The sequence below is a fragment of the Cavia porcellus genome, unplaced genomic scaffold (genome assembly GCF_034190915.1).
Source record: "Cavia porcellus strain 051 isolate PalLab524CR breed Dunkin Hartley unplaced genomic scaffold, mCavPor4.1 scaffold_1, whole genome shotgun sequence".
Taxonomy (NCBI): domain Eukaryota; kingdom Metazoa; phylum Chordata; class Mammalia; order Rodentia; family Caviidae; genus Cavia; species Cavia porcellus.
In genome coordinates, this window is record NW_026947484.1 from 27422326 (window position 1) to 27999041 (window position 576716).

Genomic DNA, 576716 nt, shown 5'->3' on the forward strand with positions numbered 1-576716 from the left:
GACTGGAAGTTGCTGGGGGTGGATATAAGTGTTTAGGAAATGGGAAGACCAGGGTATCCCTGTATGCCGCTGTGCATTTTATAAATACTGTACGCTTAGCTGCACTAAATTTATTTTAAAATATTTTCTTTCTTCAGTAATAAATTAATTTGGCTCACTGTAATGTTTTACTTAATAAACTTTTCAATTTATTAATTTCATAATAACATAACTTAAAATAGATTGTATGGCTGTACAAAGAATATTTTCTTTATAACTTTAATCTATGAACTTTCTGTTTAAATTTATTGTTGGAATGTCCACTCTACAAGCTTTAATTTTGTGACTTGAACAATTATTTCTAAGATGGCAATATGTAATCCATTAACTAGTGATTTCCTACTGTTCATTTTTTTTTCTGTAAATCTGTATAACTTGTACCCTTTCACTGTTTTTTTTTCTTTTCTCCTTAAATAAAATTAAAAAAAAAAAAAGACACACCAATTTTTTATTTAAAAAGCAAAAATAGAAACCCACACACATCAGCCTAACCCTGACGTCTCTCACCTCCACATCGTGCCCTCAGGGCGTCTCCAGGGAGCCCACATGCTCTCCCTGGAATCCCTATCAAAGCACCTGCCTGGGGCTGTCCTTGAGCAGGTGTCTCTCTTCAGAGATGTGTCCACAGTGGTTTGCTTATTTTCTGTTCATCACGGAGCCGCCTGAACACAGATAATACACCATGAACATCCCTTTCTATTAGGGAAAACTTTAGAAGCCGAGTTCGCACTTCTCAGACCTCTTGAGCTCAGTAAAGTCTGCAAAAGCTTTTGCTACCCTGCTCTGTGCGTTTTCTTAAAGGTTCATCTCTTTTCCTTCTCTCCTGCTCCTCTTCTCTCGCTTCTTCTTTACTTACGTGTGTCTCTCGCAGTGCCAACAACTCCTCACTAGCCAAGTCCTCAGGAACACCTATGGGAGCCCCTCCGTGTCACACCCATTCACAACCACAACCAGGTGACAATTCTTTGCTATTTCAACCACATTTGCACCCTGCTCACAGGGCTGGCAAATCCTTTCAAGTCAGGTCACATGACTATATATATATGTCAAGTGGTTGAATCAAGCTATAAAAACATAGATATCACTTCACAAACCATTTGTGTGTGTGTGTGTGTGTGTGTGTGTGTGTGTGTGTGTGTGTTTGTGTGGTAAGATCAATTTGCCTAACAATTATACAACATATCGCTATTAACTACATTCATCACCATGTATACCACACCTCCCTAATTCCTCCTATCTTGCTGAACTTTTCTGTCCCTTGGCCAGCTTTACCCCAGGACTGTGCCCTGTCGAGTTTGGCAGCCACTATTGCACTCTGTTTCTACGAATTCAACTTTTTTATATTCCACGTATAACCAAGGTTATGTGTTACTTATCTTTTGACGCCTGGCTTATTTCACATAAGATAATGTCCTGTAGGCTCACCCATGCTGTTGCAAATTATAGTTCATTCTTTTTCACAGCAAATAGTATTCCACTGCACCGTATTTCCTTCATTTTTTCAGTGATGGGCAGTTGGGTCGAATTTATATCTTGATTATTATGAGTAGAGCTGCAATAAGAAAGGGAATGTGGCTATCTCTGACATTCTGAATTCATTTCTTTCAGATATATGCCCACTGGTGGGATTACAGGGTAGCTGATAGTTCTATTTTTAATTTTTGAAGGACCCTCCATACTGTTTTTCACACTGGCTATACTAACTTACATGCCCGCCGACAGTGTGCTAGGGTTCTCTTCTATCTAAACCTCACACCATCTGCTATTTCCCTCTCTCTCCTTTTTCTCTCTTCCCCCTCCAATCATTGTTATCAGAGTAAAGTGCTGTCTCATTGTGGTTTTGACTTGCAATCCTTGGTGTTTAATAATCTTGAACATTTTTTCATATACTTGTTGGCCATTTTTATGTCATCTTTGGAGAAATGTCTACTTAGGTCTATTGTCCATTTTTGAAGCAGGTTCTTTTCCTACAGTTGCATTGTTGGAGCGCCTTATGTACGTGGAGTATTAACCCTCAGCAGATAGATGATTGGCAAACGTTCCCTCCCAGCCTAATGGCTGCTCCAGTACTGATCTGATGCCTTCAGAATGCAGTGAGTTGATTCTCTACTAAACAGTAACCAGCAATACGACTGATAGAAAAGAATGAGATGCTAACATCTGGCATGCAGGGTGGAAAAATTCTGATTACAGCAGATAATCCTGCAATCTGCTATTAACTCCCCACACTAAAATTTATCCCTTAACAAGCATTTTTCTGTAAAGTTGTTCAATAGTTTTGAATCATTAACTTCACTGTTACCTAGTCTGCCATATATATCATAGAATTTAAAAAGATGCCGAATTGCCTACACTGGACTCAAACCCGGGATCCCACTTGCCTCAGCCTCCCAGAGTGCAGGGTTTACAGACCTGTACCACCACTCCTGGTTCTTACCACTCTCCTTAACTACAGCTTAGCAATTATGTTTTTAAAAAGTCATTAGAGTGATACGACATGTTTGTAGAATTTTACAGCTTTCACATTCAAAAAAAGCCCTTTATCTTTTATTTAACCATTCTACAGTTTGACAGGGATTGATATACAACGCACAGCTGCATCCTAGAGAAAGTACAGTAGTCTCCCTTTTCCCAGTTTCACTTTCCGTAGTTTCACTTATCCACTGTCAATCACAGTCCAGAAATATTAAGTAGAGAATTTTATAAATGAACATTATTTAAATTTTAAATTGAGGCCATTCTGAGTAGTGTAATAATATCTTATAGGACCCTCGCCTGTAATCCCAAGCAAAAGGATTGCAAATTCAAGCCCAGCCTGGGCAACTTAATAACTCTGCAAGAACCTCTCTCAAAATAAAAAGGGTTTGGGACGTGGCTCAGTGTGAAGACCCGGGATCAATCCCTAGGACTGCCAAATAAGTCTTGCACCTCTCACTATCCTATCAGGGCACGAATTACCCCTTTGTTCCCTATCTATGCTGTATATGCTACCTAGATGTTCCCCATGAAACACATGCACTCCCAGGAGTGTCATTTGGAATGTGACTGCATTTGGAGCATTATGGCTGACTTATTTGCTGTTAGGAGGTAAGGAGGCTGCTCAGTGAGGGCGTGACCTGGGGGGTTTATCTTCCCGACTAGCTCCACCACAGCCCTGTGCTACACTATTCCTTCAGGGGAGCCAGCCAACCACGGACTGAAACTTGAACCAAAACAAACCCTCCTTCTCATTTATCTTGTGGACTTTCAGTATCATGTCACAGAAATAAGTGACTAAGCCAGGTGTGATGGTGCAAGCTTGAGGCAGAAGGATTGCCACAAGTTCAAGGCCAACCTGAGCTTCATAGTGAGTTCAGGTCCACCTTGAACTGCATAACAAGACCCTGTCTTAAAAATAAATGAATGTTTTATAATTAGGGTTTATAAAAAATGACTAACAGAGTCTTCTAGTAGTGTTAGTTATCAGATCAAATATCACAGTATCTAAGAGCTCTTATTCAAGTTATCCTTATATCATCTAATAAAGGCCCCCAAACACAAGAGCCATCATGCCAGCAGTTTAGTATGCATATTGTTACATTAGTTTTTGTTGTAAATATCTTGCTGTGCCTCATTTTTAAATTAAACTTTACCACAGTTGTGTACACATAGAAAAATATGTCCTATAGAGTGCAGTGTTGTTTGCGGTTTCTATTGGCAACCATTGGGTATCTTAAAATATATTCCCTGTGGCTAAGTGGGGACTACCATACTCGTTACTGCTGCGCTCCAGCGTGCTTGTTAAAATCCAGTCATGTTGGGGCGAGAATTTCACAGACACAGACTGTTTTAGGGCTTCTTTTGATGACTCTGGTGTATCCTTGCATATTGTCACCTTGTAAAAGTGTGCAACATGAGTTCACACCTTAGAATTGTTCCTTCCCCTCAATTATGCATCCTAACCTTCATTCTATATGAACACGGTGGTCTCCTTCAGGATAGGAGACAACTAACCTGAAGTCTCTAACAAGTGGAGGTTTTGACATCTCAGATATCAAATAGTAGCTTAGTCTTGCACAATTTTAAGCCAATTATTATGGTCAGTCAGCAGTCTGTGGTTAAGATCAGAGGTGTTTGAGATACTGAAGTGGCAAAGATGGGAAGGCTGTTTGCCCAGCAGTAGAATAAAAATTTAAATGTGCATTTGGGAAAAAGAATGTGGACTCAAGCTGCTGACTTAAGCAAGGCATCTGATTCTGAGTAAGGCAGGGCAGGCAGAAAAAAGTAGGGCAAGCCTATTTCTTAGTGTCAGAATGGACGTCTGGACATGATGACAGCTTTAGAAATTTAAATGGAGAGTGAATGAAGGAATTCTAGAAAGGAAAGCTGGCGGTAAATCTAGGAATTTCTCTGGAGGTCTGGGAATTGCTTCCTGTTAATACACAGATGCTTTATAATCTTCTCCTTCACACCTCGGCTTTCTGCAGATAACTATTTCACGTTGTTTCTCTCTGTGAAGACATACCATGAATAAACATGTTTTCAGCTTTAACAAAGATATAAAGACTGTGGGAAGTGAATCACTATGGTAAGTCATGAAGAGAATCTTACTTGTATAAAATGCTGTGCTCTAAGAAGCGCTCTGTAATTCCAGAGTGGCTGGAGTTGTTTTAGGTACAGGCAGGAAACCTTTCTGAAACGACTTGTATCAGCGATAGTAGGATGGCTGACCTAGTCCCTTTCCCAGCTCCTTCCCCTCACCATCCTCTTCCATGGAGAAAGACACGTGAGCTAAACATTCTCTCCCTGGGCCAGAGATTTAGCTCAACGGCATAAGCGCCTGCCTGGCAAGCATGAGGTCATGAGTTCGATCCCTGTACCATAAATAAATAAATAAATAAATAAATATTCTCTCCCTGAGCATCCCTTGCAGCGTGTGTGCATATGTCAAAAACTAAGAGTTAGCCCCTTTCTTGATGTTTAAACATAACAGAAGCCAGGTATGGTGACACATGTCTGTAATCCTGGCACTCTAGAGACCAAGGTGGGAGAATCGTGAGTTCAAAACGAAGAGGGGCAATATAGTTACTTAGTGACACCCGGCCTCAACATTTAAAAAGTAAAAGGGGCTGTGGATGCAGCTCAGTGAAGGCCCTGGGCTCGGTCCTCAGTGCTGGGGAACGGGGTGTGTCAGAAGAACAATGGACATCCAACAAGCTGACATTAAACTTTTAAGCATTACCAAATGTTATAAATAAAGAGCAAAATGATTAAAAAAAATAGATAACAAGAAACAGGAAAGTACATCTTTTGCAAAGGGAACCAAGAGAAGAGGGCATGAAGAGAATTAAGATGTGTTTTGTACACACCACCTCCCCACAGTGAGCATAAGCATTATACAACACAAACATATAGTGACAAAAAATAAAAATTACTAAGTGCCAGAGACTATGGTCTATGGGGCTAGAATGATAAACAAAACAGCCTCAATTCAGAGCTGTGTTAGAAGCAGAGCAAGAAGCTGGTTCTCACAGCATTCTGCATTAGGGCAGAGATGAAAATCTCCCCACAGACGGTGAGTGCCAGGCTGATTCTCTGAAAAAAGCCCATCAGACGAACAAGAGAGAGTTAGGTTTTGGAAACACTGTGACCAAGCTGAATTTGTTTGGGGAGTGAAATAATTTTTAGGTTTTGCTTCTTCCTAATTTACACAGACCGCTGTAAGCCATCACAGTCAGTCCTCAGTGGATCTTTGGTTCCCCACTGCAGTTACTCTAAAGGAAAGAAAACTTTCCTTCACTGAACACAGTGCTGTTCCTTGGGCTGCCTCATACACTGAGTCAACCTTTGGTATGTCTGTCACCGGCGTCCGGTACCTTTACTGAAGCATGGTACAAATCGCTGACAGAAAACCCACCACAGTAATGAAGAAGAAACATAGAAGTGTTCTCTCGTTCCCTGTTCATTTCACTGGCCACGAAAAACTCTAATTCTAGCCTGCAGCAATTCTGGAACAAGCATCACCTTCCTACACAGGAAAGTTGGATTCCTAATCAATTTAAATGACATTTGTATATACCATGGAAAGGAACCGCAAACAGGGTGAGTATGGTGCATCAGCATGAAAGAAAATTATTTAGCCCCTAAAAATAATTATTAAAATGATTATATATGGCATGTAGGAAAAGAGAATATAAGTTTTTTATATGCTATTACTGCATAAAAATGCAAGTGCTCTTAAAAACCCTAAAAAATGGGAAAATTTAAATGAGTAATTGCGTAAGTGGGTAAACAATAGATTCTTCTTTGATGAATCATCTTTTAATCTTTTTAAAAGTTTGTGTTTTTCAAAGAGTGTCCCAAGTATGGTCTAGAGCACTGAAGTCAGAGAGTCCACAGTATTCCTTACACTTTGATTCTACTCAGATGATCCCACCCCAAGCCGCGAGAGTGTTACATGTCACTCTAACCTAACCTAGAGACAGCAAAAACCTCTCATTTGGTCTGTGTCACTTAATAAGTTAATATAAAAGCTTTTCTTTAACCATATTTATTTTACTGTTTTATAACAACCTTCTATCTGTTGGCATATTTTTTACTATCACAAGAAGAATGCATGACATTTAAGAACACAGCCAGCCATCTTCCTTCTGGTTGCATTATCTCAAACAAGGTTGTCATCCTGTCTGTATTTCTCTTTCTTGGCAGTAAAAGGAAGGGATAATAACTATAACACTGGGCATGATGGTACGTGCCTATAATCCTAGCTATTCAGAGGCTGAGGTAAGAGGATGGCAGGTTCATGGCCAGCCTAAGCAACTTAGTGAGGCCCTGACAAGAAGAAGAAGAAGGAGGAGGAGGAGGAGGAGGTGGTGGAGGAGGAGGAGGAGGAAGAGGAGGAGGAGGAGGAGGAGAGAGAAAGAGAGAAAGAGAAAGGAAGAAAGAAAAGAAAGAAAGAGAAAGAAGAAAGGAAAGAAAGAAAGAAAGAAAGAAAGAAAGAAAGAAAGAAAGAAAGAAAGAAAGTCTGGGGTTTTAGTTCAATTCAGATGTTGAATGCTTGCCTAGCATATATAAGAGCCTAGATTCAGTCCCCAGTGGATACAGGAAAATAACGTTGCCTTCTTTACTGAGTTATCAAAAAAGATACAACAGAATTCACCCTTCCCATGAGTTGGCAGAAGCCATACAAGGCTGGGCAGAGAAACAAGAAGCCAGTTCATCCTTCTTGTGAGCAAGCCAGCACATGGCCTGGGAGACAAGAACATCTCCACCTCAAGCAATCAGCTGATTCAGAGGACAGGAAATAACTTAATGCTTGTATTGTTTGATTGACTTTGCAGGCCTAAGGCCAGTAGTCTAAGCATCTATTAAGAGGATAACAATCAAATTATATTGTTTTGTTTTATTTCATTTTATTGTTTTGTTTTATTCAATGTTCTGTTTTGGTTTTATTCTGCTCTACTTTATTTGATTTTATTATGTCAGATGGTATGGACAGCTATTTTGAAGAGAACATGAGGCATTATGGTAACATTGTTGATTTCCTGTTATCCTGTTTTGAATCTTGTATCACTTTCACTATTTTGTTTTGATTAGCTTTATTCTGTTTTATTTTGTTTGGTTTTATTTTCTTTCTTTTTTTTTTTTTTTTTTTTTTTTTTTTTGGTCTTTTTCCTTTTTATCGGTACCGGGGATCGAACTCACGACTGCCTGCTTGCAAGGCAGGCGCTTATGCCGCTGAGCTAAATCCCCAGCCCCTGGTTTTATTTTCTTTAAAATATGTTTTCATTGTTTTGTTTTGATTGGTTTTATTCTGAGTTTTTTAAGTTTGGTTTTTGTTTTAGTTACTTTTTACTCGTTGCTGAGACAAAATACCTGATGCCCAAGTTGGGAAAGGAAGGGTTTATTTCTTACAGTTTTTGGAGGTTTCAGTCCACACTCAGTTGGCTCCAAGGCAGGCGGGCATGGCTGGGCCGCATTTCATGGCAGCCGCCCACAGCAAGCTCGAACCAGCAAAGAGCAAGACACACCTTCTACCATTACATCACATCTTGGCTCCACCCTTATATGGGTGGAGCACTGACACCATCAATCCAAGCACTATACAATGAACCATCACAAATGAACAATGCAAACTCATGAGTCCTGGGGGACACAAACACAAACCATGACAGTTTTATTCTCATTAAAACAAAAAAATACAATAGTATGACCAGACAAAGCATAGTCTAGAATGCTCACTCAGTGGTAGATACTTACGGTTCACAGACATCCTTCTATCTGACTCATGGGTAGCACAGCTCCTTCTGACACCCTTAATGCAGTTCTGTGCCACCCCTCAACATTTACTCTTGACGTATACCTGTCTTTCCATCTTGTATTCATATCTTTTAAAAATCTGAGTTTCTCAAGGAGCTTTGTGGAAAAGACACTATCCTCTTTTTTAGTGGTATCATCTGTGACTAAAAGGTCAGAATTATACTGTGTAGAGTTCTGTCCTGCTTGAACCATAATTTCTTTGAAGAATCGTATATCATATATGTGTCCATCTCCCATATCAGTGATGGTGAACCTTTTAATACTTTCAGTGATAACAAACAAAATGGTTGTAGCAGTGCACCATAGGTTCACCACCACTGTGCTATATGAACTTTTCCAAACCTATATGCTAGACCCTGCGGAGAGACCCCAATCTTTTTATTCTGGGGCCATCTTTAACTGAAGTGAAACTGTATCCTTTCTTTTTAAATAAAAACACACACAAAAAATAGATACATATGATATATCAAAGAGTATAAATAGTCCACATGCAGAATGAAACTAGACATCTCTCTCATACTAATTTTAAAAATCAACTCAAAGTTGATTTGTGACTTTTAAGACCTGAAACTGTGGAACTACTAGAAGAAAACAGGAGAAATGTTTCCAGACATTCAAATGAGCAAGGATTTTTTTTATAAGACTTCAAATGCATAAGTAACAAAATCAAAAATAGATGTACAGGATTATATTCACCTAAAAGCTTCAGCTCAGATAACATTTTTCAACTTTGCTACTAGGTAAGTCAAAATAAATATCACCTTTAATAATTCAGATGTCATCAGGAAATGCCTTTTTGATTAATTGTGATTCTAGCCTTTCCGGGTACAAAATATATTAGAGCTGTTTAGGTAACATGCTGGCAGATTACAGAATTCTACAGAGGAAATGAAATATAAAAACTTGATCGATCCATGTGTTGTACTTAGCAAACTATTTATTGGTGACAACTCAAATATATATATATATATATATATATATATATATATATATATATATAGAGAGAGAGAGAGAGAGAGAGAGAGAGAGAGAGAGAGAGACTCTATGTAGTTCAAGCTGTCCTGGACTTACTAGGTAGCCTACGCTAGACTTGAATTCATAGCCTCAGCCTCCTGAGTGCTGGGATTATAGGCATGCACCCCTATGCCTGGTTAGTCCTATATTAGAATTGCCAAGAAAAGCAACTGAGGTCAATCTCTCTTATAGCAAATATTCAAGGAAGTCTAAGTGCCTAAAAATTTAATTGCTGATTCCAAGAATACATGCATTAATTTAAACATGTCAAAATAGTCTCCAAAATTGTTCATGGTATCTTTCATCAACTTTTTCTAATTTGTCCATTATCAACAAATTTTATCGTAAGGTCAAAATTTGATCAAGTGCATCAGTTCTAGTGTTAGCTTCCTGCGCATTCTCAGAGTTAAGTCGAGAACTGTTTCCTGCAATACTTTCAGCCAAACAAATCTTTGGGAAATGTGTGGTCCCATGAGTATTTTTTTTTTCACCAACTTCTCTAAGAACTGGCTCTCAGGTTCTTCCAGCAGACAACTAGAAGACCTGTAAATTTAAAATAAGGGCGGCCCTGCAGTGCAGGACCTTAGCGCATTCTTCTAATGACCAGCGGGCTTGGCCCTAGGGATCCGATTTGCTGTGTGCGTGTCCAGGCTGCTATGCTAGCTAATGGAAATGGAAATGCTTTGCCAAGATCTTTCCCCAGCTTAGCCCCGCTTAAGGCCCGGAAAGGGATCTTATGGAGCTTAACAGCAAAGCTCATTCTGAACCACAGATGTGAAAATAGGTGGCGCTTTGCAGATGATTACTGCTGCCAATGGAACTTACCACAAACCAAAGCAGGTTTCAGTGAAAACAAAGTCTCACTTACTCCCTTTTAAGGCTCAGTGGCTCAAAGATGGGCCCAGGTGTTTGCTGCTACACTGTGTCCAACCCTTCCACCGAGCCCAGAGCATGAGCTTATCCTACAGGAGCCATTTATTACACCACAAAGCTGTGTAATGATCCACTCTGCTGGACTGTTTCTGGTCCTGAGATAGTGACAGGGACAAAAGAGCCAAAAATGACTGTCCTGAAGCTTGCAGCCTAATAAAGATGGGTAAGATAATAAGCAAAATATATGACAAAAAGTGCCATAAAAATAAATTATAATGTTCAAATTAAAATGGAAAAATACAAACAAGATGGGTAGATTATATATAGACATCAACATCAATATCCTAATAACAATGTTGTACTTTGTTTTGTAGAATGCATCCATCGGAGAAAACTAGTAAAAGATACACGGGATCTTTCCATATTGTTTCTTACCATTACACGTGAATCTAAAATTACCTCAATGAAAAGTTCCACACATGTAAAGGGAAGGTGGAAATTTAAGTAGATCTACTAGGTAAAGCTTTCCTGAACAGGTAAGAGGGTAGAGACCCCAAGCTGGTGAGAGAGGGACTCATGGTGATATAGGGTTAGAATGCTCCAGAGGGAAGGACCAGAAGATCCGGACAGGACAAGTCACAGGGTCTAAGAACATGGTAAGTAAGTAGCCAGAGAAGTGCAGATGGGAAGAGTAGAGGGGGAAAACATCACTGTGTAGACCTTGGCGTTTGCTTTGAGAAGGAAAGCAAAAAAATATTCTAGGCAGAACAGCACAAACTCACATTTCAATAGAGTCAATCTGATCGCTGTGTTTACACTGACGGGAAAAACCAGTAGATGAATTATAGAATCAGGTCATGGATGGCATACTAGTGTGTCCAACCTTGGGCTCCCCACCCGCCCCTCTTTGTTGTTTTTTGAGACAGGGTCTCACTATGGAGCCCAGGCTGGCCTTGAACTCATGGCAATCCTCCTGCCTCAGCCTCCTCGGTGTTATGATTATAGCTGTGCACCACCACAACTCTCTTTTTTTTCCCCTTGGAGTGAAGAGGAACAGTTTGGGGCTGCACATAAAATGTACAATACAGTTAATGTATATGAGAAACAAAACTTGCTTTTTATATATTTTATTATAACTTTTTTAAAAGGGCAACGATGACAGGCTTCAGGATGGACATAAAATGACAAATGAAGATGTTTGTGATCATGCCATGCACTTAGACCAGATTCTGAAACGAAACTCATTGATTTGGTGAGTTTTCTCTCATTCATAAGATATATTTTGGTAGAATGATCCCCAGTGCAGAAAACTACAAAATGAAGCAAAATAGACGAACACTGTGCATAAACTCTTCCCACAGAGCTTTATTCAAATTTCTGAAACCACCAATTTTAAAATCCCATAGAAGGAAGTCACTGCAGGAAGCTATGATGGGTTCCAGTAGTGGACACTCCCACCACAGTGCGGAAGGGCTCCTTTTTTCACTGCAGTAACTCTAATCTTTGTTATTATTCGATTTCTTGATGATTGCCATCCTTTCTAGCGAAAGATGAAACTTTAGTTTTATTTTACTTTGTATTTCGCAAATGGTGAAAGGCTTTGAGTATTTTTTCATGTGTTTAACGGCCATTTGTACCTATTCTGAGAAGTGTCTATTCATTTAACTTACCCACGGTACAAATTATGGAAATCAGTTATGGAAATTATGGAAATCAGTTTGGAGATTCCTCAAAGGAAAACAGAAATTCCATTTGACCTAACCATTCCCTTTACAGGTATCTCCCCAAAAGATCTAAAGACATCACATTACAGTGATACATGTATATCAGTGTTTCTAATGGTACAATTCATAATAGCTAAATCCTAGAAGGAGCCTGCACAACCAATGATTGGATAAAGAAAGTATGGTATCTATACATAATAGACTACTAGTTGGCTATAAAGAAAGACAGTTTTGAGACATTTGTAGAAAAATGCATATACCTGGAAAACATAACGCTAAGTGAAGTCAATGAGATACATAAGCTTAACTAAAACCAAATGGTTTGTTTTATTAGAGTAATGCAAAGTACAAATAAAGAAAAATTTAAAAGGCTAGTAAAAGAAATCAGGAAGATAGATAACTTGCAAATGAGAATGGGCCCAAGACATGGAGGAGGGATATAAAAAAATTAAGATGTCTCATGTACAGGTACCAAATACTCACAGTGAATGCAAACACTATGTGTCACAAAGATAACTAAAATAGTGATGATAATAATGAAGAAGAAAATGGAGGAAGGATCTAGAGATGGAAAGGAGGGAGGTGGGCAGGGAGAGAAAGGGGAAGAAAAAGAATCAAGATATATTAAGTACATATATCTATTCCCTAAGCTGAATGTAAACTTCAACATGTAGTAATAAAACAATCTTTTTAAAAAAATAAGAAATTATGGTGAGAATAATGTCCCATTAAAAACTAACGTTTCTCCTGTTCTCAGAAGCGTTTTGTTTAGTTTTTTTAGATAGGATCTCACTATGTTGCCCAGGGTGGCCTTGAACTCCTGGACTCAAGCAATTTTTGTGCCTTAACGTCCCAAAAAGCTGCCTCAACAGAGGTACCATTACACCCAGCTCCCTAAAAGGATTTCTGAAATAAAATGATTTTGCTTTGTATGTTATAAAAATATCTTAAGATTTTGACATCTGAAGAATCTTATGTGTTCTTTAAGTACTTGATGATACTGTGAGAAGTGAAAAAATAAGACCATGTTTCTTAGAACCTGATAATTTAAATTTTAAAAAGAAACTGGTAACTAATAACTCAGAAGAGCACATGAAGTTGGTTTTCATCAGCTATTGTTCTTCAAAATTAGTGACATCTTTAAATTATTGAAAATAAGGAATGTAAACAGTAGCCTATGCAAGACTAGCCATAAGAAATACTTATCAACTGATATCCTTATAAATCAAGGCACCATGAATGGGCTGAAGATATAGCTCAATGGTACAGTGCCTGCCAGGCAAGCACAAGTTCCTGAGTTTGATTCCCACTAGCACTCACATACATAAAAAGTATCATGATAACTCACAGCATAATGCTCATATTAAAAACTACAAGTCTAAAAGATACTATCTGTCACCTAGGAAAAACTGTGTCCAATACAGCATTTTTAAGATGTTATTAATTTTGAAGACCATAGATTTTTAAAATTATTTGACATTTTTAGTGAGAAGCTATTACCAAAATATTTCATTACCCAGAATTATCTATCCCACCCATTTGCACTGTTTTACAGTAGAAAATTTCAAACACAAACTTCCTAAACTCAAGCTATAAAACACAGCCAGAAAATATTTATAATGAAAAGTTTTCTTCCAACCGCTCATTCTCAAGGCAATCACAGAATTTCTACAATGAACTTTGACCTAACCTAACTCAACAAGCCCCCACTGACCCTGTGAGAAACCCGGTACCAAAAATGTTAATTCCGTACCTGCAATTAGAAGTGGAAATGACACGAGATCGCTTCTGACTTGTGAGCAGCACATTTGCACCTGTATCTTTTCAAACATGCTGTACCAGAGGAGATGATTGTATTTCAGTGTATCCTGGCACTTACTCTACCTACAATTTGGTTTGTATGGTTGGTTGGGTTTTTTTTTTTTTTTAGCACATTATCATTATTGGATATTTTCTAAAAATCTGCATTCCATTCTAGGACCTTGATAACTCAGTGGATGCACAAAAGCCAAGTGATGTATTCTTCAAGTTCCAACAGGCACACGTCCATGTCAAATCAGTATAATTCATATATTTTCACTTCAAATTTTTATCACTTCTTTGAGGTAAGAACATTTAAAATCCTCTTTAAATTCCTGAGTTTAATGTAGAGCTCCTCAAGTTTCGGTTCCAAGCCTTTGCTCCTCCTCACTCTGCTCCCAGGCAGTGACCTTTCCCTGCCCCTCATACTCACCAGACCCCGCCCAACCAACAGCTCTGTGCATGGCCTTCTGGGAAAGCTCTGTGCATGGCCTTCTGGGAAAGCTACTTTCTCTTTGACACCAGACTAGACACGCCCACTTGTCTGATGTCTTAGTGCATTCATTTCTGGCATGCCTTCGCCTAATTGTGATGCAGTCAAATTCTCCTATTGTGCGTTCATCCTCCTATTATACCACATTATTCTCAAGACTAATAAAAACCAGCAATTTATGTTTCAATTTTTTAAAATTTAGTATCTATTATTTACATTACACTGAGAGTTCCTGAAGTATACAATAAAAGGCCTGAATAGATATTTACTGTGTGAATGTCCTTCCAAAATAATGATTTCATAAGTTATTTTTAACAAATTCAACTAACAGCCAAAAAGTATTTTTCAAAAGCATTAAGGACCGTCTTTATACCTCACACCACATACCTACAAAGTAAGTGTTCATGCTGCCCATCACATGGGGCCATTAAACATTTAAAAAATACAGTGTTTGAAATTTGATCTCAAACATCTGTATCAGTTTGAATAAACTACATAAACAACTGATTCAAATAAACACAAATACTGTGTGGCTTGAATACAGTAGAAGTTTATTTCTTGTTTGTATGATATCTCAGAACAGGTGTGCAGGGCAGCTGGCAGCTTTTGCCACATGCGTTGTTTCGGGAACCTAGCTTCCTTCCATTCCATGGTTTACCACTCAATCCACAGAAGAGAAAGAAAAGTAAGAATCTGGATTCTCCCAAGAGCTCCAGTGCAGAAGCAGCACATACTGCATGACTTGTCAGGAAACTATTATCCTGTTACCATGGAAAAGGAAAGAATTAATGACAGAGTTGGTTCTTTGAAAGATTATATAGAATTTGGGGAACTGGGCTGCCAGAGGCAAGTTACAGCACACAAGCTCGAGCCAGGAGAGTTTAAGATCACTCTACCAGTGGTCAAGGATCTACCCAGCTTCCAGCCACACTAGACTGGGCTCTGCAGGTTTCTTGGCCTAGCTCTGCAGGTTTCTTGGCCTAGCTGGGCCAGCCCAGTGACCTTCTTTCAATACAGGGAAATGTGGCTGCCTGAGGTGAATTGCAAGACATGAACTTAGGCCCAGGAGAGTTTAAGATCATCACTCCCAGGGGTTAAGTGCTCACCCAGCTTCTAGCCACACTAGACTAGGCTTGTGAGGTTTTGTGGCCCAACTAGACCACGTCCAGCAACCTTTCTCAATCAGGGGAGCTGAGAGCATGTGAAGTGAGTTCCAGGGAATTGGTGCTTGCCTGGGGAAAGCTTTGGACCATCATTCACAGTAGTTAGGAGCCTGCCCAGCTTCCTAGAACACTGGAGGTGACATGGGAGGTCCTGAGGGCCTGACTGGACCATGCTCAGCAACCTTCATTCGGTCCCAGGAGCTCAGGGCATAGGAGATGATTTCCAACAAGCCCAGGGGAAGCTTTGGAACATCATTTGAAACACAGAAATATAGGAAAATGACAAGACAAAAGACCAAAATGCAATCTCAAACCGCCAGCCCATCCCAAGATAGCCTAGGAGCCATGTAAATAGAAGAAAATATGCCATATACCTGAAATACCTGAAATAATAGCAACTGAAATAAAGAAGCAACTTTGGGAAGCTTTAAAGGAATTCAAATTAGAAATAATCTCCTAGGTAAAAGAAGAAATGATAAAAGAAATGAAAGAGATGCTGAACACACTTAAAGGAGACAGTTAAAAAATTAGAGGAACAAAACAAAAAGATAGAATCCCTGGATGAACAGTATAAGAAACAAACAGAATACATGAAGCAGATCCAAAGAGATATACAGGAAATCAAAAATTCAACAGAAAGTTGCCAAAACCACCCCCAATGAAAGTGAAGATAGAATTTCAGGCCTCAAAGACAAGATTGAAGCTAGTGAACAGGAAAGGAAAGATCTTTTTAAAATAGCAAGGAATCAGGAAATAACAATTCAACAGCTGCAAGATGATTCAAAGAAGAACAACATAAGATTGTTAGGGATAAATGAAAAAGAAGGGGACAACACAAATGATATCAAGAGGCTCTTCACAGAACTATAGCTGAAAATTTCCCTAACACAAGAATGGAAACTGACATTAGGATTAGTGAAGCATATAGAACCCCAAATGGCCATAACCAAACTAAAACTACACCATGACATATAGTAATCACCATCCCAGAAATCCAACATAAGAACAGAATATTAAAAGATGTTAGAGAGAAAAGACAGATCACCTATGAAGGAAAACCTATCAGAATCACAGCAGACTTCTCAACACAAACAATGAAGCTAAGAAGAGCATGGAGTGAAGTATTTCAGATCCTAAAGGAAAATGACTTCCAATCTAGACTGATGTACCCTGAAAAACTGTCCTTCAAAATGGATGGAGAAATAAGACTTCCATGACAAAGAACAGCTGAAGAACTTTGTGATCATCAAGCCAACCCTGCAAAGAATACTGAAAGACAGTCTAGATACACATATGAAAAAACCACTAAGTAAGGCAGACAATTAAACAAAATGGAAAGATAAGGATGCAACAGCAGAAAGATAACATGTCAACAATAAACCAATATATAACAGTTATACCATTAATGTAAATGGTCTCAACTCACCAATTAAAAGAAACAGACTGGCAGAATGGATCAAGAAACAACATCCAACCATATGCTGTCTACAAGAAACCCATCTAACACAAAAGTAAACTTGCAAACTGAAAATCAAAGGATATAAAACAATACTTCATGCAACAGGAACCCCCCAAAAAAGCGGGGGTAGCTATCCTTTTTGTAGACAATGTGAACTTGAAACCAAGAATGATCCAAAGAGATAAAGAAGGGTACTACATACTGGTTAGGAGAAAACTCCAAGAGGAAGAGATAACTATCTTAAATATATATGCACCAAATTTCAGAACACCCAGCTATACAAAGCAAGTATTAACAGAAATGAAAAATCAAATAAGCAATAGCACAATTATAACAGGAGACCTTAACACACCATTGACACCAAGGGACAGATCAACCAGACAGAAAATCAGCAAAGAAACAACAGAATGGAATCATACCTGTAAACAAATGGATTCATAGACACATACAAGGTGCTCCATCTAACAACATCAGAATATACATTCTTCTCAGCAGTACATGGGACATTCTCCAAAATAGACCATATACTAACCCACAGAACATATTTAAGTAAATGCAAAATAGTTGAAATTATCCCATGCATGTTATCAGAGCATAGTACATGAAACTAGAAATTAATGATAAAAGAAATTACAAAAACTCCCACAAACACATGGAAATTGAATAATACACTCTTGAGCAATCAGTGGGTCACAGGGGAAGTTAAAAAAGAAATTAAACAATACCTACAAGCAAACAAAAATACAAATACAACTTACCAGAATCTCTGGGATGCAATGAAAGCAGTCCTCAGAGGAAAATTTATTGCACTGAGTTCCCATATCAGAAAAACAGAACAAAAACAAATCAACAACCTAATGCTACACCTCAAACATCTAGAAAAAGAAGAGCAAGTCAAGCCCAAAGCCAAAAGAAGGGAGGAAATCATAAAAATCAGAGCAGAAATTAATGCAATAGAGAGCAAAATGAATCAAACTCACATATATGCATACCATATAGTCTTCCTAGTATAAGAAATGGTAAGAGTACATAAGAGTTTATGGTAATCATGATTCCCCATTACATTGCTTTGAGGCCTTATAATGTTTGCATTCATTAATTTGAATGGGTTTATCCTGGTATGTTTGATTTTATTATCTGTGATAGTATGAACAGTTATTTTGAAGAAAATATGACATTATAATAGCCAGTGCTGATTTAATATCTTACTCTGAAGTGCTACCATGCTTTTGTTCTTCTGTTTCCATTGGTTCTATTATACTGTATCTTATTGGATTTTATTATGTGTGATAGTATAAACAAATTTTCTATGGACAATAAGAGAATATAGTAGTCATTGTTCATTTTCTGGTTTTTTTGGTTCTGAATGCCCTGCAATACTTTCATTCTCTTGAATGGCTTTATACTACTTTGTTATGTTTGATACTATTGTATATGAAGTTATGCTCAACTATTTCAAAGAAAGAGATATGGTAGCTACTGTTATTTATGGATTGTCTTGTGGTGAAATTCTGTGTTGCTTACATTGTTCTGTTCTGATCTGCTTTGTTATGTCCTCTTTTGTCTTAATCTCTTTAAAATAAAAAAATTTTAAAAAGAAAGATTAAATAAAATAGGTTAACTCCTGGCCAACAGTATCAAAATGAGGAAAGAAAAGACCCAAATTCATGCAATAAGGAATGAAAAGGGTAAAATCACAATGGATCCTGCAAAATTCCAGATCATCAGTACTGACTCTGAGAACCTGTACTCTATTGAAACGGAAAAAACAAAAGAAATGAACAGTCTACTAGACATGCATATGTTACGGTTGATACACTGTGTCAACCTGAGCAGTTAAGTAGTTTAACTGAGGGGGTCTGGAAAGATGGTGGAACAGTAAGCAGCAGAGTAAAAAACCTCTCTGAGAGAAACAGCCCAGATGCTGGAATATAGCATTGTGGAGAAGACCCAGAGGAAAGAAATGGGTTCCTTTGACCCAAGAAAAACTAAAGTGAGAATCAAAGCCCACAGAGAGAATAAAAAAGAAAAAGAAAAGAAAAACTTAAACAAAAGGCAGTAGCCAGCAGCACTTTCACCCAAGCCAGTCCCACTGTGTGAGAAGCGCCATTGGAATCTGGAGGCACACTGTCAAAGTAAAGCTGGTGGCTGGCAAACCTGAAGGCCTTGGTGGGAAGACACAGGAGCGGAGGCAAGTGGCAGACCAGAGAACTACACTGGCTGGCAGTGAGTGTGGGGGACTCAGTCCTCCCACAGGAGCAGGCGATTGGCTGGGCGCCATTTTGGAGTCAGGCAGGAAAAGCCCAGAACCAGAACTGCAGCAAGCTTTATTCAGCCACTCCTAGTGCAGAGCAGACTGGTGGAAATTTCTTGGACTGAGTCCTGCCCCTGTGCATGGTCCAATAGCCACCGTTGAGGTTTCCTTAAAGGTATCCCTAACTGGCTCCAACCACGCGGCACACACTAACATGGTGAAGACTCCCTGTGGTTAACCAGCTCAGAAGGGAGGGACCAGCCTGCCCTGCCCCTGCTTGTTCTCCAATAGTCACCAGCAGATTGGAAAAAACAGCAAACAGCACAAATCCCTAGTCACTTCAGAGTATACAGGAGTATACAGTATTCCTGTATTGGTATACAGGAAAGTACCAGGGACCCTGATACCCACTTGTCTGGAAGAAATCAGAAACATGACAAGAGGAAGAAGCAAAAGGTGGTCTCCAGCCTCCACCCCAAGCAGTGCTGGTCCAGGAGATGCAAACACAGAAGAGATGGGGAGCCGCACACAGTTTCTGAAGTAACAGCAACTGAAATAAAGAAACTTCATGAAACTGTAAAACAACTTAGAACAGAAATATTACAGCTAAAAGAAGCTATAAGGAACATAATAAAAGAATTGCTAAGCACCTCTAAAGAAGACACAGATGGAAGAATTGAGGAACAAAGGAAAATGAGGGAAACCTTCAGTGAAGAATATTAAAACATTGAGAACACATGAAACAGATTCAAAGAGATTACCAGGAAATTAAAAACTCCATTGAAAGCTGGAAAAACTTCTTGAAAAAAACTAAAGATAGACTGTTAAACCTTGAAAACAGGTTTGCAGCTTACAATCATGAAAGGAAAGAACTCTTACAAATAAAAAGGAACCAGGAAGTAATAATACAAAGGCTAGAAGATGACAAAAGAATCTATAACTTAAGAATAAAAAATGTGAGTGATGAAGCAGGGGTAAACACAAAGGAAATACAAAGGCTATTTATAGAAATAATTAAAGAAAAGTTCCTGAGCACAGGAAAAGGAAATGATATTCAGATGCGTGAGGCATACAGAACTTTAGTGAGCTATAACCAAAATAGATCTACATCCAGACATATAGTAAGATCCCAGAAATACAACATAAGAGCACAATATTAAAAGCTGTCATAGGAAATAAACAGATCACTTATAGGATAAAACTCATCAGAAACACAACAGACTTCTCAACACAAACCATCAAATCAAGAAGAGCTTAAAGCATTCCAAGTCGTGAAAGAAAATAACCTCCAACCCAGATTGATGTACCCTGAAAAACTATCTCTCAAAATTAATGGAGAAACAAAATGCTTCCATGACAAAGAGAAATGGGAAGTTCATGACCACCAATCCAACCCTACAAAAAATACCAGACATTCTAGAGAGACAGAAAAAAGACCATAGATTCAGAAACAGTAGCAGAGGGGGCTCACTGAATGGGGCAGACAGTGGAATGAAGGGGAAAGATAGACAATCAATGTCAGAAAAATAGCATGGCAGAGATGAGGCAGAGAAGGTTGGCCATAATCACTAATATGGGTGGCCTCGATATACCAATAAAAAGAAACACAGGCAGAGTGGATCAGGAGATAGGGCTCATTAATATGCTTAAAAGGAATACAATTAACCTAAAAGAAGGTATACAGACTGAAAGTCAAAGATGAGAAAACAATGCTCTATGTGACAGGGAACCAGAAAAAAGTGGATGTAGCTTGCCTATCAGCTACAGATTGGTTAGAAAACCATGAAAATTTTATATGATGGAAAAGTACTCAGCTATAAAGAAAGAGAACCTTGAGGCTCTTGTAGGTAAATGCATACAACTTGAGATTATGCTCAGGGTAAAAAGGTTCAGAGTCACTTAGGTCAATAGTAGGTTGCCTCCCTAATATAACAACCGAAGGAGTTAGTGGAATACAAAATGTACAGTGCAATCTGTGAAAATGAAAAGGGAGAAATTATCTAAAAAGAGAAGGTAGAGGACATTGTTAATTTTATATTAGTTTGGTTTTATTCTGTTCCAGTTTGTCTACTTGTACTAGATTTGATGGTATGGACAGTTATTCCAAAGATAGCAGGATATACTATGGTAATCATTGTTTATTTCCAATTAACTTGATTTGAAGCCCTGTATTGCTTTCACTGTCTTGTTTAGATTGATTTTATTCAAATCTGTTTTGTTTGATAGTATCAAGTTGGAGGGAATAAGCAACTACTTTGAAGACAATAAGATTCACTATGATACTCATTCTGGTTTAACTATTATCTTCTTTTGAAGTCCTATGATGTCTCCAATGTTTTGTTTGTATTGGTTTTGCTCTGTACTGTTTTGTTCAATTTAATTATGCCTGATTATATGGGCAATTCTTTTGAAGATAACAAGAGGCATTATGGTAACCATTGTTGATCACTTTGTATTTTGGGGTTTTTTGTTGTTGTTGTTTTGTTTTGTTTTATCAATACCAAGAATCAAACTCATGACTGCTCGCTTGTAAGACAGGCACTTATGCCGCTGAGCTAAATCCCCACCCCCTGTATTTTGTTTTTAAGTCACGTACTATGTTCATCCTTCTGTTTTGACTGATTCCATTTTGTTTTATCTCATTTGGTTTTATTCTCTTCAAAATAAAAACAAAAAAAGTTTTAGAGACTTAGCAGGGAGGCAGGATTCTTACTTTGTAAATATCCTCATCCCATGCAAAGGAGGGCAAGGAGATTTTATGAATGCTACACCTGCTCTGGGGGTGGTGGGGGTGGCCTGTATACAATATAAGTCAGGAAAAGGGGTTTGTTTTCTTCCTTTTTTGCTCTGGCTACTGCTTTGAAGTGTTGCCCCAGTGCCAGGCCACCCTGCATTGGAGCCAGGTGATTATGAGCTGAAACCTCAAAAAAAAACTGTAAGCTGAATAAACTTTCCTTCCCTAATTTTGGATGTCAGATGTTTTATCTAAGCAACAAGCAAAAAGTAACCAGGACAACATGAGTTGACAAAGGTGAATCAAAAAGATATAAAACTTCCAGGTAATCCAGTATCAGTCAATTAAAATGAAGTAATAAAAAATTATCAACAGAGTCCGGGAGAACATGGCGGACAGATAGCAGCAGCTATGGAGGCTCTCTGAAACACCCAGCTTAGAATTCAGGAATCGTACTGTGTAAGGAATCATAAGCAAGAGGAGATATGCCCCGGTGATCCAAGAATGAACTGGGCTGAGAGAAACCAACTGGGAATGCAATCCTGGTGCTATAACAGGAACAGATAAAGCCTCAGCATGGAAGCTGGAGCCCGTGCCATTGGAAGCCGTGATTTGGGTTTCCCGCCGTGTGGCGGCTGCGTCTGCATTGGCTCAGCAGGGAGAGAGACACGCGGAAGCTCTGAGAATGGGAATCGGTGAATGGAGTTGAGAGCGGGATGGGCGGGGAGCCGTGTGTCCACCTCTGGTGAGTGAGGGAAAACTGGGACTCTTCCATGGTCCAGGAGACTCCAACAGAGGACATCTGGGACCGGGCAGACTTGCGGGAACAGGGCGCTGCAGTGACTTCAGTCACCGATCCGCCTCTCAAGCGGGATTGGTGAGCAGTGCCTAGCCCACGTGACCCTGCTGGCTGAGACCCAGTAGGCTAGCACAGCCCAGGTCCCAGCTCCTGAAAGTAGATTGACCTGGAGGAGCGGGCCCCACATAGGCTGCCTGGTCTGCAACTTCCTGGTGCGCTGCAGTGGGCGGGAACACCTAGCCGGCACAATTTAATCAGACTGTGGCTGACAGGGAAGGAAGCTGGGCCTCCTATATACGCTTGCATATATAAGGAACAAAGAATATGGGAAGAGGCAGCAACAAGAAAGGGTCCTCAGCCCCCAATCCTGAGAAAGAGGCAACAGCAGACCCAGCACCAATAGATATAAAGCGCTATCTCCAGAGCCTCATAGATAAGTTCAGGAATGAAGTTATTAATGACCTGAAGCTAGACATAAGCAGAATAGTTAAAGAAATGCTAAGCACCACCCAAGAAAAAACACATGGTGGAATCGAAGAACAGAAAAAGAGGGGAGAATTGTTTAATGGAGAAAATAGAGAAAGCATAGAATACGTAAAACAGGTTCAAAGAGAATACCAAGAAACTAAAAAGTCTATCAAAAACTGGCATAACAGCTTGAAAGAAACTAAGGACAGATTATCTGAACTGGAGGGCAGATTTGTAATATGGGAGCATGAAATGAAAAACTTCTTAAAAGTAACAAAGAAACAAATAGCAATAATACAAAGACTAGAAGATAATAAGAATAACTTAAGAATTAAGAACATAAAAGAAGTAGGGACACAAACAAATGAACTACAAAAGCTACTCACAGAAATAATCCAGGAGAATTTTCCTAATTTAGCAAAAGGTAAAGATACTCAGTTGTATGAAGCATACAGGACCCCAGCCACCTACAACCCAAACAGAGCAACACCCAGGCATATAATAATTAAAATTCCAGAAATCCAATACAAGAACAGAATACTAAAAGCCATCAGAGACAAGAAACAAATCACTTACAAGGGAACACCCATCAGAATTACACCAGAGTTCTCTGCACAAACCATCAAATCACGAAGAGCATGGGGGGAAATAATTCAAGCTTTGAAAGATAATAATCTCCAGCCAAGATTGATATATCCTGCACAACTATCTCTGGAAATTGATGGAAAAACAAGGTACTTCCAGGATAAAGAGGAACTAGGGGAATATGCAACCACCAGTTCAACTCTACAGAGAATACTGCAAGATATTCTAAAAAACAAAAATACAAAGAATCCAGAAGTAGTGGCCACAATGAATGGAGCAGAAAACAAAATGAAGAAGACAAACTGACAACTAATGACAGAAAAAGAACTCAAAAGAAATGAGGCAGAGAAGATTGGATGATAGGAACAGCTATTTTGGAGAAAATGACGTCTTAAGAGGTAATACTGATTTAGTATCATCTTGTTTTGAAGTCTCATCAAGCTTTTGTTCTTCTGTCTCCATTGGTCTAAACAGGTTGTATCTTATTGGATTTTATTATATATGGTAGTATAAGCAAAACCTTTTATAGACAAGGAGATTATACAGAAGCCATTGTTTATTTTCTGTTAGTTGATTCTAAATACCCTGTAATACTGTCATTCTCTTGAATGGTTTTACATTGTTTTGATATATTTGATGCTACAGTATATGAAGTTATGCTCAAAGATTTCAAGGAAAGAGACAATATGGTAACTACTTTTATGTCAGGATAATCTTGTGGTGAAACACTATTTTGCTTAAATGGTTATGTTTTGATCTGCGCTGATTTGCTGTTATGCCCTCTTTTATCTCAATCTCCATTTTATTATTTACTTTTTTTATCTTTTTAATTAAGGGAAAAATAAATTTTAAAATAGCAGGATATATTATAGTAGCCCACTTTGACTTTCTATCATCTTGATTTAAAGCCCTGTATTGCTCTCACCATCTTGTTTTGACTGATGTTCCTCTATTCTGTTTTGCTTGATAGTACCAGGTTCAAAAGTTCAGGCAACAGCTGTGAAGATAGTGGGACTCATTATGACGTCCATTCTGGTTGACTATTATCTACTTTTGAAGACCTATAATGTCTCCAATGTTTTGGTTTTGTTGGTTTTGTTCTTTACTGTTTTGTTCAATTTTATTATAACTAATGATATAGGCAATTCTATTAGAGATATCAGGAGGCATTATGGTAACCATTGTTGATCACCTTGTATTATGCTTTTACATTATCTATTACGTCCACCCTTTTGATTTGACTGACTGTTCTGTTATGTCACATTTGGTTATACTCTCTTTCAAAAAAGTAATAAGAACTGTGGGAGCAACAAAACCCAAAATGTGTAATTGTCATTGTACAAAAGAGAGGAAAAGAAAGTGCTCTAAACGATACAATGAATGGAGCAGAAAGCAAAATGAAATTATACTACAAAGCTACCAAGATAAAAACAACATGGTATTGGCAAAAAAACAGACCCAACGATCAATTGAACAGAAAAGAAGATGTAGAAACAACTACAAACACACTCAACTGCCTTATCATTGACAAGGGGGCCAAACATGCTTACTGGAAGAAGGATAGCCTCTCTAATAAGTAATGCTGGGAAAACTGGCTTTCCTCATGCCAAAGACTAAACCTAGACCTATGCCTTTGATCATGCACTAAACTAAGATTGAAATGGATCAAAGAGCTAACTATTAAAAGAGAAACACTAAATCTGCTGGAAGATAGAATAGGTAGAACTCTTGAAGACATAGGTGTAGGGAAAGAGTTTATGAACAAAACCCTGATTGCACAGGAAATGTCACAAGCTCACCTTCCTAGCACCCAAAATGATACCCTAGCACTTGAGCTGTATATTTTATTTTGTTTTCTAAATATATTCTGAGCTTCCAAAAGAAAGCGCAATTAGTAGCAAAACAGGTACCAATGGAGGGACAGGAGGACAGAGGTCAGAGGAAGGAAGAGTTTCCTTTTTGAAGATATTACTTTGAAAAGCACCAAATGGACTATGTATGAAGTCACAATTAGACTGCTCTGGAAATACTCCTGAGTGAAAGAATGCTTTCACCTTTTCATCCAGTGTTATTTAAAATGTCCCAGGGTCAGAAGAGCACAGCAGCATCTCCCAGTCTTTGCCTTTATACTTTAAAAAGTTCTTATGTACAAAGAATTTGAATCTTTTTGAAATTTCATCATAGTTCAAAAAATGGCTATCCCCAAAGTCAAAGAATAAATTCTAAGAAAAAATGGAGGTCAAGAGTAGGAAAATTTATTGGAGAAAAGAATGGGGAATGGAATGGGAAATAGGAGAGCCCCTGAGAGATAGAAGGGGGAATGGGTTGCTGTTGAGCCCAGCTCTCAAAGAAAGTTCTATAGAGCAAAATCACGAGGTGGGTACAATATGAGTGAAAATTATGATCCATCAGTAAGACTGCAAGTGTAGTTACGTAAGTAATATTGATCCAGTGGTAGCAAGGGTACCTGAGTGGCATCATTAAGCTTGGATGATAGTCTAGCCTCAGCCTCATCTTTAGTCTTAGCAGCCTGTCTTAGTGTTAATCTTAGTGCTAGTCTTTAGTTTTAGTAAATGGGAGAGGATGGCCCACCCCTAATGAGGTTGTAGGAAATCTCAAAAGGGTGATACAAACAATCCCCTGCTTCTGTTCATCCCTTAGGGATGTAACACTAGCCATGTTACACCTCCAGCTACAGTCCTGATGCATTCTCATCCTCTGCCCTGTCTGACTGCCTATCGCATTTCTCCTAACTTAGCTGGCTATAATATTAGCTACTCAGGAGCATCAGGCAGGAGAAGAGAGTGTGAGGCCAGCCTGAGCAACCTAGAAAGCTGCTATCTCAAAATAAAAAATAATCTCAAAGTAAAAAGTACTGGAGATGTAACTGAATGCCTCCTGGATTCAGTTCACTCACACACACACACACACACACACACACACACACACACACACTCACATTCACATGTATCTGTATTTATATACTGGATGATACATATCCCATAGATCAGAGAGCCTCCCTCTTTTTTTAAGAACATCTAGAACCATAGTTTTCTACTTCAAAAATTCTGATTTATACCAATTGAAAGAAGAGAAGAAAGACACATGTAGCACTACACAATTTTTAGAAAATTCAAACTGTTTATATTTCAGCTTCAAAATGTGGCCAGGCACTCACTTGATGGTGGTGGGGCAGGCACAGTGCCGTCCTCCACATGGCCCCTCCATACTGGCTGGGCCACTGCTGGCATCCAGGACCCACCTCTCTGTGCCAAGGTCACCATCGAGGTCACCATTGACAGCTGGCTTGGGGTGTTTGTCCTTGTGGACAGGCAGTCCTGAGCCTGTAGCTTACAAAAGCCCCTGGATCAAGGAAAAACAAACTGTGTACAAGTTATCAGAGAGAAAAGCTGGAAACTGCTGGGTTGTTGGGATTGTTTCATTTCTTTAAGCTTCCACAGAAAGCACTAACATTCAGATTTAGGATTTCAGAAACAATGACACTCAGGAAGACCTTGAGAGATAACATTTGGAACCTTGAAGACTATACCTGAGTTATTATAGATACTCAACAATATTTTTTTTTTTAAATTTTAAGCCTCCAAACAGATCACAACGCCCTCCCACTCTGGCTGTTCCCTGTTTACATCCTTCCTCACACCTCCCACACTGAGCAGCAATTTTTAATGCGCCCCTTCAAGCACAGTGTGAGCTCCTTGCAAAATGAAAAATGAATCTTGTTTTTAAAGGCTCAGCACGGAATGTGCTAATAAACATTTTTGAACAAGTGGGAAAATATTGGCTGAATGAATACATGTTTCCTTGGTGACTTACTTTACTATCAGTCTTACCATGAAGTTTTTCTTCATACCTCCTGTCTTAGTTATTTTCTCATCACCAGGACATAAGACTTGAAACTCACAGCTTAGAGGAGGAAAGATTTATTTTGGCTCACAGTTTGCAGAGGCTTCAGTTCCAAGTTGGCTGGCTCCAACGCAGGGCAGAATGGCAGAGGGGCACTGCTTGCTCACTGCATGACACATGACAGGGATCAAGAGGGGAGGAGGGAGATACACCTTTCCAGGCCACTCCTCCTCACCTCTCACATCACACCCTGCTGTGAACCCATCAGAGGACTAATCCAGTGATGAGCATCACACACACACAGGATCTGGTCCCCTCTCAAAAGCCCCATCTATGAGCGCATGAAGCTCTGGTGGGGGACATTTAGCTATAAACCACAACACCTACTTAAACAGTTCTTATGCATAGAAAATTCTCTAAAAGAACCTAGAAATTATCCACTCTGGATAGACATTAAAAAACAAAACTGTCTTGTCTTTGTTCATTACATTTCTTGTTAATATTCAGCAAATAATCCTTGCAGATGTATTTAAGTTTCACAAATATTTCGAGGTAGAAAACATCTAGACACAGAGGCACCGTGCACACACCTCTGGAGGCAAGCAAGACAAAGGAGCAAAGCAGGAGATCCTGGAGTGAGCACTAACACTAAGGCTCAGCATTATGTGCTGCCATGATACCCAGTGACATCATGAGGACGCTGAATGCTCTACCCTCCGGCTCTTCTTGCCGTTCTGCTCCCATGGATCAAACAACTGTCCTTATCAAGGAAAGCAGGACAGCTCCTGGTTTCGGTTTCCTGTCAGCCTGTGCCATTATTCCATGAGCCAGCCACATCATCCCACGAGAGCTGAGAGTCACCTCGGCCTTTTGATACTACAAAGCCTGCCGGGCAAAGCCCCTGCACGTCCCCAGGGTTCCTGCGTGCAGCTCCCTTGTGACCCCACATGAAGTTCAGGGTCCGCCATCCCCTCACAGGTAATGACCTTCTGTCAGTCTCATTTATCCAGTGTTAGATGTCAAGTGTTCGGCCATCCCCCCAGCTCTAGCTCAAGGAATAGATGATTAAAACAGAGGGGAGATGGGAAAAGCAACTATCAGAGAACAAAGTCTAACAGAGCCTGGCCTTAGTGCCTTGGAGACACTGGGGACCACGCAGACCAGGACAAACAGGGCCCAGTAGCCAGCTGTCCTACAGCTCCAGTCTGCTGTTGAATGTGATTTACAATGGCACAGAGTCGTCCCATTTCCAAGCTTCAAGAGACATGGGAGCCAGGCACATGCTTGCAATCTCAGCAGGAGGCTGAGGCAGGAGGATCACTGTGAGATCACTGCGAGCTCCAGGCCAGCCTGGGCTACAAAGTGAGTTCAAGGCCAGCCTGAACTACATAGGGAAACTCTGTCTCAAAAAAAAAAAAAAAACAGAGAGAGAGAGACACACATACAGGATCTGGTCCTGTGCTGGAAATCTGGATTTCATATAGAAGTTCACTTTCTAAAATTTGGAAAGTAACTTGCTTTGTAACATTTATCCCGGAAGTTAACACTACTCTAGTCCCTACACTGACATAATATTCTGTTATTCTGCTTTTTAAACATATTTACCATATGTTCCAAACATATTTACCACCATCGCTGATTTCAGAGAGGTTTACCATACCCTGGAAATTGGATCTTATCTCTCCAGGTTAGCTACATTTGTCTGTAAATCCCCCTTAAAATTTTGGGTAGTTTTTTTTTTTTTTCCTTCTACCAGTAATTAAAAGCACTGCGCTTTATTCTGATCACAGTTCACACTCCTTCAACTATTAAGGCATTTTGAGTTCTAGTGATACACTCCCAGGGACCAACTGCCTTCAGCTTGCACTATTTTTTTCATTGTATCATTCCAAGCATCCATAAAAATATTAATGAACTGTTAGTTTTAAAAACTGGTGGTCAGCTTAACACCAGATGAACTGAATCAGCACGGTGCTGCGTGTAGATGGCCCACCTGAGGAAAGCTGCCACATAAAAAGAATGTGGAGAGGAAGAACGCAGCGTTGTGGAGCGTTGCTGTTGTTTGGAGCTCTTGCTTCTCCTGGACGAGCTCATCATAGCTAGCTTCGCTGGATGAATTCGGCCAATGCCATTTGGAAGAGCTCGGGACCTTGCTGCTGGGAGGGGCTCTTGTCCTTACTTTAAGCATTGCTTCCTGGCTCCAGAGGGAACAGTGTGTGTTGTTTAATCTCCAGGACGAGCTTGTCGTGCTGGCCTCCTAATAAGTACTTGGCTGTTCTCATTGTCAGAGGAACTCAGGACCTCGCCGTTGCTGAGGATGGCTACGGTACTTTTCAGGGAAGCCCTGGTCCTTATGTTGAGCATTACTTCTTGGCTCCAGCACAGAACCCTTAGCCTGCTAGTACAGATCCTTCACCCTGCTGGCATAGACTTTCTAGCTTCCACCTCTGACCTTTGGGCCTTCTCAGTACAGATCCATAAAACAGACTTTCATTAGTCACTGTCATGGGCTCTAGGTCTTCAGCTGGACTCGTGCAGGACATTGCTGTGGGATCCAGGCCCTCAGGTGGATTTTCTAGTGTTATGGACAGATTTCCTGCACTTTCTTGTTTTTAACTCTGGGTGACCATTATAACATATTATAAATTCTGTGTCCTGTCTGTAATTTTTCTCCTTGCAATCCCTGACTACAACAAAAATAGAGCTTAAAAATAAAACATCCATTTTTATGTTCACCCCAGACTGACATGACACAAATAATAACTTTCTTAATTCCTTCTAGGAAATGTAATAGTATATCTTTCCCAAATTTTCATTGATAAATACTAGCTTAGAAATATTTAATAGAACTGCTGTGGGAATAAACAATACTATTTTTTCATCATGCCAAAATATTGTGTTTGATGTATTTAAAAGCATACTTAAAGGGAATAGTTCTGAAACACATTAATTCATTTATTTATCCAAAAACTTTTATTGAGAACTTACCACTCTGTGCCAGTCACTATTGAAGATGATAGTGATATATTAGAGAATAAATTCCTACTTTTACTGTTTGCATCCCATAATATTAAACTGGATATAAAATCAACTATACCTGTTAATTATAGCTCTGTAAAAATACACAAGCTGATAGATAAAATCAGAAGAGAATATGCAAAACTTAAAACAGCAGCTGGCTCTGTTGAGGCCACAGATTGTTTCTCTGTTCAGTATGAAATGCATGAGTTCATAATGAAAGAAAATAAAAAGAAAGGATAAACAGTACATTGGTCACTTGCAAAGGCTGCTAAATACCAATTTACCATTCTTCAGATTGATCAATGAAATGATTTTACAATTTATTATCCTGAGATAATTTTGAGAATAAAATCCACTTCAAATTCACGCACAGCATTTAGATGTTGTATCTCTTGATTTTCTTTTTATCTATAACTTTAGAGTTTTCCAGGCCTTATACCAATATCATCTCTTATTTGTACTACTATGAAAGCCCTAAAATTCACTCCTAAAAATTAAGATTGATCAAGATTCATCACCAGCATCAATACATTAAGTCACCTTTGCAAAGAACATATCATATATATATCAGACTATATATAGCTAAGTATATATATCAATATATATACACATATACATGAGGAACTGCAGAGAAATTAAATGGAGGATAATGATGGCAATCTTAATTCAAATCTCTTCATACATATTCAAAAACAAAACAGTAATAAAAACATAGTACCACCAAAGAGTACAAATAAAACAAAATGTGTCACACACCATCCACATCATTATGAACAAGAAGATACCATGAATTTCAAGTTGCAGTTGTATGTCAACTAATAACAGAGATAAGTTTTGAGAAACACATTGATTTCATTATGTGATCAAGATACAATGTATTTATACCAACTGAGATGGCTACACCATGTATAAGCAACAGCAATCTTGCAGGACCACCACCACAGGTAAAGTGTATCACTGACGGAAGCATCTTTACATGGTGCATGACTAAACCCCAAAGTAGAGAATTAGCACTTAAATTCCGATATACCCCCATCACCAACGTAAGTTTGTGGATACAGAAAAAGTAACAAAGATACTCAAAAAGAAGAAAAGACAGATAAAGACTTAGAATAAAAACAAAATTACCCGGAGAAAGAGAAGCCCAACATGAAAATCAAAATGAAATATCAGTATGAAATGTCAAAATGCCAACAATTCTTATTGCATGGTACCTGACTGGGGGAAGCAACTTGAAAATCAACAGAACCGGGACTTCCGGGAGAACATGGCGGACAGATAACAGCAACTACCGGAGGCTCTCTGAAAGACTTGGCTCAGAAGCCAGGAATGGTGCGGACTAAGGAGACATAAGCAGGTGGAGATATGCTCTGCTGACTCAGGAACGAACTGGGCTGAGAGAAACCAACTTGGAATGCATTCCTGGTGCTAAAACAGGAACAGAAAAGCCTCGGTGTGGAGGCTGGACCCCGCGCCATTGTAAGCCGCGATTTGGGTTTCCCGCTGCGTGGTGGCTGGCTGCCTCTACAGTGGCTCAGCAAGGAGAGAGACGCGCAGAAGCTCTGAGAACGGCAATCTGTGAACGGCAGGGAGGCGTGCACTGACTTGTGGTGAGGTGAGTGAGAGAAGCTGACACTCTACCACAGTTTGACTCCAGCGGAGGACTTTCTGGGCCCAAGCAGTCCTGCGGGAGCAGGGCGCGGTGGCGACTCCAGCCACACATCCCCCTCTCAGGCGGGATTGGTGAAAAGTGCCTGGCCTGCGTGACGCTGCTGGCGGACCTGGTAGGCTGTCCCAACCCAGATCCCAGAGCCTGACGGTGGCTGGGAGGGGAGACGCCTAGGCTGCCTGGTCCGTAACTCCCTGGTGCGCAGCGGTGAGCAGGAACACCTAACTGGCGCAATTCGATCAGGCTGTGGCTGACTGGGAGAGAAGCTGGGCCTCTTATATAAGCTTGCATATATAAGGAACAGAGAAGAAGAGGCAGCATGGGAAGAGGCAGCAACAAGAAAGGCTCCTCGGCCCCCAATTCTGAGAAACAGGCAATAGCAGACACCGCACCAATATACATAAGGCACCATATAGAGAGCCTCATAGACCAATTCAGGAATGAAGTTATCAACGACCTGAAGCTAGAAGTATGCAGAATAGTTAGAGAAATGCTAAATACCACCCAAGAAAAAACAGGCAGTGGAATGGAAGAACAGAAAAAAAGGGGAGAATTGTTTGATGGAGAAAACAGAGAAACCATAGAATACGTGAAGCAGGTTCAAAGGGACTACCAAGATACTAAGAAGTCTATCGAAGACTGGCATAACAGCTTGAAAGAAACTAAGGACAGACTATCTGAACTGGAGGGCAGACTTGTAATATGGGAGAATGAAATGAAAAACTTCTTAAAAATAACAAAGAAACAAATAGCAATAATACAAAGACAAGAAGATGATAAGAGGATCCATAACTTAAGGATTAAGAACATAAAAGAAGAAGTAGGGACACAAACAAGTGAACTACAAAAGCTACTCACAGAAATAATCCAGGAGAATTTTCCTAATTTAGCAAAAGGTAAAGATACTCAGATGTATGAGGCATACAGGACCCTAGCCACCTACAACCCAAACAGAGCAACACCCAGGCATATAATAATAAAAATTCCAGAAATTCAATACAAGAACAGAATATTAAAAGCTGTAAGAGACAAGAAACAGACCACTTACAAGGGAACACCCATCAGAATTACAGCAGATTTCTCGGCACAAACCATCAAATCACGAAGAGCGTGGGGGGAAATAATTCAAGCTTTGAAAGATAATAATCTCCAGCCAAGATTGAGATATCCTGCACAACTGTCCCTGGAAATTGATGGAAAAACAAGGTGCTTCCAGGATAAAGAGGAACTGGGGGAATTTGCAACCACCAATTCAACTCTACAGAGAGTATTGCAGGATATTCTAAAAAAAGAAAAATACAAAGAATCCAGAAATAATGGCAGAGAGGCCACAATGAATGGAGCAGAGAACAAAATGAAGAAGACAAACTGACAGCTACTGACAGAAAAAGAGCTCAACAGAAATGAGGCAGAGAAGATTGGATGATAGGAACAGCTATTTTGGAGAAAATGACATCTTAATAGGTAATACTGATTTAGTATCATCTTGTTTTGAAGTCTCATCTAGCTTTTGTCCTTCTGTCTCCAATAGTCTAAATAGGTTGTATCTTACTGGATTTTATTATGTACGATAGTATAAGCAAAAACCTTGTAAAGACAAGGAGATTATACAGAAACCATTATTCATTTTCTGTTAGTCGATTCTAAATACTCTGTAATGCTGTCATTCTCTTGAATGGTTTTACATTGTTTTGATATACTTAATGCTACAGTATACGAAGTTGTACTCAAGGATTTCAAAGAAAGACAATATGGTACCTACTTTTAGGTTAGGATTATCTGGTGGTGAAACACTATTCTGCTTAAATGGTTATGTTTTGATCTGCGCTGTTTCGTTGTTATGCCCTCTTTTATCTCAATCTCCACTCCATTATTTACTTTTTTATCTTTATCCTTTTAATTAAAGGAAAAAAATAGCAGGATATATTATAGTAACCCACTTTGACTTTTCATTACCTTGATTTAAAGCCCTGTATTACTCTCACCATCTGGTTTTTAACTGATGTTCCCCTATTCTGTTTTGCTGGATAGTATCAGGTTCGAAAGTTTAGGCATCAGCTGTGAAGATAATGAGATTCATTACAATGCCCATTCTTGTTGACTTTTATCTACTTTTGAAGACCTACAATGTCTCCAATGTTTTGGTTTTGTTGGTTTTATTCTTTACTGTTTTGTTCAATTGTATTATAACTAACGATATAGGCAATTCTATTAGAGATAGCGGGAGGCATTATGGTAACCATTGTTGATCACCTTGTATTATGTTTTTACATTATCTATTATGTCCACCCTTTTGACTTGACCGATTCTGTTCTGTTATGTCCCATTTGGTTTTACTCTCTTCCAAAAAAGTAATAAGAACTGTGGGAGCAATGAAACCCAAAATGTGTAATAGTCATGGTACAAAAGAGAGGAAAAGAAAGTGCTCCAAACTATATAACTGCGTGTATATTTAAGTGTATAAGATAGAAAATGATATCACAGAGTTTTATTGGATCAATGAACAGAACTCTTTGCAGTATCATTGATGGAATGTCCACTCTACAAGCTTTAATTTTGTGACTTGAACAATTATTTCTAAGATGACAATATGTAATCCATTAACTAGTGATTTCCTACTGTTCATTTTTTTTCTGTAAATCTGTATAACTTGTACCCTTTCCCTGCTTTTTTTTTTCTTTTCTCCTTAAATAAAATTAAAAAAAAAAAAAGAGAAAGAAAAAGAAAATCAACAGAACCAGGAGAGAAAGAGGAATATTACTTCTAAGTGAAAAAGATAAATAAAGAAGGGTCCTTTGGAGGGTCTCAGTGAAGGAAAATGAAACCCCAAAATTAAACATGAAATAAACTAAAAATAAGATATTCCAACTTCTGTCTCACCTACTCCCATCACCAATATTATCCTCCATTCAGAGGGTAAAAAATGCATTTCTAAAATGAAAGAAGGAACTCATGAACCAAAACTCTCCAGGAAAGGGGTTAGGATAAGAAAAAAATCAAACAATTCCATGTAAAGATATTATAAGGAAAAAATACAGATAATATCTAACTCAAAATGTTTTACTTGAAAAAATTCTCCTAAAAATGCCAATCACAAAATTCAACACACTGAGCTGATTTAAATAACTTCAAACAAACATACGGCGATCTTAAGAAGTCCAAAGGCCGAGGTTTCGGGGCTGTGTCTCCTCCCCAGCAGAGCAGGCATCCATGTGGAGGCTCAGCACCCCCTTACACAGGGTGTGGCCTTCCACCCACTGCAAGGCAGCTCTGCATTTTCTTCTACTTGGCACAGGGCAGCAGAGGTGAGGACCAACCAACTGATCTGATTCTGGACCAGGAGCCCAGTGGAGAGCAGGGAGCAACCAGCCCCCACAACTGCCTTAAGTCAGGAACAAGGACAGGGCATGGAGCTACACTCCACGTGCTGACATCCTGGGGACCGTGCAGGAAAGGCAGAGGGCAGACTCACACTCTACCACAGGGCACCACTGGCCTGGGGCAAGGGAGGAAAGGCAGAGTCTGTAAACAGAGTTTCACTCTACTGTCTTGTTTTTGTCAGGAATACCAACTACCCATGTTTTGGAAAGTTTTTATTTTTTTCACATTCACTTTTTTTTTTTACTTTTGCTTCATTTCTTTTGTGTTCTTGCCATTTGATTGTGTCTCTGTGTGTGTGTGCACACTGGGGATTGAAGCGAGGACCCTATGTGTGCTAAGTATATATTCCATCACTGAGCTACACCCCTATCTCAGAGTTGTTTGCTTGTGATCTCACTATGTTGCCATAGCTGATCTTGAACTCCTGGGCTAAAGTTTTCCTCCTGCCTCAGCCTCCTGAAGAGCTGGAACCATAGACATACACCACCATGCCTGAATTTCTAATTAAATTTGATTGCCACTCAAATATATTTCCTTTTGGTACCTTTCAAAATAGTCACTTCTAAGACAGTGTTATCTCTTCCTTTGTATTTATGAGTTCTTTTGGTTTAGTTCAATCTACTGTTTACGTTTTTTTTCCATTGCGTAGATCTTCCTGGGGATACTGTGTTATTTATTTTGGGATTTCTGATTCTACTTTTTTTTTAACTTTTTTTTTCCTTTTGCAAAACTTTTATTTTTAATTATTTATTTACTAGTGCATGTTTGCAGTACATAGTGTTCACATTTTCTATGTGGAGCTGGTAAATGTAAATAACACAACATAATTTCTTTCCTTATTCCCTTTTTCTCTCTAGATCCCCTTTCATTTGAGAAAGATCTACCTCCCTAATTCGTGTTATGTGTTGTTATTATTACTATGGTGATTATTATTATTATTATTTTGACACTGAGAATCGAGCTCATGACCCATGCTTTTCAGGCAGATGCTGTGCCACTGAGCTGTATCCCAGGATCCTGTTATCTATTTTTTATTTTGCTCTCTTTCATAATTTTGATTTCTCATGTCAGACAAATCATGAACTTTAAGCTTGTGTGTCTGATTTGTTTCACTTAACATTATGGTCCCAAGGAGCATCTAATTTCCTACAAATGACTCGAATTTATATTTGTGGCAGGGCAGTGTTTCATTGCAAATACCATGTGTTTTTTATCCACCTATCAGTTTGTGGACATATAAGCCACTTCTGAAATTTTAGCTATTAGAAATGGTGCTGCTGTAAACATGCGTATGCAAATATCACTGCAACATGATGTCTTTAAATAGTTCAGGAAGATACCTACAGGAGGAATAGCTGGTTCAAATGGAAGTTTTAGTTTTCATTTTCTGAAGAATCTCCTTACTGAAAAAGGTTTTCTTCTCCCCCACAGGCCCCCCAGCATTTGTTATTTGGTTTCGTAATGATGGCCATTTTTCTGGAGTAAGAATGAATCTCAGTATGGTTTTAATTTAGGTTTCTCTAACAGCCAGCAAAGGTCAAGATTTCTTCAGGTACTTATTGGCCATTTGTACTCTTTCTGTGAAGTGACTATTTCACTTGGCCATTTTTTGACTGAGTTTTTTATTTTGGGGTCTAATTTTTTTTTAGTTCTTTGTATATCCTCGATAGTAGTCTTCTGACTGGGGGATCACTGGCAACACTTTTCCCCATTCTGTAGGTTGTCTTTTTACTCTGTTGGCTGTTTCCTTTGCTATGCAGAAGCTTTTTAATTTGATGTGATCCCATGTGTTGATTCTTGGTACTATTTCCTGTGCAACCAGGATTCCATTTAGAAAGTCCTTTCCTGGCTGGGCATGGTGTATATGCTTGTAATCACACCACTCAGGAAGCTGAGGCAGGAGAATTGCCCAGAAGTTCAAGCTCAGCCTGTCTATACAGTAAGTTCAAGGCCAACCTGAACTACATAGTACAACCCTGTCTCAGAAGGAGGAGGAAGAGGAGGGAGGGGAGGAAGAGGAGGAGGAGGAGGAGGAGGAGGAGGAGGAGGAGGAGTCTTTGCTTATGCCTAAATGTTTAAGAGTTCTGCCTATTTTATCTTTCAGCAAGTACATTGTGTTCTGTTTTAACATTTAGTTCTTTGATCCATTCTGGTTTTAGCTGAATACACAGTGAGAGATATAGGTCTGGGTTCAATATTCTGCATGTGGATAGCCAGTTTTCACAATACCATTTATTTTGGAGACTATCTTTTCTTGGCCCCTTTGTCAGAAATCAAATAGTTGAATGTGTTGGGTTGTTTCTGCATCCTCTGTTCTGTTCCATTGATCCATCTATCTCTTTTTGCCTAATAAAAATTGGTATTTACTTAGAAGCACTGAGAATGTCAACAAACAGGTGCAGTTTCCTTTTGCAATTACAGAGTGGTATTCAGTTAGCACAACAGTTATTTTGTATAAGCTGCAGTGGAGAAGACTGAGTCCCTGTAGATAACTAATGTGTGCTGTGCACCAAGAACCTGCTCCGAGTTCCCGTGCTGACTTACAGCCCCACCTGTGCCAGCCAGTGAGTGCTACTGAAAACACCACCAGCCTGGGCTGTCTCCAGACACACTTGGGAGTGTATTAAATGTACAAAATAAATAAATAAAGTAAAATAAAGACAGTACAGTTTAAAAACAAATCTTTCATAGCCTGACATTTCAACTTTTTTCTTTAAAAGGAGTGAGTTGTATACAGGGGATTAAGTGCATTTTGACAAGAAAAAAATAACTATACTAGAACCAACGTATTCATCATCATCACCTTCATCTTCCTCCTGCTCCTCCTCCGTCTCTTCATCTTCCTTCTCTTTCTTCTTTTGTTATTTTTTATTTTGGTACAAGAATCAAGTGAACAGAGAGGCTACTTGCCAGGCAGGCGCTGTGCTGCTGAGCCGTGTCCACCTCGCTCTCCTGTTCCTCTCTGCTCTCTGCCTTGACATCTCCCTGTTTTGCCGCACCAGGCTTTCTTTAGCTCGGTAGGAGGCAGCGACGTGCTTCCTGTGTTTTCCCTGCAGCTTGGCACCTTCTCCCCAGGCTGTGTGTCACCTGCTGCAGTGTGCCCACTTGTCTTCCAGTTTCACAGCGACATCACCCCTGGAGAGGCCAGGATGTTCTCCTTTGAGTTTTGGGTGGCACTCGGAAGAGAATAAGGTCTGAGAGGCCTCTTAGGTGTGTTGGGATCCTTGAGCTTCTTTTGCACTTCTCCTCTAGGGGAACACACATTTTCATTTCTCTTTCACAGCAAGCCTTGTCCACCTTTGCTATGTCTTCAAATTGTCCTTCAGCAGACGTGACCTTCCACCTCTCTGGCACATCTTAAGAAGAAACTCTGAGAAGTCAGTGGAAACATCTGGGTTCTTCTTGTGCTCCCCTCTGCAAGTTCACACAGAAGAGGCCTATGAGGACATTTGCCCCTTGCCCTCTTAGCATCTCCTTTGCCCAAGTCTACTTGTTTTTTTCTGGGATGCACAGATTCTCCCAGTGCCCATCAGGCTCTCACTTGCCCTGGTGCCGTCTCTGTGGAGCTCAATGTACTGCAACAGCTGGAGAGTAGGAGTCAGAAATAGCCTCCTTGATCTCCCTGCTCTGAACAATACCTTCCACCTGTCTATGCCATGCTGTTTTAATCACTGTAGTTTTGTAACATAGTTTCAAGTCTGAGATTATGATGCCTCCCACATTGTTCTTATTACCTAGGATTGCTTTTGGTATTCTGGGTCTCTTCTAGTTCCTTATGAATTTTAGGATTGTTTTCTACAATTCTGTGAAGAATGCTGTTGGTATTCTGATTTTGATTGTATTAAATCTGTACTTCAATTTTTTTAAAAAAATGAAGAGATTAAAAGAAAACAAAGCAATAAATCAGAACAAAACAATAAAAACAATGTTTTGATTTCAAAGCAAGGTGACAGGAAATTAACAATGGTCACTATATTGCTTATTGTTATATTCAAACTAGTTGCTCAGATTATAAGATACAGGCATGCAAAACAGATTAAACAATATAAGCACTCACAGTTTCCCTTCATGAGTTAATAGAATTAGTAGTACAATTATCTTGGCTATCTTGTGTGTGCATATATATATATATATTTTTTTTTTCCCTTCCTTCATGTCTCTTTTTTTCCCATCTCAATTGTTCTCTCCTTTTGAGAAGTTTCTTTCTCTCTCACAATATCTATTGTACTTTTTGGATGTTATTTACTCTTTCAGTTTCTTACACAGGGAGACAATATGAAGTTTACACATGTGAGTCTGATTTATTTCCTGAATTAGTATGGTATCTAGTTGCTTCCATTTACCTATAAAAGCCTTGAATTATTATTATTATTATTATCATCATCATCATCATCATTATTTTGTCATTTTGAGACAGGGTTTCACTATGGAGTTCAGGCTGGCCTTGAACTCCTTCTGTAGCCCAGGTTGGCCTTGCACTTGCAGTGATTCTCCTGCCTCAGCTTCATGAGTTCTGGGATTGCAGCATGTGCCACCATACCAGCCAGCCATTTTGACTATATTAATTATGCTTATTCAGGGGCAGGGATCATTGTTTCATTTTCTGAAGTTCTTTGTGAATTCCCTTTTCACTGTAGAGGTCTTTCGCTCCCTTAGTTAGGTTAATTCCATTAATTCCTAAGCATTAATTTTTCTTGGTGCTTTTAGAGTGACCCCCACACACACACCTTATTTCTTTTTCCATTATTTTCAGTGTCAGGATCCAGCCAGTCACAACTTTTTCTGCCTAGCTTTAGGACGTAGGAATTTTTGAGGCCTCTTTGTTCACTCACCCATTGTGTGGTTACTTTCAAGCCAGAAAGTATCTTGCTCCCATTGGTAGATGGCACATGGGATCTGCCCCTGCTCTCGAAGGCTACTGACCATGGGGTGGGCGTTCAAGTGGACCACTGGACCTAAGACAGAAGCAAGACAGAAAACAAACTAAAACAAAAAATGACAAAACAAAAAATCAAAATGCAATCCCCAAATCCCAGCCCACTCAGGACAAAGAAATAGAGGAAACTAGAAGCCAACAAATGGAGCTCTCTGAAATGATACCAGCAAAAGTGAAAAATAAAATGGAAGAGGCCATAGAAAAAATAACCTCTAAGGTACAAAAAGAAATGAATTTTATTTTATCAAAATAAAAGACATTAAAGCAGCTATAGAAAAGCAAATAGAGAGTTCAGGGGAATGATAGAAACTATGAATGCCAAACATAGACAAGATATGGAATCAATGAAATAGATCCAAACAGACACACAAGAGATTAGAAATTCCACTGAAAGTATATGCAGCAGATTGAATGAAGCTGAAAACAGGCCATCAGATCTAGAAGACAGGAAGCCAATATCTTTAAAATTACAAGAAACCATAAAAACTCAATTCAGCAGCTACAGGATGAAGCAAAGAACAACATAAGATTGATGGGAATCAGTAAGAAAGCTGGAGACAGCACAAAAGCCATTAAAAACCTCTTCACAGAAATAACAGCAGAAAACTTCCCAAATATGGATAAAGAATTTGACATACAAGTAAATGACACACGCAGAACCCTAAACAGCCATGACCAAAGTAAGTCTACACCAAAGCATATAATAATCAAAACTCCAGAAATTTAGCACAAGAACAAACATTAAAAGCAGATAGAAAAAACAAATACATAAAAGGAAAGCACACCACAATCACAGCAGACTTCTCAACATAAACCCTAAAATCAAAAAGTGCTTGAGTATTTGAAGCCCTAAAGAAAAACCATCTTGCTGGGGATTTAGCTCAGTAGTGTAAAGTGCTTGCCTGGCAAGTGCAAGGTCATGAGTTTGATCCCTGGTACCAAAAAAAAAAAAAAAAAAGGCTGGGGATTTAGCTCAGCCGCATAAGCCTCTGCCTTGCAATCATGCTGTCGTGAGTTTGATCCCCGGTACTGATAAAAATAAATAAATGAATAAAAGAAAAAAGAAAAACAATCTTCAGCCCAGATTGAATGTATCAAAATTAACAGCAAAATAAGATACTTTTATGACAAAGAACAACCGAAGAAATTTATGCTTACCAAACCTGTTAACTGAATGCTCTGAAAAACATGTTAGAAAGAGATAATGAAAAGCCAGGTGTGGTGGCATACTCCTGTAATCCCACCACTCAGGAGGCTGAAGCAGGAGGATTGTTGCAAGTTCAAGACCAGCCTGGGCTTCAAAGTGAGCCCAAGGCCAACCTGAACTGCATAACAAGACCTTGCCTCAAAAAAAAACAGAGAGAAAGAGAGAGAGAACAAAAACCACAGATGTTGCAAAAAGGCTGTCGTGAGTTCAATCCCCGGTACTGATGAAAATGAAAAAAAGACAAAAAAAAAAACACAGATGCAGGAACACCAATAGAAAGAAGCCACCAGGAAGGGTAAGCAATTAAACAGACCAAAAAGATATGAAACAAACAATGAGGAAACAACATGAAAAAGAATAGCCAATATATATCAATTATAACAAGGTAACAATGTAAATAGTCCCAACTCACTAATCAAAAGATACAGGCTGGCAGAATGGATCAAGAAGCAAGATCCAACAATTTGCTGCATTCAAGAAACACATTTATTCAAAAGGGAAGTCATAAAGTAAAAGCCAAGGGATAGAAAACAATTCTCCATGCCACAAGAACCCAGAAAAAAGCAAGGGTAGCTATTCCAGCTGCAGACAATGTAAACTTTAAGCCAAAACTGATGAAGAGAGACAAAGAAGGTCATTACACACTTGTTAAGAGAAAACTCCAAGAAGAAATACAATCATAAATATTTATGTACCAAACTCAGGCTTACCCAAACTACATAAAACAAATATTAATTGACATGAAAAACCAATTAACACTAACACAGTTGTAGTGGACCTTAATACCCCAGTCTCACACATGAATAGATTAACTTGTCAAGAAAGTCAACAAAGAAATATTAGAATTAAACCAAGCCTGTGAACAGATGGACCTCGTAAATGTCTACAGAATATTGCACCCCAAAACCTCAGAATACACATTCTTCTCAGCTGTAAAGGGAAAGTCTCCAAAATAGGCCATATATTAGCTGACAAAACATGTTTAAGTGGATATAGAGGAACTGAAACCATCCCACAGATACTATCTGACCATCGCACAATGAAACTGGAAATCAGTGACAAAGGAAACCACAAAATCTGTATTAACCACGAAAGTTAAACAACACCCTTCTGAATAACCAATAGGTCACAGAGGAAATTAAAAACAAAATTAAAAAGTATATACAATTAAATGATAATGCCGATGCAACATACCAAAACTTATGAAACAATGAAAGCAGTCCCATGAGGGAAGTTTAGAGCGATGAACTCACACATCAGGAAAACAGAACAAACTCAAATAAACAATTTAATGTTGAACCTCGAACTTTTAAAAAAAAAAGAGCAAATCCAACCCAAAGGTCATATGAGGGAGGAAATTATAAAGATAAGAGCAAAACTTAATGCAATAGAGACTAAGAAAACAATACAAAGAATCAATTAATCAAAAAGTGGGTTCCTTGAAAGAATGAATCAAATTGATAAACCATTAGTCAAAAAACATATATTCAAACAATTAGGGATGAAAGGGGAAATCACAACAGATCCCACAGAAATCCAGGAGATTATTAATATCTATACACGAATCTATATCCTACTAAGGTGGAAAACACAAAAGAAATGGACAGATTCCTAGATACAATTGAATTGCCAAAGCTAAATCACAAAGATATAAAAAGTCTAAGTAAACCAATATTAATTAAATTGAAAATGTAATTAAAAATTTACCAAAAAAGAAAAGCTCAGATTCTGATGTATTCACTGTTGAATTCTACAAAAAATTTAGAGAAGAACTAATTCCACTAATGCTGAAAGTCTTTAAAGAAATTGAAAGGGAAGCAAAACTTCCTAAGTCATTCTTGAAAGCAAGTATCACCCTTATTCAAAAATCAGAGAAGAGCCCAACCAAAAAGAAAACTGCAAGCTAATCTCCCAAATGAACATTGATGCAAAATCCTTAATAAGATACTGGCAAACAGAATGCAACAAATCGTCAAGATTATACATCATGACCAAGTAGGATTCATCCCAGGGATGCAGGGATGATTCAGCATATGCAAAGCAATAAGTGTAATACATCATATTAACAGAACCAAACACAAAATTACATGATTATCTCAATAGATGCAGAAAAATCATTTGAAAAAGTCCATCACCCATTCATGATAAAAAAAAAAACCCTACAGAATGTTGGAACAGATGGTCTTTATCTCAATCTGATAAAAGCCATCTATGACAAACCAACAACCAACATCATACTAAATGGCCAAAAACTGAAATCTTTCACTCTAAAGTCAGGTGCAAGATAAGAATACCCATTTTCACTACTCCTATTCAATATATCTCTGAAAACATTAGAGGGTGTAGACAAGAGAAAAAGTTAAAGGAATAAAGACAGGAAATGAAGAAGTTAAATTATCATTATTTGCAGATGACATGATACTCCACATAGAAAATCCCAAAAAGTCCACCAAAAAACTGAAAGATTTAATATCCAAATCCAGTAATGTAGTAGGATACAAAGTTAACACTCAAGTCCATAGCATTCATATACACAAGCAACAAACTCACAGAGAGAGAAATTATGGGAAGCACACCCTTCATGATCACATCCAAAAAAAGAAATACTTAGGAATCAATCTAACAAAGGAAGTAAAAGATCTGTATGGTGAAAATTAAAGTATCCCAAAATGTCGATGTCGCTCCTGGCCGGCAGGAAGGACACACGACAAAGTCTGGCAGTGGACAACCTTTTCTTTTATTTTCCTTCTCCGTACAGCCTGCCCTGGGATCGCTCCCAGCCGAAGTCTCCTTTGGTCCGCTCCCCGCGGCTCCTTCTGGGCTTCTACTTCCGGGCTTCTCCTTCCCCCCCAGGGGTGGTACCAGTATATATACGGATACAGTGTCCAATCATGTTAAAGTAAGCAAGGCAAGCTGATTGGCTAACATCATCAGTTGCCAGGCAGACTATATTGTTGAGCGGGTTGCTTACGCGGTAAGCAGGAAACTAACGTGCTCGATGGGAGGGGTAATCTACCTCAGGCTTTGCTCTTTCCTACAGGCCTCACGTCCGCCAAGTGAGGCGACCGGGCTCGGGGCTGCGGCTCCCAACATCTCCCCCTTTTTTATTTTTTATGAATGTGCGCATCGTAGCCCTTCCTGGACTGGGTGCAGAGGCTTATGCCCTATGCGTAGGCCCACCATAGGTCCTTGGCTTAGACCCTGGTCGGCCGTCCCATGGTCTGCCAAGGCCCTGAGGCCCTCGTCCTTTTTTTTAGGGCCAGGCACAAACTGGACGGAACCTGGATGCACACAAGCTTGCACTCATTTTCTCTCCGTAAAGAAATCCCCTCGGAGAGAAATTTAGACCTGGGCAGCATCTAACAGTCCAGCGGCTTACGTGCAGGATGGGGTAGGGCCTGGCTTAGGTTGAGTCGCACCGGGGGAGTACGCTCTTACCCGTCATTGACTCTCCTACCCAGCTATGTCATAATTTTTTAGAGGAGGAGTGTGGGAAGCTCACCGCCCCTAGACTCGGTCGTAGGCTAGGCGAGCGAGCCATGCATATGCCTGAGGATCTTCTTGTCCATTTCGGGCTACCGCTATTTCTATTCATCTTGTTGGTCGGTCTGTGATGGATCTCCGGTAGGGCAGGTCTGATCTTCAGTCGAGGGCTTTGTCGCCCGTGTCAGTCTCTCCGGTACCCACAGTGGTTCTCGTCCCGATTCCTGTGGGAAAACGCAAACCGCGCCTCGGTTCCAGCTGACCACTGGATCCGGGCCCATCCATTGTCCTGTCAGGGCATCTTTCCACTTCACCCACCCTTTATGGTTGGGGGAAGGGTTGCAGTGCTCCACGGCTGGGGAGCAATTATCATTATTTAAATTTAAAAAATTGTGTGTGAATAGTGCCATGGATAATCGTGCCTTTGGGGCCAGGCCTTGGCCTACTCCCCCTTTTTGTTTTTGTAAAATTTCTTTGAGGCTTCTATGAGCCCTCTCAATGATTCCTTGACCTTGGGGATTGTATGGGATACCATGTTTTAATTGAACCTCCATCATTTTGCAGAACTCATTGAAGGCTTTGCCTATATAGGCTGGTCCATTATCAGTTTTTAATATTTTTGGTTTGCCCCATGCGGCCCAAGCCGCCAGGCAATGATTGATCACATTAGACACTTTTTCACCTGTTTCTGCTGTTGCGAATATGACGTGAGAACAGGTGTCTGTGGAAACATGAACATATTTAAGAGTCCCAAACTCCTGTATATGTGTGATGTCCATCTGCCAAACATCACCAGGGATCAAACCTCGAGGGTTTACTCCCATCGGTATGGCAGGTTTGTATGTGGCACAGGAGTCACATAGTCGCACGATATCTCGTGCATCTGCTCTGGAAACATGGAAATGGTTTGCTAGTGTCCTGGCATTGACATGAAACTTATCATGGAAGGCACGGGCTCGCTCGATTGGTGTTAGGAAGGTAAAAATCCATAACGGGCGAGTGGCAGTATCAGCAGCCGCATTCCCCTGTGCCATAGGCCCTGGCAGGGATGTATGTGCTCTTATGTGGGTGGTGAAGACCTTATGGTGTCTGTTCTGAAGCAATGTCTGGATAGACAGAAACAGCCCAGCCACTGTGGAAGTGGATCTAATTAAACCGGCAGTCTCAAGCACTTGCATAGCATTGACCACATACCTAGAATCGGAGACAATATTAATGGCTTCTGAGAACCGTTTAAGAATCATTTTAACGATCTGCAGTTTCACCACCTGAGGCTGATCAGGTTCAAATTGTATGGTAACCGGGGGCTTGCCTAGGATCACATAGGCGCCTATCCCCGTCTTGGAGCCATCTGTGTATATTGTAGTTGCTGGGACTAATGGCTCAGAGGCAGTAACCTTTGGAAAAATTATAGGGTGCTGAGTGACAAATGACAAGATAGGGTCTTTAGGGTATTGATTGTTTATATCCCCATGGAAAACACATCTCAGAATGGCCCATGTATCTATGCAGGCAGCCAGGGTCTTGATCTGGCTGGCGGTATAGGGTACTCGGATGGCTTGTGGTCCTGAGCCAAAATGTTGGACAGCTCTATCATGCGCTTCAAGGGCCAATGAAGCGACTGCCTCCGGGTAATGCTCTATGACTTTTGCCGGTGAGACCTTAGGGTGTATCCACAGTAATGGTCCTTTCTGCCAAATCACCGCTGTGGGCTGTAGACTAGTCTGTAGCAAACAGACATCAAAGGGTCGCCCTGGTTCAATTTTGTGTAAGGTAGCCCCACCTAAGGCTTTTTCCACTCTCTGTAAGGCAGCTCTTGCCTCAGGAGTGAGCCTCCTGTGGGAGGCTATATCTGGGTCTCCCTTCAGAAGGTCGAACAGGGGTTTGAGATCTGAATTTGGTATATGTAAATATGGCCTAATCCAATTAATGTCTCCCAATAGCCTTTGCATGTCATTTAGGGTCCTAACGCCATCCGTCCTAATGGTGACCTTCTGTATAAGTCTGGAGGCGACACTGAGGTCCACACCTGCTGACCCAGGGGTGGCCCTTGTTGAAGGCTGCCATCCTGAGCTGTCCTGTCTCTGGGGCGGGGGCCTGCCTGTGAAGGGGGCCCCCTCTGGCCGTTTTTTGGCCCTCTAGCATCTCGTCCACAAATACGGTTGCCCTGAGCATCAAAGACCGACCTACACTCCTCAGCTTTGTGTGATCCCCTCTTGCATCGCCCACAAACATATGGTTCTTCATTCCTAGGGCGAGGCCTAGCATCTGCATTGTTTGGGCAATGACGTTTAATGTGTCCTGGCTCCCCGCAGGCAAAACACCCTTTAGCCTTACATTCCCCTTCTAACCCGCGAGGTCCCCTCTGCTGTACAGCCGCGGCCAGGAGAGCAGCCACTCCCGAGTTGGAGAGCGGCCCCCCTATCTCTCTGCATATCCTAATCCAGGTGTTGAGGTCCTTGTTCTTATGAGGAGCTATCGCTGCCTTGCACTCCTTTGTACATTGCTCAAAAATCAGCTGCCTTACCAGCGGTCGAGCCACTCCCGGATCAGAAAATATCTTATCGGCAGCATCTTGCATTCGGGCCACAAAGTCAACAAATGGCTCTGTGGTACCCTGAATTACTGGGAAAGAACCCTGCGACTCCTTATCGAGCGACTTAGGCTCCTGACAGCTGGTCTCTTTGGCCTCCTTGCCATTCAACTTTCCCTCGTCCTCGGAGTCAGACGACTCCGAGGCTAGAGCCCCGTCCTTCTCCTTAGCATCTTTGTTCCCCTTGACGGGCCCCTCTCGGGAGCTCCCTGACTGGGCCTGCTCAAATACCCTGCGTACTTTTGTAAGCTCTTGAGAGCTTTCTCCACAACCACCCTCGCTCTTAATGTTACTACCTAGCATGTTTCCCATTTTTTAATATGTTACTCACCGCGTGAGGCCCAAGGAATCCGCCACTTACGCGTGAGCCTGAGGGGAGTCTAAAAGCCCTGTAGGTGCGCGCCACCCAGAGCCCAGGCTTATCCCCAACTCACCTGTCTCGCAGCTCTGTACTGGAGCGTTGTCCGCTGTCACGTCTCGGGGGTGATCAGTCCCCGTGCGGACCTCCAAATGTCGATGTCCGCTCCCGGCCGGCAGGAAGGACACACGACAAAGTCTGGCAGTGGACAACCTTTTCTTTTATTTTCCTTCTCCGTACAGCCTGCCCTGGGATCGCTCCCAGCCGAAGCCTCCTTTGGTCCGCTCCCCGCGGCTCCTTCTGGGCTTCTACTTCCGGGCTTCTCCTTCCCCCCCAGGGGTGGTACCAGTATATATACGGATACAGTGTCCAATCATGTTAAAGTAAGCAAGGCAAGCTGATTGGCTAACATCATCAGTTGCCAGGCAGACTATATTGTTGAGCGGGTTGCTTACGCGGTAAGCAGGAAACTAACGTGCTCGATGGGAGGGGTAATCTACCTCAGGCTTTGCTCTTTCCTACAGGCCTCACGTCCGCCAAGTGAGGCGACCGGGCTCGGGGCTGCGGCTCCCAACACCAAAAAAGGAGATTGAAGAAGATATCAGAAAATGAAAAGATATTCCTTGCTCTTGGATAGGAAGAACCAAAATAGTGAAAATGACCATATTATCAAAACTGCTATACAGATTTAATGCAGTCACAATCCAAGTATCATTAACATGCCTCACAGAACTAGAGAAAATATTCCTAAAACTCATTTGGAACCAGAAAAGACCTAGAATGATAAAAGCAGTTCTAAGCAACAAAGTCAAATCAGAGGACATCATAGTCCCTGACCTGAAATTATACTACAAAGCTACTGTGATAAAATTGACATGGTATTGGGGGAAAAAAAAAGATCTGAGGATCAGTGGAACAGAACAGAAGATGAAGACACAACCACAAACACACTCAGCCACCTTATCTTTGACAAAGGAGTCAAGTATATTCACTGGAAGAAAGACAGTCTCTTTAATAAATGGTGCTGGAAAAACTGGCTTTCTAAATGCCAAAGACTAAAACTAGACCCATGTCTATCACCATGCACTAAACAAGTCAAAACAGATCAAAGAGCTAACTATTAAAACAGAAACACTAAATCTACCAAAAGAGAAATAGGCAGAAATCTTGAAGACATATAGATAGGCAGAGAGTTCATGAACAAAATCCAAACTATATGGGAAGTATTTCGAAGAACAACTGGACTCTCATCTTATTAAAAAGTTTTTACATATCAAAATAAATCTTCAACAGAGTGAAAAGATAACCCATAAAGTGGGAAAAAAATTTAGCCAACTGTCCCTCAGACAAAGGACTTATATCTATTAAGAACTGAAAAAAATCAGGCCCTCCAAGTTCAAAGACACAATCCAAAAATGGGCATCTGAGATGAAGATGCACTTCTCAGATGAAGAAATAAAAATGGCAAGTAAATAGAAGAAAAATGTTCAATATCATTGGTTATTTGAGAAATGTAAATTAAAACAACACTGAGATCCCATCTCACCTAGGAAAGAATGGTTATCAACAAAAAAATCAACTGATAACGAATATTGGAGCTGTGGGGAAAAAAGAACCCTCCTCCACTGTGGTGGGAGTGGAGAGTGGTACAACCACTATGGAAATCAACGTGGTGACTCCTCAGAAAATTAGGATTGAGTCCCAGGTATTCCCAGGCATTTGACCCAGCTATTCCCCTTCTGGGTATTTTCCCAGCAGAACTGAAAACATCATATCACAGAGATATATAGACAACCATGTTTATAGCAGCACAATTTGTAATAGCTAAATCTTGGAAATAACCCATCAAGTAAGGAATGGATAAAAAAGATGTGGTTTTGAATAGAATAGAATAGAATAGAATAGAATAGAATAGAATAGAATAGAATAGAATAGAATAGAATAGAATAGAATACTGATCATGAAGGATAAACTGGAGACTTTTATAAGTAAATGGATGCAACAGAAGACCATGCTCATATGTGTAAAAATAATATTGTCTCACTAGGGTGAGAAACTGAACAAGTAAATAGGATCTGAAATGTGTGAATTAGGAATAAAATGTTCAAAGAGAAAGAAAAACTGTGATGGCAAAAGTGGAAAGAAGAAAGGGAAAAAGATATATATATTTATATAGATATATATACATATCTATATAGATATACAGATATAATTTAAGGTAATTATACAGCCAGCTTCTATTTGTTCCTTGAAAAGACTTTCATATTAATACTATTTAAATAAGATATCATGTCTATATCCTGTATGCTGAGTAATTACTACAAAGTCTACCACAAAACAATGTGCAATGTATCAAACTACTATAACTGTCCTATTAATCTGTTTTGAAACTCTGTTTCATTATTTTTTTCTTCTTTAAAATAATAATATTACAACCCAAGAAAACTTGCTGAAATTCAGAGAAAATTTAAACTATGTACTGAAAGGGCCTAACATTTCCCTAAGACCACTTAACTAAAATTAGTAACTCTAAGATATGCTAATAAAATGATTGGAATTTAAAGGCTAAGCATATTCCTCAGAACTTCCAAGCCAAAAAAAAGCGCCAATCAAACTAGCAGGCATAAGGAAAATTAGACTGACATTAAGTTTCACAAAAACAAGTGAAGCAAGGGGGCACTATTTTAAGAAACTGAAAACAAAGTACAAGCCAAGCATTCTAGAGCACAATGTCCTGCAAAACATCAAATCTGTATAAAGAGCTTAGCATGCTCAGGGAGTACATCTGCGCAGGCAGGAACAGGTACGCTGTAGCCCACTGAGCAGGTGGGCTCTGGGATCTACCTGTGTATGGCCCCTGAGCTAAAGTATTCCCAAAGTTAACAGGCTTTGATGAAAGGAGGAAGGGCAGCAGCCGTATCTGTGAATGCCAACTAACCTCCTTAATTAAACAGACAGAAAGATTAGGGGACCAAGACACAAAGTCCAGAAATACATTCAACTCTATGTGGTAATCTAATATATAATAAGAATTACAGTATTAAATCACTGTGTCAAAGATGGACTTTTTAGTAAATGCTGTTGGTACAACTGATTAGCCACTGAAACTAAATCCATTCTTCACACCATAAACAGGAATAAACCAACAAATCAAAGATCTAACTATAAAACCATAAGCTCTGCTAAAAATATTAAAAGAAAACGTAAATGGATTTGGAGGATGTAACTCAGTGGTAGAGCACTTGTCCAGCATGTGTGAGGCCCTGGGTTCAATCATCAACACCACCCACACACAAACAAAAAGAGAAACATAGGTGAATTCCTCTAAATTTGAATACAGGAAAAGTATTTCTAACCTAAACTTAAAATCTAAATGCAACAAAGCATACAAATTTAATAATATAAAATTTTAAAAATACTTCATGAGAAAAACACATATCGCAAGACAAATGACTAATGGGAAAAATTATGTAACACATGTATGTACATGTGTGTGCGTTAAAGAGTTAATATAAAAGAACTTTTAAAATCTGAAGAAAATATAAATATTTCTATAGAAAAGTGGGCTAAAGAAATGAATAGATAACTCAGAAATTATAAAATGCTCCCTAAAATATGAAAATACATTTGAAATCATGCATAATAAAAGAAATACAAATTAAAATTGCACTTTAATTGTCCTCCCGAAAGATTGTCGGAAATTCAAAAGCATCACTGTAGTCTGTGGGCCTGCTGTGAAGAAACAGGCTTGTGGGAAGGCAAAATGTTACATCTCTGAAGGGAAATTTGGCAATGTCACACAAAACTACACAGGCGTTTGCACTGAGATTCAGCAGTCCGTCTAATTGGATATTCATCCTAAAGCTGCAACCCTAGCAATACGAAAATACATACACAAAAGGCTTTGGTTGTAGCACCGATTGCAGTTACAAATTACTAGAATATTATCTAAATGACCGAGTAAGGAATATTTATTGAAAAAATCATAGTATGTGAAACTATTTTAAAATAATAAGAAAGATATTCAATGCATTTATATGCAGAGATCCCAGAATAATTTTAGTGGAAAAATTATAAAGTTTAAAAGTGTTTTTGTAGAAGAAATAAAAACATATATATATATATATATATATATATATATATATACTTTTACAAAAGGAGAAACATAAAAAGCTGAAAAAAACACCACACAACGAAATCGATTTTCTTCAAAATATGGAGGGGGCGGGTCAATGGTGGCATACAAATGAGAAAAAAGATACAGCTTTTCATATAACTTTACAGAGTCTGACTCTTCAAAGTATATCAGTGTTCTATATAAGTAAGTACCAGAAAAAGAATAAATTTTAAAAATACAAAAAGTTACATCAACAAAGACTGAGGGAGTAAGGAAAAGCCTAAAACTGAATATAAAACAAAACAAATGGCTCCTATTGTATTTCAAACAAATAACCATACTAAACGTTGATTATCCAAGAAACTTCAAATATTGTACTTGATTATATATCTTCAGTCTAGTGTGATAGGATTTTCAGCGCGGTTAAAAGAGAGAATATAAAGTAAAAATGGCCTTTATTCTAAGGACATGGAGAGAAACTCCATGACTGCCGGGGTCTGGATTTCCCTGCTGGACATGTGGTGTGGGGGGCATGCATATGCCTAAAGGTGGCATCTCCGATTGGAATTCTTTTCGCCAAGGGTAAATTGCCTAGGGACAGGGGAAATGACTTCAAGGTAAACATCCCTTAGTCCAGCCTCTCACTGCTGTAGTGTCCTATCTAGGGCAAAATCCTTTCATAGTGGAGGGAAAGAGCCCCTCCAAAATCTTAAATGTTCATTACTCACTACCTTATAGCTGTGGAATGTAGTATAGACAGATTCAGAGATGCAGACACAGCTCCAAACACACTCAGCCACCTTATGCTTGACAAAGAGGACAAACACATTCACTGGAAGAAATGTAGCCTCTTTAATCAATAACACTGGAAAAACTAGCTTACCTCATGCTGAAGACTAAAACTAGACTCAGGTCTATCACCAAGGACAGAACAAATGAGCACATGTATGTCGTTTGTGAGAACCAGGGTTCTGACTGAGAGGACAGAGGAACATAGATGGGAGACAAATGGCAAAAAACCCTAAGGAACTGAGAGCTTGGCATCAGAAGCAGCAATATGATTATTTCTGTCATTGTTTTTGCTTTGTTTGTTGTTTGTTTTTGTTTTGTTTTGTACTATCTCTCAAATCCAGGGTCTTGGCACTTAGCTGTATCCCCAGACCTTTTTTATTTTGTATTTTGAGACAAACTCTTGCCAGTCTGGTCTCGAACATGTGATCTCCCTGATCTCCTGATTTCTAAGAAAGAATACAGTGCCTCCACCACCAACTCTCTCTCGCAAAAGGTCCTAGAAACAATAAGCAAACCTAATGCCTGGCTCATGGTTTCTAAACGCATTTCCTCACAAAAAGGAAGGAAGGAGTCCTCAAGCAGAAAGCCGGTCCAGAAATGCACGGAAAGACACAAGACTGGCCTGAAATATCTTTATCCGAAAGTATATGTTTAAAAATAAAGATGGCATTTGAAAAGAACACAAGACTCAGTTTGAATAAATGACAGTCCAGTGAAAAAACAGAACCTCCTGCACCCCCACTGATAATAAATGTGCACCTAGATAAGTGAATAGAGAAGAAAAGATCTAGAGTGGTGCCTGATAGATCCCAGGTTCGGTTTATGTTCTGCTGTTCCTGCCTTGAAATTATTTATAGTTTCATTTTTATACCTGTCTTTTTAAAGTGAAGTCTTAAGAGTCATGCAGCATCATGTCAGCAGAGGAGATACAAAAAGCATGTACATCTGTCAATCCTTGCCACTCCATTTTCTTACAGATAGGTAGGTAGACAGATAGACAGACAGATCCATGGAACTGCATATAAAATCTAATATATAAGTATCAGAGAGAGGGATGAGAACATATATGTGGCAAAAGGTTAAAAAACAACAAGTCTGAATAAAGGTATGGGTTCCTTCTCTAGGCTACTGGAACTTGGAAGTTTTTCAACATAAGAGCTTATGTACATGTATCAGATCATATCCTGTTCTTGCTCCTTTCCCTATTTCCCTTCAATAGTCTTCTATCATATTTTATTTTATTTATTTTATTTTATATGTTGGGTTTTTTCAAACAGAGTTTAATTCACCTTTTTAAGGTATCAATATGGTTGTAAGGGCATTCAACTAATAAAAATTCATTGTGCTACATTTGTTTCTTGCAGTTTTCTGGAACTACATTATCTATTACAATAAAGAAGATGTTAAACTATTTCAATATCACAGCAATAGAGAATACATGTGAAGAAATTTAGTAAAAGGGTAAAATTTAGTAAAACGGTAAAAGCCAGAGTGACTATTGGATATAACAGATTTCCAGTGTTCGTCTCTTATAAGCAAACATACCCCTAAGTTTCCTTGCTATGCTGAGAGAAGGGTTGCATGGTAGAGAACTATAAAGTATGTAACCTGACTTAGAATTTATAATTAAAGAAACAAGCTTAATGTACACTTTCTAACAAAAGATTTAAAGGAAAGGTCTTCTTTTTTAGTTTAAAGAAATTAAGACAAAAGAGGACATAACAAAGCAGATAGAACAGAACAATGTAAGCAGCATAGTATTTCACCACAAGACAACCCATAATTACCATAACTATCATAATGTCTCTTTCTTTGAAATAGTTGAGCATACCTTCATACACAATAGTATCAAAAATAACAAAATAGTATAAAACCATTCAAGACAATAAAAGTATTACAGGGCATTCAGAACCAAATAACAGAGAACGACAATGGCTACTATATTATCTCACTTTCCATAGAAAATTTCTTTATATTATCACACATAAAAAAAATCCAATAAGATACAATATAATAGGACCAATAGAAACAGAAGAACAAAAGCATGGTAGCACTTCAGAGTAAGATGATTTTAAATCAGCACTGCCTATTATAATGTCTTGTTTTCTTCAAAATAGCTGCTAATATTATCACAGATAATAAAATCAAACAAACCAGGATAAAATCTCCCAACTAATGAATGCAAACATTGTAAGGCTTCAAAGCAATGTAATGGGGAGTCATGATTACCATAAAATCTTATGTACTCTTACTATTTCTTACACTAGAGAGACTATACGGTATTTATACAGGTGAGTTTGATTTATTTCGCTTATGAGTATGGTCTCCAGTTGCATCCATTTATTGATAAATATCTCAATGCGATCCTTCTTTATAGCTGAATAATACTCCATTGTATAGAAATACCACAACTTTTTTATCCATTCCTCAGTTGATGGACACTTAGGTTGTTTCCAAGATCTGGCTATTACAAATTGTGCTGCTATAAACATGGGTGCACATATATCACTGTGGTATGATGTTTTCAGTTCTTCTGGGAATATGCCTAAAAGTGAAATAGCTGGGTCAAATGGGGCTTCCAGTCCCAGCTTTCTGAGAAATCTCCAGACTGATCTCCACAGTGATTGCGCCAGTCTATACTCCCATCAACAGTGCAGGAGAGTTCCTTTTTCCCCACAGCCTCTCCAGCATTTGTTGTTGGTAATTTTCTTGAACCTGTCCATTCTCTCTGGAGTGAGATGGAATCTCAGTGTGGTTTTAATTTGCATTTCTCTCATGACTAATGATGATGAACATTTTTTCATATATTTATTTGCCATTTGTATTTCTTCATCTGAGAACTGTGTATTCATCTCAGGTGCCCATTTTTGGATCAGGTCTTTGAATTTCGGAGGTCTGATTTGTTTTTTAATTCTTTATATGTTTTAGACAGAAGTCCTTTGTCTGAGGGACAGTTCACTAAGATTTTTTTTCCCAGTTTGTGGGTTTTCTTTTCACTATGCTAGAGATTTTTTTGACACACAGAAACTTTTTAATAAGATGTGATCCCAGTTATTGATTCTGGGAAGTATTTCCCATGTGGCTTGATTCCTGTTCATAAATTCTCTACCTACCCCTATGTCTTCAAGATTTTTGCCTAATTTGTCTTCCAACAGATTTAGTGTTTCTGTTTTAATATTCAGATCTTTGACCCATTTAGATTTTAGTGTAGTACATGGTGATAGACATGGGTCTAGTTTTAGTTTTCAGCATGTGGAGAGCCAGTTTTTCCAGCAGCATTTATTAAAGAGACTGTCGTTCTTACAGTGAACATGTTTGGCCCCTTTATCAAAGATAAGGTGGTTGAGTATGTTGGTAGATGTGGTTGTATCTTCTAATCTACTCCACTGATCTTCAGATCTGTTTTTATTCCAGTACCATATTGATTTTATTACAGTAGCTTTGTAGTATAACTTCAAGTCAGGGATTGTGATGCCTCCTGCCTTGCCTTTGCTGCTTAGAATTGCCTTTGCAATTCTAGGTCTCTTCTGGTTCCAGATGAATTTTAGGAGTGATTTCTCTAAATCTATGAGGTATGTTGATGGTACTTTCATTGGGATTACATTGAATCTGTATAACAGTTTTGGGAGAATGGCCCTTTTCACAATATTTATTCTTCCTATCCATGAACAAGGGCTCTCTTTCCATTTTCTGAGATGCTCTTCAATTACTTTTTTCAGTGTATTAAAATTTTCCCTGTGTAAATCTTTTACTTCTATTGTGAGATTAATTCTAAGTATTTCAATTTTTTGGATGCTAGTGTGAAGGGTGTGACTTCTGTTATTTCTCTCTCAGTGATTTTGTTGTTAATGTATAGGAATGCTATTGATGTTTGAGTATTGGTATTGTATCTAGCTACATTGCTGAATTTATTTATTACATCTAGGAGACTTTCAATGTAGTTTTGGGGGTCTTCTATGTAGAGTATCATGTCATCTGTAAATAATGGTAATTTAACTTCCTCATTTCCTATCTTTACCCCTTTTATTTCTCTCTCTTGTCTAATTGCTCTGGCTAATATTTCCAGTACTATGTTGAATAGGAGCGGTTATAAGGGACATCCTTGTCTTGTGCCTGATTTTAAGGTAAAGGCCTTCATTTTCTGGCCATTTAATATGATGCTAGCTGTTAGTTTATCATAGATGGTCTTTATCATATTGAGGTAAAGACCATCTATTCCAATTTTCTGTAAGGGTCTTATCATGAATGAATGTTGGACCTTATCAAAAGCTTTTTCTGCATCTATAGAAATGATCCTGTGATTCTTACTTTTGGCTTTATTGATATGATGGATTACTTTTATTGATTTAATGATTGTTGAACCATCCCTGCATGCCTGGGATGAAATCCACTTGGTTGTGGTTTATAATCTTGATGATTTGCTGCATCCTGTTTGCCAATATTTTACTGAGGATTTTTGCATCTGTGTTCACTAAGGAGTTTAGCCTGTAGTTCTATTTTTTAGTTGGGTCTTTCTCAAGTTTTGGTACTAGAGTAATATTTGCTTCCAGGAATGACTTAGAAAGGCTTACTTAATTCGATTTCATTGAAAATTTGAGGAGTGTCAGCATTAAGTCTTCTTTGTATTTCTTGTAGAATTCTGCAGTGAATCAGTCTGGGCTTGGGCTCTTCTTTGTAGGTAAGGACTTAATTACATTTTCAATTTAATTAATAGAAATTGGGTTATCCAGCAGTTTTACATCTTTTGACCCAGCTTTGGTACTTCATATGTTCTAGGAATCTGTCAATCTCTTCTGTGTTATCGAACCTTTGCGAGTAAAGGTTTTTAAAATAGGTGTTGATGATCTTCTGTATCTCCACAGTGTCTGTAGTGATTTCACCTTTTTCATTCCATATTGCAAGAATTTTAACTTTTTCTTTCCTTTTTTTAAATTAGGTTGACCAGGGCTTATCAATTTTATTTATTCTTTCAAAGAATCAACTCTTTGATTCATTGATTCTTTGGATTGTTTTCTTAGTCTCTATTGTATTAATTTTTGCTCTGATTTTTATAATCTCCTCCCTTCTTTTGGCTTTGGGCTTGACTTGCTCTTCTTTTTCTAGCTGTTTGAGGTGGAGCATCAGGTTGTTTATTTGTATATTCTGTTTTCCTGATGTGGGAACTCAGTGTAATAAATTTTCCTCTGAGGACTGCCTTCATTGCATCCCAGAGATTCTGTTAAGTTGTATTTGTATCTTTGTTGGCTTGTAGGTGTTGTTTAGTTTCTTCTTTAAAGTCCTCTGAGACTCACTAATTGCTTACAAGTGTAATTTCCATGTGTTTGTGGGGTTTTTGCAATTTCTTTTCTCATTAATTTCTAGTTTTGTGGCGCTGGGATCTGATAACATGCATGGGATAATTTCAATTCTTTTGCATTTATTTAAATATGTTCTGTGGGCTAGTATATGGTCTACTTTAGAGAATGTCCCATGTACTGCTAAAAAGAATATATATTCTGATGTTGTTGGATGGAACACTCTGTATATGTCTATCAAGTCCATTTGTTCACAGGTGTGATTCAGTTCTGTTATTTCTTTGCTGATTTTCTGTCTGGTTGATCTGTGCCTTGGTGTCAATGGTGTGTTAAGGTCTCCTGTTATAATTGTGTTACTGCTAAATTGATTTTTCATTTCAATTAATACTTGCTTTTTATAACTGGGTGCTTTGGAATTTGGAATATACATATTTAAGATTGTTATCTCTTCCTCTTGAAATTTTTCCCTAACCAACTAGTGACCTTCTTCATCTCTTAGATTCATTCTTGGTTTGAAATTCACATTGTCTGCAAACAGAATAGCTACTCCCACTTTTTGGGGGGTTCTTGTTGCATGAAGTATTGTTTTCCATCCTTTGACTTTCAGTCTGTGAGTTTCCTTTTGAGTTAGATGGGTTTCTTGTAGGCAACATGTGGTTCAATGTTGTTTCTTGATCCATTCTGCCAGTCTGTTTCTTTTAATTGGTGAATTGAGACCATTTACATTAATAGTTATAACTGTTACATGTTTGTTTATTGTTGACATGTTATCTTTTGCTGTTGCATCTTTATCTTTCCATTCTGTTTAATTGTATGCCCTGCTCAGTGATTTTTTCATATGTGTATCTAAACTGTCTTTCAGTATTCTTTGCAGGGTGGGCTTGATGATCACAAAGTTCTTCAGTTGTTCTTTGTCATGGAAGTTTTATTTCTCCATCCATTTTGAAGGACAGTTTTTCAGGGTACATCAGTCTAGATTGGAAGTCATTTTCCTTTAGGATCTGAAATACTTCACTCCATGCTCTTCTTAGTTTCATTGTTTGTGTTGAGAAGTCTGTTGTGTTTCTGATAGGTTTTCCTTTATAGGTGATCTGTCTTTTCTCTCTAACAGCTTTTGTTCTTATGTTGGATTTCTGGGATGGTGATTATTATATGTAGTGGTGTAGTTTTATTTTGGTTATGGCTATTTGGGGTTCTTTATGCTTCACTAATCTGTATGTCAGTTTCCATTCTTGTGTTTGGGAAATTTTCAGCTATAGTTCTGTAAATAGCCTCTTGATATCATTTGTGTTGTCTCCTTCTTTTTCATTTATCCCTATAAATCTTATGTTGTTTTTCTTTGAATCATCTTGCAGCTGTTGAATTATTATTTCCTGATTCCTTGTTATTTTTAAAAGATCTTTCCTTTCTGTTCACTAGCTGAAATTTGTCTTCAAGGTCTGAAATCCTATCTTCACTTTCGTTGAGGTGGTTTTGACAACTTGCAATGGAATTTTTGATTTCCTGTATATTTCTTTGAATCTACTTCATGTATTCTGTTTATTTCTTATATTGTTCATCCAAGGATTCTTTTTGTTTTGCTCCTCTAATTGTTTAACTGTGTCTTCTTTAGATGTGTTCAGCCTCTCTTTCATTACTTTTATCATTTCTTCTTTTACCTAGGAGATTATTTCTAATTTGAATTTCTTTAAAGCTTCCCAGAGTTGCTTCTTTATTTCAGTTGCTATTATTTTCAGGTGTTTCAGGTGTATGGTATACATTTTCTTCCATGTACATGGCTCCTAGGCTTTCTTGGGATGGGCTGGAGGGTTAACATTGCATTTTGGTCTTTTGTTTTGTCATTTTCCTACATTTCTGTGTCTCAAGTGCTATTCCAAGGTTTCTCCTGGGCCTTTTGGAAATTGTCTCCTATGCCCTGAGCTCCTGGGACTGAATGGAGGTTACTGAGCATGGGCCAATCAGGTGCACAGGACCTCCCATGTCACCTCCAGTGTTCCAGAAAACTGGGTGGGCACCTAATCACTGTGGATGATGGTCCGGAGCTCTCCCTGAGCAAGGACCAATGCGCTGGAACTCACTTCACATGCTCTCAACTCCTCTGATTGAAGAAGGTCACTGTGTGTAATCTAGTTGGACTGCAAAACCTCCCAAGCCTAGTCTAGTGTGGCTGGAAGCTGGTTGCATCCTTGACTACTGGGAGCGCTGATCTTAAACCGGGGCTTGGGATGGTGAGCAGAACTCATTCTGCCAGGAGCTCAGTTCGCTCCTCTGGCAGCACAGTTCCCCAAATTGAAAGAAGGTCACTGAGCATCACCCAGGCAGACCTGAAACCTGCAGAACCCAGTCTAGTGTGGCTGGAAGCTGGGCGTGTCCTTGACCATTGGGATCGATGATCTTAAACTCTCCCAGGGCTCAGGATGGTAAGCAGGAACTAAGGAAATGTCTTCTTAAAAAGTTAATTATTTTAATGTGTCTTTCTTATGGATCTGATGACTTTGTAATAACTTCTGTAGACATAAAAGAATGTAAGGCAAATTTAGTAGGCAAATTTAAAATGTTTAATTTCTAGGGACTGAAGTGCCATAGCTTTGTTATAATAACTTTAATACTAACAATTTAATAATATTAAAACATAATTTTAAGAACCGAAAATATCAGTGAACTCAGAACATAAATTGACTTCACCTGAAGGGCAAAATGAGCCAATCAGTACTTCAGAGTCTAATTACTCTTAGAGGTTAAGCATCTGTCTTTCTCCACAGCTTAGCTTCTTTTGCCATTCTTTTTGTTTTGTTTATTTTAGGATCTGTATTTGATTAATTTTATGGCCACATCTAAAATATTTGCAAAAAAAGTATAATAGACATTTGAACTCAATATGCTCTCTTTGATTTTCTGCAATTCTCATAAAATCTGGAAAAAGAAAGCAACTATTACACTAGCACCCCTGTGAATGTCCAATGCAATAAAAGATAGGTTTGCCAGAGGGAGACACATCCGTGTAGCAAATCCAGTCATTTGACACCGACACAGAGCTACATGTCTTAGTCCCAAAGTCAGTCAGGTCTGAGCCAAAAAAGGTCCATCTTTGGGTTCCATTCCAGAATCTCAGGTTGGAAATTCAAGGACCATTTATCAATCATTTGTTTGGTTTTCTGGCAATATGTAGATTCTAACAAATGAGTTCAAGCCTTTTTGCAAGTTCTACAGCAAATACCACATCTGAATGGTTCCCAACTACAGATGCTAGCAATTGCTGAAGATACAAAGCAACTCAAATCCATTAAATAAATGCTTTCTTTCCTGTACTGATATGAATACATGCACATAAACATGTCATGAAAGACAGTTTGTGAAGCCAAGGATAATGACATGTGTTTGTAATCCCAGTACTTGGGACACTAAGGTAGAAGGCTCATGAGTTCAAGCCCAGCCTGAGAAATTTAGCAATTTAGAAGGATACTGTACTGCCTCAAGACCAATTTTATCTTAAAAGAGGTAGGGGTAGGGAGCTAGATTCAATCTCAGGACTGTAAAAAGAAAGAAAGAAAGAAAGAAAGAAAGAAAGAAAGAAAGAAAGAGAGAGAGAGAGAGAGAGAGAGAGAGAGAGAGAGAGAGAGAGAGAGAGAGAAAGAAAGAAAGAAAGAAAGAAAGAAAGAAAGAAAGAAAGAAAGAAAAAAGAAAGCAAGCAAGCAAGCAGGCTGGGAGGGTGTGACCTTACACCTTCAAATGTTACAAACCATAATTTTATTTATTGATGGTTTCTGATGTTTCATTTTCCATAGGAGGTTTTTAAAAAGCTTAATCCACCCACTTAATCCACCAAAACTGCTAGGTAAGATTTAATTTCCCCATCTTACAGTCAATAAAACAAGGCTGACAGCAACTAGGACTTACTTAAATCCACAGGGATAGGACAGAGTGGATCCACATCCTTCACTGCACTCCTCACCCCACCAAATCCCTGAGGCAGGCAGAAAGAAGATGTATAGTCCTACAGGAAAATCAGTCCACTTCTCCTTCCAGGCACATGGAGACAGGAGGAGAAGTGCTTCCACCGTGACTCCACCCCTTAAAACATCCGTGCTCCAGCTGTAAGTGGTTTGGAGTAGCGGTGACTCTCACAGAAGAGTAGTTATCAAACATCACTGAAGATATGTGTGCATCTACAGAAAGTTCTCCAGGAAATTCTGAAACCTTGGGACTCTGAAACAGTCAAGAATGAATAAGAAATGTTAGAAAGTTTTAGAGAAACCCTCCCACCTATCCTCTGTAATACTGCACTCATCTTGCAAACAGGCATCTGAGCATCTGCTCATTTGCTACAAACTCCCATCACTAGAGCTCAGATTGTTTTTTGTCTGATTCAAATTCCCATGAATGCTTAGCTTATGCTGAGCACTGTTTCCAAGTTTCAGAGCCTATGGAGTTTTGTTCTTTTTACTTCTCTCTGGCTGGTGCAAGCTTATTTTTATGTTACCACATTTACACTGATTAAAAACATACAGAAATATGTGTACATGTATGCACATATACATATATCTGCACATAATCCTTGATATAGTCAAGAAATATATTTACATACATACATATATTTATTTTCTTGGCAGTGCTGGAGATCAAACCCAGAACCTCATGCATGCTAGGCAAGCACTCTAGTACTGAGCTATACCTCCATCCCTTCATAGGAATACATGTAATATGTATCTAACTTTTAAGCAAAATAAACAGTACTATTTTCCTGACAATCTAAGTAATAGGGCATTGCAAGCTAGGCATGATGGCACATGCTTGTAATCCCAGCAGTAAGAGGCTGAGGCAGAAAGATCATGCGTTTGAGGCCAACTACATGGCTGGCTACACGGTAAGTTTAAGACCACTATGTACTACAGAACAAGACTTTGTCTCTAAAAGAGGCAAGGGGGACAGAGGAGATAAAAAAGAGAGAACACTGTGCAAAAAAACTATAACTACTTATCTTGTCCTTGTCCTTATGTTAAAACATTTTCTTTTCTTATAAGCAGAAAGTTATAGAATATACCTAGGAGTGTTTCCTGATTTCAGTGCTTGTGGACTTTTATTCCTTGTTTTTATTTCTCTTTAACCATTTCATTCAGTTTTGGATTAGATTCTTTGGAATTCCTTATCAACCGATGGTCTGTATGCCTGGAAATGAGGAACACTGCTATGGTTTGTATCTAGATGTACCGTCAAAGCCTCATGCAGCCATAGTTGGAGCTTCTCAGAGGTGGCTGGATCTAGAGTGTGTGATGCTGGTATCCAGGATATGATGATGGGACTGATTCACAGTGTGATGCTAGGATGAAGGGTATGAGTGCTATCTACCACAAGGGCAGGTAGCCAGAAGAAAATACAAGAAAATATAAGAGAAAGACGGCTGCTGTCCTCATTGCTTGTCACTTGCTGCTTGCTGCTTTTGTTGCCTCTGCCTCCCAGGAATTGTTTCTCCTCCGTGGTGCCCCCTCCATACCACCCTGTCTTGGAATCAGCAGATTATTGACTGAAAGCTCTACAAACCATGACCCAAATAAAGATTTCCCACTTTAACTTTGGGTGTTGGGTATTTTGTCTCAGCAATGAGAAAAGCAACTAAGACAGAATTTGGTTCCATAAGTGAGCTCATCACTGTGACTGTACCTGACTGTGTGGTCAGGAACCTTTGGACCTGGCTTGTGGAAAGACCTTGGAAAGGTTTGGAGACACCAGATAAAGAAGCAACCCTGGAATGCCTTAAGCCGTACATAATGGGACACTCTGGTCAGAGCTCAGATGAACATATGCTGATAGAAATGCAGGCTTGGGAAGACCCTGCTGGAATGAAGGACTGTATTAGTTGTTGTACTCCAGTTGATGTATGTTATATCCTGGCAGAAAGTTTGTCTGCATTTTGATCATGTACAGACACTTTGCCTGAGGCTGAGATTTAGGGCAGATTAATCCTACAGAAGAAATTTCAAGGCAGGCTAATGTTGAATTCATGGTCTGGCTACTGTTTAGGGGCTTTTAGCCAGACTTACGTTGAAAATCAAGAGAAAAGAACACAGTGGAATAAGTTTAAACATTTTGAGTTTGGCCAGAAAGGAAGCTTCCTTAAAGTTGTAGACCACAAAAATGGAACAGAGGAGAAATTGGTTGCTGAGAAGACTAGCAAGAAAAAGCCAAGAGGAAAACATAAAAGATAGCCTGAGGACTGCATAAGAACCAGCAGGTCTCCACTCTTTGAAGCCTCAAAATCAGACTGAAAAACTTTCCTTTGAGAAGAAAGCTACAGAGCACCATGTTACAGAATGCTGGCAGGCTAGGAAATGTTTTCGTCAGGACTGTGTTTAGAGTGCTCACCGATCCAGACACTTAATCCCTATACCCAAGAGAGAAAGAAGCTTGATTATTGTTCCAACTGACAGCAATCTTGATGTCATCCATATAGTGCTGCTTTTAGGCACATCCAGAATTCAAGAGTTGTGGGGTCAGGAAGGCTTCCCCTCAGTTTTCAGAAGAAGGCTGGGAGGGCAGGTAGTGTGCCTCTGAGAGGATAGAGGGTGAAGCCAAAGATGCAGTGGAGGCCCAAAGAGACTGGAGAAGCCAGGAATGTGGATCATCTGAGGAAAGCTACAAGGAGTGAGCAAAGTTGGCCAAAGAGAGAAGCCATGGAAGCTACATCTATCAGAAGTACCATAAAGGCAGCGCCACCCAAATCCTTTGGATTTCACAACTTGCCACAGGAGTCCATCGATACTGGACCTAGAACACTGTAAAATAGCTAAATCAAGTGTGTGTGTGTGTGTGTGTGTGTGTGTGTTACCTCTATACTTATTTTTTATTGATGAATTTTACTCTCAGCAATTTTCAAGAATTTTTTGTTGTTTTACTCTCAGAAATTTTCAAGAATTTCTTTTTGTTGTTTTGTTTTGCTTTGTACCAGGGATCAAACTCACAGCCTCACACTTGGCAGGCAGGTGCTTATGCCACTGAGCTAAATTCCCAGCCCATTTCATTTCTTTTTGGAAGATTACTTCTGGAACCTGTGGAGATTAGGTCTGGAAAACTTAAAGCCTATATTTCCTTAAATACTGCATAACATTGTCTTCTGTATTCTCACTTCCTCCAATTAGATGTATATTAGATTTCCTCACATATCCACTTCTTCACATTTTATAATTCCTTTTCTCCCTTACTTGGGATGACTATACCTACATTAAATCTGGTATTAAACCCATTCATTGAGCTTTAACATTTAAAATATTGCATATTTCCAGAAATTCTCTTTTATTTTCAAGTCTAACTATTAATTTTTATGGTCTCTTTTACTCATCTTTGTGACTGGGTCTATTATTTTCCTACATATTTTTAATAGAACTCCCCTACCATTCTTTAATTGACGTTTCTAAGAACTAACATCTCGGACTCTAACTCAGTTGTTTATTGTTTCAGATGATCTAACTCACAATGGCTTATTTTCCAGTGTGTGCAATAGTGAACTTTGGTTGTGAAATGATTGCTTAATCTGCAGGCTGAATTGTTTAAGCTTTCCTTCGGAGACAATTTACTTCTATTTCTGCTTATGCCAGCAGCACCACCCTGGGATGACATCAGACTTTTGCAGTCTCAGCTCAGACTGGATATTCTGGGCTTAGTTTTCTCACCTGGCTACCAGGCTCAGTCTCCAGTCCTGGTCTAACTACTGACATCTGCTGGCAGGAAACCACACCCTGCTGTTATGTTGGTTGGGAGAGGATCCTTAGAGACCTCTACTGCCTAGTACAAGACTAGAGGTGGCTTGCAGGGTGTGCCGTAGAAATCCAGATGGCTGGAAATGGAAATTAGCCATCATTTGTTCTGTTGAGTTGGTTAAGCTGAAATTGTGTATCCCAAAATCTTCTCCATTCTATGATTGTGGGTTTGATTAGCCAATAGGAGCTTGTGTGAGAGTAAAATCAGAAGTGAAATAATAGCCATCACTCCCTAAAAAGTTTTGTCAATAGACATGGTGATAGAAATATGTAAAGGTGCTCACAGCATCCAGCTGGTCCTAGGTCTCCTATGGTCCAAAAAATGTTCTTTGCCCACCTTTTCTTTCTGACCAAGAGAAGCCCTACACCTATGACCTTGACAGTAGCCACACAGCATTCCCCAGCCCTTCCCATGAGGTTCCCCACTGCTGGATGTGGCTTCTTAGACTCTGACTGATGACCTTGCCTGCCCTCCTGGACCCTCAGATTCTACTGCCTTCTCAACTGTGTCAGATTCAATTCCTAAAGAATCCTATATCCTAGGGGCTGGGAATTTAGCTCAGCGGCATAAGCACCTGCCTTGCAAGCAGGCAGTCGTGAGTTCAATCCCTGGTACCGATTAAAAGTTAAAAATTATTAAAAAAAAAAAAAGAATCCTATATCTTGTAATACTTACAATGAGTCTTCTTTTCAAACTAAGCTCTGACTATGAACCACATAGCTTTTTATGGTTCGTTTAATCCATCATTTAAAAAAGAAAAAGCTGAGCCAGGCATGGTGGCTCATGCCTGTAATCCCAGCATTCGGGAGGTTGAGGCAGGAGGATTGTTGTGAGTTCAAGACCAGCCTAGGCTACAAAGTGAGCTCAAGACCAGCCTGAACAGCATAGAGAAGCCCTGTCTCAAAAAGAGAAAAAAAAGAAAAGACCCAGAATGCCCCTGGGTTCTCTGAACCAACAAAACTTTACTGTCTCCCTGCTGTATGTTATACTACGTTGCAGTCTCTGAAGATGTTTTTAAATATTTCTTTCAAAGCTTAATATAAATGAATAAAGACATAAGATCAATTAAACAACAAAATTCTGCACAGATCTAGAAGAAAGACATTGAATCAAGCTGGGTTTGTCAGAGGAGATCATCAAATGAAGTAGCCTTTGAACTGAATCTTAAAACAAGCTTTTTAAACTTTATAAGTGTAAATCTTCTTAAAGATATTTTGGTTTGTTCATCAGCTGGTTTGTCTATTAGCTGTGTACTGACAATTCTTCCACTGCTTTTCTCTATCCTATCTCTAAATATCCTCATCTGAAGCAATCTGTGCTATATTTGGTTTATAAGTAGTGATCCAGTTTTTATCAAAACAGTACCATTTGTCATATTAAACTTATTAATTTATAGTTAACTGATTTTATAGTTTATATTTAATTCATAAATATGTTTTTGTTTTATAAAGCCTAATGAAAGAAAATTATACCTAATTTTGTGAACATGCATATTTAGGTAACATCATATTATTGATTCAAGGTAATATCAACACTTTTTACTTTGGGGCATCACTTCCTTTCTCAGTCTCAGAAAATACTGGCTGTCATCCTTGACCAGCTCCAGTAGCCTTTACTATCCTAACCTCTCCCAGTACACAAACGAACACTGTGTCGTGTCAACTTGACACCATGTTTCTTCCTCTCTCTATCGGCATTACCTCCACCACAGTTGGTCCTTGCAGTGGGATGGGAACCTCACAAATCTGCAGGATCCAGTCTGAGCTGTTGCACATGGAGTCTTCACAGTCTGAGCTCTGATCTTCACCTAGCATGAGTGCGCCCTGATGTAGCAAACCACCACTGTTTTTTACTCAGAAATGCATGACAATTTCTCATGAATACCTGGCCTCAGTACAACCATCATAAACACATAAAGGCATTTATGGGCACCAAATGGCAAAATCTAGTTATGAAATCAGCCTGATGACCTAGAATATGTTTACATTCTTTTTTTAAAAAATTACCATCAAAATGAAGACCACAAAATTTTAAAACTCTCACAAATAACTCATGATCCAGTTCCTCTCCCCTGCTAAGCAAAGCCCAGGCAAATGACAGCACTACTGGGCTGCAGATTGCATGGTTAAAAGTGTAAAAGTTTTAATAGCCAATAATCCTGCCTACTGAAGCAACTACTCAAGCCGATTTAACCCCAAAGTATGACCAACTTGAAAAATTGTATAAGGGGAAGGAGAGTTGTTACTAAAGTAGAGTGAGATGTTTTAATACTTTCACAACCTTGACAATAATTGCAAAGACTTTAATAACAAAGAATTCAAGGTGCCACCATTACCCATTCTCTGCCAGAGCTCCACATTTTCTAGCCTTATAGTTGCCAATTAGTCCCACATGCTGCTGATAAAAACTACTCCTCTAGATTTAAAACATTTAGGTAAATTGCTTCTTTTAAAGAAAATACCAAAAACCTACTAGTGGGTTGTCCATTTGAGACTGAGATAAGTTGCTGAAAAAGATAGGTTAATTCATTTATTCACTTACCAAATATTCACAAAGCGACAATTACACGTCAGAAACCATTTGGAACTAGAGATACAATAGTGAAAAAGAGAAAATTGCTTCCTTTGTAGCACACACATTCGATGGTGACACAGTTAAACACGTAAGTCGCTAGGTGCTGATGTAATAAGTGCTATACAAAAAATAAGCCGGGGTAAAGGAAGAGAGCCACTAGCATAATTATTTTTGCTGGTTATTCTAAGAATATTCAGATATATGTACCGCTTTTCCTCTTACATCCCAGGATCTGTGCTAAAAACTTCAAGCTCCCTCTCCTAACTTCCAAACAGCGATTAAGAAATTGAGTTCCAAACTCTTCCAATTTGACCCATTTGTTCCCTCTCAAGCCACACTGAGAATGGTTGAAAACATTTCTTTTCCATGGCTTTCCTGAAAACAAAAGTAACAATTCCACTTACTTGTTATTTAAACCGAAAAATTCAGACTCTCATTTTATCACTAAAAAGCTTCTTATTACAAATCTGCTACGCCGATCAAACAAAATACAGTCCCAATCACGAGAGTTCCTCACACAGAGTTTACTAGCAGTTGAGATTTTTCAACATTCAGCCTTTGGAATGTGAACAAGGTTTTCCCAGTGTGATGGAACATTTAGGTCTACCATCTCTGACCTGGGGACCTGAGCCCTTTCTAGGCACTTGACAATTTTAAACCCAAGGTATAGAATTTGGCACATAGTCAACACAGCCTCCTAAAACCTATCCAGATAAACATTGCTAAATTCTGGTAGCTTATAAACCGATAAAGAGTTTCTCTAACTTAGAATATCACGGTTCTTGAAGATGTTTATTAAGAGTATACATTTGAAAGACTATAATTAAAAAAAAACACCAAAAGATTTGAACTAATAATAGGGCCGGAGAATTAGTTCAGTAGCATAAGTAGCAGCCTGGCAAGTGTCAGACCATGAATTTGATCCCTGATAGCAAAAAAAAAAAAAAAAAAATTTGACCTTAATATCTAAGAGATCTGAAGCACTGTTTCTCAGAGTGGGGTCCCCAGACCAGCAGCATAGCATCACCTGAGAACTTGTTGGAAATTCAAACTATAGATCTCACCTCACATGTACTGAGTCAGAAATGACATGAGTGATGCTCAGTAGTCCATACATAACAAGGCTTCATTGTTGATGTCGCTCCCGGCCGGCAGGAAGGACACACGACAAAGCCTGGCAGTGGACAACCTTTTCTTTTATTTTCCTTCTCCGTACAGCCTGCCCTGGGATCGCTCCCAGCCGAAGCCTCCTTTGGTCCGCTCCCCGCGGCTCCTTCTGGGCTTCTACTTCCGGGCTTCTTTTTTCCCCCCCCAGGGGTGGCACCAGTATATATACGGATACAGTGTCCAATCATGTTAAAGTAAGCAAGGCAAGCTGATTGGCTAACATCATCAGTTGCCAGGCAGACTATATTGTTGAGCGGGTTGCTTACGCGGTAAGCAGGAAACTAATGTGCTCGATGGGAGGGGTAATCTACCTCAGGCTTTACTCTTTACTACAGGCCTCACGTCCACCAAGTGAGGCGACCGGGCTCGGGGCTGCGGCTCCCAACATCTCCCCCTTTTTTATTTTTTATGAATGTGCGCATCGTAGCCCTTTCTGGACTGGGTGCAGAGGCTTATGCCCTATGCGTAGGCCCACCGTAGGTCCTTGGCTTAGACCCTGGTCGGCCGTCCCATGGTCTGCCAAGGCCCTGAGGCCCTCGTCCTTTTTCTAGGGCCAGGCACAAACTGGACGGAACCTGGATGCACACAAGCTTGCACTCATTTCCTCTCCGTAAAGAAATCCCCTCGGAGAGAAATTTAGACCTGGGCAGCATCTAACAGTCCAGCGGCTTACGTGCAGGATGGGGTAGGGCCTGGCTTAGGTTGAGTCGCACCGGGGGAGTACGCTCTTACCCGTCATTGACTCTCCTACCCAGCTATGTCATAATTTTTTAGAGGAGGAGTGTGGGAAGCTCACCACCCCTAGACTCGGTCGTAGGCTAGGCGAGCGAGCCATGCATATGCCTGAGGATCTTCTTGTCCATTTCGGGCTACCGCTATTTCTATTCATCTTGTTGGTCGGTCTGTGATGGATCTCCGGTAGGGCAGGTCTGATCTTCAGTCGAGGGCTTTGTCGCCCGTGTCAGTCTCTCCGGTACCCACAGTGGTTCTCGTCCCGATTCCTGTGGGAAAACGCAAACCGCGCCTCGGTTCCAGCTGACCACTGGATCCGGGCCCATCCATTGTCCTGTCAGGGCATCTTTCCACTTCACCCACCCTTTATGGTTGGGGGAAGGGTTGCAGTGCTCCACGGCTGGGGAGCAATTATCATTATTTAAATTTAAAAAATTGTGTGTGAATAGTGCCATGGATAATCGCGCCTTTGGGGCCAGGCCTTGGCCTACTCCCCCTTTTTGTTTTTGTAAAATTTCTTTGAGGCTTCTATGAGCCCTCTCAATGATTCCTTGACCTTGGGGATTGTATGGGATACCATGTTTTAATTGAACCTCCATCATTTTGCAGAACTCATTGAAGGCTTTGCCTATATAGGCTGGTCCATTATCAGTTTTTAATATTTTTGGTTTGCCCCATGCGGCCCAAGCCGCCAGGCAATGATTGATCACATTAGACACTTTTTCACCTGTTTCTGCTGTTGCGAATATGACGTGAGAACAGGTGTCTGTGGAAACATGAACATATTTAAGAGTCCCAAACTCCTGTATATGTGTGATGTCCATCTGCCAAACATCACCAGGGATCAAACCTCGAGGGTTTACTCCCATCGGTATGGCAGGTTTGTATGTGGCACAGGAGTCACATAGTCGCACGATATCTCGTGCATCTGCTCTGGAAACATGGAAATGGTTTGCTAGTGTCCTGGCATTGACATGAAACTTATCATGGAAGGCACAGGCTCACTCGATTGGTGTTAGTAAGGTAAAAATCCATAACGGGCGAGTGGCAGTATCAACAGCCGCATTCCCCTGTGCCATGGGCCCCGGCAGGGATGTATGTGCTCTTATGTGGGTGGTGAAGACCTTATGGTGTCTGTTCTGAAGCAATGTCTGGATAGACAGGAACAGCCCAGCCACTGTGGAAGTGGATCTAATTAAACCGGCAGTCTCAAGCACTTGCATAGCATTGACCACATACCTAGAATCGGAGACAATATTAATGGCTTCTGAGAACCGTTCAAGAATCATTTTAACGATCTGCAGTTCCACCACCTGAGGCTGATCAGGTTCAAATTGTATGGTAACTGGGGGCTTGCCTAGGATCACATAGGCGCCTATCCCCGTCTTGGAGCCATCTGTGTATATTGTAGTTGCTGGGACTAATGGCTCAGAGGCAGTAACCTTTGGAAAAATTATAGGGTGCTGAGTGACAAATGACAAGATAGGGTCTTTAGGGTATTGATTGTTTATATCCCCATGGAAAACACATCTCAGAATGGCCCATGTATCTATGCAGGCAGCCAGGGTCTTGATCTGGCTGGCGGTATAGGGTACTCGGATGGCTTGTGGTCCTGAGCCAAAATGTTGGACAGCTCTATCATGCGCCTCAAGGGCCAATGAAGCGACTGCCTCCGGGTAATGCTCTATGACTTTTGCAGGTGAGACCTTAGGGTGTATCCACAGTAATGGTCCTTTCTGCCAAATCACCGCTGTGGGCTGTAGACTAGTCTGTAGCAAACAGACATCAAAGGGTCGCCCTGGTTCAATTCTGTGTAAGGTAGCCCCACCTAAGGCTTTTTCCACTCTCTGTAAGGCAGCTCTTGCCTCAGGAGTGAGCCTCCTGTGGGAGGCTATATCTGGGTCTCCCTTCAGAAGGTCGAACAGGGGTTTGAGATCTGAATTTGGTATATGTAAATATGGCCTAATCCAATTAATGTCTCCCAATAGCTTTTGCATGTCATTTAGGGTCCTAACGCCATCCGTCCTAATGGTGACCTTCTGCGGAGAGACTAGCATAGGGGAGATTCTCGCACCTAAGTAGGTCACCATTTCTCCTCCCTGAATCTTGTCGGGGGCAACATGCAGATTAGCTTGTCTCAGGGCCTCGACCAACTGGCCAAGCATATTATTTAGCATGTCTGGGTCCCTGCCGCTGAGCAAAAGTTCGTCCATGTAATGCACACATCTTATCTTGGGAAAGGATTTCCGTAGGGGGGCCAGTAGGGAATCAAGGTAAATCTGACACATAGTGGGACTGTTGGCCATACCTTGGGGCAGCGTTATCCACTCGTATCTGAGATCAGGGCTTTCTTGGTTAATGGTGGGTAAAGTAAAGGCGAACCTATGAGTGTCCTCTGGATGCAGGGGGATTGAGAAGAAACAGTCTCTAAGATCTATAACATAAACTGGCCAGGACTGAGGGATGGCTGAGAGAGCTGGCAGCCCCCTCTGGACCGCCCCCAGGGACTGCATCTGCGCGTTGACCGCCCTTAGATCATGGAGCAGCCTCCACTTGCCAGACTTTTTCTTAATTATAAAAATGGGGGTGTTCCATGGGGAGGTTGACGGCTTAATGTGTCCTAATCTAAGTTGTGTACTGACTATTTCTGACAAGGCTAATAGCTTCTCCTTAGGCAGGGGCCACTGAGGTACCCAAACCGGATCATTTGACCTCCAGGTGATTTTGATCGAAGTGGGTAGGAGAGCTTCTTCAGCGGCCCCTAAGAAAAACCCAGCCCTTGCCTACCTTTTTTGTTCTCTACTGGTATTGGGGATGTCCGACCCTGTAGGGCATTGCCCAAGCCTTTGCCGGGGGTATATCCCTGGTTCCTGAGTATATTCTTAGCCTGGGGGGAGCAGTTTGACGTAAGCGTGACATCCATCTGAGTGAGGATGTCCCTTCCCCATAGAGACACTGGCAACTGCAACACAAATGGTTGGAAATGGCCCTGATGACCCTCCTCATCGCACCAGAACAGGGTTGAAGCACTAACCTGAGGAGCTGACACCATCCCCAGGCCCTGCAGCGTGTTATCTGCAGTGTTGGTGGGCCAGTTGGAGGGCCAATCCTTTCTAGAGATAATGGAACGGTCAGCTCCTGTGTCTAGGAGCCCTGTTATATTCTTGCCATTGACCTTAAGTGAGAGCATGGGCCTTTTATCAAGTATTATATGGAGTCCCTCGAAGACTTCCCCTGAGGAACCGAAACCTTGACTTTCTCTAATTTTCTGCTTTGAGGGGAATCTCTTGTGGAGACTGGGGAGCAGCAAGAGCTGCGCTATCTTGTCTCCTTTATTGATTACCATAGTACCCACAAGAGATTGAACCATAATTTTAATGTGTCCTGTGTAGTCTGAGTCTATGACCCCCGGGACTACTATGAGACCCCGAAGGGCCGTGGAGGATCTCCCGATCACCAGACCCACGGAATTTTCGGGTAACGGTCCCTTAAAGGTGGTTTCAACCACTTGAACACCCATATCAGGCACTAATATAAGCCTGGAGGCGACACTGAGGTCCACACCTGCTGACCCAGGGGTGGCCCTTGTTGAAGGCTGCCATCCTGAGCTGTCCTGTCTCTGGGGCGGGGGCCCGCCTGTGAAGGGGGCCCCCTCTGGCCGTTTTTTGGCCCTCTAGCATCTCGTCCACAAATACGGTTGCCCTGAGCATCAAAGACCGACCTACACTTTGTGTGATCCCCTCTTGCATCGCCCACAAACATATGGTTCTTCATTCCTAGGGCGAGGCCTAGCATCTGTATTGTTTGGGCAATGACGTTTAATGTGTCCTGGCTCCCCGCAGGCAAAACACCCTTTAGCCTTACATTCCCCTTCTAACCCGTGAGGTCCCCTCTGCTGTACAGCCGCGGCCAGGAGAGCAGCCACTCCCGAGTTGGAGAGCGGCCCCCCTATCTCTCTACATATCCTAATCCAGGCGTTGAGGTCCTTGTTCTTATGAGGAGCTATCGCTGCCTTGCACTCCTTTGTACATTGCTCAAAAATCAGCTGCCTTACCAGCGGTCGAGCCACTCCCGGATCAGAAAATATCTTATCGGCAGCATCTTGCATTCGGGCCACAAAGTCAACAAATGGCTCTGTGGTACCCTGAATTATTTTTGAAAGACACAAGGAGGCTGTTCCGGCACCACTTACCTGCTTCCAGGCGCGGAGCCCTATGGCGTTGATTTGTTCATAGACAGCGCCGGGGAACTGAGTCTGATCATCAGCGTGCCGACCTTCTCCCATAAGCATTTCCTTGTTCCACCCCCGGTTTCCCCGACTGGCGTTTCTCTCAGCCTGCTCTGCAGAGAACTCTGCGTACCAGGCTCGCCAATCCAGGTAACTACCCGAGGGCAGACACGCCTTTGCCAGCTGAATCCAGTCCGCGGGGGTGAGGGGCCCAGAAGACAGGTTTTCCAGCATGGCAATGGTGTAAGGCGCAGTCGGCCCAAAGGTTGTAACTGCATTTTTAAGTTTTTTAATCTGCTTTATCTCAAAAGGCTCCCATACATTACGTCCCTGGCCCATAGCTACTTGTACAGGAAATATCCCGTAGGGGCCACTATCTATCCCAGGTGGTGGATGTACCTCATGAGACAAACGTCCCCCCTGCCAAAGCCGCCTGTAAAAATACCGACCCGCCGGCGGCGGAGCATAAGACGGCGGCCGTGATTGGGCGGAAAATGGGGGCCCGTGCATCACTTTCTGTTCTGGCGAAGAGGAAGGGAGCTCCCGGGCGGCCGCCTCGTGGCGAGGGATCGCTTCCGGGAACAGCCCCCAAGGTGGGGCGGAAGGCTTCGCCTCCCTCTCACGCCGGGGAGCGCTCAGGAGCTCTCTACTCCTCTGCAGACCAAGTTGAGCGGAGCGCAATTCACGGCGCAACGCTGGGAAAGAACCCTGCGACTCCTTATCGAGCGACTTAGGCTCCTGACAGCTGGTCTCTTTGGCCTCCTTGCCATTCAACTTTCCCTCGTCCTCGGAGTCAGACGACTCCGAGGCTAGAGCCCCGTCCTTCTCCTTAGCATCTTTGTTCCCCTTGACGGGCCCCTCTCGGGAGCTCCCCGACTGGGCCTGCTCAAATACCCTGCGTACTTTTGTAAGCTCTTGAGAGCTTTCTCCACAACCACCCTCGCTCTTAGTGTTGCTACCTAGCATGTTTCCCATCTTTTAATATGTTACTCACCGCGTGAGGCCCAAGGAATCCGCCACTTACGCGTGAGCCTGAGGGGAGTCTAAAAGCCCTGTAGGTGCGCGCCACCCAGAGCCCAGGCTTATCCCCAACTCACCTGTCTCGCAGCTCTGTACTGGAGCGTTGTCCGCTGTCACGTCTCGGGGGTGATCAGTCCCCGTGCGGGCCTCCAAATGTCGATGTCGCTCCCGGCCGGCAGGAAGGACACACGACAAAGCCTGGCAGTGGACAACCTTTTCTTTTATTTTCCTTCTCCGTACAGCCTGCCCTGGGATCGCTCCCAGCCGAAGCCTCCTTTGGTCCGCTCCCCGCGGCTCCTTCTGGGCTTCTACTTCCGGGCTTCTCTTTCCCCCCCAGGGGTGGCACCAGTATATATACGGTTACAGTGTCCAATCATGTTAAAGTAAGCAAGGCAAGCTGATTGGCTAACATCATCAGTTGCCAGGCAGACTATATTGTTGAGCGGGTTGCTTACGCGGTAAGCAGGAAACTAACGTGCTCGATGGGAGGGGTAATCTACCTCAGGCTTTACTCTTTACTACAGGCCTCACGTCCGCCAAGTGAGGCGACCGGGCTCGGGGCTGCGGCTCCCAACACTTCATGTAACCCTAATGCACACTAAAGCTTGGGAACTTCTGATCTAAAGCATTCTTTTAAAACATGCTATTATTATACAGAAGTAGTATAACAGTAAACAGTCTTGTACACAATACACCAAAAAATTACAAGAACGTGGCAAGCTGTTGGAAAAAATAAAGTGTTTAACTCCTTTTTGTTTGTTCTTTTCTAAGAATTGGGTGCTGGTAATCCATTGAACCACTTAGCTCTCTGGTCTAAGTAGCTGCCAGAATCTGTGTCCAGATCTGGACAGAAGGCAGCGGCATTGCAGAGTCCAAGAGAAGCAATAACAAAGTTCTCAAAAATCAGAAGAGCATAATACTTTATGGTAGAACTGGACATTCTCGTGCTCCATCCCATACCATGGCACAACAAAAACATGTCCATCTGCTTTTCCCACCCTGCTTTAAATTATTCTTTTGCCCACAAATATGGCACACATTTTAAAAAAAAGACTTCATTGCAGTTTATAGATCTGTGCTTTTTTGCAAATGCAAGGGCCATTGATTGCATTCACAGCTATGGCTGTCCCCACACTATGATACATTCTCCATGACATTCTCCATGACAGTCACAAGAAAAGTCTTCTTTGTTCCTCTTTATGTAACAGCTTCCATAGGCACTCAGATCCCAGTAGTGTAGGAAATCTGGTCCCTCGACATTCTGTCAATAAAAATAAGAAAACAAACAAACAACAGGAAATTACACCCTCCAAGACAACTAATTTGAAAATAATATATGGCATACTTGGCTAAGAAACACAGAGCTTACAATCAAACATATCTGTGGCCCCAATTTCAGGGACTTAGACACAAGAAAATCTTTCCAGGCTAATTCCAAAACTGAGTGAAGGCTTGGATTCAACAGCTCTGGCACTGTGAACTCAGATGGCAGGCATAATGGAAAAGGTGGCAAATTCAGCGTTGATGCCCTGTGCCCTCCCTCACTTCTTTCTAGAACCCTCTCCCACATCCTGGGAACCCCTCTTCACCGCCCACACTCCATCTGTCAAGTTCTTCCACCTCTACGATGTCCCCCTCATCACCTTGACCCAAATGTCTAAGGCAGTGTGAAAACAGCATTGTCAGATTTCATAAATGTGCAACGACAACTCAAACTGAAGAGAGACATTCTGTCACAAGCGAAACAGAGCTTGTCAAAAAAAATTCATATTAAAATTGCATAGTTCTCAAATTACAGGTTTGAGGGCTTTATTTTTAGAGATAAGTTTTATATTTCTTACTTTTTCTCAAAATCTGAATTTTAATAAATAGTACTTCATTTAAAAAACCAGAGCTAGTATTTTACGATTGCCACTAAAATATCAAGGCAATTTCTAATCTTTAAGTACTTTGGTCTTCAGGGTCTATTCTGCTTATTCTTGAAATGAATAGCTTTTTCTTTCTCTGTAAGACATTTCATCCTTTTCACATGTCCCAAAGAAAACAACTGATATGTGTTCTACATTGAAATATCAGTGGCGAAGATTGGTAAAACGTGGTGCCCTGCCTTCTTTCTGCCTTCGCTGAAACCAGACTGGTTCTCAGCTGCATTTAAATGTGTAGCCCTGAATCAGCTACTTCTACAAGTCAGTTTCCCTCATCTTAAACTTCCACGCCTTCCGTCTCTTCTTTTTTTCTTTCTGTATTTCCCTGACAACAAAATATCTAAGGAAAATAACCGAAGGATGAAAGTATTTACAGGGTATGATTCAGAGAATTCCATCTTGGACTCCTACTTGAAGCAAAGGTTCAGGACTTTCTTTTACTCTTTTTTGTGACCCTCTTGCTAGGTGTGAAAGGCTCCCTTTTCCTCCTCTTTATCATCTCGGTGGCTGCTGAGCAAACCACAGAAGGCCTAGCTCTGTGCTACCCCAGGACAGCACATGAGTGGGAACAGTGTGGCCCCAACAATCCTGCCAGGAAAAGCAGACACTTCGGAGTCAACAGCAACACAACCCGCCTTGGCTCTGCCTTCTCCCTCAGAGTGACACCATCTGATGGGTGTTTATGAGGAAAGACAAAGCCACTGGACACCACTCACCCACTGTCAGGCCTCCGCCCATCCTAGCAGGAGAAACATCTCCGGCCCTATGAGGAGGCCGCCTCACACCAAGGGGCTCCCAGCCCAGAGTGGGGAGGGGGCAGCAGCCAGCCCTGACACTCTAAGGACCTGGTAGTTTTCCATCAAAAGACACCGGCCCTCCCCACAGGCACACAGCAGGGCTCAGCGCAGAGCACCAGCAATGTAACTGGAGTCCAAGCCAATGGTTAAAAAGGAAAACAACACAACTTTCTGGGAAGGAAAGAGACAAAGAGACGGAGGTACAAAGACAATAAGTAAAAATTAACTAACTAACTAGAAAGATTTAAGGGGAAAACCTCAGGAAACTTGCAAGAAAACTACAAAAAGTTAAAAGAATTATTAAAAAATGGAAAAGTCTGTGTCCAAGATGTGACATAATGATCACTTTTAAAAAGAGAAGGCTAGAAAATACATGATGGTGTTGAGGTCTCTGAGAGCTGTTTGGTAATTCACTGCAGTGGTGTGGTGGCATACTCCTGTAATTTCAGCACTCTGGGAGGCTGAGGCAGGAGGAGGGCGAGTTTTAGCTCAACCTGGGCACTTTAGAATCTTAGTGCCACCTGTTTCAAAACAAAAAATAAAAAAGGGTGGGCATGTCGCTGAATGTGAAGGCGCTGGGTTCAATCCCCCGGGGAGGAAGGCACGCAGGAAACAACAGAAGGCTGGAGGTTACACAAGGGGAGAGAACTTATTGAGAGTACAGGTTGATAAACATCAAAAGGGTCTGGGGAGTACTTTCGGAGTTTAGTCTGTGGAAGTATAAAAAGTGAAGCTGAAAAGTTATATTGCGACAGCTACCTTTTATCTAGCACTTCACCATCACTTGTCCTATCTATTTTATGGAGTTACAACAAACGTTAAGTAAGACTTGGACCAGGCTGAGGAAAAAACTCTTCCAGCTTTCTCCGCTCAGTAGAATTTGTTGAGCGAATGCCTACCACTGTCAACTATTTTGTAAATGACATACTCCACCCAATCCTGTGAGGCTGATAGGAAACAAAGGGCTCTGCTCACACTAAAGCCCACAGAGGCCCAAGGGTAGTCCCTGGGCCATAAACACAGCCACTGAGTGGGGGTGACGCATAAACTCTTTATGAAGCCTCTCTTCATAAAGTAGAAGGTATTCGGGCTGGTTTCTACCCCAGAAATTTCACTTGCTATGTGCTTCATTATCATAAGGCTGGGGAAGGAGAGACACAGGAAAGGACTCTTCGCCCTGTTCACTTACTCAGAAAAGTGGATACAGCCTGTTACAGCTTCTCAACGTTTGAGAATCTGGGGCAATTGTTATATTTTAGGAATAGGTGCCCAAGTGTTTTCAGATAAGCACTCATAACCAACAGAGCTGATAAACTAAAACATTCTGTGCTGTGTGGATCGCCCTGAAACAAAAGCTGCTTTTTCACCATGACAGACAACTGAAATGAAATATTTTCTGAATAAATATTTTTGGTTTGCTAAGTCACACATTCAGCTTTCATATTATGCATCAAAACAGAAAGTCTTTTCCAAGCTTAAGAGAAATCACAGCTATTTTGTAAACAAAACATTAAGCAAACATGAACTTGAGCACCTCTGAAGGTCAGACCTGACACCAAGCTTTGATAATTGAGTCTAAAGCCATCCATTATAATTAATAAAAGTAATGTCAATATTTAATAGCATTTTCTTTAAAACAGTCAGTTCTAGGTTATTTGACTTTTGGTTATTTGAGTTGTAAGCAACTTCCACCCCAGATCATGAGCACAGGCAAAGAAAACCCAAGATAAATAACTATTCAAACAGACCACATCGACCGCTCTGCATAAAAATGCAGGGAGACAGGGAGGATGTGGTTCAGTGCTAGAGCACATGCTTAGCATGCATGGAGGCCCTGGGCTCAGTCCGGGCCAAAAGAACGAAAGCTGAAAGAGAAAAGGGATTCATACTGCTGTGGCCTTTAGAGGTACCTAATCTGCACGATTTGTGTGGTAGGTAATTTTAGTGAAATTTGAACAGATTCTCAGCAAAAGTAAGTGGCACGACTAGGCTAATAACAGTAGAAGCCAAGGGGTGGGGTGCAGCTCAGCTGCACAGCGCCTGCCCGGCAAGCACGAGGCCCGAGTTCGATTCCTAGTACCAAAAAATGTAGAGTAGAAGCCGAAACTTGAATCCAGGTATCTTAAAAACCCAAAGTTCCAAAGGCCAGAGTTCATGAGCTTGCACCTGCTACCTTCCACTCCTAGTTCACTTCCTGCCTCCTCACTCACACTCCAGCCTCCAGATTCTGACAAACAAGCTCTTTCCTTCATCAGGACATCGTTTTTCCTCTTTCAGCTACCAGCTTAGATAGTATTCTTTCAGAAGGTGGTACCCAGTCTAAAATATGGTGGCTTGGCATAGTATCTTTACTGCGCTGAGTTCTTTTCCTTTCATCCTGTTGCTTTATGATTGTACATCTAATTGAGTTTCCTCATTCAGTGTTATCTGCCCCCAATAAGCTGCATATTTCACTTTACAAAGACCATATGTATTTGTTCAATTCTATATCCAAGACGTGCCCAATACATAGAAGATAGTCAACAAATGTCTTTGAATGAATGAGAAGTGCTCCTTCGCATACTGATGAGGAAGATCTGGGTTTGGAAGCAGAAGAGATTCTGCCCTTTGATTGGTAAAATTTCCCACAATTTCCAAGGTGATCCTCACTCACTCAGACTCAGTTAGATGCATTTGGGGGGGACCAAAACATTAATATAGTGTGTCTATTGAAGAATATTCTGTTGCTCTATGGTAGCACTTTCTTCCATCTATGCATTTAACTAAACGGACCTTGACTCAGACCTTTATCTGAGTCAAAATCTACTGGTGACGCCTGTCAATATGGCAATAACGTAGGTTCGCATGTGTGTCAGCAGAGGTAGCATTCTGTGAATATGAACTATCATCACCAGCTGCCTTCAAAGCTGAATGCTGAACCCTAATATCTTTTCTAAAAGAAACAGATGCAATATGGAATTTTCAGTAGGCTCAAATTCAAACTCCACTGCTCCTTATAGGATTTTTGCCTGTACAGACATTATTAATCTCTGAGAATTTGAATTTCTTCACCTGAAAAATGACAACTCAGTAACGGAGTATCTGGCTAACAAAGCTGAGAGAAAGAGATAAAGAGAAAAGTATCTCATGCAGCAAAGATACCAGCTAAATATTTGAATCTGAAATCAGAGACCCAAAGTTTGAGAGAAGTAAATTAAATTAAAAGCTCTGTGTCTGTAAGAGCCTATAATCCCAGCACTTGGGAGACTGAGGCAGGAAGACTGCCATAAATTCGAGGCCAGCCTGGGCTACATAAGTGAATTTAAGGCTGGCCTATACGACATAGCAAGACCTTGTCTCGAAAAACAGAAAAAAAAAAAAAAAAAGGTTTTGTATCTATAAGAATATTTTATTATGAAAATAACAAAAATTTGAACTCACACTAGATTAACTAGATTAACTCATTGACTCTTGCAACTAAAAAGTCCAGAGAGAGTGTAAGTCTCAGGCACTGAATCCTGAAGGCCCAGCTCCACTCCTCTGCAGTTCTCTCCATGCTGTCCTCCTCCGCTTCCTGCCTAACCCTCTGGCTGGCTTCCCCCATTATTGCACGATGGCTGCCAGCAGTTATCAGGTCCCTGCACTTTCTTCTTCACACTGGGAACAGTGAATGTGACTTCTCACAGTGAACAAGAAGAGTCCTCCACCTTGGGGACCTCGAACAGCCATTGTGGCCAGATGCGTACCAAGCACTGGAGTGCAGAGCTGGGCAGGCTGACTGGGGAGGTGCTACCACACAGGGGAGGTGAGAGGAGTGGGGCAAGGACAGCCGTGCTGCCCACCAGCTGGAACAGTGCCTAGAGGATAGCAATACTTTCCAAAGCCTTGGCTGTTGTTTTAAGGAAATATGGCGTCTATGAATAAGCGTTGAATTTTGAGGTTTCTGGGACCCTAAGCTCAGATAGCAAAGTATAGAAATGGTAGAGAGTCTGAAAGACCCGCTCTGAACTACTCAACAGAAATTCCAAAGTGTAACTCAGCTCAGGAGAGACATCACTGCCCCCAGGTATGGGGCAGCTCTACCCTGGAACCATCTTCAAGGCTGCTCTGAGATGCACACAACTAAAAGCCCTTGGAAGTAAGAATCATGTCGTAGTTTTCCCTGAAATTTCTAGGCCTCAAGTAGAATAGAGAAGGCTGAGAAAATTTTCCCAATGCTGAAGAAGTTATAAAGGATAAAAATTCCTCTTCCTTCTTGTCTAAGAAAATAAAAAAGCACTCCATCAGTACCCTTGAAAACCTAATAAAACCACTGACATAAATGGCATCTCTACCTCAAAAGTAAAAGCTCCAGGACAGATCACTTCAGGATGATTTCCTTAATAAGGTGTTTTATAAGGTCTCAGGGCTCATTGGATTTTAAAACACTGAAATCCGTGAAAGATACTTCAGCAATAAGGGAATTTATTGGATGGCACTGTGTGAGTCAGCTTTCCATCCCTGGGGTGAAATCCTTGAGGAAAACAATTTAAAGGAGAAAAGATTCCATTTGACTCACCGTTTCAGAAGTTTCAGTCTGTGGTGAAATGGCTTCTTGGCTTTTCAGTCCGTGGCAATGCAGAAACTTGCAAAAGGGGCAGAGGGTCCAGGAGGCAGAGACAGAGGGAAAGAGTCACAGAGGACAAAATATAGGCCCAAAGGTCACACTCCCGTACCCCATTTCCTTCTGTGAGGCTCCATCTCTTGTGTTTCCGCTGACTCTCAACAATACCATCAAATTATGCTCTCTTTAATGGGTTAATACACTGATGAAGTTAGAGCCCTGGTGGTCCAGTCACCACCCAAAAGCCACAGTTCTGAACAAGGAAACTTTGGAGGGATGTTTTCCATCTGAACGGTAACAGGTAGATACCAAGCATCTCACAGCTAGGAAATACACATGGCCTCACAAGGAACCAAAGTCTCCCAGCCAGGGGTGAATGCCCAGATTACTTTAGGCTTCTGTTTGTCACATCCAGTTTTCCTCCTGAATTTGTTGATGGCTCAGTTATGGCTTCAGATACTCCATGTGTAAGAGCACAGAACAGATGCCAAGCAGTTTCTACAAGCTAATTTCAAATTTCTAGGAGAAAGAGCCTGTTACCCCAAGGCCCAGGTGGTCACCTTTTAGCCAGTCAGATATGGCTGAGATGGGCAGAGTCATTAAGCTGATCTTCTGATTTAGAAAAATGAAATGACCTATGTCTTTGTGTCAGAGAAGGTAGTTCCTTCCTCTTCTGTCAAAGTACAGACTCCGTTAAGTAATGTGATAAAAACAGTACAGAAATAGAAACCAGTGGAGGAGTACAGACTAGATCTACCACTGATCTCTCAACCTGGCCCCATCCTAATTTTTTGTGTGTCCTTTATACAGCACCTTTTATTAATGCTACATTTATCTGTCAAATAAAGTTAATCATATTTGTCCTTGTAACTCATAGAATTATAGAAAGGATAGAGATAATAGACGGGAAAGTACTTTAAAACATTTCAATGGTGTTGTTTATACTTTGTACATTGTAAAGCACCTCTTCTGAATTCTAACTTAATCCCCACCGTTTCTATGGAAATATTTATAAGTTCAAGGACCATCCCTCAAAACAGTTCTTTTATATTAATTCTCCTAGACAGAAAAATAGAGCTTACATTTACCGTGTAACTTTGAGGCAGAATGTTTCGCAAATTGTATGGTTACAAAGCCTACACAAGGCAGGCAGTACAGAGAAAGATTACCAAAAGACAGAAGAGTAAAAGTGAAATAAACAATGGAATAAAAACCAAAAGAAACTTCACTCCTAAGAAAACAAAAACAACCACTAACAGTCTGCACTTGTGTGTAGTCTTGTCCAAGAAGGACAGAAAGAATGGAAACAAGCTATGAATGAAGGGTTTGCACTAAAGATGGAAAAAAACCTCCTGAGAATGAAGCCTGCTAAACATTTCCTAATAACAAAAGCACTCCTTCCTTGCAGCAGACGATGCACTCTTTGACAGAAGGATTTGGTTATATTCATCTCTGCTCCCAAGAGTCCAGCATGGTGCCCGCCTCTGTGGGCACCCAGCTAAGACCACAGAGGACACAGAGAAAAAGCAAGAGCTAACAGCCATTCTGGTCACTTCTCTGAGCAAGAAACTAGTTCATTGGCAGCATACATGTTACAGTCAGGGTTTACAAGGGAAAAGATTTAATTTGGACACACAATTTATAGGATTATTTTATAATACTCAGCGAAAGAGTCAAATGCAAAAGAGTGCCGGAGATCAGTTCACACACTAGAGACCTAAAGAATTCAGCTGAGGGCCTGGATTCCATGACAGTCTCGCACAAGTCCAGCTGAAGGCCTTAGAGCCCACATCAGTGTCTCATGCAAGTCTGTATCAAGGATCTGCACAGGGAAAGTACAAAGGTCAGTGGTGGAAGCTGGAAAGTCTGCGCCAGGGGGATGAAGGATCTGTGCCAGCAGGCTGAGGGACCTGCACTGGAGTCAGGAAGCAACACTCCAGGTAAGGACCAGAGCTCCCCTAAAGAGAACCACAGCTGTCCTCAGCAACAGCAGTCTTGGGCTCCTCCAGCAATGAGAACAGCGGAACGTCAGGAAAACCAGCGTGACAGTCTTCTCCAGGAGAATCAACAGTGCACCATCTTCCCCTCCAGGTTCTCCTTTTATGCTGTTGGCAACAGTCCTCAGATGGGCCTTCCACACCCAGCACCACCCTGCTTCGGTTCAGCTGGTTGTTACAAGTTGTTCATCAGTCCACCACAGTGCAGGAAGAGAACACTCCATTTACCCTCTCTCGTTTTAATATCCAATGTACCCATTGTGAGAATGGTCTTGTCTTTGTGGACCTAAAAGTGGTCTCCACATGTCCCTCTCTATTGTTATCTTTTGGGAGGAGCCTAATACAAAAGGCCCACCATCAATCAAAAGCCTCCTGCACTTTATGTTCCCCCTCCTGATCTGCTCACTCTGGTCCAAACGTGTGAACACACAGCAGTGCTTAGTGCTGCGTGAGCGCTCACTGGCCGGAGGCAGCGGTGAGTAATGAAAAGGGGCGGGAAGCGCCGGTCTGGTTCTGACCCAGCTCCCCCTCCTCTGCCCCTCCACTGTAACAGGAAGGACTCTTGGATGCCACCATCCCATCACTCAGTTGCTCCGACCAGGACACAGAGTCCCTAACAACTACTGTAATTAGAAAACCAGCAACTACTGTTCGAAGGGAAGGTGGAGACAAGAGCAGGATTTCCTGCACTGGTTACTTCTGTGTTTTCAGCAACCCTTGAGTTTAAAGGCTGAGTCTTATTTGGTGTCTAAGGCAAGTTGTTTTTTATCTTCAAGAGTTTGGGGCCCATCTTCTTCATCCCCATTACAAAAAAGCAAAAGAGACAACATCGCAATGGTTTTCAAAGTGACAAACCGGTGGGGGCGGGGGGGGGGGTAAATTGTGGTTTCACGCATCTGTAATCCCAGCACTCGGGAAGCTGAGGCAAGGAGATTATCGTGAATTCGAGATTAGCCTGGGCTGCAGAGTGACTTCAAGGACACACATGGCGAGACCCTGTCCCACAAATAAATAAATATAATAAATAAATAAAACAGAAAAATTTAGCAGGGAATGGTGGCACACACTTGTAGCTGTGGTTACTTGGGAGGCTGAAGCAAAAGCATTTGAGGCCAAGAGCTGGAGTTTGGGGTTGGCTTGGGCAAAATAGTGAAATACAACAAAAGCAACACACACACACTCACACAAACAAACAAGAAGACACTAGCACCTGGAATTTTATTCTTAAAACACTTCTTTTTTCTCATGCAGTTGTAGAGATTAAACGTAGTAGCACTCTAACACTTTACCCCTGCATACTCTCAGCCTTTCTTTGTTTTTGCAGAGTTGCCCAGGCAGGCTTCAAACTTGTAATTCTCCTGCCTCAGCCTCCCAAGTCACTGGTATTACAGGGATGGGCTACCACAACCAGCTTGAAAAAAAATGTTTTAAAACTAAAGTTAAAATTAAAGGTCTACTTTACTACCAAAATGACTGAAAGAAATCAAGGAAAAAAAGAACACCAAACAGTAACATTCCCGACTGTCAAATACAGTAATGTGTGAAGAGCACACCACATTTGGGTTACTTAAACTCAGTCTGCAGCAGATCCAAGCAAACAGACGTCACTGAGTATAGAAGTGACTGTCTCAATTATGCCACCATCCAAAACAAATTTTTAGACAGAAGGAAATTATATTGCTCCAAGGACAAACAGGAACAGATCACAATTTTCTTTAACTTTTGTTAAAAACAAGTTACTCTGGTAAATGCCTTTTTAATCTTAAACTTCTTATTCCTAAAGGACTCAGATTTACCAGAATAATCTAAAGCAGCCCTCTGAAGCCCATTCTCTTGATTCTAACTCCTGAAGGCATCTAGGGTATGTAATAAACTATTTTTTCTCCTTTTCATCATGTGCCATGCTTTAGAGAATGGAGACCGTATCACTCACAGAGCTCAGAAAGGCTTATTTGGGTTGAGGACGTAGCTTAGCAGCACAGCGCCTGCCTGGCAAACACAAGGTCAGGAGTTAGATTCCTGGTACCAAAGAAAAGCTCAGAAAAGCTTTAGAGACTCAAAACTCAGTACTCTTTATACTTTCTCTTTCAAGAGCTGATTGTGATTCTCAAAAAGCTACTGAAATACGCTCTGCTGGCATAAATGAAGTAGCTGCTGGGATAGATTTATTAACCTCATTAAGTTTCTTTACACAATATTATCCACAGATCCATACCTTTATTTGTCTCTAGTTATGCACCTGTACTTTGTCATTTAAGTTTTACATGGTTTTTTGTCTGCAACTTGTTCAAAACTAGTTGACTTCCACTAATACCTGCAATAATGACTGCACAATCAAAAACTGTGAAGAGTGTATTTTCTGTATTGTTATTCAGAAACTGTTTTCATGAATTGTAGGATATACTAAATTAGCAGTTCAAGCTAATATCACTGAGAAGTGCCATTTTAGCTTCATTTGAAAAATCATAAAGACAACATCAGTGAGTTGAAATAAATACCCTATAGTAGTCCTGAACTGGAATTAGAAATCCCCATAGAAAAATGTAATATACTTTATGGAAAATCTATCCCTAGTTCTATCTACTAAAAATGCCTAAGGATGTGAATGAGCATTGCCTAGCACCTGGATTATAATGTCTAATTCTATTTCCTACTAAAAAGAACCAGAGTTTCTTGGAGAACTAACTAATTCCATGCCTCGGGCAGGAAATTTCCAAGATGAACATGAAACACCTGGTCATACTGCAGAGTAAAGAAAACTATCAAATAATTACCAGAGTCAATGGCAAAAGGATTGAGGATCAACCTGGAAAAGTCCTTGCAGCCCGACAAAGGGCCAATAAGCATAAGGTCTGCAACAGACTGAAATGAATCAAAAGTGTTAAAATCCATGAATTTATAAGAATACTTTAAAACAAAACAAAAAGCTCAGTCTTCCTAGGAGAACGCAAGAACACCTGCTTTTCTTTTTATTGTGGTAAAATAGACATGATAGAAGAACCACGGTTTGAACCATTGTAAGTTTTAGTTCAGCAGCTTAAGCACATTCAGGTTGTCATCCACCCGCTGCCCCATCCATCTGCAGACGTTTCCTCGGGATACCCACTGCGGGATAATTCCCAAATCCTGTCAACCTATTCTTTCCGAACAGGTAAATAAAGGTTAAGACGAAAAATAAACCAGTTATCTTGTCGTTCCTACATGCTGTGTACCTTAGAGTAACCAAATGAAAAAATTTTCTTTATAAATGAGGAAGGAACACTAAACAGTAGTTTTAAAAACTACCATTTTACAAGGCAGTGATAAGCCATAGCAGATAGCATCACAAAGGGAATCATTTTATGCCCCCTGGTGCTCTAAAAGTACAAAATAGCCCATCCACATAAACAACAAAATTACCTGAATCTTGAACACACTTAGCACTTTAAACCTATACACTTAAAAACAAGTAATGCTCTATTTTTACCATATTTTTTAAAAAGTGACCTAAATCTCATCAAGCCTCCATAGCAAATTTATAAGAAACATTAAATGATACCATAGAGATACAATCAACAAAACTCAGATCATAAGGAAACTTACAGAAAATGACTGGATTTTTCACTTAAAACCAAAAAAAAGGGGAGAGAGGAGGAAGAAAATAAATTTTAAGAGATAAAGCAAACCCTATATATTCCAAGAGACCTAAGAGACTTTCTTTTGATTCAGCAAATGACCTACTTAAAAACGAAATTTAAAGGTGGACATGGTGGCAGGCACCTGAAGGCCCAGCCATTCTAGAGGCTGAGGCAGAAGGATTACTGGGCCCAACAGATCGAGACTGACCTGGGAAAGTAGTGAGGCCTGCATCTCAAAAAAGCAAACAAACATAAGATAAAGTCCCGATATGCCCATGGCTCAGGCATGTAATAAAATTTGCATATTCTTTTATCCGTTTAAGAAAATAAAGTAAGCTGGGCATGCTGGCCCACACCTGTGACCCCAGCTACTCTGAATGCTGAGGCCAGGAGTATACAGTAAATTCAAGGTCGCCTGGGCATTTTAGTGAGACCTCTATCTCAAAAATACACAACAAAAAATGTATAAGGCAGTTAAAGTGATGTAAATCTTGAATGACCACAATATTGAAGGATTAGAAATTGTTTTAGGTATAATAATAATATGGTTTTATTGGAAAAGAGAGTTCTTATCTTAAAGAAAGATTGCTACAGATTAAAGACTGTAATTTCTGGAATTCTTTCAAAGTAATTAGCAGAAATGGTCAAATCCTTGTTTCAAGTTCAGTGATAGATAAATAGGCGTTAACTAGACTATTTTGTCTACTTTTGGTATGTTTGGTAATTTATATAACAAAATATTTTCATTGTTAATCTAAAGCCCAAAATACAACTCTAGGGACATAATGCATAATCAGTTAGTTTCAGGCTTATAACCAACAGCTTTACTACACAAAAAAACTGTTGACTGAAGCCAGCTGTAGTGGTGTATGACTAAAACCCCAGCATTCAGGAAGCTGAGGCAGGAGGATCACCTCAAGTTTAAAGATAGCCTGGGCAGCATAGTGATTTTAAGGCTAGCCTGCACTACATAGCAAGATTCCGCTCCCCAAAAAAACTGTTAATCTGGGGCAGTAGGTGTGGCTTCTATGGAAGAGCATGTTCTCAGCATTCATGAAACCCTGGGTTAGATGCCCAACACCATAATGCCCCACCAAAAAAAAAAAAAAAAAAAAAAAAAACCACACTCTGTTGAGCTTTAATAGTTCAATCTAAAAAAACAGCTGAAAATTGTGCTTTGCTTCCACCATCCATGAAAATGATTTGCAGTACCAATTAATGTCCAAATAACTGTGGCTTTTCCAGGCAATGAAAACCAAGCTATTCTCATTGCTTTGTACACCATACTTAGCAAAGCATTACTGTTAGAGGTGCTCTTTACTGTGAGATGTGGGCTAAGCAGTTTAAATAAATTTAATCTGATTTTAAAATTTGTAGAGATACTGGCCAAATTTTCACTCATGTTCTGTACTTTCAAAGGAAATGGCCAAATGGCAATATTTGTTTTCTTAAGAACTCTTGTTGAAGGCACTGTTTTTCACATTGCCTTGAGCACTTTATGTTTCAAATACTGAAGTTCTTTTTATAAATCGGTTCCAGAGAAAAAGCTTGTCTTCCCTGAGGAGGCTAAATCCTTTTAATCATGCAATAAGTAGTTTAGTGAATTTTATTTTTTACATACTCTTCCAAGAAACTCAAAGTTAAATGTAATTAACACTTCTTATGTTTCTTCTCCATTTTACAACCTTTAAAATGTTTTTAAAAATGATGAGCATTTATGACAAACATGTGAATGTTTAGAATTAGGAATAGTATGTCATTAATTCTAAAATACACATTTTAAACCTTTGAAATTGGGATGCAGTTTATAACACCATAGTTTTTCCAAAACATTTTTTTATTTAAAATTACAGTAATAGCCGAGCACCGTGACTTAACCCTATAATCTCAGAACACTAGAAGGCTAAGCTAAGAAGATCCCAAATTGTAGCCCAGCCTAGAAAACCTAGCAACTTAGTGTGACCTGACTCAAAATAAAAAGGACTGGGGAAGTTGCTCAGTGTGAAGACCCTAGTACCACACAAAAATATTGTTTTAATAATTGTCTGTCATGTTTAATAATTGCATTGCCATATTTTATGGCAGGCTATATTTGACAAAATATTAAAATGTGTTCCATTATTATCTTGAAATTAGTATTATAGAAGAGTAAATCTGAAAACTAGAGCTGGCATTAATACTTATTGAACACTATATTTTTAAAAATATATAGTATATATATACATATATATTTCAAAAGAGCTTTTTCTCATGCCCATATATTTTAAAAATAATGTTCAATGAAGGGATTGGCATTTTTATATATAATTATTTGGAAACATTTTGTATTCAGCTTATAACCTTTGTTTCAAATGTTATGAAAATGTTAGAAAATGTTATGTAAGCCTCAGCTTTTAGCAATATCATCAATATATAATTCCCAAGGACCCTGTGTACAAGATATTTCAGCTCTTAACAGCTCAATGTGAGAAGTCTTATTGGATCAAAGACTTCAAACAACCACTACTATCACTACCAGTTAACCAACACACCATAAATCAACCGCATCTCTTAGGAAGAATAAAGTCTCAGAGTATTAATGTTATCAGAGTTATTTGTAGAGCAGATTCTTAAAGAATTTGGAATCAACACTAATTCCTAAATACCTTACAATCAACTGAATCTTACATTAGGCTTTTGCTCTATATAAATTAATCTTAGAAATTATTGTTTGACCTGAATGTTAAGAATATGAGCAGAATTTGCTCCAAGTGTGTTTGAAATACATGATAAATGTTATTTTAATTACATTAACCCACGAATCATATGTTTCTCCCAAAGAAGCACCAATTTTATAGAACTCAATGACCCCACATGCCTGAAAAATTTCATCAGCCATTCCCCACTCCAGGAAATTTGCAGTTTTTTGTTTTATTTTTTATTTTTTCCTATTTTTACAGTTCTTGTCATTTCCATCATCATCTGGCATTTACTCACACATGGCTTTGTTTGACACTTATGAATGAAATAATCTGGTGGTTAGGGCATGAGTTTCAGATACACAGATCTGAATCCTTCTACTTTCTGGACTGTGTATTAGTTACTTTTCATTGATAAAACAAAATACATCACACTTGCGACTTAAAGCAGGCTCACGGTTTCAGAGGATTCAGTCCATGGTTGGGTGGCTCCCAGGCAGAAACACAGAAATGGTATGGCAGATGTGCCTGGCAGGAAAAAGCTGCTCAACCCATGGAAACCAGGAAGCGGAGAGAAAGCAGGAGTCACAACGAGAGCTATGTCCTCTACAGCCATGTCCTCAGTGATCCACCTCCTGCAGTTGGGCCCTGCCTCCTGGGAACACATTCAACTAGAAGTTCATTAGTGAATTAATTTACCAACGAATACAGTACACCAGATGTTCCACACACCTTCCAAAAGCCCTACATCTTGTCCACAACAATGTGTATGTTTTACGGTACAAAGTATGTGAAATATATATGTATATATATGCAATATATATTTTAAAATATAATATCCAATAAATATTAATGCCAGCTCTAGTTTTCATCAATGTATTAGTCCATTTTTGTTACTCTAAAGAAATATCTGAAGCAGGATGATTTTATAAAGAGAATGCTTTTATTCAGGTCACAGTTTTGAACCCTGAAAGTCCAAACAGCATAATATAAGCTCTGTTAAGGGGGCCTCTCAGCTGGGTCACCTTATGATGGGAGGCATGGCATACAGAAGGAGAGATTACACTGCAAAAACTAGAAGCCAGAGGAGGTCTGGGGTCCTACAGTCCCTTCCAGGGACACAATTGGAATACCCTCTGTACCCCTACAAGGCCCCACCTCTTAAAAGTTCCATTGCCTCTCATGCTGCCACACTAGGGACCAAGCCTGCCACACATGAAATTTTGAGAGACTCTCCAACTACCCAAACCACAGGATTGAGTTACTTTTTTACAAAAGTACAGTCTTGACGTGATATGATGAGACTCTCACCTAACCTCTGTGATGTCGCTTCCCAAAACACAATAACCTCAGTCTAATTACGAGAAAAACATCAAGCAAACCCCAACTGAGGAAATATCAAGCCAGCATCCTTCAAAATTGTCAAGGTCACCAAAAAAAAGGAGAAGTAGAGAAAATACTACAGCCAAGAAAGCCTAAGGAAATTTGATGACTACATAAATGTGGTGTTTTGATGACTAAATATAATGTGGTATTGCGGATGAGATCCTAGAACAAAAAAAGGACATTGGTAGAAGCCATGGAAATTTGAATAAAGTATGGACTTTAGTTAATAAATGTATCAGTATTGGTTCATTAATTGTGACAACTTAATTGTACCAACATAACATGCTAATAATAGAAGACACTGAGTGTGGGGCATACAAGAACTCTCTGTACTACCCTATTAATTTGTCTGTAAACCTAAAATAAAAACTTTTTAAGAAAAGGTACAAGTTAGAAAATGGCAAGACAGAATGGAACTGATTCATTCATTGAACAAATATTTTTAAATATCTATGTGCGCTTGGCAGTCTTTTTTCTCCTTTTTGTGGTGTAGGGTTCAAACTCGGGGCCTCACTCACGCTAGCCAAGTGCCATACCCCTGAGCTACACCCAGTCTCCCAAAGAACCATGTTTTTGACACTGATTTGCTTTTTCCTTTGGTACTGGAGGTTGAGCCCAGGATCTAGCACAGGCTAAGCGAGTGCTGCATCACTGAGCTACACACCTAGTACCTTTGACACTTTTCTGAGAACTAAGGGTACAGCAATGCACAAAGGGAAGAAAAATCCTTCCCTTGAGGACCATACATGGAGCATACGTTGCCCTTACAGGGCTAATTTGTGTTCCCTGTCACAGTGCCTTCCCTTAACAGGAAAGTCCAAATGATATTCCAGTGACAATGTGACCTCGTTATTTCTTATTTAATAAGGGACAAACAAGACCCAGGTCAAAGTTTAGCAGTAAGAGGTGAATAAAGAGAGACTTTGCGTAAGAAGTGGGTCTTGGAACAGCTGGGATCCAAGTGGCACAGCAGTAGTCCCTGGCGCACCTCCTGAACCCTGGAATATAGCAGGGCCCTGTTCCCTGTTTGCCCAGGGAGCATACATGTGTCCAGGTGCAGAGAGTGGCCAGGGGAAAATTCCTTCCAGTTGCTTGATCTAATTTGTTTCACTTTACAGGAGAGGACACTAAGGCCCAGTGGTCACAGTGCTGGGGGGTTTTCATGTAGAGAGAGGGAACACTGAGGTTCCCCCGCCGGGAAGTAGCTTCATTTGTGCCAGCACTGATCAGAGGATTCATATCCAAAGGCTGAGTATGGAACATGGGCTAGTTACATCCTGTTACACAATTTTTGTCCCTTTGTCTCCCTTATCTGGGCATACACTAACATTCTATGGTCTCATTGGGTATACGTTAACATTCTTGGGTATTATTTATGTTACAGTGTTACATCAGAACTACCCATGAATACTTGAGGCACAATATTGATATTGCTATGTTGTAAAAAGTTCCCACCCCAACATGTTGGGAGGGGTCTTACCACATTCTCCCCTTAGATGCTTGCACTTCCTTCTATTTTGGGTCAAAAAGCATAGCCATGGTTCAGAAGTTTATGTTTCATCACATATGTGGCCATTTTTCTTTTGGCCATTGTCTCTGTGAGGTTAGAGATAGAACATATAACCAAGGGAACCATGCAAGGCAGGATTAAACAGGTCCCCCAAGTCAGAAGTGTAATACCTATGAGGGTTTTTAGTCTCCTGAGAATTGAAAGCCACCCACTCCCCCAACAGTTCCCTGGGTCCCAATCTTTCCAGCTCTGGGTTGCAACATGAGCAGTTTCCTATTTGACCTTTGTAGGCAGCAGTTGCTTAGGTTAAATTTCCCACAAACCCCTCCCTCAGAAGCAAACAGATAATCTGAAACCAAGGAATTTTGATAGACAGTAGTGTAAATTTTGTTCTGTTGTTTGCCTAGCAAGATAAAAGCTTTACCAGTGTCATTATTGATAATTATCACAATTGCTTGCAGTTCAATTACGTGGTTTAGATGCTTGGACCTCCTTCTATTTTGGGGGTAAAAGTAGGGGTACGGTAGCCTCTGGACCCAACTTCTGATGAGGTGGTAGGACCATAATACTGAATTATGTGTTCAGGAGGCCATTCATTCTCTTTCCAATTGACAATTTGCAGGGTATGTCATTTTCTATGGATCCCCCTGCAACCATACATTGGACCCCCTGATGTTCTCCCCTGGAAAGTGCTAGGAGAAAGACAGGTGGATTGTCCCTAACACAAATGACCCTGACCAGTTTGGGGAAGTACACCTGTTATAGATTTAAAACTGGTGGTCAATTTAACACCAGCTAAATTAAATCAGCATGGTGCTGCATGTAGGTGGCCCACCTGAGCAAAGTCGCCAGCATAATTAGAGATCTGATGGAGAAGAGCCAAACATTGTGTGTTCTCCTAAGTGTGCTGTTGTGAGCTGTCGGTTCTCCTGGAGGAGGTTGTCATGGCTAGCTTCCTCAATAAGAATTGAGCAATTATCATAGGAGGAGTTTGGGACCTTGTTGGTGAGAGTGACTGTGGTTCACTTTGGGGGAGCTCTGCTCCTTACATTGAGCATGGTTTCCTGGTTCCAGAGGGGAAGATGTTTAATCTCCAGGAGAAGCTTATCATGCTGGCTTCCTGGCATGTACTCAACTGTTCTCTTCTTTGGAGGAGCTCAGGATCTCCGTGTCACTGAGGATGGCTATGGTACTTTTCAGGGCATCCCTGGTCCTTATTTTGGGTGTGACTTCTCAGCTCCACTATAGAACACTCACCCTACTGGCACAGCTCCTTTGTCCTGCAGGCTTAGACTTTCTGGCTTCCACTGCTGACCTTTGGGCCTTCCCAGCACAGATCCATAAAGCAGACTGGTGTGAGTCCTTGTCGTGGGTCCTAGGTCTCCAGTCAGATGTGTGGGAGGCATTGTCATGGGCTCTAGATCTTCACCTGGACATGTGCAGGGCATTGCAGTGGAATCCAGGTCCTTGGCTGGATTTTCTAGGTCGTTAGTGTTGTAGACAGATTTCCTTCACTTTCTTGTGTTTAACTCTGGGTGACTATCATAAAATAATATTATAAATCCTCTGTCCTGTCTGTAATTGTTCTCCTCACAATCCTGACTACGAAAACAGCATATACAGCTCTTCCATGTAGCCAATACACTGTCTGGAGTCTGCCATTTGATGTCTGTGTTGACACTGTCCCAGGCCTGCCTTAGATGAGAAAAGCTGAACAAGGGGTGAAGGCTTGGTTCAAAGTAGTCAGGGGACCCCTACCATTGGGTCTTCTAGGCCAATTGAACTTTAGGACCTTTGACTTAGACACAGTAGGTCTAAGCTCCCTATAGAGATAGTGAACCATCCTCTCTACTGGGGAAGGCAGTTTCTTTCAATTACTGAGGGCTTGAGAAGCCCAATCGATGAGGTAGGACTGGGATATCCTGTGCCAGTAAAAGGTTCATAGGGATCTAATTCTGCAGCTTTCTATGGCCATTAATCCCGTATGTTGGTTCCCCCACATACGTAGCCAGAAGAGACCCTCAGATCTCTGTGAGGGCTAAGAACAAGTTTTTGGTTGTGGTCAGGATTGGGGGGGTGCTAACTTCTATTTCCTCATAAAATGGGTGAAAAACCAATAATATATGGCCACTTGAACAGTAGTGACTCTCTTGGAATGTAGTACAGTTCCTGAGTCATTACCATGTATACATATATATCAGTCTGGAGGCCATTTTCTTACTTGGGTCTCCTGGGTTAAATATGGCAAAATTAAGGGGGTTGTAGGTTTCAAATTTATAGGAAAGCATGGGAGCACCCCTTTGAAGGAGTGCTGCCTTACCTTTACCCTTCCAAATGGCCCACAAGACACAGCTCCAATAGAAGAAGCCCAGTGGTCACTATAACAGGCAGAGTGGGACAAGACCTGTTCACCCATATTTATCATTGAACCGTATTCTCATTAACATGCACATTTTATGACTATTCAGAGATTTTTAGTAATGGCCACACACACATCAAAACAATACTGATATTGGCAGATGTAGATTTGTAACCCAGGTTTTGCTATTAATGGCCCTTCACCCTGGGAGTGTCAGACTTTGAATCATTCCTCAGTTGAGGAGTATTCTGAGTGGGAACAGGTGCCAATTCAAATGTTGGCAGATTAAACAGGTTGCTTTATTATGTGCGCAGGTCCCTTGGATCTTCCCTAAGCATGAGAAGTGCGTGTAATAGAGTAAGGTCCAACTAATTCCCTGGCCTGACCTGGTTAGGCGAATATACCTGTCACATGATGCGGAACTCATGTTCACCAGTGGGGCTCCCGAGCGGATGCAGCCAATACCAGCAAAACATCCCATCTACAAGAGGAACATGATGCACCTCTGGCCACAGTTCCATTCAGGGGTGGAATGTAAGGGCTATTGAAAAAAGGGGGTGGTCTCAGCAAGGGCTACCGAAAAAAGCAGGGCTAGAGACCCAAATACAGTTAAGAGCAAGAGGTGGTGGTTCACTACAATCAGTCACATAAAGAATGTAGTCCATCTGTGTCGCCAGTGGGCAGTGTCCTCAGGCTTCTACCATGTAGACTAGTCAGCCTTGGGAGTGACCAGAGCAGGTCTGTCATCATTCACTGATGTTCCTGAGGTTGTGGTCTGCTTCTTCTGGATCATAAGTTTACATGGTGCTTACAAGCTGGGAATGCACTCCCAGTCTTGAGATGCTGGTTTTACATGGCTGGAGTGAATCCAGGAGACTATCTACCTTCACTGCAGTGGGCATTGATAGGGTAACCATGAATGGGCACCTCCAGGAGGGTTTCAGGCATTGAACACTCACCTCTTTTACCAACACAGCATCTCCTGGCGTGAAAGAGTGAGCATCGATGGTCAAACTCAAGGGCAATTATTCCTTAATCCACTGGTGTTGGGTGGCTAAGGCTGAGCTTAACATCTGCATTTGCTGTCTAAGAACGAGGGTTCCAAGCTCGTTTAAATCCCCCTACCCTGTTAATAAGAGGAGGGGGCCCCCAGGGAGAATTTCAAAAAGGGAAAGCGCTGTCTGTTTAGTGGGACAAGATCTCATCCTCAGGAGAGCTATCAGCAAGACTTGGTCCCAGTAAAGATGAGTTTCCTGGCACAGCTTGCTTAGCTGGAGCTTTAAAGTCCAGTTCATTTGCTCCACCTTCCCTGAGCTCGAGGGATGGCACGCTGCATGCAACTTCCAAGTAGTCTTTAGCCCTCTGGTCACTAGCTGCATAGCTCTGAGACTAATGTCAGCACATTGTCTGATCCTACAGTAATAGGAATTCCAAGATGAGGGATGATGTCGCTCAAAGGATTCAGGTTCAGAAGGATCAGATGCCATTTCTGTGCAGATGAGGAAGTACTGAGACCCTTTTCCCATCCTCTTCATGATGTGGGGAGTTTACATTTGTAATTCAATGGAAACATGGTTGGAATTCTGTCAAGTTAATTCCAATCTATCACCTCCAGTGCAACCCACAGTGAGAATAAAGACATTAGGGCATACTTATAATTATGGGCAGCCAAGGGTCCTGGGTCCAGTCCAGATGAAGGTTCACGGAACGAAAACCTCGATCTAATCCAGAATTTATTAATCTGAGAAGAAGGGAGTGGCTCGAGGAGGAGTGATGATGAAAATGGCAGGAATTATGTGAGTATTGTGAGCTGAGCTAGCCAGGACACCAGAAGGCACCTCTGCAATAAGCGACCTGCAGTGAGATTTTGTTGCTTTTGCAAGGTCACAATTTTAGCAATCAGAGTTCTGAGAGCAACAAGTTCATTTTCAAGTGCACAGTTCTTCTGTAATGCTTCCTCATTCACCAGTGTTATAGTTTTTGGTGGAGGCTCTTTTTGGGACAAGTTTGGTAAGAAAATATGCCTGCTTGGGAACTTCTCAAAGAAAAGGTCATCCTGAAGGGGTAGATTGGATCTGACCTCTGTCTTGAGTCTTGTTGGGTACTCTGCTCCTTCTGTGGCTACCCAAGCAACATCAGCAAAAGACACCACTGCATCCTCTCTTGGGTGACCAGAATTCCATTCTGTCACATGGCTAGTAAGCTGAAACTGAACTCTTGGATACTGGATCACAAATAAGTTAGTGCCAATTTTCCTTACGATACTTCAAGATGAACCATAGCTTTCCTGACCAAAGTTGCAACTGCATACTTACTCCAGCCTGCTGATAAACCATCCTCATCAGGCACTTAATCAGCCAAGCATTAGATGGCAAAGCTTTCCCAAATTTGCATTTTAAGTACTTCAGGCGTGCATAGCAGCACATTGTCCATAAAGTAAACACTGCCACATGGCAGCCAGCACTTTCTTGAGGCTTTTTAATTTAGAGCCCTATGCAGATGAAGGGTGATGGTATTCTTAGAGTCCTTGTATTTTTTTTTTAATTTTATTTAAGAGGAAAAAGCGAAAAACACACAACAAAACAAAGCGGTATAAGGGTACACGTAATACAGAACTACAAAAAAAAACAGTAAGAAATCACCTGTTAATAGATTACATATTATCATCTTAGAAATAGTTGCTCAAATCACAGTATCAAAGAATACAAAGAGTCCTTGTAGATGATGACACATATTCCAGCTGCCAGCTGAAGTGCTCAGGTTAGTTCAATGAGCTCTACTTTCCATGCCAATGTCCCTTCTGGCATAGAGTTTGCCTCAATGACAGAATTCGGGGTTACCACTAAGTAACCTGCAAGGCATTTTCCCTCTTTCACAAAACTGCTACTGTCTGTGAAATAATAAGCATTGGAATCCTTGAGGGACTGATCTCCTAAAACCAGTTGGCTAGAAGACACCTTGTTCTGTTTGATACATTATGTCAACTTGAGAAATCTAGATGCTTACGTAGGTGATTCAGAGGCTCTGCATCCTGGGGTGTACAGGACAAGCCATCACCCTTTTAAGATTGTTGTTCACTGTGCCAATTTGAAAAGGTCAGGAATTTAACCAAGTGATTCAGCAGGGGGCCAGGGTCCTTACTTTGTAACATCCTCAGCCTGTGCAAGAGGAGGGCAGGCAGGGCATATGAATGCTACCTGCACCCAGAGGGCATAGCCTGCTTACAATATAAGGGAGGAAAAGAGGCTTGCTCTACCCTGTGCCATGCCACCCTGCTTAGAGCCAGTTGATTATAGAATGAAACCTCCACATACTGTGAGCTAAATGAACCTTTTCTTCCTTAATTTTGGGTATCAGGTGTTTTGTCTCAGCAACAAGAGAAAAGTAACCAAGACACATCTCATGCATGACCTCAGTGCAGTCATGATTAGCCATAGGATTGCTTAGTTCAGGATCTGTACCACTTCTAAGTGAATGTGTGGGTTTTCAGTGTCCCCCAATATCTGACCATCTGAGCATTATCCAGTAATGTCCCTTGTTAATGTCAGCAGTGAGTGTGGCACTTGGACTGTTAGTTTCTGTCCCATAGTCAGTTTGTCAACCTCTGCCACTAAGAGGGGTGTAGCACAAATGCTCACCAACAGGATGGCCAGTACCAAGCAACAGAGTTGAGTCATTGGAGAGGTGTGCTACCACTCAAAGCCAGGATCCCAGCATCTGAATTGAAACTCCCACTGTCACCCTAGTATGCTCATGGATGTACAAACAGAAAGACTTAGTCATATTTGGAGGTCTTAGGCCTGGTGCACTGATGAGAGACTGAGCTCTTCAAAGGCCTTTTGCTATTCCTATTCCCATAATAGAATCTCACCACAACTCCACACTTTGTGGGCTTATAAAGGGGTTTTGATAAGACAAATTAGGTACACAGATCCTACAGAAACCTGCAGCCCCAAGGACCTGGTGTTTGGTCATTGGAACTGGAATTGAATAAACCACTTGTCTTCTTTAGACCTGAGATGGTGCTGTCCCTGTGATAAGTGGAAACCAAGGTAATTAACTTTCCTGGAAATTTTTTTAAAATTTTTTTTTGTTTTAAAGAGGGTAAAATTAAACACAACAAAACATAACCTAAGAAAGCAATGTAAGAGACATAAATTTCAAAACAAGACAGAGATCTTCACTACCTATCGTATTTTTTGTTTTCTTCCAAATAGTTGTCCATAGCTTCACATACAAAGAATTCACACAAAACAACATAGTATAGAACTGATCTGAACAAGATGAGGAAGTCAGTTTAGGTCTTCAAGACCAGACAATAGGGAAGTCAACAATGGCTGTCATAGTGTCTCTCATTCTCTTCAAAATAACTATCCATACTTTCATGTATGTTGAAATTAAACGAAACAAAACAGGCTAAAATCACTCTGAACAAAGAATAATAGTATTGCTGGATTTCACATCATGACACTATGGAATTGGCTCTGCGTACTGTAGTGTCTCTTTTTCTTTAAAGTAGTTGTTCATTTCATCATGTGTTATATGATCAGTTCTCATAAACTGTTTATAGGTTCTATACATTCATGAGTCTCTACATGTATATCTATCCTTTCTGTATTAGAGGGAAAAACAAAACAAAGCAAGAAAAAAAACAAAATCCTATAAAAACATGAAATAAAAAAGTCATATAAAACCTCTATACAAGGTGATCTACAATGGTTAATGTGTTGTCTCTTGTTATCCTCAATAGGATTGTCAGACATAGTATAATTGAATATAGCAGTACATGACAATATTAATAAAAGCAAAACATTGTAGACAGTGTAAAAACTTCAAAAGGAGGTAATAATCAAACCAGCACGAGTATTCTAGTGAATCTTGTCATCTTCAGTGTAGTTGCCTATACTCTCAGACTTGATACTATCAATCATAATAGATTTGAATAAAATCTGTCAATACCAAACAGCAATCTAACAAACCATATTCAACTAAGATCAGTCATGATAAAACAGTGCAAGTTATACAGGGCTTCAGATTAAGTTAATAGGAAATTAAGGATGATTACCATACTATATCCTGCTATTTTGGGGATAGCTGTCTGTGCCCTCAAATCTAGTACAAGTAGACAAACTGGAACAGAATATAATCCATCTAAACAGAGCAGTGTGAGTAATGTGGGTTTTAAGTCCTGATACACTATTAGTAATATCCTCTACCTTCTTTTTTTAAGACAATTCTTCCCCTTTCAGTCCCACAGGGTACACTGCACATTTTGGGTCCCACCAAGTCCCCCAGTTTTTAGATTAGTGGGGGTAATTTGCTATTTACCTAAGTGGTTCCAAACCTTCTCACTCCTGGACTTGATCTCAAGTCATATTCCTTTACCTACAAAAGCCTCAAGGTTTTCCTTTATTATAGCTAAATAGTTCTCTATTGCACATAAGCATCCTGTCTTTCCAACCTATCTGCAGGTGTTGGTCAAGTGGCCCCTATTTATCTCTGGTTCCCTGTCACACAGAGCATTTTTCTCATATTTGATTTTTGGTTCATTAACCCTTTTTCAGGTTAATTATATTTCCTATACAGAGCATCTCAGTGGACCCTACCTCCTGATCTCTGTGTGTGTGTGTGTGTGTGTGTGTGTGTGTGTGTGTGTGTGTGTGTGTATCAAGGCCATCTATGTTAGAGATTATAGCCAACCTTCTCTGACTCATTTCTGCTATGCTATTTTTCTGCCATTGTTTGTCTACTTTTTCCTTTATTCCACTGTCTGCTCCATTCATTGAGGCCTCTCTGCCACTGTTCCTGATATTCTGGTATTTTTTCTCTTTCTCTCTAGAATGTCCTTCAGTATTCTCTGTAGGGTTAGACTGGTGGTTGCAAATTCCCCCAGTTCCTCTTTGTCATGGAAGCATCTTGTTTCTCCATTAATTTCTAGAGACAGTTTTTCAGGGTCAGTCTGAGCTAAGTTATTCAGTCTGGGCTGGAGGTTATTTTCTTTCAGGGCTTGGAATACTTCGCTCTAAGCTCTTCTTGATTTGATGGTCTGAGTCAAGAAGTCTGTCATGATTTTGATGGGTTTTCCTTTATAGGTGATCTGTTTCCTTCCTCTGACCTCTTTTAATATTCTGTTCTTATATTGAATTTCTGGGATCTTTATTATGTCTGGGTATAGCTCTGTTTTGGTTGTAGGTGGCTGGAGTTCTGTATGCCTCATACAGCTGAATATCATTTCCTTTTCCTATGCTTGGGAAGTTTTCCTTAATTATTTCTGTGAATAGCCTTTGTAGTTCCTTTGTTTTTACCTCTGCTGCTTCACTCACATTTTTTATTCTTAAGTTAAAGATCCTCTTGTTGTCTTCTAGCCTTTGTATTGTTACTGCCTATTTCCTTGTTATTTTTAAGATGTCTTTCCCTTCATGATCACACACTGCAAACCTGTCTTCAAGTTTTGATAGTCTATCCTTAGTTTCTTTCAAGCAATTCTGCCAGCTTTCAATGGAGTTTTTAATTTTGTGGTAGTCTCTTTGAATCTGCTTCAGGTATTCTAGGTTTTCTTTATATTCTTCATCGACTGTTTCTCTCCTTTTTTTTGTGTTCCTCCGTTCTTCCATCTGTGTGTTCTTGAGAGGTGCTTAGCATTCCTTTTATTAATCTACTTATATCTTGCTTTACTTGAATTAATATTTCACTTTTGAGCTCATCTATGAGGTCCCAAAGATACCTGTTTATGTCCACTGATGCTGTGTCTGATACTGCATGTTGCTGCCCTCAATCTTTTTTGTATTTACCTCTCCTGGATCAATATTCTCAGGGTTTGGGGCTGGAGAGGGCTTCTTATTTCTTTCTCTTGTCATGTTTTTGGTTTCTTCCATACAGGTGTATAGTGGAGGTCCCAGCCCCTTTCCTTGTTGGTTATGGTTCTTCTGAATTGCGCTGGCTAGGGATTTCTGCCCTCTCCAGTTTGCTGTTGGTCATTGAGGTGCAAGCAGGGGTGGTGTATACCGGCCCCTCCCCTCCAAGCCAGTCAACCTGCAGGGGCCTTCACTATGTTAGTGTGTGTCACACATATGGAATTGATTTGGGATGACTTATTGGGTACCCACCAGGGGCATGACCCAGGCCAAGCAGATCCCACCAATCTGCTGTGGGAAGGGGGCAACCGACTGAAGTCACTGTCATTCCTTGTTCCTGCCCATCCTGCCCAATTCAACATGTCATCCAGTTGGTTGCCCCTTTCCTGTGAGAGGGTCTTCCTCCCTGTACTCACCAGAGGGTTAATACAGGTCTCCACACTGGCTCTGTTTATTGGGCTCACCAATATCTGTCTTTAGCATGACTGCGGATCTGGTGGGTCACAGCAGCTCAAGTTCAGGGTGGCTACAGTGAGTCGCAGCAGCATGAGTTCAGGCAACTCCAGCAAGAGCGCTGTGGCTGCTAATCTTATCTGCTCCAATGGTAACCCTGGGATTGCATGTTTGACCAGCTCTTTTCCCTTTAGTTTCTTCTTGGATCCATCTACCTCTGTCTGGGCCTCTCCAGGATGTTTTATTCTGGCATCTGAATTGACTCTCTCAGGGAGCCTCTGTATGCTGCTACTTACCAATGCACCATCTTTGTGAATGCTCTCCTATTGATTTTTGAGTATTGACTTTGTATGCAGCTATGCTGCTGAATTGGTTACTAACTCTAGGAGTCTTTTGGTGGAGTTTTTGGGGTCTTCTATGTAGAGTATCATGTCATGTAGAGTTGCAGAATCCCCCAGTCTGGCCCGACAATCTCTGACCTGTGCACTCATGCAACTTCTGCCCCTCCTCTCCTGGCAAATTTGAACCTTGAGCCAGCCTCCCCTAAGACAGTGAGGAATAATTGTGTCCCTTCCATGCAGCCTTTCCACATTCAACTGGCTGATAGCAGGTCATCTACATATTGGAATACAACACAACCATGTTTGCCTGCAGAAAAAGCCTTCAGGTCAGTGGCCAGTGCTGTGCTGAAAACAACTGGGGAATTTTTGAATCCTTGGGGTAGCTTCATCCAAATCAGCTGGCCTTTGTCACCATTTTCTGGATTATTCTACTGAAAGGCAAAAATTAGCTGACTCAGAGGGGCTGCACAGATGCATAAAAAGGCATCCTTGGGGTCTAGATATGTAAAGAAGGTTGCTTTGGCAGGGATGAGGCACAGGAGATGTGGGAAGCCGCCTATGAATGGCGCCCATTTCCTGCTTCCGGGTTCTTCCCGGCCTGAACAAGCCCGCCAAATTGTCATATCTGCCCAGTTACCCGTGACGCTAGCCTATCAGCTTGTTAGACGCGCTTCTCTGTGATTGGATACTGCTTCCCCTTATAAGAGGTTGTTCCTGCCCCCAACGGGAAGAAGAGGAACCAACCTTGAGGGTGGCGGACCTTGTTAGGTCCGGTTCGCTGTACGTAATAAAGTTTGAGAGCTGATCCTGCTCGAGTTTGGCCTCCTGTCTTCCGCGGCTCCGGTCAAGGAGATTATAAGGATTTGGGACAACCAGGTGTAAGGTAATAGTGACCTGGGGTACTGTTTGCAGATCTTGAACTGGCCGATAATCATCTGTGCTCTGTGTGTATGTGTGTGTGTGTGTGTGTGTGTGTGTGTGTATGTGTTTGTCTGGTACTGGGGATTAAACTCATGATCTTGAGCTTGCCAGGTAGGTGCTTATGCCACTGAGCTAAATCCCAGGCCTTGTGCCATTTTTGGATAAACAGGAGAGCTGTGTTCCAAGGCAACTGGCAAGATCTGAGGATCCCATAATCTAGTAGTCTTTCATAGAATTGACTTGGGCTTTCTGCTGGACCCTGGAGGCAGCAGAAAACGTCCTCTGAAATTTGGCTCATGTTCATGTTTTCCTCCTTCCTTTATCCCCTTTAAGAGAGCCTCCCAGTACCACGTGATTGAGATGAGCCCTTCCTCTGAGTTTGGGTCCCACTGGGGATCCTCTCCTAGGAACTTATTGAGGGCATAATCCTGGGGATCCAGTGTTCTGGCAGGGTGGGGGGAGGTGGCAGTTTTTTCCAACCATGGCATGGTAGCTTGAGTAACCCAGTGGTGCTCCTCTGTGTTCAATAGGGTTAGGAGTAGGAGGAGTTGCTGACAATTAGTTCATGTGGGTAGTGGGTCTGGAAAATGGCAGCACCATGACCATCACTGCTTAATTTCTCAGTATATGAAGATATATGGTTCTTTCAGTTAAGGAGGCCAATGATGTGAAGCCTTGATACACTAACACTCATTTTCTTTCTTGCATCTGTCCCTGTGGGTCATAGTACGTAGGTCCTGTGTCTCTCAAAGTGGCATCTCCATGGCACCTTGATAGAGCCTGAAGGTTGGACTGCTGGAGGGGTTCTCCCAACAGGTGCCACAGGTATGGGGAATCAAAATTAGTAGCTCTGGAGAGACCACCATTGAAAGCGTCACCAGGGAGGCCTCAGATGATGTTGGAAAAGAGGCAATTCCTGAGGGACTAACTGGCTCTGGTAGAGCCTTTGTAGTAAGGGTCACAGATGGCTGTGGCAGTGATGAATACTGTAGGGACATATGGAGGTAGGACTTCTGATTCCCTAGATAAGATCAGTTTGACTTTGGCTGACATTTGGAGGTGATCATTACCCTAGCCATCATCATTCTAAAGTTCTCCTCAATACAAGCTTTCAGCCAAGATGGCTGAGACATGGCCAAGTCTTGGCAACAGTCAATGTAAGGAAATTGACCAGGATGGTTAGGGTTCACTGCAACAATCTTAAACTCTTGGCTAATTATCTCCTTATCAAGTGAGTCCTCAGTGGGTCTCCCACCCCAAAAGATGGCCAGTCATTGTCATAGAAAGTTCAGAGCTTTCTGGGAGTGAGCTTAACACACACTCTAGGGAAGTCAGTTTACTCTGCTTTTCACCCATTTCCTCCCCCTAACAGACAATTTTCACACACAAGAGAGGGAGCAAGAAAAGCGATGGGTTTTCATTGGAAGGGTGTTCCACACGCTCACCTTGTCCATTTCCAGACACTCATTCAAGGAGATATTTCAGTCTCCTCACAGCAAACTCCTGGGGGCCCATCATCACCCTCAGCCACAAGAGGATCACCATGGAATCCCAGACCAGGACTCAGGTCAGAACCTTCCTGCTCATTCACACACAAACACACAAGGACTCCAACCCACTTCCCAGCACAAAATGCCTTGGAGTTGCGATTTCATTTCTTTTGGAACTACTAGGGCAACTCTGGCACTCCAGTATGCTGCCCAGTTCCCAGGAGATTTCAGTTTCAATGGAACTTAGGCAATTCTGGAAGTGACCAGTCTCCCCTTCCACCTCTTTACAGTGAGACTACCAAACTGAACTTGAGTCTTACCAAATCTGGCAGTTGAAGTTCCTTGAACTGGTTCTTAGCCTTCTGAGACTGTTGTGCATCCAGAGGGCTCACCTCAGCACATCTGGAGGGGCCAAGCTTCCAAGAGATCAAGTAGGATCCAGTCTCCCAGCGCTCCAAAGTTCAGACTCCAGCAACAAAGGAGGTGGTGGAAATACACTGTCCCAGAGTCCCAGTCACAAGCCTCCAGATGCTGCAGGATGTTTGTGTAGAGAGAGGAGACACAGAGGACTTTTTACCAGGAAGCAGCTTTATTCATGGATTTGTATCCATGATCAGAGGATTTGTATCAAAAGGCTGAGTGCCAAACATGGCATAGTTGCACCCTTTTATACAATGTTTGTGTCTTTGTCTCCCTTATATGGGCAAGCACTAACATTGTGCAGCCTGGTTGGGTATACATTAATATTCTAAGGTCGGATTAAGGATGTTTATGATTTATGATATAGTGTTACATCAGAACTACACATATGTACACACATACTGACACTGCTACATTGTAAAAAGTTCCCAGCCCTTGTGTCAGAAGAGACCTTACTATCTCTGAGCCAATTTTTTTGAAATTTTTCCCCAGGTGCAAGGGATTTAACCCACAGCCTTGTGCATGGTAGGCAAGCATTCCACCACTGAGCTACATCTTGAGTCCCGGAATCAACTCTAAAATTTTTATTCCTTAGAGGCTGCGGACATTTATTCTGATACTAGACATCAGCAAAAGCTGAAAGGCTATGTTTATAATCCAAGCTACTTAGCAGGCTAGGCAGAAAAATTACAAGTTTGAGGCTAGACTGAACAATGTAGTAAGGCCCTGTTTCAAAATCAAAATGGCCAGGGATGTATCTCAGAGCAAGGTCCTGGGCTCAATCTCCTGTACAGAAAAGGAAAAAGGAAAATCTAGATGTGTATACTTACTTTGTATAAAATATACAAATACATAAATAACAATGGAAAGGAATCAGAAAAGGCCATTATAGAATGAACATCAATGTGGATTCAATAATAACTGTTAAGAGTCTGCAAACTGATTTTGCTCTACATAATCAATATAGAAACATGGGCCAGGCATAGTGGCACATGCCTGTAACTGCAGCACTTGGGAGGCTGAGGCAGGAGGATCATTGCAAGTTCAAGGCCAGCATGAACTGCATAGCAAGACCCTGTCTCAAAAAGACAAAAAAAGAAAGAAAGAAAGAAAGAAAGACAGACAAACTTATGGGATGCTACAGGAAAACCAAGGTGGCCTTAAGGTCTCCATAACTAAAATCATGGGATGGTTTAAATTTGCATTAGCTAAGTAATAATTTACAAGGAAGTGTAAGTGGTACAGGGAGAGGGGCAGAACGTCACTCCTTTAAAGACTAAACCTTCAGAGTAACACCAGACCTAGGTAAAAACAGAGCAGGGAAGGAGCCTGTAAACTTAGTGATTGACTTGGTATAATAATAAGCCCAGTACAAGCAGATAACTGCTATTCCTGAGAAACTCTTGCAGCGGCACCAGCAGTACCCTAAAGCTTACAGATGTACCTCAGATACTAGTTTGAGAACCAGCTTATTCCCCCACAATGCCAGATCACTCAACACAAAGTCAGAAGTGTAAACAGAGAGCACACTCGGGCAAAATGACTTTTGAAATTGAATTTTCAGCCCTTCCTTTAGGCATCGTTTTCAACCTCCACCAGGGCAACAGATGCCTTTGTTTTACCAGGGGAACCCATACACGCACTGAAGGTGAAATTTTAATGAGAAGATAATGAAAGATGGGTGAGAAATGAGAATTACTAGCTGAACCTCTAACATTGAGTTAAGTATTATATATGCTGAGTTGTTGAGCAGAATCACCTGGAGAGCTTTAAAAATTCTTAATGCTCTGGCCCCATCCCAGAGCAGTTACAGTACCTCTGAATCTCAGGGGTAGGATCTGGGCATCAGCACTTTTTAAAGCTCCCCTGGTGGTTCCAGTATGCAGCACAGTTAAGAATGAAGCACTCTACAGGGAGTTAGTCTCAGTTTTGAATATCAAATATTCTTAATTAAAGCAGGATCAACTAAGTAGGCTTCCTAGGAGTAAAACACTCTGAAATATCACCCAATTTAACACAAAACTCTAGCATTTTAACTTTTTTTTTCTTTTTCAGTCAAACGCACTCAGCTTGCATTTTCTCATCTCCAGACATTTCCAAAGCAGAAGCAATGACTTCCTACATCCAAGTATTTTTCCTCACTTGTAGTGAGCGTGAGGTACAACTAACTGAAAAAAAGAAATCTCATCTCCATCCTCCAGCCTGCTTGGTTGGCCTTTCCAGAAGAGAAATAAATAAAGACTAGCTTCTCTTAAATGTTTCAAAACAAAATAATTAAAATGACTTTTTGAGTAAACAACTATGAAACTCAATGAGCTATTTCCTTTAGTTTTTAATAGTCACAGACTCAGGGGCTATCATGGAAACAGCTGCATTCTTTCACGTCTGCCAAATCACTCAGTGAAACTACATCACAGGCTGGCTGCCTGTGCCCCACAGGGTGTGAGGGTTCTCAATACCTGTACCCCTAGGCCACTTGGACACCTGCTTGCTGAGCTGCAGAGTGGTGTTTTTCCAGTTTGAGAAGACTATACAGCACTATGACAATGTGCCCAGCCTAACTGGAAGAATTATCTAAACCTGACTGAAGATACTTGGTAAACAATAATGAAAAAGACAGCTTTAATTGTCCTAAAGCTTGAAATTCTTCCTGAAGCTTAACATACAAGGGATAGGGGCCAGATTACTGAATTTCTAAGAAAATAGTCATTCTCTCTATTACCACTTTTAAAGCAGTCACGAAAAGAAGCATCAAAAATCTTCCCGATCACGAATGCTTCTTTTCTTCAGGAGACATTCAGGTAGAAAGAAGAATAAAAATGCCCCCTCCCCCGTGCCTGGAGCAAATAGTGGTTCATTCTAATGAGGAGGATGGTTATAATACTTCTACACTATTTTGCTTCCAAGTGGGGGTGATTTGTTTGGTTCGCAATATAAAATAAGGAAACACTATCCAGCAACACAAACTAAGGAAATGCCCATGCATACTACAGTATGGGTGAGCCTCAAAAGCAGTGCAAGATGCCCCATAATGTATGACTCCACTTACAGGAAATCCTTAGGACAAGCCTATAGGGAAGAAAAGCGGGGGAGCAGTTAAGATTGAGGGTGTGCAAAGATTGCAGAAGCGATCATTCTCCGAGTGACAGAAGTGTTCTAAAACACTTAAAAGAGACATACAACTATATAAACTAAAGAGCACTGAATTATAGCCTTAGCATGGACAGATTCGTAACGCATAAACTATAACCAAACCTATTTGAATAGATATTGTACCTAGAAATTACTGGCTATCCATATCTGGGGCTGGTTCTTAGCTACCACCCACGTCATTTGTCTCATAAAATTCTTCGTTAATTCTGCTTTCTCGATTTCCATTTATAAAAAGTTATAATTGGGGCGAGACTGGAGGAGATTACACATTACCAAACCCAAGCCTGTCCTAACTGCAACAGGCACCAGGTCTGGAAATTTGAAAGGGCAGTCAGGTATAAGTAAACAGTTCTTGATCTAGAAGAGGTATGGCTGTCTGTACCCATGGCAGTCACTGAGTCCGCTTGGGACAACCGACCTCCAGCAGAAACGAAGACGGAAGGCTTCAAACACCCAGGCCGCGGGCAGGTTTTCTAACACATAAAGGGCACGCGTCTGCCAAAGCCAGGTTGGTTTACTTTAGGAGCTCGAACTCATCCCAGCAGAGCACGAGGTTGGGAAGTTTCGAGGACCTGGTAGCTCTCTCTCCTGGGCACCCTGCGCCGCACGGTCACCCAGGTCCAGGCAGCGCCGGATGGACGGCTGCGGGACCTGCGCGGGGGCCGCCACCTGGCCCAGCCTTTCCACCCCAGCGCCGTCCACGTGCGCCGTGGAGCTGCTTTCCCAGCCCCCACCCGTTCCCCACACTCTGGGACCTTCGGGGCTCCTTGGAGACAGGCGGACGCCGCGTGGGGGCGCGGGGGGCGCGGGCTGCGCGCCGCGGGGGTAGGCGCCACCACGCCGGCCTCGCGGGGGGCCCTCGGGAGAGGAGGGCGGAGCTGCGCGCCCCCGCCGCCCGGGCCCCGCTCGCCGCTCCTCCCGCGCCCCCCGCGCAGTGCTCATGCGCGCGCCCGGCCTTTATAGCGGCCGCGGGAGCCCCGCTGTCCGCACTCTGGCGGGCGCAGCCGGGCGGTTCCCACGCAGGTGCCGGACCCGCGGGCGGGCGGGCGGGCGGCGGGATCCCCGACTGGCGCAGGCCCCTGCCCTCCTCCGCCGCTCCCGCTCCCCGTCTTCCTGCGGCCCACCCCGCCTCCCCACCTCCCCGAGGCTGCAACTCCGGTCTGGGTTCGGCGGGGTTGGCGCCGCCTCTCGGAGCGGCGGCTCGCGGGTCGGGGTCGGGTCGGGGTCGGGTCGGGTCCCTCCCGGCCGCGCGGCGCGCCCGACGCCTCCCCTCCGTCTCGCTCTTCCCAGGTCCACAGCGCCCCGACACCATGCCTGCAGCCTGGATGCCAGTCCTCCGCCTCGGTGCGTACGCGTCCCTCCCCGGGCGGGCCCCTCGGGCGCGGGGCGGCGGCCGCACCGCACGCGCTCTCCCGCCTCCCCTCTCTCCGCAGGTGTCTCGCTGCTGCTGCTGCTGCTGCCGCCGGGGCCCGCGGGCGGCGACGGAGCCGGTGAGCTGCGGGGTCCGGGGTCCGGGAGGTCCCGCTCGGTCCGCACGCGGCCCTGCGCGAGAGGCGGAGGGCGCGCACGTCGGGGCCGCTGCTGGGCGGGGGTCACCGCCTTCCCCCGCCCGCGGGGACCGGCGCTCCCGTGGGGCGAAGAGAGCCGCCCGCCCCGTCGCGGGTCCTCCGCCGGAGCCGAAGGGAGGTCGAGGCAGAGGTGTTCCCTGAGCCCCGGGGGTCTGCTGCTCCGGGTCAGGGAAGCCTTTAGACTGTGGTCCCCGTGAGAGAGAGAGAGGCTGATGTCATTTTCCCACATAGGTGGGCTTCTGGATGTCACGCTTGTGAAAAGCAGCGTTGGCGCTCCCATTCCCTGGCACAGTCTGAAGAGTTTGCTGTAGAGCAGAGGTTCCCGTCCGAGGGTGTGATTCTGTGTGTTTCCCTGCAATGCAATGTAAAGGACAAGCTCTTTTCTCAAATCTATTGTTTGCCTTTCCTGAAAAGTAGAAATGAGGATAAGCATTGTGCCCAGCTGCATTTTCCATCTCTCCCTGAGTGAAGTCAGGGTTAGCAGCTGAAAGCGCAGTCTCTGACCCACATTCCAATACTGCCCCTTCCTCCGCCAGAAACGGGAGAAGGATTTGGACTGTTTGATAATAAGCAGAAGGCTTCTGTTTTCGATAAAGATTTTAACTTTCCCGGTTCTCTAGAGAGCTCTCGAGCTAAAGAGTCAGTCCTGTAACCACCACCCTCCCTTCCCTTTCCATGGACTTGTCCTGTCTAAAAGTCCATGCAGGAGTGTCCTTGTTAGAAGCAAGCTACTCAGTTGGGCTGTGACCAGACAGTATTCCTCTTAGAAAAAAAGCGAGGTTTTTGTTTGTTTGTTCCAAGGCGTTGTGAATAACCACATATTCTTCCGTTTGGAATGGTTTTTAGTAACACGAGTCTCAGTTTCATATCTCCAGTAAGTTGACAAATTAATGTTTTCTGTTATCTTAGTACATATTGCCAAGACCTTTCTCTACCTAGCATCATCTTAGTAAAATTTTTGATTATTAGGATGACTGTAAAACTTGAGCATGTTAACAGTGCTTTCTAACAGTGCCTGATATATCTCTTTGGACAGATCTGGAGCAGAAATAATCAGGTTCAATTAAGATAAAAATGCTCCATTCTGATGAGACTAACTTCCTTGTGCTCTGTCCTCTGGGAGGACTGTTCCTTGCGTAAATTAACCCCATGGCTTTAATTTCCTCATCTGTTAAATGAACAGTTGAGCTAAATAACATTCTGTGAATTTAAGGATTATCGTACTGGTTTGCTTAAGTGAATGTGTGAGTCTTAAGACTCTGCGTTTGTAGAATAACTAAGACAAATGGCTCTATGTAGGGAGGGATAACTTAGATTTTCACATCCATCTGAAAATGTCCCTAAAAGCTCAATTCAGACAATACAGTTTTATCAGAGTTGCGATTTTTACATTTCTAGAATGCATAAATGTTTAATGACTAATGTTATTTTTGAGATCTGATGTATTTCAAATTATATGCTTTCAAACAGCTAGAAACGGGAAACTTGTGATACTAGATTTTCTGTGGTGCTGGAGACTAAATTAAATTGGAAAACAAGCTTCTGCTTCACTAAAATCTGGTGTGGAATGGTGCTTAAATCAGTATTCTTTGTAGAAGTGTGGAAATTTGGAAAGGAAACCTTAAATCCCATTCCCTAGTTCCTCCTCTGCTACTCCCGGAGAGGTCCTAAGGGTGCTTATTACATTCCCACTTTCTTTTCAGTTCCCATTGCTATCACATGCTTTACCAGAGGCTTGGACATCAGGAAGGAGAAAGCAGATGTCCTCTGCCCAGCAGGCTGCCCTCTTGAGGAATTCTCTGTGTTTGGGAACATAGTTTATGCTTCCGTGTCCAGCATATGTGGCGCGGCAGTGCACAGGTAATCACAAAGATAGCTGTGGGGAGGGGAGATGCAAGCATGATTACTTACTTTTCCGCTATAAGCCATCTGGACCACCTTCCTCCCCTCGTCTTTTGGTGCCAGTTGTGGCCACAGAAGATGGATTTAGTTTCAGAGTTTTCCTGGGTATCCTTGAAACACCAAATATACAAGGGAAGCTTTCTGACAGAGGGCAGATTGCATTACTTCTTGGTGGCTAGATTCCTGTTTTTCTGAAGATTCCTAATTATTTCATATATTATGGAGGGGGTTTTTTGTGTACATGTGCCAGCTGTTTTCTTAACTTCCACCACAAGTTGGTACAGCTTTACTCCACTTTAGAGATGACGGTACTGAATTAAGAGAATAAAGCAACTTGTCTATGTCACAGTTGTTGGCCAGTGCCATACTATCCTGCAGCAGAATGGGCAGTGTGAGATGCTTTTTTAAAAAATGCAATCCAAGGGCCCATGGAGTCTCTTAAGGCCCGAGTTGTTTGGCACCTTTTTATTAAGTGAATTTCTGAGTGGTGGGTAACAGGCTAATACATTTGTATCCTTAGCATGCTTACGAAATTTGACAGCACAAAACTATTTCCCCAAGCAGGTTTTGTTCCAATGTAGGCAAGTTTTGAAAAGGCTAGCATTATTTTTAAATGACTTTCCTGCTAAACCGTTTTCTTGATTAATGAGAGCAGTAGACGCAGTGTGGCAGTATAAGTCAATTGGATGCCCCGAAAAGTGTAGATAGTGCCTTAGCTGTTATCTTATGTTGCAGGGGAGTAATCAGCATCTCAGGGGGACCTGTGCGAGTGTATAGCCTACCCGGTCGAGAAAACTATTCCTCAGTGGATGCCAATGGCATCCAGTCTCAAACCCTTGCCAGATGGTCTGCTTCTTTCACAGTAACTAGTAGGTACAATTTTACTGTTCTCACTTTTGGCAAATATCACCCCGTCCCTAAAATTAAAAAAAAGTTTTCTGCTTTCCTTGGTCAAACGTTTTTAATGTGATGGGAAAACCTGTGATCATGAAATCAACTGTGGGTCCAGCCAAGAAACCAGAAGGGTCACATACCGCACAAGCCAAACTTAGGTGAATAGGGAAAGAACAATTTGCTGTGACACAGTAGCAGTAGAAATTTAAATTGCCTATAGTCAGAATGCCTGGACACTTACCAAGTAACACTAAACTGCAAAACTGGTGAATTCACTTTTGATGATCCTTTTAAATACAATAGATGAGTTTCCATTTGGGTTCTCTGAAACTAACACGCAACACAATGTTTCTACTGAGTATCGCCATTTCCCTATTACATTTATCATCCAACCCTAAGTCAGATTCATAATGCCTTGATGATGAAGAAGGAAGAGGAAAACATAGACTTATCTTTATTTTAACAGAAGGCAAAAGTAGTACCCAAGAAGCCACGGGACAGGCAGTGTCCACGGCGCGTCCACCAACAGGTATGAACCGTGAAATCTGTGTGTCCTAGTTGCCTGGCATAGCGTTTGGGAATTATAAAGAAATGCGTTACTGATAAAAACTTTCCTTTAAAAACTTGGCAAAATACCTGATGAAATAACTTTTCAAGAAAGAAAAGTTGTGGTTCAAGGTTTCAGAGATTTCAGGCTGTGGCTAGCTGGTTCCATTGCTTTTAGGTCTGTGTTGAGGAAGAAGCATCTTGAGAGAAGAGTGTGGTGGAGGAAGACCGCTGCCTCGAGGCAGCCAGGATGCAGAGAGAGAAGCTAGAACTTGCCTGTTGGCTTCCTTCTCCATTTGTCCCCCACTCAGTTGAATAGTGTTGCCCATAGTAAGGGCAGATCTCTCTTAGTTTACTGTTTCATGTGCCAGTTATTTCTGCAAACAGACACATCCAAAAGTGCTTTCAAATTTCCTATGCATTTCTCAATCCAGTCAAGTTGACAAGATTGAGAAACAAGGTTAAAGAAACAAAGTAAATATCTTAGGTTTGCTGATACATTATGCACAGAAATACTCAATTTTTTTTTTTGAGATAGGGTCTCATTGTAGTTCAGGCTATCTTGGACTGACTTCGTAGCCCAGGGTGGCTCATGATGATCCTCCTTCCTCAGCCTGCCCAGAGCTGGGATTACCAGTGTGTACCACCATACTCCAGTCAGAAATATTGATTTATATTTTAAATTCCTTATACTTTTGACTGTGAACTACGCTGTCAGTTATTCTCTTGAAGTCCTATCTGACTTGACAGAACATGCCTAAGAACTTGCCACAGTAAAAGGACATGAACTTTCTACTGTTTCATTTACTTCACTAAATTCCCTTATTTACTGCACCATCATATGAATAAAGGACTGGTGTGTGTCTACTGTAAGAAATAGCCAGGGATTCCCTCTTTAAAGACTGTTTTAAAACTGGGAATTAAAACCAAGGAGCATGAAGCTGCATCCTCAGACCTTTTTATTTATTTTAAGACAGAGTCTTAGTTGCTCAGGCTGACTCCTAAATTGCTATCCTCCTGCCTCAGCCTCCTGAGTAACTATGTCTGTTTTAAAATCAAAGAAATTAAGAACTTTAGGCTCTGAGTTCCCAATCCTGCACAGTTGTGGGTTTGGGACTTTAAAGTCATAGGTCAGAGGTGTTTCAGATATGGAGGCCTTCTATAGTTCTGTATCTGTTGTTTGTTGGGGCATTGTTTCCCCAGTCCACAAAATCATAAGGAAATTTTAAAAAAAAATGTTTTCAAGAGTGACACTTCCATTGCCTTCCTGTATTCCTGCATTATGAGAGGCAGAGGCAGGAGGGTCTCAAGTTTGAGTCTAGGCTAGGCATTTTAGCAACTAGCAAGATTTTGTCTCAAAATAAAAAAGGGCTAGTGTGTAGCTCAGTGCAAAGGCCTTGGATTTCATCCTTAGTACTGGAGAAGAAAAAAGAATGACACTCCTAGCCAGGTGCAGTGCTCTTCTCCTGTTATTCTAGCTATTAGAGAGGCTGAGGCAGGAGGATCACAAGTTGAAGGCGAGCCTGGGCGGCAAGACTGCTTCAAAATTTTTTAAAAGGGCTAGGGCTGTATCTTAGTTGGTAGAGCACTTGCCTAGCATGCCTCAGGGTCTGGATTCAATCCCCAGTACTGTTCCCCGCCTCCAAAAATAGTCTTTATACTGCTAATATCAAGTGCTGCTTTTGTTTCAGGGAAACGACTAAAGAAAACACCTGAGAAGAAAACTGGCAATAAAGGTAAGAATGAGACATCCATTTGTGAAAATAGCATTTTCCCATCTCTTCTTGAGACTGCTAATGAGAGGACTTGTTTGATATTCACAGACTGTAAAGCAGATATTGCATTTCTAATTGATGGAAGCTTTAATATTGGGCAACGCCGCTTTAATTTACAGAAGAATTTTGTTGGGAAGGTGGCGCTGATGTTGGGAATTGGAACAGAAGGACCACATGTTGGCCTTGTTCAAGCCAGGTATCAACTCTGATAAAATGAGCAGTGACTGATGTCTTGAATGACAAATTACCAATCTGATACATTCATTTTGTTTTAGTACAGTCATGCTGAGTTGTTGATCCATATGCTAAGTCTTTTTTTTTTTTTTGAATGAGGTTTCATTTACTTGCCAGACTGGCCTTGAATTTGTAATAATTCTGCTTCAGCTCCTCAATAGCTGGGATTCGCTGAGCATGGTGGCGCATGCCTCTAGAACTCAGGCAGTTGAGACAAAAGGATTGTTGTGAGTTTGCATGGGCTACAAAGTGAGTTCAAGGCCAGCATGAACTGCATAGTGAGACCATCTCAAAAAGACAAAAAAAATTTTAAAAATAAACAGCTGGGATTATATATATGCATCACTGTGCCCAGAGTCATGTGCTGCTTTTTTGTTTTGTTTTGAGACATGGTCTTTCCATATAGTTCAGGCTGGCTGATGGAGATCTTCCTGCCTTAACCTTCCAAGTGCTCTCATTATAGGTGGGCACCACTACACTCAGCCTCCCTGTACTGTTTTGATGACTGTAGCTTTGTTGTATATTTTAATAGCCCATAAGGCAGGTCCCCTATAGTAATTTTCATATATTTGTTATATATGTATTTTTTTCGGTACTGGGAATCAAACTCAGGACCTTATGCTTACCAGGCAGGCACTTGTGCTGCTGAGCTATATTCCTGGATGTATGTTTATACACACATCTATTTTTTAAAGGGTCTTACTGTGTTGCCCAGGATAGCCTTGCACTATCGTGACTCAAGCAGGCCTCCTACATCAGTTTCCCAAATACCGAGGAATACATACAGGTGTATGCCACCACACCCAGCTAACAGTAAATCTCAGTCTTGATTGGTAAATGTTATCATTTATTATAAGAAAAATGTAACATCATTAATATCTTTTGTCTTGGTTACTTTTCTCATATAGCTGAAACAAAATATCTGATGCCCAGAATGAAGAAAGAAAAGGTTTACTTAGTTTACAGTTTGTGGAAGTTTCAGACCATACTCAGCTGGCTCCAAGGCGAGCTGGTGTGGATGAGGGGCAACTGTTTATGGTGGCTGTAACCACCAAAAGCAACAAGAGCAAAAGGGCAAAAGGATGAAGCAAGCCTCCTTCCCTCCCTTATATTGTATACAATCCTCCCGACCCAGGCAGATGCAGCATTCACACTGCCAATCCCAGCACTAGACAATGAACCAATCACAAAATCTAGATTCGGCTGCCTTTGAAAGGCCCCCAGGACCACATGAGGCTTTGGGGGAATATCCAGACACAAACTGTAACATCCTTGTAACTTTTTTCATTTTTATAATTTTGGTCTTAGTATAATTGAAACTGTCCCTTCTGACCAGAGACCTGGGTTAATTACACTCAGGCTGCTGAGTACATCCAGGGTCCACTAGGTCCAGCAGATCTAGTCTCACAGCCAGCTTCCTGTTTGGTACCCTGTGACCAACTCTGCAGCCTTCCACTAACCCTGAGCCCCTGGGCCAAGGTGGGTTTCAGGTGCTATACATACCATTTAGGCATAGCCTTTGGAACCATACAACCCTGACTGTACAGTCAGCTACGTTTTATTGGGCATATTACCTAGGTCAGTGGTGGTGAACACATGGCACACATGCTGTAGCTAGCTGGCTGTTGCCACTGAAAACTCTAAAAGGCTTGCCATCACTCATGTAGGTACTCTGAGCATATTTCATTTATATAATCAAGATAATAATTTGTACTCTCAGACATGATGAGATTGTGTATGTAATGTATTGTATTACTTAGGATATAACCAACCCTCAGTATAGCAATTATATGTTGCATTTCTGAAACATCCTCAGTAAATCACGTAAGGATGCAATACCTTAGTTGACTAGACCCATAGGATTAAAAACAGAACTGGGGTTTTGTCTGATTTAAAAGCTTTTTTATGCATCTAATGTTGCTTATTTAGCCTTTCCAATACTCCCTGGATAACTTTTTGTTTTTTAATTACAGTGAACATCCCAAAATAGAATTTTACTTGAAAAACTTCACATCAGCCAAAGATGTTTTGTTTGCCATAAAGGAAGTAGGTTTCAGAGGGGGTAATTCCAATACAGGTAAGTAAAAATTGGCCAGAGGCTTAATGGTGATCAGACATATAAAACAGTATTATGTCATTTTGGATAAACAGATGTGAAACACTTTCTCCTGGAGCTGAAATCATGACTAGGCCTGCATTTGATCACCCAAGATAATTATTCAATTTACAATGGAAAATATACCAAGGAAAGAATGGATAACAATTTTTAAAAAACAAAAACATGGGGCTGGAGGTTTAGCTCAGCGGCATAAGCCACCTGCCTTGCAAGCAGGCAGCCATGAGTTCGATCCCCAGTACCAATAAAAAGGAAAAAGACAAAAAAAAAAAAAAATTGCGATACATAATCTTTACCCGGGACAGACCAGAGAACACTTTAGAGAAATACTTACTTTTAACACTAAAAAGCAGCAATACCAACAGACTAATGAATGCAAGCATGGCAGAAAGAATTAAGCGTAGCACAAGTGACCCTCTGAGGAGACTTCCTGTTCTGAGTCCTTAGAGGTACTTAGCAGTCACCAAGGAACAAGAGCAGATGACAGGGGTAGGGTCAATTGATTGAGGTTAAGGAAATGGGAGGCTTCTGGAAGTGGAGGAGGAAGTGTGGGTTGTGAGGACAAAAAAATAGGCCTAAAGTATAACTGTTCCTAACTCATGTATCTAAAATAGACTCAAGTTCCATGAAAGTTAAATTCTTAATGGTGCCAAATTACTCTAGGGAAACAGAAATGTCATTTAAGAGTGTTAAATGCTGGTTGGTTTCATTTTCAAACCTAGGAAAAGCTTTGAAGCACACGGCTCAGAAATTCTTCACAGCAGATACTGGAATGAGAAAAGGGATCCCCAAAGTGGTGGTGGTATTTATTGATGGCTGGCCATCTGATGACATAGAGGAAGCAGGAATTGTGGCCAGAGAGTTTGGAGTCAATGTATTTATAGTTTCTGTAGCCAAGCCAATCCCTGAAGAACTGGGCATGGTTCAGGATGTTGCATTTGTTGACAAGGTAAGATGGGGAAGGGGTATCTTGAGTTACAGTGGTAGATTCAACTTTGGGCCTCTAACCAGTGCTGACAGGCCCTCATCTAGATTAACTTTGAACACCTAAGATTTGTTTTCACAATTTTAAAAAAACCATTTGATCCTTTTGAATATCTTATGTATTTCCCACATTAGGCTGTCTGTCGGAATAACGGCTTCTTCTCTTACCACATGCCCAACTGGTTCGGCACCACAAAATATGTAAAGCCTCTGGTACAGAAGCTCTGCTCTCATGAGCAAATGATGTGCAGCAAGACCTGTTATAACTCAGTGAACATTGCCTTCCTGATTGACGGCTCCAGCAGTGTTGGGGATAGTAATTTCCGCCTCATGCTTGAATTTGTTTCCAACATAGCCAAGACTTTTGAAATCTCAGACATTGGTGCCAAGATAGCTGCTGTGCAGTTCACTTACGACCAACGCACAGAGTTCAGTTTCACTGACTACAGCACTAAGGAGAATGTCCTAGCCGTTATCAGAAGCATCCGCTATATGAGTGGAGGAACAGCTACTGGTGATGCCATTTCCTTTACTGTTAGAAATGTGTTTGGTCCTGTGAGGGATAGTCCCAATAAAAACTTCCTGGTGATCATCACTGACGGGCAGTCCTATGATGATGTCCGAGGCCCTGCTGCTGCAGCACATGATGCAGGTGAGGTCCTTTTCCTTTGTATGGGCATGGAACTGAGAAAGGGGTTCTGTGAGTTTTGAGAGTAAATACAAACTGAATCACATACTTTATTTATTGAATAAATACCTGCAGTGTGACAGTGTTCTAAGAGCTTTATGCAGTATTATCTGACTTTTCAGAACAGTCCTGCTCGTCTCATCGTACAAACAAGCAAACAGACTTCCTCAGAATGACACAGCTATTAAGTAGCAAGGATTCAAACCCAAGCATTCTGGCTTCAGAGTCCATATTCCTATACTCTTTTTTTTTTTTTTTTTTTTTTTTTTTTTTGTGTGTGTGTGTGTGTGTGGTACCAGGGATTGAACTCACAACCTTGCGCTTGCCAGGCAGGCATTTATGCCACTGAGTTAAATCCCCAGCCTAGAGTCCATATTCCTAACCACTGGGTTATTAGAACTGCACTGAAAAACATGTGTTGAGGATTGAAATTACTGGTGTTTAGCTCCGTGGCCTAAGCTCTTGCCTGGCAAGTGCAAGGTTGTGCAATCAATCCCTGGTACAAAAAAACCAAACAACAAAAACAGAAATTACTGATGCTTATGTCTGGCTCAAATAGGAAATAAATTATACCTACAACTTACCATGTGATTATCCTATTTTAGTACAGTTTAGTCTGGCTTGAGTTTTCTAAAATGGTGAGGTCTCCAATAAAAGTTTAATATTACCTTGTTAGAACTTTTCCTAAAAAATTTTTCCCTATAAAATAATACACATTTACACTTTTAAGAGTATAAAATTTCTTCACCCCAGCTTTGGTATTTCTTTTTGAAAGGGCTTGTTCAGTATGTTAGCATAATGTGCTGCTGAAAGATTCCCTTTCTAAGGAAATAATTAACTTGGGAGAATCCACAGCCTTGCATTCTGGTATATTCCTGTGCCATCTCCTTTCACACCTTACTTCTTTTACTTTTTTATTTATTTTTAAAATTTTATTTAAAGAAAGAAAATTTTAAAAATAGAAAAGACAAGGAAAAAAGTAGAATACAGAATTCAAAAAAATCAACATAAAACTGATAGTTGATACATTACATACTGTCATCTTAACAATAGTTAAGTTACAGAATCAAAGCATAAAAAGTGGCTAGGCACTCAAGACATTGACAGTGCAATGTCTTCTGTTCAATTATCTTACAGAAATTTAGTAATATGGCCATCTATTGTACAAACTATACATACCATTATATCCTTTAGGGCACTTTACTTACCTTTCACTTAGTTATTATACTTTTTGTATCCCATTATTGTCAGTTAATTTTTTTATACCAGACAATGTGATATTTACTAATGTGAGTTATTTCACTAATGAGGATATTCTCAAGTTGCCTCAGTTTACCTATAAAGGCCTCAAGATCCTTTTTTATAGCTGAATAGTATTCCATTGTAGAAACCACAATTTTTTCATCCACTCTGCGGTTAATGGACATTTTGGTGGTTTCCTCCATCATCCTTAATGACTTTGTTTCATTCATTTCTATCAGGACCTCTCCTAGTGTATCTTTTATATTTTTATAAATACTGATGAAATATGGTTCATGAACTTAAATTTGTTCAATTTTACAAAAGGTGGCCATGGTTGTTTGTCATCCCGTGCAGAGGGTACAAACAAAATTCTGCCAAACACGTTTGTGAACCAAGGTACTACTGTACTTTTGACAGCCAACTGCTACAGGCAATTTAAACAGTATATCGTATTTTTTCATATTAGCAACTGATTGTGTTGAAGATGTACCTGTCTGTTGTCACTCTCAAACATAGTGAACTACTTTATGGCTAGCAGGATTGTATTCCTGCTAAAGCAAACTAAATTCAGATACATTTACCTAGTGATTAAATTTAAGGAGGGTAGGCTACACTATAAATTTCATGACATTATGTTAGTGAAAGTCACAAAAGGTGGAAAACTTAGCTTTTAGGGCTAGATCACACTTTAAAAAATTGTACAACTCTATAAATAAAGTTACTTTTCTGGAGGTGGTAGGAAGAGGTGACTGGGTGGTAATGATCAATCAAATTAAAACATTTTAAGTAGCTTTAACATCCTCTAACTTTGCTTTGTATCATCTGAGCAATGGATACCACTAAAAAGGGGAATAAAACCTGAAATAGGGAAAAAGCTATTTCAGAAACTCAAGATATTAAGATTATCATCTAGCAGAAGATAGATGGTAGTCACCCCCTAAGAATCTGCTGAACCAATACATCTGCAATCAGGACTGATGTGAATTGCAGTGGGTATGAATCCAACTAACAAAACTGTCACTGTAAATCAAACCATGCAGTTGTACTTTTAAAAGTCTTACAGTAACTCAAATGCAGATGGAATGATCAAAGAAACGGAAATTATCCCAGCTTCATAAAAAAAAACCCTTTCCTTTAGGATTAAAGACTAGCAAATTCTGAGTTTTCAAAGTAACTATAAACGGTTAACATGGAGGAAATTACCCACAGCAAACTAGACACCATTCACCAGACAATACAACCCGTGAAAAATTACCATTTACCCTTTGTATCATTTTCTCCTTTCAGTAACTGATTAGGACTTCAGTAGTATTCAGTTACAGATCTGATGATAGGCTCAGGTAGTTCTCATGCAAACCTCAGAGGAAATTTTCACTTTGTTTAACCATCTGTTTTCTGTAGGATTTTTGAAGAAAGGATACTGTGTACCAGGTTAAAGTTTCTATTCCTGGCTTACTAAATGTATTGTTATAGATACCCAACTTCAAGAAAGTTTTGTTTTTCTGGTATCAGAGCCTTCTGGTTTTGACTGCTCATCATGACTAAAACATTACCTAGCAATATGGGGAATTCAGTTTTTGAGAAATTAATAGGCAGTTTCTCTGCAATCAGGTATCAATGTATGTGTGATTTTATATGTAGAAACTGGATCTGTTTCTGATTCATTTTAAAATATTTCTATTGTAGGTATCACCATTTTCTCTGTAGGTGTGGCTTGGGCACCTCTGGATGACCTGAAAGATATGGCCTCTAAACCAAAGGAATCACATGCGTTCTTCACAAGAGAGTTCACAGGACTAGAACCAATCGTTTCTGATATCATTAGAGGCATTTGTAGAGATTTCTTAGAATCCCAACAATAATGGTGGTATTTTGATAACCAAAAAGTGCAAGATTTAATGTATAAATTGTATTCTTATGATAGTGAAATACCATAGCATACTAGGATCAGATACATTAAACATGTCAACAGCTATTTTAAGCAAATAAACATTCATTTAAAATTACTACCTTCTAGTTACAACTTAGACTTTTGACTGAGGCTTCATAACCTTAGCCCTTAGAAATCCAAGAAAGATGATCATGTTTTAAAACCTTAAAAGTTCTAATATACCTATAAAATGTACAGATTTGCAAGTGCCACAGCTCAATAAAAGAATCTGATACTTACAACAAAAAGCAACATTCTCTAATCATTCTACTGACTATATAAGGAAAATGAGCAGCGTTCAAGTATAAATACCATGACCCAAGTGTTTTCTTAAAACCAGTCAATAACAGACAGCTGTTACTTCATACACTAAAAACTAAAGACTATAAGGAAATGGGCATCATAACTTCTGGCTACTTTCATAACTTACAAATGAAAATATACAAAATAAGGATTGTCAGGTATTTTTCTATTTATATCCTTAATTTTGTATGTGTATAAAATTGGCTTGTAGTCAAAGGCGACAGCAGGATTTTTGAAGAGATTCAAATAGAAATACAAGAAAAATATTGTAGTTTGAATAAATAAAATGGCTAGTGACTTATTCCAACCTGCTTTTACTTTTTGCCCATTTCCGTACAGAGTATGATTAAATTTTGCATTTACTATGGCTCACAGATCAATCTGATCTGTTTTGCATTTACTATGGTTCTCAGACCAGTCTGATTTGCTTTTTTTCAAATCACACAATACTAAGTATATTTTTCATTTATTTACTGAATGCCTACTGTTTTTAGGCATATGCAGGCATTACTAGGTGAAGCACTATGCTTTTGAGTATTTGCTTCAAGAGAAATGTTTTATAAGTTGTGTCACTTTTACTTAAGTGTGTTTGTGAGACTCATGCCTAAGTAGAACATCAGAACTCCCTTAAGATAATTAATTCAGAGGGCCTCTTTCTTTCACATAGAGGTGCTCTATCACCCCATCTTGCTGGTCTTTAAAAACAGATTCTGTCTCATCACCCACCTGTGCACCCTACCTTGCTTCAAATACACTCCTTCTAATTGAAACTTTACAACCAAACAGTAAGGTATTAACTGGTTGGAGTAATACTCCAGTAAATCTTTTCAATCTAACAATTATTTAGCCCATGCAAAGAGAATAAAAGAATATGTATGGGAGGATACAGAATTTTACCTTGGATAGTACAAAAAATTTTCATCTGATGAAAGGGCAATGAAGGCAATAATTTCCCTCTTTCCCTTTAACAAAAGAGTTTCCCTCCACAAGTACACAGACCTCAGATTCTCAGCCAGGCATACCAAAATAAACTTTATTTATTTAGAAGATTAGGGTGTCTCGCTGCGTAGCTCAGGGTGGTCTCAAACTTACACAGTCCTCCTGCTTCAGCCTTCCCAAGTGATACAAGGACAAACAAACATGAAACAATAAAACCTTGAAACCTGGAAAATCTAAAGCTAATACTTTCACTGACTTTTATAGGAATAAACAAAAACCAGAACTTCAAGTTACTTTCAATTCCTGTAAAACAGGATAAAGAGTTAATAAAAGGAGGTAAAAGAATTTTAAAAAACATGGACCACAACTTTAGTGGACATGCCTAAATTTCAAATACACTAGCTTATTTATAATTTTAATACATTAAATGCCCCTCTTCTAATTCAATTTACACCTGCCTTCAAAGAAAGGATATATTACCTATTGGAAGAAAAAGTTTAACATAATAAACTTATTTATAAAGGACAACTTTTAACTAATGAGTAATGTAGTTTATTCTTTACTGAATTTTTTTATGAAAATAGGTATGGGTAGACAGGACATCATTAACTGAAATTCAGATTTAATAAAGCAAGTTATTAAAACTATCTTTTTAAAAAAATCACTCTAAAATTTAACATTTTAATTTCAAAAACTTACTAAATGGAGTGAAATACGTCACAAAGAAACTGTTACTGTTCTAATCTTACCGTTTTACCAACAACCAGTAGAAGGATAAACAGCATAAAAAAATGACGGACTAAGAAACCACCTCCTTGTCCTAGTTTAATTATGGAGAATATTGCACTTTATTATTCAACATAAAATGATGTAGCCAGCAGTAACATACAGGTACACAATTTAATATTTATTATATGCATTTTATGTACATTATTTTTCAACAGCTGTACTTTTTGTGTTGTGGTACAATCTTAAAAATTTGCTGATTCATAGTTTGTAAAACAAAAACCTTACAAAACTCATCAAAACTCGCAAACTGATCAGAAAAGTTTTTTTGGAAGACTAGAAAAAATACTTTATTGTCTTAATCATGCATTACACAAACAAAATCTTTAGTTACACCATAAAATTAAGCACATCTAAAAAAATAAAACAGGGAAAACTAGTCCAAACACAGCAGATTCTGTATTCTGATTCAATTATTTTTGTGCCCTATTTGTAATGTAAATAAAATTTTACTCCAAATATCTTTAAATAAGAAAATTTTGTTTGGAATTGTGGTAATCCAAGATAAGTATCTTGGAGGGAAACATCTTGGATTTGTAACTTAAACTATAAAATATTCCATTTTTAGTCTATTTTAGACTATTCAAAGAATCCCAAAATAGATATACAGGTTTCTTTAGCACATTAATAAAAGGATATAAAGACCAAAAAAAAGTGAAATAAATAATAGGCCATTAGCAAGATGGATAATCCTTGATAAATAAACTTGTAAATACAGTAAGATGTACAAAATATCACATAGTGATAGGATGCCAAGATTAGTTTTTTAAAGAGTTCATTTGGAGTACTAAACCCCATGTTTCATTTTAATGTATTTAATAGTCCTTGGTTCTTGAAGACATTTACGTGATGAGGAAGGTGATTTAGCATCTTTATGAAGGACTTAACTGAGCTGTAGTAGGCAAAAGAAGAAAAAGTAGTTTATGGGCAGATGGTCAGTGAGATCTCTGTGTTTAGGGTTGTATGATGCAGAAAAACGTCAATACATCTTGAGCACTGTTGTGACAGGCTAAATATATAAAAAGACTTATAAAAACTAGAATTTTATCCAAACATTTTGTGCAACTAATGCTAAAATATTTTAAGTTTTCTTTTTTTTTTAAAGCAAAATAAATTTAAATGGGAATCTGTGGCATTCAACTGATAAACGTAACATTACTAAGAGATGAAAAAAAGCTACTCTTGGAGCTCACTTCCCCTCATCAAGAGCACCACATTCCTAACCCTAAGGCAGCACACAGAGTCCCCCCCCCAAAAAATAGAATAAAATAAAATAAAAAATAAAAGTCTTTGTAAGATCAGACTCCACATTGGCTTAAATACACCTTAAAAAAAATACGCTCAGTTCATATCCAGTACAATTACTGGAGTCCTTTTACTTTCTGTCCCATAAAGTACAGTAATTACAGTTAAGTCAATGACCCTAACATTAAGATGTGATTTCCACTAATTTATGCCTGCCCCAAATACCTACAGCAGGCAGATCACATGTAGTGTCATATCCAGTAACCTTTTTGATGGCAGTGATGCAGACCCTCCTTTTGTCCAAGAAAATCTTTTGTCATGATGAGAGTTTCTGTTGGTTCACACAAATACTTTTGCAAGGGCATCAGCTCCTGCACTGGCAATATATGCTTTTGAAGGATGGAAAGCAACATCATAAATTGATTCGTCCAATTTCTTCCTATGAGCTGTTATTTCTTGCACACATGTCTTGCTATCTAAATTCCATAACCTAATTGAACAGTCATGGCCTGTAAAAAGATAAATAAAACTCATTACTGAGTAATGATTCTTTGAGAAAGTTTACAGGTGGTACAAAGTTCAGACTTACTTCCAGACATCAAATAGATTCCATTAGGATCTACTGCTAGACTTGTAACAGCATCCAAATGAGCTACCATAGAATGGATCATTTTACCTGTAAACGTAACAGGGAAGATTAAGTTTCCAAAATACTAATGTAAGAGACAGAGACCAATGCAGCATCAAGCAAAAGTAATCCTTTTAATAACACTGTTTATTGTGGTAAAAATACACACAACAATACAAAGTTTACCATTTTAGCCAATTCAAGTGTGTACGATTCAGCAGCTTTTAGAATATTCACAGTGTGCAACTATTATGGCCATGATTCAGAACTTCTGTCACTGAAAAAGGAGACTATAACTATTAAGCAATCACTCCTCATTTGTCCCTGACAGCACTAATCTGCTTTTTCTAGAGATTGGCCTATTCTGGCTGCTTCATATGAACAGAGTAATATGGATCTTTTTGTGTCTGGCTGCTTTCATTTGGTATGTTTTCAAGATGCATCTATCATACAAATATTTTGAAGAGAATTTTAATTCTAATACAAAACTTTTCCATATAATTACTCTTAGAAAAGGCATCTATGTGACATGCATTTGACAGAATCTAGACAATGGAAAACATAATAATAGTGTTGCAAAGGCTTAAGAGCATTTAAAATTAAAATTAACCTTTTAGTAAAAGATCTTAAGATAGTTTATACACATGAATTAATGATAAACAAATCACCAGAAAATATACACCTAAAGCTTCTAGGATCAATTTATTTACTCTTTGAAACGTCAATTATTTTATATATTCAAAATAAGAAAGGGGAAGAAGGGACAGAATATATTACAAAAATTACTCGATTTCCCCAGATATTAACAAACTACTGCTCTGAAAAATGTCATTTAGTGACTATTTTAATTGAAGATCTGGCAAGCAAATGGAATTCAACAAGAAGTTTAAAAGTTGGGAATGCAGAACTGTGCTGCATAAGGACTGGGGCAAGGCACCCTATCCTGTCAGTATATGCTTTTGATGGATGGAAAGCAACAAAATAAATTGATTTGCTAGGCTAGGTAAGGTGGCAAAGGCTTGTAATAACAGCACTCAAGAGGCTGAGGCAGGAGGATCACCATGAGTTTGACCACAGCACAATCAAGCCAAGCCAAGCCAAACCAAACCAAACCAAAAACAAAAAGATTCACTGAAAAAGTGAATTAAAAAGCAAATACTAAAACAAAAAACAAACATTAATCCTTGTAAATTTTGCTTCCTGTTTATTCAGGAGAGTCTATTACTAAATTCCTCGCACACTCCTAGTGAAACAGATCTCCAACATCTGAGTTACAATCATTTTGCATGCCTCTGGGCCTTTATGACATTTTATATTGAGATATGAGCTCTGCTTTTGGTACAAACTGTTGATCTAAATTCAAAAATCACAAGATATTCACAATATTGAAAACTTTATTCCAAAAATTAGAATTGTATCAGCCAGGTGTGGTGATGCACACTGTAATCCCAACACTTGGGACGCTGAATTAGAAGGATTGCTGCAACTTTGAGGCCAGCCTGGGCAACAGAATGAGTTCAATTTCTGGCAGTACTAAATACTTATTAGTTAAGGACAATATTAATAAAGTCTAATAAAGTTGGCTCTCACTAACAGTAAGAGAACAGAAATACCATCTTACATAGTACCTTCAACTTACTAGTCCATTTTGGTTCAATATTACTAAAAAAGAACACAGCATATGAAATGACTGGCCACCAGGACAATAATGTCAAAATGTTAGGAGTTAAACTAGCATCACTAACTGCCTTTGTCACATTTGGGCCAGGAATTTAGCTCAGTGGCTTAAGCACTTGCCTAGTTAAATGAAAGGTCGTGAGTTTGATCCCTGGTGCCAAAATAAATAAAAAATAAAATGTCACATTTATGATGTTAACTCCTAAATCACTGACCTACTTCAGACTTCTCTTCTGAGGATGATCCTGTATCTCCTAAATGTGCCATGTCTTACACCAAAAACTTTTTTCCCCTGACACTAGATCTATCCATTTCTTATAGAGAGCTACAATTTTCCAAATTTAACTCAAGCCCTCCTGCCCGTCCACTAGCTGATCCCCACCATGGTATTTTAAGTCAATTCACAATTTATCCTTCTATTTCACATGGTCATCAAGTCAGTTGAAAACGTGAGTAATCCTATCAGATGAACCACACAAAGAGATGTACAATGCTGAATCATGTTTGATGCTGGCTTCTACTGGTGACCACATAAAACTTCAGTATTTAGTAATCCAATATATACGTTGAGAGCCAAGGGTAATTTAGAAAGGTGAGACGTGATCAGTTTTTTCACTTCTTGAACCCTGCTGCTATCTACACACCACATATTTAAGTTCCCAGACAGTTAACAGAAAGAATTGTAGATTTGGAAAAAATATGAAAGATTACACTGTCTTTGTTTTTGTCACTGCCCAAATTTTTTTTTTTTTTTTGTTTTTGGTACTGGGAATCAATGCTTGCCACGTGGGCTGTGCTGCTAAGCTATATACCCAGCCCAAAACAGAATTTTTATTGACTAATTCTTGGCTTCTGTTAGCAAAATGTTTCTAATGACTTATTTTGCTTTTTTTACAACTACTAAAATTCCCAAACCTCTCCTTGCCAATGTAAACTTTCATTGATCAAAAAGAATCTTCAGAAACACAAAGAAAATTACAACAGGATATTTACTAAAACAATTAAAAGAACTGGTATAATAAGGAATTAAACTGGGAACATGTACATGAATGTGAATAATTTCTGGTGCAATATGAAAACTATGAATATTTATTGTGTTCCCAATTTATTCTACTGGGTTAAAAGGATTTTTTCCATGAAAATGTATTTAATCAGAAAGATCTTACATAAGGTTGAAGACTGAAACTGCTATGACCTATATAATTTCCACAGAGAAACCTGTATAGATTGTTACCTGGTGCGATAATCTGGTCTGTAATAATGTTCCAATTAATATTTAAGTTTCTTATTTGAAAATCCTTCAATCCCTTGTTTTAAGCTGCTTCTCAAAATAGACTCACTAGTTCTCACACCTCTTCTGAGACAGAGTAAGCAGTATTTCGTATAGTATTCTACATAATAACAAATGAAAGAGAGACCCCCTAACAATACACATACAGAGCCAGGCATGGTGACACATGCCTATCATAGCAACTAGTCAGGAGGCTGAGGCAGGATGATTGGAAGTTCAAGTCCAACCTGGGTAACTCAGCAAGACCCTGTCTCAAAAAATAAAAGAGTTGGGGATATAGGTCAGTGCTGGAGTGTTTGCCTAGCACCCATGAGGCCTTAGATTCTGTCCACAGTACTGCTAAACAAAACAAAACCCACAAACATACATATGAAAGTATGACCAAACAAAAATTTGACATAATATAATTGATAAGTTTCCTTCCAAAAAGAAGGTAAGACTACACAGAAGATATTGACATACCCGTATCATTTGATTAATAGTTTTAAAAACATATCTAAAATACCAAACTCAAGAATGAGATGTTTTCTGATGTATTAATTCATAACAGGGTATGAAGGAAAAATTTTCATATGTGAAAGAATTTATAATTAAAATCACATGAAGAAGTAATAGGTAGAGGGCAACAAATTATGTATAAAGATAAAGCTTAACATACATTTAAACTGTGCTTAAAGCAAAAATTTGAGTTAAAATAGTTTAGGGCTGGGCATACAGCTCAGTGGTACAAGTGCTTGCTTAGCACACATAAAGCCCAGGGTTTCCTTCCCAGTACTTAAAAAAAAAAAGTTTAAGCTGGCAATTTCATGGCCCACAACTCAACATAACATATAAAAGATTAGCACTTTCAAAAACCTCAAATTTACCATGCTATTAATAGGAAGACAGCCTGCTTACCCGTTTTATTGTCAAAAAATTTGATGTGTCTATCTTCATGAGCAGTTATTGTAACAGGAAGTGTGGGATGACTTACTACTCTGTTAATGTGATTACTGGATTGTAAACCTGAAAAACAAAGGAAGATGGTACCTTCTTCAAACCTTCAAATAGAAGCTGGATAAAGGCCATTTTAGTCTTACCAAGATGAACATTGTAAGACTTCATGCTGATTATTCCACAAGTATGTAAGATCTCTCAAATACTAAACTTGAACACATATTTTAACTATGTAAGGAGAAAAGAGAATAGGGTCGAAGACACCTTAAAGACACTGAATATGTTTGTTTTGAATATACCATTGAATCACATAATATTTTACATAATTACAAAATAACTACTTATGTACTTACTAAAAATCAGAAGTAAAATTAAATACACTCAACTATGTATCGAACTAGTGGTGTAGTTGGTGTAACTATAAAGAACTGAACTATTCCAAGTAATATATTTTACTTTTTAAAGAAATGCAGGTCTCCTAGCTCTGTCCATTGACGAATACCATAACAATGAACAACTTAGGAACCACGAAGACCTTGAGTAAAAGGCCAATTGTCTAGGAACCCAGATTGTACTCTTCTAAATGCTATTTTCTGCCCAAATCCCAACCCAGCTCTTTAGAGAAGTGGTCGACCTGAGATCTGAGGTAAAAAATAAAATAAACCTAGAATATTTTATCATATTGGAAAACAAACAAGCTATTAATTACCAGGATATTAAGGACTTGCCCAAAATGAGGCAATCCGAGTAACATTAAATATTTGCAATGAACTGAAAACACACCAAATACATTTATATCTGAGATATTATGATACCAAAAAAGTACCACTTCAATATTTTGAAAACTTACATAAAGAAGATCAATAGCAATCTTGATTGTCCATAACGAACACTAACCCTAAGGTAACCAAATTATTGATGAAGGAACATTTCTGTACTACTCTAGTTAGTAAATGGAGAAGGGAAGATAGAATCATAAAAAAATTTTTAAAAAGAGTTCATGAATAAATGGACCCAGGAAATGATCAAGACTGAAAACCACAGAAAAAAATCTCAGATAGTAGTTCACAAATTATTTATGAAGTGGTCTTGCCAAAAACACTTAAAAATTCTAAAAAGAAAAATTTGAATTTGAATAAGCCTGAGTCTATAACCAATTTATAGGAAGCAAAATGACAGAGAAAGACATTAAGTAATACCACAGGGATAGAAACCTGGATATTCAGTCTGTGTAAAACTTGATAAATTAGCCAAATTCTTCGATTAAAAAAAACTAAGGTGGCTGGGGATTTAGCTCAGCGGTATAAGCATCTGCTTGGCAAGCACAAGGTCGTGAGTCTGATCCCTGATACCACCAAAAAAAAAAAAAAAAAAAAAAAGTAAGGAAAATGACACAGATGTAGAGGTAACTTGTAGAAGAAATGATCTTCCCTGTATTTCTCTTTAAGGAAACTACAGAACATGTATCACATATCACACAGCCATTTACAGAGACTTATTAAATCTGGATACTGGGCATATCAGGTACTTTTTTTTTTTTTACTTTCACTATATTTACATAAAAATTTCAAAATTATTCCTTTACTTTTGCTTTCATACTATTCATTCTGTCCCTACATGCCCATAAGCATAATTTGTGGAAATAGTACAGATATCTAACAGTAACACAATGAAATTTTGTGTATCCTGACGTCACAAAGTCAAAATATGAAAACTGGCTATAAGATTACTTTCTTTTGTGCAAGAATCCTTCTTAAGGTTCCAAAAAACTCAAGAAAACTTACCTGAATCTACCTGTGATGAAAGTATTACTAATGACTGTGATGTTTCTAAATCATAAATTACTGCACTACCAGTGTTGAAAGAGGTCACCATATGGGCTGGATCACAGCCTACAAAGTCAACTGAAGTAGGTATTCCATGCTCTGAAAATAAAAACCAAAAAGATAAAAGTGTAAAAACAGTAATTTTAAAATTCCCTTTTTATTTAGAAAAAGCAATTCAAATTTTCTTGAGAGAACACTGATCATTTAAAAAGTGTGTTTGGAGAGCAAAAATAAGCAACTTTGCAGTCATTTAGAAAGTCTTTACTTATAACATCCTATTTTTAAAAATAACAGATATTTGCAAAACTTACTTGTTCTCCTATTCCTTTTATTCCAACATAGAAAAATGTAAAACTGGCATTCTGACATTATCATCTAGGGAGACTGCTCACTAGTTCAATTTATAAGCCATATCAAACAGGCCAAAATTTTCAACTTGAACCTTGGCCTCTAGAATCCACAATTGATACAGGGATACCCTAAAGTTGCCTGAGCAGAAATTTCTCTCCTTAGTTCAACTAGCCAAATCGATGCACAATTAGGTAAAAATCTGGAGTCTAGCAATTATCTAGATAAAGCAAGAGACAAACATGCAAATTAATGTTTACCTCTAAGGCCTGGGTAACTTTGTAAAAGTTTAAAGTATTGTAAAAGTTAAAAGAATTACTAACATATCAAAAAGACACTAAAATATACCACTTAACTGAAGTATTTTAAAACCATTTTAAATACAAATAAAATATACAGAAGTCTAAGTAAAACCCAAAAGGCAAGTCCATGAAAACTACATACCTATATACATACATACTCATACAAATATCTTCAAAATGTAAACTGGTTAAAAGCTATCTTTAGTAAGCAAGATTTGAAATCATGAATGTAACTCTTCATAATTATTATGGTTAAAGACTTTTTCCAATGATTATGCCTGAATTCCCAAGCTGTGTATTCTATTCAAGGTAATGACTGGTACGTATGATTTACAGGTATGCTTGAAACTGAGCAGATCGATTATGCTTTCTGTTGTCTCTGTAAGTAGTGTCATTTGTCTATCCCACAGTTAATACAAATACTTATGTTTTAAAATTCTTTATGCAGTGCAGAGAATCAATTCCAGGGTCTACTGCTTGCTTAAATGGAACACAACAATCTTCAGGTCAAAAAATATTGAGCTATAGAGTGTATATACAAAGCACTTCAAATATAAAATGACTAAGTAACACATTTCTTTGGAATAGTAAAAAGATCAAGTGTTTTGCCCTTTTTTATCTTTTAATTTTTTTAAAATTAGCTTTTCTCATAAGACAGAATTTACTTACCCTTATCTCCATTGTAAGTGCAAATACATGGCAATTTTTCTTGTGGATTCCATAACCTAATAGTGCCATCTGCTGAACAAGACAGTAATTGATTTTTTATGCCACTATAGGCAAGACCCCAGACTGCATCTGTATGAGCAACTAAAGTGCCAGCTAGAACATTTGGCTCTGGAAAGAAACAACAACAACACATTAGCTAAAAGAAGTTTTGAATCTAAAGATAATTAACAGGTGGGCATGGTGATGCATGCTTGTGATCTCAACTTTGGGAGGCTGAGGCAGTAAGACCGCCACAGGTTAGAGGCAAGTCTGGGCTATACAGTGGGTTTAAGGCCAACTTAAACTATAAAGTGAGACTAACTCAAAAGCCAAAGAATTGCCTAGGATATATATGTTCAGTGGCACAAGTGCCTTCCTGGCAAGCAGGCACAAGGTCCCAAGTTCAATTCCTGGTTAAAAAAAACCAAAGGGGTGGGGGAACCAAAGGACAAAAACAAAAAACCCCAAAAGATATAAGTATAAAAAACACATATAAAATCACAGAAGATAAACCAAAGTATACATGACTGTGTCTTCATAAGCAGTGATAATTATGTGCTATTTTTATAACTTCTCCTTACCCCAAAAATAATATTCTTCTGTATTTTCACAACTTTCTATAAAGAGCATATACTTTTAAGGAGAGCTACTGAGATATAATTTACATACACAACTTCTTTAAAGTGCACATCAATAGTTTTTCGATGCTGACAGTTGTGCAACTGCCATCACAATTTTAGGACACTCATTACTCATTAACTACTTTCCCCCAATTCCTCCTCCCCAACTTTCTGTAGTTGCAAGCAGCTACTACTCTGTTCATTCAGTCTCTACAGATGTCTATTCTAAACACTTTACATAAATGGAATCATAAAACATGTAACTTTGGGCTGTGGATGTAGCTAAGTGGCACAGCACCTGCCTCGCAAGCACCAGGGCCCTGAATTTGATTCCCAGAACACCCGCCAAAAAAAGCAACCTTTTGTGACTGGCATTGTTCACTGAGTGTTTTTTCAAGGTTCATTCATGTAGCCATACTTCCTTTTCATTGCTAGTATTCCACTGTTGTACATGTTACCCCAATTTATCTACTGCTATTAAGTAATGGTTATTTGAAAACACTGAGCATATCTGACAATCTTACCACTTTTGTAGTAAGTTAATCCCATTTTCAGTATTTATCATCACTTCCCCAACCCCTGTAGCTCCCAACTTCCTTTCTCCTGGAATGATTATTAGGCCTTATTATTTCACCTAGAAAATACAGCCTTCAACTAGGATTCCCTTCTGTTATCCACTAATGTTTTTAGGATATCTTGTCCTTGCTTCTGGATACAAGGAAAAAATTGTTTTTCCTATCAAAGACTTCAGCCACCAAGTGTATTATGAATTCCAGGCAACTCATTAACCTGCTTTCACATTTTTATCTTAACTAATGCACTCTCCTCAGGTCACTATTGTAACCAAAAAAAAGTTTCAGAATATATGAATTAACTTTAGTGTCCTTCTGTTAAACAGCAGAAAAAGTTCATATGCTTTTCACCTCTTATTCATTCTTTAAATTACTCTGTAACAATCCTTGGCCAAAATTACCAATGATGACTTCTATGTTAACAAATGTCATACTTTTCTTCAAAGATACAAAACATTACATTGGTCTCTTGTAGCTTGCTGCCTTTCTGCCTTTGGCCTTCTGTCTGCCATGAACTGTTTCTCCTCTGCAATGACTCTCTGCCATGCCACTATGCCTTCAAGTCAGCCAGCTATGGACTGAAACCTCTATAACTTGTGAGCCAAAAATAAACCTTTCTTCTTTAAAAAATGAAACAGAGGGTCGGGGATTTAGCTCCGTGGCATAAGTGCCTGCCTGGAAAGCATGAGGTCATAAATTCAATCCCTGGTACCAAAAAGAAAGACAGAAAGAAAAAGAAACCAGAACAGTAGTTTGCTGTTCTCATCATACTGTTTTTCATCCATACTATGACTTCAAAGATTATTAAGAGGTTCTTTTATCCTCTGGTCTTGGCCCTGGCATCAAACCTCTACCTAGCTAACATGCAAATGATGTGTTACTTATAAAAACAAACCTTTTTTTATGTTCCTATTGCTTCGATCACTCAGAAACATTTGAAGGTACAGACCACTTTTCTTTACAAAACGGTTATTCCTGTCTATGCTTCCATAATTGCACACACTTCTGTACTTTCTCTTACCTCATGGGTCACATCTAAGTTTCTTTTGTTAGCTCTCTTGTTCTAATCATCCTCCCAATATCTGCATTATTATAGAGTTTAGTTTCAGATTATCTTCTTATGTTATACAACATGGTCTCTTTATATTGTATCATCAATTCTCATAGCTTTATCATCCTCATGGAGAAGATATCATGTACTTTTATCTCTAACTCTGATCTCTTTGAGCTCCATATTTTGATACTATCTACCTAATAGTGCCATTTCTCTCTCTCTTTTTAAAACTATTAGTACATGCTTGCAATACATAATGAATACATTCCCTGTAGGGGCTGGTTCATGTACATAACACATTTTAATTCTCTTTCACTTTGTCCCTCCTCCCTCGACCCCCTTTTATTTTTCCAGCATTAGATTTATAAGACCTTATAAAGTTAATCATCATATACAGACTGAAAACCAGACCAACAGACCAAAGAACATATGCAACATGTAAAATAACTGTATTAAGTCAAGGTACACTTTTAGATACACTGTACATACTGGATTACCTTTTTTGAGTTTCTGTTTTGAGACAAGGTCTCGCTATTTGTTCAGGCTGGCTTCAAATTTGCCCAATCCTCCTATTTCATGGATTACCCTTTTTCCTATTACTTGTCATGTATGTATGTATCTCTCCCCTATTAGAAGAACAATGTAATAGTTTGTGTGTCTGAATTGCTTCATTTAACATTATGGTCTCAAAGTACATCCATTTTCCTACAAACGACTCATTTATGCTTTTCATAGCAGAGTAGTACTCTACTGTGTATAAAAATATTTTTTTATCCATTCATCTGTGGACTGGCACACAGGCTGTTTCAAAGATTTAGCTATTATGAATTGTGCTGCTATAAACTTGAAGAATAAATGTATCATTGTGGTAAGACGTCTTTAACTTTTTCAAAGATGATACCTAGAAGGGAACAGCTAGATCAAATGAAATTTCTACTTTGAGTTTTTTGTGATGAATCTCCATACTGATTTCCATAGTGGCTGGATCAGTATACACTCTCACCAATAATGGAGAAGGGTTCCTTTTATCTCCACAGCCTCACCAGCATTTGTTATTGTTGATTTCTTCATGAGTGAAATGGAATTTCAGTGTTATTTTAATTTAAATTTCTCGAATGGCCAGCAACGTCCAACATGTTTTCATCTATTTACTGGCCATTTGTATTTCTTTATCCGAGAATTATTTATTCATTTCACATGTCTATATTTAAATGAGTTTTTAAATCTGGAGGGAGAGGTTAATTTTTTTGTGTTCTTTTGTATTAGTCCTTTGTCTGAGGAGTACCTGGCAAAATTTTTCCCATTCTGTAGGTTGTCTCTTCACCTTGTTAGTGGTTTCCTTTGTTGAACAAATAGTGCCATCTCCTTACTTAAAATTCAACTCATGAACTTACATCTTCTTGCACTTGCTCTATCTCCATTTCCATAGACACTACTATTACATACTTAACCGCTCATGCTAAAATCTAGCATTAGTAATGAAAATGTCCTCAGACTACAATATGGTGATAGCAGTGCAACTTTATATGCACAGTAAGAACCACTAAATTACATAGTTTTATGTATTACATCATTTTTACTGTATACACAAGCCACTAAATTAAAGAGGATGAATTTTTATTATATGTGAATTATATCACAGTAAAGTTGTTAATTAAAAAGCTTACTCAAATCAATGTCACTCAGCCCTCACTTCACCCACTCAATTCATCAATAAACCCTGTCTTTTCTACTGTACTTTCTCAATATGTATTAAATCCAGATCTTTCTACAACTACTACTCTTTCTGACAACATCATCTCCATGGGCCTACTACTTTAACAGTATTCATGCTCTTCAACCCTTGATTTATTCTGCCTGCAAGTCAGTCTTTTAAAATTTTTCATTTTTCAGATCACTTCTTACCTTAAATTTTTTTAAAAAAGTTCTCTTTTGTGCTTCAGATTGTGGGTTGAATGTCATTATTTTAGACAATTCCTGACCTCTAAAGAAGATACCACCTATAACACTGTCTACCTATAAGAAAGAAGATATCACCTATAATACTGTCTTAGTACTCTATTTTCTTACCACTTAACAGAAATTTGTAATCATAATCCCAATCCCTTGCTTATTCATTTACTGTCTACCTTTTCCATTACACAATCTTATTTCTTTACAAAGTGCTTACCACTATGCCTGACAAATGTAGACATCAGGTGTATGTCAAATAAAAAGAACGAACAGACCATACACATTCTGCCTTAATAGTTTATAATTATAAACGATGCCTTTGTAAATGTACCTGAATAGATAAGCAGGTTTTCTTATAGAACAAACTTCGAAAAGTGCCACTTGTTTAAGTATTTTCCTTCATTTTGAAATTAGTTTTGGCCTTCCAAACTGATTCACACCATCATCATCCTTATTTTGTTTCCACTGTCTTTCACTTAATATTTTAAAACTATTTAAATTAACTAGTACTGAAAAAACAATTTCAATTATGATAGTTTTTTTAAAAGACACCACAGAGATAGTACCAATTCATTGACTTTAGTACTTATGGTATGATATTGATTGTTCTCTTTTATGAAGTAACTTGCCAGCCCATAGAAGAACTAAACGAAGAGACTAACATATATTCAAAAAAACTGTCACAATAGTTGTGGTATTTACTTTTTCAGCTCTACTCTCTTAAGAATATGTATTTTGATCCTTTTACTTACCATAGGTATCATACGGATCCACATTAGGACTAGGCATATTCCACCACTGAATAGTTCCATCAATACCACCACTAAAACACTGTTCTCCATTAGAACTAATAGCTAATGATAGAACAGGGCCACTATTACATGAAAAGAAGAGGAAAAAAATTACTTATACATTCTAAAAAGAAACTCAAATCCCTATTCCCCCAATTCCTGAATTTGTATGGTATCTAAAAACTATTTTAGGTAAACATGTACATTTGAACATTCCTATTATAATTCATACAATTATTGACCTAATGAGGTGTAATTTAACTGATGTCTTTTTTAATATCAAAAACTGACAAAAATGTCATGTATCTGGATTAACAACAGTTATAACTATGGTTAAGTACTAATTCAATAAAACTTACATGTGGGCCCTAAATGTGTAGATAGGCTCTACATCTAAAGAGGCACTCCTAAAAGGGAGAGAAAAAAAATGGGGAAAAAGAATACAATTAAACAATCAAACAATCACAGTCAAATGTGCATACAAAAGATATGGGCCAATATAGAGGAATAAGTATTCATATAAACAAAACTGGAAAAAAGGGCATATGTGAAAATACTTGCTTTTTGGCAGGAACTGTTTTTTGCAAGTTCCAAAGTTTCAAGGTATGGTCCTCAGAGGCAGTAACCAGCACAGGTTCTACAGGATGAAAAGCTAATGCCCGTACTCCATCAAAATGGCTACGTAGTGTATACTTGGGGTTCCATGTCTTTCGAAAGGCATCTTTATTGGCAGGCAACTAAAAAGAAAAAGTGTACTATTTACTGATAAAAGTAGTACATTTGTAGGTACGTGGAACTTTTTTTCTTGGTGTGTCTTAAATAAACTGGCTAAGTGTCCTGTGGACATTTAACATATCTTAAAAACTGTAACAAATCTTCATCATTTAGTAAGAATTCAGAAGAATAATTTCATTAGTCTTTCAAATACCTAGGGTCAAATAAAGAGCTCTTTAATCTGTTTTTACCTAACTGTCAAGCTAAATGCAAAGGTTCTATTAAAGGTCAGGTAAAAATATAACTACCAATGCTGCAACACTTCACATGAAAATAAAGTTAAAAATATATAAAAATTACAAAACATCCAATAGTACAGTAGTAAACAGTACAGCTGTCATCTACTGGCATATGAGTAGGCAGCAAATTAAGATATTTTCTCAAAGTCTGAACTAAAGGCCCTTCAAGAGTCTATACGTTTTCCTAATTCTTGATGCTAATCTTTTTACCCTTATTTCTCCAAGCTATGAAACCACTTCTAAAGCAATCACAAGTTTTATTATAATTTACTTACATATATACTTTAAAAATATTAATGAGAATAATCTAGCCCACCAAGGCTCACTGATGACTAAAGAACATGCCAACATAAGTATAAAACGTAGAAAAACAAAATGAGAAATGAACTGACTTGCTAAAAAAAAAAAAACCTGCAATAAAAAAATTCAAACAAATAGTATAGTTAACTCTCAATTGAGTGTTAAATATCTAGGAAAAACAATGTAAGACTAGTTTTACCTCTAACATTGTCATTCCCACCTCCTCCAACCTCCTCTCCCTACCCTTCAACAACAGAGCTAAATGTTAGCAAATGATGCAAGCTAACTTTAACATTATCTTAAGAAATAAGAGCTCAAAAATAAAACATGCTTTTTAAAAAGTGAGTAACTGATTTATATTATCTATTTTAACACCAAAATATAGTTTAATTTGAGTAGATAACTAAGAGTTAACTACTCAAGACATATTTATTGACCAATATTTTACGGCAATAATCCCAAATCCCTAGCTAATCCACCAAAATACCTAAGAAAAACCACAAAGGAAGTTATAAAAGACAAACTACATGTCACTTCAAATCAACACTCTGACACAAACTTATCTTTTTCCATGCACCTTGACATTAATTGTTTTATAAGTGATTCCCAAAAATGAGTCTTCTATTAAATCATTAAAAAATTAAAAATAAAACTGCACTTACATCATAACTATAGTCTGCATCATTTGTTACCGTCAAGTCTGCAAGGTCTCCAAGGCCCAGTACACTTAACAAAACATCATCAGAACCCATAATAAATGACTTGCCTCCTCCAGATGGAAACGTTATTGGTTCAGCTATAAAGAACAAAACCGCTTCTTAAATGCTGAAAAATCATACAGTACAAGACAATATTGTGGGGAAAATTTAAGCACTTAACAGTTACAATATTCAATAATATAAAGAATTTCTATTTTCCCAGTTCTGCTAAAAAATTTTTATTTTTGAGTAATAACAAACAAATGTGTTGAGATTACAATGTATTTTTTCCCACAAATCAAATATACATTAAATATAATACTGGGGGTAGGAGATAGGGCTCAAAAGCTTTGTCTATTTAAATCTCTCATTACTTTAGTAAATTACAGTTTATATGTTAAATAAGAAACAGGACCAATTTTGATTAAATAGAAGCTAAATATCAGATTTCAGCTATTCCTAGGGAAACAAATCTCTACCGTTAACCTTGAAATAGCTCCAACAGTGCAAGGTCTACAAAAAAGTTCTGTTAAAGATATCAGTTTCTAAAATGCTCATGATCTTCAAAATGCCTTTCAGCTTTAAAGCTTTATGATTTTTAATGTCCTATTTTGTTTCTCATGACACTTCTAAGATGAAGAAAGTAATATATGCTGCCTATAGAACTTTGTTTCTAATCAGAATTGACATTTCAACTTCAAACAAAATAGAAATGAAAGGTTTATCTTTGTTTTTTCATCTGTATCTTTTATTATAACTTTCTATGTTTATATTAGCAGGCCCAATTAATTTAGAATGTTTTTCTTATACATACTAACACTGCCACAATTTGAATTACTGACATCATTATCTAAATATTTTATAATATAAGCAATTATTCCTCATAGCACTTCAAAATTTTGCTTTGAAAGCAACATGTTAATATTAAGATTCCAAAAGAGAAATATTTGTTGTAACACAAAATAACATTTTGAGACATTTAAAATTTATAAACAGATTTAAACGGGAGATGTTGAAAAACTCAAGCTGATATTTGAAAAAATTTTCTATGAAAAATGATATAAATTCAACACACTGCAAGAAACACAGGTATAATGAAATCAGTCCATTATTAATACTACTAAAATAATAGATATAGTTCACATATGCTATGGAAAAAGTAAAATAATTCTTTATTTAGAATATTTTATTTTATCCTATCAAAAATTGCTATATAATTTGACTTAAATAATACCCTAAAAAGAAGTTGTGATTTGGCAACTAATCTAAAGTAAATTTGGCAATATTTGGCAGAAAAAAATATATTTAGGGATATTAAGTAGAATTTATCTTTCAATGATTACAAATGCGTAGTCATTAAATGTACTCAAAAGCATTTTCTACAAGTTTAGAATTTTTGAAGCTCGCCATTGTTTCTAAAATAAGTTATAGTGTCACAACTCCTCCCACTAACACAAATCTTAAGAGGCTAATAACTTAACTTCTAGCATAAATTATTTTGCTTTGTTAATTACTCTTGTTGTAGGATTATTTCTGTTTAATCCACAATCCAATTTATGGGTGTGTAAAGGAAAGGTCCTTGGCAATATTAACTACTCTAACTGGAATTTCAGACTATCTACATTTAACAAAAAAATGACTATTATATTCATTTCTAATTAATCACGGGACTATCTCTCTATACACACACACACACACACACATAGCAAACTATTGTGCTTGCTCAAAACATACTTACATACATATTTATATGTAAAAAAATTTTTTAAGGTATTATTTCTGTTTTCCATACCAACTATTGTGCTGGCATATGATTATTAGAGTAAATATTCAATCTGCCCATTTCCCTGCTAAAGGGATTTTTATCCTACAAATTCTTTTTTTGCACATCAATGTTAATGTAATTCCCTATATCATACAGTCACACAGTTTATCAAATCTAAAGAACACAATGAAGGATTTTGGTTGTGCCACTGCCACCATGGTTTACACTAAGTCTTTAGTAACAATCATCTGAAAGGTTATAATGCAGAAGTGGCTCTCCCCACCAAAAAAAAACCAAAAAAGTTTTTTTCTTTGTAACACAGAAATCAAAGGAAATATGAATTCAACTGGAGTTCAAAGTTAATTTAAATCTCCTTAACAATTTTAGTAAGATTTAGTTTCTAAAGTGCAAATAAATTCATATTTAATCAAGCTCCTCTATTTCCTTCTTCCCACTATTATGAAAGATGTTACAGATATTCATTCCTTAACACACACACACACACACACACACACACACAGAACTCTAAATTGGGATGGTGAGCCTTGTCTCACTTTTTCCATAAATTTTGGACTTGAAATATTTTTAAATAAAGGGTCCATACTTCTGCTATGATTCTTAAACTGCAAAAGCTTCATCTTAAAAAATATAACTTAATTACACAAATTTTAGCAAGTATGGGGGCTGGGAATTTAGCTCAGCGGCATAACCCCTTGCCTTACAAGCAGGCAGTCATGAGTTCGATCCCTGGTAACGATAAAAAAAAAAAAGAAAAAAGAAAATTTTAGCAAGTAGTACTATGCATTACTTAGTAAAAAAGACCAAAAGTTAGCTGAAGTGCTAAACACACAAAATGAAAAATAATGAAATACAGTTGGTATGTGTATTCTAGAAAATATTTCCTAACATAAAATAGCTCAAAAAGATCCAGAAAAATAAACATTTTTCATTCCTTTTTCTTGAGATTTTAGTGATTTTTAGATTTCTTCATATTTTCCTATACATTAACGAAGTCCTAAAGATGATCCAAAATTTTTTTACTAAAGCAAACAAATCCACTTACACAACAGATGCAGAAGCATCAATAAAATCCAATCTATGTCAAATTATTAGACATGAATTATGTATCTCATATGAAAAGTCTGATTAAAAATTCAGAATCAAAACTTAGAATTGTCTAGCCCTAGGATTATAAATTACTCAAGTACCTTAAGCTAAAATCAATTTTAGAAAAAATGCTTAGGTAGGACTTTCATTTCCTACATTTCTGGTTTAGGCAAATTTTTAAAAATTCATCACTTGATAGCATATGCTTGCTGTCAAGTTAAAGAATAATGATATTGTCTTATTATAAAATGATTAAACTAGCAAAATGTTATACGCATTTTTCAAATTAATATACATGTAAAGTTCAAAGCACATGCCCGATACTTAGTTGTCTTCTTCTAGTAAGTGGTAGTTAATAATAGTTGCTAAATTTAAACCATACGACCAAATGGTTTTTTCTTTATGTATACTTAAAGCTTATTTCTGTATATTTTGTAATTTTGTAAATTTTCCTCCTTCTAGATGTTGAAGTTAGATTTAAGATGCTCTAAACTGAGCTACGATGAATACAATTCCATTTTACATTAAAAACAAAACAAATATGAAGAACTAGAAGGCAAAAATTTCAAAATCTCTTAAGATACACCATGAGCTTGCCCAACATCTCCTCTGAAGATCATATAAAAGTGACAGTCAGCATTTTAAACAGCAGAAATTTTGCAATTAAAATATGATTTGGAGTTAAGGTCTTTTGCAATGTAAATAAACATGGTAGCTAAATTTTGTACATTCCTCTGCTCTTGCACCTTCATGATCAGTCATTCTAGTAGAGGCTGACCTAGACTGATTAATGATTCCTGAAGGGATGTGGGGCAGCTCATCATCTCCCAGATCAGCTATCATGTCGCAGAGTTTTGTCCTGTTGACCCCTGTAAGTTAATGTCAGCAGTAGAGGTTCATTTAATGGCTACCGCTTGACTTGCTAGCAGCCTTTAGCAAACCCATTTACTAACAAAACAGACTTTTAAGAAGGCCTAGTTATTAAAAGTATCACTAAATGATGTCTCAATTTTCTATACAAGTCCTCAAAACACATGAATTTAAATATTTTAAGGTTTCACTACTCTGTGGAAATACATGGAAACATATTTCCAATGCATACTTTAAAACATATAAGCAAGCAAGGGAGAGGAGAGGGAGTGAAGAGGGAGTGAAGAGAACTTCTGTTATTGAACCAAGTTCTGTAAAGTCACAGACACAGACAATATCATAAAAACAAAGGAAAAATTTTTGTGCTTTAAGGTTAATGTTTACTGATGTAAAGAATAAAACACAGGCTGGGGATTTAGCTCAGCGGCATAAGTGCCTGCCTTGCAAGCAGGCAGTCGCCAGTTCGATCCCCGGTACCGATAAAAAAAGAAAAAAAAAAAAAAAAGAATAAAACACAAACTTTCAACTTATTATTTTAAAGAAATAAATACAGATGACTTTTATGAGGGTGCAACAAACAATTAACTTTCCCTGATGCTTCCATTGGCTATTTCCCTGCCATAAAGGCACAAATTTGTCATTAACAACCCTAATTTCCCTCAATTTTTTTCATTTTTCCAAAACTTAAAAAAGCTAAAAAATTCTGAAAATGCAGGTTTACCTATGAGCTCTTTTAGATTCTCATAATGATATGAAAATTCAACACTATCACAGGCTATAAATTTTAAGGGAATTCCAGCTATTGTTGGAATAGCTAAAACAAAAATATATAAAACTTAAAAGCTCTGAAGTATTACAGGATATTCAGTACTTTGACTCTGCACTTTAGAAATGGCAGAATCATTTATTTGAACAATGTATTTTGAAAGAAAATTTAGTTTACAAAAATGTCAGAAAAAAATAGGCATGGTGATATACACCCACTCTGGGAGGCTGAGATAAAAAATTCAAGCCTAACCTAGGCAGCTTAGTAATGCAAGTGAGACCCTGTTTCAAAATCTGAAAACACAATGAAGTTATTGTGCAATGTCTCATTCTACAACCTGCCCCCCACAAACAAAAACAATATTCTATTCAATACAAAGTAAAAATGGTCAAAATCATGTTAAAAAAAAAAGTATGATTTTTGCTAATGTCACCATTAATTGACTAATTAGACTGCTATTTGATTGTTCATTGGCCTTTTAAATATAAGTACCTGTACAGGGAATAGCATTCATTTATGTATCTATGTATCAGAATGACGGGCAACATGATAAACTTTAATGGAAATAGATGGAATCTTACACGGTAACTTCCAACTTCTAAATAATGCTTATCCAACTCAACTTTTTGGTATGTAATATATCATGTATTCTACATGTTCTAACACAATTAAAATTTTCCCTTTGCCAGGGACATGATTATGAACAAGCTCTCTTAAATGAAAAAATAACTAAGGGCTGGGGATTTAGCTCAGCGGCATAAGTGCCTGCCTTGCAAGAAGGCAGTTGTGAGTTCGATCCCGGGTACTGATAAAAAGGAAAGAGACAAAAACAAAAACAAAAAACAAAAAAAAAACTAGATGTCCTACCACCAGTTAAATTCAGTAAGAAAAAAAACACTTTCTCACAAATACCTCCCCTTAACAGCTTTCTCACTTGCATGTTTGTCACCATCACTGATGTAGTTTATTCTTAAAATTCCACAATTAAGTCTTCAGTAATTCCTCTACAATTAATAAAGGAAAGAAAGTTTTTGTTTTTTTTTTAAAGACTCCTTTATTCTTCAGATTAATCTTTTCCTGTTAACTTTATTCTTACCAAGGCTTTCACTCTAATGAATTACTACAGTAAGATTCTTAATTATTTTTCCTATTTCTAAATTCCACTTGCTCTCAAATTTAAATTCAACTAAATTAATTTTTCCAAAATTACCACATATATAATCACTTCTTAGCTCAGAAACCATAGTGGTAGTTTGACACTGTTTGGATGGTTAATTTAAATCTTCTTTCTTTTTTCAATTAAAAAAAAAAAAACCTTTATTTGTGCTTCCAAGTTTAAAATCAAGAAACTGGTAAGAAACCGGCCCAGAAAGTCTTTTCCAAGCTAATTAACTTAAATCTTGTCTTTAATCTTGCAAGTGCTTCATGATCTGATCTTAATTCTCTATCCAAGCTTCTAAAGATACTAACTAAATCACCTCAAATTTCCAGTCAAAATGTTTTCCACACACAATCAGCATTCACCGAAATTATTCCTAACATATTTTATCATGTCTGTCCTTATTTACTACTCAAAAAAGGTGAAAATTCTCACACATGCCATCATTTAACATGCATCTCCAAATCAATTTCATTTCCTCTGTAAAAAGTCTGCTGTTCTTTCTTTGCTTACCTTATACTTGTATGTACTGTAAAATTTGACTTTATTAAATATTATCTTGTAAGCAATTATAAAGCTGAATAAACTTGCAAGAAGCAAAAAGGTTTTGGATTTTTAAAACATAATAATGTAGAGCAAGCTTTCTGGACATATGGACTTGAAAGGAAGAAAAGGAAAGTGGGAACAATATGGAAGTCATTTTTCAAACTTAAGATCTCAAATTACGTAATTATTATTTGCATATTATATCCAATTTGTGTAGCACAGTGCAAAGTTTAGGAAAGAAGATGACTCCTATACTCTAATCTCACTTTCTCAAACTGTCAACAGATGTAAGATTTCACAAGCAAACATCAGTTTTTGCACTACTGTGTAGAATATCTCTCAAAGGCAAATTTAATATGTCTTCACTTTCTTTTTTTTTTTTTTTTTTTTTTTTTTTTTTTTTTGTCTTTTTCATTTTTATCGGTACCAAGGATCGAACTCATGATCGCCTGCTTGCAAGGCAGGCGCTTATACCGCTGAGCTAAATCCCCAGCCCCTTCACTTTCTTTTTAAACCTACTGAATACTGAAAATATAATAAATGCAACAAGGCAATTTCAAATATTTGAAATCTGCTTAGCAGTAAAATTATTAAGATTACCACAAATTAATTTCAGTATTTAAAGACGAATGTTGTTAAACATTAATACATGGGGCTGGGGAGTTAGCTCAGCGGCATAAGCGCCTGCCTTGCAAGTGTGCAGTCGTGAGTTCGATCCCTGGTACCGATAAAAACGAAAAAGATGAAAAAAAAGAGAGACAAACATTAATACATAAAACACAACTCTGTAATATTGCTGAAATTTATAGAAAACAAATTCTCTCCACTCTTTTGGAGACAGGTTTTCACTACGTAGTCCAGGCTAAGAAACACTTTTTTCTAATCCTTATAACAAACAAACAAAAAAAAATAGAACAACCCAGTAACAACAACAACAAAAATGCTAAAAACAAAAAACTGCTGTGGTGGCTGTACATAGTGGTATACCCATATAAATCTGAGCACTTAGGAAGCTGAGGCAGGACTGCCACAAGTTAAAGTCATACTTTTAAAAATATTGCATCTTCTGTGACAATCTATTTATTGTCTTGGTTCTGGAACAGCAAATGATAACTACCACTATGATATTCAGAAAAACACAAATTAGAAAATGATCCAGGGAAGCTTAATGTTAAAATATAGAAAAAAAGGAAAATAGGAAATATTAAACAAGACTGCCCTTTTCCAATGTATTGATAGTCAAGTCAGAAAATATGACAATCAAGGAAAAGGTCCAAAAATTATACTCTGTACAAAGCAAAGACAGATTTCAGATGCTTCACATTTACTTCGGTGCTACAAACTATGTGCTTTTTAAATCATTATCAATTTATGTCTTTACTGAAATAAAAAATAAATGCAGCAAAAAAAATGGAGGCCACAGAAAATTCTTAGCTCAAAATTTTAACAAAAGGTTGAGTATTCTTCATTCTCAAGTTAAAGTTTAAAGATTATTTTGAAAGTGAAAGAGAAGTAAGCTTGGGGTTAAACAGTATTCATCGCAATGTTATTTTCTTGATTTTTACCACTGTGCTAAGTATATGAGGGGCAATATGTGTAATAGCTTTTTGAACTGTTCAAAAAATAAAATACTGAGGCATAGTGGCACATGCCTGTAATTCTAACATTCGCAAGGCTGAGGAAGGAGGACTGCCCTGAGTTTAAGGCTCACCTGAACTATACAGTGAGATTATGTCTCAAAACAGAAGAAACAAGACAAAAAAATATTATGACAAGGGCTACAGCATTTGTATATCATGCAAAGCCCTGGGTTCAATCCTTAGTGCAGCCCCCGCCAACTCCCCCCTCCCCCCACGTATGTGGTCACCTGTTCACATTTAGGGAAAAAGGGTAAAAAGTTTATGGAATTTTGTGTACTATTCTCACTTTTTCCTAGGTTATAAGCTATATCTAAATAAAAATCTAAAAAGAAAAAGGAAGCTTATGCCTTTGAATCCTGAGACCAAAATAAATGCACCACAAAGTCTCTCTGGTTTCATGGCCTTGACCTTTAAAAGCATTAGATACAACACATCTCAAATATATCTTTGCTTAGAAAGAAAAATTTACTGAAGTGGGTCTATGTACACTCAAGGTAAGACTGTCACTGTCAAGCCATTTTCTCTTCTCTCAGAAGTGAAAGGGGTAGAATGGAGTAAACAAGCCAGAAAATAGAGAAACTTTAGCTTAGCATTGGCTAGGCCTTCATACTTAAAGTAAAACGTTAAAAACTCAGTATTCTAACTTTTTCCTTTCTCTTCAAAAAAAGAAAAAAAAATTAGATTACATTTGTTGATCCCGTATGGTATTGCTGGCAAGCAACATACTTCCCTCTAAGAAACTAGAGGTTTAAAAAAAAAAAAACTGCACAAGTGCTGTGATCCAGTAGGTATGATTTATTCACATTCTGGAACAAAGGAAAAAAGGAAAGTCTATAGCTTATAAATTATTCTAATTTATACAAAGCTGCATATGAGAAAATACCAGAATTTTGACCAATACAGCTTAGATAATGAAAACAAGAAAATCATGAACTATCTTTACATGTAAAATTGTATCTTGGCATTTACATCATAATTTACTTGAATTCAGACCATTAGTGATATGATTCATTAAAATATTTTTTCTAGTAATGACTCCTAATATGTGGCTTTGTTTTGTGAGCAAACAGTTACTTAAGGAAAATCACAGCCCAAAAATATTAAATGAAAACATCCATAAACAAACAACTCATAAATTTTAAATTTCACACACGCACACGCATATGCCAAATATTAGGTGTAGTTATGAGTTAATCTCAGGATTGCAGGTAATTATTATCTCTTTCTTTATATTTCTATATACATATTTTCTGTAATAAGCATTTAAGATTTTTAAAAATTATGCTTCTAATACACAATGAATATATTCATTACAAGGTACTGGTATATACCCATATGCATTTTGATCATTTTTACTTTCTGTTCCTCTCCCGTCTTCCTCTATTTCATTAAAAAATAGATATAAAAATCAAAATTAAAGGAGAGTGGGCTCAATAATACAACACATACTTAGGTAATATTAAGACATGAGAGGACAGAGTCCCTAGATTCTCATTTAATTATAACTCCTTATACTGAACTCATACACTGGGTTTTTCAATACTGCTGAACAAGAGTAGCTTAGAGTTGAAAACATATATAGAGGAATACCTACTGACATAAAATGACATTTTCTATGCACTGTTAGCCAAACAGGCAAATTATGAATTTACTACAGTCCTATTAAAAAAAAAACAAAATAAGCCAGGTATAGTAATGCACGCCTATAATCATACACTTTGGAGGTTGAGAAAAGATTGCTTTGAGTTCAAGACCAGCCTGGGTTACACAGTGAGTTCAACACAGGCATGAATTATATAGCAAAACCCTGCCTCCAATTAAAAAAAAAAAAGAAAAGAAACCACAAAAATAAATTTAAGTTTGTTATGATTAAAAAGTTTAACTGTAATTCATCCGTTTTTAGCATTTCTCAAAGAGGAACTTTTTTTTTTTTTTTTTAAATCGGTACCAGGGATCGAACTCATGACTGCCTGCTTGCAAGGCAGGTGCTTATGCTGCTGAGTTAAATCCCCAGCCCCAAAGAGGAACTTTTTTAAAAACCAGTTTTTAAGATTAATTTAAAGCACACACTTAAAAAGGTCCATTGGTTGACTTTTACTTCTGAGTCTCAAAAACCTATAGATCTTATCATAAACTATCAGAAAAAAATAAATAGGATAGTTCTAAATTAGAAACAGTATTATCCTATTTTTTTAAAAGAAACTCTGCAGATTAATGAAATCTTCAGAAGATTGTCATATACGATGACAACATGAAAAATAATCAAGTATTTAAAAAACTATTTTCTATAAGAGGAAAAAATTTAAATCTTAAAATGCTAATGTTATTTTACTATACTAAAACATTCATGCAATAATATTTTCATACTTAACATGCATATATTATAAATCATGTTAAAACTGAATACAGTTCCAGTCTAGCATTATTTTTCAATCAGCAATTCACAATACAGTCTGAAATTATAGACAAGTTTATTCTTTTATTCACATGCAATAACACAATCTAGCATAAAGTTATCAAAGAAATTTGATTAACATCCTCTTGGTAAAATCCTCTAAATTTGCTTCTTAGCCTTCAAATAAATAAAATCACCCCAAAAATGCTTTACTAAAGGAAACTTACATTCTTTTTCAATACACCTGCCACTTAATAAACTAATGTAGTATTTGTCACCACAGAAAGACATATGGATGAATGTTTTCTAGGCTTTTTATTTTTTGCCTTGTCATGCACTATTTTTCTCCTTGAAAGAATATACAAAGTTAGTAGAAATCAGTCAGTTCAACATCATAGAAGATATTTTTCAGGTAGGTTTAAGTTTGAATCACAAAATGAAAATGAATTATTTGAAGGAAATGGCTAGAACTGCATATATACTTTTACAGTAAATTCATCAAAATATAATACAGTGAAAAATATGCTCTGGCATCAAAAGACACTCATCTCTTGACCAGATAAGTCCTACTGTTACCACTATCCTCTCTCCTGTGGACTTCCCCTACTAGAATAATTAAGAAAATACTATTCAACAGAAAATGTTATAGCTGCTAATTATGGTTGGATTAGACCAGAAAGTATAACCTATTGTAGAAACTTTCCTGTTCATCACATTTTAGGATTCCCAATCTAAGAAATGTAACTTGAATATGAGCTGGGTATAGCTTCAAAATACCTCATGTGCGGGGCATGGTGGCTGACGCCTGTAATCCCAGCACTCAGGAGAGGCTGAGGCAGGAGGATCCTTGAGAGTTTGAGACCAGCCTAGTCAACAAAGTGAGCTCAAGGCAAGCCTGAACTGCATAGAGAGAGCCTGCCTCAAAAAGAAAAAAACAAAAACAAAAACAAAAACAAAACACCTCATGTATCAAAAATGAAGCCTATACTATGCTTCCGTTTGAACAAATTTCTATTACTTTAATTCTAAGGCCAATATTTCTTACAATTTGGTAAAAATTTTTAAAGCTTTAGAAAAGTCCAAATTTTCCCTTCACTCCTTATCCACATATTTAAAATAAATAATCTTCTACTTGATGAATAACACATCTAAAAAATACTCAAATAAGTTTCAATTATACAACAGACAAAGTTTAAAGTTAGTTGCCCCCTGTATGAAACAAAAAATAAAATTACATGAAAAAACAATTAACTTTTTTCTCAATATTGGTATACAAAAATTATAATAGTCAGAATCTGCACTTACTCTTCACCCCTTTCTTCCCCTTTCGTTCCTTCTTGTACTGTTCCTTCAGTTTACTTATTAGTCCCTGGTCTACATCCCAAACCTCAGCAGTTGGGGAGAGGTCATCTTTATCTACATGCAGCATATTATTGAAAGAAAAAAAATCAGCAGTTGGCAATGCAAGCTGTTGGCAGTAAACTGTTACACAGTTTCACATAATCATAATAAAAATGTCTAAATAGCATATACTCAAAAGTACTGTAAAGGTGCAGTCTCAGTTTTGCTGATGGCAACTCAAACTAAATACGACTGTTACGTTTCTGTACATTTAATATCAATGACAGTTAAACGATGCTTCATATTTTATGTATCACAATTTGAAAATTACTCTTTCAATGAACTGACATTAGAAATCTAATGTCATAAAATAGATCACTGCATCTTTATAAAAATGTTAATAAAAATTATTCAGCCAGCATCATAAAAGCAAATGAATGAATTACATGCGAACTACTCATAAAAGTGCAAGCTGGAAAAGTCAGTGCCATTTCATTGATGAAAATATTCATGCACCATTTGTCACACTGATTCTGCATGCACAGGGTAAGTGTACTAGTGAAGAGGCATTCTAGTCCAATGTAATATAGTTTCCAAATACAATGTCTCATTTAATTCATACAAAGCATTCAGAGAATCCCACATCTGTCCCACCCACCCAAAAAGTTCGACATCTCATTACCTTCTTCCTTTGGTCTACAACTAAGATTAGCAAAAAACAAAAAGGAAACTCAAAATCCACTGAGGAAATTTTTACAGTTGATTTTTCAGGGTAAGATAAGCAGTGTCCAGCATGGAGAAGTGAAAACATGTATTGCTATACATCTGCTAAAGATGACACTGCAGCTATTATAGCTGAATAACAACTGATTTAACTAAATACTCATGCCTGAAAATTTGTATTTAGAGAAAAACAGAAAAACAGTATTTTAAAAAGGGAATATAAAAATGTCTTTCATAATTATTTTAAGTACTACTGCAGGTTTTTCTTGTTTTAAAGCTGCTGTGTTGCAGGAAAGTTTAACAATGTTATAAAGTAACAATTAGGACTTTTTTTTTTTAACCTTAGCTTAAATTTACTTAACTTATACTAAAACACCTACACTAAATCATTCAATTAGACTGAACAGTGAGATTTTCGTGGAAACATACTTGTTAAACTTCTAAAGGTAGCTAAATATATTCTGCTCACTATATTCTGGCCTATTGACTCTTACAAGCTTTGCTGTATGCAGCAAACATAATAAATTCTCATATTTGAACAGTACACAGAAATCCAAGTATTTACTTGAGTGTACCTTGAGTTTCCTACTGCAACTGTGGTGAATTTCTCCCAGATAACTATAGCTATGATCACAGATGGCTGGTATATGAAAAACTAAAGTCAGTACTTTCAATTAATTTGCTAACCTGAATTACTCACAGCTAGATTACTCATTACTAAATTTACATGTAACATTTGTCAAATCTGGAAGATATAAGTGTAATACTGACTTAACCAGAAAATTAGCTTTTAATGGTACTTTTATCATGGTTTCCTAAAAAATATGTTACACATCAGGAATATTGGTCAACTTATTCAATATGCAAAAAAAATGATTGAAGAAATTTGCATTTTTAATAAAGCTAATAAAAGACAAACTAACATATTTCAAGGAAATATTCTTTCTATCTCAGAGACCAAAAAACCATTTAGCTAATATAAACTTTATATGGATTAGGACAGAAAAAAAAATCAAGATAGCCAAATGTCTTTTAAAAAGACCTTTAGAAAAAAATATATGAATAGCTCTCACTAAGGCAGCATTAGAAAGTGGAGTGAAAAAACAAAGGGAATTTAAAAAAAGAGAAGCTTCAGGAAAAAAATATTACTTGCAAGATAATCTCAATTCTAGAAAACAAAGAAACTTAGGCAGTGCAGAGAACAGGTTGGTGAATGCATATGTACACAAACAACATCCTGAAACTTGCCTGGTAAGTAACAGTTGATTTGACACTGCTTATAAGAAATACATAAGAGCAAAAAGGAAGAGCCAGCATAATCTTCTACATATAAATCCTGTTTTTAAAAAATCTAGGGGGAAAAATACCAAGAAATGAGGGTAAATCAATCACGGGAATGTTTTTTGTTTAACAGAAAACAAAAACATGCACTAAAGTTGACTCCTATCAACTCAAAACTGAAAGAACATGAAATTCTCTTAGGGTAACTTGATTACCAAAGCAGAATTATACATATCTACTAACTGTGACATAAATATGTAACTAACTTCACTTCATGCAAATACTCAACATTTTATCCATTGTAAACATTCAAGTGTTGATTGTATTCTATACTCCTAAGAATTTTCAGAGATAATTGTTTCAAAGGACAAGAAAAAATAAATACTCTTATAATGCCTAGTCTCCATGAGAAAACAAAACAAGACTAGAGATGTCAATTTTTTATCACGAGAACAAAAAATTAGTAACATTAAACACAGATCACCTAATGCAGACAATGGAAAAAAGTGGTTAAAAGCTTCCTAAAAGAGCAGTAATTTCCTGCTCTAAGAGTTCAAAATTAAAATTCTGTAGATCATACAAAACAACAACAAATTACTGTATGTATTGAGATATATTTCATTAAAACAAGGTTTTCTTTAAAATCAGTGTTTTTATCCAATAATTTAACCTAAAAATTATTCCTCACTTCCACTGAATTTTTAACAATATAAAGGGTGTTTGTACATCCATCTCTTTGTTTCACAAAAACAGTATAAAGAATATTCCTTAAGTAAAAATGAACTTTTAAAAAAACAATACTAGATCCTGACAGTTTTATTTTTACAGACAGAAACTACTTGAACTACTTTATAATGAAGTCTTTTTCTTTGTGTTGAAGAACTTAAAAGGCCTGAAAGTTTTAATCTTGTCTGGAATTAAGAGGTTATTTTGTTTTCTTCTATTTAGACAAGGAGGTACAGGTCACTCAAACACATAGTAAAAAATAAAAGTATTGATAACTGTCATTCACTAATTAAGACTTCTCTTTAAAAAGTCTCAGAGCTAAAAGTCTTTGGAAAGAAGGACTAATCAGCTGTATGTAACTGGGTACTTTAATTTTTAAAGAAATAATGCAAATTTGATACAAATTAAATTTTTTATACTTTTTTTATCCTTTAAACTAAGATTTAAATTTAGCAATTTTAGTTTTAAAAAAAAAAAGGAATGAGGGGCTGGGGGTTTAGCTCAGCGGCATAAGCGCCTGCCTTGCAAGTGTGCAGTCACCCCTTCGATCCCTGGTACCGATAAAAAAGAAAAAGACAAAAAAAAGGAATGAAAGTGTGCCAAGATTTAGCCAAACTGATGCTCACTCTAAATCTTTTATTAATGAATTGTATGTATTTATATACTTATAGAAATATTAACCATGATTCTCTCTTCAAAGAGTATTACAAGTGATTTTTAATGTTTCCTTACATTTATCTGTGGGTTCTAAATCTAAAATACACTTCTATTATAAAATAATATTTACATAATTTGTTTTATCAAATTTAAAATATTGAGGGAAAAAATAATACTTTTGAAATTATTAAAAAAAAATACTTCCAACACTATATGAATTACACACAAACAAACAAACATAAAAAACCACCTTAGATCTTTTATTGTTTCTGGGAAGCAAGAGTAAACTTCCACAATAGAGTCATTTTCAAAGCAAGGCATGGTGGCATGGTTTCACTTGTAATCCCACACTCATGAAACAGAGGCAGGTCAGCAAGTCCTTGCCTCAAAAATCCCACTATGTAAATAAAGCCAATCTCAAATAATAGCTCCAAAAATGTACAAAGCATGGAAAGTAACCACGGGCTAATATTCTGAATTAAAATGCATCTGTTTCCATTTAGGAGAAGAGACAAATGATGATCTGAAAGTTGACATTCTGAAATCATACATAATGAGAGATCTGGTAACAAGAAAATGTTAAGTTATTACTTCATCTTTTATCAAGATAGTCAATAAATATATTAAGTTTGTCTCTCTTGATATTAATAATAGTTTCAATACATGAGGATTTTTAATTCAAATGTTTCCTAGCACTAAAGTAATTAAAAACAATTCTAGAGATCACTCCTCTTTAGTAATTATACCAGACATCATCTATTATCTTAAAATATTTCTCACATTTTATTCTCTAATGGGGTGTACTTTACTGACCCTGATAGAACTATTCTCTCTCTTGGTTATGGCTGGACTATCACCAAGTGTTGTGACTAGTCCCTAACACTTGAATGCTGAATATTATATACAATAAAATTTTAGTGTCTTCACTAAAACCTGTTCAGTATAGGCTATAATTCTGCTCAATACAGAGCTAAAATTCAGGAATAAGAATTTTATTCCTACCTACAAATAAGCCAGGTAACACTGTATGGGCAGATCAAGAGTTAAATCCTCTTGTAACCTACATTACCAAATAATGGAATGTTTAAGAGTAAGTAACATTTATTTTTATAATTCTGCTAAAGAGGAAGGAATAATTTCCAAATCAACTGAATATTTCTATTTTAAACCAAGATAAATTAAAAACTCAGAAGCAATAATATGAAATAATTCAGTCACCAAATCTATTACATAAAATACCCTGAAATTATTTAATACCACTTCTCCTTGCTGTTTACCTTTCACTATACATTCAGATATGCACATTACACATACAGTATTTAATAATAACCTGTCTTTAGATTTCTTCCCATCCCATATTTCTTTATCATCTTACCCCATTCTGTGCCATCCCCCGAGCTTCGTGCTTCACCAGCTCCTTCACCATCTTCAGCAGTCACTAAAAAATCAAATTCCTTCAGTGCTTCCTCAGTATCTGGATCATCAGTTAGGTCGGCAGCTAAACCTTCATTACCTATCTGTAAAAAAAATTAGAATTATTTTTATTCTGAATGAGATTTTCCATGTAATTCACAAATTTCAAACTACAGTGGTTCTCTGATTCATGAACTTCGTTCTTCCCACGACTATGGCCGCATAATTTATTTCACTATTCTGGCGGCACACCTGGAAAGAACTCTGCAACCAAAACTATGGAAAGAATTAAGTTTGTGAACCTCTCTTTATCATCGTATACCCAAAATGCTTCAACAGTGCTGTGCCAAGATTGGTCAAAGTAATGTAGTACTAAAAATGACTACAGTTAACTCATCAGGAGTTAACTTCTTTAACAACAGTAGATTCACAGATGCTCTTCCTTACACAATCATTTGTTCACTTATATTCTAGTTATCTTTAATCAACCTTTCTCAATAAGAATTGCAAACTTGGCCCATCATTCACAGGGATATAGCACAGTAAATGATGTTAAGTTCGTAAGTGTGACATAACAATGTTTTATCAACAAGAACAAAAAACGTAGGAAAAAAAAATCAAAATGTGTGACAGACCACATTACACTTACAGGATGTGCGAGAAATGCTAAAAATTGCTTCTATAGATTAAAAGCTTGAGGAATATTGTTTCTTCCACTTACTGTAAAGTTTCAAAGGACCATTATTAAATTTACTTACTGTTGGGCTGGGGATTTAGCAGCGGCATAAATGCCTGCCTTCCAAGCAGGCAGTCGTGAGTTCGATCCCCAGTACCAATAAAAAAAACGAAAAAAGACAAAAAAAAAAAGTTGTACATTTACTTACTGTTTAAAAAAAAAAAAAAAAAAAAAAAGGGCATACAGCTGAGTGGCAGAAGTGCCTGCCTGACAATCACAAAGTCCTGAGTTTGATTCCCAGTACCCACAAAAAAACAAAAACAAAAAACTCAACATATTGAACACTATTCTAATTCACAAACAGATAATATAGTCTACTGTTCCTTCTGTAGAACCTCAATCACCTACGAAACAAGCAAATCCACTTATCAGGCTATAAGCGAAAGTACATTTTGGTTAATCTTTACCAAAGAATGTGAATGTTGACATCTATCTACCATCCACCCAGGGTAGGAATATATTCATTGTAGCTTTAGTTAATTTACCACTCATGTGCTACATATAGAGAGATAGACTTCACCAGCGCTCCTTAATTGTGGCAGGAGGGGTATGACTTTTTTATGGTTTCAAAATCACTGCAATAATCCTCTGAATGAAGACCCTCTTTTGTCCATTTAGTGAATAATGCAGCAGATGACTCCTGCTATATGTGCATAATGCAGTAAGAAATGAAAATATAAAATTTTCAAGTGATACAATAAAAACAATCAATCATCAGCTCAGGGGCATAAGTGCCTGCCTGGCAAGTGCAAGGTCATGAGTTCTGTTGCCAGTACACACACACACAAAAAAAAGATTAATCATTCCCAAAGAACTTCAGACATCTCAAAAATTACTAGTCAAATATAAGAGTATACAGCTAATAAAAACACGATATGTATTTCCTACTTTGTGTTTATTCATCCGATGTTTGTCTTTCCCTTCTGGGATGCCTTCAATCATGTCATTTTCCTCTTCTTCATCACTGTCATCAGCATTTTCTAAGAAATTGAATGTCTCAAGAACATCACCAGAGGGCCTGCAAGAAGGGAAAAAGATGAATCCAAATGCACAACTGGATTTCTAATATTTCTTTCTGGTTTCTATATTAACCTCTCCTCCCTGGTGACTGTATGGTACTAAGGATTAAAACCAGGACCTCACACATGCTAGGCAAGAGCTGTCCCACTGAGCTATACTCTCAACACTGTTTCCTATTTTAAAAGCTAGCTGAAGGCTAGCTTTAGAGGTAAGAAAATGACTTGAAAGACTGTTTATGTTCTAAAATTAAAAGTAATTCTTTTGTCTACTTAGTTTATTGAACAAAATATTGTAGGCAATCACTTCAATGAAATAAAATCTAATACCACAAATACTCAAACATGCTATCATTCCTCAAAAATAAATCAAGCAAGTTAAACCTGACATGTTTTTGAAACTACAACCTCTTACTGCAAATGTGTGAGGACTAAAACATGAACATCAAAATTTATCAGGCTTCCAGATTTGTATGTTATAGAGCATATAAAACATATAGAACAGCCTAATCTAATTTACAGATTTTCTTAAGAAAAAAAGTCTTTATTAAAATATTTGGAAGTTTCAGGACCACTGATTAACAGGAAATAGGGATAATCTATTTTTATTTCCTAAATCATTTTGTTAAAACTAATTTGAGTTCATCTATGTGCAAAGAAATTTTCAGCTGGCCACAGGACAGCATCCCTGTAACCCCAGCACTCCGGAATGCTGAGGCAAGAGAATTTCAAATTCAAGTCTTGCCTGAATAATTCAGTGAGACCCTGTCTCCAAATAAAAGATAAAAAGAACTTGGAACATAGCTCAGTACAAAGGCCCCAGGGTTAAAGCTTCATAGTGAAGTGGGAAGAACAATTAAAAAGGAGAGAATTGAGATGTAAAAAAAGACAATAAAAAGTCTCTGCTCTGCCACTAACTAGGTACTCAAATTTGGCCTTGTTACTTAAACCTTTTTGCTCCAATTTCTTTACCTGTAAATTGTGGATGTTAAACTAAATCATACCAAAAATACTAACACTAAGAAGAAAAGTAACCTAAATTTAGTCCCTCCCCATATTGATTCCCTCCATTAAGATCCAATTAAAGACACAAAACTTTTGCTTTTTACTCTTTTTGAGATAGGCTCTCACTATGTGGTGCAGGCTGGCCTTGAATTCACTTGATAGCCCAGGATGGTCTTAAACTTACAATGATCTTCTTGCCTCTGCCTCCCCAGGGATTATAGGAGTACACCACTATGCTGGGCAAAATAATTTTTAATAGCTATTTTTTAATAGCATTTTAACATGACAAGCTTTTAAGAGATCACTATACTCCACATAATCCAACGTGCTGTTTAAAAGCAACAATGTATAGAGTAAATTCAGAAAGTTTGTAGGACTGAAGTCAATAAAAAACACAAGCCAATCACAATAACAAAATGTATTTCTCATTATGACATTTGTATTTTAATCTTTGGGAATTAAAGGAAAGGCATATCAATGATAGAAGAAAATAGTTACATCTAAGAATTTGGGGTTGTTTTGTTTTGTTTTGTTTTGTTTTTTTATTTCTTTTGTCTTTTTCCTTTTTATCGGTACCAGGGATCGAACTCACGACTGGCTGCTTGCAAGGCAGGCGTTTAGGCCGCTGAGCTAAATCCCCAGCCCCGAGAATTTGGTTTTGAAGTTCGACAAAATACTGCTGCCTCCTGAATAGAATTTTTCCTTCTACAGTGTGAAATTACATTTCTAGGTTTTAAAAATTGTAGTTAATCATGGCAATATATATACACACTTCAATATAATACTCCATAATGGCAAGCATTTGCATAGCACATTTTTTATTCCAAGGTGTTTTCAAATAACCCTAATAATGGCTCAACCATAACATATCCAGATTTGTACAGAATCAAAAAACCTAAGTATGCTATGAACAAAATTAGCTTTGAATGATGTAACTACTAAATGTCCACAAAAAAATGAAAAAAGACAAAGAAAATGTGATGTATGTATACAACTAAGTATTATTTAGTTGTGAAAAAGAAGGAAATCCTGTTACATGTGATAACGTGGATGAGCCTTCAAGGACATGATGCTACCTTAACTAAACCAGACACAGAAGAACTACTACTGCACAATTCCACCTTAGATGAAATAACTAAAACAGTCAAACTCAGAAACAGAAAGTACAAATGTTAGTTGCCAAAGGGTAGAGATAAATGTGGAGATAGTGTTTTCTTTTTTTTTTTCTTTGTCTTTTTTTTCATTTTTATCGGTACCAGGGATCGAACTCACAACTGCCAGCTTGCAAGGCAAGTGCTTATGCCGCTGAGCTAAATCCCCAGCCCCAAGATACTGTTTTAATGAAGATAGTTTTGGTTGTACGAAATGGTTTTAGAGATATACTGTACAATACTGTGCTTATAGTTGTACTGTACACTTAAGAAGGTAAATCTCATTATTTTTGCCAAAAACAAAAACCCATTTAAAAAACTTGCAAATTAAGAAGCTTTGTAAGAAGAGAGCTTATCATGGATATGTAATTCAAATTTCAGATTCAGGTGTGGTAAAACAAAGTGCATCAAATATTTATAAATCCTATGAATTTAGTCTGGTTAGCTGACCAACTTGGCTGAAAATGCATGATGGAGCTGAGCATGGTGGCACATGCCTGTAATCCCAGAACTCAGGAAGCTAAGGCAGAAGGACTGTTGCATGTTTGAGATCAAACTGGGCTACAAAGTGAGCTCAAGGCTAGCCTGAACTGCATAGCAAGACCCTATCTCAAAAAAATGAAAAGAAAAAAACAAAACAAAACAAAAGCACGGTAACTATTAAATTTTTCTCTCTTGCTACAAAATATTCTGTATTTCCTGAGTTTTATTTTAAAAGTTCCACATGTTATCATACTGATTTTATTAATGAATGTAATTCTCAGAAATAAGAAATTTTAAAGATTTATATTAACTGCCAAATTCATAGAACATGTTTCAGACAACTGCATAATGTCATAAAATACACCCAATGTATGAAATAATGTTGAGTTTATAAACTGTATTTATTCTTTTGTAAACTCTAACTCATTACTCATTTGGTACCTTCTACTGTTTCGTTTTCTTTCTCCTAACCTACTGTTACTCAGGGTGACATCTCATGGTAAAAATGAAAGAAGTTTCACCTTTACCCACATTTACCCAGTCTGTATCAATAAAAAATATACCTGGTAGATAGATAATCACAACTGTGGAGTGGAGAAAGCAGAACTTTTATACTACTATTAATGGAAATGTAAAACAATATGGCCGCTTTGGAAAAAAAAAAAGAATTTGACAGTTCCTCAAATTTACTCAGTATGATCAAATGTAATTCACATGCCCTAACAACTAGATTAAAAAACATATATATATATATATACAGTTGAGCCATTATTAGTGTTATCTGAAAACACCTAGGAATAAGAAAATGTGCTATATATATACACACACACAAAATATATGTATCTATAGAATGAAGTATTTTTCTTAAGTAAAAGGAATGAAGTACTGACATATGCTATAGCAAATAAACCTTCAAAATATGCTAAAATGAAGGAAGCTATTCACAAAACACCTCTTATAAGAAAGATTCAGAATACCCAAATCTTAATAAAAAGTAAACTAAAACATATTAATAAAATAAAATAAAAAATTTAAAAAGTAGATTAGTGGGTTTACTAGAGTTGAAGGTATGGGAGAATGGCCAAGTGGCAGTTAAACAGATATAAGACTTGTTAAAAAAAAGTATGTCTAGTAGCTTCGTGAGTCCAAACCCAATAGTCTTGTTTCCAAATAACCATTACTTATTCTAGAGGTAGAGTAGCACTACAATTTACGAAAAAACTCTAGCAAAAACTTAAAAATCAAAATGTTAAAATACTTCAGAATTGCATGCAATCACTCAAATTTTCATTTTAATTTTGCATCTATTTCAGAACTATAACTGTTCTCTTGGCACCCACCCAACAAAACAGAGATAAGTTTAAAAAGCACCTAAATGCAAAATGTATTTGCCCAAAGTAATATATAAGGGTGAAGGATGAATCTTTAAATCTGAATTCTGCTATAAAAACTGTTAAAAATCAGGCATGGTGGCTCATCCCTCTAATCCCAGCACTCAGGAGGCTGAGGAATGAGGATCACTGACAGTTCAAGACCAGCAGCTACAAAGTGAGTTCAAGGGCAACCTCAACTGCACAGTGAGACCTTGTCTAAAGAGACAAAACAAAAACATAAACAAAAAGCTGTTAATACTAGTAACAAGAAGCAAAGTAAATTTATAATATCCATTACTTAAACAACGTTAACATACAAGTATAACTCATACCTTTTGATTTCTTGTCCTTTCTGCTTAGAAGATTCACCACCATTCAGAATTTGTTCTAAATTTTTTGTTTCTACGGATCCATTTGGTTCTGAATTAGACAGTCCAAGTAATGACCTTACCCGCTGAGACCGCACATCTAAAATTGTATCTGTATAACCTACTTCCTGAAGATACCTATAAGAGGAAAATAAAAGCAGTAAATTTGACATAATGTTAATACCAGCCTTAAAAACCACATGAAAGGATTTTTTCAAAAATTCATAATCCTAATAAGTTATATTCTTCCCATTTTTCTTCTTTACTGAACAATTCCAGTTCTAAGAGAATAAGGTCAATTACAAACCAAAACTTAAATATGCAGTGGTGGCAAACCTATGGCACAAGTGCTGCAGTGGGATGTTTATCATTGAAAGCTCTAAAGTCAGGTGTGGTGGCACACCTCTGTAATTCCAGCACTCTGGAGGCTCAAGCAGGAGGATCCCTGGAAGTTAAAGGACAGCCTGGGCTATATAATGAGTTCAAGGCCAACCTGAACTGCCTGGTAAAACCATGTCTCCAAATCAAATCAAATCCAAATCAAAGCCAAAAAGAAGCTCTAAAAGTTCACAATCATGAGATATTTTATGGCTAGAAGTAGGAAGGGCAAATCCCTTTGAAGCCTAAAGTCTTAGTGCTTTTAAGGGTTGATGAGAGAAGTGTATCTCAAAATTGATGAAATATGTATGTATGTGTGAATGTATATCCATGTACGTGTGTGGTAATTTCTTTTTTTAATGTACAAGGAATGGTAGAGATTAAGTGAACTGAAAACAGTGACATGCTAAATTTAAACCTGAGGTTCTTAATCAGAGATCTTTGAACAATGTATTCTCCTGGAATCTAACACTCTACAACATTCCTCTAGTTCTGTGATTTTCAAACTTTCCTTTTATCGAAAGTGATAGAACTGTGAAAGGGAGAGGAAGAGAAGAGGACTGGCAGCAGCTGAAAAGATAAGAAGTATAAAATATAAGTAACCTTTATTTCGGGAATGCGGGGAGAGACACCCCCGACCCCCTGGGGCGAGGCATCTCCACCCCTGGGCCGAAGATCTCTCCCTCCAACACGTGGAGTGAGGCACATAAGTAGCCTCGGCCTGGGGTGGAACCCAAGGGGCATTAGGGATGCACAGGTAGCCCATTGGTCTTAGTTTGGCGCCAGAGGTAATTTCCAAGGGTGGGGGGAGATAGGAGCTCCCTGGCTTTACCAGCTACAGTATCCGGCCTGGGCCAGCAACCCTTTCAGAAAGCAAGTTACTTAACCTATGGTTTGGAAAGAAGAAAGGGGCCAGATCATGATATATTATGAATTGTGAATGAATTTATGTGACAAGGTATGTAAAAGGCTAATAAAGAATGCTAAAGAGAAGTCTTAAATACTACTAGCAGAAGAGTGAAAAAAATTTAGGTAAAAGCTAGTGACAAGAAAGATTAAGCAACTAACAAAGTAAGTAAAAACAGGAAAACAGGCCACTAACAAAGTAAGTAAAAACAGGAAAACAAAAGTAAGGTCTAATCTTTGTGACTTCATACACAAATAAATGGTAGTAAAACAAAAAGAGACATAAGAATTTTGGCAAGTTTTCATGTTTCTAGCTTAGCTGGCTGCCTAATGATGCCATTCAATTAAAGAATAAATAAAGAATCAGAATCAAGTTTACAGGGTACCTATTATACAACCGTATGGTATTTATGAAGAAAGTCAAGTGTTAATGTTTATTAGGCACATGGATAAGACAGTAAGAGATCAGTAGACTAGGTAATATACAAGGTCCTGGGTTCATCTGATGACAATAGCAGAAGCACAGGATAGACTGGACTGGTTATATAGATTTGAGTTGGTAAATCTTTGATGGTACTCAAAACCATGGATTTAAATGAAATCATCCATGATTAAGCACACTAAACAGATAAAGCTTGTGTACATCAACTTCTAAAGAGCCAGAAAATAAACTCAAAGGAAAATTCAAATACTTGAGAAATGAAAAGGGAGGTGACAGCAGAGGCTAATATCATGGATTCAAAATTAATTATTTCAAAAAGAAATAATGTCAAATGCTTCCAACAGATAGAATATGAACGCCAAAAAAAACTCTTCTTGAATATTTTGTGATAGCTTCAGCATTGAAACAGAAAACTGATTCAACAGTTAAGAAATGAGCAGCAAGGAAAAGACAAGAGATAAAACTACCTTCACATTTGACTATAAAGTCAAAGGGAAAAAAAAGGATGAGGAGGCGAGACAAAGTATAAATCCAAGACATGAAATTAGGCATTTATGAGAGAAATACTATGCACCTGATTTTTCTACAGCTGTTCCCACTCTTCTAAAACATGCAATCCTCTTTTGGAGGGAACCACTATTTCACGCCTCTGTCCCTGGTCTGAATGAATTTCCAAGACCTTAAACAACCTAAGTAAAACTTTCTAACTTGTGTGCAGTTATTTGATCAAGTTAACCCAATCTGAATGTTTCTCAGAACAATTCTAACAGGGGCCAGGAGGTTGTCATATGAAAAGAAGGACACTGGTCTGGGACTTAACTCAGCAGCATAAGCACCTGGCTGGCAAGCACGAGGTTGTAAGTTCAATACCCAGAACCAAAGAAAAAGGAAACTACAAACAGAACAAAATAAAACTGACATCAGAGAGTAGAAAACCAGAGAATAAGAACATATCCTAGGTGTTTTCAGTCTCTGAGAGGACCTCCAAGCTACTTGATTCCTGACAGTTTGTTGTGGAACATTTCCTTTATTTCTGCTAGTCACCTTGGAAACTTCCAATCAAAAACCTGTTCACCTTTTGATCACTGTGATTTTAATCACTGTTATTCATGTTTCAATCACTGTAAGTTTGAAAACTGAGGTAATAAGAATAAATTTACAGAACGAAAAGTAAAAAATTAAGATTCTTCTCATTGAGTCATCTTTACATTTTCAGTGAAGCAGAACTTGAGGTATTTTAATGAAAGTAAAAGACAACAGCTGAGCTGTGGTAAAAGTTTACAATATCCACTGAGAACCATGGGAACAGGAGGTGATCAGAGTTACAGCGAGGCTCCGCAACATTTGAACTAGGAAACCATGAACATAGAGTATCATTCACATGATTCTACCTTTTACCCAAGAGTTAATCTGAAATAGAAACAGTAAAGATGAACTAGAATGGGGTTTTACAGGAAGGTACAGGAAAATGGTGATGAAATGGGCAGCAAATAAACCTTACTGTATCTGAAAAAAGTGATGGCTCAAAGGCTCTAAAGAGGAGCTCAGAAAACAAATTCCACCTTCTAGGGAAGGTGAATCACAAATTTGAGGTTAGCCTCAAATAAAACTTTAAAATGAACAAGGAGATAGCTCAGTAGTAGGGTACATTCTATAGCATATAAAAGGCCTTGTGTTCAATTTCCAGTACCACTGACCAAATCGAATCAAATCAAACCACATCACCCACAGGTAGGGAAAACAAAATGGAAAATAAAGTAGATCAAGAAAGGGCCAGCAGGCATAACATGGTATCAAGCATGAGAGACGTGAAATAGCTGAAGACTACTGAGATCACAGAAAATTCCTGAGGTAAAGTGATTCTGGGTAAATAATAAAAACAAGTCTAACTGCACTTCATGGGGTTAATGAAACAAAGATGAATATGCACAGAATTGAGAAGGCTAGGTAACTGCAAATTATCCAGCACATCAATAGGATGCATCAATGTTTTCAGAGTCCACCACTTGGAGAGCTGAGCCAGAAGATCACTGCAAGTTGAAGGCCAGCCTGGGCTACAAAGTGAGCTCAAGACCAACCTGAACTAGAGTGACTCTATCGCCAAAAAAACAATCACAAACAAAAAAAGTAAGTGAAAGGACAAATAAATAAAACGCAAGCGCAAGCAACAAATTTTCCACAGAAGTACTTCTAATACAGCAAGAAATTCAACCATGAAATTTCTCCAAAACATTCAACTAAGAGGACTGGCAAGACATTCTGAAAATTCCAGATGAATTCCTTCCCTCAACCAGTCATGACCCAAGTTGAGAGAAATCAAACCTATGAATTTTATAGTTACAGAGTTTTAGGAGTCTATACTGTTACTGTTCTGGCCCTTAAATTATCCAGTCTTTTACACATTTTATCTGACAGCAGGAAATCATGATCATCTTGAAACTTGGAGGAAATAGTTTTCAAAAGATCTGACTATTAAAAAAAAACAACACCCAACTAGCTACAAAGCAAAAAGAACAATGGTATGAACAACACACACTGGGGCTCTTTACAATTAAATGATTTTTTTAAACAGTACTTTCGTATCTAGTCCCTTAAAGAAAGCAGAAAATAAAACCATTACTCACTGTCTTAATAGCTGTCTGCCTTGCTTCCATGTTACCTGGCTATTCTGAGGTGCTGTGGGAGCCTCTGTGTCTTTGGTTTCTTCTAAAAATTAAGGGAAAAGCATTTTACATATATTATTTCAATTCTTGCAAACAATGCCAAAGTTTCTGTAGGAATAATTTCCCACAAAACATACCTAAAACATTTTATAAAGGACAGGAAAAAAATAAGAGTATTCACAATCACTTAGGTACTTCCCTACATTTAAAAATTGGGAAAATCCAAGCATACTTAATCATTATGAAAGGATTAAAAAATCAAAGGCCAAGGCTTTAAAATGGAGTATTATTAGAACTCATAGTTTACTAGGTGAATACTACTGGATCAAATGCCTTTCAAATTTAAAAAAAATAGTATTATATAAGTTATTTAAAATCAACAGATCAAGTATAATAGCATATGCCTATAATCCAAGCACTCAGGATGCTGAGGCAGAAGAATCACTACCACAAGGTTTACCAGGGCTACACAGAAATTTAAGGTCAGCCTGAACTACATGAGAGCCTGTCTCAAAAAAAAGCATAAAATCAATGACTAAAATACTGGGCATATCTAAAAATACCAAATAACTCTGAGGGTGTGAATGTGTGTATCTGAATCGTAAGATACTTCCTAGTCAATTTCATTTTTAAAACTAAACGTTAAGCCAGTTTTTATAATAAGGAGCCAAAGTTTTATTTTCAGGCAACAAAGTGTACACATTTAATTAGTTTGATTCATTGCTTTTAAACTGCTGGGAATCGAATCCAAGGCCTCACACATTCAATGCTAGAACTCTCCTATGAACCACATATCCACAAAGTATATTCACTGAAAAAGCGTACAGTGGCATGAAACTCTGGGTTCCATTATACACACAAAGTTCAATAAAGTGCCATTGCAGCTCTTAATCAGTTTCCTTAGAGTGACATCTAAAACTAGTTTTGTCCCTAACAGGATATAAATATCTTCCATAAACTCTCATTATTAAAAACAATGAAGAAGGGCCATGGAAGATTACTCTTCACACTTTAAGCTGAAAACCATCAGAAGTTATTAGGCTCTTATACTCTTAGTCCCTTAATATCATTTTGTAATAATCCAAATACAGTATTTCCTCCAAACATTACTTATCTCACCCCAACAATCTCATTCTTAGCATTATCTCATTCTTCCCCTAATACAATGCTAATTTCTATAAAGAAATTCTAATAGTCCCCCTACTTATGTTTTTTACTTACACTATTTTTAAATCACATAATCACTGTAGAATACCTTTAAAAAAAAAGAATCACTATCACCAGAAAAGTTAACAATATTAGTATCTGAGTTTATATTTCTACATTAAAATATATACATGACCGGGGCTGGGATTTAGCTCAACGGCATAAGCACCTGTCTTGCAAGCAGGCGATTGTGAGTTTGATCCCTGGTACCGAGAAAAAAAAAAAAAAAAGCAATCCAACTCCCTTTCATGAAGAAAAAAAAAGAGCTGAGCTAGTGGGTATACTGTACTATAAACTGCTTTTGTCACTTAATGTCACCTTGAACAGTCAGTCTATGCCAATACAGATTAACATCATTTTAAAATGATTACACTGGATTGGGAGGTGTATCTCAGTGGCAGAAGACTTGCCTCCCATGTTAGAGGCCTTGGGTCCAATCCTCAGTAACACACACACACACTCACACTGTCTGTCTGTCTGTCTTTCTGTCTCTCCATGTTTTTCCCTCCCTGCCCTCACTTCATCCTTCTTTTTTTGCCCTGTGTTTTGTTTTTGCTTTTGGACTGGGGACCCCCATCCCACCATGTTGCCCATGCTGCTCTCAAAATCTAGAATTCAATCAATCCTCATGCCTCAGACTCTCAAATAACTGAGACTACACACACACCACCAATATCACACAATACTCTACTGAAATTGTATGCCTTTGTAGTTTAACCAGTCCTTTAATCACAAAATTAGTTTCCATTCTTTCACTATTATAAAGTTGCAAGCGATATTACTGAGGCATATCATAAATCTACAACTTAATTTTTTTAACATGCCCAAGTAAATAGCACCGAGATAAAAAAAAAAAAAAAAATCAGTATCCTAAAGGCCTTCCTTATCCTTTCTTCTAGTCATTAGCAATTCTAAAACGGGTATCTAAAATTATCAGCCAGGTGATATGGTATACATACTCAGGGAAGCTGAGGCAGCAGGATAGCCAGGAGTTCAAAGCCAGCCTGCCTACATATTAAGACTGTGTCTCAAACAATCAATCAACGCAATCAATGGGATCTTGATTTCTAAATATCAATTTTTAAATTTGACATCAATGATTTCTGTAACTTTTTACATTTATGTGATCCATTCACACTGCCCGATTTAGCTGTAATTTGTTCCATTTATTACTAAACAATATTCCATTATGCTAATATATCATAATACATTTATCCATTTAATGCAGGATGTTCTTGTTTTCAGATTTTCACTTTTATATAAATGATATGTCTCCTGTAAATATAACACTTTGATATTGTTTTATTTAAGTTTATACAAACAAAACAGTCATTTAACCACAATTTTAGTTTTGGACAAGAGAGATTTATCTGCTAATAATCCTGCTTTACACAAACTATTACACTAAGACCGCTTATAGCAAATTCTGACTCCAGCTTAGCTTCTATCCCAGGAACAGTGATTATACATAGGAGATAGCCCTTGAGTTTCACAAAGTACCTGCTTATTTTGTGAATGTGCTAACCACAGTGCAAAGAACATGCCTGAAATCTGAGTTCATCAAGTTTTTAGTGAAGCCAAGTATACCTCTGGCCTTCAATCTTCCTATAATTTATCCTATTTGATGCTTGCTTTTCGAGAACACAGTATTATTTCCTAGCATCAGAATGAGCCTCCATAATTACTGAAAAACCTAAACAAAGAAAACCCATGCCACTTTCATCTTGATCTTAACTTTATGTATAACAAACATAATAAATGGATCTACTAATAAAAGTGGAAAAGACTTAACAAATCAATTTCAACATATCTGATATTAACCTAATCTTACATATCTAATAAAGCTAAAAACTAATTTTATTTTTAATACCTATTTATAATACAGAGTAAAAAAAAAAATGCCTTAAGTTTCCTACGATACATGCTCTGACTCTATTAAGTACAGAAACAACTGTAAAAGAAGATAACATATATCCAAAAATAAAGAGCATGTTTGTTTCTTGCCTTAGTAGCCAGCACTCAAGACCAGTATAGGCTTCAATCTGACATTATCAAAATCATTGTAACTAAATTCTACATATACTAAAAAATAAACTGTTTCCAACACTCCCAAGTCTTGCATAATGTAAATCAAAATGTTTATTCTTCTAAATTCAAACTGCAACATGGCATCCTAAAATTAACATTAAACTGTTGGCTCTTTCCTACATCCAATCGTCTCTCTTCACTATATAATTATTCATCAGAGACTATGCTGGCACTCACTAACAAGAGCTGAGCAAATTGGAGATAATTTTTTGTTTCTCTTTTAACCTTATTTGGCTGCCACTATACTCTCTAGATCCAGTCAAATTTCCAGTATTTTAGGATTTAAGTGAGTTAATTAGACCTTCTTCAGATTAAACAACAATTAAAACAATATTTTTAAATAATTAAAGAAAAACTTGTAAGATATGACAAAAAATTTCCTAGAAGTGAAAAAAGTTACTTTAATGCTGTTCATTTGTAATTACTACCAAAAATAAACCCATACTTTTATGGGTTAAGCATGTTTCAATGCAGGGGAAATAGAACAGAACTTCAGCACTGTGATGCAGATGAAACTATTGATTTTACAAAAACCACATTTAATATTTTCTCCAAATTTTAGGTTGTTTGTAATAGTCAACCATCTAACGCTAACAAAGCAAAACGAGGACAAAGAGAACAAGTCTGATATATAAAAACAAGCTTAAAAAAAGTAACAGAAGAATCAAATTTACCTGATTCAAAGGTCGGCATTTTCAAGTCACCTTGGTTCAGTTCTGTGCCATACTTTAATTTATGGTATTTTGCCCTGAAATTTTAATAATAAATTGGTTAAAAAAAAAAAAAAAAAAAACGATTCCTTTCTAAAGTTAAGTGACTACAGCTATGTACTACTCCAATAAGAAAACACAGTATGACTGTCTCCTTCAAGGTTTACTGCAGCTGGGCGTGGTGGAGCACGCCTATAATTCCAGGACTCAGGAGGCTGAGGCAGGAGGATCATCACAAGTTTAAGTCTAGCCTAAGTTACATAGGGAGTTAAAGGACAACTTGAACTACATAGTGAGACCCTGACTCAAAAAACAAAAAACTTACATTATGTATGTGTATACATATGTATATGTATATGTATATGTATATATATGTATGTGTGTGTACATGTATGTATATGAAATTTATTTGCAAAGCACACTCAAGAATATACTGCTGTAAACACAAAAAATGGTAAATCACCAAGTAACAAATCCACATTTCCTGGTTTCAAAAAAAAATCAAAACTGCTTCATTTTATTCATACAAAGAAATAAGGCACACATACCTTTCTTGTTTTAATGCATACTCTAACATCTTTATTCTTCTTACTAAATCCTTCTTCAAATTCTCCTGACCTTTTCTTTCTCCTTGTAAAAATGCTATCCGTGCCTACAAACATAAAATATGCATTTAATTTTTCCTTTAACATACATAGGTAAGTATATAAAAAAGTAGGCTTTGTACTGATTTAATTTAAAATTCAGCAATACTTTCTCAGACAACAATCAATTTAAAAAGATAATCATAAATTAGCTATTTGCTTATAATCCTTCAAAATCCCTAATATTATGTAATACATACATAATCCTCTAAAGAAACTTATTTATAAACCACACTTATGAGAGAATGTGCAAAGCCCAAGGTTAGATCCCTAGCACACACACACACACACACACACACACACACACACGGTACCCAATTCCTGATATAAAAATCACAACACTGGGATTAGAGTCACAAAAAGAAATGATTCAGAATATTAGATATTAGTTGTTAAAAAATAAAAAATCTCAAAAGTACCTCTTGCCAGGTATGGTAGCTCATGCCTGTAATCCCAGCACTCAAGAGGAGGCTGAGGCAGGAGGATTGCCATGAGTTTGAGGCCAGCCAGAGCTACATGGTAAGTTCAAGGTCAGCCTGAACTGCATAGAGGGATACTATCTCAGGAAAAAAAAAAATAGAAACTACAAAATGTAACAAACAAAAACCAAAGAAGCCTCCAAAACCCATCTCCTTCCTGAAATACTTAAAAAATTATAATCTCTCCCACTGTACTACCCCATTCATTACTGAAAATATTTTGCTATCATTTCTTTCATGACTTCATTATTTTCTATTACTTTTCTACTATAAAAGGATTATTTTGTTTCTTATTTGATTTATTTATTGTGAAAGTCAGTTTTCCGCCTGCAATTGGCCTTTCCTAGGATGTCAGTCTCTTTTACTGATCATGCAGGTATTTACAATAAAACTAACTTTCACAGAGTCAAAATGTGCTTATTGGTATGATTCAGATGTGTTTGTTCAGTACAAGAAAGAATTTTCTAAAATTATAGTGAACATGGAATCAAAGCAAACAAATTCAGCTGGGTATTTAATACATTAATTTAGAATGTGATTTCTATAATCGAAACATACTAGCAAGAAGACTAACTCAATCAGTTTAATAAAATGCCTAAGTAACAAATGCCCACTGTCATTCAAAACTTTTCTGCAGTATCCTAAAACATTCTTATAGGACCTATCCTATCCTAAAACATTCTTATAGTACCATCCATAACTTCATAACATTTGAGGAGCTAAAACAGCTATATAAACTTAAAGATACAAGTTTCCAAATAAAAATAAAAGTTGAAAAGAAATGGTAAACACTATGATCCTAGAGACAAGCATCACTCCTAAGCTATGAGTAAAAGGTCATCTTGTTAGTTTCACTATACATGTTTCAAGAAAGATTTCCAATTGGGTTTTTCTCCTACACACTAGTTTTTTCCCTACAATTTAATCAGATACTATATACCTAGTATGTGATTCCAATTTTCAGATCTCATAAGCATTCTATGATTACTAGTAGAAAAGCTGAAACCCACGTTATTTGCTTAGAGGTTATCACTGGTATTATGACTGAGGAAGGTAGTACAAACTAAGTGAAAGTCATGTAAGAGATTAAAAATGGGATGGAGTGCATGGTGGCCCATCACTTAAGAAGCTGAGGCAAAATTCAAGACCAGCCTGGGATACACAGCAAGCCTGTCTCCAAAAAATGGAGGAGAATGGAGGAGAGAGGGAACAGGGTTAACCAAAAATTTGTGGAGAAAGGGAACAGATGAACAAATTTGTGGAGAAAGGGCACTTGTGGCTGGGACTGGGACTTTTGTAAGCTAGGATCACTAAGTAGAGGGCACTCTGACTAAAGAGGCAAAGGCTGCCTCTGATAGTTACAATAATAACCAATTAAATAATAAGACTTAGCAGTCAGTAAAGGACTATGGACAACAAACTGACTTTCTAGTTATTCTTATAGGTCATAACATAACATCATCTCTGCAAATAAACACTTAAAAACCTATTTATAGCCAGGCATGTTGGTGCACGTCTGTAATCCCAGCACTCAGGAGGCTGAGGCAAGAGGATCCCCATAAATTCAAGGTCGGCCTGGGCTACATAAGCAATGTTCAAAGCCAGCCTGCACTATGTAGTAAGACCCTGCCTCAAAAAAACCAAGAAATATTTACAGTGGCATCAAAAAGTGAAAGTACCTAGAAATTAAACTCTGTATGGAAAATTTAAAAATTTAACAATGGCATTAAAGAACCTAAATGGACTAGCAGATACATTGCTACAAAACCACTAATTTTCACTCAAACTGATAAGATTGAATTCTAATGAAACCTTTGTGTGTGTGCATGCATGTCTCACACACAAAGGATGGATTCTAAAATTTACAAAAGTATTCCAATTATCAAAAGAATTCAAATTGTCAAATTTACAAATTCAAATAGCCATAATAATTATAAGCAATGAGGAAAAAGACACTGCTCTGCCAAACATTAATATATTTTATAAACCTACAAAAAATGTACCAAACAGCCCAGAAATAAACTAATGCATCAAATATCACATGATTCATAAAAGATGACAGTGCAAAATACTGACGGAAGAATGGTCACTTCAAAAATATTACTTAGGGGGCTGGGGATTTAGCTCAGCGGCATAAGCGCCTGCCTTGCAAGCAAGCAGTCGTGAGTTCAATCCCTGGTACCGATAAAAATAAATAAATACTACTTAAACCAGGACCGGTACCACACTCCTGTAATATCAGCACTCTGGAGGCCAAGGTAGAGAGACTGCCATGAGTTCAAGGCCATCCTAAGTTAGTTCCAACAGCCTGAACTACATAGGGAGATCCTGTCTCCAAAAAACATTTTAAAAAAACAAAAACAAAAAACAACCAAACAACCACTTAAACAAGGTACCCACATGAGGAAAAAATGGTAATGAACTTTTGTAAAATATGTTTCCAAGAGAATTAAACATCAAAATGTAAAAGTAGAATAATTAAGACTTTTAGGAAATAACGTATCTTTAGAAGCTCAAGTCAAGGTGAGATTTGTTAAGGTGAAACCATCAGTCATAAAGAAAAGTATTAAAATTTTGTTGTAATAAAATTCTGTTAAAAACAAGGCAGAAAGCAAATAATGGTGGCCATTTGCCTATAATCGTAGATATTCACAAGACTGAGGCAGGAGGATTTAAGGTTTGTGGTGAGCTTGGTTAAAGTTTTTTTTTAAAAGGCTGGAGATGTAATTTAGCATTCCCAGGTTCTAATTCCCAGTACAATACACAGACAGATCGATTGAATTTTCCAATCTGTCATTATTCCTGAGGCTTTTTTCAGACAGCCTCCCAGAACTGGAAATACTTACATTTTTAAAGATGTCACAAAACAACAAAGATAGGCAACAGCAAAACTGAGTGGCCCACAAATCCTAACACATTCATTATATAATAGTCTGTCATCATCTCATGCTAAGACCAAACAAAACAGACTTTGAACCAAAAAAAGGTTCTAACACACACACACACACACACACACACACACACACACACACACACAGTGAAGGTAGCTCAATGCAAAGGCCCTGCGTTCAACCCCCAGTATCTCATCCCCCTCAACAACAGACTACCATGCCTTATAAACACTGATATCTCAAAAAAATATGAACAAACTAAATTGTACAGTATATTAAAAGAACTACACATTTTGACCTAGTGCAGTTTGTTTTTGTAATGCAAGAATAATTTAATATGCGCGCGCGCGCACACATACACACACACACACACACACACACACACCACACAAAATGATCAGTGTAATAGCTCAGCCTTGCAAGCATAAGGTGGCGAATTCAAGAATTCAATCCCCGGCATCCCCCCATCCATGTATCAAAAAGAAAATACTTAGATATTAATGTGAGCAAGAACTTGACTTACAATAATGAAACATAAAATACTGCTGAAACAAATTTAAATAAACACATCCCATATCCATAAATTTCAAGACAATATTGTTAAAATGTCAGTACTATCCAAAATAACCTATAACTAACTGCCTGTAATCCCAGCACTCAGATGGCTGAGGCAAGAGGACTATCACGAGTTCAAGGCCAGCCTGGACTACACACAATGAAATCCTGTCTCAAAAAAAAAAAAAACCAAAATAACCTATAATTAAGGTCTAAGCACTTTTCTGTGCATAAATTATATTCTCTAATTTTAAAATATTAATAAAAACCTCACTCCTAGTTATTGATTTAAAAAGAAGTGTATTATAGGTAAAGAAATGAAAATAGAAAAGATAAAAGACTTAGGTCTTTTTAGAGCAGGGAAAGGTTCCACAATGGAATGTGAGGGCATTTCATTAAAGGATAGAAGATCTGGGCTGGCAGAGCACCTACCCAGTGGCTAAGCACCTGTCCAGGATGCACAGGCCCTGGATGTACAGAGCTGAGGAATGAACTCAACACATGCAAGGTAAGTGCTGTGCCACTGAGCTGCATCCTCAGCAAGACTTTTTGGGACACCAAAAATTTCATTTTTTAATCTTCCCATCTAAGTTAACTTTAATTTTTAATTACTCTGATCTGAAAACTATGGTAAGTGCACAGAATTAACTCAGAATTCTTAATCAGAAACACATTGTAAAAGCAAAAGCTTTTATAAACTGCTTTCTATATGCAATTTTAGTTGGCAACAATTTTTTTTTTTTTTTTTGGGCTGATTTTGAAGATTCTTTTGAGTCCAGGCTGGTCTCAAAGTTGTATCTTCTCTAAATCTCTTGAGGTACTGGGATTTCAGGTGTGTGCCAGCATGCCCAGCTTACCGTCTTCCTTAAATGAATGTAAAGTGCTCATTTGGGATAATATTTTATATATGATATGAATTTATTCAAAAATTAGAACAAAACCATATGAGATTACTTGCTACTCATTAATCTTTGATGCAGATACATTTTTAGCTCCACAACCACTAGAGGTCATTAGTGTAAAACTTTGAAAGACTGATTGAACTTCTATCCACCTAAGCTTGGTTCACATTACTGCGGCTTGTTTTTAAAATAACACTATCTTGCCTAAAATAAATTGCTGAATTTGTTCTATTTCAAGAATTTTCTTAAATTATTTAGCCCAAAGCTAACACTAGATACAAATGAGGTTTGTTTAATGATTTTAAAGCACTGTTTAGCATTTATTGAAGAGCTAAGAAATATTCAGAAACAACAACAGCAGACCAGAGCAAACCAAAAGTTTTAAATATGTTAACTTTAGGAAGAAGTTAAACGCAAACTCAGGTTAAAGAAATTAGTAACTAATAATAATACTATTTAAAATAGCAGATTCTCAGGAAATGTTGGTACTCTTCCCTTAGTGGTCAAATAAAATTATGGCAAGTGAACTCAAACATACAAATTAAAAGCATTTAAATATTTGTTTTGTGTTTTGTTGTTGTTGTTGTTGTTTGTCTTTTTGAGACAGGGTCTCACTACGCAGTTCAGGCTGGCCTTGAACTCACTGTGTAGCCCAGGGTGGTCCAGAACTCACAACGATCCTCCTGCCTCAGCCTCCCGCGTGCTGGGATTACAGGCATTTAAATATTTGGAATTAAGCAAGGTTCACTTTAAGATACAAAGATGACACTGGTATTTTTTTTTTTTTTTTTTTGGTCTTTTTTGTTTTTATCGGTACCAGGGATCGAACTCACGACTGCCTGCTTGCAAGGTAGGCGCTTATGCCACTGAGCTAAATCCCCAGCCCCGACACTGGTATTTTTGTATAAAATACCAAAAAATCACATACAAATGCTTCAAAACTTAGCTAATTACCACAATCACCAAGGGACTTAGGTTTTTTTGTTTTCTTATTAATACATGTTTGTTTACATTTCTTATGCAGAAATGATAAACAGATGTAATATATCTTAATTTTTTTCCATTCCTATTTTCTACATTCCTCATTGCACCCATCCCTTAAATGCCTTTGTTTTGTACATGTTTGCAACACGTTTGTATTCCTTGTGTAGTTAGTACATGTACATAACACATCTTTATTGCTTTTTTATTCTCCTTCCCTATCCTCTCTCCACATCTCTTGATCCCTTTTCCCTACTTCCTATTATCTATCTTTTACTGTGCTCTTCAACTACAACATATAAGAGAAATCATGTAACATTTAAGTTTAGTGTATCTCACTTTATTTCACTTAACATTATGGTCTCAAGGTATACTTCATTTCAAGGTTTATTTCACTTAACATTATGGTCTCACTTAACATTATGGTCGTTTTCCTTCAAATGACTCTAGTTATCTTTATGGCAGCTTCCTACAACACTGGATATAAATACTTTTTTTGTCCAATTATCTCTTGGTGGACATACTTAACTTTATCTTTTCTTTTTATGGACAAGATGTAGTAAATTATCAAAGAATAACCATCATCTAATATTACAATGTCACTTTACATGGCAACAGTCATTTAAAGCATTACTGATATTAGGCGGCAGGGGCAGGGGGAGACTGGGAATTGAATGCAGGGCATGTTCTACCACTGACCTACCTCCCCAGTCCTTTTTAAAACAGTATCTCACCAAACTTATCAGGCAGGCAACTGAACTTTATGAATCTCTCAGGCTCAGCCTCCAGAGTAGTGGGATTATAGACACATGTGCCAATAGGCCTGCCCTCAATTACCAACTTTTAATGAATGAATTCTCATTCATCTAACATTTGAAAACCATGATTAAGTCCATTTTCCATAAATATAGGAAGTATGTCCCTTCAACACATGAAACAAAAACTATTTTGGTGTATGTGTTGCTGAAGCAAGCACTATACACCATTTTAACAGTACTTTCTAAAAGTATGTTTTCTCTGATCTTAACTATCTTTTTGCTTTATGATGCTGGAGATGGAATTCAAGTGACTTGTATATTCAAGGAAAGCACAGGCACTGATTCACATTCTCAGCCATGTCTTTTAGACATTACAAACTATTATATAGAAATTCATAAAAATTCTGAAATATCGTAAAAGCCACCAATATCATGTTATGGCTCCAATTCAGAATCTACAGAGTAATAACAGAATTAACACCCTGAGCTACATACAACCTTTTCCCCTATCAGAATTCTATACTCACAACATTATACCAAGTTGCAAATTTTCCTACTCCCTTAATGAGGGTTGCTATATATGCTATGGCATTGAGGACTCACAATGCACTTCTACCCTCAACCCTTCTATTTTCTAGCAAGATAGCTGAGAATCCAAATTAAGCTAAGAATAGACAGACTCTACTACTTCTAACTTATTTGTTATGTGCATCTGAAGAGAGAATACAATTCATTTTAGAATATGGTAGCACATAAGGTCTTTTGTTCTTTACTACTGACAAATCAATTTTAGGGAAAATGTTGATTAAATGAAAGAGTACTGTACTTTCATAAAATATGATTATGTCTACAATATTTTATCAATGAGGAAAAACTTGCTAGAAGGCAGAATTATGTTTTTAAAACTGTTGTGTTTCTTTCCAGGTCTTCATACATTCAAGGCAAGAACTTTATCTCTGAGCTATTATAGCTACAGCCCTATTAAAACAGTTTTGTTGCCCAACATGAACACACTTTATTTGACCATAATGAATTCTCCTGTTCATATTTTCGTTTTATAAATCTTTGCCTTATTTTAGTATGTCCTTTATCACACGTGAAATAAGTACTTGCAGGCTTGAAATTCTTTAAGATACTGAATATATATGGCCTTTTCCATGTTTTACATGATAGCACTTATTTGACAAAAAATTTATTGTTTTACAAATACCAAGCACTGTTTTGAACATCAGGAATCTATTAGTAACCGTTAACACAGAAAATTCACACTTTATAAAGCTTATAATCTGATCTCGTTTATCTAACAACAAATGGGCAGAACAAGGACTATTGATTTAATATTCCAATTTTCTTAGTGTAAATTTGGGCAGGTAAATACTTTTCATACTGCTTGTTAATCCGGATTTGTGAGGCTGCCTAGTGACTGGGTTCAAAATTCTAATCCAGAAGTTAATGATGTTAACTTTTAGTGTGAAAGGGAACTGGTAACAAACATCATGAAACTGTCTATCTTATTTTTCCTAACTTCTCTAGCAGTCTTTCTTCCCTGTTCTTTAGAGCAGCTTTACAGTCTGCCTAACAGTAAAATGAGCTCTGGGTTAACATTGCCTAGATTCAAATACTAGGACCACCGCTAATTCTCTTGTGGTGAGGTAATTCCAGTTATGCAAAGGGCTGAGTCAGGAGGATCACAAGCTTCTGGAACCTGGGCAACTTAAAAAGGGATTGGGATGTAGTTTGGTTTTATAGCATGTCTGATTTGGATACCCTATACTGTGACCCCTAAAAAGGTGTGCGATTTTAAGGGGTTCTATTACTCTAATTCTGTGCCTGACTCATTTATTAATAATCAGAATTAAGGAAATATTTTAGACATTTAAGAAACTAAAGATGGATAAAAGAATGTCAAATTTACACTTAGGTGTTTATATTTGTTACTATGACACTAAATTAAGTCAATGCATATTTAAACTAAAATGTAAAATTTCCAAGGGAAAAAAATCCAAATACAATCTCTGTAACATACTGAACCATAAGAGTCAGTAAACAAAATAAATGTTCTTTGGAAACTCTCTTTTATAGTTCCTGTAGACAATTATTGATTAAATATTTCTGTAAGACATCTCTAATTTGATCCACAGCCACAGATACTGTAAGATACTATGGTCCTTTACTCTCAAATTCCACAAGAATAGTCTGTGAAAGAAAGTTTTTAAATTTACTCTTTTCCATGAAAAAAAAAAAATTGGTGTGGTACTAGGGATTGAACTCACGACCTCAGGCTTGCCAGACAGGCACTTATGCCACTGAGATAAACCCCCAGCTCTCAAAAAATTCTTTATAAGAATTAATGTCATTTAGTTTTATTCAAATATCTCAAAAAAAATTCACCTAACTTATTACTAGCTCATTAAAATAATTTAGCAGTGTAACATATATGGTGTACACTGCTTTCTTAATTTTGATATTAGGAACTCAATAGCTTAATTAGTTGCACCCCTTCACACATAACATATATTTAATGATTTGAATAGAAAGCTAGGTATAAATTCCTAGCACATCTATCTTTTATTCAACTATGTTTTAAATTCTTTAAAGTGAAATATAATTCAAGAAAACTTACTGGTTTTTTTAAAAAAATACTTAGTACTGATTGTGAACAGATTCATACATATTTCTTATCTGAGAAAACACACCAAAATAGAACCCTTCTTTCACATCCTCACATAAAGGTATATAATGGTGATTCATGCTTTCAAATGTCTGTAAATTCTTTTTACTGCAAATCAAACTCAGGACCTTGCACTTGCCAGGCAGGTGTTGTGCAGCTGAGCTACATCTCCAACCCCTGTAATTTCACCATAAGACACAAAGCACAGTATGAAATTTTATAAATTTCCCCAAACTGTTGACGCAAATGTCTCTTAGAGAAACTTCCCTTTTTATCTGTTAATATCCTTTGCTTACATTTACATTCTTCACTATTTTTCTCTCTCCTACCTACTCTTTAAGACTTAGCTCAAAGGTTTATTCCATTAACACATTCACAACAGGAGCTTGATTCATGTGTCTTGCTGCCGAGTGGCTTGAAGCACCAATGGTAATGCATGACTCGTCCCATGAAGCAGCTTTTTATCAGCTGTATTAGTACAAAGACTGCTGAAAGTGATTAGATCTGTTTGTACCATCAGTGGTACATGCCACCAGATGGGACAGTAATGCTACCGCTGGCAATTCAAGCCAGTAGGAATGGGTTAAGCCTCCTCAGCCTCCATGCCTCTTACTCTCAACATAAGTATTTTCTCTCTCAGGAATCCTCAGCTCTAACACCAACTGTGAAACCCAAGGAAAGTGAAACCCATGGAAAGAAATAATCTTATATGAGAGGGTGAAAGTACAAAAAATTTTCCTCTTTTTTATCTTCCTTGAAACTGTACAGTTTCTTTGGATGGGTGCGTTAAGGGATAAGTTTGCTTCTAAAATGCTAATAATAAAGGGCCAGCTTCTAAAGGAAGAAGAAAAACAATGACTTGCCTCTAGATTGCTTTAGGATCAAAAGAAAATTAAGAGAAATACTCAGGCATGATGACCCACTCCTGTGATTTCAGCTACTTGGAGACAAAGGCAGGAGGACTGAAAGTTCAAGACTGCCACAGTGAGACCCAAACTCAAAATCAAACTGTAAAAAGATTGAGGGTATAGCTCAGGATAGTAGTTGCCTATGACATATGAGGCCATGAGTTCAACCTCCAAACTCTCAAAAAGAAAAAAAGGTCCATTCACCATGAGAAGAAACCCACAAAGGAATACCAAAGTTTTTCTTAGAGATTATGTACACTTGACTGAAACATCTTCAAGAACCCAAGCATTTCTCAGTAATCTGAATGTTATAGTAGTAGCTAGGTAAGATGTATTTGCAAATAAGAGAAGTACTTAAAAGATAATAAACCACTTACCTGATACGACTACTGCTACATTTTACTTCCTACACAATGAAAAGGTTCCTTGAAAATAAGCCATATCACTGTATCTCTTACAGTGCTATCTAGCAGCTTTCAAGTTAATTTGCATCATGCATAACCCAGGGATCAGGAAAGTACTTACTGAATAATGTTTCCCTAAATCTAAAAAATAAACAGGAAGAAAAGTATAATTTTTTCTGGCTCACATGTACTTTAATATAGCTCCACTCCTAAACTGAAAGTACCAATACTTTTTTAGTAGCAAACGACAGTAATTAGCTGGATGCACTGGTACACACCTGCAACACCAGCAGTTGGGAGGCTGAGACAGGAGAATTGCCCCAGGTTCAAGGCCAGCTTGGGCTACATTGTGAGTTCAAGGAAAGCCTGAATTACATAGCAAGACCTTATCTAAAGCAAAAACAACTAATGCTGGCTCATTTTAATGGAACAAGGTTTAAACTCTCAAACCAATGCGAAAAGACAATGCTAAATTTCCTCAAGCTTTCTCTCCCCACATTTAATTCACTCTGTAATCATCCTTGATTCTATAAAGCAAAATGTTCTCCCCCCCCCCCGGCTTTGACATGTCCATTTATTTCACATGGAAGATGAGGCAAAGACAGTACTTAAGCTTTAATTACCAACGACCCTTCTTTTCTCCATCTTAGCATCTATATCACATCTTCTATGGTACAATAGGATATACAGTCCTTCGAGCACATACTGAGTATAGTATGTACATTATGTTAAAACTTTGATGATATGAAGGACAGTAAAAAGACAAAATACAGGGAAAGGTATGAGGCTTTAGGGGAACATCTAGAAAAAAGCCATAACACTGTGCCTGTATATTTGGAGGGAAGAAATAAGAAGAGAGAAAAGAGCTACAAAGATAAAACTGGGAAAGTTAGTAGAAGCTATAGCGAAGGCATTAGTCCATATAATGTAACAAATGACCACTAAAAACATTTATGGAGAACCATTTTGGATACTTTCAAATACAACAATAAGGACACAGAAAACTCTACACAAACACAAATATCCAACTGAAAAATAGGGAAGGATGTGAGTAAGTATCTCTCTAGCCAGGTGTGGTGGCACATACCAATAATCCTAGCACTCAGGGAGGCTGAGGCAGGAGGATCTCTTCGAGATTTTTTTTTTTAAATTTTTATCAGTACCAGAGATAGATTTAAAAAAAGTTAAATCATGACATTCTTCTAGCCAAAATCTTGCAAAAAGTGCATCTTACTCAGTAAAAGACAAAGTCTTTACAAAAGCAAAGATAATTACCAATCAGCTCTCCTTTGAACAAGTCTACTACTTCACTCCACCATCATTTACAACAGTTGCCTTGCTAGTTTTTGAACATGCAAGCACCTACTTGCCCTGGAGCATATTATCTGCCTGATAACAATAGTGAACTTTTCCCAGATGTGTCCACATAACTCCCTTACAAAATCTTTGCTAAAACATCTTTTCAAAAACTACAAACTGTCCTACATCCTCATTTACTCTCAATCCCTCTGTACTGTTATTTTCCTCATTCTTGCCTTTTAGTTTGCCTGGGTTTAATAATTCAGTCAAATTCTTTTACTTCAGCATTATCTCCTTCCCATTTTCAGGAAGCTTTCTTTGTAGCTGATTATTCCTCTTACACTTTTGTTGGAAGTTTAAAATTTGTTCAAATTTGGACCTTTTTGAGGGTAACTTTATCAATGAAAAGGTCCTTAACGCCCTTATTTGTCCTCACTCCTGGAAATTTTTCAGCCTATATTCAAACATTACCTTATTATTTCTCTTGTTCATAACCCTACATTGGTCATTCTCTGTAAAACAAACAAACAAAACCTGGGTTTGTTTGGCAACATGGTCCTTAACTTTCCATGCATCATTATTCTCTGTACCTAAATATGTGCCATTCCTTTATTAACTAGGTTCTATCAGGTATTCTGTGCCCTTTGTACTGGGACTAAAAGTTACTTTTTCCTCTTACCACATATTTAGTCACTTCCAAACAATTCCTACTCATAAAAATTCATACTCCTATCCCTACTCCTACAAATTCAGCTCAGTGCTACAGTGCCTGACTGATAAGTGTGAGGTTCTGAATTCTGATTTCTGGTACTCAAAAAAACTTTTTATTTCACTAATATAGCCATATTTATCTTTCATTGTTTGACTCCTTCCATTCTCCTGCCCCACAAGAATCTAAGTTATACAAAAGCAAGAATATTGCATTGTCTAATTCACTGTTACATCCTAAGGATTCAGAACAATGTCAGGCAACTAGCTAGCAGGGAAGGAAGGCAAAGGGGAGAAAAACTATGGAAAACCCCCTATGAGACAGGCAGATGGATGATAATTAGAATTTTCAAAGGTAAGAACACAACAAAACTGCTACTGTATTCAGCTCAATTCACAATATATATATATCTACGTTCCCTGGGCCTGGTGGCTGATGCCTCTAATCCCAGCCCTCGAGAGGCTGATGCAGGAGGATCACTGTGAATTCCAGACCAGCATGGGCTACAAAGTCAGCTCAAGTCAAGCTTGAACTGCATAGTGAGACCCTATCTCAAAGAATCACATTAAAAAGAAAGAAAAAAAAAGTGTAAATTGTTGGACATGGTGGCATGTGCCTGAAGTCCTCGTTACTTGGGAAGCAGGAACCCAAGAATTCAAGGCCAGTTTGAACAATATAGTGGGAGCCTATCTAAAAAAACACACAATAAACAACAACAAAAGGCAAAGATCAAGCTATAGGTTGTTTCTAATCCAAAGCAGACATTTAAGAATTACTAGATTTGTTGAGTAGATCTTGGCGGGTAGATTGTGATTACTCAATCATAAATACACTGTATTAAACAGCAATCTGTAAAAATCTGTAATCTACAAAAATTCAAATTTATGAAATAGATTAGGAGGTCCCACTTCTACCACTACTTTTTTTTTCTTTTTTGAGACAGGGTTTCACTATGCAGTTCAGGCAGGCCTTAAAACTTACTTTGTAGCCCATGCTGGCCTCAATCCTTCTGCCTCAGCCTGGGATTACAGTTGTGTACACTTGGTTGAAATTTTTTTAATTTTACGGTTCACTGTGGAATTTTTTTGAACAGTCAAGCATATTCAAAGAAAATATGGGGCTGGAGATACAGCTCAGATATATTTCATGCTTTGCTAAAGGCCCCAGGCTCAAACCCTAGCACCAAAAATTAAAGAAATACACAATGACAGTGAATCTTTGAAGATTAAAAACTCTTCTCAGAAGTCAATGGCACTAGATACTTTAGTATGAAAAAATTCCTACTATTATAAAGCATTATTCTAAAAAGATTTTATCTTCCTTTTCTTCTTTTGCCTACAAACCATAAAGTCGACATATTCTTTTGAAATTTTTGTGTACTTTAAGTGCATACAATCAAGTGACCTGACATCAACTTCTATAAACTAATTTAGAACACCAGAGTCTCAAACTCAAAGAATAAACAGACTCCTTATAAAACAGGAATGCTGTTTTACACATTTACATAAATTATCTTTAATTTTAGGTTGAGTCTATGCCAAAATATAACATAAACCTGAAAAAAACTCTTATGCATGAGTTTATAGATCTTATAGAAACAGATCTTACAGAAACATAAAACAAAAAAAAAAACCTTAAAATTGAAACTTCCAAATAAAATGTAATAAGGTATATATATTTAAAAGAATGAGCCAAGTGTGGTGGCACATGCCTCAGATTCTAGCCCTTGGGAAGCTGAGGTAGAAGGATCACTGTCAAGATGAAGGCCAGCACACACTACACAGTGAGATCCCATCTCAAAAAAACAAATCAAAATAAAAATATCCCCAGGACTGCTTGGCACCACTGCAAACATAAATACAAATTCAAAGTGTAATCAAGTATGATACTGATGATCTAGAATGTTTAGGATAATCCACCACTGAAACTAGAAAACAAATTTTACAATTCCAGAACACCTTGACTGCATCTGAAAATCTTATTCATTGTATGATCCTGCCAGTAAGCTAATAGTGAAGAGTTTCCATTACCTGATAACTCAGTCATTAGTAAGAAGTTTCCTAAGTTAACTGTGGAATCATCTTCCAGGAAGGTTAAAAATAAATTCATCTGTCTAAAGTGATGTAACTCCAGAAGTAGACATACAGTGGTTGCTGAGGACCACAAATTCACAATGGCTAGTTTTACATACTTTCCCTAAGGGATAAACAGAGGCTTGGGATTTTTGGTATCACCTTCTTGAGACTTTCCACTAGCCCGTTGGGGTAGACCATCCTCTCCCAGCTATTAAAATTAAGACCACTAAGACTAAAACTACTAAGACTAAAGATGCTCCCAGGTTAAGATCCAAATTAGTTTAAAATCACCATCACCCTCTGAGTCACCGATAATCCCCTCCTCATTGAATAAATGTGAGGTTCTGGATGCCTTGTGGCCTTTTCTTCCTTCTGAACAACTGGTCCTCCCAACCCCCACTGGACTGCCTATTTTGCCTCTTGCTCCTTTTTTCCTTCCTTTTCTGCTGTGTGCTGTTAACATCTGACCAGAGACTGGGGCTCTCTCACTGTAGGGGTCTCTAACTGGTGGTTATTAAAACACCTGCAAACTGGTAAACACTGTTCCTGGGAGCAAAAACCCGACTCTAAAGGCCATTTAAAAAAAAAAAAAAAAGAAAACAGCCTTTTTGCTCAGTTTTAGAACATGAATACTGCCTTAAAATTTTAAGAAATTAATTACCAAGAGACGGAGGTAAAGAGCTGGGGATTTAGCTCAGTGGTGCAAGCACTTGCTTGACAAGGGCAAGGTCATAAGTTTGATTCTCCAGTACCAAAAGAGAGAGAGAGGGAGGGAGGGAGAGAGGGGGAGAGAGAGAGAGAGAGAGAGAGAGAGAGAGAGATGGAAGGAAGGATAAGGAAGGAGTGGGGAAGGGGACAGAGTAAGACTCAAGATGTGTTATGTGTGCATGTCAACTTCCCATGATAAATATGATCATCATATACCACAAACATATTTCAATAAAAATTAAAAAATTAAGTGAAAGGGGCACTAACTAACTTGCCTTCCAGAGATTTATATTCCTATCCTTACTTGTCACTAACTAGCTTTATAGCCCTTTTTCTCTCATTCTCAGTTTCTTCATGTCAAATGAGAAGGTTGAATTAGATGTTTTCTTCAGCTCTGCCATATATTTCAATTCCTATGATTAGAATTTTAGGATTCCAGGGTGACATTTCTAGTACTATAAATAGTCAACTCTTTTACACATATCAAAACATTTTTTCAAAAACACCTTAAGAATAACTATTAAGATGCACAGAACTTAAGAGAACAATGTTTCAGATTTCTCATAAGAAAAACTAGTTCATTTTTAAATGCTACAAAAATTTTGTCTTTATTGGTATAATTTAGATGTATATATCAATCACATTCATCATAGGGAATCCCCCTCTTCAAACTCTCCTATTTACAAAGATTTGTTTCCATTTTATCTTTTTCTCATTTTAAATGCTATAATTTTTAAGAAGCAAAAAAATAAGTAAATCATAATGAGAAGAAATGTGTAGCAGACATTGTGAGGTACTCCCCATATCCCCCCTTCTGGAATGAAGAATTTATCGTCCAGCTGCTGCAAGTGCTACTTGAAAACAGCCCTCAGCTGTTGGTTCTCTTCAGGAATGGCCTCAGCTAAATTCAGCTGCCTTTCCAAGTGGCCTTCATTCAATGACTGATTACAGGAGCAAAGGGGCCTAGTCCCTTCTCCCAACTTAGGACAACCCTGACAGCTACACCAGTTACAAAATTATTAACTGGGGTCAACTGAATTTCTGTCAGTACTGCATAGCAGCCCACTCTAACCATTCTGTTCTCTTGCATAGATGCTGATTATAAAATTATTCCCTAATGAAGTTCTTACATGCTAATAACTGTCTCAGTTAACTACTCTAAGGTACCTAACTGGTAACCACTACCAAGAGATGGTTTAGGAAGCAGGCTTTCAAGTGAAGTTAAGTTGGGTCACCATCCACCTAACCACCAAAGTGACACAGGGAACTCCATTACTGGTAGTCAGACAGCCCCCTAGCACAAAGAGACACTACAAGTGATAAAACTTTTACTGCTAGACAAGTAGGTAGTTTGTAGTGGATGGGGATGTAGAAGTTGGCAAATCCTTTCTATAAATAGCCACATAGTAAACATCTTACCTGAGTTTTGCACCATTCATAGGTTTATTGTTTTGGTTTGCATCTCTTTAAAAAATGGGCCAGCTCTGCAAAGGCAGGCTCTGGAATGTATTTAGCCTGTAAGCCACAGTTAGCCACCATCTTCACCAGTGGGTAAATGTACCAGGTATTTTTGAAACAGGAGAAAAATGCCAATTTTTGCACAGGACTGCAAAATTAGGTTGCTATTGCTAAAAGCAATTGACCCTTCTAAAAAATATATGAGTAACAGGTAATGAAAAATGAAATGAGAACCCCAGAAGACTCTGATAGCATAAAGACATCCGTTTCAAGAAGAGGGCAGAAAAGGATAAAACTTGTAACAGAGAAGGTAGCAAAATGCCAAAGACAGTCAAACCCTCAATCTGGACAAATCAATTATGCCAAGGTTAAGGCTGGTACATGAAAAAGGAAGTAATTAAAATCTTGTAAAGTCATGTGTAATGGCACATGCCTATAATGCCAACACTCAGGAGGCTGAGGCACGAGGACCCCAGTGAGGTAAAGCCAGCCTGAACCACGTAGTCTTGTCTCAAAAAACAAAACAAAACCTGAAAAATAGAATGGGGACATAAGTTTATTAAAATGAATATCTTCAATTCTCAGTGTACTGTGTATGTGTATTCTTTCTTCCTGTTATATGATGATGGTGATGATGATTCTGGTACTGGGAATTGAACTGAGGACCTTGCACTTCCCAGGCAGATGCTTGTGCCACTAAGCTACACCCCTTGCCCCCTGTATATTATTCTTTGACATCTAAATCTCCTTTTTGGCTAGGAAGACTTCCCCCTCATCGAGCTAGTCAATTCTGAAGAGATGGCAAGGGTTCACAGGAAGCCAACCTTTGAAACCAACCACTGCAGAGCCATACCTTCTCTATCAGGCCTGTACACCCCAAGTGGCAATATTCCTCTGCCTTGCTCTAGTGTCAAGTACTAAATAACCATCCCTACCTAGAGCCCTCTGAGATTATTCAAACTAGCCAATCCTAAATTATTTATTCTACACTTACTTGCCTTACCTTTTTTGTGGAAACTTCAATAAAGGCTCTGGCCTTCCCTTTTTATCTCTGCCTCCTGACCAACCGAGAATGCCCTATATGGCATGCTGTATCACCTTTCTGTAGAACCCAAGAATATCATAAACACTGTTTTTCTTTAGCCTCTCCTGCGTCTCTTCTTGTGGGCTCTGTGTGACCATTCCATAACAGAACATGAAACACCTTGATGTTTTTGAGTTCTCTAAGCTTAGAGAAGGAACTCACATATCCTTTACTAATGGTGTTTCTTCCATTCTTGCTTACAGTAAAAAAAGATCAGCAAAGATGGCAAGGTGAAGACCTCTGAAATCCACTTCCTTATAAAAGCAACACAGAACACTGCTGAAAATTGTAATAAATAACAATTACAAAACTGTACAAATCAACCAATAGATTAAAGGAAACTGAGGAGTGTTTATTCAACAAGTAACAGTTGAATCTTGTTAACTATAACAAGCTTGTGGTGTTTTATCATGCTATACATCTATTTTATTCCTTTCTAGTTCCACATCCTAGTTCCAGCAGACACTAGTGGGAACACAAAACAAAGCAGGGGTGCCTCCAGAAGCCCCAGCCCAAAGATTTCTTCTTTGATAGGTCTGGTAGTTTCTTAGAAGATTACTAGCAAAACTGCCTTTATCTGACATCCCGCTGAAGTCATCTAGTGCAAGTAGGCTTTTCTATGGGTATCCTTTAGGCAAAAACAATCAGAGGCAACTGCCAAACATCTTGAATGCCTAAAGTAGTCAATAATTTCTGAGATAAACAAAAGCCTAAAAACCTTACTCAAAACAAGAAGCTGAGAAATGAGATGTCAGCAAGAGACTCAAGTTTCAGCATACTCTGGAATTCTGGAGGGCCATACATAAACACAGCACATGTTCTTCAAGAAGGACCAGACAAATTTCTACTCACCTCTTGCCAACCCTGAGGCTTTGCAGAAGCAGGAAATTAAAATTACAGTAGAGTTGTAAAGTGCCTCACTGAAAACTGAAGTTATGACTCAATACACACCTAAGACCCCCTAACAAACACTAGGAAGCCTTTTTTGGGGGAGGGGGTGAGACAAAGTCTCACTACATGGTTCAAGCTGGTCCTGAATTTAAGTACGTAGCCCAGGCTGGCTTTTGAACTGCTGGCAATCTTCCTGCCTTAGTCTCCAGAGTGCTGGAATTACAGGTGTGTGCATTTATGTCCAGCTACAAGGAAGACTTATGTTCAGGGATCTAAGGAAATCTCTGCTGATTCATCAGCTTCTCTACTCATTCACTAGTGTAATCATTAAAATAATTCAAAAGATTTCAGTAACCATACAAAACAAAAAAATATAGTTTTGTTGTTTGTTTGTTTTTGTCTTTTTTGAGACGGGGTCTTTATGCAATTCAGGCTGGCACTGAGCTCACTTTGTAGCCCAGGTTGGTCTCAAACCCACAACGATCCTCCTATCTCACTGAGTGCTGAGATTACCCTCCTGAGTGCTGGGATTACAGCTGTGAGCTACCACGCCCAGCTAAAAAATATAGTTTACTATATTAATTTAGAAAACAAACAGCAATAAATAATCCTGAAAAGGAAGAAAATTTCATTTCCAGTTACCGTATTATTTATACACACAGAGACAGAGAGATGGGTAGGTGGTAATGGCGTGAAGCTTAGTGGTACAGTGCTTCTCTACCAGGTACAAAATGCTGGGGTCTATTCTTCAGCACTGCTCCCCACCAAATCCACTGCTCAACAGAAAACTACTAAGCGTGCAAGAAACAAGTATTTTCCCCATGGGAAAACAGAGTCAATACAAAAAAGTTTCTAAGGAAGCTCAAACACTGAACTCTCATCAGACTAAGACAATTTATGAAGAAGGACCAAGTAGAAATACTAGAATTGAGAAGTAAAATAGAAATTAAAAACTCAATAAAATGGCCCATTCTTTTAATCCTAGGACTCAACAGGCATGAAATAGTAGGAATACAGCAAGTTCAAGGCCATCCTAGGCCACACAGTGAGTTCAAGGCCAGACGGAAATACACAGCAAGACCTGTCTCAAAAAAATGTCTCAATAGAGAGGGCTTCATAGCAAATACACACAAACAGAAAAAGGAATCAGCCAATTTCAAAATAGATCAATTGAGATTATGTAGTCTGAGAAATAAAAAGAGGAAGAAGAGGAAAAAGGAACAGATCTTAAGAGACATCATCAAGTACATTAATTTATGTATAGCAAGTAAAGAGAAAATGACAGAAAACTAAAGAAATAGCCAAACTATTAAAAAATCAAGAACAATCTACATATTTAAGAAGCTCAATAAATTACATGTAGGATGCACTCAACAAGATTCACACCAAAACATATCATACAAACTGAAAAGCCAAGAACGTGAGACAGAAATGACTCCTAGCAGACAAAAGATCTTAAAAAAATGGTTGAATTTACATCAGAATCCATGATGGCAGTAGGATGATATATTGAAAGTGCTGAAAGAAAATTGATTACCAACATCCAACAAAATTGTCTTTCAAAAATGAAGAAAAAATTAAAATATTCCCAATAAAACACAACTTGAAAAAACTTGCTGCTAACTTTCTCTAAAATAAATATTAAAGAAAGTCTTTTGAATTGTAAGGATGCCAGTAAGTAATTCAAATGCACATAAAAACTAAAGAGCACCAGTGAAGGTAACTTTATAGTTAATCATAAAAGACACAGTAAATATTTTTGATAAGATTTTCTTCCTAATTGTTATGGATTAAGAACTGGTGGTCAACTTAATGCCAGACGGAAAACACCAGCATGGTAAGCGAAGATGCTCCACCTGAGGAAAGTTGCTAGCATAAATAGGTGGAGACAGAGAAAAGAGTGTTAAGGCGTTAATGCGTTGTTGCATTGAGGCATTGTGGGTTCTCCTATGAGTTGCTGTTTGAGCCACTGGTTCACCTGGAGACGCTTTAGTCCTCACATCAAGCATTGCTTTTTGGCTCCGGAGGGAAAGATGTATGCTGCTGCTTGGTCTCCAGAATGAACTCGTCAGGCTGGCTTCCTGGCATGTACTCGACTGTGCTTGGTGTGGGAGGAACTCGGGGCCTCCATGTCGCTGAAGATGGCTGTGGTGCCTTTCAGGACAGCTTTGGTTCTCTGTTATGTGACTTCTCAGCTCCAGCGTAGTACCTTCATCCCACCAGCACAGCTGCTTCATTCTGCTGGCATGGACTTTCTAGCTTCCACCGCTGACCTTTGGGCCTTCCTGGCATGGATCCATAAAGAGACTGGCATGAGTCCTTCTTGTGGGCTCTGGATTTCCAGTTGGACTCATGGGAGGCATTGTCATGAGCTCTGAGTTTTCATCTGGACTCATGTGGGACACTGCTGGATTTAGGCCCTTGACTAAACATTCTATGTCTTTGGTGTTTCGGATAGATTTCCTGCATTTTCTTGTGTTAACTCCCAGTGACCATTATAAAAATAATATTATAGCCTTTTACTGTTTTGCTTCGTTTAGTTTTGTTTTTCTCTTTAAATAAAAAGATAAAAAAAATAATATTATAAACTCCATGTTGCTTCTAGTTGTTCTCCGCACAATCCCTAACTACAACACTGATTTAAAAGACAACCATGGGCCTAGCAAGCACAGGGTCCTCAGTTCAATTTCTGGTACCAAAAATAAACAAATAAAAGACAACTGCATTAAGCAATAATTAGAAACCTGTTGGTTACATATAAATGAATAGGTGTAATCTGTAACACATAACGAAGAACGAAGAATGAAGTTTACAGGAACAAAGTTTTGATAAATGATTGCAATTCAAATGGTACTAATCCAAAACACACTGTAAATTAATATGTTAAATGTAATTCTCAGGGCAACCACCATTTAAAAAGCAAAGCAAAACAAATGAAACACTAAAAAAGAGTTAAAATGGTGTACCAGGAAATATTCTATTGACACAATAACAGAGGATGTAAGAAAACAAAAGATAACCTCATCTTCAGCAGAAAGTTCTTCTCCAGGGACCCTACTTAATCCCCTACTTATGAACTTTAGTAGCACTTATCACCATCTGATACTTTTTTCCTCTACCCAGTAGAATTTAAGCTCCAATAATAGGGCAAAGGCTTTATCTTGTTTATAGTGCTTGATAGCACATGAGGTGCTAAATAAAATGAGTAAACCAAAACACTACTGGTAGCAATAGCCTTGTAAGAACAGAAACAGCTTTCCCATTTTAAGAGCAGCACTATGAGAAAGTATACAGTTTACAAACTTGGCAGCAAAAATATAGAGCACTCGCTCCCTATCTGAAGGGTTTCAATTTGTTTCCTGTTACATAGGGGCTAAAGACATAGGGTGGGTCACAGACAGATCGGATAGGGTGGAAAAGTTTACAAAAGAGCCAGAAACTTGGGGCTGGGGATTTAGCTCAGCGGCATAAGCACCTGGCTTGCAAGCAGGCAGTCGTGAGTTTGATCCCCGGTACCGATAAAAAGGAAAAAGACAAAAAAAAAAAAAAAAAAGAGCCAGAAACTCTGGATGAGTGTTGAAATTAATATCTCAGTCAGATCCACATTCTGGTGTATTTATCGCATGAAACTGCCCACCAACAACCCATGCATTCTTATAATTTTTAAAAGTATTAAAATTTAACAGAATCAATAACTCAATGACCTCAGATTGAGTAAAGCACTAAGCAGATGAAAAAGGGAAGAACCCTAATTTATCCATTGTATTATCAGTAAAAACCAGTTTCAAAGGAATGTAAAGCAGGATTTCAAAGAAATATTTATGCACCTATGTTCACAGCAACCTTACTTACAACAGTTAAAATGTAAAACCTACATGCCCACTAACGAAAGAACAGTTAAAATATGATATATAAATACAATGGCATATTATTCTGTCTGAAAAGGGTTATTCTGACACACTAGTTGTGACATGTCTGAACTTTGTGTAATTAATGCTAAGTCAGAAAAACAAAGAAAAGAAAAATACTGCAATGACTCCAGGTATTGAGACTAATACCACTAAAGTGTACCCTTAAAATGGTTAAGACAATAATTTTATGTTGTTGCATTTTGCCACTTTTTTTTTTTTTTTTTTTTTTTTTGGTCTTTTTGAGATAGCATCTTGCTCTGCAGTTCAGGCTGGCCTTGAGCTCACTTTGTAGCCCAGATTGTCTCAAATTTGCATGGGTCCTCCTGCCCAGCCTCCAAAGTACTGGGAGCCACTATAAAATATTGAAGAAAAATTAAGTCAGGCTGAATCATGGACATACTGCAAAACCTACAGCCATGTTTCTAGGAAGACAATCTCCTTCTCCCTCACTAATAGCCAGGATTACTGACATGTGCCACCATACAACTGCTTTCAGAAACTTTTTTTTAATTCAGAAGGAAATGGTTTTACAAACTTAAATTTTAGGTAAATAGTACTGGAAAGTTAAAAGAAAATATCTTAAAATAGACCAAAAAGAGAAGAAAATGGAAAAAAAATTTAAGAAAACAAACAGGTGTCTCAACATCGTCTAGCTAGACCAGAAGTACTCTTAAGAACTTGGAACCTCTAGAAAGAGTAGTGCTACTTTCTATGGGGGGCAATCTGGAAATCTCTTGAGACACATGTATGCCTGTAGTAACCCTCCCATTGAGAAACAGTGATCCATGGATTAAAAGTATTCTCTCTGTGCTGGAGATACTATGCATTTCTATACTGTAGAAAAACAAGATAAACAAACCACACCTTACCATCACACCCAACTAAAGACTTTTATTTTAAAATAATGAAATATATATCAGGAAAGTTTAAAGTGGTTAGACAGATAGCCTAGGAAGAGAATTATTTTGTCTAAATATTCTACTAAGTGAGTAAAAGTTAAGTATAGTACCTCATAAAAGTAACATGATTTAAAAATGAAGCTAGGTGTTGTGTTGCACAATTGTAATCCCCACTATTCTGGATACTGAAGGCAGGCAGAACACACATTTGAAGCCAGTCTGGGTAACTCTGACCCTGACTCAAAATTAAGTACCACACAGAGAAAAAAAAATAATTCCCTTGTGAAACTTAATTGTGATAAAAGTAAATGCCTACTTTATAATATTTTCTAAGTAATTTTGAGAGGATAAAAAGAAAAAGTTGCCAAAGCCAGGTATGACAGTGCATGCATGCCTGTAACCCCAGTACTCAGAAGGCTGAGGTAGGAAGATTGCCGGGGTTCTAGGCCAGCCTGGGCCACACAGTGAATTGAAGGCCAGCTTGGAGTTGCCACTAAATCACCAGTCAAAAACCACTATTTAAAAATATCTGTACTTTTTCAATGTACTTTTTTACACAGCTGTTAGGTGTGTCTAGTTGTCTAGTTGCACTGTCTAGTTGTTAGGTTTTCTTCACAAAATTATTCTTTTTGAAGGGGGTGAGCATTAATCCCAAGCATCAATTCATTTTCATTGAACTGTGATTTTTTCTAACACAGCATTTACCTGGGCTGGGAGGGGAGATAAATTATTTTAATGAAATAAAATCAGGAAGTTTGGTTTCATTCCAATATCAAATGAGTGGCTGAGGAAGAGTAAATAGCATGCTCCTCATACATTATCTCCATCCTGTGGGCTTTCTCACCTAGTAAATACCACAAAATTTACAAGTATACAGTTTAGTAGGGCGGGGGAGGGGGGATTAGCTCATCAGCGCAAGCACCTTCCTGTCAAGCACAAGGTTATGAGTTCAATCCCCAGTACAAAAAACAAAACCAAACCAAGTATACACTTCAATGAAATGTTCTCAGCACCTTACTTTACTGATATTTAGCAAACATCTAATATGTGCCAGTGGATATATATATACATGAGTGCAAAAGGGTGGGGGATTTAATCTCTCTGTCTCGAACTCTGAGTGGTAGGCATACACTTCCTGTAATCCCAGCACTCCAGAGGTCAAGGCAGAAAGATAAGACCCTGTCTCAAAACAAAACAAAACTAAAGCATTCTATGACTCTTAATCTCAGATTTAAATGAAAGAAATGAAATACATAAAAATTTTAAACTCTAAACTTTGTACAACTGGTAGTAATTGCAACAAAAGTCAATACAATTACAAGCAAGCAAAGCTGGTTGCTCACACTTTTATTTCTTTTTTTTTTTTTTTTTTGTCTTTTTCCTTTTTATCAGTACCGGGGATCGAACTCACGACTGCCTGCTCGCAAGGCAGTTGCTTATGCCGCTGAGCTAAACCTCCAGCCCCTTTTTATTTATCTCTTCTTGAGATAGGGTTTTCACTTTGCAGTTCAGGCTGGCCTTGAACTAATAATAGTGATCCTCCTGTCTCAGCCTTCCAAGTGCTGGGATTACAGGTATGCACCACCATGCCAGCTGCTCACACTTTTAAGAACAAAATCACAATTTTAAGAAGCTATAGGTGTTTTGTGAAAATTTAATACAATCATCCCAGTATCAGTGTCCTTTAAATCATTTACAGCCCATCCACACAGAATATTATGAAACTGTCATAAAAACGGGAGGATGCTGTCTTATTTTACAGGTCTGAAATAATCTCCCGGATATGTTAAATAAGTTAAAGACCAACAGTTTACCACATGTTGCATCAGAAAGGAAAATAAGTTAATTCATAGTTGTTTATATCCATCTACAAAGAAACACATAGCACTAGTAAAAGTGGTCAGTGGTTAGTGGTTAGTTAACATTGTGAAGTTGAGAGCAGGCAAGATCATGGTGAATATGACTTATTTTTGTACACATGCATATGTGCATGCACATGCATGGGGGAGATGTTCATTACCTACCCAAAATACAGTTTAGGGTTTGGGATTTAGCTCAGTGGCACAGTGCCTCCCGGCAAGCATGAGACTCTGAGTTTGATTCCTGCCCCCCCCCAAATACAGTTTAAAAATTTCTTAATCACCTTTTTTTGCGGTGGGGGGAGGTATTGAGACAGGGTCTCTTTTATGTAGCCCAAATTGGTCTTCAATGCCTGCCTTGGCCTCCTCATATGTTAGAGGGCTCACACATGCAACATGCCTTGTTGCTACAAAATGTAGATCAGAATTTTATTTTTTTTTTAAGTCGGTACCAGGGATGGAACTCACGACTGCATGCTTGCAAGACAGGCACTTCTGCCGCTGAGCTAAATCCCTAGTCCCTGGATCAGAATTCTTAAGTGTCTTTTTACAAAGTGTGTCTAGAGATGGCCCAAAATTTCACCACAAATCTGTGTTTATAATTACAGCCCTTAATTACTTGCCTTTTAAATCTTGTTTTACTGAGCCTATCCATTAATCATTTGTTTATGATTCACAACCTAGTTGGCTCCAATGAACACAAAGCAGAGGGTATTATCTTGAGACTACACATTGGGCAAAAAATATCATCAGCTTCTAGCTTTATTTCCCACTGTTTAGTGTTAAGTGAAGTTACTTAACCTCTCGTCAGTGTTTCTTTCTCTCTAAAATAAAAATAGTACTTATGGGGGCTGGAGATTTAGCTCAGCGGCATAAGCGCCTGCCTTGCAAGCAGGCTGTCGTAAGTTCGATCCCCAGTACCGATAAAAAGGAAAAAGACAAAAAATAATAATAATAATAATACTTATAACACAGGATCGATGTGAAAATTAGAATAATTCAAACAGAGAAAATATTCATTAAGTGTTAACAATTTGCATGCCTATAATCCCAGCACTCGGGAGACTGACAGGAAAGACTTGCTAAATTCAAGGTCAGCTGGGCTACAAAGTGAGTTCAAGGTCAACCTGAACTGTACAGAGACCCTGCCTCAAAAAGACAAATATGTGCGTCAATACACTCATACATATACATATATAAATGTTAACAAGTGTTAGCAATTCTCTATATGGACATGTAATGCTTTCATCTAAGTAATCCACTGTATGACTCAATAAAATCCAACAAAAAGTTCTAGCATATTCAAAACCAGGAAATTCCTGTCAACAAGTGGTTTCACTGTACCAGGAAACACAAAATTAAAAGCAATGATAAAAATAAAAGTGCAACAATACAAGAATGTGCAGTGCAAATCACCAATTACAAAGAAAGAAATGATACATTTGCTGAAACTTAAAATACCAGTAATAGCGGGCTGGGGGTATAATCCTGTGGTAGAATGCTTGCCTAGCCTGGAGTATAATCCTGTGGTAGAATGCTTGCCTAGCATGAGTGAGGTCCTAGGTTCAATCTCCAGATCATCTCCCCCCCACCCCTGTGCATGTGCAGGCACACATGCATTCGTACAAAAGAAAAGTGATATATTTAGGAGTAATGACACACTTTTAATACCAGGTACTCCAGAAACTGAGGCAAGCAGACCAGAAGTTGGAGGCCAAGATGTGCAACTGAACAAGGGCCTCTCTCAACATTAAAAGGGAAGAAAAAAAATTAAACAGTAATATGTAGCTCAGTGTAGAGTACTAGGTCACCATTTGTGAGACCCTAGGTTGAGTCCCCAGCAACATACACACAATAACTCTTTAGCCATGCGGCTTATTGGTTTATAGAACTGGGTGGTAATCACAATTGTCAAGGAAGCATTTTAGAAACACAGATACCACTTTAGAAGCTTAATCACAATGACCAAAGATGGAACCTAAAAAAATCAATATTTTTAAAGCATTTTAAGTGATTATAATGGTTGATTAAGTTTGGGAGCCATTACAGATCTCACTCCTTAAAATCAGACATCTTAGAAATATCCCTAAATTAAAAAAAAAAAAATTCCCTAAATGTAATCACTGCTTTTGTAGTTTCACTGAAAGGAGAGTTTAAAGCAAGGTGATATTACAATTAGTCATTCTTTTAGATTAAGTCATTAAGGAACATTTTAAAGTAACAGGTGTTGGAAGTAATAACAGGTAAACACTAAGTGCTATTTAATAAATACTTATAAATGACTGAAATATTATCCAACATTATCCCATTCAAAAACAATTTCAGGGCACTGGGGATTTAGCTCAGCGGCATAGCACCTGCCTTGCAAGCAGGCAGTCGTGAGTTCCATCCCCGGTACCAATAAAAAAGAAAAAGACAAAAAAAAATTTTTTAAAAAACAATTTCAGGAGGAAAAACTACAGAAAAAAACAATTTTTAAATGTGCAGAAGTTATAAACAGATCAATCACTAAAACAAGTAACTAAACATTTAAAAAAGCTGCTCAACATACCACAGACAGCTAAGTTAGTTAGAAATATTATAGACAGTCAAACAGGGTTGGGCCCTGGAGAAGTCAATGCAGAAAAAAACTGTAGTTGGAGACACAATGACTAAAGCCCAGGCTTCAAGAAAAAGAACTTCTGAGGGCTGGAGATTTGGCTCAGCGGCATAAGCGCCTGCCTTGCAAGCAGGCAGTCATGAGTTCGATCCCCAGTACCAATAAAAATGAAAAAGACAAAAAAAAAAAAAAGAAAAAGAACTTCTAACTCATATATTTCCACTAGGGCAGCAGCAATTGATACTCCAAATAGGCATCAATCACTTTGGGGTGTAGGACCAAACCTCCACCCCACCTTCCAAAGTCCTAGTCTGTCTCAACTGCACTTGCTATGGACTTGCTTCCCAATTTGATCCCCACTTAATCAATATTTACCCAAGTGACTATACTTGCAACCTTACTGATTCATCAATCTTGTCCATCTCATAACTACCTTATAATCTCCAACTGGATCAATATTACTAACCAATTGTACTTGTACTGATTATAGCTCTGTCCCATCTTGAACCCTGCCTCACCTTGTGGCTTTGCTCAAAAACAACACCCTAAAGATCAACAGGCAACCCATTTTCTAGGCTTCGTTCTGCCCCTTTTAGACAGAAGCTTTCTTTCTGTCAATAAATTCTACTCTTAACCTCCACTGTTTATTCCTCGATTTTAGGAGTACACAAACAGCATTTCAGATCTCTAGCAGGTTGGGGGTTTCTTTTCCCTATATTTAATGTATTTCATTAAGAAACATGCAAATTAAAAAAACTAGACATCACTACAGACCTATCAGGAAAATCTGAACACTAGCAGCAACTCCAAATTCTGCGTACGGCCTTCAAAAGGCACTAATTGCTGGTGGAAATACAAAATGATACAGTCACTCTGATAAACAGTCATAATTTTAGACAAAACTAATGATTCAGCAATCAATCTCCCTGGTATCTGTCCAAATTATTTGAAAACTTACAACCACACAAAAACCTGGTATATGAATCTTAAATAGTTGCTTCATAAATGAATTGCCAAAGCATAGAAGCAACCAAAATGTCCCTCAAAATGTTAATCAATTATGGTACATTCACAATGAAATATTATTAGGCTCTGAAAAGAAACTATCAGGACAAACACACACACACTAAACCACAGAGGAAACTGGACAAGGTGGCATTAACCTGTAATCCCAGCACTTAACAAGGCTGAAGCAAGAAGATCACAATTTGATCACAATTTGGGCAATTCTGAAAAATAAAAACTTTAAAAATGTGTGGGGAGGGGTAGGGATTTAGTGGCGTAAGTGCCTGCCTGGCAAGCGTGAGATCATGAGTTCGATTTCTGGTACCAAAAAAAAGGAAAAAAATGTGCTGGGAATGTAGTTAAGTAGTGAAGCACCCTGGGTTTGATCTCCCAGTACACCAAAAAGAAAAAGACACTATCACTGTGTCCAGATGTCCCACCAAGCCTCATACAGTTATGGTGGGGCAGGATTTTCATAGATGGCAGAATCTAGAGTTTGTGATGGATGCATGGTCCAATTCAGCAATATGAGTGTGAGTGCTACACCTGCCCTAAAGCAGAGAGCATGCATATAGTATAAGGGATACAAACAGGTTTATTTCTCCCTCCCTTGTTGATTTGCTAGTCTGCTCTCTTCTACTGTTCTCTTCTACCATGCCACCCTGCCTTAGAGCCAGCCAATTACGCATTGAAATCCCTACAAATTGTGTTAAAATAAACCTTTTCTCTTTTAACTCAGTGGTACAGTGCCTGCCTGGCAAGCATGAGTTTGATTCCTTGTAACAAAAAACTAAAATAAAATTTAAAAATTCACAACATCATTCATTATGCTGTACACAATAATGCCAATAAATACAAACCATCAAACAACATAAACAAAATGCAGTATGCCTAAAAAGATACATAAATCAGGCATGGTGGCAAATGCCTGTAATCCCAGAATTTGGGACAGGCTAAGGCAGGAGGATCATTGAGTTGAGATCAGCTAGGACTACAAAGCAAGCTCAAGGCCAACCTGAACTGCATAATGAGATCCTATTTCAAAAAGACAGAAAAATAAAAATAACGATACACAGTATCAATATGAGATGGATAAACCTTGAAAACACTATGCTAAGTATATGAAAATGCCACATATTATCTTATTTATAAGCAATGTCCAGAATAGGCAAATCTCACAGACAGCAGATTATACTGGTTAGCAAAGGAAGGAATTGGGACTGTTAATTGGTAGATGGTCCCTTTATGGGGTGATAAAAATGTTCTCAAATTTAAACAGTGATGTCCGGCACAACATAGTGAATATACTAAACCTTAAAAAACTGCCTTTTATGTTGTATGAATTATATCTCAATTTCTTTTTTTTTTGTACCAGGGATCAAACTCAGAACCCTGTGCTTGCAGGGCCAGCGCTTATGCTGCTGAGCTAAATCCCCAGCTGTATTTCAATTTCTTAACTTTTTTTGTTGTTGTTGTTTTTGGTTTTGGTTTTTTGAGATGGTATCTCACTATACAGTCAAATCTTCTCACCTCAGCTTCTCAAATGCTAGGGCTGAGGAATGGACCACCACATCTCGCATCTAAAGATTTTTAAAACTGCATGTGGTCCTACTGAATGAGTATACCTAACCACTAACATCAAACAAATGCTAACATCACAAGATAGCCAGTGTTATATACCTTCTGATAGAAGACCACAACATCACCTGGGAAAGTCTAGCCTTCCACCTCTCTCTCACAAAAGAAAAAATAAACCAATTCTGATCAACCATCTAGATTCAACAAAGGTTTCAAAAACAAACACATATTAAACCATACAACTGGGAAGTGTCTGCAAAACCCAGATTCTAGAAACTTTTAAAGGAATGCTGGCCATTGGATTTCATGTACATTGGAAAAAAAAAAGGAATGCTGGCCTGATTTCCATAACACACACCTGACAAAAATGGAAAGGGTCCCAATCATAATGAGTTATTTGGTTCCTTATTCAAGCAACCTGGAAAAACTGCAAATCTGGACACTGAATTTGGGTAATAAATAAACTCCTAATTTGCCTTAATCTGGTACACAACAATATTGCAGTCGTCTTTCGAAGTCATTGAAAAAATTAAGTTCATGAACCGACGTACCACTGTAATTTGGGATGAGAAGCAGTGGGTAAAAGACCAGGTAAAATAAAATTGGTCATGAATAGTTACTATTTAAGACGAGTTACAGATTGTGGTGAGTCACAATACTATGTGATTTATGTACATTTGAAATTCTCCATAATGAAATATTAAAACAACATCATACATAATACTATTTAAAGGATAAACTTTAAAAAAGAAGGACTGGATGGAAGAAACAAATTATCCCAGAAAATTCAGAAGACAGAAATACCCTGAACTAGAAGAGTAGTAATAGTAAAGTGAAAAGAAATTAAATTACGGTTACTTCCCTAGGTGAGTGGTGGATCAGGCGTCATGAACAGTCTAGACCAAAAAAAAAAAAAAGTTTTGAGAGAGTTTTGCTATGAAGTGCAGGCAGGCCTTGAACTCACATATATAGCCCAACCTGGCCTGGCCTCAAACTTGAACTAATCCTCCTAAGCCTGTGCGGACTGCAGGAAATACTGGCATGCACCACCAAGCCCAACCTAGGCAAAATATTTTTACTCTTGTAAGAGAAAACAAAATAACAACAAACCTAGGAAAAGCTTTACAGCTCTCACTGTATATGTAAAGGAGATTATAATCTTCCCCAAATTAAAAATTACTTAATTAGAATCTACTTTAGGACAGTGGAGCTACATACAATACCTGGCCTATTCTTTGAATCACTACAGCTTAGTTCACATACTTTCAACAAAGTTCTTCCCTGTTTAGAGCTTCTTCTATTGCTGTTGCTTCCAAACAATTTTCTTAATAGTCAGGTATTTCTTATATTCAGATCTACTTGGCCATGGTGATGGAAGCCTGTAATCCTACCACACTGGGAGGCTAAAGCAGGACGATCAAAAACTGAAGTTCAGCCTGGCCAATCTAGTGAGTTAGCAAGATTCTGTCTGAAAATGAAAACCAAAAGGGCTGGAGATGGCTCAGTGGAGCGACCCTGGGGTTCAATCCCCAGTAGCACCAAGAAATCTAAAAGCATACTTTTAAGGAGCTTGAAGAAGAATTAAATAAGGTACATATTGAAGAACTTACAATAGTGTCCAACTGATAACTCTGCATTCTGAATTCTAGTATTCTGGGAAGATAAGGATTGCAATTTTGAGTCCAGGGCAGGGAACACAGCTCAGCAGCACAGCGCCTCCCTAGCAAGCATGTGGTTGAGTTTTATTTCCAGTAAAAAGAAAAAAATCAAGTTTGAGTCCAGCCTTGGCAACTTAATAAGATCCTATTTCAAAATTTTAAAAAATTTTTAAAAAGGAGTGGATGTAGCCTAGTATGAAGGTTTGATAAAAAAGTGTTAATAAACACAAATACTAAAAACCCCATTATATACAAGTTTCCCATCACTATTCTCTCACCATCTGGTTAATTTATCATCTATAGTATTATTTCGAGCTCCATAAGAACATGGTCTTCATTTTATAGTTATACCCAGTACCCAGCAGAAAGTAGTACTCAAATATAGTCACTGAAAAAATAATTATGCTAGAATCAATGAAACTCAGATATTGAATAGGTGAGGGCTCACTGATGAAATATTTAGTACCTCATGTTTGGAAAGCTAGTAATAACATTAACAGTAACAGGCAATAAAGAATGAACAAGTTAAATGCATTTTGTCAGGGGAAAGAGGCAACCATTTGAAATCAACTGAATAGATGTACTGAATTTGAGGTAAAAAAGTTAAACAGGAAGTTAGAAATGTGTTTCAGGCATCAGGAAGCCAAAAATGTACTGGCTAAGAACGCAGCCTCTAGAGGGAGGCAGTTTAGTTTTAAATCCCAGTGATTCTGCTGCCTTCCAACTGCATGATCTTGGGCAGATTACTTAACCACTGGAGCCTTAATGTTTCAGTAGAAAGAGGAGGCAGTTGGGCCAAATTTACTTGGTTGTTTTGAGGATTAAACTGACAAACACTAAAGCACCAAACTAACAGCAAACAATAAAAGTTACAGATTATTAAGAAAGTAAAAAGTTGCCAAAAACTGGATTTCAGACAACATATACAATGAAAACAAGAAAAATAGAACCCCAGTTAATAACTGGGAACAAAGAAAAAGAAACACTTTTTTTTTTTTGTCTTTTTTTTTTTTATCCGTACCGGGGATCGAACTCAGGACTGCCTGCTTGCCAAGGCAGGTGCTTATGCCACTGAGCTAAATCCCCAGCCCCCAAGAAACACTTTTTAAAGTAATAAGCAGATCATAAGGAAAATGGGGAATAAAGAGGGTGCCAAAGCAAAGTATTCTAAAGAAGAAATAGCAGTACAAAGTACAGGTTAAGTAAGTACATGACCACAGGATCTAGCAATCTGAAGGTTTATCAAGAGGAAAAAAAGTTTCTACAAATGTTCAGAAAAATGAGCCCATTTATGCCTGGAGTGTAAATTTAAATTTTTACATGAAATTTACATATGGTACCTAAAAATTTTTAAGGAACAAGAATTTGTAAAGAAAACATTTTATTAAATTCAGTTGTCATGGGCATTTAAAAAATGGAATGCTAAGCATTTAAAGGTTAAGGGGAACAATAGAACAAAAGTGCAGATTATCGAGGGAGGTTTGTGAATAAGTGGAAGAGAAAACTTTAAAATCCACAGTGGTGTGGTGGTACACACCTGTGTTTCCAAGCACTCAGGGGGCCAAGGTAAGAGGATCACCTCACCGTGATACAGGGGGCTCATTCAAGGCTACACAGTGATCTCCTAAACTCTCAACTCCAGATGGAGCATTCTTACTGTTTCCCAGAGCTTCAAAAAGAAAACAACTGAGTATGGTACAGCACACCTGGAATCCCAGTTACAGGTGTTGCTGAGGCAGGAGGATAGTAAATTCAAGCACAACGTGAACACCTTAATGAGACCCTGTCTTGAAATTTAAAAAAAACTTTTAAAGGGTTACAGATACAGATTAATGATGGAGCACCTGCCTAGTGCACACGAAGACCTCAAAAAGAAAAAAGAAAAACCAAACAAACTTACATTTGTAAAGTCGATTTGAAAGTTTATTATTGCCATCATCGTGAACAGGAAACAATAAAAGCAAAAAAGGTATATAGGCTTGAACTCTCAGAAACTGATGATGTATTTAGTGAGCCACAGCCCCAACACAATTTTTAAAAATAAATGCTGTACTAACTTCTCTACTCAAACAGAAATTGACGTTTGCAGCAATGTATTTGAAAGCTGTATATCAGCAACTATATAAATCTTACTACATACTTTAGGGTAGGATATACACAAGCCACAAGCAAGTACACAATACACAAGTAGACTTAAGATTACTGAAAAGTGTATTTTTTATAGCCCAACAGAACGGCAAACCACAATTCCAAAATATTAAATTAACCAAACATACGAAAATATCTAAGTATTTTAGTGAGGCACGTCTGTAATCCCAGCACTCTGAAAGGCTGAGGCGGAGGCAGGAGAATTTCAAATTTGAGGCCAGCTTGGACAACTTAGCGACTTTGTGAGATCTTGTCTCAAAAAAAGTTTAAGAAGAGGACACAACTCTATGCGACAGTCCGAGGGTTCAATCTCCAGTATGGGATGGGGGTAAGTAATTAAGTGTTTTACTTTTTAGAAGTTTAACTTGACCCACTTTATAGAGTCAAAAGTTTACTAGTTCAAAAATCAACTTGTAAAGACTAAAGGATAGTCTTCCTACATGAATTCAATTTTTCTTCTTTCAACATTCCATCGTTCCTAACTATTCACCACACGGTTTTATAAGACAATTTACAAATGCTAGTTACATCCTAAATATAAAGCAATATGAAGAACAGGTGCAATACTATTTAGATGCATATTTTTTCCTCTAAGCTTAAATTTGTGCCGGAAAGGAATTTAAAAATATACACAAATGACGTTCAATAATCCTTTCAAAAAGATGCAACAATTTTGAAATCCAAGATACAAGCCCTATACAACTGTGTTCCAAAGTTAGGTATCGCAGCCTATCAAAAGTTCACATTAAAAGCAACGAGGTCTACAGCACTCTACACAGAAAATTACAGAGTTCTCAAGTCTTCGATTACTAAGTACATTTAACTTTGCTTCATGAGTAGGTATCGTAAGGGACAAAACGCTATACTTCAAACTAATGTTAATTCTCTTCTCAGTCTTTTCACAAATACCGCGCAGAGAATCTAATTTGGCTTTGTATCCATTAAAAAAAGAATTGAAGGAGGGAGGTCTAAAGAGTACCCTCTCTAGAAAGAAAAATTCAGTGTTCATGGCGTTGGTAAGTCAGTGAGGAACTAAAGGGACTCTACGTAAATAAAGCAGCATCCCAGGTGAGCAGGTACTCAAAGAGTTGACGATGGGAAGTGAAAACTTCACAGGTTTGCCGCAAACTCTACTGCCTCATAGAAGCCCACGAAAGGAGCGCGGCTGTCTAGGGGCAACTGCGTACCAACTCGCGTAGGAGGGGGGCAAAACAGGCCAAATCGGAAGGGGGGTCCAGGAAAAGTAGTAACATGCCCACTGCAGTCCGTCTCCTCGGGTTCCCGATCTCAAGAAAAATACACAAAAGCGAACTCGGTACCCTTCTGCCCCACGCCAGACTCCCAGAAAAAAGCTCGGCCCCAAGTCCCGGAGTCCGGGGAAGGCCGCCTCCGGAGAAGCCCCCGCAGACGCCATACTAAAAGTCAAAATGGCTGCCCCAAGGAAGCCCGCACCGCGTAGCTACTGAGGGCTGGGGAACAGGCGTCTGCGGGAAAGGGGGAGGGGGACTCGAGGAAGAGCCGTCGCGGGGACCGTCACCGCCCGAGTCGCAGAGGTAGGTCCTCCCCGGCCTCCCAAGACGCGGGCTCCGGCTGGAGGGAGTCCCGGCCCCACCCCCCGGCCGGGAACCCCGCCGCGGCCACTGTCCTGCATACCGACCCCGGCCAGGTACCTGTAGTTCGGCCCGCTCCACCTCCCAGTGCGCTCGCTCCATCTCGAACCGAGCCCACTCGTGCTGAATGTAGTGCAGTATCCCAGGAATAGTGTACTGCTGTGGCCGGGACAGCTCGGGGCCTGCTGGGGGACCCGCTCCCTCGGAGGCCGGAGGACCTCCGCCGCCCGCCGCTCCATTGCCCCCAGGCGAAAGACTCAGGTTCCCCCCAGGTCCCTGCTGCTGCCGCGGAGGGGCTGCCATCCCCGGGCCGCCACCACCGCCTCCGGCAAGCTCGTCCATTGTGTGTGGGGCCCCGGCCGGGGCGTAGGGCGAGACGCCGACTGCTAGGGCAAGGACCGGGAAGGGTGGCCCCGCGCCGACGGCGGGCGGAGGCCGGCCGGGAGAGGGGCGGGGAGGGAGGGGGTCGTTGCTGTGTGCCTGCCGTGGGTCAGAGCAGGGAGCTGCCGGCCGCCGCCATTACAGTCCCTCCTCCATCTGCCCGTCTCACTCACTCACTTTAGGGAAAGGGGGGCAGCAGCGGAGCGGGGGAAGGGGCAGGGTTGGGAAGGGGATAGACGTAGGGCTGCCGCTTCGCACAGCCTGACGGGTAAAGTACGCCGCTGCCGCCACTCGCTAGATAGCCAAATAGAGTCCGGCCTCACCCTACGCAAGCGCACTGGGCACGTAGTCTGCCGTCACTGGGGGCGGGGAGAGCTAGGGCCCCGCCCTCTCCCCGCCCCCATGCCGGTGCTGGTGCGCGGCGAGATTACAGACTGTGGTACTCAGACTCAGACTTTGGGGAGCGACTCGGCATGGGGCTGCGCGTTGCCGTGTCGTCTTGTAGGCATCCCTCAGGGGCTGCTTGCTACACCACGGTCTCTCGGTGATGCGCCTGCCTTTGGATCTGGGTTTTAAGCACTGCTTGTTTCTGGCTACGGTCTGTCCTGGATTCCTAACATTTCTCCTGCATTCCTTGCGTGTTTCAGGCAGTCCCAAAGGGTCGGACCTGTTTCTTTGCCTGTCACTTGCTCTAGCTCTGATTTGTTAGCACCGGTTTCCGGGATTTGGGAGGTGTTCTCTTTTGGCAGACAGCCCAGATCCTTCCGGACGTGGTGACTGATTCCTGGGCTCTGGCCCCGATTGTGTGCACCCAGCTGCCTGTCGTAACTTGTTCCCCTCTTTCCTCTTGGGGGATGGGTTGTGTTGTGTGAGTTTGATATAGAGCAGCAAGAGCGATTGTTTTTCTTTTTTTTGGGGGGGGGGGGAGAAGAGGAAGGGATCTTGAAATCCTTTAGATCCTGAGGATGATGAGTAGAACGAAAAAAGACAACTTTGAAGGAGGCTTGTTAAACCAACAACTTGATGTTATAAAACTGAATGAACTCACAATTTACCATTAATGGTAGACTGTTTCAAAGTAGGTTAGGTTCAATCCCCACAGTACCGCAAAAAAAATTTTTTTTAGTTTTGTGACCACAACGTGAAATCCTAAATAAACAGTTACAGATGTTTTACTGGATTATTAAATGTTTTTCGAGTGAAATAATATGCACGTTCCTGGAGCCCCTTCACTTGGGAGGCCAACACAAGAGGATCTCAAATTCAGGACAGCCCAGAGTACAGAGTGAGACCTTGTCTCAAACAAACAAACAAAAAAAAAAACCAAGTATGGTGGAGCATGCCTATCTGTAATCCCAGTACTCCGGAGGCTGAGGAAGGAGGATCGAAAGAAGTTAAAGGCTGGCCTGAACTACATAGCCAGACCCTTCTTCAAGCAAAAACAAAATAGGGAGGAAGATGGATTGAAACTGAATATTAAAGGTACAGGCAAGATACTTACTTGGTGGCCAACACCTGTAATCCCAGCACTGGAAGGCTAAGGCAGGTGGATCACAAGTACAAGACTAGCCAAGGTATCTAGTGAGTTCAGCCTGGATTAGCTGTAAAATGTTCTGTTGTTGGAATGTGTTGTGGACTACACACATTGCACTTGGTACTCATGATGGGTAGAAGGAAAAAAGAAGAAATAGTAGTGGAGTTTCTATGTAAGAATTGAGCTGTCCCTACATTGTCACCTACACTTTATCTAACTGGAATTTCTCCCTAATCTGTGGTTGAGTCATTTCCTGTGTTGTCTCACCTTTGAAACTTCGCATTTGTTCTGTCCTTTCATCAGTCCTGTTCATTTCTCCTCCCTGCCCACAGACTCTCCTATTCCCATGCCAAGTTTCAAGAATGCCTATTTTTATTTTTGTCTTTTTTTTTTTTTTTTTTTTTTTTTTTTGTCTTTCTCTTTTTTATCGGTACTGGGGATCAAACTCACAACCACACAGTTGCAAGGCAGGCGCTTATGCTGCCGAGCTAAATCCCAGCCCCCTATTTTTGTCTTTTTGAGAAAATGTTTCACTATACAGATTAGGCTAGCCTTGAACTCACAACAGTCCTCTTGCCTCAGCCTCCCATGTGCTGGCATTATAGGCATGTCCCACCATGCCTGACTCGATTTTTATTTTTTATTTTTTGAGACAGGGTCTCAATATGTAGCTCAGACTAGCTGCCGAGTCAGAATGTATCCCAGGCTGGTCTTAAACTCATGCCAGTCCTCCTGCCTCAGCCTCCTGAGTGCTGGGATTACAGGTATGTACCACTGCACACAACTTTATATCTTTGATCTGATTTTTTTCTTTTCCCTTAGCTAATCTTTCACACTGGTATACACTGGTATACTTATGCTATTTTTGAGCAGAGGGACTTATCATATTTTATTTCTATACATTATTACTGGCCACTTAGATTTATATGCTCAGGTTCATTTGCTTGCCTCCTATCAAAGCAAAGGGGGGGCATTTATTTTGGTAAAAGAATTTATTCAAAGCTAGAATCAAGGAGATGGAGGAGCCTGAGCATTCATGTCACCATTTCTCCATGTACAAGTGTGTTGCTGGGGAGAGAATACAATGAGCTAATAGGCCTGTCCAGGCTTACTTCACTCCTTTCTAGACCCTGCCCGCACCTTCCTTTCCTTGTGGAAATGAAGCTAGAGTTAGACCTCCTGGTACCAGTACCTGCTTATTCTGTCCATTCATCTGGACTGAGGAGAGATAGGGATGCCAAGTTTATGCTGTAGGCCTAAAGAATGAATTTATTTATTTATCAAATGACCTCATGCTTGCCAAGCAGGTGCTATACTGCTGAGTTATAGCACCAACCAGGCCTAAAGAATTTTAAAGCTAAGAACTCCAAAGGGGGAAAAAAAAAAATCTAACCTTGAGGTTCTGTTTTTCCATGTAGGTTACAGTGTTACATTAGCAAAATGCCTGAAGTCCTGCGTTTTTTCCTTTTTTTTTTTTCTTTCCCCCTTTTTTTTTTTTTTTTTTTTTTTTGTCTTTTTGAGACAAGGTCTGACCAAAAAGTTGAAGCTGTCTTTGAATCACTATGCAGCCCAAGCTGCCCTCTAACTTGCAGTAAACTTTTTGCCTCAGCTTCCTCCCAAGTACTGGGGTTACAGGCGTGCAGCACCATACTTGGCAATCTAGCCTTTTAAATAAATCAGGAATAGCAAACAGGCAGACACCTTCTTACCAGTTATTCCAATAATATATATAGAAAAGAGTCTTAACTGTCTTTGAGAATTACACTTTTGTAGTTATTCAACTAAATACACAATTTTATACCATGCTGACCATGCATTGCACCTGGCATCCTTCTGCCAAAGAGCTCACACCAACTTGTAAACACTAATTTAGGCACCATCCAAACCACTATCATCACACACACACAACACTAATTTTTGCATCATCTACAAAAGTTGTGATATATATGCGTAATCTCCTTGAGGTCCAGGATTTGGAGAAAGCTGAAATAAAGAATGCTTAGTTATTTTGTTTTATTTTTCATTAGTACACATTTGCTGTACATAAGCCCCTGGTTATTTTACAAGGTAACAGAGAGTACTTGCCACTTTTATATGAGCATACTCAAAAACAACTTCTCTCTCCACTATTTTGCTTCCTACTGTCCTATCAACGGCCATTTTACTGTGTCTGGTTCCTGAATCGTTTGCATTGTTGGTAGTTCTAGAGGGAGTCAGTTGACCGGCGCAGCCCCCCCCAATGAGACAGGAGACGCTTCAGGTAGTAACAGGAACTGCCTACTTTATTGTTGCGGGTTCTGGCTTATATATCTGACTGTGGCCAATCAGGCTGCCACGAGGAGGAAGGGCTGGAATGAGACGCGGGCTCTGGCTAATATACTCAGCTGTGGTGAATACGAAGTGAGCACGGGGTGGCTAATTTGGAGAGGGACGTAGCGCATTGCGGAAGCTGGCGTGGTCCTTAGTCCCGGGTGGGGTATGGTATGTTGAGCACCTGCGCCCAACAATCCGTCTCTCAGGAAAGAGCAAAGGAGAGGAGTTCAGGGTAAGAACTTTGAGAAACACTGACATATTCAAAACCAAAGGAGCACACCAAGTACAAAATGCGAGTGGAACAGAAAAGCTTAGACCTATGCCTAGGTTTAACCTGCCAAATGAGATTAAGATGTCCACTTCTCATTATAGTAATTGCTTGTGGCTAAGAAAACTACAAGAATACAAAGCAGGGCAGTGGAATTGTTCAGATCATGTACGGATACAAAAGAAAAGGGGAAAGACCTTTAAGGATTATATAAAATAGAAACCAAAACCTTTAAGAAACTCAGGATACTATGTAAAATTCTAGTCCAAGTTCATTCCAGAATTGTCTCCTGGATAGTATGAGTCAAAAAAAAGAAAGCTGTGATAATATTGTATAATAGCCAACACAGAAATGTCAAAATTGAAAAAGATTTTTTAAAAATGGATTGCCTGGAGCCAACTTCCTCCTGGACATTGGCTAAGCTTGAACCAGCAGGTCTGTAAACAGGAGGGCAAAATGACTGGAAAATGTGACCCAGTGGGAAACTGCCAAAACTTTCCAAGATAACAATTTAACAAGGTTGGAAATATGGTCTGTATCCTTTTGGAGCAGCAGGGGAGACTCTTCAAAAGAATGATACTGGACATGGGCACCTGGGCTGGGAATTGTGTGAGAATTCACTTTGAAGAACATTTTCTTGTTTATTCTCTGGTACTGGAGATCTAACCCAGAGTCTCACACCAGGCAAGTGCTTTATGATGAGCTACATCCTCAGCCCCTGGCAAAATGTTTTAAATTGGCAAAAGTTCACAAAAACATTTACAATAACAACATGTTTTTAAATCATGGTAACCTTTAGTTTTATCTTTCTATGCATAGGCCAGCCTAATGTACAATTAACCCACAAAAGAAATTGAATTCTTTAGATCATTTAAAAATAACTCCAATTGCACTTTGTTTAATTTTCTTTAGGGCTTAGTATAGCAATTGAATATTTTAAATTATATTGTGCATAGACTTTTGGAAGAAGTTTGTTTTCATTACTGGAAATTTAACCAGAGCTTCCCATGGAGCTACATCCCCAGCCCTTTTTTTTTTTTTTTTTTTTTTTAATTTTTTATTTTGAGACTGGGTCTCCCTAAGTTGCTAAATGGTCCAGGCTGGGTTGGAATGTGTGATCCTCCTGCCTCAGGCTCCTAAATACTGCAGTGACAGGCATTGCTACCATACCTGGCCAGTTTTGACATTTTTTTCTATTCAGAGATTGTGAGATATAGGTGAGTGTTAATTTAAATATGAATGTCCTAACAGGGACAGCTCTTGTGTGACAGCTTTAATCTCCTATGTAGCGCTTGTGGTTATACTTTATTGTGAAATTAAAAAAAAAAAAGGAAAAAAGAAATACTTCTGGGCAAAGGACAGCCAAATGGGCTACTTACAAACCTGTATTCTACCCTGACATCTTAGCTGAACCAGATTTCAGATACTTGTCTGAAACTTGCCTTCGTTGCCATTTGCCTGGTGGTATACTTTATTTTTTGGAAGTAGAAAGGAAGATTAGCTCAATTCTTTGAAAGAACAAATTAGACAAGCATTTTGAATGAGTTAAATTTAACCACAAATATAAAGCATACTATCACATGCAACAATTGACGTTTACTGCCTTAAATTTTCATGTTATCAGAGTGAGCCACTTCTTAGGCATATTAGGCTCCATGTTGATATCAAGAGAAAGTGATTTAATCTGTCAGAATTGTATCTTTTGATGTATTCCTGACCAAGACAGAAATTGCCAAAACATACATTTAGCTAGTAAAAGTTTTTATATAGAATAAAACTGGTCAGAGCTCAATTTACACTAGTAAACGGGGAGTAAAATTGTACATTCATGGTCTTGTCATAGCCATCACTGAGTTACTAGTCTTGAGGAGGACTCAGAGGTAATGGCATTAAATGAAAACACACATATGAAAGCCAGACAGGTTGAAATTGGGTCCTTCCTCCTCCATTTTACTGAGTGACCTTTGACGAGTATGTTTTCACATCAGTAAAGTGAGGAAGAAACAATCTAACTTGTAGGACTGGTAGGAGGACTAAAAGGAGTAGGTAAAGCATTCAGTACATCACCTACTAAGCTCTATGGAAACATTATCCTCTTACCCTGAATTGGTAAATTCAGTTGCTATTTGAACACAATCTTGAGAATTTGGAAGATTTCTGTTTCATCTACTTATTTATTTAATCGTGTATTTATATCAGTATGTAGTCATATATTTCATATTTTGAATTATAATCCAATATTATATTGTTCAAATTGTTCCAGATTTGGCTATTGGGAGCTCTTCCAGATTGTCTGACCTAACTGTCTGTATCTCTTTTTAACAACTTTATTAAGATATAATTCACAAGGCTGAGGATTTAGCTCAGCAGCATAAGCACTTGCCTTGCAAGTATGTGATTGTGAGTTCGATCTCGGGTACCAATAAAAAAGAAAAAGAAAAAAAAATGAGATATAATTCACAGACAGTTCACTGACTCAAATTCTATGATTCACTGGCTAGTCTGTGCTCACATAATTCTGCACATATCCCTACAGCCCCTCACTACCTAGATATCACCCTTTAAACCTTTACTCCCTAAGCCTGAATCTACTTTCTATCTCTTTAGATTGGGCTATTCTCTATAGTTGTTGTAACTGGAGTTATATGTCATAACTAGCTTCAAGATTCATTTTTTGTCTGGTCTATTTTTAATCTTTATTTAGATGTTCCTTTTACATAGTTATAATCTATGTGAATGTAGAATTTGCTGTTCTGATTTTGTGACAATATGTATTTTATGTGCATTTTTCCATTGTACATAGTCTGCATGCAACCCCTCCTGGGGTTTGAACCCCAGGAGGAATGCACTACACCCCCATCCCTTTTTGAGGCAAGGTTTTGCTCAGTTGCCCAGGCCAGTGTTGAATTTGTAATCTTGCTGCCTCAGTTTCCTGAGTGGCTGAAATTACAAGTGTGCACTTTCCCCACCTAGCAGCACATCCACTGTAACGGTAAAAGACATCAAGCCAGTGTTCACTTGATACTGAACAGTTCACAATTTGTACAGTGCCATCTAGGTTTGTTTCATGTTTCACCTTTTTTTTTTCAGTTGAACCCAGGGAGGCTCCACTATTGAGCTACATCCTGAGTCCTTTTTATTTTTTATGTTGAGACAGAGTCTTACTAAATTTCCCAGACATGACTAAAATTTGCATTCTGCCGTTTTCAGGCTCTCTGGAAGTACAGGTAAAAGCCGCCACACCTTGCTTGTGGTGATACTAGGGATTGAACCCAGGGCCTCATACATCATAGGCAAGTGGTCTTCCACTATGCTACATCCCTAGCTGGTGTATATAAATTTTTTATTACACCTCAGGACAAAAACTATGAGAAATTGTCACCATACCAGGAGGATCTGAAGGACATGGGAAGCTGCAGAAAAAGGAAGTTGGATTAAAACTAAGGAAATCTGAATGAAATGTGGGCTTAATAAAAGGGTATCAGTATTGGTTTATAGGTTATAACAAATTTACTGTGCTAGTACAATATGGGTAATAATAGAATGACAGTGGAAATAATAGTGGAGGACACTGGATATGGAGTATATTGGGAACTCTGGGGGGACCTCTTTCTGTATTATGGTTGCGGTTTTTCTGTTATCATAAAACACTTGTAACTAATAGATTTATTAATATTTTTTTCAAAGTAGGCCACAAATGGGCCGGGGATTTAGCTCAGTGACACAAGTGCCTGCCTGGCAAGTGCAAGGTTGTGAGTTCAATCCCCAGTACCACAAAAAAAAAAAAAAAAGTATGCCACAAATAACATTTCCGCCCAACATTTTATTACAAGTGATTTCTCAAATATAAAAGTTGAAAGAATTCCACAGTGAATTCCCATATCTTCACCACTTAGATTCCACCATGAACATTTTGTTGCACTTGCTTTATTGTCTAGTTAATTGTCGAGGTCTCTAGCCATCTATTAATTTATCTTAGATTTTTAGTGTTTTTCCAAAAAAAATTAAAGATATCAGTATACTTCCTCCAAATACTTCAACATGAATATCAGCAATTATTTTGTTTTAGTTTTCTTCTTTTGATATAAAAATTTGCATGTAATAAAAATAAAATGGGTTATTTGTTAATCTTTGTTAATATACTTGCTGTTTGCTAAGTTTTGACAAATCCATACATCTGTATATCACAAACCTTCACAACTGAATTTTTTTTTCTGGTAGTATGGGAAATTAAAACCTAGGTGCATTGATCTATATCCTCAGCCCTTTCTATTTCGTATTTTGAGACATGGTCTTGCTAAGTTACTAAGTTGCCCAGGCTGGACTCAAACTTATAGTTCCCTTAGAGTGTCATGATGACAGTCATGTGCCACTATGCCCTGCACAATGGCATTTTTTACAAATAGAAATGTCACTTAAAAAAAAAAAAAAAAAACCCAGCTGGGTATGTTGACATATGTCTGTAATCCCAGCACTGGGGAGTCAGACAGGATTTCTGTGAGTTCTAGGCCAGCCCGGGCTCCTAGTAGATTCCAGGCCTACCTGAATGCATGACAAGACCTGTCAAAGAAGAGAAGAGGAGAGGGGAGGGGAGGGGAAGAGAAAACCAGCATGTACCACATGCAGTAGAGTGATCAGAGAACTTCTGTTTCAAATGTATGCCTACTTAGACACTGGGTCACAATGTAAAATGTCTCCCTTACAGTCATATTAAAAAATCTAAATCACAATTCTGGTAGAGGATCTTAACATGTAATCAAACAATGGTTACCTAGTTTATAGACAGTATAATCAGTTCTTGTTGGAATAGGATTGGGACAGGCAGGAGAGGCTTCGCGAAGGAAAAGGCAGTGTGCTGTCACGGCATTGGCTAATGCGTTAGCACTGGGTGCACACCCTGTTCCAAAAATGTTACATATACTAACTCCTTTAATCCTCACCATTTAGGAGACAGGTACTATTATTATTCCCATCATACAGGAGACTGAACTCAAAAAGATTAAGTTTCTTGCTCAGGGTCACAAAGCTAGGAAATAGTAGAGCCAAACAGTTTAGAGTTCATACTTTTTCCATTGTGACGAAACCCAGGGGCACCTCTACTATTAAGCTACGTCCTGTATCCCGCTGTGTTCTATTTTTTGTTTTGAAATGTGAGGCACATAGAAAGTGTTAAGAGCTGGAAAAGACATTAGACATCATCAAATATCACTTTCAAGCTAAGTGCAGTTGTTGTATGCCTGTAATCCTAGCACTGAGACAGGCGGATCACAAGTTAGAGTTCCACCTGGGCATTTTAGCCAGACCTTGTGTTAAAATAAAAAATAAGAGGACGAAGGATGTGGCTTAGTGGTAGAGTACTGGGTTCAGTCTCCAGTACTGGCAAATAATATATATATATATATATATATATATATATATATATATATATGTATATATATATATATATACATATATATATATATCTCAATTATCAAATGACTCCAATCTTGAACTTTCTACTACTTGAATAGCAAAGTTTGAAAAAAAAACCTGCTCAGTGTTTATAACTTCACTCAATAATGGACTGAAAGGGGCTGGAGATATAGCTCAGCATCACAGTGGCAAGCACAAGTCTTAAGTTCAATTCCTGATAGCCCACCACCAAAAAAAGGGACTGACAGTCTGACTTGAAAACACCTATAAGGGCCAGGGGTTTACCTCAGCGGTGTAAGCACCTGCCTGGAAAGCACCAGGTTGTGAGTTCAATCCCCAGTACCACAGGAAAGAAAGAAAAACAAAGAACGAATATTCAGAGTGCTCTCCAGTTGTGAAAAAAAAAAAAAAAAAAAAAAGAAAGAAAGAAAGAACGAATGGATGAACCCCCAAAAGGGTGGAGAGTGAGTCGTGCATCACTCCTGGGGCATACACGAAGGGTGCAGTCTGAATCCTGCCACCCAGACCACACACTGTGTTGGCGCGTTAAAACTTTCATCATTGTGGATATATATATATATTTTTTTGCTCTTTATTTGTATGAAATGTAACCACAACTCCAAAGAAAGTGAATAATAAGCAAGAGCAAAGCTAAGGTGAAAACTGAGAACCATTGTAACCTTAAAAAAAGTACTGTGAAATTTGTTAAGGTCCTGGAAAAATGAATTTTAAGTTTAACTTTGGGGCCTCAGATCCTGTTATTAGGGTTTCCATTATTTGTTTATTATTATTTCCATTATTCCTGAACATAAAATATACATTCAGTTCTCCAACTTTTGATACTCAAACACAAATTTGGAGTGAATTGAGTTTGACAACTGAAGAATAACTACATATATAATCACCTTTTTTTTTTTTTTTTTTTTTTTTGCCTTTTTGAGACAAGGTTTCGCTGTGCAGTTCAGGCTGGCCTTGAGCTCACTTTGTAGCGCAGGCTGGTCTCGAACTCGCAAGGATCCTCTTGCCTCAGCCTACCAAGTGCTGGGATTACAGGTGTGAGCCACCACACCCGGCTTATAATCACTTTTAGAAACTGTATACTCCACTATTCTTTTTCCTTTTTTTTTCCCCCTTAGTGCTGTAGGTTGAACCCAGGACCTTTCTACTGGGTTACCTTTTCCTGTTTTAAGTCACTAAATTGCGTGGCCTGGGCTGGGGCTGGAATTGCCAGTCCTCCTGCCTCAGCCTCCCAGAGTGGTGGAATTCTACAGGCATAGGCCACCACACCTGGCTACTCAACTTTTCTTCTGGTGATTTATTTGGTATTTTTCAGTTTAATTGTGGAGCAGCATTAGAGTATAGAATATTGACTTGATCACCAGTAAAGCTACCTGAAGCTAATACTAAACTTAAATGAACACTTAATGACACTAAGGAATGACACTCAGGAAGGCAAAAAGGTGATATGATAGATAAAGCACTATGAGTCAAGAAAGCAGAATTGAATTTGGGATTTCACATCTCTGATTACTGGTTTTCCTATCTGCAAGATAAAGAGCATACACATCAGGGATGACACATGTAAGGTGCATAGTTGCCACTCCCTGATTCCTCACCACAGCTGTCAGTGGCCATTCATAGTGACCTTCTGTTTTGAACCTGGATGTAGCTCTAAAATCCTTCCCAAAGCACCTGGACCAGTTAGTCACAGCTGACACCCAAGTCAAAATCTATTGCTGCCTTTGGATGGGATAGTCTATAAAGACTCTTCCAGTTCTAACTCCCAAAATACACTATCAGAAATACGAAAAACATCCAATTTAAGATGTTCTTAGGTCTCCTCATTATCTCTTTTCTCTGGATATTAAGCTTACATTATGTGGAATCCCGGATGTGCTCACACCCTTCTGTGGCTTCACCAACCTCCCAGTCTCGACCTTCAAAGCATGTCCACGCTAACCTAAGGAAAGTTGTTTGATTTCTTTACCTATCCTGGTGGGGTTTTCTAGATTTCCTGATTTGGGCATCTTAATACCCTTTGTGTGATGGTGTTTTCCCCAGTAAAGTTTCCTTTCTTTATTCTTCCTTGTTTTTCATACACATTCACACAAGCCTTTGAATGTGGAATCTCCTGATTTGCTGGCTCTCAGAACACCTTCCTTGTCTTGTGTGTTCAAAAATGCAAAGAGTTCATAAACAGGAAGTTCCTACCTGCTCCCCAGCCACTCCCAGCCTTTGTCTAAGCCTAGTCTTAGAGTCTTACCTCAGTCTTAGAATTATGTGATCTGCCTCCTCCCTGATGATTACCAGCCAGGATGAGTGCTTACACATTCATCTTCAGTTCTGAAGTACTTGTCTGTTTAGTCTCCATGTTATTTTGGCACTGTATGTTTGAACTAGAAATAGCTTATAGCTATGCTTTTCTGCTTTATTCCTCCAGTGTAGTCCTACAATTGTAAATTGTGTAATTATTTGTAAGTATGCAGAAAGAAAAGAAAGATGTATTCAGGTCTCTAGACGTTGAGCTATTCTTTTGAAAACTTGCGTCCTACTGAGTATTCAACAAGTCCTCATCTGCCGTCCTTGCTGTGGAAGTCAATGAGAAGGAGGTGGAAACCCACTTTTCCCTGGTAACATCTCAGTGTGATCTTTTCACTTCTCATTTTACACTTACTGCAGTGCTACCTTTAAAGACAAAGGTGTGGCCATGGGTACCTTTAAGACTGTTTTTTCTTTTAACCTGAGAGCTGAAATCAAAGATACATGATTCTAATTCCTTTTTTTTTTTTTTTTTTTTTTTTGTCTTTTTCCTTTTTATCGGTACTGGGAATCGAACTCAGTGCTTGCAAGGCAGGCGCTTATGCCGCTGAGCTAAATCCCCAGCCCCCCAGAAATTCTCTTTTGAAATAAGTAACTTTACTGAAAGGGAATGAAAGAAAGGCTGATAATCTTAAGCTTCTAGTTGCCTGCTATAATTTACTGGCAATAATTTGTAAGGAAGCTAAAAGTAACACTTAATTCTAAATGATTACATACACCACAGTGTGTGTTGCAGTCTCACCCAGAGCAATGAGCTTTTCTTCCTGGAAAAGGTGGCCAGTGACGGCCGGCCTCCCCCGTGGCCCAGCTGCTGTAGTAGCCCGGCTGAGCTGGCCTCAGTAACATCCTGTTCTGTACAGTGAATGGACCCTGCAACCACAGGCCTTTGCCTACTGGGCCTGGCTCTTCATAACACAGTGTTTGGAACTGTTGCAAAGTCCTGTCTAATAGGACTTAGGAAATATGTGATCTGGAGAGCAAAAATAATAATAACACAAACTCAGTCTCAGTATTATCCCACAGTGTCACAGCAAGGAAATAGCAACAACAGTTCGGTCATAAAAGGAACCCTTTTTGCTGAGTGCTGTGTGCATGTGGTCTTCTCTCACTCTCACACTTTAAGGTAGCTGTCCAACTGGGACCGAAGGCCAAGCACTGGGAAGTCACATGTCAGGTTCGCGGCAAAGCCAAGGCTTCAGCCAGGTCTGTCTTACTCACATCCAGGCTTCAGGCAGCACATTCTCCATCTGCTGAAGCCGGCAACATCTCACAAAACTTAGCTGCTCCATCTAGAATGTGCCTAACTAGACGCATTTTCTATGAAGGTATCAAATCCTCCGCAGCCTCTGTCCTTTGCTGGGATTCTGATTAGTCCTAGTACCACTCATTCACCAAAGCTACAAAGGATCATCGAAACATATGGAGAATGTCCAAATGTTTAAAATTCAGCTAGCACTTGACGGAGGCAGGAAGACTACCATGAGTTTGAGGCTAGCATGGGCTACATAGTTCAAGACCAGCCTGGATTACACAGTGAGACCCTGTCTCAAACAACTAAAAAAAAAAATTAAAAGTTCATTATAAGAAAAGACATATTATCTTTAACCCTCCTCAAAATACTCCCCTCATAGGGGCTGGGGATTTAGCTCAGCGGCATAAGCACCTCCCTTGAAAGCAGGCAGTCGTTGAGTTCGATCTCTGGTACCAATAAAAAGGAAAAAAGACAAAAAGACAAAAAAAAAAAAAGAAGCAGCAAAGTAGATCAAACCCTGTTAGTCATCTTCTCTATCTTTTCTCATGTTCTGACAGCTAGCTGAGTCCTTTGCAAACTAATTCTTAGCAGATACTTTCCAACCATTGTTAAAATAGCTGTAAATGCTCACCTGGGCTGACGCAGCCTCATAATGATACTGTATTGTTCTTTTTCGGTCTCCTAGGCAGCACATTAGGAAACTGAGCTCTGTAATTGCAGCTGCTAAAAGTGACAGCTAATATTTTTGAGCAAGTAGTAATTATATGTCAAAAGTAGACTTTTTCCAAAGAATTCAGATTGATCTGTGTGCCATATTCATTTTGTAACATTTCACTCATTTACTTTAGATATAAATATAGTGTGTCTTACATGTGTTACATAGTAATAAAGTCATTGGGAAGATTAACACAAAAATCCTAGAAGTCCATTTATTTTTAAGGGACTTTATGAATGATTGTATTGTACTAGTGTTCTCAGCCTGGATCCCTGGATAGGGATCAGGGAAGTCTATAGACACTAGGAGATGGTTTTACATTTCAGTACATATCTCTTTGTATTGCAGTTTCTTGGAAAGGTTTTTGTTTGTTTGTTTGTTTGTTTTTGTTTTTTTTTTTTAACCTTTCCTTGTATTTATGGGGATCTGTATTCTGGCTTAAATGTATTTTTTTTTTTTTGTCTTTTTCCTTTTTATCAGTACCGGGGATTGAACTCATGACTACCTGCTTGCAAGGAAGGCGCTTATGCCGCTGAGCTAAATCCCCAGCCCCTTTAATGTATTTACATTATAGAAGACGACACCGACATCATAGTTTATGGATTGCCTTACAGCACAACATAAGAATTCACTAGGAATTTATAAAGTAATACGTAAATATTAATGCTTGACCTAAGAAAAACAAAGCTTCACCTATTTTATGGGTGGCAAGGCCATCAAAAGTAATTAGGTAACTTCAGTTCCCTAAGTATGGAAAAGATCTCAAATATTCTTGCCTGTAACATCCCCAGTATGATCACGTACCTATCCTGTCCCCCCTGATATGATGTATTGAGAATGGCATTTCACCTCCATGGCTTCTTTTTTTTTCTTCCAAAAAGTCTAATTATGAGAAAAACATCAGGCAAAACCTACATTAGGGGACATTCTACAGGACACCTGGCCAGTAGTATCCTTAAGACTTTCAAGTTCATGAAAGGAAAAACTGAGAAACTGTGATAAACGAGAAGAGACCAAAGGAAACACTACAGTTAAATGCAATGTGATATGCCAAATGGAATGCTGGACAAAAGAAAAGACATTTATGAAAAAGTTGAACTCCAAATATATTCTGGAGTTGAGTTGGTAATAATGTATTGTTTCTGAGCCAGGCATGGTGGTGCACACCTGTAATAGCAGCACATGGCAGGCTGAGACAAGAGGATTGCCTTGAGTTCGAAGCCAGCCTGGGCTACATGAGCAAGTTCAAGGCCAGCCTGCACTACACAGCAAGACTCATCTCAAAAAAAAAAAAAAAAAAAACGCGATTGTTCTTAGTTTTACCAAATATATTATGGTAGTTACAATGGTTATCTTTTGCAACTTTCTGTGAACCTAAGATTATTTTAGATTGTATAACTTGATGAATTTGAGTTACAGGTATCAGAAACCCATGTATGTACTTGGTCTCTGAAGAGCCTTACACCTCTGACACAGGGAAGTACAGTGGTTTTGTGGTGTCTTAATGTCCCTAACTTTTACTTTGCTTGACCTTAAAATAAAGACAGTGAAAGTGCCTGCCTCAAGTTGGGTGTGGTGGCACATGCTTGTAAACCTAGCATTCAGCAGGCTGAGGGAGCAGGGTGCTGTGAGTTCAAGACCACCCTGGTCTACATAGCTAGATCCTGTTTCAAAAAAACAAACAAAAAACCAGTGTCTGCCTCAAAACAGTTACAAGAATTAAATATTCATAAACTGCCTAGCATAAGACTATAGAATTCATTATATGGTCTTAGAAGAATTTGACAAATTTAAGATTCCTACCACTAAGGAAAAAAGAACTTGTCTATATTGCCCATAAATAAAGCTCAAATTCCTTTCTTTTTTTTTTTTTTTTTTTTTTTTTTAGACAGGGTACTATTATATAGTCCCGGCTGGCACTGAACTCACTATGTAGCCTAGAGTGGCCTCAAACTTGAGGTGATCCTCCTGCCTCAGCTTACTGAGTGCTGGGATTACAGGAGTTCTTTCATGACTCCTAAAGCCAATTTTGCTGTATGTGAACAGCTTGATTTGCCTTGACCATTCTTGCTGCCCCACGAATTGCACCCATAGTGAATTCTCCAGAGCTTTTGATGTCCGTGTTTTCTCTGCCTGAATCTCTCTTCCTGGGTCATCCTTGAAGATGCTGCTAAACTGCCCCCTCTCTAGAGAGTCCCGAACTCCTGTAACATTCCTTGGTCTTCCCTGCTGTGTACACTGGAGGACATCTGGCCAGTTATAACTCTACACCTTGCCCTGCTATTATTTAGGTGTCTAGCACCTGTGCTAGGTATAAAAATCAGAAGATCAAAAATCTTCATTTAGGGGCTAGGGATTTAGCTCAGCGGCATAAGCACCTGCCTTGCAAGCAAGCAGTCGTGAGTTCGATCCCCGGTACCGATAAAAAGGAAAAAAGAAAAAAAAAAAAAAGACAAAAATCTTCATTTAGCTGGGGGTAGTGGCACATACCTGTAAACCCAGAACTCTGGGAGGCTGAGGCAGGATGATCACACATTTAAATTCAGCCCAGGCGATTTAGTGATACCCTATTTCAAAACAAAACAAAAAACAGTGAGCATATACATAGCATAGCATGAAGGTCCTGAGCTCAATCCCTACAACTAGGGGGAAAAAATCATCCCTTGTCTGCCTCTTCTTCCTCTTACTCCCCCTTGTTCTATTCTTTCTCCTTCCCTACTCTTCCTCTCCTCTGGCTGCAGGAGGTGCGCACTAGGTCAGAAACACAAAGGGTTTTCTACCTGGAACTCCCAGCACACAGAGCTGGGGAAGGGGTGAATCTACTTTTCAGACCTGGCAAAGGTATTTCCCGATGCAGTACTCAAGGGAAAAGTCCAGGAGGTGGATATGTCCTGAACCATATAGAGAGGGAGCCACAACTTTGTTGAGCTGAAATCAGATTTTTATCCCTCCTTCCAATACCCATATATTTCTTTCTTTTTCTTTAAACCATAAATTCTGCAACCCAAAAGCATACCTCACTTCAAGTAGGCCCCTTTTTAGAAACTGCCTCCTGCGATGTTGTGATATTCAGTCTTTGTTGGGCGCAGGTGCTCAACATACCATACCCCACCCGGGACTAAGGACCACGCCAGCTTCCGCAATGCGCTACGTCCCTCTCCAAATTAGCCACCCCGTGCTCACTTCGTATTCACCACAGCTGAGTATATTAGCCAGAGCCCGCGTCTCATTCCAGCCCTTCCTCCTCGTGGCAGCCCTCGTGGCAGCCTGATTGGCCACAGTCAGATATATAAGCCAGAACCCGCAACAATAAAGTGGGCAGTTCCTGTTACCCACCTGAAGCCTCTCCTGTCTCATTGGGGGGCTGCGCCGGTCAAGTCTTGGTTTCCCAGTTCCTTTCCTCCTCTTGCTTTTTTAATTTTGCAGGGAGGAAGCATTAAAAGTCTCCACACCGCCAAGTTGTGAGTAGAATGTTGAGAGCATGTTGGAACACCACTGGGAAGGAGAATGGGTTGGTTTATCAAATGCCTGAAGAAATAGGTGACCCTGCACAGCCCTGGTCCTCCACTGGTCCCTCTGTGGGTTGTTGACAGCTAGGCAGCGGGGCGGTAAGGAGAGTCTGCCAGCTCTTGCACCCCGTGCTGTCAGTATTTACACATTTCCTGGTGTCGGGCCCTTCTACAGGAGCCGTGGGGACCCTGCTGGAATGCATGGGTCCTCTTTCTCCTGATGCTTACTGTCTGTTACCCCCCCCCCCGCCAAAGCCTCCCACAGCCGTAGGTGGGGATTTTCCAGGGTGTGGGGTGAGATTGAGTCAGTTCACTGACTGGTAGGGTTCTGGGTGGTGGTAGGAGGACCCACCCTGGTGGAATATAAGGGACGGAGAGGGCTGCCCTGCCTCTGCTTGCTGCTGCTTCCCTACTCTCATGCTTTGCTGCCCATTATGAACCGCTCTGCTCTGTGATGCCCCCACGCCTCGGAACCAACCCCTCACAAACCGTGAGCCAAATACCTTCCCTCCTTGAACTTTAGATGTTGGGTGTTTTGTCTCAGCAACAAGAACAGTACCTTAAAAAAAGAAAAGAAAAGTACCTAAGGGCCCGGGATATAACTCAGCAGCACAATGCCTGCCTGGCAACCACGAGGTCCTGAGTTTGATTCCTAAAACCCCCCACCAAAAAAAAGAAAGAAAAGTAACCGAGACAGTCTGATGAGACAACACACAATAAACAAGTAAAGACTTCCACAAAACCCTGCACTGGGGATTAGCTCAGTGGTATAAGTGCCTGCCTGGCAAGCGTGAGGTTGTGAGTTCAATCCCCAGTATCAAAAAAAAAAAAAAAATATCATTTCTTCACCTCCATTTTTTTTTTTTTTTTTTGTTTTTTTCATTTTTATCGGTACCGGGGATTGAACTCACGACCCCCTGATTGCAAGGCAGGTGCTTATGCCGCTGAGCTAAATCCTCAGCCCCTCCTCCATATTTTTTTGATGCTTGCTCCAAAGTTGGTACCTAATAACACTGATGCATAAATTGAATGAATGAATGAATATGAGTAGAATTACTGTTGCTCAAAATTGTTTTTGAAGATAATTAATGAGAATTTATGTTTGGTTTTTACTTATGAAAACCTCATTTAATTCATTGCTGTGAAAACCGATGTTACTAAATATTTTATTTACTTCTGATTCATCTACAGAACAGACTTCATATGTTGAGAAACTTAATCTCAGCTTACTGTTCTTTTTTCTTCCTGTTCCAGTTATAGCTTAGAACTTTTGAGCTGTATTTGGAAAAGCACTGGCCAGGGAAAAAATGATAAAATTCTTCCTTATGGTGAATAAACAAGGACAGACTCGACTGTCTAAGTACTATGAACACGTGGACATTAATAAGCGCACACTTCTGGAAACAGAGGTCATAAAGACCTGTCTCTCTCGATCCACCGAACAGGTAAGTTTCTGATGTTCTCCTTCATCCCTGCAATCGGCTCAGCCTTGGCAGGTGTGCTATTACCGAGTCTCAAGGCCGTCATTTCCTCTGAGCTACCTTCCTTCAACAACTACTAGGAAAAATAAGGAATGAAAACCAAAGGAAGCGTAGCTCTCTTTACATCCCTGGAAGAGAATAAAAACAAGAAAGGCCGAAAAAGTCTTGGGTTCTTACTTAGGTCAGTATATGTGTCTGAGTACACCATAGAAGTGGCAGCTAAATTTACTCCTGCTAGTAAACATAATCCTTTTTTGTTCATATGAATTCAGCCCTTGGAACTCTTAGGAGTGCCTGTAGCAGGTGGCTTTCTGTAAGCCAAAAACTGAAGGTCAAATGACTAGTTTGAAGGTGAATGTTCAAGGATAATAATATCATTTGTGCTGGAGGATAATAATATGATTCCCATTTGGGGACAATACTTTTTCTCAATTATCATTTTTGTAACTATACACTGATACAGTGCTAGAACTAGAGATTTGAAAACAAAGCAAACTTGATGTGAACTTTTTTATTTTATCATGTAAATGAGGAAAAATGGAAGTTAAAAAGTCATATAAAACAACAAACCTGTCTATCCTGCCAAAATTTCTTTCTTTCTTTGTGTGGCTCTAGTGCTGCAAAAATGACTAGGGTCTTGTGAACCCAGGGCCCTGAGTGTACCAAGTAAGCCCTCCACCACTAAGCTAAATCCCCAGCCCTCTCCTCCCAAACTCTGAAGGTTAAGTAAAATCATTAAAGTAATAAATAGAATTTTAATGGGTGTTGATTTGGGCATCAAACTCAGAGCCTTGCACGTGCTAAACACACACTCTACCACCAAGGCTCCACCCCATCCCATAAGGAGTATTTTTTTAAGTTGAACCAATTTTTTACAAAGAACTTTAGAGAATTATCTAACCCATGTCTTAAATGGCAAATCTGTCAGAACTCAACAACTGAAACCCAATCCAAAGTCTTGTTTTAATCACCCATTAGTTTCCTCTGTTCTCCATTCCCTTGCACATGTAGAAAGCTACGTGTGGGGACAACTGCCAAGTCAGAAGCTATTAAGTTACATTAGACCTCAGAAGTTACAGTTACATGGTGCAAATGTGTTTCCCTGGGCTTTTAAAATTATTTTGCAGCCAGGGGTGGTGGTGCATACCTGTAATTGCACTCAGCAGGATGAGGCAGGAGGCTTGCTGCAAATTCGAGGCCAGCCAGGACTACATAGTGAGTTCAAGGCCATCCTAGATAACACAGTGAGACCCCCATCTCAAAACAACAACAAATTATTTTCTAATTCGAACATCTCAGAGTTCCTATTCAAATTACAATTTTAGCTTTTGCAGCATACTTCTCTGGATGGAAACAGTGCACAGGGCTGTGTGAAGAGCCATGTGCTGTACGTAAAGGGAAACAGGCCACTGTTTGCTGTTTGAATCTTTCTGCAGAACACAGTCACTGTAATGTTAAACATAATTTTCACCGAAATACGAGCCTATATTTTTTTTTTTTCAGTACTGAATCCAAGGCCTCCTATCTGTGAGGCAAGTTCTCTGCCACTGAGCTACATCCCTACCCTTTTTAAAATTTTATTTAAAGACAGGATCTCTCACAAGCTACCGGGCTGGCCTCAAACTTGAGATCCTTCTGCCCAGCCTCCCAAATAGCTAGGATTACAGGCCTGCACCACTGTGACCAGCTTAAAATACAAGCTTTGGACTAAACATACACTGTTAGAAATTTTTGAAGCATCCTAAATTATTTTGTATTTTAAAAGAAACCCACTGCTCCTTTGGCATAATCAGGCACTAAATTATCATTTTAGCTTAGTGTTTATTTTATCCACAAGGGTGCTTTGATGTTCTTTTCTTAACATCAAAAACTCCTAAAAGACTTTGAAAAATGTCCCTCAGTTGGGTGCAATGGCACACACCTTTAATACCAGCCCTGAGGGAGGCTAAGGCAGGAGGATCAGAAGTTGTTTGTCCTACCTGGGCAATTTAACAAGACCCTGTTGCAGAATTTTAGGAAATTTAAAAAGGACTGGGTTCACTCTCCAGTACTAGCGGGGGAAAGGGAAAAATGTCCTGCAGTTTAAATGAGTTGTTTTTCCTTGAAAAATCCAACTGAGCAGAAATTTCACCGATCCTACCATGAGTCACAAGCTGCAAAACAGTCTTATTACCTTTATTCTAAATTTAAATACAAGACTCAGATCCCTCCATGGTATATTATCAAATGGCTTTCCTATGGAGGAGTTTCCGTAATGAAAATTTACAGCTTCACCTGGGCATGATAGCATACACCTGTACTCTCTGCATTCTGGGAGACTGAGCCAGGAGGATCATGAGTTTGATCCAAGCCCAGGCAATTTAGTGGAACTTTGTTTCAAAATAAAAAATAAAAGTGCTCAGGCTATAGCTCAGGTTCTAGATTCAACCCTCAGTACCAACAAAATAAAACAAAATCTTGCAGCATAAGTGGCAGGTAGATCCAAGCACCCAACAGTAATATCTCCCAGTAAAAAGGCCATGAAGTTTACACTCAGTCACATTCAGTCAGCACTCTGTGACAGGGGCAGAGGAAGAATAACCCTGTGTCTTCGGCCTCCTGTCCAGTTCCCAGTGCCGACCCGCAACCCTCTGCTGTGGCTGTCAGGGAGAGATGAGTGAGAAAGGAGTATCATTATACAACTCGCTGCACGGAAGCTGGTTATTAATTCATATGAAGCAGTACTTACGATGGGAGATTTTGTCTAGCATCCACCACACAAAGGCCATCTGGAAATAATTTATGGAAGAATCTACTTGATTCTTATTATGAGTCTAGGAAAAAGTATGTGTGTATTATATATATTTACACATATATCACACACACATAGTGCTGCTTTCACTGTTTGTCTTCTCAGTGACTATTAAATGTACATTCAGTATATCTGGTTGTCCCAAGACGCCATGGGGAGGTGTAAAGAAGAGAATCTTGGGGGCTGGGGGTTTAGCTCAGCGGCATAAGCGCCTGCCTTGCAAGCATGCAGTCGTGAGTTCGATCCCTGGTACCGATAAAAAGGAAAAAGACAAAAAAAAAAGAGAATCTTGGTCGCGTTTGTGTATCTTCATGGAGGCGGTCTAAAACACTGATTGTCCATTAGCTTTGTGTGCTGGGTTAGTTCTACCCAGAGCCAAGAGACGGGCGGGAGAGACTACAAGGGGAAAGGCTGATGATCACTCAGACCGCTTCTCCACTGCCCCTCAAGCTGCTAGCAAGGAGCCCCCGAGTGCTGTGAGAAGGCCACCGAAGATTGTGTAACATTTCAGTGTTCCAGATTTCCAGGACTGTGTGGCAAATGCTCAAACCAAAATTATGCATGTCGTTTTGACGAAGTCTCTTGTTGCAGAAAGACATTAATAACTCTCTGTGTTTTGTCTAGTGTTCTTTCATTGAATATAAGGATTTTAAGCTGATATATCGGCAGTACGCAGCTCTCTTCATTGTGGTCGGAGTTAATGACACTGAGGTAAGATATTAGAAGAGCGTGCAGAAAATACAAGGGAATTGGGGATAGCTCTGATTTGTATTCTTTCTCCTACCTATCTCCCTGAGAATTACTGTGATTTTTGTCAGTGGTAAGCACTAAACCTAGGGGCTGGCACATGCCATCTGAAGCCTGTGTGTATGTATGTGTGTGTGTGTGTGTGTGTGTGTGTGTGTGTGTGTGGTCTTGCTGCGTTGCCCAGACTCCTGCATAGCTGAGATGGTGCCTGTGAAACTACATCCAGCTGATTTTTTTTCTCTACTATATATGGTTTGGCTGGCCTTAAACTCTCCATATAGTCTAGGCTTTCCTCAAACTTGTGGCAGTTCTCCTGCCTCAGCCTCCTAAGGGGGGAGATTACAGCATGCGCCTCCATACCCAGGAACTGGGCAAATTTCTATGGTCTGCTTTATAAAAGGGCTATGCTAATATTTTTTTCTTTCTCAATATTGGGGATCGAACCCCAGGGTCTTTGTACTAAGCTATACACATCCTCGGTCCCCTTTTTCTTTTGTGACAGAGTCACAAAATAGTTAAATTGCCCAAGCTGGGCAATTCTCCTGCATCACCCCTCCAGATTTCGGGCTGTAGGTTTGTGCCACTGCACTTGGCCACCACGCTAACCATAATTGCGCTATTCCTCTTATATTTCAGAATGAGATGGCCATTTATGAATTCATCCACAATTTTGTGGAAGTTTTAGATGTGTACTTCAGCCAAGTGGTAAGTCTAATGGCTAAAAAATGGTTTTCTGCCTCAGCCTAAATGATGCTCAATTTTCCTTGCCTTTCCTTCTGGCTCATCCAAAGAATTATGAGCCTGTGTATGTGTGAGATCTTTACAAAGGACTATCTCTCAAAAGACTAACTACTTTTCGGTCACAAAATTTTGCTCCTGCTTGGTCTCTGTTTTCTTCACTCTGCTTTCCCTACTAAGACACTTGAACCTTTTTCACTTTATCATTTCCATGTAAACTCTTGCTTTGAGGGTGAAAAGTCGACTCATCTATAGGAATCCAGGAGTGTGTTTTGAATCATTTTTTATAATAGCTGTATTGAAATATAATTTACATACCATATAGTTTGTTCACCAAAGTATGTAGCTTTTAGTGTTTACACAAGTGCTGCAACTATCACTATAATAAAGAAATTTCAATAAACATAATACCCAGTAGACTTTCCCCCAGTTATCCCTGTCCACCTACTCCAGGCCCTAGGTAACTATTAATCCTCTTCCAGTCACTATGCATTGGACTGTTCTAGACATTTCAGATAAATAGGATGATGCACTTATGAGGTCTTTTGTGACTGATGTCTTTTATTTAGCATAATGTTCTTAAGATCTGCTCATAGTATAGTCCTGCTTTCTTTTTTTGTTGTTGTTTTGTTTTGTTTTGTTTTTTGTCTACTTCAGACAGGATTTCACTATGCAGCTCAATCTGGCCTTGAACTTACTTGAACTTAGTTGTAGCACAGGCTGGCCTCAAACTCAAGGCAATCCTCCTGCCTCAGCCTACCAAATGACAGGATCATAGACAGGCATCACCACCCTGGCTTCTGCTTTCCTTTTTATTGCTTAATAATATTCTACTGTGTAAATATACCAGATTTTCTTTATTCATTTAGTTGATGGATATTTGAGTTATTTTCAGTGTTTGGCTATAAATAATGCTGCCATGAACACTTATCTCCACATATTTATATAGAACCTTGTGCTCAGTTCTCTTGGGCATATACCGAGGAGCAGAAATGCTAGGTGGTATGGTAATTCCATATTTAACATTTGATGAACTGCCAAATTATTTTCCAGTGCCTAGATTAAATTCTCATCAGCAGAGTATGAGTGTTCTCATTTTTTCACATCCTCACCAAAATTTATTTGCTAAGTAATAGCTATCATTGTGAACATACAGTGATATAGAAGCTGATCAATTATGGTTTCGGTTTGCATAATGATGTTTAGCATTTTTTTCATGTTTATTGGCTTCTCATACATCTTCTTTTTTTTTTTTTTTTCGTTTTTATCGGTACCGAGGATTGAACTCACGACTGCCTGCTTGCAAGGCAGGCGCTTATGCCGCTGAGCTAAATCCCCAGCCCCTGATACATCTTCTTTGTTAAATAAAAAAAATGCTTAATCCTTTGCACCAATCCTGCCCATCCTCTTTAGGCTTCCCTAAACTGGGTTGCTTTTTTTTATTTTTTCTTTATTTTTTTTGTCCCAGGAATCAAATTCATGACCTTACGCTTGCCAGGCAGGCTCTGTGTGGCTGAGCTCTACCCCTGACCCCCACACTGGATTGTTGAAGTACAAAGTCTCACACATGCTAGACAAGTGCTTCGCCACTGAACTACATCCCCAGACTACTCCCTCCAGTTTTTTAGTTTTGAGACATGGTCTGGCTAAATTGACCAGGCTGGCCTCAAACTTTCCATCCTCCTGCCTTAGCCTCCCAAATTGCTTGGATTACAGGCATATCTGCTACCATGCCTGGCTCCTTTGACTATTTTTATTGCATTGTTTGTCTTTTTATTATTGAGTTGCACGAGTTTTTTTATATATTCAGAATACCAGTCCCTTATGATTTGAAAATATTTTCTCTTATTCAGCAGTTTTCATGTTCTCGATTGTACCTTTTGAAACATAATAGTTTTTAACCTATTGATAAAAACTATTGATAATAGTTTTTAACCTATTGATGAAGACCAGCATATACCTGGGGGAAGAATTGCTGGGTGGTGTAGTAATTCCATATTTAACATTTTATGAACTGCCAAATTACTTTCCAGTGTCTAGATTGAATTCCCATCTGACTGCTTATGTTTTTGGCTTTGCCTAACCTAATTAAATCATGAAAACTTACTCCTGTGTTTTCTTATTCGAATTTAATACTTTCGGCTCATATACAGGTCTGTGTTCCATTCTGAGTAAGTTGCGGATGAAACTTCATTCTTTTTGCATGGGGCTGTCGAGTTATGCAAATAGCTTGTATTGGAAAAACTGTTCTTTTTCTTGGCACTCTCGCTGTGAATCAGTTGACCATAAATAGTTGTTTCTGGACACTCAGTTCTGTTCTACTCATCTGTATGTTTACCCTTAGTCAGTATAGTGTCTTGTTTGTAAGTGTTCCTTGTGATAGCACTTCCTCCTCTTTCTCACTTTTTTTTTACTGGTGATACAGACTAGAGGGTTTCATTTTGGCGGATCTGTACTTGCACGTAACACACTTGGATCACCTTCCTGCCCCACCCCTTTCTGCCATCCCTCCTCCTAGTTTCGCAGTTTGGGAGTGTTGATGTATACATTTTGCTCGTCTCTGCCCCCCTATTACTTGCCCAACCCCTCTCTCTTAGTCCCTTTCCCTTCTCTAATAAGTCTCCTTTCAACTTTTCTGTCATCTTTTTTCGATTCCACATGTTAGGGAAAACATACAACACGTAGGTCTGGCTTATTTCTCTGAACTTGATGGTCTCCAGATCCTCCATGTTCCTGCAAATGGCAGAACTGAATTCTTCCTTGTGGCTGAATGACTCTCCATTGTATATACACACCACATTTCTTTTATCGATTCATACGTTGATGGTAACAGGGCCGGTTCCATATCTTGCCTATTAGGAATTGTACTGTAATAAACATGGGTACACAGGTGTCCCTATTGTATGCTGTCTTTAATTGCTTCAAGTATATACCAAGGTGTGGTGTAAGTGGGTCAAACAGTAGCTCTATTTAGTGTCTCACACACCTCTATACTGATTTCCACAGTGGCTATACTGGTTAACATTCTTACCCATCATGCTGGTGCATCCTCATCAGCATTTGTAGTTTTTTGTATTCTTGATGATAGTGGATGTGAGATGAAATCTCATTGTAGTCTCGATTTGCATTTTGCCAATGGATAAAGATGTTGAATATTTTCTCATATACTTATTGGCCATTCTGTATTTCTCCTTTTGAGAAGTGCCTCTTTTTTCTTTTTTCCTTTGAGATGGGGGTCTCGCTGTGCAGTCCAGGCTGGTTTTGAACCTATGTAGCTCTAACTGGCCTTGAACTCACAGCAGTCTTCCTGCCTGGTCTCCCAAGTGCTGGGATTATAGATATGCGCCCCCACACCCAGTGTGTAGTATAATTTGAAATCAGGTATTGTGATTGCTTCAGCCTTGCTCTTGTTTAGGATTATTTTGGCTACTGTGTCTTTTTGTGTTTCCATGTGAATTTTAGGATTTTCTAGTTCTGTGGAGAGTGCCGTTGTATTTTGATAGGAATTACATTAAACTTGTAGGTCATGTTTGATAAGATGGCCATTTTGGGGGCTGGGGATTTAGCTCAGCGGCATAAGTACCTGCCTTGCAAGCAGGCAGTCGTGAGTTCGATCCCCAGTACCAATAAAAAAGAAAGACAAAAAAAATGGCCATTTTGAAACTATTAATTTAGGGCTGGGATTTTAGCTCAGTGGCAAAGTGCCTGTCTGGCAAGTGCAAGGTCCTAACTTTGATCCCCAGTACAAAAAAAAAAAAAAAAAAAAGAAACTAATTTGCCAATCTGAAAACTGGAGGTCTTTTCATCTTCTGGTTCATCTTCATTTCTTTCTTCAGTATTGTAAAATTTCCATTGTAGAGGTCTTTCACCTTCTTAGTTAGATTGATCCCTCGGTTTTTTATTTTATGTGAAGCTACTGTGAATAGAATTGTTTTCCAGATTTTTTTTCACAGCTAGTCCATTATTGGTGTGTAATAAAGCTGTTTGTCTTTTTAGTGTTGATTTTATCCCGTACTACATTGCTGAATTTATTTATCAGCTCTAAAAGTCTATTGGAAGAGACTTTAGTGCCTTCACGGCATAAGATCATGTCAAACAAGGATAATTTGAGTTTTCCTTCCCTATTTGTGTGCCTTGTAGTTTTGTTCTCTTGCCTAATTGCTCTGGTTAGAATGTGGAGAACTGTATGGAATAGGAGCAGTGACCCTGGACATCCTCAGCCTTTTCCTAACTTGAGAGGAAATGCCTTCGTCGGCACCACACTGTCTTCATTCCATGGCTTTGTAGTGAAATTCAGACTCAACGGTCTTCTTTTTTTCCTTTTTGGTGTTTGAGTTTGATTTTCTTTGCAGCCACGAGTCTTCCTGAGGGCTGATTAGATATTCTCAAGGAATAGCAGTGGTAGGAGCTCATTATTTTTTCAAAGTTGTTTTTGTTTATTTTGCTTTTATATAAAAAAGATTAGGAAGGAACTGTTTCCAAGCTTTTGCTTCCTGTGGCAGAATGGAATCTGCCATAATTAGTAAGCTCAAGTACACTAAACCTGCACAGGGCAAGCCACGTGTTCACAAGCTGTACTCTCAGCCATGCTCCTAATGCCAGAAATTTGGCGAACTCCTCCATGAACCCATTCACCAGCCCATCCTCACCAGCCTAGTACAGTGGTTGGTTCTTACAGTCCACCTCCTGGACCAGCAATGCAAGCAGGGTGGATGGGGAGATGCTGAGATGGGGCCCTGCTCCTCCTGGAAATGCTCTGGAGGCCTTGGTAGTATAGGGTGAAGGGAAAAGTCATTAATCTGCACACTTATTTTAAGCTGTACTTCAAAAAAGGTGATGTCTTTTAAGGGAAAAGTGAAATATATTAAAAATGCAAGTTCTGAACTGAGGCATTGTGGCACACACCTGTTATCCCAGCACTTGAAAGGCTGATGCAGGAGAATTGCAAGTTGAAGGCCAGTCTGTGCTACATAGTAAGACCTTGTGTTTTTTGTTTTTTGTTTTTTTTTGTCTTTTTTGAGACAGGGTCTCGCTATGCAGTTCAGGCTGGTCTTGAACTCACTTTGTAGCCCAGGCTGGTCTCGAACTCTCAACAATCCTCCCAGGGGCTAGGGATTTAGCTCAGTGGCATAAGCGCCTGCCTTGCAAGCAAGCAGTTGTGAGTTCGATCCCCAGTACCGATTAAAAGGAAAAAGACAAAAAAAAAAAACTGATCCTCCACCTTAGCCTCCCGAGCGCTGGGATTACAGGCGTGAGCCACCATGCCCGGCAAGACCTTGTGTTTTTAAAAAATAAATAAATTCTCAGTCTTAACCTAGACTGCTAAGTCTAAAACTAGTTTTTCGAAACCTCCCAGATGACTCTGATAGATGCTTACATTTGAGAACCATTACCTTAATTCATAAGGCTTGCTCTCAGAACTTTCCTAATTTAGGAATTGGAACTGGAGGAATGGCTAGCGGCCAGTGATGAGATAGGGCATCAGAACAAGAAGGGATTCGGCAAGGGCAAGAGGTCAGGCCAGGCCAGGGCTGGCTGTGAAGGGGCAGAGCGCTGGGACTGGCTTTGAAATCCACTCTGCGCTACTGCATGGAGAGGGCACCAGCACTGTCCAGAAGGCTTTCCCGTACCCTGCGCTCCAGTGGTCCCAGCCATGCACCATGGAGCCCTTGACATGTGGAGGGTAACTGTGGGATTCACTTTGAAATTGTATGTTGGGGCTGGGGATTTAGCTCAGCGGCATAAGCGCCTGCCTTGCAGGCAGTCGTGAGTTCAATCCCTGGTACCGATAAAAACGAAAAAAAAAATTGTATGTCATTGTAACTAATTAAAATGAAATCACTGCATCAGGTGTGTGGTTACCATGTTGAATTCATAGCTGTCATTCCTGCTTATCTCCTGGTGACTCCTCTCAAGTGAAGGTTAACTGGGTCCAAGTCAGGCGCTGCAGTTCAGAGCTGGCCACGATTAGCCACTTTAATGAGACATCCACTGAGAAGAACATGCTTTCCCAGAATAACAGTGTTTTAAATGAGGCAGAATAAAAAGTGGGTATGAACACTGCTAAGGTTTTTTAATTGTTACATTCAGTATCTAAAAATAAATAGCACATTGCTGAATTATTGCTATAATTTTAGGGAGTGAGTGACCACATGAACCACAGAAGTAAAGCTTAGAATCTAATTTAAGCAAGGTGATTATGCAGGCCTTGACTGTCCGAAGGATGACCCAGTGCAGAATCAGACCTTAGCAAAAAGAAAACAAGAGGGAAGAGTACTTGAGAAGTAAATTGATCGGCCCAATCAGAGAGTGCCTGGGCAGCTGAGATTTATATTTAGATTTGTGAGTTTCGTTTTAGTTATTTATTTACTTATTTATTTTTGAGACTGGGTCTGACTATGTAGTTCAGACTGGCCCTTAAACTCACAGCCTGGATGGCTGTGACCTCTGTGTATCCTCCTGCCTCAGCCTACTGAGTGGTGGGATTATAGGCCTACATGCCCATGCCAAGCTAGGTTTGAAAGTTTTAAATGTTTGGAGACCAATAAAGAAGGATAAGCTTAAAACATTCCTAGGTAAATGGATGTACCTTGAGACTATATTCTTAAGCGAAATAAGTCAAACACACATGCGTAAATGCACATTGTTTCTCTGGTGTGAGAAACTGAAAGTGTACATAAGAACCAAAATGTATATTAGGTATTTTGAAACAGGAAAAATGTTCCAATGGAGAGGGGAGCAAGGGAGAGGGGAAGGAAGAAGGCAAGCAGGGAAAAGTAAAAAACAAAAAACAAAAAAAAGGAAAAAAAAAACCGGATACAAAGGTTTTGTGAAGCCAGGGATTTAGCTCAGCAGCTCAAGCCCTTGCCAGATCAGCATGAGGTCGTGAGTTTGACCCCTGCTACAAAAACAAAAACAAAAAAACCAAGGTTTTGTAAATAGGGAGTGGCGGGACCGAAAGGGTGGGGAAATGAGGGGAAAAAGAATCAAGTTATGTCATTTATAGGTATAAATTCTCTATGATGAATGTGATCACTATGTATCTAAAATATACCATAAAATCTGGTTTAAAAAATTTAAGTTACAAAATAAATGTTTGGGGGCTTTTTTTAAAAAATCTTTGAGTTTTTAAATTTTCAATTTGGAGATCAGTTTCATACTGTCTGGGCTGAGAGAAGCATTTCAATATCACATTTTCAAAACCAAAAGCCAAATCAGCTTCAGAGGAGCAGCTTCTCAAGAGATCATAGCTGCTGCAGTTGAAGCTGAGGCAGGAGGGTTTCCACGCTGTGTTTCACAAACTGATGTCCGTTCACACACAAATGAACTTATTTCTGCCTACCATTTTCTCCCTTTGTGCCATACACTTTGAAACACGTTATAAACATGTTTTCCTTGGGAAAACAAATGAAAATGCATATTAACAGGAAGGAAGGGAAGGGTAAATACATGTCATCATACATTTGTCTAGACCCATAGATTGTACAACACTGGAGTGAGTGTTTTTCTCTGGTGGCAGGATGTCGACAAGGGCAGGGTATGCATGTGTGGGGATGGGGTACAATACATGTGGACATCTTTGTACCTTCCTCTCAACTCTGTTGTGAACCCGAAATGGCTCTAAAAAGTTAAACTTTTTTTTTTACATGGGAAAAGAATCATCAGTAACACCATCACTCACTGATAAGTGCTGCCGAATAAATTTCCTTTTAGACTTGATACACTATTTTCTACTACTATACCGCTTTCTATACGGACATACACATGTATGGAATAATGGCACAGTATGCAGTCATCCATCCATATGAAGCCCCACCCTCATGGATATCAAAATGCCCGGATGCTCGCGTCCTTTATGTAAATCAGCGTAGTATTTGCATAAAACCTATACATAGGTTTCATGTACTTTCAGGCATCTTATAATAGCCAATGCCAGGGAAATGCTTCACAAATAGGTATAGTCTGTTTTTTGGGGAATGACAGCACTGAGTGAGGAGATTCTCTACATGTTTCATACACATAGTTTCCCCCCGATTATTTTATATTTATGATTGGTTAAATTGATAGATGTAGACTCCATGGGGACCAAGGGCTGTCTGTATGTCATTTCCTAACTTGCTTTTTATCTAACAATATGTCAGTACACGACAAAAAAGAAAAAGGCAAAAAAGCGGGGGGGGCCTTAGGATTTTGCTCAGCGGCATAAGCGCCTGCCTTGCAAGTGTGTGGTTGTGAGTTTGATCCCTGGTACCGATTAAAAAAAAAAAAGAAAAAAAGAAAAAGAAAAAGACAAAAAAAAAAGTATGTCAGTACTTACATATCTGCATCCTCATTTGTGGATATGCTATCATTTGCTCAACTGAGTCCTCCTTAATAGATAAGTTGCTATTGATAATTTGCTGTTATAGACAACCTCCCCCAGAATGTTCTGTCACCTGTCATTGTGCCACTATTCAGTTATTTCCTTAGGATAAACTTCCAGAAGTAAAATCAATGGATTCAAAGCGTATGGCACATTGTTAGGATTTCTGATGTGTATATCAATCCCCTACCATCTGTAATAATTGAATTCATTTATTTCCTCAACTTTCTTTTTTTTAATTTTTTTTTATTTTTTTTTTATTTTATTTCCTCAACTTTCTAAGGAGAAATTATTCTGACCACTCAGATTTTTCTGCAGGCTAGAGTTTTTAAAAAAAAATCACAATCTATACTCAGGGCTTTCCGCTTACAGGGCCAGAGGCAGAGAAGCTGGCGTCTGCCTCAGAGCACCCTCCCCAAATGCCTCCTTCTTAACTGTATATTTTTTTTCTTTTTTCCAGAGTGAACTAGATGTATCCTTTTTCAGTAGTGACTTCCAGAGCATGGGAAAGCAACTGTCATTCTAATGAGGTAGGTGTCACAGAGCAGGAAGGTCATTTAGCAGAACCCAGAGTGTCACCCGCAGCCATGACCCAGCAGCCAGAGCACAGGCTTTCACAGACTCAACCCCACCCTTATTTACAAAAGACAATTCTTTTTTTTTTAAATGGTACTGTTGATCGAACTCACAACTGCTGCGAGCTTGCAGGGCAGGCGTTTATGCCACTGAGCTAAATCCCCAGCCCCAAAAAAGACAATTCTTTTTAAGATTTTTTTTTTATGCTATGATAGTAGCAAATAAAAATAGTACATATCAGTTTAACTTCTATTAAACATATGGATAAGTTTTTTCAAAGTTTATGTAATACAATCAGGAAATGCTTGGTCTTCAGGCCACAGGTATAAATGTCCAAAATGTCATGATCAGAAGGCTGTAAGGATTGATAAGCAGAAGGGTTAAGGAAATTGCCTAGTTTGTGTTCATTTCCTTTCATAGCAGAATACATTCACATTTCCTTTGCTCTCTCTTAACTCAAAGGTGCCCAAGGACCCCAGCACCAAGTACGCTGTGCTTGGAACATGGGACGAGGGGTGGGGGGTGTCCTGCAGATCTTAGCAGGCGCTCACGAGGTCTTGTGTGAGTAGGGTGTTTTGACTTTAAAATTAACTTTTTACTTCAAAAATCTGCCAGCTGTCTGAAAATAAAAAAGAAGTCCTTTGAGAACACAACAGGCTTGAATCTACAAATGTTTACTGACACGTAACATATACTTAAGTGTGTAAAATGAATTACACCATACATTTATATATATGTTCACATGTGTGTGTGTTTGTATACCTGTGTTCATAACCAGTATGTTTGCATCAACTTACTATCCTTGGAGAAATGGCCGTTACCTGTTATTGTTGATAGGAAATGTCATCACGTTGATGAAATTCTTTTGCAGGCAGTAGTTGGAAAACTCTTTAAATTAACTGAGAAAAGCTGTGTGCCCTCTAGTGGCGACCGACCTAAATCTATGATCCTTCTGACCTACAAGACACAAGACCAGACACTGGTCTAGTTTTTTTTCAGCACCCAATGTTCTCCTTTAAGCTCTTCAAAGCAATAAAAAATAAATGTCCTTCTGCTTGGACAGCTGTTCTTAAAAAAGACTTTTGCAGCCAAGAGTGGTGGTGCACGCCCGTAATCCCAGCATTCTGAAGGCTGAGGCAGGAGATTGCCTCTAGTTTGAGGCCAACTACAAAGTAAGACCCTGTCTCAAAAAAAAAGAAGTCGATTTTCAAGCCAGTATGATAGTACACACTTGTAATCTAAGCACTCTGGGACACTAAGGCAGAAAAGTCAAGTTCAAGTCCAGTTTGGACAACCTAGCAAGACCATTTCTCGAAATAAAAGTGAAAAAAAGTTTAAGGCCAGCCAGGCCAACTTTGTGACTTTGAGACCTTATTCCAAAATAGGAAAAATTCAAACAGGGCTGTACAGCAGTTGGAAGACCCTGAGTTCACTCTCAAACACCAGAAAAGGAGGGGGAGCTTTTCAAAAAGTCATCAGGAAGATGGCAAGGGGTAATAGACACTTTGTTGGAAGGACTTAGAAACTCAAGACCCACTTTGAGCTCACCACCTGGCTCACCCAGAGACAAGAGGACCACAGGAGCTTCAGCCCCTGAGTCTGGACTCTTGTCTTAGTTCCAGGCAACTGAATGGAGTAACCTTACACCTAAGCAGGGAAACTCAAGTTCAAATACCCAGAGAATTAAAGTCAGTCAGATGTAAATAGGGTAATAGGATATGTGTTATGGCTGGATGAGTTGTGTTAATAGGCCGTGAATTAGATGTTTACTGGAAGGGGCGGGAAGGGTGTGCTTATTTTTTGTTGTTGTTGTTTTGTTTTAGGTATGGGAATTAAACCCAGGGTCTCACACTGAGCTTTATTCACAGCCTTTTCTTTAAAAATAAATAAAATCTGTGTCTAAGTTGCCTAGACTGGGCTCAGATTTGCAATTCTCCTGCTTCAGCCTCCAGAGTGCAAGGATTACAAGCCTGCACCCCCCCCCCAGGCACACTTGTGTTTGTATTCCTTTGCTCTGTAGCACGTCTGTGGAATGATCCCCAGCATTCTAGTTTCCACACCAAAACACACAATTTGTATCTTTTCCTGTTGTTTGTTTTTGTTTTAACCTGATTTCATTTGTATTTGACTTCATGGAGGCAGGTCTCTTCTGACATTCTTCAAAGGTCACCGCCCTCAGCCACAAAACAAAACACTAAAACAAAACATTCAAATCCATGCCTCTCCTGTACTCCTTACAGAGAGTCCTTTTACCTCTCACCTGTCTGAGAGGACATGTAAGATCAGGTACGTAGCAGAAATACAGAGGACCCTGTGGAGACTCAGCTGCAGTTTCCGACACCCCACCCCACCCCCCGGTGTTGGGCCACAGGTTCTGCATAGCTGTTCTTCAGCTGCTGGAATCGTTGAGGTCTGTGCTGTCAGGGAAGCTTGGTAGGCAGGAGAGATTGAAAACAATCTGTAACTGCAACCCAGAGGGGGCCTTCCCAGTGCTAAGTGCATAATCTTTTCACATTTGTTGAGGCATAGGAAAGCCTGTGTCACCACCTGGGTAGCAGATATAAGGCAAATGAAGGAAGATAAAACCTCACAAAATTCCTAAGGAGCCCCTTACAGTCTTTTTCTCCAGACGTTTTTTCATCCGGATTCCTTTTAAGGATGGGGAAGTTTTTCAGAGCCTGCAGGGTTCCACTGAGAAATCAAGTGGACCATTTACATTTCTCCCTGGTATGGGACTGTGCTACTTCCAGCGAGACTCACATGACAGAATAAGACAGATGGGATTTTAAAAAGAAATGACCCAAGTGCAGGAAACCAGGACAGAACTTGTAGCATGTTGAAAACCTTTCCATCCCAGTTAGTGGAAAGCCTCTGGCACAGTGAGGTCAGCTGGGGTGCTCTGTCCCTCGGGACCAAGCACGGCAGTGGCCTAAATCACTCACATGCTGGGAAGGAGCTGGAGGCCCTTGACATTCCCCATGCTCACCCTCACCGCTCAGGAGGCCCATTTTAGAGGGGAAGTTGCTTCAAATTCCACCACCTAAGATTGTTTTTAAGAACCTCTTGATGCAGGGCTGGGGGTTTAGCTCAGCGGCATAAGCGCCTCCCTAGCAAGCAGGCAGTCGTGAGTTCGATCCCTGGTACCAATAAAAAGGAAAAAGACAAAAAAACAAACAAACAAAAAAAAACCTCTTGATGAGCTCCCTAACTTGTGTCGGCTCAGGAACCCCAGGAAGCTTGTGTGTTCCAGACAATTCCTAATTCAAAGGAGCTGGGTCTGCCTACCTCTGCGGTCCACTGGACAGCACCAATGGGCAACCGTTTACCAATTCCTCAATTCAGGTGCCATAGCACAAAGAACAGCCTTTTGGTATTTGGAGTCTTTCAAGTTAATGCCTGATGCTAGGACCTGGGGAAGCCTCTCCTCCTTGCCCATCCTGGACCTCCGGCAGGAATAATGAATGGGCAAATGGGCAAGGTAGCAATCCTGAGTTCATGCATGAGAATAGAAGCAGGGAGCAGGTTAGTATCCCTGTTTGTGTCCTTGTGCCCCTCCCTGTACAAATATAGGCTGTGCAGAATGTTTTCTAGGTTTAAAAACCTATTTAGAACATTCCTGTTTTATTCTTTAAAGTCCCAAAGGCTGAGCAAGGAATTCTAGAACCCTGAAGCACCTGCAGGTGATGAGACAGCAGCCTACTCCGTTGCATCTTCCTTGCATGCAAAGGCAGGGGCATAAGGAAGGGCCACAGGGCTGCACCCTCCTGTGTCTCAGCCCCCACCTAGCACGGTGCTGCCTGCTGGGGTGACAGGATACAGACCCAGGAATGGGCATACCAGAATGAGGTCCCAGGGCTCGCTCCCGTTTCTTCATTTCCTATCCCACTACCTGAGGAGGTCCTGAAACCAGAACAGAGCTTTTTCTATGGAGGAGATAACCTCATCCTAATTAAATGAGAAATTGCAGAAGTACTCGTTCAAACTAGGAGCTACAGAAATACTGGCTGGAGAAACATTCTCCAGGGAAGCCATCTCACATCAAAGTGGCAGCTTCTCATGGACTGAAATTCCCTGCATGTTCTCTCAGAAAGTTATAATCATGATTAACAAATGGCATGATTACAAAACGATTTCTTTTGAGATGTGCTGGAGCATGTGACTGTCTCAAGAATGACTTGACGTTAACAGAGAGGGGTAAACCAGGATCCTCCTCCCCAGAGTTTATATTTAGTCATAGGAGCTGAGTACTTTGGAGCTGGAAGAAACCTAAGTTAAACGTCACTTTTCAGATAAACAGGCTGAGACCCAGAGACATTGTGTGATGCACCCTAATCTGCAGAGCTACTTCGGGGCAGAGCTGGTACTGGCCTATGCATTTTCAGGGCTCTTGATGACAGGGATATAAAGTTAGATTAAAGTTGATACTATTTTGTTTGTTTTGAAATAGGATCTCACCATGTTACCCAGGCTGGCCTCAAACTCCTTGCTCAAGTGATCCTTCTTTATCCTTGAGAGTGTTTCCTGGCTCCCAGCCACTCTTCTCGTTGTCACTGTGCTCTGAGTCCTCAAGGTACCATATCCCTCCCCTACTCTCTTTCTCCACCAAGTTCCTCTGCTCCCTGCACCCACTCTTTATTCCATGATTCTGGTTCTGTTTTAGTCAGAAGTCAGGCTTTCCCATTTAACACTGACTTTCACATTTAATTTTGCATAAGCAAAATATATGTAAATTGTATGGAAGCAAAATTATATCTGACTGTCCTGTTCCCCAGAAAATGAATGGGTGTTTAAGGAAGAAGATGCACCCCTGTCTAGTGGCCTCATTGACCAGAGACATACAGAGCCTAAAGGCGCACCACACTCAGCCTCTGCAGCAGGAGTCTCTCACATAGTCGTCTCTGTGGTGGCTCGAATTTATGTGGAAAAATGAACACAGTGGCCCTCGGCGGCTTTTCCACTATCTTAGAAAATTGAATTTCAGTATAATAATGAGACAAGTATTTTCCCACCCTACTTTTGTGTTAAAGAACTCTGTTTAGCTAGGATGGAGTGAGAAGCCAAGGGACCTAAGACTGAAGGCTAAGTTTTTTGTTTTTTTTCCTTTTTATCGGTACCGGGGATCGAACTCTCAACTGCCTGCTTGCAAGGCAGGCGCTTATGCCACTGAGCTAAATCCCCAGCCCCCAAGGCTATACAGTTTTTAGGGTGGGCTCTCCCTAGTATTGCTTTGAAGGTTCCATCAGAGTCAATGCCGCTTGGTGTTTTCACTTATTAAAGGACAACAGAGCCACCATGATGCTGTTAAAATACATTAAAAAAGTGTTTTGTGATTCAGAGTTCAAAATTGCAACGCAGAAAAAAAAAATTCCAGTGTAGGATCTAAAAACTGTTGTTTTGGTTTTTTTAGAGAGGGTCTCCTTATATAATTCAGGCCAGCTTTGAATTCACTGTGTACCCCAGGATGGCCTCAAACTTATGGTGATCCCTCTGCCTCAGCTTCCTGAGTGAGATTACACGCGTGCCTCACCACACCTGGTTTTTTTGATCTCTGAACATTATAATCACTTTAACTAAAAATTTGTTTCAAACTGGGTGTTATGGCACACACCTGAATTCCCAGCACTCCCAGAGGCTGAGGCAGCTAGATCACAAATTTGAGCTCAACCTGAACAATTTAAGTGACTTCGTGAGACTTTCAGAATTTTAAAAGAGCTGGGGATGAGATGCAAAGGCCCGGGTACAACACCAGTACTGTCAAAGTGGCACTAATATTATTGGTCTTATGATGTTCTTATCCACATTACATAGAAATTCAGAAAGGCTGTCAGTCTTCATGGTTGAGAGAAAGTAGAACTTGAGTACCTCTGCTGTTTGGGAAGCTGTTTGTAGTTCCTGTCAGGTCCATGAGGCCCACAAAAGAAAGAAATTGCCTTAAAGATCTTTAGTCAGTTCAGTTCAGTGTAGCCAGAGATAAGTTCCTGGTGCAGTGGTCACCCTCAGCTGACTAAATTAGCAGACCCATGGTCCAGTCCTTTCTTGTTTCTTCCTATTTCAAATGTCAGGGTTGAAGTACGCTGGTGTTTATTGCCGTGAGGGTTGGCATTGGGGTATGTTTTTTAGTCCCTGCCCTCCTGGCACAAGGCCCAAATGCCCCACTCTTGGCTTCACCAGTGTGTACAAGTTGCTCATAAACCACATCAAGATGTGAACAGCAGCTGGATTCTTATTTTAAAGGAGTCACATGATCACAGGGTAGTTAGCAGGCCTCGCCTCCCATTAGCTTTGGTTTGTGGTTTTCCCATTCAGTGCCAGAAGTGGCCTGATTATTAGGATCTGAGCCACCACACAGGCAGAGTCACATGCCCATGGTACAGGATGGCCGAGTGAGTAACGCAAGTTTCCGGGATGTTGAGACCTTCACACTTGCTGTAGTACTTTATCCTTGCAAGGTAGAACCCTCAGCTGACAGCGGTTGATATGATTCAGCAGTAAATTCTGAGCTCAGTTTTGAAATATTTGAGCAGCTGCTCAAAGGGACATCTGAACTTCATGTCATCTGTTTGCCAGAGATGAAGCAGTTGTCAGAGCAGCTGGATGCCTGATCCAATTCAAATACGTTAACATTAGATTTCTTTTCCTCAAATCATCAGCATTTTTGGGGCTGGGGATTTAGCTCAGCGGCATAAGCGCCTTCCTTGCAAGCAGGCAGTCGTGAGTTCGATCCCCGGTACCGATAAAAAAGAAAAAAGAAAAAAAAAGATCATCAGCATTTTCAAAGGCACAGAGGCTTCCATTTCCCTTAATATAACTGGAGTTCTGCAGACTTTTGTTTTGTTTTGTTGTTTTTGTTTTCTTGCAGCTATCTAATGCTTCTCTGTCCTGCCTTTTTATTTCCCTGATTGTCTTTTCCACCAAGTCTCAAGCTTATAAATTCTGGCTTCTGGGCTGGGGAACAGGTTTGAGTCAAAGGCCTAACATTTGTTCCAGTCCCAGTTAGGCCATGGACAAAGCAATCATCTATGTAATTGGAAGACATTATTAATAGTTATACCAGAGTAAAGCTTTTTTTTTTTTCTGGGTCACTTAAGGACAGTTCCCATCGGCTCCTGAAAAAGTTTATTCTGCTGAAGCACTAGAGCTTAATGAGATGTTAACATAATCTAATGGAAACTTAGAAGCCACTCACAGGTTGCCTGTTCTCTACAGATGTACTTTACTAAGCAAATACAGCATAAATGATGAGCATCTGGAATTACTGAAAAGAAATCGCATAATAATGATTTGCTACCACGGCTCACCAGTAAAAACCTCCCCTACTGTGTTTAATCACCTATTTGTTGAATGAAGTTTGTCCAACTGAAACATGCTGTTTTCTTTTTCTTTTCTTCTTCTTTTTTTTTTTTTAATCAGTACTGGGGATCGAACTCATGACTGCCTGCTTGCAAGGCAGGTGCTTATGCTGCTGAGCTAAATCCCCAGCCCCTGTTTTCATTTTTTTTTAAAAAACAGATCTCTTTGAAGACAGAACACAGATTTTAGTGTGTAAAGATCAGAAGCACTGAAGCTTTGCCATAACCTGATTCCGGTTCCCTTTCTTTCACAAAAGAATAATTAGGTACTCAAAGGAAAAGGTTGTTGAGGGAAAAATTTGGCTCTTTCTAGTTCGTCAGATATTATTGTCTATTTCTCCTTTCCCTATGTACTGTAGTAAACTTGTTCAATAAGAACACCAACAAGCTAAAATGGCTGCATAATTCACAAATGAAGGGGCTGGGGATTTAGCTCAGCGGCATAAGCACCTGCCTTGCAAGCAGACAGTCGTGAGTTCGATTCCCGGTACCGGTAAAAATGAAAAAGACAAAAAAAAAAAAATTCACAAATGATTTCTTAGAATTCTCCATTTGTAGAAGAAATTCAGAACTTTTATTTTCCTTAGGAATGTAGTCAGCATACCTTTCCTCCTCTATTCATTTCTCATTTTTATTTTAGTCTGGCAGTAAGTTAGCTGAAGTTATAGATAGGGTTATTAAAGCAGGCTTTTTTGGAGTAGAGATTTGGGGGCTGAGGGAAGGTGTCTATTTGGTAGCCCCCGGGCCCTCCTGAGAGGCTTGGAAAACAGCAGTCCAGCCCAAACTTTGGGTTTAAATTCTACCACTAGAGCCAGGCCTGGTGGCACACACCTGTAATCGCAGCACTCAGGAGGCTGAGGATTGTTGCAAGTTCAAGACCATCTTGGGCTACAAAGTTAGCTCAAAGCTAGCCTGAAGTGCATAGCAGGACCCTGTCTCAAAAAAAAAAAAAAAAAAAAAAAAAAAAAAAAATTTCCAGCACTAGACATTGGCTTTGAGCTGTTTGGTCCTGGATAAATGAGAAGAGTACAGAGGGATTTAGCTCAGTGGCGTAAAGCCTGAGGTTATGAGTTTCATCCCCAGTACCAAAGGAAAAAAAAAAAAAGAATAGAACATAAAGTGTACATCAGAGTGGTAGAGAAGAGCAAAATATGTAAAACATGCAACACGTGCCAGGAACATGAGTATTCGACACTTCATTGCTATTGCCGTTATCCCAGAGGACATCTTTCTCAAGGTCAGGTCATTCTCTTGCCAAATGTTACTTGCTTTGTCCTCTAGCTCAAAATACACTCTCCCCTTTTGGCTTAAAAAAAATGTAGCTCTTTCATTTTTATGAGTATTGTACTTATTCTTTTATCGTAACCAAGATAAGAGTAGGTATATGTAAAGGTAGTAATTTTTATATGGATACCAACTTTAATTTGGAGAATTCTCTACTAAAAACCTCTTCATGCTTAGGCTTTTTTTTTTCTTTTTATCAGTACTGGGGATCGAACTCATGACCGCCTGCTTGCAAGGCAGGTGCTTATGCTGCTGAGCTAAATCCCCTACTTAGGCCTTAAGGCCTACTTAGGCTTATTTATATACTGAAATTCCATGCCAAGCTGTATGTTATTATTTTCTGAATGCTGTTTTTTATTTATAATTTGAAAACTAATTTCCTTAATATGATGCTAGATAATGTTTAATCTAGATAAAGTACACATCATTTTGGACGAGATGCTATTAAATGGCTGCATTGTAGAAACTAACAGGGCAAGAATTCTTGCCCCTCTACTAATTCTTGATAAAATCTCAGAAAGCTGAATGAAAGGCTTTACCAGACAACATGGATTTACAGGAAACATGAACACTATGGAATACCATTCAACGTCTGCAGCCTCGAAGAATCTGGAAGACTACACAATGCAAAATGGGGCATTCCCTCTAAACAAATAAATGGCTGTTTTTCACAGTTCCTAAATAGAGAACAAAACTGTATTTTAAACATTTGTGCAAATTAAAAAAAAATTTTTTAAGACAGTCTCTTTGTGTAGTTAATGTTGGCCTTAGACTTACTATGTGGGCCAGGTAGGCCTCAAATTTATAGAGATCTGGGGCTGGGGATTTAGCTCAGCGGCATAAGCGCCTACCTTGCAAGCATGCAGTTGTGAGTTTGATCCCTAGTACTGATTAAAAAAAAAAAAGAAAGAAAAAAAAATTTACAAAGATCCTCCTAGCTCATCCTCCTGAGTGCTGAGATTATAGGCATGTGCCACCTTACCCAGCTTGAAATTTACTATTTTAACTCATTAATTTTCTATGTTAATCATATGTTAAATAATATTTTTGAAATGGCAAGTTGAAATGTAATTTCATTTGTTTCTACTTTTTTCTTCCAGTGCTAGGAAAGACCCCCCTGGGGGTCTAGCACATGGTAGGCAAGTACCCTATCATTGAGCTACACATCCACAGCACTAAAAAAATTTTAATTACATATATGGCTCATGTGTTTCTTTTAGACAGTGAGGTTCTGTAGAATTTCAATGCAATATATAAGACAAAGAACTGAATTTTATTTATTAAGTATGCAACCCACACCCAGCCCACCAGAAAGAGACCCTCCTTGACGGTGTTCCTCTGTGCTCCATGACCCCTGAGGCCCAGGGCAGGATGTAAAAAGCTAGCAACACACCTGGAACCAAGCCCAAGATTCCTCAGATGGTTTCAGTCACTTTTTTGCACCATTCAAAAGAACCTACCGGGAAAATTGGTGCTTTTACTTCAGCAGCGAGAGCCCTGGGCTGATGTGAGTGGAGTGGGCCCAAAGGCAGGATCCTCTGGGAGGGTGTTGTAGTTAGGGCTGGGAGGGTGTTGTAGTTAGGGTTTATGAGGAAAAAGGTTTAATGTGGGACACATAATTTTTAGGATTATTTTATAGTACTCACCCAAGGAGTCAAATGCAGAAAAATGTGGGAGAGAGAGACCCAAAGAATCCAACTGAGAGCAGAATCCCAAAGCATGTCTTGTACGAGTCCAACTGAAGACCTACAGCCCAAGGCAGTGCCCTCCATGAGTCCAGATGGAGGCATAGAGCCCATGGCAATGTCTCATGCAAGTCTGTATCAAAGATCTACACTAGGAAGACCCAAAGGCCAGTAGTGGAAACTAGAAAGTCTGAGCCAATGGGATGAAGGATCTGTGCCAGCAGGCTGAGGAAGCTGCACAGTCAAGAATCAATGTTCAAGGTAAGGACCAGTGCTCCCCTCAAAAGAACCACAGTGTCCTTAACAACAGCGAGGACCAGAGGGCCTCCGAGGATGAGAACAGCTGAGTTTGTATCATGAAAACCAGTGTAACAGACTTTTCCAAAGGATCAACAGCACACCATTATCCCCTCTACGTCTTTTATACTGTTGTCAGCAATCCTTAGGCCGCGGCCTTCAACACCCAGTGCTATGCTGATTCAATTCAGCTGGGTGTTACAAATTGCCCATTAGTTAATCCACCACGGAGGGTTTGCATGTGGAGCCAGACCTCAAACCACAGCTGGACACTTTCTAGGGAGGCATCTCAGGCCTGTGTTGGAAGGGTAGCTCTTGTTGCAGATGAGAAAGTCTGAGATGTCATGGCAAACATTGCTGTCCTCATACAGGTGGGTCATGGAGAGCTGCAGTGGTGGCTGCAGTGTGTGCTAGTGGTACTTAAGAGCCAAAGTGCAACTCCTCAGATCAGCCCCGTGTGCACAGGGAACAGGCCCACCTGGGCTCAGGGATGTAGCCCTCATTCACATCCAGGCGACACAGGGCCGCAGGACCTGTGATGTCAGGACATGATGTCAGGAACATGTTAATTTGGCTGTTGATGTTCTCTTCAAACAGCAGCTCACCCAGCCAGGACCCATTGCACCTGACACAAAGTGGACCAGGAGAGGGTTCCAGGAGAGGGTGTAGGTGGCCGCAGCTTCTCCCTGAGTCCACCATTCCTGAAGAGAAAGGTTCTGACCAGAGCACATGAGGGAACTGGATTTTAGCTCAATAGTTTTGATGGAAGGAGACGGTGTACATAAAAGGTCTCCACCATCTTGCTCCACTAACCTCATCAAAATTTACTCTCATGGGGCTAGGCATTTAGCTTAGCGGCATAAGCACCAGCTTTGCAAGTGTGTGGTCATGAGTTCGATCCCTGGTACCGATTAAAAAAAAAATTTTACTCTCAACTGAAAAATGTTTTGTTTTCTAAATGGAAGCATATTTGTCCCATTTTAAATTTTGTTGAGTCCCTAAAGTCACACTTTTTGGTGTACCCTTTCTTTTGCAAATCAAATTCAGAAATAGGATGCTGATGAGAAGAGTTCATGGTAGTTGTCTACCAGCCAAAAAGATTTAAAACATATATAGTATTTTGAGTAGGTCCTGGCAAAACCAGACATGGAGCCAGCCGTGGTGGTGCACACCCATAACCCCAGCATTTGGGAGGCTGAGGTAGGAGGATCATCATGAGTTCAAAGCCAGCCTAGGCTACACAGTGAGACCTATCTTTGGAAAACAAAACAAAAAAAAAAAAAAAGCCAGGCATGGTGGCGCACATCTGTCCTCCCAGCAACTCGAGAGGCTACGTTAGGAGGATCCCAAGTTCAAGGCCAGCCTGAACTATGCAGCCAGACCCTATACACTGTGCTATTCTCATTTGTGTGGTGACAGGAAGAAAGTCTTTATTCTCTTCTAAAAATCTACTTATATACTTCAAAGTTTTTAATCTATAAAGACCCAAAAGACTTGTTAGAATGGCTTTCAAAAGCAAGCCTGTTTTTTGAATACTTTGAGGGAGGTGGAGGAAAGGCTTCTAACCTGTGGGAACAAATGAATGGTTTGTATATGTAGATCCCCCTTTATTAAGTAGTCCACATCTAGGGAAAACCCAGTCTAGAAAGTACTTTGGAGGTCTTTCTGAGACACATTGGTGGGAAATACTGTCCTAGTTGGTAGGCACTTAATCAGTAACACATTCAGGTAATTGCTGAAACTGGTACACCAGAAATAGCGAGGGAGGAAACAAAATTAATTTTTGGGTCACACCAAAATAGTAGTTGAAATATATTGTGGCACAGATTCTTGTACCTTGAGAAAATGGTAAGAGTTTAAAAAACGGGTATGATAGGAAAAAAAAACAAAAAACAAAACAACTCAAGAACTTGCATATTTGGGGACCATGTCACACAGTAATTCAAAATAAACTAATTTGACTATTTGTACTTAAAGGCTGTGATATTTCATTTCAGTAAGATATTTCAAGTGACTTTTCAGATTCATAAACTACTTAGTAAAACCGTCATGTAAAAGTTACTGATTTTGTAAAACTCATCAATATACCCTCTGACAACATGCTAGAGTAGGGCTCGTCAAACTTCTGTAAAGGGCCAGACAGTAAACATTTTAAGCTTTGCATGGTCTCTGCTAACTACTGCATCCTGCCATGGTACAAAAGCAAATGAAATGTATGTGAATGAGTGACTGGGGCTGTTCTAATAAAACTTTATGGACACTGAAATTTTATATCAATGTAACTTTTCAGTTCTAAACCTAATACAGAATTTTAGTGTCATGTACTCAGGACAGTACTGAAAAAACCACAAATATTTTTTGGACTGAAATATAGGTCATACATTTAAATACTATTATTATTATGCTTTTAGTCTTAGAGACGTACAAACCTGGCAATAAAATGAAATATTTAAATGTTGCCTCTGATTACATAACAACATTCTCATGCAGCAAATAAAAATATAGTTGTCCCTTTGTATCCATGGGTTCTGTATCTGTAAATTCAACCAACAGATTTTTTTTTTTTTTTTTTTTTTGTACTGGGGATCAAACTCATGACTGCACACTTGCAAGGCAGGTACTTATGCCGCTGAGCTAAATACCTGGCCTTTTTTTTTTTCAGATTGACAATATTTGATGGGGGGGGCGTGCAGAATTGCAAGTGTTCTGAACACATGCACAGAACATTCTTTCTTGTCAATAACAAGTACTAGGACCACAGCTCAGAGAAGAGAATAAGACACTGAACTGGTATCAGATTCTGGTACCACTATGTACCAGTTTCAGGGACACTATGCAGATGAGCACCTGGGCTCCAGAAGGCTGCAGGGAGAAACAGTGGTGAACTGGACAGTGGTTCTGATCTGCAGGAACAGCACAGGGCTTTATGGAGTCCTACAACAGCCAACAGTTGGCGTGGGGTCCTGCTGTAACAGCTAATAGCTGGAAGGGGATCCTCGTGCAGGCACCTGCCACACTGCTGGATGGTGGAGTTGAGTGTTTAAATCTGGGCCTCAGAACAGCTACAGACTGGCTTCACTTTAGGGTTCTGAGTGTTACCTTCCCACAGTGATCTGGTGAACAGCCACAAAACAGTCAGGGTTGGGAGTTTGACAATGTGAGGACAGAATTTCAGAATTACAAGATAGGGATGCTTTCAAAGACTTAACTATTCAAAGTTACCTTAAAAGCAATAAAAGAACATGAAAAATGGACCCAACAGCTGCTAGAGGATTCAAAAAGACCATGATTATGTGGAATAAGTGAAAAATCAGAAGACAGTAGAAATGGCATAAAAAACCTGTTTTAAAAATACTAGCAGAAAACATTCCAAATATAGGGAAATAAACAGAGGTGAGACATATAGAATCCCACATAGCCCAAAAAAAGAACCTCTGCATGTTATAGTCAAAATACATAATAGACAAAAATCTTTAAGTGCCTGCCTTGCAAGCAGGCAGTCGTGAGTTCGATCCCTGGTACCGATAAAAAAAAAAGAAAGAAAAAGCAACAAACCACTTACTGGTAAAGGAAAATGCATTAAAATTACAACAGAATTCTTAACACAAACCTTAATGGCCAGGAAGCCTGTTTTAAGCCCTAAAAATATCAGCTTCCAACCTGAACTTATAAATCTGAAACTTTTTAAGAAATAAAGTATTTTCATGACAAAGATACCTCAAGAAATTTATTACCACAAAACCAGCATTACAAAACTTTCTCAAGGAGGCTAGGGATTTAGCTCAGTGGCTCAAGTGCTTGCCTAGGAGGTCATGAGTTTGATCCCCAGTACAAAATAAAAAAAAATTTTTTTTTCCTCTAGAAAGAGACAATGAGGTGAACAATAACAGGAAGTCAAATAGAATGAATATACCTGGAGGATGAGCACTTACACAGAAGAGGAAAAAATAAGGAAGCCAGTAATAGGAAAAATACTTCAAAGACAGGAATACAGCGTTACCTTTCAATAATAATTCTGTGAATAGCCTCAATTCCCTCATCAAAGACAGACTGGCAGAATGGATATTTAGTCCATAAAGAATCACAGATTAAAAATCAAATTCTATGCAGCCGGGGGGAGGGCAAAGTAGCTACAATAATCTCAGACAAAGTGGATTTCAAATAAAAACTGATCAAGAGACCCAAACAAGATGATATACTGGTTATGGGAACAATACACCAAAAGAGATCATTATAAATATATATGAACCAAATACTCGAACACCAACTTAATAAAACAAACACTACTGGACATAAAAAAGCAGATAAACACCAAATATATTATCTTTATTTGTAGATGATGTGATACTCTGCATAAAAACCCAATAAAGTTGCTGGGCGTGGTGGCTCACGCCTGTAATCCCAGCACTCAGGATGCTGAGGTGGGAGGATCGTTGCGGAGTTCGAGACCAGCCTGGGCTACAAAGTGAGCTCAAGGCCAGCCTGAACTGCATAGTGAGACCCTGTCTCAAAAAAGACAAAAAAAAAAAAAAAAAACCCCCCCCAAAACAATAAAGTCTACCAGAGGACTAGAATTAATAACCAAATTCAGTAGCATAGCAGGATACAAGGTCAACACAAAAATCAATGGAGTTGGGGCTGGGGGGTTTAGCTCAGCGGCATAAGCACCTGCCTTGCAAGCAGGCAGTCGTGAGTTCGATCCCTGGTACCGATAAAAAAGAAAAAGACAAAAAAAAAAAAAAAATCAATGGAGTTTCTGTTTACCTGTAATATACTCATTGAGAAATTAGGAAAATAGTATCTTTCATAGTAGCACCAACAAAAATTAAATATTCACACATTAACCTAACCAAAGAAGTAAAAGATCTCTGCAACAAAATCTACAGTACCATAATAAAAGAAATTTAACAGAATATCAAAAAATGGGAAGGTATCTCCTGTTCAATAGGCAGAACCAACAGTGTCAAAATGGCTGTACTTCCAGAATTGATACACAGATTTAAGCAATTCCAATCAAAATGCCAATAGCATTCCTCACAGAACTAAAGAAAACAATGCTAAAATTCTTTTGGAATGAAACAAGACCTAGAATAGCAAGACGTCAACAAGAGTAAAGCAAGAGGCATCCTAGACTTCAAGTTACTACAGAATGACAGTGATCAAACCAGTGTTGTGTTGGGGAAAAAAACAGACATGGATCAGTGAAACAAAACAAGAGGACACAGAAACAACCTCCACACTCAGCTCCCTGATGTTTCACAAGGGGGCCAAAAACTTTTGCTGGAGATAGCCTCTTTTAACAAATGATTCTAGGAAAACTGGCTATCCACATTAAGAAGATTGAAACTAGACCCATGTCTCTCACCATGTACTAAACTAAAAATAAAAATGGATTGAAGACCTAGATGTTAAACAGAAACAATCTGTTAGAAGGCAAAGTAGGTAAAACTCTTGAAGGCACAGGCATGGACTTTCTGAATGGAATCCTGGGTTTATAAAAAAAAGACCAAGAATCAACAAAATTGGATCCTATCAAATTAAGGATCCTCTTCATTAGCACTCTTCATAGCAAAGGAAACAACCACCGGATTAATAATGACCTATAGAATGGAAAAAAAAAAAAAAGGCATGCTAGTGCATGCCTGTAATCTCAGCACTTGGGAGGCTGAGACAAGAGGATTGCTATGAGTTTGAGGCCAGCTTGAACTACATAATTACACCGTTTCAAAAAAAGAAAAGATTATGCCAGTTATTCCTCAGACACAGAACTAACAGACTATATAAAGAACTAAAAAAAGAAAACAGCCAGTCAAAAAGTGGGAAACTGAAATGAAGACACTTGTAGTACAGCCAATAAATACATGAACAAATATTTAACATTACTTGCATTAAGAGAAATGCAAATTAAAGCAACACTGAAATCCCATCTCATGCCAGAAAGAATAGCTATCATCAAATTTTAAAAAATTTGAAAGCGCTGAATAGGTTGTGGGGGAAAAACAAAGTTCTTCATTGTTGGTGGGAATATTTCCTACTACAATCATTACGGAAATCAGTAGGGAGCTTCTTTAAAAACTAAAACTAGAAATTCTATTTGACTCTGCTATTCCTCTTCCAGATACCTTCCCAAAAGTTTATCATTATAGCAATATGTGCATACACATGTTTACAGCAGCACAATTCACAACAGCTAAATATTAGAGAAAGATATATTCTTGTATATTCACTAATAGATGAATGGACAAAGAAACTGTATCACTTAGACAATGGGGTAACTAACCTGCCACAAAGGATATTCTTTATAGGAAAATGGATGCACTTTTAGATCATAATAAATAAGTCATGCAATAAGCTTAAATATTGCATGGTTCTTCTTATATGAGAAACCCACAATATAAATAAAGAGCAAAATAAATCATTAGCACATGGGAAGGGAAGAGATGAGACGAGGTGGAATAAAAAATGAATTATGTCATGTACCTATACCAAGGAAAAATGTGTACCCTAGGAGAAATGTGATTTATATGTACTACAAATATACACAAAATAAGAATAGTGCAAGAGATGGGGCAAGATGGAAGATGAGGAAAAGGAGATATAAACTGAATTAAGATGACATGTACCAACATCCCTAAATGAATGTCATCATTATGTACTACAAATATGATAAAACATTTACTTAGCACTTTTATTAATTACGTGATTTAGAGGATTTAAAGTATATAAGAGGTTTCCTGGGGGCTGGGGATTTAGCTCAGTGGCACAAGCGTTTGCCTGGCCAAGTGTCAGGTCATAAATTCAATCCCCGGTACCAAAAAACAAAAAAACCAGGTTTCCAGGCATATTGGCATTCACCTGTAGTCATAGCACTTGGGAGACTGAGGCAGAAGGATCACTGCCAAGTTCAAAGTTAACATGGGCTATATACTTCACTGCCAGCCTGAATATATACTGAGACTCTGTCTTTAAAAGAAATAAAAAATATACAGGAGAGTGTGCATAAATAGGTCAGTAATGGTGAACTTTTAAAGCTTTGAAGGATAATGAACAGCAGCTGCAACACATGCCACAGGTTCACCATCACAGGCACATGGAAACTCTATACCATTTTATGAGATTTCAGTATCCTTGATTTTTAGGGGATCCTGCAACCAATCCTGTGAGGGTATAAGAGGACAACTGTACTCAAAGCATTGACTATATAGTAGGAGTTATTTCTTCTAATGTAGAAAGATCATAATGTACCTTTTAAGGTAATTACTGGGCAATTTCAAGTATGTGCTTAGTGCCTTAAAAAAAACTACTTGAAAAAATCAGGCCTGGGGCTGGGGATTTAGCTCAGTGGCATAAGCGCCTGCCTTGCAAGTCTGTGGTCGTGAGTTTGATCTCTGGTACTGGTAAAAATACAAAAAAAAAAAAAAAATCAGGCCTAGTGACATTTATTCCACCTATATACACAGATGTGTTAATTATAGAAGCTTGGAAAATGGCAGTATAATCCCTTCTTTAAAAACCAGAAAATAGAAATATGCTGGTGGTTTCTTTTCACATAAACAATAACATTTAAAAATCATTCTGCGCTGGGTGTGGTGGCATCCCCAGTAATCCCAGCACTTAGGAAGTTGAGGCAGGAGGATCCCGAGTTTGAGGTTTAGTCTATCCTGAGCTACACAGTGAGACCTTGTATCAAAAAAACAAGAACAAATAGTTTTAGACTTGCTGTAGATACAGTGGTAATGGTGGACATGCTATTTAAAAAGTTAACACACAAAACTGACCATTTTCAGCTGATGAGTATTTTACAACTTAACATTAAAAGTGAATCACAAGTATGTATTTTTTCTAGTGTTCCAATTTCAGTAAGTGTGTTTACTAAAGAAAAGTATAATTCTTCACCATGAACTCAGCAAACTAAATTTGAACAATTCAGAATGAAAATTTTCTAGTTAAGCTTTTAGATCTGATTACTGGGGCTGGGGATTTAGCTCAGCGGCATAAGCACCTGCCTTGCAAGCAGGCAGTCGTGAGTTCGATCCCCGGTACCGATAAAAATGAAAAAGACAAAAAAAAAAAAAAAAAAACCAAAAAGTTGATCTGATTACTGCATTAAATTAGTCACATGACACAATTTTGTACGCTGCAAACATTTTAATGATTATTGTTGAGCATACATTTTGGAAATTTTTTACTTTCAAACTGCAACAAGTTAAATAAATGTTTATAATATACAAAGAAAATACAACCAAACATAAAACTTGCTTTAAGTGTGCCTTGCACCTAGACCAGTGTTCCCCCCCTCTTAATATATCTTTATTTTTGAGCTGCACAAACACACTTAAGAATTTGATCTTTATAGTATGGCATTTAGGAAATAAAAATATACTCCCACCTCAAAGAAATAAAAAGGTTGTGCATGATTATATGCCAAACAAAAGAGAAAACACTAGAATAATCTGATAGTGCAGGCATCATTAAAAAGGAAAAGAAAAAGCTTGAGATGCTCATTAACTCGGTTTTAAGAAAGAAGGATTTCTGACCAAGTAGCTTAAAAGCCAGCAAAATGGACATCAGTGATGGCAAACTGTAGTGTATTGAGAATGAAATGACAAACTTTACACAAACACACTGTTAGAAATTTAGCAGTGAACACTGACGTCTGAGAAGCTGCTCTTTGGAACAGTCAAGTAGGACCACCTAATTCCAGTCACTCAAGCCCTTGTAAAACAGCACAGTGTTCTGTGCTATACACCTGCTGGCTGGGTAAAGGATTTGTTTGTCATTAGCAGCTAAGAAACTTATTCCACATGTTCTGAAAGCCTTAATGGTGGAAAAAAAGGCATGTGTCATTAGCGTGGAGGATCATACACTTCTCTGCACACAAACACAAGAGGCTTCACTAATATTTTTAAAGTCTGATGTCTCCCATTGCACTTCAAAACTCAGTTGAGATGAAAGCCTTTCTCCATTGTAGCAGCTAGTAAGCGCTCTCTCATGATTTCCTCAGAAGAATATTCAGGCAACTTCAGGTAATGCACACATGTGTTGACTGATGGATAGCTTGCATCAGTAGCATCAACCTATAGAAAGAGTGAAAATAACAAGACCCTCAGTTTAAATATTTTATTCCTTTCAACCCTAAGTAACTAAATTCCATTTAGATTTTGCATTACTAGAGAATTTGTACCTTGCGTACAACTGTGAGCCTGGGATGCAGGTTAGCCAGTCCACCTGGGGGTAGAGTTGAACAACCAGTGGTAAACTGCAGGAATGCTTTCCTTTCATCTGAAGACATGCCACATAAAACCCTCACAAATCTCAGGAAACCAGGACTAAAAGAACAAAAGTCTCGTTATATTGATTTTGACAGCAGGTATAAGCAGAAAGCATCACCATTACTTTGTAAAGCCAGCAATTAACTGGCCCCAAAAACAATACTCACATATCCAAAGAATAGAATTATCTAAAGACTATGGGGTAGGAAATAGGCTTACATATGCTACTATTAAAACCTCAGAGTCCCCTGAAGACTGTCTTATACTTACAAACAGTAACAGCAGTGGAATGTAAGATCAAGCATGCTATAAAAGCCATCAATCAGAGAAAAGCCCAAGATGCACATGTATAATTAATTCTAATGAGGTTAAACTTATTAAAAGGGACAAAAAACCAATTTTTGTTCTGATAAAGCAATTAATTACCTTATGATAAATTTGTGTAAATATTTCCTATCAATGAAATGTACTTAAATGAAACCATAAAGAATGTAGATTACATGATTTCATTATTAAACATAAAAACCAAGCAAAATTAATCAATGAATATTGATTTAATTACTAGAAAATATGGTAAAAAAAGAGACTTTTTGAAGTTCTTAATCTGGGTACCAATACATTGTTATGCTCATTTTATAAAAATTCTCTAAGATGTATATAAAAATTGTGTTTAGTTTTTTTTTAGTATTTTGACACATACAAAATGTCTTTGGATTTACCACAATTAAAAAATAATGAACAATGAGAAAATGAATGTTAACACAAGATATAATTCAACTGTTTTTTTTGTACCCTCAACCTTATCAAAGGATATATACATCTTCACTAGTTCATTTATTTTATGAATACAATTCATTGAGTTAAAATTCTTCAGAGAATTTGCCATTGGATTTTGGACATAAACAATTTTGTAGATCTTCGAAATTATCAAAACATACCTATCACGTGTATAGCCCAGCTTAGGTTCAGTGTAATTGATAATGTCTTCTGCTGCCCAGGATGGTGACTGGTTTCCACAAAGAATCATCTGGACTTCTTCATGGCTGAAGGAACTTAATTTCTCCATTGGAAAAACTTTATTAAATCCATCTACATTATACATACAGAAAAAATAAAACTCAGCTTTTAAATAAGATATGATTACAACAGATCAAATTTCAAGTCAACTAAATAAAAGATGGAAAAAAGTTCATAAATATATTTAAACTAGAATAGTTAGAAATTAAAACTGTGCTATGGCTTTAAGTACAGACATCTCTACTTAACCTGACAAATGTGATGAGAGAGAATAATCAATCACCATGTATTTTGGTGAACAGTCACCAACCACATTTTTTTTTTTTTTTGGCTTTTTTCGGTATTGGGGATTGAACTCACGACTGCCTGCTTTCAAGGCAGGTGCTTATTCCACTGAGCTAAATCCCCAGGCCCCACCAACCACATTTATAAGTACCCAACCTAGAGCTTAGTAGCTTTGTATCACACCAGAGACAAAGTGGTGTTCTTATTTTCAAAAGTGATTTAAAGTCTAATATACTTTGTCCCATCTTCACCTCAAGAACTTTTCATGGTTTAATTCATCCTCATCACATAATAATCACATAATGTAGAATATGCAACAAATGAGGAAGGGCCAAAAGCAGGTCCCCTACCTCCACATGTACAAAATGACAATACTGTGTGACTTGCAAATGTTCCAACCCAATGTGAGTACTCTGTACGATCTATCTTTTTTTGGTACTGGGAATCAAACTCAGGACCTTGCACTTGCCAGGCAGGCACTTAATGTTGCTGAGCTAAATCCCCATCCCTAGGACCTAACTATCTAAAGCACTAGAGGGCAGGTACAGTGACTACTAGTACTGTACCTTAATTTGCACTGTCTCAAAGCAAAAGGAGGGGGAATTATCCTTTTACTTACCTCGGAAGGCTTCCATCTGTTTCTGAATACCTGTATGCATACAGAAATCAAACATCAAATCTACATATTCTTCTGCATTATCCATAGTTATCATCTGCAAAAGAAAAATCACCAGTATTATTATTAATACTCATGATAAATTCAGTAGCACCTGGCACAACTGGTCTTGTTAAAAGAATGTTTTACACCTTAGCAACTCTGCATAATAAATGCAAAATCTTTACCTCATCTTCACCACTTGGCTTGAGATCCACAGCTGTAAAACCATATATTCTTGAAGAAGGGCAAAACTGAAAATTTAAACTGAATAAATGAAAAAATTAGATTAAGTGATACTTAACAACTACTGGTACTTAATTTTTTTATAACATTGCTACTAAAACTATAAAAAGCCCTCTCTTCCAACAATAAGATTATATCAGCTTAGGTGTTAACATGAAGCCTTTATTTGTTGTCTGTTTTAGTAGTGCTGGGGATTAAATACACAGTCCAGTACCAGAGGCCCAATTTTTAAATGCAAAATTTTATGCAGAATCTAATAGGTCAGGACCAGGGATATAAACTGTGGTAAAGCACCTGCCTAGTATGTGCAAGGCCCTGTTGGATCCTCAACAATGCAAGGTTTTATTTATTTATTTATTTTGCAGTGCTGGGGATTGAACTCACAACCTCACACTTGCCAGGCAGGCATTTAAGCCACTGAGGTGAATCCCTGGGCCAACGCAAGGTTTTTTAAAAAAAGATTTCAGAAAGAAAACAAACTTCTGGGGTTTTTTTGTTACTAGGAATTGAACTCAGGACCTTGCACTTGCCAGGCAGGTGCTTATGCTGCTGAGCTATATCCCCAGCTAACAAATAAACTTCTAAGTCAACTGTTCTCAAACCTATTTTACTTTGCAAAGATTGCATGAAGAAACCACCTTTCCATATTTCATTCCCTCAGTGGTAGAAAGTAAAAGAACTAAAGATTTCTGTAATGCATTATGGTAGAAACATAACAGTGAGAGTTTTTCCTCTCAGGAAGAAACTACTGCTTCACTAAAGTTATTCATACTTTATATAGAAAACATATGTATTTAGGGGCAAAAAAAGTCCTTAAACAGTCATGCATCATTTAACGATGAGGATAGTTTCTGGAAAGTGTCTTGTAACTACCCAGCTTAGAGCTCACCAGCTCTGTGTCATACAAAGTTGTGTTCTCATTTTATATGTGATTTACAGTCTAATATACTTTTTTCCTATTTTTATGGTTAATTCACCCTCGTCATATAACAAAGAATGTATGGAACCTATGTCCACTTAGAAATGAAATAAGGATTAAAAGTAGGTCCCTATCATTCTAGAGGGAAGATTTTGTTGCTGTAGTACAAATATAGGATAGGCTGGGCGTGACAGTACACACTTGTAATCTCAGCACTAAGGAGGCTTAAGCAAGAGATTGCTAGGAGTTCAAGGCCAGCCTGAACAATGAGACTTTGTCTCAAAAAGACAAAAACACCTAACAACAACAAACAAAAAAACACCTAACCAACCAAACAAAACTAGAACATAGGATACATTTATACAAACCTCAATGATAGAGCTTCTTATACACACCTAAACTATATATAGTATATAATCTGTTGCTACTACTCTTGGAAAAACATAGCATACCTTACTGTACTGGATACTGTAGACAATTACACAATGCTAAGTATTTGTCTATCTAAAACTCCCTAAACATCGAGGTGTGGTAGTGAATGTTTGTAATACCAGCACCTGGGGGACTAGGGCAGGAGAAACACTGCAAGTTCAAAATCAGCCCGGGCTACATCGTGAGTTCAAGGCCAATCTGAACTACATAGCAAGACCTTGTCTCAAAACAATAAATAAGTAAATAAGTAAATAAAAATGCCTGAATATAGAAAAGGTATAGTAAAAATGCCAGATGACAGAAATTTTCAACTCAAGTATTACTGAACCACCCTCAATATATATATATATGGTACACTGTTGACTGAAACAGTTATATAGCACATTGCATAAACATTTACCAAACACAATTTTCCAACAGTATCAGGAAGAAACAGAAAAAAATATGAAAGTCTTTTATAGTCAACCCAAAAGTGAGAAAATATGCTGAAGGATATAGTAATTTAACAAAATATGTGCAGGCTGGACATGGTAGTGCACACCTATAATCCCAATACTCAGGAGGCTGAGGCAGGAGGATTGCTGCAAGTTTATGGCCAGCCTAGGCAATACAATGAGTTCAAGGCCAACCTGGGCTACAAAATGAGACCACATTCATAAATGAATAAATAAGAAAAAATGGCTTGAAGCCATTACTATAACAATTAGGGATAAAAGCTTACATATCAACCAATTTTCAGGCTTTGCCAACTAAGCAATATATAAATATTGTAAGCTTTGGATTTTTTGCGCATGATACATAAACTTACTATATTTGGGAAGTTAAGATAATCTTTCAGAGGTCTGATAGTTAATAAGCTATATAGTGGCACTCTAAGTATTATCATTATGGCATTACTAAGCCAAGGGTCAAATTCTTATAGCATTACTGTTGTTGAAAGTTTTCTAATACACTACAAACCAATGGAAATAGAGAAACAGAAGCTTTAGAACTTACTAGTTAAGGAATACATTCACAAAACTTACCCTAAGTCCTCTATGCTAAGTGGAGGTCCAGAACCTGATGGATTCTTCAGAACTAGTTCCTGTAATTTTGTGTTCTTCTCATCTTCAGAAAGACCTTTGTTGCTTAAAATCTGGCGTCTCTTGATGGCAAGGTCTTTAATTTCTTTTAAAAACCTGGCTCTGTGTGGGTTCACTAGTTCAAAGTCTTCCCAAGTCAAAATCCCATTAAACCAAGCTGGCGGTTTGGGCTTAGGGGGATCAAGAATAAATTCTGATTTTGAATCTTCTTCGAAACTTCCTACTGAGAGTGAATCATGACCTTCTTCTGTCGAAGCTTCAGACTGACTTTCAGTACAGTGTAAGTCTCTATCACCTCGTGACTCATAGATCAGTTTACTCATATTGCTTTTAATGTCACCCATACACATAAGTTTAAAGAAAGGCTTAGAAATAGGTAAGTCTACAAGCCTATTATCTTGAATGCACTTGGCCAAGAAAATTCCAAGGAAATGAAAGAGTTTTGTGATCCTTTCAAGCTCATCACTATCTTGTGGAAATGGTGCTGTGAACAGGCCACATGATCTCTGTACATAGTATCCAGGAGGTTTCACTCCACCACCAAGATCAACCTAATTTTTTAGTGACAGAAATGCAAAGAAAATTCAATAAAAACTCATGGTAACTACATTCATCATCATCATCTTACCAAAGGGAGAAAAAACATAAACATTAAAATTTTACACATATTTTATTAAATAGCTTTTTGTTGAATAAATTTTATCTTAATAAATTTAGAGACAGAACACCTGGCTAGGTTCTGAAAGCAGAACCTCACACTTTCCAAAAGCAGAATCGTAACTCAAATCACAAAACAAGAGATCTTACATGACGAGATTCATCATCTGGGAAGTTATCATCACAAAGCCATGCTCCCAAGTCAGTCCTCTGGAATTCTGCTGCCACCAGAGCATAAAACTCTAATGTGGGTCCCAAACCAGTACCTTCTTCTCCTAAAAATTCAACCTAAAATATGAACAAATAAATGATGGAGAAAAGTAAACTAAATTATTTTTTAATACATTTAAAATATGCTAAGACATACCATATCTGATCCAGCTTTTTTTTAAAACAACACAGGTGAAGTATATTAAAAGCAACACAGGAATTTTATTCTAGCTTTTCTAGAAAGAGAAGAGTGCCATCTGTTGTAATTACACACTTAAGCACTGTATTGAACACATTTCACACATAGGTACTTCTTGCATCATTCTACAGAATAATTACAGCGGTACCTCAGGTTACTGACTTAATGTGGTCTGTGATTTTGGGAATGATGGCCAGTTGTGTTTGTCACTTGATGCACAGTCTGCAAACAAAAATGAAATTTTGCCAAATATTTTTCTGTGTGTGGTGTTTTTTTTGGGGGGGCGGGGTCTTTCTGAGACAGGGTCTTGCTATGCAGTTCAGTCTGGCCTTGGGCTCACTTTGTAGCCCTAGGCTGGACTTGAACTTACAAATGATTCTCTTGCCTCAGCTTCCCAAGTGCCAACTGCTTCTGTTTGCAAACAAAAGTGTTCATGAACCAAGATCAAGGTACCACTGTATCTGCTTGTTTTATTTTTTTGAGACAAAGTATTGCTTTGCAGTTCAGGCTGCCCTCGAATTCATGGCGATCCTACCTCAGCCTCCCAAGAGCTGAGATTATAGACATGCACCACTATGACTGGCTTTGTATCTGCTTTTTTTTAACACCAAAGAAAAATTTCAGATAAGAGGTTAAATCATTAGCTTTAGGAAATAACAGTATACAGATTGTTAGGTGTGTCTCAGTGATACTAACACCTAAATTTTTCCACTTATTTGTAACTTTAGACAATCATTTTCAATGTTTTTGACTGCATCTGCCTCTTCCAAATTACCTGAAATTTCTTATAAAAACATACAGCACGTAGTAAAAGAAAAAACTGAGGTTTACCTAGGCTGGAAGAATATAAAGATAAGAGAAATAAGATAAAGGCAAAGCAAGTCTGTATATAAAGTGAAAGCAATAAAAGTTTGTACATTGTCTAGACTTCTAGACATCTTCACAATCAGTTTTAGGATACAAAAGATCAAACCAACTGGTTCACATCTGTGATAGGAGAGCTGTTTCTGCAGTTCCTCCAATAAGGAGTATTGTGTTTGTGAGACAGAATCATTAATATCTACAACAGTATCTCTACAGTAAATATATGGAATTCCATACTATCATTTGCTGTAACATCTCTCAAAACTGACTAATAATATAATACCAAATACACTGTAGCTGAAACAACACTTATAAAACAATGCACTCCAAAAATGCAGATTATCTCATAGAACAGCTTAACAGAACAAAATTTACACTATTAAAAAAGAATCCTGGATGAGTGTGGTGGCACACACCTATAATTCTAGCACAGGAGATGAGGTTGAGCCAGGAAGATCACCACAAGTTTGAGGTCAGTTTCGGCTACATAGTGAGACCCTGTCTCAAAAGCCAAAAAGAATCCTTTGTATTATTATTCAGTTTAACTTCATCAAGAAGTGGATAGTGGCCTTCAGACTTTGAGAGATCACAAGTGCAGATATTCTTCACTGTTCATTAAACATACAAATTCTAAGTCTGCCATGGTGCACGTCTATAATCCCAGCTATCTGGGAGGGGGAAGCAACAGGATTGTGAATTCAAGGCCAGTCTATGCAATATATCCAGAGACTATCTTTTCTTTTCTTTTTTTTAATGCTTTACCATCCTTTATTGCATTCAACTTTATTTATTTATTGCATCTTAACTTATTTATTTATTTATTTTTGTCTTTTTTCTTTTTTATTGGTACCAGGGATCGAACTCATGACTGCCTGCTTGCAAGACAGGTGCTTATGCCACTGAGCTAAATCCCCAGCCCCTCCAGAGACTGTCTTGAAATAAAAAATAAGAAGGGAGAGCCAAGGATAGTTTAGCGGCATAGCATCTGACTGGCAAGCCTGAGGTCCTGAGTTTGATTCCCAGTACCAATAAAGAAATATATATATATGCAGTACGAGGCCTAGATTTAACCTCCTGTAATGCAGACCCCCATTTCCCCCTGTAAAAGATGAGTTCACACGATCCTGACTCCTGAAGAGATGAACCACCATTCTCTTTATGAGATGCTCTGTAAGAAAAAGACAGTCTCCTCACAAAAACCCCTTTTCAAGTTTACCTGAGTTTTTAAACAAAATATTGGCTGGTTCACCAAGTATCATTCCTTCTTCCAAAAACAGTATTTTTTTTTATGAGTTACCTCAAGAACTGATTTCCGATCTGCATGTATTTGCATGACATTCTCAGCCCATTCCATTAGTGATTCACCTCGTGGAACTTTTACTCTTTCATGCTTGAGACGACCAACTCTAAACTCTCCTGGATCATCTCGCCTTACACTGCTTGTGGTCCTTGTTCGCTCTACAGTGGCTTCACGTCGGTTTTGCAACCACACTATTGCTCTGAAATAGAACAATACCTATGTAGTTACCACAGCTGCATATTCTAGTAAACCAGCAACAGAATACAAAGACTAGAAACTATAAAAGATAGTGTTTATCTGGAAGACTTTAAACTTTCTCTTTTCTTTTGTAGTATTGGGGATTGAACCCAGGGCCTTCACCTAGAGCTATATTCTTAGCCCTACCTTTTTTTGAGACTGTTTTACTACGTAATATCCCATGCTGGCTTAAATTTGGTATGTAGCTCAGGCTGGTTTCCAACTTGCAATGTTCCTGCTTCAGACTCCTGAATACTGGGATTACATATATCATCACCACCGCCAGGGAAATACTATTTTTTAACTGAATAAACACTGCTTCCTTTCTAAGTAAATGTATCAAATTCTTTCAATTATAATCTCTGTTAAACTGAGAAAGTACTAGGTCTACCTTTTCCCTTTTTATGTTAGTGATAAAATAAAATAAAGTCTGTGGTCCAGCCTCAGAAGATGCAAAATACAAACAGTTCCTATCAGAGAACCTAACATATGGGTACCACTATTACTATGATACAAACTGAAAACCAACATCAGAATGGTTAAACAACACAAAACTAATTCATCCAGGGTGAAAGATGGAATTTCTAACTCAGAATAAGAAGATGAAAGTCCCATTCTTTCAACTGTGCTACTGTTTCTTTTTTGTAATCTAAAGCAAATCAATTATATACTTTGAGAATCAATTTCCTCATTTATAAAACCCAAGCAATGCCATTTGTCACAACAGGCCTATTGATACAAATACTTTATAAATGGTATTAAATGTTAGGAAAATATAACTTATTAGGAAAGAAAACAGCTATATTGTAAATTAGGATTTTAGGGGTCAGGGGTTTAGCTGGGCTGGGGGTTTAGCTCTGTGGTTGTAAGTGCCTGCTTGGCAAATGTGAGGTCGGGAGTTTGATCCTTGGCACAAATAAATCAATCAATAAATAAGGATTTTAGATCTATTTTGACAGAATATTCAATTCACCAAAATAGCAATTACAGGTGTTCTAGGCTCCTCAGCTAGATCAGTGAGCAAAACCACCATAAATTCATCCCCTCATGAAACTCTAATCTAGTAAAGGAAGACAAAGAAAAAAATTAAGTAAAATATGCAGTATATTAAGTAGTATACTATTAGTGTATTTTGTATGGTAAAATATGATAGAAGATATATTTAAAAATATTAGAGCTACCTAGAAGCACTTTATTTGATATTTCTAAGAATTGTAACCATTTTTCGTGTATATTACTAAATGTTAGGTGATGGAAGAATCTTTTTTTTTCTTTTTTTGTCTTTTTCCTTTTTATCGGTACCAGGGATTGAACTCACGACTGCCTGCTTGCAAGGCAGGCGCTTACGCCGCTGAGCTAAATCCCCAGCCCTGATGGAAGACTCTGACTTAACCCAGACAACTCTCATAAAGCATATATATAACTATATATGGAAAATTTCAAATGATGACAACTTTTTACAAGAATATAAAATTTGCCAGGTATAGAGGTACACACCTATAATCCCAGTACCTGGAAGGCTGAGACAAGACAATTGCTGAGAGTTTGAGGTCAGCCTAAACTGTTCAATGAAACCCTGTCTCAAAAAGACAAAAAATAAAGAAATAAAACTTATTCCTGTCATCAATCCTTTTCTTTTTTCAGTGTGTGGTTTTTTTGGAGGCTCTTGCTATATAGCTCAGGCTCATCTTCAACTTGTAATGGTCCTCCTGTTCCAGCATCCCCAGTGCTGGAAGTATAGGTTGTACCACCATGCCTGATGTTGCCATCAGGCTTAACACTATGTTTGCCAGGGGCCATCCTGGACAAGTCAGCAAGACCCTGTCGCAAAATAAAGAATGTCTGGGGATGTAGATCAACGGTAGGGCACATGCCTGGCATGCACAAGGCCCCAGATTCGATCTATAATACCACAAACAAAAAGAAAACAGTGTATTCATATGTTTCAAATTTATGTAATACAAAAGATAATACTTATTCTAAAATAAAAAGATGCACTCCCTACCGTGAGGCACCAAATGCTGTACATGTGAAATAAAGCTGTCTAGTTTCAAATGGTATCAGAAAAGGACACTTGCTGGTTAGCTGTTCACACCAGTCTGGCAGAGCCCCACTAGCCAATGCCAATGGTTCCTGTAAATTAACAAATAATAATGCTTTAGTGCTAAAAGTCAATTTCAGCTCTTGTAATTTAATAATCACAAAGATCACATGGCCCAAATTACTGAATATAAGGGAAAGGATGTATTAGGAATGAAAAGGAAAGAGACTACTGTGAGAAGTCTAACAGTTTTCTAATAAAAAGTTCACTGAAGTGATTTTATTACCTCAATCTGCTGCAAAATTTTTGTTGTGATTTTTTTGCTAGTAAATTCATCTGGGGGGAAAGTAAACTGAGGCTGCTCATCACCATCTATAAAATTAATGAACAAAATTAATAAAATAAACTGCTTTTAAAATACTATAGAAATGAAATAAGGCTTGTTACAGACCTTCTTGGCTTATTCTTGAGTAAGGATCACTTGCAACTATATACAGAATACGCAGAAGCTGAAGAACATCTTCTACTCCACAAGAGCTCTGTCCATTGCCTGCTTTGGCCTGAGGTTGTTCTTTTGTCAGATTAAGAATATCACTATTCTGAAGAGTAGAAATGGCCCCCTGATTTAATCCAGACTTTGTTCCATGCTCACAAAAATCCTGAAGACATAATAAGTGAAGTTCGATGTTAACTAAATTTTTAAGAATGCCTTATGTCATTCTGTTGGTATTACTTTGAAAAGGTTGCAATTTTTCATACAATTGCCTCCTTTTGAAATATAAACACAGTATCACAAAAGATGCACACAAACATCAATGTGTTACATAAACCATTAAAAATGCCAAATAAAACCATTAAAATCTCCAGTTAAAGAAGTCTATACTGAGATCCAATACTACAAACCATATTTGAAATTTTTGCAATTTACACAAGTTCATTTTTTATAAATGTTTTAATATACCTCTCTGCTTTTTAAGCTGATGCATGTATGTGTGGTGCTGGAAAACAAACACAAAACCTCGCGCATCTTAAGCAAGCGCTCTATTGTTGAGCTACAACTATAGCCTCTAAAGAAGCTTTTAAAGCTACAAAACAAAGCACAAAGCCATTCCCATTCGAAAGTTTTTTGATATCAATATATACCTTATACGCAGCTATGAGCTGAGAACAATTTCTGTTTTTTCTAATACTTTTATTAGTGCCAGTTAATTTCCAGTGGCGCAGGAAAGCGGCGTCTGCATTCTTCTGCAGATAGGTTATCAAGTCATTCTTTGGTAATTCATCAGTGCCAAGGTACTGTTCCACATGCTCTATAGACCAGCAGCCCTATAACAGGAAAAACCAAATGTTGGCCTTTCCCACATATAAAGTCTGTAATATTTCACATGCATTATTACATGACAGAGCTTTAAGATCATGCATATAACCTAAAGAATTCCAGTTAGTCATTTTTCCCCTCAGAGTTCAAATGCAGCAGTGTTAGCTTTTCCTTTCTTTTTTACTAGGAGTTAAGAATAAGAACCATGGGGCTGGGGATTTAGCTCAGCGGCATAAGCACCTGCCTTGCAAGCAGGCAGTCGTGAGTTCGATCCCTGGTACCAGTAAAAAGGGAAAAGACAAAAAAAAAAAAAAAAAAAGAATAAGAACCATGTCTAAAAATAACTTACCGTTTTCCCATTTTCTTTTTCTTTGTCAGAATCTTTCATTTCTCTGTATATGATTCTAAACATAAAGACATTATTAGAGTTAATTCATAAATCAAATGATTTGTAGTCACTTCTATTAAGGCTCTAACTCTTTAAAAAATATATGAATGGTATCATTCACTAGAAACATGCTGCATTAAACACTGACCTCTAAAGCTTTTTTTTCAAGTATTGTGATGGAACTCAGGGGCCTTGTATATGCTTAGGCAAGTACTCTATCACTCAGTTATACCCCCAGCACTCTCTATTTTATTCTGAGTCAGGATTAGATATCCAGGATAGGTTCTAACTTGTGATCCTCCTGGAAAGCTAAGATTTCAAGTGTGTGCCACCAGCTTCAAGAAAAATTTTTAAGAAAAAGTAATCTGTTAAATAAAAAGCAGAAACCATATTCCCATTATGATTTATAAATTTAGCACTTTTACAAAAAAAGTACTCATCAAATCTAGAACTTTTAAAGATACCAAAAATGTTTTATATTATATACCAAGTTTTATGACATTCGTATATTGTTGTAAAAGCAAAATGACATTCATTCATTGTTATAAAAATAAAACGAGATAGTTTTTTTGTGTGTCTACCTGAAAAGAAGAACAAGAATAACAAAGATCAGGAGTGCTTACATTCACATAAGGGATTGAAATAAATTTTTAAAATCTAATAAAATCTAATAAAGGGACTAGGGATATAATTAGCAGCACAGTGCCTGCCTGGCACGCATGAGTTTGATTCCTGATATTAAAAATAAAAAAACTGAAGGGAAGGAGAATGATTATTATCTTCTATTTCAAAAGGACTTACATTACCACTGGATATTATATAGGTTTATCAATGATGTTAACAGACCATAAGAAAACACATGTAAGTTACAAGAATTATTATTATTATTATTTTTTGTCTTTTTCCTTTTTATTGGTACTGGGGATCGAACTCACAACTGCTTGCTTGCAAGGCAGGCACTTATGCCGCTGAGCTAAACCTCCAGCCCCTCAAAAATTATTATTAAAAATAAATTATTCTTTACATTATTATCATGAGTGATTACTTTATTATACTTTTTTTTTTGTAGTATGGAGATTGAAAACAGAGCTTTCACACTGAGCTACATGTCCAGCTCCTTTTTATTTTGTACTGGGACAGGAACTTACTAAGTTTTTAAATTACACAGGTGAGCTCAAATTTAAGATTCCTATGTCAGGGGCCGGGGATTTAGCTCAGTGGTGTAAAGCGCCTGCCTGGCAAGCACAAGGTCGTGAGTTCAGTCCCTGGTACAAAAACAAAACAAAACCAAACAAAACAAATCCTCTAAGTCAGTCTCCCATAGTGCCAGGATTACAGGTTTGCACCATTAAGTCTGCTTTAAGTAATACTGAGCACTTACTACATCCCTGAAAGTACTGAAAACTCTTTACTTATATTAATTTATCAACTCCCCACAACTACTCTCATTTTACAGATTACAGATGAGACACAAAAATGTTAAATATGCCCAACATTTATATTTGATAATATAAATATTTGATAATTATTTGTTAATGAACAAAGAGAATAAATTTAGCACATATATTCCAAATAAAGAAGCAAACAGAAAACAGGACTTTTACACAATCCTGATCAGAGTTCAAATGGCATTCTTTTCAACAATTAATACTATCAGGGCCGGGGATTTAGCTCAATGGCGTAAGCGCCTGCCTGGCAAAGGCAAGGTCCTGAGTTTGATCCCTGGCACCTCAAAAAAAATAAATAAATAAATAAATAAATAAATAAATAAATAAATAAATAAAAATACTATTTCTTTCTTTTTCTTTTTTTTTAGTGCTGGGAATCAAACTCATTACCTCAAGCTTGCCAGGCAGGTGCTATGCCACTGAGCTATCTCCCCACTCAATTACTACTATCTCTAAATGTCATTCCAATTCTAAAACTTAGCCATTCTACATCAGTAAGGAGTGCTTTCATCTGCTCCAATAATCTGAACAACACTGAGCAGGAGGTTTAGCTCAGCAGCACAAGCACCTGTCTGCAACTGCAAGGTCATGAAAAAAAAAAGGTATAAACTGAAATACGAACAAACACAATGCTTCTTGGCTTATATGTTATGACAATGTCTGCTTAAAAGTTTTTTAAAAAAACAAATTAAAGTTAGAATCTCTTACGTGTATGTTGGCTCCCAAATACGTCTAAGTTTATCTGATTTCACATTGCCATTACACGATAATTGAAGCAATTTTTGTACATAGTAAAAGATGGTTGATCTGAAATTGGTGAGTGGCAATTCAACTTCACGAGTTGTTCCAAGACCTGTTACTTTCAAAGTGAGGGCTAATCGAGGTGAGGGAGTGCATTCAACTTCTTCTAAGAGCTCTGAATGAGGTGTTCCTGAAAAGTAGGAAGGCATATAAAAAATAATCATGCTAACACAACCAGTCCAGAAAAGCAAACTGTGCTAAGGAAGTAAGGCTACATGAAATCCAAAAGGTTTTGCCACACATTAGCTAAATGATGTCAGCTTCTTAAGCCTCTCCTTGTTTGAATATTTTTGGTTTGCTTTTTCCTCAAAAATGGAATTACATGTAACTTTTTAAAAGAGAAAGTGCTAGAACAGAACATATATGTATGATACAGCTCCTCTGTTTTGGAAACACATAACTACGAAAAAATACTTAGAAAACACTTTTATTAATCAGAAAACTAAATAGACTGATAATGTGTTAAGGGTTAACTCTGTTTTTATTAGCTCCTGAATCTTTGTTTCTTATCATGACAGTCATCTGAAATATTTTTTCACAAATAATATCCTACTGTACCTCTGTTACTGGACACAATTAAAGACATTTTCAATATTTTGACAACATATTTGTATATTTGTAGTCATCAATATACAGCTAATATTCTTTTTTTGTCTTTTTGAGACAGGGTCTTGCTATGCAGTTCAGGCTGGCCTTGAGCTCACTTTGTAGCCCAGGCTGGTCTCGAACTCTCAATGATCCTCCTGCCTCAGCCTCCCGAGTGCTAGGATTACAGGCATGAGCCACCACACCCGGCTCACAGCTAATATTCTTTAGTGTAAGTACTAGTGGCAAAAGTACTTCATCAGAATGTGAAAAACTGTCAAAAACCTCTACAACAGGCCTAGACCTATTTATATTCTCTACAATCCTTTTTCCTTTTACTTCCTTTCGTTTCTTTCTTCCCTCTTTTTTGTTAGGGTCTCACTACATAGCCTAAGCTGGCCTCAAAACTGCTATCCTGCTTCAGTCTCCTGAATGCTCAGACTATAAGCATGTTACCAGGCTCAATTTTAGCATACTGTGGAGGCATTAAAGACTGAATATAGGGCTTCATCTGTGTTGGGCAAGCACTTCATCATTGAGCAATATTGCCAGCCCTTTTCATAGACAGGATCTCACTAAACTATGCAGGCTAACCTAGAACTTGTGATCCTCCTGCCTCAGCTTCCTGAGTACCGAAGATTACAGGAATGTGTCACTGCAAGGGCTTTTCTGTTTATTTTGAGACAAGGTCTCCTTATGTAGTTCAGGCTGGTCTTTGAGCTCACTTAACTTGTGGAAATTCTTCTCAGTCTCTCAAGTGCAGAGATTAACTTTGTTTTTCGATACAATGTTCCCTATGTAGTTCAACCTGGTCTCAACTCACCACCCCAGGCTGGCCTTAGACTCACAGCAATCCTACTGCCTTAGTCTTCCAAGTGCTACAATTACAGGTATGCTCCAAGAAGCCTGGCCCCAAATGCTAAGATTACACCACCAGCTAGCTTTTCCTTTTTGAAGAGAATATCCTGATTCAACCTAAGTCCATCTTCACACATGAAATAGTACATTACAAAGTACACCTATATTCATATTTAACACAGGATCTATCAACTAAAAAGCACAATCCAGTCTTAACATCTTGAAGCTTCCTTTGTAAGAATTATGAACTAGTTACAGTATCTGACATCTACTGAGGCACACATCAGGCATAATAATGCCAACCCCTTTAAATTTTTTTAATCTGTTTAATCAGACGATACTGTCAAACAGACTGTCGTTCACTGTTAAGAGATGTGAAAATTTAGGATTAAGACAGTTTAGGGGACTCATCTGATATGTTAGTTTCCTATTGATGCAGTAAAATATTACCATAAATTTGGTGGTTTAAAAAACACCAATTAGTGGTCTTATCTCATAGCTCTAGAGATCAAACATCTGAAATGGATTTATAAAACTCATTCCTTCTGCAGCTCTAGGCAAAACTCTTCCCTTGCCTTTTCTTACTTCTGGATGCTATCCATATTTCTTAGCTCATGGCCTCCAAATGATTCTTAGTCACATCGCCACCTGACTACTCTGCCTTCCATTTATAAGGTCTCAGGATTATACTGGATGACGCTTGATATTCCACAATAAAGTCCCCATCATAGAAGTTTTACTTTGTTGTATCTGCAATGTCTTTGTCATACTGAGAAAACCTATACATATTTATAGGCTCCAGATGTTGGAAATCTACTCTGCCCTTAAAAAATTTTTCACTACTAGAGATTGAACCCAGGAAGCATTAAGTTATAGCCTCAACCCTGTTTTGTTATTTTTTAAATTTTAAGATAAGAGTCTCACTAAAATTATTCAAGCTGGTCTTAAACTTGCACTTCTCCTGCCTCAGCTCCCAAAATGCTCAGAGTATAGGCTGGATAACTTTAGGGAGGTGATTAAGGTACCTCTGATACCTTATAAGTTTTAAGTGATGAAGGTGTCACTCAGGCCAATTGACTCTAGAGGCTGTTAACTAAACCATCATACAAAGTGGATAGTAATTTCTTAGCAGTTTTTCTCCAGAAGAAAATAGATGGAAAAATTCCACTCTTTTACATGATGCATTAAAGATAGTGCAAACGTAGAACACAGGGTTCTTCTTTTTCTTTTTGCACACTGGAGCCTGAATGCTTCTGTACCGAGCCTGCACTTTTTACATTTTATTTTGACACACTATCTCACTAAGGATGACCCAAAATTACCTTGACTCTTTACTCATACTCCCAAAGTGCTGAGATTTTAGGCATCAGTCACTAGACCTAATTTAAAAGTTTCAAACGATGCGTGAGTTAACATGTAGTCTGCAGTTGAATGCAGGTTAGCATGCATTAGGCACTAGGTTTAACCTCCTGGATCACAAAACTAAAAAGAAAAAATTTGTAATTTGTTCCTCTAGTACATATATAAGAACTAGTAAGGGAGATTTTCAAGAAATTTTTACTTATACTCTGCTTGCAAAAGGAGCATCTTACTTTTCAAACTACATGTATTTATCTTTTGTGATATCTTTCAAAATTAAATCACAGAACTCAAATATTCTATACCTGGGGGCGGAATTTCTAGGTCAGTTGTCTGTTGGACATTAGTGCGACCAGGTCTAGGATCAAAAGCAGGAACCAATGCAGAAAACTGCCGCTTTAGCACATAATCATCATCCCATGTTCTCCGGCGTCCTCCTTTAGTTTCATATTCTTCTTCTTCCTGTTAAAATTCCATATATACTTATACATTAGGAGAAGAAAACTATTATCACCCCAAAGATGATGTGCAAAGTTCTTTATATTTCTCAATTTCCTTATTTTGCCACATTACCTCAGTACAGAATAAGCTAACATAAACATTATAGGTATACATATATTATTTAATGGTTTCAGTTTATCAAAAGCAAGTTGTATTCAGTGGTAACTATACAAATCTACAAATGTAATAATGTGAGAAAGAGCCATACACACATATTATACCAATGTCAATTCATATCTTTGATACTAAAATGAAATATGAAATTAGCCACTTAAGGGCTAGGGATGTAGCTCAGCAGTGCAGCGCAGGCCTGGCAAGCGTGAGGCCCTGAGTTTGATTCCCAGTACCAAAAAAGAAAGCAGTTTAAAAAAAACAAAAAAAGCCTCGTTTAAAAAAAGAAATTGGCCACCTGGAAAAATTGGATAAAGGACATGTAAGACCTTTCAGTGATATGTTTAAAACTTTCTATGGGGCTGGGGATTTAGCTCAGCGGCATAAGCGCCTGCCTTGCAAGCAGGCAGTCATGAGTTCGATCCCTGGTACCGATAAAAAATGAAAAAGATTAAAAAAAAAAAAAACAAACTTCCTATGAACTTATTATTTTAAATTAAGTTTTGTTTTGTTTTTGAAGACAAGGTCTTGTTAGGTAGCTCAAGTTGACCTCGAACTCACAGAGATTCTCCTGCCGTAGCCTCCTGAGTGATTACGTGCATGCATCACCACAGCTTTTTATGTTTTTTTACTTATAAATTTCACTTCATACTGAATTATTTACATACAAAATAGAATGCCTGAAAATTACTTTAAATTATGATACGGTAGACAGATAAAAGTACTGATAATTGTTAAGTGACATAATACTTAAGAAACACACATAATCTTAATTTGTACATCTACCTAAAATGAACTTTTTTAAAAATTTTTATACTTTTTTTTGTTTTTTCTTTTTATTGGTACCGGGGATTGAACTCACAACCGCCTACTTGCAAGGCAGGTGCTTATGCCGCTGAGCTAAATCCCCAGCCCCAAAATGAAGTTTTATAACACACTAAATCACCACTGATAGCTCTGGAATGAGAACATCTGGGTTTGCATCAAGGACCCACATTAGTGTGACTTTTAGCAATCACTTATCTGAAAACTAGTGCTAATAGTAACATTCAGAGTTCTTGAAAAAATTAAATAACACAATACGTATAAAATATTGAGAACCATGCCTATCACTTATTAGCAGTGCTGTAAGACTGCTACTGCTACATATTCTACTACCAGCACTACTACTACTACTACTGCGACAATGATGAATACTTACTATATGTTCACTGTTACCCAAGGGCCAAAATGAAGGGGTTTCAAGTAAGTAAATGGCACTTGCATTATGCCAGAGCAATCAAGTATCCTAGTTGGAATATGGAACCCAAGGAATAGAGGAAGTTTATTTTTATGATGCTATTACCTCCCTTCCCTTTCCCTCTTCCCTACCTGTGTGCACCATGTATTGTAAGTATTTAGGCATTTTGATTGGTGCTTGCCTGTAAAAGTAAAAGTATGCAGTAGGGCCGATAAACATTACAGTATTACCTGCTCCCCAATAGGTCGGCTCCCTGCTCCAGCAGGAACTTGTGGTAGCTGTGAGGTGACGGCATGGTGTGTTACATCAGAGCGGGAGCCAGCTCGACGTTGCAGGGATGGACGTCTCAAAATCTGAAGTAAAAAAAACAATGCCAAGAGATACATGTCTAATTACTTTATTCATATATATTACCAACATTTCACCTTGCTCTGAAACTATCAATCTGTATTAATAAAAATGTCAATAAAAAGCCTTTTCTTCACTACCATCTTCAGAGAAGTTTAAAATTGAATGTTTTAATACATACATTTTATACTAATCTACTATGTAAGAAATACTAATGTGGTTTCTAAGCTACATACACTTAATGCATGTTTTAAATTTCTTTACCTCATTAATCCTAGCTTTTCAAAATTTTAGTATTAAACAGCTTTTCGGTTTTGTTTGGTTTGTTCGGCAGTAGTGGAAGATTCCACCCAGGAAGCACTGAGTTATACCTCCAGGTCCCCTTTTTACATTTTGCGACAGGGTCTCACTAAGTGTCACCTAGAAGCTAGGATCTTTCAGCCTCAGACTCCCTAATATTTGGGATTACAGGTTAGTACCAACAACTTTGGCTATATGGAGAAATGTAAAATATACAGAAGTTATAATAAAGGATATTTAAGGCACAAGTTTCAATTAGAACACAATCATAGTGGTTAAATATTGAGAGTTCTGTATCACACCATTCAAGTTTGGGTCCCTACTCTTCTACTAACTCTGATAATACGGGTAAATTTTTTTTAAAGCCTCTACTTTATTTACCTGTGTTGGAATTCATGAGAAAATACACAAATACAGCTTATAAAACAAATTAGTACTGAAAAATTCTTTTTATACTTATTACTGCAGAACTATGAAATTCTGTTGTCTTTTTTATTTTTTAATTTTTGGAGACAGGATCTTACATTCTGTAGTTCAAGCTGGCCGTGAACTCACTACATAGTCCTATGTAGCTTGAAACTTGCAGTGATCCTTCTACCTCAGCCTTCTGAGTGCTAGGATTACAGGCACGCACCACTATGCCCAGCTGTCATTTTTGTTTTTTGAGACAGGGTCTTATTATGTAGCGTGGGTTGGCCTTGAATGTAGCCCAGACTGGCCCCAAATTCGTAGCAAACATCCTAGACAGACTTCCGAGCGCTAGGATTACAAGCATGTACCACCATGCCTGGTTAAGAATTACAGAAAGTATTCTTTAAAATTACTGTAGTTGTCTATAATTTTACACACCTCTAAGACTTAAAATATCAACATGTAAACTGTAGTGTTTTTCATGCATCTCATAAATGCAAAGACTAAGAATGCCTTTCTTAGGTACATTTTTTGTACTGGTGCCACATATCCTTCCTTCGAAGTTCAATTATGACTTAGCTTTTCCTCTCTTCAATTATTAATGTCCTATCTGAAGGAAGAAAATGGGGGACTATCTCTCTACCATAACCTCCTCGTATTCTTGGTCCTCCTGATTGTCATCTTCATTCTCATCATCTTCCTCATCAGGCTCAGGCAAATCCTCATCATCATCTAGCTCAGCTAACAGAGTACTGGCACGACAGCTATCAAGAAAATCTAGAAAACAAAACCAACAACCTTATTGTCAACATGATTAACAAAGCATAGCAAGGTAACTTTGCATTTTGGGCTGTACAAGACAAAAGTAAAATTCAGAAGACTTAAGTATAAGACCATATATAATGATGCCACCCGTGTTCCACTATCACACATTTAGGATGATTTGACCATGGGCATAAGTCACAAGTATGGCAGGAAACAGCAAAGGAGAATCGTCCATAAATGATACTTGGAATCTACAAAAGCATAATATAAAGGGTCAAGTAGGTGGGTTAAGAAACAAAAACAACAACAACAAAAAGTCCCCAACAACTCTCTTGCTTCCCTCTGGATATCACAGGAAAGAAAATACTTTGGACTCATTCTACCCACAGACATATACTGAGCACTTACTGTGGGTTAAGAACTATGTCAGACACCTGATACATATAGCTATAAACAAAATAGATAATGGTCTGAGTCTCTATGAAGCCTACAGAGGACAGTAGCATCTAGCAAATAAACAAACCAATATATATGTTTAAACTATGAAAGAGCTTATAAAGGAAAACAGAATTTAAGTCAATCAGTGAGACCTGGTCTTAAGACTAACAAGGCTAACAAGCTATTCTTCATATGGACTGGGGGGTGGGTGGGTGGGGGGGCGGCAAGATGACTAATGAGATTAAAACAATATTCTACTGGACCTGAAGGGGAATAAAAACTGCTAAGGTAAGCCAGGTGTGGTGGCACATGCCTATAATCCCAGCACTTGGGAGGCTAAGGTAGGAGGATTGCTGTGAGCTCAAGAGCAGCCTGGGCTACAAAGTGAGTTTAAGGTCAGCCTGTCTCAAAAAATCAGAAAAACAAAACAACAACAATAACAACAAAAAACCCCTGCTAACACAGCCAGGCATGGTGGCACATACATCTGTAATCCAGTCACTTTAAGATGCTAAGGTAGGAAGATCACAAGTAGGAGTCCAGCCTATACAACATAATGACTGCAAGACCTATCTCCAATTAAAAAAAGAGAAAGGACTGGGGATATAGCTAAATGTGAAGGTCCTGGGTTGAATTCTTAGTACTGCAAAACAAAACAACCCTCCGAACATAATACCAGTATTAAACAAATGGAAGTGACACAATATATACCTAAAGAACATCTCAAAGATTATGATTATTTAGAAACTTGCATCTACAGATCTTTAAATCAAGTATCTTTTTATCTGATAACTACAAGACTAAATATTTAGTACCATTTACTGGGCTATATTTAATAAATTTTTAAAGCACACATTTTTTAAATACTTAAATGTTCTGAAACTGGAAATGTATTTTGCAACTAGTAGCAAGTAGGAGCTAGCTTGGCAACATTTTTAGTTTTAGTGACAAAAAATAGTGTTTACAACCAATGGGATCTTAAACTTAAATACTCTTTACAGATATGAAGGGCCATTTTTCAATTTATGTAGTGGTTCTCGTGACCATACGAAGGTGGCATGCAAAATAAACCAATTTGAACTGTAGGTTTATTTTTTTTTTTTTAAGATAGGGTACTGCTGGGCTAGGGATATAGCTCAGCGGCACAAGTGTCTACAGGAGTTCGAGTCCCAGTCCCAGTACCAAAAAACCAAATCAATAAAAGATAGGGTACTATTAAGTAACCCAGGCTGGTCTTGAACTTGTAATCCCTACTACTGTAATCTTCTGAGTGATTACATTACAGGTATACTACTTCACCACCATGTTTCACCTTTCTCTCTTTTTTTTTTTTTTTTACTACTACTAGGTAGTAAACTCAAGGCCTTTGTACTGAGCTACATTTCAGCTTTTAAAATTTTATTTTGAGAAAAAATTTGCCAAAATCACTGAATTACACAGGCTAAGTTTGAACTTGTAATCCTCCTGCCTCATCCTCCCAGAGTGCTGAGATTATCCATGTGTGCGACTATACCCAGCCAGCATGACTTATCTCTTTATGGAACATACACTCTAACTTCATGTATTGAAATGCTGTTATATGCTGCAATTTATCCAAGTAAATTTTTCTCAGTTTCCTTGTATTTTATCAGTTTATGAAGGGCAGAAAAGTTCCATATGCCATGGATTTAACATCATAAAGTCAAATGTCTCTCAACATATAGCAAAGCAAAAGTTTGCATTGTATACACCGATGTAACAAAGATCCTTCAAACTAACAATCTTATAGAATCCTTTAGTAAAATAAGAAATTTTCATCACTTAACAATTTTTAAAAGTCAAACAATAGTCCTAACTTTTTAGTACTTTTACTCACTAGTACTATCCATAGCCTTTTTGAACTTTACATGATTAGGAACTAAAGTTTCAAATTAAATAGTAACATGTATAAGGGCAAAAGTTTCTCATGAGCAATATTAATTAGAAAATGAATTTAAAAAATTTTGATATAATCATTTTGCACATACACTTAATAGACAAAACGTATTATTTCTCAGTAGAAACAGAAATACAAACATGCTAACATCAGAAAATATCAAATCAGGGCCAGGGATTTAGCTCAGTGGTATAAGTACCTGCATGGCAAGCACAAGATCATGAGTTTGATCTCTGGGACCAAAACAAACAAACAAAAAAACTAAATCAAATCAAATCAAACCTTTGGTCTGAAACAGAAGAAGCCATAGTCCCAGAAAAAGAAAAAAAAAAAGATTAAGTGAGATATTCATACAATGTGCTTAAAATATATCTCCATATAAACTTTCTTATCTTTAAAATTACCAAAAATAGGGGCTGGGGATTTAGCTCAGTGGCGTAAGCGCCTGCCTTGCAAGCAGGCTGTCGTGAGTTCGATCCCTGGTACCAATAAAAACGAAAAAGACAAAAAAAAAAAAATTTAAATAAATAAATAAATAAATAAAAATTACCAAAAATAAGCTGGATGTGGGGAGGCTGAGCCACAAAAATCGCTGGGAGTTCGAGACCAGTCTGGGCTACATAGAGAGCTCTAGGTCAGCCTGAATTGCACAGTGAGACCCTGTCTCAAAACCAAATAAAAGTACCAAAAATAATTTTCAAAAAAAGAATAGAGGGGGCCAGGTGTGGTGGAATATTCCTATAACCCCAGCCCATGGAAGGCTGAGACAGGAAGATAGCTTTGAGTTCCAGACCAGCGTGGGCTACAAAGTGAAATCAAAGCCAGCATGAACTGCCTAATGAAACCCTGTCACAAAGGACAAAAAAAGAAAAACATATCAAAAGAAAAGAGGCCTGGGGATACAACTCAGTAGAAGTCTGCTCATCTAGGATGTGTAAGGTGGTACTGGGTTGGTCCATGGAACCACCAAAAACAACAACAACAAAACCACAAATGAACAAGTAGGAATAGCCAATGTGATCAGGGATGTGTGGAAAAGGGTACTGAAATTAGAACGAAGGGTACAATCTTTTGAAAGGAAATTTAGGAATTTATCCTTAGGAAAATTATAAAGATACAATTCTACAATGCACATTCATAATAATATTTACAGGAAATTAAAAAATATAACTTACATATACAAAACAGAAAATTTATTCAACAGTAACTATACAGACAGTGAAATATTTGGCAGCTGTTTCAAATGTTGCCAAAACCTATTCCAATAATATGAAAGTATTTTTTAAATCTACTAAGTAAAAATGGCTGGTTAAAAGGATATAACCTTTTTTGTTTAAAAAAAAACACATCAAATGGTACGCAGCATCAGATTTTTAAGGCAGTTGTTGTAGATTTAATTATTTTTTGTATTTCCTGTAAAAAGTATTACTTTGGGCTTAGAATGCGGCTTGGTGACAGAACTTGCCTACACCAAAAGAGGCAAAGAATTATTTTTCAAATAAGACAAACTTTTTTTGGTCTTTTTCTTTTTTATTGGTACTGGGGATCGAACTCGCAGTGACCACACACTTGCAAGGCAGGCACTATGCCGCTGAGCTAAAACCCTAGCCCCAGACAAACATTTTAACTGAATCAAATAATAACTCTGTTTACATATGGAAGCTATGGTTATGAACTATAAAACTTTCTAAGCAAAATTTATTTATTTTAGGTACTAGGGATTGAACTCACAACCTTGCGCTTACCAGGCAAGTGCTTGAGCCACTGAGCTAAATCCCCAGCCCCAAAATTTAATTAATTTGAAAATTTCAAGTGTTACCTAACAAGGGAATTACTTCCAAAAGACCACAATAGTGTATGCTTACAAAGTTTACTAATCTATGACTCTTCACTTCATAAAGGTATCAAATATCCTTTCTTTCTTTTCTTTCTTTCTTTATTTGTATCAGGGGTCAAATTCATTATCTCACGGTGTGCTAGGAAAGCGCTGTGCCACTGAGAGCTATATTCCTGGCCCTCAAATATCTTTGTTACTATGTTCTTCATTAAAACTTCATTAGTGCTAGCACATGCCTATAATCCTAGCACCAAGACTCACCATGAGTTTGAGGCAAGCCTGGTTACATAAGCAAGTTCAAGGCTGGCCTGCACTATATATTGAAATCCTGTCTCACCCCCTCTTCTCACCAAAAACTCCTTTCATTAGTGACACAAGGAAAAAAAAGATGACATTGAAATTTCCTACGTATTTGATTTTTTTATAATCATAATTATTTATTTGGGGGGACAGGGTCTGTGTAGTTCAGGCTGGCCTTGAACTCAAGGTGAACCTCCTGCCTCAGCCTCCTAAGTACCAAAATAAGAATGCTCTGTCATACCCTTGCTCATAATTTTTAAGTCTCTCATATCAATTTTTTTCATCTCAAAGGAAGATTTCATATTTATGAGAGAAGAGAAAAATTTTTTAACCATAAATTAAAAATACCTCAGAAGAAAAACATCATAAAACACCATCTTGTCAATATTTAAATATACTTATTTTAAACTATAACTTACCATATAAGGAATACTCTGCTTCCTGTCCTGTGTCGCTCTCACTGGAGGTTGATGTGAGGCTGGTAGTTAAAGTGTTACTTAAAGACTGACCAACGGATAAAACAGTTGTGGCTGTAGCTGCATTGCTGCTGCTAGTAACACTGGATGTTGACATGGTCACTGTTGATGTGGTACCAGGTGTGGTCAAATTAGGGAAACTCTGAGCACCCATAAGAGGGGAAGCTAAAGATAAAAGTCAAGCAAATCAATGTAAATAGTAAGATAATACGAACCTTAGGAAAATTAAGATTTATATATTTAAGAGAGATCACCAAGTACTATAATGGAAAGATTGAAAAGCAACAACTTTGGGAACCCAAGTGAAATCCAACTAAAAATACTTGTTTTCAAAGCACTATTATTTTCAAAATATTAAGCCTAACTGAATGAAAATAATTCCCAATACATTTTCTAAGGGAACTACGTTGACACATTAGTAGCTTAAATTAGAATTAAATTTAATTTAGAAGCTAAATAAAAGCTGTAACCAGGGTGAAGCATTGGTTTCAATATTTAAGATTTATGTATTTCTTCATGCAACTTTCCTTAACCATTTATCATAAAAGAAAGAAAAGCAGGTATGTCACTGTTTTATCCTCTTACAACAAGAACTTTCATAGCTGATCGCAATTTTTAAAATATTATGATTCTATAGAGCTTAACTTTATATTTTTGAATCATTAAATTTGATGTAATTGTCCTTAAACATGGTTAACAATCGAGTTAAAGATCAAGGCAGAACACACTGAGCAACAGTGCATCCCTCAGAGTAGAAAAAGCATTCGGTTCCAGAAGGAAAAGCTCACTTACTTGCTGTGCTCATCACATTTCTCCCCAAAGTATTAGTGTTGTTATCACTGCTGCTTCGACTTAGATTCATGTTGTTCGTGGCATTAGTCCGTGCTATGTTTGCCACTCTCCTTACAAAACTCTCCAAGCTAGATGTTTCTCTTGAGGACAGGTTAGGTACACTTGCACTAGAGCTCATAGGGGCCCCAGCAGCCAACAAAGAACTCACTGAGAGTCTGTTACTTGCTGAAGAGCTAAGGGGTCGTTGTGAAGCTGCTTCTTTATTAGTTAATTCAGACACTGAACTAACATCAGGAGAGCTAACACTAACAATTCCCATAGATATTGCGCTAGACTCGCCAGGAGTACGAACAGAACTATCAGGACCTAGCTTCCTTTCAGCGTTTTCACTTCCCGTCTCCGCTGTTAAGGTGCTGGTGCTTGCACTGGAAGATGACCCTATTTCTGTTTGAGGGACGTTTTCAGCAGATGAAAGAACAACAATTGGTTCATGGACATCAGCTCCTGAAACTATACTGTGTTCCATTACAATTTCTGATCTCCGTTCCGTTTTGGTCGAACCCAAGCTGATGTCGCTGCTACTGGCCACGCTACACACAGAACTGCTGCTTCCTTTTCTACTTGAGGAGCCTGCAGCAGCAGATGTCTTGTCTGGACAGTTGTTTTTCACCAAGCTGCTCCATGACTGCGTTGTGCCTGAAACAGTGGATGAAACAGGTTTGGGTGATGCCACTGTATCAGGGTCGTACCCTGGTGCAAGCTTGAGGTCAAATTTTCCTTCTGCGCCCATACGGTAAGAGTTTGAGCCACCAGCATCCCAGGTGACATCAATCCAGCCTGGAAAGGGACAGGAGTTTGTGAGACCCAGCAGAAAGCAGATAGGAGCGTGTCAGACAGTAGCTCCACAAGATGGGATCAGCATTTCCATCAGTGTTGAACTTCTCTGAATTTCTACAGTTATTTAAAGTTTGTTAACTAGAATGTAAATTTTTGGATGCTAATCAATTGAAATGTTATTTGATGATATACAATTACTAGCTATCTGAAGCTATTAACTCTCGTGACAAAGATACTTAGAAAAAGAAAGATGTGCTGCATACATTTCCGGGAAACCTTTGAAATTTTTCCTTTTTTTATTTCCCTTATTTCTGAATTGCCAAATATTAGTGATATTTAAAAATAATGTAAGGGTCACGTTTATATCTATTGTATTATATTTTAAATGGAAGAATTTTAAAAAATGTTTAAAGACTGATACAAATGTTATGATACTGTAACTTCATCCAGTAAATGAAAAAAAATTTAAATTACTAAACATGACTGTGGTCAAATTATTTTCTAGGAAAAAAAAGTGCTGGCATACCATCAATTTCTTTTTCTCTCTTTCCTTTCTTTTTTTTTGTCTTTTTCCTTTTTATCAGTACCAGGCATCGAACTCACGACCACCTGCTTGTAAGGCAGGTGCTTATGCTGCTGAGCTAAATTCCCAGCCCCATACCATCAATTTCTAAGGTTAAGCTAACCCCTCTAAAATAACAGATAAAATATTCATGTATCAGGTTACTAGCTCAAATTAAACACTAAGTTAGCATTTCGGTTGTGTTCTCAAAGTTCAGTGGTTACTTGATTCTCTTATAAGTAAGTTCAATAAATCTGAATAAACAGAAAATTTTCAAAATGAAATTTATAAAGCATGCTGAGCTCTTTTATTAGAATCAATATGCGAAAACTATTAATATGTAAAGAACTAATGACCATAGTGATATTTAATCTATATGTACTCATACTTGGAAAATGATAGTCTTTTTAAAGAAAGTAAAAAACAAAATTCCAAAATTCTAATAGCAAAGAAATAAACTACTACAAAGAAAATTACTAGAAATTTTATAATCTTTAGTGTTATAAACTATTGGAGAGAAAAACATACCTCATTAAAACATTTTCTTAAAGTATAACAAGTTTTTTAACAAGTTTTTATAAAGTTTAAACATACTTTACCCACACACCCACACAGTGTGAGCTGCAGCATATACACCCACCAACATACCCAGCCGTCCAACCACCCATACACCAGGTTCATATGTTTATGATGAAGCTCACAGGGGTGTAAGTAATATGAATCACCTGTGGGGATTATTTGCAAATGAGTTCTTTGAAAGGAAAAGTGACTGCCCCAAATCTCCAAAAGTAGCTGAGATGAGATCACTTGCTTCAAATTATTCTGTTTGCTGAAATAAACTCTGAAGAACCAACATGTAACTATCTCTCCTGCTACACAGTGAAGTATGAACAAAGGAAAAGTTCAAAAGCATAGCCCCATCCTAAATAAAAAATGAGTTTTGCATTATAATAGGTGGTCTAAAAATATACTGATAACTTCACAGCACTTAACAAAATGTATCATTTTATCTTTGTTTTACTAAAAATACAAGGGCTCATACTTTTTCTTGATCACTGAATATGTGAAGTTTAACAAAGTAGCTTTACATAATAGACATTAAATATTTATGGAATAAACATATTCTATCAATACACAGACTGGATTATATAATGTGGAAGAAAATGATATAATGTAGAAAAATATTTAAGAATTTCAATCACTAAGGTTGAGAACATTGCTTATACTGGTATCTAAAACCTCTGATGTAACTAAAAATGGGTACATACATACAATTAAGTGTTTAAAAAAAAAAAACCTATGCCAAAAGCATACATATAAAGAATAGTAAAGACTAACCATTAAAAAAATGGTTGGTTCAACTTTTAAAACTAAGAAAGCTTGGGGGCTGGAGATTTAGCTCTGAGGCATAAGCGCTTGCCTTGCAAGCAGGCAGTCGTGAGTTCAATCCCTGGTACCGATAAAAAGGAAAAAGACAAAAAAAAAAACCTAAGAAAGCTCTCTGACACAAAGGTTGTAAGCCAAAACTCAATCTCTACTTTTGTATGATCAGTAAAAACAAGCTTTCTTGAATTATATTTTCTTGCAGTTGCCCTCCCAAATGACTCCTTCCCGAGAAAGATGAAAAGCATTAACATGACCCAAACTACCCTCCTCTCATGAAGTTACTTGCCTCAAGGCTAAAACAATGAGGGCGAGACAGACTATGAATTTAAGTATTAAAATATTATTTTAAATTTCTGAGTTGAATTGATACTACTGTCATCTGAACTCGTAGTCATAAATTTTGCCAGATCTTTAACCTGCTTTGTTTGAGACAACTGAGGCTGACCTTGAACTAACTACAGCCAAGGTTGGCCTCAAACTCATGACAAACCTCTTGACTCAGCCTCCCAAGTCCTGGGATTTTAGGGGTGCACCCTCCCTCACACCCAGCATATAAACCTGCTTTGATTATAGTGATTTGCAACAATTTGTAATTAGAATTTGATGCTACAGTAATGCATCAGGTACTGTGGAAATTCAAGGAACAGAATCTTAAAGGCAAAAAAGGATTTCTTTAAATAAATGCCTTTATCATATAAAACATGAATATATTATGAAATTAAATGTTAGCTATTCTAAGCACTACCACTTCTATTATGATTTTTTTCAAGTTCTTAAACTTTTATTTGTGCAAGTTCGCAGCACATAATGACTGCATTCACGATATAGAACTGGTACATATACATGTAATAGTTCAATGCCACCTTTTCCTCTTTCTCCACCCTCTAGTCTTATAAAACCTTATAAAGTTACACATACATATAAAAATGAAAGCATCATTAAATTTTGTATTTTATTTTGGTTGAATTTTGAGATGGAAAAACTCATCCCAGTGTAAGTTGAGAATAGTTTGTTTTTTAACGTAGAATGAGCTCACCATTGTTTAGGCAAATTATTTCATGATAAATCAACTCACAGTTATAAAAAAATGAGTACAGTTGCTTTGGAAGTTAATAGCAACCTATTAAATGGTAATAACGTCCTTAAAATCTGTAAGCATCAAAAGATAAATATAACTTTGATTTACATAGTAAGCCTTACTAAAGATGAAAAATTAAACTCCTCCAAAAAAGCTTATAGACTGAAACACAGAAATAATTATAATCTACTAAAAGGTCCTCTACATAACTTTGATACAGTAAAAAAATTATTTCTGATTCTTTGAGATGAACAAGAAAAAGTTCGATATATTAAAATCAAGCTCAAAAGAAACTTGAAAATAATAAACAAAGAAAAAAGTCTTCAATATATTCAACTTATACTAACTCAATGATCACTTACAAATATCAGCAATAACATTTTAGTCAAAACTTAAAATTTCCCTTATTTCTAAATTAATTCTTTCCAGAGCTAGGTATGATAGTGTACACCTATAATACAGCACTCGGGGAGGCTGAGGCAGGAAGATCACCACATGTTTGAAGTCAGCCGGGGATACATAGTGAATTCAAGGCTTGCCTGCATACCAAGCAAAACTCTGTCTCAAAAAAAAAAGTTGTTAATCAGTTGTTCTATATAGTTCTGATATGTTACACAATTTATAAATTATCCCAAGATAACAACAGAAAAGACATTTCATGATTTAAATTCTTGGATTCCACATCACAAGTGGTAAGCACCTACGCACCATTATGTAGTTCTCCCGTGACAGTGCCTTCTCCCTGTGGGCTGCCGTCCTGGTCTCGCCATTTCCAATCTAGGCCTCTGATAACACGAGCTCCAGGAACCATGTACTTCAGAACCTGAGAGCGAACTAGACGTCTCTGTCTTCTAAGATTAGCTTCTGCTTCCTTAGCTGCTTTCCCTGGAAGATAATAATTCAAGATAAAGACACCAAATCACTTTTTATAAATATAATTGGCATAAAGTTAGAAAAACTTCCTCTCATTACCTAGCTGATCTTCACATACTCCATTTACAGTGCCATAAAGTTCAAATCCAGAAAGTGAGAGGTAGTGTGTCTGTCCACTAGCATTCTTGCCCATCTGCTTAATTCTCACATGTCGCCACCCTTGTTTTTCATCCTTCGGTGGATCAAGAGGCCAAGTTGCAGTTGACCTGTAGATATGTTAGAGGAAACCATGTTTTAAAACAGATGAACAGTATGTTCAAGATGATAATATTTCTTACAAAATTGAGAACTTTTTTGTTGTAAGAATCAAGAAATCAAAGGGGCTGGGGATTTAGCTCAGTGGCATAAGCACCTGCCTTGTAAGCAGGTGGTGGTGAGTTCGATCCCCGGTACTGATAAAAAAAAGAGAAATCAATGGACAACAAAAGTAAGAAATGTAAAAGTGAAATATAGCCCAGTAATAGTGGCACAGTCTCCACAGTGCTGAGGTTACAGACATGCAAGACCATACACGGCCAGTTTTATGTATTAAAATTTTTCACATTACAGTTTAAGAAAATTGAAAATATCACCTATTAATCCTAACAGTAAGACTCTTCCTTCAAAATACGTATAAAATACAAAAAGCAACTGAACTCTACACTCTACCCCTTGAAATTTGTCATAGTATTAAAACTTAGAATAATGATTCTTTCATAAATATGATAAAATAATACACAATCTAGGGTAGAGATATCACTTGTGGATAAAAGGCTTGCATAACATGTATGAGACTCTAGGTTTGAATCTCAGCACAGAAAAAAGAGCACACACAAAACAAAAAAAACTATAGATATATAGATGTTTGTATATGACCAATACACAAAATGGGGGAGACACATAAAAATAAAATTCCAAGTAGCCACAGTTCTGTAGCTAGCACCAGCCATCATTAATCTGTTGAACATTCGTATGTATTATGTGATAATATGGAAAGTTTATAAAAAGCTAATTCCGTTTCTCTTTGTATGCTATACACACACACACACACACACACACACACACACTTGTATACACACACATACAGATGTCCACACACTCTAGCTTTCTATTCATATTTAACCTAAACGTGAGATCAAATGACTTGTTTTTATAAAGAAAATCTTATTTTGGTGTTTCACAAAGAAGAGACTTTTATACGTTATATAATTATAAAAATAAACTAAGCTCTTTACTGAGCTTTCCAATTTGCAAAGACTCCTCAACTAACCCTGGTTCATTGAGACTGCAGTCATCAACATGGGTATATAAAGAAGTCCAGTTCTGTCCATCTTTGGATACCTGGAAAACCCAATTTCTTAGTGCAGACCTTCCATAACCTCGAGCATGACGAAGGGTATATGCAGACGGTATTACCCAGAGACCCAGATCTATGGCAAACCAGGCATTCTTATCATCATTGCTATGACAATTTAAAGCTGAATTATCTCGACTTAGTATGTCTTCCAAACGACCATAAGGTAGATTTCTGCCTTCTGAGGATGTCACTACTACAAGTCCATAAGCAGCAGGATTTACCCATTCATATGCAGTTCTATGAAAAAATAAAGAAAAATAGAAATAATTTTAAAATAATTGCATTTGGTCACAAATATAAAATTATACTGACTTAAATTTCCACAATTAGCATGTCAAACACTTCCCCCATTTACAGAAAGGAATTTGAATAATCTTTCCACAGATAAGACAAAATAACTGCAGGATATTCAAGGAATTGCTAATAATTTTATTATAATTATGGTTTGTGTTTGGATGTCCCCCAAAGCTTCATGTGATGGTGGTAGGAGCTTTCAAATCCAGCTGAGTCTAATGATTGTGATTGGTTAGTTGTCTACAGCTGGGATTGGTGGTGTGAGTGCTGCACCTGCCCAGAAGCAGACAGTCAGCATACAGCATGAGGGAAGGAAGAGGTGTGCTTTTTCCTTTTGCTCGTCTTTGGTATCTGCCAGTCAGCATGAACAGCTGACCCTCAACCATTCCACCCTGCCTTGGAGCCAGCGAAGTATGAACTGAAATGTTCAAAAACTATAAGCTAAATAAATCTTTCCTTCATTTTGGGTGTCAGGTTTTTTTGTCTCAGCAACAAGAGAAAAGTAACCAAGATAATTATACACCTAGAATTCTTTTCCAGTTGAAAAGAATTAACACTATTATTAACACCAGGTTAAGCAGAATGACTTACTTTGCATTTGTCCCAATCCAATAAATGATTCCATTTTCATCAAAATCATGCTGATGCCGAAATATAAAATTCTGGCCTTCTCTTAATTTTCGAACAAAAACAAACGAAGATCGGTCAAAATCATACCACTGTTTTGCTACCTAAACCAAGAACAAAACAGTAAAGATATTCACTTTTATATTACTATTTTCAAATGTAACCACTTCTTTCCTCTCTCTTTAAAGTCAATAGTTCTGTGACAACAAATGCTCATTTAAAGGCATAAGCCTGGGTTCAGAGGACCTATCCCATACTTTTCTACTGAAGATTTGTACTTTGGCATTATAGTAACTGGCTGTGCATCTCAGTATCTTTCCCTGAGGGATACAGGAAGCAACCCACTTGGTATGACAAACAGCAAGCAGTGTACACATGTGTAAATATCTGCTTGATATTATTTTATGACATGAAGGTATTTTCTTCTTTCCCAGCTTTTTGAGACAGGATCTTGCTATGTACTCCAGGCTAACCTGTAACTGGCAGTGATTTTGCTGCCTCAGCCTCCTGGTTTGTACCATCATACTTGCCTGGTATGAATGTTTTGGGTACTATATCAACATTATAAAAAACTATAATAAAGATCATTACATAGAAGGCACTTATACAGTATACTCAATTTTTTTTTAATTTTTAAATCGGGGCTTGAACTCACGGCCTTGACCTTACCAGGCAAGTGCTTGAAACACTGAGCTAAATCCCCAGCCTGAAGGCGCTTATATAGTACATTAGTATATAAGATTATTTTCTTAACCAGGTGTGGTGGCACACAGCTACAATCCCAGCACTTGAGGCAGGAGGAGCTCTGTGATTTTAAGGCCTGCCTGAGACTTATAAGCAAGTTGAAGGCCAGCCTGCACCTCACAGTGAGACCCAGTCTCAAACATAAAATAAAATAACTACAACAACTATATTATCATATTCTGGATACACACGCCCTAAACTTCTAAACAGTTAAACCGCAGCAGAGAATAGCTATTTCACCATGCTTTGTTAGAAAGAAGCTCACCATTTTCAAGAGATACTGTTCCAGAGATTCCACTGTTGCTAAGGGTTCCATCTTCAACATTCTGCCAGTCCGATCTATCAAGGCAGTTTCCCCAGGTGCACGTTCCAATCGAAATCGTAATCTTCTTGTAAGTATCTATATAAAAATGATTAAAATTCTTTAGAAAATATCTTGTTTTTTTCTTAGAATTATAAAAACGACAGTAACGATCACAACAACTGAGATTTGTAAGGTATAACCATAATGGGAAAATGAGTATCTGTTTTCTATTATGTTTTTTATAAAAAGGACCACTGAATAATTGATAGTACCTATTAAGAAAAAAAGTTAACTAAGATTTCTAAGTGACTTCAAATACATATAGTAGTACCTCAGTTTATGATGCTTCTGTTTACAAACAATTCGGTTAGCAAACTCTGCATTAGGTGACAAATATGCCCACAGCCATCTTCCCCACATGAACACAACTGCAGCCATCTTCCCTCAAATCATAAAACAAATTAAATTTGTAAACCAAGGTACCACTGTAGTTTTAAAAATTATAAAACATTTTAACAAAAATATTAAATCACTAAATTAAAATTCATTTTCTAGGTAAGTTTTTTTTTCTTTTCTTTTCTTTCTTTCTTTTTTTTTTTTTTTGGTAGTACCAGGGATCGAACTCATGACCTCACACTTGCCAGGCAGGTGCTTATGCTGCTGAGCTAAATCCCCAGCCCTATAGGTAAGTTTCTAAAAATAGCTAAGCAGCTATTCCTTTACACGTGATATAAGGTTAACAAACTTTTTGAAATGTAAGATAATTTTTAATCTAATACACTTTAGTAAGCAGTAAGTATGGAAATAACAATTTCTGTTGGCTTTGTTTCTGTATAAATCTTAACTGATTCCTACAGAAACAATATTAAATATTCATATGTGCATTTTGGTAGCACTGTAAACTGCAAAATTATCAACAAGTACATTGCTGGCCTCCCTGTCTTAGGATCTTGCACAATTTCCTAAAATAGAAAGTGTGTACAAAAGATGTAGGTGCTCTTACGACTACATAAGCAGGTGAATTTTCAGTCTTTAAGCCTATTTTCCTAGTTTCAATTACTAAAGCCTACAAAAGGATAGACCATACACAGTCATATGCTTCTATTAATCTGTCTAAACAAAACACAAAGTATTACTTTACAACTTTGAATATTTATACATCTCGAGTATACCAAGTACACTTGAACTCTGCAGAAAAATTCACTAGTGCTGAAATCCAGAGCATCTGGCAACCCTACCAGGTTTTCAGGGACATGCCAAGTATTGTTTGTTTTGCGCTGTCTAATGCTTGGGAAAATATAAATCCCCAGTCACTTCTTAAAGGTTGTATTTTAGAGAAATTAAACGTACCATTTTAAAAAAAGGACCTGTTGGGGCTGGAGGTTTAGCTCAGTGGCATAAGCGCCTGCCTTGCAAGCAGGCAGTCGTGAGTTTGATCCCTGGTACTGATAAAAAGGAAAAAGACCAAAAAAAAAAAAAAAAAAGTACCTGCAACGAAAAACTAAACCAACCCACAGAAGATATGGTAAAAATCTGGGAAGGGTATTAGCATTAGTATTATTTTATTTGTTCACATCTAGAGCCTGCATACTAACAAAAAAAAATCGGTAAAAAAATGATCATCTATTCAGGATGAGAGAGACAGAAAGAAAGAAGAGAGACAACAGAAGGAACAGGCCATGAAACCATGTGATCAATATAAATAGCAAAAGTTTGCACGATATGGCTCTAATCAATGACAGACATGAAAGCAACTATGCTTCAAATATTTTTGCATATTTAGCACACATAAAAAAGGAACTTGCTATGGTCTGTATGGTCTCTTACCCTCACCAGGCCCAAATTGATATATTAAAATGCAATATTCAGTGCAGTGGGATTTTTGGGAAAGTAGGCAGGGCTTTTGGGAAGTAATCAGGTCACGAAAGTAGAGACTTCAAGAATTTGTGCAGTGAGAACACACAGTTAAGAAGAGGCTTTCACCAGACACCAAATCTGCTGGTGCTCAGGGACTCTCCAGCCTTCAGAACAGTGACCATTCAATTACTACTGTTTATAAATTACTTACTCTAAGGTATTTTGTTATAGTGGCCCACACAAATTAAGACAAAACTCAACTCAAAATTCTAGACCAACTCTTTTATTTGTGCTTCCTACTGATAAAGTATTTTTTCATTTATGATCTATAAAATGTAACTTATTTACAATATTCCTAAATGAATAAATATAATTTATTCTACAGTTATTTCATTTAAAAAAAAGATTCAAATGCTAATACAACATTCAAGACAAGATTCATTAAAAGGACTGATAAAATGGTATTTAATCTAAAATCTTAAAGATTAAGCAAATTTGTTCTTAAGAAAACCAGCACTGTTCCTAGACGCATTCAGCTACGCTGACTACTACCTTTTGCATGGTTACCTGGAGGTTATACGTGGATCCAGGTGTATCATACAAATGGAGAGGTAGGCGTTCGATCGACTCTAGTACAGCTATTAATTTTCGAATTAATGCAACTGCTGGTCGACTGTGAAGAGAAAATAAATGCTAAGAGCTTACTCTCTACACAAATGCTCATGCAGAAACTACTGCAACCAATCTAATCTAGTCCCCTGCTTTCACAAGTATGAAGTGAAGTTTGATTCAGTATTAGAGTACTTCTAAATAGAAACAGGCGCAAAACTCAATTTTCTTCATTTAAGAATATTGCATTTTTCTAATAAAATTATCAATTGCATTGAAAGCAGATGTAGAAGTAATTTTCTTAACTCTATTACACTAAAAGAATATAAAATACTAAAGTTATAAAAATGAAAATACTTCTTGGAAAGACATAAGATTCTTTCTCACACAGTAAGACAGCATAAATTGATATACTATTTATGGAAAATAATTTGAAAATTTGGACCAAGAACATAAATATTTTAATCTCCTTTTTTATGAATCTTCATTATATCTTTTTAATCCTCTTCCCAGTAACAATTCAATATCCATAAAGATTTACATACTTATTAGAACGTTAATTGAAATCTATAAAAATAGTTATTAGCTTCAATCACATTCAAAAGTAGCTAAATGGAGAGAGAGGGCAAATATAAAGAACTAAGACGCTATAACATATTTCTTGTACTAGTAAAAATTTAGAAAAATTTGGGCTGGGGGTTTAGCTCAGCGGCATAAGCACCGGCCTTTCAAGTGTGTGGTCGTGACTTCAATCCCTGGTACCGATAAAAAGGAAAAAGACAAAAAAAAAAAAAAATTTAAATGTAGCAAAATAGTATATAAAATACATCCTCACTGATCCATGACCCAATTTACTACTAACAGCCAATCTATTTATTTTTCTTTTGTTAGTGCACTGTAGAAATATATGGTAACATGCATAAGGAATCTGTACCTGTTATCTGATAGATCTTGCTGCTGCTTCTTCCCTTCACCTCCCCTCAAATCTTGTTCCCCTCATTTACAAGTTTTGTTTCCATTTTTTCTTCTATTCTTTTTCATTCATTTTCATTTCATTCCTTGTTCTCCTCATCTGCATATTTCTTTCCATTTCTCAATCTATTTTACATTTTGGTTCTTATTTACACTTTTGGTTTCTCATACCACAGAAACGATGTGGTATTTAAACATGTGTGCATGATTTAGTTCACTTAGGGTCTCAAGGTACATGCACTTAGCCAGAAATGTCTCAAGTTTTTTATTCTTTATGGCAGAGTAGTACCACATCATGTTAAAAAAGAAAACTACATAGCTTTATCCATTCATCAGTTGATATGCTTTTTGGCTATTTCCAAGAATTAGCTATTACAAACTGTGCTGCTATATACATGGGTGTGCATGTATCACTGTGGTATAATAGTTAATTCTTTCAGAAAGATACCAAGAACAGAAATAGCTGGATCAAATGGAACCTGTAGTTCTAATTACTGGGGCGGGGTGGGGGAGACACGGACCAGGAATTGAACTCATGACACTGTGCTTGTCAGGTAGGCACAGTGCCCCTGAGATATATCCTTGGCCCTAGTGCTAGTTTTTTCCAGAAACTCCACACTGATTTCTGTAGTGGCTGTACCAGTGTATGCTCCCACCAAGAATAGAGAGGGGTTCCTTTCCCCCCCACAATCCTGCCAACATTTGTTGTTGATTTCTTGATGTTAGCCATTCTTTCTAAGATGGAATCTTAGCATTAATTAGCTGGAATGACTAGTGATGATGAACATTTTTCCACATTATTTATTTGCTGTCTCTACTTCTTCATCTAAGAAGTGTCTATTCATTTCAGATGCCCATTTTTGGATTGGGTCTTTAAATTTGGCAGCCAATCTATTTCTATCCATACTCCAGTTATCTCCTTTCCATATATCTTGAAGAAAAAGACAGCCTATCATATCATCCAGAAATATTCTAAGTATCTCTACAAAATAAAAAAAGAATGCTATGTAATAGTAACATCAAATATTTACTCAGTGTTCGAATTTTCACCTGTATCTTAATCTTTTTTTTTTTTTTTTTTCTTTTTGAGAGGGTCTCACTATACAGCAGTTAAGGCTGGTCTTGAGCTCACTTTGTAGCCCAGGCTGACCTTTTTCTTTTTCTTTTTTTTTTTTTGGTACCAAGGATCAAACTCATGACCTCTCATTTGCCAGGCCGGCGCTTATATTGCTGAGCTAAATCCCCAGCCCCAGGCTGGTCTTGAACTCACAATGATCCTCCTGCTTTAGCCTCTCCAGTGCTGGGATTACAGGAGTCTGCCACCCTACCGGGTTTGTGCTGTACTTTAAGTAATCAGTTATATTCCTATAAGATTTGTAATTTAAATAAATTTTCTTTTATTCTATTAAGAAAATATTTTTCCTTATATATTTATATACAAGCTGCCTTTTTAAGAATGTCTTTTGTACTGATAAGACACTGTATTAAAAATGTACACCAACTATTTAAATATTATAAACATCATTTTTCAACTTAGGGTTTTTTTTAGTTTTGGTGCTGGAGGTCAATCCCAGGGTCTTGTACATACTAAGTACATTATCTATACCAGTAATGACAAATCTTTTAGAGATTTCAATCACACAAACAGTTTGATGCAGTACACATGCCATAGGTTTGCCCAAACTGATCTATACCATTGAGGTATATATACTGCCAGCCTCTGGATTTTACCTTTCATCATCTTCATTTTCACTAAAGGCTGTTTTGAAAACATTTATTCTTTCTACCAGTTGACTACAATCTTGCTTCAAATCCAAATCCATGCTCTAAAGGAAAATAGTACAAAGAACAAAAATTTATCAAAAACTAATGAGACATTATTTTAAATTATCAATATAATATTAATATCTTATCAAAAGTTATCCATTTGAGTAAAACATTAATCATCTAATCTTTAGATAAAAATTCTTTTTTACTGTATAGCTAGTAGGTCTTTGCCTTACATACAGATATTTCTCCTTCTTGATATAATTAAGTAGTCAGTAATAGTGCTGGCTAAATCAATGTTTCCCAAAATATGTACACAAAGCAATTTCAGTATATATATATATATAAATGAACACATTCTATTTTTACAATATTATATACTTTAAGGAGCATTAGAAAAAATCTGGTATATCAATATCACGATTTCAGGGCTGGGGGTTTAGCTCAGCAGCGTAAGTGCCTGGCTGGCAAACGTGAGGTTGTGAGTTCAATCCCCAGCACCAAAGGGAAAAAAAAAACATAATTTCATACATATTACTAAGTAATGTCATGTATTACTATAATTTTAGTGGGAACAAATAAAAATGGCAATTTTATGAAGCAAATATGGGGCTCACTGAAGTTAAACTAAAAAATTTTTGAAGTGTATCATCACAAAGAAATATTAAAATTAATTATATTTTAATATAAAATATTTAAAAGAATTAAAATACAAACTTCTATTAAAATTAAGGGAAAAAATGTACCACGGTAAGAGTCAAGGTAAAGAATTATATTATTACTAAATCTTGCCAAATATTTACATAAAATCCTTAATCATTACGTATTTTATGCATATAGTTTAGGAATTTAAAATTTACCATATTTTATATAACTTATATGAGAAAACTAGAGCAATGAATGTTAAATTTACTCAGTTTTTTTAAACTTAGAAAAACCGTATTATGTTGCACTATTATTCCCTAGTATTTAATAAACTTACATTATTTAAAACAGTAAGAAGTGCTTGTACTAAACCACTACTGCACATTTCATATGGGGAAATTGTGTTTTCATCCTTCAAAAGAACGATTAGGTTTTCTAAGGCTGTCTTCATTAAATCTCTCCAAGTATTCTCGCCTTCAATACACTAAAAGAAAAAAAATCAGTGAAAACAATGAAAAAAAAAAAAAACTACTGCCCTTACAATTTATCAGGGCTGAAAATGTAACTCAGTAGCAGTGTTTGCTTGACACGAGAGCCCTGGGTTTTATCCCAGCGACACACACACATACCCGCCACAAATAACCACCACGAACTATCATTATCACCATCAAATTTCATGATATAAATGAGATACTAAGATTATAAATTCAAGCTCTCTCTTCCAGAGGTTAGGAAACTTTTTATAAAGGACCCTTGTAAAATACTTTATGCAGGCCATATAGTTTTGTCACAACTATTCAACCCTGCTCTTTATACACCAAAGCTACTTTATACACAGAGCTACTATGTAAATGAATGAACATAGTTATGTGCAATCAAAGTTATTTATGGACAGTAAAACTTGATTTTTATATAACCTTCAACTGCCATGAAATATTTTTCTTCTTTAATTTTTCTAATCATTTAAAAATATAAAAATTCTTGTCATAAAACCGGATAGATGGCCAGATTTGACTTGTGGGGCATAATTCAGTGACAGTTACTTTCCAGAACACAAAGGACAGAGAAGAACTAAACTAAATTTCACTGTATGTCATACAGTCAAGAAGTTGATTTTACCTGTCTATTTGTATGAAGTTCCCAAGATGACTCCAACTGAGTTGCAATGTTTCTGAGTGTCACCACTACTCCACGTGGCATACTTTCAACAGCTTTAAAGTGGTCATCATACAAGTCTCGAGCCATGGTTCGCACCTACCAAAGCAATCAAAGCAAATAAGCAAAACAAAGTCAATTTTCACTGTAATTAACAATTTTATCATTCTACTTTATACGTATTTGTATAATTTTTTGTTTTTTCAAGACAGTGTCAGGCTAGCCTCGAACTCCCAGCAACCCTCATACCTCACCTCTCAAGTGCTAGGATTATGGGTATATATCACCACACCTGATTTATGTGTACAACTTTTAGAAATAAAGTTTGGGTTGGATATGGTGGTACGTCTACAATTCCAGCGACTTAGGAAGCTGAGGCAGAGGAACCCCATATTCAAAGTCAATTAAGTAAGATCTTGTCTCCAAATAAGAAAGGGCTAGGAATGTACTATAGTTAAGCACTAGAACACTTGCCAAGCAAATGTGAAGGCCTGGGTTCAATCTCTGGTACTACAAAAAAAAGAAAAGAAAGAAAGAAAGAAAAATAAATAAATAAAACTGAAATTTTTAGGGTTGGGGAGTGTAAAACTCTGTGGAAGAATGCTTGCCTAGCATATAAGAGGCTCTGAGTTTGATCTTCAACACCACAAACAAGAAAAAGAAATATGATTTTTCTGCCATATCAACTTTCAAAAATTGTTATCACTTTTGTTCACATATGTCTAAGGTTCTAACGATTGAAAAGGTACTCTAAAAGATTTTAAGTGTTAGCCAAAATAATTAGTGATAAACTTGTACTTTTTGGTTCAATTAACATGCTGAATAAGTATATTATTTCTTTTTTTTTTGCACTGGCCATGACTTTGTAATAAGTATATATTTCACAGGTTCACCCAAAAAGGGAAAATTAAACCAATTATAATTCCATCAACCAAGGTTTACCCTTTCAATAATATCCTGGGATATATCTTAGTTTTTAAATATTATTTACAAGTAATATACATACTTATAAATATCTGTATTTTACCATCAGAAAGAATGATTTTACTGTCAGTCTTGGCATTACTGACCTGATACTCAAGTTAAAATAGTTACCTGCGAGAATAATGATCAAGGTTTAGGTCTGATTAAATTTATTAATCATACTAACTATAAATACACCCTTAAATTCAAGATTTTCCGATTCTACTGATTCTATTTTAATCATCAACTAATCCAAAATAACTCTTCCTTCCTTCCTTCCTTTCTCTTTCTTTCTTTCTTTTTTTTTTTTTCTGGTACCAGGGATTGAACTCATGACAGCAACAGCACACTTGCAAGGCAAGTACTTATGCTGCAAAACTAAACTCCAGTCCCCAAGATAACTTTAATACAACAGAAAAACTCTTTTTCCAAAAGTACATTTCATTGTGGTATGACCTTCAGAATTAAAAGATGGCAAGTCCTGGAAACTGCACAACTTCAAAGAAACTACTCCTTCATAAAATAGTATTAATAAGTAAACCTGAAGCCAGGCATGGTGATGCATGTGGTAATCCCAGCACTAGAGAAGCTGAAGCAAGAGGACTGTTGAAGTTTGAGGCCAGCCTGAACTGCATAACAAACCCTGCCTCAAACAAACAAACAAACCTGAGGTTAAAACTGAAAGTTAAAATTACTTTTACTTAAGTAAGTGTACTTTCCAACATAATGTATTTTTACATGCAGAAGAGGAGCCAGCTGATTTCAAGTTAAGAAAGTAAATCAAGGCTGGGGATGTGGCTCAGAAGTAGAGTGCTTAAGCAGTACTGGTTTAATCTCAGTGCCACCAAAAAAAGAAAAAGAAACCAACGAGGTGACAGTAAATCAGTAATCTAGATATGCCTCTACCACTGCGCTGCACCCCTAGTCCTCTTTTTTGGGGGGAAAGAGTCTTGCTAAATTGTACACACTGGCCTTGAATTTTCTATTCTCCTGCTCCAGCTTCCTAAGTATATGAGATTATGGGCCTGGATCACTGTGCCTATTAATCCTACTTTTATTTTGTTGTTGTTTTTAGGTACTGGAGCTTGAACTCAGGACATCTGCAATGAGCTATATCCCCAACCCCTTGGTAACAGCAATCAAACTCAGGACCCGATGGCTTATGGATTGAAATCTCTAAGAACTGTGAAATAAATAAACCTTTCCTCCCTTCATTTTGGTGTTGGGTATTTTGTCCCAACTATAAAAGAAAACTGATATAATATAGTATTGAAATAATATTCTCATTGATTTGTCCCTGGTACTGTAAACTTTCAGTTGTTAGTCTAGATTTACTTGATCAGTACAACATACAGATTAAGGATCCTTGATCCTAAAATCTGAAATTCAAAATTGAGTGCCAACATTATATCACGGTGGAAAACTGAAACTCTGTTTTATGCATGAAATTTTACATTTTGGATATAATTTATCTTCAGGCTCTGAAGGTACACTGTTTAAAATGTCCCGCATTGTTCTAAAGTTCTGTCTAATTTCTACACATGAGATTGTGATCTATTTTACAGAACTCAAAGATAAAATACCACAGGGGCAATCAATCAAAAACTTACATAAAGGGCAACATAAGCGTTAAAACAAAATGGAAGCTAGATTCTTTCTAAAGTCTAGCAGAAAGAAATAGCACTAGGACAACCCAGCACATTCACATTCACAATAGGAAATGAAGACATAGTCATCTCCGAGAGAGAGAGAGAGAGAGAGAGAGAGACAGAGAGAGAGAGAGAGAGAGAGAGAGAAAAGAGCTGTAAATAAAGCCAATTAAATACAACTACTATACTCCCCCCAATCTGAACTACCTAATGCATTCTTCATATGCCTCTTATATACTATTATAGGTAAAACAAACATATGTGTCACTATAAAATATTCCATTCTCTAGCTGAATCTGTATTTTAATTTACTTCTAAAAAAAATTAAGAACAGGGACTGGGGATTTAGCTCAGCGGCATAAGCACCTGCCTTGCAAGCAGGCAGTTGTGAGTTCGATCCCTGGTACTGATAAAAAAGAAAAGACAAAAAAAAAAAAACAACAAAGAACAGATGGGACTACATGGAACTACTATTTTAAAAGAATAATTCACACTTGATTACGAGAATATAAAAAATCATTATAATTTTTAACTCAATAATGCATCTCAAGAGCCAATAATACAGTTGATCTTTGAATCTTTTTATTCATTTTGTTTTAAAGGCTGAGGAACAAACCCACAGTCTGGTACGTGTCTAAGCAAGAACTCTATCACTGTACTACATACTAAGCTATTTATTTATTTATTTTTGAAGTACAGTGGCACTGAAAAGCACAAGAAGAACCAAACAAATTATTCTGCCTGAGTCAGTAAGCCTCACACTGACAAATTCTAGCATTCCCATTGACCACCATGATTACAGGGACAAAGTTCTGGTGTTAAAAATGAGTGCCTGGAGTTAAAATTTGATAACCCTCAAAGCAGCTGAGAACTATGTTATATAGCAGGTTATACAACAGTAATGACTTCATCTAAGATGGCTATCATACTAAACATTAACATAATCTAAATTTAGAATTTGGTAGTCATATTATTAACTATTAATTCTGGATTCTAAGAGAGAGTACTTTTATCCTTTCCTATCACCAAAAAAGTATCATGATTGATAATCTCAACATATCTTTAAAGATTTCTGACGATAATAAGTAAAACAATTTAAAGCAATTTAAATTTCATTATTTTTCTATTTCTATTAGGCTTTAGTTTTAACGCTGATATTTAATATGCCTATAGTTATAAAACTACAACACTGTGAAAATGACAAAGAAAGTTAAACTAAAAATATTGTATTTGCGAAGTTCAGTTTTTGTCAATGATTAGCTACCTTTGAAAATTTACCTAGTCAGTATAAAAGACAAAAAAAAAAAAAAAAGCACATTCCACAAATTCACCTTTTGCTTTGTTTTTTCTAACTTGGATTTCAGTTTTCTTCCTCTTTTTCCAGTCCATCCAGTCACAAATTCGGAACCTTAGAGAGGGGAACAAGAAGAATATTTCATGGAACATATTTTATAACAGCATATTTATTCTTATTGCCTAAACTTACATAAGCTACATACTTACCCAAAGAAGTTTCTGCAGTAAATGAGTGTTTGGTTCCTCTATTAGATTCAAATACAAAACCAGGTAAATCTTCTTTCAATATTGTAGCTTGCTGACCATCTGAGTTATGAATGGCAATCTCTCCTTCTTTCAAACATGTTAATGACCAGTTCCCTACAGTAAGTTTAGTGGGTCCTGGTGTTGAGAGTATAGGTTGACTTGAAGTAGATGGTTTCACTTGGCCTCGGGCTCTCTGTAACTTTTCTAAGAATTCACTTCTGCTTTCTACAAAGACAAATACTTGTCTTAAAACCTCCTTTCTTTCAAATAGTCCATATTTAAAAAAAGCGAGAGAAACTATTCATTGGAATGTCCTTTTTTTTTTTTTGTACCAGGAAATCAGATTCATGACCTCATTCTTGCCAGGCAGGCATTGCACCACTGAGCTAAACTCTCAGCCCTTGGAATGTCCATTTTGTAAACTGAGAATGAGGAGAGTTTTGTTCTTTGGCATCTTCTCACTGGTTTGATTTATTTAAGTTAAGACATAAAAACAATTCAACAAGCCTAATTTTTTAAACTGAGGTTTCTCAGAAAACACATAACTTGAGATAGCAATATACCCAGGCAATTTATCACTAAATGACAAGAAACAGTCCTATCTAAAAGACTGGAGACATTAAAAATAGTTACTGAGCTATTCCTTATTTCATATAATAAAAACATATTTATGAAACATGTTCACAGTACAATAATTTTTCACTATTACTAAATAAATTGGGTGCATGATCATTAAGGATATATTGCTCCCACCACAATGACAGCAAAAACACAAGTATAAAAACAAATTATACAAACTAAGAAAATATTTAATTGAAATAAAGTATTACCTGAACTATCTGATCCACCTTCAGGACTACCACTTGAATACATGGTGGCAAGTTTTCCATCCAATATAAATCTGAACCATCCATTACTGCCATTAGATAATTCTAAGGCTGCTGCATCACTCCAAATATATAAGCAGTCCCGTCCTCTAATGATTGACCAGTCTCTCCAATGATATGGTTTACCTTGCTGTAATTCTTTAGCATCTTCCTGTGGTTCATCTTCCTAAATATATAGAGTTATGCAATAAAATATGCAAAATAATCTTATTTCCAATATTGTTAAGTATTTTTAAAACATGACTATAAATCAAACAATTTAAGCATCCTAGCATAATACTATATTCAGTAGTTTATAGTTTAATATATACTGTGATCAGGGCTGGAGGTTTAGTTCAGCACCTAAGTGCCTGCTTGGCAAATATGAGGCCAAGAGTCCAATCCTCAGTACCAAAAACAAACAAACAAACAATAGGAATGGGAATAAATTTTGCTGATTATCTGTAGAAATCAATGAGGTAGACTGTAATTACAGTCTAAGGCAAGAATTATCTACAAACCTTGAAACTATTATATGAAGTTTAATCAGAAACAGCATTATTTACATAATCTCAATTTATCTCCTTTCAAATAAATTACCAAGTAAAAAGAGTAACTTTACAGGAAAGAAGTCTAGTGCAGCAACCAAGTGATCCAAATTAACATCATCAACAAAAGGGAAAACATATCATATGGAAGGCAAATTCAGCATAACTTTTACAGTAATCCTACTAAAACACATAACCTGAATCTAACTACAAAGAAACACTGACACAAATACAAAGTGAAGCTCTTTATCCAAATTATTGGTTTGCCTGCTTCAAAGGATAAGAAGGAAAAAGTAAGGCTGTTGAAACTATTGTACATTGGCAGAAACATAATAAATAAATGTACTGTGTGCTTCTGGACTGAATTTTAGACCAAAAAAAAACTTGCTATCAAGGACATTAAGGATGATGGCAAAATCTGAATATAGTCTTTTAGATGCTAGTTTTCTATAAATATTAAAACTTTTCCGTGGTGTTAGTGATAGAATCTAGGGAAGCGTACAATCACTAAGCTATAAACTTAGCTAAATATGAAGACTTCTGATTTGGTTAACTGTATCAGGACTACACAAGAAAATGTGCTGTTTTATTGTGGTTGTAATAGTGGTAGTGTGAATTAAACCCAGGGCCCTCACAGTAAGCTGTATTTCTAGGCCATTTTATTATTGTTTTTTAATTCTGAAACAGAGACTCCCTAAACTGCTAAACTGTCAAGGCTGGGCTCAAACATGAAATTCTTCTGCTTCTACCTCCCAAAGTGCTGGGATTACAAGTATGCATGATTATCCCTACTGAAAACATGCTGCTTTTTTGGTGAAGTATTTAGATATAAAAGAGGTAGAATGCTGACATAGTGGTGCATGCCTGTAATCCCACTATTTAGGATGCTGAGGCAGGAAGGTCACCCCAAGTTCAAGACCAACCTGGGCCTACACAGTGAACTCAAAGCTATCCTGGCTACACAGTGAGACCCTGTCTCAAAAACAACAACAAAAACCTCCACAACAAACCAAAACCAAAACAAACAAATGAAAAAGGGAGCACACTATATTCAGCCTTTCTTTAAATATTCTTAAAACACAGAGAGAAGGTTTTATGAAAATGATAAATGAAGCAAAATGTTACTAATAAGTGAATACGAAGGGTATTCTAACACTCTTAACTACATTTGAAACTTCATAATCTTGGAATTCTATCAATAAAAACCTTAAAACAAAACTGATCAACTAAAAAAGTGTGGGTAGTATTCTATATCACCATTATTTTCACAAGAGCAATCATAAATTGAAACTACATTTCCCCAAAACAAGCCCTGTTTCTGACTCTATTACAATTAGCATCACTTACTTTTTCTGGTTTTGATTCCTCTTCATTCTCATCATCAGAGGAAGGACCGGCCAAAGTTGACACTTTGCTAATTACACCAAGTCTGGCTAGTTGATCCAAGAAAATATCACCACCTTTATCTACTAAGTCCCTTATGATCTGCAAAGCCAACAAGTGGCCATCATCATCATCCTGGAAGGAGGAAAAGAAAAGGAGTACATGATAGCAAGGAAATTAAAGGAATATGATAAAAACAAGTTTAGTTTCCTAAAACAGACAAATCCACTACTGTGCACAGACAAAGTGGTTTACTGGAATTAAAACAAAATTTCTATTTCACTAAATACTATCTAAAGGGAATTACAGGTACAAGGGTTTCAAGGAAGATGAAAAACTGACCTCTTGATCAAGGACAGTTGCAGTGATTTCCACCAGTATTGTAGGCAAATTGTGACCAACATCAGAATCACAAACTTCTTTTAACAGTGCTTCAGAACAAAAATGAATCATTTTTCTGATTAGCGCAAGACTTGCTTTCCTTGAAAAGAAAGGAATTTTGTAAAGCCAAATTATAAAGCTAAATTAAATCAAAATGCAACTGTACCTTACTCAGAACCAAAGTACTCAGTATTAAGTTTTATTTTATCAAGCCTGCTTTTCTCAGGGATGGGGATTTAGTTCAGTGGCATAAGCACCTGCCTGGCAGCGCAGTCATGAGTTTGACCCCCAGTACCAAAACAAAAAACAAAAAACCACCAAAAAACAAGTCTACTTTTCTGTCTCAAACTAATCCAAAAAATAAACAAACAGATCTTCAAGGATCTCCTATTTGCTGAAAAACAGACTGAATCTTTGTCCAATTACTAACACTAGCTCCTAAAATGTTTATTTACCTCTTTAAAGTTCAATGTAGTCTTTCTTTTAAAACTGTGTGAAAAAGTCTACCATTTTAGAGAAAGAAAATCCAGTCAGATGTGGTGGCACATTCTTGTAAATCCCAGTACTTGGGAAGCTAGAGCAAAAGAATCACCTCACACTCAAGGACAGCCTGGGATACTTAGCAGGATCCTATCTCAAAAAGCCAAACAGAAAAAAGAAAAAGAAAAATCAGGCTTTTATTAATTACTGATACTTCTATCTTCTGTAGTGAAGCCTTCAATGATTTGTTGTTTACCTTTTAGTTCCCAAACAGTGCACAGAAAATTAAGGATAAATAGCTAATGTCAGCATATCGACTCTCTTTGATTATATGTTCAGAACTGTTGTAACCACCTGATAAAATTTTAATCTGAAACGTCAGACTAAACCTCTTCTCCTTTGTTTAATATTGCTAAGTGATTCTAAAATCTGAACTATCATTTTTCATATACCTTTAACATATTAGGAACTATACTGAGTATATATTTTATCACAAAACAGTTCTATTCCAAATATATCTGAAAATTTCTTAACGACAGGATGAAAAGTTCTCCAAAATTTTCTTGTTAAAAATGAAACTTGTTCATTTTTTAAAACAAAGAAGTCTTTTGTTAAAAAAAATAACGAAAATGAAAAAGAAAGGTTCTATTCACTCCTGTTTGGACCCACAGCTGTTTGGAGAACTAAAAACTATGTTCTTAAATGCTCAGAGTCAATTATTTTGTAGCCATTTCTCTTCTACTTGAAGTAGAATACCTGAACATCAATGTCAACTCAAAACACTGGCATCTGAGCACTTGGCTTTTACAAAATTGTAAATCTCCTAAACATAAAATGACTAAACTCAAATTCCCAATCTCTCAACTAAAAAGTTGGTAGTCACCCTTTAATCTTTTTCAATCTTCACATCTCACCAATCTCTACGCAACTGATCTTCTAACCCTTGAATTTGTTCCAACTACTACTACCTGAAGTTTCTATTGTAATGAACATTTAAGAAGTCTGTTTCTGTAATCCCACACTCAAGAGGCTGAGGCAGGAAGATCACCAGGAATTTTGAGTCCAGCCTGGGCTACAAAGTGAGTTCAAGGCCAGCCTGAACTGCATAGAGAAACTTTGTCTAAAAACACAAAAACAAATTTTAAAAAATGTTCTGGATACAGAAAATCTCAAGAATATAGAAAATAAGTGCAAAACCTCTAAGAAACAGAGATAGTTGCAGTGTCCCAAGAACAGAAAGAATGCTAGCATAATTTAAATGTACGTTAGGAGTTAGTGACAAAGTGAAAGAGCTGGCTGAGGATAACATAAGACCACGCAAGTCTGAATGGTCAATCAAAATCTAGTGTTGAAACAGGACAGTGATAGTAATTTAAATTTTAAATAAAAATTTAAAATATAATTCAGCCTATTGTATATGAATAGATTATAGAAGGGCAAAAGAGAAAGAAAAACTAGTTAAGAGGCTAGTATAACAATTAGAGTAGTTTGGATTGCACTACTGACTTGCCAATAGATTCATTCAAACTTCCATATTATCTGTGGAATTGTTTCCCACTCATACTTCCAAATGTCTGCCTAGAAAATTAATTAAGTAGCCTTTAATTCTAACTCTTTGCAAGTTGGTGAGGCAGTAAGTAACAACACAGAGTGGTAGGTGACAGATAAGACATTTCATCAAAGTTGTTGGACATACAGATGTCTTACTATCACCTACCACTGTATTTTGATATTTTTTCCCCCACAAACTTGCAAAGGTATAGTAAATAAGAGCCAAGCCAAGGGTGCAACTTCTCTAGTGGCCATCTCACATTGACCCTGGCAACAGGCCTCCACAGAGCTCAATGTGAATTTTGTATACTTAAAAATTTCCCTAATAAGTTAATATTCAAAGAGCTTAACAAAGAAAACAGGCTAAGAATCTGATCTTGATTTTTCAAAAACTTGCTCTTAAAATAGATCACTAGAAGAAAAGATATTATGACTTTCTAACTTCCAACCTAACTTTTATTCTTACTATACCTGTTTAACACTAAAATTCAAATCCTTCTAGAAAATGGAAATAAAATCATATAATTGGTGTAATTTTAATAACAAATACAAAATAGTATGAATACCTACCTTATTGAAGGCAGCATAGTCTGCTGAAATGTTTGTGCAAACACTGGCAATAACCTTTTCAAGTATATTGGTGCCATTTCTGGGTCTCCTTTGGGCTCATTACATTCTTCTTCATCTTTGTTTGTATCTTTCTTTTTCTTATCATCACCTTTATTAACTGGACACATCCAATCACCTGCAGATAAAAGTATTGTTTAAAAAATACTTTTTTGGAAACTTCTCTAAGGAAAATAATGGGCTGAGGATGTGGTACAGTGGTAGAGTCATCTTCATGCACAAGGCCCTACGCTTGATCCCCAATACCACACACAAAAAATTTAATTTCCAAGGAAAATAAACCTTAATTTAACACCTGCTTTATTGGATACTACAAATTATTTAGGAGCTAAGAATATAGCTTAATGGTAAGGCACGTACCTAACATGCAAGCAGCCCTAAGTTCGATCCCCAGTATTGAAAAAAAAAAACAAAAGAAAAAACAAAAAAATGATCATCTAACAATAAATCAAAATATTGTCAGTGTTTTTAAACATTAAAGGAGATAATTTTGACTACTCCATACAATTTTTAAAATGCATTTCACAGAAGGTCTGCATTCATCAATTTTGGGAAAACTTAAAAATTTGGTTAGGTATGGTGGTACACATCTATAATCCCTACACTTGGGAGTCTGAGGCAGGAGGATCACTGCAAGTCGAAAGGCCAGTTCTGGGCTGCCTTATGAGCTCAAGGCCAGCCTGAACCATAATGAGACCTTAATTCATAAAGCAAGAGAACAAATACTGGCCAGATTACCTTATTTACATAATATTCAATTATTCTTTATCTGGCTATCTCTAAGTCCCTTGAACTTTAGGTTTTGGTCATTCTGGAACCCTACAGCCACAGTCTAAAGAACACAAAACTTAACAATATAAACTGTTAAAGATTTCTGAAAAGTAATAGTACATGTATGTATATGATTATTTGACTTTTAAGGGTACTTCATTCTGTGAATTTATCTATAAATAGCTACTTCTATGGAACTGAAAATAAAAGTAATACCAAGTGGCCTAGAAGGAAAGAATTCACTACTCACCTGGAGACTGAAGAATAGCTACTACTTCACTATGGCCCCTTTCTCGAGCTTTATCTAACGGAGTTTTCCCATCTTCATCTCTCAGATCTGGATTTGCACCATGCCGTAACAGAGTCTTGAGAAGAAAAGAATTGAATGTGAATATAACACCTTATTTCTTTGATATTCTACTCTGCAATATAAAGATTTTCCAGAATTAAACATATCAGTACTAATCCAAATCTTTGCTTTTATACTAATCACCTTAAAACCAGCTATTCTTATTTCAAAGTTATAGGTTAATTTCAGTTGGTTATTATACCTCAAGTTAAATTACGTTTCAATCTAAATTTGTCACTTCCATCAAATCTGTTCTCTCAATTTCCTGGGGTGTTTTTGGTTTTTTTGAGAAAGGTTTCACTATGTGTACAGGCTGGCCTTGAATTCATGAAGATTCTCCTACCTGAGCCTCACCAGTGCTGGGAATACAGGCATGTGCCAACATACTCGGATTCCCAATTTCTTTACAGAGGTATTATTCAGTTTTGAACTGGTAGTCACTCTCATCATTTCTTATATAAGGTCAATTAATAAATTATTTCTCTGACCCAAAATGTTAACAAGAATTGCCCTTCTTTTATTACCACTAGTATCACCCTAAACTTTTCATAACTCCTTGCTGAGACTACATAATTAATCAAAATGGCTCAATAAAAACTTTTTAATGAAATGATTGATTAAAATATCTGAAATAGACTGGAGATATGATTCAGTGTAAAGTACTTACCTAACATGTACAAGACTATGGGTTCAATCTCTAGCAGTAAGTCTTACCCTAAAATAGAAACTCTAAAATCCACTTTGCTTATTCATTATTACTTAATCATCACTCTAAGAACCAGTTCACACTAATTCAAAAAGAATTCAAACTTGAAGTGACCACTTTTCCAACCAAGAAAGCTACTAAGTTATTACCAAAAATTTTAAGGTACAGACACACTCTTTTTATGGCTGAGTTCTATTCTTGCAACTAATTCAGTGGATAAATGAATTGTACAATATTCAGAACAAAGAAATGGTCCAAAGAAAACTCTGATGTGATGACTTTACTTTTATTTGCATTAACTCTTACTTGCAGTATTGTAATCTATAACATAAAACTATAGTACAGAACAATCAGCAGAAATTACAATAGTGTATAAATAATGTATACTGTTCAAAAAGAACCAATTGAGGCTCTATAAACAAGATGTACAAAACTGTACAAAAAAAAAATAAAGGACAGGTCGTAAGTCTATATAGTCTTTACACAGGTAGCTGTTAAACAACAATATCTAAAATGTTCTGACTACTACAATAAGTGCTTTACAAGTAATATTTTTCTAATTCTCACAATTATCTCACTGGGAATATATACGGACCCATTTTATAGACAAAACTTCAAGTCAAACTTTAAAAACCTCTCCAACATCACACAGCCTGTGCATAAGCTGAAATGTGAATCCATATATGCCTGCTTTCAAAGTAGACTACCTTGCATTATTCCAAAATAATTCACAACACAGAGTCTAGAGCCCTAGATCATATATTTAACCTTTTTCATTTTATCTCACTGGATCTTAATTTTCTACCTATAAAAATAAATCTCAAAAGTAGGAGTCAAAGAAACAGTTCTTGTGCAAACAAGAGTATTTCTTTAACTGATAAACAGAAATTACAGAAACATACACAAATTTATTTATGATGAAGGGTAAGAAATTAAAAACAACCACATGTTCACTAAAAACTGGCTGGCTGAGGGGTCAGAGATTTAGCTCAGGGGCATAAGTGCCTTCCTGGCAAGCTTGAGGTCATGGGTTTGATCTCAGGTATCAAAAAAAAAAGAAAGAAAGAAAGAAAAAGAAAAAAAATGGAAGTAAAACTGACTTGGTGAATTAAGTTGGACCCTGTCTCAAAACAAACAAACAAACAAAAAAAAAGCATATAAAGGATAAGGGGGAAAAATCCTACAAACATGTACAGTGGAGGACAAAAAACCATATGTAGTAGAAAACAGGGTGGAGTGCAAGAAGACAGTATGGAAGCCACACTTTTTGGTTTGTTTTAGACAGGGTCTCACTATGTAGTTAAGGGTATCCTTGAACTCACTATGTAGATGAGGCTAGCCCGGAACTTATGGTAATCCTCCTGTCTCAGCCTTCCTAGTGCTGGGATTACAGCCATGTGTCATCACACCTGGTTAGCACAAGTTATCAGAATAAAAGTTTGAACCATATAATTGTTAAAAATTAGTTATTTTAAAAACCGGACTTTACCTTTGCTACTTGTGGTCTTCCAAAACATGCAGCATAATGTAATGACGACGACCTTTGACCTCTGTTAACATCAGCACCTCTCTCACAAAGAAATTCCACCTGTGAAACGATTAAGAATCATAAAGTTGGCTGGGGATTTAGCTCAGCGGCATAAGCGCCTGCCTTGCAAGCAGGCAGTCGTGAGTTTGATCCCTGGTACCAACAAAAAGGAAAAAGACAAAAAAAAAAAAAAAAGAATCATACAGTTGCTTAATACTTCTATCCTTGATATATTTTTAAATTTTATCTTTGTGGTATGGGGAATCAAATACAGCCTGTGCATTGAGCTACACTGCCAGTCCTTTTTTATTATTTGGAGACAAGGTCTCACTAATTCACTAAATTGCCCCGGCTGTGCTTTAAACTTGCAATTCTCCTACCTCAGCCTTGCAAAGTACTGGGATTACAAGTAACATCTTCGATTTAAAATGCTAACTTTTATCTATTAGCTTACCATTTCCTGAGTTCCAAAAGCGGAGGCCCAGTTTAACAGAGTCTGACCCACATCATCCATAAAATTTACTTCAAAAGCTGAAAGTGTGAAAGGAAAAAAAGTATCTTATTTTTAAAGCCAATAAAATGATACTAAAGTTGTCTACAGTTTGAATGACTCAAAGATAGTTATTAATAATCCATTAACTACAGAGTCAAGAGACTCTTTTAAATAATGAGATCAACTATAAAGCAGTCAAAAAAATCAGCAAAGCTAAGATCTAAAATTTTTAAAACACTGAGGATTCATAAGGCTTTAAATCTTACAACTACAAGCTATATGAAAGGAAGGGAAAAAATTAAAGTAATACACAGCTCAATGGGGTACTAGCTGCTTTAAAATGTGAAGTCTGATGACCCAGCAGTACCTTTCACAAGTTTACATTTGCTTCTCACCTCATACAGTAATTTACAAAGATTTACTATGTATTATTATAATTTACTCATGTCATTTTCCATTAATTGATAAAATAGCCCAATTTCAACATTTAATTCAGCTTACAAAATCTCCTTCAGTTAATAAAATAGGCAAATTACAAACTCTTAAGAGGTTTTTACTCATTCAACGAAGCATTTATTCAGGTATTATACTCCACTGACAATTATGTGACTATACACAGGGAAAGAAGAGAATATTTGAACAGACTAGCCACAGCATACAATTTCCAAGAATACTATCCAAAAATGAAAAACCAGAAACTATCCATAACTTCTTTCTTATCATAGTTTTTTTTTTTTTTTTTTTTTTTGTCTTTTTCATTTTTACCGGTACCTTTATCATAGTTTTTATATTTAAAAAATATTTTTCTGACCTCCTGTGTCAATTGCATCTATAAGTGCATCAGTATCTTTACTTCGAATACAGTCTATAAGCTGTCGATGTGAACGCTCCCCAGAACTATCCAATCTCCGGAGTCCTGGAATTCTGCCTGTAGATCCAGCACTAGACTTAGGCAAAGCTTTTCGTCCTTCAAATAATAGCACCAAGAGAAGGTCAACCAAACGCATGGTATCAAGCACACATCTTTCATCACCCTGTAATGCACTTTCAATTGAATCTGGAAGCTCTGACCTCAGGAGATCCTAGAAATAAAATGAGAGACAAAGTTTAACACACTGTAAAGTGCAAAAGCATTTTTTCTAAAAGATTAGAAAATGGATTTTTAAAAGCATTCTTACATGTGTTACTACTGGAGAGCCTCTGCAAAGCGTTGAGAGTAGACTTACGATCGTTGACACCTGATTGCTTAATTTGGAATCTGCAGTTGTGGAAGGTGCTCCTGTGGTGCTTCGACTTGGTTTACATGCTGATGATGGTCCTGATACAGTACCACCAGCAGCAGCCATTCGAGATAATAGCTCCTCAGTTAATCCATGCTTGGCTAATGGAGCTGGATCAACACCACGACGGGTAAATCGGTCAGCTAGTGATGCAAAACATCGTAGAGCTCCATCTGAAACCTAATGACATAAAGGGTATATAAAACTCACCTAAAAAAATCACTGATACTGATCATTTCAACACTGACACTATAAGAAAGGCAGCTGGAGCAAAGTGGTAAACTACATAATTTAACTGCATGAATCATGGCTCAAAAATCTGCTAACTGTATGATCTGAGTAAGTTACTTTAATGCTACAGGACTCAGCTCCTTCATGTATAAAATCAATATAATAATCATGGTGTCTTTATCTCACTGAGTGTCATCTTACATGGAAAATCACCTATAGGTAGATGGAAATAAAACTTCAAAAATGTGAAATAGAAAATAAAATGTAGGGGCTGAGGATTTAGCTCAGGGCACAAGCGCCTGCCTTGCAAGCAGGCAGTCGTGAGTTCGATCCCCAGTACTGACAAAATTGAAAAAGACAAAAAAAAAAAAAAAAAAAAAAAAAGAAAAGAAAAGAAAAGAAAATGTAGACGGAAAATAAAATCTCAAATATATTAACTATAATTGGGCATGGTGGGCATGCCTATAATCCCAGCACACCAGAGGCTGAGAAAGGAGGATCTCTTTGAGTTTGAGGGTACTGTGGGCTACATAGTAAACTCAAGGCCAGCCTGAACTACACAGTGAGACACTGACTCAAAAAAAAAAAAAACCTACTACCATACACAGCTTTGACAAGGTAATTTATGACACATCAGCTGAAACAGTATCTAAATGTAAAAGGTGGGGGCTGGGGATTTAGCTCAGCGGCATAAATGCCTGCCTTGCAAGCAGGCAGTCGCGAATTCGATCCCTGGTACCGATAAAAAGGAAAAAAAAAAAAAAAAAGTTTAAAAAAAAAAAAAGGGTATAGAAAAATTAATTTCATTTTCTAAAGTATGCTAATTCAACAAAAGATTACATGATCATAAATGCTGTGTTACTTTAGTAAGGTCTTATTTTTGGTCAACCAAATTGCACTGAGTCAAAAAAATATACTAACTAGAGGTATAGTTATAGAAATTACATATTTATGTAACATTTAAATTGTTAGAATACATTATCACTTGTATAATTTAAAAAAACCTGGAGCCAGGGATTTAGCTCAGCAGCACAAGCACCTGCCTTGCAAGCGTGAGGTTTCAAGTTCCAACACTGGTATCAAAAAAAAAAACAAAATAAAAAATGTTATTGCCAAGAAAGATATAACATGATATATAGGGCCAGACAGGGCAGTTAAATGCCTACAATCCCAACTCAGGAGACAGAGGCAAGAGGATCACAAAAAAGTTCAAGGTCATACTGGACTACACAGTGAGATCCTGTTTCAAAAAACAAAAAGAGCTGGGCATATAGCTCAGTGTCACAGCACCTGCCTAACAAGTATGAGGTTGTGAGTTGAATTCCCAATACCAAAAAAAGGAAAAATAGAAATGAAAGAATAAGATTCTATTAAGTTCAAAATATAGTGCATCATAGTTCTAAATACAGAATATTATGAAATCACTTTTTGCTGGAAGTGGTGGTACATGCCTGTAATCCTAGCACTCAGGAGTCTGAGGCAGGAGTACTGCCACAAGTTTGGCACCAGCCTGGGCTATGTAGTGAGACCTTATCTCAAAAAACAAACAAACAAAAAGAAAGAATGAAAAAGAAAGAAATCAGTTTTTGAGAAGAATATACAATAGCTATTTATTTACCTGATGGTCTTCATGCTTTAATAAACTAGAAAGAGATTCTACACAAATTTCTAAAGAAGAATCTTGAGGTTCCATTTTGCCACAGAGTCTTGATACCACAGCCATGGCAGAGTGCAAGGTATCTTTATGAACCAGGTGTCCACTGTCACGAATGAAGGTAAGCACACAATTCAAACCACCAGCCTCAAAGACTGCTCCTGACTCACGAGTACATATCAGTTCCAACACCTACATTAGTAAAACAAAATTTGTACAAGAACACAATCTAATTTTAATTTGCTAGAATCACTGAAAATTTATCAGTAGCCATATTTTAAAAAGTGAAACATGAAATTAATTTTACCAACATTTTCTAATTTTACAATACATTAAAAAAAAACCCACAATATATTCAAGGAACATCACTGCAACGTAAAATCAATATAAAAAGTAACATATTTCACATTCTTTTATGTACTGTCTGTGAACTCATATATTTTATATTTATAACACATCTCAATTTTGAGTGGTACATTTGAATGGCTCAATAGTCATATATAGCTACCGTATTGGACAGAACAGGTTTAAATTGTAAAACCTGCACAGCAAGCTAAGAAACTGCCCATAATTTAGCAAAGTGTGTGTCAACATTTTATGAAAGCAACTGGGCATGGTGGCACAAGTCTGCAATCCCAGGAGCTCAGGAACTAAGGCAAGAGGATCACAAATTCAAGACCAGTTAGGGCAACTTAACAATATATGTCTCAGTATAAAGGGTTGGAGATATAGCTAAATGGTAGAGCACTTGCCTAGTATGTACAAGGCTTTGGATCTAATATCCAGTACTGCCAAAAAGTTAAATTCTAGCTATTCTTATTGTTATTTATCATCCTCAATTTATTATACTGAAACACTAAAATATGACTTTTATTTTCTATATTATTTTCATATTTAAGATGTTCAGGTACAATAAAGAAGTTAACAAGGTTTATTAATCTTACACTCAAAATGTAGACTTTACCCTGAAGTCAAGAAAAATGTCTTAACCAGGAAAATAATATAATCAAATTTCCAGGTCAATAATGGTGTACAGAATGGGAAAGGAAAAGTTTACAGGTAAATGCAGAAATTCTAGCACTACCATTTATGATAAAGATTAGGGCCTGACTAAGGCAGCAACGCAGGGACAAACAGGAGGAATTAAACTAGAAAAGAATCATCAGCTGCAAGTGGGGAATAAGAGAAGAAAAAAAAAGGACAAAACACTGTTGTCTTGCATGCCTGAATGGAAGCAGATTCACAAAACAGAATTTTATCTGTAGTGAAAAATAATGAGTTTAAGATGAGTTTTCTAACTGACATTCAGTTAGAAATATCAGGGGGATCTTGAATGTGGAGTCTAGAACTCAACACTGAGGTAAAAGCTAAAAATGAGAGGAAAATATGTGTACAACTTGCAATAAATTAATAGATGAAGGGTCAGGGATATAGTTCAGTGGCAGAGTGCCTGCCTAGCAAGCAGAAGGTCCTGAGTTCAATTCCCAGGACCTACCAAAAAGAAAAAAAGTAATAGATGAGACTGTCTCAGTAAAATATTTATAATATGATTTCAAGAAGTAAAATACGACCTCACAAATGTCATTTCAGAATGAGCTACGTAAAAAGAATATACAAAGAAAACAAAGAAGAAAGAAAAAAGAGCAGGTGTGACCAGATCTAAAGCGGAAAGCTTCAGAAAGACTGATATAGTTAATAATGTCAAACATCACCAGGATCCAGTAAGTTAATGGCTGCCAAAAGTCCACAAAGGTTGGTAACAGTAATGTCACTGATGACCTTTGGTTTCCCCCACAGACTGAGCAGTGGGTCCAGGATCTCATGCATCATGCATACTAGGGAATGCTCCACCACTGAGCAACATCCCAGACTCTTTTCAAATCTTTTTTTCCACCACTAAGGAATTTCACTTCTTTTCTAATTTTTCCCCCCTTTGGTACTGGGGAATCAACTCATAACCTCACGCTTGCCAGGTAGGCACTTACACCGCTGAGCTAAATTTCCGGCCCATCTTTTTTAAATTTTATTTTGGGACAGGGCCTTAAACTTACAATTCTCCTGCATCAGCATGCAGAATAACTAGAATTACAAGCTTGTGCCATGCTCAGCTAATGATCTTCAGTTACAGAGAATGAAAAACAGCACTGATATTAGTGGGCTGAAGAGTAAGTGCAAGTCTTGTGTACTCTTTCAAGATTGGCTATAAATAGGAAGACAGCTGAAGGATAATCTAGTCAAACCAAAGAGCTCTGGTTTTTAAGTGGTGGATTACCAATAGTAAACAAAAAAACAAATCTAGAATGTGGGACATTGTATAAGACAAATGGCCTAGACTTTCAAAAAAGATCAGTGTCATGGAAGAAAAAAAACCAAAACTATACTTCATTAAATGAGAATAAAAATAATAACAATATGAAATGTGTAAGTCAGGCATAGCAGTGCATTCTTATAATGTCAGCACTCCAAGAGGCTGAGGCAGAGCAATCTCAAATTTGAGCCTAGGCAACTTAAAAAGCAATTCAGCAGGACTGCCTCAAAATAAAAATAAAAAAAGAAATGTCGCTCAGTATGAGCCCTGGGCTCAATTCCCAGTAATGGAGGAGGAAAAAAGAAAAAAACACTGTACAGGTTTAGATCCTGGGCCAGAGATATAGCTCACTAGCACAAGTGCCTGCCTGGCACTGAGTCCTGAGTTCAATTCTGCTACAAATAAATAAATAAGTAAGAAAGAAAGATAGATAGATAGATAGATAGATAGATAGATAGATAAGAAAACATGCTAACGTATTTAGGGATGAAGTGTCATGGTGTCTGCAATGTATTTTCAAAGGTTCAGTGAAAACAAAAGGAGGGAGAGGAAGAAGTAAGAAAGAGTAAAGAGCAAGAAAAAGAAAAAATATTAATAATTGGCAAACGTGTATAAAACGTAAATTGTACTGGATCTTTCAACTATAGATTTAAAAACTAAAAAGGGCCAGGAATATAGCTCAGAAGCACAGACCCCCCTGAGCAAGGTCCTGAGTTCGACTGCTGGTACCAAAAAAATGAAAGAGAGAGAGAGAGAGAGAGAGAAGAGGAGAGGAGAGGAGGGGAAGGGAGGAGAGGGGAGAGAGAAGAAAGTCTGTTTCACTCTCATTCTCAGAATATGGGGCAGAATTTTCCAGAAGTTCCATGAGATGTGATATTGCAGCAGACTGAATGTAAACAAGATATGAAAACCTAGCCATTGTAGCCAGAGGTTGCTTCTGTTTTTGTTTTTTTTAAAGCCAGGGATCTTTAAAGAAGTTTCCAAAAATGCCTAACAATGGCAGTCTCTTTACTAATTTTCTTTTGTTTTGGAAAATTATTTTTCATTAAAATTGTTGTGCATGTTAACATGTATTTTAAGAGAAATTAATGAAAGAAGTCTTAGTTATACTAATATGGTAAATATGAATTAACAAAATCAAAGACTTCTAAAGAACCTCAATAATTTAAGACTTTTGTAAAGGAATCCTGAAATAAACATTTTTGAGAACCACTGAAGTAAAGTAACAGTAATCATAAAAAGAATAAAGAAAAATCATTAAAAAAAAAAAGCACAGCCAAGCACAAACTGTTGTCCCAGTATTTAAGAAGTTGGAGTAGGACAATCAATCACTAGAGCCTGAAATTCAAGACCAGCCTGGGTGACATGGTATGATTCCATGTCCAAAAACAAAACAAAAGGGCTGGAGATATGGCTCAGCGGCAAAAGCTCCTGCCTGACAAGCACAAGGTTGTGAGTTCGACAGATAGTACAAAAAAAAAAAAAAAATTATACACACACACAGAAATGCATTTGCCAAGTAGTTTCAATAAATTATTGTGCAGATACTTTTAAAGCTGCATGAGGTTTAGTCAAATGAAGAAATACAAATGGCAAATTAATATAGGAAAAAATCATCACCATTCAAGAAATGCAAATTAAAATAACACTGAGATTTCATCTCACTCCAGAAAAGAAGAGATATCATCAAGAAATCAATCAATAACAAATGCTACTGGGCTGTAGGGGAGAAGAAACCCTTCTCCACCAGAAATCAGTGCAGAGATTCCTCAAAAAACTAGGTGTGGAGGTCCCATTCAATCAAGCTATTCCCCTTTTGGGTATTTTCTCACAAGAAATGAAAACATCACATCACAGCGTTATATGTGCATCCACGTATATAGCAGCACAATTTGTAATAGCTAAATCTTGGAAACAACCCAAATGCCCATCAACCACAAAATGGGTAAAAAAGATGTGGTATTTTTCTACAATGGAGTAGTACTCAGCTATAAAGAAGGATAAACTAGAGGCTTTCATAGGTAAACAGATGCAACCTGAGACCATACTCATAAGTGAAATAAATCAGACTCCCATATATAAACATCATGTTGTCTAATGTTAAAAAAAACTGAAAGATTAAAGACACAAAATGTGCAATAAACATTGTGAAAGTAAAAGGGAAAGAAATTGCTCAAAAGGGAAAAACAACTGGGATAGAGCAAAGGAGAAAAAAAAAAGGGAAAACATTTTATACATACATACATATACATATATACACACACACACACATATATAGACAAGATAAATATACTACTAATCTGTTAGCTCATCAAAAAAGAACAAATTGTGCTTTCACTGACCATTTTTTCATGCCTATATCTTATAATCTGAGCAACTACTTTGAAGATAATGCATCAATATATTGACCATTATTAATCTCCTAAAATTTTTTTAAAAATATTTTCATACAAAATAACATTGGGTAAAATCATGAATAACCCATCTCAAAATGTCAGTCACTACCAGAACTAAAGAGCATTTAAGCAGCACAGCAAAGTGTATTGGTGGCTGACAATTTTTACTCATAGATGATTCTTACTCCAAGCCTTACAAGACACCTCCTTTGATGCCCCCAAAGAGCTGTGATCTTCACTGTTCTCAATCACTTTTAATATTAAAAGACTGACAGGAATAATTTTATTTTTTAATAAAATGTACTTCTAGTCTCTAAATGATGTTCAAATAGGATAATAAATGATACTTACCTTTACACATTGTTCAGCTAAATCTCTGCTAGTCCTGTTATTAAGTTCAACCACAACCAAGCGATTACAAAGTGCTTTTATTGCTCCATCCACGCCAACAATCCTTCGGGTGCATTCTGCAGATACATCCAGGTAGTATGTTATGGCACGGGCCGTCACCTCTAACACATTGTCTGGAGCACTTTCATCAAGAAAAATTTTGCAGAGGGCTGGTAAGAAAGTACGAGGAGGACATCTGTAATAAAAGAAGTCATACCTTGGATTACTAAATAAAATATTAACAAAATAATTCTTAAAAGTCTAGCATAGATTGTTAAAGACTATCTGAATGTGTATTAATTAGGTAATATTTCCACAATTTTTGTTTCCCTTACTCAGGTGCAAACTTCATCATTACTGAAAATAACAAGATAGAAACAGTTTAAAGTAACAGCACTAAATTGAAACCATGTTCTAAAAAAATTCTTATTCAATATTCAGCTCAAGCATCAACTGATCTGTAAAACCCTCCCTAACTTCCCCAAATGGTTAAGTGGTACTTTCACCTTCCCAAAACTTTATAAAATCAAAGCACACACTTTTTAATTTTTAATGTATTTATTCCCTTACTTATATCAGATAAGATCCAGTTCATGTTTTATGGGAACAAGCACTGCCTTTGAGTCTAAAAGACCAGAGTAAAACAGAAAACAGCAACTGTATGATCTTTGTTTCCTCATTTGCACAGCAAATATCTAAGCAATACTTGATTTATTTGGTTGTTATAAAGGTTTAAATTATACACATTAAAAATCATATACATTAGACATTAGCTCAGTACCTAGCCTCATTTTAAACTAACTTCAACAGCTATAAATAGTCTAATACCTGTTATATATACCTATATAAGAGTTTTATCAAAAACAGAATCTGTGTTGTACCAATAAGATATATTTTAACACATAACATATAAAAGACCAACATTTACATTTCACAGAAATCTGTTACATGACATATTATTCTAACTCTTCAAAGATTAACACAATGCTCTTTAATATTTTAGAATTATTTTTCCTCCAATTTTTAGAGTGTTCAATTAAGTATTTCCCATGCCTTTAGAAACTTTTTAAAATTAACTGTACACATCTAAGTATCTCTATATCTTTTTTTGTTTTGTTTTGTTTTGTTTTGTTTTTTGTACTGGGGATCGAACTCACGACCATGAGCTTGCAAGGCAGGCGCTTATGCCACTGAGCTAAAATTCCCAGCCTTTCTAAATCTATTTTTATACACACTCAATTTTCAACTTAGGGATCCAGCAGCTGAAATATTATTGGAGCAATAATTAAACATAACTGGTTTTTATTAGACAGCACACTGGCAACCCATGATAAAAGAGTCACCTGTAGACTTCCCAGGTTAAAAAATAATAATAATAATTCCCAGGTTAAAAATTAAATGCTAGGGGCTGGGGATTTAGCTCAGTGGCATAAGCACCTGTCTTGCAGGCAGGCGGTCATGAGTTCGATCCCCAGTACCAATAAAAAGAAAAAAATAAATAAAATAAAATAAAATGCTAGGGCCAAGGAGTTAGCTCAGTGGCACAGCGCCTGCCCAGAAACCATGGGATCCTGAATTCAATTGCTGGAACCCCCACCCCAGATGCCCCCCTAAAATAAAAATCAAATGGTTTGAGGCCAAGTAATAAGAGCTTACCCCTAGTTCTATATAAGACCACAAGAATGTCTAGCATACCAGAATCTTAAGCACTATATTGTTGTTTTCTCCTTATCAGGTATGTACTCATCTATAGTAAAATGAGGGGAAAAAACATGGTCAAAGTATTAATACTACAGAAGAACATAATCCAAAAAAAGTAATGCTTCTTCTTTAGGAAATAGCTACATTCAAAGAATAAAATGAAGTTGACAGTTCTCACATCAAATGACAAGAATATTTGGGGGAGGCCAGAGATATATAACTCAGTGGCACAGTGCCTCCTTGGCAAGCACAAGGTGGTGAGTTTGATCCGTTACCAATTTTTTTTAGGATTTATATTTAAAAGAAAAATTTTCATCTATCTTTTTATATCTAGTATAAACACATCAAAAAAAAGTTAAGAGAAATCTATAAACTTCCTATATTTCATTGTTTTTGCTAATTTGGGCATGATATTAGTTCCTGCTGTGTATCTCAAAATGTGAAGAATCTCTTGAACACGTACAGTTAAAGAACCAGGTCATGGGTTTGATCCCTAGTACAAAAAAAAGAAAAAGGAAAACCAACAGGGGTGGGGATGTAGCTTAGTGATAGAACACTTAATAAAGACCTTGATGGATCTCCAGCATCACAAAAAAAACTTTTTGAAAATGAGAAAGTTCTAACCTCATGTTCCCATTTTAACTGTGATTAATTTTATTCCTAAGAGAAAAACTAAAATGGTTTACATAATACATAAGACCTTCCTTATTTTATACAAGTATAAAGAAATACAAAACATGTTGTACTTTGGCTATTGAGGAATAAAAAAAATTGCTTTCTTACCCTGAGTTACTTTTTCAACAATAAGAAGGTCTTTATAATATATTAATACATGAAATAACTAATTTTTATTTAACCTTCAAATAGAACTACATTTTTGTCTTCTATATTCCTATGAAAGTAGTTACATAATACTGATTTTCTCTTTTGTGATTTTTGCTAATAAGAACCCACATTAAATGAGGTGTGGTGGCATACACCTATAATTCCAGCACTTGAGACCAAGGCAGAAGAATTATGAGTTTGACCAGCATGATGGTGAGATCCTGTCAAAACAAACAATACCACAAGGAAGAGCCCACATTACTATATGCTTCTATTATGCATATATCAATTGCCAATCTGAAAGGTAATCAGTAATGAGCTAGATTAGACAAATTTCATTTGTGTGAATGTCACTATTATAGAACAACTGATTTAAGCCAAGTGTGTCACAGCTGAATTTTTGAAAATTATGTTTTTTAAACAGAAAATAACTGTCAGGCATGGTAGTACATGCCTCTAATTCCACTACTTGAGAGACAAAGGCAGGAAGATATTGAGGCCTGACTGGCTTAGTTTAAGGCCAGCCTAAATTATATAGTGAGATTCTTTGTGCAAAATAAGAGTAACAATAAAATAAGAAAAATAACTACAGTTTACATATGAAAAAGTAAAAAAAAAATCATCACTAGTCACTTTAAAACTCAGAACCTTTGAAGAGAAAAATGTTAAGTGGTTACCAGGATATTACTCAAGTGAAAATAAGATATACATACAGTTTTAAAAAAAAACTTTTTAAAACTTTAAAAACACAGGCTGGGAATGTAGTTCAGTGGCACTGTGCCTGCCTGACAAGTCCCAGGTCCTGAGTTTGATTCCCATTACCAAAAAAAAAAAAAAAGAGAGAGAGAAAGAAAAGAATAAAAATAAAAATTTAAGAACACTAGTACAAAACTGCTAGCAATAGTTCGCAATTAAAACAGATTGACGGGGCTGGGGATTTAGCTCAGCGGCATAAGCGCCTGCCTTGCAAGCAGGCAGTCGTGAGTTCAATCCCTAGTACTGGTAAAAATGAAAAAGACAAAAAAAAAAAAGTTAAAAAAAAAAAAAAAAACAGATTGACATTTGTTCAGACCAAAAAGTCAATTACAAAACCTCAATGACACAAGTAACTGTAACTTGAGCAAAGAGATACAGAAAAATATGCCTATGCTAATTAATTCTAAAGTACACAATAATTCAAAATATAGTTGTACTATCAAAAAGTTCATATTGGACCTAAAACATATTACTAACAAGTGTCATTGCCTAATCTGTATTCTCCTGGATTTCCTGCTTTAATCACTATAATATAAACATGTCAGATTATAAACCAACTCTTCAATTACTGGTTAGAAATTTTATTTACTTATTTATTTTTGAAACAGGATCTCCTAATGTAAGAGTCTGATCTTAAACTTACTAGGTAGCCCAAATTTGCCTTAGAGTGCTGGAATTCTAGGTGTATGCTGCCATGCCCAGTTTGTTAAGGAATTTCTTACTATCACTTTTTGTACAGATATGTTAGGTTACTACATAACTCAATTTGATCTTTGAATTCAATTTGAGCTTTCCGGTTGTTAACACTTCTGCATTTCTTTCACCACCAACAACTATTATTTTGTATCTTTTCTTCAATTTTCTTTTGGCTCCTCTAGTTTTTACACTGGCTTTCACTACAAGATTCCCTTCTCATCTCTCCTATGTTGTCTCTGATTATCTAAGCTATTCCTTTAGTTTATATACCACGGGTAAAAGTCTTATTCACATTCCATAAAAACTCTTCAAGTAACCAGGCAAGGTGGTGCATGCCTGTAATCCAAGCACTTAGGAGGCTGAGGCAGGAGCACTGCCATGAGACTGAAGCCAGCCTGGGCAACACAGTTAGTTCAAAGGCCAGCCTGCACCACAAAGCAAGAGCATCTCAAAAAATTTAAGCATTATCTCCACCCCAGATCAACTCATTTTCTTCATTTAGAATTACCATGGGCATATAAAAATGAATTCATTCAAAACAAAACTCCTGATTTGTGCTCTAGTCTCCAGTTTCCATCATATATATCAAGGACCCAGAAACCTGAGAACCATCCTTGATTCTTTCTCTACTTTACTAACATTATACAGTCAACCCTCTGGTTAAGTCCCATCAGTTAAGCCCTCTAAAATATATCTCACATTTTTTCACTTCTCTCCATAATCTCTTTTAAAACCCTATTCTAAATCAACTTCAAAATCTTTTATAGACTACTGAAATAACCTCTTTGGGACTGGGGATTTAGCTCAGTGGCTCAAAGCACTTGTCAGGTGAATACCAGGTTGTAAGTTCAAACCCCAGTACCAAAAAAAAAAAAAAGCCTCTTAAACATCCACATAACAGATATGTCTAGCACTGGTGCTGCCTAAGGGAGCAGACAGAAGATCACTGTGGCACAGGGTATCAGAGCGGTAGGTAACGTGAAGAGAGCATCTGTGCAGGGGAATAGATTAAATGAGCCAGATCTCACTATAGGGAATAGGATTTACAAATAAATACTGAAAAAAAACTAGCGCAAATTGAAAGCATTCATGGCTTTCAATATATAGAAACAGAAAAAGATGGCCCCCAACTTACACTGTGCCATAAAGAAAGATAAACTTGAGTCATTTGTAAGAAAACAGATGTACCTTGAGATAGTAATGCTGACTAAAATAAATCAGACCCATGAGTTTAAAAATCAGACAATTTCTCTTATGTGAAAAACCCAATATATAAACAAAGAACAAAATTAAAACTAGAAAGGGAAAAGGACTAAGGGAAGGAAAGGGGATGAGAGAAAGGGATAAAAAAAAGAAGATATGTCATGTATATGAACCAGCTCTCCAGGAGTAATGCAATCATATATACTACAAACATACTAATAAAAAATAAAATTTTTTAAAAACACAAAACCAGAAACAACTCTTGACTTCACAATATATATTGTGCAGTATATATTCAGTAGAAATCGATCATGTGTCAACTTTGACCTTTTCTTGGGCTAACAATATGCAGTACAACATTCTTTTGTGACAGTTGGCATTGTCAACAAGCTACAGCATCTTCCAGTCTCTGTCATGGCCGCAAGGGTGAACAATCCCTATAATGTGTTATGTCATTAAGCTATAATGTCTGCTAGTTGAGTGTGTTAAATACGTTTTTTGCTTATGTTATGTTCAACTAACAATAGGTTTACTGGGATAGAACCTCATCTTAAGTCAAAGATATACATAATTAGTCACGCACAAAAATAAATTTAAACTTTGGGGCCAGTCAACATGGAGTAAGCTTATTACAGTCTATCACACCTAATTACAACCAAAAACCTTGAACAAACAACAAAAAAGCAAGATTCTGAGAAGCAGCCTAGAACAGAGGGACAGTGGAAGTGAATTTCAAGGTGGTAGTGCTGTTTTTTTCCCTTTCCTCTTTTCTCTTCAGGCTTTGAATGCTTGCAGTTATTTGGATCTAGAATGTCCCTGAAGGGCTAAAATGGTCACCAACCTATAGTGCTGTTGGGAGGTGGCAGTGTTGGGAAGGTGGGGCCTAGTGGAAGACAGGATTGTTAGGAAAGTAGCCTTCAGAGGAATGTTGGGACACCAGCCCCTTCCCTTTCCTGCCTCTTAACCATGGTGAGGTAAGCTGCTGAGCTCCATCATGACCTCCCCATCACATTCTGCTCACAAGCCCAAAAGCAATGGAGCCAAGTGACCATGAACTGAAGCCTCTAAAACCATCAGCCAAAATAAATCTTTTCTTCTTACAAGCTGTTTTTCTCAGGTATTCTGTCATGTTGATAGAGAGCTAAAACATCCCTGGTTATGCCAAATCCCCAAACTATGTAGCAGAAATACACAACAGAAACTGAGAGGGCTATGATTAGCCAGTGGATATGGGAAAAATTCCTAGGTTTTCACTTCCTAAAAAGGCCAAAAATGGCCCAGAGGTACAAGTCTCAAACTAATCCTGAGTGATACATGCCTAGTGGCAATGGAGACTACCATGCCTCAAACCCAGGAAAAATATGAAAAGGAGAGCCAGTGGTTCAAAAAGCATGAGAAGAATTTTTTTTTTTAAATCTCTTTTCTCTTACCACTTTCACCCATAAAGTAATCCAAGTATCAGAATTCTACCAGCACAAATGAGGGATGAAATTAATAAAGGATGAAGGAAGAGTGTGGTGAAAACTTCAAGAGTCTCAGTTTTCTAACCACAAGATCAATGAAAAGGATTCTTGGGAGGTGAAAGATTTGGAAGGGCCCAATATAGGCTTGTATTTAGATGTTTCCCCAAGCCTCACGTGGTCACAGGTGGAGCTTTTTCAGAGGTGGCTGGATATAGAGTGTGTAACACTGGGACTGATTCATGATGCAATGTTTGAATCAAGAGCATTAAGACTAAGGCCTGGGGTGCTACCTACCCTGAGTTGGCTGGACAAAATATTAAGGACAGAAAGAGCTATGGTCATCCCTTGTTGCTTTGCTACCTTCAGCCCACCCTGAACTGTTTTTCCTCTGTAATGCCTGTCTGCCACGACACCCTGCCTTGGAACAAGCTGATTTATCTCACAGTTAAATAAACCTTACCCCTTTTAACTTTGTGTGTTAGCTATTTTATCTCACAACGAGAAAAGTAACTAAGGAAAGAAAAAGAACTAAAAATGGATTTCACGATACAAGTCCCAAATACACCTCCAAGATGCACTTATGGAAGTTGGGGCCAAAAAGCAGTTCTCAAAAATTTTTTGAGTCCCAGACTAAATCATGAGCAACATATGCGTAGAGTAGACCCAAATGACACAGCAAAGACTGTGAAAACTGGAATGACATTGGACACCACATAGACATAGTAAGAGAAAGCTAACAGAAATCTAACAAGGTTGACTATTTAGTAAGGCAAAACAACAAAATAAACATTCTTTTTTTTTGTCTTTTTCCTTTTTATCGGTACCAGGGATGGAACTCATGACTGCCTGCTTGCAAGGCAGGTGCTTATGCTGCTGAGCTAAATCCCCAGCCCCAAAATAAACATTCTTAAAAGGACATTTTAAAACCCAAGAGTCTCTTAAGTTCCAAATATCCAGGTACAATTCAAAATGTGTTGAAGTATAAAGAATCAGGAAAATATAACAAACAAAGAAAAAGACAATCAGGCAGGCATGGTGGCTCACGCCTGTAATCCCAGCACTCGGGAGGCTGAGGTGGGAGGATTGTTGTGAGTTCGAGACCAGCTTGGGCTACAAAGTGAGCTCAAGGCTAGCCTCAACTGCATAGTAAGACCCCATCTCAAAAAAGACAAAAAAAAAAAAAAAAAAAGAAAAAGAAAAAGAAAAAGGAAAAAGACAATCAACAGATGTGAGCCAAACACAACCAAGATGTAGGAATTATAAGACTTTACACCAAATACACTCCATGAGGTAAATGTGAACATTCAGAAAACAACTTTTAAACAAAGAACATAAAGTATAAAAAATAGTAAGAATAACAAAAACAAAAACCTTAAGAAATGAAAAGTACAAAGCCAGGCATCATGACAGCCTTGGGTGGCTGAGGCAGGAGGCTTGCTCAGTTTTAGTCAACCTAGGCTATATATTGAGTTCAAGGCCAGCCTGGCCTACAGTGAGGCCATCTGGAAAACCAAACTAAACCAAATCAAACCAAAAAAGGATATAAAAGGTACAGAGAATAGAGTCTCAGTGACAGAATACTTGCCTGCCTTTTGGAAGCTCCTAGGCTCAAATCTCAGTACAACAACAACAAAAAGTAAATTGTAGTGTTTATATATTATACTCTTGACTACAACTAACAGGGCTTCAAAACACATAAAAGAAAAGCTGAAAGAAATAAAAAAATCAATATTACCAGGAGACTTCAATCTCCTCTCTCAATGACCCTCAGGACAAAGAGAAAAGCAATGCAGACACAGACTTGAACATGATAGATCATTCTGACTTAAGTGTGATGCAGAAAGTTCCCCTCTAAAACAACAGAACACACAATCTTCTCAAGTGTGATATGGACCATTCATATATCCTGGGCGATAAATAAAACTTAACAGCTGGGCATGGTGATACATGCCTGAAATCACAGTACTTATGAGGCTGAAGCAGGATTGCAACAAGTTTGAGGCCAGACTAAGCTACTTGGTAAGTTTAAGGTCAATCGAGAATGCCTAGCAAGAACCTGCCTCAAAAAACCTTAAAAAGAAACTACTCTACAAACCAAAAGGAGGAAAAACTTCAAGGAAGAAGTTTAAATATAACAAACTAAATGAATATATAATATCAAAATCTATAGGCTACAACTGATTAGTATTAGAAAATAAATTTATGGCAATAAAAGCTTAAGGTTTCGGAAGCTGGGGGTTTAGCTCAGCGGCATAAGCGCCTGCCTTGCAAGTGTGCAGTCTGAGTTCGATCCCCGGTACCGATAAAAAGGAAAAAGACTAAAAAAAAAAAAAAAAAAAAAAAAGTAGTAAGACCTATCTCAAAAAACAAAACAAACACAAAAAGTAGGATGTGAGTGGGTGGCTTTAAACCCAAAATCAAAGAAAACAATTAACAGAAATCAATGAAACCTAAAATAGAAAAAAAAATGAGAGAAAACAAATGAAGTCAAATCTTAAAAAAGACTGACCAGGGGCAGGGATTTTAGCTCAGTGGGATAAGCACCTCCTGGCAAGTGAGAGGTCAAGAGTTCAACCCTACCACCAAAAAAAAAAAAAAAAAAAAAAAAAAAAAAAAAAAATAGGACCACACACATCCATAAAAAAAGAAACATTATTAATATGAGGATGAAAAGGGAATATATCATTATATACACCACCAAATATGAAAAGGACAGAAAGATAGACCACAAGCTCTATATATATGTTAATCTAAATAGACTAATTTTTAATAAGACATTCTACTAAAATTCAGTCAAGAAAAATTAGATGCCCTGAATAAAATTATATCTACTATAGAAATTTAGTAGTACAAAAAAATTCAATCATGTAAATTACTCTCATATGCACTGTGCTTCTGTTGTTTATTTTAAACACTTTTTGCCTAACCCAAGATCACAGAGTTTTTAAGAGTTCGTTTTATAGGGGCTGGGGGTTTAGCTCAGTGGCATAAGCACCTGCCTTGCAAGCAGGCGGTCGTGAGTTCGATCCCTGGTACCGATAAAAATAAAAAGACAAAAAAAAAAAAAAAAAAAAAGAGTTCGTTTTATATTTTATATTTATCTTTATGATTTTGAATTAATTTCTGAATGATGTGGATCGAATGTTGTTGTATATACATGCCCAATTGTTCCTGCACCATGAAAAAAAAAACTATCCTTTTTTCACTAAACTTATTTTGTCCATTTATCCATATACATATATGTCTATGTCTAAACTGTACTGTTTGATCTATTTGTCTATATCAACATTGGTGGCCTGATTACTATAGCTATATAGTAAATATTAAAATACGTTGAGTCAGTCCTTTTTTGTTTGTTTGGGATTTTTTTGTTTTGTTTTTGTTTTGTTTGTTTTTTGAGGCAGGGACTCACTGTAGTACAGGCTGGCCTTGAACTCACTTATGTAGCCCAGGCTGTCCTCCAACTCACAGTAATCCTCCTGTCTCAGCCTCCTAAGTGCTGGGATGACAGGTATGCACCACCACACCCAGCTTCCAATTGTGTACTTTATTGAAACTGTTTTGGTTATTCTATGGCCTTTGCATGTCGACATGAAATTTTTCAGTTCTTACATCTTTTCACATTTATCTCCAAGCATTTCAGGAGAAATGAAAAGTCATATTCACATAAAAATCTGTACACTAATTAATATTCATAGTAGCTTTCCTCATAATCACTCAAACTGGAAAAACCCAAACATGCTCTCATAGATAAACACATAACATCCATTAAATGGAGTATCACTTAGTGAGTAAAGGAAATGAACTACTGAAACAGCAAGCTGGGCATGGGGGCAATGCCTCTAAATTCAACATTGTGGGAGGGTGAAGTAAAAGAATTACAAGTTCAAACCCAGCTTGGACAACTTAATGAGACCCAGTTTTAAAATTAGAACAGGGATGGGGAGAAAGATGCAGCTTACTGTAAAAACTCTAGATTCAATCCACAGTACTGAAAAGAAAAAAAAAAAACAAAAACAGTTGTGTAGGTAAAATTTGAATGCAATATACTAAATTAAAAACAAAATCCTAGGTATGGTGGTGCATGTCTGTAATCCCAGCACTCAAGGGGCTGAAGCAGGAAGATTATCACAAGAATTCAACGTCAGTTTGGGTTACAAAGTAAATTTAAGGCCAGCTTGAACTATGAGAGCCTGTCTCAAAAAATTTTTTAAAAAAAAGAATATAATGACTAATGATCTGGACTAGAGCTGAAAACTGTGAGGCTAGCCCTCAGAAGTGACTATAAAGACCAAGTAACATTAGCAGAAGCAGGCATGGTAATATACACCTATAACCTCAGCACTCTGGTAGCTGAAGCAGGAAGAGCACCACGAGTTTGAGGCTAGCCTGACTACACAGTGAGTTCAAAGTCAGCCTGAACTACACAGCAAGATCTTGTCTCAAAAAACAACAATAAAAAAAATTAGCAGTGAGGTTTGATTGTGCAGAGACCATAAAAAATCGACTGCTTACAAACTCATATGAAAACCCTATCAGTGACAATTAGCTGCAGGCTCTTTGGTGGCATGTGAGTTTATGTGTTTCAACTGTATAGCTACATCTGGTGGCAGCATACTTTAAGTCAAAATTCAACACTTTAATCTGCTCAGGGACTGTTTTATTTACCACTTTCATCCATGTTTCTTTCCTGAAATGCTCACTTGCCTCTGTTTTGGCAAGCTAACTACCCAAAATGAGTAAACAGCAAATATCACTGGACAGTTTGAAAACAGAGAAAAAACCCAACGACAAGACAGAAGATTCTAAAATTGGAAACAAAAATGAGACTGCATTTAAAATACCAAGAGTTTTACTTAAATTTCTGGGTTCAATGTAACAGGTGATTTATATTCTCCAAGCCCACTTTGTATAAATATGTTAAAACCAGTTATCAATAAAACCATGAAACATTAAAAACTGCTTCATGGCAAACACCCAGCATCATTGAAGCTTTTCAAAAGAAAACACATAAACACGCAGGACAAGTTCTGCATTGAGAGCCTTCTTAAGAGTCTAACCCATTGCTAAAGCTAAGAAGCTCTTCACTATTTGTGAACAGTGGATCCTGACTGTTACTAAGGACATGTGTTGTGAATTTTTAGGAGAGGCCACAGTTCAAAAGGTGGCATGTTTTCTTCTTTTGGCTAGCACTCTAACTAGCTAGCACTCTAACTACACAAATTGATGAAATAGAGAATGTCTCATTTTTCCCAATGCAGAGACAAAAATACCTGACACCCAAAATTAAAGGAGGAAAGGTTTATTTTGGCTCACAGTTTGTAGACGTTTCAATCCATCATCAGCTGGTTCCACAAGGCAAGGTGACATGGCAGAGGGGCATCAAAGAGTAGACAGAAAGCACATAGACAAAAAGCAAGCAGCGAAACAGCAACAGCCTTCTCTCTGTCCCTTTACATTCTACCCAGGCTGAATGCCTTACTGACTGATGCCACCATACCTAGAGTGTGGTACACTTAATCCCAGCAGCATATCCTTAATTATATCCTTGGGGGGACATCTAAATACATGCCATACTGAGAGACAACCAGAGGATATCTAGATATAAGCCATACTCAGGCACAATTGGTAGAATTAATGAATCACTGTGGCACACAATCCAGATTGACCAAACTATTTTTGTTAACGTAATAATTGTTTTTGTGCAATATACATATTTCAGGAAGAAATGCATGAGGATATGTTATATGCACCTTTGTTGACAATCAATACCATGGCTGAAGAACTATTCAAACCTCTGAATGACTACACAATAGGAAAAATGAACTGGTCATTTTGTGTTGCTATATGCAAAAACAGAGGAGATGGCACAAATGTATGGCTTTTGGTGTCAATTCAGATCAAAAAAGTCACTTCTGAATATGAGTACTGTGTCATACATGGAGAAATGCTAGCTAGCCAAAAAGTGTCACCTGAATTAACAACTTTTTAGAGTATATGATTAAAAATATCAACTATTAAAAAATTTAAAAACTCAACTACAAGCCAGACATGATGGCACATACCTGTAATTCTAGAATTTGGGAGGCTGAGCCAGAAGCACCATGAGTTCAAGGCCAGCCTGGGCTACCCTGTGAGTTCAAGGCCACTTTAAACTACATAGCAAAACTCTATTCACAAAAAACAAAAAAACAAACAAACAAACAAACAAAAAAAAACCCTGCAAAATAAAATCAATTACATAAAAATACATACTCTTAATTACCATCTGTTCATGTAACTCTATGAGATGAACACACAGCACACGTCTTAAACACAGAACTGAGATAGCTTTCTAAGGGTAAATCACTGGCCAGTTTTTGAGTTTCAAGAATCATTTCGAAGAGCTCTTTTAGAAAAACAGTCACTAGAGCCAGGTGTGGTTGGTGCATCCCTGCAACCCCAGAAGGCCAAGGCAGGAGAACTGTCATGAATTCAAGGCCAGTCTCAATTACACAATAAGATTCTTAAACACACACACACACACACACACACCCCTCAAGTCACAACTGGCAGCAAAATTCAGTGACAAAGAATTGGTCACAAATCTTGCTTACTCATATGACTTATTCAACCTACTTACCAAACTCAATTTGTCACTTCAGAAGAAAATGACAACTCTGTTCAAGTTGGCAGATAAAGGAGATTCAAAGCCAAACTGGAAATATGGTGATAATGAGTAAACATTAGAATTTTTTGGTATGTTTTAAAAATATTATCAGAGGGCCGGGGATTTAGCTCAGCAACATAAGCGCCTGCCTGGCAAAGGCAAGGTCATGAGTTGAAAAAAAAAAATATTATCAGAGATTTTGAAACAGACTATCCCTTCTTTCTCCAAGCCTGATGCACAATGCCCTATTTCAGCTTTCAAAGGTTTGAGCATTCCTTCGCAACCACAAAAGACATTCTAACTGGGAAAAAAATGGATCTATAACCAATTCAGAAATAAGTCAAATGAATGAACTTTGGTCATATTAGAAAAGGATCAACTGTTTGACATTGTAAGCATGTTTGAGACCATTTCAAAATTACTGTGTTCTGAATTAAAGTCAAGATAGAATATCCTAAGATTGCCACAAAAGTACTGAAAGTCTGCTTCCATTTTCAACATCCTGTCTTTGTAGAGTTCTCTGCAGTGACAACAATGAAAATGAGACTATGCTAGGCACAGAGGTGCACACCTATAATCCCAACTCTCTGGAAGCTGAGACAGAAGATCACCATGAGTTTCTGGCCAGCCTAGACTGTATATATTTATATGCAAGTTCAAGGTCAAACTGTACTACATAGTGAGGCACTGCCTCAAAAAAACAAAAAACAAAGCAAAACAAAACAACAACAAAAAAGACTATGGGGTAGACTTAACATAAACAACACATGCCACATGCCATTGTCTTCTACCACCCCTAGACGGGACTGTCACAGGAAAACAAGCCCACTGATCCTAAATTATAGTGAGTTGTATTAATTATTCACTATATATTACAATATAATATAAGAAAATACACAAAAACTGTAATGTGCTTGACTCATTCTAAAACCATTACTCCATCCCACCCCCATCCCAAGTTCATGGGAAAATTGTCTTCCACAAAACTGATTCTTGCTAGTAAGAGTGTAGAAATCAGTGTGGAGATTCCTCAAAAAACTTGTACTGAAGTTCCCATTCAACCCATCTATTCCCCTTCGGGGTATCTTCCCAAAAGAATTAAAAACATACCACAGCAACATATGTGCACCCATGTTCATAGCAGCATTAACTTGTAATAGCTAGATCTTGGAAAAAACCTAAATGCTCATCAACTGAGAAATGGATAAAAAAAGATGTGATACTTTATACAATTAAGTACTACTCAGCCATAAAAAAGGATAAACTTGAGACTTTGATAGGTATATAGATAAAATTTGAGAGCACATTCATAAATGAAATAAGTCACACTTCCATTGTAGTAAGACACTGTATTATCTTACTATTGTGAGAAGCCGAAAGAAACATTATATACATGTATATTTGTGTGTAAAAATATATTTATATCAAAGATAGTTCTATTCCTGATTTCTCTGAGTTCACGGAAGAGAAAGATTTGTGCTGGTACTGTTCGGATAACTGAATGCAGATGTCTTGTGCTCTTGGAGAATGATTTGGGGATGATAATGTGCAATGCATATACCATTATTGCCCTGACTGACGTGTTTTAAAGCTTTATTTTCTCTATGAAATAAAATGGATTAAAAAAAAGAAATTAAGAAAGGAAGAAATGCCTCGCAGGTTAATAAAGTACAGCCCTGGGCAGGACTGTGGCTGAGTGACATGTAGACCAGCAAACCAAGGCAAGACCCATTCTGGATGTGCGTGGTCTCAATCAACAGCCTCATAGTTTAGATGGAATAAAAAGATAACAAACTATACCCATTTCTTTCTTTTTTTCTTTCCTTCTTTCATTCTTTGGGACCAGGACTCAAACTCAGACCTTGCGCTTGCCAAGCTGGCGCTGAACCACTGACCTATATCCCAGTCCACTGTGCCCATTTCTGCAGAAAGCAGTATTTGCTATGGCCACTGGACATCAGTCTCTAGTCTCTTCAACCTTCCAATGCACACTTGCATTGTCGACTCTACAGTGAAGATTTTAGGCATTGACCTTGGAATACTGCTACATTCTTGGATCCCTCTTGTTTTATGGTGTGTATCTCTTTAAGCTGACCGGCATGCACACAGCCACTGAGGCTTCTTCCACTTCTGATCTTGCAGACAGTCACCATGGAGTCTCCTGCATCTGATTTCCTAAATGACTATTTTGGACTTTTGCCTCTGATCCTATAAGCCTCCACGCCCTTTCATAGTTATACATGCATTTTCTATGGACTTTGTTCCTCTGGAGAACCCTAACTAATGCAGAAATGGAAGTATCTTTTCTTATTTTAATGTTTTTGAGAAGACACTGTCTTGATATATAGCCTAGTAACTTAAAAAAATTTTTTTAAACCAAAACTATGTTCATGTGGTTTTAAACAGAAAAACTTTCCCTGGGAATGCTAATATTTTCTGTACTTTAACTACCATATCCTTGGGCCAGGGATTTAGCTCAGCAGCATAAGCACCTGCCTGGCAAGCGTGAGGCCCCGAGTTCAATCCCTGATACCGAACCCCCTAACAAAAAAAACTACCATATCCCTTTTTCCAGACATTAGTTGGACTTGGGCTATGATTTCAGAAGACTGCTAACATGAAAAAATTAAATTTTTTTTAAAAAACAAAGGACATTCCAGGTGTGGTGGTATGTGCCTGTAATCCCAGCACTAAAATGCTGAGGCCACAGGATTGCGGCGAGTTAGAGGCCTACCTGGGTTACACAGTGAATCCATGCCAGCCTGAACTACATAGTGAGACCCTGACTCAAAAAAAAAGACACTACTTTAGAGATATTTTATCAAATACAGTCTGTAAATGGAATACTTTAAAAGCTTAAAAAGTTTCACTTAAAAAATTACTAAATCTAGTTTCTTAAAAATAAATGACAGGGGACTTCCGGGAGAACATGGTAGACAGATAACAGCAACTACCGGAGGCTCTCTGAAAAACTAGGCTCAGAAGCCAGGTATGGTGCGGACTAAAGAGACATAAGCAGGTGGAGTTATGCTCTGCTGACTCAGGAACGAACTCGGCTGAGAGAAACCAACTTGGAATGCAATCCTGGTGCTAAAACAGGAACAGAAAAGTCTCGCTGCTGAGGCTGGACCCTGCGCCATTGGAAGCCGCGATTTGGGTTTCCCGCCGCGCGGTGGCTGGCTGCCTCTATATCAGCTCGGCAAGGAGAGAGACGCGCGGAAACTCTGAGAACGTGAGTCTGCGAACGGAGTCGAAAACAGGACGGGCAGGGAGGCATGTTCTGACTTGTGGCGAGGTGAGTGAGAGAAACTGACACTCCACCACAGTTTGACTCCAGCGGACTTTCTGGGCCCGAGCAGTCCTGCGGGAGCAGGGCGCGCTGGCGACTCCAGCCACACATTCCCCTCTCGGGCGGGATTGGTGAAAAGTGCCTGGCCTGCATGACACTGCCGGCGGACCCCATAGGCTGGCCCAACCCAAATCGCAGAGCCTGACGGAGGCCGGGAGGGGCGGGCCCCCGCGTAGGCTGCCTGGTGCGCAGCGGTGAGACCGGCGCAATTCGATCAGGCTGTGGCTGACAGGGAGAGAAGCTGGGCCTCTCATATAAGCTTGCATATATAAGGAACAGAGAATATGGGAAGAGGCAACAACAAGAAAGGCTCCTCGGCCCCCAATTCTGAGAAACAGGCAATAGCGGACACCGCACCAATACACATAAAGCACCATATAGAGAGCCTCATAGACCAATTCAGAAATGAAGTTATCAACGACCTGAAGCTAGAAGTATGCAAAATAGTTAGAGAAATGCTAAGCCCCACCCAAGAAAAAACAGATGGTGGAATGGAAGAACAGAAAAAGAGGGGAGAATTGTTTGATGGAGAAAACAGGGAAAGCATAGAATACGTGAAGCAGGTTCAAAGGGACTACCAAGAAACTAAGAAGTCTATCGAAGACTGGCATAACAGCTTGAAAGAAACTAAGGACAGACTATCTGAACTGGAGGGCAGAACTGTAATATGGGAGAATGAAATGAAAAACTTCTTAAAAATAACAAAGAAACAAACAGCAATAATACAAAGACAAGAAGATGATAAGAGGATCCATAACTTAAGGATTAAGAACATAAAAGAAGAAGTAGGGGCACAAACAAATGAACTACAAAAGCTACTCACAGAAATAATCCAGGAGAATTTTCCTAATTTAGCAAAAGGTAAAGATACTCAGATGTATGAGGCATACAGGACCCCAGCTACCTACAACCCAAACAGAGCAACACCCAGGCATATAATAATAAAAATTCCAGAAATTCAATACAAGAACAGAATATTAAAAGCTGTCAGAGACAAGAAACAGACCACTTACAAGGGAGCACCCATCAGAATTACAGCAGATTTCTCTGCACAAACCATCAAATCACGAAGAGTGTGGGGGGGAATAATTCAAGCTTTGAAAGATAATAATCTCCAGTCAAGATTGAGATATCCTGCACAACTGTCCCTGGAAATTGATGGGAAAACAAGGTGCTTCCAGGATAAAGAGGAACTGGGGGAATTTGCAACCACCAATTCAACTCTACAGAGAGTATTGCAGGATATTCTAAAAAAAGAAAAATACAAAGAATCCAGAAATAGTGGAGGCCACGACTAATGGAGCAGAGAACAAAGTGAAGAAGACAAACTGACAGCTACTGACAGAATAAGAGCTCAACAGAAATGAGGCAGAGAAGATTGGATGATAGGAACAGCTATTTTGGAGAAAATGACATCTTAATAGGTAATACTGATATAGTATCATCTTGTTTTGAAGTCTCATCTAGCTTTTGTCCTTCTGTCTCCAATGGTCTAAATAGGTTGTATCTTACTGGATTTTATTATGTACAATAGTATAAGCAAAAACCTTTTAAAGACAAGGAGATTATACAGAAACCATTATTCATTTTCTGTTAGTCGATTCTAAATACTCTGTAATGCTGTCATTCTCTTAAATAGTTTTACATTGTTTTGATATACTTAATGCTACAGTATACGAAGTTGTACTCAAGGATTTCAAGGAAAGAGACAATATGGTAACTACTTTTAGGTCAGGATTATCTGGTGGTGAAACACTATTCTGCTTAAATGGTTTATGTTTTGATCTGTGCTGTTTCGTTGTTACGCCCTCTTTTATCTCAATCTCCACTCCATTATTTACTTTTTTAATACTTTTTAAAAAATTTTTATCCTTTTAATTAAAGGAAAAAAATAGCAGGATATATTATAGTAACCCACTTTGACTTTCCATTACCTCGATTTAAAGCCCTGTATTACTCTCACCATCTGGTTTTTAACTGATGTTCCCCTATTCTGTTTTGCTGGATAGTATCAGGTTCGAAAATTTAGGCATCAGCTGTGAAGATAATGAGATTCATTATAACACCCATTCTCGTTGACTTTTATCTACTTTTGAAGACCTACAATGTCTCCAATGGTTTGGCTTTGTCGGTTTTGTTCTTTACTGTTTTGTTCAATTGTATTATAACTAATGGTATAGGCAATTCTATTAGAGATAGCGGGAGGCATTATGGTAACCATTGTTGATCACCTTGTATTATGTTTTCACATTATCTATTATGTCCACCCTTTTGACTTGACCGATTCTGTTCTATTATGTCACATTTGGTTTTACTCTCTTCCAAAAAAGTAATAAGAACAGTGAGAGCAATGAAACCCAAAATGTGTAATAGTCATTGTACAAAAGAGAGGAAAAGAAAGTGCTCTAAACTATATAACTGCATGTATATTTAAGTGTATAAGATAGAATATGATATCACAGAGTTTTATTGGATCATTGAACAGAACTGTTTGCAGTATCATTGATGGAATGTCCACTTTACAAGCTTTAATTTTGTGACTTGAACAATTATTTCTAAGATGACAGTATGTAATCCACTAACTAGTGATTTCCTACTGTTCATTTTTTTTCTGCAAATCTGTATAACTTGTACCCTTTCTCTGCTTTTTTTTTCTTTTCTCCTTAAATAAAATTTTTTAAAAAAATTAAATAAATAAATAAATAAATAAATGGCAGGAGGGCCTGGGGAGTTAGCTCAGTGGCATAAGTGCCTGCCTTGCAAGCAGGCAGTCATGAGTTCGATCCCTGGTACGATAAAAAGGAAAAAGACAAAAAAATAAATAAATAAATGACAGAGGGGCTGAGGATTTAGCTCAGCGGCATAAGCGCCTGCCTTGTAAGCAGGCAGTCATGAGTTCGATCCCTGGTACCAATAAAAAAATGAAAAAGACCAAAAAACAAAACAAAACAAAACAAAACAAAACATGACAGGGTGGGAACATAGTTCAGCCATATAAGCACCTGCCTGGCAAGCATGAGGTCATGAGTTCAATCCCCAGTACCAAAATAAATAAAATAAAAAAGATAATAAATGATATATATTGACCCATTTCATTTTTTATTTGATTTTTGCCTCTGCTCCCAGCCTTGACTCTATTCCTGAGGTAAAAATGACTACTGTTATAGCAGCTGAAAATAATTTTCTCTCTCCAACAAAAAGGCATAAGGCATGGTAAGCAATGTAAAGCTTGATTTTCCCTAGTTAAAATACACACACAAACTTGGCCACAATTCATTCAACACATGTCTACTGAATGGCTTTTGGAGCAGCACAAGGGTTCAAATCCTATAAGGCTTTTGAACTGAGCAATATCCCCAGTCTTTTTTGTTTTTTTAATTTTTAAACAGGGACTCTCACTAAGATACTAGGTTGCCCATGATGGATTTGAAATGCAATCTCCTGTGTCAGTCTCCAGAATAATGGGATTACAGGTGTATTAGCATCACGCTTTGCTGATTGAATGTCTTTTTGTGTTAAGTACTTTGCTTGGTGTTGGGGGCAGGACAGAAAAATAAGAAAGACACAGTGCTGGACTTTGAAGAATTCAACAGTCTTAACACAAATCAATTAAGCTATACAAAATACACGTGAAAGAGTTTTGGCCCAGGGGGCTGGGGATTTAGCTCAGTGGCATAAGCACCTGCCTTGCAAGCAGGCAGTCGTGAGTTCGATCCCTGGTACTGGTAAAAACGAAAAGACAAAAAAAAAAAAAAAAAAAAAAAGAGTTTTGGCCCAGACAGGACACTGTAGCTGGTATTTACCTCTGGCCCCAAAAGACCAATGGCCTACCTATGCATCCCTAATGCCCCCTCAGGCTCCACCCCAAACCTAAACTACATATATGTCTCCACTCCACTTGTTCCACTGAGAGATGGCCGACACGGGGTGGAGGGGTGGGGGAGATGCCGTGCCCCAGAGTGGGAGGGGTCTCTCCCCCGCATTCTCAAAATAAAAGTCGTTTATATTTCATACTTCTTATCTTTTCAGCCACACCCCCCACAATTCTATCAATATGTACACACAATGTCATATATATACATAAAAATGCCAGAAGTTAAAAACTTCCATACACACACACACACACACACACACACACTTTTTTTAGGTGACAGATACTTTAGTTATCTTTACAAAAGCTCCCTGAAGCTCATCACCTATAAATTTCCTGGAGTCCCAGGTTGAGAACCCTGACAGAGAACAGTTCTCATTCCAGTACTTTTCTCTGCTGTGCATTCGCAGTTGCTGTTTACAGAAATTAATTTACTTAACTTTTTTTTTTTTTGTCTTTTTCCTTTTTATCGGTACCAGGGATCGAACTCACGACTGCCTGCTTGCAAGGCAGGCACTTATGCCTCTGAGCTAAATCCCGAGCCCCAATTTACTTACTTTACAGGACATGTATTTGGTTTATTAATGAACATTCCCTATGCAAGAAAAGATCAGTTGGTAGGATTAATTAATGAAAGTAATTTAACTGGCCTATTATTCTGCCATCCTGTGGAAGAAAAATGGATTGTATGGAAAAAAGCCAGTTCATCTGTCCCAGTAGTGGCACACACCTGTAATCCTAGCGCTAGGAAGACTATGCTAAGGGCCATTATTGAGTTCAAGGCCAACCTGAATGCCTACATAGTAAGACCTCGTCTCAAAAAAAAAAAACAAAACAAAAAATAAAAAGCAGGTTCATCAATGTAAAAAAGTAGGGAAAACAAACATTGACATTATTACTATTTCCACTTCAGAGAAGACTCCAACACTTTCCCTCCTGTAAGGCTCTTAGTTTCACAACTCCAGACATATTTTAAGCATTTCAGAGATAAGAAGTAGAAAACAGGTACAACATAAAGAATTTCTTCAATTCATTCACTACACGATATTAGCACTTGTGTGCCAAGCACTATGCTTAGCAGTAGGAGGAAAAAAAGATGTCATACTCACGCAGAGAACTCAGATAGAGTAAATAGTAGTCATGTGCATTTGTGAGACTGTAAAAAGAGGTTTGAAGGCATTTAAATTTGACCCATTAAGATTTTGCAGGGCTGGAGATATAGCTCAGAGTCAGAGATACAGGTCAGCGGCACAGTGCCTGCCCAGCAATGGCCAAGTCATGAGTTTGATTCCCAATACCAAAAAAAAAAAAAAAAAAGATTTTGCAAAGGGGAATGTAAAAAATATTTTAAGAATGTAACTCTGGTGATAGTTAGCTTAGAAGAAGGACTATCTGAAAAAAAAAAAAGATCTGAAGGTACACATTTCCTCCTATCAATCCTAGATGTTACCATTCTCTTTAATCTACTTCAGAAGATTTAATCTCCTACTTCCAAAAAGAAAATAGAAATTATCACACTGAAATTCCTTCCACTTTTTACCATCAAACCTAACTTCACCTTTTCTTGGTTTCAACAGCATATACACCTTTTTCTGCTAAAATCAATTTTCCACCAGATCAGGGCTTTGCTGGTTGATGGGGGTTTTCTGACCACTTCTGCTTTATCTCTGAGCACATTAGCAATGTAAAATATCAGGCACCACACCAGACCAACTGACTAAGAACAAGTGATTTAATAAGAGCCCCAGGTGATTCTCATTATGCACATTAAACTCTGAGAACCACTAGTATAGACAACAACCAATTGTCTCCTAGTTTTTCTGTATCCTTACACTAGGAATTACTCAGTTTCTTTCCTAGCTCTTTTTTTTTTTTTTTTTTTAAATATAGGGGCTCACTTTGTAGTTCAGGCTGGGCTTGAACTCACTAAGCAACCCAGGCTGGCCTTGAACAAGCACCACCACGCCTGGCTCTCCTAGCTCTTTGACAAAACAAAAGACCCATACTCCTTTTCTAATACATCACAAAAACTTTTTCACAAATCCCCTTCTCAATCCATTCAAATCTGCTCCTCATAGCCAGTCCACCTGACTCATTAAGATCAATGACCTTGAGAATGTTGCCAAAATCCAAAGGACACCTTCCAGTCTTTCCCCATTTGACCTTATACTAGTATTCAACACAACTGATCTTTTTCTTCTTGAATCACTCTCTTGTGTCAACATGGGCACTAAGGATTAAGAAGTAATGTTAGATAAAACTGTTGGTGCCTTAGAATAAATTGAAGCAGCAGCACTAACTATACCACTAGTAACTGTATTCCTGCACTACCAAAAACTGGTAGTAGAAAAAAAAAAAAAAACACAATTTTACCCAACAATAACCTTGATGAAGCAATAAAATTATTAATTTTTTAAAACCTAAGCCCTCAGGGGCTGAAAATTTAGCTCAGCAGCTTAAATGCAAGTGTGAAGTTGTAAATTCAATCCCCATAACAAAAAATAAAATAAAAATAAAATACAAAACTTAAGCCATGGAACATACATCTTTGTAGTATTTTACTTAAAGAAATGAGTGGTGTAGCCCGAGGATTTAGCTCAGCGGCATAAGCACTTGCCTAGCAAATGCAAGGGTCATAAGTTTGATCCCCGGTTCCAAAAAAATTAGTAGCACAAAGCAGTTCCACATACCAAAAGCACAATGGCTGTGCTTTTAGGTGTTTAAAAAAAAACACTTCTATATCTGGCTTGTTTTTGGTTTGCTTCGTTTTTTCCTTTGTTTTTTGAGATGGGTTTCACTATGTAGTCCACTCTGGCCTGGAACTCCAGTTGCCTCAGCCTTTCTAGTGATGGGATTACTAGCATGCCCCACCACACCTGGCCCCACCTAGTTTGAGACAGGGACTCTGTGTAGCACAAGCTGCCCTCCAACTCGCCGTAATCCTCTTTCATCAGTCTCCTGAGTGCTGTACCAGCACTCCGGACTACTACTTATCAGAGCCACAGAAATAGCTTTTTTCTTGCAGTACCACTCCTGGTAAAAGACTATCAAACATTGATTATCCAGACTCAGATAACTGACAGAACTTCTCAAAAATTAATCAAGTATGCCTTTAACCTCAAGTAGAACTGAAAGTGTTTGCCACTGATAACATTAAAGCTTTTAAGCAAAAATTACAATTTTGCAAAATAGACTTGCTATCAAAAGCATGACACCATTCCAATATAAACTTTTCTGATAAAATCAGTAGTCATATTAACAAATGTAAGTGTCTTTATACTGTGGAATGACATATGTCAACATCTGGCGTATCTAACCAACACAAGATTTTAACAAATTAAATATGTGGGGCTGGGGATTTATCAGCGGCATAAGCACCTGCCTTGCAAGCAGGCAGTCGTGAGTTTGATCCCCGGTACCGATAAAAGTAGAGAAAGACAAAAAAAAAAAAAAAAAGATGAAAAAAAAAAAATTAAATATGTAAGACATTCATTCAAAGTATAAGACACACTAATAGATTTTAATGTAACAGTATGAAAAATCCACTGATATGATATCACAATCCACACTGTAACTAAATCTTAAGCAGCTACCACTTGCTGTCTTTTGGTGTAGTATCAAAGAACAATATCCAGCCAGAATGGTGGCACATGGCTATTATCCCAGCACTCAGAAGGTTGAGGCAGGAGGATTTTAAGTCTGTGTTTAAAGCCAACCTAGACTAACAGCAAGACCTGTCTCAACAAAAACAGAATACTCAGTAATTATGTAAAGTTATTATGATGCTCCAAATACATCTGTAGATAATGTTTATATAATTCAATCAAAAAATATAATGCAACTTAAGAGATGTTTCCAGAATTGAGAAAAGAATATATATATATATATATATATATATAAAATGCAACTGACAGTGCAAAGCAAATACGTGACTCAACTACCTTCTACTAAAAAGCTTCGTAAAAATGTGAAAAATGTTAATGACACGCTGTATACTGAGACCACCTTGTGCTAGTGAGCTCAAGGCCAGCCTGAACTGCCTGAGACTCTTGTCTTAAAACACACCCCCCCCCCGCAAAAAATTTAATGCCACACTTTTCCCAAGTGTTTTATTTGGATAAAGTTATTTTTTATAAAACTGTATTTATGACCAGGCATTGTACTGAAGAGGCTGAGGCAAGAAGATTCCCCAGGTGTTCGAGGCTATCCTAGGCTACATAGTGAGTTCTATTCCCCCCCACAAACAAAAAAAACCAAAATAACAAAAAACATACCCTAGCCTTCTAGTTTTATCACCGTGAACAGCACTATTATCCATTATAGTCTGTCATCCACACCTTTTTCTACTTCTTCCATACCTTTTTCATTCTTCTTCTTCTTCTTATTATTATTATTTTTAAACAGGATCTCACTATGCAGTTCAGGATGGCTTTGAATTCACTGTATAGCCCAGGATGGCCTCAAACTTGTAGCAATCTTCCTGCCTCTTTGGAGTGCAAGGATTAATATAGTCATGCATCACCCAGGCCTTTTTTCTCATACCTAATCATTCAGCAAATCCTGACCATTTAACCTTTTATACTGCTCTGAAATCTACCCTTTCCCCAGAAGAAGACATACTATTCTGTACTCATAATACACATATATATTTTTTGTACCAGGAATCGAACTCATGACCGCATGCTTGCAACGCAGGTGCTTATGCTGTTGAGCTAAATCCCCAGCTACTCATAATATTAATACATTAAATAAACACCAATTTTGATGTGAATGCAATAGTACTCATCAAGAAATAACTCACATTTTAGAGCTTAATGATATATCACAGATGAAAGCAAAAACTGACTTGGAACTCACTCACTTTCTGGGGCATTATCTTACTAAATTCAGGCACTAATAGGAAGGACTGCAGAAAGTTACATTCCTTTTCTGGATGTAATATCTCACATCTGAAATCCCAGCACTCAAGAGACTGAGGCAGGAGGATTCCCATGAGTTCAAGGTCAGCCTGCAATACATAAGGAGTTTAAAGCCAGCCTGAACCACATAGTGAGGTACTGTCTCCAAAGAAACAAAAAACAAAAAACAAAAGTTATATCCGTTAAGTTAAAAATACACTTGTCAAAACTGGGAAGGGCCAGGGATATAGCTCAGCAGCACAGCACCTGTCTGGCAAGTGTCAGGTCCTGAGTTTGATTCCTGATACAAAACAAAAGAAAACAAAACAGTGGTACAAAAAAATGAAGAGGTGTGGACAATACAGTTAAAGAAAAAAAAAAACTATAACTGTGACTGTGTTGAGCCAGTCACATATACTACTCCATTTGATTTTCACAAAAATCACTGCAAGGATAAAGAAACAACCTTGAAAGGCTATAACTACTGAGCAATAAAGGCAGGCATCTGAACCCAGGTTTAGTGTACTTCAAATGTGACTGTTCTTAATCCACCATCTATATTCTTAACTGAATGAAGAATGTGGTAATGCAAATTTTTTTTTTTCCTTTTTTTGGTCTTTTTCATTTTTTTATCGGTACCGGGGATGGAACTCACGACGCCTGCTTGCAAGGCAGGTGCTTATGCCGCTGAGCTAAATCCCCAGCCCGGTAATGCAAATTTTTAAAATTAGAGTAAAAGACACATTATCCTTAATCTCTCTCAAAATACCATCATTCTCTCTTTTTTTTTTTTTTTGTACTGGGAATCTAACTCAAGACCTCACTCTTCCTAGGCAGAGGTGCTGTGCCACTGAGCTGTAACAACAGACCCCTATCCAATCATTCTTGCCACTTCAAAGTCTGTCTTTTTGAGACATGACCAAAAATATGGTGAATGTTGCTGAGTGCCTTCCAATGTAAACAGACTCCTAAAAACATTATAGGTGGGTCTTCATCTACCTTATTGAATAGACCTGGCACCATACAACTTCTGGCTCTTCCGCAAAGTCAAAATGACTACGAAAGGTAAGTTTTTAACTGATTTAGGTCGTCAAGGCAGCCACAAGGGTGCATAACTAAAGACATTCACACACAAAAAAGACATGGAGAACTGCTTCAGAAAGTAGCAAAAACAGTGGGTAATGGTTGGGGATATATATAGCTTAGCAGCACAGTGCCTGCTTGACAAGCATTAAGTCATGAGTTTGATTCCCAATACCAGAAAAAACAAAACGAACAATGGGGAAGTATTCTGAGGATGACTAATAGCCATATTTTTTGTTTTTTTACTGTAATGAATGTTTTAAAAATCTAAACACACTGTATTTTTTTAAATTTTATTTAAAAGGAAAAAAGAAAAAACAAAAAAAACAACAAAACAGTGTAAGGGTACATACAAGTAATATAGAACTACAAAAAAAAAAAAAAAACAGTAAGAAATCACCAGTTAATAGATTACACATTGTCATCTTAGAAATAGTTGCTCAACAAGCTGTATTTTTTAATCACACCTTATCTGAGGTTACAGGCAACTTTTGCTGTATTATACATAACCAAAGACTATTTATATCTTTTGAAATCAAAGTTTTAGTATGGAAGATTCTCACCAATATTAAAATACATACACAATATTTTTGGTTTTCACTTGCCTTGTTGATTGTTCAACGCATTTAAGACTCTCCAAAATCACTCACTGTTTCAAGGAATAGTATTCAAATAAAATTCAAAATTAGACACTTACTAATAATGATGAGTAGCCCACTTTACTCAAAGTAGTTTCCACATCAATTCTCTCCTTTGTCACAAGAAACCCATTTACTGCCATTTTACAGAGAAAGAGGGTAAGGCTCCCCCAAGTTAAGTTATACAAACAAAGAACTTGAGTCCATGTCTCCGAGGATATAACCAGTTTTTCCCATCTCACCATGCTGCTTCTCTAGTTTAAAGACGGAACCAACCTGGCAAGCTCAAGGTCATGAGTTCGATTTCCCGTACCAAAATAAATAAATAAATAAAAATTAAGAAGGAACCAAGATAGTTGTTCCTTGTGACAAGAAGCAAGGGAAAAAAAACAAGGTTTAGAAACAAAATTGTTACAAAATTTAATCAAATATCAAACACAGCCTGGTGGCACAAGTTTGTAAAGCCAGTCTTCTGAGAGGCTGAGGCAGATGGATTTTAAGTTTGAGCCCAGTCTGCACAACTAAGCAAGGGGAACTCTGTTAGTCTGATAGATCCTTTCTCAAAATAAAAAATAAAAATTGGCCTGCAGATGTAGCTTAATAAAATGCACCTGTGTTTAAGACACAAAAAAAATGTCTAGGGTTGGAGATTAAGCTTAGCGGCGTAAGCACCTGCCTGGCAAGCTCCTGGCAAGCTCAAGGTAGTGAGTTCAATCCCCAGTACCCAACAAAAAAAAAAAAGTCTATTTTGGGCACATAACTGGTATGTCACATGAAACATGGCTACCCATTCCAATTTGAAATACTATGTACTTTCACGGACTATCACATTTGATTTAACTTTTAATTTCATCTTTTTAAAAATCGTATTATACTAAATATGAAAATTCAAGGGAAAATGAAAACTATAGGGCAGTTAGGTCTAGATGATACAATTTTTCAAAGGGTGGAATTTCACATTTGAAACTCTTCCTTTAAATTATTTTAATATAGGGCTGGGGGTTTAGCTCAGTGGCATAAGCACCCGCCTTGCAAGCAGGCAGTCGTGAGTTCGATCCCCAGTACCGATAAAAATGAAAAAGACAAAAAAAAATTATTTTAACATAGTAACACCTTTTTAAAATGCCATTACACAGAGTTAAGGATATAACTCAGCAGCCCAAATACCTGCCTAGTAAGCATGAGGTCCTGGATTTGATTCCCAGTACTAAAATGCCATTACACACACCTCTATCATATGTGAGTATTAAATAGGAGATGATAGCTGACTGGCAGGTATAACTTTTTACTGTCTTGTTGGGGAGTAAACTCAGGGCTGGCACATGCTAGGCAAGCACCTGACCAAACAGCTCCATCCCTAGCCCCAAGTAGAACTTTTAAAAATAAAAAATAACTCTCAGGATAATGAAGACCCTTTAATGAAACATATGAATACTCAAAACTCATGTCTATAGATTTTGGGAAAACAGGTGTCAAGAAGTGCTAAATAATTATTAGGTACTCAAAAGTCTGCTGATAATTAGTTTTAAAAAATGGATCACTATAACTTGAAAACTTCATTTGTAAAGATTCTTATCAAAATGCTGCTTTAGTTGGGCATGATAGTACACACCTGTAATCCCAGCACGCTCTGGGAGGCTAAGGTGGGAGGATTGCTGCAAATTCAAGACAGCCAGGGCTACAAAGTGAATTCCAGACCAGCCAAAACTCACTTTGAGACAGTGAAACTCTATCTCAAAATGACAAATAATAACAATAGTAATAACACTGTTTTAATGAGGTTTACAATTAACAATTATTTTAAAAGCAAAAGCAAAAACAAATAAAATAAAAATACTCTGTCAGGGATGAGGAGATGTAGCTCAGTGGTAGAGCACCTGCCTGGCATGCATGATGTCCCATACAAAAAACTCAAAAATAAAAATGCCTTGTCAATTTAGTGAGTAATACATTCTCACGAAATTTATTCTCATCTCAAAGACATTTGGATAGTTTTAAATTTCACATCAATATCTCAAATATTTTCTACTAGTTACCTTAAAATGGCACTAAAATAAATACAGAAACAAGAGTTTTCAATTACTATTGGAACTCAGAATTGTACATAGAAATTAAACAACAAAACCTAAGCATGTTCAGCTCTCAGAAGCTGGGTAATCTGATTAGACTAGCATCATGGCTTTAATAGTCTACTCATGAATTCTCTTTTACATTTTTGCACAAATTCTCCATTTAACTTCTGAATAAAACTGTTTAAACTCTTCAAACCTGAGACTCTTTCTACTAAAAAAGTATTCTGTATGTTTAACATTCCACTTGTACTTTCACAAAATAAAATTTATAAACCACAGATTTGCTTTAAACAAAATAACAAGAACAATAACATATGACATCAATTAGGAAACAGGCAATTCAAAATACAGGTTCATTATCATTTCTCTTTTTCCGTAAGTTAGTTTCATAGTACAGAAACAGCATTTAAAAACATAAATTTTGCATCCCCCTGCCCATTTATGACATTTTAAAAATGAATCATCCAAGCTAAGGGTATTAGTATTCCTAATTTCCATTCGACAAAAATGTATCTGCATAATCACAATTATCGTTATTAGAGTTAGTTCACCTACTAGTCTTTATTTCTTAGAAAAGTATGAATACAAAACTGCATGAAACTTTATAAGTATATTGTTATAAAATGCACTACAGGAACTTCTGCACAAACCAGAATAAGCAAATGGTTGCGAACAGATGTCACTTTGTGCAGTAAACTAGGTGAAAAAAAAAAAAAAAACAGATGTCACTACACCAACCCCAAAAGAAGATGAAGAAGGAATGTACTTACGTTTCAAAACAACGATCCACGTTGTCAGACATCAAAAGCAGCATACATAGCTGTTCAAGGGCAATTAGTTGCATGTCCCTTTCATCTCCCTGTCCCATCTGTAGCCATTCCAGCAATGTATCTGGATCCACATCTGCCATGTTTTTTTTTAAAGCCTCTGCTTAAATTTAAAAAGGGAAAAAGTTCTTTAAATATCCTCGCTCGATCAATGTTAACTTTTTTTCCTCTCACATTTATTAGAACCAAACTTTTGTGACACTCTCCTAGGATTTAAAAAACTCCTCTAAATATGTCTGAATAAAGAGCTTAAAGCAATTTTCAACTTTCCCGAATCTTTGGGTTTAACGTTCCGATACACTAAATAAAAGCCAGTTTTGCACAATAGTGTAAGCTGATTAAGTTGCAGCTTAACTAGAAACCAGAGCTATCTTTGTCAAAGATAGTCAAACAAGCTTTGGATTGCACTACTGCTATCACCAATGTCTGCCAAAAGGCAAAAAACACCTATGAAAGGTGCCCCCTCCCAACAAGCTACTTTTCCTCTTGACCCAAAACTGATCTTCAGATAAGGGCTAACCCAGTATTTCTAAAGAGGCTATGTTCTTTGAGTTTCTCCTTTACCTCCAACTTGACAAATTCTGTCAACTTCTCAATTTACTTGTTTTAAAGATATCCAAGTACAAACGATAATTACATATAAAATCTATTTATGAATAAAAAATTAGGAATTTTGGTGGTCCTGCCAACTGTTATTAAAACTTTAAAGAAGAAATGCTAAAAATAAATGCAATGCACTAACAGGTTACAAATCAGAATATAGGCCAATCTGCGACCTTTTCTCATCCCTACGGGATGGGGCAGTTTTTAAAAAATGGAGAAGCCACCCTAGCAGTAAAGTCATCACAAACGCTCCTCGTAAGCGCCCTGACCAGAAGACAGATTTGCGTCCCACGTAATCCAGGTGCAGATGTGGGAACCAAGCGGCGGGTCGCCTTGAGCACCCAACGGCGGCCACCAGAGGGGCTGACCCACTATCCTGGGCCCAGCCGAGTCTAACCGGGAGGCGCTGGTTCTAAGCCCCGCTAAGTTAGCTACCTGTAAGTCTCGGAGGGGAAAGCTGCGGAGGAGAAGCCAAGAGCCTGCGTGCCCCAGGCGAGGCCGCCGAGCCCGGCGCCCGGAACTCTGAGGCCCGGCGGGACGTCCCTGGTCCTCGCCGGGAGGCGGACCCTTCTCAAGGGCACCGGGAGCCCGGCGTGGGCTCTGGCGCCGACAAGCCTGGCCCGGCCGCCGACAGGGCCTAGGAAGGGAACAAAGGGGCCACCCGGGGAGTCGGCAGAAGCTCGACTGACTTCACCCGGCGCCGGGTCTCGTCCCCCGCCCGCCGCGGGGCGTCGTGGATCCCGATCCCAGGCCCGGACCTTCCGATGGCCCGAAGCACTCTGGCCCGCCCTTCCCACAGTCTCTCACCCTGGCCAGTCCTCCCAAACTGCTCCGGTCCAGTTCCGAGCAGGCCGCAGGCAGAGCCAGGCCCGGCCGCGGCCCTCGAGTTCCCAGGAAGCCGCAGGCCGCGCAGGTCGAGCTGGGCAGGCGGCACAGGAAAAGCCGCGTCTCGTCCCTCCCCTTCCTCCAAGGGGGCCTGGTGACAGGGAAGCGAGAGCTTCCTCCTGAGAAGTGGCAGCCAGCGCAGGTTCGGCCCCGGCACGCGGTTCCTCAGGGCCTGCAGTTCAAGGGGAGGCTCGCGAGCTGCTGCCGTCCGCGGAGAGGGGAGGCCGCGTCCATCGCGGCCCGGGAGGGGGAAGGGAGGCGAGTCGAGCGAGCGCCGGGCGGGGAAGCTGCCGAGGGCAGCGGAGCCGGCGGAGGCGGAGCAACTGGGCTCTCCGGGAGACGGGTGGCCACCTGGGGCGCTGCGGAGACTGTCAACCCGCAGCGCTCAGCGCCAACTGGGGGGCGCCGGGCGCTCTCGCCCCGCGACCGTAGGCCTCTCGCTGAGGATTTTCCAAGCTCCGCCCCGAAGCCCTTCTGGCTTCTCAGTCAACCCGAGCGCGCCCCCAGCACCCCGCGCACACTGGCGCGCGCACGTCCTGCTTGTTCTGCGCCGCGTCTAGCGCCTCGCGCGCCTCCTTACCGGGGCTGGGGCCCAACCTGTCCCGCGCAGGGACTGCGCTCCGCCGCGAGCCCCGTCCGCGTCCCCGTCCCAGTCTCCTTCCTCGCTTCGCGCGCGGAAGTGCGTCGCGGGAGGAAAAGCGCCTGCCTTTGGTCCTGGGTTGCAGACCGCCCCCGCGGTTCACCAGAATGAAATCCTCTCACAACCCTGGGAAGTAGGTACAGTGTGGTCGACTACGGTACTGTCGCCATTGCCCAAATCGAGGCTCTTGAAGAAGCGCACATTCAGGACCGATGGCGTCCCCAGGACGAAGGATCCCCGGAGTGGATGTTAACTCTTTCCTGTGGTTTGTGGTCACAAGTACTTAATGGTTATTTTCTTCAAATTTTATTTCATTAGCCTTGAAAACAAGCTAGGCTTGCTATAGGTTGAACTTGGATGCAATTAACTGAATATAGGGGTTTTTTTAAATCAAGAAATTAATTCCCTGAGTTTGTGAGATATGTCGAACTACCCCGGGCTCTAACTGTATGTACATTTTTTTCATTATTTTACCCAAAATACATTTCATAATGTATTGAGACGTGATCCTTTAATCAGTGGAGCTATGTTTTTGTATGTATTCTTAAAGAATTAGTATTTAGGACATTACAGACTTGCATTTCAAATAGCAATGGGGATGTATACCGCTATCACAGATGATAAGAGGCTCCTAAGTCTCCCATAACAAATTGAATCAAGGGAGCATGATAGAAGCTGTAACTTTCCTATCACAAGTGCAACACATGAGAATAATTTTTAGAAGCTATGTGTATGAGTTTCAGCTACTAGGAAAATCTTCAAAGGAGGAAGTGGCAGGCATTCCTTCTAGACATTGAAAAGGCATAGAATGGACACTGAAAGGAAGGTGAAAGACCAAAGGACATGAGTCCTCAACAAAGAACGAGTATTAAGCAACAGGAGAGAGATAAAGTCTGGGCTATAGTATGAAGGGTCTTCAGGCTATCAAATGAATGTAGAAACTAGGCTGAGCTAAGTAACAAATTCTTGACTAGAGTACTGGAAAAACCTAGGTAAGTCTTATGCAAGAGTGTCTAGAATGAAAAAAAGTGTCTAGAACAGCTAAACAGAGCCATGTAGACAAGAGACTAGCTGGGAGTTGATAACAATGGAGAAAAGGAAGACATAGATATTGGCAATAAGGACAGAGAAGAAGTAAACATAGACATTTTAAAAGAAGATATATTAGGAGCTGGGAATATAGCTCAGCAGTAGAACACTTGCCTAGCATAAGACTCTAGTTCCATTCCTGGTGCTACCAAAAAAAAAAAGTCAGAAATTAAATTATTTTTTTAACCATTACTTTCTTGAAGCCAGGGGAACTCTGATGATATTAATAGAAAATACAAAAGTTAAGAAAAATGACCCTAAAGTCTTTAGATACATTTCCTTGTATTTCTGCATCATCTCTACCTACACTCCTCATTTCCCAAGATTTAAGACTGATTTTTTAAAAAGCTGTGGACTGCGCTGGCAAGCGTGAGGTCATGAGTTCAACCCCTGGTACCAAAAAAAAAATGCTGTAACTTTAAGGCTTCCTAGTAAGCTGCATTCTCAGTCCTTTATTTAAATTTTTACATTGTTACAATTTTAAATTGTTACAACAGGGTTTTGATAAGTAAGTAAGGTACCCAGTAAGGTACCCAAACTGGACTTGACTTTGAGATTCTCCTGCGTCAGCTTCTGTGAGGACAGATATTATAGGTATGCCACACCATCACCATACCTGATGAAGCATGCTGTGATTTTTGATGTGCTTTTTAAAAGATTATAATATTGGCTGGGGATTTAGCTCAGCGGCATAAGCGCCTGCCTTGCAAGCAGGCAGTCGTGAGTTCAATCCCTGTACCAATAAAAACGAAAAAGACAAAAAAAAAGAAAAAGATTATAATACATATTTTTGTTGTTGTTCTGGAGATTAAAAAACAACTTTCACCTTGCACATGCCAATGATCTCTACCACTAACTATATGAGCCCCTATAACATTGTTATCTGTGTGTGTGTGCATGTGTACATGCGTGCTAGAGATTAAGCTCAGAGCCTCCATCCTGCCAGGCAAGTGCTCTACCACTTGAGTTATATCCCTAGTCCACGTTTTTATTTTAAACTCAAGCATGAAGAAAGAATTTTATTATGAAATCCCAAAACAAGAATATTAACAGAAAGGAGTAAAGTCCTGAAGAAAACTAAAGATCCAGGAAACTGAAGGAAACTGATCAAATTTGAATACATATCCAGAGAAACCAGGAAGGCTGAGTATGTAATTCAGTAACATTGCATTTACCTAGTGTGCATGAGGCCCTGAGTTAGGTCCTCATCACTACCCTCCACCCAAAGAAAGAAAACAGAAAGGCTATATGTTGTTATTTAATGTTGATACTAAAAATTCAAGAATCATGAGCTATTGAGAATTGCTGTATGCCAGCCACAATGTAAGGCCCAATGAGTAAGTCACAGAACCTCACCTTCAGTAAACTGTAAAAAGTGTAAGGGAAGATAGATGCAAACATTCTCTTGTATCTCCTTTCTCATAGCACTTATTATGTGATGTTGTCAAGTACACTGTAACAACATTTGGAGGTGATATTATCTTGAAAGGTTTCAAAAATGATATATGAACTAGATTTTAGATATTGAGTCAGCTGACCATATATCAGCAAAACCATACAGGCATGTGTGTGCAGAGCTTCTGTTGGGAGAAAGAAATCAACAGACTACCATTTGGCTCCTACTTTTCATGATGACTCTTCAGTATGCATCCTGTCACTGGGATCCACTCATAGGAGCAAAAAGAAGGATATTCATCATACAAATTTAAACTCTCATAGCCAGTATAGTGATACATGCCTGTAATCCCAGAACTCACTGAAGCAGAAGGATTGCTGGGAGTTTGAGGTCAGCCTGAACTACATAGAGCTTGTCTCAAACAAACATTTAAGCCTTTATTTGATTGACTTATTAATATTTAAGTAAATCTTGTTTTCTGTATGATATAGTCATGTGATACAATTTTTTACACATTAAAAGAATTAACTTACTAGATGTAAACATTTGAATTAGGCTAGCATTTGAATTAGAAAGTTATCTATTTGGGCAGTTCTTCAATTTTAAACTAGAAATGAGACTGTCCTCTGCTTTCCTCAACTTCTGAGAGACTATAAATGTGAAGGATTCTGATCTACAATTTTTGAGCAATAGGAGGTTTAATTCGACTGTAAACTATCCAGGCATAGAAATGGTAAATTTGACTATAAACAACTCAGGCATGGTAATGCAAAGCTGTAATCCCAGCACTTGAAAGACTGAGACAGGAAGATTACCGTGAGTTTGGGTCAGCCAGGCCTACATAGTGAGTACAAGGCCAACCTGAACTATAACAAGACCCTGTCTTGGAAAAAAAAAAAAAAAATACAGGAGGCAGGAGGATCACTGGGAGTGCAAGGCCAGCCTTAATTGTATAATGAGACTCTGTCTTTTTTTTTTTTTTTTCCAGTACCATTAGTCAGAATAAAGTGAGACACTGTCTTAAAAAGACAAAAAAAAAAAGTTACAATAATTACTGAATTAATGTGGCTGGAAACTAGAATGGTATTAGTGACTGTATAATGAGACTCTGTCTTTTTTTTTTTTCCAGTACCATTAATCAGAGTAAAGTGAGACTCTGTCTTAAAAAGACAAAAAAAAAAAAAAAAAAAAAGTTACAATAATTAATGAATTAATGTGATTGGAAACTAGAATGGTATTAGTGACTGAAACAGAACATTGAATTTGATTGGACATAATTTTCCATACAGGTTTAGAGAACCTGAGTTTAAAAAGAAGTGAAACCCTGAGCAAGCCACCTAATTTCTCTGCTTTTCCTTCTATGTAAAATAAAGACACCACCAATACTGGAGTTGGTATCTGTTCTACTTTCCCTCTTCCTGAAAAAAAACAATTCCACTATTTTGTTTTGATACTGGGAATTGAACTCAGGGCCTTGCGCTTGCCAGGCAGGTGCTGTGCTGCTAAGCTACATTGCTGGCTCCCAATCCTAATGTTGATTATTGTCTTTATTTGACATTTAAAAAATAGGTATCCACTCTAATTCTTCTCATTCTGAAAAAATCATCACAATATCCAGGTATGGAGGGACACATTTGTAATCCCTGCTACTCAGAAGGCTGTGGCAGGAAAATTATAAAGTCAAGGCCACAACTTAGTAAGACCCTGTCTCAAAATAAAAAAAAAAAAAATTAAGGATTGGGAATGTAGTTTAGTAATAGAGTACTTTCCTCGCATGCATGAGACCCTGAGTTCAATCCCCAGTTCTACACACACATGTTGCACACATACACTCAAAACCCAATGCAATACTCTTTCCATCTTAACTTTTTATCCATTCTCTTCTATAGTATTTCCAGTGTTGCAGTATTCTGTTTAACAAGGCAATGCATTTTACTTTAATCTACTAGCTCCATTTATTACATAGTAGTATGATATATACATGATAATTAACAGGCCAGTGTTCATCTTGCCAGTGAGGTCACCTTGGAGAAGTTACTTAACCCATCCCACTCCTGTTCTTCATATATCAGATGAGATAATAGCTATCTAGTTTGATGATAATACGGTAATAAAAACTCAAGATTATACATACAGAGATCCTAAGCCAGTTACCCTCAGCCTTCACTGCATATTTGATTCACCAACAAACTTTTTCTAAAAATAGACTTCATTTTTTAAATCAATTTAGGTTCATAGCAGATTGAGTAGAAAGTATACAGTTCCCATATATATTCTGCCTCCACACAATAGCCTTCTCTGTACAATTGACAACAAACCTGCATCTATACATCATTATCAGCCAAAGTCCACAGTCTACATGAGGACTCAGCTCTTGATGTTGTATATTTTATGGATTGGAATAAATGTATAATGACATGTTCAGCTTTATTCTATACAGAGTCCAAAAAAATCTTTTGTAATCTGCCTATTCATCCCTTTCCTATAACTTGTCAACCACAGATCTCTATAATTCTTTCTCTAAGGTTTGCCTTTCTCAGAATGTCATACAGTTAGAATTGGCCTTTTCAAATTGGGCTTTTCCTTTTCTTTCTTTTTAAGGCATGGTCTAAATATATATTTCAGGCTATCTTGGAGCTCTCTATGTAGCTCTGGCTGGCACTGAACTCTAAGCAGTCCTGCCTCAGCCTTCCAGGTACTACAGGTATGTGCTACCATGCCTGGCTAAGATTGGCTTTTTCATTTAGTAATATGCATTTGAGGTTCTTCCATGATTTTTCATGGTGTCTTGTTTTTTCTCTTTCTCTTTCTTCCCTTGGTGGTACTAGGGACTACCTACATACTTTACCCTGAGTTACATGCCTAGCCTTATCCCCTACTTAAACTTTTCTTATTTTTACTTTTGTTTTTATCTTGAGCCAAGGTCTCATGAAGTCACTAAATTGCTCGGCCTGGGCTCAAACTTGTGATCTTCCTACCTCAGCCTTCTCACAATGCTGCTATTACAGGTGTGTGCCACCGTGCTCAGCTTCATTTTCTTCTTAATGCTGGATAATACTCCATTGTTTGGAGTATTATAAGCAAAAGTTTATTTACTGAGGCACATCTTGGTTGCTTTTAAAATTTTTGTTCATTTTGTTTTGTTTTTTTGGCACTGGCCTAGAACATGCCACACTGTATCACTAAACTATACTGCCTAATCCCTTGCTTATAGATTGGGAAACAAAGCTTGGAGAGACTAAGTACATACTAAAGTGAAGCATCTAAGATCCACCTGAGTTAATAATTATAAAATGTGTAGAAGACTGCTTAGTTATGAAAAAAAAGATCTGTAAACATGTCTGTGTAAGTCTGTGTTTTGTTTTGTTTTGTTGTTAAGACAAGGTCTCACTATGCAGTCTAGGCTGGTCTCTAACTCACAGCAATCCTCCTGCCTCCACCCTGTGGAGTACTAGGATTACAGTACCATGCCAGGCCATTCCTCTGACCAGTACTTTAGTCAGAGACTTTGAAAGCATCATTATACGTTTTTTTTTTTTTTTTTTCTTTACATACCCTTTTTTGGGTATTTCAAGAATGAAATCTGGCTAGGTGTGGTGGCATACATGGGAGGTTAAAGCAGGATCCCTGTGAGTTCAAGACCAGTCTGGACTACAAAATGAATTCAAGGTTAGCCTGAACTGTATCATGAAACCCTGTCTCAAAAAAAAAAGAGGAAAAACAAAAAAGAATGAAATCTAACTTGAGACCCTTTTCTATTCCATTTACTACATGAAAAAAAAAGAAATCGAAAGCTGTCAACATCAATCATACAGAATGATCCTAGACTTGTCTTTCCAGTCTTCTAAACTCATATAAAATAATGCCCAAACCTGTACTGTGAACATAAGGCATCAGAAATTAAGAACTACTGGCCTATGTCAAAATGATGATGATGATGATGATGATGATGCATGTATTCTCTTAACAGTCTTCGTTGTTATTGTTGTTATTACTTTTGGTTTTTTGAAACAGGATCTCACTATATAGTTCAGGGTGGGTTTGAATTTATCATATATCCCAGGCTGGCCTTGAGCTTGTGACAGTCCTCATACCTTAGCCTCCTGAGTATTGGGATTACAAAGCATACATCACTGCTGAGCAGTCTTCTACATAATTTATAATTATTAACTCAAGTGGATCTTAGATGCTTCACTTTACTATGTGTGAAGTTAGTCTCTCCAAGCTTTGTTTCCCAATCTATAAGACAGGCATAATAATGGTAATTTCTCATAGGTTAATTATATTTAAAAGATATTACATGTAAAATGCCTTCCACACATTAAGCACACAAAAGAGTCAGCTAGTAAGTTAGGATGTAACTTAGTTGTGGAGCACCTGTGTAGCTTATGTAAGGCCCTGGTTCAGTCTCTTGCAACACATCCGCAAAAATGTGTCAGCTATTAACATTAGTTTATGATTCCACTCTCTGCTATGACATGGTAAGTTCATTCCCTGTCCATGAAACAGGTTGTAAAACAATTGAGGACAATTATGTTCTCTTCTTTTTTTTTTTGTCTTTTTCATTTTTATCGGTACCAGGGATCGAACTCATGACTGCCTGCTTGCAAAGCAGGCGCTTATGCCACTGAGCTAAATCCCCAGCCCCTCTCTTCTTTTTGAAGGAAACATGTTCAGTCTCTTAATTGCTTTATCTTCTCTCAGAATGTTCCAGTTCTCATAATGTTCATCAGTTGATTCCTAGGCCTAAAACAGTGCTTGAAATATGATCAGACCAAGACAGAGGGATGCAGTGTTCTGTTCCATTGGCTGGTAGTCATGCCAATTTTCTTATTCAAAGACTTTGCAGTAAACTAAAACCCTGACCTGACCTTTACTTTTGTTTGTTTGTTTTTTGCTTTTTGAGACAGGTCTCACTATGTAGTCCAGACTGACCTTCAACTTAACTATGTAGTCCAGCAGGTTGGCTTTGAATTTGAAGCAGTCTTCCTGCCTTAGCCTCCCAAGTTCTGGGATTATAGGTACATCCCACTATGCCTGGAAAACCCTGACTTCTTGCTTGCTAAACTGCAAAGCTGTATTTCTGTCAGTCCTTTCACAGTTGACAATTCTGTTCTTATTTTTCAACCATATTAAATTTTATCGTGTTGAGTCTGTCTCAGTGCTTCATCCTATAGTGATCTCTTTGAACCTGACATCTCTCCAGATGCTTTACTGATAATAAAATAGACAGTGAGATAATGGTGCTGGGCAGAGCACAGCCAAAACAAAACCTCTTGCATATCACAAACTTTTCAACAAGTGGTCATTTCATCTAGTAAATAATATTCTCTGAATATATTTGTTTACACAGCTATTGACTTCACCTAACAGAATTTATCGCCTAACCACTTCCTTCTTTGGCAATGAGAATTTTAACATAACAATACTTTTATTTAAAAGGTGATGATGTTAACAAAATGAAACTAGTTTCCAAAACTGAAGATATAAGACAAAACACATTTGTCTCTAAAATCTCAAACATTTGGAAAAGCTGGGTCAAGACTATAAGGAAATTTTCTAATTATTTTTGCAACTCATAAATCTAAACTTATTTCAGAATTAAAAATTAAGGGAATGCTGGGTATGGTGGCACATGCCTGTAATCTCAAGGGAGGCTAAGGCAGGAGGATTGCCTTCAGGTTGAGACCAGCCTGGGGCTACATAGTGAGTTCAAGGCCAGCCTGAACTGCAGAGTCAAAACCTGTCTCAAAAAAAAAAAAAAAAAAGAGTTTAGCTCAAGATGACTAATTCTTAGTAATGCTGTCTTCTAGGAATCACTTTTTCCTAAATATTTTTCAATGATATGTATAAAAATAAATTCTACAGTTTTGACAGTTTGTTACATGACTCACTATACCTACTAAGTCCCTTGGTAGTAAAGACAAAAAATAAATAATAGTTGTAAAATCTGAGAGTTTTATGTTCCTAGTTGTTCCTATTCCAAGACAAATAAATTCTATAATTTTCTAACATCCTGTCCATTTTGTCTTGAGGAAAATTATTCCTGCCAACAAATAAAAAGATTGTTATTCTGCATTCACATAGTTGGATGCATAATAGTTACTGTACATGATTAAAGCAAAAGAGGGATCTAGTTTACAAAACTTAATCCAGCAGAAAACTTTCAAAGTTCTAATTTCTCTACGGAATATTTTCTTATTAATGGATTACAAAATGTGTATTGAGAGAAAAGTTCTATAATTACTGTTTTGTCTAATTTTGAAAACTTTCCTTCTGTACATTTCAGAATAAGCAACTATTATTGTTTTTAATCTACAGTAATACCACTGTGCTTATGTTTTCTGAGAGTCCTAATTGACTTGAGATACATACTAAAATATATACAGATATCCTGGTGTGATGATGCATACCTGTGATCCTAGCACTTGGGAGGCTGAGGCAGGAAGATTGCTATGAGTTTAAGGCCAGCCTGAACTACATAGTAAATTCAAGGCCAGCATATATAACATAGTGAGACATCTGTCTCAAAAAACCGAAAAAAATGGGGGCTGGGGGTTTAACTCAGCGGCATAAGCACCTGCCTTGCAAGCAGTCAGTTGTGAGTTCGATCGCCAGTACCGATAAAAAGACAAAAAAAACCCTGAAAAAATAAACCAATATAAAGTATAGAGTTTAAAAGTCTTAAAGCCTTTTTCTTGAATTTTGTATAATCACCAAATCCCACACTTCATCTATTACCATACAGGATCATCTTATTCTATGATCACTTTTATCCCTACTTTTATCCGATGACTAAAGAAATTGAGGTCCAGGGTTTCTTTTTTTTTTTTTTTTTTTGTCTTTTTCCTTTTTATCAGTACCAGGGATTGAACTCACGACTGCCTGCTTGCAAGGCAGGTACTTATGCCACTGAGCTAAATCCCCAGCCCCTAAGATCCAGGGTTTCTGAGCTGAACCAAAAAAAAGTAGCTACTTTACTTTAGTCATGAGGATTACTCTTATACCCTCAGAGATCAGAGTGTTTGTGACAGCAGAGTTAAAATGGTAAGCACTTAGCAGGAAAGCTGCTTAGCAGAAAAATCCATCTATGTTATTCAAAACTCAAATTATCTTTTACTTCCCTAGAGGTCATTTGCCTCTGAATTATCTGAATCCTTGATTATTGGACCTAGGGAAGTGGATCAAAATTTAATATAAATTCAGAGCCTAGGAAATAATGCTTGATTTACTAAGTAAATGCCAATGGCTGATAATACCTGCAGAGTACAGATACATTTATTAATGTGAGAATGTGGGTATGCTGAAGTAGTTTGCAGATAAGGCAGATCCTTCTTGATCAAGAAAACCAGCAAATTTTTGTTGGTGTTACCAAGATTTGAACTCAAAACCTCACACTTACCAGGCAAGTACTCAAACCACTGAGCTAAATCCCTGACTCAAACCAACAAACTTCTAAGGAACTACTATCTATACTAGTTGTTACCTGAAAATCATGACTAAATGACTTGCAGAGATTCCTCAATTTTTTATATTTATATTAATTTTCTGATGTGTACATGGGATGTGGCTTTATTGAAATATAATTGAAAATGGCTTTATTGAAATATAATTCAAGGGGCTGGAGATTTAGCTCAGCGGCATAAGCGCCTGCCTTGCAAGCACGTGGTTGTGAGTTCGATCCCCGGTACCAGTAAAAAAATAAAATAGAAATGTAATTCAAATAACATGAAGTTTACTGTCTTAGAGTGAATAGTTCAGTGGTTTTTAGTATAGTAACACAGTAGTGTTTTAGGTACCACCACCTAATGTTTTTGTTTGGTTTGGTTTGGTACCGGGGATTGAACTCACGACCTTGGGTTTACCAGGCAAGTGCTTGAGCCACCGAGCTAAATCCCCAGCCCCCAACTACCTAATTTGAAAACATTTTTATTAACCTAAAAAGGAACCCCATACCCATTAGCTGTCTTGTAGCCTTTAATATTTGGCTTCTTTCATATAGCATAATACGTTCAAGGTTCATCCTTACTTTAGCTCATACCAAAATTTTATTCCCACTCAGTGCTTTATTTACCTATTTATAAATGGACATTTATTGTTTTTTGTTTTTTTTTCTTTTTGAGACAGGGTCTTGCTATGCAGTTCAGGCTGGCCTTGAGCTCACTTTGTAGCACAGGTTGGTGTCGAACTTGCAAACAATTCTCCTGCTTCAGCCTCCCAGCTGCTGAGATTACAGGAGTGTGCCACCACACCCAGCTATTCATCTTTTTCTATTTAATTTCTTTTTTATTTTACTTATTTTCAGGTTTTTTTTTTTTTCTACCGAGGATCGAACTCGCAACTGTGCATTTGCCAGGCAGGCGCTTATGCCACTGAGCTAAATGCCCGGCAGTTATTTCTACTTTTTGGCTTTTTTTTTTTTTTTTTTTTTGAGACCAGATCTTGCTATATACAGCCCAGGCAGGCCTCAGACTCCTAGTGTTCTGCCTCAGCCTCCTGAGTGCTAGGATTACAGGCGTGTGCCACTACTATTGGTTCTCCTTTTTGGCTATTAGGGGTAATTCTGCTATATACATTTATATATATAAGTTTTCCAGTTCTTTTTGTTGTATAGTTAGGAATGGAATTGCCGAACTATATAGCAACTATATGTTTTTGCTTTTGTTTTGGTACCAGGAATTGAACTCAGGACCCTACATTTGCCAGGCAGGTACTTACGCCTCTAAGCTATATCCCTGGCCTGCAACTGTATGTTTAGCTGTTTGCAAAAATACCAGATGTTTTCCAAAGTGTTTATATGATTTTATATTCCCAGTATCTGTATAGTCTAATTTCTCAACACTTACATACTTGTCAATACTTGTTACATCTGATTTTCTCCTTTCTTCCTTTGTGTCCTCTCTCCCTTCCTAGACAAGGTCTCTGAGTTACTGTGCCTGGACTTGACCTCAAAAACTCAAACAATTCTTTTGCCTCAGGCTTCTCAGTAGCTGAGATTATAGGCACATGATACGTGGGTCATCATGCCTGGCTTTTGACTTTGACTTTCTTTTTTTTTTAGCATGAGGGATTGAATCCAGGGCCTTGCACATGACAGGTGCTCTACCACTGAGCTACAGCCCCAGTCTCCTTTATTATATCCATCCTGCTGAGTATGAAGTAGTTTCTCATGATTTTGTTTTATTTTTATGCAGTGCTCCCTAGCACTGGAACTGAGAGGCTTGTGCATGTGAGGCAGCCACTCTATTACTGAGCAATATTCCCAGCCCTTTCACCATGTTTTCATTGTTATTGTCACCATGATGGTGATCATTGCAATTTTGATTGCATTTCTCTAACAAATAATGATTGTTGAGTGTCTTTCATGTACTTATTAGCCATTCACATACCGTGCTTTTTTTTTTTTTATCGGTCCCGGGGACCAAACTCACAGCCACACGCTTGCAAGGTAGGCACTTATGCCAACTGAGCTAAGTCCCCAGCCCCACATACCCTTCTTTGGAGAATCTCTTTTTTTTTGTCTTTTTCGTTTTTATCGGTACTAGAGATCAAACTCATGACCACACACATACAAGGCAGGCGCTTATGCCGCTGAGCTAAATCCCCAGCCCCTGGAGGAATTTTTTTTTAAGAGAAAACAACAACATTTCAAAACAATAATTAGAGGGTAACAGTGGTTAATACATTGTGTATGACTATCTTGAGTTACTCAAAGTATAAGATATCTGCATTTAATTGTCCAAACAGTATTAGCACAAACCTTTCTTTTCAATGAACTAAGAGAAATTAGTAGTATAACTATCCTAAGTGTCTTTTATATGTTTGTGTGTGTATGTATATATGTATACACACACATAATACCTTCTTTCAGCTTCTCGCTCTAGGGAAATAGTACAGTGTTTACACATGGAAATCTGATTTATTTCACTTATGAGTATGGTTTCTAGTTACATCCATTTACCTATAATCTTCTCAAGTTTATCCTTCTTTAAGCCTGAATGGTACTCTATTGTATAAAAATAGCACATCTTTTTTTATCCATTCCTCTTTTATCCATTGCTCGTTTGATGGGCATTTAGGTTATTTCCAAGATTTAGCTATTATAGATTGTGCTACTATAAACATACATTGGTGTGGTTAATGTTTTTAATTCTGGGAAGATACTCAAAAGGGAAATAGCTGGGTCAAATGGAATCTCCAATGATAGTTTTTGAGGAATCTCCACACTGATTTCCACAGTGGTTTTACCAGTCTGCATTCCCACCAACAATGGAGAATTATTCCTTTTTCCCCATAACCTCTGCAGCATTTGTTATTGCTTTCTTTTCTTTCTTTTTTTTTTTCTTTTTATTTCTGGTACCAGGGATCAAACTCTCAACCTTCCGCTTCCCAGACAGGCATTTATGCCACTGAGCTGAACCCCTGGCCTGGTTGATTTCTTGATAATGACCATTTCTTTCCAAGGTGAGGTAGAATCTCAGTGCTGTTTTAATTTGCATCTCTCAAATGACAGTGATGTTGAACATTTTTCCATGTATTTATTTTCCATTTGTATTTCTTCATCTGAGAAGTGTGTATTCATCTCAGATGCTTATTTTCTGGTTGGGTCTTTAAATTTGAGAGGTCTAATTTTTTTCAGTTCTTTATATGTTCATGATAGTATTTCTTTGAGAACAACTGACAAACATTTTTTCCACATTGTGGATTGTCTTTTCATTCTATTGGGGATTTCTCCTTGGAGGAATTTCTATTCAAATCCTTTACTGGTTTTTAAATTGGATTGTTTGTTGGTCATGGTACACACCAATAATCCCAGCACTTGGGAGGCTCAGGGAAGAGCTGCCACAAATTTGAGGCTGGCCTGGGCTACATAGTGAGTTCAAGGCAGCCTGAATTACAGAGTGAAATCCTGTCTCAAAAAAATTAATTAATTCATTAAATTTTTAAAAATAAATAGGGTTTTTTAATTGTTGAGTTGTAGTGGTTCTTTACATATTTTAGATATGTTTCTTTTTTTTAAATTTTATTTAAGGAAAAAAAGAAAAAAGCAGAAAAAGGGTACAAGTTATACAGAATTTCAGAAAAAAAATAAACAGTAGGAAATCACTAGTTAATGGATTACATATTGTCATCTTAGAAATATTTGTTCAAGTTACAAAATTAAAGCTTATATAGTGGACATTCAAACAGTGAGACCAAATAGTTCTGTTCAATGATCCAACAAAACTCAGTAATATCATTGTCTATCTTATACACTTCAATATACATGCAGTTATATCGTTTAGAGCACTTTCTTTTCCTCTCTTTTGTACAATGACTATTACACATTTTGGGTTTTATTGTTCCCACAGTTCTTATTACTTTTTTTGGAAGAGAGTAAAACCAAATGTGATAGAACAGAGTCGGTCAAATCAAAAGGGTGGACACAATAGATAATGTAAAAACAATAATACAAGGTGATCAACAATGCTTACCATAATGCCTCCCACTATCTGTAATAGAATTGCCTATATCATCAGTTATATTAAAATTGAACAAAACAGTAAAGAACGAAACCAACAAAACCAAAACATTGGAGACATTACAGGTCTTCAAAAGTAGATAATAGTCAACCAGGATGGGCGTCATAATAAATCCCACTGTCTTCACAGCTGTTGCCTATACTTTTGAACCTGGTACTATCAAGCAAAACAGAATAGAGGAACATCAGTCAAAACAAGAGGGTGAGAGCAATACAGGGCTTCAAATCAAGTTAATAGTAAATCAAAGTGGGTTACTATAATATATCCTGCTATTTTTAATTTATTTTTCCCTTAATTAAAAGGATAAAAATAAAAAAGTAAATAATAAAATGGAGATTGAGATAAAAGAGGGCATAACAACAAAACAGTACAGAAAAAAACATAACCATTTAAGCAAAATAGTGTTTTACCACAAGATAATCCTGACATAAAAGTAGTTACCATATTGTTTCTTTCCTTGAAATCTTTGAGTATAACTTTGTATACTGTAGCATCAAATATATCAAAACAATGTAAAACCATTCAAGAGAATGACAGTATTACAGGGTATTTAGAATCAACTAATAGAAAATGAACAATGGTTTCTGTATAATCTCCTTGTCTATAAAAGTTTTTATTTATATTATCACATATAATGAAATCCAATAAGATACAACATGCTAAGACCAATGGAGACAGAAGAGCAAAAGCTTGATGAGACTTCAAAACAAGATGATACTAAATCAGCATTACCTATTGTGACGTCCTTTTCTCCAAAATAGCTGTTCCTACCATCCAGTCTTCTCTGCCTCATTTCTGTTGAGCTCTTTTTCTGTCATTAGTTGTCAGTTTGTCTTCTTCATTTTGTTTTATGCTCCATTCATTGTGGCCTCTCTGCCACTATTTCTGGATTCTTCATATTTTTCTTTTTTAGAATATCCTGCAGTATTCTCTGTAGAGTTGAATTGGTGGTTGCATATTCCCCTAGTTCCTCTTTATCCTGGAAGCACCTTGTTTTTCCATCGATTTCCAGGGATAGTTGTGCAGGATATATCAATCTTGGCTGGAGGTTATTATCTTTCAAAGCTTGAATTATTTCCCCCCAAGGCTCTTCGTGATTTGATGGTTTGTGCCGAGAAGTCTGCTGTAATTCTGATGGGTGTTCCCTTGTAAGTGATCTGTTTCTTGTCTCTGATGGCTTTTAATATTCTGTTCTTATATTGGATTTCTGGTATTTTGATAATTATATGTCTGGGTGTAGCTCTGTTTGGGTTGTAGGTGGCTGGGGTCCTGAATGCCTCATACATCTGAGTATCTTTACCTTTTGCTAAATTAGGAAAATTCTCCTGGATTATTTCTGTGAGTAGCTTTTGTAGTCCATTTGTTTGTGTCTCTACTTCTTCTTTTATGTTCTTAATTCTTAAGTTATAGATCCTCTTATCATCTTCTAGTCTTTGTATTGTGTTTATTTCTTTGTTATTTTTAAGAAGTTTTTCATTTCATTTTCCCATTTTACAAATCTGCCCTCCAGTTCAGATAGTCTGTCCTTAGTTTCTTTCAAGCTGTTATGCCAGTTTTCGATAGAGTTTTTAGTTTCCTGGAAATCTCTTTGAACCTGCTTCACGTATTCTATGTTTTCTCTATTTTCTCCATCAAACAATTCTCCCCTCTTTTTCTGTTCTTCCATTCCACCATCTGTTTTTTCTTGGGTGGTGCTTAGCATTTCTCTAACTATTCTGCTTATTTCTAGCTTCAGGTCATTAATAACTTCATTCCTGAAGTCGTCTATGAGGCTCTGGAGATATCGCTTTATGTCTATTGGTGCGGTTTTCGCTATTGCCTGTTTCTCAGGATTGGGGGCCGAAGGGCCTTTCTTGTTGCTCCCTCTTCCCATATTCTTTGTTCCTTATATATGCAAGCGTATATAGGAGGCCCAGCTTCCTTCCCTGTTGGCCACATCTGATTGAATTGCACTGGCTAGGTGTTCCCACCCACCACAGCACACCAGGGAGTTACGGACCAGGCAGCCTAGGCGGGGCCCGCCCCTCCAGGTCACCTTCAGGTGCTGGGACCTGGGCTGTGCTAGCCTACTGGGTCTCAGCCAGCAGTGTCACATAGGCTAGGCACTGCTCACCAGTCCCGCTTGAGAGGGGGATATATGACTGAAGTCACTACAGCGCCCTGTTCCGGCAAGTCTGCCCGGTCCCAGAATGTTCTCTGTTGGAGCCTCCTAGATCGTGGAAGAGTCCCAGTTTCTCTCACTCACTGCAGGTCAATGCACGGCTCCCCACCCATCCTGCTCTCAACTCCGTTCACGGATTCCCATTCTCAGAGCTTTCACGCGTCTGTCTCCCTGCTGAGCTGATTCCGACGCAGCCGCTGCGGCAGGAAACCCAAATCGCGGTTTCCAATGGCACGGGCTCCAGCCTCCACGCTGAGGCTTTATCTGTCCCTGTTATAGCACCAGGATTGCATTCCCAGTTGGTTTCTCTCATTCCAGTTCGTTCTTGGGTCAGCAGGGCATATCTCCTCTCTTGCTTAGGGTTCCTCACTCCGCACCATTCCTGGATTCTAAGCTGGGTCTTTCAGAGAGCCTCCGTAGCTGCTGCTATCTGTCCGCCATGTTCTCCCGGAAGTCCAGATATGTTCCTTGACAGATAAATAATTTGCAGAGGGAAAAAAATGCATTTTCTCCATTCTGTGAGTTGTATTTTCAAGTGCTTGATGGTATCCTTTAAAACATAAAACTTTTTAATTTTGATGAAATCCAAATTATCTACTTTTTATTTGGTTGTTTATATTTTTATAACTAAGAAACCACTTATTGAAGATCACAGAGATTTACATCTGTGTTTATAGTTTTACTTTAAATTTAGGTTTAGGGTGTAATTGGAGGTTGTTTTTATTTTTTTATTTTTTTTGGTGGTTTTGGAGTTTGAAACCAAGATCTGCTCTGAAAAGAGCCCCATCCTTTTTTTTTTTGTTAAGCCAGTGTCTTACTGAATTGCCCAGGCAGTACTCAGATTTGGGATCCTTGCATCTAAGCCTTCTAATGTGCTGGACTTACAGGCATGTGGCACTGAGCCTGATTTTGAGTTCATTTTTATGTATGTTTTAAGGTAGAAATCTGAAGTCATTCTTTTTTTGAACATGAGTATCCAGTTGTTTGGATATCATTTGTTGAAAAGAGACTCTCCTTTCATCATGAATTCCCTTTAGGAAAATCAGTTGACCATAAGTATTAAAAGTTTAAAAAACATATTAAAAGTTTATCTGGACTTTTAATTCTGTTTCACTCATCTGCATTTCCATCCTTCTGCCAGCAGCACACTGGCTTGATTACTATAACTTTGTAGTATATTATGAAATCAGACAACTCTTACCTTTTTTTTTTTTTTCCTTTCCAAGATTATTTTGACTATTCTAGGTTCCCTTGCATTTCCATATGAATTTTAAGGTCAGTTTGTCAATTGTAGAGGAAAAAAAAAAAAAAACAAGACAAAAAACATAATGATTTTTATAGGGATCTCACTAAATCTAAAAATCTGTTAGGAAAGTATTAACATTTTAACAGTATTAAATCTAATTCATGAATATGGAATGCCTTCTGTTGCAATATAACCTAGTCCTAGTGCTTGAGGACAGGCTTCAAGGTGTTGAGACCAAAACAAAGAAGTCTTCAGATCTAGGATTGTACAGAATATAATTCATTGTGGGATTTACTGATGGAAGAATCATCCTAGATGCTGGGCGTGGTGACTCACACCTGTAATCCCAGCACTCAGGAGGCTGAAGCAGGAGGATTGTTGCGAGTTCAAGACCAGCCTAGGCTACAAAGTGAGCTCAAGGCCAGCCTGAACTACACAGCGAGACCCTGTCTCAATAAGACAAAAAAGATAGAAGAAAAAAAAAAAAAAAGAAAAAAGAATCATCCTAGATGAAGCAAAACTATTTGGATCCCTGGAGTTTGAGTCAGAAAGAGGAGCATGTGGGGCTGGGGGTTTAGTTCAGTTGCTTAAGCGCCTATCGGGCGAGCACAAGGTAGTGAGTTCGATCCTCTGTACAAAAAAAAAAAAAAAAAAAAAAAAAACAAAGGCTGGTCATGGGTGACACAGGTTTATAATCCCAGCATTTGGGAGGCTGAGGCATTGTTGCAAGTTCAAGACCAGCCTGAGCTACAAAGTAAACTCAAGGGCAGCCTGAACTGCAGAGCAGACCCTGTCTCAAAAAGACAAAAAGAAAGAGGAGCATGTTTATGGGTTGCAACAAAAATGACTTTATCCTAACTATATTGTATATAGTTTATCTTAAGGCAATATCTTTTTTTGTGATGTCTAACAAGAAAAAAAAAAAAAAAGACAATATCAGAGATAGGCATACATGGAGCCAGGATCCAGGGTAAAGCTCTACATATCTCTCTAATTGTTTTGTCTATTTATAGTGTGCTAGTAAACAGTGCGGGAAAAGCTGCCTAAGGTTATTTTGGTGCAGTCATAGCTGATGGAACTCAACTATACATTTTTCTATTTATTTAGTTCTCTTAATTTTTATTTATTCATTTTTAAGACACAGTCTCAAGGCAGGCTGGCCTTCAACTTGGTTATGTAGTTCAGGCTTGCTTCAAAGTGATGGCAGTCCTACCGTGTGTCTTTTATCTGTTTTGTTCCTCTCTTTCTTAATTATTTTTTCTCTTGTGTTATTTTCTGGTATATTGCCTTTAATTACTCTTGTTTTTTTTATTATATGCTTTGAATGTTTTTTAGTGGTCCTATTGATTACAATTAGTATCTTAGTTTAAAAACAATCTAGTTCAAAAACAAAACAGTCTAGTTCAGGGCTGGGGGATAGCTCAGCTTAGAAACATTTTTTCTAGTGCCAGGCATGATGGCACAAACTTGTAATTCCAGCACTTGGGAGGCTGATGCAAGAGGATCTCTAAGAATTTAAGGTAGCCTGGGCTACATAGTGAATTTAAGGCCTATCTAAACTACAAAATGAGATTCTGTCTCAAAAACAAACAAACAAAAAAGTTGTCAATATTGCTTTACTTTCTGCTATTACTGACATGCAGATTACTTTTTTTTTGTACTGGGAATCAAACTCAGGAACTTGTGCTTGCCAGATAAATTACATCTTTACACTATGTTGTATACCAATCAGCACAGTTTTATGATTATTGCTTTATGTGGCTCTCTTAAATGAGTTATAAATAAAAATATATTTATGCCGTCTTTTGTATTTGTCTACGTATTTACCAGTGTTCTATTAAATATCTATTAACTGTTATTTGAACTTTTAAAATAGCAAGTTTATATCTGCTCTTTGTTCTAGATGCTTTCCCCCTCCATTATTTTTTTACTATAATTATATAAAGTAACATGGCTTAGTGGGAAGACTAATGGATGTTGATCAGAAATCCTAGCATCTACTAACGGCTTTCAGTCCATTGACTGATTTTGTAAGCCCTTTAGTTACTATCTGGGCTTCAATTTCCTTGGCTTAAAGATGGAGAGAATAGCATCTGGCAGTGTGTACCTGCCAATTTCAAAGATGTCCTACTTTCCCAGCTATAGGTTTTACCACAGTTTAGAAAAGTTACAATATAATTCTGTTCTATAAGCTGATGTCCAGAGAAAAGGTCAGCACTTTACAGTATTATCAAGTATAGTTCAACAACAAAGAAAGAAACATTCAAGAACAAATTTGGAAATATAAAAGCTATTTCAAATGGTCTATTGCTATTTGTAATATGCTGTATACAAAATCTTTCATTTTAGGGCTGGGAATTTAGCTTAGTGGCATAAGCACCTGCTTCCCAATCACCAGATTGTGAGTTTGATCCCCCCAGTGCAAAAAAAAAATCCTTCATTTTGCACATTGCTTTCTGGGTACATTTCTTCCTTTTTTTTCCTTTTTGGAATAAGGTCTCACTATAAAGTTCAGGCTGGCATTGAACTCACTTTGTAGCCCAGGCTGACCTTATATACTCGGCAATTCTCCTGCCTCAGCCTTCTAAGTGCTGGAATTACAGGAGTATGCTACCACACCTCGTTCTGGGTACATTTCTATGAAAACAAATACAACTAAAAAAATCTACTCATGATTGCTCTCAGTAATATCTTAAATACCTATTCCTTGGGTACGTTTGTTTTAAAAATACAGCTATAATACATCATAGGGATGAGAAATACCTCATTCCCGAGGGTAGATTTAATATGTTGTCTTATTCTCCCATTTTTCTGGGTCTGAGGTCAACACTTCCTGTCAGCTTTTTCTTTTTCCTGGCAGGTTTTTTTTTGTTTTGTTTTTTTGGTACCGGGGATTGAACTCATGACCTCATATTTGCAAGGCAGGTGCTTATGCCACTGAGCTAAATCCCAGCCCTGGAAATGATTTTAGTAAGTTAGATGTTAGTTTTTAAGAGATAGAACCACTATCATTTACCATATGCAACCTAAGGAGGATCGCTGCAAGTTTGAGGCCAGACTGAAATACAAAGCATGTTCACGGCCAACCTGGACTGCATACCAAAACCCTGTCTAAAAAGGGGTCGGGGGTTCAGTGGTATAAGCGCCTGCCTGGCAAGGGTGAGGTCATGAGTTCAATCCCTGGCACCAAAATAAAAAAAGACCAAGCAGCCTAATGAACTAATGATCTGTTGTCTAGAAAATTTTCATTTGCTCCTTTTACAACAAAAGGAGTAGCTGGGTGTGGTGGCACACATGCAGTTCCAGCACTCTGAGAGCTCTAAGCAGTAGGACCACAAGTTCAAGCCCATCCTGGGCAACTTTCCAATTTGGCAAGACCTTGTCTCAAAAGAAAGGACTAGGGGTGGCTCATGTCTTTAATCCCAGCAATGGGGAGGCTAAGGCAGCATTGTCGTGAGTTCAAGGCCAACCTGAAATACATGGTAAAACCCTGTCCCAATCAAAAACAGTTTGGCTCTTTTCAATACAGAGGCCATGAGTTAACCCCTTGGTATCCTCTCCTCCCCGCAACCTGATAAATCAAAAATGTGGCTTATATATTTAAAAGCTAAAAGTAAAGTTTTCAGTCATACACATTTAAACATTACATTTTAACAGGAGTAACAATTTTACCTAAAATAACAAGATAGTCATTCGTTGTTCAGAAGGTTTTTTTGTTTTTGTTCTTGTTTTTTTTTTTTGTCTTTTTCCTTTTTATTGGTACCGGGGGATCGAACTCACGACTACCTGCTTGCAAGGCAGGCGTTTATGCTGCTGAGCTAGATCCCCAGCCCCCTCAGTAGGTTTTTTCTAACTTTTTATTTTATTGGTACATTTTATACATATACAATGATATTATTCATCAGAGGGAGTTTATACCTGTACATTATATATATATATATATATATATATATAAAATTTTGTTTTAAAGTGAATAAAACCAAACAAAATGAAACAACAGAGCCAATCAAAACAAAGCTAAGAGTAATACAGAACTTTAAAAACAAGATAATAGGAAATCAGCTATGGCTACCGTAATGCCTCATGTTATCTTCAAAATAGCTGTCCATAGCATAAGACATAAACAAAACACAGCAAAATAAACCCAATCAAAACCAAATGATGAAAGTAATACAAGACTTCAAAACAAGATAATAGGGAATCAGCAAAGGCTACCTAATACATCTTGATATCTTCAAAATAGCTGCTCATACCATCAGACATAATAGAATCTAACAAAATAAAACAGAATTAAGCCAACCAAATAATGAAAACAACTTCAAAACAAGGTAATAGGAAATTAACAAAATCTATTGTACATTTTGGATCCCACTAACTTCTTCAGTTTTTTTCTCTAATTTTAAAGGGAATAAAACCAAGTAATATAGCAGTAGAAAATCTACAAGAGTTTCTATATTGCATATTGTTGTCCTCTAAATAGTTGATCAGCTTTAGGCTTGGAAAGTCAGTCAAACAATACAATTCCTCCTAAGCAGCTGGTTGCTGCAGGGTGGGGAGGCAGGTGATCTCCCTCCAGCCTGCACACTGGAGAGCCCACAGGTGGGGGCTCATTTCCATTTTGGCTCTCCTCAGTCCACACTCCCATACGTGATATATTTTGCTACTTATTTTTTCCCATTCCTTTCCCCTCCCTTCAACTCCTTTTCCTTTCTTTATTTACAAAAGCTTCGTTTCCATTTTTTTCTATTATTTTTTTTTTCCTTGTTCCAGAAGATAAGTTTTGGTCTTTTCCCCCTATCCAGTTCTGGAAATAGCCTCAGCTCAGGTGTTGTTGGTTAAAGAGGCTCTGAGCACCAAAATTCCTGAATATTAGCAAACAAGCAAGTCAGGATAGATGACCTGGTAAGTGTGTGACTAGTATGACTCATTTTCTGTGCAGTATACTCTAAGGAATTCTCTTTGTCCTGCTCCGTCTTGAGGAATGGTAGCTACATGTAATCTTTGAACCCAATGCATTATTTTCCTTATGTGAGCTTGCCTACCGTGAGCAAAGGCTGGGGTTCAATCACCAACACTGCAAAAAAATTTTTTTTCATATAATCCTTTGTTATGAGTGTATAGCCAGCCTTTACTTTATACTCGTCCAGCTATTTTAAAAAATTCTTTACAGGTTAGGGTTGTAAAGCAGGCCAGATTATTTGTCTATCATGCTTGAGGACCTGGGTTTGATACCAAGCGCTGAATAAATTAATAAACAAATGGAAAGAATCGTTTCTAACCAAAAAAAATGAACCATTTTGCTTTTGTTTCACAATAAAAAATTTTCAGAGAGAATGTCTGACTTAGTTTCTTTAGCTATGACAACCTCTGTCCTTATCAGTAGTAGTCTGGAATCATTAGTAAAATCTGCATGAAGCTTTTATAATTCTTATTACTATACTATCATCAGAGGATAATTACCTTCAGTAAATGGAATAAACTATACACACTAAATATACACAGACTTAAAGATCTGAATGAGAAAATAGTTGTTTATGAGGGTTCTCCTCACCACCACCACCCCCCCCAACTCCCCGGTAGCCTCTCCCAGTGTTTCCCTCTAGGCCAGGCATAGCTGCTGTAGAGCGTTTTGTTTTTTGACTCCTGGGGATTGAACCCAGGGTTTTGAATATGCTTGTAAGTAACCTGCCACTGAGCTACATACCTGGCCCTTTTTATTGAGACAAGATCTCAGGAAATTAATTGCCTGGGCTGGGTTTGGACTGCTGCCTCAGCCTCCCACATAGGTGGGATTATAGGTGTGGGCTGCTATACCCAGCAGCTGCAGGGATTTTTTCACTTTGTTGTAAGGCAACTTTCAGTCTCAAGAAACAAACCAAAGAACCTACTTTTCATAATACTGTCTTCAGTTAACATTCTAAACTATAACATTGTGGAACTTACAGCAGAATTTTTATAATAGGATAATTGCTTTTCCCCATCTGACCTATCAGTCTGAACTTTAGTCACTGAAAAAAATGTACTTGCTTTAGCTAGATTTACTTGTTATTTATGGATAAAGGGAACCTATTAATTAGCTTTTTCTACTTCTTAAGTTTATTTGAAGTTACAAGCCATAAGTCCAGCTTTCCATTTCTTCCATAAATAATGCAGAAAGTGGTTATAAATTTGTAATCTGATCTGCTTTGATTCTTCATAGGTCTTCCCTCTCCTCCTCCAACCCTCTTCAATGTTACACAATCATTAGAGAGCTGGGAACATAATGTCAAAGTCTTTCAAAGGCAGTGGGTGATGTTTACACTTCTAAGCTGCTGGCAACCACAGGGTGACTGGAGTCAAATGTAAACCATGGCGTTTATCGTTCCCAGTCAAACATGTTGTGCGACTGGCAGCCACAGGCACTGCGTGGAAGGTTACTTAACGAGCCACCAGGCCTTAGGGTTAGTCAGCTCCTTGCTGTGAGATGTGTGCGACCAAGATACTGGAGGTTGTGAGTGATGGAAAGGCAGGCTGACCAATGACAGGAAGCAAAAGGCGGGGAAACTTCTTGGCAAACACTTTTGAGTCTGACTTAGCATTTCATCTCTTAGATGCAGGAAAAGAAACTACCCACAAACATTTTCTGACTTTTTGTTTACAATAAAAACTTTCTTCTGCATAAAACTTTAGGACCCAGTGCAGCTTCTGGCCATGTTAATTTGTGGTGGAACCAAAATATTCTGTCAGAAAAAAAATCTTTTTTTTTTAATAGTAAAAATTTTAATTATTAAAAACAATATAGCCATACTATACAAAATAGGAAAATAAAAACAGAACCCTTTCTCTTTTTCTTTTTGACATAAAAATATGGAACGGTTCACTAATTTGCGTGTCATGCTTGAGCAGGGGTATGCTCATAATCTCTGTATCTTTCTGATTTTAGTATATATGCTGCTGAAGCGAACACCATAACAGTTTTTCTAAAAAAAAAAAAAAAAAAAAAAAAAAAAAAAAAACTATTATCAGAACATGCATTCTTATTCTTGGAACGTTTTTTACATGGTTGTATTTGTCACATGATTGTGGCATAATTTATAAGACATTTCCCCATAGTGCTAACTAACCATACTTTAAATGACCAAATAATATTCTATTAAACATGTTTTTGAACTAATATTCATTTTAATTACTTGATTAATTTACTTTTTTTGTATTGCTGAGGATCAAACCCAGGGGCTTTATACATACTAGACAAGTGCTCTAACACATCCCAAACACTAGTGTTCATTCTAATTATTGCAACAAATAGGCTTTTTCTATTTTATATTGTTATTACAAATACCACTAACTTGACTATAGCTTGAAATATACCTGCTTTTAGAAATTTTAAATTTCAGGTTATTTATATCACATGTAAAATTTTTTTTAATTTTTTATTTAAAGGAAAAAAAACATAAGGATATAAATAATACAGAATTACAAAAAACGGTAAGAAATCACTAGTTAATAGATTACATATTGTCATCTTAGAAATAGTTGGTCAAGCTACAGGATTAAAGCATACAAAGTAAATATTCAAAGAAGGAGACTGCAAACAGTTGTGTTCAATGATCCAACAAAAACTCAGTAATATGGTCATCTATCTTAACATACCTAAACACATTTGCAGTTGTAACCTTTAAAGCACTTTTTTCCCTCTTTTTTACAACAAAATTTACACATTTTGGATTTTATTACTCCCATAGTTCTTATTACTTTTTTTGGAAGAGAATAAAACCAAATGTGACAAAACAAAGCAGTCAGTCAAAACAAAGGATAGACATAGCACATGATGTAAAAGCAGAATACAAGGTTATCAACAATGGTTACCATAATGCCTCTTGCTTCCTTAAAAAGAATTGCCTATATCATTAGGTATAATAAAATTGAACAAAACAGTACAGTACAAGACCAATAAAACCTAAACATTGGAAACATTACAGGACTTCAAAAGAAGATAATAGTCAAACTAGAATGGGCATCATACTGAATCTTACTGCCTTCAAAGTAGTTGCCTATACCTTCAAACTTGATACTATCATACAGAACAGAACAGAGTCTAATCAGTCAAAACAAGATAGTGGGAGTAATACAGGGCTTTAAATCAAGTTAATAGGAAATCAAAAAGCTTACTATAATATATCCTAAATTTTATTTTTTCCCTTAAAAAATAATAAAAAATAATTTTTAAATGAATAAGGGGGAGATTGAGATAAAAGAGGACATAACAACATAACAATACAGGTCAAAGCATGACAATTTCAGCAACCTAGTGCTTCACCACCAAATAACCCGACTTAATAGTAGTTACCATAGACTTCCGGAAGAACATGGCAGATAGATAGCAGCAGCTATAGAGGCTCCCTGAGATACCCCACTTAAAATCTAGGAATGGTACGGTACAAGGAGTCCTAAGAAAGGGGAGATACACTATACCAACCCAGAAATGAACTAAGCTAAGAGAAACAAACTGGATATCCAATCCTGGTGCTATAACATGAACAGATAAAATCTCAGTGTGCAAGCTAAAACCCATGCACCTGGAAGCCACGATTTGAATTTCCTGCTGTAGCTGTTGTGTCCAAATCTGCAGGGCAGGGAGAGAGGCGCATAAAGCTCTGAGAGCGTAAATCTGCGAAAGGAGTTGAGAGGGGGACTAGCAGGAAGCCCTACATCAACTTGCGGTGAGTGAGCGGAATGGGGACCCTTCCATAGAGTAGGAGGCTCCAACAGAGGACATTCTGGGACTGGGCAGACTAGCTGGAATAGGGCGCTGCAGTGACATTAGTGGCATATTCCCCTCTCAAGCGGGATTGGTGGAGAGTGCCTGGCCTGGGTGACGCCATTGACTAAGACCCAGTAGGCTAGCCCAAACCAGGTCCCAGCGCCTGGAGGTGCACCCTAGCAGTGAAGCCTTCAGTAGGTTGACCTGGAGGGGCAGGCCCAGCAGAGGCTGCCCAGGTCTGTGTCTGCCTAGTACACTGCAGTGGGCGGGAACACCTAGCTGGCACAATTCAAACAAACTATAACAGAAAAAGAGAAAAAAATTGGGCCTCCTATATTCGCTTGTATGGAAGGAATAAAAAGTATGGGAAGAGGAAACAACAAGAAATGGTTCTCAGTCCCCAATCCTGAGAACACTGATCTAGGAAAGGTGACTGCAAAGGAGAATAAGGAAAGAAAACATGTAATATCAGACACAGCACCAATAGACATAAAGCGGTATCTTTGGAGCCTCATAGACGAGTTCAAAAGTGAAGTATTTAACTAAATAAAGCAAGATATAAGTAGAATAGTTAGAGAAATGCTAAGCACCGCCCAAGAAAAAAGAGATGGTGGAATGGAAGAGGAGAAAAAAAGGGGAGAATTATTTGATGGAGAAAATAGAGAAAACATAGAATACGTGAAGTAGGTTCAAAGAGATTACCAGGAAACTAAAAACGCTATTGAAAGCTAGCATAACAGCTTGAAAGAAACTAAGGATAGATTATCTGAACTGGAGGACAGATTTGTAATGTGGGAACAAGAAATGAAAAACTTCTTAAAAATAACAAGAAAACAAACAGCAATAATACAAAGGCTAAAAGATGATAGGATCTATAACTTAAGAATTAAGAACATAAAAGAAGAAGTAGAGACACAAACAAATGGACTACAAAAGCTATTCACAAAAATAATCCAAGAGAATTTCACTAATTTAGCAAAAGGTAAAGATACTCAGATGTATGAGGCATACAGGACCCCAGACACCTACAACCCAAACAGAGCTACACCCAGGCATATAATAATCAAAATTCCAGAAATCCAATATAACAACAGAACATTAAAAGCCATCAGAGACAAGAAACAGATCACTTACAAGGGAACACCCATCAGAATTACAGTAGACTTCTTGGCAGAAACCATCAAATCATGAAGAGCGTTGGGGGGAAATAATTCAAGCTTTGAAAGATAACAACCTCCAGCCAAGATTGATATATCCTGCACAACTGTCCCTAGAAATTGATGGAAAAACAAGGTGCTTCCAGGATAAAGAGGAACTAGGGGAATTTGCAACCACCAATTCACTTCTACAGAGAATACTGCAGGATATTCTAAAAAAGGAGAATACCAAGACTTCAGAAACAGTGGCAGAGAGGCCACAATGAATGGAGCAGAAAGCAAAATGAAGAAGACAAACTGACAACAAATGACAGAAAAAAAGCTCAACAGAAATGAGGCAGAGAAGATTGGATGGTGGGAACAGCTATTTTGGAGAAATCAAGATATTATAATAGCTAGTGCTGATTTAGTATCATCTTGCTTTGAAGTCCCATCAAGCTTGTATTCTTCCGTCTCCATCAGTCTTAACAGGTTGTATCTTATTGGATTTTATTATATATAATAATATAAGCAAAAACTTTTATAGACAAGGAGATTGTACAGAAACCATTGTTGATTTTCTGATAGGCGGTTCTAAATACCCTGTAATACTGTCATTCTCTTGAAGGTTTTACATTGTCTTGATATGTTTGGTGCTACATATACCAAAGTTATACTCAAAGATTTCAAGGAAACAGACACTATGGTAACTACTTTTATGTCAGGATATCTTGTAGTGAAACACTATTTTGCTTAAATAGTTATGCTTTGACCTGTGCTGTTTTGTTGTTATGCACTCTTTTATCTCAGTCTCCTTTTATTAAAATTATTTACTTTTTTATTTTTATTTTTTTTATCTTTTTAATTAAGGGAAAAATAAAAAATAGCAGGATACATTTTAGTAACCCACTTTGATTTCCTATTAACTTGATTTGAAACCCTGTATAGCCCTCACCATCTAGCTTTGACTGATTTTCCTCTATTCTGCTTTGCTTGATAGTACCAAGTTTGAAAGTATAGGCAAAACTGTATACAGAATAAGATTCATTATGATGCCCATTCCAGTTGACTATTATCTTCTTTTAAAGTCCTGTAATGTCTCCAATGTTTTGGATTTATTCTTTATTGTTTTGTTCAATTTTATCATAACTGATGATATAGGCAATTCTTTTTAAGATAGCAAGAGGCAGTATGATAACCATTGTTGATCACCTAGTATTTTGTTTTTACATTATCTATTATGTCCATCCTTTTGATTTGACTGACTCTGTTCTGTTATGTCACATTTGGTCTTACTCTCTTCAAAAAAAAAAAAGTAATAAGACCTGTGGGAGCAATAAAACCAAAAATGTGTAATTGTCATTGTACGAAAGAAAGGAAAAGAAAGTGCTCTAAAGGATATAACTACACATATATTTAAATGTATAAGATAGATAACCATATTACTGAGTTTTGTTGGATCATTGAACAAAACTGTATCCAGTCTCACTGTTTGAAAGTCCAGTTTATATGCTTTAATTTTGTAACTTGAACAACTATTTCTCAGATAACAATATGTAATCTATTAACTAGTGATTTCCTACTGTTTATTTTTTCTGAAATTCTGTATAACTTGTACCCTTTTTCTGTTTTTTTTTCTTTTTCTCAAGTAAAAAAAAAATAGTAGTTACCATAGTGTCTCTTTCCTTGAAATATTTGAATATAATTTCGTATACTATATAGCATCAAATATACCAAGACAGTGTGAAACTATTCAAGTGGATGGAAGTATTGCAGGGTATTTAGAACCAGCTAACAGAAAATGAACAATGGTTTCTATATTATCTCTTTGCCTATAAAAATTTTTGTTTATACTATCACATGTAATAAAATCCAGTAAGATACAACATGATAAAACCAATAGAGACAGAAGAGCAACAGTTTGGTGGGGTTTCAAAGCAAGATGATACTAAATCAGCACTAGCTGTTTTTTTTGTTTGTTTTCTTTTGTTTTGTTTTTGTCTTTTTCATTTTTATTGGTACCAGGGATCGAACTCACGACCACACACTTGCAAGGAAGGCGCTTATGCCGCTGAGCTAAATCTCCAGCCCCAGCACTAGCTATTATGATGTCTTGTTTTCTTCAGAATAGCTGTTCATTTCATCACAGGCAATAATATCAAGCAGCACAGAATAAAGCCATTCCAATTAATGAGTGAAAACTTTATAAGGCTTCAAAGCCACATAATGGGGAATCATGATTACCACATACTTTTATATATTTGAATCATTTCTTACACTAGGGAAACTATTTGGTATTCATACATGTGAGTTTGATTTATTTCACTTATGAGTATGGGCTCAAGCTGCACCCGTTTATTTATAAATATCTCAATGTGGTTCTTCTTTGTAGCTGAGTAGTACTCCATTGTATAAAAATACCACAACTTTTTTATTTATTCCTCAGTTGATGAACACTTGGGTTGTTCCCAAGATCTGGCCATTACAAATTGTGCTGCTATAAAGATGGGTGCACATATATCACTGTGGTATGATGCTTTCAGTTCTTCTGGGAATATGCCCAGAAGTGGAATAGCTGGAACAAATAGGACTTCCAATCCCAGCTTTTTGAGAAATCTCCAGACTGACCTCCATAATAGTTGTACCAGTCTATACTCTCACCAACAGTATGGAGAGTTCCTTTTTCCCAGAGCCTCTCCAGCATTTGTTATTGTTGGTTTTCTTGATCCTGGCCATTCTTTCAGGAGTGAGATGGAATCTCAGTGTAGTTTTAACTTGTACTCCTCTAATGACTAATGATGATGAACATTTTTTCATGTATTCACTTGCCATTTGTATTTCTTCATCTGAGAAGTATGTATTCATTTCAGATGCCCATTTTTGGATTGGATCTTTGAATTTTAGGATTCTGATTTTTTTAATTCTTTTTTTTTTTTTTTGTCTTTTTCCTTTTTATCGGTACTGGGTATCGAACTCACAACTGCCTGCTTGCAAGGCAGGCACTTATGCAGCTGAGCTAAATCTCCAGCCTTTTTAAATTCTTTATATGTTTTAGACAGAAGTCCCTTGTCTGAGGGAGAGTTCACTAAGATTTTTTCCCAGTTTGTGAGTTTTCTTTTCACAATGCTGGAGATATTTTTTGACATGCAGGAACTTTTTAATAAGAGGTGGTCCCAGTTATTGATTCTGGGAAGTATTTCACGTGTGGTTTGAGTCCTGTTTATGAGTTCTCTACCTACCCCTATGTCATCAAAGGTTTACCCAATTTGTCTTCCAAAAGATTTAGTGTTTCTATTTGAATATTCAGATCTTTGATCCATTTAGATTTTAATTTAGTACATGGTGATAGGCGTGGGTCTAGTTTTAGTTTTCAGCAATGGAGAGCCAGTTTTTCCAACACCATTTATTAAAGACAGTGTAATTCTTCCAGTGAACCTGTTTGGCTCCTTTATCAAAGATAAGGTGGTTGAGTGTGTTTGTAGTTGTGCTTGTATCTTTTAATCTATTCCATTGATCTTCAGCTCTGTTTTGATTCCAGGACCATGTTTATTTTACTATGGTGGCTTTGTAGTATAACTTCAAGTCAGGGATTGTGATGCCTCTGCCTTGCCTTTGTTGCTTAGAACTGTCTTTGCTATTCTAGGTCTCTTCTCACTCCAGATTAATTTTAGGAGTGATTTCTCTAGATTTATGAGGTATGTTGATGGTATTTTTATTGGGACTGCATTGAATCTGTATAACAGTTTTGGGAGAATGGCCACTTTCACAATATTTATTTTTCCTATCCACGAGCAAGGGATGTCTTTCCACTTTCTGAGACCATCTTCAATTTCTTTTTTCAGTGTATTATAATTTTCCCTGTATAGGTCTTAGGCTTCTTTCATAACAGTAATTCCTAAATATTTCATTTTTGGGGGGTTCTAGTGTGAAGGGTGTGGCTTCTCTTATTTCTCTCTCTGTGATTTTGTTGTTAGTGTTTGGGAATGCTATTGATTTTTGAGTATTGATTTTGTATCCAGCTAAATTACTGAATTTATTTATTGTATCTAAGAGTCTTTCAATGGAGTTTAGGGATCTTCTGTGTAGAGTATCATGTCATCTGCAAACAATGATAATTTAACTTCTACTTTTCCTATCTTTACCCCTTTTATTTCTCTCTCTTATCTAATTGCTCTGGCTAGTATTTCCAGTACTATATTAAATAGGAGTGGTGATAAAGGACATCTTTGTCTTGTGCCTGATTTTAAAGTAAAGGCCTTCAATTTTGGGCCATTTAGTATGATACTGGCTGTTGGTTTGTCGTAGATGGCCTTTATTATACTGACATAAAGACCATCTATTCCAATTTTCTGTAAAGTTGTTATCATGAATGAATGTTGGACCTTATCGAAAGCTTTTTCTGCATCTATAGAAATGATCATGTGATTCTTATTTTTGGCTTTATTGATATGATGGATTACATTTATTGATTTACATATGTTGAACCATCCCTGAATGCCTGGGATGAATCCCACTTGGTCATGGTGTATAATCTTCTTGATAATTTGCTGCATCCTATTTGCCAATATTTTATTGAGGATTTTTGCATCTGTGTTCATTAGGGAGATTGGTCTATAGTTCTCTTTTTAGTTGGGTCTTTCTCAGGTTTTGGTACTAGAGTAATACTTACTTCCAGGAATGACTTAGGAAGAATTGCTTCCCTTTCAATTTCATTGAATAGTTTGAGGAGTGTTGGCATTAGGTCTTCTTTGTATTTCTGGTAGAATTCTGCAGTGAATTTGTCTGGGCCTGGGCTCTTCTTTGTAGGTAAGGAATTAATTACCTTTTCAATTTCATTAATAGAGATTGGGTTATTCAGCAGTTTCACATCCTCTTGACCTAGCTTTGGTACTTCATATGTTTCTAGGAATCTGTCTATTTCTTCTGTGTTATCAAACCTTTGAAAGTAGAGGTTTTCAAAACAGGTGTTGATGATCTTCTGTATTTCTATAGAGTCTATAGTGATTTCACCTTTTTCATTTCTTATTGCATGAATTTGAACTTTTTCTTCCCTTTTAAAAGGGTCCCCAAGTGGAGATGTAAAAGAAAAAAAATAAGGTTGGCTAGGGGCTTATCAATTTTATTTATTCTTTCAAAGAACCAACTCTTTGATTTATTGATTCTTTGGATTGTTTTCTTAGTCTCTATTGCATTGATTTTTGCTCTGATTTTTATAATTTCCTCTCTTCTTTTGGCTTTGGGCTTGACTTGCTCTTCTTTTTCTAGCTGTTTGAGGTGGAGCATCAGGTTTTTTATTTGTATTTGTTCTGTTTTCCTGATGTGGGAACTCAGTGCAATAAATTTTCCTCTGAGGATGGCTTTCATGGCATCCCACAGATTCCAGTAAGTTGTATTTGTATTTTCCTTTGCTTGTAGGTATTGTTTAATTTCTTCTTTAATTTCCCCTGTGACACACTGATTACTCAAGAGTGTGTTATTCAGTTTCCATGTGTTTGTGGGATTTTTGCAGTATCTTTTATCATTAATTTCTAATTTCAAAGCACTATGAGCTGATAACATGCAAGGGATAATTTCAACTCTTTTACATTTATTTACATATGTTCTGTGAGCTAATAGATGGTCTATTTTAGAGAATGACCCATGTATTGCTGAGAAGAATGTGTATTCTGATACTGTTGGATGGAACACACTGTATATGCCTGTCAAGTCCATTTGTTCACAGGTGTGATTCAGTTCCGTTATTTTTTTGCTGATTTTCTGTCTGGTTATCTGTCCCTTGGTGTCAATGTTGTGTTAAGGTCTCCTGTTATAATTGTGTTACTGATAATTTGATTTTTCATATCTGTTATTACTTGTTTTGTATAATTGGGTGCTCTGGTATTTGGTGCTTATATATTTAAGATAGTTATCTCTTCCTCTTGGAGTTTTCCCCTAACGAGTATGTAGTGATCTTCTTTGTCTCTTTTGATCATTATTGGTTTGAAGTTCACATTGTCTGCAAACAGAATGGCTATTCCTGCTTTTTTTTTTTTTTTTTGGATTCCTGTTGCGTGAAGTATTGTTTTGCATCCTTTGACTTTCAGTCTGTGAGTATCCTTCTGGGTTAGATGGGTTTCCTGTAAACAGCATATGGTTGGATTGTTTCTTGATCCATTCTGCCAGTCTGTTTCTTTTTATTGGTGCATTGAGACCATTTACATTAATGATTATAACTGTTATATGCTGGTTTATTGTTGACATGTTATCTCTCTGCTGTTGCATCTTTATCTTTCTGTTCTGTTTAATTATCTGCTTTGCTTAGTGGTTTTTTTCCTTTGTGTATCTAAACTGTCTCTCAATGTTTTTTGCAGGGTTGGCTTGGTGATCATGAAGTTCTTCAGCTGTTCTTTGTCATGGAAATATCTTATTTCACCATCGATTTTAAAGGATAGTTTTCAGGGTACATCAGTCTAGGTTGGAAATCATTTTCCTTTAGGATCTGGAATACTTCTTTCCATGCTCTTCTTAACTTTATTGTTTGTGCTGAGACGTATGCTGTCATTCTGATAGGTTTTCCTTTATAAGCAATCTGTCTTTTCTCTCTGACAGCTTTTAATAATGTATTCTTATGGTGGATTTCTGGGATGGTGATTATTATATGTCTGGGTGTAGTATTATTTTGGTTATGACTATTTAGAGTTCTATATGCTTCGCTGAACCTGATGTCGGTTTCTGATCTCATGCCTGGGAAATTTTCAGCTATTACTTCTCTAAATATCCTCTTGACATCCTTTATGTCATCCCCTTCTTTTTCATTAATCCCTATCAATCTTATGTTGTTTTTCTTTGCGTCATCTTGCAGTTGTTGAATTGTTATTTCCTTATTCTTTGTTATTTTCAAAAGAACTTTCCTTTCCTATTCACTAGCTGCAAGCCTGTCTTCAAGGTCTGAAATTTTATCTTCATTTTCATTGAGGCGGTTTTTACAGCTTTCAGTGGAATTTTTGATTTCCTGTATATCTCTGTGCATCTGCTTTATGTAATCTGTTTGTTTCTTATATTGCTTATCTAGGGATTCTATCTTTTTGTTTAGTTCCTCCGGTTTTTTAACTGTGTTTTCTTTAGATATGTTCAGCATCTCTTTCATTTCTTTTACCTGGGAGATTATTTCTAGTTTGAATTCCTTTAAAGCTTCCCGGAGTTGCTTGTTTATTTCAGTTGCTATTATGTCTGATATTTGAGGTGTATGGCACATATTTTCTTCTATTAACATTCCTCCTAAGCTTTGGGATGGGCTGGAGGTTTGCGATTGTAATTTATTCTTTCGTTTTGTTATTTTCCTATATTTCTGTTTCAAGTGTTATTCAAAACTTCCTCAGGGTCTGTTGGAAATCTACTTCTATGCTCGCAGCTCCTGGGACTCTGGCACCCAGTTCCCCCAGGCCTCTGGGCCTCTGGAACCATGGCGCAGACCTGCTTGCTTAGAACTCCACAGTCCCAAACAAGCTGAGCTCTGGGGAAAGTGGGCACCCACCTGCTTGCTTAGAACTCCACAGTTCTCCAAGCACAGCTGGAATAGGGAGGTAGATGCAGGCACCTCAGACCCACCTAACTGATCCAGTGCACCCAGAAGGCTCGAGGGTCCTGAACAAGCTGGGCTCAGGAGAAAGTGCATGGGGCACTTACCCCAGGACACCGGGACTCTGGAACTGGTGGTGTTCCTATAAAATTTATATAACACATGTATAAACGGCTTAAAAGGAATAAAACAGGCGAGAATCTAGTTCTTTTTCCTTTTTCTTTGTTTTGTTTATTTGTTTTTGTTTTTGAGACAAGATCTCACTATGAAGTGCAGGCTGGTTTTGAATTCACTATGTAGTCCTGGGGTGGCCTTAAATTTACAACAATTCTTTTTTGTTTTTGTTTTTGTTTCTTTTGAGACAGAGTCTTATTCTGTAATGCAGATTGGCCTTGAACTCCCTTGCTTTTTTTTTTTTTTTTTTTTTTTTTTGTCTTTTTCCTTTTTATCGGTACCGGGGATCGAACTCACGACTGCCTGCTTACAAAGCAGGCTCTTACGCCGCTGAGCTAAATCCCCAGCCCCCAAACTCCCTTGCATAGAAAAGGTTGGCCTTGACTTCACAGCAATCTTCCTACCTCAGTTTCCCAAGTGCTGGAATGGAGGTGTGTGCTACCAAGTATTCCTTTCTGACTTAAGAAATAAAACATTGCTTAAAATTTAGAAGATCCTTGATTATTTCTCTTTGGTAGCATCTTCTATATTTTAGATTTTTCCATAGGACAAATTTTTTCTAGAAAAATTCTAGCTGGTGTGATGCTGCACACCTGTAATCCCAGCACTCAGGAGGCTGAGGCAGGAGGATTACTGTGAGTTCAAGGCAAGTTTGGGCTATGATTTCAGGTTAGCCTGCACTATATAAGTTTATAAGATGCTGTCTCAAAAACATTTGATAGTTAAGTAGATTGCATGTTTATCAAGCCAGGCTCTGATGTTTGTGGCCAACATGGGCTTACATTATTACTTCAGAAATTATCAGGTTTGGCCTACCCAGGCTGCAGAAACACTTGCCTCCCAAAGAAGTATGCTCTATGATAATTTTTTTGTAATTTGAAGGCATTAGGGAGTGGGGCCAGAGAACTCATACTTCAGAGGGAAGTCAAATTCGGTTAATCTTTGAAAGGATTATCCTTTTCCTCTTAGTCCTCTCTCCATTCCTCTCTTACTTGGTTTTTAGTTTACTATTTGAATGCTTTTGTTTTTTAATCACTTATTCACTTAAAAATTGGTAGTTCCAGGTCGGGAATACGGCTCAGTGGCACAGTGCCTGACTGGCAAGCACAAGGTCCTGAATTTGATTCCTAGACAACCACCTCCCCAACATACACACCATAAAAACTGGCACTTCTGGGATTGGGAACATGCATCAGTCAGTGTAGAGCCTTTGCCTAAGTTACTAAGATTTATCACTAACACTACAAAAGCAAAAACAAAACTACAACAACAAAAACTTTTTTCTCAAACATATTGATATCTCAAACATATTGATAAATTCCTACAACAACATCTTCATATTTATGTGACCTCCAAAGAATGAATAACATTACTCAGATTTATTTTCTTGGTTTTGAAAATGGAGAAACTAAAGTCATTTTTAAAAATTGGGCTGGGGGGGTAGCTCAGTGGTAAAATGGGTATCTTGCATGCACAAGACTGTGTATTCAATCCCCAATGCCAAAAGTAATACTAAGAATTGACCAGGAATACAACCAGTAGGAATGGCTGGCCTTCAGTTCACAAATAAAACCCACAAATGATTTGACCAGCTGTACCAGCATCAGTAAAGATATTTATTAAACTTGGAAATTCCCAAATACCATTTGAGACAGTGAGTCAGATTCTGTGGATGTGGTGCCCAAGAATCTGCAATTTAATAAGTACCCCAGATAACATTTTTTTCCCAGATAACATTTTGATATCCTAACCTGAGAGTCACTGTCCTACACCAAGGATAAATACATTGGAGAGAAGTGGTACAGCCCAAATTCCTGTATTTTTCAGTGTTTGTATTTATTCAGTACTGAGGTACAGGGTGGCATCCACTTAGGATCTTCTGTATGGAACTCTTTGTGATGTGTTTTGCTGGATGAAAATGGAAAGACTTGCTGTGCCTGGTGGCTCATGCCTGTAATCCCAGCATTCAGGAGGCTGAGGTGGGAGGATCCTTGCTAGTTCGAGACCAGCCTGGGCTACAAAGTGAGCTCAAGGCCAGCCTGAACTGCATAGCAAGACCCCATCTCAAAAAAGACAAAAAAAAAAAAAAAAGAGAGAGAGATTGGAAAGACTCAGTTTCTTTTTTCTTTCTTTCTTTCTTTTTTTTTTTTTTTTTGACACAGCAGTGTTTCACTGGCTTTGAATTCATTTATGTAGCCCAGGTGGTCTTGAACTCTCAAGGATCCTCCTGCCTCAGCCTCTCGAGTGCTGAGCTTACTGGCACACACTACCACACCTGGCAAGACCCAGTTCTTTACCATACTACTACTTGAAAATGTTATTAACAGAAGTCACTTACTCAGAGTGGGGCCTTGCAATACCTTAGTTACTTATGTCCAGTTAATAGTAGATTTTCATTTACTGTCGGCCAAGATAAAATACAAGATGGGTACAAGTTAAGGCATTTTGTCTGACACAAATAGTAAGGTTCAGTTAGTTTTTGCTAAGCATAATCTCTTTTCCCTTTTAAATAAAGGAGTTGTCTGTGCTCTTGATACATTTGAAATTGTTTTGCATGCAACCATTGGCTGCATAGCACTGATTATGCAATAATTATCTTTGAGGCAAAAATCTCCAAACCTAGAGGCACTTTTAATTAAGATGAGACATGAGAAAATGAATGTTTAAGAAGACAACCTAGAAGCCAAGGATTAGAGAAACAATACAAAGGTAGAAATAGAAAGACAAGTGAAGTCCAAAAAGAAGCAGTCTGGCAGATGCTGCAATTACTCAGATTCACCCTTCATTTATGTAGTTTGGGAGAATATTAAGCAAAATGGGCCCTCTGAAAATGAACCTGAGATTTTGCTTGTTTGTTTGTACCAGGAATTGAACTCACAATCTCATACTTACCAGGCAAGTGCTTGAGCCACTGAGCTAAATCCCTGACCTGAATCTAAGGTTTTAGTTAATGTTTACCTGCTTTCTGGCACAGTGAAGGAACTCTCTGTAGTTGAAAATCAACTGCTCTGTGAAAATGATCATCACTAAAATAGCTATTGTTGAAACTAAATAATATGTGACCAAATTTCCCTGGCATCTTTCATCTATCTCATTTTTCTATCTCAGCTGTCAGAAATTTGCTAGGTTAAAGACCTAACTATTGTTAATTAAGGGTATTACACATTTGAACAGGTAACATGAGCTCGGCACCGTGGTGCATGTGTGTGATCCTCATTGCTTGTGAGGCTAAGACTGGAAGATGGAAAATTCAAAGCAAGCCTGGACAATCTAGCAAGACTCTGTCTCAAATCAAAAAAATAAAAAGGCCTGGAGACGGAGCTCAGTGGTAGAGCATCCCTAGGTTCAATTCTGTATGTTGAAAATAATAATAGTATTAGTGGTAATAATAATTATACTCTCTTACAATTTGAATATAGCTGGGCATGGTAACTCACACCTATAATCCCAGCATTTGGGAGGCTAAGGCAGGAGGATCACCATAGTTTGAGGCTAGTGTGGGCTACAAAGTGAGTTCAAGGCCATCCTGAAATGCATAGTGAAACCCTGTCTCAAAAAGATTAAATAGCCTGTGGGCACACAGTGGGAGCAGAGAGAGTCAGACAGATCCACCTCTGCCTGCAGGGAGCTGCCACTGGAAGGCCCTTTTCTGGAGTGGCCAGCACAGTCAGAAAGAACCAGCAGATCTGCCTCCACCTGCAGGGAGCTGTTACCAGAAGGCTACTTCCTGCAGGTGGCCAGCAGGAGCAGGGACACATAGCAAGGTAAGCTCTGTGCACCTGTAGGCCACTATTGGAGGCCCTTGGTTCCTTCAGGCAGCCATCACCCAATAGTGGAATCAGACAAATACACCTCTGTGTGTCTGCTACCATCACAGGAGTCCCGGTGTAGACACACAGGTTGAGAGAAGCAGCCCCAACCTCCACATACCCCTGATCATCAGGGAAGCCCCAGTGTAGCTGCACAGGTCTGGAGAAGCCTGTTCCGTACCCTGCTACCACCCTATAAATATGGGGTTAGAGGAACCCAGGTGCCCGTCCCATCCCTTACACCATGGAGGGGCAGCCAACATGGGAAATGCCTGGGTTCCCACAACCAGCTTGTTGGGAGGAACCCAAGAGAATGTCAAGATGAAGGAGAAAAAGGCAATCTCAGACCTCTAGGCCACACAGAACAAGTCTGGGAGACACAGTCATGGAAGAAAATGGAAGTCACACACCTGAAATCTCTGAGAGGACAGCAACTGAAGTAAGGAAACAACTTCATGAGATTGTGAAAGCAGTCAAATGAGAAATAATGTCTCAGGTAAAAGAGAAAATCACAAACATAATGAAAGAACTGTTCAGCAGGTCTAAAGAAGACATAGGCAAAAAAGAGGAGCAAAAAAGAAGAACATGATGGAAACCTTGAAGGAATGTAGAAAGGAATTACAATGCATGAAACAGATTCAAAGAGAGATGCAGGGAATTAAAAATTCAGTGGAAAGCTGGCAAAAGTGCTTGAAAGAGACTGAAGATAGACTTTCAAACCTTGAAGACAAGATTGCAGCTAGTGACTGCAAAAGGAAAGATCTCTTAAAAACAACATGGAATCAGGAACTAACTCAACAGCTGCAAGATGAAGCAAAGAAAAATTTAAAAGTGAGAGGTGTTGGTGAAGAAGCAGGGGTCAACACAAATGAAATTATAAGGCTATTTACAGAAGTAATAGAAAAGACTTCCCAAACATGGGAAATGGATCTGGCATGCAGATAAGTTAGGCATATAGGACTTCAGCTAGCCATAACCGAAGTAAATCTACACCCGGAAATATAATAATCAAGATCCTAGAAATTCAGCACAAGAATAGAATATTAAAAGCTGTCAGAAGCCAGGCGTGATGGCTCACGCCTGTAATCCCAGCACTTGGGAGGCTGAGGCAGGAGGATTGTTGTGAGTTCCAGACTAGTGTGAGCTACAAAGTAAGCTCAAGGCCAGCCTGAACTGCATAGTGAGACCCTGTCTCAAAAAGACTAACTAGGGGCTGGGGATTTAGCTCAGCGGCATAAGCGCCTGCTTTGCAAGCAGGCAGTCGTGAGTTCGATCCCCGGTACCAATAAAAAGGAAAAAGACAAAAACAAACAAACAAACAAAGACTAAATAAATAAATAAAAGCTGTTAGAGAAAAGAAACAGATCACCTATAAACTAAAACCAATCAGAATTACAGCAGACTTCTCAACACAAATCATCAAGTCAGGAAGAGTTTTAAGTGTTGCAAACCCTGAAAGAAAACAACTTCCAACCAGTTGGATCTACCCAACAAAACTATCTTTCAAAATTGATGGAAAAATAAGATGCTTCCATGATAAAGAACAACTGAAGGAATTCATGACTATCAAACTCTACAGAGAGTGCTAAAGGATATTCTAGAGAGAGATCAAGATCACCATGGTTCCAGGAACAGCAGCAGAGGAGGATCACCAAATAAGGCAGGCAACTGAATGAAAGGAAAAGTGGAGGGCAAACAACAGGATAGCAGGACAGAGACAAACCAATGTGTGCTGGTTGTAACCATTAATGTAGATGGCCTCAGGTCAGCAATAAAAAGAAACACAGGGAGAGTGGATCAAGAAACAAGATCCGTCAATATACTGTATACAAGAAACACATTCAACTGGAAAGGAAATTCATAGGCTGAAAGTCAAAGAAAAAAAAAACAATTTTTCCAAGTGACAGGAGACCAGAAAAAAAATCGAAGAGTAACTTGCCCATCAATTGCAGAATGAATAAGAAAGGTATGGCATTTTCATGCAGTGGAAAGCTACCCAGCTGTAAAGTAGAATAATCTCAAGGCTCTTGTAGGTAAATGGACCCAACTGGAGATCATGTTCTTGGGTGAAACAGTTTTAACTCATACACACAAACCGTAGCATAAGAAACAGAAAGAGTGGGGCTGGAGATTTAGCTCAGCAGCATAAGCGCCTGCCTTGCAAGCAAGCGGTCGTGAGTTCGATCCCTGGTACCGATAAAAAGGAAAAAGACAAAAAAAAAAGGAAAAGAAAAAAAGAAACAGAAGGAGTTAGTGGGATCCATAAGCAAAATAGTTGATATAAGAGTGATAGGGGAGGAAACACCTGGGAGGGAAAAGTGGTGACCATTGTTAATTCCTTGTCTCGTCCTGAACTCTTGTATTGTTTTCACAATTTTGTTAGGTTTGGCTTTGTTCTGTCTTATTTTTTTAGACTTACTTTGTCTGATGATAGTGACAGCTATTTTGAATATAATGGGATATATTATGGTAATCTTGGTTTCCCATTATTTTGCTTTGAAGTCTTATAATGCTTTCATTCATTTAATTGGTTTTACTCTGTTTTGTTTGAGTTTATTATGTATGAGGGTATGAACAGTTATTTTGAAGAAAATCAAACATTATAGTAGCCATTGCTGATTTCCTATCATCTTGCTTTGAAACCCTATCATGCTTTTGTTCTTCTGTTTTGATTGGTTTTATTTTATTTTATTATGTATGATGGTATGGACAACTTTTTTGAGGAAAATGAGATATTAGGGTAGCCATTGTTCATTTCCTGTTATCTGGTTTTGAAGTCCTGTAATGCTTTCATTCTTTTGAATGGTTTTATACTATTTTGTTATGTTTGCTATTGTTGTATGTGAAGGTATGGTCAACTGTTTCAAAGAAAACAAGAGACATTATGGTAGCCACTGTTGATGTCCTGTTGTCTTGTTGTGAAGTGCTGTATTGCTTGCATTGTTTTGTTCTGATTTGCTTGTTTCTGTTTTGTTTTGTTTTTTTCTCTTTTTGATTTTTTTTTTTTAATCGGTACTGGGGATTGAACTCACAATCATGCACTTGCAAGGCAGGCACTTATACCGCTGAGCTAAATCCGCAGCCCCTGTTTTCTTCTCTTTAAAATAAAAAAAAAAAATTTTAAAGACTAAATAAATAAAATTTGAATGTAATATTTGACCCAGAGAAAATGAAGTAGAGATGAGCTAATTTGTAAAACATTAAATATGTTGCAAATGTAATAATAATATTCTATTGTAGTGCCAAGAACAACAGCAATACCACAAGCACTAAGAACCAAATAATAAACCATGTATATATCTTGTATTTTATGGAGACTATAAAATAACTTTTAAAATCAAAATTGCATATATGGTCGCTGGTGGTCAATGCTTTGGGTTAAATTTTGTTTCTGGAAAATATAGGTTATTCTCAAAAATAGTGAGGCATAGTGGCCCATGAGAAGCTGAGGTAGGAGGATCGCAGTTCAGGCTTGGCCTGGCAATTTAGCAATTTGACAAGACCCTGACTTCAAATAAAAAATAAAAAGTGCCAGGGTCAGGCCTGGTGGCTTACACCTATAATCCCAGCACTTGGGAAGCTGAGGCAGGAGGCTTGCCATGAGCTCTAGGCCTACTTGGGTTCATAGTATGTATGTGGTCAGCCTGAACTACATAGCAAAACCCTGTCTCAAAAAATAAAGAAATCGGGCTGAGGATGTAGCTCAGCAGCATAAGCGCCTGCCTTGCAAGCAGGTGGTCATGAGTTTGATCCCTGGTACCAATAAAAAAAAAAGAGAGAAAAAAAATAAAGAAATAAAAATTGCTGGGGATGTGGGACCTAGGGTCAGTCCCCAGTTTCACACAAAATATATAAATATGTTTTTATATATAAATAAAACATTTTATGTGTGAATAAAATTATTTTTTGGAGACAAACTATAAAAATCAGAGAAGGAGTTTTTTAAATAGCTGGATGTAGTGATGCACACCTGTATTCCTCCTGCTCAGGAGGCTGCCCCAAAGGGAGCACACTGAAAAGATCCAGGACAGGGCTGTAAGTACGGGCCCACCTTGGCCATATGTATGGCTGTGGCAGTGATGATGGTTTTGATTATAATCAAGATTTTTTAAATTTTATTTTACTTTATTTTTTATTATAATCAAGATTTATTCCCAAAGAACAGCTTCAGAGAGAGACACACAGAGAGAGAGAGAGAGAGAGAGAGAGAGAGAGAGAGAGAGAGAGAGCTCTCCTGGGCTATTTCTGACTTCAGCATAGGAGATGCTCAATGTTAAGGCAGAGTCAGAAGGGCTTCTTCTGGTTCCTGTGGCCAGTATAACTCGAGGATGTGTGCAGCCCTCTTAGTGCCATGCCCAAAAAAAGCATGGCCAAGAAGCTACACGACACGGATTCTACCAATGAGAATGAGGTTTACATTTAGGATGCAGTGGAACTCAGGGAAGCCTGCAGAGACTGCACTCCAGAGCCAGCCAGCATCGAGGGCAAGGAGAGCAAAGTCCTGGAGAAGAGCGTCACACAGAGTAAATAAACCTGTAGGCAAGCAGGCCAGGGATCAGGAGAGCATTGTGGAAATTTGAAAATGGATGATGATCTTTGGAGCAATTTTGGGAAAATGAGAAGAATGAGAAGATATATATATATATATATATATATATATATATATATATATTTTTTTTTTTTTTTTTTTAACAGAGCACAAAACCACTTTTATTTTCCGTTAGTTAAATCCTTGAAGGGTACAGCATCACATGGATTCGGTGTCCAATGGCCTTAGCAGGAAGGTTTTTTTGGAACTTGGCACAAACCATGCCGCTGTCTCTATGGGCCAGAGTTACCTTCCCCCACATCACTCTTGTTTTGTTTGGTTTGCCACTGGCATCACTGTGCTGTTTTTCGCTTTGTAGACATAAGCACATCTCTTGCCCAAGTAGAATTCAGTTTCATCTCAGGCATAAGCATCTTCAATTTTAAGAACAGCTGTGTGTTCCCTCTGGTTCCAGAGACCCCACTTACAGCCAGCATAAATGGCCTTGTGCCACAGTCTTCCAGACATATTTGCCTTTTAGAAGTCCTGTTCCCAGCAGGAGCCTCCCCAGGCTCCAAGATGGTGGAAAAAGAAGGACATTTTAATATTCTTACAGTTGACAAATTAGGTCCTTTTTAATATTTCGAGTTTTTGAATTTTCCTGATGGAGAAGTCTTGCTATGATGCCCATAATGGCTTTGAACTTCTGGATTGATGCTGCAGATTTAGCTCAGTGGCATAAGTACCTGCCTGAAAAGTGTAAGGTTGTGAGTTTGATCCGTAGTACAAAAAAAAAAAAAAAAAAAAAAAAGCCTTATGGTTTGAGCAAGTGATCCTCCTTAAATAATGGGTTTGAGGGAGTTCCCCAAAGAGAACAGAACCTCTACCAAGTAAGTTCCCTTTTTTTAAACTTCAGTACTGGGAATTGAACCCAGAGCCTTTGCACTAAGCTATATCCTCAGCATTTTTATTTTGAGAGAGAATTTGGCTAAATCAGAAACTGCCCCAGGCTGAGTTACAATCTGGGATCCTCCTGGTTCAGCTGCCCAGAGTGTTCCAGATTATAGGAATGCACCACCACACCAGACTGAGTAGGTTCTTGATCATGGAAAAAGAATTTGAACATGTGTGAGGCATAGGTAGATCATTAAGCAGAGCTGGCTAGTGAGGGAGGCAGGAAAAGGACTCAAGCTAGAGTTACTAATGGGGATCACTGATGCAGTTCAGCCTGGCTTGCTCAGAAAAACATGAAACCAGCTTTTATGAGCTAGCAGAGTGGGCCAGAGTCTGGTGGGTCGTTTTCTCAGTTGTGGATTCCTAGCATGGGATGGAGAAAGTCCTTATGGCTTGAGGTGCAGTTAGGTTCCTGGAGATGATTGCTCCTGCTTGGGAAGGGGTGGCCTCAGATCTTGTCCTGGGGTGATTGCTCCTGCTTGGGGAAAGTGGTACTCTCTTGGGTATTCTGTGGGGCTCTGCTTTTCCTGAGGTGTTTGTGTTTGGAGAAATCCTGGCATTGCCCCAGGGGTTCTTTAACTGAATATTGTGATACATGGCAAATGAGTACTCCTGCAAACTCTGAAAGTTACTTTAGCACTCTTTACTTGGCGTCCTAAGACTCTGAAGGATATGAGATAGACTACATAAATTTAAGGCTGATAAATTTTGCAATTAGACACTCAAATATTCTTGGCTCCAGGCAGAACTGAGCTGGTATCTGAGAGTTTTAAGGTAATAAGGGAGGGAAATTGGGTTTCCTTGACTCCTATCTTGTCTTTATTTCTCCTATCCAATCTCAAAGGTACAGGCATGCACCAACTCACTCAGCTTAATTTTCTTTGAAAAAAAGCAAGTAAAGATAGGAATTCCTTATAAAACAATTTTGGCCATCAGATTGTGTCTTGCAGTATGAGACTGAGCTATGTGGAGGCTGTACTGAACAGTTTAAAAAAATGGTGCTCAGAAAGCCAGTCTTTTGCAAATATCATAAAACAATGAAGGACAGAATATGAACCCAGGCCTCTCCAGTTTCAAGATTTATCTTTTTTTTTTTTTAACTGACAAATGCTACTTGCTCAGAAATCAATTACTGAGTTATGCTTCTGAAAATGCCATTGAATTGCACTGTAATAGGAAGTTGCATTCTTAATAGTTGTTCCTTAATTATGAGTTTTCAGTATGAGAATGCTTTTGTTTCAGGAATAGTAGGAAATTGTTTACTGAACCCTTTCCTTGTCCTGCTATTGTGGAGAAGGAAGAACTTTTACTGTATTTGGGTCTCAGAGCTGTGGACTGAGCTGCAAGAAAAAAGACTTATGAAGGGAAAAATAAGAACAGGTTCCTATTGGAAGAAAAAGTGTAAGTTTCTTTCAGAAAGACAGATGGGTTTTTAGAACAAACAAGAAATGAAAGTTTGTGGTAATGTTTGTCTAGACAACTGTAAGTGATTTGTGTCCTTTAAGGGCCTTGAAATTTCCCCAGAGGATTTATGCTAGGCTTGTTTCTCAAAAGCTGTTGCTTTTAATCAGGTAAGAGAAGCTTTGAGAAAGCTCCCCCCGCCCCCGTACCTATTGAACTTTAGGACAAAATAATTTTTATGCAGGACTTGAGTATTTTGAGCTGATGTATTCTGAGCCCCTCACTGCTTTCTGGGTTTCATTTATGATTCTGGCTCAGTCTTTATGGTTATTCTCCCTTGAAACTATCTCCTACTTTAAAAGAAATTCAGAGAACTAACAACTTCTCCCCACTGCTAAAAAAAGGAAGTATGTCTGCTAGTGTGATTTATTCACAAGCATCACAGGTTCCTACTCAGATTTTTGGGTTTTGTTTTGTTTTTGTTTGTTTGTTTTTGTTTTGTTTTGTTTTGAGACAAAGTCTCTCTATGTAGTTCAGGCTAGTCTTGAACTCACTTTGTAGCCCAGGCTGACCTCGAACTCACAGCAATCCTCCTGCTTCATCCTCCCATGTGCTGGGATTACTGTGTGCTCTACCATACCTGGGTGTCCCACCCTGCATAGGTGAATATTTTGATTCTTAAGGAATACACAAGATCTATATTAAGGATTGCCTTAAGAATTTGGAAATATAGGAATCATTGGTAAATAAAGACCAGGGGGAACATGGTCAAGATGAATTAATAATAATGAATAGAAGGAAAAAAGAAATGATGGTGATCACAGTGATGATCATGATAGTACCAGGCATTACTGAGTGCTGTTAAGAACAAGTATTCCTCAGAGTGCTTTTTACATATGCACTATATGATATTTTGAGACATTAACTTTTTCCCTTATGTCCCCTCTTTCCTCTCTTATTCTAATGAGGCTTCTAATTTCTTGCCTCAGAAGAGGTATTGATCAGGACAGATAATAAAAATGGCCTCCAAGTTTCTCTGACTTTTGCTTACTTTTTTTTTTGATCTTTTTCCTTTTTATCGGTACCGGGGATCGAACTCACAACTGCCTGCTTTCAAGGCAGGGGCCTATGCCACTGAGCTAAATCCCCAGCCCCTTTAGTTTAAGTCTTTGGGAGACTATGAGGAGTTATACATGTAAAGGGAGGAGTGGATTTCCCAGGTGAGTTAGAGCAGCCGGCCTCGCATGGTTTGATCTCAGGACCTCTTTATACTTTTGAACATTACTGCGGATTTGCCAGGCGTGGTAGAATGCAGTGTAATCACAGCACTCAGGAGGTTGAGGTAGGAGTATCACAGTAAGTTTGAGACCAGCCTGGGCTACATAATGAGTTCAAGGCCAGTGTGAACTGGACAGCAAGCCCCTGTCACAAACAAACAAGATTACTGAGGGTTCAAAACAATGCTGTTTGTGGATTATATCTACCACTATTTACCAGGTTAGAAAGTAATAGAATTTTTAAAATGTATAGTTCAATTGGTTTTGGACTAGCGATCTAACTCAGCAGCACAGTCTGAGGTCATGAGTTCAAATTATGGTACCAAAAAAAAAAAAGTGTCGGAAGTAATAGAATAAGTAGCATATTTTTCTGTAAAATAAATTTCCAAAACAAAAATATATTAGAAGAATGGTGATATTATTTTACATTTATAAAATTCTTTTATGTCTACTTTAATAGAAAACAACTGGATTTTCATTTTCTGTATTCAGTCTGTTGTAGTATGTTTTGTTGAAGAATATGAAGAATATGTAAAAACTCCAGCCTTACATAGCTATGGAATTGGAAAAAATGTTTTAATAAATTCTTCAGATAATTTGTGGTATTCCTTTTGGGTACCATACACAAAACTCTGCAAGTGATAATTTCCTTATAGTTTAATTGCAATGTGGAATCTGAAACCAGATGCATGAATATCTTATATACTACTACTACTACATTAGGATATGTTGTACTTTGAATGGTTCATTTAAGTCAGCATGGTTTTTTTTTTTGTATTGGGGATTGAACTTGCAATCCAGTGCTTGTCAGGAAGGCACTTGTGCCACTGAGCTAAAGCCCAGTCTAGCCAGCATGATTTTATAACATGACTTACTGACCACGTGGAAAATACTGGCACACTGAATTATGCAGACCTTCCAAATATTGTCTGTCTGTGTTTCTTCTTTTTTTTTAATTTTTATTTTCAGGGTTGGGGATTGAACCCAGGGCCTTAGAGCACACTAGGCAAGTATTTACCAGTGAGCTCTTCCCCAGCCCTGCAAATTTCAATTTATAATATCAGAAGATAAGATGTTTTATTATCATTTATTTCATTAGAAAAGTCCAAAAGCCAAGCTAGCTGTTTGAAGGCCTGTGCTCTTATCCAATATACTCTATGTGTGATTCAGTATACAGATTTTCCTATCTTCACTCTTTCCATTTATCCAATTATGACTCTTCAGGGCATGGGATTGGAGAGAGAAAGCAAAATGCATGACTGGCTTATATCTGCCCCGTGATTTGTGGACACTTTTAGCTCTGACAAGAAATAACGGAACAGATCCAGATTCTCCACATTGGAACGATCCCTAGACTGAAGAGATGAAGAATCTGAGTGAAAATGGTTGGTCTCCAAAAAGAAGTCTGATGATATGAAACATGGAGGCTTAGAAAGCTCTGAGGTGTAGTCAGACCCTGTGAACCTCCTAAGATCAGAGATGCGGCCCTGTCCAGTGAAGTCAGCATGTGTCCTGCCAGGAAAGGGTTTTGCTGGCAATAGGAGACAGCCAGAACGAGGGCTGCTGTGACTGACTGATCGATTTAGGTAGTGGGGATTGAACCCAGGGTCTTCATTCTGGGCTACACCCCCGTTCTTATTTTTTATTGTGAGACAGGCTTTTGCTCAAGTGCACAGGCTTGAACTTGCAATCCTTCTCCTTTAGCCTCCCAGATGCAGAAATTACAGGAATGCACTCCTGGGGCTGGCTTTGAGAACTGCTATACTCTAAAACACGCACATATGGAAAGCGAAGTGCTTAGTGCATGTGAGTAACTGAAGCACGCTGAGCACTACCCATGCTCCGGGCAGTGCCTTAACTCTTTAAATGGGATCTTGTTCAAGCTACTCTACATCCCGTGAAGTGACCCGTGAAGCAGGGTCACTAACATGTGCATCCCTACTCTGCAGCCAAGGAAACGCAGAGCTGCAGAGGTGAGAGAATTTGCCAGAGTGGTGCTAGAGGAAACAATCCAGAGTCTGTGCTGACCATCAAATAATAGTCTTTCTCATCATATGCACTATTTTTTAAGGTTGCTTCTCTGATCTGAATGTGGAGGCAGATTTGTTCTTTCACAAAAGATTGGGCACAGAAAAAAAAAAAGAGTAAACAAAGACCATAAAACGAGAGATAGAAAAAAAAGGGGGGGGGCTGGGGAGTTAGCTCAGCGGCGTAAGCGCCTGCCTTGCAAGCAGGCAGTCGTGAGTTCGATCCCTGATACCGATAAAAACGAAAAAGACAAAAAAAAAACAAAACAAAAAAAACCCCGAGAGATAGGAAGGGGAAAAGTTGCAGAATAGAATATGTAATATAAAGTTATTGTGACTGAAGAACCAAGAGGTACATGCATTCTTTTTTTTTTTTTTTTTTTTTTTTTTTTTTTTTTTTTGGTGCCAGGGATCAAACTCACAACCTCACACTTGCCAGGCAGGCACTTGTGCCACTGAGCTAAATCCTCAGCCCAAGGCACATATATTCTTTAGCAAGGGAAAAAAGAAAAGACTTTTCAGACTCAGTTTCTTGAGCTGCCCAATTTGTTTTTTGTCTGTCTGTTGTTTATTTTTCAGAATACTTGACCAAACATAGTAAAAAAACTTGTTCCTTGGAAAGAAAACAACAACAAAAATCCACCACATTCTGTAACCCAGAATCCAACAGATTTAGGGATTTGTGTCTAAAAACCAATCAGGAGGCTACAGGAAAAAAAAATGCCTTGGGGCTCATCCTCCTCATGACCATTCATTGTGTATGTAAGACTTGGTACCTCAAGTATACTTAGAACAGGATATCCTGCCAAATGAAAAAGTCAACCTCCAAGGGAGGATCCCAGTTACTTTTCCTGTTACCCAGATTAATAACTCAGTTTAAAAACCAGTTCCAAGGGGCTGGGGATTTAGCTCAGCGGCATAAGCACCTGCCTTGCAAGCAGGCAGTCGTGAGTTCGATCCCTAGTACCGATAAAAAGTTTAAAAAAAAAAAAAAAAAAAAAAGAGCAAAAAACCAGTTCCAATCAGGTGCAGTGGCCCATGCCTATTATCATATCTACTTCAGAAGCTGAGGCAGGAAGATTGTAGGTTGAAGGCCAGTTTGGGCAACTTAATGAGACCATGTCTCAAAATAAATAAAGAGTGCTTGTTCAATCCTCAGTACTGCCAAAAACAAACAAACTCTAAACTGGAATTTTCTGGTGACCTCAAAAGATCAAAAAAGCCAGTGTGATGAGTGGATGATGGCCCAGTGCCAGATTTGATCTGGGGCCCAGAGGCTGGCTCATCACCAGGGTTCAGTGGGGCTGTGCACAGTTTGTCAGATCCAGATCCTGTCCTGTGACTTTTCTAAGCAGCCCCCGGGATTCGATGGGGGGGCAGAGCCCGCTGCTCTGTGGAGCCTCCTCCGTCACCCAAGCTACTGCCCACTGAGCTGCGAGACTGTACTCCCTGGCTGTCTGGTTGCCAGCCCTCATCCTCTTCGTTCATGAACTGGCTCTGAGCTTGGGAGCAGTGGGAAGAAGCAGGGAGGGAGCCAGTGTGAACCCCTTTTCCTGACACACACAGCATTTAGCTCACTGCAGATTCCAGGCAGCTTGGAGCAGCATTCAGTGCAAATAATTGTGATAATATAAATAACCTCTAATGAAAGTTTGGGGACAGAAGAAATTGATGCTTTAGAAATAAAGATGAGGTATCTAAAAGGACTCAGTGATATGGGGAAAGTTCCCTAGGAGTCCCTGGTCCTCTTAATGCTCTCAGTCCCTCAGGGCTTAGTGGGATACTTAGAAAACACCAGTCACCGTGGGACCTAACTACCCTCCTCTCTAAGACATGGTAATCCAGAAGGAGCTTCTCATGTATCTTGGAGACCTCATGGGAAGGGCCCTGAGAACATCTAAACATTGAAACTAAAAGGTGTGTGTTTTGTGGTGTGGAGAAGGTGGTTCAAAACAACATGATGGACACATTCTCATTTCCTGGTATGAAAATTATACTTATTTGCTCAAATGCAAAACTAGTAGAAGTAGAAAACTAGTAGTTCACTAATACTTCTTACTGGGGCTTCAGTAGACTAACTAACTATTGGGGATTCAAACGTTGTCATCAAAAGGCCCAAGTTAATTATACCTTGACCCAATCCTCAGTTCTTCATTTTCAACATTAAGAAGGCTGATTATTATATCCAGAATGATGAATAATGTAGTCATTTAAATACTTTAGAATTTATTTTATTAAGTAGTTTTTCTTTCTCTCTTTTTTTTATTTTTTGGAGGTAGGTGTTGCTATGTAACCTAGGCTGGCCTTGAATTCCTAGAAATCCCCCTGCCTCAGCCTCCCAAGTGCTGGGATTATAAGCATATGCCACCATGTTTGTTTGTTTTAAAACAGGGTCTCAGAATATATTCCAGGCTGTCCTTAAACTCTCATTCCTCATGCCTCAGCCTCCAGATTGCTGGGATTACAGGCATGTGCCACCATGCCAGGCTCACATTCATGTTGATGAACTGCTGTGACTTCCAAAGGCAGCTGGGGAAAACAGAACTTTGTAGGACTTTCAGATCACTGACCAGCAGAAAACAATGTTAAGTTTCTCCCGGAATATTTAAAAGCACACTAAAAAATATGTTCCCATTTGGGAGGCAAAGTGTTGATCCAGTCTCTTGCATTTTATATTCTGCAGTACCACAGCCTGGAGCTCTAAGGTGTTTGTGGCAGGAATACCACATACTCCATCCTTGAGCACATGGACCCAGAATAAATGCCATTTTCTATTGTAGTGGACCTTTACCTCTTCAGCTCCAGTCAGTACTGGCACGAGCTTAGCTTGTTTTCCCTCTTGACAAAATGGTGACTTAGGTTTGCATGGAGGGGAACCAAGTAGGGTATGTAAATCAATTTGAATGATTACAGGAAACAAAAACTGCTTTCATAGGCCTAGGATGAAGTATCAAGTTTCAGAGATCAGGTTTTTTGTTGTTTTTGTTTTGCTGTACTGGAGATTGAGTCATATCCCTAGGTGTGTGTGTGTGTGTATGTGTGTGTTCGCATGCACACATGCACGCTGGGGCTGAACTCAGGGCCTTTCATATGCTGAGCAAGCATCCTGCCACACAGCTACATCTCCAGCATTCTCCCAAGACATTTTGACTTTGATTTTGGGCGCCCCTGGTATTATCTGACCCCTTGTTGGAAACTCCTTCCAGGTAGGATTTCTTTCTTTCTTTCTTTCTTTCTTTTTTTTTTTTTGTCTTTTTCCTTTTTATCGGTACTGGGGATCAAACTCACGACTGCCTGCTTGCAAGGCAGGCGCTTATGCCGTTGAGCTAAACCTCCAGCCCCTTCCAGGTAGGATTTGAAGAAGGTAAAATCCCTCCCTTCCCTTCTTCCAGCTCCATGGATGAGGAGTTAACAAACACAGAGTCTAAAGTACAGGGCAGGTAGGCCAGTCTTGGCCATTATGAGAACCTCGTCGCCTGCCTCAGTGTACAAAGCAAGTGAACACGTATCTTTTCATTCTGCATGATCCATTAGTTTAACATTAGTTCCTTTCAGCTGAAAAAATTTCAGGTCACATGTGTGGGGCATCCTCTCCCATATTGACCATGCATCATCAAAAGCACTTTCTGTAGATACTACTCATGAGACTAGATTTTGGTTATGTGTAAACATGGATTTTTATTTGAGGCATAATTAATCTTCAGATAACCCAGTTACGAATTTGTAGCTAAAAATCACCTTTGTTAGCTGGGTATGGTGCCTCACCCCTGTAATTCCAGCACTGGGCAGGCTGAGGTGGGAGGATCATTGCAAGCTCCAGACCAGCCTGGGCTACAAAGTAGCTCAAGTCCAGCCTGAACTGTATATCGAGACCCCGACTCAGAAAAGACAAACAAAACAAAACAACCCATCTTTGTTAACAGTCTTATATTCTACCAGGATAGAGTTCATAAAAAAAGGGGAAAAGGCCTGGGATATGGCTTAGTGCCACAGTGCCTGCCTGTGACAACTCACAACTCGAGGTTGTAAGTTTAATTCCCAGTACCAAAAAAAAAAAGTAAATTTAGTTGGAGGAAACATTACTATATTATATATGTCTTAAAGCAGTTCAACTGGATTTTACTGTGTCTTTGAACCAGTTTGACTTGATTTTTACTGTATTATTGATTGGCCAACAGCAGGAAGAGTCTTTAAATAACTATGTCTTAATTCGTTGAGCTAGAGAAGTTCTTTGACTTGTTAGTAACCTTAAATAGCTCGTGTTAATTTAGCTCTTTTGACTTTTTCCATGAGCCGTCTGTCACTGCTTAATACTTATTTGGGGACTGTGTTTTGGATCCAGCTGCTGAGGAAAAAAAAAATGATTGAGAAGAAACCAATTAGGCAAAATTTATTCTGAGGTGAGATTGAAATAGCAGTGACTAGCATAAAGCCAAAATGAAGTCAGGCACACAGAAAGAGTACAAGGTGATTGTGAAGTCTGATTCCGACTTAAATATAAATCTGCAGCAGCAGTTCTGTCAGTCAGCAAAGAGTGAACTGCCAGGCTCCATCCTTCCTTGCAGTGCGGTAAATGTACTCCAGACCCTGAGTTCAGCTGTCTCCCCTGAGTTTAAGAGATCCAAGGCTCTTTCTCTTGGCACGGCAATAGAACAACAAATAATTGGCACCAGCCCTGGCAGTCACTTGCTCTGTTGGTCTTTTTGTTGCTGCTTTAAGGTCTTTATTAGAAAGCTGATGTCCTATGATCCTGCACTGGAGTAGTCTATATCTGAGGATGCTAAAAACCGTACTGCCTGGCCAGTTCTCAAAACAGTATGCACTGGGAAAAGAGCCTTTATCGGGATGACAGCCAAGAAACTAGTCAGTCATACAGGCAGCTTAAAAAGGTCATTGGCTCACTTGCAAGAATGCTGGCAGACTCAACATTTGCTACAAATTTCTCTCATTAGTCAACTGTTTTTGAATTTCTTTTCCGCTGGGACACCAGAGAATGTCTCTTGCCTGAGAATGCCATTCTCAGCTGATCTCTTTTCCTGAGATGTTAGGAATGGTGTCCGGCAAACCCCGTGTGAGTCAGAGGTCAGGAGGTGGAGGCCTTCCAAGTGCTTTTCCTTCAGCCTCCACCCTCCCTCCGCGTGACTCAGTCCACACTGTCTTAGGCAGACGGTGCACTTGAGAAGCACCTGAGACTTAAACTCAGCAATACCAGAACCAGCAAGTTACCTGGGATGCAGAGCTTTGGGGGCTGGAATTAGGAATCTTAGGCAAATGGAAATGGTTGACCACACTGAGCCCAGCTATTCTGCAGAGAAAAGGTAAAGTCCTGGATCTTCACTTGCCCAAAGTGACACAACTTACCAGTGGTAAGGTCTATTATACAGCTAAACTAGGTAAAGCATACATTCAGTCAGACAGGGCTGGCTCCTCAAGGGAGCCAGGACTCTAGGTGAAAAACCCATTACGGCTACAATTCATTCTCTGAGTTTTAGAGAATGTGAACTCAGCATCTAACAGATTGAGAGTTACAATATTTCCCTTATATCATATTCGGAGGTTCTGATATCACCCCTGTAACAGGCCTAGGATTCGAATTCAGACCTAATGGCGCTAGGATTTAGTGCTCTTTTCTGTGGAACTTTCATTCCCACAGTGCATTTGTACAAATAGGTGCTGATGTTTCTGTTGTTGTGTTCAAGGGATACGTTTTTCAGATATGACCGTTCCTAATTTGCAATGGTTCTTACTTAAGACAATCATGGTCCAATGGTGAGATCAGGTCTCCACTTCTGGACTGTACACCGAAGAATGTGAACAAAGAGGTAGGAAGTTCAGTGAGCAATAACATAAGCAGTTGAGCAAACAGAAGCACTGTGCCAAGATGAAGAGAACTATGTGTACAGATTGACGGAACAGTACTGCAGCAAGGAAACGTGGTACAGGGTGTAAACACCACGGAGAAGGAAAGTTTATTTCCCTCTCCTCAAAGGAAAAGCACGTTAGGAAGCATTGTAGTTCTTCTGACAGGGGAAGACGGGTAACCAGGAGATAGCCCCATCACCCTCTCAGTAATGACCATTCATGAAAGTGATGCCACTTGCCATCCAGTGTTTTTCAAGGTCTCCAAAGGGAGCTAACTCCCAGAAGACCCTTTGTCCTTTGGATCTCAGATTTACCCTGATTTCCTTCAGTTTTGTCCCTTGAATATGTAATTTTCATAAAGTGGCACAAATTGCTGGAATCATTACTGTGTTTTGCATGGATCTTTATGATCGCTTAATTCCACACTGCTGTATTCTCTTCAGTGCTGCAGGCCTCACCGACAAGGGGGACTGATGTGCTGTGCCGAGGATATAAAACATGAGGGCAGCGTCTCGTTGAGGATCAAAACTGGAAAAACAACTACTGGAAACAAGGGCCCAGCAACTTTATTTAAGCTATTGTTGCCATCTTCATCACTCATTTTGTAAGGCTGTGCTTTGGTGCCTGATTTCTTTTATTTGGATGGAGCCCAAGGACGTGGTAGTTCCTTAAACAAAACAGAGTGACTAAGGGTGTTTTGACTCTCATTACAGTGGGTGTTACTCCCAAGATAGAAGCCAGGCACATGCCTTTTCATCCAACCACACCTTTTCCTGCTGGTGACCAGATGCAGGTTACTAATTCTTCTGACTAAGCTCTAAAAATGCAGGTGAACAGAGGCTGAGTTGACCTACTTTGCAAATACCAGTTGTGATGCCAGTCAGCAAACTGGCTGAAGGCTGTGGTTATCTTCACAGCCATTCTGCTTTAAGCTGAAAGCCAGACCGGGAGATGACCTAAGCACCGTACTTAGGGGGCAGCCCAGGGGTACGGCACTTGCCTAGGGCTCAATTCTCAGCATGGCAAAAGGGGAAAAATAGTAAAGGGCATGGAAAATGAGTGCTGAGTGAAAATGTGAATTATCAGATCTCACCCCAGGTATGCAGCATCCAAGTTTTGATTTTTATTTACTTTTATTTGTTTTTTGTTTTTGAGGCAAAGTCTTGCTATTTAGCTCAGGCTGATCTTGAATCTCTATCCTCTGGCTTTAGCTTTGTGAGTGCTGGAATTACAGATGTGCACTGGTATATCTAGCCTCAAATGTTTTAAAACATAAACTTTTAAATTTAAAATAATTTTGGATTTACAGAAAAGTTGTGAAGATATTTTTGTATACCACATGCCTAGTGTTTCCTAATGTGGTATATTTGTCACAACTTTGTGTTTAAGACAGCATCTCACTATGTATTTCAGACTAATCTTGAACTCATTAAATTGCCCAGGCTAGCCTCAGACTTGCGGAAGTCCTCCTGCCTCAGCCTCCTGTCTGATGAGATTATAGGGACCTGCCATCGTGCCTGTAGTTTGCCATAGCTGTTGAACCAACATTGATATTTCACGTTCTTCATCAGGTTTCCTTAGTTTTTAACCTGATGTCCCATCTAGGATGCCACACTGAATTTAATCATATCTGTATTTTGGTGATCTTGGCAAGTTTGAAGAGTGCTGGTCAGGTATTTTATAGATACCCTTTGGCTTAGATTTATCTGGTGTTTTCCTCATGACTAGGCTGGGGCTGCAGGCTTGGAGGAAGACTATTGCGGTAATGTGCCATTCACCACATAGCAAGAGCATGTACCATCAGGTACCACCGGTGTGACTGGTGTTAATCACTTATCATTTCGACAGGGTTTTGTTTTGTTTTAGTCTAATTTTTAGATCGCCTTGCATTGACTGTGTGTCCCAGGCTGGCCTTGAACTCATGGGCAGTCCTCCTGATCCAGCCTCCTAAATCCTGGGATTACAGGCTTGTGCCACCAAACCGTCCTCTTCCACCTGTACTCTTTGGAAGGAATTTACTAAGTGCAACCAACACCTAAGGTGTGAGGAGTTAAATTTTGCTTCCCTTAGAGTAAATACTTACATAATATTTCTCTATGTTCCACCATTTAGTCAATTATTTTTATCAAGTTAGAGTCACTATTTGGACATTTGTTTTGGACTTCATGTTATAATCTAGTACTCAGATTGCTCTAGGTTTGGCGTTGGGGGCTCTTTCATTTGGCTCTGGTGACTGACAAATCTCCACTTTTGTGTGTTTGTTGTGGCACTTCATTACTTTAGGATATTTATTTATTTATTTATAAACAGTGCCTAATCTTTTTTGTGACTTACGTTTTTTTTTTTTTTCAAATTAGTTTTGCATTGACTGACACAGCAATATGAAAAAGGATAAATTACTGGAGATCTTTAAGGTATGTTTCAAAACTGCAGCTAGTTCTTATACTTCAATATGCTTACTCTGCAGAACTTACCACAAAAGATCCATTCCCTGGCAACCTAGGGCTGGGCTCTGTGAGCGCTAAATTGTCTTATACAAAAATTAAGGCAAAGTCATTTTAAAAATTTTCCATTCTTTAAATATTGGATGAAATATTTTTTTTCTTAAAAAAATCTTCAGTCTTGGGGGCTGGGGATTTAGCTCAGCGGCATAAGCGCCTGCCTTGCAAGCAGGCAGTTGTGAGTTCGATCCCTGGTACTGATAAAAAGGAAAAAGACAAAAACAAACAAAACAAAACAAAAATCTTCAGTCTTGTTAAATAACATTTTGTGGAATAGACTGTGTGGTTACATTTAGCAGGAAATATTTTCATGTCTGCTGCTTAGAATACTTAAACATTTTAGGCATTTTTTAAAAAGTAATTTATATTTAACTTAACTGGCCAACAGCCAGGCATGGTGTTGCATGTCTGTAATCCCAGCACTCAGGAGGCTGAGGCAGGAGGATCTCTGTGAGTTCAAGGCCAGCCTGAGCTACATAGCGAGTTCAAGGCCAGCCTGGATTACATAGTGAGGCCTTATCTAAAACAAAACAAACGAAAATTTGCTAACTTTAGTTTCTTCAGAAACGTATTATTTTTAGAAGTGAGTCAGTAATACTTCATCTTGGAGGTAAACAACCTGGTATTTTTGTCCTCCATTAACCAAAGTAGGGGAAAACCACAAACACCATTTTTCTTACTGGCCCATGTCCCAATGCAGAGGTACAGAAGGGCTCCCCATGGAGCTAAGATGTGGACCCCGAGGGCGCAGGTGAGTGGGGGGAAGGGGCAGCCACCCAGGGCTGGGGGCCAGGCAGGGCAACATTTGGATGACTTCGCTGTAAAGCAACCTTTAGGTTCTGTTCACAATGTGAATTGAGTTTATTTTACATAATGGCCACTTAAAACTAGAGAGAGAAGCTGGTTACTTGCTAAGCCAGTGTATCAAAACTGAAAGATACTCCATCTTTCTAGGGTGCCCTCCACAGGTTCAGACTGCCCACCAGGATCAAAAAATGACAGATGTGTTAGCTGGAAGTGGTGGCTCATGCCTGTAATCCCAGCACTCAGGAGGCTGAGGCAGGAGGAGCCTTGTGAGTTCAAGACCAGCCTGGGCTACAAAGTGAGCTCAAGGCCAGCCTGAACTACATAGTGAGGCCCAGTCTCAAAAAGACAAAAAATAAAATAAATAGATAGGTAAATAAAAAGACAAATGTGTATTTCCAGCTAAGGACTTGGGTGAGGACACAGCTCCATGCCTGGAGACTGAACACAGGGCCTTTGCACTAAGTTACATCCCCAGCTCTGTTTTTAAATTTTTTGAGACAGGGAGGGTCTCACTAAATTGCTCAGGCTGGGCTTGAATTTGTGATCCTCTTGTCTCAGCCTCTCGGTGTGCCAGGACTATAGGATTACTGGGCACCATGCCCAGCCTGGCATTAGTTTTATTCAACAGCTTCTCTGATGTTTTCCAGGTACACTACAGTTAAACAGATATTAACAGGGGGAGGTTCTGTCTTAGAATACTAAGTCATTTGAAAGCCTTATTAAAAATGAGATTGTTGACAGGAGATTTAGCTCAGCAGCTAAGTGCCTTCCTGGCAAGCATGAGGTCATGAGTTCAATCCCCGGTACACACACACACACAAAGAGCTTGTCACATACCAATTCTCTGAATATTCTGACTTCTCAGAGACCTGGATCTGAATTTTTTATTCCAAAAATATTCACTAAACAATATATCCAAAATGTATCTAACTCTAGATTTTTATAACTAGTACACTAGTCTTTCCCGATTTGTGGTTTCGATTTCTATGGTCTGCTTTTTTGTTGTTGTTGTTTTGTCTTTTTGAGAGAGGGTCACTGTGCAGTTCAGACTGGCCTTGAGCTCCCTCTGTATGTAACCCAGGCTAGTCTTGAATTTACAAGGATCCTCCTGTCTCAGCCTCCCAAGTACTGGGATTACAGGTGTGTGCCACCATGTCAGGCTGAGAGAATATTTCTGTAGAGCTGGGGTTCCAAATGTACTCTCATTTGATCCTCATTATTAAAATATTAAGAAAAAACATTTTATAGATGAGAAGAATGAGACCCAGGTAATAGGGTAGCTTTCCTAGGGTCATACAATTGGATACACTGCCATATCATGGAGAGCTGAGGAGAAAGGTGTCACAGAGTCTCTTGTGTTTTAGGGTTTGAAATGGCATTATTAAGTAAGACAGGCTCTTAGTCTGATTTTTGAGCAATACAGATTTTTTTTTTCGTGTCCAGGGAATTCAAAGCAATACAGATTTGTAATCTGACATAGTAAAATTGACTACCATTGTTCTGAGTCCCTTTCATTCCATCAAACCGTAACCATGTTCACTTGATTGATTGATTGGTACCGGGGATTGAACTCACAACCTGGTGCTTACAGGCAGGTGCTTACACTGCTGAGCTAAACCCCCAGCCCTTCACTTTATTTTTTGAGCAACTACTATACACCAAGTATAGCTTTGTCTCTGAACCGTTTTTTCTTTTTTTTTTGGCAGTACTATGAATTGAATTCAGGGCTTTTTCACTGAGCTACATCCGGGCCCTTAAAGTTTTTATTTTTATTTTGAGACAGGGTCTTGTTAAATTGCCAAGGCTAGGCTTGAACCTGGTCTTTTGGTTTCAGTCTCCAGAGTGCTGGGATTACACGTGTACATCACAATGCCCAGCTTGGTCTTTTCTTTGTAACTGATTCCCTTTTTAAAATTGAGATATAAACCTATGCATTTCAACCTGGAAGAGTGGTGTAATCCCAGCACTTGGAAGGCCTGGACATAAAGATCACCATGAGTTTGAGGCCAGCCTGGACATCATAGGGAGACTCTGCCTCAGAAAAAACAAAAGCAAAACAAAACAAAGCCTCCGAAATGTATCATCACATAGTACTCAAGTGTACAAGTCTGAAAAGGCTAGCAGTGGTTGGTCTGCGGCAGCATCTCTGCTCCCCGTCACGTGGCACCAGCTCTCCGTGTCTGAGTTTGAGCCCTCACCTAGCATTGTCCTCTCCTGTGAAACGGTAGGAGTCTGATGGGCATAGGAGCCCATGGACGCCAATATGATGTCATTTCAACAACCTAGTTTCCAAGTAAGCTCATTCTCAGATGCAGGGGTTAGGACTTCAGCTTTTCTCTTTGGGGGACATAACTGCGTCTGTTACGAACTCACAACCGGAGTTTGCCCTGCTGAAGTGAAGTGTACAGTTCAGCTTGCTGTGAGCCTGAGGATGAGACCGTTCTCAGCAGGCGGGGCAGTCTGAGACTGCTGGCGCGGCTCTGAAGTCCCTGTAAAGAGTCCTAAAGGAAACCTTTGAAGGATCTTCATTCAGTGTAATATTCAGTCTCTTTGGAAAGTGAAAGAAAAGGCTCCATTGGCTGCCATTCACACTATTAGGGTCTTGCTCACCCTAATGGGGTGTCACGGGGGCTCACCAAGGGCAGGGCTCACTTCCCCATCAGGGTTGTCACTCAGAAGAATGCATCTCTTGGTTTTTGTTTCATTTATGCAGTCTGGGGACTGAATTCATGGAGTCATTCATGTGAGGCAAGCACTCCTCCACTGCGTTACATCCACAACTCTGGGTCTGTTGCTCAAAGCTGGAATTGGTTGGGTGAAAAGTACATCTGCAGGGTTTGGATGAGACAGGCACTAGCAGAGAAGTGAGGTGCTCCTTGAAGGAAACAGCACTGAGTTTGTTTCAAATTCAGCTGCTTTGACTCAGTAAACTACAACAGTTAAGTATACAGTATCAGAAGATTTGGGGATGGCATCTTTATCACTGAAGAAGAACAGTTCATTGGCTGATGAATAAGACCTAAGAGTTGTCTAAAGGTGGAAACAAGATCCAGAGTTTTTAAAAAATAAATTTTATATCTTCACTGAAGTTTGATTGATTGGTTGACTGATACAAGGTACTGGGGATTGAACCTAGGACTTCATGCATGCCAGGCAAGCACTCTACCACTGAGCTACACACCCAGCCAAGATCCAGGATTTGTTTCTTTTTTTTTCCTTTTTGGTATTGGGAATCAACTCATGACCTTGTGCTTCTCAGGCAGGCATTGTGCTGCTGAGCTAGATCCCTGGCAAGATCAGGATTTTAAGACCAATCTGTGATATTTTAATGAAGCAGCCAAAGACTTATATTAAAAATATATTGTTTATGGCCAGGCATGGTGGCACACAGCTGTGATCCCAGCACTCAGGAGACCAAGGTAGGAGGTTTGCCATAAATGCAAAGCTAGCCTGGGCTACATAGTGAGTTCAAGACCAGCCTGGACTACACAGCAAAGTCCTGCTGAAAAAGCAACTGAGATGTACATAATGTAGATAAATGTATATGAATATACATGTATCTATATACATATACATACATATGATATATATATATGTGTGTGTATGTGGTGAATTGTGGTAGGCAACTTGGAACACCCAATTTCCAGAAGATAACATTTTTCCCTGTGAGGATGAACAGTGAAAGAGGACATAAGATGATATTAAAATGCACTGTGACATTTCATACATCAAAGAAGGTATTAAATAGTATGGGAACATACATGAGGAAGCTGTTACCTTTTTTTGGTGTAAGGAGTATCAACAACCTGAGTGTCATTTAAACCAGGCCTGGATGGCCCATCGGAGTTCACCAGATAGAGCACAGGTGAGAAAGGGGCATATTAGGTGAAGGGAACAGTAAGAAATACTCTACAGACATTTAAGATGACGGAATTTACATTACTGCAAAGAATGTTCCAAGAAAGGCTCCTCTGAGAAAAAAGGCCAAGGTTAAAAAGGGATCTTATTTACTCCATAGAATTAATTTTTGTGAAATCTGTTGTCTTTTCTAAATAAAATAAAGTACAAGTAAAATAAAGAAAATTAGCTTTATTTATGTAATTTAGAAAAATTGATTATCGTATTAAATTTGTCAAATGTTTTCCATTCTGAACAATTTACAAGCACATATACAAACATAATAAAATAGAGTATATCACATTGCTCTTGCTTGACTCATGGGTTTTCTCAATTCTGAACATGCCTATCACTTCAGTTTGTAATTTTTTTTTTTTAATTGGTACCAGGGATCGAACTCATGATCGTGTGCTTGCAAGGCAGGCGCTTATTCTGCTGAGCTATATCCCAGCCCTTCAGTTTGTAATTTTTAACAGGGAGATGCTTTACATACTGTTTGATTCACAGTATAACACTGAAGTGCAGGAAGAATCACTGGTCACAAACATAGTTAAAAAATATTTTTCGACCAATGACTCAATCATTAGTTTTTTTTTTTTCTGTATTAAAATATGTTCCCTATTAAAAAAAAATACTTGTATTCATTGATGATTTACATTTTTTTTTTTTTTTTTGGTACTGGAAATTGAACTTAGGATCTTGCACTTGCCAGGCAGGTGCTACACCACTGAGCTATATTCCCAGCCTAAATTTGTTGCATAAATATGGCATTCATATAAACCCATAGTTGATCTAAATATAGTACAATATAATATGAGTCTATATTCATCAAAATAAATGTTTGCCATAAATGTTTGGAATAACAGTAACAGAAAATTCATTTAAGAAACAGTAAAGATACTCTATTCCATATAAAATGAGTAAAACTTTCATTTTGTGAACAAAATACAAACTAACCCAAAGATGGTATAAAGTCCTATTTATGAGCATGAACTCATATCAAACTGTAGTGCTGCAATTAATTTTTTACCATAATATATTTGATAAATTAATCCAAGTTTCCTAAATAGCTTTCCAATCATTGATCTTGCTGGAGAAGTCCAAGGAAGTTTAATAATATTACTGAATAAGGTAGAATCTTCTGTTAGTACAGGGATATAATATATGTGCAGATAATTTATATTAGAGTGAATCTATATCTGTCAGGAATTAAGACTATGACATATATATGGAATGACAGATGAAATCCATTTTTAAAGTAGTGGACTGTTTAGTAAATTGAATTTTTTAGCAGTCTTGAAATTCCTGGCTAAAGTTTTGACAGCTTTACTGCCTAATTAAGTAGGGGTAAAAAAATCCCACAAAATGTCGTTTGCTTTCAATTTCAAAGTCACAGCTATTTAAAACCATCAACTAGACCTCCAAGTGCACTTGAGTGTAAACTTTCACTTCTGTCCCCAAAGAGAAGGAAATGATCAAGTATTATATTAAGGTGCTTACTATTCCAAAAACAAGTAAAATCAGAGGAAATTGGTCTTTAATTGGATGCTTGAATTCTTTCCAGAGCTCTTAGTATGTTTAGATGATAGTAACTTGACTTTGACACTCTCCTGATTGCCCTTTATAGCAGCCTCCAGGCGGGCTTTCAGGGCTGGAGAAGAAGCCATTATATTTTTAAAAACTGATGAATACTGAGGCCCAATCTGCATGAGATTTTGCAAAGCAAAGTCATGTAAATTCCTCATTATTGAAGGTGCTGATGCCAGAGCATTCTCGTCCAAAAGGAAGGAAATGAGGATAGGCAGGAGACAGGCCACCAGCTGAGAGCCTAGGAAATCAACAAACAAGCAAGTTCAGAACATGAATTTTTATCCTACAAGGCTGCCAAAGTCCTCAAACTACACACTGTTCCCCAGGGAAAAAACAGTTCCTCCACTCTCTTCTGTTAAATTAATACTAAATAATATCAATACCTTGGACTTTCAATAAATGTGAAATAGTGATATAAAGGACTGAGTGTTTTACAATTAGTACTGAAATTCTGAGTATGGAGAGCTTCTGAGAGTATGAATTCAGTTGACACTTACGATGCTGTTCTTCAGCAATGGTAACCAATGCTTCCAAGATCTTTATGCCTTCTTGAAAGATCTGAAGCTCAGTAGTGTCTTCAGGTTTCCCTTTGTCTATTTCCTGCAGCTTTTCCACGATAAAAGATGCCAAAGAGTAAATGTATGGATATGAAACAGCTGGGTTTGGATACTGAAAAATGGAATGTAGAAGCTGATAGGTCTTGAATTGCACCTAGTCATGAAAGACAAGAATAAACTGTAAATAAACAAAAAAATAACCATCCTTTATTTTATGGTTGTAGTTGAATAATTATCTTTTTCTGAGAGAAAATTTGATTCCTGTATTTTTTTTTTTTTTTTTGTCTTTTTGAGGCAGGGTCTCACTGTGCAGTTCAGGCTGGCCTTGAGCTCACTTTGTAGCCCAGGCTGGTCTCAAACTCACAATGATCCCCTACCTCAGCCTCCCGAGTGCTGGGATTACAGGCGTGAGCCACCACACCCGGCTTTGATTTCTGTATTTTTGGGAATAAAAATATTTGTGAGCAAGGGCTACAAAAGTACCAAATAAGAAATTAATCTAAGAAATGAAGTGGCCATAAAGGAATGGGATCAACTTGCACATACTGTTTTTGAAATGGGTCCCATTATTTCACAAAAATCCTATTGCTGAAGGTGTGTTAGATTTCCTTTTCCTTGTTCTTTTTTTTCCCCCTCACAGTACTGGGAAATGAGCCCAGGTCTGTTGCACTAGGGTACATTCCCCAGTACCTTTCACATTTTTAAAATTTTGAGAGAGGGTCTCACTAAGTTTCCCAGGCTGGGCTTGTACTTTGTGATTCTTCTGCTACAGTCTTCCAGAGCGCTAGGATTGCAAGTGTGTACTACTGTGCCTGGCTACCACATATTTTTTAGAAGTTCTGTGTTCTATAGTGCTCTGTCAATAAAATTTTTACTAATAAAGTTCTAGATCTACCGTGGACCCCAAAATTTGTGTGGGTTACGTTTCTAGAGCAACTATGAATTGTGAAAAACTATAAATTTCAGATGTGGTCAAAAATATGCCTATAAATGCCTATTTTTATAGTTTACATCCTAAATATGCTATGTCTCCTCTTAGATGAGCTATGCAATTTAATTTAGTAAAATACTGTATTAATAAAGCTTAGGAATTTACAGGACATTTTGGCAGCATCTTAGGGATCTGAAGGCTTTAAGAAGAACAAAATTGAGAACACGGTACATGCATAACAGCAGCCTGTTATGATGTAGAAATTCTGACGCATCTGCTGGAGATAGATTATAGGGTAGCAACCAATCAGCAACAAGGATAATTAAATAATGCTCTTCGACTGGCTACTTGCAAACCTCCCACCTACCCCCCGCAATTGTGGAGGATATCTGAGGTTTCTGCAAAATTATGCGGGTTCCTGCAAATTATTAAGTTCTAAGGAAAATCTGCAAATGACTGAGGCTGGGAATTCTGAACCATGACCTTGTACAGGTAAACTATACATTGTTTCAGATTTTTAATATTTTTTCTTTCTCCTAATATCTTTTACCCATAGAATGGAAGAATAAATACCATTATTATCTGTTTTTTTTTTTTTCTATCTTTTTCCCTTTTTATCGGTACCAGGGATCGAACTCACGACTGCCTGCTTGCAAGGCAGGCGCTTATGCCGCTGAGCTAAATCCCCAGCCCCCTATTATCTGGTTTTGTTAATACAAGAAAAAGGATTAAACCTAAATCTAAAAATTAAAAATTGTAGTGCAGTAATTCTTTTTGGAGCTAGCAAAACTAAAAAGTTTTGCAAAACTCTGAATATATTCTTATTACAAATTGCTATGTGGCTAAAAGACTCTTACCATGGGATCTTTTATCTTAAGAGTAGCCTTAAATTTCTCAATACAGCGATTCTGAAGGCAAGGGATGGTAGTTACTTCTGGACTGGTAGACAAAATAAATATTGTGACAGCTGTAAGTAGACTGACTTCATCAAGGGCTTCATGTGCTGCATCGACTAAAGAGAAACAATTCATTAGAAAAGATCATGTTCACAGCTTTGTGCATGCATGTGAAGCTGTCTTTCGTACCCACAATTTTTTTTTGTGTATATCACAGATGCAGAGAATAAACACTGATATAAGGCACAAGACTTTAAGAACCCTGGCAGATGTATGGGCTAGGTAATTTTAGAGCTGAGAATCAGCAAAGCAGTTATCTTCAAGGGTAAAGACATCAGTGCACACATTCACTAGTTTTGTGATCCTGACATCTAAGTTTTTCTTTAGTTTTCTATCTGTAAAATGGGAACAGTGCTACTCACATTTCCATTCTGATTGGGTTATGCAGAATATATGAGACATTTAAGAAAAAGCAAGAGTTGCATTATCTGAAATCGTACTATGTGATGGTTCAGAATACATGCTACACATAATGTGCAATATAAATTAGCTACTATACTATTAATTATTAGTATCGTTTTTTGGAGATGGGGTTGTGTGCTATGTTACTCAGGCTGGCCTTGCACTCCCATAATCAGCTGACTGTCTTGCCTCAGCTTCCTGAATAGCTTGGACTATAGGAGTGTGCTTTGCTATCTGGCTTACTATTTCTACTATGTGCAAACACCAAAATACTTGGGCAATCATTTTCTTCTTTACAGAAAGTATTTAGATAATAAATGTACAAAGTAAAAGTACTTTATCACTTTGTTTACACATAACATAAAGAAAACAGTAGAGGGGCTGGGGATTTAGCTCAGCGGCATAAGAGCCTGCCTTGCAAGCAGGTGGTCGTGAGTTCGATCCCCGGTACCGATAAAAAGGAAAAAGACAAAAAAAAAAAAAAAAAAAAAAAAAAAAAGAAAACAAAACAGTAGAGAAAACCAGTAGACAGAATAGCTGTGGAAGGCACAATTGTATGAAAACTTTTCTATTGGAAGTAATCTATACTATTTTGGGGCTGGGGATTTAGCTCAGCAGCATAAGTGCCTGCCTTACAAGCACACAGTGGTGAGTTCAATCCCTGATACCGGTTTAAAAAAAGAAAAGAAGTAATCTGTACTATTCCATTTTTCAAAGTCATACTCACTGGATAATTTAAATGAACCTATTTTGAAAACATGTTACCTGAGAAAGAAAACTGGCAAATAAAACTAATTAAATTTATGAGTGAACTGTTACTTGTGAAAAATTACACACATATATAGCAGTTTTGGTGTTATGGTTTACAACTAAACTGCCCCCTGAAAGTCTCTGGTGTTTGGAGGTGACTGATCATGGTGCTGCACTCATCAGGGATCCAGTGCTCAGCAGCTGAGTACGCTGTTAGGAAGCAGGGTCTCACTGGAAGTGTTCCCTGGAGCCCTAACTTAGAAAGGTGTATTCTTGCCCCAGTTCTTCCCATTTCTGTCTACTTCCTGGCCACCACGATATGGCTGGCTTTTCTTTCTCATGCCATTACATCATGTTATCTTGCTTTGGAGCCACCAACTATGGACTGAACCAACCAAAACTATGGGCCAAATGGACCTTTGCTTCTCTGAGTTGCAGTGCCATGTGTTTTGGCTCAATGAAGGGAAAGCTGACTGGAAGAGAAAATTGGTACCTAGAATGCAGTAATTACTGTGATTGTACCTAGTCATGTGACTTAGAAGTCTTTGGAAATGGTTTGCTGGAGGAGTCTGGAAAGATGAAGGAGATGAGCCAGAGAAGCCTTAGGATATAAGACAGTCTGATGGGTGATCTTGGTCAGAGCTTGGAACCAGAATACTGATAGGAATGAGGCCAGTACAAGTCAGGACAGGAGGTTTTAGTTGGGAACAAGGACTTGGCTGGCATTTAGACTATAGCCATGTGTGTTATACGAAAAATCTTACCTGTATTTCACTCATATCCTGAGACTTTGCCAGACACTGGATTAAGGGAAGGAAACTAACTGATCTGGTAGAGGACATTTTTTTTTTTTTGGTGGAGGACATTTCAAAATAGCTCAACATTCAGGGTCTCACATGTATACTCCTAGCTTCTTTCAGCCAGATTTACAGTGAGAATAAGGAGCAATAGGGCAGAGCCAAGAGATACAAAAGAGTGTGCAGCACAGCCAGAAAGGAAAAGCCTATAAAATTGGGGTCTAGAAGGGTTAAAAGAACATGGTTAAAAAATCAGTATTAAAAAAGAAGCCTACTACTCTGTATCAGGACAATAGGAAAGAAGGCATGTCTTAGAATTAGCCAGACCTTACATTTTATAGGCTTAAGCATGCAAACTTGTAAAGCTTTTCCTCTGAAAAGACAGCCCGTAGGTCCCCTACTGGAGGAACACTAAGGGCAGTGGTCCCTGACCTGTTTGGCATGAGGGGCCAGTTTTATGGAAGACAACTTTTCCATGAATCAAGTGTAGGTGCAGAAGTGGTAGTTTTGGAATTGGATTCTCACACGGAGTGTCCAGCCTAGTTCCCTCATATGCACAGCTCATTATAGGACTGATGCACCTAAGGGAATCTAATGAGCCATTGATTTGATAGAAGGCAGAACTCAGGGTATAAGGTGAGTGACGGGGCCGGGCTGTAAATACTGGTTAATAAGCTCTGCATGCTTGTCCTCTGCTCACTTCTGGCCATATAGCCCAGTTCCTAAGAGGTCAGGACTGACTATGACTCAGGGGTTGGCGACCTAGGTTATTGGTTCCCAGGATATAATCCACTGTGCTCAGCCAGGTACTCAGAGGTCATTATAGACATGGGCCAGTGGGGACCAGTTACCCCTGCGGCTGGTGGCAGACCTTGATGTCATCCATATGGTCCTAGTTTTTCAGGCATTCACAATACAAGAGTTGTAGGACCACCAAGGTTTATACCCAGATTTTAGACTACCTGGACAGCCACTCTGACAGGACAGTGTGTGAAGCTGTGAGAATGAAGCCGAAGGTGCAGTGGAGACCCTAGGAATTTGGAGATGATAGCAACATGAAGTATCTGCTTGAAGAAAGACACGGGCTTTGCTTGAAGCAAAGACACCAAGAGAGCCCACATGGGCTGCATCCAGCAAAACCATATGGATGGGCTATACTACTTAAGGCCTTTGGAGATCACATGTCACTGTCACATGCTCCAGATAGTGGATATGGAGCTATGGGATTTTATATTTGTCCTGCTGGGTTTTGGGCATGCTTTGGTCCAATTCCTTTCTATTCCACTATTTCTCTCTTTTGGAATGGAAATGTGTACTTTGTGTCAAAATACGTTGGAAGTATTTAAACTTCTTTTTTATTTTTATAGAGACTCAAAGCTAGAAGTGTTACAGGCATGCACTATCACACTCAGCATCAAAGCTAAGAATCTGCTTTGAGTTTCAGAGGAAACTTTGGATTTAACTTTTTAAATCTAGCAAGTCTAGAGTTGTTAAGACTTTGGTGATTCTTAGAGATAGACTAAATGCATTTTACATAATGAAAGGAACACAGGCATTTTGGAAATAAAAGGCAGAAAGTTATGGTTTAGATCTAAAATGTTCCCCCAAAATATTGTGGTTTTGAATTACAGGTGTGTGCCACCTTGCCTGATAAATGTCATGCGTTTAGAAGGTGACCACACTTGGATGTATTTGCTCACCAGTGATGAGTTCTGCGGGTGAGTGCGCTATAAGAGGTGGGACCTCGGAAACAGATTATGGGCATGGCCTTCCCTTCACTCTGCTTCCTGGAGGTAATACTATAGGCAGCTTTCCTCCATCACACTGTTTCTGCCTTGGCCATGACAGATTGTGGGCTGAACCCACTGAAACTGTAGGCTAAGATGGACTTCTCTTCTGAATTTAAAGAGTCAGGTATTTTGTCCCAATGATGGGAAACCTATGTATTTGGTTACCTTCATTTAACAAATTCTTAAACACTAAGGTGCCTGCCACCTTTTAAGGCACAATGAATACAATTTAGAGAAAATATACTATAAACTGGAATGAAAACAAAAAAGCAACCATAGAAAATGACTCAGGATTGACTTCTGGGAGAACATGGTGGACACATAGCAGCAGTTATGGAAGCTCTCTGAGATACCCGGCTTAGATCCCAGGAATGGTGCAGTGCGAGTAGTCCTAAGCAGGGTGAGATGTACCCTGCTGACCCAGGAATGAACTAAACTGAGAGAAACCAATTGGAAATGCAATCCCGGTGCTATAACCAGAACAGATAAAATCTCAGCGCCAAAGCTGGAACCTGCACGATTTGAATTTCCTGCTGCTGCTGCTGTATCTGAATCAGCACAGCAGGGAAAGAGAGGTGCGAAAGCTCTGAGAGCGGGAATCCATGAACAGGACTGGCGGGGAGCCCTGCATCGACCTGCGGTGAGTGAGCGGAATGGGGACCCTTCCATAGAGTAGGAGGCTTCAGCAAAGGACATACGGGGACCGGGCAGACTTGCTGGAACAGGACGCTGCAGTGACTTTAGTCGCATATTCCTCTCTCAAGTGGGATTGGTGGGGAGTGCCTGGCCTGGGTGACGCCGCTGACTAAGACCCAGTAAGCTAGCCCAAAGCCGGTCCCAGCGCCTGGAGGTGCACGCTAGCAGTGAAGCCTTTGGTAGGTTGACCTGGATAGGCGGGCCCAGCAGAGGCTGCCCAGGTCTGTGTCTCCCTAGTATACTGCAGTGGGTGGGAACACCTAGCTGGTGCAATTCAAACAAACTGTAACAGACAAAGAGAAAAAAAACTGGGCCTCCTATACTCGCGTGTATGGAAGGAACGAAAAGTATGGGAAGAGGAAGCAACAAGAAAGGGTCCTCAGTCCCCAATCCTGAGAACACTGATCTAGGAAAGGTGAATGCAAAAGAGAATGAAGACAGAAAACATGCAATATCAGACACAGCACCTATAGACATAAAGCGCTATCTCCGGAGCCTCATAGATGAGTTCAGGAATGAAGTTATTAATGATCTGAAGCAAGATATAAGTAGAATAGTTAGAGAAATGCTAAGCACCCCCAAGAAAAAACAGATGGTGGAATGGAAGAACAGAAAAGAAGGGGAGAATTGTTTGATGGAGAAAATAGAGAAAACATAGAATACTTGAAGCAGGTTCAAAGAGATTACCAGGAAACTAAAAACTATGGAAAGCTGGCATAACAGCTTGACAGAAACTAAGGATAGATTATCTGAACTGGAGGGCAGATTTGCAATATGGGAGCACGAAATGAAAAACTTCTTAAAAATAACAAGAAAATCAACAGCAATAATACAAAGGCTAGAAGATGATAAGAGGATCTATAACTTAAGAATTAAGAACATAAAAGAAGAAGTAGGGACAGAAACAAATGGTCTACAAAAGCTATTCACAGAAATAATCCAAGAGAATTTTACGAATTCAGCAAAAGGTAAAGATACTCAGATGTATGAGGCATACAGGACCCCAGACACCTACAACCCAAACAGAGCTACACCCAGGCATATAATAATCAAAATTCCAGAAATCCAATATAAGAACAGAATATTAAAAGCCATCAGAGACAAGAAACAGATCACTTACAAGGGAACACCCATCAGAATTACAGCAGACTTCTTGGCACAAACTATCAAATCACGAAGAGCGTGGGGGGAAATAATTCAAGCTTTGAAAGATAATAACCTCCAGCCAAGATTGATATATCCTGTACAACTGTCCCTGGAAATTCATGGAAAAACAAGGTGCTTCCAGGATAAAGAGGAACTGATGGAGCAGAAAGCAAGATGAAGAAGACAAACTGACAACAAACGACAGAAAAAGAGCTCAACAGAAATGAGGCAGAGAAGACTGGATGATGGGAACAGCTATTTTGGAGAAAACAAGACATCATAATAGCTAGTGCTGATTTAGTATCATCTTGCTTTGAAGTCCCATCAAGCTTTTATTCTTCTGTCTCTATCAGTCTTAACAGGTTGTATCTTATTGGATTTTATTATATATGATAATATAAGCAAAAACTTTTATAGAAAAGGAGATTATACAAAAAACATTGTTCATTTTCTGATAGGTGGTTCTAAATACCCTGTAATACTGTCATTCTCTTGAAGGTTTTACATTGTCTTGATATGTTTGGTGCTACAGTATACAAAGTTATACTTAAAGATTTCAAGGAAAGAGACACTATGATAACTACTTTTATGTCAGAATATCTTGTGGTAAAACACTATTTTGCTTAAATGGTTATGCTTTGACTTGCTCTGTTTTGTTGTTATGCCCTCTTTTATCTCAATCTCCTTTTTTATAAATTATTTACTTTTTTTATCTTTTTAATTAAAGGAAAAATCAAAAATAGCAGGATATATCATAGTAACCCACTTTGATTTCCTATTAACTTGATTTGAAACCCTGTATAACCCTCACCATCTAGCTTTGACTGATTTTCTTCTATTCTGCTTTGCTTGATAGTACCAAGTTTGAAAGTATAGGCAAAACTGTAAAGACAATAAGATTCCTTATGACGCTCATTCCAGTTGACTATTATCTTCTTTTAAAGTCCTGTAATGTCTCCAATGTTTTGGTTTTATTCTTTACTGTTTTGTTCAATTTTATTATAACTGATGATATAGGCAATTCTTTTTAAGATAGCAAGAGGCAGTATGGTAACCATTGTTGATCACCTTATATTTTGTTTTTACATTATCTATTATGTTCATCCTTTTGGTTTGACTGACTCTGTTCTGTTATGTCACATTTGGTTTTACTCTCTTAAAAAAAAAGTAATAAGAACTGTGGGAGTAATAAAACCCAAAATGTGTAATTGTCAATGTACAAAAGAAGGGAAAAGAAAGTGCTCTAAAGAATATAACCTCATATATATTTAAGTGTATAAGATAGATAACCATCTTACTGAGTTTTGTTGGATCATTGAACAAAACTGTTTCCAGTCTCACTGTTTGAAAGTCCACTTTATATGCTTTAATTTTGTTACTTGAACAACTATTTCTAAGATAACAATATGTAATCTATTAACTAGTCATTTCCTATTGTTTAACTTGTACCTTATTTCTGTGTTTTTTTTCTCCTTAAATAAAATTAAAAAAAAAAAAACAAGAAAATGACTCAGGATTGACAATTGTGTGGTCAAAGAAGGTATATTATCCTCTGTTTCTGGTGCAATATTAGAAAATTGGGATACTGCCACTAACCCTAACCCCAGCTTTTTTTTTTTTTTTTGATACAGAGTCTAGCAATGTAGTATAAACTGGCCTCGAATTTGCTTATGTAATCCATGCTAACCTCAAACTTAGTAACCCTCCTGCCTCAGACTCTCGAGTGCTGGAATTACATGGTATGTGCCACCATGCCTGGCTCCCCCAAAACTTTTTTACTTTTACTCTGATACAGGGTTTTGCTAAGTTACCTGCACTGGGGTTAAACCTGCAGTCCTCCTGGCTTGCCCTCCCACAGTGCTTGGGATAAGCCTGTGCTCAGTGAAGTCTTGAGGAAATAACATCTGAGCTGACATCTCAGAGATATACTAGCAATGAAAAGAAAATCTTTTATTGTTTTGAAAAGAAAATCTTATGGATGAGTAGAATCTGTCTTACAAAGACATCTGAGTAATTTTAAGGTTTAACAAGTATCTTACTATAGGTAACATTTAAAGTTAAAGTGACAGCTTTGTTACAACAAGCAATTAAACATCTAACTCTCGTAACAGACAGCATCACGAAATAGTCACTCTACTTCTTTCCATTTTATGGATGAGAAACAGATATTTGGTAATTTGCTAAAGCCATATAATTAGTAAGGCAGACAGTCTGATTCTAGAGAGCAGCTATATTGCTCCCTATAAAATTAATTCAATTTAATTTCAGTTATATATGGTAACTACAAACTATATTTTATTTAGTTTAGTAAAACTACATTTAAAAAAAATTATTTTTTCTTTTTTGGTATTGGGGATCGAACTCATGACCTCACACTTGCCAGGCAGGTGATTATGCCACTGAGCTAAATCCACAGCCCTGTAAAACTATCTTTTTATTTTCATTAGGACAGTTTTCTAGGGTTCCTCTTTCCAAGAAATTTTACATTTTTTTTTTTTTTCCCGGTACCAGGGATCAAACTCACCTGCTTGCAAGGCAGGTGCTTATGTCGCTGAACTAAATCCCCAGCCCCAAAATTTTACATTTCTTATAAAATTCTTGGATAGATGCAAACCTCCCTCAGTATGAGTGCTATGGAGTAGACTTTGTGTTAAGAAACTGAGGCTTGTTACCTATTGTCTTTTATAATATTTTTTGGTACTGGGAATTTAACTAGCACCCTCATGCTTGCCAGGCAGGTACTGTGCTGCTGAGCTATATCCCTGGAATGTCACTAGTTGTCTCAGTGAGTCATCTTGGAGATGGATCCTCTATCTGGTGTCCTGGCCTATGGCTTAACAGTAATCTCTGGAGACACTAAATCACAAACACCTTGATAAGATGTTCCTGAATCCCTAACCCATTAAAAAAAAGTCAAATGATAAATGACTGTTATTTTAAGTCACTAAGTTTTGAGGCAATTTGTTACACAAAACATGTTTCACCTGCCATAATCAGCTCTTTGAACTTCTTTCAGTAACTAAATTCTAAGTCCTACCTCATTTCCTCTAACACAAACAAAAGGATATAAGAAAACCCCACAAACTATGATTTTGTGCATGCCATAAAAATGGCAAGTTCATTATAATCTTCAGTATAAAATCCTCTTTTTTCTGTGGGTGCTGAGAATTGAACTCAAAAAAACTAATTACTTTTCATACTTACCTTGCATTACTCCTATACTGGCAAAAGTTAATCCTTCTGAATGTGCTGTGACAGGTATGCTGCTTGGCTCTGTATTATTTCCAACTCTAGTCCTTTTCCTTTTTCTTTATACCACATAAGTACGAACTCACGCTAGTTTCATCCTTTTTTTTTTGTTCTGGTACCAGGATTCAAATTTGTAACCTTGCCCTTGCCAGGAGGGCACTGTGCAGCTGAGCATATCCTCCCCATCCCCACCCCCTGCTTTTTCGGTAGTACTAGGGATTGAACTTAGGGCCTCTGTATGCTAGGCCAGCACTGAGCTACATCCCCAGCCCTTAGTTTCATTTTTAAAACAAACTATTCGGCAGCCCAACATCTTCATTTTTTTTTTTTAAATTTTAATTTTTTATTTATTATTTATTTATTTTTTTTATCAGTACAAGGGATCGAACTTTGACTACATGCTTGCAAGGCAGGTGCTTATGCCACTGAGCTAAATCGCCAGCCCCAAGCCCAACCTTTTCTTTTCAGTTTTTTTTTCTTTCCATCAAGAGAAGTTTGTCTGTGTCTTTCCCCTTCCTTGACTCTTGTCTTTTGCACTGTGAGACCCATTCCCCAACCTGTTTGACTTCTTTACTGGGAATTGGTCAGTTTTACACTGCTGACTACTCCCTCTCTAGTAAAGGTTTTACTTGGCTTCTATGACTGTATAATATTCTGAATCTCTTCTCATCTTAGTTGTGGTCCTCTTCTTGTCCCACGAACTCAAACTGGGTAAAACTGACATTTATAACAGGAAATGGAAGGCAGAATGATGTCTAGTATGTCAGAAGACTTTTAGCAACCACTGTAACATACTACTGGAATGCAAAACCACACAACAGGACTGGGAGCACAACTCAGTGGTACAGCACTGTACAGAACAGTACATGGGGTCCTGAGTTTAATGCTCACAGCATGAAACAAAACATTCCCCAAACAACTCCCACATACAGACATAAAAGACTAAATATATTTAATGCATATGGAACCTAATTCTATCATTTATTGATATATGCCAGGTAGTAAGTAAGATATTTTCTATATAGTATGTTAATCTAACAAGTTGTGGTGCCTGTACTTACTCAAAAGATTAAATTGTGTTAGGAAGATGTCAGTTCAAGGGTAGCCTGGCAACACAAAAAGACCCTGTCTCCAAACAAACAAACTCCAAAGAGATGAAAAAAAGAAAAACAAAAAATAACATCCATCTTTATTGATTATTTAGGTCTTTTTGAGACAGTTTCATTATATAAGTCAGTCTAGACTTGAAATTGCTTTGTTGTGCAGGCTGGCCTTGAATGCACATTGATCCTCCTGAGTGCTGAGATTACAGGAGTGCACCACTATGCCTGGCTAATATTCTTATTTGTTAGACAGAAAATTACCTCTCAAAAAAAAAAAACAAAAAAACAAAAAAAACCCAATTGTTAACTTGGCTAGTCACTGAGCTATTGAATACAATCCCACTTTATAATGTATGGTTTATATACTTTTCAGTATACTAAAAGGTCTGTCAGGTGTAGATCAGTGGTGGCAAATCTATGGCATGTGTGCTGTTTGTATCATTGAACTCTAAAAGATTCGTCATCACTAATGTAGATTATATTTTAAGATAAACATACTATTTAGGTTTAAAGGTCTCACACTGGTAACACATAGGCTTCTGGTCATTTGTATTTAAGGGTTAAAATACTAAAATGTTTACCTATCCTCTAAACATACAATATGGTCTGCTCCGGTGACACCACCAACTATGATGAAGTAAACTGCTTAGCCTCAAAATACTATTGTTTTTAGAACAAACCAAGCAGGGGCCAAGGGTTTAGCTCAGTGGCATAAGCGACTGCCTGGCAAGCACAGGGTCATGAGTTCCTTCCGGAACCAAAAATAAATAAAACAAAATCAAAAAACAAAACTAAACAAAAAACCCCAAAACAAATCAAGCGGATTTTTCCCAACAGCTTTGATTACCTGGGTCCCAGCAGTCAAGAACTGTTGTTAAAGCACTGCGGAGGAGGTCTGTCCAAGCACTGTGGCTCTTTTCTGCACGGGCCATGGGGGAAGATAATATTCCTTTTAGAGCCTGTAGAGAAGCTGAGGCTGTGGAAGATAACTGCCCCCCAGGTAGCTTCACAGCCGTTTCTCTAAGGACACCAACTGTGAGGTACAATATAGTAGGAAGGATTGAGATGCTTCCTGTAAGATAAAGAATTTAAGCACACTATATGTAGAGGCTGAATCCAGAACATTTTAAAGAATATATATGTAGAAGCTAGATGTGGTGGTGCTTGCCTGTAATCTCTGCACTTGGAGGCTGAGGCAGGAGGATTGCCATGAGTTTGAGGACAGCCTGGGTTACATACTGAATTCTAGGCCAGCCTGAACTACAATGTTAGACCCTGTCTCAAAACAAACAAACAATATCTATCTATCTATCTATCTATCTAATTCTAAAAAACATGAATAAGGTGATGTCAGAAATTTTTTATTTTTACAATTATTTCTTGGGGCTGAGGGTATAGAGAGCACACTTAGTACACTCAAGGCCCTGGATTTGATGTCAGCGCACACACACACACACACACACACACACACACACACACACACACAGATTATATTCCATAGAAGACTGTAACTGTTAACATAATTTAACTTTTTTTTTTTTGAGACAGAGTTTTGTTATATATTCCAGGCTGGCCTTGAAGTCACTGTGTAGTCCAGGATGGCATTAAACTCACAGCAATTCTCCTGCCTCAGCCTCCTAGATCCCTGAATTACAGGCATGCACCATAAGAGCTGGCCACCTAATTTAAGTAATTTATTAAGATTATTCAGGTTGAATGCTGATTATGCAACACTGTACTGTACTCAGGGTTTTTACACTGAGCTACATCTCCAGCCCTGTTTTATTTCTGTTTGTCTTTTTGAGATGGGGTTTCATTAGGCAGTTCTGGCTGGCCTTGAACTTATTTTGTAGCCCGGGCTGCTCTCAAACTTGCAGCAATCCTCTTACCTCAGCCTCCGAAATTGGGATTACAGGGATATACCACCACACCCAGCCAGCCTTTTTTTAGAAGCAGGGTCTCAAACTTGTAATCCTTCTGCCACAGTCTTCAGAGTGTTGGGACACAGGTGTGTACCATAACCTGCTAACATTGGATTAAATTTGGATGGCTGTAATTGGAGATACATTTATTTTTATTTATTACTGTTTGACAGTACTGTGAATTGAACCCAGGCCCTTTGCACTGAGGTCGATTCCTAGCCTTTTAAAAACTTTTTATTTTGAGATAGGATCTCACTAAATCATTACACTGCCCAGACTGGACTTGAATTTGTGATCCTCCTGCCTCAGCATTCCAGAATGTTAGGACATTAGGCATGCGCCATCATGCCTGGCTCTCCAGATGACATTTAAATTCTGTCACTTTGGGCTGGGGATATAGCTCAATGCCACATGGCAAGTACAAGGTCCTGAGTTCAATTACCAGAATCAAAAATAAAATAAATGAGTAAGTAAATAAATAAATTCTATCACTTAGCATCATTGTGCTATCTCATCTCATTTTATTGGTAATGGATAAAATAAATTTATTTACTTTGTGCTGTTATAAAACGTAAATAGCAAACCTTACTATTTTGATCATTTGTAAGTGTACAGTCTAGTGTCATTATATCTGTTCAGAATGTGGTGTAACCACCAGAACTATTTATATTCATTCCATATTATTTTTCAAAGAGTATGTGATCTACTCATTAAAAATATTAAAGTTATCATGCTAAAGAGTTGAAAAGTTAGTTCTAGATTTAAAATGGATGTGCAGAAACTAAAGCTAAAATGTTGCATTTAATTTTCCTGAAGCCTACGTAGCAAAATCAATATTATGTGTTTCTCCCCATATCTTTTGATAGTCACTCTTCCTGCAACTCTTGGTATAAGTATGTGCTAAAACAAGAGGTTTTAATTCAAATTGAGGTTTAAAGTCATTAGGCTAAAAATAAGCATATAAATTGATCAAGACACATTTAAGCACAAATATGCTTATCAATTAAATATCTATTAAATATGAAATACCTATTACATGCCATATAGAGTATACAACATTAAGTTGGAAAGAAGACACATACATCTATATATCTATAGCTATATACTTTCATATAATTACATATAATGCCTCTTGACATTATATGTAACAACTACACATCTACATACAGAAATTATGTTGTAATTCTATAGTGTACACACACACACACACACACACACACACACACACACACACACACACAACCTATTTCACAAACCTCAGTATAAGCCTGAGTTTTTCATTTTCTCTTTTTGCTGGGAGTAAACCCAGGGTCTTATGCATGCTAGTTATGCACTCTTCTGCTAACCTGTATGTCCCATCCTTTGTTTTGTGATTGGGTGTTGCTAACTGGTCCACGCTAGTCTCAAACTTGAGATCCTCCTATCTCAGCCTCTTTGGCAGCTGGTATTATAGATACATACATACACACACACACACACACACATTTTTTTTTTTCTGATGACTGAATCCAATGGTCTCACACATGCTAGGCAAGTGCTCTATCACTGGGTTATAGCTCCACATCTCCAGTTGGACTTCATTCAGTCCCAACATAGGGGAAAAAAGATTAGTAACTAGGGCTCATTATAAACTAAAGCCATTTCTCTTCTTTCTAGGTCAAGTAAAGTAATCACTTACCACAGCATACATACCTTCAGGAGAGCACACTGCAGGAAGTTCAGAGAGGATAACCAATGCAGCTGAAACCAACTGGCTTCCTTCTTCTGACAAGATCTGTGGCTTTATTGCTCTCACTCCTGGAGCACCTGTCAACTTAGGATTTAGCTCTGGGAGTTGTCTAACTAGAATGCATACACATAATTCCAATGTTGCAAAGACCAAAGACTTCCCAGGCACAAGTCCTCCTGTGTCCTTTCCCTCTCCAAACTCTGGAAGGGTTTCCTTTTCAGCAGCCCCATCATCAACTAAAAGAAAGAACAGCACTTAATAAATACTTTGTGCTTATTTTGCTCCTGGTAGATGGTGATAATTTATTTCTGTGATAGGTAACATTTAACGGCTAAAATTGTGGGTCTATTTAAGTCTGACGAAGAAAGTTATGGAGGTACAAGTAGTTATCTTGCTAATGACTTACTACTGCAATGGATTAAAAAATCCTTGTAACCCCATATGCTTTAAAATATTTCATTATCTCTTCTTACTGTTAGAATATAAGCACTATAGATATTAGTAGTGGCTGGACACAAAGATAGGAACTTAAGTCCCTGATGACTTTAAGAAACCACCACACCAGTTATACCACTGGACCCCCCCTACTCTGGATGGACTTCTTGTTAGATGAGAGAATAAAACCTCATATTTAACTAAAAAATTAAAAAAAATATTTTTTGATACCAGGAATCAAACTCATGACCTTGTACTCGCCAGGCAGGCTCTGTGCCACTGATCTAGATCCCTTCCCCACCTGTTTTTTTTTTTTTTTTTTTTTTTTTTTCCTTTTTGAGACAGGGTCTCTAATGCAGTTCATTTTGTAGCCCAGGCTGGTCTTGAACTCGCAATGATCCTCCTGCCTCAGCCTTCGGAATGCTGAGATTACAGGTGTGAGCCACCACACCTATCCCCTATCCCCTTTTGGTACCAGGAATTGAGCTCAAGACCTTGCACTTGCCAGGTAAGCATTTGTGTCGCTGAGCTATATCCCTGGCCCACAGAACTACTACTACACTGATTTTTCTATTATATGTAGCAAAATATTTTTTTTCCTTTGAGACAAGCTCTAGCCGAAAATCTTAAATAATAAACTCACCAATACCACATCAGATTTATCCACAAGCAATCTATCAACCTAAAACATTAAAAAATTTTCAGTAGTTCTTGTCATGTACCTCAGTAAATAAAGCTAAAGTACTGTTAGTATAAGAGATTTTTTCTTCCAAATTTTGCTAAAATTCTTGTTTTCTGCCAAAATAATGCTAATACACAGAAACAAATAAGAAGCTTTAAAACCATTCCTAGGATTTTATATTTGCCCTACATAAACAGATTACCTACATTTCATACCTACATTAAATAATACCTTCAAAAATAACAATGCTATGTGACTCATTTGGAATTAAGGGTTAATATTTACCTTCTGCACTGCGTCTTTTTTCCTTCACATGTTCTTGAGCTCCACAAATAATCTGTCTTACCACTTCAAGTGAAGCTAACTGAATGTAAGGTGATTCTCTGGTCAAAATTACTCGGTGTAGTACATTCAGCAACTCTATACCCAAGTCCTATCACAGAAAACATGTAGTAGAAATTATATGGAAAAACTATGCACTATTTTTAACACTGCTATTTTGACAAAATTCAAGAAAAATGCAATATGGAAAACTGCTCATAAGAAATTAAGATACTATGTAGCATGCATGAGGTCCAAAAATGAAGACAAAAAGAGATGTCAACACACTAGTACTTTAAACCAACCCCAGAGTACTTTTAGTCCAATTTGGTACTATAATAAAAGATCATTTTTATATAGATTCTAAGCTGGAAAAAGAGAAAAAACAAATTTCCAAAATACAATGGGAAATTTGGCTAAAGAATACAAGAGCTGAATGTTAATTCTTAAATTTATATCAAGATTTTCTAGTAATAATAAAAAAAATGAGGGAATAGCCAGGTATAGTGATACATGCTTATAATCCTAGCACTCTGGAGGCTGGAGGCTGGGGCAAGAGGATCATCACAAGTTCATAACTAGGCTGGGTTACATAGTGAATTCAGACAGCCTGAACTACATAGGGAGACCATGTCTCAAAAAATTAAAAAAAAAAAAAAAAAGAGAGAGTGTATGGTCTTAAAATGGATGTCTCTCTAGTGAATAAAATCACTGGAGAAATGTTATTTCATGTTCTTTTTATCACTACTTTGATCATTTTCTTTTCCTTTTTGGGGGGGGCATTGAGATAGGGTCTTGCTATACAGTGCTGGCTGGCCTTGGACTCAGAGGGATTCCCCTGTCTCAGCCTCCCAAATGCTGAGATTAGAGGTATGTACCACCACACTCAGCAATGACTTTCTTTCACCTTGGAAAATAACAGAGTAAATCTATCATTATGGCTGTTTTAACATACAGAGAAAAGTTAAAATTTATTCATATCCAATTGAAGTTAAGTAAGAACTTGACTAATGCTTTAAATGTAATAAATGATAATGTTAAAAATTAGTCTATGTAGAAAGGAAAGGATTCCACCCATTTACCTTAACACTCAAATCAATGACACAAATTAATATACTGAATAATACTGAATAATACATGATGCTAAGACCTACAAATGCGTATTTACTCATGAGGAAAGCAGTAAAAGGATTGTGCAGCAATCCTTTTACCAAGGCCACAACAATCAGGTATGAAAACCTGATTCCATCTACAGGCTACGTAGCAATCTTCAAAAGACCTGGAGGGACAGCTCACTGTGGGGTGGCGCATGCCTCTGAACCCAGCACTGAAGTCTGAGACAGGTGGAATGTGACAAGTTCTAGGCCTGTCTGGGCTGCAGAGTGAGTTTGAGGCCAGCCTAAACAACATAGCAGGACCGTTTCAGAGGGGAAAGAAAGGGAAGAAAGACGACTGCAGCCAAGAGGAATCCTCTGTATCTGACAGTAACTAACAGAACCAATGGCCTGACAAGCACGAGGTCATGAGTTCGATCCCTTGTACCAAGAACAAAACAAACACACAAACAAAAAACCAACAAAACCTTTCTCCTGGGAAAATGGAATATAAATGGAGCAAAGAATGAACATATGTAACTAGTGGCTACTACACTGGACAATGCAGCACGGGAACCTTCCCATCATGGTAGAAAGACCAACAGTGGCAGAGTCAGAGGCATGATCACTCTTGGGTCAGCACATGTGCAGGGAGCATTCCAATTCCAAGGCTTATCTCTGGAGCTCTTTAGTTCTTACTTCTGTTTGTTCACTGGAGTAACCTGAACATGTTTCTGTTCCCTGAAATCTATAAAAGCCTAACAAAAAACAAAACATCACCTGATCACTGCCAATTTTAGATCTGGGCCAGGGCACATCTAGGAGGGCCTGTAATGCATGTAAACAAGCAGTAATGCTTTCCATGGTTGCATCTGCACGTAATGAACACAGAAACTCCACACTGACGCCTGTGGAAAGCAAAAAGAAGAGGTGTCTTTGAGATTCTTAGTTTATGAAGTTATTTTTATACTTTTATTTTTGTAAGTTATATAAATAAGCTTAGCAAAAAGGCAGTATGAGTAAATCACAATGAATTTAAGACTGCAAACAGTGATGAGGCAAAAGTCTTTTTTTTGTTTGTTTGCTTTTTTGAGACAGGGTCTCGCTATGTAGTTTGGGCTGGCCTTGAGCTCACTTTGTAGTCCAGGTTGGTCTTGAACTCAGAAGGATCCTCCTGCCTCAGCCACCGGAGTGCTGGGTTTACAGGCATGAGTCACCATATCCAGCTCCAATCTCTTCAATTAGCAATAATTGTGCTTCACATAAATCTCACTGGCTCTGATACCATCACTATGAACAGCTTATAAAACAAATCTCTTAAACTTGTTTTTATCACGCACACACAAACAATAATCACAAGTAGGCCTGTGTACCATTTACGTACTTGCTATCAAGTTTAAAGATGCAAAAAATTACAACAAAACTGTACCAAAGAATTTTGTACTGTTTAACAACTGACTAAAATTTGAGTAATTACCATGTGGTGGCACCACATAAATCATTTTACTAAATTCTCATAATACCTGTTGAAGTAGGCACTATTTTTACTTTTATCACCTGATATTTATCACCTGATTGAGCTGGAAGTAAAAGCCAGCCCTTGTACACAATATTGAAAGTGCTTGACCACTGAGTGGCGCCTGCAGTCCTTTGAAGTTAAAGAAAAACTTTTCGATGCCAGAGTCTCACGTGTTAAATACATGCTTTAACACTGAAATACACCTCCAGGCCCTGGAAACACACTGTTAATAGATTCAAGGATATAGGAATCTGTGGCATGTCTGGCCTGGCAACAATGATTAACTGAAATACTCTGAGTCATGAGTCTTACTGAATTCAATTGTTTACCTTTATGATCCTCATATTTCATTTCCTCAGTAAGTTCTTTATGGGTAATAAACTTACAGGCTGTTTCCTTAGAAGCAAACAAGTAAAATTTTATTTCATTTACTTTACACCTTACTATGAAAATGTACTTTTGCCTCGGTGTGGTGGCATACACCTATAATTTTAGTATTCAGGAGGCTGAGGCAGGACTACCACAAGTACAAGCCAGCCTTGGCTACATAAGTTCACAGCTTGTCTGGACTACATAGTGACAGTGTTACAAAATAAAAATTGTTTTTAAAAATGTAGTTTTGGTAGAGCTCTTGCATGTATGAGGCCTGGGCCTAAGACCACCACCAAAAATGAAGAAGAAAAAAAGTTATGATAAAGCTAGAAAATGGATTAGACTTTAAAAATCCAAAACATTCCTAACTTCAACCTTTAATATTTGTTTGCAATTCCATTCCATTGAATTACTTTTTCTTTTCTTTCTTTTTCCTGTATGGGGCTTTAACTCAGGACCTTTTTGGTAAACTACATTACTAGCCATTTTTATATATATTTTATTTTGAGACAGGGTCTCACTAAGTTTTCAGTTTGCTTAGGCTGTGCTTGAACCTAGAATCCCCCTTCTTCAGCCTAGGATTGTTAAGTGTTTGCCACCTTGAACACACTTTTTTTTGGTTGGGTTTTGTTTTTTGGGACAGGGTTTTGCTACATAGTTTGGGCTGATCTTTAACTCATTATACAGCCTCAGCTGGCCTGGAATTCAGGGTAATCCTCCTGCCTCAGCCTTCTGAGTGCCGGGATTATTTTCAGCTTGAACATACTTTTTTAAAACTGTGATTGTTTAGAATAGGAGAGAGAATTCTCCAATATAATGCTATTATTTTGGAGTATGTATTAAGAAATTCAGAATATTTGTAGATATCACTTAGATCTTTTTGAAAATCATGTGGCCTCTTCTGCAATTCTTGTAATTTATTCAAATTGACACTGAAGTCAACCTTTTTTTGTTTTTGCTTTGTTTTTTTGAGACAGGACCTCTCTATGTACTCCAGGTTGCCCTTGAATGTACTATGTAACCCTGGCTGGTCTCCAATTCATGGCCATCCTCCTGCCTCGGCCTCCCAAGTGCTGGGATTATAGGCATGTACCACCACATCTGGCAGACTGTCGTCAATTTACAGTAGGATTCTAGACATAATACAATAAAATTTTTAAGTTTACAAAATATATATACAAATTTACCTAGGTTATATCAAGGCTATCATCAACACTCAGTGACCCAGGAAAAGAGACATAACTCAAGAACAACCTCTCTAGCACTTTTACTGACCTAAAATCAGATGGAATCTATCTGTGTAGATTTCTTCAGGGGACTTGACTGCAGCCCCAGATGATGAACCCTGACACATGGAAGTTGGTGTCACAGGCCTCGAGAGATTAGACGCTCCTTCATCTGGGTCAGCAACAGCAAAGCCTGTGTTTGTAAGCCACAGCGCAGTAGCATGGAGGATAAGGGCCCAGGAGTTGTAATAATGAAGTTTTGCATTTTCACTAGTTTCTGCTGTATAGAAAGTGCCACCTAAAAAGGGGAAAAACAATTAGTAAAGTTTCAGGAGGAAAAAAGATTTCTTCCAATACAGGAGGCATGGTGAAGCATGCCTGTACAAGAGGATCCCAGGGAGTTGGGCCAACCTGGGCTGCACAGTGAGTTCAAGGACAGACTGAACTGCACAGCAGCAGCCTGTCTCAAAACACAAACAAATCCCTCAAAAAACAAAACAAAACAAAACAAAAGAAAAAACTGAAGCTTATAGGTCTTTACAATCTTATGCAAAAATGCAAAATAATTACATTATTTCTGAAAACACAAAAGGGCAAGTTACAGATTGTGAGTAAATATATGAAAGATAACACAAAAGATCAGTATCTAAAAGATTACTAGTCAATTAAAAAAAAGAAACACCAAATAGAAAATGATTATGATCATGAGGATGATTATGATTATGAAATTTATGGATGAATTTAAATAGCTCATAAACCTATGAAAAGATCTGTAAAAATTATTAAATGTGATAATATATCAAGTTAAAAAGGACTGAATAAACAGAAATATGTTGTTGGTATGCCCACAGAATAGCTGTCAAACACTTTAGAAAGCAATTTGACAATATTTTGAGAGGTATAATCAAGCATCTCTTCAGACCTCAAGCATCAATTTCTGAGTGTCGACCCTAAAATAATTCCTGGATATTCACCTTGAATGAATAAAATCAAAATTGTTCTGGGGAAAATGGTTTAGTTAAGTATTACCTTAGTGCTAATTGAGAAGTTCTAGAAGATTACAAACAATTACTGTAGGAATTACATGCCTTTTTACTTCCTTACCTTCAATAGGAAGTTGTGAGGCAAATTCTGAAGGCAAAGATAAGAGAGCGTAATCCTGTAGAGCAGCAAGCCAGAGCCTGCTTAGTGTGCCAAGGTCAGTGCAGACTAAGTCAAGCAGTCCATCTGGTATGTGGGACTCATTTTTAATACTGTCTTCTAAACAGGTGGCCGGCTTCAGACTTTGTTTGTGATTTTTATGTCTTTGTATAGCAATTATGTAGACCTGTAAAAAGTTAATTAATTTTGGGATGTCAGGGATCAAACCCACGGCCTCACAAATGCCAGTGCTCTACCACTGAGTTACACCACCTGCCTCTTGAAGGCTAATTTATAAATAGGGAAATCCAGTATTTGATGAAAAGATGCCATATTTTTACATTTTCCTGAAGAGGCAGAGTTAACTTTGAGCATATTGAACTTGAAATGCATTGTGGAATCAAGAAGGCATACATGTGTGTAACCACACACACACAACTAGGAGAAAAAGATCCAAAAACATAATCTTCAGTGACATTCACCAAGCTTAACAAACACATGGTAAACATATTATCATTTTGTACTTTAACAACCATGACAACTACAAATAATTACAAATAGTGCTATTTCTCACAAAATAATCCATAATCCATCTCAACATATGACTATAGGCACCAATCTCTCAACTGAAAAAAGCTAAAATAATGAAAAATTTTTATTATAACCTACAATTAAGTCATTACAAAAATTTGCATAATAGGTTTAACACAGACTATAGAATGTTAAACTTTTCAGCATAGTGTATAATATGCATTATCACTTTATTTACAACTCTAAACTCCAAAAAACCCTGAAAAAAGTAAGACCATGATAAACTAATATATTGGCAAAACTGGCTAAACTTTGAATACTCAAATGTTTTACCATAGATATACTGTTTGATTATAGTCTATGGTATTGCTTCAGATTTCCTAGCATACATACAATTATGAATTAGAAAACTTTTCTCAAGTCATCTAAATTCTAAATTCCCAATGCACAGCTGGACATGGTGGCTCATGCCTGTAATCCTAGTACTTTCAGGACTGAGGCAGAAGGATCACCATGAGTTTGAGGCTAAACTCAAGGTGTGCTAGTGATTTAACTAGCATCCTGGAGTACAAGTGAGATCCTGTCTCAATACCAAAATAAGAAAAACAGCAAATAAGTTACAAATGTATCTGGCTCCCAGGATTGCAGATAAGGACTTATGGACCTCAACTACACAGAATATGCTGATCAATAATGATCGCTACTGAAGAAAGACTAAGAAGAGGTAATGGGCTTGATGAAGAGCAGAGATTTATACTGTTTTAAAGTAATACTATCTGGGCAAAGAATTATTTATAAAGTAGAGAATTTCTCTTTGCTCTAGTAAAACCTATGCTAAAAAGTATAAAGAACTGATTTTTAAAGTTAATTAGATCTAGTTATTAAAACCCAGACAGAACTATTTCCTAACCAAGGTTTGTCAACCTCTAAATAACAAGAAAGTAGACTCTACAACCTGCTGGTTTAAAATAGTTATACTGGGGGCTGGGGATTTAGCTCAGCGGCATAAGTGCCTGCCTTGAAAGCAGGCTGTCATGAGTTCGATCCCTGGTACTGATTAAAAACGAAAAAGACAAAAAAAAAAAAATAGTTATACTGAATGAAGCAAACTCTTCTGTACACGTTAATTAATTCTATGAGCTTCAGCCTACAATTATATATAGTACTTTGATTAAAATGATACATGAACTAAGACTGCCCACGGTTGGTAACTTCTGAACCTGGATGATTAGGTAATAGTTGGCTTTAGTATACTGTTCTATCTACTTTTCCATATGTTTAAACATTTCCACAGTACATTAAAAATGATACAATTTTTTTCTTGATAAGGAAATACAATAGATTCTTTAGAATGTTTTGTTTTATTAACATGTAAGTAAATCTCATATTGGAAATTTTTTTGTTTCCCTTAACAATGGATTTACTAGCCAAGAGTGGTACACAACTATAATCCTAGCACTCAGGAGGCTTCGGCAGAGGATCACTTTATGTTTAAAGTCAGCCTACATACTGAATTTAAGTGTAGCCTGAACTGCTTAAGGAGACACTGTCTCCAGGGTGCCAAACTCAGAGAGCCGAGTACAAGCTGGCAGAGTCAAGTGCAAGCTGACAAGAAGGTGCATGGATTATTATGGGCTCAAAAATCTGGTTCCAGCCTCCCAGCGAGGAACCAGCCTGAACTTCGGTAGAACTAAAGGTGCAGGCTTACTGAGACTGTGCACTACTCTGCTGAAAAGCTATGGCTGGTTTGCTATGATCAATCCACTGAGATCTAGACTCTGCCTGCCCGCACTGTTTAACATTGACAGCAGGCATGCTTTGAAGTTGACATTTTTCTTAGTTTTTAATTTTTTTTGTTTTTTCTTGACTGTTTATTCTTATTTTTATATGAATGTGAACATGGTTTTTAGATTTTTGTTGTTTTGTTCTTGTTTTTATTTCTTCCTGTCTTCTGTACCAGTTTCTCAAAGTCTGCATGATCCTCCTGTTTCCTCCAACCTTGCTTCTAATCTCTTCTTCTATTTCTCTATTTTTTTCCCCTTAGCCTCTTTAAAATTTTCTCCCCTAAGGGTAGAATCACTATGTTGAGGGCTTATTTATTGTCTACAATTTTGTGGTTTGTTGTATGTGATTCTGTTGTATGACCACAAATCTAGTTCATATGGTTAAAGGTGACAAATTAATAGTTACCACAGTTGTCATTTTCTAGGCTGTTTGATGCTATTATTATTGCTGACTGTAGTCTAGCCAAGATGATATACTGTTGTAATCAGTTGTTCTTCCTGGTAAGCCAAGACTGAGACTACCTAAGGGTCATACACAGTACTGTATATTAGTGCTAAACAACCAGGGGATAGGCCAATAGGCAGCATCTTCTCATCCCAATACATTGAAGAGATAGGCTCTTGCAACAGACTCAAAACCCAAAAGCTAGCTACACTTGGAAAATACATCTAAGTAGTCATTTCCTAATGGTTCTAAATACTAGCAATGTAGTTATCTGCCAAAAGCAATTTATAAGCACCAACCTAGAAATCAAGACTTAAAAAAAAAAAGGGTGGAGATCCTGTCTCTAAAAGTACAAACAAACAAAATGACTGTCTAAATAGCATTTCAGTTTATGAGCTGAAGTATTTATTAACAACTTGCTAAATTCCAGTTTTACATTAAAAAGTACCAACCTCTGCCCAGGCTTTTAGCACTGCTAAAATCTCCATGGTAGAAGCACTTTCATTGTATAAATGACTTAGACCTTCTTTTCCAGCTTGTATTTTTGTTAATGATGAAACAAGCAAATGATGAACTCTTCGTAGATCATTAATATCACTTACAACTCCACTTGCAATCCATGCACTGCAAACCTGTTTTTAAAAAAAAAAAAAAATCAAAAGTTATATTTATAAAGTATAAATATTTCCCAATGCAAAACTCACCTATCTCTCACCAAAGCTATCTTGCTAGTAAGTAATACAATGGAATGCAGCTGGTGATGATAGCCAAAGGCATATTTTCTAAAGCAACATCATCAAAGGTAGAAGTGAGGAAACAAGTGTTATTTAGTATGTAAATGGAAGTTTCAGATGTTATTAATAAGGAGATATAACCATGAAATCATAAATGTTTCAGTTGCCATTTTAATTAGATCACTAATCTTGATTTTTTTCATCTTTTTTTGTTCTTAGGATTGCTATTTTATTGTTGCACTTTCTGTTACGCTGGATGTACACATCAGGTGTTAAAAGGTACAATACATTCTACAACTGAGCACTATTTTCTGTAATTGAACAGGCAAAGAAATTACACTGAATAGCACTTGGCAGTATTTTTTGGAAAAAGAAGTAACTAAAATAGTTTTAAGTTCATTAATACTATTAAATCACACCTAATATTTAATACTACATGAGTCAGTACAGCTATACAATTATACAAAATATGTTAACAACAAAGAATATAACCAAAATTAAGATAGCAAACAAAACCTATGTAACTTTTCCTACGGGAAAATATCTTAAGTATGCATGTTATCTGCCCATTCTTTTATTTTTATTTTGGAACTGGCGATTGAACTCATGACCTCACACTTGCCAGGCAGGCACTGTGCTACTGAGCTACAACCCAGGCCCTCTGATCATTCTTTTCAAGAAAATCTACCACAAGCAAAGTTTTCAACCTCCAGGAAAATCACACTTTGCATTACTAAGCATATCCCCCAAACGTGAATAATATGCACATTTGGAAATACAAAATTTAAAAAATTATAAGCAACAGGTGAGTTTCATATTTATAAGAATGTGAAAAGAAGTCCCATTTTTAGTACTGTCATATAAAGAAGGGGCATACATAGGGGCTGTTTCTGGTATGGATTCACATCGGTGGGCACAAATTCAAGTCCAATGAAAAGCATATCCCGCAGCCTTTGAACATTCACCGAAAGGGCTTCTCTCCAGTATGAACCACCTGGTGTCTGTCACTTTAGCTTTGTGCTCTCAACCGTGTCACATTCTGCAGACATGGAGTCTGAGGCAGTGAGTGTGCATAAGTTTTCCTGTAGCAGAGCTATCCCTGACATCTTTGTGCAGCTTTTTTGAGCATGAGCTACAGTTTTTTGTGCATCAGCTTTAATTTCTCTTGGCTTCATTCTAGCAAATTCAGCCAGTTGTTTAGAATCTAGGAGGTCAATGCCAGACATTTCTCCAAGTATACCTGTTCTGAAAAGTTAGGAGGTGAGTTCTCTCTAATGATCTGTTCTTCAATCACTGTCTCATGGTTAGCATCTTTTTTCTCATCTGTTGACCATATGGCAACCGAGAACTTGCCCTCCAGAGTCTTGATCTGTACCTACTTCTTGCCACCCTTGTTATTGCAGCCTACGGGCACAGCTACTGGGATGAGGATCTGGTCCTTGAAACTGTTCCCCTTCCCTTGGGTCTGCACGAGGATCACCTGGTGGTGGTGCACCCGCTTGGCTTGTTGGTGACCAGTGGCTGCAGCATGATCATGGGCAGCTGGCAATGGTGGAGGCGGCCAGTGTGCCTGTGGTTGGCCTTCCACGGTCGCTGTCCTTTTCCTCCTTGCCCACCACCACGGTCTTGTCTCCACCAAGACGATTTCCACCCTAATCTCATGTAGCTCTATGATTTCGGCCAGCATCTCCAAGCCATCTGTCCTTATTTCTTTTAAAACTAAACACTAAGTGGCCAGTATAATTCAGTTAAAAGATAAAAGTGCTAGCTAAGTGATGTGGCACATGGCTGTAATCCCAGCACTCAGGAGGCTGAAGCAGGAGGATTGGTGTGAGTTCTAAGCCAGCCTGGACTACCTTATTAGGTAGCCCAGGCTGGATTCGAGCACTCTGTGATTCTCTTGTTTCAGCGTCTTGAGTGCTGGGGTTACACACAGGCTGTGTCCCACACACCACCCCTCCCTTTTATTGAGATGTTCTTGTTACATAGTTCAGGCTGGCACTGAACTCACTACGTAACTCAAGAATGGCCCTAAACTTGCAATGATCCTCCTTCCAAGTGCTGGGATTACAATTATGTGCTACCAAACCTAGTAAAGTATTTAACATTTAAAATTCTAATGAAAATTTATGTAAACAAATTTTTTCATGGTGTTGGTGATCAAAGCAGGGTTTCATACATACAAAGGCAAGTGCTCTGCCACTGAGCTATATCCTTAGTCTCTGAAGATGATTTTGATTGCACACAGTATCTTTTTAATTTAAAAAAACAAAAGGACATTTATCTTCTGCACTACAAAAAGTATACTCAATTATCAGGGGCCATGTTTTTCCCAGATGCCGTGAAAGTTCTCTTTTTCTATTATTTTTTTCTTTTTTGAAGACAGGGTCTTATTATGTAGTTCAGGCTGGCCTCTGACTCACACAGATCCTCTTGCTTCAGTTTCCCAAGAGCTGGGATTACAGACATGCAACATGCCTGGCTCTATTTCTTTTTTCTAGAGGAAATTTATTTTCCTTTTTACGTGCACAGGTAGTTCCTAACTTATGATGGTTCAACAGTGATTTTTCAACTTTCTGATGGTGTGAAAGTGACACATATTATCAGAAACTACTTTTGAGGGCCAACGATGTAGCTCAGTGGCACAGTGCCTGCCTGTCAAGCGTGAGGTCCTAAGTTCAATTACTGATACCTGTTCCCAATAAAAGACACTGTACCTTGAATTTTGATCTTTTCCTGGGCTAGCTCTATGGAGTACAACACTCTTATTATTCTTAGCAGTGGCAGTGAGCCACAGTTCCTAGCTACGTTTTCAAGAGGGTAAATAACTGACGGTCTATAATATACTGGGCTGCCAAAGCTATGATGTTCAGTAGGTTAGATATATTACATGAATTTTGTATTTGTGACATTTCAACTTATTAGGGAGACTGAGGCCCAAGAATCACCTTGAGTTCAAGGCCAGTTGGGATTATACACAGAATCCAAGGCCAACCTGAACTACATAGCTGGACCCTGTCTTAAAAAACAAACAAACAAAATTATAGAAAGTGATGATGTTAAGAGACTCAGTATGATTTTCTGAACGATGAAGGTAGACACAAGTATTTCCTAAGCATAATTAATAAAATACAGTACTAACGATGTAGTTCTAAGGTAAAGCCCTTGGGTTTAAAGTCTAGCATACATACACAAACACAATGAAAGGATTAAAATTTATCTTTCCACTGTTTTTAGTTTTTAGGTTTTATTTTCACTATGTTTGCATTACATAATGATTACATTTATTATGGGTCCACTATATTTATAATTAACTTATTCATACCAGTCTTTATTTTAATTATGTCAGATCACCTAGAGCTGGATATGAAGTATTTAACAATCCACTCCAAGAAAAGCATATGAATTATATGGCACTTAAATATATAAAAAATGCTCAACCTCACTTGAAATACTAATCTAGGTTTTCCAGAATATTACTTTCAATCTTGATCTCCCAAACAAAAAACTAAAAATTGACAATTCACAAAGTTGCTGAGATGACAGGAAAATGGGTTCTTTAATACACTGCTAGTAGAAGTTTAAAGTAGTAAATTCCTATAATATACTCTTTCCCATCAGTTCTAGGGAGTTATCTCACAGGTATTTCCTATGTCCAGTGAAAGGACCCAGGCAGATCACCTACAGAAGCATTATTTGTAATAGCAAAGACAAAAACCCCCCTGCATGTCCATCAATACAGTTCATACAATTCATGAACTCTACGAAACTATTTAAATTATGACACATCCATGTATTAGATTATCATGCAGGTGTCAAAAGAAGAAATTCTCCTTATTTAAAAAGGAACTGGCAAGCACAAGTTCGATTCCTGGTACGTACACATACACACAGACACACAGACACACAGACACGCAGACACACAGACACACACACAGAAAACAACCAAAAAAACCAAACAAATAGGAAAAGGGTAAGCTGAGATTGACAGTAAGACAACTACAAAGAGGAACCTTAGTATCAAATACTATCTGAATTGTTTCTCAAGATCATTTCTTTCTTTTTTTGTTGGCTTCGTGAGACAAGATCTTGCTATATAGTTCAGGCTGGCCTTGAACTCACTACGTAGCACAGGCTGGTTTTGAAATTTTAGCAATCCTCCTGCCTCAGCCTCCTGAGTGCTGTGATTATAGGTGTGTGCCACCACACCCAGCTCAAAATCATTTCTTAAGCTTTACTGTTTTTTTACATGGGGGGGGGGGTACCAGGGATTGAACTCATGACCTTGTGCTTGCCAGGGAGGCACTTATGCTGCTGAACTAAATCCCTGGCCCCTAAGCTTTATCTTTTTAATGACTTACCTGACATGCTTTGGCAGTGACATCAGGTGGCGTCTCTGAAGTGAAGGCTGGTCTAAGTGCCGCTCCTACCTGGCAAATTATGACATAACAAACATCAGTAGAGTACAAGTTGATCTCTCTTTTTACTGTTACTTTTTTATTATTTATAATAGTTATTGTAACATGTTATTTTTGCCTGCCCCGCATATCTTCCCTTATTTTTAGATAATGGCATCCTCTGGGATGGAATCCTTTAGGGAGGTTTCCTCAGCTCGTAGCTCATGTGGCTGCTCTGGAGCTGACAGCATTGTCCCATACGGGGATACCGAATGCTCTCTCAAGACTTCTGCTGTGAGTACTGGAAAAAAACACTGTCTTGTTATAAGGACCCGAGTACTGAGTGAGGCATCTTATTATCATTCAGATAGAGTCACCATCTTGTTATCATTTGGAGAGTCAACCTCAGAAAAAATGCAGTGTAGACCAAAGCAAGCCAACTAAGTAAGAGATTCTGACAATTTTCTTTGTGCCGCCTAGTGAGCTGTAATTGTACTTTTAACACATGCAACTGGAAGAGGCCTAAAAATGTAAGTGTCCCCCTTAATTCAGTTCAGTTATATTTTATTTTAACACTATACTATACTTGTATGCATCATCGACCCCTTCTTTTTGCCGTCTCCCTAAATACTTGGCATTCCCTGCTGGGAAGAAGTGATGAAGACTGCTAACAAACTGCTGGGTTTCCCTAACTGCTAGGGATCAGAAGCTACATCTGGACCATAACGAGACAGATCTTTGGATCAATGGTGCTAGAGGACTGTAAGACAGGTAATGATTTTGCAATCTTCTTTACTCTTCCTGGATTATTCAACACATCAAATACCTCAGTTTAAAACACTATAAAAGCAATAGCAGAAACCTGAGTTCTTCTTAAGTCTAGGAAAAACAGTAAAGGATGTTATATATAATATTCTATTCTGGAAATAAGATAAAACATGAGTATCTTTTTTTTTTTTTTTTTTTGTCTTTTTCCTTTTTATCGGTAAGGGGGATCAAACTCACGACTACTTGCTTGCAAGGCAGGTGCTTATGCTCCTGAGCTAAATCCCCAGCCCCAAAACATGAGTATCTTTAATAGAATCAGTGTTATGTTGTTTAATGGAACGTTTTATAGATTTTATTGCTAAAGTCTTCTATTCCCTCAACTTAGCAGAAAGCTTTAATTATGAAAATTAAACCTTATGGTAATAAATGATCTCTTTTATGTACCATTTTGCTTTTACTTAGAGCTTTATAAAATATTAGATTTCCTTCACAATATATAATTTTCTATATACTGTGAAGCAAGTGGTATGTTAGAACACATTATGAATTAAGAGATGATATGTCAAATAACAATACAGACTTTTTATTGGTGTTATTTGATAACAAAAATTTTTTTTGTGGTGGTGGGGTACTTCAGACAGAGTCTTACCATGTAGTTCAGGCTGGCCTTGAACTCACTTATGTAGCCCAGGATAGCCTCGAACTTATAGCGATCCTCCTGTCTCAGCCTCCCAAGTAATGTGATTACAGACATGTCCTAACACACCCAGTGATAATACAATTTTCTAATAGACAGTGCTTACATTGGCTTGATACTGTTCTAGAATCACATGACCTGGAAACTCTGGTTCTGGAATAGTTGCAAATCGCCGAATAATTACTAATAGTGTTTCAAGGCCAGAAAGACGGAGCTGGTCACTGTGATCTGTGGCAGCCATAAAAGCCATGCGAATTAAGTCAGCAAGATGTAGCACCAAGAAGTCACCTACAAGATTAAAAGTATCTTATTAAGAGAGAGAGATACAAAACTAAAATTTGTGCTTACGTGGTAATTTCTCCTTTCAATTTCATAGCCTAAAGCATTTCGGTAACCCTGCCTGGTTTGACTGTTTTACTTTACACTACATTAAATACACTTTAAAGTTGAATTTAATGAACACTCCAATGTGCACACACACACACACACGCACTCCCCTGGCCTTGCCACCTCAAACTGAGTAATTATATGGAGCTATTCAAAAGCCAAAAGCAGCATCAGCATCCTTTACAAGAGTACTAACAGTCTCTTCAATAAATATTTTTGTTCACGCTCTTTGATGAAAGTTCATTAGTTGATATTAGAATCTTTGGGTGATGACGAGTAAGATAGTAATTTATTCTCTTCTTTTCAGACTGAAGCTAAAAGGACTTAATGATCCTAAAAAATCATGTGGCTCTATGGACTGATTTTCTTATTGTTGCATGTCTTGCCAAACTAAAATTGGTGGGAATATAAAAAAATCTCTAGCAATAGAAATAATGACAATTCTTTTTATTCCTGCAAGTGCAAGACATTCTTTGATAGGGAAATTCTGAGAAAAGATTTTAAGAAAAATCATTTAACAGTGCTTCTATGTTTACGGACACACTCGATCTTTGCTAGGAATGTATCTAAGACTAATTCAAAGAATAGAGTTGTAGTTCATACTGAAGAGCTACGGTATCTTAGTAAGTGCCAGGTACTATTCGATCCTGTATTACCTTATTTTATTTGTGTGATGCTGAGGACTAAATCAAGGACCCTGAGAACACTAGGCAAACACTCTACACAGACCTACATCTCCAGTTCTTGCCTACAATTTTAATTTGGTGCACAGGAATTAGTATCTTTGGCATATTATTTTTATACCCCTCATAATCATACAAGTGCTGATCCCAAGTAAGAGTCTCAGTAAGTGTTAGCTTAAAAAAAAATCATTTAAGGGTTGCAGGTTTAGCTCAGTGTTATAAATGCCTGCCTGGCAAGCGTGAGGTTTTGAGTTCTATCCCCGGGACCAAAAAAAAAAAAAAAAAAAATCATTAAATCAGACACCAAGTTCATACTTGGACCAGTAACAGCAACATTTTGCTGTGTGAGTCTTTTATGTGATAAAAATATTCCAAGGGCATCTAGAAATGTACAATTTTTTTTTTTTTTTTTTTTTTTGGAATCCAGGGATCGAACTCACAACCTCACACTTGCCAGGCAGGTGCTTATACCACTGAGCTAAATCGCAGGCTCCTAGAAATGTACATTGTGATCTGGAAAATATGTCCTTATATGAATTTTAAAAATTAGAAATCAAACCATAAGTACACACATACATAGGGAAAAAATAAAACTGAACAAGAATTCAAAATGCTCTTACATTCAGGAACTTGTACACCAAGATATGTTCAAATGTTTCTAGGTAGTATCATGCCACAACCAAAAAAATCTAACAGCAAAAACTGGTAAAAGTTACAATACAGAACATAATTTTGGGAACTAGTTAATATACAAACCATTTTCCAAGAAGATTATTTTGTATAAACTTTACTCATTTCATGTACTCATTATGCAAAAGTGAATACAAATTTAAACAATCATTATAAATGTGTTTAAACATTTTAAAATGTACTAACATATGGCTTACATAAAGACTGTAGTCAAATTTCATAACTTATGGAAAGAATAAAAATAACCTTTTAATTTTATTACTATTTTTGCAGTACTAGGGACTGAACAAGGGCATTATATGCTGGACAAGTGCTATGTATCTCTAGCCTTAGTTTTATTTTTTGAGTTAATATTAAAGCCTAAGCAGACAGCACTATTATTTATGTCATTTGGGCTTCTCATTAATATGTCACTTACTTCTTGAATCCTTTCTTTTCATTTCTTGTGCTAATGCGATGTCAAAATGCGCACTATTTGCATTCTCACACTGGTTAATTATCCTACAGACACATTCCGTAGCAAAGACTCTAGTTCCCCATCGAGGATTAGTAAAAGGATGAGATTTTTCATTACTTCTGGTGGTCAAGACTGAGGAATCGTCACCTTTATCTCCTTCTTCCTCTTGCATTGTATCCACACAAGATACTGCTGTAAAATCTTTCAGTGAGGAGAACACATGTGATTACAAGTTGTAATGGGAAGATATATTTATAAAGGAAAACAAAATGACTTGAAATGCATCTATAATTACTACTGATCAGTCTTACACCTTTATAATAATGTCAGATAATTGGGTCTAATAATTCTACAGGTAACAATGTTGTTTAGAGGAAGTAAGAGCTACTCCAGGTCAAATGATAGTTATTAAGTTATAACCCAAGTGGAAAACAAAATACAATATTAGATCCTGAAATAATTTTCAATCTGGCATGTAACTCAACTTGTAATGAATTTAATGCTGTAAAACAAACCATCTGGCTTAAACTATCTTGTATGTTGACATATTTTTGTGTATTATAACAGCAAAGATGTCACTAATATAGTTCTGGTAAACTATATGTTATGATAAAGAATTGAATAAAGACTAAAAGGCCTTCTCCTAATAAAGAATGAAGCCAAACTATAGGAGATAACAAATTAATTAATAGCAAAATAGAGCTAACAAGCACAGATAGTATGAATATAACATTTAAATAAGGTAAAATCTCTGTTTACAGACAAAGAAACTTTGCTTTAAAGGAGAAGCTCTTATATCTGAAGTAGGGGTGACAGAACACTGTATATAGACAAAACATGTAGATCCGAGCCTATGGTTGAGAGACCAGGTATAGATCACTAGAAAAGATGAGGAACAATAAAAATCAAGGAGACAGAGAATTTTAAAACTCCAGAAATTTTATGGTAGCTTTTTCCTGCTCTCATGACACAGATGAGCGCCACATTAAATTATAAAGCTTGTATAACTAAATTGGGAGCTAATGAAATACACAGTAGTGGAAAATTTATGGCTTTAAAAGTTATGTAGCCTTAAAATTGAATCTGTGTCTTTGGATATATTACTAAACTCTTCAAGTCTGTAAAGAGAAATATCACTGCCTAGTGTAGGCTAGGTTAAAGGATTAAAACATAAATAGCTCCTGAACACAACTGACGTCTATCTTTTTTCTTCCTCTCATTTCATTTTCCCTTTTACCGTAAGATATATGTTTTAAAGGCTCAAATTACATTTTTATAATTGTATGAGCAAAGACGTTAGGGATACATTACTTTCTAATACTATATTTGAAATTAACATTATAAAATGTGGAGAAATTTAACTTTCTCAAAATGCTACTTCTGGTAAGTTTATTATGGCAATCCCTGTAATATTTATTATGTGTGGAAAAAAATAAAAGGGCTATAATAAATTAAAGCTTACAAATAACAGCTGTTAAATTCATTTGATATAATAGTTATTTAAGACAATCAAAATAGTGAAAAAGCAACCCTCAGTGTTAATACTTTTTTAATATTCAAATTAAGAGAATTCTAACACACCAGAAGAATCTTCATTTGAAAAAAGCAATCGCTGGGAGGCTGGGGATTTAGCTCAGCGGCATAAGTGCCTGCTTGCAAGCAGGCAGTCGTGAGTTTGATCCTTGGTACTGATAAAAAGGAAAAAGACCAAAAAAAAAAAAAAAGCAATCGCTGGATAATTATATTTCAAATAGGTAAGACTGATGAATTGTCAAACTTTTCAATTTGACCATGTTTAATTAAAAAACATTATGTATTACGCTCAAAGTCACAAATATATATTTATGGTAATAAATAATCATATCAAGTCAATATTTTCTTATTAAACAGATACATAATCTAGATATTTATAAATTATTTACTAAAAAACACACAATGTAAATACATTAGGATAGCTCTATCTGGGATTTTTGGTAAATTTTATGAAGAAACATTGACATCAAACTTTTTCATATGACTTTTTTTGGAAGGGTACCAGGAATCAAACTCAGGAACTTGTACTTGCCAGGTAGGCTGTTCCACTAAACTATATCCCTGGCTTTTTGTATTTCTAAAGTCTCCATTACATGAAAATTTTTAGAGGATCTTCAAAATAGGTCTATAATGGTAAACAAATCTGAATATGGTATTTACCTTTATTACTGCAACTGTTAATCTCCAATACTTACCAGCTGATGCAGCAAGTACATCTTTACAAAGCTTTAACCAAAGGGAGAGTTTTTCCACTGCCATAGATGTGAGCATGTAATTTAAAGTGTCTTTGATATCATGGCATAACCTCTGATCTGTCTCTTTGTCTAGTAAGATCAATAATGCCCCTTCAAGGCCCACTTCTCTGATGTTAGTATCTGAAAAGAAGAAAACGGATGATCTAAGTTAATACAGAAAACAATACTGCCACATGAGAAGCATACACATTCAGCAATTATTAAATATTACATATAAATGTATTTTAAAGAAGTACCCTAATCTATGGAGGTCAATTTTAGCTCACAATTGAACTTTGGGATTGTTTTTGGTCATGTATAGCTATTTTTGATTTATCTTAAAGTAGGAAATTCAGAGTGGAGCAAAACTGGTCAAACAACTGAGCAAAACGTGTCAAAGTCACAGATACCCAGGGAATTTGTAGACACAGAATCCAGGATGACTTTACAGCTCTTGTGCTGATCAGAAAAGTGCTATTTTCAATCTTCCTTTACATATGGCATGAAACCAAATACATTCAATAAAACAGTTTAAAGCTTGCAGGCCAAATGAGTTTTTGATAGAACAGCCATCCCAATATCTTATTTGCATAAGGAAGGAACCAAACTAGGAATTCAGATACAAAAGAACTCTTTCCTTTATGCTCCTTGCTTTTGTGAGTCTATTCAATGACTTGTTCTTTTGTTTTTTTTAAATTGATATATTTGTTTGTTGTTGTTGGAGATAGGATCTCGCTATACAGTCTAGGCTGGCCACAAACTTACAGTGATCTTCCTGCCTCAGCCTGCCAAGTGCTATGAAGTATTCTCACTGAAAAGCAGTAAAGCATCTTGAGAAATACAAGTCTTGATTTAGTATCATTTTAATTCTGAAAATGCAAGCAAAACAAAAAACCCAATCAAATGAATTTCATCTTAAAAGATTTAAGCCATAACAGCATTTATGAAATAATTTAGATTCTATAAGATTATTAGACTACTTTAAGAGTAGAACTGTCTTTTAAAGATCAGAAGGTAGTGAAATGAATGTTTCATGTTAGCAAGGTGTTAAGATGTAACAATGCAATGTGTAAATAATAGAGCTGAGATCTGGGTGGGGCAAGATTCATAAGGGACATATTCAGGGACAAGATAGGAAATTGAGGACTGTAAATTCTATGATGCTACTATATCAACGTTGAGTTTCTTAGATATAGAAATGGTGTGTGATTACAAAGGAGAAGGTCCTTTTTGGAAAATGCAAAGTGAAGTATACAGGGATGATCTGTCAGGTCTACAGCCTGCTTTGAAATGACCTGACTGCAATTGGTGTCTGTGTGTCATAATACACCTTGGCATAATCCCAGGATCTAGGAGTCTGAGGTAGGAGGATCACAAGTTTGAGTCCTCTCCAGGTGGCTCATGAGACCCCATTTCAAAATAAAAATAGTAAGAGCTCAGTGTAAAGGGTCTAGGCTGATTCCCAGTACCCCCCCTCCCCCCACTACAAGCAAGAATAGGAAAGTTTGTATTTTAGGGTTTTTGCAACAGGATCTTGCTATGTAGTTAGGATGCCCCAGAACTCACTATGTAGCCCAAACTGGCCTCGAACTCATGGAAATCCACCTACCTCAGCCTCCCTGGTGCTAGGATTACAGGCACACAACGATAACTGGCAGAAAAGGATTACATCATTTCCACTACCACACACATGCACACGTGCACACACACACAAAGAAAAGGAAGAGGAAAAAGAAAGAAAAAAGAGTAGGTGAACCTATGTGCTTGTTATATGGTTCTTATAGAGCTTGCCTATAATCTTGAAAAATTACAAAAATTTAAAAAACAATGAATTCTTTAATTTTACTTGAGTTAATTATTTATAGCAATATGTGCCAGGATGTTCATACAATGTCTAAAGCAACATAACAAATAAAGCAACAGATATAAATAATTTCAGTGGTGAATATACACTAAAATTTTTTATAGAATATCTGACAGCTGTTAAGATTAGAAGTTTTCCTTTTAAGGCTAGCAATCACAGAATGCTTTGAAAATTAGTTCTGCAATCTGATTGATGATTATTTTATCAGTAGAGTCATGCTGATTAACCCAACTCATGTTTTAATACAACAATAAAATTAATTTGAAGAGCATGGACTATTGACAGTAAATAACATCATGGTTCTGAAAGCTTTAAGACACTGGAAAGAGTTGGGAAGTTTGTGATTTTCTCAAAGTACTAAAGTGGCTGGGAGTGGTGGTGTACACATAATCCCACCATAGTGAACTACATAGCAAGACCCTGCTTTAAAAACAAACAAAAACCTTGGAAACTGTATTCAAACAAGTTTAAGATGTTATTGTTACTATTTTTATAGGCAAAATACAAATTTTTATGGTTTGTATTACTCGTAATTTAAAAAATGAAGGGTATGTACTTAAATTTCACTGGCTACGAAATCATTTAATTTAGTTCTAAAATATTGAAAAGAGGGCATAAAAGTTCAATTGTTGTAAGACTCACCTATAACACATTTTATTAAAATGAGAATTTGGGGCCAGAGATTTAGCTCAGCAGCATAAGCTCCTGCCCTGCAAGCATGCAGTCATGAATTTGATCCCCAGTACCAAAAACCAAAAAAAAAACAAAACAAAAAAACCCCCCCAAAAACCAAAAAAACACATAAAATGAGAATTTGAGGTCCGGTGTGGTAGCGCATGCCTATAATCCAAGCATTTGGGGAGGCCGTGGCAGGAAGATCACAGCAAGGTCAAGCCCAAGCTGGGCTACATAATAAGTTCAAGGCCACCATGGTCTACATAGTGACACTCTGTCTCAAAGAAAAAAAAAATCACAAAAACAACAAAAAACCCAAACAACAACAAAATGTTGGGCATGATGGCACATACCTGTAATCCTAGCACTCAGGAGGCTGAGGCAAGAGGATCATTGTGAGGTCAAGGTCAGCCTGAACTACATAGTGAAACCCTGTCTCAAAAAAACTAAAAAGATGTTTGAAAGAAGGGAATCATGTAGTAAATTACTTCAGGTCTATATCCAATTTTGATTCACTACTCTGAATAAATCTTACTTTAAACTAATAACGGCTCTTAAACATTAACACAACGGCAGAAATGTAAGTGCATACACGTTGCTGGGCCGTACTCCTGGATATCTGGTTCAGTAGGTCTGCAAGGGGACCCAGTGACCTGCATTCCTAAAGGTTCTCTGGTGAGGTGGATGTTACTGATTTGGAGTCTTTAGTTTGAAAATCATTGCCAATAAACCAATAAAATTACTTGAAATACTTGCTGGCAACTATTTCTTGTAGTAGTTTAGAACATACTAAATTTTGTTTTAAAATTCTCTGTATATTTATATGCAAAGTTTAACATAAACAGTCACTTGAACTGGAGCTAATGTTGCTAAAAGGGAATTACCTGGAGCCAACTCTTCTCTGCCGTTCATAGCAAGCATTGCAGCATGCTCTGAAACTTCAGCTGCTTCTCTCTGCACAAGCTGACGTAAACAAGCCAGGACCGCTCTTCTTAGTAACAAATAGGGACTATAAAGATTCACCTGAAAAATACCATGTGAGGAATGAAACAGCTAGAACTCTTGCTGGCATTCAGTGACTCTAGCTGGCATTCAGTGACTCTAACAGGCATTCATAGGATTTAAAATCTTTTGATTTTGTCCAGTCCAATGATGGGCTGAACACAATTTACTACATACACAGAAATTTCTTGGAACTATTATAGTATATGATTATATAACCTGGAACTAGGTTAAGAAATAGTATATTTGTTAAATTATGTGGCATCAAAAAACAAATACAAGCAAAAGCCTCCTGATAATGTTAGAAAACAATTTGAATAAAAATAGTTTTGAGATAAAACAAACACAACTGAAAGGATTTATGTATTTGTGCTCATGCAACTACAAAAAAATGTAACAGTATAGCAAAATGGAGCACAGACTGTCTCAGTATGAGTTCTAGATCCACCAATTACTAATCTGCATCTTGGGCAAGTTATTTAACCTCTCTTGCCATAGTTTGCTTATTTGTAACACTATCTCACATCAGATGGCTGTTGTAAAGTTAACACAAATGTGCAAAGTGCTTATGATAGAACCTGGTAAATTGTAATCCTTAATTTTAATGTTTTTAAAGGTATTAATGATATTATTTTATTCAGAAAATGTAAGGTAAATGTAGTTTCAAATATAGGAAGTTTTATTCAGAAAATATAGTCACCAAAATGCTTTCTACAAACATTACAGAACAGCAAATTTCATATATATGTAAACACATACACAAGTTACTATGTAAATCTCAGTAAAATTTCTCTATTTATGCCACATGATAAGCTTGATGATATATCTTGAATGATGAGTTTTAAGTCTGAGGTTTCTGGATAGAAACTCTTACTCAGTGATTTTGTAAGTGAAATAAGGAAGGTCTAGAAATGTAAAATGTATTCTTTCCTAACTAGCAGAGTAAAGCTCAGTATGGTATGGTCTATAAAATTAATATGCACTTTATTGGGGTGTCCTGGGAATCAAACCCAAGACCCTGAACATGCTAAGGATGCCCTCTTCCACTAAATGACATCCCTGGATCAATGTGTATGTTTCCACTTTTTTGAGACAGGGTCTTGCAATATAGGTTAGGCTTGTATTAAACTCATTGTGTAGCCCATATCGGCCCTGAGCTCCCAGTGATCCTCTTGCCTCAGTCTCCCAATTGCTGAGATTAACACCCATGCACCAACACACCCAGACAATGTGAATCTTTGATAGTGAGTTTTTAAAAGGAAAATTTGAGAAATAACAGCACAATTTGGCTAGCGAAGTGTGGTGATTTGGGATATGTGGGACAAATAGGACTAAAATCTGCTGCGAAGAGTAGTTGCTAAATACTAAGGGAAAAAGGCTAGTTGGTAGCTGCTAGTCGTTAATAAAGACAGCTAAATCCTAAATTTTATCAGAAGACAAAACCCAGAAAAAGTTAATGTAACATTATTGAAATACATGGATGGGAACTGCTTTGTAAGTACATTTTATTATACCCTTGAGCGATTTTAATAAAGACAGCTAAATCCTAAATTTTATCAGAAGACAAAACCCAGAAAAAGTTAATGTAACATTATTGAAATACATGGATGGGAACTGCTTTGTAAGTACATTTTATTATACCCTTGAGCGATATAATCAACTCAAAACTGGATAGGGAGGAATAGCATTCAGAGGAGTGTCATACAAATGTAATTTCAGTCATGTTTAGGAACTTCTACTGTTAGAAGAAACTGGCACAGAGGATAACAGAGATGTTAAAATATAAAGAGATTAAGCTCACTGATGCCTAAGATTACTTCTACTGAATAACCACAAAGCATTCTACAAGACAAGTTTTTGAAAAAAATTAATGAATCTATTAGTTATTTTAACTGGGGATTTATAAGAACATAGAACAAGGCAGGTGCAGCATTTGTTTAGGCTGGTCAAATAATCTTTTAAGAAAGCATGCTTAGGTGTACTCTGGTAGAAAAAAAAAGATTGAAGGCTGTCACACAATGCAGAACAGAAAGCTTAATGTTTCCATGTCATTCTTCAGCATTTAAACTAAGAAGAAAACAGTAATAAAGGCAAAAAAGGCAGGCAAAATGTGGAAATTAAATCAAACCATTAAGCACACTCCTTTTTTGAAATGAAGATATTAAATGAAAATGACACAAAATGCAGCGCATGAAGTAAGTACTCCAGCTGAAGATTAAGTAGAATATGTTTACATTGGTATTAAATAAAAACTATGTAACATGCTGTACATTCTGGAATTTACATTGATGGTTTGCTTAAACATACGGATGCAGAAGAAAACATCTACAATCAAAAACAACACAAAGAAACAGCAATGCAAACCTCAAAAAAAAGTAGGAAGCAAGGGTCAGGGACCTACCAACACAGAATTATCCAATAAGATCTCCTGCACAAAAACAAATGACAGACCAGTCATGACAAGACCGAAGAATACTGGGATGACTTTGACAACAATCAGCTAAGCATTAAAACATAAATGTTGATAAAGTTATCATTCAAATTGGCTTAACTCCAGTTTAAGAATGTAGCATAAATATTTTCCAGTTTAAAAGCTGAGATAAGATCTTAAAAAGTCAACTCAAGAATTCTAAAATGTAAAGATATAAAATACACAACAGTTTTAAGATGCATATTTGAGTAATCAGGTCTTCCTTTGGAATATCTGATTAAGCCTCAGAATCAGAACCAGATCCAGAAGAAATGTCTATGAGAGGAATGATCTGGATGGTACTTCCAGGAACAGGTGTCTGGCAAGGGAGAACATTAATGGTTTACCTTACCACAAGTTAATTATAGATTTTTTTTTTTTAAACACTTAGAAGCCACCTTTTAAAAGGGAGAATACTCGGAACTGCTAGTGTAGACAAGGCCAGGTTCAGAAAGGAAGTTAAACAGCATGGACTTACAAGGAAATCTCTACAGTATGATTCTTACACTCATAGCATTTCTTTACTTCAGAGAATATTCTAAAACATAAAAAATTTAGAATTACTAACTAAAATATTCAGACATACAATGTAGCAATTTGTTTCTTTTTTTTTTTGAGACAGGATCTCACTGTGTAGTTCAGGCTAGCTTTGAACTCACAATGTAGTCCAGGGTGGCCTTGAACTTGTGGCAATCTTCCTGTCTCAGCCTCCCAAGTGGTGGTGGGGCTACAGGTGTTTACCACCACACCCATTGTGATTGTTATTTTGAGTATGACTTCTATGTAAGAAAAAAAATCAACTTACAGTTTAAACATTATGAGTAACATATAAGATTTGTAATTATTACTACAGACATCCTCAACTGCTCAATGGAACTAAAAGAAAAATCATAGTAAGTCTTATTATTTGTATGTACTTTTTTTTGAAGCTGGGGAAGGAAAAATTAATGAGCATGATGAGCTCTTATTCATCATTAATTAGTTACTGTTCATTTCTCAATACATTTTAATAATTGAATTCATGTATAAGTTAAAAGAGAAATTTTAAAAGGCTATTAATGAAAATTTTCTATAATTCAAGAAGAATGGCAGGATTAGTATTTTTGTTTACTTTTTTTGGTACCAGGGATCGAACTCACGAACTTGTATTTACCAAACAGGCACTTGAGGCATTGAGCTAAACCCCCAGCCCAGTATCACTATTTTTAGAAGAATAAATGTCAAATCAATTTGCAAAGGAGTGGAAATTTTTGTAGTAATTGGTTTTGGTAACGATTCTTCAAATACAAAGAGTAGTATTCCTAGGATAAGTGCTTGAGTGGAAAAGTAAAATTCTATCCCTGTGGGTGCTATTTCCCCTATTACATGGGGAAAAACAAACAGAATTTTCTGTCAGAAAAATGAGTCACATTTTTTTCACCTTTTATATGACTATCAACATTGATAATTAATACTATTTATGCTTATGATATATGTCAACACATATATATCATATGTGCCTTTGGAGTATATGCCTTTATATGCAGTATTTTACATAACCTTTATGATCAACAGATGAAGTAGCTACAGCTGAAAAGGTTAGGGGTTTCCTACAGCCACAGAACTAGGAATGGAGATATGATCTAGTCATAAAATCTATAAAAGCAATATAAAATAATGAAATGACTGAATGAAGAGTTAAAAAACTGAGTCTAAGAATTAGCTACTACTATCTAGACATAGTCCCTTACGTAAGTTATTTGGTTTTGTGGTCCTTAGATAATCTTTTTATTAAGACTGGTTTTAATGATGTAAACATCATTCTACACAAATAAGGACAAGTTTTAGAGAGTGAGGTTCTTTCAGTCTCTGAAAAGTTGCATATTTTTGCTAAATCTTAAAAATAAAAGGACTCTCTAAAGTAATGCTTCTCAACTGCCATATTATTACCTGAGTTTGCTGTGAATGCTGCATAGGCATTAAAGTTGAAATGCATTAGGGTCAGGCCATAATCCTAAATACAACTAAATTTTCAGGCAAACATAGATAAAAACTGATTATACTCAAAGAAAATGTTAAAGCCAATGATGCTTACAAATCATTTTGCTAGAAGTTCTGAGTTGGTTGCCTTCATCTTTCTACTTTTGTTGGATACCTTGTTAGAATATAGATGTAGATGTATATAGGAGAATATTAAGGAAAACTATTTTTCTACCTAAGATGTAAAGAACTTCGTATATAATAAATTAGAACAGAAGAAGAAGGGAAAAAAGGAGATTATCATAAATATTTGTATGTACTACAGCATTTATACATTTCCTGGGATAATGTAAGTACCCAATATATACTCACTGCTTTATAAATAAATATTCCTAAAAACTAATAATGAGGGAAAAATGAAATCATATACATAATTCATTTTTTTTTTGTCTTTTTCATTTTTATCAGTACCAAGGATCGAACTCACGACCACCTGCTTGCAAGGCAGGTGCTTATGCCGCTGAGCTAAATCCCCAGCCCATAATTCATTTTTTTCAACCAGAAATTGAACTCATGACGTTGTGCTTGCCAGGTAGGCACTGTGCCACTGAGCTAGATCCCCGGCCCAAAGTAATATGATTTAAAAAGAGACTGTATGAAAGCTCCCTCCCTACTTTCAAAACACATGAAAAGCAAATAGATATATATTATTTTATATATATAGACTAAAAAATAATTAAACTGGAATGAATCTAAATTCCAATAAAAGAAACTGAGAACTCATTTATAATTTTGTACTCACACAGAGGCAGCTAACCAGGCTAGACAAGTTGACGTGTCGTGGAGCAAACATGTGAAGCTGCTGAAGGCATGAGATGGCTTGGGCTTGGACAAGGCAGTCGGGATTATCTTGCATAACTGCACAACCCAACAGACAGGAAGTTCTCAAGGTAGAAACTGAAGTACTGTTAACTAAAGCAAAAGCCAAAAGCTTTTAATTATTGACCTATAAAATCATTACTCTTTAAACATATATTTTCAAGTTTAAAGTTTATTTGCAGCTTTAAACTTGAGGATCAGCGTGAAGCAAAATTTCTGCTATAAATGTAGGAACAGGGGCTAGGGGTATAGCTTAGTGGTAGGGCATTTGCAAGGTTATAGTTTCAGTTTTGACCTCCTACCCGACCCCAGCAAGGATAACTGCAGATCAGAAATATTTAGATTTCAAGTCAGGCATGTTGGCACATTCCTGTAATCTCAGCATTTGAGAGGCTGAGGCAGGAGGATTGTTTCAAGTTGAAGACCAGCCTGGGCTACAAAGTAAGCTCAAGGCCAGGTTGAACTACATAGTGAGATCCTGTCTCAAAAAAAAAAAGAAAAAAAACAATTTAGATTTTCTTATATTTTCTTTCTTTTCTTTTTTGGAAACACGGTCTCATTATGTAGTATAGGATGGCCTCAAACTCACAGCAATCCTCCCGCCTCAGCCTCCCAAGCGCTGGGATTACAGGTGTGCACCACCAGGCCTGGCAATTTCCTTATCCTTGAGATGTTTATGATGATACAACTCACTAGGCAAAGAACAACTTAACATAGATATCAACGAATTTTCATGAAAGGTGGAATTAGAAATTGTCAACAGATTTAGTCCTGCTTATATTAGTTGAGTTACTTGTATGTATTATACTCAAGCACCATATAGTTTGAATATTAGAATATGAGTTTTTGTATTTATTCATTTATTTCTTTAAAAAGGGATCAGAGCTCTTTAAACTATTCTACTTTATGTCTATAATTTTTAAGGGTTTCTTTTTTGAGGTTTTCTCTCTTTCTTTTTTTTACTAGGTACTGGGGATTGAACTCACGACCGCCTGCTTGCAAGGCAGGTGCTTATGCCGCTGAGCTAAATTCCCAGCCCTGAGGTTTTCTTTCTTGATGGATGTACTGGGGACTGAACACAGGGTCTTGTACATGCTATGTAAGTATTCTGCCACTGAGCTGGATCTGCAGTTTTGTTTTTATTTTACTTATTTATTTTTGAGACAGGGTCTTACTATTTAGTTTGGGTTGGCCTTGGATTCAATGTGTAGTCTATGTTGGCCTCAGACTTGCAGGGATCCTTCTGCCTCAGCTTCCCAAGTTCTGGGATCACAGATGTGCACTACTATGGTGGCTCTCCCTTTTTTTAAAATTTTGAACAGCATCTTGCTAAGTTGCTCAGGCTGGCTGGCCTGAAAGAACTTAGGCTCATTTTGCCTAAACTTTCTAAGTAGATGGGATTAAAAACAGGGAAGCATCTTTATAACAAACTTTTCTTAAAACAGTAAATGAAATAAAGCTGAGTGACATACATTCATTTAACAAAACACACTGAACATTTACCATGTGCCAAGCAGATTAAAATCAAAATCCACTTTTGTCTCCAAATTCATTTTTATATGTACGTTTTTCTATGAAACATCAATAGCAGCCTATACATACCTTGTAGCTCTGGACCTAATGTGGTAATAAGGGCATTCAAACAGCGTCCAAGACTTTGGTGAACTTCAGCATGAGTAGGAGGCACATTTAACAACAACATTATAATGAGAGAAAGGGTAGATTCCACGTGCACATGAAAGAGTGGGCCGGCAGAATCAATTAGAAGTGACAGAGAATGTAGGGCCCAGGTCTGTGAAAATAAAAGAAAAACAAACCAGTTATATTAGCATTTAGAAATATAAAAGACATTCACTTGTTCTTTGTTCAAGAACATAATAAAATAGTAACAAAGTAGAGTTGCATGTTCTATTACTAATCTGGAGAGAAACGGAGAACCTAAGAATTTGAGAAAATTCTTTTAAATATCTAGTATATCCAGTATAAAAACCAACTCAGAAAATATCAAACTTAGAATGATGTATTTAGATATAACTCAGTTTTGTAATTCCAAGATGTTTAATATTTTATCTAACAGCCTAAATCAAATATGTTTTGTTGAAAACTGTTTATTATTTAATCTATAGAAAAAGTACAAATTCAAGTTTTCAAAAAGATTCAACCAAATCTACAACTATATACAGTATAGACAAATCCCTTGAACATATTGTGTTGAAGACATAAAAGAGAACACACGTATAATTCCATTTTGTAAAGTGCAAAAGGAGGAAAAAAATACTTTATGCTATTATAAATGAGGACAGTCATTATTCTTGCTGGATCATGCAGTTACTGAGAAGACAACATGACAAGAATGTCTAGGGCACTGATGATACACATTGTTTCTGGTCCTGGGTGCTTATTACAGTGTACTCAGTTTGTACACTGCATTCATATATATGTCCACTTAGGACAGGTACACTATCCTAGACCCATATTAATATGTACTCCGGTTTAAATGAACCAAAACTGGTCACATATGCACTGCAATTGTAAGTAGGATCAGCCAGGTACTAGACAACATGGAGGACATTTAATAATGTGGCAATTCAAAGGAGAACTGTTCATGAGAGGTACTGAAGTTTGCTGAGATGGAGGCTAAACTCAATCTTAAAATACTAAAAAATCTGGATTGTTAGATAAGAAAGGAAAGAGAAGAGTCAAAGGAAAAAAAACAGTGCAGTTATGAGAATGGCATGGGTAGAAGCAAAGTGGGATCATCTGCAGAAGTGAGAACTTTAGAGAGTAACAGAGTGGGGCTTCTGGCGCAGGTGGTGAGACTGGAATGAGAAATGGATTAAAGTGACATGCAGTTTGCCTGGATTTTCAGTAGGGGGAGTGTTAAAATGCAGGGTTTTTTTTTTTGTTTTTAATTTTTTAAAACAACTCTAGCCTCATCTCTAGAAAAGTTTGGAAAGAATCTACAAATAATATTACCTGTTAGAAGGCTACTATAGTTATCAGAAATAACATGTGAAGCTATAAGAAGATAAGGAAAGTAAAAGAACAGAAGGAATCAAACTCATTCTAGTTCATCAAGACATCAAGAGAATAATGATTTTACTGGCCATGGGTAGTATAGTATTTATTGTATTGTACTGTTTTACTTTACTTCATTCCATTATTTCACTTCTGTTTTAAGATGGGGTCTTGCTATGTAGCCCAGTGGCAATGACAGGCATGTGCCACCATGCAAGGCTACTGTAATATTTTATGTAAATGAGTACTATATGTACAACAATATGGCTAAGAACATAGGTTTTGAGCACATTAATTATGTTATGATTAAATCCCATGATTAGCTTGCTAGCTGTTACCAAATGACTTAATACATTCCAGAAACCCCAGTTTTATCTCCATCTAAGGAACTACACATGTAAAATAACCCTGACAATTATGCTAAATGTTTAGAAAAATATAATGTAATCACTAGTATCTAGTAAACTCTCCAGAATAGTAAGTACTAGTATTATGATGGAAAGGTGATTCACTTTGAAAAAAGACAACGAACTAGACTTTCATACTCTGCATATGAGAATTTTTTTTTTTTTTTTTGAGACAGGCTCCTGCTTTGTAGTTCAGGCTGCCCTCACAGCCTCCTGAGTGCTACGAGTACAGGCATGTGCCACCATACTTGGTCTTAAAATTTAACTCACCAAACTTAACGTCTGCTTTGATGTTTACTATGGGAGAATTTAAAAAGCATGAGCTTTAAGGAAAGTTTTCCAAAGGTACTCACCTGCACATCAGGAGAAGTGCTGTCCTGAGACAAAGTAAAAAGGATTCCAATGCAAGAATACAAGTGTTGAGAGCTTACTCCTCCTAAATACCTATGTAGGGATCCCAATGCCAGTGAATGTCCTGTTCTGGTAACTACATCTCTTGCTGACTTCAATCTGGTGTCAGAATTATAAAATAAAAATAAGTGACAAGCACTGAAAGCAAAATAAAGCAAAGCAGAACAAAACTAACGCATATACTGTATCACTCAGGTGAAACTTTTTGTAAGAATATTTACAAAATTAAGAAACATATTTACTGTGAACTCATAAAAATTTTGAAATAAGCTGAGTTAACTTATAAAATAAAAGATTTTCAATAAAAAATGTTTTCATGCTGTTGTTTTAATTTAACCAGTTTCATGTCCTTTAGATATATAAACACACACACGATTTATAAGAGGCATTATTACTACTTTATCATTTCCAAAGTGCTGGGATTACAGCTGTGTGCCACATAGTCTGAGCTACACAAAAATCTTAAAACCATAAACTTTTATTTGTCACTGCTTTGGTTATCTCATATTATTTTCATATTTATCACCTCCTGTATCTTAATCTTCCTAAGGAAGTAGGACAACACAGTATTAATACCCTTCTACTTGGAAATAAAGGGAAACTGGGTGAGAGGATAAAGTAATCTACCAAAAGCCACAGAACTCAGAAATGAAAGAAGTTTATCTTTCCTGGTCTACATTCTACAGCTTTTCCTGTTCCTGTAGTTTAGTCTGTCATTTTATTTTTTACAATACAATACTGTGTAAATTTCTCACTAACCTGGAGTCTACTCCCCTTAGTTACAAAGTTCATGCAACAGTGATCTTTCTCTTGCTATATAAAGACTAAGCAAAGCGAGGTGGCACACATCTGTAATCTTAGCTCTCGGGAGGCTGAGGAAGGAGAGTCACTGGGAATTTGAGGCCAGCCTGGGTTATACAGTGAGTTCAAGGCCAGCTTGATCTGTGTAGTGGGGCAAACCTGCAATGCAGGCACTTGAAGACTGAGCCAGAAGAGCGCCATGAGTTCCAGGCCTACTTAAAATTACCCAGCAAGACCCTGTCTCAAACACAAAAAAGGCAAAAGCTGAGTAACTGTGTGTGTGTGTGCGCGCGCGCGCGCGCGCGTGTGCATGCGTGTATGCGTGTGTGTGTGTGTGTGTGTGTGTGTGTGTGTGTGTGTGTGCATGAAGATCTGAGACAGCGTCTTATACTGTAGCCCAGGCCAGCCTCAAACTCACAATCCTTCTTCCTCAGGAGATTAGGACTACATCCATGCACCACTATACCTGGCCTGAAGTAGTAATAATTTCAAATTTCAAAATCAGCAGGCCAAGAGGGTACTCTTTTATTTATTCATTTGAAGATTTAATACTCTTACTGCTTGTCTGGTCACATTTTAATCTATCTCAGATCGTTCTGCACATAGTACTAGAAAACAAATTCCTGTCTCTTTTGTTTTAAAAGTAGCCATGTATGTTAGTTTTCTTCTTTTTTCTTCCTGTTGCACTGAGGAATGAGCCAGGGAGCGCCAAGTTATATCTCTGGACCTTTTTCAAAATTTAGTTTTAGATAGGGTCTCACTAAATACTGTCTTTGAACTTACAATCCTGCCTTAGTCTCCTAAATAACTGGCATTACAAACATGCACCACCCTCCTTGGCTGTTTTTTTCACATAATCTGAGAATGATTAAAAAACCAGCAAGCATATATCCAGTTTTGATATGTTGCCCATGCGTATTAAAATAAGAAATTCACTTACTTGTCAAAACTAACTTGAGCTAATCCAGCAGTAAAAGCTCCATCATCAACCACTTGGGCTAGTCTAGCCCATGCCTCTGCAGCTGCACATCTCAAAAGGGGGTTCTGACTTTCTAGGGCTCCCATCACTAATGTTAGGGCAAGTCTTCTCATTTCTTCTGAACCTAACCTTCCCTTGGAGCCGGCCATATACTGAAGCACATAAAGAACAATCCAAATTTACAAGTATAACAAATTCTCTTATCTAGCTTAAAATGTACATTCTGGTTAACCAAGTAGGTTCATATTTTTGAAAAAATAACACAAAATGTACACTGATCATGTAAACAAAATTGGACTCCCCCCGCAAAGCATTTTAAATTGTTATTTTCAGGCAAACAATACAGCAATCAGTTATCATGGTAACATAAACATGTTCAGATACTACTAATAGTGGTATCTATCAAAGGAATGATGAATGAATTTTACTATATATTACTTAGAAACAGTAAGTTATAAATGTAACAGTAAGGTGGATTTGGTCAAAGGTGCATCAATTCTTAGTCTAGTTTCATGTGGAGAAAAAGTAAAAGGAAAATCCTAAATCTTGAAACATTTTCATAAAGCAAGAGACAAATGAAAATGAAAAAAACAAAACCCTTTAAAAATATCATCTTCCAACTTATATAATTAGTCATACATTTTAAAAAAATCAAACTTTGATTTTAAAAAAGAATTACCTTCAAGAAATTAGAAATGGAAGAAACAACATGTAACTGAACTATCTGCTGACGAGCTCCTTTTGTGTGCTTTATGCTGTTTGAAAGCTGTTCCAATATAAGAAGGCTAAAATGAGAAAGAATAAAATTTAAAAATCAAATAAGTCAAAGGCAGATGAGAATCAACTGCTAATTTGCTTTGTTGTGTTATTTTGTAGGAATTATTAAAATGACACAAATTATTGAATACAGAATACTTTAGCAATAGAAAATACATTAAAAATAATAGAAAAGTATTTTAATTATGGGCCATTCATTGTAGGAAGAATGTATTATTTTGTGAAAATTAATTACAAATGCATCTCTTAAAGATTTTACTTAGGGCCAGGCATGGTGGTGCATGCTTGCAATCCCAGCATTTGAGAAGTTGAAGCAAGAGGATCACTGAGTTTGAGGCCAGCCTAGGCTACAAAGTAAGTTCAAGGACAACTTGAATTGCATGGCGAAATGCTGTCTCAAAAAAAAAAAATTTTTTTTTTTTTCCACTTGGGCAAAATGAGCCATTCTAGTAACTATTTTCCAAACAAAACATATGTAGAGGTTGCTTGTATTGACTAACTTCCAGTAACTTTTTCCCTTTGGAATCTGGATACAAGGGCTCTTAAAAGAAGAGAGGTTATTACTATCTATCTTTGAGTAGGTTTCTTGAGAGATAGCTCTTCAAACACAGGAGTCCCAAGTGGGTTGCCACTGAGGCCCTTTGTCACGGGAATTTACACTGCACAGTCTCAATGTGGGTACAATGAGGGTCAAACTAGAGTCAACCAGTAAGATTACAAGTATAGCTGCTTAGCTAATAATGGTCCAGTAGGGAAGTGGGGCAGAGCATGGGTATTCAGCTAACATTCATTAACCTTGGCTTATCTACGACTTCTAAAAACAAAAACATTTTAGGGAAGGAATGAGTTTAGGTGCTCACCATTATTTAAACCTCACATTCTAAATTCTTAAAATTATGGTAGAGGCCAAGTGTATTGGTGTATACCTGTAATCCTAGCATTTAGCCAGAACCTCTCTTTTAAAAAAAAAAACAAAAACACAAAAAAATACTTCTGAAGATGTAGCTTTTTACACATAATCCCCAGTATTGGTGTAAGTGCTGCCGAGGCTAGCCCAATAAATCTCAGTAATGGAAAACAAATTACTGTAGAACTGTGTTTTTGAAGTTTTATTTTTTGCTGTTTAGTTGAGACAGCATCTCACTACGTGGGGTAGGCTGGCTTTACATTTACTTACAGCCCAGGCTGGCTCTGAATTCTTGAGCCTCCTGCCACAGCCTCCTGAGTAGGATTACAGGTGTGTGCTAGCCCATGTGGCTCTACTGTGTAGAATTTATTTTTGGTCTGGGGTGAATATATGGTCTGAATGTTGAACCATTATTAACTAATTGTTTACATATAGCTTTTATGAATCCTTTTTCATGTCCTCATAGCACAGAGGTTTAAATTCCTCAACATTAAAGCTACATAATCATGAAACAAACTGCCTCATTTTTCTGTCAATTTCTTCTTTAAAATAGTAATTCTAAGTCACATATTTCCTTTCATCCTTTTTCTCCCTTTAAATCAGGAAAGACGAAATAATACTGAACATCACTTTGTAGGATATGAATTGTCTTGATAGCAGTAACAATACCTTATAATTTATCTTCATTCCTCTAGTATCTTGTGTCTGGCCTGTAATAGGCTTTTAAATGTGCTTATAAACATAAAAAGCAACTGCCTTGAGTAGGTAAAGACAGGGTATTTTATCTGATCATAATGTACTTTTAATAATATCCTTGAGTCCTCGGCTAGAACCCTAGCATTGCGCTGAGGCTAAAAGGCTTACATATAGTTCTGCTCCAAATGACAATTCTGTTCTCAAAGCAAAATCGGTCATAAAAAGTCCAACTGTGAAAGGAGTGAAAGAAAAAGGAAAGTGTGAAGCTATGTGCAAATCATACATATTCAGGAAAGCAGTATATATAAAATCCACTCACAGGGTATAATAAAAACAGTAGAGCACTAAGAATTTGGAAAACCACTTTCCCACTGGCATGCAGAAGCAATTTTTAGAAAAATGATACCTATAATCCCAGCTACTGGGAAGGCTCAGGCAGGATGATCCAAGTTGGACCTCACCCCAAACAATCTAGTGAAACCTGCCTCTAAGTAAAATTCTATTAAAAAGCTGGAAACATAGTTCAGGGACAAAGTGTTTGTTTTGTGTGCTTGAGGACCTGGATTTAATCCCCAGTGAAAGAAAAGGAAGACCACAAAGATGAGCAGGCAGATGCAAGAAAGGAAACAGGGAAGGGCAGAAAAAGAGGGGAAGAAGGAAGAAAAGCAAAAGAAATGAATAAAACTGGAGTCACACTCTATAATACTTTGTTAATAACTTGATTATTTGTTTACTCCCAGACAATACTACTGAGGAATTTTTCATCTTAACAGATATATATATATATATACATTTTTTTTTTATCGGTACCGGGGATTGAACTCACAACCGTGCGCTTGCAAGGCAGGCGCTTATGCCGCTGAGCTAAATCCCTAGCCCTCATCTTAACAGTTATTATAGTGAAATGATTTTCAGTAGCCATTAGGACTACTCTGGCAATAGAATTTATTTAATCAATTCTCTAGTTTGGGACTTACAGGCCACTTTTAATTTTTATAATATGAAAAAATAAATATCTAACGTATAAAATTTTTTCTGCCCACTGTATAAGACTATTATAGTTGAGACTTTTTTTTTCTTTTTGTAAAGACATATTTATGCCTAAATTGCCCATTAAGAAGATTGTAGCGGGTAAACATAATGTAAAGGGAGAATTAAAGACAACAGTATGATCAAGCTCACAAGTTTAAAAGGTATAAACTATTATTAGGTCTATCCTAGGTATCTGTCATAATGGAATTGTCTCAAGCTACTAAAACTGCCTAAGGTAGAGCTTGAGAATTTTACTATCGTATTATAGAATTTGATCTTGTCTTAGTCACTTTCCCACTGCCGGAACAAACTGCCCAACTTAGAGGCTTAGAGGAGGATGGGTTTATTTTGGCTCAGTTTCAGTTCATGGTCAGCTAGCTCCAGGCACAAACAGCATGTGCAAGAGTCTGGGAGAGAAAAGCTGTCCAACCCACAGCAGCCAGAATAGACAGAGAAAGAGGGACAAGAACATACTTTCCCAGGTCACACCCTCAGTGACCCTGCTAATAGAGGCCTTACCTGCTAATAGCACATTCTGCAACTGAACTCATCTATGGATGAGACTTTTGGGGAAAACTGTAAATCTAAAATAAATCATAACAGAAATACCTGTACTTTTTTTTTTGAGACAAGGTCCAGCTATGTAGTCCAGGATGACCATGGAGTCATGGAAAGCCTCTTGCCTCAGCCTCCCAAGTGCTAGGATTACAGGCACATGCACCACACCTGACCACTGTACTAGTTTTTTAAAATCACATTCATGAGTCAAGACAACATATGAACAAGAACAGTAATACTTTCTTTCTATATAAAATGTTTTGTCCTTCTAATGTTAGTACTTGAATAGTAACAAAGCAAAGTTTTCTCATTTTCAGAATTCTACAGTCAGAGCAAGCACAGCGCAACATGCCTGTAATCCCAACAGTTGGGAGGCTCAGGCAAAAACTACAAATTGAGCTTTACCTGGACAATTTAACAAGACCCTTTATCAAAATGAAAAACTTAAAAAGGGCTGGGGATAAGCTGAGTGTGAAGGCCCTGGTTCAATCTCCTATACCGTGAAAAAGAAAGAATTCTACAGTCAGAATAGAGAGATCAATTGAATTTATTTTATTTTATTTTTTTTTGAGATCAACTGAATTTAAAGGTAAATTAGGCAGGGCATAGTGGTGCTCACCTATAATCTCAGCACTCAGGAGGCTGAGGCAGTTAGATTGCCATAGGTTTGAAAACAAGGATAAAATAAAGGTAATTTATATCTAAATGCAAAAATGATTTCCAAATTAATTTTATTTATTTATTTTTTTGTACTGGGGATTGAACTCACAACTCTTGTGCTTAGGGTAACCTCATATTATAAAAAATTTCTTTTTAACTGTTTAAACATGATACCACAATAACAAACATTAAAATAGTCGGCTCTTAAATTTACTTTTTTCTTTCTTTCTTTCTTTTTTTTTTTTTTGCAGTGGTGGAAAGTGAATCCGGGGCCTTGTGTGTGCCAAATATTTATATACTTCAAGCACTCAGGAGGATGAGGCAGGAAGACCCCCTAAGTTTGAGATCAGTGTGGGGTACACAGTAATTCCAGCCAACCTGAACTACACAGTAAGACCTTGTCTCAAAAAACAAAAACAAACCACAAAAAAGACCCTTTAAGATTTTTCATATCTAGAAATTCAAATACAAGGTGCCCCCAAAAACAGTCTCCCATAAATATCATAGTTAGGATAACACTACTACATAATTTCTCTCCTCTACCCCTTGCTACCAACTTGGTGGCTGCTGAGAGTTGGTATAACCCATTTTGTAGTATTTGACAGCCTGATAGACCATATCCTTTAAAAATCTCCAAGCCAGGGCTGGGGATATAGCTCAGCAGCACAGAACCAGCCTAACAAATGGCAAGTCATGAGTTCTACTCCCAGGATAAAAAAAAAAAAAACAGTCTCCAAACCAGTCATGGTAGTACACACCTGCAATCCTAGCATACTTGGGAGGCTGAATCAAGAGAATTGCAAGTTCAAGCCCAGCACAGGCAACTCAGACCATGTCTCAAAAACACAACACACACAACAAGAAAGCCCTCCAAAAAACAAAGGCCATGAGTTCCCTCCCTCCCCACACCACTCTTTATTTTTTTTTTGTTTTTTTTTTCGTCTTTTTTCATTTTTATCGGTACCGGGGATCGAACTCACGACCGCCTGCTTACAAGGCAGGTACTTATGCCGCTGAGCTAAATCCCCAGCCCCCACTCTTTTTTGTTTACATGTTTTGAGATATAGATCTCATAATGTAGGGCAGGCTTGTCTTGAACTCACTTACATAGCCCGGGCTGGCCTTGAGCAGTTACCCTCCCGCCTCTGGCTCCTGAGTGCTGAGGTTACAGGCATATGCTACCACACTCAGCCTGACCACTACTTTTATTCAGCCAGAATCCAAACAGAAAAACAGATTTTGCTTTTACTAAGCCTCAACAATATTTTTATGAAAATAAAACTTCCTCTTCTTTGAACATCATTTTATCATTATTATCTTAATTATGGTAGGAAATTATGAGCACATTTTAAAGTTTATTAAACTTAAGTAATAGGAAAAAACCCCTCCCCCTCCCCCACACAATATTTTGTCAAACTGGGGACTGAACTTGGGCCTTGCACATCCTGGGCAAGTGTGCTACTGCTAAGCTATAATTTCAGACTTTTTTCAATTTTTTTTTTTTTTTTTTTGTTTTGAGACATGGTATCACTATATAGTTCAGGGTGGCCTGGACTATGTAGCCTAGGCTGGCCTCAAACTTCCAGCAATCCTCCAGCCTCAGCCTCCTAAGTACTGGGATGACAGGTGTACACCACTACACTTGATTCAATTTAATCACATTAATTAATCAATTTTTAAAGTTTTCTTGAGATAGGATCTTGCTATGTAGTGCTGATCTTGAACTCTCTTATGTAGCCCAGGATGACCTTGAACTTACAGTGATCCTCCTGTGTCAGCCTCCAGAGTGCCGAGACTATAGGCATATACTATCAATTTTATTGAGCTAGCATTTTACTAAATTGCCCAGGCTGGTCTCAAATCTGTAGCTGGGATTATATCTGTATGCTACCATGCCTAATGAAGAAAGCATCTGCTTGAAACCATGACTGGGCAGTAAATCTGAAAAGCTTCTCTAAGAGAATAATAAAATCATTATTTTTAAAAGCAAAGGTTGTAAGAAGTACACTGTTTTTCTTTTTTGCTTTTATCTCAGGCCTATAGAACAGTGGAGCTACTTATGAACATGTTCAATTTAAATCCTTTGACTATAAGGCCAGTCCTGTTTCATCCAGTTAATTATTGCTGTATTACTCTAAATTATTTTAATGGTATGCCTTATAAAATAGCAGACACTAATTCAAACCTCATCTTCTCCATGAACCTTTCCCTGAATATTCTATACATCTGTGATTTTCTTCTTATCTTTTATTCATTTATAATTTGGTTACATATTGTTTTAAATATCATCAGACTATAACTTTGTATTCATACTATATACACAGAATTATAAACTATAAAAAATTTGGAAAAACCATTCTTTTAGGGGCTGGGGATTTAGCTCAACAGCATAAATACCTGCCTTGCAAGCAGGCAGTTGTGAGTTCGATCCCCGGTACCGATAAAAATGAAAAAAAGACAACAAAACAAAACATTCTTTTGAAACTGAAGCCAACAATGTATATACCATTGTTGCCTCGACTGATACGCTTTGAAATTTTGTAGCATTTTTTCTTTCTTTTTATCATTTAATAAAATGGATTTGAAAAAAAATCTGAAGCTAAAAAAATTCAACAAATTTTCATTCACTTTTTCATGAACTGAAAGTAAACTATTCCAAGACTTTTTTCAGAAATATATTGCTAATGAGACTAAAATATGTAAGTCTTTAAAACGAGACCAAGGTAAATTCTCAATTGAATCGATCTCCTCAGAGAGACAAAACTAGATGAAATGATACAGGGAAATGTACTACTGGCCCGGCATGGGAGAAAGGGAGGGAAAGACAGACGGAGGCAGAGAAAGGAAAAGAAGGAAAGAAAGAAATGAAAAGAAAGAGGAAAAGAGAATTGTTTTTTGGTACAGGGAATCAAAATCAGGACCTTGTGCTTGCCAGGCAGGCAGCTTATGCTGCTGAGGTATATCCCTGACCCTGAGAGAGGGGAAAAGAATGAGGGAGAGAATATAAATGTGTGAAGACTGTAATAATTTGTCACCTATTATCAATGAAGAAACTACCATTCTCAGTGACAAAATTATTATCTTTTTTTTGAGACAGGGTTTCACTATGTAACCCTAGGTTGGCCTTGAACGAGCAGCAACCCTCTTGCCTCAGCCTCCCAAGTGTCAGAATCACAGGCATGTGCCACCATCATCATGGTTTCAGTCTTTGGTTTTGAAAATCAAAATTCTTTTTTGGGAGAAGTATCCTATATTTTTAATTTTCTTATTATAACATAAGAGAAATTTTTTCATAGCATTATTTTTGGTTTCTTTTCTTCTCTTTTTAAAAAGTAGGACATTTGCAATATATAAGTGCCTTAATCACAGGGAATAGGACGTTTGAATTTTTTGCTAGTTTTATTGGGGGCATACCTGGCAAATAAAACCATGTAGGGTACACAGTGTTTTACTGTGAAACAATTTTCAAAACCAAATTATCAACATATCCATCATCTCACTTTTGTTTTTGTGGCCCAAAGTTCATTTTAAGTGTACTGACAGAATCAGTGTTTTGAAAGCCAACCAAATGAAGACCAATACTTGAACTTGTAATGGGTGCATAAAATTTCCAATGTAAGAAAGTGTGGGAAACCTAGTCTAACTGAAAAAAAAAAAAAAAAGAAAAAAAGAAAAAGCTTTTCTTTGTAACAATTATTCACAAATAATATTATCATTACTGATCTCTTAATTTACATTTTCACCTAGATAATAATCTAATGGCTGGGACAGTACTCTATACAGAGTAGTATGCAGTGCTTTGAGTCATTTAATATTTTTTTATTCATTATTGCCAATAGACATGAACCTTTATATTATCTTTACCTGTCATTTATGAGAAATTCTTTATGTTATTAAGATCTTCTGATTAACATTCTTCTCATCTATGAGCTCTGCAGTAAAAGCATTCACTGAATCAATTATATATTAATATGTAAGGATAAGTAAACCATTGAAGAGATTTACCTCTGAGTTTCTCCCACATGGGCACAGACAAATCCAAAGAGTTTGGCTGCAGAGCTAATAACTGACAGTGTTGGAGGCAGGGGCTTAGGGCCAGAATCTCCCTCCATATTCTTCTCATAAATGGAGTAAGGGTCATATTCAAGACTTCCACAATAAACCCCATTATCAAGCAGGAGCTAAAAGGAAAAAATGGGTATATTACATTTTAAAAATTACTGTTTAAAAGACTGAGTCTGAGTTATTTAAAAATAGCCATACCTGTTCTTCAATAAATCTGTGGTCAGTCTCTTGTAGCAAAGGACTTAACATTAAAAGATCATCCTGATGACAAAGGGGTGGAAGCAAAAATGTAGATGCTGCCAGCTGGATATCAGGGGCAGTCAAGTCAGCAGCCAGCTCTCTGAGGATAGCATAGAGGTTTCCTGTTGAGTCAGACAAAAAGATTATAATTTAGTACTAGCAGTTGATTGGTGAGAACATGAGACTAGAAAAGCCCAGGTATGCCTGCAATCCCAGATTTAGGGAAGCTGAAGCTGATGTAGGGCCACCTTGGAAACTTAGACCCTGCTTCAAAAAAAAAAAAAAAAAAGGCTGGAGATACTAGCTCTACTCTGGGTTCGATCCCCAGTACTGGTGGATAGAGGATTCTGGGTGAATTTTAATGCATGCATTGGCCAACCTTAATATTTCATGCCAAAGATTTATTTCTCATTCTAAAAAAACACCTTATAAATGCATAGTTCAACTATGAATGGCTGCTGCTCACAAGACTAAGAATGAATACTGATATTTCAAAGAATATATTTTATGACATTGAGTACATTTATCTTCATTTAAAATAAAACAACAGGGGCCAGGGATAAGGCTCAGCAGCCAGCCTTGCCTGGCAAGTGCAAGGTCCTGAGTTTGAATACTGGTACCAAAATAAATTTAAAAAAATTTTTTTTGTGCCGGAGATTGAACTCACGACCTCGCATTTGCCAAGAAGGCACTTACGCCACTGAGCTAAACCCCGAGCCCCCAAAATAAACAAATTAACAAAATAAAACAAAACACCATTAACTACAAAAATTGTTTGAAGAATCTAATACTTCTCCTGTGCTTTAGGTGTTCTTTTCCTGTATTTTTCAAAAGGCACGTATAGAACTACATGCTTCTAATTCTAGCATTCTGAGAGGCTCAGACAGGAATACTGAAAGTTCAGGCACAGACTAGGAAGCATTAAGACACTGTCTCAAAATAAAAAATAAACAAAAGGTTTAATGATGTAGCTCAGTGCAGAGGCCCTTGGTTCTTCTCCGGAATCAATCTCTTTCTCTGTAACCCCTTCACACACAATTTATTAGTCCTATCTATTCAGAGGGCTGAGGCAGATCACAAGCCACGGAGTTTACCAAAATCCCACAATGAGTTAAATTGGTTTTAAAAAAGCACACATTTATGGTGGTCCATGCCTGTGATCCCAGCACAGTGGGAAGCTGAAGCAAGTGGTTCGAGTTTGAGGCCAGTCTAGGGTACACAACAGGGCCCTGTCTCTGTAAATGAATAAGCAACTAAATAAAATTAAGAAGTATGTACTGAAAAAAATTCCTAACTAGACAATTTTTAATGTGAGAAACCTTATATCCTTACTTATTCTCACCATCCTTCATATTATTTAGAAACAATCCCGGGAAGCATATAATTTTATCCATAAATAATTTCTCATTAAAGTTAAGGATGGTATATTTTTAATATCTCTATCACAATCACTTGTTTAAAAAAACTCACTAAATGTTGAATATCACTTCAGTATTCCAATTGTATCAAAAATGCCTGTTTCTTGCTTATTTCTAGAGCTAAGAATTACCTATATATTGCAACTAGTTGATATATTTAACTCTTTCAATATACTTCTACATATTTTTCTTCCTTGTAATGAAGAAACAAGGCTATTTATTCTGTAGAACTTTCTACAGTCTTGAAGAGTCCAGTAGCTTAATTGGTTTCTCTTTCTTTTTTTCTAATAAACTAATAGTTCATTTCCTTTATTTTTTTTAATTTTGGGGAAAAGTAGTTTATAGGCCATATTGTGTTCAGATGCTTATTGCCCCATTTATCACACTGACCTAAATTATCATCTCCTAATCTTTTTATCCTAATATCCGATGAATTTCCAATAGAAAATGAGAGATTAAATTTGGCTTCTGCTAGTTTTTAATTTAAGTATACTACAGGAATAGTAAAAATAATTTTAGAGAAATGCTCACCTTTGAACAATATTTCTTTGAGCAATAGCTTTAGGGTGGGTGTCTACTATTACAAGTCATAAGAAAAGTTCCGAGGCTGAATCCCTCCCCGCTTCTCTTTCTTTCTTTCTTGTTTTGGAGAAGGGGTCTTACTATGTTGCCCCAGGCTTACCTCAAACGATCTGCCGCCTCAAGCCTTACACAAGCACAAGCCACAGTGCCCGTCATTCTTTTTTTTTTAATCATTAATAGCAGTAACACTAATAACAACATATACTGACCTAAGACTTAGTGTGTGTCAGAAAAGGTCCTAAAAGCTTGGTACACCAAATGCATAGGGTAGGTTAACACTGGTGTTTTATGGATGAGGAAACTGGAACAGAGTCATTCACTGGCTACCTATTAACTGCCCCTGGACAAAGTCCTTAATGATTAGATTTTGAAATAAAAATATACTTTTGTCATGGTAATTCTTCTAGTATTAGCTTTCTAGTAGTAGTAAGGAGCTATTTTCAGTAAAAAGTATTAAAATATTTGAAAGGATATCCACACTAAAACTAAGAGCAAATAAAAAGAGCTCAATTTTAAGACTCATGAGACAAAACTCTGTATCTGTTGGGTAACAATAGAGAAAAGTTATTTCAATTCTTTGGTTTTTTTCAGTGATTTTTTTTCCCAGATACATTTCTGAAGCTTACAGTTAACAAGTTAAAGCTCTGACTCAGAGAATACGACGTGGCAGTTTGATTTGTGCCCTCAGTATTCCACTAGCTGGCCAGGATTATCGGATTTAAGCTTTTTTTTCTCCCTTCTTTCAGTTCTGAAATATTTTCACATAACAAAAGAAATATTTTTATATAACTTTTTGTAAGATAACTTTTTGACAATATGTTGGAGTAACTTACTATGATCAGAACTTTAAACTTCGGTTAGTCTCATGTTCCAAATTAATTAGATGAGCAAATTTAAAGATGAGCATATTTCTTTGTATGTTAAAAGATTTCTAAGTTACTATACTATGAGTTATTCACTCAAAATGTCAGTATTTCAATAGTAAAGTTCTGGCTACTATGTTCCATCACAGTATACAAATTTATATTAAAGTAAACACAGTGGGTCAGGGATGTAGCTCAATGGTACAAATGCAAGGTCATGAGTTTGATTCCTGGTACAAAAGAAAAGTATTTTTATATAATGAAATATTACTCAGCTATAAAGAAGGATAAATTGAAGGCTTTTATAGTTAAATGGATACAACTTGAGACCATAATAGGCGAAATAAATCAGACACGCATGTATAAACATCATATTGTCTCCCTAGTGTAAAAAACTAAGAGTAAACAAGATAAAAATGTATAACAGATATAGAGAAAGTGAAAAGGGAAGAAATTGCTCAAAAGTAAAGAACTGAAATGGGGTAAAGGAGAAAAGAGAAAAGAATAAACGTGTTGAAAAAATTGTATGTATATACATATATAGGATAGAACTGCTACTAATCTATTCATCAAAGAGAACAGTTTGTGCTTACATTATTTGATCCATTTCTCATGTCTTTATCTTGTAATGTGAGTAACTACTATTAATACACAGCTGGAGTCTGAGCATCTATTTGGAGGATAACAACAGCATTACAGCAGCTGTGGGGGATTTCCTTCTGTCTTGTTTTTGAAATTCAATGTTTGGTTCTGTTTTACTGTTTTGTTTTATTCCTGTAGCTGATAACTTGAGCAACTATTTTGAGATAATAATACGTAATATACCAACCACTGTCAAATTCCTATAATCTTGTTTTGAAAACCTATATAGCTATTGTTGCTGCTGCTGTTTTGCTTTAGTTGTTTTTTGTTTGCATCTCAATTTTTGTTTTTTCCTTTTTCTCTTTAAAATAAAAAGATAATGCTATACAATGTATTAACCATTATTAATCTCCTAATACCTTGTTTTGAAATTCTGTATCAGTTTTTATTTTTCAAATTTTAAAAATTAATTTCAATTTTTATTTTTTGAGACAAGGTCCCATTATTCAGCTCAGGCTGGCCTTGAACTCAGAGCAATCCTCCTGCCTCTGCCTCCTGAGGCATGCACCACCAAGCAATATTAAACATTTTTTTTTGCCAGAGTTACAAACAGAGTAATAGAAAGGAATGATTACTGTAAATAACCACTCCAGAAGAAAACTGGGACTAGCCAAATTTGTGGGTTTTTGGGGGGAGGGACGGCGTCTATGTAAAACAGGGTGACCTTTACTTCACGGTGATCCTCTTGCCTCAGCCTCCCAAGTGCCAGAATTATAAGCATGCACTACCATATCCAGCTCAAATTTGTAACAGATTTATATTATATGTTCTGTATAAATGCTAGAGTAAAATCAAGATCAGTGATTGTGACTCATTCTCCTTCACAAAATAGAATTAGGGACTTTTTTCTCAGAAGAAAGCAAGCTATAAAGAAATGGGTTATACAAAAATATATTTTACTTACTATAAAAATTCTAAACACAGAAGACTTGATTGCCTAAATCTGCTAAAGGTGGTAAAATAATGTTATGGCTGGACATGGTAGCACAGACCTGTAATCTCAGTACTTAGGAGGCTGAGGCACAAGGATCACCATGAGTTCAAGGTTAGCCTGCACTACAGTAAGGCTGTCTCAAAAAAAAACCACAAATAAACACACACACACACACACACACACAAAACCTGAAATAAATAAATGCCATAATTCATTCATTCATTCAAGTATTTCATAAGCAACCACAGAACAGCTACAAACAATAAAATATTTTGGTTTAAAGCACATACCTTTATATGTTTCGGGAGGTAATAAAATCAATAGTTCATAAAGTCTTTGTCTATAAATTACTGATGGTGTTTTCAAGGGATTTCCATATGACTTTAGTATTGAAGAAAGCCTTAAAAGAAATAGTGTACTTTAAGTATGTGGGCTATATGACAATGTACAAATATTGAACAAATCGACACATCATTAGCTATACATCCTTGAGACACACAAATCACCAAAACAGAACTAAGAAGATGTAAAAACCCATTAAGCAATAAGACTGAAGGCAATAATAAAAAAATTCTCAACTAATTCCAGGACCTGATGGCAGGGTATAGCCTGAGTCTATAATTTGTGAAAAGCCAGAGCTACAAATGTTGACCTTGTAAAGGATAATCCATCAAGTGATAATGATGAAACATTTCACGTCATTAAGGACTGGTTTCATAATTTCAAAGCAAGAACTGGGCTCACAGTGTAAGTGGGCAGAAAGCAGCCAGTGCAGATAAAAGGACTGCTGAAAACTGTATCAATTACTTTGAAACAATGGCAAAGAAATATGGTTTTTAGTCTTCTTAAGTTTGCAACTGTGATGAAACTGGCTTTACGGAAGTAGTATTTCATTCATTCACTCACTGACTTGCTCAACAAGAAAAAGCATAGGAGGCTCTGAGAGCCCATAATAGACTTGGTTCAAACAAGGGGAAGAAACAGCTGCTTTGAGAAACAGAACAAAGTGGAGCTGTCTAGCTGAAGTGTATTGACATATTCCCACGTAAGACTTCCCCATGTCCCTAAATCTTGGTGTCCCAATTTAACAGCCCATTCCCTTCATCCTATTTGATTACTTGTTAGCCAGATATTCATTTCAGAAGTTACATATTTGATATCAAGTACAGTTTCTGGTATTCTCTTATCTTTTTTTTTTTTTTTTTTTTTTTTTTGTCTTTTTTGAGAAAGGATCTCACTATGTAGTTCAGGTTGGCCTTGAACTCATTTTGCAATGAACAGCTACTTTGAAGAAAATAAGACATAATAACAGCTAGTGCCGATTTAATACCATCTTGTCTTAAAGCCGCACCAAACTATGGTTCTTCTGTCTCCATTGATTTTATCATGTTGTAACTTGCTGGATTTTATCGTATGTGGTAGTATAAACAAAAATTGTCATAGGCAAAGAGATAATATTGAAACCATTGATCATTTTTTCTGTTAGCTGGTTCTAAATACTCTACAATGCTTTCATCCACTTGAATGGTGTTACACAGTCTTGATATGTTTGATGCTATAGCATATGAAGTTATAGTCAAATATTTCAAAGAAAAAGACACTATGGTAACTACTATTAAGTTGGGTTATTTGGTGGTGAAGCACTAGGTTGCTGAAAGTGTCATGCTTTAACCTGTATTGTTATGTTGTTATGCCCCCTTTTATCTCATCCTCTCCCTTATTCATTAAAAAATTATTTAATTAAAAAAATATCAACCAATAAAAAATGCTGCTGGATCTGTAGGGAAAAAGAAACCCTTTACAACTGTTGGTTAGAGAATAGGCTAGTACCAACACTGTGGAAATCAGTGTGGAGAATCCTCAAAAAATTAGGATTAGAGGTCCCACTCAATCCAGGTATTCCCCTACTGTGTATCTGCCCAGAAGGATTGAAAAACATCACACCACAGTGACATATGTGAAACCATAAGGTTCAAAATATACAATAGTCACTGTGAAATGGGAGGAAACTGTTCAATAAAAAGAAGAAACTAAGATAGGGGAAAAGAGAAAGGATAGAAGGGAAAAGAAAAAAATGCAAGTTAGTTATACCATTAGTGTCACTTAGTTCACTGAATAGGAAAGGTTGTGCAAATATTGATTGAAGAAATTTTTATGCCCATATTTTGTACTTGAGTGACTAAAGATAATGATGTGTAATTTATCAACAATTGTTACTTTTTCATTATCTTGTGAAAATTTGTTTTACCTTTTCTTCTTAATATTAACAAATAAAGTAAAAAAAAAAAAAGAGAGAGAGAAAGGATCTCACTATGTAGTTCAGGTTGGCCTTGAACTCATTTTGTAGCCTAGACTGGTCTCACACACACAGTAATCCTTCTGCCTCAACCCCTCAAATGCTGGAGTTACAGGTGTGCACCACCACACCCATCCTTTCTCTTATCCTCTTGAGTCTCTACTAGTACTTACTGTTAGCTGAACAGAATTAGTAGGATTTTTTTTGTTTTGTTTTGTCTTTTTCCTTTTTATCGGTACCAGGGATCAAACTCACAACTGCCTGCTTTCAAGGCAGGCGCTTATGCCGCTGAGCTAAATCCCCAGCCACGAATTAGTAGGTTTAATTCAGGCATTAGGAACCCTCCATGTATTAGCTGTACCTTAACTTTCCAGTGACCTTTTTCAATTCCCAAATCTATTAACACCAGTTTGCTTTGTATTCCTAGGGCATTTTCTCCTTCTTTTAATTTAAAGAAAAAAAGAAAAACAAGACAAAACAGAAAAAGGGTAGAATACAGAATTTCAAAGAAAAATATTAACACTAAGAAATTACTAGTTGATAAGTTACATATTATCCTCTTAGAAATAGTTGTTCAAGTTACAAAATCAAAGCATAAAAAGTGGACACACAAACGGTGACAGTGCAAATCATTGTGTTCAATGATCTAATGGAAACTTAGAATATGGTCATCTATCTTACAAACTTAAAACATCCATATGGTTTTATCCTATAGAGCACTTTCCTTCCCTTCCATTTTTGTATATCTATTATGTATTTTGAATTTTATTACTTTCAGTTTTTATTATTTTTTTTTACAATTTGATATTTACAATTGTGAGACTTATTTCACTTATGAGGATACTTTAAAGTTGCCTCCATTTACCTATAAAGGCCTCAAGATCATCCTTTTTATAGCTGCATAATATTCCATTGCATAAAAAATACACGTTTTTCATCCACTCTGCAGTTGATGGGCACTTTGGTAGTTTCTAAGATTTAGCTATTACAAATTATGCTGCTATAAACATGGGTGCACATTATCACTGTGGCATAATCTTTTCAATTTTGGTGGGGGAAATACCCAGGAGGGGAATAGCTGGGTTGAATGAATGAATCCTACTTTGTTAAGGAGTCTCCATACTGATTTGCACAGTGGCTGCGCCAGTCTACACTCCCACCAACAATGGAGAAGTGTTCCTTTTTCCCCACAGTCTCGTCAACATTTACTATTAGCTGATTTCTTGAAGGCAGTCATTCTTTCCAGAGTGAGATGAAATCTCAGTGCTGTTTTAACTTGCATATCTCAAATGACCAGTGATGGTGAACATTTCTTCATACATTTGCCATTTGTATATCTTCATCTGTGCGCATCTCAGATGCTCAATTTTGGAGAGGGTCTTTGAACTTGGGGGGCTTGATGTTTTCCAATTCTTTATATACTCTGGATACAAGTCCTTTGTCTGAGGGACTGCTGGCTAAAACTCTTTCCCATTCTGTGGGTTTTCTTTTCACTCTGTTGGTGATTTCGTTTCAAGTGCAGAAACGTTTTTAATAATATGAGATCCCAGCTGTTGATTCTTTGAAATATTTCCCATGCAGTTTGTGTTTTGTTCATGAATTCTCTACATACCCGTATATCTCCAAGTTTTCTACCTATCTTATCTTCCACTGTATTTAATGTTTTGGTTTTAATATTTAGATCTTTGACCCATTTTGACTTTAGTTTAGTGCATGATGATAGGCCTAGGACTGGTTTCAGTCTTTGGCACGTGGAAAGCCAATTTTTCCAACACCATTTATTAAAGAGGTTATCCTTTTTCTAGTGAACGTGTCTAGCCCCTTTGTCAAGTTATCAGGTGGCTGAGTGTCTTTGTAGTTGTGTTTTTTCTAATCTGTTCCATTGATCCTCAGGTCTATTTCTTTGCCAGCACCATGCTGATTTTATCACTGTGGCTTTGTACTATAATTTTAAGTCAGGAATTGAGATGCCTCCTGCTTTGCCTTTAATGTCCAGAATAGCCTTTGCTATTCTGGGTTTCTTCTGTTTCCAAATGAACTTTAGGCAGTGTTTTCTCTAGATCTGTAAGGTATGTTAGTGGTATTTTGATTGGGATTGCATTAAATCTGTATAACAGTTTTGGGCATATGGCCATTTTCACAATGTTGGCTCTTCCTAACCAAGAGCAAGGAATATTCTTCCACTTTCTAATACACTCTTCAATCTCCTTTTTAAGAGTAGTATAATTTTCAGCATAAAGGTCTTTTACATTCTTGGTTAGGCTGATTCCCAGGTAGTTCATTTTTTTAGCTGCTATTGTGAAAGGCGGTATTTCCATAATTTCTCTCTCAGTGAGTTTTCTGTTTGTGTACAGGAATGCTATTGATTTTTGAGCACTGCCTTTGTATTGGGCTATGCTGCTTAATTTATTACCTCTAGTCATCCTTTAATGGAGATTTTTGGGCCTTCTATATAAAGTGTCACATCATCTGCAAATAATGATAATTTTACTTCTTCCTTTCCTATCTTTATTCCTTTTATTTCTCTCTCTTGTCTGATTGCTCTAATATTTCCAGAACTATATTAAATAGGAGTGGAGATAGTGGACATCCTTGTCTTGTTCCTGATTTCAGAGTAAAGGCTTTCAGTTTCTGTCCATTTAGTATGTTGGCTGCTGGTTTGTCAGAGATGGCCTTTTATGAAATTGAGGTAGATACCATCTATTCTGAGTTTCTGTAGGGTTTTTATCATGAACAAGTGTTGGACTTTATCAAAAGCTTTTTCTGCATCTATTGAAATGATCATGTGGTTTTTGGTTTTGGCTGTATTGATGTGGTGTATTACATTTATTGATTTGCGTATATTAAATCATCCCTGCATTCCTGGAAAAAAGTGCCACTGGTTCATGGTGTATAATTTTCTTGATGATTTGCTGCATTCTAGCTGCCAGTATTTTATTGAGAATCTTTGCATCAATGTTCATTAGTGAGACTGGCTTATAGTCCTGTTTTAGTTGGGTCTTTCTCTGGTTTTGGTATCAGAGTAATACTTGCCTCGAGTTTAAGTATTGGCGTCAAATTCAGCTGTGACTCCATCAGGCCCTGCCTGGGCTTTCCTTTGTTGGTAAGTTTTTAATCACATTTTCAATTTCAATAGTTGATATTGAGTTATTCAAAATTATTATATCTTATTGATTGAGCTTTGGTAGATCATATGTTTCTAGAAATCTGTCCATTTCCTCTGTTTTCTACTCTAAGTAAATAAAGATTTTCAAAGTAGGTATTCATGATCTTTTGAATTTCCATGGGATCTGTAATGATTTCTCTCTTGACAGTCCTTACTGCGTGAATTTGAGGGTTTTTTTTTCTTGATAAGGTTGGCTAGATGTTTATCAATTTTATTTTCCAGCTCTTTGATTCACTGATTCTTTGTATTGCTTCTTTAGTTTGAATTGCATTAATTTCTGGTCTGATCTTTACAATTTCCTCTCTCTGAGCTTTGGGTTTGACTTGCTTTCTTTTCTAGAATCTTGAGATGTAGCATCAGGTTGTTTAATTTTGCTTGTTCTGTATTCTTGATGTGACAATTTATTGCTATATATTTCCCACCTAGGACCACTTTCATTTCGTCCCACGGTTATGGTATGTTGTATCGCATTTTCACTGATTGCAAGCACTGCTTTATTTCTTTAATTTCACCTGTAGTGCACTGGTTGTTCAGAAGGTTGTTAATTTCCATGTAATTATACATGTTTTGCAATTTATTTTGCCATTAATTTTCAATTTCAGTGCACTATGATCAGATATTATGCATGGGATAATTTCACTCCCTTTGCATTTACTTAAGGATGTTTTGTGGGTTAATATATAGTCTATTTTGGAGAATGTTCTATGTGCAGCTGAGAATAATATATATATTCTGATGTGGTTGGAACACTCTGTAGATGTCTACTAAGTCCATTTGCTCACAGGTATGATTTAATTCTATTTCTTTGCTGACTTTTTGTCTAGTTGATCTATCTCTTTGTGACAGTGGGGTGTTAAGGTCTCCTATTACAATTGTGTTCTTGTGTATTTGGTTTTTCATGTCCATTAGTTTTCATCTTTATATGCTTGGGTGCTCCTGCATTTGATGCATATATATAGTTGTTAGTTCTTCTTGAAGCTTTCCACTAACGAATATGTAGTGACTTTTATTTCTTTTAATCATTTTAGATTTCAAGTTCACATTTTCTGCAAACAGAATGGCTACCCTTGCAACTCCAATCTTTTTGCACCACTGAGCTACATCTCCGGTCCAGTAACTCCAATCTTACACAAACAGTCTCACAGAACTTCATGAAATACTTATTCATTTTACTCTAATGATAATAATATAATTGACTAAACATTTATGAAGACAAAGCAAGAAAATTTTAGGATTATCCCATTACTCTATTTATGTAGAAATCTCTGAAATATATAAAAGTTATTTTTCCAAGCTGAGTTTATTCAATGAATGCAACCAATTAAAAATTTGATCAAAAGACTTTCTCCCATTAAAGTTTATTGGGTTGAACTATTTCATAAAAATCAAAATCTATTCATGATAAAAAAACCCAAAAAACATAGTAAACATAAGATTATTTCCTTAGCCTAATAATCTACTAAAGTGTTTAGGAAACATCATTCTTAGTGAAACGTAAGAAGTATCTCCTTTCCCCTTTCACCACTTCTCTCTTTTTTAAAATATGGGGTCTCAACTACATTGACCACATGGGTCTTGAACTAGCTTCAAGTGATCCTCCTGTCATAGCCTACTGAGTAGGTAGGACAATATAGGCATACGCCACTGCCACCAGCTTCTATTCAGTTTTAAAGATAGTTACCTAGCTAAAACATAAGGGGAGAGAGGCAAGGAGGGAGATGGGGGGCGGGGGAGAAGGAGGGAGACGAAGAGAAGGAGGTAAAGAGGGAAGGAGGCAGGAGAGAGAGACAATGAATGAATGAGGTACTATAAAAAAAAATCCAGGAGAATTTATGTTTATCAGGCAAATTTAGCACGGTGGCTGGATATCAGACCAACTATAGAAACAATAAACATTATTATTATACATACCACAAACATTTAATAATTGCAACAAAGAGATTAATGTCTTTACAAAAGGTTTGATAGGGGAAGGTTGGGTCATTCTTGTCCTCTGTTCTTTCTGCCATGTAGACAAGTAGAGCATCTCTTCTCTCCAGAGGTTGCACTAAAGAAGTGCCTTCTTGGAAGCAGAGACCATACTCTCACCATACACCAAGATGCAGCATCTTGATCTTGGCCTCCTAGCTTTCAGAACTGTGAGAAATAAATGCTGATCTTTATAAATCACTTAGTCTGAGGCTTTTTGCTGTGGCAGCACAGACTACAACAAATCTCTCCCTCATTCCAAGGAAAAAAATCAGTTCCAGAGGTATTAAAGACTTAAATATCAAAGATAAACTTGAAACATTTCAGGAAGAAATGTAAGAAAATAAAACTTTTCAGAAAAGCTTTTAAAACCAAAAGACTAAAGTATAAACTAAAAAAAGGTAAAAGATACACTTGACATTTAAATAAAGAAGGCCTGTTTAACAAAAAACTAGAAGATTTTAGCATTTAACGAATGGCAAAAGAATACCTTATTGTCTTCCTAGTTTAAAAAACTGGAAGAGTAAATAAGATCCAAAATCTTCAATAAAGATTGTAAAAGGGTAAGAAACTGCTTACAAGGGAAAAATAACTCAGAGAAAAGTTCTGAGAAAAGAAGGAAGGAAAAAGAAAAAAAGATGTAAAATTTGTATATACACATTTAAGACAGTTAAGATGACTATTACTAATTCTATTAGTTCCTGGAGCAAAACAGTTAACACTCATAGGATTAGATCAATTTTGCATGACTTTATCTGGTAATCTGAGTAACTCTTTTGAAAATACCCATGCCAAATAATAAACTTTAAGTTCCTACCAGCTTGTTTTGGGTTTTCTGTCATTGTCTTGTTCCCCCCCCCCTTTTTTTTTTGGTTTTGTTTTGTTTTTCCCTGTTTAAAATTTAAAAAAGAATGACAACCTAAAAGAGAAATACATTAAAGATGGGTCTAGTGTTAATGCTCACAGGACCCATTCAGCAGCTATGTCTATTTCTGAGCTACAATGAGAGAGTTTAGCAATTGCAGCATAAACCCTACAGCCTACAAAGGCTCTAAATATTTACTATCTAAGAGCATTTATATATAGCCTTTGCTCTGTTTATAAGGATGACTGAAAAGTATGGTGAATGTTCACAATTTTTCACATTGCTACTAGTACCCTCAAAACATTTGACCTTGCTGGAACACACTGATCCCATTATTCTTACCACTTTCTGAAGCAGTTGTGGAAATTCTCTGTAGTTGCACTATCATGGCTGCTTTGATGTCCTGAATCAATTCAAAACATTTACCTATTGTGGTTATTTTGACTCTAAGGAAGAGCCAAAAGTTGGATGATATCAGATCAAGCCAGTAAGTAATGTGATGGTCAGTCTGAAAGTAACTAAATGACTGCCTTTGCCAACAGAAAATTAACCAATCACAGACACTTGCTCAAAGGATAATAAAGTAACTGCTCTTACAAAATTTTATCAATCAAAATAGGTAATCCTTACTGAGTTAACAAATCCACAGCAGAAGGAAGTGGTGGAAGAAGATGTTGAATTACTTCTTCAGAAAGCAGATCACCACAGTGGGAAACAAAGCTCTTGATAGCTGAAGAAGAAAAAAAAAAAAACCATACTGTTATAGAGGATACTGTAATCAACCAGGAAAAGAGCATTTATTACATATAGCATTTACATTTTTTATTAGAAAATAAAGAGGTATGTCAAAATAAAAATATTCTAGAAAGTCTAGTATAAAAGGGAAGATAGGCCTTCTATCACTAATGATTAAAAGAAAAACAACAAAAAATTTTAAAAAACAAAGAATGAAAAAAAAAAAACCTTCCTAGGACTACTAAAAGGGATCAATAACTAATCTAATAGAAGATCACTTTCCTGGGATTTTACTCAGCCTCTGAGCTCAAAGGTTAAGAAACAAATTAAGACTTTAAAATTTGTCAGTTTTATATTATTTCTACAGAATCTTATTAACTCAAATTAGCATGTTCAGATTGAAAACTGTTATGAAACCAAGATCTTTTTATCTAGCATTACTTTAGTTATGAATTTCAAGATTGATTTTTTTTTTTTTTTTTTTAAACAGTCTTGCTATGCCAAGGCTGGCCTTAAACTCATTATGGAGCCCAGGGTGTCCCTGAATTCATGGTAATCTTGACTCAGCTTCCTGAGTGCTGGGATTACAGGCATGAGATGCTATGCCTGGTTGATTTTTCAAAAGTGTTGTGAGTAAACAAAACCAAAATCAATGCTTTTTAATTTTTACAGGAAACTCGCTCTACCTTAAAGTTTCATGGTGGAATATTCCGAATAGTCTCTATATACCGATACTGTGAAAAACAACTTTCACAGATGTAATAGTAAATGGAAACTATGCTTCATTATTGCTATTTAAAATAGAATCCTATTTATCAAATACAGGAATAGAGGTTTATTTAAGACAAAGAAAGCATTCTTTTTTTTTTATTATTTAAGGAGAAAAAGAAAAAAAAACGTTATACAGAATTTCAGAAAAAATAAACAGTAGGAAATCACTAGTTAATAGATTACATATTGTTATCTTAGAAATAGTTCACATTACAAAATTAAAGCATATAAAGTGGACTTTCAAACAGTGAGACTGATTGACAGTTTTCTACTGGATTGCATCATGCCTTAGTTTAAAGATTAAAACTCTTTAAGTGTTGTTTATTATTTCATTCTGCAACTACTATCATCAACCAATCAACTATGTTCAGTTACAAAAATCATTTGCGGTAGATTTCCTCCTCCCCAAGATAGGTGAAATACACAGTACATACATGTAAAGACAATAGGTACCAAAAAAGCCAAAGAAAGGGGGATGAAAAACTGAACTGAACCTACCACTGAGTGCACCAGCTCGTCCTTCCAGGGTTACCTGCCATGTAAACGAATCTCCTCGGTTCTTTTCTGTTTCCAGATCTTTAGGAGATGCTGGAAAGACACACTTCCACAACAGCAGAACTCGAGCAAGGTGATGACTGACAACTGCAGGACCTGAAAATTATTTAATTTGTTACAATGAAATAACCCAAAGTGATCATTGTTTAAAATTCTGTTATTAAACAGGAACTTCCCTCTTAAACATATTTCAGCCAGACACGCCTTTAATCCAAGAACTCAGAAGACTGAGATAAGAAGATCTCAAACTTGAAGCCAGCCTAGGCTAAACACTGAGACTTCATCTCAACAAAACATCCAAAGAAATAAACAAAAACATTTTACTACTGCAATAGTTTCTTTTTTTTTTTCCTGATTCTAAGCAAATCTCCTATTGAATGAATTACTATGAGTAGGTACTGGAGACACAGAGGAATAACAAGGAACAAATTATAAACCCTAGGTTCTGTGTAAACTCTTCCACTACTACTGAGACTCAGTTTAAAGCTGGTAGCAACTGCACTATTTGTCTCCAAGCATTTGTCAGATCCAAATGACAGTCTGCCCTTTGAAGTTTTTGGAAAATCTATGATATACTACTCTAATGGAAGATACAATTGCAAATAACACACTAATTGAATCTACGGGCTCACATATAATACACTCTACTACCTAAGGTGCATCGATTGCCTCCAATGTTAACTTCTGACAGCAAGTCATATAGGTCAAGAATCAGATATGGCCAGGCATGATGGTATATGCTTAGAATACCAGCACTTGGAGGCTGAAATAGGAGGACTGTTACCAGTTTGAGGCCAGGGTGGATTACACAGTGAATTCAAAGCCAATCTGAATTACTTGATTCTGTCTCAAAAAGTCAAAAAACACACCGAAATAAAACAATCTCCCTTTCAAAAGACTCAGATGTAAAATATTTCAGAGCAACATTAGTGAATTGAGCAGGAACAAAAAAATCCCAGTAATCAAAGGCAATGTAAAGTAATAACATTAGCAATTTCGAAAGAGAAAAAAGCTAAAAAGAAACATAAAAATTAAAACTCACAAGTAATACTGTGAGGCTACCTTAAAATTCTCCTATAAACATGTATTCCCTTTTTCTCATTCCCACATAATGCTAATTGCTGATCTTCCTTCTGTACTACAGAAACAAAGCATAGAACTAAACTGGGTCTTAAAAAGATATGGCTTAGATTAATATCTGGGGCATTTATTAATTTTGTAAGCCTGAAAGAGTAACAACTCTTTTGTACCTCTGTTCCCCATGTGTAAACGGAGATAATAACAGTATCTACCTCACGGTAGAGGTCCTAAGGCTTATTTAAGTTTATATACAGATGGTGTTTGGCTCATAGTAAGCATTTATAAAATGTTTGGCATGTAATTATTACTCAAATATTTTACTTATTTCTACAGGAAGAGGTGTGGCTAGTAACAAAATGAAAAAGCAACTGCAAGTCAATTTTTTAATGTATGCAATTTAATAGATTAAAAACGTACCCATTTTTCTTTCTTTTTTTGGTACTGGGGCTTGAGTGTAAGGCCTTTGTACTGACCATTTTTAATTTTATATTTTGAGACAGGGTGTCACTGAGTTGCCTACGCTAGAATGAAGTCAGAGTTTTCTTTCATTAGAGTCTCAGAGTGCTAAAATAACAGGTCCATTTTTCTTCTAATTTGATCTTTAGGAAAAGGCAAAACATACGTAACATTTGCAGTCCTCTATTTTTTCCAGGAATGGAATCCTGGGTTTCATGCTTCTAGACAAATGCACTACCAACAATCTACATCTCTACCCTATTCATTGCTTTCTTGGTAAAATAGCAGCAACAAAACAAAACACCCAAAAAACAAACTAGACTTGGAATAAAAGAAGGAAACAGATGTCACGTAATGAAGGATAACTGATTATAAAAGGTTTGTGTGTTGACTACATATAGATGCACATTCCCACACGATGAACTACAGAAACAGAAAATTATGAGAGCAAAACCTAGTCACAGACCAATAAATAAACGTGTAGTAGTTGAAAGTATCTATAATTGAGAGAAGTTTCATATGTATAGTATTTGCCATTGTACCCTCCTTAAGATATCTCACTAGCTTAATAGTAGACAGTACCATGTATTCCTAAAGAGGCATTAAAATAATGTCATTTCAGAGGTATATTAACTAAGTGACTAAAAAAGAGTATATTGCAATTGCAAGGCTAAAACATACACAAGTTTTTCATACCCAAAAATAATCCTGCATCTATTAAAGGCAATACAAATACATACTTCCTGAGCCATGCAGAGATTACACAGGACATATATATGTAGGTGAACCCAAGTTGTTTTACATGGTATCATATAAACTGCAAAGTGTAACAAAATAAAGGGTACAAACAGTTGTAGTGTACATAAAAGGAAATTTCATTTGATTTACTTGTTTATGTTGATACACAGTAGTGAATGCATTAAAATAATGAAATTATCAATTGTGAAGGGAATAATAAAAATACAGAAGAGAAATTAAACTTAAATCCTATTTAATAAAGCATTCATGGCAGCCCTGCTGGCCAAGGGAGAACCAGGAAGGAGGCCCACCCCCATAAGCCAGAGAAAAGAACACTGCACCCCCCACCTTCCTGTAAGCAACTGGCTAATTCACAGGAACACAGGCTGAAATGGTAACAACTAAACTAAACAAACAATCTAAAGCTTGTATTGTTTGATTGACTTTGCAAACCCAAAATCCTTAGTCCACTATTTAGAGGTTAACAATATGCATAATAGTAACTTTTATGGATTTCCAAAAGGAAAAAAAAACATTCAGATTGTTATCTAAAATTGCCTTCAAAAATGAATCAAAGCTTCTTGAAGAAATGGATGATAGCAGGCCTGAGGCAGTTAATGAAAAACATAATAACCAGGATATCTTATCATATAAAATCAAACATCTATTAAGGAATGTAGGTTCATGTTAAAAGGACATGTGAGGGCTGGGGATTTAGTTTAGCAGCACAAGTGCGAGGTCATGAGTTCAAACCCCAGTACTGGAAAAAAAAGACAAGAAAAGAAAAGAGAAAAAAAAAAAAAAAAAAAAAAACAAAAAACACATGTGAACCAAGTTCCCAGTGATCAAAGATAAGACAATTTGAAGTTCAAAAGAAATAGTAACTATCTTGAAGTTCATGATACTTAAAAACTTCATTGATCCCTTTTGAGAGTTGCTAGGATTACAATATACTATAGTCTAAAAACAGATAACAAAGGAAAAGAAAAACACATTTAAAAAAATGAATAAAGCCCTAGAAAATGTAATTAAAACATCAAAATTTAAATCTTTAACCCAGGTGTGATTGTGCATATCTATAATCTCAGCACTTGGGAGGTTGAGGCTAGATGATCTCTGCGAGTTTAAGACTAGCCTGGCATATAAAGTGAGCTCAAGGCCAGCCTGAACTGCACAGTAAGATTCTATCTGAAAAAGACCAAAGGAAAAAAAATCTTCTATAGTGATTAGTCCACAAATGGAATGACATTGGTTTCAACAACTTTCAATAAAATACTGTATTTATTAAGCAGTTTATTTCCCCTGTAATTCACTAACCTCATCAATATGGCAGGTACAGAAACACCCACCAAACAGCAAAGGAAAGCTTGCCACATTAGAGCAATAATATTGTAAAATAATGGTCTATGCTAGTGGTCAACATTTCCTGTCAGAAAGTATTTTAGTCTTAAAAAGTCATACATGGGCAAACCACTCAGGACCCCTCCCATCTCTTTCTCAGATAGAAACTTTCTTTCTCTCAATAAATATTTTTACTCTAAAAAAAAAAAAAAAAAAGAAAAGTCATACACTTGATTATGTATTTGATCTTTCTGCAGGACCTGATGGCCACAGGCAAAGTTTGCTTCTAGACTCAGAAATTTGATTCTCATATAATCGTTTTTAAATTTTAATTTTTTAAAATGGTAGCAAAGTTTTGCATTATTAAATGCAAGAAAAGAAATAGATTCTGCAGAGTTTGGGCCAAGGAAAATAAGTATACTTTACAAAGAGAGCAGGCGGGGCTGGGGATTTAGCTCAGCGGCATAAGCGCCTGCCTTGCAAGCAGGCAGTCATGAGTTTGATCTCTGGTACCGACAAAAAAGGAAAAAGGAAAAAAAAGGAAAAAAAAAAAAAAAAAAAAACCAAAGTGAGCAGGCAACCATGAAGTGAACAGTAGATAAGTTTCACGTAACTCTTATAAGGTCATAAAATATTCTCCGCTTGTCCTTTTTACAACTATTAAAACACATAATTCTTGAGTCACATACCTTATAACATTCATAGCAAGCTTTTAGCCTTGGCCATCATTAAAACATGTGTGTAAAGCTACTATGCATTACTTGTTGGGTTCTAGTCTAGTCTAATAGGTTCTGTGTACTAACTCTCATGTACTAGAGCACAGACCCTGTTAAAATAAAGACTCGATTTGATATTCCTGTTAAGAGAGAGAAAACTATGTAAGCAAAACGGCACTTCCAACAAGACAAATGGATGGCAGTAGCTTCCATGTCTCTTTCTTTGAAATAGTTGAGCATACCTTCACATCCAATAGTATCAAACATAACAAAAACCATTCAAGAGAATGAAAGTATTACAGGGCATTCCGAACCAAGTAACAGAAAATGAACAATGGCTACTACCTTATCTCATTTTCCACAAAAAATTTGTTTATAGTATCACACATATTAAAATCCAGTAAGATATAACATGATAGAACCAATGGAAACAGAAGCAAGATGATATTAAATCAGCAATGGCTGCTATAGTGTCTTGTTTTCTTCAGAATAGCTGTTCATACCATCACACTTAATAAAATCAAACAAAACAGAATAAAACCATTCCAAATGAAAGAAAACATTATAAGGCTTCAAAGCAATGTGAATCACGATTCCCATAAAATCTTATGTACTCTTAACCACTTCTTACACTAGTTAGACTGTTCAGTATTTATACATGTGAATTTGATTTATTTCGCTTATGAGTATGGTCTCAAGCTGCATCCATTTATTTGTAAATATCTCAGTGTGATCATTCTTTATAGCTGAGAAGTACTTCATTATATAAAAATACCACATCTTTTTTAATCCATTCCTCAGCTGATGGACACTAAGGTTGTTTCTAAGATCTGGCTAATACAAATTGTGCTGCTAATAAACATAGGTATACATATATCACTGGCGTATGACGTTTTCAATTTTTCTGGGAATATGTGGAATAGCTGGGTAAAATGGGACTTCCAATCCGAGCATTTTGAGGAAACTCCAGACTGACCTCCACAGTGGCTACACCAGTCTACACTCCCACCAACAGTGTAGGAGAGTTCCTTTTTCCCTACAGCCTCTCCAGCGTTTGTCGTTGGTAGTTTTCTTGATCCTGGCCATTCTTTCAGGAGTGAGATGGAATCTCAGTGTGGTTTTAATTTGCATTTCTCTAGTGAGTAATGATGATGAACATTTTTTCATGTATTTATTTGCCATTTGTATTTCTTCATCTGAGAATTGTGTATTCATCTCAGATGCCCATTTTTGGATTGCATCTTTGAATTTTGGGTCTGATTTTTTTTTTTTAAATTCTCCATGTTTTAGACAGAAGTACTTTGTCTGAGGAACAGTTCACTAAGATTGTTTTTCCTAGTTTGTGGGTTTTCTTTTCACTATGTGGGAGATTTCTTTTGATGTGCAGAAACTTTTTAATAAGACGTGATCCCAGTTATTGATTCTGGGAAGTATTTCCCATGTGGTTTGATTCCTGTTCGTGAATTCTCAACCTACATCCCTGTCTTCAAGATTTTTACCTAGTTTGTCTTCCAACAGATTTAGTGTTTCTGTTTTAATATTCAGATCTTTGATCCATTTAGATTTTAATTTAGTATATAGTGATAGGCATGGGTCTAGTTTTAGTTTTTGGCATATGGAGAACCAGTTTTTTCAGCACCATTTTTTAAAGAGACTGTCGTTGTTCCAGGGAACATGTTTGGCCCCTTTATCAAAGATAAAGCGGTTAAGTGTGTTTGTAGTTTTGGCTGTATCTTCTAATCTATTCCATTGGTTTTCAGATCTGTTTTTATTCTAGTACCATGTTGATTTTATTACAGTAGTTTTGTAGTATAACTTCAAGTCAGGGATTGTGATGCCTCCTGCCTTGCATTTGCTGTTTAGAAATGCCTTTGCTATTCTACGTCTCTTCTGGTTTCAGATGAATTTTAGGAGTGATTTCTCTAAATCTGTGAGATAAGTTAATGGTATTTTCATTGGCACTGCATTGAATCTGTGTAACAAGTTTTGGGAGAATGGTCATTGTCACAATATTTACTCTTCTTATCCATGAACAAGGTATGTCTTTCCTGAAAAGTGAGTAAATTAATTCCCCCTACTTAAGGCTCATAAACTGATCTGGAAGAGAAATAAAATTCAAATGAAATATCTGAAAACATTTTTTTAGCAATAAAGTAAACTTTATTTTTCTTTTTTTGAGACACAGTCTCACTATGCTGCCAAGGCTGGTCTCAAACTCCAAGACTCGAGTGACCCTTCTGCCTTAGCTTCTTGAGTAGCTGAGACTACAGGCTTATGACAGGGTGTACAGTGGTAAATGTCTTTTTAAGGTGACTACTAGGAGGAAAATATTTGTTTGACTATTTAAATTGATACATGTGAAAGTTAATATCCACAAATAATATATAATTATCTTTTTACTTGAAAACAAAGTATTTCATAGTTATGTCAACCTTCTGAAGTATTGTTACCTAATGTCATAAGAGCAGCAATCAACAACCATCCAGCTTGTGTGCGCTGAGCTGAAAGGCGACTGTTTTGAGCAGCAGAACACAGCAAATCCTCTGCTAATGCCATAATAATCTGTATATGTATGGAAGAATAAGGCAGTAAAAATAATAATTTTGTTAGTGGACAAAAAAACAGGAACTAATTATAAGCTCTTGAAAAATAACTCTTACATATAATAAAGTGATTAAAAAACTGTCATTCATATAGATTACATAATAGGATAAATCATACAACAGAAGTATAAAAATATTACATTTTCAGGTTAAATATTGGTAATTTACAGAGTTTGAGCAAGTTTATAATTCTTTGTGGGGCATATGTGTCAATATCGTAAGACTTCAAACATAGCTCTACAGACTTTATTATATTTTTGGTACCAGGAATCAAATTCAGGACCTTGCACTTGCCAGATTATTATTTTTTGCAGGGTCTTGCCATATATTCCAGGCTGGCCTCGAACTTTTAAAGAGATCCTCCTGCCTCAGTGTCCTGAGGGTTGGGATTACAGGCATGTGCCACCCACCTGGCCTTGCTGTATAAAATTTTAATTTACATTTAGTGTTAACCAAATATCTTCTTTGATCAGTAATTATCAAGAAAATTTCTTTTATATAGTAAACTCCCTTTTCATTTATTTTTAAGACACGGTTTCATTATATAGTCCCGCTTGATCTTGAACTTGTTATGTATGTAGCCCAAAGTGGCTTCGAAGTTGTGATCTTCTAGTCCTCAGCCTCCTTACTGTTAGGATTATAGGTACACTCTTTTAACATTTGATACACAACTTGCAATCCTTGGTGGAAATATACTACCAGGGCTAAAAGCAATCAAAACGGTCCCACATAAATGTAAGTTTCAGAGTTGGGTATAATTTATGAAAATGTCAGAACCAGATGTAATATGCCTGAGAAATTTCTGTAATCAAATGCTAATGTGTAAGTATTAAGTATTAGATATAAGCTTCATAAAGAAAACAAGTGTATTTTAACAGGTTTACAAAGGGGTTGTAATTTGTATGTCTTGCTTCTGGGTGGCTTGAACAACTGGACTTACATGCATGACTATCCCACTGAATGACTTTTTATTAATTTTATTAGTAAAAAGACCAATTAAATTTATTACATTCGTTTGAAACATCAGTGGTACAAACTGCCCAGTGGAACAACCAACCATGCATATATCACCAGTGGTTCAAGCAAGGGGGAATTCAGAGTGTTAAAATAGTCAACCAACGTACTACTAATTTAGGACTACTTGCAGTCTGTCTAGTTAGTAGGCTGATGGCACTAAAAAAATAAAGACAAAGAAACCATTTTAGTCAAATCATGACAAGTGGACATTCTCTAAAAAATTTCAAATATAATGTGGAGATGAGAATCTTATCTGAAATAATGAGACGTGATGATAACTTTAATTAGAAATATACAATGAAGATTCTTTACTTAACAAAATGTAATGTGTTAACTCAGAATGTAACTAAATAATAAATTTACATGATATACAACCTCCTGAAGTTGAAACCACTTTATTCCTTTCCATGACAATGAAAATGCTCAAATGTTTTGGAATTTCTTAAGTTCTAATATTTGTTGTAACACCTATGCCATGGAGAACATACTATAAAACTTCACAATCACATAACAGTGATGAGAAAGAAATACTGATTTTCACAAAAAATACTGACTTCACAAAAATGTGTGAAGTCTAAGTTGTAACATGTTCACTATCAAACAATTCTCCAAAAACTTGTGAGCACTGTATTTTGCCTATTTTATATGTTCTAGTATTCATAAGTTTTTTTCTTTTAGTTCTCTTCAAAATTCTTTCTACATTGTAACTAAGCTATCCAAACATTAGCGTATCCTGCACAGCTTTGACCGGGAGACATACAAAGATCATGATGTTTTCAGGAAAATTGTGAAATATTATTATTATATATAAAAGATAAAATCATTACCTTGCCCTTTCCATGAGGAATTCCTAAAGGACAGTGTTTCACTGCTCCCAGCAAAGCTGCCACAGCAAAACTAAAGCCAGTCACTGCTTCGGGTGAAGACTTCAGGACAGTAAGCCGCTCAAGGCAGCGATCTAAGACAGGTGTTAAGTAGCAAGGTAATGCAACAGCAATGCAACGTAAACACCAAGCTGCCGCCAGTCGAACAGAAATGCTAGGGTGAAGAACAACTGAAATGACACTGTCAAGAAGGCCTGAAAGAACAGAACAAACAAAAGATGATGCAGAAATAGAGATAAAACTCAGCCATAAAATACTCAAAAGAATGGTTACCTGGATATATGTTATTTTTATTAAAAGTCAGTCAGAATGAAAAATAAGTAATACATAACTAAAAATAGGGGTTTTTTCCCCCTTCAAACCTAGAGGCTGAACCTGGTGGCACACACCTGCAATCCCATTTCTCAGAAGGCTAAGGCAGCAGGATTGCAAGTTGGAGCCTAGCCTAAAAATTTAGCAAGATATTCTTTCAAACTAAGAATATAAAAAGGACCGAGAAGTAGGCAGTACGAAGATGAAGGCCCCAAACTCAATTGCCAAAACTGGGGTGGGGGTGGGGGACGACAAAAAAAAATTATTTTGCTCAGTGGCTCAAGCACTTGCAAGGTCATGAGTTCAATCCCTAGACCCCCTCTCCCCCCCAAAGACATGGAATACAGCCAAAAGCAAGAAAAGAATTTATACTTATTATGTTCAAGACATTCCTTCAAGTCAGACGCAGTGGTTCATGCACTAAACCCAGTACTTTGGAGGCCAAATCAGAAGGACTGCAAGTTTATGGCCAGCCTGGACAATTTAGCAAGATCCTGTCTTTTAAGATAAATAGTAAAAAGGGCTGGGAATGCAGCTGCACCACTGGGTTCAATCCTCAGCTAACCCTCCCTCAAAAAAAAAATGCAGAGTGCTAGCCTTCCAAAATAAGAACAAAAACATAAGTTTCTCATCAACTGTTATTTAAATGTCTACCAGATTTATATCACTCATAAGCCCAAATATAATGTAAATCTCATTCAGCAGGAAATGAATGTAAAAAAGGACAAAAAACACAAAAAATTATTTTTTTGAGACAGGATTTTGTTATATATGAGCTCAGGCTAGCTTTGAACTCATTACACAGCTTAGGTCGGCCTTTAACTTCCAGTGATCCTCCTGCTCAGTTTCCTGAGTGCAGGGACTACAGACATGTGCCACTAAGCTTGGCACAACAACTCTGTGATTATACCAAAATCATTGATAAGTATCTTTTAAAAAAAGTTTTGTCTTTCTGAAACAAAATTTCACTATGGAGTTTAGGCTGGCCTTGAACTCACTTTATAAAAGCCCAGGTTGGCCTTGAACTCAAGCCAAATCTTCTACCTCAGCCTGAGTGCTGGAATTGTAGGTGCATGCCACCACACCAGGCCAAAGTAAGAGGCCAAACTAAGAGGGTGAATTTTATGGTGTGTAAATTATATCTCAATAATATCTTGATAAACTTATTGTAGAACTGATTAGTTTTCAGAAAGAAAATAATGCCTTTTTTAAAGCCTGTTTTAAAAGACCTTTGAGGATCTAATTTATATGTGACATATGATTTTTTTTTTTTTTTTTGACTTTTTGAGACAGGGTTTTACTAGGCAGTTCAGGCTGGCCTTGAACTCACAGTGATCCTCCTGCTGATCCTCCTGCCTCAGCCTCCTGAGTGCTGGGATTCTAGCTGTGTGTCACTATGCCCACCAATTTTAACAGTTTTTTTTTTGTCTTTTTCCTTTTTATTGGTACCGGGGATAGAACTCATGACTGCCTGCTTGCAAGGCAGGCGCTTATGCCACTGAGCTAAATCCCCAGCCCCCCAATATTAACATTTTAACTGCAGTCAAGAATTCAGGTTAATTTCTCTTTAAGTTTTTCCATATTTATTAAACATTTCAAGAAAGGAGGATAGAGAAAGGCTTTGAGAACAGCCTTTAGTTGCAAAAGCAAAACAAAAAAGGGAAAAAAACTGCCTTACATATATTCATATTTTAAATAATCCTGATCACCTTTAGTAAGTGCAGGGGAATCTATAATGATTAAGTGATCTGAAGGAGGTTTTCTTACTTGAATATAAATAAAATATAAGGTATTCAGATGAGTCAAACAATAGACATACCTATACTTGAGTCCTGCAGCAAAGGGGCAGCTGTGGTACCCAGATTACATATGAGATTTCCAAGTTCTTGTAAAGCACACACTAACATATGTTGGCTGGCTGATATATCTGTGGAACCAGGACGGCTTTCCAAATTACCATCACTCAACACAGCATCTGACAGAAACATAAGGATTTACTATGTATCACTGTTTTATAAAAATACAGGCAGGTAGTAGGTGTTAGGAACAGAAAAATATACGAAGGCAAATACTAATACAGTACCACTTGATGAGCATGAAACCCTTAAGGCACTGACTAAAATGCTTAACTGGGGAACTGCAATAGAGAATGAACTGAATACAACAGATCTAATTAACACAACCTGATCACAAATCCATTATTCTTTATAAAGAGGCACTGAAAAGGAAAACTGATGAGAAACTAAAAAATACTCCAATACAACATCAAGATAAGAGTATATTTACAGCAGTATTACAAGATCTGAAATGGGTTGCTTCAAACAATTTTATGTAACTCTTATAAGAAGCACAATAAATTCTGAGGAATCATTATCACCAGCCTTCAAGACTTTTATATTAATATACTAATCTATCACTCTAGTTTTAGCGTTGTTAAAACAAACTGCCTTCATAGATTCATACCCACAAGTTTCTTCTGCTTCCAGATGGACTGACAGATATCCTTTGCAGCAGCCATTTGAGCCTTTTCTCCAAGAAGGCTTCCTATGGTGGCTCGGAGGATAAACGACACACACCGGCGACAGCAGACAGCATCGACATGGGTTTGGGTGGCTTTAGGGTGTGACTGTGACACAAGGCTTAGGATGTGAGAAAGAAAGACAGCAAAATTTTTTTCTAGCCATGCTCCGCCTAATGTTGAAAGAAACACCACATAAGCCTAAAAGAAAAAGGAGTTTCATCTTCAAAATTTAATCACTTCAACTCTGTATTAATATTCTACAAAATGTATAAATATTCTCCACAAACTGTACTCTTTTCTCACTTACAACCACTTGTTTATTTCAAGACAAAGCAGAACAGCATACTCTTTCAAATGTAATTTTATTTATGCTACTCCTCTGTTTTGTTTTGCAAATTTTCAGGACATCTGATATTGTCAGCTAACTTGTAAGATGTGCCTGTGGCTTTTCTGAACAAAAGTTCCAAGTAAGTTATCACTCTGAACAAGAAAACTCAGATTAAAGGTATGAAATCATTGTAAGAATTAATTGCGCTCCAATACCATAACTGAAAGAATTCAGTTCTAGAAATCTAAGGAACATTTACAGTGATAAATCACTGGTCTTTATTTTCATGAATGTTAAGTCTGTTTTACGCCATATACAGAAAGTACTTTTCTTAAATAACCTGTTCCTTAGAAACACATAGTTAACAACTACACTAGGAAACTCACATTCTCTTTAAGTCTCCATACAGTATAAAACAATATGAAGATTTTAAAAGTATAAGTTTGTTTTGAAACATACTGGCATTTAGAAAAAAATCTGACAAAACAATACAGGAATCTTTGTGTTGGTTTCTAAAACAACTTTTCTAAGAGTTTAGCTTTTAAAATTATTTAGGACCAAAATTAAAGAACTGAAGTAGATTATATGCTCCTTTACTTAAGAGTTAACCATATATAAAAATAAAATAAATAATCATATAAAAATACCGTGTCCACGCTAAATAATGTGTCTAGCAGCTTAAAATGAACTGAATAAACACCAATAAATACAATAAAGAAATGTTAAACCAACAAGTCATATATTAATATTCAAGGACCAGGAACAAAAAGTGTTGTGCATGTTTCAAAGGAAATAAAAGTTCTCCATTTATTATGAATTTAAACATATTGTGGGTATTAAGATTCCTTACTTGTAACCTAGTTTTTAAAAATATTTTTGCCTTGTTTTATCTATGTATAAATATGAGCACCTAACAAGTGATCTACACAGTATCACTTCACAGTTAGATACTAAAATTGTCATTATAGCCAGTGAAAATTACATTTAGATACTAATTTATGATTCCAACCTGAGTAACTCCAACTCGAACATCTCTACTGACAGAACTGGTTCCTTTCAGCATATCTCCACTGGCTCGAAGAAATCCTGAACTCCCACGCAGAAACCCTGTTCCTAGTAATTCCAGAACTTCCTCCAGAGATACTTTACGCATGCTTTGACGTGAGGCTCCTATGAAAAAGAACAAAACAAAACTATGATTCATATTCTGTAAGACTAAATTCTAGTGCACTTTTTGTTTGTTTGTTTGTTTGTTTGTTTGTTTTGGTTGCTAGGGATTGAACCCAGGGCCTTGTATATGCTAAGCATATGCTTTACCACTGAGCTCAGACACATTAATGCATGATTTTGTTTTATGAAGAGCAAGAATATTAACAAACTAAAAATTCAAACAAAATAAAAAATTTATAGGACATCCTATACATGAATATACACTTACAAAAAAAATCTAAAAAGGTTTTAAAAACATCTTAAAAGTATATGCTTATTTAAGATCCTGACCCACAGAGTTCCCTTTCTTCAAACAACAATTTAAGAGGCTACTAATGTTTTTTGGTAAGAGATTGGGGGCTTTGTGCATATTAGGCAAGTGCTCTACTACTGAGCTATATCACAGGTCAAACTAATAGTCCTTTAAAGTAAGGGAAAACATAAAGAAGCTCTACCTTTCTAAGCATTGCTTTAGTATTTCTTTTGAAACACTAAATATGCCAAAACATAATTTTCTTTTTTCAAACACTCTCAAATTTTTAATGAAATTTATATAAAATAACCTTATTCTGTCTTTTCAAATGCTCAACTGCAATACAATGTTTTGTTATTCTCTCTGTCTGTGAAGAAATCAAAGCTAATTACTATTCAAACTATTCAATTAGCTCTTCAGTTATAATAGATTGGATAAGAAAGAAAGGTTTAGGGCTGCCTTCAGTTTGAGACAGCTGAATTTCTCACCGTATCTATAGAATAATATCTCCTCTAAACTAAAAGAAAGAAAAAGATCCACATTCTTTTCATTTTTCTTCTGAAAAAAAAAAAAAAAACCCAAAAAACAGTAACAACTTCTGACCCTTAGTATAGATTCAAATCATACAGCAGAAGAAAAATAAGCTTTCATTAATGTTATAAACAACAACAAAATGTATACTCCAGGCCCAAGATAAGAAACCAGCTGAGACAAATGAAAATGTATCTTGGCACTTGGGAGAGAAATATCCATTAAGTAGTACAAAATCAATCCTTTCATGAATCATAAATCCTACAGAGGTAATAAATGTAATAAATGACTAAGTATTGTGTAAACAGTGCTTAAAAACCATGTACTATCCTATAATCCCAGCACTTGGGAGGCTGAGGCAGGAGGATCATTGCAAGTTCAAGACCAGCCTGGGCTACAAAGTGAACCCAAAGCCAGCCTGAAGTGTCTCAAAAAGGCAAAAAAGCCAAACCAAAACGAAACAAACAAAATTCATGCATTAAATACAGTAAGGTAAATGAGTTAAGGAACACTGGAGAAGGAAGTATGGTTACTTTGAATCGGGTTGTGGTTGGAGTCATTGAAAGAGTGCTATTTAAGCATGGTTGAATGTATTAAGGAAATCAGGGATGAGGATATTTAGAGAATTTCTAGGCAGAAAAAGTAGCTATGGCAAAAAAGTCTTGAGGCGGGTTATGATGCCCAGTGCATTCAAGCAGAGAAGCCTGAATAGAGCAACAGAGGTCCAGTAGGAGTTGGCTTTACATACGGGCGGGTTGTAGGACTTTGTTAAGTGGTAAGTACATGACTGAATTGAAGAGTTTGTGGTGGACTCTGAGAAAGAAAAGATTAAATGTCATTTTGCTGCTGTGCTAAGAGCAGGCTATAAAGAGGGCAAAGGCAAAAGCAGGAAGATCCACATGGAGTGATTTATTATTTCCAGCAAGAGGATCAAGGTGGTTCAGTGAAGAAGAATGACAGTCTGGAGATACCTATATGAAATCATAATTTTTTCAATTTAAAAAACTCTCAAAATTATAAAGCTGCAAGAATAGTACAATAAATTCCCATATACCTTTCACCTAAATTCACCATGTTTTCATCATTTCTTACAGATTTATGGCCAACTATTTTACAGAAAGGCTTTTTATTTTTTTGTTCTGGTATCAGGAACCAAACTCAGGACCTTACACTTACCAGGCAGGCACTTATGCTGCTGAGTTATATCCCCAGCCATGAACGGCTCTTAATTTGAGTTCATCTGGTATTTCCTCAGAAATCTGGCAGAGAACTACTGTATCTTCCTGGAACTCACTTTGTAGCCCAGGTTGGCCTCAAACTCACAGTGATCCTCCACCTCCACCTCCCAAGTCTTGGAATTACAGTTATATGTCACTACACCTGGCTATACCTTGTATTCTTATCCATAGTTTCTCTTCCTCAGTATCTAACATCAGAAAACACTGTCAAGCAGGAATCCATCTGTCCCTGCACTGGTAATTCTAGCTTTGAACATACCAGTAAAGTCAGTCTGCCAGATGTGTTCACTATAAACTTACCATTTGCAAAGATGGCAAAAATGACCAAAAATAGCCCACTGAACTTTCCTCCAGGGATATACTGAGGATGCCTACAATCATAAACTATTACCATGATTCTAAAAAGGGTCTTTTTTTTTTTTTTTTCAGTATAGACAACTGAACCTAGGGCCTTCTCACTAAGCTACATCCCCAGTTCTTTTTATATTTTTTTATTTTGAGACACTGTTATGGTATGTATCTAGATGCCGGTCCACCAAAGCCTCATGCAGTTACAGGTGGGGCTTTGAGACATCATTGTGGCGGTATCAGTATTAAATGTGGGTTAGCCTGCTGATGATGTTACAGCTGAATGTGCTGTTAGGTGGGGTTTGGTTCAAAGAGCTGGGTCACTGAGGGCGTGGCCTGGAAGGGTATACAGTACCTACCCCTAGCTGCTCTTTTTACGCTCTATTTTCTGGCTGTCATGAGTTGAGACGCTTATCCTCCATACACACCTCCACACTGTTTCTTCTTCAGAACCCAGTGACCACAGACTGAAACCTCTATGAACTGTGAGCCAAATTAAAATTTTTCTTCCTTTAAACTGAGTTGCACGTATTGGGTCTTAGACAAAGAAAGTGACTAAGAGTCTAAGTTGCCTGAACTTTTTATTCTGTCTTGCCTTCCAAAGTGCTACAATTATAAGCATACACCACCAGACACAGCTATAAAAGATCGTATTTACCATCTATCCCTTCTGTAGTTATTAACCTGCTATAAAAGCTTTCCCTTTTCTTCTTTACAATCATTACACATGCATGGACTTTTTTTATTTAATAAATTATAACCCGTTTCTTTTATTATGCATTTTCATGATAGTATGGTCCAGGATCTGACCAGTGGGAGTCTCTAAAAATGCTGGTAGTATAAGCTGCTTTCTTTTTGGTCTACAATGTTCTAGACTTCCAGGCTGAATTGGACTTTTTGTCCTAATCCCAGAGTTACCCATTCTCCAACGACTTCCAATTCTGGATGTTTTGAGATAGTTTAAGTGTGCAAGCAGAGCAGGTATGTGCATGTGCGGGGGAACAGAAGATAAACACTTGGTTTAGGATGAGTTAATTTGAAATTAAACAGTCACCCAAGTGAGATGTCAAATGGGCAGTTGGATATGAATCAGGAATCCAAGAGAGAAGACTAAGCTAAAGATCTAGTCCTCCCTGATATTCAGTGGAATTTAAGCTATGGATAAGAATACAAGGTATAGCCAGGTGTAGTGACATATAACTGTAATTCCAAGACTCGGGAGGTGGAGGTGGAGGATCACTGTGAGTTTGAGGCCAACCTGGGCTACAAAGTGAGTTCCAGGCCAGCCTGAACTACATGGTGAAATCCTGTCTGAAAAAGACAAAAACACAATGGAGTACTACTCAGCTATAAAGAATAATCACATTGAGATATTTATAAATAAATGGACACAAATTGAGACCATAGTCATAAGTGAAATAAATCACTCACATGTATAAATACCGTATAGTCTCCCTAGTGTAAAAAACGTAAGAGTACATAAGAGTTTATGATGATCATGATTCCCCATTACATTGTTTTGAAGCCTTATAATGTTTGCATTCATTAGTAGGAATGATTTTATCCTGGTTTGTTTTATTATCTGTGATAATATGAGCAGCTACTTTGAAAAAAACAATACAATACAATAGCTAGTGCTGATTTAATATCATCTTACTCTGAAGTCCTACCATGCTTTTGTTCCTCTGTTTCCATTGGTTCTGTCATATTGTACCTTATTGGATTTTATTATGTGTGATAAATAAATTTTCTATGGAAAATGAGATAATATAGCAGCTATTGTTCGTTCTCTGTTATTTGGTTCTGAGTGCCCTGTAATATTTTCATTCTCTTGAATGGTTTTGTACTATTTTGTTATGTTTGATACTAGTATGAAGTTATGCTCAACTATTTCAGGGAAGGAAACATTATGGTAGTTATTGTTAATTACGGGTTGTCTTGTGGTGAAGTGCTGTGTTGCTTGCATTGCCCTGATCTGGTTTGTTATGTCCTCTTTTGTCTTAATCTCTTTAAAAAAAAGAAAGGCAAAAACACAAGCCCACAAGAGCAAGCATATGAGGGCAAAGAGCAGAAGACCAAGTACTAGAGCATGAGATTCTCCTTCAGAAATCCTCAGAAACCAAAATAAAAGGCAACCTAGTGAGACTCTGTTTCAAAATATAAAAAATAAAGGATTGGAGACATAGTTCAGTACAAAAAACCTGGGTTTGATCCCCAATACTGAAAAGAAATAGAAACAAAGAGAAGAGAGGGGGAAAAAAATCAGACAAGTGAACTAGACTGAAGACGAATTTCTACAGTAAAGACCAAGCAAGCATATAAGGGCACAAAAGCTAAGGGGAAAAAAGGGATATGGAAGAGGATTAACTGAGCTAAATATTGCTGAATGGTGAAGAACTGCTCTCTGGTTTCAGCATGGTTAAATATGAATATATAAACTCCACAAGGGAAAGGGCATTTATCTGTGTTGTTTGGTAACATATCCTGCCCACTCAGAACAAGTCCATGCCCAGCACAAGCACTCAAACTGTTGAGTGAAAAGAAAACATTCAAACGACCAACAGGTGTAAGAGCACATGTTCTTTAATTAGGGGAGTAAACTATAATAAATTAACACCTTACACTTGTTAGGATGGCTACTGCCAGAAAAGCTGTTAAAAAACAAGTGCTTGTGCTGGGGGTATCAGTGGTAGAATGCTTGGCTAGTGGGAGCCTTGGGTTTGATCCCAGTACCACAAAAAAACAAAGCAAGACAACAACAAAAATATTGGTGAGGATACAGACAAAATGAAACCCGTGGCACTGTTTTGACAGGACTAGAAAATAGTGCAGTCATATTGAAAACAATATGGAAGTTCTTAAAAAATTTTTAAAAAACTACCATGTGGTTCAGCCATTCCACTTGTGGTATTTATCCAAAAGACCGAAATCAAGATTTCAAAGAGATATTCTCATGCCATGTTCACTGCAGCCCTATTTACAGTAACCAACATATAGAAATAATCTAAATATCCATCAACAGATGAACAGCTTTAGAACAGGTGGCATACATGCAATAGAATACTATTAAGCCTTTAAAAAGGAAACTGTAAAGTGAAAACAAGGATGAGTCTTGAGGGCATAATAATTAAGTTATATGAAAATATTCCTTGATTCTACCTACATGAAGTATCTAAAACAGTCAAATTCATACAATCAAAAGGTGCAGTGGTGGTTACCAGGGGCTTAGAGGAGGAGGAAATGGGGAGTTACCAAACAGTGACACAAAGTTTCAGATGAGCAAAATAAATACACTGTAGACACTATTTCACACAACACTGTACATACAGTTAACACTGCTGTATTAATACACTGAATTTTATACAGGGTCAAGCTCATGCTAATTATTCTTAACACACACAGAATAACTGTGCAGCCAGGCATGGTGACACATTCCTGTAATCCCAGCACTTGGGAGGCTGAGGTCACAGGATCACTCTGAGTTCAAGGCTAATCGTAACTATACATTGAGACCCCAAAAAACCAAACAGAACAAAACTCCAAAACAAACAAGAAAACCCCATGAAAAAACAAAATAAAAACCCAATTAATAAATGAATGAATATGGAGGTCCCTGGAGACTTTAACAAAAACTGTTTTGGTGGAGTTACTAGAAACTACTTGATGTGCATTTGAAAGATAGGAGAAGAAATAAAGACAGTGTGCACCAGTAACTCTTCTGAGGAACTTTTTTGAGAAGCAAAGAAGAGAAGTATGACTTCTGCTTGCTGGAAAACTGGAAGTGTAAAAAGACTTCAAGATGGAAAAGTAAAAGCATGTTTCTCAAGAAACAGTTCATTAGAGAGAAAAATTGATGTGGAAGAGAAAATGGAGACTTCTAAGAACAATGTCCTTGAGCAGGTAAGAGGATGAACTCTACCAAAAGACTGCTTATCTTTAATAACAGTGGGGGAAGCTGGACTGGGTAGGACTGGATGCTAACAGTGAGGATGTGGTAGGCAAACCTACTGAAAATAGGCTATTAAATAAATGTAAGATGGGGGAAGAAGTTTGAGACTACGAGGAGGTACAAGACAAGTCAGTTAGGAAAGAAAGACTGAACAGACTGGAGAAATAACATGACTGTCAGCCACAGTTATGAAGCAGTTTTTGAAGATGCCATAAATTCTTATCAGCTTTATCAGAACAGGAAAATGTCCTTACTCATTTTTTTCTTGTACTGTGCTATAATACACTATCCATATGAAGCCTGCAAATTTCATTGGGAAAATCATTTCAGTTCTTTACCTTACAACCTTTGTACATTGAATTGGTCAAACTACTTTCATATTTGCTTTCAGATATAATACAGTACTGTGTTAACTCAGCCACCTACTTTTAACAAAGTCTATCATGACATCTAGATCACTTTTTAATTGCACGGAAATAATTACAACAAAAAGACAGAACTTGTAATGAAAGATGAAAGAACTTGTAACAAAACAGTATTTCAAAGATGGAGGTAAAACTGATTATTCTTAAATGGCTTCTGATTTTACTCTTTTAAGATTTCACCTCTTAAATAAATTTTTTTTCTTTTCTCCACTCCTGGTCTAGGTTTGTTTTTGGTGGTTTTGTTTTTGGTGGCTCTTTCCTTTGCAGCATACCCCCATAAATAAGAAATACTAAAAAAACCATAGAAAAAGAAAATATTCTTATTCAAAATTTTAAATTTATTGAGAATAAGTTGCATAGTTTGTTAATGTTTCCCAAATGATTCGGATATGCTGTATTTGCTGTCCTTTCTCATTTTGGATTGATAAACATTGCTTTCAAAAACTACAATCCACTTTATATAACAATGAATAACTTCTACAGCACTGCTTCTCAAGGTCTGCCTTTTTACCTGCCTGCTTTTTTTTTGTCTTTTTTTTTTTTTTTTTTGTACTGGGAATGGCACTCATGACCAGGCACTGTGCTGCTGAGCTATATCCTTGGCCCATCTGTCTTTTGACAGGGAGTTTATATAATTTAGGCTGGCCTTGAACTCACTATGAAACAAAGGCTGGTTTCAAACTCATGGTGATCCTCTTAACTCAGCCTTCAGATTGCTTGGACTAGAGGCGTACACCACCATGCCTAGCTCCAATGCTTATCAAAATTTAATGTGCACCAAAAGGAGAAATTAATGTGCATGTAAATTATCTAGGGATCCTGTTAAAATGAAAATTTTATTTAGTGAGTTAAGTGGGACCAAGGTTTCTGCACTTATTAAAGCCTCCCAGGTGATGCCATCGCCTCCAGAATGTTTTAAGTAGCAACTTCCATTTTCACTTGTAAAACTTATTCTTTGGATACAGAATTATAAAGTAAGTTTTCAATTATTCACCACCGCTTTATGTAAACTATAAATTAAACACAAGCAAAGTTTCTTGTTTAAAAAAATATTTCATTCTTGCTTACTGCCTAAAAATATATAAATGGGGAATATAATTTAACACAAAGTACATTCTACATAATATGTTCACTTATCCCAACCTAGAAAATGGTAAGAAAAATGTAATCAAATATATACTGCTTTAAAAAAAGAAATCAGAAATTTAGGTCTTTTATTGGATAGCACAATTATTTCACATTTATTTTTTAAAGAGAATGATTAAATATACATCAAGAGTACCTGTTTAATTTTACTGAATTGTTTGAGAATTAAGTCTTGGGATCTGTATCAATGTTTATAAATTCAACTTGATTTATATCTTGCTTCTTTTAAAAATAATAATGGGTAGCTGTAATCTTATCTGTATTTGTTTAAATCTACTGGGAAAAAAACTACAGGAGATATTTTGAAAATAATTGCATAAATTTACCTGCTCCTGGATGTGTAAAAATTATAGCTTTAGCCAATATTGTGCCCAATAATTTTGATACTGAAATCCTCACATCATAATTGGAACCTTCAAAAGACTTAAAACACAGAGTGGCCACACTGTCCAAGTCTGAACTCCACATAAAGATGGCCTCGTTCTGAAGTTCAAGAAGACACTGTTTGATTAGAGAAACAAATTAATAAAAATTAAAATACAGTGTTAGGCTCAATCTACATAAATTGTAGAAATTATACGAGTCTAAGAAATACATAATTTATTGTTTGAAAAATGTTACTTGTATATATTACTTTTTAACACCATAAAATTCACTGGTCAGTAACATTGTAAGGGTTAAACGAAATTACAAAACGTGCTTGTCATTAAGCATTCAATAAATGACTGCTTTTACAGGAGATTACATTAAGAAAGCAGGATCAGCCAGATTACATCTGTAATCCCAGTACTTGGGAGGCTGAGGCAGGAGGATAATTGCAATTTTGAGACCAGCTTGGGCTACAAAGTGAGCTCAAGGCCAGCCTAAACTGCATAGTAAAACTCTATCTCAAAAGGACCAAAAAAACGAAACAAAAAAAAACTCCAAACAAACCAACAAAAAAGAACATAGTTTCTACTATCAGAGTCTAGTACAAAACTATCTATGTAATCACTGCAGAAATAACAAGTAATATTTATTAAACGTCAAAAAGATATACTATATAAGGCCAGAAAAAGTAGAAAGAGTACTCACTTATAACTTAGTAGCTTATGAAAATGCCTTTACAATCAATCTGTTGGATATGAGCAATTGTGAGAATAATTCCAATATATACTACCAAATCAAATGTGAAGGCAAGATTAAAAATAAAAATAAAATCAGTTCAAAACAATACAAACCTTATACACAAACTTTAGTTTATCTACATATGCAGAGGAAGCATAGTAGAGTACAATGAATGACTAAAAAGAACCTATGACCTTAATTTCCCACCCTCTGACAATCTGTTATTAACTGCTCGGATCTTGGGAAATCCTTAAAACCATCTGGGCCTTAGTTTTGTCCGTGTGTTAAAATGAGACAGTTCTACCTGATTACCAAAGTAGGAAGCTGTTAATACTTTTGCAGAGATTATCCAATTTAATTTTCTTTATTAATTATCACTGGAGATTTTTACCTTTGCAGCAGCACAACGCACAGCCATGGATCTATCTGTTAAGCAAGATCGAGCAGCTTTATAAATATCCCTGTGGCAAGTTGTGGCAGCAGCTCCTAGCCCACTCAAAATATTCTGAAGACTCAGCATAATCTCATATCGCCCCTGAGACTACCAAAAAGAAAAGAAAAATTTAAAGAATAGAAAAAAAAATCCACTGTGAAGAATGCATGAAGCACTGGTATTTACCTTACATATTATAAAAATACTTACATTTTTACCCATATTAACTAAGCTATTCTGAGGTCAAAAACTAGTAATTCTGTTATTTGAGAAATGTGATTTGCATGGATAACATTTCCAAATCATACAATTCATGGGGTTAACATGAAGATCAAATGAAATTATATGAAAACTGCCTACCACACAGCTTACATTCAATAAATGGCTGCTATAGTAAGAATGCAAAGTTAGCTGCCTTCTAGCTACATAATGTTAGGCAAATCTGTTTACCTGTAAAATGGAGGTAATACTATCCAACTTACAGGCTGTTGTATAATGAACAAATGGGTTAATAAATGTAAAGCGCTTGGAGTAACAGACGCAAAGCAAATATTCAATGGAATTAGTAAGCCATTAATATTCTACCATCAGGTGGCATGTTTAATTCAGAATTTAAAAAGTTTGAATCTTATGTCTCAGTAGCTGTGTGACTTGAGTTTTTCTTACTATTTCCTCATCTATAAAATAAGACTAACATGAACCTCACAGAACCAGTGGAAGAAATAAGCAAGCAGAGGGTTAGACATTCATCACAGCATCTGACATACACTAAACAACCAAAAAATTAAGCTGCTTGTGCTTGTATTATTGATGTTTTGCTAATTCCCAAAATGATTTTTATATTCCCAAATGTAAGATCAGTGAAACTGGAAGACAAAAGATTAGCACCAAACATCACTTTCAGAGTAATATAATTTATCTTTGTTCAAAGGAGCCTAACAGTTATAGACAGACACAATAAAATGAGTTCTAGTAGAAAAGTTCTTTAGTCCTTTTATCACTGTTTCAAATGTTGTGTATCACTGATAGGTGTAGACAAAAGTAGGAATTCCTTTTGATATTGCTGAAATGATATGGCACCTGACCAACTAAAACATAGTAAGTGATAAAATACTTTACAGTAACTTTAAATTTTTTGATACAAACAGAGTAATTCTCTTATTAACCATGGTGCCTAAAAAGCAGTGTTGCTTACCTAATGGAGATAAAAGAGGGAACAATGTTTTAAATGACTACACTCGAGCAAATAAGTCTTTATACACATTCATTTTTAATAAAACCAAATTTATACTTATTAAAAAAACTCTTCTCCTGTATCATCTTTGATCCTTCAGAATACTCCTGAGCAGTGTCTACTGAGCAGACTCCCTTACCAGTAGTTATGACTTGATATCCTAAATTAGCTACTGTATTTTTTGAAATTTAATGCAGTTTATAATTTTTCATGCTGCTTTGTTACATGTCAAAAAATGTACAACTAAAGATTTCTATAAACTTTCTAGATTGCTCCTAACAAGGCAAGAAGAGTAACAGATGTGATTTTTTTTTCACACTGAAAGGTGCTGAGTTACCTTTACATATCAGGAGTTACAGATTTAAATTTTTTGTAATACAAATGTATGCATTTGTATTAACTTCAAAAATGTCAAGAGATTACTCTAGCTCAGTAGTTAAATGACAAGACAGTCTCAAAACACAGAGTGTTACAGAGAAGTAAATGATGAAACTTACCAATGTGGACCAGGCTGAGCATATATTCCCCTGGCAATTAAAAGTCACCTAACACTTCCATGCTGTTTTTCACTGAAAATATTCTTTACTTCCTTTTAATGCTAGTGTAACAATGAATATAGTCAGGATTGTATTAATTGCCAAATATGAAATCTCCAGTAATAACTACTCTGATACAAGTAAGTAGTATTAAATGGAAAAGGTGGAGTGAAAGAAGAAGCACAGATAGATCTGTTTCGTGGAATATCATATCTTCTGCACACCTGGATTTATATGAACACACAAGATTCTACTGTACTATTACTTTTCTAATAAGAATGCAATATGTGGAGTATATACTATATGGCATTTGGAAATATTCAATTTATGGATCTATAAAGATAAAACAAATTTAGATGTATTTATATAGACACCTATGCATGCAGAAAGCATGTCTATAAAATGCTATCATGTATTTTAATTTTTAATTGAACTTATAGTTACTTACCTCTGCACTCTTCATAGCTTTAAGAATATTTCCCACTGTATCATTAAAGGTGTTACCCAGTATTCTACCCAATTTCTTGTACAAGGAACCCAAGCATACCACAGCAGCACTGAAATGACATTTAAATTAGAAATTAGTTATGGCTGGGAAAAAAAGGGACTAAGAGAAATCTTAGAATATATGAATATACACACACACACATATATATGAAACTATTAAAAAAATTTTCCCTATTGTGTTGTTTTTTTACTTTGAAGGGAGTATTCTTTTATCTGCTTTTTGACCTCCCCTCCCCACGCCCAACCCCCAAGGGAGTATTTTTTGAAACACCATGTTTTACATTGTCATAAAGTATCATTTATATCTAACAAGATGTCTAATCCAAGGTTATGGCTATTTAATATACATTTTCCTCTAAAAGTTTTAGCTGTAACATTTACCAGCCACATTTTTTTTTTGTATTGAGGATCAAACTCATGACCTCATGCTTGTCAGTCAGGCACTTCTGCCTCTGAACTATATCCCCCTTAGCTGTAACATTTAGACCTATAACCCATTTTGAATTAATTTTATATATGTGATGTGATGGAAGAGCTCAGCTTCACTCTTCTGCATGTGACTATCAGGTTATTATAGTGTTACATATTGATAATAGTGACTAATTTTACTTTGAAAAGATAAAATTTCCCAGAATTTACTCCATTAAATCACAAGGCATGGCATTAAGTGAATACAAAATTATACTTTTTGGTAAGAATTTTAAATGGATAAATATTCAATTAATGTTAATCTTAGCTTAAAGACTATTAAATGTTACAAAAGTCTGCAAAATATTTTAATAGAACTTTACACTCAAAGACAGGCTTTACATATAAGCAAAACAAGAAATAGTGTTACCATCAAGTTTGAAATCTGAAAACTTTATGAAAGAATATATTCTACAGCCAGATCCAAGTCTCTCTTCATGAGTCAATGCCATTTGTGGACTGCATAGAGAGATCAAGGCCTCACTAGGAAGTGATCTCACCTGGAACCCATATCATTTTCATTGTTTTCATGGGTCGGGTTTTCTTCTCTTTTGTTTTGTTTACATTAAATCTGATGGCGTGAGCAGCTATTTAAGAGATAGCAAGTATTATGGTAGCCATTTTGGATTTTTTATTGGCCTGTTTTGAAGTCCTTTACTGCATTCATTGTTTTGTTTTTATTGTTTCTATTCTATTCTGTTCTGTCCGATTTTTACTATGTCTGAAGGTAACTGCAGCTATTTTGCAAACAAGGCATTATGCTAACTACTATTGATTTTGTAAGGTTTTGAAGTCCTGTACCACTTATACTGATTTATTTTGATTGACTTTATTCTGTTTTTTTTGGTTTTTACTCTCTTTAAAAAATTTTTTATGAAAGAATATATTATGCTGTAAGCTAAACATTAGATTAATACATACATGAATTTACTATTGTGGCACCGTAACAGGTGATAAAATGGACTGAAACTTACAGAGAAAGAAAATAAAATGTTCTTAAGCATCTGAGAAGGGTATTTTTCTATTTATTTTCAATTTCCACTACTAGAAACTAAAATTCTACAAATATCCAAAATCTAATTAATTTAGATTATTATAATTTTGTGTGTAGTGATGCACACCTGTAATTTCAGCATGGAGAAGCTAAGGCAAAAGAATCCCCTGGACTACATAACAAGACTACACCCCTAAAAAACCCAACCAACCAACCAACCAAAAATTACAAAATTTAACTGCTGACACCTTAAAATGTTTTGAATCCCAAAATTTATACATCAAACATGCCTAAAATATCTTGAAAGACTTTTTCAGTCAATGGAAAAATAGTACACTTAAAAAAAAAAAGATTAAAAAATGAATTAAACTGAATGTGCAACCAGTCTGAAAATAACTGTCAGGTAGGTGGTATACTTTATAAGAATCACACAAACAATATTCTGTTTTCTGCTTTTTTTTTTTTGTCTCAAACTCTTGGCAATCCTCTTGCCTCAGTCTCCTGAGTCCTGGGATTACAGACATGTGCCACCACAGGCTTCTGACCAGTTTTAATGTTCAACTTACAGTTTGGTGGGAAGATAACTTGGAGAATCATCTTTGCTACGAATAATATCATTACATTTATCAATTGTTTCATAAGCAGAAAATGTGTCTCCAATACTATAAAGTATAGCTAGATTCTTTGCAAGGAGTTTGCGAGTAGGAGGCCCCGGAGAACTGTTCAACAAAGACAGGAGCTGTTCAACAAGGATCTTCTGTTTCTCCTTTAAATCATTCTAGAAAGAAAGGAATAAAGATAATTCAAAATCAACCCAATTGTATGTAATTCTGAAATTCTTCTTTCAGATAGAGCTAACTAAAAGACTGTAGGAAAATACTGTATTAACTGTTTTGAATAAAACTTTTAAATTGGTGGTTGGGACAGTATATCAACAGATAGTTCTTTCTGATTACCTCCAAAAATAAATGCTGAATCACATTATACCAGTTTTGAAAGATAGAGCAAATTTGCATTTTTAACTACAGCTATCTCCCCCAAATACATCTATATAAATAAAACAGTATGATAAAATGTAATCTGTAACAAAAGCTGATCTTATAATGGTTTATTTTTTAAAAATATCTTTTTCTAAATTACTGCAGGTTTTTTTGCAATGTTACTATATATTATATATGTAATGTTAATATTTTACTTGTCTAACTTTGAAAGAGTACACAGTATCATTACTAAGATAATGGTATTCTGATGTTTACTGGGTCCTGAATTCTACAAGGAAATTAGTGTACAAAATTTTTGTCACAAAATTGTGAAATTTATTTTTAAAATCCAGAAGTTGCTTTTTTCTTCTCTTGAAAATCAGCAAACTTGAAAAATGTCCTACACCATGGGAACCAGTCAGCTCCCTGTCTCACAACAAAAATGTGTTCTGTAATGCTGGGTTTTTTTCATTTAATTGTCAAAATTTGTCTTTTGTTAAATTCTAAATTCCTTCCTATATAGTAGGGTTTTGTTTTGTTTAGTGGTGCTGGGTATTGACCTCAGGTCTCAGTACATTTTGTTTTGATTTTTTTCAGTATGGGAATAAACTTGGGGCCTTCACACTGAACAGCATCTCAGGGTTTTTTTCCCCCTCTTTTTGAGACAGAGTCTCGCTATGTGGTTCAGGCTGGCCTTGGGCTTACTTTGTCGCCCAGGCTGGTCTCGAAATTGTAACAATCCTCCTGCCTCAGCCTCTTGAGTGCTGAGATTACAGGAGTGTACCACCATGCCCAGCTAAACTCTTTTTTTTGAGACATGGTCTCACTAAATCACTAAGTTGCCCAAGCTGGGCTTGAACTTGTGATCCGCCTGCCTCAGTCTCCCAGAGTGCTAGAATTAGAGTCATGCACCATCTAGTTAAAAGTAATATTTTTAAAATCACTTGTGCATTACAAATGATACTGTAATTTTGTAACAGAATGTCCTTAGTTATGGGTGTGTGCTATATTATACAAGTGTCATATCCAATCAGGAAAACCTTTAGTAGGTAAACAGTATGAATAACAAGTTTTCTTTCTTTCTTCAACTCCATAAGCTTTTTTTTTTTTTTTTCCTTTTTATTGGTACCGGGGATCGAACTCACGACTGCCTGCTTGCAAGGCAGGTGCTTATGCTGCTGAGCTAAATCCCTAGCCCCAACTCCATAAGCTTTTAAAAAGGGAATATGCTTACCCAAAGGCTTTTCAGTTCATATTTTCTTATACTCTTCATATCTCTCTTTTTTCAGTACAGGAGATTAAAGAGAGTAAGGTCTCATGCAGGCTAGGTAAGTGCTCTATCATTGAGCTAAGTCACTAACCCTTTTTAAAAATTTTAATTATGAGACAAGATCTTGTTAAGTTGCCCAGGCGAGCCTTGAACTTGTGATTTTCCTAGCTCAGGCTCCCAAGTGTCTTTGGCCACCAAACTCGGCTTTCAGGAGAAACTCCTAGTAGATTATTTAGCATTATACTATACTAGGGATTCATGTACATAAAGGAACACAAGATGCAGAAGATAATGAAAATCAAACACAATGAGGCTGGAGTTAAATGTTACATATAAAGTAGTATTAAAAATATTGGCTAGTTTCTGAACACAGCAAACTTCTCATAATAATGAAAATGTCAATTTGGGAAAGGGCAAAATTAACCATATTTTATTGTAAGTCTTTAGAAAGTCTAGCTTTTTATAACTAACTTAGACTATTCTGGACAAAACTAGAAAAACAAAGGAAATGAACATTATCTGGCACTTAAAAAGCATGCAAAAACAAAACAAAACCTATAATTTCACCCACCCTGCTAGTTGCTATCAAGAGCTTTTCCAAGTATCTCAACCACTCAAAAATAAACTCAGCCTTCTGAACTTCACTTAGTTGGCTGTATGCATCTTCATTCAGCAATAAGCTATGAGCTAATTCCATTCCTTGTAGCAAATTCTCCTAGGTGGTCACGATTCTTCTCATTGAATGGTCAATATATCTAAGAACAAAAATCTGCAAAAGAGGAAAACAATGTATTTTAAAAGAAGTATAAGAAGGAAGGCAATGAAAATACTGGAAATCTTAACCAAAATGTTAAAGTGCCGGGCCTGGCAGCAAATTCCTGGAATCCCAGCACTCAGGAGACTAAGGCTGGAGATGAGTTCAAGGTCAGCTTAAACTACACAGCAAGACTCTGTCTCAAAAGAATGAAGTAAAATGTAAAATTAAAATAATTAAATGTACACATCTTTTGTAGTTCTCTAGGGTAAATCTGGGAAAACCTTGTTAAATTACCAACAGTGACACATAGTATTTAGTGGTTTTTTTTTATACTTAGTGTTTTTTTAGTGGTATGAGATTCAAAACACAACAAGGATATGCTACCACTGAGCTACATACTCAGCTTGTTATTTTTTGAGATAGGTCTTGTTAAATTGTCTAGCCAGCTTCAAACTTGCAGTGTTTCTACCTCAGCCTCCCAGAATGTTGAGATAACAGGAAATTCTGAATTTAAGGTTAGATTACTCAGGGTTAGTTTTTTAGTTTTCTTTCTTTTCCTAAATACCTTTTTACTAAAATGGGCTACAGGTATACATTATACAATGAACAAATATCCAGACCTCCTACAATTCTACTAGTAAAGCATTTCTCTGTGGCTTATCACTTACCTGGCGATTCAGAAACAGAGGAACTGACAACCATTAGTACCTATTTTCCAGCCTAATAATGATGCTACTATAGAAGTAATGATACTACTTATGGCTAAGAATTGTAGGAAACAGTTCCATCTTAGCTGGCAGAGAATGTTCTTATCTCTGTTAGCCTTGTCAAAAAAGCAAACTTTTTGATGTCACTCGGAGGAGTTGTTCACAAACCTTAACAATACAGGACTTGGAGGAGTTGTTCATGAATTTTAACAATACAGACCATATCTGTTATGACCCACATCCAATGTGGCCTTAATTTTGCTGTAGCAAATAATAAACAGCCAGTTTTTTGTTTTACTCAGCAGTATCTCCTGTTTACACTCTAAATCTTCCCAGAACATACATAACATAAACATGTGTCTATATAAATACACATACATCTATAAGATGGCATTGTGATTATGGGACTTTTTTCTTTCAATTTTTAGGAGTACATGCTAAATATGTTGCCACAAAGGACTTTTAAATAATCAATCAACCATAAAATATTGCAAAATCTTAACAGGTGAATGTAATTAGTGAGTATGTGACCAACCACTTTACTGGTCTTCAATTAATTCTTGCATTTTTTAAAAGATCACAAATACATGTAGAAAAACATTATTCCATGGATGTGTGCGTGTGCGTATAGTACTAGAGGCTGAACCCAGGGTCACTGACTAAGCTATGTACCTATGTTTTTGAGATAAGGTCTTGGGACTCCCAAGTGTTCAGATTATAGTCATATACCACTGTACCCAGCTTCAATTTTTTACTTAAAATTTTCAATTCCTGTCTTTTGTCTCACTTGTGTCTTCTACCTAGAGCTAATATTCTAAACTACAGGACACTAATCCCAGAGGCCAAGGAACCACTTCCACTGCTCTTGCTGCCTTTTCAAATGTGTGATTTTGGACATCTGATTTGGGTGATTCCCTTCTAGTCAGTTCTGTCCATCAATGCATATGACCTGGCGCTGACAATTCCTTTAGCAATACAAAACAAACAAACAAATGCAAAGTAGATTTAATTTGGAAATGTCAGCTTTATGAACAGAGAATAAAACAATGGTGGTGCAAAACTCATTTTTACAGAGCCAACATGAATTCTGGCTTCCTGTTTGAAAAGCTTTTCTGGTTGCAGTGGCACACACCTGTAGTACTAGCGCTCAAAGCTGAGGGGGAAGGATCTCCCTAGCCTGGGCTACATAATGAGTTCAGGCCAAGACTAAACTACATCTGGACTCTGTCTTAAAAATACCCTAAAAAAGAAGCCCTCCTTTCTTAAATTATCAAAATGAACTGGCCAAAATATTTGCAATTAAGGATAACGTTAATAAATGCTAGAGTAATAACTTCTGGAAAAAATTTACGAAGCATGCAAAAGATGGGAGGCAAGTTTGTATACAATATTATGACTCTGAAAAAAAATAACCCCAGTATTGCAGAGAAAATGTCTTATAACTACCAGGGCAAATAAACACTATATTTAATCAAACTACCCTTTCCAGAGGTTATTAGGACTGCTGAAGAAACATTTTCCCCCCTTAGGCAGCAGCAATATTGGGGTGTAAAATGATCTATGAAGAAGCAAAATAGCTAACAGTGTGACACTGAATAATTCAGTAAATAGCTTCACATATAAGCAGGGCAAAAAGTTAAAAGTTACCTCTAATGCTCTCAATACATTCCTCACACAAATTACTCCTAAAGGAAGCAGCCTTTCATAGTGGAAATCTCACTTCGAATCCTCCAAGTCTAAAGCACAAATGCGCTATCAATGTGACGAGCAAATGCATTTCGCAAATAACAGATATACTCTTGCTCTTATCTGAAGTTCCACTTTAGAGAGATAGGTACAAATGCAGCCTGCTGCAAATTTTACCACTTACAAATCCAATCATTTAAATACAGGATGACCAAAAATTGCATTTTTCATTAATTTTTGTAAGGTAACATAATAGGAAATATAAACATTTTTATCAAATTTACTCAATTCCTCACCACACAATACAATGCTACAATTACTCTCCATTTCTGAAATGTTTTTGCATTAATGTCTTTCTTTGAACAACACACTTTACACTATTGTGTTGGCCTTTCCTTTTTTTTCCCTGTAGATGGTACAATTTCAATAAAATGTCTGTCTATTAAATGTAATCATGAAGACCCTGGTGATAGATATCCTGGTTGGCATTTAGCTGTCCTGCATTTTTCAATTATATGGTTTATCAGACCTAACCTAAACTGTAAATGACTTCTGGAACCCTCTTGTTTTGAGTAAGTAACAAATAAGTTACATACTATCTGGTCCTGAAGATACATAAACATTTTGTAGTACCAGGCATGGTGGCACACACCTGTAATCCCAGCACACAAGATGCTAAGGCATGAGGTTTGCTGTGAGTTCAAGGTCAGCCTGGGCTATGTCAGTCAACTCTGTAAATATCACTCATAGAATTATTATCACTAACCAAAATTAGAAAATTTTTAGTTGCATTTCTTGTCAAGTTCCATTATTTCTGTATTATAAACAGCTGACCATAGACATCTTTGTCTTTCCATTTCATAATATAGACTTCTCTCTGATAATGTTAACATTTCTCCTGTTTTTTTCTTTTGCAGATCTTTTGGAAATTCCTTCCTTTTCAGTCTGTGTTCCAAATGTGTCCATTTTGTGTTGTAAAAGAATATCACTGAATAATTCCAGCACTAGGAAGGCTGAGGCAGGAGGACTGCCCATAAGTTCAAGGTCAGCCTGAATTACACAGTGAGTTCAAGGCTAGCCTGAACTGAGACCTTGTCTCAAAAAACAAAACAAACAATTCTGAAGAAGTCTAAAACTAATATCTAATGTACTTATATAAAAGTTTTTGTAGACTGTAGCAACAGTTCTGAAGAAGTCTAAAACTTATATCTAATGTACTTATATAAAAGTTTTTGTAGACTGTAGCACAAAATTATAGGCTATTATTCGCAAATAAAATAAACATTAGTAATAAAATAATCAGAACTTATTAAATTTCACTAGAAACAAACATCAAAGGCAAATACAATGTTCTAAATAAAAAAAGGCAAAAAAAAATCAATAAAAAACAGACACGAATGTATCTCATGCAAAAAACAATTGACTTGTTGAAATGACACCTGTTTTAGGGCTGGGGATTTAGCTCAGTGGCATAAGGGCCTGCCTGACAAGCCTGAGGTTTTGAGTTCAATCCCTGGTATCAACAACAAGAACAACAAAAGAAATGGCATCTGCCTGAGCAACACTCAGGATAGTCAGTCGGTAAAGAAACACGCTGCAGTGATGCTCAGGTTAAGTGTTAAGTGGTTAATATAACTAAAATCCCATAAACACTTGAAGAAAGTTGTTTTTCTAATTTTTCTCTCATTTTCCATTCTTATAACTCTTGAGATTATAAACTGATTAGTTTACTGAAAGTCAATATTCATAGCAATATATTTAATATAATTTTTCAAACTGCCACTTAAAAGATTTCATAAAACCACTGCTCCAATACCAGTCATTTTAAGCAGAAAACTAAGGTGCTAAGATCACAGAGAAATTAATCCTATACTTAAGAAATCTGACTATATGTTATATGTGCTTTAAGCATTACATGCTATGCTACCACTCTTTCATCCAATCAGCTCTCTTAAAGACTCTGTAGGGTGACTATTTCTTAAAAACTTAGAATTGTAGATAACTTGAGTGTATTATCAGGTTTCAGATTATTGCACTACTTCTTAAACATAGATCTAGTTTCTCATTTTAATCAATTTGGAGGCCTTGGATTAAAACAAAGTTAAGAATTTTCACCTACAGGATATTTAACAAGCCTAATGTATATTAGGACTCCCCATGAATGCAACATAGTATGAAGTACAGTAGTAATTAAAATGCTGCCAGTACAATACTAAACTTCTGGAATTAGGAAAGCTGCTCCAAAGTGAAACATTAATATGTAACTGTTATGATTATTCTTCCTATATTTTTAATTTTATTTTGAATGTAGTAAAAATACAACAGAACAAGACAGTACAAAGCCAACTGAGACAATGTAGTCACACTGGTACAGAACTTCACAGCAGCATACTGGGATAGTAGTAATAGGTACTATAGTATATCCTGTTATCTTCACAATAGTTGTCCAGTCAATTAAGTAAAATGAAATCAAACCAATAACAGAACATTGTAAAACCAACTGAAGAATACTGAATACAGCAAAACAATCACTACAAAACATAACAGTGAAAATAACCTTTGCCTTCAAACAGAACATTGAAGGAAATCTCCCTTATTTGCTATATTGCATATGGTCATCCTCCCAAGAGATGCTCAGAACTCTGTCATCAGTTGCTGACGGGGTGGGAATGGGAGTGGGTGGGTATTTGATTCTCAGCCCGGAGCCTGTAGGTTCACGGGAACAGCTGACTGGTTCTCTTCCCAGGCAGCGCCAGGGGCACTTAGTGAAGAAGGCAGGCAAATTGCTTTCTTGTGCAGCCGCCTAAGTCCCAACATGGCCGGGTCTTGGGTAGCTGCTGGTTCTCTTCCTAGCAGTGCCAGGGGTGCTTACCAAGAGGGTGGTCATCCTATTGTTTTTAACATGTGCACAAGATCTAATCTTTGACAAAGGGGCCAAAAACATAAGCTGGAGGAAAGATAGCCTCTTTAATAAAAAAGTTGGGAAAACTGGAAGCTATTCCTCAGACAGAGGACTAATAACTAGAACATATAAAAAAGTTAAACCCCCAAGTAAAAGACCCAATCAAAAAATGAGAGCAAGTAAAATGAATAGATACTTCTCAGAAAAATTACAGTTAGTAAATACATGCAAAAATGCTCAATATTCCTGGCTATGAAAGAAATGCAAATTAAAACAATACTAAGATTTCATCTTATTCCTCAAAGAATTAGCTATTGTCAAGAAATCATGTGACAAAAGCTAGTGAGGATGTGGGGAATATATACAACTAAATTTTTGAACACTGTACACTGCTGGTGGGAATATACATGAGTGCAACCATTACAGAAATCCATACGGAGACTCCTTAAAACACTGTAACAAGAAATTTCATTTGACCCAGGTATTGTTCTTCTGTGTATCTTCCTGAAAGAGTTAAAAGTATTGTACTATAGTGATGTCAAGAGCAGTGCAATTCATAATAAATCAATAAATGAAAGAATAAAGAAAATGTAGTTTATATACATAATGGAGTATTATTCTGCCATAAAGAAGGATAAATTTGAATCATTTGTAGGGAAATAGATGCATCTTGAGAGAATAATGTTAAGTAAAATCAATCAGACACACAAACTTAAATACTGCATGGTTCCTCTGTATTGAGAAACTCAATATATAGAGTGAAATAATAGGAATGGGAAAGGGACTAAAAGATAAACAGAGGGTAAAGGTAGAGGAGAGGAAGGAAATGAAAAAGCACTGAGATGTGTTATGTACATGGACCAACTCCACACAAGGATATGATCTTTTTTTGGGGGGGAGGGGGGTACCAGGAATCGAAGTCCTGTGCTTGCTAGGAAAGTACTGTGCTGCTGAGCTATATCCTTGGCAAGGATGAAATCATGTACCACAAACATGTCCCAAAAAACCTGTAATAAAAATAAAAGTTGAAAAAATAAAAGTATATAAGAATGTGTATTAATTCTTTTACTTTATAACCAAACCTTATATGGCCTATCTTAAAATCAATAATCAGTAAGGGATAGAGGCCCTTAAATACTTCTTAGGTTAAATGTTTGTCTAGGGCAGAATCTACATCTTTAGTAGAGCACTGCTTTTACTTTGCACACCAGAGATACTAGTATGGTAGTTAATTGTAGCTTTCACCCCTGAGGTCTTTTCCATTGAACACAGCACTATGAACTAGACCTAAGGTACCAAGACACTGTGTTGATCATGTTTCTAAAACAGTAGTACACAGCAGTGCGCCAACAGAACAAATGAGAGGCATATTACTATATTTAGAACATATTTTAAAGATTTTCTTCTGATGTTAATTTAAAACACTATTTTATATTAATATACATATATGCAACAAAAAGCAAAACTAATAAAGTATTTAAAGGTAAAATATATAACTTCAAGGATGTTCTGAGCATGACAAAGTCTTTTTTTTTTTTTTGAGACAAGGCCTCAGTATGTAAATCAGGCTGGCCTTGAACTTGTGGTGATACTCTGGCCTTAGCCTCCCCAGTAGTTGGGATTACAGACATGTGCCATCATGCCTAGCAACAATGTCTTCCTAGACTTCCTCTAACAAAATTACTACTTCCTGATGGTAAGAACACCAGTTTAATGGAAAAGTTTAAAAACCACTAAGTTAAGTTGGATGCAGTAGTATGCACCTGTAGTCTCAGTTATTTGGCTGGCTGATGTAGGATTATTTGAGACCAAGAGTTTAATGCAAGCCTGGCAACAAAGCAAATCCTATCTCAAAACAAAAGAGAACCACTAAGCAACCTACAAGCTGATGTGTGAAACTGCCATTCATATAGGAAAAAGAATGGCTGAATACTGGCAATTCATGATTCGCCCCACACTAAAGCCTTCAAAGGTCAGGCAGTGTATAAGAGGCTAATGACTGCGCTTGGCATAGTACTGCCCATGACTTTATTAGCCAGATTAGTTACATGTACAGATACTGCTAACTATTGTTAAAAAACAGCTGAGAGTCAAGAGAGACCACGGTTTTCTAAAGTAACTCAAAAATCCAAGAGCAGTTAGCAACTATTATTGAAAAGAATTATTTTTCCATCTAAAAATAAGGTAATATCAAATTTATGTAGGCATGTTCACGTAAATACCTTCAACAATCTCAAAGATACACCCTGCTGACGAGTCCTGGCAGAACACACTAACACAATCTTCTCCACCCAGCTTTTACAGATCACTGGTGACAAACCTATGGCATGTGTGTGATGTTTTTAGGACAAAAGATGTCAAGGGTGTGTGTATGTGTGCGCGCATTTTAAACTAAAATGTCAGGATTCAGGTTTAATTGCAGTGCTGGCACACAGCAATAAATAAGTGGGTTTTGGGTTGCAGTCTGGGCACTCGTCTCTAAAAAAATCACTGTGGTAGAGAAGAAAATATTTTGAAACTTATTGGGAAAACAAAGTATTCCTAATCTTTTTGGTTATTTTTGTTTCCTAAAATCATCTGGAAGAAGGCAAGAAAATCACAACTAACCAAAAAGAACACAGACTCAAAGTAAGAAGACAGGTTTATTCTATAAACAATAAATATTGCTTAAGTTTTTTTCTTCTAGAGTTCAAAACAGTAGTTCACAAAATTCAAAAAAATCCCTAAGCACTAACTGAAACTGAATCAAGAATGTATTAAGTGGGGCTGGGGATTTAGCTCAGCGGCATAAGTGCCTGCCTTGCAAGCAGACAGTCGTGAGTTCGATCCCCGGTACAGGTAAAAAGGAAAAAGACAAAAAAAAAAAAAAAAAAAAAAAAAAGAATGTATGAAGTGCTTGAGGTTTTGAATATGTTTCATACTTAAATTTCAATTATTTTTCTCTGACTCTCTCTTCTCTAAAAGACAATGATAGATCAACTCAGCGCCCAACCTTTCTCTGGTTTCTCTGGTTTAAAATAAAGAAGGGGCCAGGGGTATGGGTTCAGCAGTAAAGTGTCTGCCTAGCAAGCGCAAAATCCTGAGTTCGAGTCATGACACCAGAAAAAAAAAGAATAAAGAAAAAAGAAACCAACTCTTCGAGATGCACACTTCAGGAAATATGCATAAATTTTAAACTCCAAACTTTTCCAAAAAAATACAGTAATTATTTAATCTAGAAAGAAGCTAGATCATTCTACTCTGACCTCAGGTTTCCATTTGAGACTTAGACTTTGCAAAATTATAGGTCATCCAGATCATTAGATCTTGCTTGACAAGTCACCTAGGGAAGGCTGTGCCTGATTCACACAATCCAAGAGAAAATGAGGTATTTTTGATATTCTATTTTACTTATCTGTAGGCAGGATCCTAAAGTTAGTTTGCTAACTCCTTAATTAGTATACTACTATCCTGACTATAGGGTTAAACATATACTAAAGTAAGTCCTCTGGAGTTCTTTAAGTTATATAATTTGGTGATTGTTAAATCTGAAATATCTTGCCTCTGTGTTTCCACAATAAATTCACTATTTTAAAATCCACCTTAAAAAAATCAAATGCATCAGAAAACAGGAAAATCTCTGACAATGAAACTCAAATTTAGTAACATTTTGTATCTTAGTTTTTCTTATATTCTCTATAACAACCCTGATTATAAACTGGTCATCATTAGTTAATACTTTAAAATGGTAGTGATTTAAACTCAATAAGAAATAGTGTGCTGGGTATGGTGGCACACGCCTGTAATTCCAGCACTTAGGAGACCTCTGAGGCAAGAAGAACGCTGTGAGTTTGAGGCTACATACTGAGTCAAGGCCAGCCTGAACTACATACCTAGATCCTGTTATAAATAAATAAATAAATAAATAAATAGTTTGAATTAGCTGAACTGTTCAAAGTTACATACATATTAAATATGATAAATATAGAAATTTTGAGCCTATACTGAGATTTTAGAAAAGCTAATAGTTTTATATTAATATTGGTAGTACAAATGTTTCAACTTTTATAAAACAATAAAATATATCAGAAGTCATAAAACTATTAAAACCATTTCACAAGAGTTCAGTTTTTGAGAAGTCTATGAGAAAAAAAATGGAAAATTCAAAAACGTAAAGGTGTTAGTCCTCACTAACAGTTTCCACTGTGGAAGTGGAAACTGGAAAACTTAAAAATCCTAACATAAGGGAAATGGTTACAATTTGATGTACTCAAAGAATATTAAATTTTCATTAAATTATAATTATAAAAACTACAAGTACAGAGGTTTTACATGCCAAGAGACAAACTTACAGACAAAATAGTGTTTACCAAAAAGTGCTTTGCAAAACAACAGTGCCAAAGAAGGAAAACAAATGTTTTCATAGCAGGAGGATGGGGTGGGGAGAATCCAAGATGAAATACTTGTAGAAAATGCTGAGGTTGGTAGTTTTCTTTACCAGAGCTTCTCCATACACATGTTCTGATACAGTATGTGATGTTTCTCAATACAGCCTAACTACAGACCTCTCTTCTACTACTACCTTTTTCTTCTTATCCCTGCTGGGAATGTCTCATATAACTGGTATTCTACAGAATACAATCAACAGACTATTATGTGTAAAAAAATTTAAAGATTCGTGTTGGTTTACACTATAAAAAGTTTTTATTGAAAGTAGAAGGATATATAACAAATTAATGTCACACTTCTACTTCAAAGGAGTCATGTGATTAATATTTCATATCAAATTATATAACACTAAGAGTCCTACATAAAAACAAAATATTCTCTTACCTACTAGAATATAGACAGCTTTAATTTAATATATTCAAAATTTGAGTTCACATTATTCATATTTTTAAGTTTTACATCCCTTCTGAAAAAGGTCTGTTGTACCAACAGATTTTAAAATTTGATTTCTGAAATCAAATTCTGAATATGGATTTCCACGTCATCAAACGAATCTGTTTCCTTAGTCATACCACAGAAGCCTAACTTGCAATATGCCCAGTTCACACAATTTTTAATCACTGTTATTACTGACATGGTAGTACACACCTGTAATCCTAGCACTCAGGAGGCTGATGCAGAGGGATCACTGTGAGTCTGAGACCAGTCTGGGCTACATTATGAGACCCTGCCTTAAAAAAAAAATAATAATGAAATAAAAATAGAGTGAAAGAGAGACAGAGACAGAGACAAAGACAGAGAGACAGAGAGAAAGAAAAAGAGATTGATTCACTGCATTCATTATAACAAGATCTCCAAGAATAATTCCCTCAAACTTCATAGGAATGGGAAGAATGTTGTTTTTCTCCATTAAAAAATATGAGGCAAGCCGGACATGGTGGCGCATACCTGTAATCCGAGCAATGGGAGGCTGAGGCAGGAGGATTGTCACAAGCTTGAGACCAACCTGAGCTACAAAGTGAGCTCAAAGCCAGCATGAACTGCATAGTAAGACCCTGTCTCAAAGAAAAAAAAAAAAAAGGAGGCACTAGGAACAAATACTTCAAGAACCAGGGGGGCGGGGCTTACAGTGCAGCTATCTAATGAAGAACAGGACAGGGATGGGGGTTATAGGACAAAGAATTTTAAGAAGCTGAGGTAACAAAGAGCCAGAAGTGGTTTGCTTTCCTTTTTGTTTTTCCAAAGTACTGCAATAGCAACAGTTTTCTACTATTACGGATGCAAAAAACAGCAGAAGCTGGATTTAATGAAAGTAGTCATTTTACAAAGACAATGAATTAAGAAATTTATCCCTGAACTGGAAATGCAGCTCAGTGGTAGACAGTTTACCTAGCACTCATAAAGCCCTGAGTTTGATCCCCAACACATACACAGACATAAAAAAATAGTAATAATAAAAACGAAAGGTTTGTCCAAGTTTAAAATAATATTTAAGTGGAAGATTGACACCCATTCCTAGCTTAAAGTTCACACAATTTTTAATCATTGTTATTACTGACAGTTACTGCTGCAACTACTAATCCTTATAACTTTATAGTTTTTTCATCGCTTTTCAGTATTTCAAGACTCTGTTAAGTGTTAGGTCTTCTAGAGATACAAGCTTCCACAAGACCTTTCTACCTAAACTGAAAATCATTAAGTATTAAAGATGTTAGTTTAGTCTTTGGATATTTTTTCACTCTCCTTTCCACCTATCGACTTTCCTACCTTTTCCTGGGAAGGGAGACTTCATTCTGGGCATTTAGGAAAGCCAGATGTCTAGCTGGCCTCTTGATTCTCTAACTATAGCCCTCTGAAATATAGCTCCATATTACTCTGCCTTTAAGCCATCACCACCATGGCCCACACATGTAATAGAATAAACATACTATTTATTATGTCAATCCACTTTTGGTTTGAGAAGCACTGTCAAACTGAGTGACATTTCTGCCACAAAAAATAAGCACACTCACATAAGACACGACAATGACTATAAATAGCAGTTGCATCAATTCGAGCCATGTTTTGCTGCCAAATTAATGAAGAAAAAAGTGTCAGAGGCTTTTGGACTTCTGGAATTAAGAATTTTGTAGCTGAGTATCTAGGTCCTCTCACCCTTTCTCTCTCTGGCTATATATATTCTGTTCTAATCAGAAGAATTTAACAGGATAACTAGACAATAGATTCAATGAAAAGGAGTTATTACTAACTCTTTGGGTCCCTGTAAATTAAATTTTTTGTCTTTTTGCGAGAGGATTTTGCTATGCACTTTAGGCTGGCCGTGGGCTCACTTTGCAGCCTAGGATGGTCTTCAGCTTGCAATGATCCTCCTGCCTCAGCCTCCATCTCCATCTTCGCCTCCATCTCCTGAGTGCTAGGACTATAGGACTACGCCACCACACTTGGCTAAATTAAATTTCTTAAGTGAAGCCTGTAAGTTTGTCCACATCTCTTTAAAAAGCACAAGCACTTCTTTTTAAAGGGAACTATATTTGAGGATTACTAAAACTCTTACACTATGAGATAATAAACATAAGACTCGATAAAACTTTTTATTTAAAAAATGCATATACTCTTAAGCTGCTTAACCAGAATTTAGAATAAAGGAATTTTGTAATTTAAAAAAAAAAATCTAGACTTTAATCTTATTTTATTCACAATGAAATATAGCTCATAAAATTATTATAGATTACCTCAATTCCTTTTTTGACACAAATTTGGATGGAAGGCAGAAAGGTAAGTACACAGGAGAAAGACAAAGAAGTTTTCTTGTAGAAAATATATTAATTTAATATAGTTTAAAATTTAAAAGGTATTCTGGAGTTACATACTTTTTGGCCACTGTCCTGGTTACTTTTCTCTCGTTGATGGGACAAAATACCCCACACCCAAAATAAAGGAAAGTTTCTTTGCACTTTGTGAAGACTTCAGTCCATAATCAGCTGGTTGCAAGGCAGGATGGCCTGGCCCAGGTGCAACTTCAAGCGAAAGAGGGGGAGAACAAGCCTCTCTTCCTCCCTTACATGCATGCAGGCCAGTCCCAGCCCCCTAGGCAGATGTAGCTCTCACAAAATCTGGTCCTCCTCTTGCACAGGCTCAGATATTTACAAAGTAAGGCTCCTGACTCCCTGCTGAGTCTCTTAAATTTTTAAACTTATGGTGACACAATGTATCAACCAAAAGTCACTAAAGTAAAATATTTAATGAGCAAAGAAAAAGAAGTGACTTAATCTAAGAGCCACAAAAGTAGTTTAAAAGCTTATGCTAGAATGCCGGTTTTCCTGGGTCCAGGGGTCTTTTTCCTATTCTATACTATCTATGTAAATAGGTGCATTCCAAAGCACCACAAATTCAACCTCTAGTATTCTAAAACTGTCTTTATTCTTATTCACTTCATTAAAGAAAAAAACCCCACAGTTATAAAATGTACAATTTCCAGTCTAAATAAAATCAATTTCTCAAAGACATACATCTTTTAAAAATATCTGATTAAGTTTATTAGTACATTTTAGGTATTCCTACACATAATATAACTTGATTCTTTTTCCCATTTCCCTAACCTCCCTTTAATCCCTTTCTCCTATTTACAAAAGCTTTGTTTTCCATTTTTTCCTTTTCTCACAATCTTTCCCCCTCCCCCTCCCTACTTCCTCTCCCCATTTGGACATTTTCTTCCTATTTCACAGTATCTATTGCACATTTTGGTGAAAGACATACTTCTTAAAAGATTTGAAAACCGAAACAATTTTCCTCACCCAAGTCTTCTAATGCTGTTTTGATGACACTTCTGCTTTCCCTAACTTTAATCTCCCGGAAAGTATTTTCTTTCAAAGTTATTGACAGTTCTTGTGCGTCCCTTTTTTTCCTCCTTAAACTTTTAACGTCTCCTTAAGGTTGTAAGTTTTTCAAGGGCGCCAAGTGTGCACAGAAAAAGGGCTAAATATTTGTCGAGTAAATGAATGCACATAAAAACGTACAATTATGACCTCTAAGGAAGGCGCTCAGGCCACCTTTCACATGACTTGACAGTTCAAATTATCTTTACTTGCCACCGGTGGGCATTACTGTGATTAATAAGTACCATAAAGCGCTTTATGGACTTTTTAAAGATTCAGGATCACTTGAAATGACTTTGTGCTGGCTGGCAGCAGAGCACACTTAAATGTTTTCTTATACTAAGCAAATACCACAGCAGCAAGCCTTCCCTTCCTTGGAAGACTGGAAACAGTACTCCTCACGGAGGGCGGTATTTGCACCCCCACGCCCCGCCCCGCCCCGCCCCGCTGCTTCTGGACGCCGTCTCGTCTCCGGACAGCAGCGCGGACGCGGGGCCTCTCAGCTCAGTGGCCGGAGGCCCGGGCAGGCTGACTGCGCCGCGGGCCGGTGGGGGCGGCTGCAGGGACCTCCCGACCCTCCCCGCACGCTGGGCCGCCATCCAGCTCCCCGCGGTCCACGCCTACCTGTTGTGCCCGGGGGAAGCCAGACCCTAGGAGCCTGCGGCGAGTACGTCCGCACAGCAGCGGCCCGCCCCGTGCGCTCCTTAGCACCTCCGAGGAGGACTCTGACCCCGTGGGCCACGACACTCAGCTCCCTCCCCCTTTCCCGCATCAGGGCTCGCGGTGTCCTCAGCGCCACCCTGCAGCCGCGACCACCCCGGGGACCCTCGAGCTGCTCCTCACACCGTGAGGCCCCGGTGCGCCGTCCCTCGCTACAGGCAGCCTGACACCGGCTCCCCGGAGCCGCCCCCTGCCCCGGGATCCCCGACAGCTTACCTTCGGGGACCCCCCTCGACTCAGTGCCCGCCACGTTACCGGCTTCTCCGCGAAGCAGGCAGCACCAGGTCTAGCCCGCCGCGGCACTGCGAGATTGTGAGGCGGGCGGGGCCCACGGGGCGGGGCTCGGGGGCGGGGCTCGGGGGCGGGGCCGGGAAGCTCCTGTGGCAAGCGGAGGCGGCTGGCGATTGGGAGCGCGCCCTGCGCAGCGCCGCTGGCCCGAGGCCCCGCCAGCCGGTCGTGGAGCCATCGAGCGCCTACTGTGGCAGGCCTGACTGCTCCACCACCGAAAGGCCGATGGAGGCGCCTGAATCCTGAGTTGCGTCTAGGACAGAAGCCTTGCGGTCCGGAGATTCCGGCCACAACTATTTTTGGCTATTTGTATAGCCAGCCAGAATCTGTGGGTGCAACAATGGGGCATCTGAAGGCAAAGACACAGCTGGAGCCTGGAAAAATTCAGACAGGCTCTGGGCTGTGGGTGTAAATGTTGAAATGGATGGCCAGGCAAGGACTAAGCTTCTGGGGCCGAAGTCATGGCCGTTTCCCCACTTTAATCAGGGTTTTGCATGTAATTTTTGTTTTTATTTTGAAACAATCTCAAGGTCAAACAAATTTTGCAAATACTGTACAAATAACATTTTTTTCCCTAACTCTTTGAGATTTAAGTTGTTGATACCATGCTACACGACAGTCCCTAAGAACTATCTACATAATCACAATATAATTATCAGAATGAAATTGTTTATGTGATACATTTTGTTTTGTCAATTAGCTTTATAATGTTCTGCCTGGTAAAATAATTCTGAATCAAGCATTTTAATTATTTGCCGTCTATCTTTAGTTGAGGTCAATCTGGAACACTTGATCAGTCTTTGAATTTTATACCCTTGACAATTCACAGAATCCTGCTCAAACTTGGCAGTATTTTTAAGCCTCCCAGAGTGCTAGAATTAGATGTATGTTAGTACAGCTGGCTCTGGCCAATTACTGTTATAGAATGGCCTGCACATTGGATCTTTCTTGATATTTACATCTATTAGGTTTAGAATAAGTATCTTTGATAGGACACTCACAGAAGTGATGGGGTATTCTTTTCATCACATCCTATCAGGGTGGCACAATTTAATTCCATATTGATGTTTATCTTAATAAAGTGGTGTCTGCCAGACTTTTCCACTATAAAGTTACTTTTTAAACATTTTAAATGAATCTGTATTTGGGGAAAGGGAGATTCTTTGATGCTACCTTGTTTCAAGATATTTGTGAATAATCTTGTTTCTCATCAACTTAGAATTAATATACTTCCATCAGCATGTGTTCAGAGTTTCCCATTTCATTAAATAGGCTATGTTTCTATCATTATTTTGATGTTCAAGTTGTCTTACATTTGTTTAACAGGAAACCCATTTATTCTGGCTTCTATGTGTGTTAAAATTCTTTCCTAACATTTTATTGTAAAACATTTTAAAAATACAGAACATTTGAAAAAAGTACTATATATCATATACCCATCATTCAGATTCTATGGTAATGTTTTACTACTCTGGGTCCTTTAGACATATACCCATCATTCTTCAAGCACTCCTTTGTTTTTTGGCAGAATAAGATACTCCGGACTCAACTTTCCCAGCCTGGAGATCTGATTTTTAGTTGAGAATGTAAAGTACTAGGTTTATTCATTGCTATTGGGATATTACAGCCCAAACTGCTGCCATGCATGCAGCTAGGGAATGTTTATAGATTCATACTCATACAGCAGATCTGTATATATATATACTCGATGTACATATTTACAGTTGTTTTTAATAATCAGTATTGAAAATCCTTATCTCCCTCCACATTTATAACTCCTCTCTCCTATGGAATAACCTGGTTTCTAATATCCTTCAAATGTTCTCTAAGCCAGGGATGGTGGCACATGCCTATAATGCCAGCACTTGAGAAGCCAAAGCAAGAGGATTGCTGGGCTCCATAGTGAGTTCAAGGTCAACCTGAACTACACTGTGAGACCCTGCCTCAAAAAAAAAATTTTTTTTTTTTTTACTTATTTGAGTAAACTGTACCTGTAAACAATCACTTGTTTTCCTCTGGAAGATGTTGGTCTTACCCCATTAAAGTTCTGAAATCTCTAAATTAGTCACCTTGAACTCAACCCCATTCCCTTTCCTTACCCCTCCTCCCACATCCTGTGCACACACCCGGTCTAAGATCTCTCCCCATCTTGCTCAGTCACCAACATCCCTTGCCAGTCATGCCCCTTGGCACTCTCTTTACTTCTAAATATATACATGTATTATTATTTAAGCACTGTATAAATATGCATATGATATAAACCAGTTATAATTCAAACGTTATATACTAATCTTTACAGTATTTTACATACATACTGCATGTACACAAACATGCATACATATATGCACACATATATATGGATACCTATATATGCATAGAGTATACATGTGTTTATATGTGTATTTACATACACAGTGTGCATGTGTGTATAGGCTACAATAAAGAATGTAGCATACATAACCAATATGTTATATTTATACATATGAAATTTGTATAGCCTATTGTGAAATGCTCTGAGAAAGGTACAAAAGTATCCTTAAAGAGAATCCTGAAATCCTGAATCCTGAAAGAGAGCAATTATTATGAAATCCAGTTGGGAGACATGAGGGATTTAAGAAAGAGATGACATTTAAAATGGAGTTTGATGCCATGTACACACCATAGTCCCAGTTCCTCAAGAGGCTAGTGCAAGCAGCTTTCATGAGCCTAGTTTGAGGTCAGTCTGGGAAACAGAGTGAGGCCCCATCTCAAAACAAATAATATGACCTTTGAAAAATGGGTAAGCATGGATAAGTAGGATATTCACTATACTTATTAGATATTGAAACTGTAGAAAATAATTTGTATGGGTCCAGAGTAGAAAAAGCAATTCCTTTTTGCCCAAGTCTGTGGTACAGAATAACAACAGTGAAATTTTAGAGCTGGAAGCGATATGATACATCATCAAGTACAACCACTAGTTTTTCAAAGGATTCAAAGATGGCTCCAAATTTTCAGCTGGGAGAGAAGACCCTGTAGATCATAACTGACTTACTGCTTTAATACAGTTTTCACCTTACAAGACGTGGAGGATGTGACCCTGAAAAGGTAAGCAGTAGGATAGGAATATTCCAGCAGAGAGGGGAGGATCAAGCAGTCACACACCTGCAGTGGCCAGGGAGAGGAATCTTTGGATAATGAGATCTAGAGCAGACTCTAAAAAGGAAGGAGTTGTCTGTGGGGAATCAATAGAAATGGAGCTAAAAGGAATTAGAAGAGTTCTTGGTCTGCTTGTCAATTTTTCCCTGCCACACAATCCCTGATGGGAACCACAAGAAACACCATTCTGCGCCAAATTAATCATAGAGTTAATCCATCAAGGTGAAGGAACAGCAAAATATAATGACATTAGCAGCTCTATTCTAGACATGAGCCAAAACCCAAGGAGTGGGATAGGTCAAACCAGAGGCAGAATGAGAAGAAGGGCTATGTTAAAAGTCACACAAACCCTTGATTTCTGTTGTAAGTTCTTCAGGCGAGCCACGCGTTGGCTTGTAGCCCAGTAACTTTAGAAAATAAGGCTTTCATTTAGGATGCTTCATTATTCACAAACAGCATATAGGGCATCCCAAAGAAATCTTATTTACCAATTCAAGATTTACTTGAAAGTGAAACTGATGATAGATGATCATCCACTTAAAAATGAAATACATTGAAAAGATAACATCAAGTCAAATAATTTGTAAAAAAATTCACAATTTAATGTTGTCTAGTTCAAGAAATTGAACTTAGTAAAAAGGCAAAATGACATCGGTTGATAGTTTTCTTGCTTAATTATCATATATGAGGAAAAACTATACAATATTATAAAAATCTTTGGAAATTATTATCAATTACCATTCTTATCAATATAGATCTATTATTAATTTTCTTGGGACACATTATTCTTGAGGAAAATTCTAATAAAAGTTAATCTATAGGTCAAACCTCTTATTTCACTTCAAACTTAGAGGAAAGAAACTTATCTAGATGAAATTTAACTGACCAATATGAACAACAGCTAGAAATTAAATTACCATTAAAATATGGTTAATATAATCAGTGGAGCCTGACTCATAGATTAGGAAGTAAAAGAAAAATGCTAATAATTTGAAATAGAATTATATACTCTTGAACTCAATTTGCCAACCTACAGACATTAGCAGAGCAGTGCACAAATCCATTTATAGATCATACTTGCTCATCTTAATAAAATTTTATTGACTTACACATTTCTCCTTTTGTTTGCATCCTCTCTTTTACACTGAGAACAAAAATAAGAAAGGAATTTTCTTTTTTATGATAAACATTGACTTTTAAAAAGCAAAAGTCATTCCTTTTTCTGTATAACATAAAATTAAGATTATAAACAGTATAACAGAATAAATAAAAAATTAAAAAGTATGCTGAATAAGATTATGCAAATTGTTATATTGCTTTTACAAAAAGGGAAAGGTTTTTTTTTTTCTTTAGACAGGGTCTTGCTATGTAGGTCAGGTTGGCAGTTATGGCTTATACTAGATGATCCCCCAAGTCTCATGGGGTCATGCTAGAGCTTTTTGGAAATGGTCTGTGATGGTGTTTGTGATTCTGGGGTCAAGACCACAATGCTGGTGGGATTTTAGGATTAAGGCTGACTCAGCGAGGGCTACCCTTGGAGTGGGTACCTTGGATAGGACACCAGGAACAGAAGTTCATTGCATGTCACTTGCTTCCTTGCTTTCTTCTACCTTCCATAGACTCCTTCTCCTCTGTGGTACCCCTCTCCCATGACACCCTGCCTGAGTGCCAGAGTTAGAGCCAACTAACCGTGAACTGAGACCTCTAAAAAATGTGAGTTAGGAGCTGGGGATTTAGCTCAGTGGAATAAGCACCTGCCTGACAAGCACAGGTCATGAGTTCAATCCCAGTACTAAAAAAAAAAAAAAAAAAAGTGAGCTAAATAAACCCTTCTTCCTTTAACTTTGGTTGTCAGGTATTTTTTTTTTTTGGTCAGGGATGAGAAAAGTACCTAAGAGACTAGCTTTGAAATCTCTGTGTACCCTAATTTGTCCTTAAACTCATGGCAATCTTCCTGCCTCAGCCTCCTGAACACTGGGATTACAGGTGTGCACCAACATGCCCAACTGGGAAGACATTTTAAAGAGTATTTCTCTAATAAAAAAAAAAAAAGAGTATTTCTCTGTAATTTCCCGTTGCAGTTTTTTTCATTTGGAAAGGCACTTGACACAGAGTAGGTATTCAAAACAAACTTGTTGAATATATATAAAAAATAATGACTAAAATTACTGGTAGATTTCCTTTAGAAAAAGCCAAATGATGGCAGTGGCTATGGTGAGTTAAGGAAAAAATAAATTAGTATTAACTCATCCAGCTGTCTAGAGTTCTCTAATAGCCCATCCCCATTTCCTTCAACCGAAATTAGACTTTTATCAGGAGGGTGTCTATATAAGTTATCATCTACTGAGACACTCTGGAGAACATAAAGGAGAGCTGTTATAAATGTTCGATGTTTAGATTTGGTCTTGAAAGCACAAAACCTAAAAGAAAAAAGAGATAATCAGACTTTATAAAAATTAAAACTTTCAGGACTCAAAAGACATTCACAAGAAAATGAAAAAAAAAAACCATAAAATAGGAAAAAATATTTACAAATCATTTGATGCCAAGTATCCACAATACAAAAAAGTATTCTTAGGTCAGCAATAAAAAGACAAACAACTCAAATAAATTGGCAAAAAAAAAAAAAAAAACCCTGAAAGGACATTTCTCTAGGAATATATGCAAATGAGAATGAGCACATGAATGTATGTTCAGCATTGTTAGTCATTAATGAATTGCAAAGCATTGCAATGGGACACTATCTCACACCCTCTAGAATGACTTTCATTATTTTCCTTTTCTTAGTGCTAAAGGCTACAATCTAAAGCCTTGCTCAAGATAAGTTTGTGAGCTATACCCTCAGTCAAATAGAATGCATAATAATGTAAACTAACAGGAATTGGTGATGAATCAAAACTCTCACACAACTACTAGCAGGGTTGAAAAATGATGTAGTTTCTTTGGAAAACAGTTTGACAGTTTATCAAGAAAATTAAACCAGAGTTACCACATAATTTCACTTCTGGGTATATACTCAAGAGAAATGAAAACACATATTCACACAAAACTGGCACTTGAATGTTCACAGCATTTTTATTCCAAAATAGTGAAAATATGCAAATGTCCACTGATTGATAAATGGATAAGCAAACATATATCCATACAATGGAATATTAACTTACAAAAAAAGAATAGAATTTTGAAACACGTGACAACATATATGAACCTTGAAAACATGCTCAGGAATTCAGACACAAAAGGACAAATTGTGATTCCACTTATATAAAATGTTCAGAATAATAAAATTAATAGAGACCAAAAGTAGATTAGTGGTTGCAGAGGCTGAAGGTAGGGGTAAATGGGTGTACAACTTTCATGACACAAGGTTTTCTCTTTTAGATGGTAGAAATGGGCTTGGGGATGTAGCTCAATGGCAGAGCTCCTGCCTTGCATGCCCAGGTCCCTTGGTTCGATTCCCAGCACCACACACACACACACACACACACACACACACACACACATACACACACAGATGATGACAGTGTTTCAGAATTAGTGGTGATGCACGATCTGGTAGAACTTTACTGAAATACTGTGCAATGCAACAATATTGCACAACCTTGTGAACATACTAAAAAACACTGGATTATATATTTTAGAGTGGTGAGTTTTATGGAACAGGAAGAAGATATCAAGATATCTTGTGTGAATATGTGTTTTCATTTCTCTTGAGTAGATAAGCTGGCACAATGGAATACTCTAGAACTAAATATATGGTGATCCAAGATACGCACTTGAAATACTTCTGAGGATAAATAAATGGGGAAAATTGGAACTTGGGGAAATGCCCAAATGTTTTCCTCAGAAGAAAATGTTTAAGCCTAAAGGCTAAAACTTTAAAGGAAAGGTTACACTAGTACTTGATATGTATTCCAGATCATGACAATTTTGTCTCATCTTTCCTATGCAACATGAAATGAAAATTTAGCAGTCTCATTTGATTTATATTATCATCATTTACTTTATCTCTCCTAAACAATACTCAGGCTAAAAATAGAATTATAGTTATGTTTACATTTATTCTCTCCTCTTCCTATAATTCTTTGTGCACTTCTTAATGACCCCCTGTTTTTTATGACTTAAATTCCTTCAGTCATTTTATTTTTGATCCTAGGCCAGGTTCTTGTGTACCACAAGGAAAGAACTGCCAAGTGCACACCTCGGACCTAGTAAGTAGTCACATTCATTGAAACTCATGGAACGCTAGCAAGAACAGGGAGAACGGAGAAGAGGGAAAGAGGGTGAAGGGAAAAGGGGCACAAGGGTGAAAGGAAAAAGGGACTGGAGTGCAAAGGCAAAAAAGGGGGTTTAATAATTCAGATGTCCAGTATTTATAGTTAGGCACCTCTGATCCAAGGCACCCCTATAGTCTGTCTGTCTCTGTCTGTCTCTCTCTCTCTGTGTCTCTGATGTCAGCAATCTGCACAACCTAAGTTTAATCCTGGATAATTATTAGGGAAGTGTTCGCTTTATTGTTGAATGGAGAGAAGATAATTGGCTCACATAACTTCCCTATTTTAGGATTACGAAAGCATGGATAATCTTTAGGGTAGTGTGGTATTTACAGCTGAACAAAGTGGAGTGATTTGGCTCCTTTGTGCCTTTTCTTTTTTCTGTCTTTTTTCCTTCTTTCTTTCTTCTTTGTCCTCCTCCTCCTTTTTTTGTACCAGGAAGTTTCTAACTATACTATTTTCTTTCTCATAATCACTTTGATAATTCACCTACTAATCCCATATTATCCACTATGAAATCATTCTATTGTTAATAAACTTTCCCATGCTAATCTTTCCCTAACAATCTTTGTATTTCTTTGCCAAAAAGAAAACCTGACTTTTCTCTGACCACACAGGTCCTTTTGGAAGATGGTGATGCCCATTTTGAGACCAGGAAATGGAAGTGAGAGTCCCCGTGGCTCTCTACAAAGGATTTTCAGGCCATTTTTCCTCCTCTGAAGTTCATATCCTCTTGAAACAAAATTCACCTCATCCTCATCTCTATCTTTTGCTGACTTTCATTTCATACAGCTTGAAGATTTGAGCACATGGCTGCAGATATATTTTTCTGTTGGGAGTCTTCTCTTCCTAGTTTACATTTATTATCTAAATGAGTAGTTACACAACCGATAGGCTTTTAACTTCCATGACTCTCCCCTGCAACTTATACCTTCCCACTGACTCATGCTAAACCTTTTATCACTCAGAATAGCTCTGTACCTTAGATATTCTGCAACCAGCCTTCAATCTAACCTCTCTCTCTCCCTGTCTCTCTCCCTCCATTTCTCCCTTTCCCCTTTTTTCTCTGAACTTCTCCCCTCTTCCTTCTTAAAAGCAGTGGTCTTTTTTTTAAACCTCCTTTCTTTACTCCATTAGCTCTTTGTTGATTTTATTCCTTTCATGTCCAGTTGGCTTATGAAGTCTGCTGTTTTAACTAGTGTCTTAAAAACATTAACGAGTCTGAGATAGGAGATTAAGGCATGGCAAAGCTGGCTGGGGAAACTGGTAGGATCCATTGATTACATGATCCCGGACACCTGTGCAGAACAGTTTCCAAGGCCCTGTGTGTGAGCTTCTCACCAGAATTCAAGCAGGTTTTCAATAGGATGTCTACACCGGACTACAGCCTGAGTCATAGGAACCCAGTACCAGCTCTCAGGAACAGATGTAGAAGTTCTTGAGAGTTCCCCTGAGATTTGGATGGCAGAGAAGAACACAGGTGCCAAGAAGAGCTCACTACTGTGGCTTTCTTCATGATAAGAAAGGATAACTCACCCTCCAGGGTGACTTTTACCTTATTTTTCCTTTTTCACTCAGCCCAAGCTTGCTGTGCGGAGCCAGTTTCTCCCTCACGCTTCACTTTTACATTTTCAAATAAACTTTGGGCTGGGGTTTAGCTCAGTGACTAAGTGCCTGCCTGGCAAGTGTGAGGTGAGTTTGATCCTCGATACCAAAAAACGAGAACAAAACTTTGTCATTGTTTTTTGCTTTGTTTTCTTTTTGATTTTATTCAATTCTTTGTTTGAGACAAGAATAACCCAGAATCCAATTCCAGAAGAAGCGAGCAACTCAGAACTCAGTAACGTTTATTTGGTGAGCCAGCTTTAGATGAAGCTACCTGGTAATAATTCCTTCTACATCATGACCTTAATGCCTCAAATTTCTTCTTTCAATCCCTGAATGTGAATCAACACAACCATCTGCTTTTTCCAATCTGTTCTTGGATTGCCAAGAAAGTTGCACGCCTGTGTTTTCTAGTGTACTGCATTTTTTTTTTTTTTTCTTTTGGAGGTACCAGGGATCAAACTCAGGACCTTGCGCTTGCCAGGCAAGAGCTTACACCACTGAACTAAATCCCCGGCCCTGTTTACTGCATTACTTATGATTTATGCTCAGCTAGTTGGCCATATCTTATAGCAGCTATGTCAAATATTCACTACTGTCCTCAAGCCAATACTCTGTGTCATTTTCTCCTCTCAAAGATAATTAAGATACATTTTTTTTTTTACAGTAAAAGTAGAGGGCACAATGTCTGATCTCCTTCAGAGCTCCTTCTTCATCTAAACTCACACATCTTTTTTCTCGTCTAACTATGTAATTTAGGCTGATCTTGTACTGTGTAACCCAGGTTGCCTCTAATTCACTACGTGGCTCATCTGGCTTTGAATCTGTAGCCATCTTCCCACTTCAGCTTTGAGTGCCGGGATCACAGGTGTGCACCTTCATTCCCAGCACGACTGTCCATTTGATTGTCTTGAGCGACGCCCAGGAGATGAGCAAAGCACACTTCTGGGTACATCTAGGTGAGTCATGGGGTGTGACCCGGGGACTGTATCTGCTCCCTGGCCTCCTCTTCTCTGATTCTTTCCCTGTTCTACTTCCCAGCAGTCATGAAGTGAGCAGCTTCCTCCACCATGCCCTTCTGCCAGGATGTTTCTGCCTAGGTGCCAGAAGAACATGGGCTACACCTTCTAAAATTGTAAGCCATAGACCTTTTTTTGTTTTGCTTTGTTTTGTTCTTGAGACAGGGTCTCACTGTATAACTCAGGCTGGCCTTGAGCTCATGGCGATCTTCCTGTCTCTGGGATTACAGGCGTGGGCCACTACACCTGGCTATCTTTTCTTTTTTAATTTGGGTATGTCAGGTATTTTGTCCCACTAACAAGGAAGTTCACATACTATATATAATTTTGATAGGGATTATTATTGCTATTATTGTACCACGGATTAAATATAGAATGTTGCACATGCTGGGCAAATCCCCAGCCTGCTCCATAACTTCTTGCTTCTCCTTTCTTAAATTTTTTCTACTTCTTCATCTAAAAAAATTGCTGAAATTTTCTGCATTAAAAAAGTTGCCTCCTGCTGGGAATGGGGGGGTCCATGCTTGTAATCCTAGCACTTGAGAAGCTGAGGCAGGAGGATTGCTGTGAGTTTGAGGTCAGCCTGGATTATATAGTGAACTCAAGGTCAGCCCAAACCACATAGGGAGTTCTTATCTCAAAAACAACAACAACAAAAAGTTACCTTCTACACAACTACTTATCTTCTATTTCCTTTCTTTGATCTTTGACTTTCTGAAAGAGTTGTCTACATTTACTAAAATTTGGTAAGCCCCATTTAATTCTCAAGAGATTTGGTTTATGTCATCTAAGTCACCTGCACTCAATAATGTTTGTAATTGTCTCCCAATTATTTTTTTTCAATGTTGAGGATTAAACCCAAGGCCTTCTGTGTGCTTGGCAAATGTTCTACCACTGAATAATGCCTCTCAGCCAAGCCTTTTTTCAGTACTTTCTTATTTGACTGTGGTAATGGATTATACATTGTCCATCACAACCTATCTGCATAGAAGTAATTACTTCTCTTGGATTCCATGAGAATACATTTCTAATTTTTCCCTTTCTTGCCATTGATTGTTATCTTCTTGAATCTTTTTCTTTATTCTTTAAATCTTTTACTTAAATATTCAACTTCCTATAGCTTTTCCATAGACTTTTTTTGAACCAAGGTTCGAACTCATAACTTTGCGCTTGGCAGGCAGGCGCTTATGCTGTTGAGTTAAATCCCCGGCCCCTCCATAGACATCTTTTGTACACACACACTTTCTATTTAAGCAATGCTATCCACTTTGGTGACTTAAAGAAGTGTATATTTCAGTAAGTAGCACATTATTCTGAAAGCGATCTCCAAACTAAACCTTTCCGCACTGAAACTCTACACCTATAAATAATAACTACCTATTTCCCTCTATTTAGGTCCTAGTAACGATCACTCTACTTTCTCTTTTTATGAATTTGATTACTTTAGATACCTCATATAAGTGTAATCAAACTATATTTATCATACTGTGACTGGCTTATTTAGCCTAATTTCATCCATAATGCAGATTAACAGGATTTCCTACCTTTATAAGTGTAAATATTCCATTCTATCTATATATCACAGTTTGTGTATCCTTTCATTCTTTGATGGACACTTGGGATCTTTCCCCTTCTTGACTAGTGTAAATATGAGTGTACAAAGATTTCTTTGATTCTGCTTTTGGATGTTTGCCCAGAAGGGGGGCTGCTAGATGACTGCTATTTCTACTATTACTCTGAGGAACTACCATATTGCTAATGTCAGTGATGTTACTACATATATTCATTCAGCTAATCTTAAATCTATATTCTCTGCCACAATCTGTCCTCCAAAATAAAGATATGAGGCCAAAAAGGAAAATATGGTATGTCTTATCTTTTTATCTTCTGTGTTTTCCAGTACTTTGTTTATATTCTGCATAAATTCATTTTGCTGTTGTTTCTGCCACAGGGTCTCACTGTGTAATTCAGGGGTTGAACTCACTGTGTAGCCCAGGATGGCCTTGAACTCACAGTGATGCTCCTGCCTCAGCCTCCCAAGTAGCCCTATGCCCAACCTACATAAATTCTTATTGAAAAGACTATGCCTTTGATATTCTGAGTGTCTGTCAAAGTATGCTAGAGAACCAGTCTATTTTTTCCACCAATTACTATGTGAATCCAGATTAACTGCTGTTGTAAGCATTTTAATGCTAAGCATCATGCAATATACTTACCTGTTTGCCTATAATGCCTACCAGTACTTTGCACATAGTACATATTAACTTGCACATAGTAGGTATTATCTGATTAAATCAAGTGCTAATTTCAAATACTTATCAAACAAATAGTAGTAGTCTAGTACTGAACATTTGCATAATTTTTCCTGTTTTTAAGTGAAAATAAGAGGAGAAAAAAGAATAGGAAAATATAGGAATTCATGTTATTACTACACTCCTACATATATTTTAAGATAAATATAAATATATGAGCTATACAACTAGATGGTCTTAGTAAATTCAAATATTCCAATAACATTTTAAGAAAATTTTAGCAAATGCCAAATTTATGTTACCACTGGAGGAAGAAAAGAATTTTTTAAAAGACCCTTGTTGGAGGACATGGACATTCATTATTATTATTTACCTTGGTGGTACCAAGGGCACTGAGTGACACCTTAATCAGTATTCTGAAATCATCTTGAAACTAAAATTAGGCTTATGTTTGTAATTGGAAAAAAGAAGCTAACACCAAGATAACTAAAGGCATAAAGTTTAATCACTGTTTAAGCACTGTTTGACACTTTTGTCTTTTGCTAGTACACTGTGCTTTAAAACTTGCAGTAACTTCTGCCAACTCAGAGCACTGAGAAAACAAATCAGTTTCTTATGAAAGAGAAAAAGCAGAAAAGGATATTATGAACAATGGAAAAGGAATGTGAAGTGGCAGTGGCTCTAAGTAGCCTGGCAGACTATGAGCGCTGAATCACCAAGGAAACATGGAGCTATGAAATGGCAAAGGCTGAGAAAGTGAAATGCCTGGGCCTTGTTCTGTGCTTCGGATTATAAAGAAACAATTGAAAACTCATGAGATATAATAAATATGTACATATTTAATAATTAGCTCATATATGAATTGAATTAAAAGAAACGGACAGAACTCAGATGAACACAAATATAACATTTTTCAGTTCATTTAAGATTTTTTTATTTTTATTTTATTTTATGTTTTTATTGTTTTTTTATCGATACCAGGGATGGAACTCACGACCCGCATGCTTGCAAGGCAGGTGCTTATGCTGTTGAGCTAAATCCCCAGCCTCAGTTCATTTAAGATTAACTCCTAGTGTAAAAGATTTAGTTTTCATAGTATAACATAATGGTAGAGCTGATAGAGATCTTAGAGTTGTACAATTCCTTCCCTTTTGTGACCAGTACTAGAGGGACTGAGTAACATTTAGAACATTTAGGAGAAGCTGAGACTCTGAACAGTCAAGCCTCTAACACACTCAGCTCTCATGTGTATGTGTGTGTGTGTGTGTGTGTATGTGTGTGTGTGTGTGTGTAAGAGCCGCTGGTGTGGTCCTGTGTCCTTGGGTCTGAGGTTTAATAAATGATTTTAAATGTATTACACATTGAGGTCTTTGTTTCTTTACTGAACTATAACTGGTAAAGCATGCTATTTCAGACTTCTCTGTTGTCCCGCAGGCTCAATAGTGTCTAACTACTACCTGCCTTAACACCAACACTGCAAACAGCGAAAACAAAACCAAAATGCAGGCCCTATGAATACTTGCAGAAATTCTAACTCAAGAGATATATTCTACTGATTTTGGCAGAGTTTCAGATCACAGTTTGGTAGTGGCAAGCTGGGCAAATCATAGGGCCATAGAAATAGGTTTTTCTCTATTTTGAGGTGCAGATTTATATGAATAGCTAATTAACCATACTGGAAGAGCAGAAAGAGTCATTTCTCCCAAGGACCATCATTTAGGGACTTTCTTAAAAGATAAAAAGACACACAAAGTAGAGACAGTTTTCCATAAAGTAAGTATAGTAAATCTGGGTGCTTTTGTGAAATGCAGCAGGTACACATAAGTTGGCCCTTAAGAGGGAAGATAACCTCGAAGAGCAAAAGGAGAGGGAAGAAAATGAATTTAAATCCTGGCAAACAAAACAATGTTGTTCTTGGGATGGAGAGATGGATGTACAGGTAATAAAGCAAATATTACCAGATGCTAACTGTAGAATCTAGGTGGCAGCTATATGGGTGTTGACTATGTAATGCTTTCAAGTTCATTGTATGTTTGTACCCACTTCCCTAACTCCTGAAATAGACTCTAGGACACTTTTATGTTCCTATTTACTTCTTACTTTCTTTTTCCTTGTCATTTTTTTTTTCTTTCTCCTGTGGCTCTCAGTTTGGTTGGGTCTGTATTTTTTTGTTTGCTATATCATCTTTGCCTTAGATCCTAATTTTCAAAATTATATTGAAATGTCTCAAAAGTCATCATCTTTGGCCAAAAAGAAAAAAAAAATGTCAATACTTCCTTATCACATGGAATCGTCCATCTCCTCATGTTGGCAATGCTGTTTTTACCTTTCTTTTGGAACAATTACTATCTTTATGTTTTCAGTTAACTGTTTGAATACCTTTAGTTATATCATACACTCCGTAAGTATAGAAACTGTACCTTAAAAAAAAAAAATTATTTATTTATTTTTGTCTCTTTACACTTACCAAACTAGGCACTCAGTGAGGAGTGGATGATTAAATTCTGTTTTAACTACAAATCTGATAATTAAGATTCATAGATATCTGAGGCAAGATAATTAAGATCTGCTTCACATTTCTACCTGGATAATGCTGGATAAAGCTGCCTTGAAACCAAACATTAAAATCTGAATCCATCTTCTCTGGTAACTATATATCAAATTTTATTTATTTATTTATTTTTGGTACTGGAACTTAAACTCAGGATCTTACACTTTCCAGGCAGATGCTGTGCCACTGAACTATATCCCCAAGTATATAAAATTTTAGAGTAATTTTTAGTTTTTGTTTAGCTCTACCACAATAAACGAGTTACTATGAAGTGTATTTTTCTTCAAACATCAGTCAATATTTCCATTTATGTTTTATGTCCATAGGTATAGCCCTAATCCCTTTACATCTGAATTACAAAACAAACAAACAAACAAACTCTTCTCATCACAAAAGTTTGTTTTCTCTATAATCTTTATATACTACTCACTATCAGATGAATCCTCCTAAAAACTGTTTTATATCTCTATTTTCTTTAAAAGCTTTCAAGGGCATCTTATTACTTATTAGTCCAAAGCTTGAAGTGCTCTTTCTTATCCCTAATACCTATAGAAATTTTCTCCATTCTTCAAATAGCTTGGTTTGCCATGCTTATTTTGATTTGTCTTGTTTTGTTTTTTGAGAAGGGGTTTCACTGTGTAGTTCAGGTTGCTCTTGAATTCACTATGTGGCCTACGCTGGCCTTGAATCATGGCAATCCTCCTACCTCCGCCTCCAGAGTGCATGTGCCATGCTGGCTTTGCCATGCCTTTTCAAGCAAAGGGATTTACCATCCCAGCCAGGAGTAGCTTCTCCCTCTGCTGCTGTTTTACACCTCATGGACAGCCTCATCCAGGTATCGCAGACCATATATCCCCTCGTGAATTTCTGTGTCTAACATGTTTCCTAGAGTGAAGTAAGTTCCTTGGGGCTAGCAGGTCACACACCTAAATGTTAGAACACTTTCAACATCTAGAAGGTAACTATACAATTTAAAGAAATAAAAGAATTGAGGACTATGTAATTATTATCAGGAGAAAAGGTAACCCAGGTACTGAGCAAATTTTACTTTGAAGATGATCATGTCTGCTCATAAGACTTATGGTTGCAAAGTAAATCAAAAGAATGTCAGGAATATAAAGTATGCTTCAGCCTATCTACTTTAGTACAAAGCTTAAGTAAACAATATCACAAATTTGGAACCAAGAATTATATTTTTGCTAGTATTGTCAGTTATATCCTAAAATAATAACCTCTATACTTTCCATCAAAAAGTCTATATAATTACTTCCCCAACCATGAGTGTTGTAAGAACAATCGCTAATGGTTCTTAAATACTATTATATGGTGTGATACATTCTCTATATAAATTCTTTTGCATTCAGCTAAAACAGTGATATAATGTCAAGTTTATTAAACTTCTTAAAAAAGATGTGTTATAAACATGCAGAAATTCCCCACAATAAACATAATCATTAGCCAGGCGTGGTGGTACACACCTGTAATCCTAGCACTTGGGAGGCTGAGGCAGGAGGATCATTGCGAGTTCTAGACCATCCTGGGTTACAAAGTGAACTCAAAGCCAGCCTGAACTGCATAGTGAGAACCTGTCTCACAAAAGACAAAAAACAAAACAAAACAAACCCATCCCAAATTTTATCATTATGTACTGATAAACAAATATTAATAAAAGATATATAATTGATTTAAAAAAGAAAAAAGTGCTGGTTAATACAATGTAAAGAACTCATTCACATGGAAAGGTCCAGCAATGAGGAGGGTCATATGATCTCAAAGTTGGTAATTTGATGCATTCCCCAGGTCCTCTTTATTTTGTGATTAAATATAGGGAGTTATAAAGCTTGCTGCATCAAAACTTAATAAACAAAATAAATGAAAAAATTTTTGTTTCAAAAAAGTTTTCTTATGAGATTCAAATATAGATTTCCTTAAATGAAGCAACTTTTCATTTCTGTACTTTAATACTTTGCTTTTGAATACTATTTTAGGTATACAGCTTTTATGAAAATGCAATTGTATTGTATTAGATTAGACAGAGTGAAACTTAAAAATGTAAAGTGACCATTTTGATATAACAACAAAATAGAAACAATAATGCCCATATTTGGGTTGAAACTCCAAAGTATCCAACTTTTCTGATATATCAGAAAATAAGTTTATATAAAAACAAAAGTGTAGCTGTATTAAACTTGTCTCTTGCACACCAATCTCTATTTCTTAACTAAAAAATTTGTGTAAACTAGTAGTGTAATGCAAAATCATTAGTAGTTTCTGTCCACTGACATATCTGCATATTAACTCAGATAATGTTCATTGAGAATTACTAAACCTGGCCCAGCAATATGGAAGATAAAAAGTTTACACTCTATTATGTCTGTTCATTATTATTCTGTTTCTTCACTTTATTACTTATTCTCTTGCAAGGGCCAAGAGACTGAGTTGGGCTAGATTTGAATGACAGTGGACTTGGCACAGGGCACTTTAGGTAAGGGCATTACTTAAGACAAATATACTTAGAGCCATACTGGAGAACTTCTACAAAAGCATAGTGGGGGGAAAGATAAGAAAGTTGAGCTGGAGCCTGAAACCTTAATAGCTTCTTAGCAGTTTGAGCTTCATTCTCTGTAACAATAGCTCTGAGATTCCAGTGTACACAGGAATCACATGGAAGGGAGCTACAGGACAAAGACAGCACTTTGGATCCTAAGATTCTAACCTAAAATGTTTAGGATGGGCCCAGAAAACTGCATTTTAACAGGCTCTCCAGGTGTTTCAGTTCAATTTTTTTTTCTTGGTACTGGGGATCGAACTCAAGACCTTAGGCTTGCCAGGCAGGTACTTATGCCATTGAGCTAAATCCCCAGCTTCTAGGTGTTTCTGATGCAAGTGGCCACTGATAAGCTTTGAAACCCTGTCCACGGACAAAAGATTAAGACTCTGTGCTGAAACTGTCATGCTTTGACCTGTACTGTTATGATGTTATGTCCTCTTTTATCTCAATCTCTTTGTTATTCATTAAAAAAATTATTTAGTTATTTTTTATGACTTTTTAATTAAGGGGAAAAATAAAAAAAATTAGCAGGATATATTATAGTAACTTATTTGATTTCCTATTAACTTGATTTGAAGTCTTGTAATACTCCCCCTATCTTGTTTTGACTGATTAGACTCTGTTCCATTCTGTATGACAGCATCAAGTTTGAGGGTATAGGCAACTACTTTGAAGGCAATAAGATTCACTATGATGCCCATTCTGGTTTGACTATTATCTTCTTTGGAAGTCCTGTAGTGTTTACACGGTTTAGGTTTTATTGGTCTTGTTCTCTACTGTTTTGTTCAACTTTATAATACCTAATGAGATAGACAATTCTTTTTAAGGAAGCAAGAGGCATTATGGTAACCATTGTCGATAACCTTGTACTCTGTTTTTACATCATGTGCTATGTCTATCCTTGGTTTTGACTGACAGCTTTGTTTTGCCATATTTGACTTTATTCTCTTCCAAAAAAAAAAAGTAGTAAGAACTAAGGAGTAATAAAACCCAAAATGTGTAAATTTTGTTGTAAAAAAAGAGGAAAAAAGTGCTCTAAAGTATACAACTGCAAGTGTGTTTAGGGGTGTTAAATAGATGCCCATGTTAATGTTCTTGGTTGGATCATTGAACACAACTGTTTGCAGTCTCACTGTTTGAATGTCCACTTTGTATGCTTTGATACTGTGACTTGAGCAACTGTCTCTAGGATGATAATTGTAATCTATTAACTGGTGATTTCTTACTGGGTTTTTTTTTTTTTTTTTTGTAGTTCTGTATTAATTGTACCCTTACACTGCTTTGTTTTGTTTTGTTTTTTCTCTTTTTCCTTTTAAATAAAAAAAAAAAAAAAGACTCTGTACTGTTAGCCACTGGAAATACCCAAATTACTCAGAAGCTCTGAAAATATCTCACAGGTAGGCTCAGAGGTCTCTCGGTTTTTCTGTTATCCAGTGTTTCTTCAGTCTCTGGCCCTGACTTTGTCACTGCTTATTTACATTTTCAAAGTGTCCTTGCCTGACAATTAATGCAGTTTTGTTCTCTCTCGCCTTGGAATGCTTGGTCTCCACTGCCCTTTCACACATCGTTCCCTTTTCCTCCCCATTTCTTCTTCCCTTCTCTCCTTCTCTTCTCTTTCCTGTCCTCTCTTTTTCTTTTTTGGTATTGGTGGTTGAACCCAGAGCTTTTACAGTGAGCTACATTCCCAAACATTTTGAGACAGGCTCTTATTAAATTGCCTAGTCCAGGTTTGAACTTGTAATCTTTCTGCCTAAGTCTCCCAGAAGGCTGGGATTTTAGGTGTGTGCTACCATGCCTTGGAGACAGTCTGCGATAAAGAATTAAAAATAAGAAAAATAGGAAGAGGACAAATAGGAGATTATCAACATAAACACTCATAAACAAAATGATCACCAAGTGGAGGGCTTCAGAATGAAACTGTTACTTTTCTATTAGTACTTCTCTTTTTAGAAACTGGTCTAACTTTTATAATTTAGTCAGAAAGACTTTATACTGGAGTTTCATATTATATATATATATATATATATATATATATATATATTTTTTTTTTTTTTTTTTTTTTTTTTACAAACTTACCAAAAACATCTCAGGTTCTACAACATTTCAAGTGCTCTGCAATGTTAAGGAGAGGCAATAATCTGATATGATACTGTTCTCTTGTAACACTGTCAATTTTTATTCTCCAAAAGAAGTGACCTTGGTGTTTGATACATTTAATTCTTTCATTACATAGTAAATAAATCATTAGTAGAGATATTATTCAAAAATGGAGTGCTGGGCAATCTATTCAGGACTCCTCCTTTCTCTCAGGAGCTATTCCTATTTCCCGTTTTTCTCCTTAATAAACTTTCCTACTCTTAACCTCTGTTAAAAAAAAATGGCATGCCTTCTCTCTTACTGAAGGGATGACTAAAAAAATGTATTCCTTAACTAGGTATGGTGGTGGATGCCTGTAACTCCAGCATTCTGGGAAGCTAAGGCAGGAGGCCTGCAAGTCTGAATATAGCCTGGGCAACTTAAGTGATTTAGTAAAGCTCTCTTTCAAAATAAAGAATAAAGAAGGGCTTGAGGTATGTGAAGGCCCGAGCTCAGTCCCCAATAGCCAAAAAAGAAAAAAAAAGTGATTTTTACTTTATGAGTATACTGAAGGTATTAAAGTCATATTCATTGTGTGTCTATACACAGTATATTTTGTAATTGAATCCAGGATTTTTCTAAATATATTAAAAATATTTAGGAATTATACTCTATTTGAAACATCCTAAAATCTTAGACAAGCACAGGCAGAATGTACACAATTAGGTGCAAACCTACATGCACCTAATTTAGTATACAAAACAATTTATTTGTTATTCTTTCTTAAGTGATCTACTCTGAGAGATCCTAAGACTCTATCAAGATGAATTCAATGTTAACAAGCTTTATCACAAAGAAGTTAAAAGATGGAAATCACTCTTCTTATTATTATAGACAGCTAAATTAGGTAGAAATATTATAGTACGCAGTCTAACAGGGCTAGGCCCTCAAGGGAGTCAGTGCCAAAGATGAGAACACATCAAAATAGTGGCCAGAGGCGTATCTGAAGATTAAAATCACAGTGGCCGGATTTACAGACTTCCCTAAGGGATAAACAGAAGTTTGAGATTATTGGTACAAGCCTTTTGAGATTTTCCATATAAATAAACCATTATCGCATTAGGAATGGGTGAGACATTCTCTTCTACCCACTAAGACTGAGACTAAGATGAAAACTAAGAGTAAAATTAAGACTAAGACTAAAACTAAAAACAAGACTAAGACTATAGATTATCGATGAAGGCTAATAAGGTCACCCATATACTTGCATGCGACCTGCTTCCTCATTGGATCAATAGTGCCTAAATGACCATACTTGTAATCTTATTGCTTGATCATAGTTTTGATCCATATTGTACCCACCTCGTGATTTTGCTCTACAAAACTTCTTTTGAGGGAAGGCTTATTGGTAACTCACTTTGTGGATCCCTTCCTGTTTCTTTCAGGCAGAAGCTGTTTCTCCTTAATAAAATTTCCTATTCTTAACTTCCCGTGTTCCTTTGACTTCATTCTTTGATTTTGGGAAACACGAACCCACCATATAAGACATCTAGCAGGTTGGGAGTTACAATATTTCTTATATAATTGGAGCTCCTATATCATTTGGAAGATAACTGGAAGAAGGTAAGAGTTTGCTTTTGTTTCATGGATTTTGGATTGTGACTTGTCTGGGTAACCAGAAATCACCATCCTTGGTTGTCAATGCTTATGCCTTGAATTTTATGTCTTGTCTTTTATACACATTGTTTTTTGTTTTTGCTAAAAATGATGTTGAATTTAAATTGAGAACATGGGAAGATTATGATGTTTCTTTCATGGGACATTTTACTTTTGGAGGCAAGGTCTTGTATTTCTATTTTGCATATGCTGCATTTCAACTAACTAGTTGCTGGATTTATTGGTGCTCCTTGATCGATCTGTTTGATTTGTTAGACAATAGTACTAGTGAAAGGTAATATTAGAACATTCCACAGTGGACTTTGACATGAAATGCTATAAAATGGATTTTTATGAAATGTAGTTTATATTTAGAAAATATTCATATCTATTAATAAATCACAGGACTCCATCCACCAGTAAAAGACAGTAAGTTGACAGCCATTCTCAAGACATGAAGCACAAGTTTCATTGGGACAGTCTGGCCTGATCCCTCTCTACATGTTAGGCCTCAGTTTCTTTTCTAGTCTGATCTTCCATTGGTGAGGAGGCAACCTTAGTTCTTGAGATTCCCTGCTGTTGCCTTTCCAGGTTGAGAGTGATAACTTGTGGGCAAGTTGTCTCAAAAACTTACCATTCATGTGACAAGAGTCCCTTTTTCTGATTTCTGATCTTTTCTATCATCTTGTACTTTCCCTTTTTATGGAGGAACTTTTCTGTTAAAGATTAGGAAGGGAAGAACTCTAAACTGTCCCAATATTTTTTTTCTTATCCAACAACTAAGAACTTTTAAATTGAGCTGATAGAAAATGAGTGCTTGTTAACAGCAGAGACAGGAAAGTCATTTTAGATGAGGAATACATATTCTATCTCTGGATCAAATGAGACATCAGATTTTACCTGTCTAGAGAAAACAGGAAATCACCAAGAAGCAAGCCCTCCCTGTGAACCAGCGCCATGCATGGGTTCCCACCACTAGGGGGACAGTCAGACTGCAGCCTTTTCCCATGAGTCAGTGCCATTTGTGGACCTCGAGGGAAGAGAACAAGAATTCACCAAGAAGCAAGCCTTCTCTGTGACCCAGCACCATGCACAGGCCACTGTCATTGTGGAGACAGCCAAACCACAGATCTTTCCAGCATGCAGGCTGAGAAACAAGAAGGACCAAGCCCCCTCCTCCTCATAAATGACAAGCTGATCTGGAGAAAAACAGACTGTGATGATAGATACTGAGGTGAAATGCAATTTGATGCTTGTGGTGTTTGGTGTTTCACTGACTTTGCAGGTCTAGGGCCAGTGGTTTGATCATATATTCAGAGGATAATGGTATGTAGTGTGGCAACTGTGAGGGATCTCCTTCTCAGGGTGGTGAGCCATTATTAATTCCCTATTATTTTGTTTTAAAGTCCTGTATCATTTTCATTGTTTTGTTGGGTTGGGTTTTATTGTTTTGTTTTGCTTGATCTTGTAATATCCAATGGCATAGGCAGCTATTTCAAAGATAGCAAGATATATATTTTGGATTTACTATTGTTTTGTTTAAAAGTCCTTTGCTGCATTTATTGTTTTGTTTTTATTGGTTCTATTCTGTTCTATTTTGTTTAATTTTTACCATGTCTGAAGGTATCTGCAGCTGTTTTGAAGACAAGAGGCATTATGGTAACCATCGTTGATTTTGCATTGTTTTGAAGTCCTGTGTCACTTACACTGATTTGTTTTGATTTGCTTTGTTCTGTTTTATTTTGCTTGGTTTCATTCTCTTTAAAATAAAATTTGAAGGGGCTGGGGATTTAGCTCAGTGGCATAAGTGCCTGCCTTATAAGCAGGCAGTCGTGAGTTCGATCCCTGGTACAAATAAAAAGGAAAAAGACAAAAATAAATAAATAAATAAATAAATAAAATAAAATTTGGAAAAAAAAAAGAATTTTGCCAATCTAGGAGTACACACATGAAAGCCATGTCCTGGCTTATATGTTCTGGCCACAGTATCTTGGGTGCAAGAGACTAAACCTGGGACCCATGGAAAGAACTGACTTCTGGGTGAGACCAGAGAGAGCTATTTTCTAAGCACAGTATTTAAGGAACCAAACATACTTAGTTTAAGGGAGAATCCCCAACTTCCTGGCTCTCTCTGTCCCTTAAGTCTAGCTCTCATCATTTATGTGTGCAGGGGAGAGAAATACTTTTGTTAATGTGGAAATTATAGTTGCTGAAAGATAGGTATAAGTTTTAACTGTAAACTCCGTAAGTGTGTTGCAAATATAGAAACAGAAATTTTAGAGTGACTTTTGAGTAAAGCTTAGCTTTGTCTTGCTAGCTAAGGAAGATTGCCTAGGTGATTAGGTAGGTAGCACAAATGTCTTTGTCCTAGGGCCCACGGCAGGATTTTTCTGACCTATTACTTGACTCTGTCAGTCTGCAGAAATGCTCTCTTTTGCAGGCTGGGAAGTGCTCCAACCACTTCCAATTTACCCTTTGACATGTTCTTTACTTCCTTTTAAAAACTAGAAAGCAGTGGTTCAGGTCTCTTGATTATTGGTTTAACATTGCTAACAATGCTTCCTTCTTTAAATATGACTGTTAAAGCTGGGATCAATTGCAGCTTGTGCTTTTGGGAACACATGCTGGAGTTAGGAGTGAGTTTCTGGGAAGGTAGCTGGTAAGGGTAGCTAGTTGGACTTGACTTAACTTCTCATAACTCTCCAGAAGGCAACCACATGCTCTGGAGGTCACCTGGGGGGGTACCTTGAGAGAATATAGAAATCAAATAGGGATTAAAAAGGATGCCTATTTTTGGGAAATTTAATGTCAAATTTTCTTACTCCTTTAAAATATATTCTTACTTAGTGTAATGTGTTTGATCCTCATGTATTAAGAAAGGGGTTTTTAATATTTTTCTTCACTCATGCATGACTTGCCTACTCCCTTGAGGCAAAATGGGATACAAAGAAAAGTACGGATTATGATACTGTTTCATGACTAGAACTGTACTATAAGAGAGGGAAAATGGTCAGAATTACCTTGTGTTCACATTTTTCTCTGAATTAAGAGAAAATCCTTGCATTCAAAATGTAAGTGTAAGCCACAAAAAACCCAGATATCTTTGGCCTTTAAGGCACAATAGGATGCATGTACTATCGCTGAGCCTGAGACTTCCTTTTCTTGCCCTTTGGGTCCTGAGGAAGAGGTTTCCAAGGCAACATTAATCAAAGCCTCACTTACTATTACTGAACCTAAGGATGAGGTTTCTATTGCAAACTTGATCTAAGCCTCATCCACTAGTACTAAGCCTGAGGTTCCCCACAGTTGTACTCTGGACCCTAAGGGCAATACTTTTAAACCAGTCATGATTGAAGCCTCTACCGGGCTACATCCATCCTAAACTGTCTTTGTTCAAGTTCCTCAAGGGCAGTGTCCCTTATAAGAAGTGAGTGATAAATCTGGTACTGCCCATTAACTTTTTTCTCAGTGACCTCAAACAGATCAAACAAGATCTGGGAAAGTTTTCTAGGCAAGTAGGATGGCACACCTCTGTAATCTCAGTGGGAGGCTGAGACAGGAGGCCATCCTGGACTACTGGGCTACACAGTGAGTTCAAGGCCAGCCTGAACTACATAGGAAGACCTTGTCTCAAAAGACAAAAAACAAAAACAGAAGCAAAAGGAAAGTTTTCAGATGACCCTAACAAGTGCATTGAGGTTGTTAGGGGACTTACTCAGGCCTATAAATTAGACTAGAAAGATGTAATGCATCTCTTAATTCAAACATTGACTTCTAATGAAAGACAAGTTGCACAAGTTGCTATTACCTCTGGAGATGACTACCATATTGTTAATTTTGTAAGGACAGCTTATTCTTAAAGACAAGTTTATTACCCAGTTGGGTTAGGATATTAGGGAAAAGGATACAAAAAGATGGCTTTTGCTCCAGATAGCTCACTTGATACTGTAGTGAGATTGCCTTCTCAGTATTTTATAATCGAGTTTAGGAGGAGGTGAAGAGGAGAAAACAGAGACCAAGAGAAAGTGGCTGCCTTGATTGTGGCCTTGAAGGAATACTCTAATTGTGACTTTTGGGGCTACAAGAAGAGCTTGATGACTAAACTCATCTGCTACTGCTGTGGAAAGCCAGGCTACCTTAGGAACTATGATAAAAACTATCATGACATGGGACCCCCTGAGCCATGCCCTCATTGCAAAGGTGACCAATGGAAATCAGACTGCTTCCTGAGACGGAGGTTCCAAAGATCAGACCCATCTTACCATCAGGTCCAACAAGACTAAGGGCCTTGGGGCACTCTCTGTCTTTTCCCACAGGCCAGACTGTCGTCTCCATGGAGGAGCCCCTGGTAATCATGTCTATAGAGGGAAGAGAAACCAGCCTTTTGTTGGACACTGGCATATTTCTCTCAGTCCTTCTTTTCAAGCTGGGCCTTTCTTCTAGCTGTCATACTTCAGTAAAAGGAGTCACTAGAGAGTGGGTATTTCTCACAACCCTTACACTGTAACTGGGTGGCTTTTGCTTCTGCCATTCGTTTTTGACTACACTTGAAAGTCCAGTTTCCCTCTTGAGAAGGAGATTTTTTTTTTTTTTTTTTTTGGTACTGAGAATTGAAATAGGACCTTGCACTTGTCAGGCAGGCACTTGTGCCTGCTAAGCTATATTCCTGGGCTTGGGGAAGAGATATCTTATCTTGCTTGAATATTGTAATATACATGCTCTGAGGTCAGATAACACTGCCTACCTCTCTTGGAGACAGAAATAAATCCTGAAGGATTGGCAACTAAAGGTAGGATAAGAAGAGCAATAAGAGTTTCCCTGGTGCAGATACAAAGATCTTACTATTTTTCCTCACAGAGACAAAACCCTCTAAAAAATTAGAAGAGGATTACTATCTATATTCAACAATTTAAGGGCACTGGTTCTACTCAAACATTGTAATAGCACTTGCAACACTTGAATGTTGGAAGTTCAAAAATTCACTGGGGAGTGGAGTTGGTACAGGATCTTAGGATGGAGAATGAGACATTGGTGTCCTTTCACCCAGGGGCCTAACCCGTACACTCTCTTTTCTCAGATCCCATAAGTTGTCATTGGTTGTCACTGTTAGATTTAAAAGATGCCTTCTTGGGTATCCCTTTACATACAGATTTTCAGTTTCCTTTTGTCTTTGAAAGTCCTCATGACCTGGCCTCTCAGTTAACTTGGACTGTGCTTCCTCATCTTTTGGACAAGTGCTTTCCCACAACTTGACATGTTTTGAATTTTCCACATTATGGTCTTGCAATATAAAGATGACATACTGTTATGTGCCCCTTAGAAGAGCTCTCTAGCCAATGTACCCATGCTCTGCTGAATTTTTTGGCAGACAGAGCTTGTAAAGTCTCTAGGTCTAAGGCACAACTTTGTGGCCTTGAGGTGAAATAGTTGTGCCTTATCATATATATGTAAAGGAATCCAAAGACTAGAGGAAGAGAGAATTAAATACTTTCCTTCCTACAACCCAAGACCTTCAAAAAACTAAGGGGATTCCTAGGAATTACAGGCTTTTATTGCCTTTAGATAGCAGGTTATGGTGAGAGCACAGGACCCCTCTACCAGCTTTTAAAGGAAGCCCCAAAAGCATATTTTAATCTGGGAACCTGATTCCCAAGCTATATTCTAGAAGTTTAAACAAGTGCTTTTAAATGCCCCAGCTTTGAGCCTACCATCAGGATACCATTTCTATTTGTATGTTGAGAAAAGGTGGGGCATGACTTTGGGAGTGCTTATACAAGATCAGAGACCTTTTCAATAGCCTGTAGGGTATCTGAGTAATGCATTAGACATTGTAGCAAAGGTCTGGTCTGTGTGCCTTAGAGCTGTGGTTGCTGTAGCTCTGCTGGTACCAGAGGTATCCAAGCTAACTTACTTTCTTACTTAATTTTTTTCTTTATTGGTTTTTTGAGACAGGGTCTCACTAAATAATTCAGGCTGACCTTGATTTCACTATGTAGCCCAGCCTGGTCTCGAACTCATGGCAATCCTTCTGCCTCAGTCTCCCTATGTGCTAGGATTATAGGCATGCACCATGACTCCCTCCAAGCTGACTTTAAACAAAGATCTCACAGAATGTATATACTATTCACAATGTGACAGGACTTCTTTCTTCCAAAGGGAGGATGTGGCTCTTGGACAACTGACTTCCTAAATATCAGCCTCTACTTTTAGAAGGACCAGCCATTTAAATAAAGACATGTTTCTCCTTAAACCCTGCCACCTTCCTACCAGTTAAAGTATTTTTTTTTTTCAGAGAAAGAAATACCCAGGATGACTGTGAAATACATGATGGAGAATAAGTAATTCTCCAAATGTACACAGCAGAGAAGACTTGTTAGATACCCCTTTCTGATCCCGATTTGACACTCTTCTGTGATGGCAATTGCTTCATGGAAAATGACACAAGAAAGGCAGGGTATGCACCAGTGACTCTATGTTAGACACTTGAAAGTTCCACACTTGCCCCTGGGTCTAGTGCACAGTTAGTAGAACTCATAGCTCTGACCAGGGTTTTACAACTCAGTAAAGGACACAAAAGTCAATATATTGATTCAAAGTATCCTTTCCTAGAGTTGCATGCCCATGTATCCATATAGAAAGAAATTATCTGACAGCCAATGGATCTCCCATAAAATATTGTAAGAAGACAAACTTATACCATCTGTGTAGATGCCTTCCAAAGTGGCAGTAATTCACCATAAAGGGCACCAAACAAGGTGACAATGAAGTATCTGGAGGTAATCAACTGGCTGATACAGCTGCAAAAGAAGCTCTCAAGGGCCCCCACGTAGGCCCCCCTGATCTGGTGAGTTCCTTGATCATACTTGAGCCAAATATTCTCAGTCAGAAGTCAAGTGGGCTGACTCCTATGGGAGTCAGGATGGTTACAATCAGATAATGGTAAACTGTTTCTTCCTGGGGCTAATCAATGGAGAATTATTAAGTACGTACATCAAATCTTTCTCTTGTGGAGACACGACCCACCTCATGGCCTCAAAATTATTCATAGAAAAAGGACTTCTTCAGATAACACAATAGATAGTTATGATGTGAGCTCTGCCAAAAGAACAATCCTCTTAAAGGGACCATAGCCCCTCCAGGTATTTAGTGACTAGTGAATACCCTGGAGAAGATTGGCAGCTTGATTTTACTCATGCCAAAGAATAAGGGGTTCCAATACCTGTTGGTCTCAGTAGATATTTTCATGAACTGGGTTGAGTCCTTTCCTTATAGAACAGAAAAATCAGGAAAAAGTACTCGTGCAATTGTAAAAGCAGAATGTTGTGTGTACATTCGTTACCCTTCTGTAAGTATCTCAATGGTTGTTCAAGATATTAAACGACAGGTTAATTCCATGTCAGATTGTAAAATTCCCTGGACTTACTCTCTTCGTGGGAGGCTACTACTGGTTCCTCCTAGTGGAAACATTTGTTTGCTATATCTGTAATAGTGTTGTTGATCTTATCATCATATGTGACCCCTTTCAGCAGACTCAGCCAGAACGGTCTTTGCGCCTTGCCCCCTCATAGCAGTTCTGGATACCTCTTCAGAGAGGAAATATGACAGACAGCTTAGTTAGGCAGAAATATTATAGGCAGTCAGCCATGGCTAGAACCTTGATGCAGTCGGTGCAGAAGATGGTAACAGATCAAAACTGTGGTTAAGCGCTCACTTGAAGATGATTAAAGTCACTATTGCCAGATTGTGATAAATAGAAGTTTGAGGTTATTGGTACCATCTTTTTGACGTTTCCCATTTAAATAACCCCTTATCTCAGTAGAGGTGGTAGGGGCTATTGTCTCCCACCCACTGAGATCAAATTAAAACTAAGACTAAGACTAAGACTACCAAGACTAAATCTACTAAGAATAAGACTAGAGATTATGGATGAAAGTTAATGATGTTATTCCTGTACACTTGCTATGTGACCTACTTCCCCACTGGATCAATGTCACCTCAACAGTTTATTATAATCTTATTGGTCGATCATAGTTGTTTTTATTTATTTATTTATTTGAGACAGGGTCTCACTGTGCAATTTAGGCTGGCCTTGGTCTAACTTTGTAGCCCAGATTGGTCAATTTACAAAAACCTACCTGCTTCAGCCTCCCAAGAACTGGGATTATAGAAGTGTACCACCCAGCCTGGCTGATCATAGTTTTGACCTATGTTGTACCTACCTCATGGTTTTGCTCTACAAAACTTCCTTGGAGAACTGGGATCCCTAACAACCCATTCAGGACCCCTCCTATCTTTTTTTGTCTTTTTCGTTTTTATCGGTACCAGGGATCGAACTTACGACTGCCTGCTTGCAAGGCAGGTGCTTATGCGCTGAGCTAAATCCCCAGCCCCGACCCCTCCTATCTTTAAGGAGGTATTTTTATTCCCCAATCCTTTTCCTCAATATATTTTTCCTACTCTTAAGCTCTGTTCCTTAGAATTCATTCTTTGACTTTGGGGAATATGAACTCGGCATATTGGACATCCACCAGGTTAGGAGTTACATTTATTTTTTTCCCATATCATTTGGAGGTCCCATTATCACTACTGTGTGACCTTGGGGGAATTAAGCATTCTTTCTATAATATTACCCTCCTAAGTTATACTGTGAAGATAAGGTATATGTACACATATATTTATGTGCACCTGTGATATTTTTAAGCACAATGAGCCAGAAGAACTACAGAAATATAGGAGAGTTATTTTCATAGCCACTATGTCTCTTGCCTTTTCTCTCTTGCTGTAGCCTCCCTGCAAATGAAGTAAAGTAGGTCATTACCTTCTGCTTAATAACCCTTCATGTATTTGAAATTGCTGTTTTCCAGAAGTATCTCAAGTGAGTTTTAAAAAAATTGCCTGAACTATAAAATAGCCATCTAGGGCAGTGAGTCAGCATTTTGCCTAGACATAAAATCACAAAGATTTAAAACAGGTAATATAATCTTTTTGAAAGACATATACATCTCCTTGGAGAAGCTTTGAGAAAAATTGAACTTTGCAAGTTTATGAATAGTTTATTACATTTCAATAAGTATATCACGAATCAATAAAGCAAAAGTTAAGGACAATGAGCTCATTTCAAAGCCAGTTATTGATTCTCAAGTTCTAAAATAGAATAGTACAGAAAGGTATAGAGAAAATAGGAAATATTTTGTGATAATAAGAATTTTAAGTATCTTAAATGCAGACTTAAAGAAATTTTAAGACACAAAGGAATTTTCAGCAGCAACTTAAGATGTTTAATTTTCCACTCTTAAAAATATTTTGTCACAGGAGTTTGCAAAAACATATTACCTATTACTGACTCATTTATTCTTTCAATTTCTTATATACTTCCTTCTCTTGACTTTAAAAACCTTGCTAGCTGTCCTATCTTATGTCATTGTCTAGGTCAGTTCAAAGTGCCATAACAAAACATCACAGATTCAGTGGCTTAAAACAACAGAAATTTATTTCTCACACCTTTGGAGTCTCAAAATTTACGATCAAGATGCCAGCCTGGCCTGTTTCTGGGGAGATTCTTTCTGGCTTGCTGAGGGGTTCTCAAATGGTGGGAGGAGACAGCTATTGCTCTGTCTTTAGCACTAATCCCATCATGTGGACCCCATCTTCACAACCTCATCTGAACCCCAGTCATCTTCCAAAGCCTCATGTACAAATACTGTCACACTGGGGGTTAGAACTTGCATATGAATTTTGGGGAGGGTAGAAATATCAGTATATAAAATGTACTAACAGATAAACTAAAAATGGCTCCAAATTATCTGACTGATAAAAAACTAAATAGAAATAGTCAATAGAATTTAATTTAAAAAACTATTCCTGTAGAATGTTTCCATTTTTCTTCCTTTAACACTAATCTAATTCAACAGGAAAAGAATTTCCTAAAAATGCTTTATGAACTAACATTAATTCTATGAAGTTCTTTAAAAACAAAAGATGGAAATTGCATAGATGGTTTTGGTAAAAACTGAGAAAAAGAATACTTATCTATCTTTGTGGGCATGCTTAATAAAAACAACTATGAATATTCTATGCCTTATTCCTGTATGAATTAAAAGATCTTTTTTGACTGTTTAAAATAATCTTGCCTGGTACGATAATGGGGGGCTGAGGCAGGAGGAATGTCATGAGTTTTAGGCCGGCTTAGGATACATAGTGAATTCAAACCTAGCCTGATCTACATAGTGAGGCCAGATCTCAAAATAACACCACCAAAAAAATCTTAACTGACATATAAAAATTGTACATATCCATAGGTTACTAAAGAGTCTTAAAATAATCTAAAACATTTGGATATTCAATATCATTACCAAATTATATTTTCATAGACATTAAAAGGAATAGTAAATCAGATATCCTTTCATTTAAAATATAGAGAACTGGGATGGAGATGTACTCAGTAGTAAAATAAGTGCTCTGTGTTCAATCCTTAGCACCATAAACAGAAAACAAAATAAAACCAAACAAACCAAAAAACAACAAAACCTCAAAAACCAAATCAACCAAAAAAGCCATGAAACAACAAAATAACAAAACCAACAACCTAGCTAGGTCTGGTGTGCATGCTGTTATCCCAATACTCTAAGAGACTGAGCAAGAGGGTTATAAATTCACAACTCAGCAAGACTCTGCCTCAAAATAAAAAATAATAAAAAGAATGGATATGTAACTCATTACAAAGGTACTGGGTTCAACAGTGCCACAAAACAACAACAAAACCAGAAACCTGAAACAGTAAAATAAAATTGTCCAAGTTATAATGTCTTGGATTTTACCTAACTTTGAAACAAATAATTACATTTATTACATGCATACATTTGAAGGCATAAGAAATTTATTTTTGATTGTATACATTTCATCATTTTAAAAATATGCTTAAGATTTCTGTAGTGACAATGAAACGAATGGACAACATTTTTCAAATTTTCAAGTGGAAATGTAGAGAAAAGCAGGACAAAAGATTGAGAGCCAGAGCTTAGGTGATTTGGAAAAGTCATCTAATAGGCAATTTGCAGTAATTTAGGGGACCCAGGATGGTCTTGCCTAAAAATGCTGCAGACTGGAGATACAGCCCAGTAATACAGCACTTGCCTAGTGCCTGCCAGGCCCTGTGATTCAATCTCTACTACCATAAAGAAAAAAACGGTTGCAGGTTAGTATATTTGAAGTGAAGGGGGAGGAAATCTAATTATAGTTCAGATCACTACACATAGAAAAGTATTATATAAAATAATTTTTAATTTTTCAAAACTCAATTAAGTGTGTGTAGGGTCCATTGGTATCCAGCTTTAATACCTGCCTGTTCCCGTACGTGCCATGTTCCACTACCACCCCAGCTTCAGCACATTTGCTGTTAGCAGCTAATTCTTTTTCACATAGAGACACAAATTGTGAATAAAGTTCTAATCCTTCTTCTTTTCCAGAGTTAGAGTGATATTGCATGTTTCTTCCTTTTACTCTGCCCCCAAGGGTGGCTTGAGGGATGATAAGAATGTCGCCAGGTAGATCCAATATAGAGACGTGCTTGCCATTTTCTGTTTCACTTAATTTCACATTTAACAGTGTATTAACTGGGTGAGGAAGAAAGGTGAAAACATTTTGAAGTGAAAAACAAACATGAAGAAAATCATCAATTTTTTAGTTAGAAAAGCTCATGTTTAAAACCCAATTTGTTAGCTCTTATTCTTTATATAGTCTTTATTTAAATTTAAAAAAACTACTACACTAACCCAAATGGAAAAAATGAGTAAATTTCACATAGAAAATAGCATGCTTTAAATCCTATTTGGCAGTAACAATAATTTGGCCTAACAATAAATTCAGCAGGATTGTAACCAGCCACTACACGTCTTGCAGAATTTGAGTTCAGCCTGGGAAGTTTAGTGAATTAATAAGAACTTGTCTCAATATTTTAAAAAGGGGGTGGGATAGGGAAATAGTTTAGTATGAAGGCTCTGGGTTCAGTAATCCCCAATACTTCAAAGAATTAACTGTACATGGAACCTTAAATATTGTTTCCTCTGGAACACATTAAAATATTTTGCCTCCTTGCTTCTTTCATCTCACTGGAACAGACTGTGAAAAATTCTTTTCACACTAAATTCTTCTCTATAACAAAGAATATTAAATAAAAATTATAATGCATCTATTATTTAAAGTTGGCTACCTAGAGTTTTAAGCTATGACAAAGCTTCCAGGTTCAATCCCATCATAAATCAACTAATTTTTTAGTGTTATAAGCTTGAAGGCACTATTAATATGGACTAATCCTTTTATAAATATAGCCCATGGAAGAAGCATACAAATAAATTTCACTGTTACAAATGCAAAAATAAAAAATACAGGGATACTGACACTATCTATCTACCTATCTATCTATCTATAAATATATAAAATAAAACACAGTAAAATATTTTAATAGCATTTATGATACTATTTATAGCTAGTAAGTATCCAAACCACCATACATATCTATGAGTAGCTAAAAACCTAAACTTAGCTTTTACACCTTACAATAAACATTTTGAAAACAATCACCAAAAGATTGTCTAATATAAATAAACTTTAGGTGTCTCTGTCTCTATAGAGATATAAATGAATTCTGCTTGCTAAAAACAGTCTTGAGAGGTCAAACAGTAAAGGAAGTTTATAAAACTCTGGCCTTAAATTCAGCTTTATGAGTTACACTTTCTGATAGCGTGGTCAGTGGTTTCAGTTATTAGAGGATCTGTAGTAAATGTTGTTAAGGATTCAGTATGGTTACCCCATTCAATAAATCGAGGAATTAACCTGATAAAAAGCTAAGGCAGAGCTGGGGATTTAGCTCAGTGGTGTAAGCACCTGCCTGGCAGACCTGAGGTCATGAGTTCTATCCTCAATTCCAAAAATAAAAAACAAAAAACAAAAACCAAACCCTAAGGTAAAACATCCAAATGAATTCCTAAAATGTTTTAAATACCATCAATTTTCACTTAACATATATTTTTAAAAGCGTCTAATTTTTTCCATTACAAACAGAATTTTGCTATGTACACAGAAGTCCTTATTGACTCTTAAGGAAACTAACTCTCTAGAACACTTCATTCCAGTGGAAATCGCTATCTTGCTATCTAGGCCTCAAGTCAGTGATAAAAGTAAGCAATTTTGGAACAATAGGCCTGAGATGTAATACCATTTATTATACTTTCACATACCTCCCTCTACTGGTTATAACTGAGAGCTCAAATTAATTCTGTAAGCATATAAATATCTGTATGTAAAAGTCAACGTAACATCCTCTGGATGTGGTGGTGCACTCCTGTAATCCCAGCACTTGGGACACTGAGGCAGGAGGATGGTTGCAAGTTCCAGACTAGCCTGGGCTATAAAGTGAGCCCAAGGCCAGCATGAAGTTCATAATGAGACCCTGTCTCAAAAAGACCAAAAAAAAAAAAAAAAAAAAGTTAATACAACACAAGTATAAGGAGGAGGGAGGGGAGGAGAAGTGGGAGTTAAAAGAAAGAAGGGTATTATGTATATGTACCAGCTCCCCATGGTGAATACAATCATTAGTTACTATAATTATGTACAAATAAAAATAAAAGTAAATAGAATTAAAATAAGACAATAAATTAATAGCAGGCTGGAAACTCAAAGATCCTAAGATGGGTTATCAATCACATATCTCCATTGATATATACAGGAAGTTAAGCTTTAAAGGATCCCTGGAACTGTCCAGGTATACCAAAGACTGATTGAGGAAGTACACATCTCCTTGTTAGCTATGCTATTTCAGACTTGATGTATGCAACAGATTCCCAATGGCTATAAAATTTGATTAGAGAAATTTGAATCCATGTAATAAATGCAAGGTGGGATTTAAGAAAATCCCATCACATTGGCATACTTTGCCAGCTAGAATAGAAGGGAGTACATATTAATGCTATGAATAACAGATGCATTTATTCTGCTTGTAACTCAAACCAGCAGGATGTGATTCTTTTTCAATACCGGAGATTGAATACAGAGCCTTCATAATGAGCTACCTTTCTAGCCCTTTTTTAATGTGAGCAGGTTCTTGCTAAGTCACTAAGTTTCCTTGGTGGGGTTTAAACTTGATCTTTCTGCATCAGCCTCCCAGAGTGCTGGGATTACAGGTATATGCTACCATGCCCAGCCAAAATGTGATTCTTACAGTCACATAATTCTTTACTGGGAATTATGATATAAAAACTTTTGTGTTACACTATCCACTAAAAGACTTAAGGTAGACCTTCTAGGTGACTTAATTCACCACAATCTTATGCATGTATTTGAAGTAAACTCACAAAGACATAGAAGCACACAGGAATTTAAGCATTATAAAGCAAAAATATACCTAGGATTTGGTGGGTTTATTTTATCCTATTGTTATAAAAATCCATTTAGCCCTCTAGGAGACAGCTTAGGAAATCAATCTTACATCAGAATGACAAAAATTTTATTTTTGCTCTTGTAGAATACTACTTTTTTTATGGCCAATGAAGATTTAATCTAAGGCAAAATATCTTTAGAAGAAGGGTGGTGGGAAAATGTAACACTCCAGCATTAGGACCTTACAAATTACCCTCCACAGTAGAAGCCTTCATTTCAGTTTTTCCATCTTTTTGTTTCACTTTTTTTTTTTTTGAGACAAGGTCTTGCTGCTAAGTTCAGGGTGGCCTTGAACTTACTATGTAGCCCCGGCTGGCTTTGAACTCGTGGCAATCCTCCTGTCTCAGCCTTTGTGGTTTGGGATTATAGGAATGTGCCACCAGGCCTGGCCCTCATTTTCTTCTTAAATACTTCCAAAGTTCTTTGATATCCGCTGGATTACAATCTCAAACTATTACAGGTACTTGTTTTTCATCTTCATCTATCTTGGTTTCTTCTTAAGCATCATTTTCATGCTTTGACAAAGTTGTCAAACATGTTGATACATCAATGTAAAATTCCCACTATAAGCTTTGAGTTTTTTGTTTGTTTGTTTTTTGTTACCAGGGATTAAACTCATGACCTCGCACTTGACAGGCAGGTACTTGTGCTGCTAAGTCCCCGCCCCAGCTTTGAGTTTTTGTCTAAGGTGTTTATCAAATGGCTATTATTGCCTGTGAGTTCAATTATTTGAACTAATAACTCATTATACGAACCTCTCTCAGGTTAATTTCTATAATCTTCAACTAGGCATGTGTATGTGTATAACATATTTATTTATTT

At 37.6% G+C, this 576716-nt stretch overlaps 6 protein-coding genes, 1 non-coding gene and 2 pseudogenes across 31 annotated transcripts in view; 2 read left to right on the forward strand and 7 right to left on the reverse strand.

The window, feature by feature from the left end:
* Positions 1-98534: 98534 nt before the first annotated feature.
* LOC100722695 (mitochondrial fission regulator 1-like) lies at positions 98535-99168 on the reverse strand (annotated as a pseudogene).
* Positions 99169-111177: 12009 nt separating this feature from the next.
* On the forward strand, positions 111178-124501 carry Coch (cochlin). 3 transcript variants are annotated; one of them, XM_063259662.1, is made up of 12 exons: positions 111178-111199; positions 111665-111718; positions 111808-111864; positions 113646-113802; positions 114580-114713; positions 115205-115267; positions 116976-117020; positions 117108-117255; positions 119267-119370; positions 120132-120358; positions 120529-121045; positions 124010-124501. In XM_063259662.1, exons 2-12 carry the CDS (start codon positions 111685-111687, stop codon positions 124183-124185), a joined length of 1662 nt encoding a protein of 553 aa, XP_063115732.1. In that variant the 5' UTR covers positions 111178-111199; positions 111665-111684; the 3' UTR covers positions 124186-124501. The 3 variants fall into 3 exon arrangements, with proteins under 3 accessions (XP_063115732.1, XP_005001438.3, NP_001166514.1); XM_005001381.4 differs by lacking the exon at positions 111178-111199 and adding an exon at positions 111269-111397; NM_001173043.1 differs by lacking the exon at positions 111178-111199 and having other exon boundaries at positions 111680-111718.
* Positions 124502-126319: 1818 nt separating this feature from the next.
* Positions 126320-210467, reverse strand: Strn3 (striatin 3). 3 transcript variants are annotated; one of them, XM_063260784.1, is made up of 18 exons: positions 209902-210467; positions 173706-173809; positions 173122-173195; positions 169115-169196; positions 164729-164902; positions 160257-160386; positions 158595-158736; positions 153797-153907; positions 145844-145984; positions 142208-142341; positions 140794-140969; positions 140592-140639; positions 140194-140315; positions 135204-135371; positions 133843-133983; positions 132020-132127; positions 128116-128202; positions 126320-128035 (listed from the first exon to the last, which is right to left on the reverse strand). In XM_063260784.1, the coding sequence occupies exons 1-18, from the start codon at positions 210181-210183 to the stop codon at positions 127866-127868; spliced, it is 2394 nt and encodes a 797-aa protein (XP_063116854.1). In that variant the 5' UTR covers positions 210184-210467; the 3' UTR covers positions 126320-127865. The 3 variants fall into 3 exon arrangements, with proteins under 3 accessions (XP_063116854.1, XP_063116764.1, XP_063116812.1); XM_063260694.1 differs by lacking the exon at positions 145844-145984 and having other exon boundaries at positions 209902-210465; XM_063260742.1 differs by lacking the exons at positions 145844-145984; positions 153797-153907 and having other exon boundaries at positions 209902-210462.
* On the forward strand, positions 209275-305744 carry Ap4s1 (adaptor related protein complex 4 subunit sigma 1). Of its 8 annotated transcripts, none has more exons than XM_063260992.1 (7): positions 209275-209784; positions 227462-227496; positions 228799-228989; positions 232441-232527; positions 233200-233268; positions 242124-242135; positions 251269-251613. In XM_063260992.1, exons 3-7 carry the CDS (start codon positions 228852-228854, stop codon positions 251395-251397), a joined length of 435 nt encoding a protein of 144 aa, XP_063117062.1. In that variant the 5' UTR covers positions 209275-209784; positions 227462-227496; positions 228799-228851; the 3' UTR covers positions 251398-251613. The 8 variants fall into 8 exon arrangements, 7 of the variants coding, with proteins under 7 accessions (XP_063117062.1, XP_063117033.1, XP_063117149.1 ...); XR_010051623.1 differs by lacking the exons at positions 227462-227496; positions 251269-251613 and adding exons at positions 246687-246809; positions 249446-249601 and having other exon boundaries at positions 209278-209784; positions 242124-242193; XM_063260963.1 differs by lacking the exon at positions 227462-227496 and having other exon boundaries at positions 209275-209897.
* Positions 260983-357262, reverse strand: Hectd1 (HECT domain E3 ubiquitin protein ligase 1). 9 transcript variants are annotated; one of them, XM_063260240.1, is made up of 43 exons: positions 357105-357262; positions 355638-355794; positions 325625-325859; positions 320534-320761; positions 318583-318864; positions 318216-318486; positions 317366-317442; positions 316873-316971; positions 314579-314693; positions 313501-313675; positions 310861-310999; positions 310483-310653; positions 308552-308774; positions 307683-307946; positions 307511-307587; positions 303532-303666; positions 302750-302896; positions 301732-301826; positions 298987-299092; positions 296524-296658; positions 295479-295618; positions 294507-294830; positions 293297-293463; positions 293033-293209; positions 288462-289157; positions 287613-287834; positions 282588-282715; positions 281110-281232; positions 279333-279489; positions 276133-276355; positions 273938-273992; positions 273414-273596; positions 272722-272929; positions 272557-272642; positions 272235-272362; positions 269990-270191; positions 267570-267707; positions 266706-267313; positions 264272-264350; positions 264048-264141; positions 263065-263215; positions 262039-262183; positions 260983-261931 (listed from the first exon to the last, which is right to left on the reverse strand). In XM_063260240.1, the coding sequence occupies exons 2-43, from the start codon at positions 355775-355777 to the stop codon at positions 261794-261796; spliced, it is 7686 nt and encodes a 2561-aa protein (XP_063116310.1). In that variant the 5' UTR covers positions 355778-355794; positions 357105-357262; the 3' UTR covers positions 260983-261793. The 9 variants fall into 9 exon arrangements, with proteins under 9 accessions (XP_063116310.1, XP_063116252.1, XP_063116208.1 ...); XM_063260182.1 differs by having other exon boundaries at positions 282582-282715; XM_063260138.1 differs by having other exon boundaries at positions 288462-289298.
* Positions 357263-382076: 24814 nt separating this feature from the next.
* LOC111755436 (U6 spliceosomal RNA) lies at positions 382077-382182 on the reverse strand. The gene has a single exon (XR_002789988.1). It is a non-coding gene; the product is annotated as a U6 spliceosomal RNA (small nuclear RNA).
* Positions 382183-401327: 19145 nt separating this feature from the next.
* On the reverse strand, positions 401328-401763 carry LOC100714090 (large ribosomal subunit protein eL33-like; annotated as a pseudogene).
* An 18324-nt stretch (positions 401764-420087) lies between these two features.
* Heatr5a (HEAT repeat containing 5A) lies at positions 420088-540409 on the reverse strand. Of its 6 annotated transcripts, XM_063260499.1 has the most exons (38): positions 540268-540355; positions 536105-536187; positions 525548-525745; positions 523293-523504; positions 521206-521314; positions 518946-519095; positions 517774-517948; positions 509358-509518; positions 507963-508218; positions 507319-507474; positions 505131-505381; positions 503134-503245; positions 496296-496448; positions 494922-495021; positions 486287-486396; positions 481516-481679; positions 481258-481433; positions 473302-473407; positions 472584-472774; positions 470785-470941; positions 468609-468798; positions 466930-467099; positions 464100-464126; positions 461581-461719; positions 458119-458298; positions 455852-456091; positions 453780-453961; positions 452173-452241; positions 447530-447709; positions 444282-444504; positions 443227-443475; positions 440841-440968; positions 438931-439078; positions 437492-437764; positions 434725-434949; positions 423846-424000; positions 421998-422211; positions 420088-421738 (listed from the first exon to the last, which is right to left on the reverse strand). In XM_063260499.1, exons 3-38 carry the CDS (start codon positions 525671-525673, stop codon positions 421431-421433), a joined length of 6165 nt encoding a protein of 2054 aa, XP_063116569.1. In that variant the 5' UTR covers positions 525674-525745; positions 536105-536187; positions 540268-540355; the 3' UTR covers positions 420088-421430. The 6 variants fall into 6 exon arrangements, 5 of the variants coding, with proteins under 5 accessions (XP_063116569.1, XP_063116553.1, XP_063116609.1 ...); XM_063260483.1 differs by lacking the exon at positions 536105-536187 and having other exon boundaries at positions 540268-540409; XM_063260539.1 differs by lacking the exons at positions 518946-519095; positions 536105-536187 and having other exon boundaries at positions 540268-540409.
* Positions 540410-572315: 31906 nt separating this feature from the next.
* The window catches only part of Dtd2 (D-aminoacyl-tRNA deacylase 2), a 9263-nt gene continuing 4862 nt past the window's right edge, over positions 572316-576716 (reverse strand). The window contains exon 3 of the mRNA XM_003464763.5: positions 572316-573073. Within this exon, the coding sequence (XP_003464811.2) occupies positions 572748-573073 (326 nt within the window). The 3' untranslated portion in view covers positions 572316-572747. The remainder of the gene's footprint in view (positions 573074-576716) is intronic.

Coding starts and splice junctions, on each gene's coding strand:
- Coch (XM_063259662.1), top strand. CDS start 111,685: ATGCCTGCAGCCTGGATGCCAGTCCTCCGCCTCG. Junction 117,256..119,266: donor GTTGGCCTTGTTCAAGCCAG/GTATCAACTCTG, acceptor TTTTAATTACAG/TGAACATCCCAAAATAGAAT. Junction 120,359..120,528: donor ATGTTGCATTTGTTGACAAG/GTAAGATGGGGA, acceptor TTCCCACATTAG/GCTGTCTGTCGGAATAACGG.
- Strn3 (XM_063260784.1), bottom strand. CDS start 210,183: ATGGACGAGCTTGCCGGAGGCGGTGGTGGCGGCCCGGGGATGGCAGCC. Junction 160,387..164,728: donor AAAGGACAAGAAATCAAAAG/GTATGAGTTATA, acceptor CCCTTCTTGCAG/GCCCTCTGGTGATGTTCTTG. Junction 158,737..160,256: donor ATCGGATGAATAAACACAAA/GTAGGAAATACA, acceptor TTTTTTTTACAG/ATAGGTAATGAAGGTTTAGC.
- Ap4s1 (XM_063260963.1), top strand. CDS start 228,852: ATGATAAAATTCTTCCTTATGGTGAATAAACAAGGACAGACTCGACTG. Junction 228,990..232,440: donor TCTCTCGATCCACCGAACAG/GTAAGTTTCTGA, acceptor TGTTTTGTCTAG/TGTTCTTTCATTGAATATAA. Junction 232,528..233,199: donor TCGGAGTTAATGACACTGAG/GTAAGATATTAG, acceptor CTTATATTTCAG/AATGAGATGGCCATTTATGA.
- Hectd1 (XM_063260032.1), bottom strand. CDS start 355,777: ATGGCAGATGTGGATCCAGATACATTGCTGGAATGGCTACAGATGGGA. Junction 267,708..269,989: donor ATCGGAAATCAGTTCTTGAG/GTAACTCATAAA, acceptor TTCATATTTTAG/GTTGAATTTTTAGGAGAAGA. Junction 264,351..266,705: donor CTTAGCATAGAGGACTTAGG/GTAAGTTTTGTG, acceptor TCATTTATTCAG/TTTAAATTTTCAGTTTTGCC.
- Heatr5a (XM_063260483.1), bottom strand. CDS start 525,673: ATGGAATTAGCTCATAGCTTATTGCTGAATGAAGATGCATACAGCCAA. Junction 507,475..507,962: donor GAAGCAGAAGAAACTTGTGG/GTATGAATCTAT, acceptor TGTTTCTGTCAG/ATGCTGTGTTGAGTGATGGT. Junction 422,212..423,845: donor TTAAGATAAAAGATCCCATG/GTAAGAGTCTTT, acceptor TTTCATGACTAG/GTGCAATTCAAGACCTATCA.